The 544,004-nt window shown below is 37.9% G+C and overlaps 18 protein-coding genes and 6 long non-coding RNA genes across 45 annotated transcripts; 10 read left to right on the top strand and 14 right to left on the bottom strand.

Moving 5' to 3' along the window:
* Positions 1–2,427: 2,427 nt before the first annotated feature.
* Positions 2,428–8,997, bottom strand: Ppt2 (palmitoyl-protein thioesterase 2). 3 transcript variants are annotated; one of them, XM_022058533.2, is made up of 5 exons: positions 8,673–8,997; positions 8,394–8,535; positions 6,239–6,346; positions 4,987–5,260; positions 2,428–3,681 (listed from the first exon to the last, which is right to left on the bottom strand). In XM_022058533.2, the coding sequence occupies exons 1-5, from the start codon at positions 8,814–8,816 to the stop codon at positions 3,483–3,485; spliced, it is 867 nt and encodes a 288-aa protein (XP_021914225.1). In that variant the 5' UTR covers positions 8,817–8,997; the 3' UTR covers positions 2,428–3,482. The 3 variants fall into 3 exon arrangements, with proteins under 3 accessions (XP_021914225.1, XP_087208827.1, XP_087208828.1); XM_087352701.1 differs by having other exon boundaries at positions 8,627–8,768; XM_087352702.1 differs by having other exon boundaries at positions 8,394–8,551; positions 8,627–8,766.
* A 304-nt stretch (positions 8,998–9,301) lies between these two features.
* On the top strand, positions 9,302–12,046 carry LOC110827147 (uncharacterized). The gene is made up of 2 exons (XM_022058530.2): positions 9,302–9,452; positions 9,649–12,046. The coding sequence occupies exon 2, from the start codon at positions 9,896–9,898 to the stop codon at positions 11,375–11,377; it is 1,482 nt and encodes a 493-aa protein (XP_021914222.1). The 5' UTR covers positions 9,302–9,452; positions 9,649–9,895; the 3' UTR covers positions 11,378–12,046.
* A 365-nt stretch (positions 12,047–12,411) lies between these two features.
* Mtpalpha (monolysocardiolipin acyltransferase Mtpalpha) lies at positions 12,412–24,641 on the bottom strand. The gene is made up of 12 exons (XM_022058529.2): positions 24,503–24,641; positions 23,737–23,894; positions 23,263–23,535; positions 22,296–22,546; positions 21,329–21,536; positions 19,542–19,717; positions 17,923–18,093; positions 16,910–17,132; positions 16,062–16,271; positions 15,611–15,806; positions 14,001–14,203; positions 12,412–13,277 (listed from the first exon to the last, which is right to left on the bottom strand). The coding sequence occupies exons 1-12, from the start codon at positions 24,573–24,575 to the stop codon at positions 13,077–13,079; spliced, it is 2,343 nt and encodes a 780-aa protein (XP_021914221.1). The 5' UTR covers positions 24,576–24,641; the 3' UTR covers positions 12,412–13,076.
* On the top strand, positions 24,639–27,985 carry RabX6 (RAS oncogene family member RabX6). Of its 7 annotated transcripts, none has more exons than XR_015536154.1 (5): positions 24,766–24,923; positions 25,316–25,520; positions 25,658–25,902; positions 26,234–26,672; positions 27,027–27,985. XR_015536154.1 is itself a non-coding variant. In XM_087352704.1 (4 exons), exons 2-4 carry the CDS (start codon positions 25,341–25,343, stop codon positions 26,430–26,432), a joined length of 624 nt encoding a protein of 207 aa, XP_087208830.1. In that variant the 5' UTR covers positions 24,639–24,657; positions 25,316–25,340; the 3' UTR covers positions 26,433–27,985. The 7 variants fall into 7 exon arrangements, 5 of the variants coding, with proteins under 5 accessions (XP_087208830.1, XP_021914229.1, XP_021914230.1 ...); XR_015536155.1 differs by having other exon boundaries at positions 24,767–24,923; positions 26,234–26,482; XM_087352704.1 differs by lacking the exon at positions 24,766–24,923 and adding an exon at positions 24,639–24,657 and having other exon boundaries at positions 26,234–27,985.
* On the bottom strand, positions 27,361–37,561 carry Nfs1 (Nfs1 cysteine desulfurase). Of its 2 annotated transcripts, none has more exons than XM_022058531.2 (9): positions 37,266–37,561; positions 35,520–35,620; positions 34,532–34,648; positions 34,086–34,223; positions 32,787–32,979; positions 31,392–31,526; positions 30,572–30,729; positions 29,300–29,661; positions 27,361–28,227 (listed from the first exon to the last, which is right to left on the bottom strand). In XM_022058531.2, the coding sequence occupies exons 1-9, from the start codon at positions 37,411–37,413 to the stop codon at positions 28,164–28,166; spliced, it is 1,416 nt and encodes a 471-aa protein (XP_021914223.2). In that variant the 5' UTR covers positions 37,414–37,561; the 3' UTR covers positions 27,361–28,163. The 2 variants fall into 2 exon arrangements, with proteins under 2 accessions (XP_021914223.2, XP_021914224.2); XM_022058532.2 differs by having other exon boundaries at positions 35,520–35,614.
* Positions 37,562–38,104: 543 nt separating this feature from the next.
* wb (wing blister) lies at positions 38,105–190,818 on the bottom strand. The gene is made up of 48 exons (XM_022058527.2): positions 190,496–190,818; positions 165,434–165,741; positions 136,320–136,562; positions 133,319–133,579; positions 132,226–132,462; positions 131,168–131,326; positions 130,601–130,900; positions 130,020–130,283; positions 128,707–128,942; positions 127,580–127,802; positions 126,686–126,912; positions 125,681–125,868; positions 125,165–125,274; positions 124,056–124,233; positions 77,322–77,428; positions 76,091–76,274; positions 74,584–74,723; positions 73,357–73,590; positions 72,253–72,510; positions 71,051–71,224; positions 69,933–70,105; positions 69,123–69,269; positions 68,451–68,706; positions 67,336–67,532; positions 66,489–66,685; positions 65,833–66,074; positions 64,610–64,721; positions 63,932–64,082; positions 63,190–63,337; positions 61,411–61,575; positions 60,523–60,683; positions 59,715–59,853; positions 58,522–58,753; positions 57,890–58,057; positions 57,175–57,341; positions 56,401–56,571; positions 55,047–55,195; positions 53,910–54,212; positions 52,844–53,015; positions 51,959–52,124; positions 51,414–51,804; positions 48,254–48,604; positions 46,760–47,087; positions 45,469–45,756; positions 44,391–44,538; positions 43,125–43,258; positions 41,949–42,177; positions 38,105–40,804 (listed from the first exon to the last, which is right to left on the bottom strand). Exons 1-48 carry the CDS (start codon positions 190,587–190,589, stop codon positions 40,659–40,661), a joined length of 9,756 nt encoding a protein of 3,251 aa, XP_021914219.1. The 5' UTR covers positions 190,590–190,818; the 3' UTR covers positions 38,105–40,658.
* LOC110827152 (uncharacterized) lies at positions 39,414–42,896 on the top strand. Its single transcript, XR_015536156.1, has 2 exons — positions 39,414–39,529; positions 41,531–42,896. It is a non-coding gene; the product is annotated as an uncharacterized LOC110827152 (long non-coding RNA).
* Positions 190,819–193,534: 2,716 nt separating the features above from the next.
* On the bottom strand, positions 193,535–389,522 carry loaf (low-density lipoprotein receptor domain containing lost and found). Of its 4 annotated transcripts, none has more exons than XR_015536271.1 (8): positions 376,406–377,374; positions 244,728–244,951; positions 227,907–228,051; positions 210,724–210,843; positions 210,155–210,343; positions 209,081–209,251; positions 204,032–204,071; positions 193,535–200,096 (listed from the first exon to the last, which is right to left on the bottom strand). XR_015536271.1 is itself a non-coding variant. In XM_022058510.2 (8 exons), exons 2-7 carry the CDS (start codon positions 244,944–244,946, stop codon positions 204,032–204,034), a joined length of 876 nt encoding a protein of 291 aa, XP_021914202.1. In that variant the 5' UTR covers positions 244,947–244,951; positions 389,418–389,522; the 3' UTR covers positions 193,535–200,096. The 4 variants fall into 4 exon arrangements, 3 of the variants coding, with proteins under 3 accessions (XP_021914202.1, XP_021914199.1, XP_021914203.1); XM_022058510.2 differs by lacking the exon at positions 376,406–377,374 and adding an exon at positions 389,418–389,522 and having other exon boundaries at positions 209,081–209,243; XM_022058507.2 differs by having other exon boundaries at positions 209,081–209,243; positions 376,406–377,376.
* Positions 239,832–242,002, top strand: LOC110827136 (uncharacterized). Its single transcript, XR_002542225.2, has 2 exons — positions 239,832–239,914; positions 241,821–242,002. It is a non-coding gene; the product is annotated as an uncharacterized LOC110827136 (long non-coding RNA).
* Positions 293,149–311,037, top strand: LOC110827137 (uncharacterized). 3 transcript variants are annotated; one of them, XR_002542227.2, is made up of 4 exons: positions 293,149–293,422; positions 295,334–295,497; positions 296,440–296,599; positions 310,574–311,037. It is a non-coding gene; the product is annotated as an uncharacterized LOC110827137 (long non-coding RNA). The 3 variants fall into 3 exon arrangements; XR_002542229.2 differs by lacking the exon at positions 310,574–311,037 and adding an exon at positions 297,739–297,904; XR_002542228.2 differs by lacking the exons at positions 296,440–296,599; positions 310,574–311,037 and adding an exon at positions 296,163–296,315 and having other exon boundaries at positions 293,154–293,422.
* LOC110827134 (uncharacterized) lies at positions 383,900–389,620 on the top strand. 2 transcript variants are annotated; one of them, XR_015536273.1, is made up of 4 exons: positions 383,900–384,002; positions 384,951–386,667; positions 388,621–388,898; positions 389,296–389,406. XR_015536273.1 is itself a non-coding variant. In XM_022058512.2 (3 exons), the coding sequence occupies exons 2-3, from the start codon at positions 385,948–385,950 to the stop codon at positions 389,494–389,496; spliced, it is 921 nt and encodes a 306-aa protein (XP_021914204.1). In that variant the 5' UTR covers positions 383,900–384,002; positions 384,951–385,947; the 3' UTR covers positions 389,497–389,620. The 2 variants fall into 2 exon arrangements, 1 of the variants encoding a protein (XP_021914204.1); XM_022058512.2 differs by lacking the exon at positions 388,621–388,898 and having other exon boundaries at positions 389,296–389,620.
* Positions 389,621–393,293: 3,673 nt separating this feature from the next.
* Trl (Trithorax-like) lies at positions 393,294–406,086 on the bottom strand. Of its 3 annotated transcripts, none has more exons than XM_087353097.1 (6): positions 405,949–406,086; positions 404,217–404,438; positions 401,405–401,587; positions 398,558–398,672; positions 397,934–398,125; positions 393,294–396,633 (listed from the first exon to the last, which is right to left on the bottom strand). In XM_087353097.1, exons 2-6 carry the CDS (start codon positions 404,400–404,402, stop codon positions 395,927–395,929), a joined length of 1,383 nt encoding a protein of 460 aa, XP_087209223.1. In that variant the 5' UTR covers positions 404,403–404,438; positions 405,949–406,086; the 3' UTR covers positions 393,294–395,926. The 3 variants fall into 3 exon arrangements, with proteins under 3 accessions (XP_087209223.1, XP_021914159.2, XP_021914167.2); XM_022058467.2 differs by lacking the exon at positions 405,949–406,086 and adding an exon at positions 404,647–404,789; XM_022058475.2 differs by lacking the exon at positions 405,949–406,086 and having other exon boundaries at positions 393,294–396,630; positions 404,217–404,557.
* Positions 405,820–418,636, bottom strand: LOC110827108 (protein commissureless 2 homolog). Its single transcript, XM_087353105.1, has 2 exons — positions 417,482–418,636; positions 405,820–406,266 (listed from the first exon to the last, which is right to left on the bottom strand). Exons 1-2 carry the CDS (start codon positions 417,708–417,710, stop codon positions 405,983–405,985), a joined length of 513 nt encoding a protein of 170 aa, XP_087209231.1. The 5' UTR covers positions 417,711–418,636; the 3' UTR covers positions 405,820–405,982.
* A 10,505-nt stretch (positions 418,637–429,141) lies between these two features.
* On the bottom strand, positions 429,142–443,138 carry fwe (calcium channel flower). Of its 3 annotated transcripts, XM_022058479.2 has the most exons (7): positions 442,391–442,494; positions 442,160–442,280; positions 440,711–440,792; positions 440,298–440,423; positions 439,292–439,399; positions 438,160–438,291; positions 435,457–435,579 (listed from the first exon to the last, which is right to left on the bottom strand). In XM_022058479.2, the coding sequence occupies exons 1-6, from the start codon at positions 442,391–442,393 to the stop codon at positions 438,183–438,185; spliced, it is 549 nt and encodes a 182-aa protein (XP_021914171.1). In that variant the 5' UTR covers positions 442,394–442,494; the 3' UTR covers positions 435,457–435,579; positions 438,160–438,182. The 3 variants fall into 3 exon arrangements, with proteins under 3 accessions (XP_087209230.1, XP_021914169.1, XP_021914171.1); XM_087353104.1 differs by lacking the exons at positions 438,160–438,291; positions 442,391–442,494 and adding an exon at positions 443,003–443,138 and having other exon boundaries at positions 429,142–435,579; XM_022058477.2 differs by lacking the exon at positions 438,160–438,291 and having other exon boundaries at positions 429,142–435,579; positions 442,391–442,493.
* Positions 443,014–449,138, top strand: LOC147873182 (uncharacterized). Its single transcript, XR_015536241.1, has 2 exons — positions 443,014–443,088; positions 448,277–449,138. It is a non-coding gene; the product is annotated as an uncharacterized LOC147873182 (long non-coding RNA).
* On the bottom strand, positions 446,171–453,523 carry dbo (Kelch-like protein diablo). Its single transcript, XM_022058483.2, has 10 exons — positions 453,324–453,523; positions 452,882–453,117; positions 452,016–452,200; positions 451,332–451,654; positions 450,652–451,046; positions 450,140–450,283; positions 448,882–449,015; positions 447,719–447,927; positions 446,913–447,100; positions 446,171–446,779 (listed from the first exon to the last, which is right to left on the bottom strand). The coding sequence occupies exons 2-10, from the start codon at positions 453,046–453,048 to the stop codon at positions 446,758–446,760; spliced, it is 1,767 nt and encodes a 588-aa protein (XP_021914175.1). The 5' UTR covers positions 453,049–453,117; positions 453,324–453,523; the 3' UTR covers positions 446,171–446,757.
* A 338-nt stretch (positions 453,524–453,861) lies between these two features.
* Positions 453,862–460,065, top strand: LOC110827121 (uncharacterized). The gene is made up of 2 exons (XR_015536240.1): positions 453,862–454,216; positions 455,066–460,065. It is a non-coding gene; the product is annotated as an uncharacterized LOC110827121 (long non-coding RNA).
* A 426-nt stretch (positions 460,066–460,491) lies between these two features.
* LOC110827117 (uncharacterized) lies at positions 460,492–487,017 on the bottom strand (the record flags this gene model as incomplete). Its single annotated transcript, XM_087352608.1, has 4 exons — positions 460,492–461,809; positions 464,563–465,355; positions 486,527–486,677; positions 486,939–487,017. Coding segments are annotated over 4 exons (1,164 nt in total), but the record flags the coding sequence as incomplete, so codon positions are not given.
* Positions 487,018–513,984: 26,967 nt separating this feature from the next.
* LOC110827113 (RNA-binding protein NOB1) lies at positions 513,985–517,201 on the top strand. The gene is made up of 7 exons (XM_022058484.2): positions 513,985–514,195; positions 514,283–514,415; positions 514,774–514,982; positions 515,414–515,746; positions 515,878–516,117; positions 516,720–516,855; positions 516,995–517,201. The coding sequence occupies exons 1-7, from the start codon at positions 514,130–514,132 to the stop codon at positions 517,123–517,125; spliced, it is 1,248 nt and encodes a 415-aa protein (XP_021914176.1). The 5' UTR covers positions 513,985–514,129; the 3' UTR covers positions 517,126–517,201.
* Positions 517,148–525,843, bottom strand: LOC110827115 (ribonuclease P protein subunit p40). Its single transcript, XM_022058486.2, has 7 exons — positions 525,563–525,843; positions 525,332–525,476; positions 523,615–523,779; positions 520,046–520,171; positions 519,069–519,267; positions 517,878–518,015; positions 517,148–517,433 (listed from the first exon to the last, which is right to left on the bottom strand). The coding sequence occupies exons 1-7, from the start codon at positions 525,686–525,688 to the stop codon at positions 517,223–517,225; spliced, it is 1,110 nt and encodes a 369-aa protein (XP_021914178.1). The 5' UTR covers positions 525,689–525,843; the 3' UTR covers positions 517,148–517,222.
* On the bottom strand, positions 520,296–523,754 carry LOC147873181 (uncharacterized). Its single transcript, XM_087353096.1, has 2 exons — positions 523,615–523,754; positions 520,296–522,522 (listed from the first exon to the last, which is right to left on the bottom strand). The coding sequence occupies exon 2, from the start codon at positions 522,479–522,481 to the stop codon at positions 520,907–520,909; it is 1,575 nt and encodes a 524-aa protein (XP_087209222.1). The 5' UTR covers positions 522,482–522,522; positions 523,615–523,754; the 3' UTR covers positions 520,296–520,906.
* A 1,052-nt stretch (positions 525,844–526,895) lies between the features above and the next one.
* On the bottom strand, positions 526,896–539,000 carry LOC147873180 (uncharacterized). 3 transcript variants are annotated; one of them, XR_015536237.1, is made up of 4 exons: positions 535,726–535,880; positions 533,663–533,720; positions 527,397–527,559; positions 526,896–527,031 (listed from the first exon to the last, which is right to left on the bottom strand). It is a non-coding gene; the product is annotated as an uncharacterized LOC147873180 (long non-coding RNA). The 3 variants fall into 3 exon arrangements; XR_015536238.1 differs by lacking the exon at positions 526,896–527,031 and having other exon boundaries at positions 527,056–527,559; XR_015536239.1 differs by lacking the exons at positions 526,896–527,031; positions 527,397–527,559; positions 535,726–535,880 and adding an exon at positions 536,701–539,000 and having other exon boundaries at positions 533,619–533,720.
* Positions 526,897–532,190, top strand: LOC110827111 (uncharacterized). Its single transcript, XM_022058480.2, has 5 exons — positions 526,897–526,990; positions 527,924–528,763; positions 529,619–529,945; positions 530,408–530,662; positions 531,497–532,190. The coding sequence occupies exons 1-5, from the start codon at positions 526,912–526,914 to the stop codon at positions 532,069–532,071; spliced, it is 2,076 nt and encodes a 691-aa protein (XP_021914172.2). The 5' UTR covers positions 526,897–526,911; the 3' UTR covers positions 532,072–532,190.
* A 2,583-nt stretch (positions 539,001–541,583) lies between the features above and the next one.
* pirk (poor Imd response upon knock-in) lies at positions 541,584–543,671 on the bottom strand. The gene has a single exon (XM_022058489.2). The coding sequence runs from the start codon at positions 543,277–543,279 to the stop codon at positions 542,569–542,571; it is 711 nt and encodes a 236-aa protein (XP_021914181.1). The 5' UTR covers positions 543,280–543,671; the 3' UTR covers positions 541,584–542,568.
* Positions 543,672–544,004: the final 333 nt, after the last annotated feature.

Here is a 544,004-nt window from a genome sequence, read left to right as displayed (position 1 = left end):
TTGGCAGGCATCTCTTGGGGAGGTTTTAAAAAAATATTGAAATTTTTCAAAATTTTCGTAAAATCAAAATATGCTGGAAATTGCCTGAAACGCGCACAAAACTAAAAAAATTGAAAACATTTTTATGTGAAATTTTTCAAATTTTTTGGTTTTGTGCGCTTTTTGGACAATTTTCAGCATTTCTTGATTTTTTGAAAATTTTGAAATTTTTCAAAATTCCCCCACCTGATGCCTACCAGAACCGGTCCCTCTCGTACTGTTTCTCTGACGAATGTGGTGTGCGCCTGACTCATTCTCTGCACGAACTGATCTCTTAATGACGGTCTCTGAGCTACCGAGACCGAGAGAGACGGTGTTAGAGATCGAGACATGGAGAGACAGTCTATCAGAGAGCTCTAACCAGTACTCTGAATATGTCAGTAGGTACGGTTTGTTAATATTCTGCCCTAATCTATATGTATGCCAGGACACCACCATGGTACAGTTGGACCCAATCAAAGTAGGCTCCTTCAACATATATGTACTTGGTGAGATTTCAGGTCCTCATGGTAGTGAGTATTAAGATGGCTGTTTTCTCAGTTGTGCAGTCTGGTAGAATTCTCCAACTGCATTCATCATTAGGGCAATCATCACTCTGATGACGGAGGCAGCAAACACATCTAAAATGTCAGTAGCCTTCTAGCAGACTACACACCACAATTACCAAGAAGACAGCCATTTTACATGCACACACTTGTTTCACTGTTTCTGCCAGTGGCAGAAGCACCCTTCAAACTTCACATTTGGAATGACCAACAACTTCTCAATTCTACTGTATTAATTTTCTCCATATTACCAACTGTTTTGCCTTTCAAGTTTATTATAAGTTAAGGAAAAAGAAACATGTATCAGGAAGATTTCTGTCTTCTGGGTTCTTGCGCTGTGTAGTCTGGTCGATGTTAACCAATATTTCAGAGGTCATAATGCCTCCGTCATCAGGGCGATCAATATCACTCACCACTGTGAAAACCTCAAATCTTACAAGTATCAGGAAGCCAAATACAGAGCTATGTGACTTGTGTAATTCTCTGTTCAGCAAACAAATGTATCACATAAGCTGGGCCCAATGGGCAAGTGCACTGCCATGGTACTTTTGCAACTGTCTATGTGCAATACGAGGTGCGATCGGAAAGTTTCAAGACTGTGTCAATAGAGGGCGAACCGGATGTAGTACGAGCTTCTGCCGCTAGGGGGTGCGGCCTACATTCATAGCGAATCAGTGTGCCAGCCGGCATCATCGAATTAGCATTTGTTTCTTAGTTACGGGCGTTTTGGTAGTGCATTACACCGACCCTCCTGCTATTTCGGAATGGCGGATTTTCATGAACAAATCAAATTTTGCCAAAGACTCGCCAAAACGGCTACGGAAACCTATGAAATGCTAAAGCAAGCATTTGGGGAGTCCGCAATGGGTCGTGCACAAACTTTTGTGTGGCATTCACGTTTTAAAAATGGCCGCCCTCAAAGTTCGGCAGTTTTTGGCCTCAAACACCATGGCCGTCATCCCGCACCCTCCTTATTCGCCGGATTTAGCTCCGTGTGACTTCTTCCTCTTCCCAAAGATGAAAATTCAGCTAAAGGGAAGGAGATTTGAGACGATAGAAGAGATTCAGGCAGAATCGCAGATGGTGCTTGACAGGCTGACAAAGAAAGATTTCCAGGGATGCTTCCAGGCTTGGCAGCGGCGCTGGGATCGTTGTGTTCACTCCCAGGGGAACTACTTCGAGGGTGATGGATGAATTTAATACCTGAGATAAGTGTACGGGTTTTTATAGGCGCAGTCTTGAAACTTTCCGATCGCACCTCGTATAACCATTGGCAACTGATACAAAGGAGATACCATTTACCACTCTTATTAATATCAAGATTAAGTAGTCAAGAATGATGGGCCAATCTAAAGAATTAAACACATACTCATAAATATTATTCCGTAAGGCGTAAAATCCAACAACACAGGCATCAAAAATATTCTCTCATAAGATCCAAAATTCCTTAACAGCAAATGAACAACAATTTACAAAAAGCATTGCGTATTTTTATGAAGATATTTTTTGTTGTAACTAATTGTTAAGATGTAGGATTTGAGACTTTCGTGGCGAGTACAACCAATAACAATAATATTTTAAAATGTTTGTCAGTTCTGCGTATAGAATGAGCATGTAGACAATTTGAATTGTGCAGAGAAACGTCACGGTGTAAATGTAATGACGACTTTATGTTTGGAACTGGTGGGAGCTTAACGAGCCATTCCACAACCTCGTTCAGATTTGTGTTAATCTACGAATTCCATGTAAGAAGATAATGAAGATGAAATCCCACTAAGCCATTGTTTGATCAACCGCATACCACGCTGATGTTTACACGCCAAGGAGATGCAGAAACCAGGCAGAAAGTTGTTCAATTGAATTTAATACCTGAGATAAGTGTACGGGTTTTTATAGGCGCAGTCTTGAAACTTTCCGATCGCACCTCGTACACTGCACCATGGACATGGCTTAGCATTATCAAATAAAAATGTTGACCAGAAGTCTGACACTGTCATACAAACTCATGGTATTCAACATGTGCATCACTTAAGAAGACAATTAGCAACTCTTAAGGTTCTTTTTATCAGTTTCTATGCATTCAAAAAAGTCAGAAGTAACACACAAACAATTTTCTTCCTACTCATGTAAGGAGTAATAGCATGAACTCTAGTTGAGCTGTATCTCACTCCCTAACCTTCAATAAAAATGATGTGTCATGTACAATAATATATTCCTACCTCTTCACCTATTTCATATATAGTCAGTCTTTTGTGATTTTGCACTAAATCACGTGCTTGAGCTACTTATTCATGATTTCTACTTGAAAAAGGTGTCTAATATGTTCATCACTTCTGACAGACATTTGTCCTTCTTTCAAACAACAGAGGTACACAAAATTTGTTTGGTTCATTCCTGCTTCTATTTATAAGTTTCTGTCCCCATTTTTCCAGTGTTATCACAAAATTTAATGCTGTCACATTATTTTGTACTGTCAGATATCATTAAATCAACATGTGAACAAAAAACACTGATTTAAAATGCAGAAACAAACACCTGAAGTATGGGAATGCAATTTAAACATATTTGAACACGAAGTAACATTTCAAGAAACTCTCATCAAAGTTGAATTCCTGGAAAGTATAATTTGTCTTATGTATGAATTAGGTCTCATGCCCCTCCCCACTTTTTAACCTGAGGATGGAAGCAGATCTAACTTCTGAAACGTTGTGTTCTTTTAACAAAAACACAGACGATGGACACAGTTGAAAAATTTAGTGATCCCAACAGTATTATCTTTTTTTAAATCAGACATCAAGATCTATTAAAATTGCTGAATTACATGGGTGGGTCATGGAACATGTAACTTCTTCAGCAGATGGCATCTCACACCAAACTTCACAACAAAGTACTGCAGCTCTAGCTGAGGAATGGTACTATGTACTTGTCTATGACAGTTTTGTTTGTGTGCCAGTCATAGTGTGAAACTCCACTCAGCTCAATCAGTGTGAGTCTCCCTCTCTTGTCTAATGTCTTCAAACCAAACTTGTCCAACACATAAGCTTTACGACCCCTCAACTCCACAACTTCTTCATTGTCATCAAAGTAACCAAAGTGACTGAAAACAATTGAAATCTACTGTAAGAAACATGTTACAAGTTCCTTTTTATATACAGTTAAAAGGTCTGCACACTTGATTAAGGCCATAAAGATGTTATAAAAATTTTATGGACTGTGAATCGATAAGGATATTATGATAAGCAGTGCTGCTAATTTAAAACAATAACCAAGCATTTACGGGATAAGTTTGTTTCCAGTGGCTCTTGCCTAGCACGCATGCAAATAAGAAAGTGATGATAGGCAGCAAGTATCTCTGAAATGTCAGTAAAATTATTATGGTTTGATTGAGTGAAATAAATTAAATTTGCAGAATTTTATTCCTTTACAACATAAAACTGGGTTTAATTAAAGCAAATTTTACATTAAGTACAGTCCTTTTCAAAATGCATCCACCAAGTTAAACAAGTTGGACAAGGAGCAAATTCAAAGTCGTGTAAAGCAAGGAACAAAACGTTCCTTGAAAGCATACAGCTAAATTCTATATATGAAAGTGGTGAAGCGAGAAACAGTACAACATTCATAAAGTTTTCAGATGTTTCAGTACTATAATTCAATTATTTAAATTCATATTCTAATTAATGACCCTACAGCATAAGAAAACAATACAGAAGAACTGTAAAATAATATTATGAATTTTTTGCACACAATTCCAGTTTGCTTTTATAACATTCTAAATTAAATCTAACACAAATGATTCTTATCTATACAAATACTTTTACCTAAGTGATTAGGTAACAATATACAGCATTCCAAATTAAGAATTCTAATAAAATCCACAAAAATTATTCAACTGAAAATTAAAGTAAACTAAAGCCTTAACTAGCAATTCAAATCATTTCCTTAGTAATTTCTTCATTGCACATAATTATGATAATTTCCAAATGGAAATTACAACACTGATTCTCAACTTCATAAATCACAAAACAAAGTCATAGAGTTCTCTGTAAAATCAGAAGGATAATCAGACTTTCTGTTAATACTTAAAAGTGCTCAAAAAGTTGGACAGGGGATCAAATTTGCTGTAAATTTAAAGTCACAGCAATAAAAGTCTGGAACCAACAATTTACAGGACAGTGACAAAGGTTTCTCTGGTTGAATTGCATCAATTGGGAGTTGAAGTAAAGAATTTCAGATACATTCTCTGCCTCTTATCACCATTATTCTGCAATGATGACAGAAGAGGTGGTCTCCGAAATGTTTTCATTTCAAGTAATATACTTGTAGATACAAAATGTTAACAGTCTGTGACTTCAGTAACTTAAAATATTTTAACCTAAACTGAAATTTCTTAATAACTACTCACCTAGACTGCCAAGGTGTGATCACGCCATCATCAGGCCCACCAATCAAAATGAGTTTACGTAACTTTGTAATGCCATATTTGTAAGTATTGCTCTGTGATGACAAAACTTCATTGTTAATATATGGCAAGAATCTGCTGTAATTACGATACAGGCCTTGGTGATGTGGATCATTCCAATAGTTGCCAATAGATGTATGTTGTCCAATAGAAGAATAAAATAGTTCATATGCTGTGTGGCAGACCATGCCAGGGAAAAACAGGTGCAGGAATTTGGCTGTGGTAAAAAAGGAGATTCAAGATAATTAATTGTTACTTCACATTGTAAGTGGTACTTTTCAGTATATCTGAGTAATGACAAACTAGCGATGCCCAATGAATTTCAGCAGAAATCTAAAATGTGTTTTCTACGATAGAGCATTAACATATCTTCAGATGACTTAAGAACATGGGAAATTGTATTTAAATTTTTTTCTACAGTGTGCCACTAGTTTTGGACACCCCCTATGCCCAAATTTTAAAACAGAAAATATTAATAATTTTCCAGAGTTGTCTCTCCAATGGGAACACTTCAGTCTTTACCAATTCTGTTAATGTATCAAGTTTCTTGGACATCCCTACGCCTTACTTCTTAAACAGATTAAAATCTACAATTTTCCTAAGGTTGTTTATCCAAAATGAACACTTTTTGTATTTACCTGTTTCAAAGCACCATTTGGGAGAAGCAGTCATTGTATATGTGTACTGGATAATCATGAGCCTAATTTTTAAAACTGAAAAGTCCCTAATTTCTCCAGTGTTGTCTCGCCAAGAGAACATTTTCCTTTTTACCATTCTTTCCTATGACACACTGTTCTGGGAGAAATATACCATTGTTTAAGTCTTCTGGACTCATTAGTGCCTAATATTCAAAATGGAAAAAAAAAATTGTAATTTTCCCAGAGCACTCCAAAATGTACATTTTTTGTCATTTGTCAATCTTGTTCTTCCAGACTGTAACATCATACAGACTTCAAAGCAGATACCAACGTTAGAGCAAACATACGGTCTCCATGTTCATGGCATTATACCCAGAAAACCATACATGACATCTTCACCATCAAGAGAACTTCCAATTTCATTTTCTATCTTTACTGTTTTTCTTAAATAAGAGGAAGAGGGTGAGACGGACAGACCGACTGTTAGTTACTGTGTGTATAAGTGTGTGTGTGTGTGTGTGTGTGTGTGTGTGTGATAGCAAATAATTTATACGTACTGCCATACTGTCCAGCTTGTGGAGAACTCAGTGATATGAAAGTGTCCACAACGTGATTAGGAAACTGTTCAAGAATTCCTCGAGCAATCAGACCTCCCTGTGAATACCCTGAAAACACAAATGAAGTATTCAGAAAAATTTAAAAACAATATGTTTCTTCATAATGACTGGCTATGGACTAGGATTCTATTCCTGACAGGGGCAGAGCATTTTTCCTCTAGTCTCTGCATCCAGACCAGCTCTGGGGCCCACCCAGCCTCCTATCTAATGGGTACCAGAGACCAAATTCCAAGGGGTAAAGCGCAGCTGAGGCACGATGCTGACCACTCACCCCTATCTAGTGCTGTGGTTAAGAATGAGTAGGAGCTCTATTCCCTCTCCCCCCAAGTGCCTACATGTGGAACCGTTTTTTTATGTTTCTTTATAACAGTAACAAGTAAACGCACCCTTGTGAAAACAGTAAAGGTGCATTCTTAGAGTATAAACATCATAACATCATCATAGGACTATTATGCTCTACACTAGTGATAACAAAACTGTGTTCTATACATGTATATTATGTAATCAGAATTTTTACTACACAAAAGGCAGTAAGTATATCAAAGAAATACTTTATATATAATGATCTGAAATCTGGTAATCAATTCTGATTCTAGATAAATGTGAAAGTTACTTCAGTAAGAACTAAAACATATAATTTTAACATAATTTTTAGATAATTGTGGTTGCTCTAAATGTACTACAACATCATCACACTCTTATAGCACCTTGCCTTAAGAGGAATAAAACAGACTGAAAGAGTTTGAGAACAGGATATGGAAAATATTTGGACATAACAGTGAGGAGGTAACAAGAGAATGAAGAAAACTGCATAATGAGGAACTTCATAACTTATAATCTTCACCAAATATTAATAAAAAAGTAAAAAGTAAAACTGTCCTACTACGCGCCATGTAGGCGCTTGGAGGGAAAAGTGGGTATAACGCCTACTCATTCTTGACCTCAGCACTAGATGTGGGTGAGTGGTCAGCATCACGCCCCGACCGGCTTTACCCCCGGGAAAGGACCCCGGTACCCATTGGATAGGATGCTGGGTGGGCCCCAGAGCCAGTCTGGACGCAGAGTCTAGAGGAAAAAATCCTAACCCTGTCAGGGATCGAACCCCGGTCATCCAGTCTGTAGCCAGTCACTATACTGACTGACCTACACAGGCTCATACAAAAAATTAATAGGGTGACAAAATAAAGGATTAGATGAGTAAGGTATATACTATGCATGGAGATGAGAAATGCATAGACAATTTTAATCAGGAAATCTGAAGGGATGACTTAGGAAATCTATATGTAAATGTGAGGACAGTATTAAAATGAAGAAATAGGATATGATGGCATAAATCACATTCATCTGGATTGGGTCAGAGACCAGTGCTGGGCTCTTGTGAACATAGTGATGAATGTTTGGGTTATACAAAAAGTGGGAAATTTCTTTACTATTGTTTCTTAAGAAGAGCCCTGTTCCATGTTAGTCAATTAGTTATGTACCTTGTTTGCATTTCAGAATCATATTTAGATCAAACTCAACATCTCCATTCCATAACTACTGTGTAATGGGACCCCACACTATGTGTATTGTGCGGAACCATCTTGAAACTAAAACTGAGGCTACTAACTTCCCACTTTGAACAGCAGTCTCAGAATGTGAACACCACAAAGGAATCCAAGTTGAATTTCTCATAATGCTCATCTACCGTGGTAAATATATTTACTGTATCGTTTTGTTAAGTTCATGCTCGACAACTCATGAAATAAACTTGTCTCAAGCAAGTGGGAGACAGTATTTTTCAAGCCCTGTCCTTAGAAACTAAAAATAAATCCGGAAATTAATGGCAATTTGGGACACATTAGAAAACCACTTACAGCTGTTTATGCTATGCATAACAGTGAATGAAACCTGAATTCATATATTTGATCACCACACAGCAAAGTTGTTTTTTTTTTTTTAATTCAGAGAATTCGTTTTCAACCCATCCCTGAATGCAGTAATTGTCGCTAAATTATGCTGGGTTTTAGCACATACACACCAGTTCAGAGATGAAATTTGTTTACATAATACATATTTGTAAATTCATTGTAGATTCAATAATCAAATAAATTACCAATTAAATTTATGCCCTCCGGATGGTCTGCTGATATCTTCATTAAATCTTCGCCCATTTCTTGAATTTGGTGCCACATTGGAGTAAGACTTGAAAATCCTGCAAATTTATCTGTCACATATACCTTCGTTCCTGGATGCGCCTGTCGACACAAAATACTTTATCAAAGACAAATTTTTGTTGAACAGCATATGCAAATGAACTGTAAATAACATTATTTTAAAATTGTTTACCTTTGGCCTTTACTGTTCTTTCATTCAATTTGAACGCAAATCTCACCTGCTTTATACGTTCTGCCATTGGAAGCATAGTTATGTTTCCTGACAAAACGCCGTGTATAATTACGACTGGTTTGTAAGCAGTAATACATGTTCCTAAAAATAAATATGTGAATATAACGGCCCAGTTTTCACAAACGGACATAATATCCTACACGTTCCCGTTTTGCCACTTTGCTCACTACACAAATTCATACAACTTCCAAACCTTGACACAAGCACTGATCAGCTGACTATACACGAAACAGATGACACACGCCAGTGTGTACGTAAATATAATTTCCCTAACGCAAATCAAAAAGTATATATATGTGATTTGAGATTTTCATGGCGACACTCATTTTAAATGGCCATCTTCTTTTTTATAACGCCGTGTAGTCTTGTAAGTGGACACTAACAAATCAGAGGAACTTGCTGCCTCCATCATGCCTCTATTGAATCATGAGCATTCTAAAAATGTGTGTCCTGGATGTTGAGGAATTAACCTCCAACTTTTAATATTCCATCGAAAGTTATTTTTTACACATAATCTATGTATTCACCGTTATATTATTATATTACTTGCAATATACTAAAACAGTGTGTTTAACGAGTTTCGAAAATTAAAGGGCACTTGAGCCAATCCGTTTGGCACAAAGCCTATAAGCTAAAAATGCTGCAGTAAATTTCTGGCATTTTTACAAGTTGGTGCTTCTTGTGCCTGCAAAATACTGTTCTATCTAACGTTGTGTTCTGAAAGAAGATAACTTTATTGGCAAAAGAAAATGTAACTTGACATTTAGTAAGTAGGCCTTTGTGTTAGCATCAAGCCAAATGACCCGTTATTTAAAGATTAATTATTTATATTTATATACACATACATATGTATCAAAGCAAAAAATTGAAACAAGGCAGCCACTGTGCAGTGTCATACATACAAGTTAAATTTATGATAGAAATTATCATAGTGTGTTTACATTGTGCTTTATCAATTACAGGTTCTTCCTGCAGCCCTAAAATTGACATTTGGATTTAGCAAAATATTTACATGTTTCGTAAAAGCAAGTCTTTGCATAATGGTTATGTCTGTAGTATAAAGCTTGAACTTATAATGTATGGTGTTAGTCAATTGAACTTAGCCACAAAAAAATGTGTGCCTATTTAGCATAAGAGTCTACTTAGTTACCAAAGATATAGTGGCAATGCAATTTTGCATTGTAAGAATTTACAACGCCATACATCGAAATGTCTCCGCGATACCCAGTGCCATCTTTGTACATGTCATCTCTTGGCGTTATGGTCAATAGTATTGTCACTGCAATCACACTGATTCATGCTGAAGGTAATTTAGACGACTGGGACACCTATGAAGTGTATGAGGAGGAACTGCAGTCAGTTGCCAACTATGTCACATCTGTACCATCTAACATATCCCAAGAAATTATGCAATCAGTTCTTAACAGTGAAGAACTAGATGCTGCTATCAGATTTTGTGCCTTAAAACTTTTGTTCCATGGCCATGTCAAATCTCTAATTGTAGGAGCTTTTCCTCAAGAATACTACATGAGAATATTGGACATAGTCAGTGATCATGGAGCGGAACTGCAGATTTTGGATTTGAAAGGAGTCTGGGTGAAAGGAGATGAGGCTCAAATATTACAGTATACACTGGAGAAGTTACCAAACCTGAGAGAACTGTACATACCTCACATTGCAAGTGATGGTATTCTGGCAACACTTGGGCGAGATCATGATTCGCTTTTAGTTCTGGATATCTCAGGAGCATGTAATATTTCATGGGAAGGTATTGAAATGCTGTGCTGTGGTCCTTCTTCTTCAGTTCATCCTTCTCGTTTACAAATAGTAAATATTGGGAGCCCAGGAGAGGGAGATATAACCCCATCAAATGTAGCATCACTTTTGAAAAACCTTCCTGACTTGAAATCTTTAGGTGGTTATTCATTCGTTGGCAAAGCTTTGTTAAATTTTGTATCTGAAGATGGAAACCTAGTACGAGAAACTAAATTACAGTATCTACATGATACAGGAACGAATGCGTATACACTGGATGCTATAGTAAAATTGTGTCCGAAGTTGGAATCTATATATTTGGATCGACCAGCAGATGGTGTTGTGGGAAGACTTCATTTGATTTCTAAACTGAAACATGTTAAATTGAATAGATTTGATTGTGCACAACTAGATTTCCTGTTTGTGAATTGTGGGAGAACACTTGACACATTAGAACTTCTAGTAGGAAAAGGTGTAGTCGATATGAGTTCAATAGCAAGGCACTGCCCACAACTTAAAAAACTCATCTGCTACAAAATGGAGTTTTTAACCCATTATGATCAAGTGATGTTTCCCAGTTTAACAAAATTAGAAGTTCTTCACTCAGCAATAACCACATCATGTGTTAGATATCTGTTGTCAAGTTCACCACAAATCGAAGACTTGAGCATTGGGGAGGATATTGACTTGACTGATGGTGATTTTGCAGACATCCTTGGAAAGACAACACTCCCACAACTGAGAGAGTTGTGGTTTCGAAGTGCTAGGGATCTATCTAGAATTACAGTTGAAGTACTCATGGTCATGTGCCCGAATCTGAAAAGTATTGGAATTCTGAGTGGGTGGGGTTTGAGTCCTGATGACATTCAGGAGCTACTTTACGAAATACAAATATCTAATTTGGATCTGACTTTGTGGGAATTCTCTGTGTACTAGCGCAAGAAAGTTTAATGTCTGTGCATATTCTTCTGTATAAACACAGAAGTTGGTCAAAGTTATTTTTATCAATCAGGGCAGCTAAAAATAATGTGTTTATGATAAGATTAATTTACTAAATCTATTGTATATGATGTTCTACAAGATTGTTGTATTGCAGGCAGAATAGTTTCTTTACAAACAAAATTAATGCATATTAGGAACAAATTGATATTCAAACAGGATGGGGCACCACCCAGTTTTCACTTGGCCATGAGAGCATTTCATAATCAGCTACCAAAAGTTGGATAGGGCATGGGGGACCAACACCTTGCCCACCTAGATCTCCAGACTTGTCACCTCTTACCTTCTTTTTCTGGGGTCTTGTCAATGGCTGTGTCTACAGACCACAAATGCCACAGTTCTTGCCGTAGCTATAAGGCCACATCTCAGATGTCACTGCTCAAGCCGATACAGCAATGCTACAATGTACGTGGGAAGAATTTTAATTACACATTTTGAACACATGTAACCAGAAGTTGAAATATTTCTCTATGTGCTAAGGTACTTAACTGCTGTAACTGCATTGAATTAAATATAGCCAATTGTAACTGTCTTATTCATTTTCAAACATGGTGCATAATACAACAAAAATGACATCACAATATTAATAAATGAATTATCACATGACTATCTATTAAAATTGTAATGCATCCACTGCACTGCAGTAAACCCTTTGAATCTTCATTCTAGATCACACTACCAAGTCTGCATCCACGTCTTAATCATATTTGTCCATCTGAACTTCATAACAGAGCTTCATTACAACAACCTGGCATCAAAAGATTCTTAGATGACGGTCTCACTGACTTCTACAAAAACAAAGAGATGAGACAATTGAGGTATCAAGTGATCCTACCATCAGAAAACCAATGAAAAATGCAGGAAACAGAAACAATAGATACTATAAATATTCATTCACCAATGTCAGAGCCATGGTGCATTCTGCCTTTCCTATTGGTTTATGAAATCACAAAATATACCTTTCAAAATAATAATAGTAGCAAAATTATTTATTATATTCTGAAATTAATATCATACATACAAACTGGACTTCACCAAAAAACAATGAAAATTGACTCTTACATTAATGTTACACACAAGGTACATTATTTACAATGGATAAATGATCACAGCAGAATTGCATTGATAAATTCTGACAGTTTCACCCATATAGCACTGCTGGATCATTCAATTATCCCTAAACCCCACCGAAGAACTGAATGAACTGGATCTTTTGTTGAAACCCTGTGCCTTTTCTTTTTCAGAATAATGACAGTAAAATTCCAAAATAATTCTGTAATAATGCTACTGTAGAACTGAATAATCATTATGAACAATAACCACCAGTTATACATAATTACTAGCTGGGATTTACAGATAATCTTATATCAGTAATACTGCTGTCCCATCCCCTCATCACCCAATCTGCATGAGCAAAGCCTATCCAAAACACTAGCAGCCAATATAAACATAATAATCCAGGGTCAGAAATAATCCAGACCATTTCAATTCTAAAACAGAAATGTTTAACCTTTCAATATATGGTCCTGAGCAGCGCCAAATAATCACTTCTTCCTTATCAGAATGTTAGGCTTGATGTTGGTGAATTGATCCTGGTTTAACCATCACTGATTATCGAAAGTACAGGTCATATTCACTAGTGATGGAACTTCTTCCCTGAATTCTTAGCATGGTCTAAAAGTAAATCACAGGGTTTAAATGGTGCTCCATAGTCCTTCTCAAATTCCAGCATCTTGTTTGCCAAAGTGCCCGCACCGTACCCATCAACCCATCGGAAGGGGCCGCCTGTGAAAGGAGGAAAGCCCAAACCAAACACTGCTCCAACGTCTCCTTCCAGCTGGAAACACAAAATATGATCACAATAAATGTAACAGGGAATATTTTAAATGCACACAATAAGGATTATAACACTTTCTGGATTAATGTTTCAATCACTTATGCCACCACAGTGTGAGGCAAAAGTGTTAAATACAAAACCAGCAAAGAAAATTACCAAATTAGAGGCTGGAAAATACAAGACTGCCGGGGACTTAGTTACAGGAATGGACACACAATACACTGAAGACAGACACAGCACTAGGGCTTCTGACTGCACATCCCTGTTTCAACCATTCATTCAAAGATCTCATATTTAAAATGTTATAAAAATTCAGCCATTTTAATTTATACATGAAGTTCCACATTAAGTCTGATTTTTTGTCTTTCCATCATGACTGAGAAATGAAGAAATCTGACTTTTCAAATGTCACTGTTCTGTCACAAATATTTTGATTTGCAATACCTGAGAAGATAATAATTGCTCAGCTAGTAACTCTCTCTCTTTTGCCTTCTATGGAACCTGAAGGTTCACTGCTACTGTTCACAAGAGACTGCCACTGGTCCCTATCCTAAGCCATACAAATTGAGTCCAGACCCTCCCACCCTATTCACTTAAGGTACATTTTAATACTATCCTACCATCTATGCCTAGGACTTCCAAGTGGTCTCTTCCCATCCAGTTCTTTGACCAAACTTTTGTATGAATTTCTAATCTCTTCCGTGCATACTATGTGCTACTCACTGGATTATCCAGAATACCCTCCTGGAGGCACAGTATTGCTTCATTGACAAAACGTGACACCATACGAAGTTGCAGATCTTCTACAGATCTTGAACCTTTCGGTTCCACCTTATATTTGGATAAAATATCCAATGTTCCAGGGTTTACATCACGGTTCTTACTGGCACCCTCATATACAAAGCAACCTTTGGATGATTTGCGACCTGTAAAACCATAAACGAATTTATGGTAAGTATGCTCTTCTACAAGTAGCAAAATCCCTTTCAAACATGCTTTTAAAGAATCTAATCATTCACACAATTTTATTTACATTTCAGCAGTAAAGATATGTAGTTACTAAATTTAGTTTCTCAAACATAAAATTATCCTTAAATTAATTCAGACCTTACTCTTACCCGGTGTCCTACATGAGCAATTAAATGCGAGCAGTGCGAGTTGCGTGGGTGAAGCGGAAATATCAAACTGGCTGTTTGTATGGCACTGTCCTAGGTTACAGCGAAGCGGTCAGCGGCCAAAGTCTGAGATCAAATATTTTGATATTTTCGCGCGAGTCGCTGTGCTGGCCAGTAAGGCGCATGCACAACAAAGCTCTGACCGTGCAGTACAGGGAAGGTGCATGCGCAGGAAGGACATGTGCTTCTATTGCGGTCTCTCATGTAGGACACAAAAAGTGATACCCCGCTTCATATGACACCCCATGCTACTTGTGCAGCTCGCATAGCTCACTTGTTATTGCTTACATAGGACATTGCCTTAGTCTCTTAACCTTCTGTTATTATCTTCCACTTTGGGAAATCATAGCATTTAACTGAATATTATTATATAAGGGCTTGGGTCCAGATACATTTTTGCAAGTACTAAGATACATCTACCCACAGACTTCTTAGTCACTCAGCAAGATCCTGAACAAGTAGACTGGTATGTGACCAAGAGTTAGGAGAGAAATTCTATAAGATATTTTCTAGACTTCTGTGTTTCACTTGCAATGTTGTCAGCTAGGCACTCCTAAGCCACTTATTTTCAATATGGAAGCTAGATGAACACAAAGAGCAGCTGAGGATAATATCTGAGATAACAAGCATATTTCCAACTTCAAACTGTACATAACTACTTGGCTGAACATAAGCAATGAATTGGCACCTTCAATGCAAAGATGAGTAAGCTACACATGAAGATATAGGTGAAAATCATACTCTCAGAGAACATGTTTGCATATTTTACACCATATAGATATCAACATGCTGAAGGCTTAAAACTTTCACAGACATTGACATATATTATACACTCTAATTTAAGATGACCCTTTGTTTTGTATAAATAGAATACAAAGTTTACTTTAAGTTTCCTCATCCTCAGAAGTGAGATTTGAAAGTGTACAACACATAACTGCAATCCACTGCATATTTCAACAAGTATATCATAAGCAGAAGTCTTAACAATGGATGATACTTGCGTTCTATGATAATTTTAGTAATTTTAAAAGCAATTTAAATTGATATCTAAACCAATGTAGAAACACTCAAATTCCAATATAATAACAAAGTCTATTACTCGGCATAATATGTGGCCATCCACATATTCCTATTTCCACTCTAATAATTTATGCTTACCAAGAAATCCTGCTTGAACCATGTCTTTCAGGATATTTATATCACCCCCCGCAAATCTGGGGCCAAATACTTTGCTTAAATCTTGAGCAATATGAGCTGCTACATCAATGCCAACTTCATCTGCCAGTGTGGCTGCACCAACTGGAAAGCCAAATGACTTTGTCAGCTTGTCCAGTTCCTTGGGATCTACATCTTCCTATAAAAATGAGGACACAAGCAGTTCTGGGCAGAAATCATAAAGCCTACTTTCATACTATACAGACTTCCTCCCCTACAAAAACAGTCACAGTTTGGTAACATAATATATGTTTATAACTAAAAAATAAAATGTACATTAATTCATGAAATAGCATGTTGGGATTGGGATCAGAGGAACAAATCCCACAAGAGTCAGGATTCTCTTTATTGCTTCACAACCTAAATAGTTTGTTACAAAACAAATTAAACATACCTGTAGAAGGCGAATTCCTTCAGCGAGCATGGCAGAAAGAATACGCGTAGTATAGAAACCAGGACCGTCCTTGACTGTTATCACTACCTTGCCCTGCTTCAATCCAACATCAACCGCAGCAGCAGCTGTATCCTGTGATGTCTTGTCAGTTGTGATCACTTCAAGTAGTTGCATTTTGTCCACAGGAGAGAAATAATGCATCCCAACCAGCTACAATGCAGGAATTTTTAGCTCATCAATTTGTGCATTATTTTATACAATTAACAATACCTAATTAATTACAACACAATTGCTAATAATGCTAAAAATTGTTCAGCTGGTAAATAAATTCGCCACTTTCATGGAACCCAAAGGTACATGAGTTCACCACTGGACCCTACGTTGAGTTAAACGAAACCAATCCACACTCCAGCACTCCAGTTCTCCATTTTGGTATCACTCTGCCATCTACATCTAGATCTCCCAACTTCAGGTTTCAAGACTTGTCTGTATTCATTTCCCATGTGCATGGTTCATGTTCTGTACCTCATCCTCCTTGATTTGATCACCCTAGTAAAATTTGGTTAAGAGCAGAACACTACAGATTCACATTTCTTATCAGAACTCAGGCCATTTTTTCCTTCTCCACTTGTGAAAACTTTTATTTGTAATTAGATTTGCTTTCCATGCTGAAGTATAATATATATACAAAATATTGTCTCAAGATAGAGAGCTGGTACATGGCCCAACATTCCCAATTCCAATTTCAGGAAAAAATTTAATAATGTATGGGCTTACAAAAGTAAGGAATGCAGGATGTGAAATTATCCAATATAAAACAAATGACATTTTTCAGTAACATGACCCACCTTCTCGGGATTTTTGCTGGCCTTTGCAATCTCAGCAATAGGAAGTGCACTTGTGTTAGTTGCAATGACGCAGTGAGTGGGTGTGCACTGCTCTATTTCCTTGACCACACGATGCTTCATTTTTAGATCTTCAAAAACAGCTTCGATCACTAGGTCCACATTCTTGAAGTTTTTGTAAGAGAGTGTTGTGTCCAAGTTGGCAAGGTAGCGATCCCGCTCAACTCTGCAAGACAAAAGCATAGTTGTACAGAATGTGCTGGAGTTGTCAGTGATTTCACATTAATGGTTTCTTTAAGAGATGGCCTTTGATTTATTAAAACCTTATATGGAGAAATTTCAAAAAAACAGACAAGTGACATGGAAATATGTTGTTTGGAATGTGGAGAGTAGGGTAAGTTTGGTATCATCCTCCTTCTGGCTGGCAAGTGGTGTGAATTTCTTACAAATCACACAAAGCGCAACTACTGATCTCTTTCTAAGGAACTCTTCTCTTCTTTACAGATGGTTAATGTTGTTCTGATAGCACAGATTCCAAAAATGTAAAGTTTTAAAAGTACAATATGTCGAATGTGACTGTATGTCTTCCAATGATTCTTCAGAAATTAATACTGATTATAATCAGAATTTATAACTAATCAATTATGTCATATTTCTCTACTGTGAGGGACAAGACTTGTGGTCCCTGTTTCTAAACATTTAAAATATGTTATTATGGGGTAAAATGTAAGTTACCAAGTGCACTGAAAAAGGTTCCTATTATACTCCGGAAGTTTGGATAGTAAGTCAGTGTGAAATAAGAACAATTCCACAAAATGTCTGGACAAAAATATGTAGGACAAATTGCTCATTGATCAAGAAAGTCTGGATGAAATTTCATGGAAGCATACATTACCTGCTTCAATTTGCATAATAGACAAGAATGCAGTTTTCACAGACAGCAAAATACACACTCCAGAAAGCTTCCAATGTACACCTCACCTTGTTTTCATACTTTACCATTTAACTAGACTCACACAGAAATCTTTTTCCTCTTGACACCTTTCTCAAGGCCATCCTGGATTTGACCCAGTCCACGGTCAAGTCCTCCTTGGTTAGCATCCTTCAGGATAACACTATAGCCCTTGTCTACAGAAACCTGAGCAATGCCTGCACCCATCAAACCAGCTCCCACCACAGCAATAGTCCTGAACAGAATGATTTATATCAATCACCAACCAAACTTCAATTGGAGATTGAACTTTTTAATATGTCATAATAACTGCGTATCAGCAAGAATACTAAATGCATCAATTCATATCATAAAAATGTTTCTGGGGCATACATGCTAAAAAAATCTGTTTTTGTTAATTTGTTGTCAAACCATTTACAACAGATTACACAAAGCAGATGAAAGCAGTAGCAAGGAGCATTCTGTCATAACCATATGTTATGGGCGGCAACAACAAGCAACAATAATGAAAACATTGAGGGTCTCTCAAGTAATGATTCAAATATTATCAGTAACATTGAGGACAACCAAAATAATGGCTATAAGAGCACTCAACATTTTTCAGTTGACATACCAATCAGTCTGAAAGAAAAACTCCATGTACTTCTCCTCTGTGGCGCCTTAACCATCTTAATACCATGCACCATGCAGTACTTGCATGGAGATTATCAGAGCTGAAGGGCATGTTATATTTTAAAAATGTGTTTTGTTTTTAAGACTGAGGACCAACTGCATTTCCAAGAATACTGATCCTCCATGTAATCTTTAAACCTACTTACAATGCTGGACAGCATTCATAATAACATCTATGCCTACACTTGATACTTTTGATGTCTTGTTCACAATGCTGTGACAGTAAAATGTTCTATTGTAAATGACATTTCAACTGCAAGATGATACTAGTCTCATTCTTCTTCTTTATTACGCCGTCTCCTTTACAGGAGGTTGGCGACATATTATGGACAGGATCCTTCCATCCTTTTCTCGGACTGGGACCCGTTCATGTTTTTTTAGGCATTGCCGATGCCTTCTTCTGTGTGTATGGAGTATGAAGTAATTGTTGGGATGCCACAGAAAAACCAGGGAAGCCTAGATCACGGCCTTGCCCAACATAAGTTATAAATTCAGGCACTGCCAGGAATCGAACCGGGACCCCAAGATTACAAGGCCAGCGTTCTAACCGCTAGACCACTGTGGTGGTACTAGTCTCATTAGATTTATGAATATGTTACCACGGCATGGCACACACTCAAACTGTGAGTGAAAGAGGCAACTTTCAGAAATGACAAGACACATGGGAATAAACTGAGAAGACATTGTAGACAGATATCAGGAGGTGGCATTTAACATGGGGGTTCAGCAAGCTCACAAAGCACTGTAAAACAAGCCTGTTACAAAATGTTCCTAATATGTAGATTCACTAACCTATTCTTCTAATTGTTCAGTAATCTTTATATGTACAAAATGTCAAACAAATAAAAAAATTATGAAACCTACTACCATTTTTTTTAATTTACATAAAAGTGTGTTATGGAACTGAATTACAAATAATTCTAACACTTATGGAACACCAGTTTAGTTGTTCTAAGCTATGTTCTTTTATTACTTTCTAATGCATACATATGTACACATTAGCAAACTCACTTGATGTTCTGCTTTGGCACTCCAAAACGATTCTTTTTACATTCAGTTTGCCCACGGAATAAACCAACCAACCCTCTGCTTTGAGGGGTCATGGCCAGCTCGCCAAATGCTACGCTCTCTGCTTCGTACCCAGCATGTGGGCCCTTCTCCAGACCTGTTCTTATCACATCTAAAATCTGAAACAACACATACACACTGTAGATACCACACCTTTAAAATACAAGGGTCATTAAAAAATTAATGGCAACAGTGATAGAAAATTTAAAAATTACTGCTCAAATTTGACACTTCATATGCCTTTGATAACTTGTCACAGATGTGCTGCCATACCACTAGAAGACACTTCATACCATAACCATGTCCAATCTTGTTCTGTCCATTATCATTTGCCCTACCACATTATAATTTCTTCCCTTGCCTTCAATCAGATCTTTTTCTTCTATGGCCTCCTCAATTCTCCTCTTCCATTCGGTCCTCTGTTAGGTCCATCTGTCCGAGGCTTTGAAACATCTTCCTTTTTACGGTGCAAGGTTGTTAGCCTTGCGACCAACCAACCTGGAGGACCAGGGTACCTGTCTTAGTCTGACCTCTCCCCCTTGACCAACCTGGCTAGGGAGGCCCTACCAGTAGCTATGCTACCTCCAGCATAGCTCTTGGGGTCACTGAGGTGCTCAAGCCCCACCATCACGACAAGGTGCAGGTACCATTAAGTGGGGCCTTCAATCAGATGCCTCATAGGAATTCATTCAGTTTCTGTGAAAGGTATTAATCACATAGACTCACATCCAGCAAGTATGGTGGATGTTCTAGTACCTCCAATTCCACAGTTTGAACAGATCATCCTCTGTCTAGGATACACAACTACAAGCATTGTCATGTAGCACAACAGCCACATAGCAAATGCAGTTACTTGCAACAAAGTGTGGGATGCAGCTTCATACAAATGGGCCACCCGAAAAAGATGGGCTTCATCAACCAGTCCAAAATGATCAAAATGCAATCTGACAGTTTCCATGTGTTGCAGCACGTGGACATGTCAGACTGTGTGGGACTCATCATGCACAGATACTCCAGATTTTCAGTTCTTCCACTTAAAGCATATGGCTAGTGGACGACACAATACTAATCTTACATGAAAGTTCGGGACACGTTCATCATCAGACCACACCAGCAGAGCTCTCACAGCTGTGATGTATCTTTCATCTGTTGCTATGACTGGCTGTCTAGCTCTATGTTTGTCCCTTACTTTCTTTCCCACTCTAAATGGCACACACCCACCTCTCCACGGTAAGGTACAGCAAAACTTCTCGTCCACAGGCTTCTTACAATTCTTCATGACAATAATGTGGATTTTTCCCCTGTGCAACCTAGATTTTGAATAAAAATTACTTATACCAACAGAACATGCTTTTTGAGCAGTTTTGCGTGACACGTAATGCTTCACACCACTATGTGACACTTAGAACTGATTATACACTTGCAAAAACAGATGCTCACATGCAGTACATTACGGCTCAGACTCTTGCACAAAACTGTTTCCTGCTAACACCAGTAAGGTGTGACACCACTGCAGCATTGCCAATAATTTTTTACTAACCCTTTCTATTGCATCTTAAAACATGCTTAAATTGTTTTGGAACTGTGAAATTGCCCCATCCTTCTTTTAACATAAAAACACTGTGCAAATGGCTATGGAAATCATGCAAGTAAATATGGCATATTTCAATTTCTCATGATAAACTTAACAGTGATATTGTCTACCATTGCCCTCAACTAACAGTACTTACGCGAAGAGGTGCAGGATAAAAACCACCACTCAACTTCAGGACTTGTTTCTTGGCTTGACCAAACACAAGATTTCTGACCCAGTTAAAGGTAAGCCCAAAATCCAATAAAGTCTGGGTAAGAGGTTTCTTTTTCCTGTTGACTTTGAGTTTTCCACTCGCAATATCTTTTGCAATAGCTACAGACACCTCCTCCAAGTATTGCAATGTCCTGTATAACAGACATACAACAATGTTACGTTTGTGATCTTTCATAAACTCTGTATCAAGATGATTTACAATCTACGTTCCGTAGTTCTTATATCAGGTTTCTGTTTTACTCAGATTTCCAGCATGAACTAAAACATCTAAACCTGAACGCTGCATCAGAAGTTTGTGAAATCCTGGACTAATAGTCAGGTCATCCTGAAGTGCAATACTAATAGATTCTCCCAACAATCACACCACTTAAAACACACATATGAAGTAACAGTAATCATGAAACACACATAAATGTCAAGAACCTATAGGTGACGTTACAGATTATTATTTCCAACGGTGCCACCTTTATGAGGTCAATTTTTCTGTTGCTCTCATCCAGGGCAGTAATATTGCCACAGCCCTTCAAAAGATAACAGTGAAAAAAAGTTCTACACTGTATTTGCGTTAATAACAATGCATTCCTTCTTTCAGATTATCACAGCCCCATTAATTGGATGCACAGCTTTCCTTTGTTGTCCCATCTTGTCACATACTTAACCTAGTAAAATCCAAAGAATTATTAACAATTTTAATTTTTCTGTGTGATTGTGGTGATCCAAAGTATTGTTAGAGAATGGCCAATGATAGTTAAGTAAAGACTACAAGTGGAAAAGTGCTTAGAAGCTGTTTTCAATATGTTTCATTACTTTAAACAAATAAGAGAAATATAAGTTGCACTGCAAATACAACTGCTTCACTTTGTGTGGACGGAATTACTGGCAATTCTCACCTCCTCTCAGGAGTGTCTAGACCAGGTCCCAGGGGTGAAACTAACACATCAACAAGGCCCAACCTTTTGGCTCGGTCAGCTGGTACAGTGCGACCAGTTAGAGCCATATCTATTGCGCTAGGAACAGCAATTAGACGTGGTAATCTCTGAGTTCCCCCTGCACCCGGCAGCAGTCCAAGCATTACTTCAGGGAGACCCAATCCTGTTTTTCGATCTTTTACTGCTATTCTGTAATGACATGCTAATGCAACCTGGAAGAAAACCCTAATCATCAGAAAAATGACAACTTCCTTAAATATAGCATTTTGAAAGTTACATATCAGACTGCATGTTAAAATTACAGAAAAGCCAGTTTGTTACTGAACCACAGCTGGAAATTTCTATTCTTTAATGTTGAGCTATGGCTCCTCACCTGCTTGCACCTTTCATTGTCCATAATATGCAATTGGTTTATCACCAACAGCCTCACAAGAGAAAATATGAATTAATCAGTTCTGTTCAGATAAGCTTGACTGCAGTTGTGAAATAAAATACAGTATTTGAAAATGAACTTCAGACAGTACAAGAACTAGATGCTACTGGTTCTTGATTAGAAGCCAAAACAAAACTTACAAATACAGCCCTATTAAACTACAGGCATACAATACATAATGCCTCAAAGCAAGAATCTTATGTTGAAAATGGTTTTGTGCTTTTTTATGAAGCATTATCTCTTTGTGATCACACACTAATCCTTCTTGATCACATTACTTTAATTTAGAGTAGGTCATGAGACCCTATGCCATAAAATGCATTACAACTTTCATGACTTCTGCTTTTTTATCATACTGTTGCAGTTATGAAGAGGGAACTCCAGTATGAGTATATAAACTGTAATAACCTATTTTTCAAAACAATGAAAACAAGAACACACGACACTCCCTCACAATGTATCCATGAGAAAGAAAGTTGTTTTGAAATGCAATACCTCAAGGCCACCACCTAAACAAGAGCCCTGAATGGCTGCAACAATAGGCTTTTTGCTCTTCTCAATTAATCCTAAAATATTCTGTCCTGTGCGAGATACAGCTGTAAATTCTTGAACAGTTTTTAATGACTCGAACATTCCAATGTCAGCACCAGCAATAAAGCAGCCTGGCTTCCCGGAGACAAGGACAGCAGCATGGATATTAGGGTCAGACTCAACCTTCTTCAACATCTGCTCCATTTCATACATAACATCTTCACCCAATGTGTTCACCTACAACACATAAAAACATAAATAAAGTATATTATAACTATTGGCTACATATAGTACTCAAATTCAAATCTGCAATCTGTTAAAGGATATCAACACATGTGGTGAATACAATTATTAGACAAAATTACTCAGGTACATCACTATGATTCATAATACACATCTTTAGTATGGTAGATATGTTGACAATAGTCTTCACCTCACCTTTGAACCAGGTGTATCCAAAGTTATAACAAACACATTTTCATTAATTTTGCTCCTCAAGTGCTGTACTGAGGATACAGATTGTGATGCAGACAAATGACTGGGTTTTGTAGCCAAAGCAGCTGCTGGTGTAGCATATAATCTTGAAATCTTCAAACCTGGAGAAAAAGATTATTCATGTACAACTGCAGTAAGAGGACAGTACATAAGTTCCTCACATCACAGAAGTGTCACTACACTATGTCAATAAATAAGACTATGATTAAAGAAAAGATCAAATTATAGCACCTACAGTCATTTCTCTTATTCTGCTTTGTCAGTAAGGGTGTGTAGGGCCACACCCTATACTATGCCAGCATTTACTGTGTTTAAGAACCAGTATCACTAGAATGTCTAAATTGCTTCAATTATCAGAATTGGTTACATGCATATTCAAATCTTTCTTTGGAATCTTGAGTTGAAAGATAATATTAAAAAAATTACTGGACAGTTTCTACATTACCCATTCTACCAGTCACATAACAAAATTAATATGAAACTCAGTACATAAAACTATGTAAAGTAAAACTATAAACGAAACAAATTATATGCTTTAAATTTTTCGTACTTTAAAATATAACGTCAATTGTTAATACATCTGTAATAAAAATACGAAAACTTAAGAGGAATGACTTGGCAGGTTACTTCATCTTATTTGAAATGTCTGAATCACGTGCACACGTACCAGACCCCAAGTAAGAAGCTGTTGTAACAAATATTAACTTACCTTGATATCGTAACATATTTACATTCATTTTCGAAATGCGGCTTAAAGCTCCCATACACCGACAAGTCGCCATTTTCAAAGAGCAACGACACAATTATCAAAGTCCAGTTCCGGAGTGTGCTAAAACACTTTCGTAATAATTATTTTCATGTGTAGTATGTGTCTGTACGATTTCCTTTATCAGTGTTTTTTGTTTCATTACCACAAATAATTTTCAAGAAATTTTGTACTTTATTCCAATCCAAATTTAGACTACAGACAAGTTTATTACAACCTATGGACAGAACTGTGATTTTTACATATACATAATAAACATTTGGTATCCAATGTGTGGTACCACAGGTTTGGAACCAACATTGAGCAGTCTAAAAGGATAAGCAAGAGACGACGAAAATTTAATATTTTCGAAGACTGTACAAAAGTAATGTGAATATATATTTTTTTAAATTCTTCTGTATTAATAATGATGAAAAGTTACGGCTGTCCATAACCTGTTTATTCAACGCCCATGATATGGAAAGTTTAAGTGGGTTGCATAGATATCTTTGGATTATAGATGTTTACATGTTTGTGATCGAGATGTGCACATTAAATTCGTTTAGAAAAATTGTATAATCGAATTCATGTCTGTAGGGATTTTGAATATCGCTTCCCGCACAAGTATAAACAGTATGGACACCTGCATATGTTCATTACTGTCTTCTGCTTCAAGCTGTAAAAGGTGATGTACTGTGGTCAAAGACAGTACAATTTACAAGTACGAATGTTGTGTATGCAATGCAGAGCGAAAATTAACGTATGTGTTTGTTTCAGGGATTGACAGCCGAAACGTGTTATAATGGCATCTGTTAAAGTTCCTGAGCAAAAAGTTATATTGTGTGGTGAATTTGGTGTCGGAAAAAGTTCCTTATTTCGTCGTTATGCCACTAATTCATTTGTTACTGCTACAGACAGACAGTCAACTTTAGGACTAGATCATTATGATAAAGAATATAAAGTAGGAGGCAAAGAAATACGGGTAAGTCGTTCGGTTTTTCGTGTTTGACTGTAGTAGAATGCAATTATTAATGTGCCACCATTGTTTTCCACTTTTTACAACTGATGGTGGATGCACCAATTTAAGGTGGAATACATTTAAACAGTGTTTTCTCGTAGTTGCAGCTATGGGACACAGGGGGCATGGAAAGAGTCGCCTCTATTACATCCAGTTACTACAAATTTGCTGAGGCAGCTATTTTGGTATTCTCACTTGATAATCCAGCATCTTTCCATGTACTTTCTCAGCACCTACTGGATATTGTGACTTATGCTGAGAATGCAAAGATATTTCTTTGTGGAAATAAGGCAGACCTGGAGGGTCAGACACCTCAAGTTAATGAAAGTGACATGGAGAACTTTTGGTAAGAATTTTATTATTCATTGTAGTTCATTTTGTAAAATAATAATGTTTTTCTTACTCACAATTTATCCTTATCACATGTTCAATTTCAAGAAACATTGACACTGATAAATTAATTACTTACACACTGTAAAAAATTGTTACAATAGTAATCTCCACATGTAATAGTAAGCTTTATTAGTTCAGATTCCACTTTTTGCTTCTGTATCTGTAGTCTTTTTCATCTCAGGTGAGTATATAACTTCCATAAGACTAACAGCAAAAGTGCCTTATTTTAAATGCACAAAGACTCTTTACTGTTATACCACATAAGGAACTTTTTGTAATTTCAGCGAACAATGTCACAATCTTATTAGTGCCACGTACAAGACGTCGTGTAAGACGGGCCAAGGTGTAGAGGAGATGTTTGCAGACATTGCTCATCACCTGGTTCAGTCCAACAGATCACGTCTTGAACTGCAAGCTATGGATACAGAATCTTTCAAGATCATGCCACCAGATGAGGCGACGGAGCCCACCTGCCTCTGCTAACATATCCTCTTAGAATATCCAGTGCAGATACTGAACAGTCCAAGCATAAGGTTGTTTAACATTTTGCCATCCATCTTATATGACTTTACTTTGTAATGTAATTGTTGTTTTTGTTTGTAATCACATGTATGAAGCTGAAGAAAGATCTTTTTTGTTAATTCATGAAAGTAAAGAAAAACACATCAGAAGACAGCAGACAGCATAGGAATGATCTGCCGTAACAGAGGCTGGTTTATACAGGTTGGTCATAGCCATTCGGAAAATTACATTTTTAATTCTCATTTCCAGAAGTTATGGCACTTGCAGTTTTTATACTTTTCATCACATGAATAATTCTCAAATAACATTTATTGGGACATTTCAAATTTCCAATTTTCTAAATCCAAAGTTCAAAAAATCCCATGGTCCCTAATAAAGAAACTAATTAATACTTTTAAAACTGCAGCAGTTTAATTTATTAAAAAATGTATCGGTATATGCACATTTTGTTTACCTTAAAAACAGTGAATTTACAATGTGAGTAGTAGTACATTTAAGCATTTAATTTGGAGGGAAGCTGAAATTTTCTGTCACCAAAAATTATTGCTTTTGCAGCATCTGATGGGGCTACAGAGCAGTTCCTCCTGTTAGTCAAAAAGAATGGACCGTCCATCAGCCTACTGGCCAGATCAGGCACAGCAGCACAGTTTGAATAAATGTGTTATTTAAGAAAAACATATAGTGATACCTAATATTAAAAAATGCAGAGATGAAAGCTTTATTAATATGTAATCCTGAGGTGACTTTTAACCTTTTGACATGGTGCATGTCAAGCTGATTAAAGCCACTATAAATGGTGATAACATCAACGAGATGCATCATGTAGCTTAATCTCATTTTTTTATTTATATTGTAATGTCATAAGGAAGATCTGAAAACAAAACAAAAACACTTTTCACACTTTATTTGAGCAGCTTTTTAATTGCATTTTGAAGCATGTTTGAGAGTTGAGAAAAAATAATGCAGGACTGAAATGTTTGCATTTTGGCACGAGACTGATAATTTTAAAGCTGGAGTATGGTGATGTATATCAATTCCAGAGATGTAAACAAGTTAGAAACTGGAGTACTTGCCAGAATTTGATCTTTGATGTCTGTGAATAGTGCCAGAGTTGTCTGGGGATTCCCCATCCAGTCACTTCTGCACACAAATGCATGTAGGTCTTCATGTAAAGTACCCGTTACTGTTGAGTTTTAACCAAAATTGGATACATTTGTAGTAAAACTTCCTAGTTATCAGATTTCTTGAGAATCCTTTAGTTGTTACATAAAGACATTGATAGAAACTGTAGAACTAATTTGCATATATTGTAATATTACTAGATGTACTTTGTACTAAATAACAACGAAGAGCAGCTTTCAGAATGCCTGCAGATAATTAAAGATAAAAATCGTTTAAAAATAAATATGGTTATTAATATTTGTGCTTCATGTATTGTCACTATATTAAAGGCTCGACCTATCTTTTATCATTATACAGTGCATTTCATTAATAAATACAGTAGTAACTGCCAATGTGTGACAAAGTTATTTCTACATTCAAATATACAATAGTAGACTTTTTTTAACACTTGATAGGTAACTAACACAGCAAATGAAAGCAGTTTGCATATGTACATATGAGTATAAAGTATGTCTTCAAGGAAGTATATTTACATCCACACACACATACATATATATATATATATATACTTCAATGCTGTGACCACTTTATAGATTTCAGATCCACACCTTCCTGCACCATCTCCCACAATGGGCTGAAATAAAGGCACCAACAAGTGTTTTAAAAATTCTGTGTATACCTATGAAAGATAACTGAAAAATGAAATTATTTTACAGAATAAGGAAATTAATATTTTAGATTTGTTCTAAAATCAATTTTACAAAACCTAATAATGGATAAAATCAGTTAAGACAAGGTGGACTGGGATGAATTCCATTATTAAATGTAAAAAATCTTAACCAGTGATAGAAAGTTGCTGTGTAAATGTCCAATATGGCATGAAGGGATAACTTTTGAGTTTTGACTTTGTTGGAAAGTACCAATATATTCAAGCCAATAAAAGTCTTCTCATTATGTAATGTAAACCTTTGTGTCCAAATAGTCCAGTATGTATTTTGCACTTACATTCACTACCATCAATATTATATTCATGCCATCACAAGGTATTTAGACAAAATTAAGTTTGTCAGAAAGCAAGCACCAGAACAGTTTGAAAGTCTAATTGTCCTCTTATCATTAATTCATTCATAAAAATTATTAATGGCATACATATAAATGCAGAATATTTCTTCCAACAATAAACAATGTTAAGGTGATTGCACATTAAGCAACACACAAAAGTCGTTTCACTGTATTTAGTAGACTTGTGCAAAAGCATTCTTATGATGCAGATGGAAGCAGTGGAAGTTGTATTTTAGTCACACTGTATCTCATTTTTATGATACTCTATTTATTCGACCAAATGACAAAAGCTTTATTTTTATTCAAAAATACAGTCACTTTATATTTCTCACTGAAGAAAAATGTGTAAAAATCAAAACTATGGCATAATTTCAAATTATATATTGAAGAGTATCAGTATGTTTAACTGTGAATACAAAATTAACTTAAAATGGACTCCAGTGGTGGGCTAATGTCTTTCACCAAAATTTCACTTTGGGAGTAAAACCGACATTTCTTCTTAATAACCTATAAGCTAGTAGGTAGTTTTTAAATGGAACCATTTTTAAGAATGCAAGAAATGGGATATGGGAACTTTCATGATATCAAACCATGTTATGGGATTCTTATAGAAAAAGCATAATTGTAAATATGGAAATACGTACCTCATCTCTCTTAGCTTCTTTACATTTTTTATACAGTGATCAGCAGTGTAATCTACTTCTGCCATAGTTGTGAACCTCCCGAAGCCAAATCGGATGGATGAATGTGCCATATCATCATCAGTGCCAATAGCGCGCAGTACATATGATGGCTCTAATGAAGCTGAAGTACATGCACTGCCACTTGACAGAGCTACATCCTTCAGTGCCATCAGCAAGGATTCTCCCTCAACATATGCAAATGACAGATTAATGCAGCCAGGATATGAATTGACAGGATCACCATTACGAACTACATAATCCAGACTTCCATATATTTTGTCCATAAGTCGCTTTGATAGCAGTTCCATCCATTTATGATCATACTGAAAAACAAAAGGAAATATAATTGCAGCAGCAATAAACATAAATTGAACATCTGAATGTTAACTTTTGGCAAATATGACTGTTATTCTATTTAGTTAAACCTTTCCAAGTAATAATAAATACCTTGTTACAACTCTACAGTGTAGCTTGCTGCAGAAGCAAACACTAAAACACTGCTCACACAGAGTGAAAGTCTACTGTTTGGCATATATTATTTCTATTTATCTTCTGTTAACCAAAACCACACAAAAAAAAATGCTCCAAATGAAAACAGACCTACATCACAAACTAAATTTTTATATGATAACCCAGTTTTGAGAAAGCTGATAAATTTGAATATAAGTTTCAAGTAAAGCAAAGATTACATTTAGGCTGGGGCTACACGACCGTACAAAGTATGTCCGTTGCAATGCACATCGTGACGTCTGTCATAGAATTATGAAGGGGCATATAGGGTACAACACACGAAGCACGTGTGCTTCGTGTGTTGTACCCTAGTACTGAACCTTCAGGTTCTGTAAAAGGTGAGGAATTTCTTGACTAGCTGAGCAAGTATCAGCTTCTTGTGATGGATTCTGTTGCATGAACTTTGTTACTTATTAGAAAGTAATTAATTAGTTTGTCTGAGATCACACTTTGTAGGATACTGTGCTTTATTGGTAGCATGGCATCACTAGAGGAATATAAGAATGGGGATGCACACAGAATCAGTTAATGCTTCAGTGAAAGGGTCACCCTGGTGCCCATCCCATTTACATCCGTCCATAGTCAGTCATTCTGGATCCCACTTCTCTAAATTAAACTTATATGATACACAGAAAGAATGGGCAATCTATCCAGCTTGCAGTCATTTAGGGAACACCACATCCTAAAATATATGAAATAGTTCTGTGATACAGAAATTCTTACATCCATCTCCTGTTTGCAGATACTGCAAGCAGCACCCAATCCAACACCAAGAGGTGATGGCACAGTGCCACTTCTCAAGCCACGTTCCTGTCCACCACCATTTATTATTGGTTCCAGGCGAACTCTAGGTCGTTTACGAACGTACAAAGCACCTACACCTGTTCAACAATAACAGAATCAACCACAGGGAATAAGTTTAACACAGATAAAGAAATTAAATGAAATATAAATCCTGCCTTTCCTGTCAGAATAGTACAGTCAGTGATTAACAAGCACGTGTTTCTTAACTATAAACAAGTAATATTTAAGGAAATGAAAGTCTTATTCTATTTATGGTTCCTGGAAAGTGATAAAAGTACATGCTTTCATATTCAATGAAGATGTGATTTTGTTCACATTATGCCAAATTAGATGCAAACATAAATGAAAATAACAAGGATAAAAAAAGAAATACTATTAAATGTAGGAGCAAGGTATTATTAATTATGAATTTAATATAGCTCTCCATTTTACATGCATGTATGTAAGGGCTGAACCAAAAAGAATCAATTGTAATTGTATTGTTACTGAAATACATGTACGCTGTGTGCTGTGTTTGATGTGAATGCACACAGACTGACTAACTTTCTGGAGTTATAAACTCCAAAAGTTCATTGTCACAATGAACACTAGCAATGGATACTCACCACCACCCCACTGCCCGCGCGCCCAATGCTACATTCAAGCTACAACATATTTTCTTAATTTTCATTTTAACATTATAACATACTGGTCACAATCCTTGCAATTCAGAAGGACATTTAAACAAAATAATGTTTACCTTTAGGTCCATAAATCTTGTGGCCACTAATAGACATGAGATCAATATTCAGATCATTGACATCAATAGGTACCTTTCCTGCTGCTTGAGCTGCGTCTGTATGAAAGAAGATGTTCTTGGACTTGCACAATTCTCCTGAAAAACATTAAATTACAGGCAATAAACAATTACAACTCACTTAAGAATTGCTTCCCATAATGTCTACATTCTTCACACTGCATGCTGAGTTATAATGCAAAAAGAAAAAAAATCTTTCAACTGTATGCTTTTAACTTACAATTTTTATTAATGGAAAGATTCAAGTGTCAAGAGGTGGTTGGAAATGCTGCTTAAATATTATATATATTAAGAGACAGTTTTTTCTGTTGTGATGTGGTGAACACCCTTGTATATACTCTTATAAACATTCCTCTCCCCTGGTAATTCATCATTGTTAATGATTATATCATTCCCAATGATAGAATTATGACATGAATGATGGCCAACAAAGATAACCTACATTTAAATGAACCATGATGCATTAAGGTAGTCCTTACATTCATGTTTTAACTTCAACACAGGGGAAGGTTGTGACTGACAAGTATAAAAACTTGAACTGTATTCTTCTAAGCCTTAAAATTACACCAGTGTAATCACTGTTACAAGTTCCAATAGCAGTGCTTCTGACTTCTACTCAGTAGGTACCCAGTTTCAGTCTTGATCAGGACAGTGACTATACAGACTCAAATTTTCAGTTGCTTTCCCAGCCTTTCAAAGCAGATCAGGATAGTACCGTTAATAAGCCATAATCACGTCACATCAATGAAATAAATATATGATCTGTAACAATCCTTTGGGAAAGTGCATGGCATTTTTATAGAATTATATTAATATATGAAACTACAAACTGAATGCCACAGTTGAACAATTAGCACTCCTGCTTCATATTATTAAGGTCCCAGATTAAAATTTCTACTTGACCTACCAATAAAAGTGAAACATTATCTCTGAAAAGCTGCATACAAAAACACATGGAATTAAACAGTAAAAATGACAAGTAATATTTTTATGCACAGCTGCATCCCTGTGTAGCATCTACTAAAATCATTCTACCTGTCCACCTGTATACACATAATAACTGAAGAATGGCTGAACAGATTTTCATGAATTTTGATACTGTGGACTTTCACTTAAACATTTTAACCATTTGAATTCTGACTGAAATTACATTAACACCTACATATGTTCTTGCATAAGAATGACACCATTCATAAGGGCTAAAGGTCAAATTCTAGTGATTACACTAGAATTGTTACACTACACATACATTTCCTAACTTGTTTCATTTAAGGCACTATTACATACATTCCACAACACACGTTCATTAAACATTATATAAATGATACATGTTCACACCTATTTGTCTAATAGGTTGCCGAACACCAATTTCATTGTTGATGAACATGATGGTTACCAGGGCAGTGTCAGGTCGAATAGCTTTCTCTAATTCCTCCATACTGATGAGCCCCAAATTATTGACAGGCAGGTAAGTCACTTTAAAGTCTTCTCCTTCCAGCTGGCGACATGAAGCTAACACACATTTATGTTCCTGTAATAAGCCATTTTATATTAATGATTTAGGGATGAGAAGTATACTATTTTGTCCATTAAACACACATTTATATGCATTTAAATTCTGGTGATCCCTATAGGTAATGTAACTGAGGTACAAATATGATGTCAACCTTGATTTCATGTATCAGTTTTTACAGAGTTTCTTTGTTTTTGATTATTATGCAAAATATTGTTGCAATTAAGAAAAAAACATTATATCAGCCAATTAGCTTTTAAAAATATAAACACTGTCTTACTGTCTTCATAAACTCTTACATACCCAACACTTAGCTGTATTAGGTTTCACTGCTTCTCTTAGCAACATATCAAAATAAGCATGGCAAACTTTTCAAACATACCAACCAGCAATCACCACGAGTATCATCAATATCACAATTTAAACAAAACATATTAAATATTCTCTGCTGTTACTATCATTAATTGGTACTGGCAGCCAGTATCCATGATTTAATGGCCCACTTTACTATGAAGAATCATAAAATTTCATATCTGATTTCCTTTTGTGAAAACCAAATGTTATACCAACTAATCAAATTTCTCCTCTCCTAGGTAGTCTCTATTTTATTTAACTACTTACAGTTTATTTAAATATACTGTCAGTAGCTCAGACTATGTAGACTCAAATGAGGTTATGATTAATGAATTGGAAAGGACATGGAATGAAGTGTCATGATCTAATTTAAGGGACTATCTGGCATTTTCCTTAAAGGATTAGGGAAGAAACACAAAAAACCTAAGCCAGATTTGAGCCCAGACCTCCCGCATGCTATGTAAGTATGGTAACCGCTCAACGATGAAGTTTTATTCAAACTAGTCTACTCCTGATTCAAAATGAATATGATTCCAGTGGTTTTGTTACTGCATGATGCACTTTTGGAACTATTTTCTCAGAATGTTGTTTAATTCCGTGTTACACTTTGAACGGTCCCTGGCACTTTCTGAATGCCTTATCACTTTTGGGTTCTTTCAGTTTTGGGAATGAAGAAATAACCTACTCTTTCACTCTGTGAAGTTTGAAAGTCCCTTAGCAAAGTAAATGTCATTCACTAACTACAACTGCAAAAACGTGAGAATACATACTGTCTGTGTAGTAATGATGTGTCTCTTCTTAGCACCGTAGAAATGTGCCACACCTTTAATTGCTGTATTATTTGACTCAGTTGCACCTGATGTGAATATTACTTCAGAGGGGTCACAATTAATTAGATCTGCAACTTGCTGTAAAAAAATATCAAAATACTTTATTCCTCAAATACATGATGATCATCTTGCATACATCATCTCAAACTTATTTCTATCACCTTGTAGGCATTTCTCTTATAAAAAGTTTCCAAGTGTTGTTGGGAGGTTAATATTAAAAATATCAATCTTAAGGAGGGTGTAATCTGAAATTATGACACAGGACAGGGACCAAAGGAGGGCTCCTGTGAACATGGTAATAAGCCTTCAGGTTCCAGAATTGGAATTTTCTAACTAGGAAATTGATTATCAGTTTCTCAACGATATAGTTACTTAGGAACACCCACTTTTCTTGCTGCTTCCATAGCTTTCTCACTCTCCCAGCCATATGCATGCGTTCTAGAATGAGGATTACCATGGTAATGTGTTAAATACGGCAACATAGCATCCAGTACACGTGGATCCTGCACAAAAAAGGTCATAAAGAGAAGAAGTTCATTTCACAAGAAATGTTAATAAACAACCAACTCTCAATCATCTCAACTAATAACAAAGAGATAACCGAAAGCGTGGCATTCATTGTCAGACAACTCTACTGTGAAACATGTTAATATAATCTTCAATCAATAGTAGCAGAATTTACCATAATAACTGCATGGAAAACTTGAAAATGCACTTGTGCAGCAACAGTTTACCTTCATTACAATGAACTGTAACTGTTACTAAATCTTGCCTGAATGCATGTCAATATTATCATCCTGGAAGGTATTAGGCCATATGGCATGTTATGGTTTCATACCATCTCTTCGGTGGTCAATATAACAAGTAAAATACCCTACTAGTCCCCAATATATTATATTGTACAGTTTCAGTACACTTATTTCCATTAAGTGTAATAAGAGACCCTCAATTCTTCTGCTCAGACAGCATACGATATAGATAATTGAGAATTAGTTGCAATGCTACATAAATTAGCTATAACAAAATCTTTAAAAACATCGCCACTAGACTTAAAAACAGGTGAAGACACTAAAAAAACAGTAATAACCTTTGACTGTCATAATAATTAAATGTTTTGATGACTTCATAAAACCAGCACTTAGAATTCAATATGAACTGATGTTTATGACTCCACTTTCTGCTGCACTCTTGTGGCAGAAATTAGGGCTAAACATAAAATCTATTTTTGACACTAAATTAATATTTTTCTTTCCATTTTATTCTACTAAGAATCTCAGACCCATGATATTAGGAACAACTAAATGATTATGGACTGAAAATCTTACTGACAATAAACACACTCCTGACAACTAATAATGTTCTTAGCAAGCTTACCATTGGAGTTGTTGCCTGTGCATCCAAATATAAAGGCCTGCCATCAGTAGGCAGTTGTTTGGTGAAGTCAATAGGTTTCCTCTCTTTAGGTAGACCTAAAACTACAGGGAATGAAATAAGAATGCCAGGCCTCTGTAAGTACTTCCATAATAAAACCAATCAACATCAAAGCGGAGTCCACAGGTAAATCATACAAAACATATCACTTCAAAGTCAGAAAGAACTATTACTAAATACTATATTACAAGATTACTTTCTTATGTTGTAAAAACTGACATGGTGCTCTGAATAGTAAACCATCATATGGGATGGTGAGAAAAAGAAGGTAAAAATAACGTAATGAAGTTCATATAGAACAACATTTAATAAGTTCAGTTGGTTTGTTACACAAACTTTGTAAAGTTCTAAACAAAGAGTTTCATTCAAATCTAATAAACTGCTGATCTTAGCATTGTTTTAAGAAGTGCCATTTTTAGCACCAACCAGCAAATGTATTCACAGTCACAGATGCTGATAACCGTTTTCTAGCAGTGTGAATCACTTAGATTTACAGTAAGTTAACATCAGGTCCTTTAATGTGAAACATGAAAGAAGAGACAGAAAGAAGATTTCTGTCTTCTGGGTTATTGCGCTGAATATATATTCATCGCCCTGATGACGGAGGCAGTATGACCTCTGAAACGTTGGTTAACATCAACCAGACTACACAGCGCAATAACCCAGAAGACAGAAATCTTCATACTCACCGCTGTGAGAACCTCAAGTCTTACAAGAGACAGAAAATTGATCATGCTGCAGAGATTTTGAAAGATTTACTGTTCATTACAGTGTTCTGGACATCAATTTTCATCCCTTATCACTGTATTCTACCAGGGTTTAATACATGTCACTATTGAACACATCAACATTTTCTTTCTCAACGTATACAAATTCTGTCCCAACATCAACTTCCACAACACCACAATGCTAGAAAAAGCAACTGGATACATGGACCGACTTGTAAAGGAAGCCATAGAGATCTGGCTGCATCCCGACAACTTTAATAGGGATGGAGGTTTCATCTTGAGCCGAGCATGGTATCCGGTGATGAACATGCTCAGGAATGTTGGGGGAACGCCAGGAAGTAAGCAGAGCCAAACAAACTGAGCGCTCGACTCCGTGCCCTAACTCCTTGGGCCTGGTCTCAAGCAGGCAGTTGCACAGGCGACTTCTAAGGATCCAGTCATATCAGAACCCTGAAGATGGGGACAGAGTTTGTTCCCGAAACGTCAGTTTACTACGGTAACCAGCTAACGCGGCTGATTGCCCGAGAAGATTTTATTGTAGAATGGCTGTCCATCCAATGCATTAATGCCTGAAGACATATGCCAAATTCATAACTATTCCCAGTGACAATCACATAACTACAACTGATGCATGTGATGTGATCCATGCTGATAAAGACAGTGTGATAGCCATTATGTAAAACCTGCCCATATCAAGGTTTGTTTTATTGCCACATACAACTTATACAGAAGCTGAGACTTCATTGAGATACATTATCATAGAAGATAAGACCTTATCCTTCTCAAATCAAAACAGAACGTAGCAATATGAGGTCAAAAACAAACCAAAAAACTGGTGCAGTGGCAGGCCTGTACACAAATCTGCACTGTAAACAACTGTCAAACCATAACCTAAAACTTATACACTAATCTAGTAGTTTCATCCGAAATCAAATAAAAACTATGCAAACTGCATTCATACCTTGCGGAGCTGTTGCATACTGACGGTTAGATACTCGTCCGTCACAATACTGGTTAACTGCGAAAGTTCCGAAGTAAACAGCAGTGCTTATATCTTTTGCGCCTCTAGATTTCTGTCCCAATGCATACATTTGTGATAAACGAATCATTATGATACTTGTAAGGGCAGTTTCAACAATACAATTAAAACAAACGTATTTTACCTGCACATCAATGCAAACAACATAACAGAACAAACACAATTATCAACACACGTCTTGCAACAGTTGATTTTCTTTAATATCATCTGTGACTAGGAAGATTACTCTTTGGAGATGTTACGCCATATAGAGCCAAAGAGGTTGACCGTCCATCATCATCATCACAAGACTATCTGGGCATGCACACTACAAACCTAACACAAGCTAAACCCTTCAGTGGTGATTTTCGTATACATGCATGCAATATCTGCGAAATGGCTGTAAGAATTTAATGAAATGATGCATAAATATAGCCACATAACCATGTTTCAAACACATACTCTTTAATTTCCTATCAGCGTGGCGGTTCCTCGAATAGCAGTGACTTACTCCAACAGAAAGTTAGCTAATTGTGGACTTTGGAAAAGTATTTTAGTTGGTTAGGACAGAATTTCTGCACTCATACAAGGAAGCTCTTTTGTACCATATGACAAAAAGAGTGGTGTTTTACTTAATGTATGGTAATAAAATTACGTTTCTTTATGATAATACCTGCCGATCATAGAGACTCAGCCCTGCTTCTGGAAACTTATTGATGGTAGGCTGAAAGGCATACAATACAGGGTAGTAAATTGCAGTGCATTGTCTTGCTACAAGGATATTACCTCCAGATAATTTTATTTTAAGCCACAAAGCACTTTTTAACAGTCTCTTATTCTTATGTATGATGGTACATTTTGGTACTGGTATTGGTATAAGTACATTTTTATTGTAGTTCCTTTATGCATAACTATATTGCACTGAGACATTTCCAGGAAATAAAGGAAAATCATGTAGCCCATATCTGACTCATTAACTATGTGGAGCAGGGTCCTTGAGAAGATAACAAGTAGTTCCCAACCATTCATGGAAAGTGAAGGTTCATGACCATGTCCACAAGAACTTACTACTGTTCTGTATCCTGAGCCAGATTAATCCAATTTACACCGTATTTACGATCCATTTTAATATTATAATTCCATGTAATACCTAAGTCTAAGGGTCCCCACCCATTCCTTGATTTTATGACCCTAATAATTTCATGAGTTAAAATTTTGAAGCTTCTCCCTTTTTATTTTCTCAATCCTCCTGGTACTTCCTCTCTCTTAGATCCAAATATGCTCTTTAGAACCACCTTCTCAAAAACCCTCAGAGTGAGAGACCAGGTTAAAAATGCTGTTGAAAGTGGAACATGCAGAATAAAGCTAACAATTACCCTCTAAATATATTATAGGGTTGGACTGGTGTCCTAGGTTATGATGCTTCATAGTCGTATAGGTGTTTACCAACACTTCCTGTCTTCATCTTTATTTATGCCCTGATGATGGAGATGACAAGTTCATCCACAACATTAGTAATCACTTTCAAGACTACATGGGATTATAACCAAGAGCACAATCAAAATTTTATCTGTCATGAAAACTTCAGATTTCAATAATTCTGGTCATTTACATAATAGATTCTTTGCTCATCACCTATAAAGTGAGATCAAGTATCCTTTTGGCATATTAGTGACAGAGTAATATACAAATTTGTGACTAAGTTGATCATCTACATATTAAAAAAAATAACTATCCTATCAGTCAGATATATTTACAGTAATTTAAGTACAGCTACAACCAATTACTATAATTTACTATGTTATGTTACACCTTGTCAGTATCATTTACTTTTATTAATTTAATAGATTAAGTTCTTGAAGACATCAAATTAGTAAATAATAAGTTATATCATAATTGACATTTTTACTTTTCTTTTAAATTGAAAATGTTTACAAAATTAGAAAACATAAAATATATAGCCACAAAAAGGCACATTATTACCACAGGACTCACATTTCTGTGGAGTATCACACATCAGAACAATCACCCTTCACTTCTAACCTATGATGATGGTGATGATGAAACATCTGCATTTCTCTGTTTCAGGCAGTGATTGAAGTGGGTTATGAAACACTTCAGGTACTTCCAACATAAGTAAGAACATTGTGAGTTGTATGAACTCTTATTATTATTTCATGAACTTAATAAATATACAAATGGGACTGGTAAGTAAACAGATTACATGATCTGATATATCCAGTTGATTTTATCAACTGCAGTGTGTTGACTTAAAATATGACCAGTCCCAAGGAGAGCTCTTCAAAAGAATAAATTACTTTATTCTAATAACATTCCTCTTAATTAGGAATCATATGCACTCACCTTCACTTATACTAATCAATCAATTATACTGTGTACCAATCCTTATAACAGTGATTGGCCCGTGATAAAGCTTTGTACCACAAATGTTGTATTTTACATGGCAGTGCTAAGTCATAAATCAAGTTTGTCTTCAGTGTTTTCTGTAATCCAAATATAAAAATCTTCTTTCTTACTATAAATGCATGTAACACCAACATGGTTACATTATACCATATGTTCAAATTCATAAAATGTGTCATCAAAATAAAAGTAAATCATATACAGTGGTTAAAATGCCACTCTTCGGTATGTATGTCAGCGGTATTTTGCTGAACAGAAATTAGTAGTGTCAATCAAGTTTAGTTCACCTGATAAGCTTAGTTGAAGAGAGTGGTTTCAAAACTTGCTCAAACCATTTAATAACGTTTTGTGAAAACAGACTATTTTTGAAGCAGATTTAGTAAATTAACAAGAACTTCACTTAGACTGAAGATGGAAAAATTGGTTGAGGATTTATAGAACTATAGTTCTTCACTGATAAGATTTCAGGTCCTTATAGTGGTGAGTAAGAAGATGGGTTGTTGCACTGTGCAGTCTGGTAAAAGTTTACCGATGTTTCAGAGGTGCTTGCTACCTCCATCATTACCCACTGCCCTCTGAAAAGTCAGCAAACTACCAGACTACACATCACAACATAGAAGACAGCCATCTTCATATACTCGACTTTATTCACGCACTTCTTTCCTCAACTGATTGGCACTGTTACTCATAGCTTCAAGTCTGCCAGCTTCTTAACCAAGACAAAAAGAACCAGTTCTATCACTGTGTTGTTCTTTCATTTAAATTTATTCTGATTTTATTTTACCACATCACTGGTGTATAGTCTGATGCACAACCAGTAGTATAGGTCATGCAAATGTTTTTAGACCCAATATTCTTCATCACTCTGAAACTCACAAGTCACCATGATGATGGCAAGACTTGGTATAAAAACTATGAGCTCACTGGACATGAACTGAGGAGAATGTTGTTCAGACTTGCCATGTCTGTCCAGTCTTTGGGTTTCTTACCAATAACCACATTACGGATGCAGCCCTTGAAGTTATCTCTTGTTCCTAATGTGCCACTGGGTGCACCCTCTGGTAACACAAAAGACAATGGAAATTAACAAAAGGGAAGAATGTACTCAGACCATTGGAGAGCAGCAGAGAGGATAAATATAGAACAATTATCAGCATTTAAAATGTTCATTAATATAATATAGACATAAATCCAGAAATCACTGAAATAACTACAGTAATTTTTGTCTCCACTTAAGGGTTTGTGAGATTTAACATCTAGCTAGGTCCATAGATGACAGCCGGTCCTGCAAACCACCCTGATAGACAAAGTAGATAAAAAGGAAACAACAACTGTGTGTTTGATTTCTTCAAACCTGGACTTTCTGTTGGAATAAAGTTTGTCTATCTGTTTATTCCTTTACTTATTTATGGTTTATTTAACAATGCTTTTATCAGCCTAGACAATTTACAGTGTTGGATGATAAATGATTAATGAATACTGATTTAGAAAGCATAGATGAAGTAGTCATGGCCAAATTTAAGGTACTATCCCAGTATTTACATGGTGGGATGGAGGAAAACCACAAAAAAGTTCAGTCAGGATATATTGTACCCAAGCTGAGATTTGAACCTCAGACCTCCTGAATTTGAAACAAGAATGCTGAACAGTTGGCTGTAATGTTCAGTGGAACAATACTGCAATACCATATAATGATGAATTTCTTTCAGTACCAAGCCATCAGTTGAATTGTGGAGTCAAAGATAGACAGATAATAAAATTACACCAAATCTATTTTGTTACAGATGGAGTTACAATCATGTCCCAGTGTAAGAGGTCTATTGAATGACCTATCAGAAGACAGTGGAATAACTTGATATGAACACTGAAATTGTGAAATTGGTTGTGCCAAAAAAATCTCAACAGTAGCAAAATATGAAAAGAACAAATGTTCTCAGACAGGAAAAAAGCACAAATATCAAAATAAAAAATCATGCTGTTATTCTTTGAAGATTGTAACTATGCTAAGAAAGTGAATCTGCTTTTATCAGGAACACTTGTTTTAGTACAACAGCAAAGACTGCTTGAAACTCAGAAATCAAATTGATTTATTTCTTCCTATTAATACTGTATAATAGTATTCAATTCATTCATTAAAGTGTTTGCCAACAGTGAGGAGCAAATGACAGGCAAACACTGATACTGCTCTTGACTATAACTTACCAGGTAGTCCACCTATATACAAAGGGCTATTGGTGCTTGCTTCAGTAAATATCCCATTGCCTGAATGACCATACGCTGTAGCAAAATTATCAACCCTAAGATTCAGCACATCATTTTCAAAAAATGCCTTCACATGATGCCATCTGTTGTCACATACAGTGAATCGTGATGGAAATCCTTGCTCCACATGGAATGGGCGTTGGTTCCCCATGTCACCAGTCATAATCACCTATTTAACAAGGGATCACCCAAATATTATTTTAAAATAAGGTTTTCAGTTAAAAGGAAAACATTCATTACCAAGATAGCAATGTCACACAGCTCGATTAGCATTACATGACATTTGCAAAAGGCACAGTGAAAGTTTGCAAATAAGCATTGTGTACTTTGAAGATTGCACCTGTATAAACAAATATTTGTCGCAACTGAAAGTGTGACATTGACAAAGACAAATATAATAATTACAAGGCACAATGGAAACTATGGTTTTATGGATGAAGTATCGGTAAATATTTTAAAACTAACATTAAACACTATAGAAATGGATTACAAAGGTGATTCCAAATAATACATGAGGTGGCCAGAGTACTTCCCCAGTTTTAGATTCATGGGCAAACACAGACCATGTTTTGTTTTAAGTGGTTGTGCAGGCAAATATAAGAATCGTACACTAAACTGGTTTTTACAAGTATAGAATTTCACTATCACTACACTTCAAACATTTGTTCATTCATTCTTAAGGGTACACTTTCACATCATAAGGGGAAAATTGTATAATAAATCCAGCTTGTTTTATAGTTACAAACTGTGCAAGGAAGTGGAGGCAAATATGTGAGTAAATGCAGTGTATTTTGTCTATGATTTTGAACTCACTGGGTGCAGTTATTTCCTCTGAGAGAATTAAAATAACCTGTATTACTTTATGATTAAATGAATTGTGGAAATGGCTGTTTGTATCTTTATTTGTGGGCAAAAGCTCCAGATCAGAAGGAAATGAAGAAGAATGACAAACATGTGCCATAAATAATAACATTAATACAATATAGGTTTCTGAATTTCCTACATATATACATTATTGAGGAAAATTTTATTTTATTTTTACATACACTACTACAATTGTTGTGATTCAGGATAACAAAATTAATAAAAATTTGATGTCTTGTATCTTGAACTTACTTTTCCATCATTGATTTCAAGGGAGAGAGCTGGGTACCCATTAGGCTCTGATACACTCAGTAGCACTCCTGTATTCTCTGAGGTACGGAACTCTAGCTGCAACTCCAACTGTGAACCAACATGGAACTTTTCCTCTAGAATAAGAAAAAGAATTGCAAGAAGCAATTTCTGCATTGTGTGCACTTACTTGACAGATCAAATAACTGTAACATGTGTTACACAATACTTCATACTTTGGAGTAAGTTTCATACTAAGTTTTGCTTCTTATGTGTGCTAGCTGTTTTAATGATGTGTACTGGACACTGAGTTTAACATTAATGATAATGAAAGACAAGATAAATGGAAATAAATTTGTCCCTGTACCATCAAGAGCCTGACCTGATTGATGGGATTCTGAGCATACATATAGGTTTGTTACAAGATCCACTGCAAATTTCATGGACAAAACCTATTACAATATATAGGTTTAAATCAACATGAATGGAATTTAACTCCATTACCAGTAGATTTACAGACAATTCGATTTTTGCATATGTTGAAACAATACATATGACTAAGAATTTGTTGCCACAACATGGTGTAGACTGATAAATAGACTGGCAAAGTACACATTTTCATATCAGAGAAAATAGACAGTTTATTATAATGTGATAAAATATTCCAAGATGATCAGACTGGCCAATTTGGAGCAGCACTACAACATATCAGAGATCATCTTTGTGACCACAATTTATTTGAATTATGTCTGAATTTGACATGATTCATTATCCAAGAAGAATTTTATTACTTTTAACTGTTGTGAACATTAGTATTATATATGTATGATCTGAGGTATTCTATAGCTTTTTATACTGCATATAGACAAATGAAGATATGTAATGAAAGCAAGCTCTATTAGGTCTTATCCAAGCATCCAGTATTAGATCTCTGATAGTATTAGAGCCAAAGAGGATAACATTTGCTCTGAACCACATAGGATTATTATATAAATAAATTATATAATCTCCAGGATCTAGTTTAAGTTTTCTCATACAAAGAATATCATCACTCTGTCTACCTCTCTTCAAAGTCTTCTCCATAGAATATTTATATTTTCTTTTAACAAGTTAGTATAGTAGTTGAATGGCTGGTTGGAACATGACAGTCAGTGATACAACAATAATATATGATGAAATGAAAAGCAGGTACTATGGGTCCTTTGCAGTAAGGTGCTATTTTAGCTTATATCTGGGAATACTGCAGTAAACTCACGTAAAGATACTTACCATAAACTGCATAAGCATCACCAGGAAAATATGAACCCTTCTCCACCAAAGGAAAGCACTGTCCCACTTTATGTCCTGATAAGTTCTGGCTTTGCTGATTTATTGCCAGTCCTCGCAGACATCCCTTGAAGCCTTCCAGTTTTTGTAGCTGTAAGACACCATGTCCTTGGTTACAGAAAACTTTGTACTATTAACATATGAGCCAGCATACTGGAGTGTATTTCCTTTTATATATGAAAATCAGAAGATATGCCAACTGTAAGGTTATCTTTAAGATATGTTGAACACTTTGTGGCATCCACCATCAGGGCAGAAGTGAAGATGAAGGTGATAGGTTTCCTCTGAAATGTTGGTAACTATCTAATAGATAACCTAATAGACCAGAATGTAAATAAGGGATTACTTGCATATAGTAATTTTGATTTCAATAGAAATATGAATAATTGTATTGATGGTGAAGATCAGTAGTTGGTATGCTTAAGTCTCACTGAAAATGGCTTAGTTATTAGCAGGTCACCTGTTTAAAAACCACATGATGCAAAGTTGATTATTGTGTACATAGTAAAAATGTAAATAACACAAAATGTTTACTAGATGTTTCTCTGTATTTTAATCTTTAAATGACTCAGACATGCAAATTAATTTAGAAGTTATGATATTTTCTTTTTGTCCAGAGCTACAAGTAGGTAAGGAGCAGACAAAGAGTCCTCAGGATGACTATTTCCAGCCTCATCATTAAATAAAAGCCAAAGAAGAACATTTAACAGCCATGCAGCATGGCTTATGTGCAGTCTAGTTGACTGTGTCACACAGATTTCCATTAACTGTTACCCTCATAGTTAAAAGTCCAGCTGGCAACCCCATAGTATAAGAGTTTATAATTACAATTCTAGGAATTAAATTCAGATTTAAATTACAATACATTTGTAGAACATTCAATGGTTTTTTTTGCATGCAATGAGTTTTTGGAGGATGGCACTAAAAGAATTAAACATCAAAAGTAAAATATAAAAAGGATCTATTACAAAAGCTGTTTACTGCCACAAAGTAACATTTTCTCCAATAAAGCCATACGTACCAATAGGTCTGGCAGAAGTATCCCATTTTCTGGAACTCCACCCACATACATGGTATTGCCAAAGTTGAGCTTCTTGGGGTATCGTTTGCGTCGCTTAGGTTTATTTGAGTCAACAATCATCATAATCCTGTTTCCTTCCCGATTCAACACAACACGATGCCACAAACCATCATTTAAGTCCTGAGTGTCTTGAATATCTAGTTTAGGCTCCCCTTTAACTATAAGCAGATGGAGTCGCTTGTTTCGGAGTTGCAACAATATATAATGCAGCTTCTTTCCTTTCCCGCCCTATGAAACAAAAGAAAGTGCAGCATGGTGCCTGTGTTTCATACTATCTCTGGAAAGATAAAGAATCTCAGAATTCATACTTTTCTTTATTATAAGTTTTTTTATTAAATCAGAGAATGGCTTATTTTAAGTGTAACAAATAAGAGTAAAAATCTGCTTTTACAGGTCTTTTTGTAGAATGTCCTCTAACACGCAATTTTAAAACATTTTGCGAGACAATTGAAAACAGCTGTATGTACAGTAACTTCCAAACAAAATAAATGCAATGGCAGCTGCACATTGCTAAATGACACAACAGAGGATCCTCTTTATTAAATTCATTACATTTGATCAAAAAAAGGCATCAGTTATGTTATCTCAATTATGTTAAATGAAGACCGATAAAACACAGACAGAAGTGACAGGATTGGGATATGGTACAAAAAATTAACATTTGTGATACAATACACTAAAATCTCTAGTTTATGAAGTCCTCAATAAAAGTCTTTGGTGGTGGTAAAGTTGTCCCAGGTTATGAATAAAGTATCACAATGGAGACTGGAGGTATAGCAGTATGCATTCTTAACCTCAGCACCAAATGGAGTTGAATGGTCAGGTTCATTACCCAGCTGCTTTATCCTAGGCAAAAGATACCATTGTACATGGCACCCATTAAACAGAAGAATGGGTGGGCCCCAGAGCCATTATGGTTGGTGAAGAGAAAAATCATTGCTGTGCCAGAAATAAAACCCTGCACATCCAGCTCAAGTGTAGTCACTATACTGAATGAACCACGACTAAAAATATTTAAACCCCTAAATTATATTATAACTCGAATGTCAGATTTGTTGTATGAGTGTATTACTGTGCAATCAGCTTTTCCACAGTTTTATTCCAAACCAGAATATGCCTTTATCTCTACTTAAAATAGTAGGAAGTTTGAAAATTCAGCATGACAGTTAACAGAAACAAGCAAATCAAACAATGGGATTGTAATTCTATCACAGTAATAAAATTTACTTACCGGTAATAAGAAGAGGAGGCCATTTGGGTACAGGGTCCGAAAATCCAATTCAACAGTGAAATCTCCAGCCTGAAGCACACTTTTACGTTGACGAATCTGAACGTGACTGTGAGGGGAATCTCCAAATTTGGCAGCTCCAGGCTCTAAGGAATAACTTGGTCCCTTGTGACACTCTTCCACTGGACCATTCCCTCCTTCCCCTCTTCGTGGTGATAGTAGAACTGAGGGTGATGGACTGCCTAGGGGGTAGCTTTCTACAATGCTAATTGCGTCCAGTCGTCCTATTCCCACATGTTCAAATGATATTGGGTGATCCAGCTGGAGCAGTCTGTGAAAACAAACCACATATTGCAGAATTAAAAGTCGACAACACAGGGGCATAAATAGGAGCTACAAATGCAAAGTGATGTAAAATGCTTTTATTACCGGCAAACAACATCAGAAGAAGATAATATTCCAAAGGGAATCTTAATTTCTGTTTTCCATTAAGTTATTTCACTTAAAATTCCTCTATTACAGCTAAATAAAATTCCCTACCTTAACATCCACATTCAAATGTACAGATTATTAAAATGTGATAATCCTGTTGATAAAATTCTGAAGAGTATGGGTCCCACATTACAAAGTTTAAATAAAGACCATTGCATGCAGACAGAATGCAAACACTGTAATAATTATGGGCAATGAAATATGCTTTCATCACTGTAATCCAGGCTGTAACATTAGTCACTACAAAACTGAAATACCATGAAAAGTTGTTAAGAGGAGTTTCTCTCCATGATCTACAAAACACAAAGTTAATCTTCTGGCAGAAATTACTTTTCGCAAGTTACAACTGACACTGAAGTCTGAACCTTTTCTCCAACAGACTATATAGACTACTGAGGAAATTCCTTCAGGGGAAAATATTTTGCAGTGATGAAAATAACAGCCCTCTGAGTCACAGAGCTGGAACTGCGCAGGTGTGGCCATGATGTGTCACTATGTGTTACAGCACACTCACCAATCACAGACTGAACAAACAACTTACCGAGATCTCCCTTAGCTTCATAACATACTTGTCAAGTTCTTCCCATAGCACTCTATTAGCAACATAAAAAATGCATGTTTTGCTGCCAAGTTCCTGGAAAATCATTCTGATGTACAATGACACTGTGGGTCTCAGGATCTCCCCCACCCCCTCACATGTGAATCACATAGACATAAATCATCTAAGCATTAGAACTTCAAATCTCTCCTTTAGTCAACTTACTATCCAAATTGTATCATTATATGTGTATTTTAAAAGCTTGGGAAAATGCAAAATAATAAAAACTTTGTACTCTGAATTCAGCATAAGGGAAACCATATAACTATAAACCCATGTTGTATATGCAGCAATTGATAATAGTATAAATTTATTTATTTATTTAATTATGCTTTTTTCAGTATTTCACAGTATATAGTGTCAAAATAAGAGTATAAAAACTACAATCTAAGAAATTCTGAACTTACTGGTCATTGAATATTACATCTTTTATAGTTCCAATAAGTGGGACTGGTGATGCTTTGAGGGCAGTGCTGGTGAAATTGGATGGAACTCCTCCAAAATACAGTCCACCTGAAGGACCTGGTGCACGTACAACAGTGGCTCCCTTTGGTAAGGTCACAGTGTCCTGAAGTTCATCGTCAATTCTTAGCTCAAGTCGACGACCTGTTTTTGTCACTGATAGTGAATGGAACTTCCCATCATTAAAATGCTTCTTAGGAGACAAGGTAACACCACCACGTCCAGCATTTAACTGCACGTTAAGTGTTCCATCTACCAAAGAAACAGAGTAGAAACTTTGACCTGGTTCTCCATCCCTGAACAAAGAAATGACATACTGCTGAGAAAAGTACTGTCATGTTTTTCTCACATAAACAAACAAAATATTTATATATGTAATGAGTGTTATATTACCACCTGCAAATTTCTAACATTAGTTCTGTTACTGCTGCATTTGACTGTAATCAAATGTCCATGCATTACCATATACTGTGAAATTCAATTTTAATTAATTTTTTCATTTGCTGCAGCATTTTACTTCATGCCCTCAGCTTAAAATTTTTTTTGCTGGTCTGCATAGTGCTGCCATCTAGTTTGAAAAAGTGTATAAATATTACATGGCTAAAATACAGTTGAAAGTTGTGTCTTTTGAGCACAATATTGATAATTATGGAAATATTTCTCAATTTGAAGAACTTACAAGACTGTAAAAAAAACGTGTTCTGTAAATATACTTTTTTGGTATGTATCTATTTCTTGTTATGGAAAATTTGTTTTAATTAAATACCTTTCAAGAAAATTAAATTCCTAAATGAATGTTCAAAGAACAGAACTTTCATGAAGAGTTACTATGGTTTTCTTTAGGTTGGCAAAGTCATAAATTGGTGCAGCCTATATTACGAGGCTCGTCCACAAAGTAAGTTTCCCTGGGGCCGTTTACAGAAACAAAACACAATTTCCTGGAAATATTTATTGCAACAGATACAGCAAGTGTCCAGCTATTTTTCAACATATTCGCCACCGGAATTGAGACATTTGTCATACCGTGGGACCAACTTTTGAATACCTGTGTCGTAGAAGTCTGCCGCCTGGGATTGGAACCACTGTGTGACAACCATCTCCGCCTCTCTGTCATTCTCAAAACGCTGACGCTGACCGGACAGGAATTTCTTGAGGTGTAGGAAAAGATAGAAATCACTGGGAGCGAGGTCCGGGCTGTAGGGTGAATGATTAAACACCTCCCAGCTGAACTCCTGCAGGAGACTTGCTGTCCGTCGAGCCGTGTGCGGCCTAGAGTTATCGTGCAGGAACAACAATACCGGCACTAAGCATCCCGCGCCGCTTGTTCTGAATGGCCCGTCGCAATTTCTGCAGTGTTTTGCAGTAACGCTCAGCATTCACAGTCTCACCTCTGGTCAGGAAGTCGACGTGGAGAACGCCCCGTCTGTCCCAGAACACTGTGCACATCACTTTCCGCGCCGACAACGTCTGCTTGAATTTCGTCTTACAGGGAGATCCACTGTGAAGCCAATGCATTGACTGCTGCTTGGTTTCTGGGGTAATGTGTGCAATCCACGTTTCATCACCTGTGATGATCCGGTCCAGAAACTCGTCGCCGTCATCATGGTACCGCTGCAGAAATGTCAATGCTGACTCCATGCGCTTTGTTTTGTGTTCTGGTGTCAGTTGCTTTGGCACCCACCTGGCGCACAATTTCCTGAACAACAGGTGCTCCGTGACAATTTCGTGCAACAAGGAGCGGGAAATCTGCGGGAAATGACTGCTGAGTTCCGTAATTGTGAAGCGACGATTATCCATAATGCGTTCTCGCACAAGCTCCACAAGGTCGTCTGTAATGATGGATGGCCTCCCACTGCGCTTCTCATCATGCACACTTTGTCGACCTGCTGAAAATTGTCTGTACCAGCGACGCACCATCTGCTTGCTCATGACGTTAGGCCCATAGACCCGGCACAGCTGACAATGAATTTCGATCGGCGCTATGCTCTGTGCATTCAAAAACTTTATCACTGACCGCACTTCACAGTCGGCGGGAGCTGAAATAAGAACCTCCATCTTCAACAGCTGCAACGATGCTACTGTGAGAACGCGGGAAGTACCGTTAGTGCATGTGCCATGCTACGTCATTGCTCTATCACGTACGCACAGTCACTTCGTGCAATATAAGGTATTGCTAGATGTGGGACGAGTGGGAAACTTACTTTGTGGACGCGCCTCATAGTATAATAATTAAATACAATGTAGTATTTTATAATTATTATTGTGTATGAGAATGTTATATGAAGAATATGTGCATAACATAAAATGTTGCTCCTACACATTGTGCAAGAAGTAATTTTTCTGCACACATTTTTTATTTACGCAGTACTTATTAAGTTGCAACCAAAACTACTGTCCACAGATCACGAGAAAAACCCTGCTGGGGGAAGTCGTTTCTGGTGCGGTGCGGAGGGAATGTTACTTATCAGCTGGACTAGAGGGCTGCTATTGGTGGGAAGTGTGATGCGTCAGAGTTTTACACTACTACACAAAGACTGAAAACATGAAGCAGTTAAGAGTTGCGTGTAGTGAGTGCACCTCTAATGTGTTCTGCGGGTGTTGCAATAATATTCTAGATTAAATCACTGTGCCACTGTGAGGTAAACTTAAAGCTGTACCCATTTGAACACATGAAAGCCTGTCATCTGTTGTTCGTTCAGTGGTTGTGGAACGAATGCTTTTAGGATGGGTCATCACTCACCGCGAAATGTTGCGCATGCGCATATAACAAATTCCTAGCAGGGATTTTCTCCTGGTCTGCGGACTGTACATGTCTTCTTATAAAGTAGCAGTCTACATTTACTTCCATGAACTAATAGTGTATTTTGTTTAAGAATTTTTTATAATCGCTTTCAGCACCAAAGTTCATAGACATATTAATTTAGAACACAGTTATTGCATTATATGTATACAGATGGGTAGATAGAAATAGTGGAGTATTGTTGTACAACATATTTAAAATTGAAACTCAAACATTTAAATGCAAACATGATAAAATTAAATATGTGACTATCTATAAGAAACAGTCAATTGCTCATATACATGAGATAATTCTGTCATAATTACCTGAATGCTGTTACCATGAGAAGAGCATTAGGTTGCAGTGTTCTGAAAACAAATCCAAAAGATGCATTACGTCGATCAAGAGAATGTGATGGCAGCTGCAGGTGACCTCTGCCATGGAAACTTGCTGTGTCCAGCGTAGAATCTGCACAACCTGCCTCCACACCATAGAACTGTCCACGCAAAGGACTATAACCATCTTGCACTACCTGGATTTCTGCCAGGCAGCCAAGAAATGAGCCAGGCAGGTCTAATTTATTTGAGCCTGTTCCAAGTGAGCCTGGAGGAACTCCTCCAACAAAATACAGGGCATCTGACAGATCAGGCAAAGCTTCCTGACCAGGAGGAGATGTGGGGGCACCATCTCGAGCCTCGCCTTCTACCTTCAGTATGCCTGTGTGATAAAATTAAAAGTAAAAAGGTTGTTTCAGCTAAGATATGTAATATTAAACTTGGAAAAATGGTGTTGACCAGACTATGGTATCTGACAAAAAAATTAGACACAACAAAATAGTTTTTTGCCACAAGGTAATCATTTACCAACACACCTTTCTCAAGTTTCTTCCTGCGATCAAACAACCGACTTGCTTCCACAATAGTCCAATTGCCTGTATTGTGTCTGTCTTGTGATGCCATCTCCAGGCGAGTTTCTCCACCGTACCCCACTCGGAAAAGTACTTTACCATTGCGCAGTGTCAGCGACACATACCTGTCCTAAAACATTATGTTAGGTGCAGAAAAATCACAATAAAGGTGTTGTGATATATTTTAATGTGAATGAGTGTTTCTATATAATTAGTAGTATCATTTACTATTAGTTGTCTTTGTAGTTCAGAATTAAGGAACTTCCATACCTATAAAGCCCAAACTAGGAACCACACATTAGCTATGTAAATGGACATTGCAGAACATTTGGTTAATTATTTTTAAAATTACATCTCATTTACCAACATCTATCAGCATTGTATATGAAGTCTTGTATTAGTTGTATTAACCGTTTAAAAGATAAAAATGTGAATATATCTCATTTTGAAAAGAAAAACTTATAATATCTACTTTCTTTTAAATGCCTTTATATACATAGTGAGAATAATAATGTAAATTAATAATTATGAAATTTAGCAATTCACAAATAGCATAGGTTCTACTAGAACAGATTCAAACTCTGCTCAACTTTTCAGATTTAACCTAAATGTTTTACTATGTCACCATGTTTGTACCTGTTAACACAGAAAATGACTTCGACAATTTGTGGGCATGTTTATTATATATGCATTTGTATGGAAAAATTTGGTTATAGTGTTTCCAGCAATGTTAGAAACACTGAAATATATTAGGATAACTATATTATAATATATTAAAGAGAAACAATGTTATGCAGAAAAGAGAATGTACTCTGCAGCAGGGCCACTTGCTGATGCATGTGAACTTACAGTGACATTTGGATTCACAGCAAGGAAGAGAAGGGCATTTTCATCCAGAGTTCGGAATTTAAGAGAGACGCTGAAGGCATATTTGTTGTAGGGACCAGAGCTGGGGCGATGCAGTACTGCATAGCCTTCACCATTGAATCGAAATGTTAATTCATCTTTAGTCTGCTCTCCACTGCAACACAAAACAAGAGGTGCTCAAATTTGCAAAATGTTTTTATAAACTGTAGGCTACATTGGGTCAAGTACTCTTAAGACTATGATCACTGGTAGAACACACAAATATGTACAATTGAGATTTATGCAGGAAACGCAATTACATAATTCAATATACTACACCTATTTACACAAATTTCTTTTCCTGCAAATCGTAACAAACATCCTGACCCTGTACATAATTTTGAAATCTATTACCATCATACTACATTCTAATATGCAATGCCAGGTGCAACTTAGAGCCTTACATCAAGATACTAAAAACATATATGGCAATTCAGTAGTAGACAGATAACTGGTAGTGGCAACCTTAAAACTTTCCGACCAAAAATATAACAGAAAATTGAGTTCCTCTTCATTTGTCCCAGAATGACATAAAGCAAATAAGTTCTAGTTAGGTATGTGTGAACTATAAGAAATTGTTTTTAATTAAATTAAATCTAAACAGCCAAATTCAAGCAAAATGAAAAGCCTGACAAATTAAATCCTTATTATTATGTCATTACCTTAAAAACCACAAGCTATAGCTGCCAAGAATCAGTTTTTTTGCTATGACTTACCGGTTTCACAAATGTCATACTTTCACAATACTACTGTTGATATTATGTGCATTTTGTCTCATTTACATAAATTGATACATAAATTATTATAAGAAAGACTGCCAATTTAAGTTGCTGTCATTTCAGGCCATCACAATTTATATGAGTCTCATCCAAAGGCTATATACAGTAAATATGCACATATAATAGAAGGAAACAAATGTGAAACAGGCATGCAATATATGCAGAATAATATCCAGTATAGTGTCTAATTGTAAAAGTTAAGAACTACAAACATATTAGCAGGTGCTGACCTCTGTATGCAGGCAGCACATCCAGCAAAACCCTGGGAAGCAAAGTTCCACAGTCCAATCACATGTCCATCTAACACCACTCTTTGCAAACATCCTGCAAGCCCCATACTTTTGGTCTTCAAAAGTGGTGGTCCAGGTGTTGATACTGGGGGCAATCCTCCTATCCACAATACATCTCCAGGTCCCACATCTAATCTGCCAAAACCAGCTGTGGAAGAATTTTTCACTGGAGTACCACTTTCAAGAGAAGAGCCCTCGGGCAGGACATGTGGTTTGACTGAAAGTTTTGCTATGTTGCTTTTCCTGAAAAGAAAAACATCTTAATTTAAATCTGATTGATTCTTAGGTTATATAATGGAATTATTTTGATTGAAGAGGTTTTGTAATGTCACATGGCAAGAAGAGAAGTTTATAAAGAAGGAAAAAAGTACAGTATTACCAGTCATATTCCACCAAATTATTTTACTTTAACTTTAGAATATACCATTTTTTTATGAATGTAAAGCATGGCCTTCTAATACATTATACTGAATTTAAAGAATTAAAAACACATTTAGAGATTGTCACTTAGCATAAATACTACAGCAAAATATTAGGATTACATATTTCTTGCTTTGAGCTACATATGAATGGAACAAAATCATCAACAGAAGATTAATTAAGGCACATTAAAATATTCTGGAATGATATTAACAAATTAAAATTGCTTTCATGAGGAAACTGAGACCAGACTAAATTCAGGGAATGCTTGCTACCATGCAGTTCACAGTCTTCTGTCTTCCCATCTGCTATCTAAAATCCTAAAGATTAAAATATATATAACTACAAATTTACCTGTTGGTTTTGTATGGGTGTGAAATATGGTCTCTCACATTATGGTAAGAACACATATTCAAGGTGTATGAGAACAGGGAGCTTTGGAAAATATTTGGAGTTAAGAGGAATGTAGAGACAGGAGGCTGAAAGAACTGCACATTGAGAAGCTCCATAATTTATGCTGTGCAACAGATATTATTAAGGTGATAAAATCAAGGAGGATGAGATGGGTGGGGAATCTAACATACATGGGAGGAATTAGGGTTCTGAAAAGTGGCCTGGAACATATGAAATTTAATATACCACTGCCACATAACTAACCTGTCTATCTGAATATTATACCAGTTTCTTTCCTCAGCTGACTTTCCAGGCTCAAGTTTAAGGGGGTGTTGTACTTCTCCTGCGCCACCCCCAACATCCCATAAAAAGCGAACGTGCTGAGCAACCATTTCCACTGCAATGAAGTCTTCCTAGAAAAACAAGAAACGCTATTCAATTCACACAGTACTGCAGACACTAAATGAAATTATAAGAAGTTATACAAATGTAATTCTCTCTTTATATAAAACACTGTGCAGCAATATTACATATTCTCTTTAAATTGTAATCTAAAATTATTTGGATCATAACAGCAAACAAGGGCTTCAATGTATTTAGTGAAAATAAAATCTCCTCTGTCCTCAAATGATTTAGCTATATTGAAGTCCTCCAATGTTGATTAGGTTAATATTACACAAAAACTTAATCTCTATGGTTCTAACCTGTTTCAATCTCTTTTAGTCTGTACAAATTTCTGGTCAGTGTGTCAAAATAGTAAATAAGTATGTTTTGGTGTAGCATACCTTAACATTCTCTAAAATTATCCAATTCCAAGTTATATAGCAGTGTAGTAGTATTTACCAAATATAAATAATGTTGAATTAAAATATTAGTTTAAAATAGTTTTAACCTTTATCAGTCATGTGTCATGGCTTACATGCAGTCAACCTGGCCATGTGCTGCAGTACCATTCTAAAAAATCATTAACCTTACAGTTAAAGTCTGGCCAGCAGCCCTGTAGTATGGGGTTTAAGCCTCATATTTCCATATGATGACGGTTGTTCTGAAACACTTTCTACAAAACAATCTCACTTGTTTATTCTTTTTAATTTTATTTATGGAAGAATGCAATTGAAATTCTTTGTGAATCTTAATGTTACGAGTCTTCCACTCATTAACAACCTGTGGACCATATGTAGAAATCTACTGGGTCATGGTTTGCTCACTACTGATGAGAATTGTGATATTTCATTCAAAATTTCTGAACTTTTTGCACATTATTTTGTGTATTTTATTTTATTTATTTACTTCACTGACACTTAATTTTTTAAATTGTCATGAAAAATAGAAGCATACCAGCCACACTGAATATAGGTATAATATGTCACTTTATAATGCAACCTGATAGTCTATTGTAGGCAGACATGATATGTGTTATTGAAGAATATAATTTATTTTTTGTTGTAAAAGAGCAAGAAAATGGTAATGGTGAAAACCTTTATGGTCATGTTTGCAAAATAAATTTAAAATATCATTTATTAGAGTGCTTCTCACACTATTTACCTATTAACAGTGTATGAATGTTTTACATAGAATGTCAAAGAATCAATCAGCATGCACCCTGTTAAATGCTTACAGTGGTGCTGCTGGGAAGATACAGAATTAATGCATCTTTCTGGTTTGCACCACTGTCCAGTGCATAATCTATGACAAGCAATGTTGTAGTGCTGGGCTCCAGGTTGCTTGGACGAAATGATCGTACACAGCCTTCACTCACATTCACACGACTTGTTATAGACAGATGTATCTGCAAAATAAATTATGAATATTTACTTATTATGATAATTTAATACAGTAAGCCTCTAAGCTTTACTCTCTCAATTGTATCAGGGGTTACCATCTTTCAAGATTGGAGCCATACTCACCCTTTCATGTCAACTTGTCGACCGCCAAGTTATAAATGAAAACAATTTATTGAAACTTTATGGGAATTTATTACGAATGCTATGCAAGCAGCATAATACAATACTCATTTATTTTTTTAAACAACTTTCTAGATTTGTTACTTTTATTAAGTAACCACTAAAAATTATGCAAATATTTAACTTAGGTGGTAGCTTTTTCATTGTGCAGTGTGATACAATATTCTAAAAATGTATATAGGCTGCACAAAACACAAAGACAGGCTGAAGACTGAGAACCCCTAGACTGTATTATTTATTTTTATGTTGCATTCATGTGTTTGGAGTATAGGATCACTTTCTCTAAAATCAGATATAACTGATATAAGACCAATATTGATATTTTTATGTTACACTGATTGCAATGGGCTGTCCACATAGTAATTCTGTAATCATATTGTAATAATAAGTTAGGTCTGTGAAAGTACAAATGTGTGTTTGGTACATACTCCATTAGCAGCATGACGTGCTTGAGTAATTTTATTGCGCAGTTCCTGTAGACGTGCTGCCATAGTATCATTCCACTGCTGGAATTTACGATTCCTCTCAACAGCGTCTTCTGACAGTCTAGACAGAAGAGCCTCAGACTTCTGAATATTTTCCTGTGATGATGTTACTGCAACAGTTTCATTAATATTATCCCTTCACAATCTGGAATTTCTATTTTAGAGTATGTTCAATGGTGAATCATAAGAATTAAAAAATATACTAAAATGATTATCCTTGCTTTACTGCTTTTGGGAATGTGGTAACCTAAAGAACAGATGCTGGCCCCAACATACCAACAATATAAAGTTTGATATCTGACCACATTCAAAGCTGTTGTCAACCCCCACATCTGATAAGGTTAAAATTTATTTAACAGCAACCACAGTGCTTCATCATCAACTTAAACTGTAAGTCCACTCTTTTAACAATCATGCTGCCTGTTAATTATGAACTGTGCATTTATAGTAGTTTGCAGAATTATTGCAATGTGGAAAAACTAGACTTATGTGTTAACAATAAAAATTATTTTTGTATAGTAAGTCCTGCCACAAATATACTCCATAGATAAGTAGATCATTGCACTATAGAATTCATAATGATTTCATATCAGAAGCTCCCATTTTTCCTGTAAACTGAATGGAAAGTTTTCTAGATAAAATGCAGTGACAAACTTACTGTGATTTATGACAGCATTCACTTGGAAATCTGAGCTCAGTTGTTCTAGACGAGGGCGTAGTTCATTCTTCACATTGCTGCTGATCATATCAGCTTTCACCTGAACTTCATCCATAGAATCACTGATCTTCTCAGCCTTTTGAAGTACATTCTGTATTGCTAATTGTGCTGAAATTGTTAACGAATAACTAACATTACAGTTTATAATTCTGATGGCTACTGATATAAAATAAATTTCCAGGATCAAATTACTTCTCCTATTTACTTAAAAATTAAAAAGATGGCACCATATCAGTAAAACAAAATTTTCACAATTTTAATGGGACTGAGAATAAAAATATATTAAAACAACCCCAACATGAATATATTTATTTAATAAAGCTAAAATTGGAACAGTAAGAACACTGAAATAATATATCATACTGTACTAGGACACATTTACAATGAATATGTCTTAAAATGTTATTTGCCCAAGTAAGTTTACACCTCATTTCACTACTTCAGTCTTTCATTATCAGTATTTAAGTAAATAGTGTTTTTGTCACTTGCTGACTTAACAACACCAGTACAAAATGTGTGAGACAAAACACCTAGTTAAATTTCCCTCACACAATATATAGAGCTAGCTTTACCCTCTTTGTTATCCAATTTCTGCAACTGATGAGAAATATTATTGTCAGCTTTTGCAGCTTTAGCCAGGGTATCTCTAACATTCTTCACTTCCTCTTTATGTTCCTCCAAATTCATCTTCAACTCTTCTACATGATCAGCCTTCTGTTCTGCATGACTCAACAGCCTTGTAGAATTAGTCAATATAATGCTTGCCCGATCAACCAGCGAGTCCTGAACTACACTTGGATGTGCCTGGAAACAGATAAAATGTTTGAAGGATAAAACATGGTAACATGGAACAGAGAGAATAAAACCAAGATCAGAGAGAAATAAAAATCAGCTTTAAATTATACAGAGTCACGGAACACACAAAGGCAATAGACATTTGATTGATGTAAGTACAATAATCCCACCACATTCTGTCAATTCTCTTTTATAACATACATATATAAATGCATATAACCAATTTATATATAATTTATTTAGCACTAGTGTTTCTTCAATCAGCTGTCCAAAAAGGATAAGAACATCAACTAAACTGTTTAGAGGTTACAAGGTTTGCACTCATCACTTTTGGAATATGTGACAACCTGAAATATTAAATTACAGTTATTACCTAATGAAGATAATTTGCTGAAGTTCTGCCTACACAGAACTAACTGGACACTTTGTAATCAAAATATATCATAATAATGAGTCACGCAGTGATTGATAATAAACTAACCTCATTAACTAATCTGTGAAGTATACAAGAAAATATGAGTACAAAAGTACACATAATTGACATGTCTGTACATCATATTCCATATCTCCTGGACATAACTCTGAACAAAAAAACTGTATAAGACAACAATGTTTCTTCTAGTGATAACAATCCAGGAAGAATAATGCAGAATCATAAGGACTACTGAAAACTAAAACTGGAGGACAACTAGGGACTGCCCTGGTGCTGTAAACATGCAATAAAACATTGTCAAGGTTGCTATAGAAGACTGTGCTGAAGTCAAAATCATTATGAACTATAAAAAGGAAAAATATGATGTAAAGTGATTGTGGTTTGTTTGAAAATAATATCCTAGCATCTGCATGATGGTACTGTGCAAATAATACATCTGAACTACCTAGTTTCATATTAATTTCACTAATGTGGAGTAGACAGTACAGGAAGCATTATGGTCTAAACTTAAAACAAATTATGTTCTAAATTTCTCACCTTTCTGTATGCTATGTCAGCTGCACTGGAAGCATTGACAGCAGCATTTCTGGCACCCTTTAGAGCATCTACAATTTCTTGATATGCTTTGCTTGCTCGCAGAGCAAAATCTGCATCACGTTGGGTAGCATTGAACAAACTGTAGAAGCCAATAGATTATCTATTTATTTTATACTTACATACAAAAAAAAAAATTGTTTCAGCATAGATGACTTTTAGAAATGTTTGTTTTGTATTAATAGAAAAATAAACTAACAGTTTGTCTAAAATCCTAGTAATTTTGCAAGGTATGCTACACAGCACAACATGGAAGATCAGCTGTAGATTTCTGATTCTATTTTCAAGTATTACAAAGGTATATTTTGGTGTAAGATTTGAGGTTTTCACAACGGTGAATATGAAGATTTCTGTCTTCTGGGTTGTTGCGCTGTGTAGTCTGGTTGATGTTAACTAACGTTTCAGAGGTCATACTGCCTCCGTCATCAGCAGGGCAGGCGACTTTCGAGGATCCAGCCACATCAGAACCCTGAAGATGGTGACAGAGTTTGTTCCCGAAACGTCGGTTTACTACAGTAACCAGTTTTAACCCGGCTGATTGCCCGAGAAGATTTTATTGATTGTACTCGCCGTGAAAGTCTCAAATCCTGAATAATATTTTCACTTTACAAAAAGGAAATAAAAAATCAGACAATTTTATCATAAAACAAGTTATGCAAGAGCACAGACTGTGTAAGTAAATATAGCAATAAAAAAACAGAAGAAGTTAATGCAGCAAAAGGTGTTTACATTCAACTACAGTGAGACTTACTCTCTGTAATGCTGCACCCTGTTGTAAAGCTTGTTGGCATGCATCTGAGCCCTCAGCACATACTTCTCCCTGTAAATAGGGTTCAGGTGGTCTAGGATTCCTTCCCTCTTCTCCAGTTCTGAGATTAAATCTGTCAAATTCTTTGCCATTGCTTCAAAATTCTGTTGGAAATAACTATACATGAGCTAACATAAATCCATTCAGTTCAGTTTTGTGAGATAAGAGCCACACCTTTTAAGAAATATTGTTCTAACATTACAGAAATGTGACATGACAAAACAACTTAAAAACTCTAGAATCAAACTCAAATTTGACAAAAGATCTACAACGTATGCAACAGAGGCAACATGTGCATTTGTTTAACAGTCATAGTAAGTAGTCAAGAAGTTCAGGAATTTACATTATAATGTAATTTTGGTGTGTCGTGGTGGAAAACTTGATTCAGAGTTCTACATCTCTTATTCTTGTGTTCATTATGAATTGAATTATTATCCCAAAATTATTTAATAAAAGTAGATATTCTATTATAAATCTGTGGTGTATTTAATGATGCTGTCAGAAGCTAAGACTATATAGTGTCAAATGATAAGGTGATTAATGAATTCAAAAAAATATAAAAGGAGTGGTTATGGCCTAATTTAAGTTACTATCCTGGTGTTTGTGTAGAGAGACTTAGTACAACCACATAAAATCTGTCAGGACAGCTGGTCTCCATACCATGACTTGAACCCTGGATATCGTAAATATGAAGCAGAAATGCTAATCACTTGGTCACAATGTGTTGGTCATAAAAGAAAATAAAGACATCTGTGTTTAGTATAGTGAATTAAACATACAAGAAAACAAATGTTTCTAATCTTGAAAGACATCACTGAAACCATGACTCACTTGAATGTTGTTGAGTGACATATTAAGTAGCTGCCTTGATTCTTTGTTGAAATTCTCTCCTTCTGCATATACAGCTCTTTGTTCTGACTCCATAGCTTCTATTCTCTTCAGATAGTTTCTCACTACATTCAGCCCATTCTCATTTCTGGAAGACATCTCAGAGGTCTGTAATGATGTTCACAATGAAATTAATACACTAAAGACAAAAATAATTTTTTTAATCTAGTTCAGAAATTGAATAAAAATTTTCTTGGATATTATCCATCGTCTAGTGAATATAAAACGTAAAACGACGTTTCGGAGATGGGACTCTATCTCAGTCTTCAGGTTAATGGATAATATCCAAGAAAATTTTTATTCAATTGACTCTTCACCATCGTCAAGAAGTTTTAGATCTGATATAGTTCAGAAACTTTAATCAACCCTGTTTCAAACACTAGGTCCTTTTCAAGCCTTCTAAATTATTCTTCCTACAGTCTTTCCCAACTACTTGTCCTCATTAACCTAACCTTTGTCATATCTAATGTCCCTTGCCACATGTAACATACTAAAACTAATGTACAAATGGCATTTAAACTGCCTGGTCTGACAGCAAGTTAAAACCTTCAGGCTTCAGTTAATATATCAAAATGTACTTGTAACCCAATTTTGGGTCACAACCCAAGATCTAAGAACTTCTGCTCTAAGAAAAAAACACAGATTAAAGGCATTTGGGAAGAGAGGGCTGAGAAAAATATTTTCTGCTAATAAACAGTAACGGGTTTGAGAAAACTTCATAATGCAAACATTATTAAGGTTGAAAATTAAGGTGAATAGGGCAGGGCATGCTACGTGCATAGGAGATGAGAAAATAGTAATAAACTTTATTTAAACTGTATGAAAGAAACAAACCACCTGGGGATACTCTTTTGAACACACACCACCAGTCAAAAAATTCTGTTCCCCAGCCAGAACTAACAATATACATATTACAGTTTATTGAGCAAAGTCACAGATAAATGTTCTGCTTGAGAGTAGCCCTTTGAACTGTATTTTCAAACACACAGAAAAATTATATAGGCTACTAGTATACATGGTAGCTAATAACAGTCTACCATCAAATCTCACAAGTCTTGTAAATAAGAAGGAGCAATATAAGGTAGCATTAAAAAGATACTTAATTACACACTCCTTTTACTCTGTCAATGAATGTATGTTGTTTACAAATAAGTGATAAAGTTTTCTTGTGTGTAATGGGTAGATCTACTTGTAGCTTATCATTTCTCTAAGTGAATACTTTGTTTTGTATTATGTGAAATTTATATAATAGTACGAATTGTACTTTATAATATGTATTGTATTATTATTATTATTATTATTTTTATTATTATGACTTTTTCCACATCCTATCGTCATCTGACTGTCTTATGGATCCATGGAATGTAAAGAAATTATTATTATTATTATAAGTTGTTTTACCATGATTGTATCCCCCACATTAACAAAAGATTAATTTTTATCACATTACATGACCAATAAAATATAAATAATTTATTAAAAACAATTTTTAATGGCTATCACAGTTTACAATAAGTGTTAAACACCTGGAACCTGTTTTGGTAAAGTAATTTCAAGCCACTCTGTATTTTTCATTTCTGTGCATTTAGTTCATAAAAATACTAGATAATACTATACTAAATTGTTACCATAGCCAAAGCAAATTATATTGCAAGCATTAGATAGTTCTGCTTACTCATATTCACAAGGAAACTAGGACATATTTATTTTAATGTACTGTACCTTATTCTGTTTATTAACACTCTTGGAAATTACATCATTTAGGTCACTTAATTGATCATCTAAGATGCTTAGCCGCTTTTGTAGTCCTTCATACTTGACCAGCCCATGTAGCAGATTCTGTATTCGGTTCAGTAAATCTGTACATAACCTACCAAACATACAAAAGAAAACATCAAAACTGCCTGAGCCCTTGTGATCAGACCACTCTGATTATTTTTTGTATGTTGTCATTATATAAAATGTTCTCTTTCAAGGACTAAGTTAAGGAACATGTACTTATCAATTTACTTCATACTAGCAAGGTGTAAAGCATAAGCTATACATATTTCCTTTATAGTGATGTTGAAAATGACTGCTGCACCATGACAATGCTAAATCCCATTCAGCATATGAGTTTCTTATCAAGAAAGGTATTGCTCTACTTCCTCAACCTTCTTATTGTTTATGTCTAGCTCTTGGTGATTACTGTCTGCTTCCAGGAATGAAAACTCTATAGAAGAGAAACAGGTTCTAATCAATGTATAATTTTGGCTTTCCGGCATGAGCTATGTCAAATGTTGAAAGCTGAATGTTCAAGGCCCTAATCACCATAAAGTAAAACCTGCCACCATGACAACAATAGCTTGCAAATCTCTTGAATTTACAAAGTATTTCTGTTAAACATGTATTCATGCTACTCCATCACAAGCAATACAGTAAATATTCCCCCCTTTTAATTTCTCCTGGCAACTATTTTACATACTTAAGTGAATGGTTTGCAGCCTTGTTACGCAGATGTAAATTCCTTTCTTTTATTTTATGCAGGAGATGAATAGCTTCACGTAATGCTTGACCAACACTCACTATCCCTGCGGGGCCTGCCTGTCCATAATTTGTAAGTCTCATCACAACATCTGTAAGAATGCCAAGACAAGAAAATGGGTCACTTTGAATCTTGCTGCTAAATTGAGAAGTTCAAAATTATGTTTTTAACAAAAATTTATCTTGCAATATCAATCCAAGAATCTTTAAAAAGCATTATATACTCATTTAAAATATGACAATTCAGAACAACTATAATGAGGTCCTGACAAAAGAAATTGACATCCTGTGCCCTAAACTTTGAATATTTCTTATCATTCTTAAAAATAATTATTATATAAAAACCTCATTCTGAATGCAGTTTTGATATGAATCATATAGCTCATTCTCATTATAATGTAAGATAACATTTCTAATAAGAAAACATGTAGATACTGAGAATAATCAGCACATTTTTTTGTACAGATATTAAAGTGTTACAAGTCTGGAATATTACAAACTAAGGCAGACAGTGGATTTTATGAAACAATGATCTTTATTTTTTCATTTAATATTGGTATATTTATCAGCTGAGCTGTACAGTGATACAGCTTCTGTTGTATAACACTGCTCTACACACCATCAATTTCTTCACGTAGTGCCGATATCTCCCTACTGAGTGTGTCAGCCTTTTCTTGAATGGACCAACCATCTTGCTCCACTTGTTTACCACGACCTTCCAGTCGACGCGACTGAATAAGAAATTTAAGCATTCTTATTAATTACTTATAATGTGAGGTCTGTCAATTAAATAACCAGACTGATGTTTTTGTGCCACAACTGTCAACACTGGAGCATGCTGGATCACATGGCTACATGTTTTAGAAGTTTCATAACAGTCACTGAGATTCAATTTATTTTGTGCTTTCAACATATCTTTTATTGATGAAGAATTTTGTATGTCAAAATCATAAATATAAAGTACATTTTCTCAGACTTATCATATTGACTGTTAGAATAATATGACCTTTTGGAGAAAATAGTAGAATGGTGTTGGGATTTTGGTTTTTAAGTACAACTCAGAAACAAAATATCAGTCTCCAATGGAAAAGACTGAAGTCCCCAACAGAAAAAGAGTGTAAATGTCAAAATCAAATGCCAAACATGCTGAAACTTCGTTCTGATATCAATGAAATTACCCATTATGAATTTGTTCTCCAAAACAGTCAACAAACATTCTTTATTGTCACGCATTTGTCATAAAAGTTGAAATCTTTGGCCAGACAAGTGGATTTTGCATAATGACAATGCATATTCCAACACTGCACTTTCAGCGAAGTAATTCTTGGCCAAGTAACAAATACCCATAATAGAACATCTACTTTACTAGGCTGATTTGGCCCCATGTAATACTTTCATGTTCCTGAAATTAAAAATTTCTTTATAGGCTTAATTTCAAATAACTTGAAGACAGAAATGAAAAAAGTGTGGAATATGCATTTGAATGTATATATAAACTCCAGAGGCAAGTATGTTGATGGTGCCATAATCACTAAAGACTAGTGACAAAAATACTGTGTATAATTTTATCAGTCCAGTTCTTTAATTTTAGGACAGTATCAATTTAACAGTGTGTATGTGGTGTAAACATAAAGTAATTGGTTGTGGACACCTGAATATCTACAAAACTTTCTGAAAAAAATAAATTTTTGTGTATGGATCAAAATGTGCTACTTTCAAACTTCCTCATCTCCCACAGCAGGTTTATATTTGACATTAGCACAAATGAATTACCCAACAAAACATAATGTAAAAGTACATTAGTCTAGCACCATGTATTCACACTGGTCTTCAGATACTAACCTTGTCCAGCAACTGTTGAGCTTGCCACTTTAATTTATCACTAATATCATCAGGTATCAGTGCTACTCTTTCAGCTATATCAAGCCAGTTTTTAAGTTCAATTGCTGTGTTGTTCATTGCTTGCAACTGTGGCCAAGGAGGAGGTATAATCCCTCCAAACAAATGACCAGCCCCTTCCTGCAGCTGTTTATCTAAGAGAGCAAGCTCATCCAGAAGGACACCAGTGCAACCATCATCACATGCTGAAATTCAAAACTGTATGCTTGAATACACTTTCCTCTCTTAAATCATCATTACATGGTATTGAGGATTTAAACCCCCATACTATAAGGCTGTTAGCTGGAAGTTAACTCCAGAGTCAACAGTAGAATGGTACGCTAGTGTGACACATGGTCAAATGGATCATGAGTAAGACATATCATATGGTCAATACAGGTTAATATTTCTTACCACTAAATGTATATACATTCATAATATTGTCACAGTAAAGGTATGAAATGTCACTATTTCAGTACAGGTCACTGTTATAAAACTTGGGTGAAAAATGGGCACTTTAGCCTATTCTGAAATTTAATCTACTTCCAAGTAATATATCTGCAAAAATGTAGTATAATTTCCATGCTCTTAGCCAGTTACTACAAAAATACAATACTCACTTGTACAGCCATGCTGTGTGAGGATGAAACGATCTGTGCTACACTCACTACAGTCCCTGCCTATAATTCCAGGACGACAGTTGCACTGTCCAGTCTCTTCATGACACTCATCACTCACACTGCCATGATGGTTACAGTTACAAGGTTTGCAAGATCCACCCTCAAGCTGTGGGAAACCAAACCACCCATAGCTGCACCTGTTTTTAACAGCAAATAACTGTGGATATTCAAAACAGAAGACAGATGCCATTTCAAATTCATTACATTACTCAGCATTATCTAGATAGTACGTCTTAACCCAATCACCTCTGACTTGAATGTCCCTCTATATACATAGAAATATGGCTGAGTGCCCTTTCCTTACACATTCTAAGTAATAAAATGGCTTCACATGTTCATGAGGCAGCATTAGAAGAAGGAGTCCTTGAAGTCATGTGTATCTGCTGTTCATAAATGCATAGTTGGAAGTCATTTATAAATGACTGAATGAAATGGAAGCACATATATGGAAATATCAGAGAAACAGTCAAGCAACTTTGGTGATTGCCAAATATGTATTTTGTACAGTTTTAGATTGTCTCTTCTGGAGAATGGTTCACTCGTCTGGTGGGGGGGGGGGGGGGGGGAACTAAGTGGCTGTGACAGTCACTTTGGTGAACTGGAATCTCCATGGGTAGGGACTGTTACCTACTTAATATTGCCTTACAACTATACCAACTTGAAGCAATGAGTCACATGAAAATGAAACTGAACAAAACCTCAATTTCACGTTACATAAAAGCGAACTTTGACCTTTTCAATTATTTTTATATACCAAGACACAGCACATATACTGAAGGGGTTTTACCTGTCACATCTTTTGCCAGTATAACCCTCTTTGCACTGACAATTAACATGGCCCTTTGATGACACACGGCAGCTGCGTGCAAAGTTACGCTCTGTTGTAGGACAAGGACATGGTTTACAAGGCCCTCGTGCAGGGTCTCCATAGTAGCCCTCCCCACACCTCTCACAATGGGGCCCACCTGTATTGCCTGCACAATTCTGCAATTAGAAGTAAAGTAAGGATGTAAGTTATGAGCACTTTTCTACCAATTACCAATTACAGTATTCATAAGGAATACAAATAGCAACAGCATAGCAAAACTTGCAAGGCTGTGAGAAACAAATATTTGTACCCTTTTAAGAACTATGTATTGTTCTTACGCTTCACAATTTGTAAACTTTTGCAAACACTGCTTATCTTTCTTCTGGGAAGTGGGGGGCAGATGCTCACAAAGATGTGGCATTGGAAAATTTTTAAAGAAAATGAGCAGGAAATTCATGAATATGGAGGGATGACTGCACAGAACATCTACGATGAACAAAATATTTTCTCACCACTTTGAGGCTAGACAGTAGACTAGGCTCTGGAGTAAATCTTTCACCTGCATCCCATCTCCCTTTTCTTCAGATCCTATCATTAGAAGGTTATGTATATATGTAATACAAAACAGGTTTCTCCAGACAGAACAACACAGCTGACATTTACATGTAAGTGATGTAAAACCATTATTCAAAGATAAGAACACATACTGATGGTATATGAGAACATAATACTGAGGAAAATATTTGGATCTGAGAGGGATGAAGTGACTGAAGAAAACTGCATCATGAATAACTTCATAATTAGAATTTGCAGAATATTCAAGATGTGATTTATTACAAGTTATATTTGTATGCCAGCATGTGTACTACTGCCCCATTGTGAAACAACCAAGAGAGAACACTGCTTTACACACATTACACAAACGTGTACGACAAAGGTTCAAATACATCTGTTATCACTTGAAAATAGAAAAATAATCATACCCAAGAACTTTACAATTAAAAATAAAAGCAGCTCTTAAAAATTCAGATAACTATAAATACGCATGCAATCTGTCTGTAGTCAAGCTTGCTCAACTAAACTTTTAAACTTACCAGACAATATCCAGTCTCAATGTTACACACTCTGGAACGCTGATTGCATTGACAAGGTCTTGCTTCACCAACCAGCTGAATCACAATAGTTGAGCTGATAGAATTATTGTCATACCAGCGGTAGAAACCAATGCTTGGATCTTGGCAAGAGCTGGAATTGTACTGGGGAGGGCAGTCACATAACTCAACACCTCGAGCAAGGGGTGGTGGCCTACCAGGAGCCAGTATTCCTGTGTCTAGCGACACATCACGCAATCTGCACAATATACATTACAACTGTTTTTCATTAAGTACTTTTTCCATCCTAATCCATCTAAACTCATGAAAAATGAAAAATTTGATTTCAAAGTTACTTTTATGCAGAATATGATGAAACCTAGGACACACATAAATAGAAACTAACAGTAACACTTTCAGGTCGAGCACAAAGTTTGTATCTAAAAGTAAAGAAGTGTATATATAAAAACATTACAAGTTTCAATAAAATCCTTTGCCTTCTTCTTGTTTCTCAGGGTTCTCGATTCCATGGCCCATTGCAACTGATTATAAACATAAGCACACACATGTAGCATGGGACTCACATGTACAACCAAGGATATACTCAAGATATAATACATAGAGCTTCAGTAAATATAAACCTTAGAATTAAATAAGACTAGTATCTCTACCTACACTGCCCTTGTAAAGTCAACAGAATCGGAAGCCCGAATTAAGATGTGTTGTACATTCTGCAGTGCCACCATCAACATTTCTCGTGTCACTTTGTCACCACTACCAGGTACAGTAGGACTTTTCTGGCGCCAGAGAGATTCATGTAATCTAGAAAAAGAAAGTTTAATAGTATGAAAAAATGAAAGTATAGCCATCTAATTAGGATTAGAGGTTTTCACAGCAGTGATTCTTAAGATGGCTGTCTTCTGGGCTAGAGAGCCTTGTAGTATGGTAGAAGTTTGCCATCGTTTCAGAAGTCCATGCTGCCTCATCATCAGTGTGCTCAATGCCCTAATAACTACATGGTGCTACAGCCCAAAATACAGCCATTTTTCAACCATCTAATTGTTTATGCTTTAACATAAATGTGTGAAAAATGAAATCTTGTCCACATTGTTACAACTTATGTATCTAAGATCCATTTTAATATTATATTTCTATCTATGCCTAGGTTTCTGAAGTTGTTTATTCCCTTCCCTTCAAGTTTTCTAATTAAAATCTCTCAACTCATCTCCTCTGTACACACTACATCCTCTTAGGATATATCACCCTAATAATATTTACTATTTTCCAATCCAAGTTTAAAACACTGAGTAATATTTTGTATGTTTCTAGGGTGTGTTACCAGCTCCACCCAGCCCCTGATACAATAATAAGAAAATCAAAATCAGTTATCTAGGTGGCAGTCTCCACAATAGAAGAACAATTATTAAAAGACATTTTTGGTGTCTGAAGATGTAACACGTATATTTTCTCTTAACTCATTCTCACCTGACTTGGTAATGACCTGCAGAGCTGGGAATGAGAGGATAATGCTCTAAAACAAGTTGCCCATTGCCTTGCAGCTGCACAAGAGGATATGTGGCCAGAATACTAACAGGGAGCAATGTATGGCCCCCTTCAGTCTCCACTCTGAATCTTAGGTAGCCACCATATGACAATACCTGTACAGTAAACAATCACCTCAGAATTAATAGACAAAATTGATAGCTTGTAGTTTCTTACGGTAGTCTATAATTGGACAGAAAAATAATAATTTCTTTGTGTGTGCACTGAAGGAACAGTTTTGTTGTAATGTTTTAGCCATCAACCTAATAAATACAAATATAATTTTATCACAACAAAGTTACTGCTGTAATTTGAAGTAGCAACAATTTATAATGTACAAATGTATTAACTTTCACACATTAAGACCATGCATTTATGAGTAAGGTATGCAGCATGAATAATGGCCGACTTCCAGAACCTGATATATGTTTCTCTACTAAATGTGAAAGAGTTAATGAAAGAGTTATTTCCAGCACATAAATTTACCCAAGACCTAACTTGTATATAACTATTCATTCTTACTCCCTTATAACCAATTTTAAAAATCTGGTCACCCACATTCTGTGAAATGAAAATTTTAGTCCAGCAAAATCTGAGAGATTATGTGCTACACATGTAGTGCAGATGGGTGAAACAAGAAACATAAGCATAATTTGTGTGAAAAAACCTTTTGTAAGTAGCTACTTGGAAGATCAAGAAAGTGATAGGAAGCTAACATAAAGACAAATTTTAGGGAGACAGGTTGTGAGGACGAAAGGTGGATAGACTGGCTCAAGACTCCAATGGTGGGCTCTTGAGTTCTAGCTGCAGAGGCACAGAAAAGTTTACTGTAAGTTAAGAAATTAAAACATGCAAGTTATGTTTAGTACATAGCTTTCACTGAAATTTAAATATTTATGTAACATACAGGAAATAAGAAGTAACAGTAATATTCAGAAAAGAAGTATAGATGTTTCTGGAAAAACATACTCTATTACATTTCATGAACATATCCTTAGGTCCTCAATTATTTTCTCTGATAATCTATATTTATATAACTGAAAATGCATACAAATTCTAACCCTATCTCCAAGGAACTGCTTGGGGAGTTGCCAGTACACTGGCGTATCAAATGGATAAGTGACTCCAAGCTGAACATCTCCAATGTCACCGGGGATAACTTGTAAGTTGTTCGTGATGTTGAGGTGTTCATTAGGTCCAGCCAGACTCACTTCACCTGTGCCAGGCATCGCTAGCTGAAGCAGAACAACACACACTGCATAAATACAAGGAAATTGATATCATGTGATTAAAGAACTATACAAAAAACTCTTTCAGTCAGATGAATCTTTCTGACTAAGCAGTCTCATCATAATTCTAATGTCTTTCAATTTCAATCCCTTTGATAAAATTGAGAAGAGTGGGAAGGTGTACTACAAATTAGATTATATCCATTAATAAAATGCATTATTTAAAATTTTATATACCTCACTTGCCTTCAAGTTTAGTTATTGCTGATACATAGTGGAACAATAAAATTTAGAAGAACTTTTAGTCATGGAGTAAGTTATACCTCCATAAAATTTTATAACTCTGTTTGCAGACTAATATTTCACGTATCAAAGTTTGTAAAGTACTTAAACTTTAAGTTTTTAAAGTGTTTTAATGCTTGGAAATGAAACAATACCCTAACTTGGCTCTCGCACAGCAGTGTGATATTAATCAATCTTGATCACCTGTGTCATCTATAATTTAAAACACATACTCATGCCTGCAAGTCTCATACACTAACAGGCTTAAGTTCATATAAATTGTTGTTGTTACTGTAATATAAATATTCTACACATATGTTATGGTCAGTCACAAAGGCTGTGTAGGCTGAGGCATAGGTCTTGGTCAGTCAAACATGGAATCATGAGTCTGAATCCCACTAAAGGCATGGACACATGTAAGTGCCCTTCTATGTAATGTTCAGTGTCGGTAGAGGCCATGTAACAGGCCAATCCCCTAATCAAAGTAGTCCTGCCAAATGTTAAAAAAATAATAAAAAATTTGGAAAAAAGAATTAATAGAAAAGCCCAAGGCTTAGAGTGGGTTATAACACCTACAACACGCACTCATTATGACTGCTCGATATAGTTTTCTGAAATTGTTTTATAGAACTTGAGATGGACCACATCCCTGCATGGTAAAGATGATCAAAAATAAGGACTAACTATTAGATATAAATATACACACAGCAGATGCAAGAAAATCTCGTGATTTGCATGGAGGTAACACTCACGTTGACATAGCATATCTGTTGGATATTGACTGGGTAAACACTAGCACTGGACTGGAATTGTGGTGTATTTGAATCATACTCCACTGCTAGCGTGCGCACAGCAGGAGCCATCATTATCTGGCTTACTGTGAGGCCAGCTTGAGTGCAAGCTGTTGTACGCCCAAAACAGAAACACTGTGTGCAGCCATCAGGATTGTCTGCTTGTAAACCAAAGGTTCCAGGCTTACAATGATTACACTTCTTGCCTGATACATTTGCCTGTAAAAGCAAATAATACAACATACAAGTTGATGTTTTAGGTGTCATAGTTATATGGCACATATATAATTATCAATCTCTAAAAAATGTCACTTGATAAAAAGTAAGATCAAACAATGCATTGAAATAATGGCAGGTAGTTCATGAACATAAACAACATTTTATCCCAATACAGCAGACCCTCATTATAACATGTCGGGGGGGGGGGGGGGGGGGGGGGCAGTATAAACACCTCTGCTATAAGCTACCAGAATCATAAGTTAAAACAACATTTATCTGATATAACCACATTGGAAGGCATGATCATACCAGCAGTATATCCTATTCCACAGCTCAATAAGGCACAGTACAATGAGGGTCTACAGTATATCTCTGACTAAATGAAAAGAGAATGTCAAATTTCCTTGCACTTTTGCTACTCTTAAGATTATACATAAAAACAAGAAAGGCAAGTTGTTGTCTTAACATGAAACTAAATTCTAAACTCATATAGGGCCATATATCATGAGCTGGCATAAAGGTTTCCTTAATAATATCTGTCTTTTAAAATTATGATTATTTTCAGTACGTATGTTAGCAAGGCTAACAACCTTGCACCGTAAAAAGGAAGATGTTTCAAAACCTCAATCAAAGCCTCGGACAGACGGACCTAACAGAGAACCGAATGGAAGAGGAGAATTGAGGAGGCCATGGACCAAATACGGACCGGAGAGCCATAGAAGAAGAAGAACAGTACCCTGCTAACATACATACTGAAAATAATCATAATTTTAAAAGACAGATTTTAATTTTGTATGTATGGTACTGAACATAATAAGAATATAAATACAAAATGAGCCTGTTTACCTTGCATGGACACTGTCCTGAATTATCACACACACAATAATCCTTAGTGACATCACACTGTGCTTCTACAGTTCCTGCCAAATGACAGTCACAGCGTTGGCACCGAGGAAAACCATGATATCCTGGAGAGCAAGAAGTGCAGCGATCACCCAGGAAACCTTCTCGGCACGTGCAGCGACCTGTATGCACATCACATTGCACCCTCACAGAGCCAGATGTATCACATCCACAAGGCTGCATGATAAAACAAAAATAATTCTATAAGATCATGTGATAATGAGGGTTTCACTACACCACAATTATGATGGGCATTGTCTTAGGTACATTTGACAGGATATAAAAACATTGAAGAGTTGGCTGTACTCCTGTTTTCAAGTAACTGGTTGTCTGAGGAATTTTTTATCTTTTATTTCACAGATTAGTGGCAATAGTTAGTACTAAACCAGGCATCCTTTGAATACTCTTGAACAAGTGGTAGCATGCAAGCCAAGCATCTGAAGTATTTTATCTTGACCACTGTAACTATTTTATAAAACAAAAGAAAACATTTGACAGAAGCTAATCACCTAAACACAGAAATTAGGACAACTTTAAAAATTTTGTGTATAAGAAATACACCTCAGATAGAGATATATAAAATGTCTAACACAACTGTGATGTAAGAAAAACAACATGCAAAATTTCAATTAAATTTACATAGGATGGTGTTTAAGTAGGATTTATTTTGTAATAAGTCTTTAGCATTTTAATGGTATTACATTTACCCATTATTCAAATAGTTCCTTAGTTCAGGGATTAAATCCTACATACCTATTTGACAAATGGCTATTTTTTTGCAAAATACATCATTCTATCAAAATATGTGAAATAAAAGTTCTTTAAGTCAAATTTTAGTTCTTATGGTGGCAAGTATGAAGAGGCTGTCTTCTGGTTATTGACATTTCAGGTGTTTACTGATTTCATTATTGCACTGATGATGGAGGCACCAACCACCTCTGAAATGTCAGCAAACTTCTACCACACTGTGTAACAACACAAAAGACAGCCATCTTCAAAAATTCGTGTAATTTTTCTTTTGAACAAGATACTTTTCAATACGCAGCAGTTTTCTACAGCTTCCCCTGAGAGGTACTTGTTATACAAAAACGAAGAATGGAGCAAATCTGTAAAACTAAAGTAATGCTAGTCTTCAAAAGAATTATAATAACAATCAAACATGGAGCATACCTTGCATCCTTTACCAGGCTCATATCCCCAGGCACCAGACTGACAGTGATCACATGTGGGACCAGTGGTGAGGGGTGGACACATACAGCGCCCTGTGTCTGGGTCACAAACATGACCCACTATGTCACATCGCTCACACTCTGTGAACAAGAGATATAGCAACATCATACAGACATACATTAAAATTTCTAATTACTACTGTTCAGTACTAAACAGCAGTACTGCCACCCTACTTGTCAATATACTGTACCTCAGATATGTGTGTCTCTGACAATATTGCAGGCATGTATCAGAATTAATATAAACTCTTCCATTATCAACAGAATTTTTTTGAAACTCCTTGATTATATATTTTAGAGATGAGATTCATCATTATCCTGTCAGGTACTGGGCTACGTAACCTATTGTAATTTCTTGCCATTTCTTCAGTAATCTTCCTAAACTTCTCTTCCCTGTAGGTTTGAATGTCATGATATGTTTTGGTATTTCATTGCTTTCCTGTCATCTTACATGGTGTTTCCAATTAATTCAGCAATTTTGTAAAAATCTGGTGACTGAATTTTAAATTACACTAAAATGTCTTAGTCTTGTTTATGATCTGTCAGTGGGTAACCTACCTCATTTGCTTATTTTACGAAAAATCATGGATTATCGGAGTGCGTAACGCACATAGGGAAGATGAGAAATGTGCACAAAATTAAATGTTTGTAAACCTGAAGGGAAGAAACCACTTGGAAGACCTAAGAAGCAAATGCCTGTGCTGTAACGGTTGCTTTGACAAATACCCATTACATTACATTACAAGACCTAGGAATTGATGGCAGGGTAGCATTAAAATGGATCCTAGGGAAATATGGTTACAGGATGTAGATTGGATTCATCTGGCTCAGCATAAGAACCACCTGAAGGCTCTTGTGAACATGGTCATGAACTTTTTAGTTCTATAATTGCAATAAATTTCTTAGTGTGTAACCTGCAGTTTTCATAAATTCCATTTCTGATAATGATAATCTCTTGTCTTTTGCTTTTCTGATCACCCGGGCCTCACTTTCATATGCACAGGTTTTGCCAGGGTCGTGTAAATGTTAAGTTTAATATGCTTTTGTATTATTAAATGTTTAATTTGTTCCAATCACTGGCACAAATGCTGATATTCTGTCTTCTTCCTTTATATGATTTAAGGCAGTCCAGATATCAAAAGTACTATCTTGCTGAAGAATGTTGTTACTTATAAAACTTATGTAAATCGTTCTCATAATGAAGTCTTTAGTTAAAATAATTAAATTTTTTATTTGTTTATTTTTCAATTAGTAGGCATAATAATTATGAACAGCAGTAAAATTGGTAATAAGTTGACAATAAAAATGAGGTTCATGGTCAAATTAATAGATGAATAAAGTCAGGAATATTTTGTTATAAATATTCACCTTCCTTTTGTCTGCATACGCTCACATTTTGAATGTATTTTCTTTCTTACTCAGATTCTACTTGTTTCTTCTTGATCTACCTGAGCATCCAGCAGCTGAGAATCCAAAAAATCCAGGGTGACACTGGTCACACTTGAGCCCTCCTACTCCAGACCTGCAATGGCACTGACCAGTTCGGACGTCACACAATGAACTCGCTGAACCCACACTGTCGCACTCACATGGCACACAGCCTCGGCTGGTATTGAGACCCCAAAAGCCATCCTGGAAGAATTCAACAGTTCACAAACTCCAGATCTGTAGCTCTGTTCTTAGAATTCACTACATAAACAAGCAGTTCTCTCCTAAGTAACACTAGGATTTACTGTGGATAATAAATTATTCTGATTCACTTTTATCTTCATGTTCTGTAATCAGTCAATCAGGAATCAATACAGGGAATTTCAGGTACTTTCCAATAAAGATGTAAATTCAATTTTAATAATATGTACACCAGTGGTCCCCAACCTTTTTGTGCCTACGGGCACATTTGAGAGTTTATGAGATTGTGGCGGGCACCAACCAATTAACAAAGCCAAATTTTCTTTTCTCCAGACAAATAAGATATGGAGACCTGTGCTTTGATTTTATTATGTTCATGGTTGAACGGCCTTCATTATTCAGTATAACCTCTTTCCGTAACAACACGGGTACCCAAAAAAAGTCTTGGCGGGCGCCATGGCGCCCGCGGGCACCACGTTGGGGACCACTGATGTACACCATCATCAAATTAGCCATTAATAGCATGTTATATTTCATTATAGACCAACAAGGACAAATTTACTTCAGCCTAGGGACCCATTTAATTTGTGTTATACTATTTACGCTGCTTCTGCTATACAAGGAAGGAGATTATTATTATCTTGATTGCAGGTTGTAAATGGCAAGCTAAGCGCAAGTCATTGGAGATAGTTGGAGAGGTTAATGCCCCAAGCACTGCAAACATTTCATAAAGAGTTTTTCTTTATGCAAAACAAATAAGTGTCATGTGAACCAATGATTCATCATCCTGATGATGGAGGCAGTATGACCTCTGAAACGTTGGTCAACATCGACCAGACTACACAGCGCAACAACCCAGAAGACAGAAATCTTCATACTCATCACTGTGAAAACCTCAAATCTTACAATCCATAATTCTACTTCCATCCTGTATTCCCATTTTATTTTATCCGATAGAATTTAAAGAAATATGGAAGATTGGGATGCAAGGACAAAAGGTGTGGGACTGTATTTAAGTCAGGAAAGTAATTAGGATATGTCGAGTAATACCTGGCAGTTGTCACAGGTCCTGCCTGTGACATGAGTCCTGCAGGGACACTGTCCAGTCACTATGTCGCATGCAGGTCCTTCAGAGCCGGCCACATGGCATCCACAACCTGTAACACAAAATAAAGAATTTTAAAAGATAAACATGAAAAGATAATAATTCAGGTTTTACTACATTCCTGTATGTAAAGTTTACTTGCACTTTCATTATACACAGCGCAAACTGAAAAATTCAACTGACTGCATTACATTTTCTAAATGCCCTTCTTTCTGTTTGAGATTTTCCACCTCTTTTTGGTCTTCGAGTTAACTAATTTTACATATATACTGTATTTATCAGCATTCCAACAATGCACACAGACACAACACATAATCCCTGTACTGTTAGAAAGTGCACATACATCATACAAAAAATAAGTTTGTTTGTCTGTTGACGACATTAAATCTTAGAGAACATAGAAAATTTGCACTGTGGGGCAAGAGTTTGCACAATAGAACAGGACATAAGTATATGGGCTCATCACCACAGCAACAAATCAATGTCAAGCTAGACACGCCCGAAAGCAAACAACAGAATACTTAATTTTCTGCCCTGGACACTGCCCCATTGTCTAAGAGAAAAACAGACCAAGATGGAAGACAATCAGAAATCTTCTCCTTTCAGAAACCATTTAGATGCAAGTCTGAAAGGAAAACAGCAGAGAACAGGAAACTTAACTGAGTGAGTAACCCACAATGAAAAATCAACATTGAGGAAAACCAAGGAAACCATCTAATCAGTTAATTATTTGAGTACATTTGCCCTAAAGTGGTAGGTAGCTCTCTTCTTCGCATATGTGGGGGGAGGGGGGGAAGTGTGTGTTCGTCACGTCTGAACTAAATGCCATTTTAATTGCTTTAATTTTTTTCACAATTCAAGCTATTTGACCAGAAAATGCCAGTGAACGAAAGTATTCATCGATAAAAAATAATCAACATTAGTCCAGTACCTTAACTTACAGGCGCATTTGAATAGTAAATACGTACTTTTGTCCCATTTTACTAACAAAGAATGGTGACGCCGGTTTCATTTCTATGATGCAGACGTTTTGTCGTTTGTTGAGTCATCGCAACGTCTGAAATAAACCTCATAAGCGCTGAGGACGGATAAGAGTGTTATTCTGAATCAATTTGCATTTATTGGAAACTAAGCTCGTTGTTCCTTCACACAAGCTGCTTATGAATCGTAGTTAAACAAGACAATCCATCCATTTTTTTGTAATTAAATTAATTGATATTCTCTTCAGCACAATGTGCCAACCGGCTCTGGGGTCCAAAAGCCTCCAAACTCACATCCCAATTGCTTATGCCTCGGCACAGAGATAAATGTACTTTCTACCAGTCCTTAACACAGTGAAGCAAATTGCAACAGATTAAGGCAAATTTGAGCGTCAAGGGCGCATAACCTCACTACAAGAAACGAGAATAAAAAAAAACAAGATATAGCCTACGGGTAGTTTTCGGCTATCCTGGAGACTGAAACCCGTCTCAGCCCTTCTAGTTTAGAGCACTACCCAGGAGGCCACGTTAATCTCTGTGTAATAACGTAAAGTATGCAAAAAATGACACGCCCGTTTTACTAGTACAAACATTTGGACATATTTTACTGCAGATAAAATCTGCAACGATTACAGTACGAGCAGCAGAACCAGTCCCCGCGCCCTTTCGCTGTTCAGATGGTAGCGGACAACACTCTAATAACAAAACCTGGTTTTAAAGCTGTGTTGCTGTTCTGTTGAACTTCCTCAGCAAGGAAAGTAGTGTTAGGGCAGAAACTGCTTCCATCCGTCTACATTGACTGCTTGCTATATAATGTACTGTGCTGTCTACAGTTTTGTACTTTCCAGAACTGAGACACAATTACGTCCAGTCCACCACTCTCTCCTGTTTTATACCCAGAGCAGAAGTAATTTTTCTTTTAACAAAATGAGATACTAGCTGAGGAAGCTTCTAGCTCTAAGTCTTATCCTGTTCTTAGTTCGTCTTGTTCCACTGCCCTTTCGTCTTGCATAAAGAGTTCTTTCTTATTCGCCCGCCTCCGCAATTTTTGATCGACCAATTACGGGGAGACTAGCCTTTCAATGAGAGCTGCAGGATTTTGTGTTGTTGACATGTTGACCCGGAAGAGGTGCACAACTGGGCTTCAAGCGCTGCCATCCACTGACGGCATGTCTGTTTACACTAACTGAAACATAACGAACTTGTGTGTGTCACTACCGTTACGAATTCGGGAGATACCCGGTTCGAATGTCAGCTGGAGAGTCGGTTTCGCTCATGGATTTTCGTCATTTTCCTGAGTCATTCAGTAAAATATTAACTAACTGCATGAAGCGAAATCTTTTTTTTTTTCCCACCTATCAAGAAATAGCTACGCAGCCTTTTACGGAATTCGAAGTTCATTACCATTATCAGAATAGCCCGCTATTAGCCCCTATCCTGTGTCACACGGATCGAGTGTACAACCTCTTACCTTAACATTAAGATCCGCTTTAATGTTATCCGCCTTCTACGCACTGGCCCTTCAAATGGTCTCTTCCCTTTGAGGTTTTCAGGCTAAAATTCTCTGCGAATTTCTAATCTCAAATCATGTCTTCGTGGTGTCGTGGCCATATGAAGTATGAAAAGTTGAGGAAACAAGAAACAAGGAAAGACATTTTAGGCTATTCAAATTCCGTCTCTTAATTCCGTTTAAAACACACTTCAATGTCGTACTCGCACCACTGGAAAGTTTACAGCAGTAGAAGACCTCCAAAGTAAGAAGCAAGGGTGCTAACCACTTGACCGCTACGTTCAGTATGATTTCATAAGTAGCCAAGAATACACACGACATATTCAAGGCGTTGTAGACTTACTTGATTAGAGTTCCTTTCATACACGAGACTGCAATATAAACGCAAGATCTGGAAAGCACAGTCGCATTTTTGAATTATTAAACTTCTCTAACAGCGAGTCACATGACATTTTGAAGAAGTGTCTGTTTACTGGCACGGATGAATAGGGAAAATATTAGTGTAATTACAGGTAACACAGCAACGAATTTCAAAATATGTTGACGACAACCAGTGTGCCGCAGAAGTCACTAGAACCACACAATTCTCCACCACAAGAAATACGTGGGCTATACAACACATCTTTTCACACAATCGGAAGCTACATATCATAAATAACGTAAAGCTGATTGCAGGTTTGTTTTGTAGTGTTTATATGAAATCTCAGTATCATACAATAACCAACGCGGACTACGCAAAGAAAAGGGTGTGACCAAAGAAACCTGATAATTGTGTGTGGAAAAGGATGTCGCTTTGTCGCGCTGCAAAACGCAAACCATTGTACGTAATAACGTCTAATTTTCTGCGGCGTGGCTCGACCCATAACAAGGTGTTCCTTTTGTCGCCACAACACGGGGCACCTGAAGCCACCCAACTGAAGAAACAGGTCAGGAACGTGGGCAGTTTCTGACCCCAAATTACTGTGACAAGGGCCTGACGTACCTCAGGGTAAATGGTTCAACTATAGTACAATGATTCTGCATTGCAACAAGTCCGTGGGTTTGCTAATGGGAGAAGGAGCGGCGACCAGATCGCGTTGGCCTATGGACTGAGTGTTTGAAATCTTGTACTGACATGTTTAAAGAAGATTTTCACAGCGGTTCACTGCTAATGTGGATTCTGTTTCTGGGTGAGGGGCCGTGCAGATATACGAGATTGTAGTGGCGACGCTTCGGAGATTCCTACTGTTTTCATCTTCGAAGGCCTTTGAAGACAGTAGACGGTCACGTATGTCAAAAGCGACACAGAGTTTTAGTTTTGTCTGCGGCTACAAGATACGTGCAGCCTGTTTCGGTAAACACACAGCAAGAACTGACATACAGAAACGAACACGATGATATTCCTACAAAGGTCTTGCGATGTTTCAGACATCTAAAAATGAATGGGTTCAGAATTCTGCGCAGGATGGAACCAGAGAACCTGGTCCATGAAGCTACAGAAGACAGAATTTGAATCAGTATGTAGTTTTAATGTTACTAGTCGGCTTAGATCAGCCAGTAAAGTAATTACAGTGACTGGTTGGATGACAGGGGACGTATTTCGGGAGGGAGCAGTGATTTGTTTCTTTAACACCGCTTCCAGGGCGGGATCCCTCCCCCTTCCCCACAGCCTCCTACATTATGGGCATTCGTGCCTCTTCAACGCGGATGAAGTGGTCGAAGAGTGAAGCCAGACCACTCACCTCTGTCTTGTGCCAAGGTAAAAAATACACGGAGTTACACCTCTATTCTCCCATACAATCACACGGCGTTGTTCTTAATTAGCAGACACGCTTACTGAGTGTACAGCCAAGTGTTGCTTTATCGTGTTCTACTCACGTATGACGACAGCTCGCGGTGTATTTAAGAGCAACCACTCAGTGAGAAATTATAGTCTGTTCACTGCAGTTGACATTTATAGCGGTCACTTTCAGATACCAATGTAATCCGTAAAGATTTTTCAAAAAAAATTTTAAAGTGGAATATCTTGTTGTTCTCAAATAAAGACAGGTTGTCCCTAAAACATGTGTACACACTTGCAACGAATAAAATAAAACATCTTAATAAACTATACCATAAAATAAAATAAACCATTACATATGTCACAACATTAGCACTAAGTGAATTTGCTAATTTAGTACAGCTGTTCAAAATTGCCACCGTCCACGTCTTTCGTAAACATACCACATGGAGATCGATAACAAGGTTAATATTTCGTACTATAATGTGTACATATCTTTTTTGGATATCCTGTGAACATCTTGCCGCTGTACAATTCGGCAATCTGCGAAAATGTTAAAACCCTCCCACCTTTAAGAACAGAACATTTACAAACATATTACAGGTGCTGGCACGAAGTTTAATCATGTTTCATGTCTTCAATGGAAAATTAGAATAGCATGCATGTATTCTACTTGTTCTGTCTCGTGATTTATTACCACCTTACTGGTCTATATACTAGGACACAAATAATATCTGACTTTGTGAGAGCTCCATTACGAAGATCAACTTGTGTGGGAAATAATCGCTGTTTATTTTGAGAATAGTGGACAAAACACAAGAGTTAACGATAGTCAAAGCAGGTGGTATATATATTTACCACTGATTTTTAAACGGATTACCTATTTTTACACACCTACTCGCAATAGTTCCGAGCTCACAATAATAGCCTTAAGATGTTTTAAACATGGAGGTGGTCCCAAGCTAAATCGTAGGCCTATATGAAGTTATTCTGCAACGCGTGTATAAAATAATAAGTGTGTCCTTTTTTGGGCACAGTGTAAGTAACTCCCAGTTTCTTGTTCTTAAAGACCGTCCCTGAACCTCGTTTTCTCATTACATAATATACTCGCGTCGTAATGAACTTGATAGCAAGATAGTGGCTTTATTATTATTATATCCCATCTATTCGCCACTTTATAGGGTATTTACTTCCATGTACCCGAGACAAACCTTATCCCTAAGGTACATAGGGCAGCAGCTATTTCCGGGATACATACTGCTTTTAACACGTGCTATATGTATTATATAATTTTATTTTATGACAGCGTCTTTCGAATGATGTATGAAGACATTATTATTATTTCTGACACAGACTTCCTTGTGGCAGTTTATGTACCAGACAAATGTAATGCCTGAAAATGAAGTTCTTATTATCGCAATCCAGTGGCGCCTCTGTGCTAGCAATCAGCGTGGACAAGGCAGGGACATCACGTTTCACACTATGAAACAGCCTCACTGATTCAGACCAATGAACACAGCCTGACTAAGAATTCTGTCAACGTCTCTCGTACTTGTGTAGCCTACTCTCTTACGTTATTTAATCACGCGGTTGCAAGCACAGAGTTTAGGGCCTGTGGGCTTGTAGCTATGAATGCGATGAGACTTTGATCATGAATGATTAGCAGGCAGGAATTTGGCTAGAAGTCGTGGCCAATTTTAAGGCACTATCTGGTCATGGGCGGTCCCGATTTTGAATCTCGTAACTGAAGCTAGCTATAGTGGTTTTACTCGGTCCCTCGAGATAATTATTCCGACATCGTTTTCCAAACAGGCCACGATCACTTCCTTCCGAGTACATAATCATCCCCTAAACTGTGCAGCTGAGGTAGCGGCGTTTAATAAACTGAGGCACGATCTAATAGATACAAATAGATCTCGTACTGTATTTGTTTTTTATGATTCTCAAGCGATGACGGGTGTTGTAGTGTTGAGGCATGAAACAGGTTGGACATGGGAATCGGATGAGCCCTGATAGCTTAGGAGGAGCTGAAGAACGTAGTCAGAATAACAAGTAACAACTGTGAGGAACAATCCATCTCCTTTCATGAATTCATGTTGTGCATTACACTATAAAAAATATATTCAATTCATATAGACATGGACAAACAACTTGGCGTGCAAGCGACCGTTACGAAGGGCCTTGCTAAAAACATTTGTCTCAGGCTTCAGCTCTGGACAGTAGTTCAGGTCTTAAACTCAAGTCCAATACGTTTCGAATTATTAGTACAATCGCTTGTAATTCTCCAGAACTGTGTTATTTGTCCATATCTATCCATACCTTCTTCCTACAGATTAAAATATTCAGGGAATTTTATTAAAGTCCCACAAAGATCCACTGGATTCTTATTCTTAAGAATAAATTTAAAATGTGTTTTTTAGAATGACTTCTGAGGGACTGATGTGGGTCTATTGTACATTCTGGAACCGGAACAAGACAGAACTCCTGTCATGTAATAATAACGGTTATGATTACACATATAAACAATCCAATTTTGCGATTAAAACTCTCAGTGAAAATATAGAACACATTACCTGGCGGGGTAACTGTAGTCATCTCGGGCGGTCCACATATGGCGACCAAGTTCCCCGACTGAGGTAAATTAACTTTCCAGACACACACAAGTAAAGTCAATACTTCCATATCAGAAATACACAATCGATCCAACCGCTTTTTTTTTTCACGAACAACGCACAAAGTGTTCAGACAGTAACACTATCAGTCTCACAGCATGTCCACATTTCCTTAGCAGTCTGATTTTACCAGATCAGAATTTCATTAAAGCACAACACGAATGCCATCATCCCACGTTCTCACAGCACAGTGCTTTATGTATAAATCAAAATCGGAATACTGCAGTGACAGATCAAAACCACACTAAAGTTTCAGTGCTTCCACAAGAGATCAATATTTTTCAAACGACAAAGTCGTCTTCGGCCCATCATTTTGAAAAGCCTAAAGACTCCCAACGAAACATAGCAAATTCCTACTGACAATTCGAATGGCAAGTAACAGACATATCAGTTATCAGAAAATAACGTTCTTAACGCCATTTTATTCTGAATAAAATATCTGTATTATTATAAATATATATTCGATGTTTGTGGGTGGCTGTCTTAGATTGCATTCACAGACGACACAAATTGGCGCGGACCTCGAAGTAAACACTGGCATTGTGGAATTCATAGCCACGGCTGACATTAAACGTTTTTCTTCTCATATGAAGACATGTTTTAAGCGACATTTGCCGACAGACTCTCTTAGTTTTGGTATATTAAGAGTGCTTGCACATACACATTTAAGCAGACACGTGACGTGATGCGAACAGAAAAAGAAGGCGCTACGGTAGCGAGAAAGGGTCAGAAGGGCCAAAGAGGCCGATGTGTGAAAGGACTTGGAGAATACGGGAGAAAGTAGTGCAGGAAACAAACTTTCTACGCGATTACACTGTGTGGTGTTTGGAAACACCTTCCTGTTCAAATACGAAGAACGACACAAGAACACTTCAAGGTAACATCCACCCTGATCACCTGACAACAGATCACTGCCACACAAAGACTCTTCCGTTTTCAGGAAGCTGAATATTTTCAGCGAAAACCTGTTACTTTATTTTTATGCAACACAAACACGAATATGTCACACGAGATCACTTGTATTCAAGATTTACCTGTCCTGCAACCAATGTCGCTGATAACTGTCACCTTTTCAGAACAATACGTGTCTTGGTAGGCTATGCCTATCTCCGCGGACATGACTCACTTTACCGTTTCCTCAATCGAATGTGAATCAGATATGGCAAAGAAAGAGTTCCTGTAAGTTGCATCTTATCGACGTACGCCAGGGGTTAACAAAGACGAACCAACAGAACCAAATTCAATGGCGAAGTGTACAGTAAGAAACCACGTGTGAAGAGACAGCATAATTTCCGTTCACGATCCTGAAACAGGGGCACTTTTTGAAATGAAACTATGGAGTGAAGTTTTTAAGATGCTGACAGTTACTCAGCTTGTCAAGAAATTCAAGGGCTTTTATGAAATCCTAAGTCACATTCCAATGTTTACAGAAGGCAGAATGTCTCTGTATTAAGCCAGTACATAATATATTGCTATAAGATCCATTTTAATATTATCCTCCATTTATGGCCAGGTCTCATAAGGGATCTCTTCCCTTCAGGTTTTCCCACTGAACATCTTTTCCGCAATTCTCAGATCTTCCATACCCGCTTCAGGCCTCGTGCATTCTTTATGATAAACAAAATCATCATTACTGACCTTTCATTTTCAGATATAAAACCTCTTAACAAACGTTTATTACCTTAGTCAGTCCATAACAGAAAGGGTCTATGAATCATACTCCTTTACAGCAATTCGTCACTAGTGGAAAGCATAAATTGAATCGCACTTAATAACGCCTTTAATGCGAACCTTAATCAATCACATCTCGCTGACGTAGTACTTATGCAAAATGACTCATCGTGTCGTCCGTATGGAGCCAGGATTCCATTGCTGGAGTTGCTTATTAGTCGTTAAGTCCCAGACGCCATTTGGACAAAAGTCTATCAGAACCGGTCCGACCTGCTGCCCGAAAATATTCCTCCTCTTCAGTACGGAAACCGACGACACTGTAATTGTTTACTCAACCACATTACAATGTTGAGTGGGTGGATGAATCGGAAAAATGTGCAAAGAAAGAGTCGTATGTTTTTTTATGATAGTAGCCCAGCATTTGTGTAGGACGGAGGGAAATCACACAAACACGTAGATATCCGGTTTACAGGCCAAGGATCGAACCCGAATCATCATGAATACATACCAGAGATGATTCACTTCAACGCGATGTCAGCCATGCCTTCATATGCATGACTATATATATTTTGGTCTTTGAAGTGTTTAATTTTCTTCAGGTCATCAAATTAAAATGTATTGTGTATTTCTCATTTTCCCGTGCGTGCTACATTCTCCATCCACACCACCCCCTGGACTTGATCACCGTATATTTGGTCAAAAGTACAAGTTACGAACCTTGTAAAAGCACAATTTTCTCCAATTTGTCTGTTGCTTCCAGAGTACCCTTCCATACAAAATGTAATCAAAATTCATTACGTTGTTTCAGGATTAAATACTGAAACCCTCAGACACGCGACCACTGTACTATTGAACAATAAACTACCTTTACTGTCCAAATTTCAGAGGTCCCAGAAGGGCCACATACGGCTTTTAGACACAATGTCCAGTCCCTGGAATACTACATTAGTTTGACTTAAGCACCAAATGAAATATCATGTTGGTTCACTGCATCTGTTTTGTCAGCAATAGTTTACACCTGTTAATAGCTTCTACTGCTTGTTGTACAAAATGAATACACTTTGAAGACGTAAAGAATGCGCTCTGTTGTTCCTTTGTTGTGCTAACTTCCTGCTGTCTTCCCTTTTATACGTCAGGATAAATCCCACAAGGTGCATACATAAAGCATTACAGTGTCTGCATTTTGTTTTATTTTATACAGCAAAGTCAGACACAGCATAAAAGAGAAAATATTAACGGTAAAGAAAGGATAATTCTAATAAGAGTGAATTTAAAAGGAACATGTACAATTTATAGCTGACAAGACGCTGTATACTTAAGTTCTATAATCACCTCAGTGTTCATTTAAATGTACTTAAAGCATTATTATAAGATGGCTTAGTTCAAAAGTTGCCTTTAATTAGAAAAAAAAAGTGACGCTGACTTCTCAAGACCCAAAGCTGTTCCTGATCACAATGTCGTTTCGTAACGAGTTGACGAATGTGTTCATGCTCGCGGAGGAAATTTCGAACATTTCCTGTAAAAAAAATGTAAGTAAGTCCTCTGTCTGTCAAACTTTTCACATTCCTGAAATGCTGAAACATTATACATCCGAACTTTTTACAGTGTTTAAATTTGTACATGAGTATTTTCGGACCTACGTTCATTGGACCTTTTTGATTTATATTGACGCCCTCAAGCTCCCTGACACACTTTGTAAAATATCCTAAATTGCTCAGCAATTTAATCATCTTTGGACCAAATACGTTTCTGAGCAGTCTGCCGATACTTTAAACTACATATTTTAAGGGCTGGACGGAATGAACTAAATGAGGCAGGCGTAATTGTTTGTGCTGACTACGTTAATTTATCGAAGGATTAAACTGCCCACAAATTAGCAGGTACAATGAATCAGTCACATTTAAAACTCATGAAGTCGAAATTCTTCGCGAGATGAAATTCATAATTGTGACCTATACCACTCTCGCTTCAATTCTCTCCCAGATAAAGAGCCTGGAACAGAAAACAGCGTCATAAAAACTGCACCTACAGATTCTCGCCAACACGCAAAAACGTATGACAGCAGTCGTAGAACGCTGCCTCAGTTTCCAACCCGACTAATAGTAACTAGTAATTATTCCACCAGACTTCTCATATAATGAGGTCATATAAATCAAAATGCTCCCGAACTCCAATTTCAGTAGATATGTTGCCACTACTAACGGGGCTGTTTCAGCACTTTTTGTGGTTCTACAAGCCGTGAAGCCGACTAGACAGATCAACACAGCGGGACGTAACCTGCCTTCCCAATCAACAACATAATAACTTATAATTTATAAAGAACAAACCTCTCGAGTTTAACTTCACAACCAGCAAAAACATTCATCTTATTCGCTTGCGCACTGTTAACTGTCTGTACAATGCAGATATATTTCTCAGACATTACGTCCTTGACCTGCTGGTGCTTATTTGTACTGGGTAATAAAAAGGCATCATCGTCCTATTGTTAAATAATAAGTGACAGCATGGATTGTCGCTTGGAAAGGGTAGACTATTAGCTTTTACTAAATAAAGTACCAGCTCTTCGACTCGCTTTTCCTTGAAATGCGCGCGCTAGAATAATGAAAGTGCGTATCTTAAACATTTTAATATAATCCATTAAGAACGTGAACAAAAATTGGACACCGTAACCTCCTGATACAAGAAACGTGGTGCAGTGTGAGAAAAAACACTGAATTAATCAATAAAATCTTCTCGGGCAATCAGCCGCGTTAAAGGGTTACCGTAGTAAACCGACGTTTCGGGAACAAACTCTGTCCCCATCTTCAGGGTTCTGATGTGACTGGATCCTCGGAAGTCGCCTGTCCCCTACTTCATATTCGAGGGATTGCGAGTTAAAATCCCAGCCTGGAGATCAGCTACCGTGGCTGAAATCTTTAGTGCTTTTCCTCAGTTCCCCCCATGTAAACGCCGGGACATTACCTTTTCTAGTCCACGACTTCTTCCTTCCATATCCTTTCCAATCATTAGTCCTATTCATTAATCATCTTACCATCATTTGACGCTATATAAAACATGAACTGCGTGCAGCAAAATTAAATAAACAATAAATAAATAAAAGATAAACACAATTTTGTTTCAAATTTTATAGCGTCTTGTTTTGAAGTTAACAAACCGAAAGTTTCATAAATGACAAATTTAATGCCGGATGCATCAAGCAAGAAGAGCCCATACCCACCTACAAAGTGGTTTAACATCCCAACGTAATTTATAAGACCTGGGTGGAGTAGAGAAAAGAAGAAATGTGGGTACTAAATCACTCAACTCGGTAGCTAAGCGAAGATAGAAATAAACCTTTAAAACATTGACTTCATCTTGTGTCGGTTGAGTACCACCAGCTACTGAACAGTTGGTGGAATTCCAAGTTCTTTCTTCCCAATTCAGTAAGAAAATTCATGGTTTTCTTTGGTAATACTTCTACTCATTGATTGATTGATTGATGCACTAAGCGTTTGAGTCGTTTGTTTGGGCTACGAATCCAATTCATTTCACAGCCTAGTAAGGAAACTGATGGTAGATCTATTAACAGTTTATATTATATATATATATATATATATATATATATATATATATATATATATACATTTCAATGAACTTTTCCATATAGGTGTGCATAAAGTTTCTGTATCACTGTAAGTGCCCCATTTTAAATTTCCCCTGTTGTAACATGCCTAGAGCTTGTTTGTGTAACCAGAGGTTCTGGAATCCTTCCATATGCCTATTCATTACACTCTTGTGCGTTTCGAGAAGCAGGTACAAAGGGAAGGAGACGACTAAACAAAAGGATTTTATTTTTAAGATTAATCCGAAACTGACGAAATGGCACCAGTGTTCATCACGAAGTCAACTACGGTACCCGAGACTTTTTTCCTTGTCTCTATAAACATCTTAACACAAAAGGTTTAAATCAAGCAGCAAAGTAACCAAAAAGACGAACAATAAACTACACACCAAGTGCCGATTAAATAGCGTTCGTATGTTGGCCACAGCTCAACCGAAATACATAACTTTTTATGCCACGAATACACACCAAGAAACCCATCAAGGGTAGAAGACCTCGCAAGAATGTAGTTGGTCACGATACCCCGAGGGACAGAACCGTCAACAATGAGAGGTAAGTATATATTGTTGAACACACGCTTGTATCCCCGTTCGGAGGATTGGATGGAGCCAGTTTGATGGCACGCCGCGCATGCGCAGAGTGCAATTTGCATGATGACCATAACGAAACCAGTAGGTTCACGGTGCTAACAACAGTAACTCCGTATACTTATTTTGCTTGCAGTTTATTTAACGACGCTTTCAGCAGCTCAGACAAAAAGCGTCAAATGATGGGATGATAGTGAAAAATGAATTGGAAAGGATGTGGAAGGAAGCGGTTGTGACCCAACAGAAGGTACTATCCCGGCATTTGCCTGGAGTAACTGAGGAAAATCACAAGTCTTTCAGCACAGCCGATCTGCGGGCCGAGATTTGAACCCGGGAACTCCAGAATACAAAGCCGGAGTGCTAACAACTCTACCAAGACGTTTGACGACGCCATGTAAGACTCGGGTGTATTTTTTCCAAACAAACGTTCCAAGGCCTACTTGTGTTTAAGCATAAGACCTACAGGGGAGTGGAGATAAAGCTCCACGCATTCCTAACCTCGTTACTAGATGAAGGTGAGTTAGCAATCTCACACTCCCGGGGGAACAGCGTCCGGTATCCTTTCGTTTTTCAAGTAACTTACACATTTTATCATAATTTCATTTTTTGCATCCATGCACAAGTTTTACGTTCGCAGGAGGATAAGATCAAGTATTATATTGTCAGAGCACGCAGTACACAGAGGAGAGGTAAGAAAATGCAAACAAAATTTTTGTCGGAAAGCATGAAGAGAAATTACTACATAAGTGGCTGGCTCTTCATTAATTAATCACGTGATGTGCTGACAAGCCTTTATTTCTGCTTTTTCAGGGTTTTCTTAGCTAATTTTTTTTTTTTTTTTTGGGGGGGGGGGGGAGATTTATATTTTCTGAAGTTTAGTTTCTTTACGAAACTTCTTGCAGGAGACACTGGAAAGATTGTTCCGACAGACATGGCCTTATGTTACTTTACACACGCGGTACGAAATCTGTGTAAAAATGAACGCAACGTTACGGTGAGGCCAACATGAGCCAGTAGCTTTAGCAGACACGCTGCCCTTAGACCGCCGGACATCTTCCCCCGCTGACAAACTCGCTCGACCTGCCTCTTGATGAGAAATTGGTTCCATCTATTCTCTGTGGACTTGCAATACATTACACGTAACGCCACTGGACCAAGCCTAGTTAGCGTCTAATCTATTATACTCCACCAGGTACAGTTCACTTTACAACCAGAGTCAAAACGCCATAACAAATAGCCCCACCTTCTAGAACGCAGGCAACGTAAACGTAGTTAAACATCCACCAAACATTACGCATTTCCTTAGATACTGTTAACATAATGTTTCAATATTGTACGATTCTTTTAGGCCTGTAAATTTATACTAAATTTTGAACACTGTATTTGGGAGTGTTGGCAAATAAAGTTTCAAAAATGTGCCTATTAGCTTTGCCACGTTTGTCTTTTAGCATGAAACAACTGAGAATGACAGCGATTTTTCATAAAATCTGATTCTACGTGTTTTACCGAAATATGTCGACGTCTCGATTGTGACCAAAATCGGATCCAGTAACGAAGACCGACATGATTTCAGTGCACTGAAGATCCTTTGTAGGGAATCTCTGAATGGGGGATCCACAGCCACGTGAGTACCTCCCGGGGGGGGGGGGGGGTTCCCCCCCAGTCATCATGTATCCAGACAACCCGCCCTTCACTCATCCCACACAAATATGACGTCACCGATTTCATTCAAAATGGTAAAAGGTAAGATCCTGGCAAATGTACTATTACGCAATGCGTGCGTCTCGTAACTTGTTAATCTCAGTCAAAGTTTTTATGTAATTGGTACTCGAGGTTAAGCAAAGGGAACGTGAACTTACCACTCTCCTCCATCCACTACACACAGGTTAATCATTTACGGTCTAAATTGTGCGTTTCTTAAGGTGGATACCGGCCAAGGAGAACAATGTTTACGAAAAAAAGAAATTGACTGAATATTGTTCACGAACGGTGTTTCTGAACAGTGTCGACAAATACTAGACATCCAGACAAAGAACTTCTTTTCAAAAACATCTACTCTGTTGAAGCTATAATTTTTGACCACGATGTAGCGTTCTGACGAACATTTAATTATCTGCAGCGCCGAGAGTTTGTTGTAATGAGTAGTGGAACAAGAATATAGAAACGTACACGAAGACTGCCGATAAAGACATGTCTAAAAACGTGCACAATCGACTTTGTTTGCATGTCTTGTGCTGACGTAGGCAGCTAGAATCACGAGCAACGCAGTTCAGTTTCAATCCTCCATCTGGCGACACCTTACTTATCCCTTCACGTGCTAAAGCACTGCACAGTCGCGACTTGAGTAAGGCACCTCAAACAAGCGCTCGTAAAAGCAGAGGCCGACAGTCACGTGTTTGCTAGGCGCCTTGCTACTTATTGTTTTATGTTGTTTGCGAGCACTGCTCCACTGCCACAACACAAACACCCTTCACCGACTATTGTCCGCGTATTCCACATTCTGATCACCGCAAGACTGACTGGGTACGTCCACATTCGCAGTTCTAACGAAGAGCTACATTTTCTGCCAGACTGGACTCGCTACGTTAACACGCGAGCTTGGCCTGTGACACTTTAATCGCGTAGCTACTTCACGTTACAGTACAGGTAAATACGAACGCACATCCTTGATTCGAACCCATGATCCCAGTGTTGCAGCGGTCAAGATCCGTGCCTTAGACCGCGTGGCATCTGTCTGAAAAACGTCATAAAATATCCTTTCATGATCACAGTACGTCAAGCATAAAAGCTTGTTTATGACCACCGGCAGTGTGTTGATATAGGTTTATTTGTTTCATGTTTTGACCTCTTGACATTCATTAATTATATAAACGTTTTCCTTATCAATGATGAAAGGTCACTGGACCAACTTAGTCGGTCTCTGAGAATACAACCCGATTCATGATCTATGGGCTACACTCACAGTATAGGGCTGACCTTAACCTTATGCATCAGCTATTGAGAACCAGTGTGCTAGAACCACGTAAGTCACGTATTACATTAAAATATGTCCAACAATCAATCTTCTTTGTCCGAACCAATCGTAATTTGTTGATCAACAAACAAAACCCAAAGGCGAGTTTTGTGGATATAGTTAATTGCATATTTTCTTCAGTTTCAATGAGTCAGAAGCCTTTAATTACGCTGTCCTTAGATTTGTCCTCAATATCTACATAAAAACCAAATTTCAGTATCGACTTAAATTTTTTTAGAGAACAGTGGATTCTACTTTGTACCCACGAATTTCAGAATCCTTCAATATTCGTTTTCAACATTTTTTGAGTTTCGCGTGCAACCAAGTAAGAGCGGGCCTAACAAAATTAATTAACCGGCCGTGTGTTGATAACGCCTGTTTTAGACCCATATGTTCTGTGTTAAATTATCTCCAGGGACTGGATTCTTTCACTAGGGGACCATATGTTTTAACTCACTTCCAGAGAACACATACATCACAGACATAGCTCATGCTTCAGAGGCTTACGAATCAAAATAGGATTGCGCTGCTATCGTCATATTCCAGGAATTATCAACATCCCCCGGCAAGCGTGCAAGCGTCTTCTAAGATGGCTGTCTTCTAGATGTTTCGCCTTGCAGTCTGGTAGAAAATGATCGACGTTTCAGAGCTGCTTACTGCCACCATCATCAGGGTTCGTCGCTCTAATGGTGGAAGTATTTCTTCCAAATTGTCAGCCAGTTTCTATCAGACTGCAAGGCGCAACATCTAGAAGACAGCCATCTTCATACTCGTCGCCATGACAACCTGAAATCTCACCACTTTCGTTTTCTACAGTCAGCTTACCATTCAATATCTGCGCGACACGTGTTGACAGAAATAACATTAAGATCTGGAGTGAGAATATAGTACAGGAATTTCGTTCGTCATTTCTTTTCGGGGCCGAAGGGCTAAAGAAAAGTAATTAAAATGTGACTATAGAACAAACCCACTAATTCCGGGTCAATATCAATGGACTGAAACAAACTGTTACATTGCGCAAAGTAATAATTCATGAAAATTATTTTTTTAAAAAAAGATTCTGTATTGTGGTTCAATGCATGTACATAATTACAAATGTCGTCCTAACATGTCCCACGTAATCCATGGAAATACAAATCCAAAATTATGAAGAAAACTGTAGCGAATCCACACCAACCAAATCCACCGACAGTATTTATTACAATTCTGCGTACAACTGGCTACAAATGTGAACAGTAGGTCACAAGTAAAACTATCCACAACGGATTAACCCTTTAGCACGAAGTTCACATACAAAATATTTAAACATTCACTTCATACTACAAAGAAAACGAAAAGTCTATTACAAATCTCATTTGGTTAACGCTATTTATAAAAATAATCGCTGCTGGTTCTGACAGTCATACGCAACCCATAAACACACTCTGTGGGCAAAATACAGAGATACAAGCAGTACGTATCCTGTTTTAAAAAGTTAACAGAAATTAGGGCAACTGTAGCCAGTGGATCTGACACCTACGTCCATTCCTTGAATATATTTTGAAATCACGATTTAGCGGTCAAAAAAGTTGGCTCCTGAAAGTCATAAAATCTGTTCATGATACAGACATGACAGTGATTTCTTAAAAGGTTATCCCCGCAGGCCAAAAGAACAAAAGGATAAAGAGGGAATGAGTCAAAACTACCAGTGAGATGACACGAAGAGGACAGACCCGCCGTAAAATATGAAGTTTATTAGCTTTAGCTTTTTATGTCATTATTACTGTTGACATGTTACTTGTGCCGCGCAGTGATACACATTGACACAAACTCTTAAAAGGAAGTCATCAGTGTTTGTCTTCGCGTAGTAAATAATGTATCTGTATTTGATCATTGAAGAATGCTGTCTTCTGGGTTGTAGCGACGTGTAGTCTGGTAGAAGTTTACCGACGTTTCAGATGTCCCTGCTGTCTCCATCATCGGGGCGATCTCTTGTGGCAAAATGTTAACAGTGTGCGTCGTAAATTTGTCTGCGAAGATAGGAACTAGCTCTTTCTACTGGACCCAACAGAGTAGGTTTTACCTGAAGACAGATTCCAGCCTTCGAAATGTCGTTTTAAAGTAAAATTAGGATATGCCCATTAACGGTGCACCATCGTCACAGACATACAGACAGACAGGCGTGACGTTGGAAGGCACGAAAGGCAATTCTACACGTTTTTTTGAGTTTCAGTCCCAAAAAGCAGCACGCTCCTCTTCTGCTTGTGCATGGAGACTTACTCGTGGGCAAGCAAAAGTTAAATCGCTGAACTGACTGAGCTACCCCGATTACTTATCAAAGTAATTTGCTCCCGCTAATTAAATTCCTGTAAGAATTATTTCTTCTGCAAATTCACGGATAAGCCATCAGGCCTCTTCCTAATCAAAACGCAATCTGAAACAATTGCTGTCTTAAACTGGACCTGGTCGGAAAAACTATGTGCAAGAGACGCAACATCGACAGCGAAACGTAAACAAAAAAGGAAGAAACAAACGAACAAAAACTAAGGTATCAAAGGAAGAAACAAACAAAAATGAAGGTGCCGATGGATGAAACAAGCAAAAGGAAGGTGACCAAAGATGAAACAAACAAAAAGAAAATACAGGAAGAAAAGTCATCAAAAAAGGAGAGGGAGGAATAAATAAATAAATAAAAAAGATATGACTTGACACATTTGGTTTCCAGTGACCGCCAAAGTATGATAAAAGAACTTCGTATGTTGCCGAGTTTTTTCAGAAGCAGATCAAGCATTATTACGTTGGCCTCGATGTCCGCTGAGGTAATATGCGTAAAAGTCATAAATAAGGAAGTTTCTATTATATTAAAACACAATATAAGGTAATTACATCACGGGGCATTTCCCAACGGACGTATTCCTCGGCCAAACAGTACTGTGATCTCCGACATATGAATGAGATAAACAGTATAGCCTACGTTGCACTTCATGAGATTTGGGGTTCTCGCTGTAGTGAGTATAAAGATGGCTTCTGGGTTGTTGCGCCATGTGGTCACTCGTCGCTTTGATGACGGAGGCAGTAACCACGTCTGAAAATTCTGTAAGCTTATACTATACTACACGGCACACCACTGGAGAAGGACATTTTTATTGGATGTGTGCACCCGCAATTTTGAAGGACTGCGAACCACCTTAATGTACAGAATTTCCTATTGTGATGGCCCTGGTTGAAGAAAATCATCCATGACATGGACGTTTTCTCGAAAGGATGTGAGCAACAGACATCTGCAATAATGTCTGAAAACCAGGGAAAGATAAATGTAGTATTCATAACTGACGTGTTAGAAAACGGCAGAAACAGTGTGATCCTCTAACCACTGGTGTAATTAAATAAGTCTCAGGTTCAATAAATAATTTTAAATTAAATACTAATTACAAACGTAATTTAAATTGTTGTATACACGAGCTTCAGTTTACATGCAAACTTAGAAATAAAATTCTTTAAATATTTTTTATCTTCGCCATTACACCAGTGCTGGACTGTAAATTGTGTGAAATCAAATTTTAACAAGTCTATCATGGTAGTAGAATATAAGCTAACACAATTTTTGAAAAGTGCTTTTGAGGTTTGGAGAGTACTCAAAAAATTACGAACATCTGAATTTCTCAAAACAAGTTGTTTGATTATGAATTTATCATGACGCGGATAAATCACGAACGCCGAAGTTATACGCTTCACATGCAACTGCTGAAAACTCGAAGAATGTGTTACTGACTCGGTAGAAGCGAGCAAATTTTTGCGTCTACATTAAAGGAAGGCTCATGACTACATGCTTAGCCGTTAGGTCCTTCCTTTCGCAAAAACCTTGCTGCAGCGGACACCCAGTGTTCGGATGGCAAACGTAATACTGCAAAAGCAGTGTTTGCTTTGGTAACGGTTCAACTAATGGAACAGATTTGCACTTGCGCACTTCCTCATTCGTGGTTAACAACCCTTTGAATCCCTTCTCTTCCTTATGTTCATTCTTAATTTTACTATCTCTCTCTCTCTTGTTGTGTCTTCACTATTTGCTACCTTCCTTGCTTTTTAGGTGAAGTGGCGAGTCGCTGTGATGATGGAGGCAGTAAACACCTCTGAAACGTCGGTAAACTTCTACCATACTACACGGGGCAATATCCCAGAAGACAGACATCTTCAAAGTTTTTTCCATACTTCCGTCGACTTCGTGGGCGAATCGATGACCCCATTTAAAAACTCCGCGTGTCCGGCCGGAAGAAAATATTCTATTTCCGCAGAACAAGGCGTTCATAAATGGTCTAAAACATTTGACACTTGCAAACTCCAGATATCTTCTTACTATTCTTTTTACGAATTAGGCCTTACGGTCTGTTAAAATTTGCTTTCAGCATTTCTTTTATTACGCCAATCTGGTTATGGCTTAGTCTTCGCCATAAACACAGCATCTTTGGTTTGATTAGACCTTACCTGAACACGTTCTATTCAATCCTATGAATGTAACACGCTTTCATATAAATCTAGTTAAGAGGATAGTCCTTGAAGTCGCTGTTGAATGTGACAGATAAGCACATAAGTAGTACACAAGTGTGCTAATTCACGATTCTGTAGTTCATTGAGAAGTAGGATGCGGCGGGCAGACATCTGCCCCACTTCCCAAGACCTGATAACTGTGTTATCCGGTTTCCGCAGTGGATAGAGTGCATTCCTCCCAAGTTTCTACGCCTTCCGGTGTCAAGCGTGGTCGATTCTGCTTTTCCACCAGCAGCTAATATTACATTCAGTCGTTAAACATCGTATGAAATATGTCAGGCGTGTTATCATACCATTCCTTACACTTTTTACCATTCGGTTCACCCCACTCAACAAACCTTGTCTTAAAAACACAGACTGCTTTTGTTTTTTTTATCTTCAGAACGAATATTATAGCAGGGCCAATGCGTCTGAACAACAGAGAAGAACATTTAAATTTTCCTTGTATCTAACACAGCTCAGACTCCTTCTTTAGAAGCTAACAGTAGCTCAGATAGACAGCAAATCAGCATTCACAGCCGTTGAATGTGAGTGCACAGAACTGGCTAGAGTAATACAGAAAACAGAGTTTGTGAACTTCACTGAAATAAGTATTCACCTAGTGGGTGGTCTCACTACAGTGAGTCCCTTTTATTCCGGAAAGAAAGTGTCACAAAAAGAGAACATATCGTGTCCGTAAATGAACATTAACCATCCAATGTAATCAGTCAGAAACATATCCTCGTAAATACTCAGTATAATCATTCGCATAGAAATTATCCCTTCTTAAAGAATCTAACAGTCGCTCAGCTGGTCAAGGAATTCCCCGCCTTTTAAACAATCTAAGAGTTCATTACAGTGTTCACAAGAGTCCACCACTGGTCCAAATCCTGAGCGAGATTAATGGAGTCCATATCTTCAAATCCCAATTCTTTTATGATCCACATAGACCGACAATCTTCCAACGTACGTTTAATTGTACTGAGCAGTTCCTTCCTTCTTCAACTGAAATTTATTTCTCCCATATAAGGTATGTGCTCCGCCAATGTCATCATCCTCCTTGATTTGATCACCTTAGTAATTGGTAATAAATGCAAATTAAGAAGCCTATCATTATGCAATTTTAATTTTCTCAGTCCTCCTGTAACTTTATTCCCTTTAGGTTCAAACATTCCCGAAGGGTAGGAGACCTAGACGTAGGCCTTTTTTTTTTTTGGGGGGGGGGGGGAGGGGAAATACTAACATATTCCGTGGGCGTGAAGCGAATTCATAGTAATGAACTTTCGGGTACGATAGTGGGTGTTTACTGATCATCTGAGCGACTATTAGCTTATCAAAACGGATCATGCGCCATGATGTTGATTATATGAAAGTATATTTCACAAGAGTTTGGACCTCTCCAGAATCCAAAAGCAGTACACGGCAGAAACACATCAGTCTTCTTGCCGAACCACTACGCCGAAATTAGAGGCCGAGTGATTACTACTCCTGTTTCGTATTCGGGAGATTCCGGGTTCAAATCTTGGCTCGGAGACCGGTGATCCTGACTAAGGCCTTTCTGATTTCTTCAGTTCAAGGCAAATTCAGGGATAATACTTTATAGTAGGTCACGACCGCTTCCTTCCGCATCGTTTCTAATTTGTTATTGACTAATCATCCTCTCATTGGAATACATATAGTCCGAGCTACTGAAAGTGTCGTTAAATAAACTACGGACGCCAAGCCATCACATTCTGTTCTCAATCACGAGAAAAAATACGTAAGAATTATATTGATGCTTTCTGGCTGCAATTTTTATACAAGCCAATGCAATTAAGAGCAGATGGTTAATTACTTTCAACTGAATTGAGTGATAAATGGCCCTGTCTGGAGAGAGTGCGGATAACAGAAACAAGCATTTTCTAAACTACAAAAGAAATAATAAACACTGCAAACTGGGGTCCCTTGGTTACCTCCGCACCACCTCCTTCATGGCACAGAAATGGCCCTTACAAACACACGGGGTCCTTCTCTAAGCTGATTTTCCGCCGCCGGATTTGCGACAGGTTACGATGGCGAAGACGAGGAGTTCATGCCACTTCGAAAGCGACCACATGGAAGACAGAATGAGATGGAGTATAACACTAACGTGGATCATAAGAGATAGGTTTTGAAGCAGGAAGATGGACGGGAACTGACTCAGAATCGTGTCTAGTGGCGGGCTTTGGTATTTGGGATGTCGAACCTTCTACTCTTCCCTTCATAATGTTACGTAAAAAGTCCAAAACATTGAATACACATAGACAGAAGAGGGACAGAGAAATCGACAGGCAGACAGATGGACGTATTAGTGGGTGGGTGAATGGACAGCCAGACTGCAAATGATAATAAGGTTTCATGTGAAACTGAATTTAAATTTCAGAAGCCTACCTATTCGCCGATTCTGTGAGTGAGCAACTATAACCCTGTTATGAGACCGGATTTCGTGTATAGCGGTATTTGACATAAAGGTCTTTGGGTAAATGAAAAACTGTAATTGTAACACCAAAAATCCCATTTCCAAATATTCTGATTCTGAGCTGCGATATACCTTCTCGTCTTTCTGCACACCAATTACGCAAAGAAAATTATTTTAAAATACGGCCGGTCGTTTGTGGAATAGTATCTACACACCGCCACTCCATCATACAACAAGTTTAATTAAATTCTCTGAAATAAATTTATTACCAGCTCCTTTATACAGGCAAATTCCGACCGACCTTGAGCTGAGCAGTAGACAGTCTCAAGTGGAATAACGCTATGTGCTATAGAATGCCACAAAGCTTCCATTATCATCACGATTTCTGGAGTACTTCAAATTCTAATGCTTAGAATCCAAGTTACTTAATTAACAAGCCTTGTAATACAATATTTGTGGTCAAAGACGAATTTTGTGATTCGCTCTGAAAGTGGAAAACTTATAATTCATTACACTTACCATATCGCAATCCCCTCCATGTTGAGAAACGATCAGTGTATTTCGGTACGAACCTTCCACTAACAATTATGTTAGTGCCACTACCACCACTAGCACTCCCACCAACACTACCACTGCCACTAACACGATTACCACAATTTCTCACTACACAGTTACTTCTTCTGGTGTAGGGACCACAGATTGTAATAGTCGGGACACACGCAGCGGGGTGATACGAGAATCCTATACCGCCGGTTGGACGGGCGCCTTCTAGTCTTACAGTACACACACACAGCACCAAGAGAGATGCGACCCGTCTCTCCCAGCATCGCGCCATCTCTGGCGAGATCTTCAGCATCCCTACTACTTCACGCACCAAAACTATGTGCGTGACCCACACGAGACACGTTCCACGGCTCTACACGTACCGCAATCAGAGCGCTTACTTAAAAAAACAAACAAAAACAAATATGAAGCAATTAAAAAGCTTTTAAATGCAACACGCTTCGGAAATCGGCACTTGGCGGATCGCTATGACTACACAAGCTCTCTATCTCAAAAGACAGCAATTTGTAATTGACCTGTCATCATGCAGGAACATCGAAGTACATAATCAGTTACGTTCTGCGAAATTTAATGAAAGGGAAAGCCAAATCCCCCCCTGCGAAGTCCGCCAAGCCATGGCGCAAGCTACTCTCAGCAGATCAGACGGGACATTGGTTCTTTGTAATTAAACGTCAGTTCAGACCTTATTTAAGTCATTTACCTGATTCTTAATTTTACAGATAGATTAATTTCTTCACTTGCAAACGTTCAACTAAAGACATTTCTGTCTAACCCTATTTTCGGTATGATTGATAAATGTCCGCTACAACGAAAGCACGCCAAATCGAATCTCAGAATGTCGGCCAACGACTTCCAGTGGGTGTATCATGTCCCGTCGGCACAGTCATAAAACAGGGCCTCTCAGTTTCCGTCCTTCCTTTCCTACTTAGTTCTCATTTCCTTACTTCATACGTTTGAAAATCACCGCGCGCGCGCACACACACAAACCTACATATACGAATAATTTAAGCCTATAACTATGTACCTTCCTTTACTGTTCCCTTATGTCTGTATGCACTATGTCAGGGAATTGTCTTTACATTAATGAGAATTTAAATTCGTTTAAAGTACTGCTTTCAAGAAATCTATATCTTTAGTTAAAAGGTTTAACGTACAGTGTTATAATAATCTGAGGTTCTCACAGCGGTGTAAATATCGTTGATGGTCTTATGCATTGTGAAGCCTTGCACCAAATATTATTACGATAAAAATAATAAAGCTGCAATAGGAAGACATTTATCGTTAATCTCTTTAATGTGTGAAAGAAGTAATTAAGAATAGGATGTGTCATTAGTCGAAGAGGGCCTTACTTTGACATGTCGATGAAACTGCACATATCGATATGACATACATAGTTATCTGCGAGGCGTGGAACAAAAGAAGGAAATTAGAATAGATTAAGACAAATTTGTTTCAACAGAGCGGCGAAGAAATGACTCAAGTACGACGAAATGATGACAGCATACAGATAAAAAGTACTCCACCTCCACGCCGATACCAAATTTAATCGTGTAGTGGTCAGAAATTCACTTGATAGTTAGAAGTCCCGCTTCGAATCTTGAGCGATTATAACTACCATCCAATCAAAACCAAGACGTAAACATGGTCAATGAAAAGTTGCGGGCGAGTGGTTAGAACTTACGCTTCATATTCGAAGGTGTCCGATTTCAAATCTCGACCAGAAGACAAACTGTCCTAATATTTTCGTGACGTTTCTCAGTCACGATAAACACGCTCAACAGCAGTGGCTTAAAACAAATGAAGACAACCTCCTTATACACAATTTCCAGTCAATCGTTTATAAATATCCATAGACTTAAAAAAGTATTTAATTATTTTAAAAAATACGTGGTACTGAGTGACGAGGCAAATTTCACACTGCTCGCAATGGCTGCTTCAATGCGACTGTCATACAAACAGTATGGACACCCCTATAAACATGGCTCGCCTATTTTTGTGGCTTACGTCGCAACTCAACGCTGTTGGCGATTTGTACTATGAATGGTAAAGAATGAAAACCCAGCAGGGGGTCCGTATTGAAATTACCTTGTTAGGTTTTGCTATGAATAAAATAGAATGGAGAAGAGAAGGCTGTGTCGAGTTGCAGGACCTACCCCAGCAGCAAGCCCATACGTCAGAGACGTCTTCACATTCAAAGGACAAGACAGTGATTGCGTGATCGTAAGATGAGGGTTGGAAGATTAGCGTTAGACTTCGGTCCAGGGACGCAAAACGGTTCCTACAGAATGTGTAAAAAGGTATTTCATACTTTACTGTTTATTTTTATTTTGGCTTATTGTGTAAGAAACGTGTCGTCATTGCAGGGTTAAATTAGAATCTGTCAAATGATTTGAAGGATGAACGTGCAGTTCCTTCAGAACCTCAAGTAAACCGAATTTACCCTTCCGCCCTTATACGACCTTACACTTCGCGTGGCGCGTATATGAGAGAGATCGGGGAATCTGAAGGGAATAAATCTGTATTAAAATTAAGATATGCGGATATGGACTGGGTTATCTGTCTCAGTAAGCAACACGCTAATGAACCATCAGATTCGATAAAAGGCGAGGAATTCCTTAACCAGCCAAACTACTAGATGTCCCATGTCAAAATATGGGTTCGGACATTGGCTATCATTACAGACATACTTTATGTTTTTTCTCAGTCCATCTACGAGAATTCCAAGATATTTTTTTAATCCATGCCACGATCACTTCCATATTCTTTCCCATTCATCGGTCATGCCATGTGACGCTGTAAGTCTTAATTTAGACAGTTGCAGCGCCGTTTTATAAACAAACGAAGAGCCGTATTTTAGACGTTTCGTCAGTCTTCGTTTTACATACACTTCATCTTGGTCACCTGCATGCATTCACTCTAATGACATGATCTCCCCACCTTTCTTTGTACGTCGTAGGGTAATTTCATCAACGTATCTCTCGACCTAATTCGGTATTCTGGGCTTCAAACACAAAGCAATACCATTAAAACGGTTCTCTCAGAGTTCTCAATAACAATTCATTACAATAATAAAAACTATTTCTGAGGTACATCCAGAAGAATGGAATCTTCTGGATACGGAACGTCCACAAATCTGAGTTTCTTTTCCACCAAAAGGTAGAATTATAAAGTTACACAGAATGTCGGACCGGCCCCGCGCTCACAGTCCACGTCAGACACGGTTGTCGTTCACCGCGCCGTCACCAGAAACACGGCGTTGTCTGGCCGCGACTGCAATCAATCAAGTTACCGAAGGCCCTCCAGCACTGTCGTTTTGATTATGTCATTCCTTGCCTCGTCCCATTCAGCTCGTCGTTTTCAAATCGCATTTTATAAGTTCGTTCATTACTCACGCAAGGATATTTCGACACTAATGATTTCAGACTGATGCAAGTCGTAGGATCGTATGAACAAGTGCCAGACAGCAACAGCATTAACCTCTCTGATGAAGGAATGGCATCATCCAGCGATCTGGCTAATCTCAGACGGAAAAGACCTGACCGCAGACTGATGTGTTACACCCACGTATATATGTTTGTCTTCTGGGCGATAACGTCGTGTAACCTGAAGATAGAGGCAAGATGCTCCTCCGAAACGTTGGTACCTAAACTTTCACACGTCGTTGCAACCCGGAAGACCGCACCTGTGAGAACTTCAAATCCCATGCAATGACCATAATTCGAATCATTTTACTACTCGTAATACAACCGCCAACTGCCAACAAAGCGAAAAGACAGCTGTCCCACGCGGCTTGTGGTCCATCCAGCGTCTTGTATCAAAGTTCAGCTGGCGTAGGGTTCCGGGATAGGTGCATCTGATCACCATTTGTCGTCAGAACAGCAATAATGCGCTGCGGGAAGGGTAAACCTGCTAAACCTGCTAAAATGGTAAGTGGCACCATAAGAAATTTCATCACCACCACGTGAATCAGCAGCCTACTTTTTAGACTTATAACCTATACTTAAATATACGTCTAATGGTTATTGCAGAAGACTCGCCAAAACGGCTACGGAAACCTATGAAATGCTAAAGCAAGCATTTGGGGAGTCCGCAATGGGTCGTGCACAAACTTTTGTGTGGCATTCACGTTTTAAAAATGGCCGAACCTCTGTCGATGCTGACGAGCGTTCTGGACGACCATCTTCGAGCACAACGCCCGAAAATGTTACGAAGATTCGGCAGGCCATTCACGAAGATCGACGTCGTACCATCAACGACTTGTGCGACATTGTTGGGATAGGCTATGGGACCTGTCAGCTGATTCTAAAGGAAGAACTCCACATGCGACGCATCCTGTCTGAGGACCAGAAGCAGAATCGACTTCTCGTTTGTCAGGAGCTCAAAGATCTTGCAAGAACCGACCCCAACTTCCTTTCTAAGCTCCGTGTGACTTCCTCCTCTTCCCAAAGATGAAAATTCAGCTAAAGGGAAGGATATTTGAGACGATAGAAGAGATTCAGGCAGAATCGCAGATGGTGCTTGACAGGCTGACAAAGAAAGATTTCCAGGGATGCTTCCAGGCTTGGCAGCGGCGCTGGGATCGTTGTGTTCACTCCCAGGGGAACTACTTCGAGGGTGATGGATGAATTTAATACCTGAGATAAGTGTACGGGTTTTTATAGGCGCAGTCTTGAAACTTTCCGATCGCACCTCGTAAATTAAGGACGGAAATTTGTTGACCACGAATATAGAAATAAATTATAAAATGACTCCTAAATATAATATTAATACGAAAAAAAAGAGATATCTGAGAAGATCATGAAAGTAAATATGTTAGGTCGGAATAGGTTTCAAAATTAACGTCGGGTAAGTGGATTAATAACACCGTTTCAAATATCTGCGACGATAACTGAAACACCCTCATCCAGTTTTTGTTACGGATCAGATAGGCTGTAGTCAGAAGAGAGCAGGAAAATCTGTTCATTCACAGTTTTCAGTGCAATCTACAACGAAAAAACCAGTACAAAAATATCACTAATGTACGGAACAGCAACCACAGGGACCGATACCAACACCGCCTTTGCCCTGTGGCTAATGAGACAACTAATACAGGTTGCTCTTGAACCTGCCCTGAGCAGAGCACTGAACCCGTAAGAAAAACATCTCGCCTTTTTCCCCCCTACTGTGTACGTTCAATGTTCCAGCCATAGGGTGATTTTAGCTGCAGAGCGACCTATGGCGCACTGCACAGTTAAAACATCGTGGTTAATTAAACAAGCGATGATGGACTGTAACACCACATACAAACAAGCAGCTTCTAAACAAGTGATGAGAAAGTTGTCTGGCTGCTTAAGATCTGGGAAAAAGAGTGGGACGTATACCTGTCCGATCCATTCTGTGTACAGTCGTGTGCTTAAAAACAGTGACAATGTAAAGAAGGATTTTTTTCTCGTTAATTTCATTATTGGTTTATTTAATTATGCCATTTCAACTTCTAGATTAGATCGTGAAATGAATTACTGTTTTTGAATATGAATTTTGGAACAAACAGAAGAAAACTAGTGACCTGGAGGGACTGAGGAAAACAATTTAAACCAATCTACATTTTAATTAACCCGTCCTGTGTATTCTATGGACAATGCACAGAAATTTGTTTTGCTAATCGCATATTTATATATTTCGTTATGAAATATTATCATATAGGACATCCAGTCTATCATAATACATTCAAACACGTGTCATCCCAGAGACGAAGTGCAAGCGACGATGCATGTGGTAACATTCACCTGCTGGGAAACTGATTCACCAGTCACGTACTTTGAGCTCGTGAGTAAACAGAACTAATGGCGACATCTGAATATACCGCTCGTTCACGGGTAAATCAGAAATGATGAATCGTTAGTACCAGCAAGAGGTTTGGCACCAACTCGGAGATTCAGCTGTTTCCGATGATTATAAGTTAAGTCCTGACAACGAATAATTTTAATTGTAAACTACCCTTTAAAATTGAATTATAAGTTATGTCTATTTCAGCATCTCCGAGCAAACTGACAATTAAGTTTACTTTATACATGACAATTAAGTAGATAACGAAGCTACAATTTTAGTGCAAGAAACATTTAGCAGTTCCTGCTCGTTTTGCTTCGACCTAAAAACGAAACACTTTAAAACAGAAATAAATCAGAGAAACAAAATCCTGGTAAATATCGTGCAGTCCTTGAACCATCAGACATAATGTATTTAGTTTACAGTCTGCGACGTCACACCTTGAGGATTTGGCTGTGGGTGTAATGAAAGGTTTGCAGATCCTGCAAAATTTAATCCTCATGTCGGGTGTCATTGTCTGATGAACAAGCTGAGCTGTGCTCCAGGCAACCAATACATTCGACGTTCGTGCCAGAAGATGGAAACTAAATTTGTGTACTCAAAATGCCTGAACGATGTCATTGCTTTCAGGCTAGGAACGAGTGAGAAGTCAATGAGAACTACGCCACTATTTTATGTCACGTGGTGATAACCAAGTTTCAATATAAATTTATATTATCATGTAAATTTTTAAGTTTTAAAAATAATTGTGAATGCATGATGATAAACGTAGCGTAATTTCAAAAATAGGCTTCAGACTATTTTGTGAATTTATATTTACACTCAATCTAATTAGAAGATTCACAAATTGATTACTACGCTGAATATCAAAAACAAAATAATAATTAACGCAAATATACTATCTTTATTTGATAAAAAGTTATCAGAGTAAGTAAAAGGTAAATTTGTTACTGGTGACTAAATACCAATTCATACAAAGATATGGTAGAATACAGGTTTAGCTCCACGCATTCTTAACCTAGGCACAAGATGGAAATAAATGATAGCTTCACGCCCCGGTTGTTTTATCCCTGAGGAATGGAACTCGGTACTATCAAACAGAAAGTTTGATGGACCCCAGAGCCGGTATGGAGAAGTAGCGAAGAGCCCTGCCAGGAACAAAACCCCGGCCGTCCAACTCATAGCGACGTATATGAGTGAGATAACGGAAACGAGTCGCTGCATAATCTGGTCGACGGTTCATTGTGAAAAGGAAGAGATTTTACGCCATGAAGTAATATTTCAGGCGTTCGTAGCTCGTCTCAACGGGTAGGATGGAGCAATGGACTTCAGTACATAATTTTCAAAGTAACATTATTTATATTTCAATAATTATAATGCAGCTCTACTGACATCAGCTGCCCCCATACTGAAAATCCCATCCTGAAAATCTGATAGTCGCCCAGCTCCCCTCCCCTTTCTTAGAAGCCGAAAGTTCTTAACAGCGTTCAGCATTTCTTGTCACTGGTTCTGTACTGAATCCACATCACGCCATGTCGCATTTCTTTGGAATCAATTTTGTTTTCCTCCCTTTTATGCCTACGTATCCCAAGCGATCTTCTGACAAAACTTTTCCATGTTTCCTCCTTCTGATACGAGAAATAAAATAAAATTGATCTGATATTATAGGCGGTACATATTTTTAATAAAATTACAGGTTCGACTCCGCGAACAGAAATGCATTTGCATAATTACCCAGGCCTTAAATGACCTGAAACAAAAGCAAACAGAACTACAACAAGATCACAGAGGAGCAACTGAAGTGGATAGTATTTGAATTTCTTTTTTTATTTCGCATGTGCATAGAATCTAAACTTTGAAGCCTCGACGTATGGGGCCGCATGCAAAAGTGGAACACGGTAAGGAAACCGTCACAGCGCACCAGATTCTAACAGAAATTCGTTAATTACGACACAAACATAATATTCATGATGACAGCGCGAATAAAGATAATTCAGGGCATCTTATTATTCAGCTTGAAAACTACTATCAGATCGTCCAGTTTCCGAAACACTGTGAACGATCAAGATGAGTAAAAAAACGATACTTTTTCAGTTATTTTTTATGGTTATAAAACGTTGTCTCTTTCACTGACGTAAAAACAAATTACAATTAATGTTTGAAAACAAAATGGTCTGGACAAGACGTTGGTGCCAAGAGGAGCGAAGTAGATGAACAATGTCGCAGTAAATAACGACGAACTTCCAAAAAGTCACCTAGTATTGTAATCTATGCGCTTACGATGGGCAAGACATGTATCTCGGATGGTATAAAATAAATGAATACAGAATTCTGGTCGGGAAATATTTCGTAAGTGAGCACACATAAGACGGAATAGACAGGGTAACACGAAGATGTATCAGGATGGGAGGCAGATAAAAATGGCTCGGGATTGTGTTCAAAGGCAACTTCTCGCATTAGCGGTGTAGAAGCCATTGGTTTTCCTGTCCATAGTCAGTGGGCCGGGGTTTAGGTACGGTCCACCTGACTGTGCGTCGGACTGGCATTCCGCTAAACCGTTAACGCGGAGCGTAAGTCCGGTCAGAGGCTCAGCAGCACGGGGGATTAAATCCCCTATTCCGTACGATACAGCCAATCAAAGATTAGTGTTTCTAGACATTCATGACCGAGATAATGATCTTAGAAAGCAACGAAATTCTTTCACGCATTCAAATCTTGTTAGTCGCCCTTCGGATTACACCTCACCAGCAAACGTCAAGACACTTGTGAGATTTTAGGTTCTCAAGGCGGCGAGTGTAAAGATGGTTGTCTTCTGGGTTCTTGCGCAGTGTAGTCTGTTACAAGGGACATGATCGCCCTGATAATGGCGGCATAAAGCATCTCTGAAGCGTTGGTAAACTTCTACCAGAATACACGGCGCCACAACCCAGGAGACAGCCATCTTCGTGACACATTTGGCCACATGCACAGTACGCAGTCAGATGAGGGTTTAATATTACGATTAACCTTTAATATAAATTAACTAACTACTTCACTGCAGACGAGAGTCCTGTCACACATGAAATGTTGGACATTTTGACAATATGACGGCTGGTCTCACCTACCGCCCACCTCATACAAGCATCGGCTAACTCAATCTGCATCAGCCCTATTTATATATTCTGAATTAATCATCAGTTGACGCTGCGTTTTAGAACAATCGGTCAATTTCAGGACCTCCTGTTTCATGTTATACCAGCGTAACAACTAAAAACGTATCTCCTCCTAAAACCTAAAGATTCAAATAGGATACACAAACTTACTTCGCCTATTGGTTCCCACGAGCGCAGAATTTCGCTATAACAAATGAAGATAACTTTCTTTAAATTTTCAGCTGGTATTATATCAGTTAATTTTATAAATAAAATTGATATTCTATGTTATTTCCACTGCCGAAATCCTTTAATTTATAAACACATCTACAGAATTATATAAATTTGTAATTCCTACGATAACCGTATCAGAATAAATCAGAGTCAACGCCAATCTCTGAGTCATCCGAGCTCGATGCTCGGAAATAAGCGTAGGAATCTGTTCAGAAAAAAGAAAAGATAAAATACTCATTAATGAAATCTTGGCGTCCTAGGAAATTCTGCCATCTTTGTACAAATTCGTCTCGTCCCTTCTATTTGCTCCACAAATTCTGTAAGCCCCTGAAACAAGTTGTCTCGAGTGGCGAATGACTAGTTTATACAGAGTTCCTTAACTTTAGCCTTAATTTTGTTTTACTCTGTGTCGTTTGTTTGGAAAGCGTAATTGTCCTATTTTTAAACTCATAAACAATAAATAATCGCCTCATCTGAAATTAAAACAGTTCTCAGCAACAGACGGGTTTGGAGGGAGGTGTACTAGGTTCATCTGACTCAGAACATGATCCAGTGGGAAGCTTTTGTGACCACGATAATGAACATTTAGGTGTCATAAAAGGAGAGAAATTTTTTGTCTAGCTAAACGACTGTTAACTTCTCAAAAAGGACTCTGCTCCATGTAGTTTGTTTGAAACAACAAAGATAAATAAATCCCCAGACACACGTATTAACTAAAGAGCCCTGCTAGCTACCTCCAAATACATAGACAATGGTATAATATCCATCGGTTTACATTCCAGCCTTCTGACGCATGGCGGAACAATCCCTCTGGCACGACAGAACACCAAACTTGTTCACATCACGGCTACATAAATCAATGCATACAAATATTCTGAACCGCCTTGCCAAAGCTGTCTTCCTGCCCAGTCATAATTTTTCTTGAAGAGAATTATTTAGAATTTGTTTCGCCATTTTGACGCCAAGTGACGTGATTGAACAATTTTCTTTTATGAAATCGTACGTTATTCGAAGTACAATCTGCCATCTACGCAGATGATAAATAACTATCACTGCATATGAACTGCTACCACACGAATCACGACACTTCTACTGGACGCCTTGGCAGATTCTGGGTTACCGAACCGAACAGCCGTGACATGGAGGAGGTTAACCCGTCGCCGAGAGCTCTAGGTTCAACACCGTAAAACACGGTAACGTAAATGATTATAAAATGTTCATAAACCATAATTTACGACTTCAACAGTCACCAGCCACACCTCTTTCTATTCTGAGTCAGTTAACCAAGATCAATTTAAATAAGACAACAGGTCAATAAACTCCAGACGATATATGTACAAATTTTATGCGAAACAAATTTTGTGTTGGCAAAAATTACGACCAACCAAACCTATAAAAATTCCAGCTGCATATCGCTCTAAACCAAAATGAAGAAACAGTCGTTGGGATTACACTCGGCCTGGGCTACTTGCTTCTTACACAACACGATACAAGAAATAATAATCTCATATTTCTTCTCTTACACTGCCAGCTTACATTACATCTTGAGTAAGAAACATATAATATTATGAAGCAAATTAATTGGTTTAATCAGGGTTTGATGATGTTTAGATTCGGCACAAGCTTAATTATGCCAACATATTTTATAAGCCCTGTCTTTAACCTCGGAAAACAGAGACAAAGTATAAGGTCCAGATTCGTGCAGACGTGAAGTGACGACTAGACGTGGCAAGTCTCAGAAGAGGGGAAAAACGGGAACTGTTAACTGCACGACGGGTTGCTGATGCCGAATTGGGTGGTCCGATACGCTGCCGAAAGGCGTCCGTGCAATCTTCGGCACATACCGCATCGCTAAGCAGATGAAGGTAGGTTCCAGCTCTCTGCATGATTTAACAAGACAGCGTTCTTTGTGATTTTGCATACTTCATTGACCTTAAAGCTGATCTACACGCAACTCTCTGGGAAGTCAACTGAATTATCTAGCAAATGACATACTTAAAACCTACCGAAATTATGAACGGAATTAGTGACCCTAGCTCAAATCGCACTTCCGTATTACTTCAATATAAATTTTAATATTATCTTTTCACCTATCTGCTGTAAATAAAAAGAAAACTTCTTCACTTATTCCGTTCCTCAATTTTTGATTTATTTATTTACACTTTTCATATGATCATCATGCGACTACGACGTTGATTCCTATCAAAGATACGATGCAGATATAAGTGTGAATGCTCGCGAGACTTTATTACATTTTTTCTGTCTAACGGGGTGTTAAAGAGGTCGTGTAGAGCTAGTAACAAGATGGTCGGGGTTGAATTCATGCCAGGAGCACAGGAGTTTTACTTCATATCATCAACTCCAGAAGAAGTCTCTATGTACCATCCCTCCTGCACCCGACTGACCCACGGGCCTTTCCATCACAGTAAAGGCGCACCTCATCATCAACACATAAATGTGCCGAGTAAGACTACGGGGATGTTCACTTCCATATCCCCTATACGCCTTCACAGTGCTTAGGGACAGGGACAAAGTATGTTACTAACTGAAGATTTCCGTCTTCTGGGTTGTTGCGCTGTGTAGTCTGGTCGATGTTTACCAACGTTTCAGAGGTCATACTGCCTCCGTCATCAGGGCGATTCATCGCAAACGCAGCCTTCCTCTCTCTTATTGATATGGTTTACGACGGATTAACATTTTTGATAAATGCACATCGTTTATCACTGTACTTTCAAAAATCAGCTTCTGGTCCATGCCGATTATATTAATTTATTGGGCGGAAACATAAATATCATAAAGAAAAGTACATAAACTCTATCAGACAACAGGAATGACGTTTGTCTAGAAATAAACGCGAGAGATAAGTAAATGTCCCTGTCTCGTCACCAGAACACAGAGAACAAATCGAAGAAATTGAATGGCTAATGAATCCTTCGAAAAAGTAGCAAAGTTCAGAATCTGGTAAACACAGTAAGAAATCAATAATGCATTAACGAATAAATTAAAATCGGAAATAACTATCTATCTTCTCGTCTCCTACAAAAAATAAATATTGAAGTACAAAAACTGCGCAGTCTTACCCATTGTTTTGTATAGGTATAAAACTTGGTCTTTTAAACTAAAGGGAATAAAGTTAAGGGTGTTTTAATGAACAGAAGAAATGAGAAAATTACATAATGCAGAGATTAAAAATTCGAACGCTTCATGAAATGTTATTAGGAAGTTTAAAACAAGGTAATTATAATTAATGTAAGTGTCGTGCGAGACATGGTACGTCACAGGGCTATATCGGTATATAGAAGCTCTGTCTTTATGGGGTGAAATGGTGAATTTCGAACACCACAGCTGGGACAGGAAAGTTTGCGGGGGTCTGTGAAAGCCAGCAGAGTGTCACACGATTCATAAAGCAAACATCATTATTTTTAGTGTCACTGATGGATCACAGGTCGAAATTCGTACCTGGCAGAAAGAGCTTGGGAGCAAACCTGTTAATAATGTATGCACAGCGTATACATATTCACATATTCATTCTGAAGATGGTAACTGCAATGTCCGCCAAAACGGATAATTTTCAACATTCGACTTATCCTCAGCAGCCGAAGTTCATTAAACACTAAATGCAAAAACCTGAAGACAAGCGATAATGATACTTAAGGCTCGGCTGATGCAAAAACGTTTTCTCAGTCAAGGTACGAGGAGACGACCGTGATTTGGTCCATAGATCCAATCCTGCCTCTCATGTACTCGTTTGTATTAATGACTACAAAAGGCGAACGACGTGGAGACGAGACGCGGGTGGTCTCTCTTGCGTGATTCTTGACTAATCTTCGCTATAGCAGCCCATTATCTTGCATGCAATCGCACATAGTTTGGTGTTAATCTTCGCTGCAATAAACTTAAGACTTGTTCCATTTTGTCACATGAACAAATCTGAATGCGAAGGGAGGTTTCAAGATAACCAAAGACTTTATGAACAAAGTAACGCGCGAAGATTTCTGTCTTCTGGGTTGTTGCGCTGTGTAGCCTGGTCGATGTCATCGCCCTGATGACGGAGGCAGTATGACCTCTGAAACGTTGGTAAACATCGACCAGACTACACAGCGCAACAACCCAGAAGACAGAAATCTTCATCATCACCACTGTGAAAACCTCAAATCTTATAAAGTAACGCGCATTAAATTATTACAGAAAGAAAAAGTTATGACATGGTAAAACCACGGTAAGATCATAAATACAGGGGAAAAAACGAGGAATATTTAGATAATATTTATTAATAGGATAGTTCAACACCGCTGACATCAAAGCTCACCATTTTACAAAATCATGAGAAACTGCCATCAACTTCCCATCCGCATAACCTAGCTCTCTCAAATTTGCTTTAATGTTTCACGCCCATCTCCTTCTCAGTCTTCTCATTGGACGCTTTCCAACACGCTTCCTCACATAAGGAATACGTTGTTTTGGCAGACATGTCTATAAGACTGACTAAAAGTAAAGTAAAGTTTGTCCCACTATACGCCATGTAGGCGTTTGGGGTGAGTGGAGGTATAGCTCCTCTCTTCCTTGACCTCGGCACTAGATGGGGGTGAGTGGTCAGCATCACGCCCCGGCCGGCTTTACCCCCGGGAAAGGACCCCGGTACCCATTGTAGAGGAGGCTGGGTGGGCCCCAGAGCCGGTCTGGACGCAGAGGATAGAGGAAAAATCCTCTGCCCCAGTCGGGGATCGAACCCCGGTCGTCCAGCCCGTAGCTAGTCACTATACTGACTGAGCTATCCCGGCTCATTATAAGACTGACTATGCAAATTTAAATATTATGAAACTACGTGTATTGTAAATATAAAAGTAATTACAACGTTTATAACCAAGGGATATGATCACCTGTGACGGGCCTTTTGTTTTCGTAGTTAGGAATTTACTTAACAAGATGAGCAACTATCAACACCTGAGTAAAAACTCTTTACTTTTGTGTCCGTGATTAAAATGCACTTTCATTAGCAAAAACTGAGTACGTTACGATCACGTACTGGAATGCAAGAAAAGCAGACCTTCTGAAGCATTGAAACTTCAACATAATCTAAAAAAAAGTCAAGTTATAATGGCTTTGTCATGTTTAAAAAAACATGACTGGCCAAGAGTAATGTTATATAATTTTAAATTGGATTACTTAAAATGTCCGACACCTTCTATGAAGCCAGCAAACACTTCATAAACTTAACGCTTCAAGGAATGCGTATGTGATGAAAGTAAATTTCGAACCGTGTACAACTGGGCGTGTTAAGTGGGTCCCTTGTCATCAAGACACGACAGGTTAAGGTTGAAGAGGCAACTTTCAAATATGACGGCAGCAGCGAATATACTGAATAGGGTCTAGGCACTCGCAGACAGCCAACAAGGAATATTCTCCGTAGGGGTTGAGCGTGAAGTCTACAACTCTTCATCGTGAAAAAAGAGTAAGTTACGAAACACTACACAGCTGAGCTACTATCTAGCTTTTCGACAATGATTTCCATGGAGTTAGCAGATAAACTCATGTGTACTTCCGTGCAGTGTTCGACAAACGTTTTTCACCCGCGGTACATCCTAATTTGTCAAAGAGACCACAAAATTTCTCCTCAAGGAATATAAATATTTGTCCCATAAGAATGCAGGAATATGAAAATAAGACCACGATGAGACAGAAATAAACAGACTTTGTGCAGCTAAACACGACTGGTACAGATGTATGACAGCACACACGTGTGAACTGAGGGTCACGCCACGTGGACAGTTAATTCTCATCTTGAAAAGTGCGTGACGAGATGAAAAAGAAGAGTTAAAACAGATTACTTATACACGCACAACGAAGGGAAAACGGGCCACCAGGATCTCAATTCAAACTGACCGAACGAAACGTGAGGAGTTATTTCTTTACTTGTTCAGCTCGAGGGGGGCCAATCATTTGTTGAACTTTCTTTCACGGGCTTTGTCGATATACAGATCAACAGACAAGTTGGACCTGTAACTTAGACCGGGTAGACAAGAAATCTATACAGAATTTTGTTTCGGAAATCGCTTGGAAACTGCCCAGTTGTAAGACCGATGAGGAGTTGGGAGAATAATGTATTGACGTATCTTATGAAAAAATGTTGTGAAGGTGGAAGGCGGATCGAAGTGACTCACGATGGTGTCCGATAGCGGTGTTAAATGTCTGATACCACACTACTAGTTTGTCGTCTGCAAACTGTGTTCTACGCCTTTCAGAATTCTAATTATCACAGCCAATAAATCATCCTTTTACATTCATGTATAATCGATTTTATCGCTTTCATGAGTCATGTTGCAAACGTCGATACCAAGATCATAAATATTTACTCGTATTTTACAAGGTTTATTCACGATCTGCATCCACAAGTATAAAATTAATTCACTTCCAATAATTTCGTGCATCGACAAACAGTTTTCTTTCCGATCAAGGGAGGTCTACGCTGCTACACTGCGGCATGCAAAGATCTATAACACAATTTCCGTATGCAAAGTGGCGGGATTTAGCATTGGCATTCAGAGGCCGGAGAATCATGAATCACACACCGCCTGTTTGTGTGTGCCGACTCTCGTGGGTTCACGTGAATAACCAACAGGCTACAGATGAAGGCTGCAGTTTACTTCGAAGTGCAGGACTTGCCTTCAGATACAGAACATGTACCCAAGTTCGTCTGCACAAAAAACCACAAGCGCCACATCTATTATACCCCAACCCACAGTGATAACCAACAATAATTTCGTCTACGTATGAGAATTAACCACGAGAAAATAATTCTGGAGAAAATTTTGTTTACGACAGTAAATCTTTCGTCACCCTATCTACTAACTAAAAACGTATATATCAAAAAATTCAAAGCCAATTATAAATGTAATTACCGCATCTTACGGGTATAAAACTTGATCCGTCGTACAGAAGACATGACGATTCTGACTTTTACCATTAGAAAAAGGGAAAATCTTCTGCGTTTTGAAATTTCTCGACGAACGTCTTAACGTACATGTATTAATATCCCTCACACGTGTATCTCCCCCCCCCCCATTTTGTCTGAAAAGAGATCACCAACAGAAATATCCTTCTCGGAAGGCAATGATTCTCTTTCCTTTACTGCCCAGTCCAATCACGCGAATGACATGAGAGTATGTCTACGATTATAAAGAGGCAAAAACGCTGTCTTGCTAGTCTGATACAATTTACCTTTCAAATAATCTGAGAATCCTTCTTCGCCTCTCGGGGCGTGTGTGGGCCGTACTACCACAGAAACAAGAACTCGCCGACCAGAATGAAGTCAACATTTTCAACGGACTTCCACAAAGGCATCCATCATCTGACAGAGGCGTATCTTGCTATAAGATACTGACAAGGAGAGGAATGTTCACAGTTGCTGCTACTAATCTCAGAAAACTGACACTCTGAATTATATTTGGTGCAACGAACAGCAAAAGTAATATGTACACTGTCACTGAAGTATAGTCGACTTCAAAACTGGAAGGTACAATTCAAACCCAAAGCAACTGCATTGCCAGTAGTACCAAATATTTTAACCTTGTACCTGCTAGGGCAGCCGAGATGAATCAGTAAAATGAATGGCTCGGCGCTGACCGACCGGGGTTCAATTCCCGGTAACCATTTAATTGAGAATCTTCAATTTCATCATACCCTATCTCAAACTCTATCCCCGCACCCTATTTAGTATCAAAATATACTTAATTATAAATAAGCATTGATCTTACATGGGTGTGAAAGTAGTTGTTTCTTCCTCAGGGACACGAATAGACTGAGGATGTTTCAGAACAGGTTTGCTGAGGGAAATATTTTGACCCGAGGGAAAATAAAAGTTTAATGGAGAAATTTACATAATGAGCAGCTACAGAGGAAGTATACGTAGCACGCATGGTAACTATGCTAACTGAGAAAATGGGAGGATAATTAAATTAAAATTAAATCCGTGGCATAACAGCTCCAGAGAGCCAAAGCCGACTAGCTGGTCTCACGTTGACATGCCTAAGCAGAGGTGAACGATCATCCAACCAGATATAGGGTGACGTGTGGTCAGCACGACGAACCCCCAGCCATTGCTAGTTTCCAAGACCGGATTACGCTACTCATTGTAGCTCCCCAATTTCCTCACGATGCTGGGTTGGCACCGGTCCCATACACTGGTCGAAAGCTCATGAGAAAATTTCTTTCCCCCCGAGACTCGAACCAGCGCGCATTCTGTATCGCCGGTCTGAAGCATGATGCCTCAGACTACGCGGCTACGGAGCGGGACTAATGGGAGGATAATATTTTTTAAAAAACATCTTAAAGAAATGACACGTGTGGATTTGGGTTGGATTCATATGACCTAAGGTAGGGTCCAGTGGCGGGATAATTTCAACAAGATAATGAACCCGTGGGTTCAATAAAAGGTAGGAAATTTATTGATCAACAGATAGACTTTTTCTCAAGGATTCAGCTTCACGCAGTTAGTTGGCCTAATTGTTTACGAAAACGTTAGAAGTGTACAACGTCAGGAAATAAAACCAATATGGGTAATAAGTTAACTCTCGGAAACATTAAACAATTTGTATGATTTGAGGTTTTCACGGCGGTGAGTATGTAGATTTCTGTCTTCTGGGTTGTTGCGCTGTGTAGTCTGGTCGATGTTTACCAACGTTTCAGCGGTCATACTGCCTCCGTCATCAGGACGATGAAGATTTCTGTCTTCTGGGTTGTTGCGCTGTGTAGTCTGGTCGATGTTTACCAACGTTTCAGCGGTCATACAGGCAGTATGACATCTGAAACGTTGGTAAACATCGACCAGACTACACAGCGCAACAACCCAGAAGACAGAAATCTTTATTAAATAATTTCCTACATAATTTTCAAGTGCAACTTTCGATTATTAGAACTCTGTTTTCTGTGATAACCCACATTTAAAATTTATCCGAGTAACATGTGCCCTGTTTGCATTCGGAACCAAGTTAGAAACTCAAAACCTGGAATCTGAGAACGAAGACTTCAAAGGCCGGCCCCTTTTTCTTTACATTAACCTGTCTCACAATACAGTAAGTTACCTGTTTTATAGTGGGGCTTCGGCCGCTGACGACATGACTAAAAAGCGAAATATTTGCGTTGTCTCACGTACTTTCAAAGAACGTTGACAATTAACGAATCTTTATAGCAAGAGACGCACCGCCAAAAGGATACGGGAGGAGAACGAGAGAGCAAGACAATTCAGCACTGCGATCTACAAAATTTGTTATTTTGTGGTAATAACACACTCGGTTTCAGGCAATGGCATGTCAACCGATGTTACATCTGTTACGGAGACATGCTTTTCTGCTGAAGGTGATAATTTTGTGTCAAGTAACACAAAACTGACATCTACTTTGAGAAGTTCAGTAAAACTGTCCCGCTGCACGCCATTGAGGCATTCAAGGGGAGATTTGGATAGCTCCTACTCGTTTTTGAGCTCGGCGCTAGATGGGAATGGTCAGTGTTACGTCCCGATTCCATTTAATCATTAGAGAAATATTTTGTTAAAATTTTCAACCAGAGAAAAAAGAGCTTTAATTCAGTGGACCCATTAGGCGTAGGCTACTTAATTTTAATAATGAATTACGACACACTTCCAGAATTCGAAATGAGAAAAGCAGTTCTTCAAAATAATTCCCCTTCATTTGTCAAAAACGTAGTTACAACAAGTGACTGACCTCACACGGCCCATTGTGCCTACTAATGGGAACAAGCAGACAAGACAAGACAAGACTATAAATTACGATCTGCAAAGTCGGCACGAAACCATTGCATATCCAAATACAGAAGCGTATTAACGCACATTATTTGCATTTTATCGAAACATCGTCCGTTCGCGACATAATCGAGGCTTCAACTTACTATCCAACTTGTTTTTTAATGCAGATGGCTCGAATTCCATCAGCGTTTCTTTGGTACAGAGTCTATCGGCAAGAAAAATAATTAACCGCCGTTAAAAAAACAAGCTTAACAATCTAATAACAATGATGATATAATCTAATAAATTAACTCCATGAAGTTGATTCTTTCTTCGGAAGTTAATATCGCTGAACTAGCCAAGATACACACCGACATTTTTTTACGAAAGCCGAAGGATCATTCTCGAGTTCAAAACAGCCTGCTACTAGTGCCTATTCTGAATCTTATTAGCCTAATCCATACTTTTACAACCTATTTCTTTAACATCAATTTTAAAAATATCCCACCATCTATGCTTTGGTCTTCCAAGTTGTCTATTCAGATTTTCCGACTAAAATTTGGAATACGTTTCTCCTCGCCCCACTTCCCACGTCACGAGAAATACAAAATCCCATTTTTGTGCAATTTGTTAGAGCCCATTTTAAATACTGGCACACTGAAAATTATATGCGTGTACGCCGTATGTCACATACGTTTAATGCGTAAGATGTTCGGGAGACGCCCTTTATAACTAGACTCCACCCACCAATCTGCGTTACAAACGCTGGTTAATTGAAAAAAGGCGTTTTAAAAACAAGATAATGTTATGAAAGATTCCAAACGCTGTTCAACAATAACGTCCATGGTACTGCAAACTAACAGTAAAATCCAGCGGTAATTACCATCAACGTAGGTGGTATATATTGTTACCACTGGGCTTTAAAGGGTTAAAACATAGTTAAATTGTAACATTTCAGAAACCATTGTGGGTTTTGGCTGGAGTATTTTTCGGGATTCTCTTTAGAGATTCATTCCATCATTGATGATACGTATGTCAGTGATTAAAGCCGTCTCTTGTTATCGTCACGAACAACGCTAGATTGGGCCTAATTTCCTGTAGATCTTTTAATAAATATTTCAATCTGAAACACCGACATTATTTCATGACAACCTCGCAGTATTACATAAGTTTTATGAACGTACTGGTAGTAAATATAGTTACATAAATCCGGTATAATAAGCGTGTCCATCAATTAGGAATTTAAATTTTAAATTACCGACGAAGAAATTTAAAACCACCAGAGCCATTAACTTTCGTCATAAATTACGACTTCCTTTTAGTTTAATCCAGGGTGGAGTTCAGGCCAAGATAAGTAAGGAGTGGCACTGACTAGTGACCTTGGGCAATACATGGCCAACATCGTTTCTTCACATACAAACCGCAGAGAACCTGGTACTTTAAATTAATTACTTATACTCGGAAAGTTTAAGCACACCGACTAATTATTACCCAGCTACTATCTTATTAACATCCAAGGCAAACTCCTGTAATACGGCTATTGGGGGTGGGGTACCTAAATTTAAACACGGAAAATTTCTAAAATTAATCAGAACTCTGTCGTAACTAGAGACGAGAGCAGCTTACAGTCTACGAGGCTCGGCAGCCATCACGACCGATAGGAACGTAGTTAAAAGATACAAGAAAGTAAATAATTGCATCGCGTAACAATTCTGGTGTGGCCTGTAGAATTACACCAATGACGTCAGAGCGTCCTCTGGTGCCTGGCACCTGTCAGATGACGTCATCACGGAGGATTCGACACGTTTTATACAGTTCTTATTTCTCTCATTATAAGAGTACTTTAACTTAAAGTGGCATGATGTTTATACTAAATTTCGTAAAAATCGTCTGAAATATATAATAATCATTCTGAAATTATATTTCCTATCCATGACATGAGTGGTATCAAACCAATTAGTCTGCATTTCATACGAAAGAAACCGACGTGTTTACTGAAAACGTTGAAACGTACACAACTATTACAGTTGTCGGTTGATGGCCAATAATTCTAACATTGACATTAAAAACAGACTTAGGTCTCCAAATCTTCAGGCAATTTAAGTGGTCCAGCCTAAATTTGCTTTACAACAGCCAACTGAATATTCAAGTGCCCAGACATGCAAAACACATTGTTCTAAGAGCTGCCACTGCAATAAAGATAACTTTACCTAATGGGTTGCAACATAACCAGTTGTTTCCCCCAGTCCTTCGTCCGTTTCATGTCGGCACAAGTAACTTTTTTACCTCAAAGAATTGACTGACTATATTGAATGAAATAAATCAAAATCAAAACAACAGAAACAAGATAAAAGCAAAAGCAATACTTTCACAGGTATCATGAGAGATTGCACATTTTGTTCTGCTAAACCGTATTATGGACACAACTGGCAGATCTAATTAAGCCTTAAATTTCCTTAACTCCCCACCTCGGAGCTACTCTCAGCACGTGTCTTTCCATCCAAGCCCTAATTTACAGCATGCAGAGCCATCGAGATGAAACTAACTCCTTGTACAGTCCGACTACTCCATTTCACTCGTCCCAGAACGTAATATCAAAGTGCATGAGATAAAACCGAGTGGCTCTGACGACTCTATCCACTTACGGCTGTACCCCATCCATCCTACCATCACTACTGCTATCAAAACAAAGCCTCATTCTAATGGAATATTCTCATAATGTCTTAGTCTTCCACGTAGAACAATAACATGATCTACACTGCTATTTTAATGAACAGGCTACCTCACATTTATTATCACAATTAGCAATAAATAACCTTTATCTAACCACGAAAACATTTCTTTTATGTGACTACAAAGGATTATGAAATAGGTGTATACCAGTTCTAAACGTGACAAAACAAAGTGTATAAACGCAGATGACTGCATAGTAGATCTCGCTGCATGGAAAATCCTTTTTTTGTTTTATGAAGTACTACATCCTTGGTCAGTTATGTAACAAATTCCTGTTTACTTATGTTCTCCAAATATGAAATTTATTAGTAAGGATTTTAGATTAACTAAAAATTCTGCACAGACTGTCTTATCAAAAAGAAGTCCTTTAAACTGGGATAAAATTATACAGTTGTTCTAAAGTCATGTAACCCCAAGTTTAAAAGTAAATATTTTGTTGGTGTCATATGGAAATTTTTCATAATAACCAGATCCTTATAGCACCTGCAATCATTGAAGAGATACAGATCCTTACTTGTTTCTGTAATTTGGCCCTCAAACTTTTGATACTTACTGTAGTGTAAAAAGTAAATTTTCAATAGTTGGCCACCCTGACTTCGAGCTTATATATATATATATATATATATATATATATATATATATATATATATATACTCTACACATTTGATAACTGGCATTCCGTGCTTTTCCTCAGTTGTAAGGCGAATGCCAGGGTATAACTCAATAGGGGCATGCCCCCCCCCCCCCCCCCCCCCCCATCATGGAGGCCATCAGCTGAAGTGATCTTCCCCCCATGCCGCAGAGCCCTTCAGCCGAACGGCCCCTCCCTCTCTGGGTTCAAACCCCAGAGATCCAACCAACCAAATTCTTTTGGACAACTTGCCTGACGGGATAACCTCCCATCAGCAGCAACAGATCACAGTTTGAATGGTCGAGGCTCCCGCCACGATGTAACCCTGTTAGCGATAGCAAAATTTCCGTTTATTATATTAAGACCGTCTACCATTTCCAGCAATGCGCCTTGTGCGCAGGAATGGTTTCACCTAGGAAGGGACAATGCTTGCGCTAGTGCAGGCCTCCGCCCTTAGTTAGCTTTTTGGTTGGTTGGTTGGATAACTGGCAGTAACACCCATGCTTCGTTGGAGTTCACGGGTACGGACGATGCAACAACGGCTCGCCGCAGACCAGCTACAGCCACCGGACCATCGGATCAATAGCTAAGTGCAGAGTTCAACTCCTGTGAAACTAACATCTAGTGTAGTCTTGCTTGATATGCTTTTGTAAAATATTCCACTTCATTATTTGTTTTCTAAACTAATTTTAAACCATTTTGATTCAGTGAATTAATTTCCCTGTTGCCACTGATGATGACCTCTTGAGGTTGAAATGCGTATGGCACTAGTATCTTCTTTATAGTGTTAATAGTTTGTTTGTTTGTTTGCTTATTTTATATGCATAATACTTAATTAAATTCTGACTTCATCATAAATATATTCATACAGAATATTCAAAATGACTTTCCTTCAATGAATTTACTAGTTCACAACATATTCTGAAATTAGTTAACTGAATACGGCATCGTCACTCATGAGAAAGTACCTAGTCAAGAAAATTCCTGCTAGAATCCCATACACACACGCATCAAACATTCAAACGTGCAAATAACTGTTCAACACATATTCGTACTAGGGCAAAGTCACATGCTATGGATCAAAATGGCCACAGACTGTGGGTACTCACTCTGACAACCTGATGACGAAAATCCAAAGTGCAGCTTTTCACATCTATTACACCTCGGACCTCCAACCCCAGTCTGACAGTTGCATTTCCCAGAGATAGGGTCACATTCTTCTGATAAGGATCCCACAGAATCACATGAACATACCACACAACCAGCTGTTACATTGCCAAAACCAGGCTGCAAGATACAAAAAATACATGTAAAATGAAACTTAAATTCGGTCTATGTAACTGCACCATCTTTATTTAAGATCCTTCCTTGGCTATGCCTCTGAAGCAATCTATTCCTCACAGGATTTTAGATTAGAAGTTTTTAAACATTTTTAATACTCATGTGCTTTACACATTTAGCTTTTTTATTTGGTCATTCTAATAATTTTTTTTTTGGTTATCAATCCTAGGATTGGTCTGCAACCCCATTTTGGGGCTGCCACTTGCGAAGATACCACGGTGGTTTCGGCTTGCCTTCCATGGTCAGTCTTTATCCATCAGACTGGAAGAGAAAGGACGCAGACAAATATCCATGCCTTGAGTGGGACTCGAACCCACGGTCCCAGCGGCCAGGCGCACGAGGTCCATGCCTCAGACCGTGTGGCCACTGTGGCCGGCACTCTAGTAATAACCTATTCTATTTACATAAAATGTGTGACTAAAATAATTTAAAACAGAAATGCTCATGTATTTGGTTCCTTAACACCATTTCAGAAATGCAAGAGAGCAGTGTTTCTTAAACTGCGTATCAGCTCACTGATGATGCAAAATGTTTTGAGTAATATACAAAACAATGAAAATGTGGTTAATCTTTTCTTCTCTTCTGGTGCATTATTATATTATATACCTGCAGTTACTGCCAAATTACAGATAACACCCTTAAAAATCCATCAACCTCAGCCTCATTTGAACCCGTGAACCTTGGGTCCAGTGGTGAGCAAGCTAACCACTAGTCCATCTAGGGCGACTCACTGAGTAGAGGTAAACACAAATATGATTGAGAAACAAAAGTTTCTGTGTATTAGGGTGTATGTGTTGACAGTGTGCAGACACATGTAAGAATAAATCTTTATTCATCCTGTAAATAAAACACAAAGGAAGAAAAAAACTGTTCATACCTGGCAGCTGTCACATGCTCGTCCAGTGTATCTCTCTCTACACTTGCACTGTCCAGTCTTAGAATCGCACCCACCGTTCTGCTCAGAGCCCAATTCATTGCAGGCACATGCTACAACAGTAACAAGCATACATTCATCACAGAGGCATAACAGAAGTGCTGGATATGAAGTTTCATAAAAAATTATCAAATGATTCGTATGATAAACATAAAAGCTTTTACAGAACTCCAAGTAAACAAAAGAACATGATCCAAGTCTTGATAAAAATTTAATGTACATGCACAATCAAAGATGAAGATGGCTTTCTTTTAGATTGTAGCGCCATGTAGTCTGGTAGACGTTTGCGAGCGTTTCAGAGGTCCTTGCTGCCTCCATCATCACTCATCACCCTGATGACACAAAGCCCATAAATGCAGTAATAAAGGCATAAAACCAAAAGCTTCTTTCTCTGGTTCATTTTAGAGTCATTCTCTGTATTAAATGAAATATGATTTACATCTCATTCTCGTGACTTACGTTTGCAGTCAGCTTGTGAAGGATTGCCATAATGGTTTGGAATACACTGCTCACATCTCCAACCCTGAGTATTACCACGACACCGCAAGCACTGACCAGTACGTTCATCGCATGGTCCGCCTCCACAGTCACAACGCTTGCAAGTGGAACCTGGTTCTGCAGGTGAGCCATAGAATCCACTGCTACATCTGAAATGAGAAATTTAAACTACATATAAACACACATACAGTAGGCACTTCATATTTATTACTAACTGGTTGCTTAGAAGTGTGACACATAAGAAAACAATGAACACAGCAATATAATGATAATTATAATATCATTATGATAATTTTTGTAGAAAATTTATAAGCTTGATTCATTTTTTGTTTATATACTGGTTTTATGATTGTCAAAAATCCTTTGAATCATCTTCCTTATTTGAGTGGAATTCACATTACTCCCTTAGATGATATGTCTGTTTTATCTGCACACAGTTAACTTCTGAGAAAGAAGAAATGCATCAGTAAATACTTATGATGTGTGACATGATCCCAAGGAAAACTATTTAGTACCATATTCTAATAAATCTCTGTTTTTGTTTTGAGAAACTCTTTATTTCCTCAAAATGCACTTGCTCATTACTCATTCAATGTGCCAAAATTCAGTACACATTTCCCAAATCATAATTCCTGCACCCTTTTTCCAATCCTTTATAACTCCTTTGATTTAAAATCTTAACTCTTTCAGGTCTTTTGGAATTTGTTCAATATTTGGATATGTTTTGGTCCAATGTCAGACTCAGTCTGACGATCCTGACAATGTTAACATTTAGAAAAAAAAATTCTTGTATGTTTTGTCTTGTGTTTATATAAACTGATATAGAAGGGAACTGTCTAATAAAAATATGTGGACTTAAAAGAGTTAATAATATGAAGAGAGTAAATATCAGAAAGAATCCTCACTGTGTGATTCCTTCAGTGACCATGCAAAGAGAATGAAAGTCTTCATAATTAACTTCTGTACCTTTCACAGTGGTCTCCATCATATCCCTGTGGGCAGTCTGTACAGATATGGTCAGTAGTTCCCCTGTCTGGTAACTTTAGCTCACAATTTGGACTGAAGTTGTTACTAGCCTCCACCAAAGGGCAGGCGCACTGCTGACAGTCTGACGGAGTACCTTGCGTTGCATCTCCATAGTAACCGGCTATACAGTAATCACATTTGGTGCCATTTGTATTATGCTCACAAACCTGGAATGTAATATTAATTCCTTGATCACATATTTGGTAATAAAGTCATGTTGTAGAGTCTTGGCCAATAATATATCATGTAACAATACAAAGACAATCATGACTTGGTGATCTTAGTTTGTTCCCAAAACATCAAGCAAAACAGGATTAAGAAACAGACCTCACAAGTTAACCAATGCAAATAAATACAGAGTGGTTCTCTCAGTAAAGATTTTAGTCATTCAGAAATAAAATGGAGGAGAACAACTTAAGAAATAAATAATCTTAAAAATAATCATCAAAATGGCATAACATCTGTTGTATGCAAAATAAGTTGTATCAAGAGAAAAAATTGGTAACACAAGATTGTTCAAAGAGAAAAAATCAGAGACATAGCTGAAAATGCAAATTTTCTCATTTGGATGTAGAATGAATTGGGAAAACAGATGTACACCCAAAAAGTAGCAATATGGGCTTTTTTGTAGCATTAATTGTTAAAAAATAAAAATTGCATTGTAAGTTCATGGACATACTGTAGACAAATATTTTATATTACATGGATTTTCAAGAAATCTGTTTCTCGGTGTGAGAACTATATTACATTATAAATTTAAATTTAAGCTCAACTTGTGAATGTTTAATCTACTTTTCATGTTCATTTCTTTGTATTATAAGCCCAGACACTTACAGCACATTTTCCTGTGACAGGATCACATGTTGCTGCATGCCCATTGCAGTCACACAGTCTGCATTCTCCTTCACCTAGACTGGACCATACACGAACATAGCCATACCCACACTCCTCACAGGACAGCCCTGTGTAGCCAGGTGGACAGTCACAGTGTTCAACCAAGTGCGCCGCAGACCCCGTCCCTCCAGCTATTGCTGTCTGTACCTCAGCGTCTATTAGGCTGTTTGGGGAAACAAAACAAACAGCAATCTTCAGAAATCATTGTTTCAGTCTCAGGGACATAACTGAACTGATTCAGTTACAGATTCTGATACACCAGAACCTGAACTTTGGTGTTTCAGTAAAGACCAAAAATTGACAAGTTTCATTAGCACATTTTTTGTACAATTTAACGTGCCTTCTGCATGAAACCTATATTTAATTGTTGGTTTTGTGATAACAACTAAACCTACAGCAATAAAATGACATATGACTGGAGATAATTATGTAATATGTACTCTTCATAAAACATTATTAGGATCATCAAATCAAAGTGGATGAGATAGACAGGGCATATAATGCACATGGAGGAGATAAATGCATACAAAAATGAATACAAAATTTCAGTTGAAAAACCTGCAAGGAAGACACCACTCAAAAGGCCTAGACTTAGATGAGAGGATAACATTAAAGTGGGTCTTAGAGAAATAGATTTGGAGGGTGTGGACTGGATTCGTCTGGCCCAGGAAAGGGACCAGCAGTGGGCTCTTGTAAATGCAGTAAATGAACCTCTAAGTTCCATTAAAGTAGGGAATTTCTTGACTAACTGAAAATACTATTGGCTTCTCAACAATAACACTGCTCCATGAAGTTAATGCATTATTAATTATTCACTTAAAATTAAACACTTAACACAGCTGGTAACTATTCTTCATTATACAGAATGATGCAATATTACAGAAAACATACACATGCATGCAGGCCACACAAGGACACCAGAAGGATGCAAGTGGCCCCTAGGCCATAGGTTGAGAACTCCTGATGTATACAGTAAAGAGATGGGTGACAATGGGGAAAATTTAAGAGCCAGAATTAGTGCAGAAATTTATATATTTTTTTAATTCAACATGTTGATAGTATCTTACCTCCCCTCAACTTGGTCAGTATGAAACTTTGCCCTGAGCAGCAGGTGTTTGACATGAGTAAGTATGCTCATCAGATCATCTCTGCTAGCTGGTTCACCATTATAATCATGTCCAGTGATATCTCTAACATAATTTGGTATATGGTACCAGGCATCCTCATGAAGAGGAATGGTGAGTGTAGCATTAGGAGACTTATACGCGTGATTTCCTGCACCAAGCCGCAATCCATTGCTGCCCTGGGAAAAACAATATTACATACACATATCAGGAGCAATATTAATAGCTTATTGAATAATGATTTTCAATAAAATATATAACCAAGAGTTTAAAATACTTAGGCTTGTCAACATTATTATCAGCCTTTATAACATATGAATCATAATATTTTTATAAATATAATTATGAAAGTCTTATAAAATGTTATAATTGCTATAGATTTTGTAACTAATGTGTTTGATATGTGCAGGATTATTCAAATACAAATATTTAATAAAGACTGGGCTTCATACTTACCATGTAATATTCCAAAGACGTGCATAAGATGAAAGCAATAGAATTATAATTCCCTCAGTGACTTTTATAGAAGGATAACTAATGTGATGACATAAATTTAATAAGCTCTGAATAAATAAGATAATTTAATTCTGATAGTTTGAAATTCTCTCAACTCAGGAGTTCTATGTCATATTCACTCCATAATAACTTGCAAGGTTATAAATGAGGAAAATGTATTAAAAATGTCACTAAATGAGGTATATTATAGCAAATATATTGACATATTATTCAATAATTTTATTTAATAAAATTGGTCTGGTGAGATTTTTAAATCTGCTTTTCTTGAGTAATATTTTAATATTAGATTTTATTACTGTTACAATTTACATGTATTATTTTATGTGATCATTAGTAACACATATTCTAGTTCTTGATTTGATGTTACTCATTGGCAACAGTTACTGCCAAATACCAACAACATTAACAAAACATATTTTCTGATATCAGATATAAATTCTTTATCAGATTATGGTAAAATCTAGATGCAAATGAAAGGATAAGATCAAATTAATCTAAAAAAATAAGGTGTGTGTGGACTGGACTCTACAGGCTAAGGATAGGTCTTTGTACCAGGCTTTTGTGAATATTATAATGAACATTCATATTCCATAAAAGCAGAACATTTCTTCACCAGAATAATCAACTCTTTAAAAAATACCTGGAACTATTAGTTATTTTAAGGCTGCAAATAATGCAGTCTTTGTGCACAACATTTCAGGTTGTTACTGTAGGCATGGCTGATATTCCTCAGTACTCACAATAAGAACAATATTGGGTCCAACTGTTGGCCTTCCACTCGTGTCTCCACGCATTACAACCCAACTCACACTGAAGCTCACATTGGATCCATAGCTAGCCAAGAGGTTGCCATGGTAATTTTCTGGTGCCAGCCAAAAATAGCTCTCCACACCTGGCAACTCATAGTTACCGACAGACAACTGTTTTGTTTCTGTGTCCAGAGATGGAAGAACAGTTCTGCTTACTGCCAGGTCACTCACCAACCACCCTGATAATGTTGAAAACTGAGAAACACAAAATGAAAGAGCCTATAAGATAAAAGTAAACATTTGATGTTATTATGAACAAACTCAGGAAATTCTTAGCAGTTATAAAAGTAAAATGGCAGTGCTAGTGTTTGCAGACAATATTTAACAGTTAGTGATAATGTGAGAAACATCTACAGGGTGGGTGGGAAGTAAGTAGGCATTGAGAAATGGTTATAACCTCTATATTTCCAATGTATAGCGATTATTTAATACCTACTTACTTCCTACCCATTCTGTATATGTTGATATGTTTTAAAGTAAACAGTATCAAAAAAGTCTGTGCCTTGACTTACAGTCTCAAGACGCAGGTCTGTACTGGAATGACAAATGCTGCTCACACCAGAACAGTAACACTGCATGCATCCACCAGGGTTGTTTATGTTCAGAGCAAAGTAGCCTGACTTGCAGCGATCACATCTTTCACCTTCCACATTCTCCTTACATGTGCAACTTGTTTCGCAGTCGATCGTAGCGTTGATTCCTCGGACATCACACGAACACGGCGTGCAGTTGGGATAATCTCGAAAACCTGGGGCACACCTGTCACACTGTAGACCCCCAAATCCCACGTGACATTCACAAGTTCCAGCTGCCTAAAATATAAAAATGAACCTATTAATTTCATTACTACAATTTTCAGAGACAAACTATGTTATTTTGTTTATATGCAGGAAAAATCTCAATTTTCATTGTAGGTCTGGTCACATCGACTAAGTAGACTAACTCCTACAAATACAAGATATAAAACCATAATATCATAAGTATCATTTGCTATTATTAATATGAAGGTAGGCTCTAAATAATCACAATTTTTATAATACTTAAGCAATAAAGCTGTTGGCCTAAATTATGTTCTGTACCTTGGCTGCAGGATCATTGTCCTGGGCACATCGCCCTGTAGTACCAGGCTTGTTGTCACAATTACAGGGTCGGCAAGGCTCTGGATCAAGTGGGGATACACCCACCGGTCGATACCATCCATCTTCACACCGCTCACAGTTTTTGCCTGTTGTGTGTGCCTATGTAATAAAAGAAAACAGCAATTACTGGCAAAATATAAAGTACATAGCTTTCCTCAAGGAAAGATGTAAAATATCATCTGCACTATATACTCAGTACACCACAATAATGTAATTTGTATTCTCCTTCATGTCTACTTCTTTGGTACAAACTCTGTCCTAAGAATTTCATGTTTGTTCTGTTGACTAACATTTAGCACAAGCCAGAAGACAACCATCTTTCTCTCATTATGTAATTTTTGTAATTTCTTTAAATTTCAATTCTTCTTAATACATATTAAAATGTAGTTCTATTGGAAAGGCAACCTAAATAGAAACAGCATTGTATTTATAGAAAAGGATTAAAATTAAACACAGGCTGGGATTTCTTTTAATTAACCTGAATGTCAGAGGATTAAAAACTTAAATTTCAATTCTCTTAAGATAATGTAAAAACATTAGGTAAAGCCCCATCTCTAGCACATGCAAAATACAAAATGCAGCATATATAAAACATCAGAGGATGGAAAACTAAATCATCATATGATGCAAATAACACAAACAATTAAAAGAGTATCATTAAATAACCACAGAATCACTCAATCCATCATCCTCCTCACCAGCAGTAACTATGTAGTCTTCATAAGTTCCTACTCTTGCAAAATTTCACAAAGAAAATATAAAACCTTCACATTTCAAATTACATGTAAGAAAAATTAAACCATCATCATCATCATCATCCTTTCCTGTATTAGGCCAAGAGGCCTGTTACGGTCTTGTATTTTCCGTCCATCTCTTCTGAGATCGGCCGAGAGATCTTTTCCCAGCAGGGCGGTGTTTCAAAATTAAACCATAACATAATTATCTGTTGTTTGAAGCATAACATCACAATTATGATTTTTCTGTCACAAGAGACTTACAGTGCAGTTTATGCAGACACCTCCACCACGATACTCGCCATATAGATCTTGACTCAGGCGAGCAGCCGCTACAGCAGCATCATAACGGCAGCTGGTGGCATGTCCAAAGCACTGACACGGTTCACACTGTGCTCCATCAGATGGAGTACCAGCACGCCATGGAAGCTGATTGTACAGTGGACAACAGTGGTCACAGTTGGCACCACAAGTATTATGTTGGCATTCACACTCTGGCCTCTGCAATTCAGAAACATGGGAATTAAGTTTTTTCATGCTACAAATGTATTGCTTTAATAATTGTAACAATTGTACTTTAATATGGTTAGCCAGGCATACAGGGAAAAGAAAGATGTCAATTTTAAAGTTATAATTACTAAATCCTTCATTTATAATTGTACTCATTGATGTCAAGTTCTGGAATACATTTTATGAAATTTTAATATACCTTATAAATCAACATTTCTGTCTAAGACAGGAATCTCCAAAATATTAATGAACTATAACTCGAAGAAATGTAAAGTTCCATTCCCCAAAACTGATGTCGCAACACCCAAAATCAGATGAGTGCAACATTCAAACGGCGCTGTCAAAGAAAGCCCCCAGTTTTGTTAGACTATTTACATGATTAGACTCTGTACAACAAAATTAGTTATACCAATCATTATGAAGAAGTTTGCTTATTAAAATCAACTTCTACATGTACATGTACATTATTGTATAAACAACGAAGATTATCATCTATGAATTCTACAAGTCAGCAGTATGCTAAATCTCAACTTAATGAACAGTAATCAGAATTAGTTCTGGGTGACATCACCCATTTATACAGAAAACTTTAAACATTAGAAGACATTCAAAATCATATCCATTTCTTACACGAAAGAAACCCAAATTAAGTAAAGTTTTCAATGTTCGTATGCTTTAGCACTGTACCATCAAGGTATAAAGAGACTAGATTAAAGTTCACAAGATACGATTGCTTCGCCCAACAGGAGAGAGCACTCATTGTCTATTGTATGGATGTTTATGAAGCGATGATTTTATTTTAAGAACCTTATTATTCTGAGGTAATATGGACGCTGCATCTACTCACTCCAAACTTGCCATTCTGCACACACTTGCTTGCATGACCTGAACAAACACACTGGCCACCAATGCTGATATCTTTGATGGAGTAGAAGAGACGCCTGGTGACTGAGGCGTCATCGAGGCCCGGTGACAATGACATAAACTCTGCGTTCAATGTGCGTATTTTCTGGAGACGCAGACGTACGTAGCGAGCCAGTGTGAACTCCAGTAACTCAGTGCTTGACTCGTTTGCTCCAGGGCGACCAACAACCAGCGATGTATGGATCTATTACACCAAACAGTTGTTCATTTATTACTTCATTAATAAGTTTTTGCAGGAAAAGTACTTAACCTCTAAACCGGAAAATTATAAATTCTGGTATTCAGAGCCTTTCTGATCCGTCTTAATGAGCAGTGAGTATAATTAATAAAACTAAGAAACTAAATCAGATATAAGATTTTATCTTTTAAATGACTTTCATTAGTACTGTAATACTTTTCTAATTACTCGATATATATATATTGATTTTTTAAAAGACATGAGATGAATTAACAACATGCCTTGAAATCTTATTTTTCATAACAATACACAACAATAATTAAACTATTTAAGGAGAAATATTGCTATATTACTAGGACCGGGTCTTTCAGCAGCAGATGATTATCCACTTAGCCAAGAATGTGCCTGCTTTTATACAACCGAACTGTTGTTTCTCAAAGATTCGTTTTACCATTATTCTCCCGTCTTCACTCAGGTGCCTTGAACAGTCTCATACCACGAAGCTTTCTATACTTCGTTCTCAACCACATCCTAGACTTTCACTTTTGCATAGAAGTAAGAGACTTGGTTTCACATTCATATAAAACAGGTAAAACTATAACTTCATGTGTTTTAAAATGGAGAGTAAGTAAGAATAAAAACACTGCAAGGCACAGAACTTTCCCCAAAAATATCTGTTCTTAATTTATATTTGTTACTATTGTTCGTAAGATCCGGGTTATCTCAGAACAGTGAATGACTAATGTAGTTGTCCAGCCTATGCAAGTTTTCTTTGTGAAAATACCAAGCATCTGAATAAACAACCTTGGAAGAAGCATAAAACTTCTCCTAATTTTCTTTTAAAAACTTGTCTGACGACAGGTAAGTTGCTTCCTTTCTCTGCCCCTCAGCAAGCAAGCCATGACATCCTGCAACACTAGTGCTACCTGGAAGCTTCTTACATGTGGCTGTCCTTCTCACGTCATCTGTGAGAACTTTCCAGAAGCGTGGGAACCACATCACAGGTCGTGTTAGCGGCCATGTTGATGCCAGAAAACGCGAGTTCAGTTCAACACATATTGTTCAATGAAGTTAATTACCATGACAATCTCCCGTTACAGTGACGTGGGTAAACGTTTTTCTGCGTTCCTTTTTTCGTCTAATTTTATATGAAACTGATTTGTTATAACCCGACACTTATAATCGTTACGATGGAGAGGAAAACGGTTGCGGGGGAGGGGGGATCATTACAGGAAAAACATTTACCGTACATTTTCAAGTACTTAGGAAATCAAAAGATAAAGACACTGCATTTTCATAGAACTATTACGTTTTTACTGAACTGTCTGTCTGAGTGGAGAAAAGTGCATCTTTGAGAGTGAAGACCGAAAACAGACTGTGATTCATAGCATTACAGTACATCCGTTCTTAAATTAACCTCAAAGTATAGCCTTTCGTACTCTTTCGTTGTGCGATGTTTCACTTTGGACAGGAAAACGAACTAACGCGGGATTTTCTCATCTTGAAGTACCAATGTGGTTAGTAAGAGTTTTCCCAGCCCGTTCGAAGTCACGCCAGAATACAGATAACGTTAACCAGCAGTACCTGAATGTCGGAGAAGTTGCCGATAAGCCAAGGCGTTCCCCAGCATTCAGCAGTGGTAATGCTGATCGGCATTTACAATGGGCCATAAATGACAAAGTATAAATAAAATAAATCTTGTCTCTTGCATTAAAGTTATCCCTGTGCTTGTCATAAATATGTATGGATGGAGGTAGGAAGTAAAGATTCACTCTGAGACAGTGGTCAACTCCACTCCGTCTTTTTACCCCAGGGGAAACAGCCCTATGTGTTTACAAGGAGGTTGTAAACCCCCAAGAACTTTCTGGACACGCTGGTGGCAGTTATACCTGTCCAAAGGTGACAGCCTTCAGGGACATTGCGCCGTGTAGTCTCGCAAATGTAAGCGACGTATAAGAAGAGAGTTCTGTTTCCATTACCAGGGCGATAGCCATGATAATGCAAAACGCACCTCTGAAATGCGTGTAAACTGTTACGAGAATACAGAGCACGATATCTCAGAAGGCTGCCATCTTCAAATTCGCAGTAGTGAGAACCTGCAATCACACACACACGCACGAATTTAACTTCAAATTGCACGGTTATTGGCTTCAGACAGGTAATTCACATAGTTCTGAAAAGTGTTAACAACAACTGTCATTCGGCAAGTCTGTTGCTTGTTAGAGTGATTGTCCTGATAGAAACAGCAGCAAACGTTACTAAAATATCAGTATGACCTCTGAAACGTTGGTGGAAATCTACCAGACTACAAGGCGCAATTTTCATTTCTCATATCCCATATCTCCATTTAGTTCCATGTCCAGCCCTATTAATTATTATTATTATTATTATTATTATTATTACTATTTGTACCTTTTGATATCAAAGCTATTGGGCCCTTCAACACACAACATATAGTTCTGCAGTCGCTTGTACTAATTCTTTATGGATATGTGTTCTTTTAAATGTACGCTTAACGTTACAAATCTGAAGCGTTCTATCACTTACCACCTTACAATTTCAATTCATGAACGTTCTCGCATATGAATCGTAACTACTGATGCACTGCGGGTACTAAAAATTGGCCGTGCAGAAGGGCCTACGTGATTATTAAACTTTCACTGTAAACGAATATACGTAGGCCTAAACAACAACTACATGCGCTGGTTATTACTAATGTATTATCAAGGGAACTATGATACAATACCTCTCCTCCTTCGAGTGGGTTCAGTTTCGAGTAGTAGGATGTGCAAATGATGTCTGAATCAGTTTTGTACGAGGGCTTGCCTCTTGTGGGTTCAATTCCATACCGCGCCCAGCACTCATCGTCACTGTGAGCGTAATACTGCCATGGTCGGTACGTGCTGCCATCTACTGAACGCTCCAAGATCCAATTCGCAGGTCTTGGAGAAATTGCAGACTTCACTATGACGTATGCCACTTGATAGACCTGAAAAAAAAGAGATTAATTAGATCAGCGAATATTACAAAGATAAACACATGCAATACATCGATAATTACACTCCACTCATGCTGGACGAATCTTCCACCTTCCTTGATATGATCATCCTAATATTTGGAGACAGTACAAATTATAAAGTTTCACATCATTCGCTTTTCTCCAGCGTCTCGTTACTTCAATCTTCTTAGGCCCAAACGCTGTCTTGAGCACCCTGTTCTAAAACATCCCTCAACATTCCTCTATATGTTTCCCCCTTTAGGGTCACAGATCCGGTTTCACACCGGCATAATATGACGAAACCTATATTTAGAACTTTATCTTAAGATGAGATGACGACCTAGATAACGGGATAATATTAAAATGAACTTAAAGGAATAAGGCGTAGGGGTGTGGACCGGATACAATGGTCCACTGACATGCTCTTCTAAATACGGTAATGAAATATCGTGCTCCATAAAAATCGGAAAATGCCTCGAACACCTGAGTAATATTTGAGTCTCTAAGGGATTGTCCTCTCTATTCTACGAAATGAGCATGGTTCTGTTCAATAAAATATCCATCTTTAAAGAATTAAATCTTGAATTTTTGTAGTTTTGCGAAAGGCGTAAATGCCTCTCGTCGTTATTTCTCCAAAGTCTTTCCAGTGATTGAAGGAATCTTACAACATTCAACAACATTGCTTCAATCCATAAATTACATAGCGCGGAATCAAATGGAAAGATGTAATGAAAAATAAGTAGATACGGATTTGGAAGACGATCATGGTGTGAATGAAGGTACTATCCTGGCATTAGACAATAAAAATTGTGATAAACCACAAAGATCAGTGATCATCTCCTTAATGATGGAGGCAGTAAGCACCTCTGAAACGTCGGTCAACTACGAGACTACACGGCCCATAGCCCAGAAGACTTTCATCTTCTGACAGTCATCTAAATATAAAACACGCAAAGAACAAATCACAAGAAAAAATACAGAGAACGTAAAACGAACTGGAGTCGTTTGTTCAACTTCTGGTTTTCTTACACTACTGACTGCTCGCCATAAGGAGATGATCAACAGATAAATGTGCTAAGACCATTTGCCTGAACAGAACTGCTCTTCGTGCCATATGTTTTTCAGCTCTTAGTCTAAATATTTTGTTTCCAAACGCCGCGGACAGAGAACAGTGGACCTCTGTGGGATTCTCTTCTAGCACTTAATTTGTCAAAACCGTGTCACTGGTTTCTTGACCTCCTGTGAGTTTCGCAAACAAAATAATCCAGATATTGAACTCTTAATGAGGGACAACACTTGTATGTGTACAATCTTCTCCCAGCCTTAATCGTTTCGTCGATAGTCTTTAACTAGGCCGCATCAACTGTTAAAGTCATTTAACGTAAATGATAAATCGAAGATGACTGTCTTCTGGGTTGTTGCGCCGTGTAGTCTGGTAGAAGTTTACAGACGTTTCAGAGGTCCTTGCTGTCTCCATAATCATGGCATCGCAACAAGGACCTCTGAAACGTCATACTCACCACCGTGAAAACCTAATCCTACACATGATAAATCATTTCTACCCCCTCAGATAATTCCAGAATTTAAGGTTTTATAATTCTACCTTCAATCCACGAAAAAATATTCTTCTTTTTTAATTTATACGTGTTATAACGTTCGGAAACATTCTTTAAATGCACAATTTAAATCTTTCATAGCAACTAAAAGTAATAATATGCTCTGAGACTTCAAGTCAGAGAAGAAGCCCAATATTATTATCATTTCCCGATCGCGGAGACAAAGAATGTCTCTGAAAAGTTGTATTTCTGCTCCTAACTGACGCAGAATGACACCAGAAAAATATTTTAACAGCGTGTTTTAATAACAAAATTTTCGATCTGAATGTGATAGAACAGTACCAAGGGAAGACAGTGTTTTATTTTCCGTTCGAATAAACTGGTTTTAAAGTAACAATACCTGATCGTTGTGCAAGGATCTTTCGCAGTCCTAAATGCACCACACCAACAGCGAATAGATTTCAGTTCACCAGCCACCTTTCACTTTTTATTTAAACGAACTTGGTATTTAACAGAGTCGTTAAATAACGGTCTGGAGTTGGCCTCAGATGAAACCATCTTGCTAGATAATCTTTCATTTCCGTAACATGTGATCTAATTACACAAAGAGCCATCTGAAACTAGGGCATTCTTGCCAAATACCTGTGGTGAGAGTTGTTATTACAGCTGATTGAATTCATCTGTTTGCCAGCGTGGTCGATGTCTAGTTCGGGCCTGTGAGTAATTCAAACGAAGTCACTGTTTCCACAAGCCTACAAGTTCATGAGATTTATTTATGGTTGACACCAGTGATTTCCAGGTGGCAAACATCGTCTGAGAGTCGGAGGTACTTTGATAAGTAGAAGCCAAGAAATTCATTGTCAAAGAGTGGAGATGAAACGCTTTTCCTCTGCCGAACATTTTCGTGAAACACAACTCCAGGCTTCTCATTTTAATTTTCCTCCACAACAAACAATGAAACGTTCGACTGGCATAAAACAATTGCGTACAATCTGTGCGATAATACAGTGTGTTTAATGTTTGCGAGTTTCTTACAGGGCTTTCAAATAGCAAGTGAATTCCTTACTGTGCAGAACCAACGATAGGCAAAGGACATATTTACGACCCATAGTATTGTCAAATGGGCCGGTCACAGTGGCCACGTAGTCTGAGGCGTGGGCCTTAAGCTCTTGAACACTGAGACCGTGGGTTCGAATCACACTCAAGGCATGGATGTTTGTCCACATCTTTGTGTTGTGCTGTCCTGTGTGCAGCGATGGGCTGATCACTCGTCCAAGGAGCCCTACCAAATGTCTAAATAGATTAAAAGGGAAAGAAACCTGGACACCTGAGAGTACGAGAGGATTGACTAAGAAAAAATAAAGTATTGTCAAATGAGGACAGTGAGCCACGAAATTAATATGGCCTCCATTCGATCTGTATTTGAAGAAAATGGGACAGCTATCTATGGAAAATTGTAAAAGGCACCACACAATATTATTTGCTTCTTTTATTAGAAACTCAATGCATGACCAAACATGTCTTTTTGAATATGAAAACAAACAACTTAAAATCAACAATACATCACAACAGACAGTAAAATAAGATAAAAGAAATCCATGAGAAAATAACAAAAGTTATGAAGACGAAAATACAAAGAATGCGAAGGTCGAAGCACAAATAAAATAAACGTCCTCACAAGCACGCCCTTTTGACAATGATGAAATGGGAAATGGAATAGGATAACATGAGGACACATAAGATGGAATAGGACAAAAAATTTATTAAACACGTGCCAAGCAATAGAGAACAACAGCCCGTACTTTCCCAGCATGCTTTGCATCTGAATGAGCTCCAGCAACTGACCACAGACGATACCAGACGAGGCGGAATGCAGTGCGGGAAAAAGTTGATATGGAATCTGTTTGTTGTGCTGGCATGACAACTAGTAGCCAGAGAGCCCAGAAAACAAGCCAAGGCAGCTAAGAGTGAAAGAACATAAGAGCGGAGATGGCAGCAGCAGATAAAGCGACCTCTTGTTCACATCGGCTCTTCAGGAAACAATGGAAAGCAAAGGCAACATAACCTCAATCTCCGCACGTGTTCTGTTTACATAATTTTAGAACAGCATATCCATTACCATAATGCAGCCAGTTTTTGTAACAATAACATTCCGAGAGAAACACATCAACATTGTAAGCCTAATACATGCATACAAAAATAAATAAAACGGATGAAAGTCTATGGAGTCTTTAAACGTTGAAACAACTTGTCACCCACTTTCAACCAGTCAACTGCTCCTTAATAAAAACAACACAGTGCGGTTGGCCTGTTGAAATGTGGACTGTTTGTGCATACGTAATAAATTTCTGTGCATATTTGTAGAATAATATCTTACTTTGAGAAAGTAGCTGAGTCGATTTCAAACTGCATAACACACAGATATATAATTTTAATGAGGCAAACTCTCAGCTTTAACACACTCGTACTGAATGTTATAAATAGATATTAAACACTTAATAAACGAGAAAGCAGTGAAGACACCAGCTTCTCACCAGCGGTCTTAATGCATCATTAAGTCACGACCGCACAAAATATGAATCCATTAGTCATGGCACACACGGCTGCAGACTTCGATGACTGAAGAATCAATCGATATCCATCGAAAATGCTAATAAAATCGTATTTAAATTTAACTGCATACATAATAATGATGTGTGTTTTTGTCGGATTACGATATCTCCAGGAACTACGTTTTGTATGCGTAATTTTAAGTTTTATTTTCTTGCTGTCTGTGTCGCCAAGGGTACGGCAATGTTTATAAGTTTGGACCCACTTTTATGTTAATGTCCTGCCTGTTATCTTAATGCACATAGCCATGTAAAGTGAAAATACACATATGCCTGCCTGGCATACTGATATGATGTGAAAGAATCGAAGAGAACCACTAACAGAGAAAGGGGCAGAAAAACGTACGTACAGGAAAGAAAATATCGGAGTGTAAACAGTGAGTATAGGAAACAAGGACTCCCGCACTCTGGGCGACCACTGACGTGTCAACAAGTACACGAACATCCTTACGATTTATATATGATGTACATAATCACGGAGCTGTCATTTAAAATATAAAAAAACCTATAGTTTTAGCTTTTGCTTAATATGAGTGTGAAACTTGGTCTGTCGCCTTAAGAAAAGCATATAAACTGAATATGAATGAAAACTGGATGCTGAAGAAAACATTCTGCCCTAAGAAACGAGAATAAAAGGTGGCAAAAATATTCCATAATGAGGACTTTCATAATTTGTATTAGTCGGCAGACATTATGGAGCTCAAATAAAGACGTATGAAATGACTGAACACGTAACGTGTAACAAATTGCAGTTGTTAAAAAATAACGGTTAGTAGGAAGATGGGGCGATAACACTAAGTGAGAAGCGGAATGGGTGGATTCGTCTGGCTCGGGATAGGGTCCATATAATTCCATAAAGGCCTTTTTTTAAGCTGAGCGGCAATCAACATCTCAAGACAAAATCTGCCCATGAGTTGATGACAGAAATCACCACATCCGCCAGCGCATGTCTCAAATCTCAATCGCAACGTGAGCAAAGGCTGCCTTTCGCTGCCACGAACTTTGTTCCTGGAAGTACAGCCGACATTTACAGTGGCGGGAAGTGGGTGGGGGTGACTGAGACGCTGCTGCAACCGTCTCGATTCGCCTTTCACGAAACAAAGAATCTGCAGAGATGGTATACATTTCGTAGCAATCTGCTGAAGTTTCAGGTATCGCTTCGGGGATGGGTCCCAGAATATTCCCTTGTAAAACGGCCAGCCTACTATCGAGGCAACAGACTACGATGAAGATAAGGATCGCAGGGAAGAAACAAAAGGAACGTGCGTGGGTGTGGCTGAACGCCGCGTGTGGTCTCACGCTAGGGGTGCAGCCCGTGGTTGCAGCCCTACCTACCTACCCGTAGACTTGCCAAACAATGTGAACGTTTCTTGGTCGAAATGCAGAATAGGGAGGAAACTGTTTTGGCTTCTGTGAATAAGCTCTGAGATACGGTTAAATGCGCTTCGTGTGTGACTCTGAGGTCGGCGCGTCGATACGTGATTTTCGCATTTCTCGGTTTTCCTCCCCCATGTCCCCCCTCTCATATGGGTTTTGCTGCTTTATAACACTTTAGATTGCGCAGGTTTAGACAAAATTATGTGTCATAAGGTATAGGCTGGACGTCACATGTTGAGTACGTTTCCTTACAAATCAGATGGGTAAGCCTGAACTAACGTCAGTAGTTGATAAACAAAGATGGCAAATATATGCGTTTTGTACATTTTATCGATCAATACACTTGGAGTTTATTTATATATGGAGATAGATGTATTAAGTGCTACCCAGTTTGGACCAAAGTTTGCTAAGAAACTAAGTAACTGTCAATGCCATTAGACACAATCCCGAGCCAGTTCGATCCACCTCCCATGCTCAGAACGGGTCCCTAAAATCTCTGTTCCCTTGTCGGTTTTCCAAGTGGACGTTCCGCAACAGCCCCCCCCCCCCAAAAAAAAACAAAACACCTTAAGCATTCCTTGCCGCTCCTCTTGCTAACTTAAGCTAGACCATAGTAGCCTCCTTGATTTCATTGTCCTAACAATAATTACTGGGTGACCTATATAAATCATGAAGTTTTTTGTGTAATATAATTTCATGTTACTGCGTTCTTCTCAGGTCAAAGTATGTTCCTGAGGCAATGTTTTAAAACATTTCTATCATGTAAGAGATCATGTTTTACACCCACACAAAAACAACTGGCAGAACTAAAGCTTTGTGTTTTCTGCTCTTCGCGTTTGGAAAGCAGTCTACACGACAGTTCGCGGACCGAATGGTAACAAACGTGTCCAGACTTTATTCCTCCATTGACTTACTGGGAACTTCCTTTTTCTATTTGAATATAACTCTACCCTGTCTTGATGCGCCGTGTACTCTGGTGGACATTTACAGACATTTCAGAGATGCTTTCTGATCCATCATAAGGGCGATCACCTCTGAAATGTCGGATAAACATCTACTAGATTACACCCAGAACAACCCAGAAGACAGCCATCTTCATACTCGCCGTTAACAGAACTTAAAATTTCGCTATTTTCTATGTTTTACTGCCGTTAACAAGTGACCAAAAATCAATAATTTTTATTCTAGACAATAATTCCGAAATCTATATCAATGGTCACTTGTTTTTCATTATAGTAAACAATAGGCAATCAAATTTCCCATGTACCTTGTTGTGTGCTTTAATACGCTGATTTTGGATCATTAATAAGAATGTAACTTTACACTCGGGGCGGGCGTGTTCTCTTAACATTACATGTAGGCGCTCTGAATTACCATCATACTTAACCATTACCGTCACCTGGTCGTATGTTCTTATACAAGGACAGTAAGTGGCTATTATTTAATGTGCTTATTAATGTACGACGGCATCTTTGTAGTCAGATCCATAAAATAGTAATGTGCACTTAAATCGTTATTCCAAAGACACACGTATTACGAAAACGTTAAATTTTATAAGGTAGACCTTGTTGCATAACACTATTACAAAACACCCTTTTATTACTCGGCACACCTCAAATTCAGTGTCGATTTTATCCAGTTAAATTCTTTATTATTTGTGTACCGACTCAACACCCAAAAGACCAATTACAGAAACACCACATATTAAAGTAATGAAAATGCTAAACGGATAAAGCATAGACAGAGCACATAATTATACTAAATACACAGAAAGAACTAACAGACAAAGAAGAGTAGTACAATACACCAATTTAAAACACGATTTAGCCAAACAAATCGTTTCCTGCATATATCAACGTGTTTAGAATCGATAGCTGATGCGCATCTAGCAGAAGAGTAAGCAGTTCATGAGGAACCAACGGCGAACAGGAAAACGTCCCTGAGTTTCCAGGGAGGAACAAGAAGGGCAGGAAGGACAGAATTAGGGCAGTGAGGAAAAGCGTATCAAGTGACACCTCACTGCGCAAAAGCTCCAGAGTAACACAAAATATAACAGACCTATCAAATAATTCAATTCATTCAATTTAATAATAATAATAATTCAATTTAATTCATTTATTAGAGTGCTTGGCAACAGCCAAAAGAGGCAAATAACAGCCAAGCACTAAAAATAACAATACAAAAACAAACAAACAATAAACTAAATATATAAATGTACAATATAATAATGATAATATATCAATTCATTAATTTGTTACAAAATAATTAACAGTAAATGAGCTAAATAATATGCCTAAAAGTGAAACATTAAAATACAGAAAACAAACAAACAAATAAACTAAATAATAACAATAGTAATAATGGTAATCATTAAAGATCAAACCAGAAGCACAAAAAATGTATAGTTAGAAGTATAACAGCTATCTCTGACATATGTAGAAAATACGACAGACAGGAACAGAACCTATTACAAGCGGGCGCATTGTTCTAGCACCATGAACAAATTACTAAATAGGCATGATAAAGTAGTGAAACAAATTAATCAGCAGCGCGAAGGAATGGACGCACAGAACCAGATATGTCGTGATACCAGTATGCCCCTACATTAATAAGGAAGTTATATAAACCTGGCATTGCAGCTTGAGTCTCAGAAAATCTTAACAACACGAATAATAATAGCAATAATCATAACGGCAAGAACCACGTGTCGGGATGTTTCTCGTTCGTTAACGGAGCCCGAAGGTCTATAGTCGTGTTCACAATAGAATGTCACTGGCCCCTTTTCTAAGCCAGATGAATCCAGTCCGCATTCTCATAGCATACTTCTTTAAAATCAATTCTAGTACCCTCTTCCCGTTTACGTCTAGGTCTAACGATTGGACCTTTCCCTTTAGGTTTTCGGTCTAAGATAGTGAACTCATTTCTCGTCTGTCCGAGTTACGTGTTCACATTAATTCTGCTTGAAACATCTCCACCATTTTCCCACGGCCTCTCTGCTTTAAGCCTGTATTCTATAATGAACTGGCCAATAGGTGTTGGACATCCGTTGAGTTATAGATCTTTATGGGGTAACTATTCTTTTGCCTTCGTAAATCGATGTTCGCCACTTTCTCTGGAACAGGGTGTATCTTGCGCCTTGTTAAGTGTTCTGTAGGAAACGCAGACCTCTTTACACACACACACACACAATTTTTCTGCGACAGCACGAACTGAGATTAAATAAAGTGGAGGCCCAGACCGTAAGCTCTGGGAATCTTAAGGGGGTTGGCTCGCCTGAAAGGGTTAAGGGAGTCAATTACCGGGCGACCATCTCACGCTCTGGCCAGACAGTTCGGTTCAGTGGCGTAACGTCAACATACAATAAGTGAGTTTTTCCTTATATCACTTAACGACGGTGTGTCAACAGAATGAGAACAGAATTATACGGGCATAGGTGTACTCTAACCTTGAATGGAAATTTTCAGACGCAGGAATCGCAACTTTACATTTCACTGGCTTTCTTATTAATTTTTGTACATACAAACCTAATGTTGCAAAATTAATGATACCAACATTAGTGTAAAGCCTAATACATAATTTCATCCAAATCCGTCAAATAATTTCGGACATAAAATAAATACATATTTATGTGTCTATAGTTCACACATAATCTGTTACCTTGTCAGAGTTACATATGGTACTGGAAGATGGCATTATTGTTTCGGAACATTTTTCCGTCTTTGTTATCTGATGAAGCTAATTGCTCCCGGGGCTGGATTCTTGGTCTTGAGGCCCACCACACTGACAGGAGTTCCCCTATCTTTTCCAGGTCCTTCAAGCAAATACTGGGCTAGGTTTATTACAATTATTATTCCCGTGTAACAAAAACTTGAGCGTGCCATAGCTCAGGCGGAGGAGAACACCCAGGGAAAACCATGTGGGATTTGCGGTGGACAAAGTGGTACTGTGTGTTTGAGGGTACTTGGGTTTCCCGTGTCACGATCACTCCAAAAGTATCAACTGGCGAATAAATTACTGCAAATTAAAATCAAGCAATATTATACATTCATTTAGATTGTGATGGGTAATGAAGAAATTAGATTCCTTGTATAAGAAGAAGCCTAAAACTGGGAACGAACGAGTTTTCTTCTTAATATCAGACTATTTATTACATTGTTTGTTGTTTCTGTTCTATTCTTTTAACAGAACTTCTTCACTTTTTAATAATTCGAAACATACTTTGCTGATGCAGAGAATAACACGATCAAAACTCTGGGACACAATAATTTATCTGTTATGGAGATGTAACGTACTGGGCCTTGTAACTCCCCTTGTTCCACGTGTATATTTGTACGTATCAACAAGTGCAAACACCGCTTTCCAGGTTTTTAAACAATATATGAAAGCAGAGAAAAACATTCATTCAGTAGATGGTTACTGAATTTAATGTGCGATGTGCTCAAAATAACAGGTTTGTGAAGCCAGATCAGGGAGGCTGTCCACTAGCAAACAATCGAAACGTAGAGTGATTTATAATACATCCCAAGAAGCGGCAGGAACATTTCCAAGTCCTACTGCCATCTGTCAATCAACTGGAAGAGATCTAATGGAATGGCGAGGGAGAGACAGAAGAAGATGCCTGTTTCCCAGATCATCTGTCAGCGCCTGTAGTCGCAGAGAATACATGAAAAGGTCGTAAAATGACGAATGCATGTCCTCCTGCCTGTGCAGAAACGGCAGGCTAAATTTTGTTAGGACAACCTGAAGGCAAGATCTTAAGACAAAATTAAAATTCATCTTAGGAAGATAATCTGTTTCAGGACAGAGACCGGTGGCGGGCTCTTGTAAACATAGTAACGAGCTTTCGGTATACATAACAAGCAGGGAAATATCTTGACTAGCTATGTGCACTAACCATATTCCATGGAGTTGGTTGGTTAGTTAGACTGTGTTTCAAACTTTCCGGACAACCTATACTTTAATTAAAGAAACCGCTAGTAAAGCTATAAAGTAAGTAATTTAGACAATGGAAGGCAAAAACAGCATTCCATTCAACAGACAGTTCAGGCGGAAAACGTGTGTGTGTGTGGCAGGCCTAGGCTATGCGGCTATGTTTAGAATAAAATTTTTAATGAGGGACTCGCATAAGCCAGAAAAGATACATAGCCTACATATCTCCATGCCGCTAATCAGCGGGGAAAAAAGTGACAATCTTTGCTTTTAAAACTTAAATACCGATTCCATAGTTCGTTTTAAATAGTAGTCACAGAAACTGCGATTTAAACTGCGTGATATTAAGACCACACAAACTACCCTGAAACTTAACGTAGCGATAAATCAGCAGAGCACGCTACAGTCCACCTTGTGGCTTCCGTAGCGTTACTGACAGCTGATAAACTGAAGTTGTGCCGCGGCGTGAAGGTGTACGGGGGAGAGGAGTTAGAGCTCCAAGTATTCTTAACCTCTGCACTAAATGTAGGTGAGTGGTCAGCTTCATGTCCGGCCCACTTTATCCCCAGGGTAAGAACTCCCGGTATCCTCTAGATACGAGATCGGGTCGGCCCCAAGTCGGTCTGGACGCGGTGACCAGAAGAGAGAACGTTGCCCACTGGTCGTCCACTCCGTACCTAATCGTACTACTGAATAAGCTGCCAGATACCCAAATGTCGATGAATAGGGCAGTTGTGAGTAGTCACGTTTTATATAACGACGTTCTGCCAACTGCTCAGATTATATTCCTAGAGTATCTATAAACTTACAAGTGACAGTTTTGTATGAGAAGTGAGTAGAGAAAAATGCTAAAATAAACAGCCCTAATTTAATATATCATTCCGGACTTCTAAAACTCGGAAAAAAACAGGTCAACATAACCAACTTCTCAGTTATTCTTCAGAAATGCGTAATGACGAACAGGTGTGCTGATCACTTTTCGCAAATATATGGTACAAGATTTGCGATTTAAGATGTAGGACTTGCCTTGTTTTATTCAGTAACATAAAATACGAACTTGTGCAGAAATAGAGACGAACAACTTTATCCCTTAATCTTCACTCTTTAAGAAGCAGTCGGTAATGCAAAATGGACACCATTAGCTTATCATTAAAACATTGTGTTCTTAAAAGAAAACTAACATCTGAAACTAGAGGACGGATAGTGTAGCAACAAAACTACTGTACTAGAACAAATAGTTGTCGGTTGAACTAGGTTTTGGTGTCTGGTCAGAGAAGACCGACGTAATAAAGTAAGACGCAAACAGAACAAGAAAACCTACAAGTCACTCCCGGTGGGAAACAAAAGAAGACAAATTACAAGAAACGGTCAAAGGAAATATAAAAATGCCGACAGTTAAAGCATGGAATCAAATTTAGCGACAAGTAAGCAGAAGGTAAAAGGAATTGAAAATATATCCCGGACAAGAAAAACTTAAGTATTCTCTTTCTACTTCTTATTACTTAACGACACGCCGCTTGAACTGTAGATATGGAATTCTACTGGTTTTAAAGACATGGAATGCTTCAAGGAAGACTCATAAATAAAGTTATAACAAGGGAAGTCTTGATTACATATCGAAGTCTTCAATCGAATTCTGTGGGAAACGATGCGATAAGTTCTAATACAAATGAGTCACAAAATTTTCGTGGTAAACTTTAGATGTAATTTACGTGATGCACATGAGTGGGAGACAAACTTGTATCAGAACGTTTTCGTGGAAACAATTCGGAAGCTACTGCACTATATTAAAGGTAGAGAACTGTCGACCACTGAAATGTTGAAGTGCCTTAACTCGGACGGTGGGATCGCATAGTAACACAATATATTGTGCGAATAGTTTCTTATACATGCTTCGGAGAATGTATGGCGTCTGAAGAATAACAATTTCCGACACACTAAAAAGTGTAGAGAATAAAACAATTGTAACAAATTAACTATATGGCTTAGGGGACCCGAAAGTTCATCACAGAATTAACCAAAGCCCTCCACCGGTCCCTGGGTTGATCTTTATGATTCGTGTACATTAAAAATATAAATGTATCACAATTAGCGAACTTTAATTAAACATATCTCAAACGTTTATTTAGTGTTATCTACTACCATGACGTACTTAACTCGGTTCCCTAGTGAACAGAACTATGGTTTACTCACTCCATCAGACCTTCAGAACCGAAGCTCATCCAAATATTATTTAAAACGCAGTCCTTAAAAAACCAGCATTCAGGTATTCAAAACAAAAATAAATCGCGATGGAGATAAATGCATGAGAATCATTTGGTGACGCACAAGAGAAAAGAGGAAAAGAAAATTAAGTTGGTTTACAGAAAGGAAATAAAAAGAGCAGAAGAAAAAATGATGATCTGTTACTCAGAGGCAAAGACAGCTGTCAGATTTTAATCGCAACTCATGCGTGATGTTACAGGCATTTCTAAGTAACAAATTATGAAGTGACAAAGGAAAAGTGCCCTATCCAATTTTATATAAGTGACCATGTCAACTACACAACAGAGTCTGCTTGGAAAAGCATTCAGGCCAAAGAAAAAAGTGTTAACTACAACTAAAGTAATAAACAAATTTTGTCACACGTCACTTAAGGATTACGGCCTATTCTTCCGGACTAGAAGAGGGCTTCTTCATAAATACAACTGCGCACAAGCCTTCAAATTTTGTTAAAGACGGGCATTTCTTAACTAGCTGAGTTGCTATCAGTTTCTCGTGAAGAACTGTACTCCGTGAAATTAGTTATTTCCAAAATGCATTTCTTCTACAGATAAAAACCGCGCTACCCATCTTTCATAAAGTTCTGATTTCTAATACAGCAGGATATCCTAGATCAAGCCTATTACACCCACAGATTAACTTCAAACATATTTGGTACCACAATGAGTACAAGGCGATGTTATTAATTAATAATAGCCAACGTGGTTTACTTGATGACGTTCACAGAAGCTGATGATTATGGGTTCATATGAAAGGAAGCGGTCGTGGCCTATTGAAGTCACTACCCGAAGCATTTGCCTGAAGGAAGTTAGGAAAATTACAAAATACTTCAGGCAGTATAGGCGGTACTCGGACCGACTTATTACTCAGGACCTCCCGAATATGACGCAAGAGTACTAACCACTCGACAGCAACATTCGATAATGGAGATGTCAGTACAAACACAATGTACCAGTAATTAGAAAAATACATATTGTATTCTGATATAAGGTAGGGTGTGCATGAGAGCACCATATGTTGCAATGGATGTGAAGGTTAAGACTGGATTCAGCTGGCTCACGATTGGCTCCAGTGACGGGTTCCTGTGAACACAGTTATGAGTCTTTGGGCTCCACAAAAGACGGGGAATTTCACGACCACGTGGGTGATTGTGCGGTTTCCAAGAAAGACTAACTCAGCATCACAGGGTTAGGAAGGTATAGTTGCTGGCCTTGCGTAAGGCAGGCGTAGTGGGAATGCCATAAGAATTAAAGAAACAGGGGTTGATAATGTGAATTGGATTCAAGTGGCTCAGAAGAGGATCATGTAATGGGCTCACCTGCTAGAGTTCCATAAGTGGCAGGATATTTGTTTACCATCTGAGCAAATACCAGCTGTATGGATTAGTCTAAACTACTAATCCTACATTTACTGAAAACGTCGGACAACACACACAGAACCTAGGAAATGCCAAAAATTAACAATATTAAGACAGATGAACATTCTATTCATCATCCTTTTTAGCACACGTGTCCAGTTTTACAACAGTGGCACATTTAGTTATGATGAACGATTCACTTGCATTCTTACATTTACTACAACACTCATAGTAAAACGAACCAACACCAAACAATGTCAAACTGTTTTGATCCTGTAATTTACTCGACGGGCATTGGTACAACCTTACAGGTGCTAAATGACAAATGGAAATGAAAACCTTTACTGTCCTGTAGCCTTGCCAAAATAGTCACTGCGCATTTTAATTTGAATGCAATAGTATTCACACATGAGGCCATAAATCATTTAGATAGGGCTTTGTGTGGCTGAGGCAGTAAACAACCAAAACCCTACTGAATGACACAAACCAAGAATAACGTAGCAATATGCAGTATAAAACAGCAGAGACGTCTCCTTTCGGGTTGCCTTCTTCAGTCAAGAAAAACGTTACAATGAAAACGCTGTCAGAGTCGTATACCGAGAGTCGTAGGTTTAACCAGCTTTGTGATGTCAAGATCTGGATAAGTAAGAAATCAACTGATGGAACAGTTATTTTTGGGAAGGTAATAACTGCTCAGGCCGTCAAAAGATTCTTCGACTTGTATGGAACCCAAAGTTCATCAACGTTTCACAACAGCACGCTGCTTATTCCATATAAATTCAGTCAACAACGTCGAAATTCATTATTATTCGGTTTCATTTTAATATTATCCTCCCATTTTCTTCAATGTATTCCTAGTGATATATCTCTCGTTCAGAATTTCCGGACATCTCAACCACCTTGAATTGGTCACCCTAATATCTGAGGAACAGCACAAATCATTAAAGTCCCCCTGTAATTTCCCCAATCTTCCCTCCAATTATTCTCCCCAACGCCATGTTCTAAAACATATCTAATCTATGCCTTTTCCTTAGAGTAAAAGCCAAAGTTTCACACGTATAATGCAGGGGTTTTAAGCTCGGCTAGCACTTTTAAAAACGTGAAATATAAAGTCTTCTGTCTTACTCCATACACTGGAACACAGAACACCCAATCATTAGCCAATTCTAGCCAGCCAGCCAGCCAGCCAGGCGTTATTAAACATTTAGTTGAGGTTTAGGCTCGTCGCGAGCACCTGACCGCAGCTGCCTAACGATGCATTTTATCAAATCGATTCTGCCGTGCTCCAGTGTATGGTGTACCACATAAGATTCTTTTTTCGTTTTCCATTGTGTTAACCGGTGTAACACAGAAAAACACACACATTGCAACAAATTAAATGATGTTGCATTACGATACATTACACACCCACGTACATAATTCTATGCAAACTCATTCACGAGGTTCACTTTACAGCTAACATTTTGTTACTGTTACTGTTCACTATTCTACTTTCCCTCGGGCAAAATGAACTTTTGTCTTGTGTCTGCGAGGAGACGAGTGACAGTAACTGCTCCAAGAAACCCACAACATGGCTATCTGAACGCTGCAAGGGAATTGTGAGCGGAAAGAATTCTGTCTGTCTGTCCCCTTCAGATTCCTTCTACAGTTAACCACAGAACGTGATTCCATCACGTCTACTGCTTATGTTCTCGTACACCTGGTAAAACAGTAATTATAGTCAGGCAACTACGTTTGTAAGTTCCTGACAGTGCGGAGTTGAAATTACAGTAAACCTATGACTTTTTGTTCTGTTTACAACTTTGACTCTTTCGGAATTTTGAGTTAATTGACGCGAATAGCAGGAATATAGGCCTAACCAGATGGTTACACACTAAACATTTGCTCAATATATCATCAATTATTTCAACACGGCCCACGCCTGTCAGAGGATTGATGATGTGGTACGCGAATTGGATTAGAATGTAACGTTATTTCGTCTCAGTGAACTATCTCATTAATTTAAAACCTGTTATTTAGTCTGCTATTGCACATACGGAAAAATAATAAACATCAGGGGTGTCTAGCTGTTGACATCAAATGCAAATGTGATGTCTAGACCCTTTATTGGTCATCTGTTGTAATCTAAAATGTGATCTTCAGCAGATAAAATCATCTGACAAGACCGACCGAACAGAATGTAGTAGATCAGTGGTTGGCTCTCTTGCTTTGTATTCGGGATGTCCGGAGTTCAAATCTTGGCCCGGAGACTGGCTTTCCTGACTGAGGTTGTTCGTGGTTCTTCTCAGTGCCTCCAGGAAACTACCGCTTCCTTCTACATTCTTTCCAAGTCATTATTACTTCCTCTCACCGACGCTATACAGTCTACAAACAGCAAAGAGCCGTTAAACAAACCAGAAATAAATTACACTGACCGAACGTGACGTGTGCACCAACTTAGTCGTATATTTAAATGAAAAAGCAGTCTCATTATTACAAGATAAATCAGCAAAGAATATGACACGCACTTATATATCGTGGGAAAACACGGAGATGACGGAGTACCACTTCAAAGAGGTGCACTTTACCGCATCGAGCTGCTGGAAGCCCGATCTTGTGAACTCTTCAAGTTGGGTTCTTGAGAAACAGACAGGGCAGATAAAAGTTGAAGTAGCTCCCTGCGACACGTCCGATAGGCATCCCGCTGCACACTTCAAGCTAGTACCTTTAAAGTTGCATGAGTAAGCTGAGAGGAACCCTACAACGAACATACTGACAAGTAGGGTGGAGACGTACGCCCCTAGAAAGGACTGCACTTTTCATGACCCTAGAAAATGAAATGGAGAGCAGGAAAGAGCTAAGAAGTGAACGGTGACAAGAAACATGTCTGCCTGAAGAACTCTCGGACAATGGCTATTTCTTCATGTAGAGGGAAGTAAAAACCAGAGATTGTTTAGTTGTTCTAATTTAAATAATTGTGTTGCCTTTTAACGGGATAGACAAAACAGCAGCTCACAGATGTCGCGCTGTAGATTAACAGTTTTGGATCAACAAAAAGCTGGTCGCGGGTTCAAATTCCGCTCAAATTATGGATGTATATTCGCGTTTCACTGCGATGTTCTCTTCTCGCAAGAAAGTTTTAAGATTTTAAATAAAAGTGAAATAAGAAACTGTATCAAAAACATTGCGTGATTGTGTAGACTGGATTTGTCTTAATGAGGACAAGGACCACCGACAGGCTCTTGCAAACACGAGAATGAGCCTTCTTGTTCTATAAAAGGGAATAATTTCTTGGCTGCCTGAGTGACTGTTAGTTTCTCATGAAAGTCTCTGTTGAATGGAGTTAGTAATTTCCGCCATACGAGCTACACGCCACGCCCACTCCATTCGTCTTAATTTGATCAACAGATTAACTAATTAATAAAGTCTTCTCGGGCTATCAGCCGTGTTAGTTGGTGATCAATGCCGACGTTTAGAGGACCATCTCTGTTGACTGTGTGGCTACGAGCCACACAGTCAACAGCCTTGAAAATAAGGACAGAGATGGTCCTCGAAACGTCGGCGATTAATCAACATCTAACACGGCTGATAGCCCGAGAAGACTTTATTAATGAAAGCCGCCGTGAAAGCTTCACATCATAGATTAACTAATATTTATTAAAAGTGAAAATTATAAAGTTCCTCATTATGGTTTACTTGCGCATGAACAATTTTTATAACAATACATCAGAAGAGTTTTCAGGCATAACTGTAGAAAAGAAAGACAATACAATCACGGTCCCAAAACGACAGCTGACTGAGGAAAAGCAAGTGAGAGGAATGAACGTGATGTAACTTGCAGGACGTTATAGCATGTCTTAGGTCACATCTTTACTAGGCAGAGTTATTTCACGCATTATGTTCACAAATTTGAGATATGGGTACTCGGTGCTAGAATAGAACTTCTGATAATGTAATTTTAAAAAATTAAGGCATTATTATCGCATTCTGTACCAACTGTTCTTGATTTTGTATGTGTTACTAGCATAGCCCCCCCCCCCTCCAAAAAATCTGTGCATTCATGAAGATAAGAAAACTATATAAACCAAATTAATCCTTCAGATTTTCCATATTGATCTTCATTCGAACTCATATAAAGATGTTTGGTATAAGAAAGGCACGGACGGGAGACATACATAAGTCACAAAACTGATTCTCTGTGGTCCGAAATAAAGGACAAGAGAGAAGGAAAAGCCATAAAAGGACGAGAGTAAAGATAGAAATAAAAAAAGATCTTCCTGCAAATTTAATTTATTTTTTCTACAACTGTATCACAACTAAAAGTTTTGTAATGTGTAGTAGCGCCAAATCGTTTCTATTACTAGCAGCTTTACTGTTAAAAATGACGCCATAGTTACAAATTACGAAGAAACGCTCCCTGACGTGAGCATTACGATCTAATGATGCACAAGCCACTGACCCGCAGAGACGCAACCACCTGCAGCTGACGGCCAACTTCACACACAGACCCTACAGGTCTTCATTCTTTTCTTCTTCTCCTGCTGCTGCTACTCAAGATATTTATTCCTCTTCCGGGTTTTTTTGAAATACATCGCAGAGTACCGAACTGTTTATTCCTTGTACCACACTTCTTTGATATGCTTCTTATTCACGCTAATTGTGAGTTTGTTACACTAATCTTAAGTATTTATATTTCATAAAGTTTTTGTAAACAGTGTAAACATTAATAAGGCACTTGCGAGGTAGTGCTTTGCAAGAAACAAGCAACGAACTGTTTTAGTAATAACAAAATTCCGATTCTAGAAACGAAAGTATGTGACATAAAACGAATTTTATATCAGTTGTTTGTCGCCGCACTGCAGATCGCTAGAAGAATTAAACCATTCATGGCTGCTGCCTAATGACAAAACTAGAGGTACAAGTTCATACCTTTTTTTCGTCAAATAGGAGCCACCATGCAGGCAGATCAGAAAAAAGCGAGAGATACAGATTCATGTTTTTTTTTGAAGTACAAAAGAGGTGCATGGAAAAAATGACTAAGGTAATGAAAGAGAGAGAAATACTGCCTCTGGGTGAAATAATCCAGACATCATTTCAACCTATTATGATGCCGGTGAACACCTTTCATGTACGATGATAATTTGTCACTCATCATCAAATTATATCATTATATTTAAAAGCGTTCCAGCGAGTCAGAAGCGAGAAATTCCCACTTTCGTTTGAGTGTAGAGTATCCTGGGCCTCTAACAGCTTGGTCACGGCCGGCGGAGAACAGGTCCGACAAAAGATCCATCGTCACAAAAAAGATATCCCATTTGGTAAAAGAAGAAATCGCTCTCATGAGATTAACAAGTAAAAAAACTGTAATAGACGTGTGAAGAATGGGGGAAGGAAATCTAAAGAAACGAGATAGAGACGTAATAAACGACGCTAAAACTACGGGATGGGATGAGAAAAAAGAATTTTGTCTGTCAACGGTAAAACAGACGAAAGGAGACCACGCGGCCCCACCTTTGTCATGACAGCGAACATGTTGATCGTCCAGCACTTCTAACTACCACAGACCAAATCTCAGTTTCCACACAAAAGATCTTAAACAGACCCTAAATTATATTTAATACTGTAGTCTACTTTCAAAACACTACAGCATTACTCACCAGGCATTATACATTGCCTAATTCTGTGAATAAACCCCCTCCTTAATGCTACAACTTTATTAAAAGTGTGTGCAAACAAATAAATGTGGCTGCTCTGGAGTTAAGAGCAACATATGGTATTCTGTTGTGAGTATAAAGCCATAATCTTACCTGCTGCCTTATAGGATGATGGTTAGGTAGGCGTGCTATAGTACAAGCAGCTTATTTTTTTTTACAAAGGAGTGAGGCTACAGCAGCCGCTAACAGTCCCATTGTTCACCCCCCAGAAAGTACACGAGTGAATATGCAGTATCGGTGGAATGATACTGACAGTGGAAAACAAAAGCAGTTCCAGTGCCACTTTCCAGCTTCTCAGAAGAACGATGTTCTATGGCAGGGGTCGACAACCTTCCTTCAGTGATCACAACTAGGAAGACGTTTAAAATCAAAGCATACGCCATACGCGTTTGCATGAAAAGACTGTTTAATAACGCCCCTTTTTGCAAATAAGGGGCCATTAATACACTACGTAAACATTTTTAAACTATGTCCGAAATATATGAATCCAGACGTTCGCACAGATCGAAGTACCTCTCGCTAATCTTAGGCCCTCAAAAACACTTCCGCAGACAACTTTTACGGTTGGCGATCTCTGATCCATGGAGTTAGGCCTAGTTATTTCCGTACATACAGAGCGATCTAAAAGTCACGCAACCCATATTAAAATGCATATTGATGGTTGCTATTCAGTACGGATTGGGTTAATAAACACACAATATCACTGTGACTTTTCAACAGTGCACGCAAGTTACGTCACGTAACTTGCTCGCGCCAGTTGGTCTGTCAGTCGTCTTCAAAATGTGGAAGTGCAAAGATGTCTTTTTCACATGTGCAACGAGTGTTCATTATCGAACACTACCTGTCATCTCGTTGTTTAACTTATCAGAATGTGATTTTCGATACATTTTCCTATCCCCCTGTGTCTAACAAATAGACAATATCTCGTCAGGTAAACCGTTTCCGCGTCAGAGGAAGCTTACAAGACAGAAACTGTTCCGGTCGACCTTTGGTGCTAATTGACGACAGTTTGGAAGCGGTCGACATTTCCAACACTTAATGCAGCTTTTATCCCCCTGCTTTCAATGCGAATTTCCTTTACAAATAGAACACGTGTCACAAATGAGTTGCATAACTTTTCCGGTACGTCTACCCTCGCGTTGTCATTAAAGTCCAGCTGTCTTTGATTTCCAACGCCTCTTTGTCGTCATAAGATTCGTTATTAACGCCTTGCCTCTGTTGTCGTAACACTCAAAATAGCCTCAGGGGAGTCGAGACCATGTCGGCAACGGCGTTTTACGGTAGCGCTAATTCCGTAGCAAATTACTGCAGCATCGCATTAGCTTACGGAAAGATTATGTCTGTGACAGGAATCATACTCGGTACACACTCTATTAATAAAAGCAGCGTCGTGAAATTTGTGGAGCCTCTTGTATTCTTCGTGTGCTACTGGCAGCTGCTACAAACTTAGGCTTGGGCCTATAAGAATATTCGCCGTCAGTGCTTCAACTGTCTTCATATCAAAAGCTTTCTGGGGTGGGCATGCTACAACCGCTAAAAAGGTGTTCCATTCATTGTGATGTTAACATACATTTAACAACATCAAGTGTTACGACTTTCTTATAAGTAAAATGGGGAAATCAGTGTAATATAAACTAGGTAAGTAATTCCATTGAGCAGAACAGTTCTTGAGAAGCTAGCAGTCGCTTAGCTAGTCAAAACAATTCTGGAGCCCAAAGTTCATTAACAAAGAACTTAATAAACAAATAAATAATAAATAAATGAATGAACAAACAAAAATCGACGATAAAAATTACAGGTTTCGCTTGCCAAAGACGCATCCGGATACAAAGTGAACATAACTGATCACTGCTGCCACAGGTAATCCCCAGATACCTCGAGATTCAACAAGAGCGTCGTAGCTACACCAGTAACGCCCCAGGTAGCAAGAGTGAAGTTATTTTGTTGTAAAATTACGATTTTCAGTAGCCGTCCTGTGTAATTTAAGATCCACAGAGAAATAAAAAGGCAATTCAATTTAAATTTATCTTCGAATCACAACAACAAAGCTGATAGTTGTCACACTTACTATCTGCAGCGAGTGTACTGAGCTACAAAGAGTTCAGGGCGAGCAGGCAGTTATGGTCCAGCGCTCGGATAATGAAATGCAGCCCGGAGGCTGCGCTCTTGAGAGACGATACCTCGCGGCCATCAGCAAACCAATAGCAACAACAATGAGGCACGGGTCAAAAGCCTCCTCCTGCTTCTTCTTCTTTATCCGTTTCTTTTATTAAGGCTCAGATGGGGAAATGACGAATGAAGTCAGTGAAGAGCAGGCATTGGTGGGTCCCGATCAGCACCCTGCAGGGGGCATTGAACTCTAGCGTGTATATACACGCATTCCAGTTTCTATCCAAACACACAATTCTAAAGATTTCAGGAACTTTGGGGTATATGAGTGCGAAGAAGTCTGTAGAGCCTGCGTATCACGCTCCGGAGTATGGATCAACAGAGACCTGCCAACGGCCATGGAAAATTGCAGCCTCGAACATACGAAAGTGGAGAGACGTCTTGATTACTAAACTCAGGTATATCAACGGTTTATTAACTCAAATGATCTTAGCCGGAATAGTTCAACTAGTAAAAATCTGGCTATGCACATGAGTACGTTCGATTCCTAGCAGGAACAAACTTTTTCTCCACGTTTAGATCGACTCTGGGGTCCACTGAATACCTAACTTGGAGTAAGAGGTCGGAGTTTGAAGCTGGCCATTAGAGTCTATCTAATGCAGAGGTTAAGAATTCATACAGGTTTTCCTCCATCTCGATACATTTTTATACCGTGGTGCTTCAGTGCACGGACAACTTCGGCTTTATTTCTCACTATCTGAATATACAAATATATTCCTTTAAATATCCTTTCTTGAGTTAACAAGTGTCAATCGTTAAATATACGTTTAAAAAATTATGTAATTTAAAATATCTGCACATTCCCATACTCCCTCATCTTTACAAAATAAACTCTCCTCTGAGTTTTCGCTAGTCCCGTACTTTGTCGCTCTCGCTTTAATTAAATACGCAAGGTTATTAAAGGAGTCATCAAACCAAGAATCAACAGTAGAATAAACTTACTATATCATATGGCAGTGGATTATAATCGTCTGGGTCACCATCTCCAACACGTTTCAAACAGAGTAAAATGTTACAAGGAATTTATATTATCATTATAATAAAAAAAGGAATTTTAGGGACAAAAAAAAAAGATTTGCAGGGTCATCTGACTCAGGACAGGAACCAGCGGCGGACTGTTATAAACGCAGTAATGAACTTTTGGGCTCCATAAAAAGTGGAAATTTTTTTGGCTAGCAGAGCTTACTATTAGCTTCTCAAATGACTTTACTCCATAGAATTAGTTATAATTTGATGATCATGCTTATTTGACTTTCATGTTGTCCTAATTTGTTCTAAGTTTCGTTAGTTATGACGACGGAATGCAAAGAGTTGAAGCAAAAGCACAGTATTTCAGCTCTCCCTTCTATGAAAATGTTACGTGAAAATAATCCATTGAGTAAAGCAATTTTATGACACAAGTTAGGGAAACTAAGATTATCGTAACGATAATGGCGGTCGCAAGAGTTTTACATCTGATATTCAACCTAGGTAACCATAAGTAACCTATTTTACCTCGGTAACTAAGTCCCCTAGCGGTTCTTACCTCTGTAACAACCGCAGAAACGCATGTCGTTCATGACGTAAAGTGTTCGTTATTTTTGTTGGATTTTAACCAAAATCGGAATGTGACGTTAAACTTTAGCAAAATTCCCCATCGATATTCGTAAAAATTTGTTTATCTTTTCTGGAATTGTTTCATGTGTACAACAAACAGAAGGAAAGATTGAGCTACTTTAGCAGGCACCGCGCAGGGATGCAAACACGCCTAAAATTTGTGAAATAAATAATCAAAAACACACTTTCAAGATCGCCATTATTTCAGCAGCCCTTACTGGTTCATCTCTATATTTCAACGGGTAACATTTCAAAGTACGCATCATTCAACTGAGATTCGTTTTATTTAACTATGTAACCACATATGATCGTGCAAAATCACACGTGGGATCAGCACAGACTTTATCAGAACAGAATTATAATTTGGAGTCACCTACGTTCACTTTCCATTTCAGTAATTCGTACTATTTTGGTGATAAGTGACGCATTTCCGCCGAGTCTGTCGGGTAGAGCGAAGCTCTGGCAGAGTTCCATCGCGGACTGATAGTCCTGATTCAGGAAGTGCCGCCCGACGTCCTGAACACACGTGTGCGGGGGAGTGCTCAGTCGACTTCCTGCGGGCATTTTGCCCACTCCAGTTCGAAAGGGGATGCCGTGAATGGAACGCAAACGTTTTCACTTCGTAAAGATGGAAGTGGGTTATAAAGATGGCTGTCTTCTGCGATGTTGTGCCATGTAGTCTCGAAGACATTGACTGACACGGCGCAACATCATATAAGACATCATCTTACTCATTACCGTCAAATCGCGAACCTGGTCAAACATCATCCCTCTTTCTATACTTCAAGGACGTTTCCGTCCATTATGACAACGACGAAGTTGATAATGATGATGATAATGATAATTTCACTGCCCATGTTGCGTATAATTCTTTGAACACTTGTCCGCAATGAATTTATTTTTCGAGATTGAACAACACATCATATAAGATAATACAAGTTACTCATTCCACTCTTACATTAAAGATTTTTACATGTGACGATATGTAAGTACGCAAATTCTAGTCTACTCTTTCCACATACTTCACCGCTCTCCACACATAGTTTCTTTTTTTTAAGTTAAGTGACACTTAGCTATAACAAGATGAGTATACACGTTTGTTTCACTTGAGCAACGAGCGATCCAAAACTGTAAATTAATATATTTTGGGCACGTAGAACATATGGAGAAAAATAAAATATCATACAAATTTGCAGTCTGAAAATCTGAAGGAAACGGCTTGGGAGATCTAGCCGTGGATGGAAGGATAACATTAAAATGGAGGATAAAGACAATGAGTGACGAAAAGGCCTGAATTCGTCTGGTGTTAATGAACCTTCGAATTTCATAAAAGTATATCTAAATGATTATAAGCTCTTCAAGAAGGACTCTGTCCCGTGGAGTTAGTTAACTCGGTCACGAAATTACTTCCTTAAACCATTCAATGCCTTTGTTTCCAGGAAATTGTGAGTTATAAGCGCAGAGAGCTAATCAAACATCCGTTGTTTTTAACAACGTAAGACCAGTCTCAAGACAAAATACTTCTAAATCTTGTGACATGGTACAATGTGAAAACAGCGTTAATGAAGGGACTACTTAAATTTGCTTCGTTTACAAAGATTGTTGATTCAAAGAGAGGACAAGAACAGGAAAGAAAATGTTATCAAAACAACAAAAAACTGGAGCATCCCCCCTCCACTTGTGTGTGTGATTCTTCCACGTCAGTCCCAGAAGCTGTCCCGTCTTGTGTGGTACGGAGACCCCAGCTTCCTGTATCTGCTTAAGCATCTCGACTGTCTGGCTGGCTGGATAGGTTAGTTCCAAGTTGAGCCGGTAATACCCCGACCATAGCAGCTACCACAGTGTTATAAATAAACAGCGCTAAAAGCAAACAGGGGGGCACTTAAAGCCTTACTGATAGAAACAAGAAAACGTGCGAACGGTATTTCAAACCAGACTTCTCAATCTTTTTTGTTGGCAACCATTTTAATGGAGTTAGTGATACAAAATGACTACGATAGTCAAGTGAGAGACGAAACATGGTATAGACAAAAGAAAGTAAAAGATAAGTCAATCAAAGGGAGAAAATACTAGGAAAACCTCAACTGGAAAAAAGGATATTATGAAAATGCTTATGATGGTTATAATTCAAATAAATATGGAGCACAGTTTCTGTTATTTCTGTTCTGAATACTCGCATAATTGACTGCTGTTTTAAGACCGTCTCAGAGTTGCTGAAGAGTTGCATCCTAACGGTAACAAACAGCTCACCAGCTGTCGGAAAAGTTCCTACAACTTATTCATCGAGCTACTCAAAGTCTCGCGTGGCAGCATTCCACCCCCACAACAAAGATGCACAGAACGTATAAGTAGGAACGTGATCATAGCGGGCATACAGAGAATTAGCTGCGGTCAGCCAGAACGCAACCGCTGAGAACCAAAAGGCTTTTCTGTCCCTCGACACAACGCTTATGTGAATGGGTGTGGAATAAGAAAGTAGTTCTGAACCCACCTCACAATATCAATACGCTCTACATCCTGACAGTCAGTGAGAAGACCATATTGGAAATGTGCCTTACGTAAACAACTCACACACGCGAACTAGACACGTGTCGATACATAGACCTTCTTTAACGATCGATACATTTCAGTTTTGGGTGGAGACAGTTAAAGTGGGAAAAATTTTGCTATTCAGGAAGTTTTTAAATCGGTATCAATTATTCATGCTAACTGTGCAGCATTACGGATATACAAAACGTTGATGATAAACAATCAACAGCTGGCAATAAGAATTTTTAAAACGCGCGCAAGAAACTGCCTTCAAATGTATTTTTTCTCTTCATTGTAATTACAATTCTGATCGGTCCCATTCAGAGTTACTTCTAAAATAACAAACCATTTATAAATTTTATAAGTCTACTTGGATGGGGTATCCAATTATTTCTTACACAGAACAGATCATTACAGAAAATGTGTACATATATAGGACCACAAGCGGGATTCAAGCCAGTGATACAATTGTCCTAACAGTCAAAAACCTACGAGACTTTAGCAGAGGAGCCACGCGTAAATATAAAAATGTCTAAAATAATTCCAGACCAAAAGCTTAGTTCTTTATACAATAGATCAAGAAATGCATGTAAACTATGCTCTAACATGACTGGGAGAGAGGCGAGAAGGTATCTCCACTGTTCCTAGTATTCTAAAGGGTTATTCCTTACATGGAGATGTTTATCAAAACACACAATATTCTCAGGAAGTCTGACGTTTCCAGCTGGCATGTCATATTCGTCAAAATCCACACCAATCTGTGTGGTCTTGGGGTAGTGCATCATGTTACGTTTACGAAAGCTAAGAACTATAAGCCTCATTACAGTAAACGTATTAGTTTTAAAGAGCCAGCAGTACTGGGAAGAATGCCCCACACACGAAATCTGTATTTAGACTAACGCACAAGTAACTACACCAACCCCATGAAACGACTCAGTACGTAATTCTTTCCAGTTAGTGTGTTCCGCACTCTTAGATTCACGTATTGTTCTCAGAGTCCTCATCTCTGATATATTTAATCTTAATGCATACAGTTGCTAAGCAAAACACATACAGTTTAAAAAAATACGGAAGAATAAATTACACCTTCGCATTATTCATAGGACAGACTTAGTAAAATATATAGAGAAAATACAAGTATCTAAAAATACACGCGTGACATTCTAACACCAGCTTGTCAGAAACTACAAAGTGCTCATATTTTTACACGTATGTTAAGGACAAAGGCACTGAGTAACATCTTCAAACATTAACTGAGTGAACTGTTTACTTGCTGGCTTGTTTAACTGTATATACATCAAGCACCGTAGGGTGAAAAATACGAAGATGGTTATGAATAATAAGTTGGAAAGAATGGAAAAAAATACCGCAATTCCGGTCTATTGTAATGTAACTTCCACACTCTACTTTTCTATACTGCGAATTTTTTCTAACCAAAAAGTCAGTCATTCTATTAGCAGATAATATTATATCATCAGCCTTCTAAATATAGTCCATTAGATCTTAATACGACCATTTGTCTCCCGAACAAAGCCTAAGAATCCCCTTCGGGGTTCGGGACTAAAATTATTGAAGTAATTCCGCACCGAACTATGCGCCCTAGTTGTTCATATTCTGGAGCTCCTGGGTTCAAATCAAGGCCCTCAGACTGATTATAGTGTATTTCCTCAGTCCGTCCAGACAGATTCCGGAATAGAGCCTTAAATTAGACGACCACCACTTCCTACCACAGCCTCTGCTATTCAATTCCCACGAAAGTAACGCTTCTAATGTCCCCTGAGACATTGACAGCGTCGTTAAATAAAACATAAGTAAATAAATAAAGGCCCTTTTTCCTGTACAGAATTTTAATAAAAATTAATCCGTGGTTTTGTTAGAGTTATAAATGTACTAGCATTACATACCTAATATCTACTAAACTTGGATGTTATATTTAAGTAAACCAAGTTTATAGTCCAACAATAAAATACAACCTAGATTCTGGGTAACGTGCTGAGCTTATGAGCAAATAAATCCTACGTAGTTAACAGGCCCAATTTCTGTTTTTATTAATTACGACTGTAGAATCGATATACACTTATTGTCATAATTTATCTTCCCGTGCTGACTCCGTAATTGGCACCTCTAGTGTCAAAATAAAGAATTCAGTTGTTAATACGGTAACTTTGAGATTTCGGATTTTCACGGCAGTGATAACAATGATGATTATTATTATTATTATTATTTTCCGAAACGTTGGCATCTACCAACGAGTCTACACGGCGGCAAAACCCAGAGGATCATCATGATGGCTGTTATTTTTCCTCAATTGTTGAACCGTTGCCATGCTTGTTATGATCTACTTACAGACAATTCGCACATACATCACATGAATATTTGTGCTAAATAAATATGCAAAATTTCATTTAGCTATCCGCTGTCAAACTGAAGTGAAAGTGTTCGCATGGCCATCAAATTTGTCCTACTTTCTACAAAATTACGTAAACAAAGGTTGCATATTTTGGAAGATCTATTACCATATATAATTTCATAACTCTGCGCTAGAAGGCCTTATTGTCACAACATAGTACGACCTCGGTGTCTTTATTAAAGACCTACGAGGTTGGGGTAGCCTTCAATTACAAAACGTTCATATCAAATTACGTGAAAATCTGTCAAATGTTGCAAGCGTTGAAAGACAAGACAACAGCATGTTGGCAAGTCTACTTGTCTATATGGAAGTGAAGTTTGCTTAAAAACAACACAACAGACTTGTCTAATCGAGGAATATTGAAGAGGTTCCGACCTGTTTCAGATCCAGTGTTACGGTGACCCACTCGTACTGTGGCCCTTTCTGCAGACTGGGGCTCTGCCACCAGCGTGGTGTGCCGTCGATGGCGTGCGTGATGGGGTGCCTCTTGTCGGGATCGGGGGCGTTCGCGTCACAGACCCCGCACTGTGGGGCCCTCATCTGCACGTGCTCCACCAGCTTGCAGTACACCTCGGGCCCCATCAGGCCGCATGTCGCGTTCACCGTGATGGCGGCGCGGGTCGCCAGGTTGAACACGCTCGGGAACAGACCCACGCCGTTCCCGTTGTTACTTCCGCCCGTGTCTGGAAGTAATCATAACAGGAAGACTTAATCCAATGGAATATGTACAAATATTGTCAAATGGGTTCGTCTTTCCGCATAGGTATTGCCATCACAACCTGACACTTGCGTTCGTAAAAACCCATGTATAAAAACAACTATACTAAGTTATTTTCCCTGTATTTCTTTGTTCCCTATGCCACTATCTGGAATACGTTACGTCCAAAACAGATCGACGATATTAAAACAGTATTCCCTCATACTTCCGTTGCGTTTTATGTGAAAAATGTCGTTTTAACATAATTGACAGTGTTCATCAGGGGTCGGCAACTATTTAATTTTCGCGGACAGCATTCGCTATTCATATCTTTGTCGAGGGCCGCAGAAAAATTTATGATGTCGTGGAAAGTAGGCGACAGACTGCGTCTTCATTCCTTCAACTTGTATTCTCCGGAAAACGGATAACTGCTGCTTTTCTCAATACACATGTGTTTACTGTGAAGATGTTTCTTAGCTTTCAAACACTTTTGATTTCAAGTCATTGTTCATTTCATAAAACTTCAATTATTAATACCATAGTACTTCTCACATTATTTTGTTAAGTTCCATATGGTTTGAACAACGGAACGGGCGATCTGCACGTCACTGCGTCAACAAATCGTTTTGAGTCCGTTATATGAGTCAGAGGCAGTGGCCCCACACTTGAATCGTCCATAGCTTCCACCTGCCCGTATATCGCGAATGCACACGGATTCTGCGAGGGTTACTAAATCTGTCTGCATGATGCCGATCACAGACGCTGTGGGAGACGAGCCATGACACACGTGCTATTTATTTAAGACCTTAGCGAGGGAGATGCATGACGCGTCCATCCGCAAATCCCAGTCAGCGAGCAGCCAGTGTTCTGCGATTCTAAATCTGAGATTCGCGTGCTGTGTAAGGTGCTTAAGTAATCATCACGTCACAAAGACGCGTGATAGGGGTGTCGAAACCCTGATTATGGAGGCAAATATAGTCTACATTCATATGTTAACATGCTGAAAACACAATCATAATTTAGTATATTTCCCAAATTAAATATTAACACTTTAATTGTGTTTTGATAGGTTTACATCAGTGAAATATTTAGTCAGTGAGATTAATGGTAGCTGTTCAATAGCACTTTAAAAAAATATTTTTTTCCGCAAACCTATCCAGCTCGTAGTTACTTCTGAGTAGATTAATATAGCCCTCAAGTATTAAAAATCATCCTGAAGATGGTAACTGCAATGTTCGCCGGAAAGTTTGATAATACTCGACATCCGACGCGGCTGACACCCAAAATCCTAAGTTATACCTTTGGACTCCAGCCGCGAACACCTAGAAATCAGAATAAAAAATACCAAGACGGTAGTCTTCTGGGTTGCAGCGCCGTTAAAACCCAGACAGCCTTCTTCGTACTCACAGCCGTGAGAACCTTACATCCTACTTTAAAAAAATAATGTCCATCCAGCTCTACAAATGCGTAGTAAATCAAGATGAAAACAACAAACATGGATCTGTGCGTTCCCTGTCCGTTTCCCCTTGTCGGAGAGTATTCGAAAGCTATGATCTGGTATGACTCAGAGACAGTCTGCGAATTTCATTCAATTTAGCGGGACCTCCCAACGCCTCTGCCAGCGGCGCGTGTTAGAAATGAAAGAAATTTTGGAATGTGGAGAGGTGTTACACCCTTATGGTCAGGTACATAAAAAACCTGCTGCTCAGAAGGCAGTCCACGATGCCTTGGAAGGGGGTGGAATTATAGTCCCTGGTTCTACAAGGGAGGGACCACTCACAGCACTTCGCTGGAGACAAAAAGGAAGCCGCTAAGGAACAGCCCTCAAATATAATAGCAAAAGAGAAAGAAGGGTGGCTCCAGTGTAGAAAGAGAAGGGTGTTGAAGGGTCGAAACCCCAATGACTCCCACCTATTGTTCAAACCCGAGCGCTGTTTCATGGACTCAACATGGGGTGGCAACCTTTCCTTTTCACGAGAACTGAGAGTACTCATATTCCGTCTACAACAGAGATAAGAATTCATACCAAGTACAGAGGGGCCGCTCCTTCAGAGACATAATCTTTTACAAACTGGGGGTAAAATAATTATAGGGTTCCTTAAACTTACACCTGCAGTCTCAAGGCAGATTCTGTTTGGTTCCTGATTAGTTCAGAAAAACCAAAATCAAAGAGCATCTAGTTCAGCTGGTCTTTCGGAGCATTTGTGAATCAAATTCTAACTCCTACAACATCGAATAAAATAAATTCGGGTAATTAGAATAGCAAATAGGAAATAAGGCAGACGCAGTGACCATTGTCAAATTTGAAGTACACCACTACCAACCTTTTCAATAAATATATGTTTGTCATTTGCATTCAAACGCGTGGATTATTGTAGTGGTTATCAACATTTTGGAGGATCGCAACGCTTTCACCTTCTAGGTTTAATTAAACGATGTTGGTACCCACTTACATGATTACACGACTTTACATCCCTGAACACAGAGTCGAAATTTTACCACCGTGGGAGCCATAAATCTTATATACTTTTCTCCTTAATAAAGAATTAAGGTCTTGTAAATCGTAAGGCGTATATGCGAATAGTTTATGATGATTTTATATTTTAATCACGTTTCCACACACACAATTCACTTTTCCTTGAAGGCCCTGTCACTTCCATATTCAACACAGTGCCTCCCGCTATTTCAAGACCTATTCTTACTGAATTCACCTGATTCCCCGCATAGGGTTCAAAGACAAAAGCCACAAAAGTCGATGCTGACAAGACAATGTTAAAATATGGACAGTAGTTGTAAATATATTGAGAAGCACTCGCGGGGAATCGACAAGGAATGGCTCTCTGGACTGAATAGTGATCGGGAGCAAACACTCCCCACCATAAAAACTAATTTCTTACTCAATGTTTATGAAGCAGTAACAACAAATTTTATGGGTCCCTTAGCTGTTCAGTTGCACAGAGACATAGTCTCACACCATCACAAAACAATATCAATAAAAAGTTTTATTACTAAAATATTCGCCAACTTGATGACGAACTCACAACACTGAATGTTACTGTTGATGCAACTATGAATTCTAAATTAAAATTACGATAAATATTTGTCCATCTCCAATCTTTCCAATTTCTGAAGTATCAAAATGTAATTTTCATGACGAAGGTTACAATTTATGCTAGCTGCAAGCGTAAGCCCAACTATCCTACTAACAAAGCCTGTTTGGAGCTGGCTAACGACGCATTTTACATGATCAGTTCTGCTATGTCCCAGTGTATTAAGTGCCACTGAATCACTAATGTAAGACAGAACACTTTATTATTTTTCGTGTTAGCCGACCTTCCACAAGTAATACAGTTAACATGAATGTTCCGCCCCTGGGTTATTCATGCCTGGTGAGTCGGAATATTTTACAAACATACTAGAGCATGTCATGTCCTCACTTCTGTCGTTATACGGACCAGAAGATGCAAAACAGTGGACCTGCTAGCTAATACATTATTTTCCATTCTCACCACACAAGCATCGTAACGCTTATAGCATATCACATTCAACGGCCTATTTCGACCACCGCCTTCATGTACTACTTTAGACTCATGAGAAGCGAACGAGATGATATGATATCACCACCAACAGATGTCAGAGCGATAGGTGGAGTAAGGTTGTCAGGCAATACGTGCTTCGAATGCTTAATAAGAAAAGCATGTCTACAGAACAAAATTAAAAGCATCGCTTGGAAACAAGATAAAAAGAAACAGAGTTGATATACGGACCAATTAAAATAATTTTTGAACAAGCGACAAATGGACAAGTAAAATAAATGTGGATATCCAACCCGCCGCACTACAAATCTTTTAACCTTGTTACATGCTATGAGGAGGCACAAACACGCTACCTCATTGTACGTATATTAAGCCGATACCACGTGCAACAAAAACAAAAACACACGATTCAGCATTTACTCAAAAACAAGTTTTCATTTAAAGTGATCTCACCCGATGTCACAGCGTGTCGCTTGGCACTCCTACTTCGTATTCGGGAGACATCCCATTCGAATCCAGTCCTGGGTTCTTTTGACGAGATTTTTCGCGCATTTTTCCCAGGAACACGAAATACATGTTGCTACACGCTATTAAAATATACTTTTCCCTCCCAGCTAATGCCACATGACTGACTTTTGTAACAAAACTCCATAACATTTGCAGTTGGCACAGCACCATTAAACAAAATTAGAATTCAAGAGTTCATAGACTCTTCGGTTCTGAAAGAGTTAAGGGCGAAATGAGGTAAAAAGAAATATTACAGTTTTAATTCGATTAATTCGTAATGGATGCAATCGCAGAATCTGTAGGCCTAATCTCTAGCCCAAAAATAAGAGAAAAATGTATTATACTTCTACTTGCGGCTTTGATATAATTATTGCTATTATTAGTTTTATTGTTTCCGGTACTTAGAATCTTGTTCAGGAATGCACTTCTTTTATTGTTTACTATTCACTTATACGCGACCACCTCCCTCGTTTATGTAGGCCCACACATGAAATTCTATTCACACTACGTTCTGCAACATCTAGAAAACGTAGGCAACGCATCTAAGTGAAAGGAAAAGCTTTTTATTAAATTATACATTAGCCTGCTATTTTTCACAAAATTTCCTACGTATTTTTCCTTCATATGCAATAAAAATATTCGGACAGGTTAAATATACAGGTTAAAAGTCTGAAATGTATTCTAGTGGAACAGAAACTTCTATTGACTGGACGGTACAAGATAACAAACAACCTCATTGTACAGAATACATCAGTGCAGTTTGACTTTCAATTTATTCAAATTTGCTTTTTTCATCCATTCATTACCATTAGACGTCTTTTCACTATAAAGTGAGTGCTCCCATTAGAATGGCTGCCTTATTTTCTGTACCGCTGGCGGCTTCTGAACAGAATTTTTACTAAAATTGAGATGAAAATTAGTCAGTGACCACTCGGCCAGCCAGCAATTTTAATGAAGATCATCTTTTAAATATTCAGTGAACGTACACTAACGGAATTCTTAATCAGCACAGATTAGGCGAATGGAACATTTCTGCCATCTACCGGTTGTAATTTGTGGACTACCCTTTTGCCTGGGTCTGGCGAATTACACTACCTAATGGGCACTGCAGTTATTATTGCTGGGAAGGATCCAATTTATCATGACTGAGAGCATAAATTAAATTAAAGTGAACTGTCCCCATTTCGTAAGATCAGAAATTCACTTCAATTTCATTAAACTCCCATGGGGTCCACTCAGCCCTGCAGGTCAGTTCCTCCACAGGTAGCGTGGGCTGTAAAATTGAAGGCCGATGTCAGTGGATGCGTCCAGCACACGAGTTTCTGCACCTCATGGACAGATGAAGGACTATATTTTCTATAGTTTTACACGGTTTCTATGCAGCTTCAGGGCGACAAGTACAGGCTGGAGACAAGAGCTAATTCCACATCGATGTTAAATGTAATATTGCACGATATGAATGCGTAAATACCTATTAGTCATTGCTAAAACAAAAGCGCATGGTTTACTGCCAACACACTAACCTTTGTGAAATGGGCGTGTGCCTCTTATTTTGGAAATGCAGACACCCTGCTACAGCTTCACATTTCCCTGAGTCACTGCAGAAATATTCAGCTATGAGTTCGTGTCCTTGCAGAAGCAAGATTGGAAAGGGATAATCCATATTGAAATAGTTTCTACATGCGTCAGTTGCACTCTGAATGTTCCTGCCTGAAATATGAACTGTAGGAAGTTACATCTAGGTCCACAGACGATGTAAAGAATTCAGAATAATATTTTCATCCTTTAAGATAAGACTTATTCGTGAACGTTTACCTGTTTATCTACTTCATAAAAGAAATTGGAGCGGAATAAAAGCCACATCACGTAATCTCCACTATTATTATTGTTATTATTATTATTATCCGTAGTAGTAGTAATAGTAATAGTAGTAGTAGTACCGGAATCCGACCCTGAATGCCTAGTCCACAGCCAGCCACTCACTACGTTGACTGAGCTAACCCGGTCCCACTTCCATTAATTTATCTAGCGGCAACCATCTCTCGTTTTGAGGAGAGAGGGCAAAGAAACGAAACTCGCGTCCCTAAGTACGAAAGACTACGGACTCTTTGTTCACAAACCTGTTCAAGCAAAGCTGGATGAGGATACTGTAGCGGGAATCCGATCTTGTCAGAAACTTGTTTGCTCGTGTGTCCAAATTCAGGTCTGAACTGAAACCCTCTTGAGGCCAGAAATCGCCGTTAACTGCTGATAAAATCTAAGGACTATTCTTTTATCTACTTGTTATTGCTAAGAATAAGCAGAAGTGCAAGGCAAAACATTTAACAACGAAGCCTAATCCAGATTGTCGAATGTAGTTTCCTCATTCTGAAGCAGTGTAGGTTTGTTGGTGGCTACCGACGTTTCGGAAGAACGCATCAGTTAACCAAACAACGTAAATCCACGGTATCACAATCCATTTATTTATGGCTTCACTAACCGATGCTGTCACCAGCGACAGGATGATGAATAATGAACCAGGATGTATAAGGAAGGAGGCAGCCGTGGACATGATGTATTATCCTGGTATTTCGGAGGAGGGACTAAGAAAAGCCATGACAGTCACGACAGAAGCTTGAGCCGTGACTTGAACCCACAGCCTGCAAGAATATGAAGCAGGAATGCTAACCACCCGGCCGCGACATTCGGTGTCACATCCCGAAAGACTACAATCTACATATTCAGCGTCATGGGAACGTCAGCTCTAAATAATTCAGATCATTAAAATCTTCCGAACAGAAGATCTACATTCAGGTTAAATTATCTTATAAATAAAATTTAAATGGCACTGGGTCTTGAAACCACTGTCCTTTTGTTTTGTTGTTTAGGAACGAAATATTCGTTCACTGACAGGCCGATATGCGCACAGGCCTTCTCTTCATATATTACATTCCACTAAGACGGTTGTCTTCGGGTTTCCATCGCCCTGACGATGGATACAGCAAGTGCTTATGAAGCATAGATAAACTTAAACGGGTTTACAACCCAGAAGACAGCCATCTTCCCACTCACCGTGGAGAGAACTTCTAATCTCACATTAAGTTCCTTTGTTACCTTTAAAGTTCGATTTTCATAATATCGATCAGTCGCTTCTACATCATTTTCTTAATAACTAATTAAAGTACTTTAACAAAGATTAGTTTCGGAAGGTGTTCGTACTATCCCAGTAGTAGAGGCTACGTTTAGGACACCTTGTCGTGCGACAAGAAAGGGACAGACCTGAGGCTACAGGCCAGAGGTAAACAAATCACTCGCCGGGCATTTTTGAAACGTATAATTTTTTAGTTGGATAACTTAAAGGAAAGAGACCACTTGGGAGACCGTGGCGTAATCGGAGGCCCGTTGAAATAGATACGTTGTTAAAGAAACAGACCCACTTAACAAGGCGGTAATTTCAAAGCCCCTTACGAGTATTAGACGACATGAATACTGGCGGTGAAGAAGACCTGTCCATGTCGTGTTTCTCACTGAACGCTCAGTGATTTCCGTCGCCCTGGAAACTGAAGTGACACGGTGACACATCGATCAATGTTTTCTCCACAGAGAATACTTGCGGCTGCTAAGGTGAACCGGTTTGTGTAAGTGAAACGGACGGGACCTGCTGTGTGTTGTGTGTGGGACGAAACGGACAGCGGCAATAGGGTCGATGACTTCCGTCCGTCCGTCCGTCGACGACTGTATTCCAACCAGAGTCACGCCGAAGTCCGAGTTCTTTGCATCCCTACATATTCCAGCATCCCCGTCACAACAAAGAAAATAACGCGTGGACTACAGCCCGTAGCGACTGCCAGTTGATTAAAACATCATTATAGCCTAGCCTTTGTTCACGAAAACAACAGATTCTACTTTAAATAAAGAATAACCTACAGGGAAATGTGATGACTGTAGATTACTCGTCCCTTAGCACTCGAAGATGTGGTGAAATTAAAATATCTGAGAACGACAGTAACGAAACATAATTATATTTACGAATAAGTCAAGAACATGTCAAATTTAGGAAATATTCCATACCATTTAATTCAGAATCATGTTTTCCTGTCTCCGATCTAAATACCCACATACTTGAACTATATTATCTGTTGTTTTGTAATAACATCTGACACCTGGACTCTCGCACTAAGGGAAATACTTAGGGCTTGAGAACAAAGCGTGGACGCAAAATCAACAGAAGGGCTACACACTCTGGACTGATATGATACATGACTAAGTCAACGAAATCAAGATCTGGCCATTAGAACTTTGTATGGGGATATGAAATATGCTAACAAAACTATAGCTGCAATTCTTGACGGAATAAGAGCACTTACGACACCTAGGCCCATACGGGAGGATAATATTAAAATAGGTCTTAACCCTTTGCGGTCTCTGTCGGACTGAGTCCGACATTTAAATATCCGAGTTCCGGTCCGATGTCGGACTGAGTCCGCCACGTATTTTACGAACTTTTACGTGATCTGGAGTCAAACTGAGGCTGGCAAACAGTGTCTTCTTCTTTGTACTAGTTCTGTCCTAGTTTTCCTGGTAAGACTTTATGTACCTTACAATACTGAAAGAAGGCAGGAGAGAAATTCATTTTATTCTGACACGTGTCGAAGGAAGCCAGGATTCCAAATCAAGTGTTTTGCCATACATCATACAGAGACGTAATATCATCGTGTGTGTAGCTGTCATCTGATAAATTTATAAAAGAAATATCCCGTCTTCCTAATTCGAAATTACATGTTTTTAAATATTTTTGGCGCGTAGAGCAAACTACCACTGACATGTGCATATTCCTTGTCTTCTTATCAAACATTCTTTGTGTGTAGTGACTTCATCGTTTACACTTCGCATTCTGTTTCACTTTCCTGCTATTGAATTTGATCTTGACCTTTTGAAAACAATTAGGGAGAAGGAAGCACAGCTCTGAGAATATGAAATCCAATGCTTATACATCGTATATCTGCATGCAATTAGAGGTGTTTAGACGTCGCCAAAGTCATATCTACACACTTGGACTTGCTTTATTCTCTACCGAACGACAGGAATCGGAAATGCAACACTTATTACACATCTCATTAGCGACTGTGGTACAGTCCGTGAAAAATATTTCAGACGGTCAGTATTCAAACAAGAGGAACTGTGATCCTCTCAGAACATATTTTCACTATATTTAGCAAAGTATCTTCCGTTTAATGCAAGTTAAAAAGAAAATCAAAACTGTACATAATAGGAGTTCAATGTATAAAGCTTAGTGGCATTTAAATAGACCACCAGAGATCCGTGGTGGCATTTAAAATGGACCGCAAAGGGTTAAATAATAGGAAATGAGGGGATAGGTTCGGACAAAGCGAAGGTACGATGGCGGGATTTTCTGAAAGTGTTAATAAACCTATGGGTTGTAGAGAAAGCGATTAATGTATTAACTATCTGAGCGACTGTTAGCTTCTAAGAAGGATTTCGTTCCATGGACTGCGTCGTGTTTTCTTTCCTAAAACAGATACAGAACGCTAATTTTAAGCACACATTATCGTAGTTAGAGCATGGCGCGTGCTTCCAACTACCGTGACTTGTTTTAATGTAAGTCGAACACACGGCCGGCTGTTCATTCATATTTGTCGTTGATGTATTCATCTTTCAGGTGGTCCCAGACGAAACTATTAGCATATGAAAATAGGACCTACTGACTTCCTTAGCACTTCGTAGTGGTCTAACATCGTAAGTCTTCAGAAGCATCACCGATCTTCTACAGTCCTTACACGCCAATATCGGGGTTCATATGGAAAAATCTTCAAAAAGGCCACAACAATGACTTGTTAATATAAAAATAGGTCCTTTCGATTACTCTAAATCCGCATTTTATACCCTGAACGATGGCAAATCCGTTGACATGTACTTCCTCGAGAGCTGAAGACTATCGAATGTGAACGTGACTATTCACCTTCCAATCTCATGGACTGAAGGCATGTGGATACTTAACCTCACACCCACATATACGCCTTCGTGGCATGGTGTTTAAACACAAAGCTAATCCACCAAGCAAATTAGCTCAGTGGGAAAAGCACCTGACTTTTATCCTGAAGTACCTGGTTTGAGTCTGTCATTGCACAGGATTTTTCGAGACTTCGTCGTCGTGTTCATTAGTCCAGCCTGTCAAGTGCAGGTAATCTCTTTAAATAACCCACGATCGCAGTCTCCAACATATATTCTATTTCACCATTTAATAATTATCCGTATTTTAATTACCTGAGTAAATTCGTGTAGCTCAGCAGGCAAATCTACGTACACGGAGCACAAACCTGCTTGAGACAATAACAGTTGCTAAGGTAGTAAAGAAATTCACATCCTTTTATGGAATCGGAAACTCCATTACCGTGTTCACAAACGCAGGGCATTTGAAGTTATCCAGGACCAGATGAATCGAGTCCACACACTCATATCGTATTCCTTTGTCATCATATTATCCTCCAATCTACGCCTAGGTCTCCTAAGTAGATTCTTCCCTTCAGATTCGTCGACTAAAATTTTTATACAGTTCCCCTCTCCCCTTGTACTTCATATCAGTTCGCAGAAACCTGCTCCATGACGTTTTCGCTAATGTTTTAGTCCGCAGAGACAATCTCAGTTACAGATAAGATGAAAATTATCATTACTTCAAATGTACTAGGTCATTAAAAGACGCTGTATAAATTCAATTATTTATGATTTATAGCATGAGAAATTCGTACAGAATTCTGGCTTGAAATCTGTAAGAGAAGAGACAACTATATAGACCTGGCCACAGAAACAGAATGAGCAGGCTATGCATCATCCACGGTCTGGCTCTCAATAATTAACACCTTTTGGTTACCTACTGAACCAATGCGTTGCGTGCCAAATCGGATTCAATGTTTTGCCCTTGTGAAAGATTCAATGAACTGCCTTTCATTTACACGCCGAGTTACGTCTGAGCGTATCCTGACGTCATCGCTTCCACTCAATGCGAAGAGTAATTACGCCCATACGTAAAACCTGTCTGAGCAAGGCGTTAGTTAACTTTTCCTTGCGGACGCTAGATGTTTGTTTTCATTTCTACTTGGGCTCTGGGGAGCTGTATGTATAATCTGGCAAAGAAAGCCTCGGTACTGATGTCTGCTACCAAATCGCTTTGTACAGTGTGCGCTTTTCAATTAAGGACAAAAGCGCCTCTGAAACGTCGGTAAGCTTCCACCAAACTACACGGAACAACCTAGAAACAGCTACGAGGGTCGCTCATTAAGTAATGCCCCACATTTTTTTCCTCAGAACATATTTATTCAAGATGGCTCAAATTTAGTGACAATATAAATCAATGTTTCCTTTACACATACTATTTTTCCACATAGTCCCCATCAACTTGTACGGTTTTACGCCAGCGTGGAACAAGTGCATGCATGCCTTGCCGGTACCTGCTCTTGTCCTATGCACGTAGCCATGTCCTCACTGCTTGAATAACGCTCTCGTCATCTTCAAACCTTGTTCCGCGGATAGCATCTTAAAAGTGGCCCAAAGAGATGGAGTCGGAGGGTGGATGGGGCAGCACCGTTCAACCAAATTTGGTGATTTCTTCCCGGGTTCTCGGACTTGTGTAAGGGCGTGCATTGTCATGCAGGAGCAAAATTTCTGCTGGATGCTTGTGAGGCCGAACTCGTCGGAAACGCTTCTTGAGGGTTTCCAGGGTCATAATGTACGCGTCTGAATTGATGGTCGCACCTCTTGGCATCACATCCACAAGAATGACCCCATCACTGTCCCAAAAGACAGTCATCATGACTTTTCCGGCGGAGGGAGTTGTCTTGAATTTCTTCTTTCTCTGTGATTGAGGATGATGCCACTCCATCGACTGCCTTTTTGTCTCCGGCTCAAAGTGGTGTATCCAGGTTTCGTCACCTGTAATGATCCGGGACAGAAAGATCTCTCCCTCAGCATCAAAACGCTCCAACAATTCAGAAGAAATCGTTTTCCTTTGAATCCTGTGGTCTGCTGTGAGACTTCGTGGAACCCATCTTGCGCACACCTTCGAATATGCAAGAGCCCGGATAATTGCAATTACACTTCCATTACTGACTGAAAGCTGTTGGGCCAATTGTCGAGTTGTGATGCGCCGATCCTCACGAATAATGGCATCCGCGCGGTTCAACATGTCTGGAGTGGTGGCTGTGGCAGGACGCCCAGAGCGCGGCAGATCACGGAGCTCGGTTTCTTCACTTCCTGAAGCTTTAACTCTCTTAGCCCAGCGACCAACGGTGCTCCTATCGACTGCACAGCTTCCATACACAGCACACAAACGTTTATGAATGTTCACCACAGTTTCTTTTTCAGCAAAAAAGAATTCAATTACAGCTCGTTGCTTGTAACAAGAGTCGTTCACAGACGCCATTTTAACAGTTCACTACAGCTCCGCTATCGGTTGGAATCATTTGAAACTCCGTACACGAACGCGGGAAACATCAAATCTCAAGCATGTAAAAGTGCACTTTTCTATCTTCATTATTGGCTGAGAAAAGAAATGTGGGGCATTACTTAATGAGCGACCCTCGTATCTTCATACTCGCCAGTGTGAAAACCACAAATCTCACAACATTTAACAAGATTCGCGGTTATTTCTAAGTTCTCCCATGAGCCCCCACCTCCACCCCCTAGTACCAACTGCTTACTTCTCCCCGGAATTGTATTTGCCGAAACACTTTTTTAAACACTTCAGTGAACCTCGCGATGCGCCGTCCGTCTTCAAATGCAGTTTCAATATTTCCTTACCCTGTAACAACCAATCTCTTTCTCAGTGGCGTGTAAAGAAGTTCTCTGTGTTACAGCACGTACCACGTGCATCCCTGTAAACATCCCTCCGTTGCAAATACCGTTCTTGTTACAGCAACAGAGGAAGGAAGCCGATAAACAACGCAGGGAGCATCTACACAACCTAAAAAAACTCCAAAGTCAAGTGCAGGATACGGTTAAGGTAATAAACATGCGGGCTTCAACTATCACAGAAGCAGGAAAACATAACCAGACACACGTGAAGATTGAACAAGTCTATTAGTGCCTAAATATAACGAGGAGACTTATAAAATTTAACGCATAAAGCTAATCTGAATTCATTGTATCAAACAGAAATTTTAGTTTTTAACGATAACAGTGTCCCAAAAAGAAGTAAACACACATTCAACGAATGAAATAAAGACATTTTAATAGAAACAAAACACATAAACGTCAGCAATGGCAATTAGTGTATTAGGGAATTTAGTGTATGTGTTCAAAGTTATCATCTTTAGCTTCGCGGCACAGTTGGCAGCAGTGAGCATGTGACTGACAAGCGGCCACCGAAGTTGCTACTGTGTATATACCTCTTTTGGGGCATTCTGTATTCTACACTAAATCCCTCAAGGAGAGAGACAAGTATGAGAACTAGGCGTAGATGGGAAGGAATAAGAAATGTAATCCTAAAGAATAGGCTATGGATTGCATTCAACTGAGGGACTAGGTCTTGTAACTACGGTAATGAACCTATCGATTCCAACAAAAATGGGGAACTTACTGATCAGCTAACTCTTTATCGGGCCTCTGCCCTTCAAAGTATGAAGCGCTCACCAATAAATTTTCACCATCTCTCAGGACCTACCCTGTCCTCAAACGCCTTCAATCAATCTTTCCTTATAGCACGACATCCAAGTTTATGACTCATGGAAAACGACAGGTAATATTATAGTTTTATACACTTCAGTATTCACATTTTAAAGCATTCTGGAGTGAACGGTAGCAAACATTCAATGAATTTAATCTTCTCTTAATTTAATAATAAATGTAAGCTAATTCAAATTCGTTATTACCGTTCTCAAAGGCAGGGACTTTAATCAATTCAAATTCCTTTTAGGCTTGTGTCTGCAGCGTAGGACTGGTTAAAATTGTATTAATTAAGAAACGTCATAAGGCAAATGCAAAGCTATCACTTATACAGCATCATGACATGAGGGCGGAGTAAGTGATAAAGCTCTCGTCTGCATTAAATGGAGCCATCAAGTTCTCGCCGTTTCGCCCCCGGAACCCAATGGAGAAGGTAGCCACAGAGTCTGTATAGATGGTGGCAAAAGATAAATCACTACTCCCGCCGGGAATCGAATCCCGGTAATTAAGTCTGTGGAGGGCCACTTCACTGACTAACCTGTCACGACTCAAAAAGCATCACTACTTCCTAAACTGATACTACTGTTGTTATTTTGTTGAGTGGCAAGTCCTTGAGGACCGCATGATGAGACAGATTATCATATTGGAGACGCCATCTAGGAATCACCCATTGTCATCCAAAGTTCGTATTGGTTGTGTAGTTTGCGTCCTTAAAAACTGAGTAATATTAAAACGTAAAACGCACAAACAATTTATTGTGGGTCCTCGTTACATTGGCATGGTGCGTCCTCAGGCTGCGGATGCATCGCCCTGATAATGGAGGCAGCAAGGACCTCTGAAACGTCGATAATCTTCTACAAGTCTACGCGGCGTAACAACCCAGAAGACAGCCATCTTCAGACTTACCACCGTTAAAACCTCAAATTCCTTCCTGATTTGCTAACAGTTGATGAGATAATCAAAAAATTATCCGCCTTTTATGGAACTCTGCGTTCGTTTCCGCACCAAGAAAAGTCCGTCACTGGTGCCTAGCCCGAGATACATATTTTCAGTCCAGGTGATTGTATCCTATTAACATTCATTTTAATATTATCTTTCCACCTAAACCCATGTCTACCAAGTAGTCTCTTCCTTTCAGGTTTTCGGACTAAAATGTTTCTGGTAATCCTGTGATTGTTGAAAAAGTCATTGTTTTCATCAATGCATAAGCAACTGCAAAGAGAGCAAGACAGGACTAAACAAACATGAATCTCATTTACATAATGGAATCAGTGTGTGAGGTGTGCCTGAAGTACATGATTGATGTCACAGCACGGCTTAATACGTGAACTCCTTTCACTAACAACTTGCTTTTATTAATGTCTGGAACACTGCGCCCATCCTGCGACGTCGGTATATGCCGTAGAATTATCCGTAGAGGGCATTCTTATTGATCTCTGCACACACAGAACCAATTAGTACAATTTATTTTGCATAGTAGAGCGTTCTATATCTGAACACCGTTAAAAATGCATTGAACATTACACAGCAGCAGTAAGCGAACTACCGGAAAATGAGTGAGTCACAACGCAGAACACAGCCGTTGCATTTCGGCGGGTGGATTCCGAGTTACGAGGGACATTCTCAGGAGATTAAAATTCAAAACAGATCTCAAAGAATGCGAGTGTGTGGAGCTTATTCAGCTGTTTGACGATAAGGCTCACAATAGGGCTCGTGTAACGCGCCTTTTAAAACATGAGGAATATTTTGCTACTGAGCCACTAGCAACTTTTCAAAAAGATGAATTAGAGACGTTTACTCTGCAGGAATTCTCAATCCTCTGACGCCAGTACCCATTGACAGGATTGTGGATGTAACTGAGAAAAATTCTGGATGCGGTGTTAAATGTTTCAGTAATTCTAAAGTTTTCGACATTAGTGTACTAGCACTATTGTGGTACTATAAAAGAGCATTTTTCGTTGCCTGTTATTCAGAAATATTATAAAAAACATAACTATACAACCAGTTACGTACAAATAGGCCATGTTGGTAGTCCAAGAATACGATGCGATGGCTGAAACAAGACTTCACAAGAAGGCCTTCTCCTTTTTGAAGAGACCAACGATTGTGTTCACACTATGAGACTATGTAATCCTTAAGCAGCGTCCACACTTGTAACAGAACCTCGTTACGTTACGTTACGAGGTTATGTTACAAGTGTGGACGCGGCTTAAAGCAACGCCAGTAAAATCAATGCCATCACTTGTAAAAGAGAGACTGAATTTTGGATTTGACTGTGTCAAGCCTTAAGCAATCTCCATCAACACCATCATCTGCCGATGATGAATCACCAAACTCAACACTTAAAACAACTAATAGACCCATTTATTACGATAAACTGCGCAAGCTTGCCAGCAATGTTTTTTACTATGTTCATAATGCCACTTGCTATGGGAACTAGTAAGGACAGATCATTTTGTGCTGCAGGACGGGTGTCGAAAGATGACTGGCAATGAATGAGTAGCGTGGACTCAGAACAAATGTCAACATCGAAAATTAAATGGCATCCGATGAAACTAGAATTTAAATCACCGGTAAGAAATGCTACTGATGAATTACTACAAGACGGATCCATTTGATCAACACTTCTCTTGAGAGAAATCCAATTTGTCATTAAAAACTTGATTATAATAGACCAATACACATTACATATACATACATATATTGAATCATTACTTTCATCTAAATCTAATTGATATCCTTTAAAAGTAATACTTCTGACATCTGCTGAACACCAATTCATGGTGTGACGGAATCCTTGACCTTAATGAATTCGTATAGAAAACACAACAGACTGAAAAAGAAAACAGACATTGGGATATTCCTGTTGTTTATCTTTAGAGATAATCTTGTATGTTTACTCGTGGACTTCAGAAGCACTTCAAAACATTTTAATACGTAAATAGAACAAGCGGACGGACGCGACGCCTTCATGTTATCTAAAAACGCAAAGAAAACGCACATCCTCTCACACCCCCCCCCAACAGACACATACACCTGTTTTACCTCTTTAAATCACAATGTTTACTGCAGCTCCATACCACCTAATTTAACATTCAATAAACCTGCATTCTGAGGGTAGATGTGTGCTGGCGGTTCTGTCATATGGTCTTTGATAAATTGATCGACGTTTCAGAGGTGTTTCCTAACTCCATCAAAGGGCGATCAGGACGTAACATCCCAGAAAACAGTAATTCTCATGCAGGTTGCCGTGAGAAGCTGAAATCTCGCCGACTTGGTATTTTCCCCTCAGAGATGATTCTCGGCTAAACAGCTGTTATTTCCCTAAACAGCAATCACCAGATGATCTGTATTTTCTGTTGAGATAGGATATAAATTCTTAAATACTATTTAGATTATCTTCAGCTTCAATCCTGTAAAGAGTGTAGATAAAGTCTGTTCATTTCCTTTTACTTAAAAGATCCTTATTAGACAAGGTTCGCTATTATGTCACATAAGCAATGTAAATTGATTTATCCTTCTCGCGAAATTTGCTTTGTACTCTCATATCAAGACGTCAACCTTTGAAGCACGAAATTTCAGGTCACATGACGCATCATTCCAGAATTTTCATGTTATATAAAGTTGTTTACGTCTGTAAAATCTTACGAGCAGATATTATTGCAAACTACGTCAGTGAACACTTAAAGGAACTGGTATTTCTTTGTCCCGGTTTATTGAAAACAGGACAGAACAACCCGCCCTTTCATAAAAAAATCATTCTTGTTTCTAAACAGCAAGGCTTACTTCCTTTATCTATTTTCAACCCTCAGAAGCAATAAACAGATATTTGATGTGTAACTTTTCCTTTTTTTAACGCTGACAATATCATACAAGATGCTTATATGCCTAATAAACTCCACACCGCATAATCAGTCTTGAAAAACAGACGATCGCACAGTCTAGAAATCCCCCCCCCCCACTTACACGGAACCTCAAAATTTATTAGACTATTATCTTTACATTAGCCCGCCACCAGGAAATGTACTGAACAAAAAAAAAATCCATTTCACATCCTAACACCCAGTACCTTTGAGGTCTGATTTAACATGATCCTCCCACCTATGCCTGATATATTTTAATTATTTAGTTCTATATAATGCATGTGACAAAATCTTGTTATTTCATTCACGCTTATATTTTCATTGCAGCGAAACATAACAAAGGAAGCCGACAACAAAATAAAAACCGACAGGTAAGACCACAAACCCGTCTTAGAGCATTTCAAGCATTCAACACGGCTTACCGAGCAGTTTAACTTGGTAGTAGTGTCACATCGGTATTCGGAACGTATAACATGTCTGCGCAGAGAGCGCCGCCATATGCATTCCTTCGTATACGAATTACATTTGGTATGAATGTCGGTTTAAGGTCTACACCGGGTATCTTGATGGTTTCTTTTATTTACTTATTGATTTCACTTTATTCACACATTCTATACTAATGGCTGGATCATAAATCGGAGAGGTCTTTCGAAATAAATTTTCACAACTTTGCAGGAAAGGTTTATGGCTCGTGCGTTCACCATTAGGGAGCTTTTAGACAGACTTCCAAAGGAGATAGAGTACGAAACAGACAAATGAAAGGAAGTTGGTTACGGATAAACACACGAAATAATTCACTCACCGTTGATATTCAACGGTCGTTTTCCGCTTGTCATTTCTAATGCATTATTCAGTGCGGGTTATCTTATGCTACTGACTGCATTGCCGATGGTGAATTACACAATGCAACGTCGCTGACTTTATTTTCAAACAAATATCCTGTAATGTCCCACAAAACTCTGTAACAGTTTTCCTCACTCATAATACAACCTGACTCTCTCGAATCTTTCCGAATGATTAATGATCGCTACATTTAAAAACATGGCCACACCCATTAATTTTATTACGTTAGATGCTTCTTATTGGCCTTAATAATTATTATCTTCATTACTATATAACAGTGATCACCACTCTAGATTAAAGGACAAAAAACCAATCACCCAAAGCATCACACCTTTCCCTCGAATTGAGTCATTAAATTAGAGAGGCCCTGTTCTTGTCGCTCATACGTCTAGTCAGTTTGGATATAAACAGGTGGCAGATCCAGTTGACTGCATCGCATGAAAGCGCTTTACAACAAGTTATTTATACAAACATTCATGGTTTTACGCGTTTTTTGAGGAACTGTAACAAAAATGAAATTTAACTTTATGTCTACAATCCTAGTACAGCAGGATTTGATTATAAAAATGTCCGTCTCATAGGTTGTAACGCCGTGTAGTCTGGTAGAAGTTTACTGACGTTTCATTGGTAACTGTTGCCCCGGTCAAGTTTCTGCTTTTTCTGACTGCTTCCTACATATCAAACCACTTTCTCGCTGGTGACTCAATCAGCGCCCTGAAGATGGCGGCAGCAAGTACCTCTGAAACGTCGGTAAACTTTTACCAGACTACATGGTGTTACAGCCCATGAGACGGCCATCCTCAACTTTTAAATATTTCAAATGTGTTTATGGTTATGGGTAAAATAAACATGCACTCACATTTCCTGGCGAACGGCAATGCCGATCGCATATGAGCGTCTGTTACTTAAATTTTCTTGACATAATACGTAAATCCGTGTTTTTCACTAAGAATTTACCGGTATGTTACCTTTAAAATGCAGCCAACTTTGTCCTGCCTGCATATGCAAGTAATCTTTAAATATTATAAAGTCTCTGCCAATCACTACCGCGCTATGAAACACGTCTGTCATGATTTCATGTAAAAGGGCAAGTTGGGAAGTGTATGCATGGCGTAACAATTGCGGTGCGCCCGCCCTGTTACTGCCTCTAGATTTAAATTCTTAACTGTAAAACAGAAAGAATGGAAAAGGGGGCAAATACCTCCAACACAAACTCTGATCAAACTCAGCTTGAGTTTCAAGACGACAGCAAACAATTCTTTTCTTTTTGTTCTTTAATTATCAAGAAAGTTTTTTAATACTTACAAAAAATATATATTGGGCATAAGTGGCAGGGTAATTTTTCTCCATTACTGTTTGAAAGATTTTTCAGTATGATGGATACTTAGTTAGTTACGCTCAATATGTGTAAAGAATCGGATGTATGTCTTCATAAGTATCCCTTACGGTCGCCCGATTTTAACCAAAACTTCAATGTGCCGACAAATTTATAAAATTTATCAAATATAAAATTTCATGAAAATTCGTTTTGCTGTTTTCTAGTTATTAAATGCGATCAGACGGACATACAGACATGGCAAAGATAATCGGAGCATTTTTGGCAAAAGATTTGTCGCGAAAGTTTCAGAAGAAGTTAATTACCTTAAATGTATATTATACAACATGCAGTGCTCAGGAACTTGAAGAACGGGTCGTTCCCAGTATCCCAGTAACACGCATTCGGAGATAATAAATACGTATACAATTTTAGTCAAAAAACCAGAAACACGTGATAAGAGTACGGGGCGGAGATGGAGTTAAATGTCTAAGTAACTGAGACGTAGTCACGATGTAGATGAGTGGCCAGCCTCACGCTCTGGCCAGACTTCCTCCATGGGAAGCAGCTCACAGTACCCACTAGCCTCTGCTGGGAACCGAACCTGATTCGTCCAATCCGTAGCCAATCATTTTAATGATTTTACCGGCCCTTTGTATTACAAATGACTATAAAAATAAAACTGGTACAAAATATATAACTGACTAGTCATCTCAAATCCAACTTTACTCCAAAAAGAAGCAAAGGTTTAACACAACGAATTTTTACCACATTTCAATAAACTTCATGGGTACTACAATTTTGTAACCGAATGTACAAAGTACATAAAGTCGCAAGACAGTCCTCTAAAGTTGCAGACAAACGACAGAACAGGGGAGGAGTGCATTGCAAAATGAACACTGCGTAAGGAGAAACCCACCAGACACTCACTCGCGGATCACGGACAGACATTTCATTCATGTTTTTGCGTCTCTGACCATAGGACACATGTTCTGCATGGAGTTCCAGTGAGTTTCCAACCAAGGTATGTTTTATTTGCAAGATCATGGTCAGGAACCATCTCAGCTCCTTGTAAACATGTCAAGTGCGAGGCGCGATGGCGTGACTTAAGACGAAACATACACGTAAGCCTGGGTCACACTTGGTCTTCGATAACCAGATGAATTCTGAAACTGGTCTGCGTCATACGAATAAAGCTCACTAAACCACATATTACATTGGACTTTGTCTATTGTCTGAACTGGTCTAATCTTATTCAGAGAGTTCCGGGTTCTATCCAAACTGCTGTGCACATAATAAAAATGAACATGAACTTGCATGACAACCAGTTCATCTGAAGACAACTCTCTTACGAAATAAAAAGACAAATAAAATTGCCTATAAATAAACACTGAAGTCATCCACAAACTCGCTACGCGTACTGGTTTCTACATAAGAACACGATATTTTAGTAAATAATTAGCAAAACTCACAATCCGTTGAATGCGAGTTCTTTTTCCTGTGAGTTTGATATACAGCAAACACGGACACTAAAGAAATACAGGATAATTCCAAAAGCTATTCATTCTATGAAAGTCTTTTCTATTCGTGTCAACAGCAACAAGAAAAGATCATGATGTTTCTTAATACCAATTCACACGCACTGCATGTCCGTTCCAGTGACTGCAGCCTAGAGATGAATTATAGCAAAACTGCAGACAAGCAGACTAATATCTGCGTGATCATAAGGACATACTTTATCGAGGATATCTGGCAAGGCGCGAATTTGTGAGTTGGTTTCAAAGACATTTACAGCCATAAAGAACCGTGGTGTGGTGACAAAAGTTATGCCCCCAGTAAATATTAGGGTCGAAATCTGCAGTTTACTGCCGCGGACACGAGTGGGGCCCGGTAGAAGTTATTGTGGCACAAAAGTGAACTTCCGGTACCATAAAAGGTGGTACATTTCAAGAGTAGTGGAGAAACTCTCAGCTCCATACACTCAGTTATAATTCAATTTATCCCTTTTTAACCATCCGCATGTATGCTCTTATTTACTTTCTTACATTAAAATTTTCCCATGTATCTCCCAGTTTTTGGCATCATCAGAAACATATTGGAAAAATATGTGACAAAGTACACGTTGCTTATTAAACAGGCTATATGTGCAGCCTGTATCAGATGATTCAAATTGTTCTTTAGAAAAAATATACATCGCTATGGATTTCAACTTCACGATTATTTATCTTTGTTTGTGTAAAGAATGCTTAGTTTGAGGCTACGCTTGACGGCTTTCCTTAGACAAATAAGAGAAATCCATATTTGAACGGAAATTAAAGTTCTGAAAATACAAACCCTTGGTACATTTATATTTAATATCTCCATTCTGTACAACTGTGACACAGTACGAATAGGTCACACAAACAGATTTGATTTTCCGCTATCTTTATACCGTGACTTAGGGGAGAGGAAATAAACATAACCCCTACTTATTCTCAACCTCGGCACTAGAAAGGGTTGGGTGGTAAGCATCACGCCCTGACTACGCTTTACCACAGCGAAATGGACCCCGGTACCCATTGGGCAGAGGCTAGAGGAAAAATCCTCTCCCCCTGTCGGCGATTAGCAAAGACGAAGCAGAGTCTTGGCCTGACCAGTCAAAACAGAATCAACGCGCGCGGCTTACTCAGCGCCCTGATGATGGATGCAGTAAGGACCTCTGAAACAATGGTGAGCTTCTACCAGACAACACGGTGCTACAACCCAGAAGACAGCCATCTTCGAGGCACAATACTGCTTCTAAAGTACGTTTAAATAACATAACAATCACCTAAATAAGTACTATTTCCGTATTTTAAAACTTTGTTGTACTCCACACGAGTGGAAGAAGGAAAATGCTCCTTGCCGAAGGAGTACTGTAGGTGTGTCCCATCACATTTGCATACAAACATCATCAGTTGGTGACTTAGAAACCCCTCCCAAAACTGTGGCCTTCATCCCTACCAACCCAAAACCTTGAATTTTTAATTATAAACTTAAATGTGTGGGCTTCCTTTACGTACAAACAATTTGTTAATTCCAATTATTAGAAATCAATGCTACTACGCACTTGGGGCTTAAACGTGTTCCTTAACAAGTCTCTTAATAAAAGTTATAAAATGTTGTACCCATTAAGGTCAAAGGCACACTTGAATCCAGCCAGTGCTATTAGATTCATCATACGGTTGCCTTTACACCGCCGTCGACACGTCAGAATGATGGGTCAGGTCATAAAGCCTTTCTCATAAAAAGTGAAAACAATAATTCCCATACTCCTAGAAAATTGAAATTTCATATAATGATCAATTCCTCATTACACAATTAAAAGTGCCGGCAAGGCGAATGTTTCTTTGTACTTAAGCACCACGAAATGAAGGCACACGGAGTGTAGCTAAAGCACGAAGCATTCGTAATCTCGGAAAAGGATGGAAATAAGTTGTCCACTTGACGCTCGGCCCCATTAGACCGGGAGACGTCAGTTGTGGTCCGTACGTGATGACGAACTGTCGACACCAGAATGAACACGCGAGGCTTGTCACGTTCGAATTCGAAAATGCTGGCAGTGGCGTAGGTCCTCAGACGTGGTAATAACACGGCTGAGAGAGTTCTTCTTGTTTCCAGTTGGGTTAATTTTCTGATAATTTTCAGACCAACTCTTACGAAGAGCTGTTTCAAGAATTTCACATTACGGGAACAATAAATGGATGTACTCAACAGCACAAGCTTACAGCGTTGCTCCGCCCCCTCTCTCTCTCACTCGTGTCTTCACACGCGAGTGAGAGAGAGGCAGGGCTGCGTTGCTTAAACCCAATTTTACGTACTACAAGCACACGTTAACAGAATACTTGCGCGTTCTTTTCAATTCACAATTAAACCACCAAACTTCTACTAGTGACAGAAAACAGCAGACTGCGAAACTGGCCTTGTAAGAGGATCCAATAAATTACCGTAAAATATCATTCTCTCTTTATATTAGGAAGTCTTCATATGATGCTACGAAACGGGACATTTACTATCTGTAACCCAGTTCATGGTCAAGATAAATTATCAAACTTAGGCTCATTTGACTATATTCACATTTTGGGCATCACCACCTTGTCAAAGGCAATTTGCGTGCTCAAATGACCCATAGGGCTATGCCGGCCGGAGCTTCGGCTCATGGTAGGGTCACCCAAGCCGGACAGGTCTAAGGCGATGCGCCAGACTAAGAGTGATACCCTGGTCCTCCAGGTTGGAGGTTGGGCGTAAGGCTAACAACCTTTCACCGTAAAAAAAGCATTGTTACGAAAAAAAATAACTAAGCCTCGGACCAGGTTTGGCCCAGGACAGGGTCCGGTGGGGCTTTGGTTAATTCGGTGATGAACTTTCGGGTTCGGTAAGCCATCTAGTTAGTTACTTATAGACTAATAATGTCGCCGGATGTTTTCTGAGTTGTGACGCCTTGTGAACAACATCAAGTTATTGATGGATTTTAAAAAGTTGCAGAGATTGGTATAATATGTAACCGATTTGGTTTAATTACGATGCCTTCAGGTAGACTTATGTCAGACTCATTTTTTATGGTAAATACAAATTAATTTTGCTCAGTTTTGTACGATGGAGGGTGGAAGTCAGTTCTAATGTTGTTGAAACTCCTTTGTTTTGTTGCTGATGTTAGGTCCAGCCTTTGTTTTCTTACTTCTTACGTTCGTCTGTTCATCATGTGGTACTGTCAGAAACACAACGTAATCAGAGCCCTAAAAACATCTGCACAAAACTTTACGTCACCCTTACCAGTTGAATGATTCACGTGTCTACTGTGTTACACGGGTGACGTTTTGCTAGTAAGGTAGTATATAAGTAAAATATATGCTATGTACCTATTGTGATTACAATTTATTTTTCTAGGCATTTAAATACCTAGTAACATTGCAAAAGTTTCTAAATACATGCTATGACTCGTATTTCAGTCAATCCTATTCTTGTACTCAGACTTATACAGAGAAACATTTGTGAACTAACCTTTCTTGTTGATACTGTTGTGATCTGAAGCACCATTTGCAATGGGAGGCAAGGAAACACACACCAACACACAGAATACTACAAGTTTCTTCATAATTCTATTAGGATTACAAATTAATAACGTTTACAAAATTAACTTTAAATGTACACAACGAGGTCTGCAGATGAGTGCAACACACTACTTTTCAAACATCACTGATTTATATTTTTCGAACACCCCCGCAAACAACCGACACGTGGTACGCACACGCACCGCAAAACAAGCACAACACAACAAGCGGACTCACCTTTCGGCGCGCATCGTTGCAATGGTTGAAGTAAACCCCGCCACGAGCAGGATCCGCGACGAGGGCCAATATTAGAGCCACCTACGGGATAGCTTAATAACTACTAGCTACCCTCCGCAACCTCTGCCATCTGTTATTTCTAATAAAAACTACAAGAAGAAAAAAGCTACTGCTCTAATCGCTGAACGAAATATTGCTGAAAATCAATTACATTCATTGCAGTTACAAGTTCAACAAATATTCTATTACGATTTATGTATGAGGTAGGTGTACTTTGACTGAGAATTGCGCCGTTAAAGTGTATGACAATTATCTTCGTGCATAGCAAGCTTGTGAGAGGTAAAATGTACCTATTTCACCCTTCAGTCTCCTGAATCAAGGTATAGATAAACGAACCTCTAGTCCACATGTGGGAGTCTCCCTTACAGTATTGTAAATAATAATCTTTATCGTGAAATTTAAGACAAAATCAATACTGATTCTAAGGTGCAGTTTCAACTTTAGAGGAAAAACAACACCAAACCTTAAATGTAAGCGCTCGGACGGGGTGGTTGTGGTATTATTCCGGACATTGAACGATTAAAACCGATTAAAATCACCAAAGTTTCAGTGAGGACGGTTGGTATCTCGGCCGAGATTGATACTTGGGGCTTCTCAATCCGTACAAGTCATACAGACTCACTGCTTTGACCTTTAAACAAGGCTTGTCATAACGAAAATCTAATTATGGACCTAATGTCTTTTAGTTCTCAACTCGACGTAGGCTTACAAATATAAAAATACAGTAGCCGAAATGTTCATGTCCGTTCATTAGTTTGTAGAGCAAAAGAAAAAGTCATAAATCAAAACAGATCATAAAGATATTTCCGGGACAATCGAACAGTCTTCATTGATGAACGCTACCTCTGAACTGAAAAAAAGTCTTACGATACAAGTGGAAACATTTAGTTCTCATGGATCAGGAAAAGTGGGGATCACTCGACCAAACAAATTAAACAAATGTAGGTCAATAAGAATAAGACTTACCCAACTAAAGTGCGATTATTTTGACTTGACTCACACTAGAACTACCCTTAATACTTAATTTCGTATTATTCAATAAATCAAATTGTTTATGATTACGTCACCTAAGAATCGATTCACAAAGACTCTCTGGAGGTCCCTGAGAACTTTCACTTTTTACACAACAAAGCTGGAAGTAATAACGACTGCCTTACTGCCATTTCTTTTATCCGTGGCGTAACAGCTCCAGAGAGCCTAAGCCTACTATGTAAGACTTGAGGTTCTCACAGCGGTGAGTATGAAGATTTCCGTCTTCTGGGTTGTTGCGCTGTGTAGTCTGGTCGATGTTTACCAACGTTTCAGAGGTCATACTGCCTCCGTCATCAGGGCGATGAATAATCATGACGACGGAGGCAGTAAGACCTCTGAAACGTTGGTTAACATCGACCAGACTACACAGCGCAACAATCCAGAAGACGGAAATCTAAGCCTACTAGCTTCACTGCTGGTCTCACGTTGACATGCCTAAGCAGAGGTGAAAGACCATCCAACCAGATACAGGGTGACGTGTGGTCAGCACGACGAACCCCCAGCCATTGCTAGTTTCCAAGACCGGATTACGCTACCTATTGTAGCTCCCCAATTTCTTCACGATGCTGGGTTGGCACCGGTCCCATACACTTGTCAAAAGCTCATGAGAACATTTCTTCTCCCCGAGACTCGAACCAGTGCGCATTCCGTATCGCCGGTCCGAAGCATGATGTCTCAGACCGCGCGGCTACGGCGCGGGACTCTTACTGCCATTTAGTTTGGATAATTATTAATTTAACTGCGTATAGACATGTGCAAGAATTCCATAAAGTGGTACATCTACTCCTTTTATAAAATGAAATATTGCTGAACATAATACGACAAATTCGACTAACGGACATGATTTCGATATAGCTCGAAGTACTTCAACTGTTTCACAAGTACCCATAGCGCATTTAACGAAACAAAATTTTAACTTCAGCACCAGCAGTAAATATGGGATAACACGTGTATAAAAATGGGATATTAAACTTCGTATAAATTGGTATTTATCCGATATTTTCAGCATGTCATCATGATGTTTTATTTTATATGGTTCATATTGAATCGTATAAAATTCCAGACAGGAATTGCAAGTATACGTAAATAAGGTCAACATACAGATATTGGTTCAATATAACGAAACAAAGAAAACTTAACATATACAGTACAGTAGTAAAGGAAACAATATTAAAAAGTCATAATGGTAACAAATTGCAATTAAGCTTCCATTCTTTACATATTCATCTCACATTTTGCGGAGGAAATGCTGTGTGAACGACTTGGCGTTGGCTGAAACCCGGGAAGATTCTTGACACCCGAGTCACGTCTGGTAGAAATAGGTCCTTTGTCATGGTTGTTGCATAACAATAATAGACTAGGACACTTTTAAATTTCGAGAAAAATGGAAAAGAGACAGAGAACAAAGAAACATAAACTTAAGGGAAATAACGTTAATTCTACTCAAAAGATTGTTATCATTCGTGAAATATAAGAAATATGCGAGACGATGAAATAAAACTAATTAGGTTTATCTTGTGCTATATTTAAATAAATTTCGGAGTTAATGAATACAATCCACATTTGTCGGCGAGTAGGTTGATTCTGTATGAAATCACAAATTATTTATCAGGAATGGAAAGATAACAACAGCATTAAATGAGGAAATAAATAACAAGGCTTGTTATTTTTCGAAACTTTTTACTAAAGAAACATGTTTTATATTATCCATAACGAACACACACGGACAATATTTTTATCATAGCTCAAATATATTTTAGGAACGAGATGCAACTTTTTGTTCTAATTTCATGCGTTTCATTCTTTCATAATGACTTTCGTGTGCTTTATTCAGTGACAAAATTTTCCACTGTGTTGTACCACCATAATGTCGAAACCGTATTGCCATGCAGAATGCGTAGTGAAAGGTTCCGTAACTTTTAAACTGTGTGTGTTGTTGGCATCTTTAGAAGAATGGCTTTAATGGTTAGACCCTTTGGGCCAACCGATATTATATTAACTGTAGAAATCAAAGTACGAAAGTAGGATTATTTTACGCATAGTACTTATTCCTCTTAATGAAGCAGAGTCCGCAATGAGGTTATAATCGCTTTGGTGGATTTCGAGGGTGAACTGTGACCTGCTTCAAACCTGGCTATCTTGCTATTGCTGTTTTACGTAAATTTCTGCTATAATAAAGAATGAATTTTCACGGTAGGTACGAGTTTCGTGCAATTTCTTTTTAAACGTTTGAACATTACTAACAGGCGGGAATAGTAAGTTATTTATTAAACCATTACAAATCGAAAGAAATCGAACTTAATGAGTTTCCTTATGTTCGTTCCACGAAGCGTGTTTTTACTGTCCATAAACTCTGAAACATGAGTACACCTCAGACCATCTACATAAAAACATATTACATTAACACCTACTAATGGAAAAAGCCCGTTAGCATTCAGCGGGAAACAATTTATTTGAAATTTTCACCTTTTACAGCCTTTATTACTTTCCTTTATCCCCTTCGTACCTTTATTGCCTTCAGAAGTACTTCTAAAAGCTTCCTAATGATAGCTTGTGCAAAAAAAAACATCCTGCCATCTAACGTTATTACTGAAAAAATGAACATGCATAAAAACACAGTCAGTCATAAAGCATGTATTATTACGTACACAGGTTTTAAGTTTATGTTTTTACTGGGCATGCACGGTTAATTATATAGTTAAGCCTTCACGTTCTGCTACAAGATATAGTTAAAGTACATGGTCGTATGAGTGAAGTTCACAGTTCAGCCACAAAACTACAGAAATTATCAACACTGTTTAACCTGAATGGCTACTAATATGTGAAAACTCAGATATCTACTGTAACAAACTTTGTACTTTTAGAAGAAATTTATTAAGTTGTGAGCTAAGGTCCAGGATATAATTCTTATTCCCTAGGGCAATACCACATGCATTCTACTGGCACTCGTAAATTACATAAACACAGACTTCCAAAATTACGAGAGTAAAAACTCGATCATCGATTTACAAATCTCGACTCTCTTTATGACAGGCTAAAACACAGTTTTACATCTCGTTCCTGTCCTTACAGAATTTGAGCTACAGCCCTCTCCTCTACATATCTTGCGCAGGGGATCGAACTGGCCATGAGCGGGATGGAAAGGGTGGGAAAACGTCATACCGGTGCACTGCAGGGTTGAAAATAGTCAAACACTGTCGCCTTGGTACATCTGGTATGAATTTGTGTTTTAGTGATATGCATGTGAGTGATATGGGTAATAAGGGATGTAGTCAGCGTTCTATAACCACAGTTACAACGTGAACACAAACATTTCACGTCTTTCCAACAAAAATGTGTTTCTTTTAACTATATCCCTTAAAATATTCCTTTTTTACATCCCAGTGATAAAATCTATGTGGGCATAAAGCGCTAGTACAATAGTGTATAAAGCTATAGCCATACGTGACCTACTCTGACCATCAGATTTCTGTAATATTAACATTCAAGTATCAAAGGTAGCCATGTATGGATTTATTCGAGTGGATATGTGCATAAGCAGTAATCAAAATGTAAAACTTACTTGGATATTCAACATTTTCTTTCGTTTTACAGAAATCTGCATTAAGAATTTAAGAAATGGAAAGGTATAATTATTTTCTTTACGTTTCTTAGAAAAAGCAACAGTGCAATATTTTTAAACGTGGGAAAAGTTGGCTTAATTTTTTCTTTGCACACAGTAAAAAACAGTACGAAATCATCTACGCGAAATTCTCTTGTGTATTTCACACGCAAAACATTTCGTCAGAAATTATAGTTAGACCACAATACAACTTTGGCGCTAGATTTCGCACGATTCCAAGACCTCCGCTTATTAATCTGTATAGCTGTTGAAAACCAGTATTTATATGTCATAAACGGAGAATGGTATCGTGGAAATAATATTAGGCTATTTCTTTTCTTGTATCCATAGCACACTGCCTCGATCCGGACTTCGGAACAGCAACTAATACAGTGTTGCCACCTTGGTACAGCGTTACCGTGGATTCAGAATGAATATGGACAACATTTTAAGATTATTATTACGCAAATACTTAAAAATCAGATCCTACCCAAAAGAAATAACAATGATTCTCCATTAAAAAATCAGTCAATTAGTGGTGTTTAAAGGAAATAATTATTTTTTATTCTGGGAATCGTATTAAATCCATAAATACACTTTGATGGCTTAATGAAGAGTTACTGAACGTCAGATAATCATATATAATTACTGCTTTCCCTTAAATGTTTAAAGACAATTCCTTCAATCATGCGCTTTAGTTCCTAACGTGTATATTTTATGCTCATTTTGTATGCAATGTACCATTTTATCTGAAATGTGCTTTCAATATTTGAACAAATGAGACCTCTCTCTTTCTCTCTCTCTCTTAGCTACGCTGCTGGTTTTATTTCCATTAATAATTTTAATGAGACGATTATTACAGAACAGACCTGCCCTATCAGCCAAGTACATCATCACTTTTTTTAAGCGAACTTTCTACAGATAAAATTACATCGGAATCAAAATGCGATATTCGGATTTTCCATTTTAAAATTATTTATTTCTAAATTGCAAATTTTTGCATTTCCGCTCAAAGAAATTATACGACCTAACAAATTTTAAGTTAGTTCTTTCGTACAGAATACTCAGCCTTGGTTATGAGTCAAATACAAAATTTTCAGCTTCTGTACTCTAATTTCCTACTCACTTATTTTAAAATTACGGAAAATGGGCTAATGAAGCAATGACAGCAATATCCGAAGCCGATAAACGATCTTTACCATGGCTTTGAGTATTGACTGCCCCGTGACCTTAAAAAACGGTGGTCAGCAAGCGCTTGCTGAGGCTGACCCGCATTACAAGGGTGTCAGAGAAATTGCAGAAGAGACACGGCGTTGAGATCCAATTCACCCGGCTGCTGCTGTGTAACTGAGGAGCTGTTGAAATACGTCAAGAGTCAGATTCTTAAAGAGACCTAAACATTCGTGAAGACTGATGTATAATTTTGTAATTGTTCTTTCGTAATGAAAAATATTTCAGATAAACATAATTTTGGATATAGCATCGTTAAATTTCCTATAAGGTTTAGAATAATTTCAAACAGAAGATTCTTTCAAGTGTATTATGAATTCAAATATCTGGTTCAAATTGTGGATCCTTATATATGAAATAGTTTTTAATAATTAAACTATAACCCTGCTTTAGAAATATTAGGTCTCGTAGCTCATATTGGTCAGGCTTCGTAAAGACGATATTTTTAAGTGCTTAATACAGAATGTTCCAGAAGTCATGAGGTAAACAGTCAGTGTGCTATAGATCTGTAGAAATGTTACGAACACACCACACTCTCACACAGAACCACAGACAGTCACAGCTAAACGAAACACTACCAAGAGTTTCTCTGTGTGTTACCATCATTAAAGTGTCAAAAATAAAGTCTCTATGACGTAATAATTTGAAGACAGGACAGGCTATGGAGAACATTCAACTCACTCACACTTTCTCCATCGGCAACTGCTATTTTGTTCCAATGTGACCATCAATTGTCGATAAAATACGCAAATAAATTTGACCAATACGTAATAATAAATTTATATCGGTATCTGGAATGGTCCGATCTAAATTGGTATCGATACAGTATTATACTTTCAGCTTCCTTATTTAAAACGCCTGTGAACAAACGCGTCAAGTAAGATTTTAAAATAAATTTAAATTCTAAAATTACTATTGTTTTACACAAGTTAGTATCATTACTAAGCAGGTTATTCTTTAGTGTTTGTATTTCAAGATTTTACTAACATTTTGCAAAATATATTAATAAATGCTGATGAAACAGTGATAATGTATGTGGTTGCTTAAATAATGTTGTTGGGTGAACTACTGGATTCAACTGTTACTTCTCAATTGATGACAAGACCGTCAAAAGCGTAGAGAATTACGTAAATGCTGCTGCGCAGTCTATAATACGAGGAACTGACTGTTTTCTCACTTTCCAAAATCTTGTTCCTAGGTTTAAAAAATAATGCATGAAGAAATACGAAATTAACAAGCCAAGAAGATTTCTATTATCATAAACTCAAGTTCGCTATTTTTCGGTATCTTGTTATAAAAACATTTGGAGGTGTTCCAGACTGATTACGTAACAGATTTCTTCGAGGGTTTCATGCTTTTAATCAAATCCTCCATGCGAATGATGACATAATCCCCTATCCAATATTCCCGATTTAAAATTTGTAACTACAAGTAACATTCGTATTCCAGAGCGTTAACTTCACTCTCGTAGAATAGAATCGATATGTTCGTACTGTGGACAACAAATTACAAAATTCCTAGTTTCGATGAAGCACGGAGTAACTCCGCTGCGACATCCGACGGCGAGTTTCCATTTGGGATTTTGTGTGTAACTTCAGCTAAAAAGTGCAAGACACGAACATGTACTTTATAAGGAAAATATTTATGGTTACTGAGGTAAAATTACGGCATGATATAATTTGTTTTACTTCAAAATTAATTTTGCTTCAAAGTTATCGCATCAATCAGACGTCAGGTCCAATTGCTGTAGATTTCTTCATTATTTAGAAATATATTAAGACAACATTTTAAAGTTATGGTATATTGTAAAATTTATTTTTCAGAATTTATAACTTCCTGAAACCATATAATATATACAACATATTTTAATGTTTTAATTCGCAAAATGTATTGGTCAAATTGTGTAACGTAGTTTTTACAAAAGCTGTCCTTATCAACAACGTCTCTCTTCACGTTATAAGAAGCAACAGACGTTGTCGAATGTCATACGAACTAACAGAAAGACAAGACACTGAAATCATACCTTAGAATAACATTGTCTTACAATTAGTAGCCACCCTATCTAAAAGAATCCTTTGAGTTACCAAGCGGTCAAATCAGTCCTTTCTTTCCACAAAGAACCATTCATAAAACTCTTTGCTATTCTTGAGGCTATTGTCTGAAACCATCCTCTGCTCTAGGTGGCAGGCAGTATATGGCTGATGACGATAATGTTTGCATTATTAATTAATAAATATAATAATTCTTTTATATATGCATCTTTGTTATGTTTAAACGAAAACAAATCTCTAAAATGTTATATTCCAAAAAGCTAACTCGTGATGATGATACAGTAGTATTAGTTGGTTAACAATATTAGTATACAAATATTTTCCTAGTTTCAAATTTCCTCGTTTAAACGCAGGATCATTTTCAAGTACCTTTTCATTGTTACAGAGTCTACTTTCAAAATTGGCAAACTCGAGCGGATCATCATATGTTCGGCAATGTGATATTTTATATATGAGAACTGTCCTCATGAAACGTAGGTTAAAGAACAGGGATTTATGTATTTCCCCCCCTTTATTTCAGAAACACAGATCGGTAAAGTCTGGTCTATAACTTTGCGTCTCACAGACTTTGGCATTTATTGTTTTTTGTCCAGCACAGATGAGAAGCGATATTATAGTTATTTTTGCTGCGCGCCGTTTCATGAATGCAAGGAGCGAGAAAGAAACTTTGATAAGTAACGCAAAACAGGTCAATCGCTGTAAGTCTGAACGTGGCCTTCAGCTTTCCGCAGACTGCGACATCGCGAGAGAACGTCATTTTCAACTTATACACACTCAAGGCCATGTGTTTTCTTACAGCTTTATAGCTTCTTTGACACTTCATCAACTTTCTACAGTTCATATCATATAGAACATATAATAAAATAACAAAAAGATGTATTTATTATTCGGAATTCTTACTCTTTGGTTCTTCCTGCTGCTCATATTTGGCATCTATTGTGATATTCAACAGGCACTTCTCAGCAAGTAGTTAAAACATATTCATTTTATTGTTTTCCTTCCACTCTAGAAGGCGGCGTCAATTCTTTATTTCTGCTCAAACTTTTCTTTTGTATGCCATGGTTTACTTTCTTATCTCTCTCCCCTCCGTCATTAACTTCCATGCTTACCTTCAAGACAAATTATTCTTGGATCACTGTCGTTTTGTTTTCAAACTTGATGGTAGGGTTCTTTATTACACAAAGGATACAACCATGTAATAATTTTTCTCCCTCGTAGCTTTATTTGCTGGCAGAAGAAATATCTAAGCAACTATCCGAGATTAGTTGCGGCGCCGGCCGGTAGAGGGTACTGCTACCGACTCGGACTTCACCCTGCAAGGCATTGGACCAGGTCAACCTCTGAAAAGAAGAATAAATTAATTCGCTTTACTCATCACCGAAACATCCTCAAATCATTTTATTTTCGTTTGATCATAAAACAGACTGGCACAGCAAAGTTTCTTGTGCTGATTAATAACTTGGAATGACATTCTAGATCTGGTACAGTTTTAAAACAAATATTTATCCTAATAACAGACACTTCTTGGAAAATAGGGTTCGACAGTCCCCAAATACTCATTCGAATAACAACATTGAATCTAAGCCACCATAAATAATCGTCTTTATCTTAGCCAAAAGATTTGTTTGCAGTGCCTCAATGTGCGGTACCTATAGAACAGAAGGCCTATACACTCTTGCCACCACTGCCACGTAAAATTTCCCTAACAGAATTCTGTCAACGCATTAGTACACAATACTTCATTAAATTTATACCTGATAAACAAAATATCTTCTCTCGTCCTATTACTTTAATATCATCCTCACACCTACATTTAGGTTTCCCAAGATCTATCTACTGTTGTGGTTTCCCGACTAATACTGTGTAAAATTTAAGAGAACATCTGCTATCTGTTTTGTTCAATATTTCACTTCAGTGCAATCGATCCATACTTCAGCTGTGAACGATTTTTAACTAAAATATAAATTCCTCCACATGCCGAATTGACGCCCTCTACATAACTATAATAAGTAACGAAGTAACCTACTCATCTTCCACTAAGTTACATAAATCTTGTTCTGGGTATATTATAACCCAACAATCAGTAAGGTCGTAACATGCCTGTTATTTAAGAATTCAGTTCCTACCTCAGAGAAAACACAATATTTTTCCAATTAAATACGACAATCTGTTAATACTATTTGAAGAATTATTTGGTTTGTATTCTGATAATCATAGGGACCATAAATTCAAAATACAGTTTTTAATGGCTGTTAAAACAGATGGTACATATAGTTACCACTGGGCTTTCTTATATCATGAATAGTCGCCGACTAAATTAAATATTTTAAGTGCATAATTAATACTAATAACAAAAATAAATCTGCTATATAAATTTGTTAAGCATTGCGTGAACCCGTTTACAACAGTAAATCAGCAGTAGCAGCTTCAATAAACGGGCACGAAGCTTCCATAAAACGTCCTCATTTGTTATCCGACGACGTGTCAGCGTGTAAGGAAGGGCCTGTGGCCTCCTGTCTTGCAAATCTGGGAACCCCTGATTTAAATCTTGGCAAAGGAAAACGAACAGCTTGAGGTTATTCGTAGTTACACGTGCCGCCAGTACTACTGACATCCCTACAGCTACTTTTGGCTTTTACCCCTCTCGACTTGCCATTTATGTTCATTCTCACATCTCATTTGCTGCTTCATGGCTTCTAAATTTGATAGAGGGTCGTTAAATGAACTGCAGAGCATTCATGCTACAAAACACTTAATGGGAATGTCGGCTAAAATTGTACGAAATCGCTCACATCCCATCTCACTGAATCACATCTTTCCTTGGTCACGCATTCTGTATCGCGTTCAAGTTTTGGCTTAGAAACCTTAGGTTTAAAATGCGTTTTGTTAATGGGATATCGATATCAATCGCTTCTGAAGCAGGTACTTAGCTTTCTGTTTTACCATCCTATATTACTATACGATTAGCGACAGTCACGCCATAAACTGCCGAATGCATTCTCTGATTTCAATGTTCAAGAGTGATGGTATCAAACTTCTAGATAATTAGTCCTAAACTTGCTGTTCACTTTCATTTTTAACATTCAACATTCCATTATTAATTCCCATAAAATTAAATGCAGTCCACTTTCCCTCAGCACAAACACGAATTCTTACCATAATTGAACAATCTGTCCAAAATACCTAGACGCTGTTAGTTTAAGGGCCGGCGAGATACTGACCATGATAATGTATTATCACAGCCACATTATAGTACAAGAAGTGAACCTCGAACATTGTTCCGAAACCTCTAACAATCCGAGGCGCACACACCTCAAAGTTTCGCCTCACGAGAAGGGGGTACAAAACTGCACATGGCTATCAACATGCATTTATATATAAATATTTGCCCTGTACGAATTCGGGCATGGGAAAACAAAACACAGCACATGTTGGATAAAACAACTGATGATAAACCAGTGTGTTTACATGTATTAAGAATTCTAAAAGCGAAAGACAATACTTTCACTACAACGAACGATTAGAATTTCTTATGAAAACTGCGACACTCGTGAAACCTTGTGGCGGCACTGATTGCGGGACACTTATCTAGATGTTCCTGTGCAGACTTTCTACATAAGTGGACGTGTATTCGATTCCGATTGAAGAAAGGAGAAATATTTGAACGAGGTGGAACGGAGCATGCATCTGACGCTCTAATTTCCATTTGTTCTTCTGACCCTCCTCTTCGCGGATCAGCATAATCTGTTTCGAAATGCACAAAGGTTTAATCCCTTTGAATACTTTCAGCAGATAAATAATATTCCGTAAGCGAAAATTGTCACAGCTGTGTAGGACGACACTCTATCGCAGGCAACGCTGTTTCAGTATACTCGAGTGTTCATACAGTCAAGTGCCAGCATCGTTAATTACCCTGTCATTAACACAGAGAAAAAGTTCTTCGAACGAAAGAAATCTGACGCTTGTACTACAAAAGATTAACACAGTTCGTCATTGTTCCTGGATTCATTCTTAAGGAAGTAATCAAGTAAACGCACGTCACAATGTGCTAGAAGGTCACGCAGAATGTAAAAGGCAGGCGAAACTACAATACAATTAGCTATATCGTTCCCCAGTAAATCTATTGTTATGCAACCATTGTTACTAGGGTGGTATTTCATCACCTACTGGACAGCTGCCCATAACCCAGACATTTTAATGTGCATATAGCACGTCGTACGAAAGAGACAGATTTACAGTCAATATCACTGTTACCAGGCATAAAACTGACACAAACTGAAATATAAAATAAGCAAACAAACAAACTATTAACACTATAAAAAAGACACTAGTGCTATAGTGTTAATAGTTTGTTTGTTAGCTTATTTTATATTCTAATACACTACACGGTATGCAAAGTTTTAAGACAAACTGAAATAGCCTTATTCAGGGTCCCAAAATACTTTGGAAATTTGTGTTTATATAAGTTATCCTTATATTTTAACGGAAAAGAAATATTTGAACATTTCTGTAAAAATTAGGTATTAAGTAAAACTCAGATCCCGCTTGGGTCCTTCCGCATGAAATTTAATGACAGATTTTATACATATATGCTACGAGTGAATTCAGTATATTCCTTATGTGATTAAAACAAATCCTGGTAGAAGCCAAATCAAGCCTTGTCTTTGACTTCAGAAAATTGAAACGTTCTAAATCAAATATAATGAAAGTAAAGAACGACATGGAAAATGCATTCTGCAAGCCAACACCAGTAGCATAATCAAACAAAATGACGCACAAGAGAAGCAGGAGGAGTTGACTACTGAAAACATGATAAAGAACACGAGTGTTCCGCAAAAGGTACAATATTTCATAGCAAATTTAGCAAACATAGGAATCTGGTCAATGAAGCTAGTTGATTAGCATTTACATTACACTGGCGCCTTGAAACAAATTACGAATTAACGACAAATCCTTGAAAATCTGAAAAAGTGGCTAGGCTATCTCAGCATCAGTTCAGAGAACACCATTTTACCAGTTAAAACTAAACAGTGCAAATTATATATATTTTTAATTTAATATAATTAAGAATTACATTGCTTCCACACCTTAAACTACTCAAAGTCCGTCAAAACCCAGGTTACACTCTGGGTTTTACAAGTCGTAAGAGTCTCTTGTATTAACATGTCGAGTAAAAACCATAAATACATAGAAAACGTTCCACCAGCAAAAACGTTTCATGCACCAGCATGACACATCGTCTATCAACAGAATATAAAGTGGATAATGCACTTACCTACACGAACCATTCGTCCTTTTGACCGGAGGAAATGTCGCTGTAATAAAACAAACATTTAACTACGTATTATAACCTTTATGGGCTTGTGATTTTATTTTCAGTTTGTACGGGATTTATTGTGCCTTTTGTTCAAAGCGTAATATAGACGCCAATTTTAATTAAACAAAATAACAGTGTGTAGCAACAACAAAGGGGTCACAAAAACTGTATATAAATTATATTTATACATATTCATAGAAACTACAATATATGACAACAAAATGATGCCAGTATATGGACCTAACAGGCAGAAACCAAAGTAAATTTAAAGAAAATCGTGCATCGAGGTGCTCCATAATTTATACCCTCCACCATATATTATCACAGGTATCAAATAAATACTGACAAGATGGCTGAAGCATGTGCCACGCATGAGAAATTTCTACAAAACAGAAGAGATAACTTGGGATACTTAAAGAAATAGCGTGTGAGAAAATGGATTGGATTCATCTGCCTCAAGACAGAGGCCAGTGGCGGGCTCTCTCGTATACATTAATGGTCTTCGTGTTCCACACAAGAAGGCAATTTCTCGAAGTAACTGATCGACATTTTGATTCCGAAAAAGAACTTTTCTCCACAAAGTGTCATAAAATTGTTAATATATAAAGATTATAAAGAACTGAATTTATAGTTTTTCATAGGGCAGAAAATAAACCCATCTATCACGAAAATATGTAAATTCTTGTAAATTGACGTACAGTAGAGGTGAGGAATAAGACTTTGATTTACATCTCTTACCTCTGACAAGACGTAATTAGGTCTGACGAGTTTAAAATCTTAGTACTGGAACCGCGTGGTGTCAGATAATTGGAGAAAGGAATTATATATTCACAACGAAAGCTAATGAAACACAACTTCAATTACAAGTTGCCAACAGAACTCGGAACACGCAATCTGGATGAGGATTAATGCTCTTCATACTTCTGGGCGAACACAAAATATCAGATCGGCGAGAAAGTTTATCAGCTTCTAAATCTGACAGGAGGCTAAACCAGAAGGATAAAATTATGGTTCTGTAATGCTGCTCAAACACGAAATACGTAAAATAAACAGTGCACGAAATACGATGGCTTTGAATGACACTGAATTCTGCAAATTAAAAAAAAAAACAATACATGTGTTCAGATATCATCTGCTTGGGACACATTACTTCATAAATTTTAACCCAATAATGTCAACTCTGCACATATTCCACTGCAAGATCTATAGTTATACAATGAAAAATATATCTTCGTCAAGGACTTTAAGAAGCTTACGCAAAAGTCCGAAACGGTAAGAGATCTACAATTACCCATACAAAACAACATGTAAAACTACGCTTATATAGTTCAATGTTTACAGTAATGGTTAGGATAATAATAATAAATTCAATTATTTGTTTAATGTTCTGCATGAATAACCATATGGCCAATTCCAGATACAACACAGTGTAATTAAATAACTAAGTACAATAATAATACAATTATCATTGCACTTGGGTATTGTGTAAGCGAGACAGAAAGTTTATTAAACTTCCCAATGAAGACGTCGAGATAGACATCTTCTGATAAAGAGAAGACAGCAGTAAGCACTAGGCTGCTACTGATGACGTTACGGATGGAATCACATGCAGAATTCCATCCCACGTGACGCCAAAGCTGCACGAACGTTTCTTGCACAAATGACGGCTAACTGATACTATATAACTTGCATTATTCACGAGATAATTCGAATCTGATTAGTTATCATGCGTCCTCAGTAACAGTTACACCTGGAAATCGACACAAATTTCTATCTCGATAGGGGATAATTTTGATTCTAAAAGAACACTTTTCCTGAATATTTTATGTGTTAGTTTCAAACGTTATATTACAGAATGTCTTACGCTTTCATTTTCTGCTGTAAAATTTTTAATGCATTATTACCCAACGAATAACTTTCTGGAAAAAATTGTGAGAAAACTTTCAAAGGTCAATCAAGTGTTTCTGGCAGTCTTACGGAAATACACGAAACACTAAGAAAACCAACGTGTATGAATAAATAAACAAAAAAAGAGGCAACGAAAAAATATAATATGGAATTGTGTACCACAGGAAATCTTTATAACGTGAACGATCGGAAAAAGGGAGAAAACATCAAATAAACCGCATTAAGAAGACGAAAAATAAGGCACGTTTAACTTACGTCTATATACTTAACTCAATTAAATACATATTTTATGAATAAATTAGATTATTCTAAACTGACAAGTTAACTTAAATGCTGGACAGTAACAACACTGATATCCCTTATTACGCAATGATTTCATGATGGAATATGTCGGGATAAATAAAGGAAATTAACATATGCAACGAACTTTTCTCGGACAGTCAGAAATGTATGTAAGAATCGTATTTCTAACGTTTCAGAGATCTGCTGAGCCTTCACTAAAAGCTACTGCGTTGTCGCCGTGAATACTTCAAATCTCCCATAAAGTATGTTGCATTTGAACGGTTTATTGCAATAAATATTTATTAGACAACACAAGTGATAAGAAACATGAAATTAAATCGGTTGAAGACACGACATTTTTATGTGTTCAACGAAAAAAGTCCGAATCACACTGTAGAGAATATTTGTATTTTAGGAATGATAACTGACATTTGCTATAAATCGAACAGTATAGTTCATGAGGTCCGTAATCGTGAACATTCATTAATGAAGAACATTTCAATTACAAAGCTGTCATGTTCATTTGTAGCTTTACTAATCAAACACGAGTTGGATTGTACCTGTGCTCTTTTATCGAAATTGGCTGCTTCGTTCTCACATTTCCGGGAAAAATATGAATGAAAGTGATTCTGTTTATGAAAAAAACAAAAAACCCCATATCAATCAATTCCCATTTTCAGTCCTTCCTAAAAAGCATATTGATTTAATAGACCCGCTGCTGTAACGCATGAACCACATATACAGTTATGTATTAATCACAGAATGTAAAATTCTGAACGTATTAAGACTTTGATTAAAGTAGTACGCGAGTCAATAAACTTGTACCAGAATACAAGACTCAGCATCCCATCTTCATACCCGAAGCCGTAAAAACCTTAAATCTCATGTAAAATCTCATTTTTAAATCCAGTAACCCGTTAAAGATTCACACCAGGCACCCCCAAATATGATTACACGGAACTACACCAACATAACCGGCATGATATTATTGTTATGTAGCTGTTCTGTGCTGAAAATTTAATTCAACTGGCTTCCTTTAATCATCGATCTGTAACTGTAGAATGGAAAATTAAAATTAACGAATTGCCTGCTAACGCCATGAACGCACTCAACCTTCCTACCGCTAATATTCACAGACCGTGGCATCAGGCAGTAACATTCCGACACTTCGACACTCACATTAGCTACATTTTTGCCCTATAAACTCTATCATCTGTCATTCCAATCGGATTCCTATACAGTCAGAAACAATGACGCTGAAAAGCTTTCACTACACAGTTCGGTTTAACGAATATGCTTAAAGGCTTAAACTGCTTCGAAATCATTTCTATACAGAAACGAATTTATGTTCAAATTGGAAATAGAAACAATAGATTCATATGGATTACTTTTGTTCCCACGTAGCGTAATACCAGTAGAATGAATCAAGCAAACACTATTCTGTGAACAGCTAAATACATCATACCGATGAATAAGAGGTAATTGCTGGATCGAGGGCTGATCACTTGCTTTTTTAAGCCAATTCAGTTTCAGATCACTTTGTGACAAATTACATTCGAAGTACTCAGTTCTGTTACTACGTACATGTGTGTTTATCTCAAATGTTCTTTGTTTGAAATCGAAATTAGCGACATTTGTCCTCGCTGATTCCACAGCCTCTTACAGACCTGTGTCATTTTTCGTTTAAAATTAAATTTATGTTTCTTAATGCCTTCTTTGCAATTCTGTATATATCATCGTTTTATTGTTTTACTGTCAAACATTCACCAACGTTGAACAAATGTTGAAATACTTGTGTCTGCTGAGCTCAATTACGATCTACGTTTCGGGTACTTGAAGAAATTTTATAATTTGGAATGGAACTGCACGAAAATGAATCAATGCGACCAAAATTAAATTCGTGCAACAATACTAAGTGTGGACCATTAATGCCACAATTAAGACATCCGTTTAGTAGAGGCGAAATTTCCAGCTGGGCACACAAAGACTCCCCATTAGGTGACGTCAAACAGCAGAGATATTATTAGAATCTCTGGTACATGATGGCGTCTATCCTACGAAATTTCCCCTTAGTTATTGAAGATGGATTCGGGGACAGAACTGCTAAACAGACCTTAAGAATATCATAAAAATCTCTTCCAATTCCTTATTCAAGGGAACAGAAAATTACAATTCGTCACTTTGTTCATCTGTCAAACAATCCAGTGTCTGGGATGTTGAGCTGACAAGCCCGGTATAAAAAACAGACGTTTCGGAGGTGCTTCTCCTCATCATCACCACCATAAAGGCGATAAGTGTTTGTGGCTAATATTCAAACAATTACGGTAACAATGTTAATGATTACGAAAATGTTTAAAATGATGATGATGATAATGGTGATTGCGATGTAAACAACAATAATAATAATAACAACAATGGACTCAACTTCCGTGAATACTTGCCATCACAATACAATTAATCTCCACATTTCCTACCTAAAAACTTACTGATTAAATTACACAAAGCTATAATTTAACGTGTTGTTTCGTATGGGTGTGAAAATTCATCTCTCTCACTAGGAGTAAAAAGACTGAGAGTGTTTGAGGTCATGGTGCTGAGGGGAATATTTAGACCTCAGAGACAGGAAGTAAAAAGTCATTCAAAAAATAACACAAGGAGCTTCATAATTTGTACTCTTCACCAGAATCAATAAGGATGAGAAACGCAGAGCGCAGATGGAAACGTCGGAAAGAATAAGGCAATTTGGTTTAGTCACATGTCATTGTACGTCGAACTGGAGGGGATGGGGTGTGTGGACCGGACAGGCGGCTAGCTCACCTGTCGGAGCCTGAGCTCCTCACTTTGCCTGGCAGTAGAGGCGGACCCGGGCCGCGCTGTACCCGAGCCGAAGCCCCGCAGGGTGAAGCCAGTTTCCCGACGCAGGCAGCGGCTTCACCACGGTGCAGCTGGTCAGCGTCCCGGCGCCGTTGAACCCGTACATCTGTTGCACTGTAACCCGTCAGTCTCACGCACTTAACACAGCAGCCGAAACGGCCCAAACACAGTGCATTCCATTTCCCACATCATCTGTATCTCAATGTTGCTCCAGTCATATATCGGCCCCGAGAATTTCAATCACTTTTTCTTTGGCTTCACCCTTTAAAGCCGAACCTCGTCTAAACACGATTTAAAAATACAGAATCTACAGCAAAGAAACAAGAAATTTGTCTGTTGCAAAGATTAGTTGATTAATGATGTTTTAAGAAAATAATCCCTGTTTACACTGAATCATACGAAACCCATAAATACAAAAACCAGAGATACTGACTGTTACTCCAAGTAGTATATACAGTTACCATTGTTCTTTAAAGTATTAAATACTTATGCAAGTACCATATAATAAAATTAATTTTTATCAGTCAGCTAGCCCTGCAACTGTCGGTTATTCCAGTCTCCTTCTATTCTTTATTCCCTGTTTAAGCCAACCACAAACACCGTCTTTGTGGTTTCTCCACATATTACTTTGTTGGTGTTCAGTGCAAAAATCTTAATTGCTTTAATTTTCTATATTCAAGTATGCCAATTTTCAAACATACTCAAATCATGGACCTGACTGGAGCATGGTTTAGACCACTGGAACACGTGTCATCAAAGTGCTACGAAAAATCTGACTGGAAAGCGAAGACATACACAGGATTGCAGTCTGTCATTTCATGACATAAAATAACAACCTGTAACGCCAGAAAAGATAATTTATTTGTACTATCGGTTGAAATAATAACAATATGTGTATAGAGAGTAAAAACTCTCCTCAAAATCGCTTTGCTTGCATTAAGTTTCCGCAAATGGAATGCAAAAGTTTGCAGGAAGATTGATTCTGATCAGGGTGTGGCCAATCTGTGTGATACTTACATGGGAAGGAGGCATTTGGCGGCTGCTGTTGGGCTGACTGAAGGTGTGGAGGTCGGGCGTGATGACCGCCACGCCGGCAGAGGCACACTGCTAGCGCCACCGCGCCTGCGCACAGAATCAGGAAGCTGCTCACGATCACCACCACAAAGACGAGGGAGTTCATGCCGAACACTGTGCCCAGCTCGTTCGCTGCAACAAAGTGTACATGGAAGAACAGAATGCAATCACTAAACCAAGCAAGCCTTATCGACTCTCGTCTTACAGACGGATTCGTTCCTTGAACGTCATTTTATACAGCAATTCCTTGAACAAAAACTTCGCCGAGGTTCAAGAATTTGTTGAACAACAGGAATAATAGTTTAAAACGCAACCATGCAACAGTCGCGCCCCAGCCACTTTACACCCGGGTAGCTACTGAGTACAATTTTAAGGAGATTGTCCGGACGCGGAAAGAGAATCATCGCCCCTGCCGAGAATTGAAGCCCGCACTACCAGCACGTAGTCTAGAATCAAAACTGAATAGGAAAGAAACACGCTCGATGATTTGAATGAATGAGGGTTGTACTTACGTGTGCAGACTGCACTGCTCAGCTCGTCTGAGCCGTCCCCACAGTGATTCACCTCGTCACACACGAGGTCCGTGTGTATGCAGAACTCGCGGTCACACCTGAAGTCCTCGCAAGCATGCTCTGAAAGAGCAAGACATGCCAAGTTTAGTCAGCCTCCTCGAGTCTGGACGACAGACAATGGAACTGCGATGCCATTCAAAACCCAATTTAAACAAATGGAAAAATTCTCCTGCTGGTAAGAACATCACAAGTTCTGGGAATAACCCCAGACAATAGCCCATGTCCACAGCTCGATTTGAACCCACGTCTTCAAGCACAGCGGTGCCCAACAAAAACGTTAATTAAACGCTATACACCGCCGAGCCACCAGGATCAGCTCATAATCGAACACTGCCTCCAACTAATATAATGTACAGCGTGTTCCAAAAGTCACGCAACCCGAAGTTTAAAGGTAAATGTTTTTAAGACAGCCATATTCATAATCGCCGCTATAAGAACCTGAAATCTCATTTGACAAATATTCTGTTAATGTGATAAGGATATTTAAATTTGCCTTCCCCAATGGCAACACTGCACTCCTGTCACTTCCAAGAAGTCTGTGATTAGACGTAGTCTCCTCGTATTCGTTGCTCGTCAGTCAATTGTTTGTGTTAAGACGCATCAAGCCATTTTCAACAGTGCAGCACGTTTATTGTTAAACATTATGCTCGAGCGCAGTCGTGTGAAGCAGTTAATAGGCGTTATCGGGTGCACTTTCCTGGCGCTGTTCACACAAATAAGTCAACAACAACTAAACACAATACTGCAAAATTTCTTTGCATACACTGAAACGGATTGTGGGGACACTTCCAACATGTTATAATTATGTAATTATAATCGAAATATTAAATTACGATCTAATACTTATAATAAACACGATATTCAACTTAGGTTTGCGAGACTTTTAGGGCAAGCTGTAATCTATACGTGGACTTCGCTGTCTTCCTGTTTATACTTTACATTACAGAAGGATATACTTGTGAGTTGTGGTCCTCTGCGTTTTGATGCCGTATATGGTGTAGATGACTACTTCGGGAAAAAATCATCGCTTTCGTCTGAAATATTACATTTTCACCACCGTGAAAACCTCACATCTCACAATGGACTCACAGACAGGGTGTACAGTCAGTAGATCAAAATGTCCCTCTCCAATACAAAAATTCAATTCTTACTACAAAAATACGCAATTTGAAGTGAACCAATATACACCACTTTGTTCATATTTAGGTTCTGACGTACTCATCTGGTAATCTAAATACAGGCGTAGATTATGATCTTATGGATTGTGACTCCCTGCAATATTTTGCCTGCATGCATATATATCGTTGGAACAAAATGCCTCCTCATTCCTAGCTAAAAGGCTGAAGTGAGCCCTGAAGATTAAGGCAGGATGTTCCTCCAACATCTTTGACATACGACCAAAATATTCTGCGGTGCAACAACCCAGAAAATCACCATCTACATTCCTACTTGCCATTATTTATTGACACGGCGACAATTTATCTTTGCATAACAACCAGCTTAATTACTTTGAGTTAACTTGAAGACCTCGTGCACAAAACCTACATTCTGAATTTCTTACACAGGTTCGTGATCAACTGGGCTTAGAACACGAATAGCCTCATTATGAGGCAAAAAGAGCCCAATATATTTTGAAAATTTCGAAAATTTAAATCGTCGATCAGAACAGTCAAAAACACTTGAGGGAAGAGACCAGTTGGGAGATCTAGGCGTAGATGGGAGGATAATAAATATATGTGAAGGAGTGGAGTAAATTTATCTGGGCAGCGACCAGTGGCAGGGTCTTGTAATGATGACAATATATCTTCGGTCTCCATAAAAGACGTGTAATTACTTGACTAAAAAACAACTATTCGCTTCTGGAGTTAATTGTCAGAGAGTGAGCTACAAATTCCAAATTGTTATATTCCGAAAATATGACGCATGGCAAGTTAATTTTTCCCTAAAATACATAAAACAAATTTCTCTAGTTTTAAGAGGAAATAAGGGTAGCAACACGAGCTGCTTTATTAAGAAAATGTTTACATGGCTATAAACTGGCTAGTAATGGTAGGCTATTATAAACGATAACGTATTGTCATTAGAAACATAACAAGCAAACGTGTTTAATTAGAACAAGTTAAAACATGACAATTATTTTGAACGTTGTCTATCGTCATAAGTTTTTCCACACACAACGTTTCGGCAAATTGATCAGTTTCCGTCATCAGGGAGAAAGGTTCCTACTCAGTTGAGGCTCGTGGACAAAATTAATTTCGATCCTCTAATGACAAACAAATTCAGTTTCTAAAACGCTGTTTGGAAAATTCATGACGGTGGACAATATCCAAAATAATCGCTATGTATACAACGCACCATCGTCAAAAACATCTAGACGAAGCAAATTAAACGTCACCTTCAGCAGAAAGGGAACATAACCCGTTGCGTGCTTACGTACCCATATTGCCTTGCTAAGTATACAAAATGAAAGGGATAGCTAACATGTGCCTCGCTGCATAATAGCGTATTAAATTTCGTTGTGCAGAATTAGCTTGTAAGCGGCAGTGTTAAATAAACGAGCAGAACTTTAATACACATTAGCACCATTAAAGATTTCTGTTTCTCTTTAATAGCTTCCCTTCCCTTGTAATTATTCCCTAACTGAAAATTACAGGATTTAAAAACAGACAGAGCATTTATCAAGAAAAGATTAATAGTCTTTTTTGTATGCGTGTGTTTACAACAGATTCGCTCTCGTTTTCCTGCCTTCTAAATTTCTGGTTCTACTTTCCAAGCTTAAAAAAGCACGGAAAACAAACACACAACTCTCTTTTAATCGTCTTGTGCCCCCCCCCCCCTTACTTCACAGATATACAGGTTCAGATACAAACTGCTTTGATTTTCCTTCGCACTTCCTTTCTAACCACCCCTCCTCTTCTATAACCGGAGACCCTATCCCAGATCGCACTCTTGGGGGCAACTGACCCCACGTTTCCGTTACATTCCCCCTAGTTGGGCCTGCAGGAAAACAGCTGGAGCAAAGGGCCTGCGGGCAGGTTCTGTTTTAGGGACGAGATGGATCGGGGATTCCCGTGAGACTGATGGGCGCGTCTGGATGGTCACGTTAGTGTAACAATACGCGTCTTTCCCTCCACAACGCGGATAACAAGACAAAAAACATTTTGTTCCAGATACGCTACACCAATCAAAACGTGAGTGACGTTTCTTTCCCTTGGCAGCCTGATTAATCATTGTTTCAGTCTCATCTCTATTAAACTGTGCTACTTGCATGCCTCAGCCGGTGTTGCATGTTTTGATAAGGTCTTCACAGCTCGCAGATCGCGATAAACGAGACAAACCAATTTACAAGGGCTCGCTGCTCAGAGGGGTTCACAAGCTCGGCCCAAATTTACATCAACTCATTCCTTAGAAATTCTGTACTGTACACAAGATGAATAAATCAGCAAGGTCAGGACTCATTTCTTCTTAAATTTTTCCACTTATTCTCCTCATTTTATGAGAATTAAAGGTTCCTGTATCGTAACTTTTGTTTTTCTGTGCCTTCGTATTCAGTATTTTCAACTTGAAGGTTTCTGTCAGCTGGGTTGTTGTGCTGTGTAGTCTGGTAAATGTTTACCGACGTTTCAGAGGTCATACTGCCTCCGTCACCAGGACAGAAATCTTCATACTCACCGCTGTGAAAACCTCAAATCATACATATTTTCAACTTTGTACGAACGTGGTGTTCACTATCCCAAAATCTGTACGTTTTAATTCTCACTCAAAACATTTAGATAGAAATCTCATTAAATTTTAGGGGTTGAGCGTCTCGTTAAATTTTAGGGGTTGAGCGCCACTAACGACACTTTAATACAGGCACTTTAGATAGTACCTCTAAAAACATAACATTTCATTGACAAATTTTTAAAAAATTGAATAACGAAGCCATCCACAAGGATCATGCACTTAAATTTCCGTGTATTGATGATAACTAATTATTTAATTTAGAAAGCCTATTGAGATAAATATATTCTAAATACCTATAAATACGTTATAAAATATAATAATTCATTCACCGTCAATACACAAACTTAAAATGTTGTTAAAATTTACTTAAAATTACATAAAATTACAACATTTTTTAGAATTAGATGTTGATACATTTCACATTTGACGACATGTTTCGGTGTATTACACCATCATCAGGTCAATCAACTTAAAGACTGTTTTAAAAACTGTTGTACATCCTGCTCCGCGTATATTGATACGTTTGATTGTTTTGATTTTCTTCCTTTTAATGCTTGGATGTTTATATCTGTAAAATTAATTTTCGAATCATGATTTTTGGAATTGACATAGGAAATATATTACAAATTTAAAATTTAAAGGGTTATTACCGTAATATAACGTAATACAATTTAGAAGAATCATAATATAGTAGTAGAAGGTAGTAAACATACCGGGTTGTTAGTGATGCGTTGTACGTCCGATATTATGGGGCTGTAGATTGCAACTGAGCTATGTGTGTTGTGTGTGGCTATATATATTGAGTGAAAGTTGTTCAGGTGCGCGGAGCAGGATGTACAACAGTTTTTAAAACAGTTTTTAAGTTGATTGACCTGATGATGGTGTAATACACCGAAACATGTCGTCAAATGTGAAATGTATCAAGATCTAATTCTAAAAAATGTTGTAATTTTATGTAATTTTAAGTAAATTTTAACAACATTTTAAGTTTGTGTATGGACGGTGAATGAATTATTATATTGATTAAACACAAACATGACGCAGTTAAGATATAAATTACGTTATAAAATGTATTCGTATTTATCATAAATTACAATGACGATGCGTAAACAACTGAGGTTACATTTGACAACCCTTGGTAATTGGAAACATTAGGGTACTAGTAGTAATGATAAACATAAATGGATAATAAACGTATAATCCTTGCTGAAAACCTAACTATCGTTGAGCTAGTCAAGAAAATTAATAAATTCCCCGCACTTTATAACACTGGACGCATTTCAAAATTCAGCCCCTGGTTTCTTTACTGAGCTAAGTGAACCCATTTCACTCCCTACTTCCATAAAATCCATTTCAATTCTTTTTCTCACCTGCAGTTTCTTCCATCAAGAATTCCCGACTATAATGCCGCATTAATTTTTCATATCCCCAATACGCGCGAAAGCGTATAGAATGGACTGAGATATATTTCTACTGAATGCAATTATCTCGTGTTTCATGTAAGTTGTAAAATTTGCGCGTCGCGTGAAACATGTCGAGGTGAATTCAGAACTCACTGTAGTGTGGCACCGAGCCCGCTCAACTGCAGGTAAACTGTTTGTCAGTAGGTGCCCGCTGGCGTGTCGCGGACTGGCACTTGCCTGTTGTTGCCAGTGTTAACAGGCGTGCCGGCAGCTGGTAGCGCGTGGAAATTGCTTCTCTCCTCTCTGGACGACCACGCACACCGACTACGTCAATTAACCACGCCACATTGTCTCATTGCCACCCATAGTTGTGTTGGATGGTTTTTCGATTGTTTAACAAAACTGTATTGACTACAGGTGCTATAGTGACATTAACTAATTCCATCGATCAGAAAAACATCCTAGGGAAAGCGATACTTCACATTTCCTACGTTTTATAGAAACCTGAGGTTTAATACTGTCTTTCGCAACGACTTGCTACACATCATATTTAAGATATATTTTAATATTATTCTTCCATTAACACCTAGGCATTGAAATTAGCTTCTGTCCTTCAGGTTTTGAAAATGAACTTTTCATTTATTCCTCATATTCCTGTCAGCATGTTTTATCAGTCTCCCTGATTTGATTACGAATTACGAATACAGGGCCTTTGTGCCTGGCCACTTACTCTACTGGTGTTAAATAATAATTGTTCAATTCAAACTTATTTATTGACATACGTCTGTCTTACCAAACAAATATAAAATATCTCAACCATGAAAACCGTACTTCAGCCTCGTAAGTGAAAGTCAGTCGATATTGATTTTTGTCGAGAGGCAGTGCAGTCTCCGTTATTGAATGTTAGATTTGGAATTTAGCTAAGAATTAATGCCTTCTTAATTTTAATCCTTCGTATGTCGATACTCAAACATATATGTTCATCGGGATAATTAGCAAAATTTATATCCTGCGATACATATTAAACTACTGTGTGCTTCTTACAGAGAAGACAAGAGGACGTTCTCCTTCCAGTGTCGTATGCAAGATGGAGGCAAGAAGAACATTACACCTACGTGATGTACGTAAACGTGTGAATTGCAGAGATGTGGAATTAAACTCCGTGAATAACCTTTCGACAATACACGTCTGCACAAAAGAGACCTGTGTTTCCTATGGTGACAGCCAAATAAACTCAAGATGTACCCGACATACAGAGGTTAGACGTGTCTAAATGTGACGTTTGTGAGCATATATATACACATATATATTTCTACAAGCCGGAACTTTGTAATATCTTGATACATTTTTAAATGAAATTTTGACAAGCGTGCTAACAATTCTTAAGCGTAAGTAGACCTCAAATGAAATTAAACAAACATAGTTGCGGAAGAACATGCATAAGTGACGTGAGCCAAGATTCTTTCGATGTCAACAAGAAGGTAAAACATGTAAAATCTTTCAAGTGTAAAGCTATGGTAGTGATCCAAACAAACGACTGTTCTATATTGTGAGAACATTGAAATATTTGAGTGTTTAATATCCCACAAACGATAAGAGAACTCGCAAGATGCCACAACATAGACGATTTGCATCACGTCCCTGCGCATCACATACAGCGCAGATGCCCCATTAACTTAACCTAACCTAACCTAACTCAACCCAACAGGTGTAAACCGCACGAATTTTCGAAATAGACCATGGATGGTCGGAAATAGCTAAAATTTTGTATGGACGTCGTGCCACAGGTAAGTATTAAAAATTCATACGCGCACAGAACTCACCATACGTAAATAAAAGTGTTACAATTGAATCCAAACACATTCAAGTGACGGAAATTAAGAAAAACAATTAAATATCCAATATGAATTGCAAAGATTAAAAACACTTTCGAAAGGTATGAAACAGTACGTACGCATTGAAAGGAGCGTATAGATGGCACCATGTGTAAAAAGACTTACCGAATTAGACTGCTGATGGCGTGCTGTTGCAGTAAGATAAATCAATATCCCTTCTACATAGCGATTGGCCGAATATCAGGGCAAACAAATACACGAACTCTAGCGGAGAAAACACTAAAACGAAAATTACGTGGTTTCATTTGATTGGATGGACAAGTACATCACCTATCACATACGTGAGATCGCTGTCAGCTCCGGAAGTGAAAGTCGTCCATATTGATTTTTGTCGAGAGGTAGTGCATCCTCCGTGATTCAATGGTAGATTTGGAATTTAGCTAAGAATTATTCCCCTTCTTAATTTCAAGCTTTCGTACGTCGATACTTAAAACATATATGTTCATCGGCATAATTAGTAACATTTATTTCCTGTGATACACATGAAACTACTTCGTTCTTCGTAAAGTGAAGACGAGAGGACGTTCTCCTTCCAGTGACGTATGCAAGATGGAGGCAAGAAGAACATTACACCTACGGTTTGATGTACGTGTACGTGTGAATTGCAGAGATGTGGAATTAAACTCCGTGAATTACCTTTCGACAACACACGTCTGCACAGAAGAGGCGTGATTTTCCTATGATGACAGCTAAGTAAACTCAAGATGTACATGGTTTCAGAGATTGGACGTGTTTAAATCTGACGATTGTGTGCATATGTATACATATATATTTCCGACAAGACGGATCTTTGTAATATCTCGATAAATATTAAAATAAAATTTTGACATGTGTGCTAATAATTCTTAAGCGTAAGTAGAACTCAAATGCAATTAAACAACAATAGCTGCGGAAGAACATGCATAAGTGAAGTGCACCAAGATTTTTTCGATGTCAACAAGAAGGAAAAAAATGTAAAATCTTTCAAGTGTAGAACTATGGTAGTGACCCAAACAAACGACTGTTCCATATTGTGAGAACATTGAAATATTTTATTGTTTAATATCCCGCAATCGATATTAGAACTCATACGATGCCTTACCACGGACAATTTGAATCAAGTCACTGCGCAACAACTTCACCGCAGATGACCCATTAACCTAACCTAACTAAGCCAGAGCAACCGAACATGGGTATTCTGAGTCAGCTGAACATGGCGACCTGCGCACTAATTTTCGAAATAAACCATTCATGGTCGGAAATTGCTGAAATTTTGTATGGACGTCGTGCCACGTGTAAGTAATAAAAATTCATACACTTTCGTGCCACAACACTTGTAATAAGTTCACACGAATGCATCAAAGTCGCGAGGTGGAAGAAACGCGAAATTGGCCACAGTCACCAACATCCACTAAATGATGAAGGAGTTATGTTCTCGAAATATTTTAAAATATAATTTTAACATGTGTATTAATATTTCTTAAGCGTAAGTAGACCACACATGCAATTCAAAGACTACAACTGCGTAAAAACATGGATAAGTGACGTGAGCTTATTGTGTTGCGAGGTCCACAGGTAGGTAACCAATGTAACATTTTTCAAGCGTAAAGGTATGGTAGTGACTCAAAAACAGGATTGTTCTATAATTTGAGAACATTGAAATATTCGAGTTTTAATATCTCACAATCGATAATAGAACTCATACGATGCCGTAACCTTGACAACTTGCACACGTCACTGCGCATCACCTTCTGCGCAGATGCCCCAACCTAACCTAACCTAACCTAACCTAACTCAACCCTATAGCGGTAATCTGCGTCAGCTCAGCATGACGACCAGCGCACGAATTTTCGAAAAAACCATGGATGGTCGGAAATTGCTGAAATTTTGTATGGACGTTGTGCCACAGGTAAGCAATAAAATTTCATACTCTTTCGTGTCGCAACACTTGTAATAAATTCACACGAAGGTATCAAAGTCCCGAGGTGGAAGAAACGCGAAATTGGCCACGATCACCATCATCCGACTTTATCAACAAGGAATTACGCACAAAAACGTTTCTTTATGTTTTCTAACTGGTGCCTATACGTGCACAGATACGTCATAAGACTAAAAAATGCACATAATGGTTGTAGAAATATTTTTATGGCGAAGAAACTGATAGTGACTAGGGTTATGTAAGCGCGTTGTAGCTTCATACGTAAGGATTCGCGCACAGAAATCACAATACGTAAATAAGGGGATTAAAGTTGAATCCAAGCACATTCACGTGACGGAAAATAACAAAAACAACAAATAAATATGCAATATGAATTGCAAAGATAAAAAACCATTTCGGAAATTACGCAATTGTTCGTACGCATTGAATATAGCCTACAGATGGCAGCAAGTGTAAAAAGACTTTCCGAATCAGACTGGTGATGGCGTTCTGTTGCAGTCAGGTAAATCAATAACACTTCTACGTAGCGATTGGCCGACAGCAGAGCTCACAAATTTACAAACTCTAACGGAGAGAAAACTAAACAGAAAATGACGTGGTCCCATTCGATTGGCTTTCAAATACGTGAGATTCATGTCAGCCACGGAAGTGAAAGTCAGTCGTTATTGATTTTCGTCGAGAGGCAGTAGTGCAGTCTCCGTGATTCAATGTTTGCCTTGGAATTTAGCTAAGAGATATTCACCTTCTTAATTTCAAGCTTTCGGCGTTGGTACTCTAACAAATATGTTCATCGGGATAATTAGCAGCATTTATATCCTGCGATACATATTAAACTACTGTGTGCTTCTTACAGAGAAGACAAGAGGACGTTCTCCTTCCAGTGTCGTATGCAAGATGGAGTCCAGTAGAAAATTACACTTACGGTCTGATGTACGTGAATGTGTGAATTGCCGAGATGTGTCATTAAAATCCGTGAATTAACTTTCGACAATACACGTGTGCATAAAAGAGGCGAGAGTTTCTTATGGTGACAGCCAATAAATTCCAGATGTACCTGATTTACTGAAGTTGGACGTGTCTAAATGTGACGTGTGTGTGCATATGTATACATATATATTTCTGACAAGCCGGATCTTTGTAATATCTCGATACACATTAAAATAAAATTTTGTCATGTGTATTAATGATTTCTAAGCGTAAGCAGACTACAAATGCAATTCAACAACTACAATTGCCTAAAAACATACACAAGTGACGTAAGCTAATAGTCTTTGGACGTCAACAATAAGGTAACCAATATAAAATCTTTGAAGTGTAAAGCTATGGTAGTAACTCAAATAACAAGATTGTTCTATAGTGTGAGAACATTGGAATATTTTATTGTTTAATATCCCGCAATCGATATTAGAACTCATGCGATGCCTTACCACGGACAATTTGCATCAAGTCACTGCGCAACAACTTCGGCGCAGATGACCCATTAACCTAACCTAACTAAGCCAGAGCAACCGAACATGGGTATTCTGAGTCAGCTGAACATGGCGACCTGCGCACTAATTTTCGAAATAGACCATTCATGGTCGGAAATTGCTGAAATTTTGTATGGACGTCGTGCCACGTGTAAGTAATAAAAATTCATACACTTTCGCGCCACAACACTTGTAATAAGTTCACACGAATGCGTCAAAGTCGCGAGGTGGAAGAAACACGAAATTGGCCACGATCACCAACATCCACTAAATGATGAAGGAGTTATGCACTCTAAATATTTTAAAATACAATTTTAACATGTGTATTAATATTTCTTAAGCATAAGTAAACCTCAAATGCAATTAAACAAACATAGTTGCGGAAGAACATGCATAAGTGACGTGCACCAAGATTCTTTCGATGTCAACAAGAAGGAAAGAAATGTAAAATCTTTCAAGTGTAAACCTATGGTAGTGAACCAAACAAACGACTGTTCTATATTGTGAGAACATTGAAGTATTTGAGTGTTTAATATTCCACAATCGATAAGAGAACACGTATGATGCCACAACATAGACGATTTCCATCACGTCACTGCGCATCATCTTCAGCGCAGATGCCTCATTAACCTAACCTAACCTAACCTAACTAACACAACGCAACCCAACAGGGTTATTCTGCGTCAGCTGTACATGGCGTTCTGCGCACGAAATTTCGAAATAGACCAAGGATGGTCGGAAATTGCTGAAATTTTGAATGGGCGTCGTGCCACAGGTATGTAATAAAATTTCATACTTTCGTGTCACAACACTTGTACTAAATTCACAAGAAGGCATCAAAGTCGGGAGGTCAAAGAAACGCGTATTCCGTCACCATCTCCAATATCCGAATATTTTAACAAGGTCTTATACACTCGATATTTTTTTAAAAAGATTAACATGTGTATTAATGGTACTTAAGCGTAAGCAGACCACAAATTCAAGTCCTCTACTACAATTGCGTAGAATCAAGTTTAAGTGACGTGACACAAGTGTTTATCGAGGTCAACAAGAATGTAACCAATATAAAATTTTTGAGTTATAAAGCTATGGTAGTGGATCAAACAAAAGATTGTTCAATAATTTAAGAACATTGAAATATTTGGGTGTATAATTTCCCGCAAGTGACGTAAATTAAGAATAACAGTTAAATATCCAATATGAATTGCAAAGATCAAAAACGTTTTCGAAAGGTATGCAACTGTTCGTACGCATTGAAAGGACCGTACAGATGGCAGCATGTGTAAATAGTCTTACTGAATTAGACTGCTGATGGCGTGCTGTTGCAGTCAGATAAATCAATATCCCTTCTACGTTGCGATTGGCCGACATCAGGGCACACAAATACACGAACTCTATCGGAGAAAACACTAAACCGAAAATTACGTGGTTCGATTTTACGGATCTGTACATCACCTTTCACATACTTGAGATCGATGTCAGCCCCGAAAGTGAAAATCAGTCGATATTGATGTTTGTCGAGAGGCAGTGCAGTCTCCGTGATTCAATGTTAGATTTGAAATTCTTAAATTCAAGCTTTCGTACGTCGATACTTAAAACACATATGGCCATCGGGATAATTAGCAACATTTATTTCCTGCGATACATATGAAACTACTTCGTGCTTCGTGGAGTGAAGACGAGAGGAAGTTCTCCTTCCAGTGACGTATGCAAGATGGAGACAAGTAGATCTTTACACTTCAGACATGATTATGAATATTACTAGCGTAATATACCCGTATAAAGTTAACGGGAATAAAGTTTTTGGTTTGAACAGTAATATAATTTATTTAAAATCTCACTGAAGATACAAAATTTATGAACTGTCTTTATATACTATGTCAAAAATGAAAACATCTTCACTGCGGCTGAAGCCACATTCCTGCTTAACGCATCAACACGAAAACCGATCATCTGACTCAAAGACTCCGCCAGTCTCCACCACAGGCTCAACCATAGCCTCGTTTGCATTTCTTGCGTCCAGAGTCGCCACCGTCACAACTTATTTTCAATTTTCTTGCTCAAGAACGGAGCACCCGTAGACCTCAGATATGCGTGACGGACACTGGGTATTATATTAGACGTACAGTGTAAAGCAAACATAAGGAAGAACTTAGGCATAATTAGGCATCAAGCTATAAAAAGTATGGGAGGTGAAATAGAGCTCCGCGTCCCAGCCGCTTTAACCCCCACAACCTTTGGATGAGGCTGGGTAGACCCCACAGACGTTCTGGGCGTGGTGACGAAAAGAATTATTTCTGCTCCTGTCGGATATCGAACCCCGATAGTCCAGTCCGCATTCTAGTAGCTGCACTAACCGAGTTACAGCGGCTGACACTGTTGTTGTTGTTAAATCACAACTCAAAGTTCAACCTGGAGGCATCAGTGAGTGAAAAATATGGCCTAAATTATCTTAGATATTGAAATATGTTTGCACTAACTGAAAAGATGTATACGTCGTAAGTTCTAACCAAGATGACAAATTGAATTTCAGAGTCATGTTGTGGATCAAATTAAACTTCTATATTGTTTTCAGCCTACACACAATAAAATAGAAATAACCTTTTTATGTTTTATTTATTTCATGTCAGTATTTTTTAACCAAGATTTCTTCTTTGGCGTGTACGTCAATCTGGAGCAAGGGGAACAGCAGAAGCAGTGGTAGGTTGGAGGGGCGCGGGGAGACGACAAGAATAAAAAGAAGACCAACATGATGGAAGAGGAATAACTTTCTTTTACGTAATATTAGTAATTTTATTATTCAAAAAATAACCCCATAAGAACTCACTTTTCCCTACTTACTAGGCTCTGCACGTCTGAAAGAAGTAAACTACTGTTGTCTCCTTGTCTCAGTAATGGTAGTTACTGAAGGAAGCTTTTTGAACAGCTCACATCACTCCATTATACGACAATAATAGACCTGTCATTTGCAATAGCACACCGCGCTTACAATAAATCTACAACGGTATGATAGATCCAATTAGATACGTGATAAAGTGACATACAGACATGGTTATGCAATTTTCAGTGTTTAACAAGTTAGTGTTCTGTAAGAAACTAACAATTAATTACCATTTATCATTAATTAAATTCGGGTTATAGAACCGGAACGTTTTAAGAGGTCATATATTTTATATTATAACACGCATGATTATATTATTTATCACTTCAGAGTGGTCGCTTTATATGGTCGCCTAGAAACCAGACCAAAGACTGTGAAACGGAAGAAGAAGAGTTGAGTTACGAGAGGATTTTTATATAAACCGCTGTCTGTCCACACCCACTGCGTGGCAAGCCAGCAGCTGCTTCATGTAACATTATACCAACTAGGTCTCATTTTGTGCGTGTACCACAATTAATAAGCGGGTCAAGAGCAGGGTATACTACTCTGTTCGCTGTTGTTTTTTTGTTGTTGTCTTTTTTAAGTCTGAGAATTTAAATATTAAAATTCAAGTCATAATTCTTAGAACATAGTAGCCTACACATTCACGGACACTTTAAATGGTAACTCTATATTACAGACTGGAATAATATTTCAAAAATAATCCAGTATAGCTTATTCAATTTCTCTCGTCAGTTCATTTCTTGTAATCATTGTGCTACCCGTCAGAATTGCCACAGTCTAAAATATATTCACAGAGTACATTTGACATGATTATAAAATGGTGAAGATGAAACAAGATATAGCTTTCTCGACAGCAAGAATCGTCAGTAAGACGAGGGTACTTTACGACTACGAAGAATTTCCAGACATATGTTCAAAGCGTACGTTTTATTGAAAGTAATAAATTTAAATCCAGTGTCTTCATAAAATTTCGTAAATTTTTGATGTGTTATTTAAACGAACAAATTATCCAGATGTTTTGCTCTACTTCGTCTTTATCTGATATTTCTCTTCTCAGAAGTTCTTCACTAATTCGCTTTGCAATAATTTCCCCTAAAATTTTCCGACTCAGTGAGGCATGTAATTTTCAGTAACTCTGTCTCCTTCTGTAAAAATCAATATAGGGCCGTGTTGTACCGAGTTGTTCAGTCCTACGAAAACCTTCATTCTCAAACATTAACATCTTTAGTGAGATTTCAGGTTCTCACGACGGACATTATGAAGACGACTATTTACCGGGTTATTGCGCCGTATAATCCGGTAGACATTTATCAACATTTCTTGCTTGCTTTCCTGATTATGGAGGCAGCAAGCACCTCTTAAATGTCGATAGAGTTGCACTAAACTACACGGCACAGGCCAGAAGACAGCAATCTTCGTCTATTTCCTTAAATTACTAGTAAGAGAATACGTTCTTTAATTGAAGAAATATATAATTTAATAATGGATTTGTTGAAGGTATTATTAGTTCCAAAAAATACAAAAGAATAAGATGGAAAAAAACAAAGATTTTTTTTCTCTGAACCGTATATACACGAGAGGTTGAGAGCCGAACATTCGACATTATATTTCTGGCAAACAATTCCGAACATTAGTTCAATAAATCATTTCCCAAACACGATTTCACCATAACTGCGATACTACTACACCAATGTCGCATTCCAGTGGTTAGCCCCGTGTTCTAATCTCCGCCGGCCCGGAAAAATGCTCTCCTTACTGAAGTTTCGTTGCGGCTTCTATTCAATCTCCTTATGCAAAAGCTGTATAGCGCCTTAAATTAGGCCACGACCGCTTCCTTCCACATCCTTTCGAGTTCATTATTCGATGTTCTTTCCTCATTCGACGTCATGTTATCTGAGCTACTGACAGCGACGTTAAATAAACCATAAATAAATATATAAAACCTCGTCAGTTACTTACATAATCAGTCAATCAATGAACTACTCATTGGAAAGTATGTTAGCAAGTACAGTGCGATCAAATGGTTAATTTTACTGGCAAATAGCATGGCATTGCAATATTGAGGCAGACGTTTTAACTTCTATTCACTATTCTGTTCTGCTCACCCCACTCTATTGCCAGTACTGATGTCTCACACCTAAATAATAATGTTCTGATCCCATACAATTGCGCTGTACTGAATGTAGTAACGTGATACTCCGATATCAATTGGCTTTTAGTCGGATATTACGTGATGTGATTGGACAGTGGCATACAAATGCGTGCAATTTTCGTTAAACAAATATCAGTAATACCATCAACAAAAGCATCTTGTACTGTCCACAGAAAGGCATTTGTTATTCTGTTCATAATAATGTCAAATTGAATATAATAGAATTAAATGTAACGAAATGTTTTCATAAAGAATCATTCAAATTTAATTCCCTGTAACTTAAAAAACTTTTCTGGTTACTGGGAGGCGAGTTCTAAAACTTTGTACGCCGTTCATGAGCAGCAACTTCTCCGACACGTAAGTGAGACCTGTTGTCTGAACATCGAGTTGCAGGCGTCCCGACATTCATCGCTTAGGACAGGAGTACGCAATTATTTCCTCGCGGAACGGACAGGTGCAAATGAAAGTGACAGCAGACTGGAGAATTTCGCAATAAGACTGTGCAGTTTAAAACTCTGAAATAATTGTCAGTTACTGACTGAACCCACATCGAAATTTCGAATTATTAATGAGCAAATAAGCGTTTCGTACACATGGGTCTCACAGTACAGCCGAATATTACGCAAGATAAATATATTGTGGAACTGAAATTATGAGAATAATAATTTATTAAAATGTTTGTTTTTTGCTCATGCCGAAAATGACCATTATCCTACATAATTTCCAAATTAATAATTCTAGGGATTGTTCTATACAGTTATGAGTTTTTATACCTAACTTTGAAGAAAGATAAAAAGAAGAGTCCTGAGGAATCTATTTGGATATACGGCTCAGAATAATACTGTGGGAAATTTAGCACATTAGCCTCTGTAAGTCGGAACTTTGCGATTTACACAAACGATCGAGTACGACATAATTAGAATAGTGACATAAAGGAGACAACTATGGGGAGACAAGTAATAAGATTTTTGTCTAGAAACTTCATGGAAAACATCCAGTTTGTAGCCTGAAAATCAGACGAATAACGACTTACGACGGATTACAACAAAGTAGGCTGTGTTGTGAGGGGGGAGGGGGTGGCTGCAACTACGTCAGAATTGTGACCACTGATGGGTTTTGGTACAAGTGCTCTTGAATCGGGTCTTCCGTCACTGTTAGCCTAGCCACTCACACACACACACACACAGCCACGAGATACTTGCATATCTATGAAGCTATGTTAATTCACGTTTCATTTAATTAAACTGTTCATTCTATAAACGGTACACATTAAATTCCTGTAAGCGGGAGGTCCAACAGTTCAGTGACATCACAGAAGTTCAAGACTTCTTTCTAAAAGATCATGTTTACGCAGAGCATGCCGTACTTACTGCCAATCATGTGGTATAGTGGATCGCGGGCATCTAGTTAAAATAGCGTAGTCTACGTGGTTTAATATAATTTAAGATAATTTCTTGGAAAACTTCAAAAATATTTATGTTTATTGCATTAATAGTAAGATATAATTGCAGCACTTTCGGGGCGGGAGGGTAATAAATGTTTGTAAATACTGAAGGCACACCTTTAAAACAAAAAGTGTACTTTCCATCAATAGTACTATAAAAACGCAAAAGAATGAGACATTTTAAGGCTACATAAAGGACAAAAAGAAATATAATGGCAATGCATGTACTTACTTTTGTCTTTGAATGCTGTGATAACGAGTTTGAAACCGTTCGACTCCGTTCCCCAACCGTCTGTGACGTATTTTAGCGTCACAAAATTGGTCCTAGTATAGATGGCACCCACTGTTTGCTTGGTGTTTCGACAGGAAAGGTCCGACTGTAACACAGAAGGAGATTCCTTGTTAGTTTCTGCATCTGTAATTTTAGGGTTCTGAAGAATGTCGTCAAGCGAAGGAAATTTATCATACGACTTAACCAACTGCGTAGTAGTTAAATGTTTATTGTATTTTCGTGTTTTACACGTTTTTAATAAAGTATGTCATAAGTCCACTACTTTCTATTTAATCATAATAAATAATTTCGGTTGGGCTATAACCCATTCTTGCACCGCTTCTCTCCAAAGACCTACTGCTTTCAGACTATAAACTAATGACGATGGTAACACCACAGGCTACAACAATTCAAATCTAACTGACAATCAGTTTTATTCACAGTCCGCGTTAAAGTGAGTTCTCTTGTACAAAGATTTACTCTGCGGAATCCAGAATATATGTTCGAAGTGCTTTAAGTGAGATCCGGTCTCAAGGCGCCCTAATTCTCGTGGAACAAGACATGTTTTCACAGCTGAGAGATTACTCGAACGTGGATAGAAGCAGGGGACAGATATCTCCTGTAACGAACGGCAGTACATCTCAGTGCGTGAGCGTAGGAATCTGTTTTATACGTGCGCCACCAGGGGCTCCGCACTCTGAGATGTGTCACGCGGAAGAGCTTCTGGGACTGAAACTAGGAAATCCTACTTGCTGTCCCTACAGTGATTTGGGGAGATCAGAGATTTGTATCATATAGCCAGAAGTTCGAATGCGCCCGTGCGGGGGCGCAAACACCAGTAGGTTTATGCACGGCTAATACGATGTTGGTTATTTATGAATACAAGATGCGGAAGTGGACAGTAAAAGAATCTTCTGGATATGATCGATGTCCGTTTGCTTCTGTTGAGAGATAATTATGGCTCAAATTCTACTATTCATAAATCTACCCATGGACTATGGTTTGAGCCATTTCAATCCAATCTATACCCTCACTTATTTAATGTAATTGTTTATTAACGCGTTTTCAATACCTAGGTCTACCAAACTTTCTCCTCCATTTACGTTTCCCGCCTAAAATGTTGTAAATAGTTCTAGTTATCTCAAGCGTGCCACATGCTCAGTCCATTTAATACACTGCAATTTGATGATCTTAATGGTCTTAGGTAAAGAGTTGAAGCAAAAGAAAAATACTGCGACTGTAAATGTGGTTTTGGAATTTTAAAAGAGGTACAGTTATAAATTTATAATGTCTTCGCCTCTAATAATGAGATGTTGTCATTAATTTGAAACGCTCATCCAGCACTCTAATGAAAAGTTTATACTGTCCACGCCATGACAAAGGTAATGTCGCGTTTTACTGCGGTGAGTATAACAACCAGAGACCTGAAAGAAAATCCCCCGTCAATGGTCTTTATCACCCAAAGTGTCTTCCTTAATTTTATGCCCCAAGGGAGAGATGTGTTCTATACCCTACAAGCCCATAAAATATGTACAATTTAAAAGTTCAAATACATAAAACGTTCTGATGATACATACGAAGTACTTCTACTTCCAAGAAACTTCAGATATTCCAATAGAAAATTATTTTGGGGAAAAAGCATCAAGCAGCAATAAAGACATATTTTACTTTGACTGTAACACTTACGAAGCATTTTAATGGGCAAAACATTTATCTACAAACCACATAAGAAATTGGCATAAGATGTTCGAGTCCAATGCAGAGAAATTTCTCGTTTTGCCACTATGTCCATATCAGTTTTGGGGTCCTCTCAGATTTCCTTCAGCCTACTGCTGCTCCATCCTACTTCTTTCGAAATATTCTTTTCAGCACCTTGTTATTAAGCATCCTCTATGAACGTTATTCACATTCGCAGATTAAACAACAGGATGTTAGCCGACATCCTCTTTTATGGCACGTTACTAGAGACCTCAGACTTTGACGAAGGCGGATTTGTAAACACGCTAATGAACCTTCCAACTCCATAAAACGGGTATTATTTATTGACTAGCTAAGTATTATTATCTCCTGAGGAGGGATGCTTCTCTATGGAGTTTAATACAGCGTTCTGTAAGATGACGTTTTCACATAACAGTATGATTATATTTTCATTTCGTCTCTTGGTAAATGTACTTCGAGAAAGATATAAGAGAAAATAAATATTGCATTGACATCCCCCATTTCAACAAATCCTATGTATTATTTACTTAAGTTGTTTTTAAAATACGTGATAAAAGTTCCACATCTCTAGATGCACGCCTTTCGCACGGGACGTTACATGTCTTCGTCCCAGTATTCAGAATATTCGCTGTCATCGCCCCATCAGCATCAGCCACTGTGGATGCTTCTCCGTCTCAGCTATTGAAATATGAACACCTCTGGGAAGAAACGTGGCGAAAGAGTCGGGATATGGAAGGGGAATTCTCTTTTCACTTTTCTTTATTTCTCGGTCCAGTGGAGTCCCGGTAAAGGTTATCTGGAGCGGAGACGACGACAGGCTCCCGAGGGGATCAACTATTCGTCCTGCAGCGCCATCTTGCGTTCATGTCACTGTCAGAACGAGGCAGCGGAGAGCCAGAAAATAGGCTACAGTTTACCCCATTTAATACGAATTCTAACAGCGCCTCAAATGAGCCGACAGCGGAGTTAGCGGTTCTTTAAGCCTCTGTGTTAATGCAAACAGTGAAACATTTCTTTTAACGCAGCAAAATTGATTTGTGAAGGAAGTAGCTACTTAACCCTTTAAATCAGACGCTCGTCTATTTCCTCGATTTTAAGAAGCAATCGATTGTAAGACGCATCCTTGATTTAATGACAGGTTTTCAAGAAAAAAGACGCTATATCGATTCTTAAACGCCATCAAATGTAAGACGGACCCCAATTTCAGAAATTTTTAAAATGTGAAAAATGTCTTAAAAGCGAATGCATTAATATTTCAGGATTCAGTCCGTACCGCAAAGAAAACACTACACTTCACTATTACAAAGATCAACTGGTTAATGCTGTTTAAGGAAATAATCGCTGTTTACGTTAAGAATCACACACGAAAACAAAATACAGAGTTACTGACTGTTAAATCAGGTGGTACATGTAGTTACAACTGGGTTTTAAAGCTTTATAATAAAACGGTGAATTCGGGGGAGTTCTTGTCTTCAGTTAATTTTTGCGGCCCGATACGTAAGTTTCGCTTAGCTTTAAAATTCCTTACTGTGATTTTACCGCGGTACCACGGCAGCAAGTGATGGAAAATATAGTAATCCCCCACAAACCTTAATGTTTGACATTGAGTCGGTTTTGCTGTAGATCAGGCGTATACTCTCTAGGCTAAAAACATCGTGCCTGTTCCTAGACATCAGACCTATCACAGACCTATTGATTTCTTACACTCCGATCGAAAAACGCACGTGACTGGTGCCTGACTGAATGGTTTGTTTTGCATGCGAGGTCACCAAATTTCGGAAAGAGTAGTTTAGTTCTTAGAATCTACATTTAACAAATAATAGAACGTTTATTTAATCCATCGTACTGGATTACCATCCATCCACGCAGCGCCTACCAGGCATAATTATTCACTCAGTAGTGATATGAGTAATATTATTAAGACTTTAAATTAACTAACAATACTTAAAAATATCTCATTATCTTCAACGCGCAGTCAAAAGGATATTAACAAAAATAAAGTTTTAAAACATTTGAATGATACAACGTTCGGATTAAAGCTCGGAGTGTTACTGTTTTTACACCGAAGGCCCCAGGAGAAAGAACAACATAACACTTTTGAAAAGCATTAACCCTCACAGCGCTGACTGCATGAAGACAAGCTGCAACACAAACATTTTTTCCACCCAGGCGACAAAAGCAGAATCTTCACTTTCGGGAAAGCTCAAACACGCCTTCCAAGCGGAGCATTACATGTTTTCTGCATTGAATCTCTTTTCTTCCTTATTCTTTATCGTACACTATGTTATAGAAGCTGCAGGATATTATCTGGTAGCCACAGAACTAGCACATAAAACGAGAGGTGGGGAAATGATGGCTTATTTTAGTTTACCTTAAAAAATCACGCTGATAACAACAAAAACATTGCCCGGAACAAACATTACAAATTTTCCGTCGTTTGCACCTGTTGGTTTCCACTTAACATGGCTACTCCATTGTTAGAATGGACTCAAAAACAACATCCATCTGTGAACCGAATTGTGTTGCCAGAAGCTATGAACCTAATTACAATTCTCCGAAGGATGTGTTGCAGTGCAGTATGGCTGTAAGGTTAGGCATACCGCATTAAACATTGGAAATGAGTTTCTGGAAACCAGAGCGCTAACTAAGCGTTAAGCAGGGTCGTTTTAGTATAGTACTTATGAAGATGCGTTCCTAAAATAATAATTTACTGTCCATTTTTAAAATATTAAGGCTTCAACAGGTTACTGACACTATATCACAGACACCAAACAAATTTCTTAAATATAAATAAAATGACTCAATACTGTTACAATTATTTTTAACCACATACAGGAATATCAATGTTTTCCAAATAAAATGTAATACGTTAAGACGGGACTTGTAAAAGATGCCCAACAGCCTCGTGAGTGAACACTACTAACTTTAAGCAGTGACGTCACATCATAAAGAGGCTATTTATTATTGCTAGATGAAAATTGTTCCGAAAGTAAAGACGGTATAACGAATTGGCTTTGTAAGGGACACGGTAAAACTTATCTGCATGAAATAGGAAAGTCTGCGAATGGACAAAGCTTCATAGGAAGACAGTGAAGAGTCTTATTGGTCATGTGCATTCTGAGAGGCAAGGATTGTAAAAATAAGTGTAAGAAGATAACTATAAGCTTATCTCCGGGAAGTCACGGCCAGAAGCAATGAAAAGAATGGCTTACGACATAATGGAATCAGTTACATTCTGATAGTGTCAGGTAACTTATGTTCCGTGGGACCAAATGCACTGAAAAGCAGGATGATTATTCTTACCGTTCGACATCTTCTACCTCTGTTAACCGCTATAATGAACACGTTGGTGGCCAGCCGGTACCGTCCCTTTCACTCATAATGTGACGTAGCTCAGGCTCGCAGATATTTTGTGTCGAGTATACGCAGAAGAGATAAGATAATTTATGATTAACTGCCATGTAATTTTTCTTAAACAAATTAGATTGCCTTTACTTTAAATTTGCCTTCGTATATAAAGTAACTGCAAGCATGGCACTAAATAAACTTGAGTAGTATGACTTTCCAATATACAAAAAATATATAAAGTCGAAACGTTTTAATTTATCTATAAGACAATAAATACGTGGTACCATTCTAAGATCGATATATCTTCGTTCATGGTTTTTACAAAGGTGACATTTATTTTACAGGCCTTGTTAATGTAAATATTCCGAAACTGACTGTGAAACTTTATTTTTACAACTTGTCAAACTTCGAAAGAGTTGTCTGTACAAATACGCCAAGTTTCACGTGTCCTTAGAACTCAAAAGTCACATTTGATGGAAAAGTTAGAGAGAAGTTCATGTAACAAACAGCCTCTATCATTATAGGCGACATTTAGTGTACACAGGAACCAAAAGATGGAAAGAGTTTTTCAACATGATTTCTGAAGGAGCAGCTTTTAAACAGGAAAGAATAACTTTCAGCAAATATTCCAATTTCCTGGAAGTTATAGGCAATAAACTGTAGATACGAGGTATGATAACTAAATAAATAAATAAATATATTTGTGCAGAAAGAGGAGACAGTAATAAGTCGGAGCGTGTTGGATCATGCGACACCATGAAAGAGCCATTTTTATAAAGCACTCGTTAAAATACCTTTTCTTCTGTGAATGCATCAAGCGTTTCTCTCGAGCTGTGTTTTGTTCTTATATATATATATATATATATATATATATATATATATATATATATATATATGCCCTATATGAGAGAAAACAAAATGTCTTCAGATATTTCGGAAATGCAGTTGAAAACTCCGTCATTCTTGACAAACAAAGGCTGCTGATGAGATCTGGGTCTCGCAATGGCACCATTAAACAAAAAGGCAAAGCCTCGAACGGAAAAGAGCATCCGAGACCCAGAAAGACACGCAATGTTATCAAATATGTGTATTGCTAAGAAATGAAGGTCATTACATAACAGAACCACGGATTTAAGAAAAATCACGGCAACCATTTTAGCTAGTTAATGTAAAATGTTTTAGAGAATAATCTTTCATGTTTAACTACACGTCTCTTGCTTTAAAACTTTCAATTATGCGTGTAATGCCGCGACATTCTTAAATTTAGTTTTGCCATTTACATAAAGCTAGTCCTACTTTATGAATATAAAGTCAAATAATATTTCCTTATTTTCATTCCTGAGAAATAACACTTCCAAATTTTAACAGAAATGCTCAGATTTTTTCTTTTTGAAATTACAGTATAAACCGTGCAGGTAAAATCTGTGTTCCCACCCTGACAATTTATATTCCTCTTGTAAATGGTTGCATTCAGAAATCTTTGCCATTAAACAGACTAGTAGGCTTTCTTGCTCAATCCTTATGTTTATAAAGTCGGATGTAGAACGGAATCTCACCTCGTTGCACAATCCACGAAACAACCCGTCTAGTTAAAGCTCTCATTAGTGGATACCCACAGCATATCATCCGTTCATTCCTGGGAACGAACGTACGTATGTTTGCTTGAAGAGAGAGAACCCTCTGTTCATTACGTATACACAAACATACAGTAAGGATGCAATCGGGAAGTAAAAACCTTTCTCTAAACCCTACAGGCCCACACGTACAATTTTCTGTTAACGAATAGAGATGATGATAATTGTAATCAAAATGTGCGCATGTGTGTCTACGCCTTCTTTGTTAAATATGTAAATTAAAACACAGGACTTTGTGGTCTATGGTCGAATGTCTTCACATAAAGAAAGGCAGCAGAATGAACATTTCAATCCCTACATTCAAGGCAACTAAATGCAGGAAAAATAAACTCAAACCTCAAATAGAATCCTTTATTTATGGTCTCTCAGCTGTGATTCAAAATGACTGAATTTACATATGATGGACGCAAACTTCAAAAATTTGAATGAACATTTTAGATAATGAAAGAAGTAGGCCACGAGCTACTGAAAGGAACCAAATCATGTGAGACGTGAGGATTTCACGGTGGCGATGATAAAGTTCTTTGGCTTTCAGCGCCGTGTAGACTCATAGGTAAATGTCATGTTCAACCCTGAAGATGGAGACAGAATGATTGTGATTGATGATAATGATGATGATGCTGTTCATATCAGTTAGAAAATTGGTATCACGCCTTCTACTTTCCAGAACTACAAAAGTCAGAATATACAAAATAATTTTGACACTTGTTTCGAATGGATGAAAATGTGGGTAAAATATTTAAATCTAAGAAGTACAAAGTAAGTGAGCAATCTAAATAACTGCAAATGATGAGACTCAAAAGGTCATACAGAACAGATAGGACAGTAACATAAAGGAAGCTACGATGGGTTGGGCATGTAACTAAAAAGGCGGATAATACAAAAAATGCCCGATTATACCACCTTCGGTCGTTTAGGAACGCTCCATTTTATCGACAGTTATCGACTCAGCGTTTAGCGGAATGAATTACACTCACCGTTCCACGCACTTTCTACTCAGTTGCTCGAATTTCTACTGATCAGACGCTGGCGCGACCTTGATGCAGTGAAAATGATATTTTAAATTGTTAATGGATCTAAAACTAACTGTCTCCTAAAATATTGCGCCACGTAATTGGCCAATCTTCTAGAGGTGCTTACTACCTCCATCATCAGGGCGATGATGGAGGCAGCAATCATCTCTGAAACGTCGGTAAACTTCTACCAGACTACACGACACAGCATCCCAGACGATAGTCACATTCATAGTCGGCGTTATAATAACTTAAAATGTCAGTGAATCTACTTAAGAAACATTGCTGACAAAATTACGAAAAGATGGATACCAGTCTGGTAACGTCATCATTTCGATGTCACAACGCTGTAAATGATCTACCGCTTTGGCAGAAGTACCCTAAGATTCAACGTTCCTAATACAGAAGACCGCCAGTGAACATAACACGAAGGCAGTTCCAACGACATTCCATCCTCAACCCGTCTCCCTAACATCCGTCTTAATGGTATATACTACCACCTCCTTCTCGGTCTTCATAGCTGACTTCTTCTAAGACACTTTCCCAATAAAATTCTAAGACAATTAAGCTGCATTGTCTCCAGCATTGTAGCCAAAATGCCTAACCCTTCAAAACTTCTGTCAATGAGTGGAATTACATGTTCTTGAAGACACCACTGAAATTTTACTGTGCCCCTTCTACGAATGAGTAGGAACTGTATCGTCAAGGATTTTATCAAATTTTATACACGATTCTAACAAAACTACAAAAAGAGAACGAGAGGGAGATAAAAGAGGAGTGGAGAATCTAAGAAAAGTGGAAAGAAGTACGGAACAAAGAGACGAAAAATGTCGCGTCTGAAAGGGCAGCATATACAATTTTAATACAGTTCATCTCACTTTAGTTACTTAAACCAACGACTTTCTTTACATATGCATTCTTCAGTAGTTTCTTTGTTGTTTGTTCTCTTTCAATATAAATTGAAATGCAGCTTTTATGAGCTTCCTACAACGTTTGCCTTTCATATGAATGTGGGAGCTGGTTTCGAAGAGAAAATGTTATGAGAGTTACAGGCCTAACTGCACTTGATACTTAAAACTCTGAAATTCATTTAACTGCAGCGCCAGACATGATCAAAATCTTCATACTTACATAAAGGTCTGAAGAATTTAAAATGGGCATCATTCAGAAATTATATGCGACCTTTTTGACGTAAATACGTCTATAAGGAAGGGTCATTCGACAAAAAAGTGGAACGAAAAAGGGAAACGAAAAAGGGAAACGAAAAAGTGTAACAATGGTTACCTAGGGAACGTCGTGTTTATTCGGCATTGTTGTTACCTAGGAAACGTCATCTGTTTACTCGGCATTATTGTTACCTAGGAAACATTACATTACATCACATTACTCGGTATTTTTGTTACCTAGGAAACGTCATCTGTTTACTTAGCATTGTTGTTACCTATAAAACATTTCATTACATTACCTTACCTTACCTTACATTACATTACCTTACCTTACCTTACCTTACCTTACCTTACCTTACCTTACCTTACCTTACCTAACCTTACCTTACCTTACATTACCTTACCTTACCTTACCTTACCTTACATTATATTACATTTCATTACATTACATTACATTACATTACATTACATTACCTTAACTTACCTTACCTTACCTTACCTTACCTTACCTTACCTTACCTTACATTACATTACATTACATTATATTACATTTCATTTCATTACATTACATTACATTACCTTACCTTACCTTACCTTACCTTACCTTACCTTACCTTACATTACATTATATTACATTTCATTACATTACATTTAGCTACCACAGACCCATCTTAAGCGTAACTAATTCAAGTTAAATAAGCAAAGTCTTAATCAAACTTTACTCAATTGTAAAGCATGTATAAAGGAAATATTTAGAATAAAGCCAATATATAAACTTCCTTTCCGTATAGACGTATTTAGGTCTAATTCTCCGGAACCGTGGTTCCACTATCACTTTTTCAAACGTACAATAATTCCAACTGTGAAATGTAACAGATGACGGCTAATTAACAGCAAAAATGCCGCGAATTTTCCCGTTTACTTTTCGTCCTACAGGATAAAAGTTTTTAACTTTATGTTCCACCTGCTTCAATAGTCAGTAAACTCTTCAATTTGTATCTACGAGGCGCGTCCACAAAGTAAGTTTCCCACTCGTCCCACAGCTAGCAAACCTTATATTGCTCGAAGCGACTGTGCGTACGTGATAGAGCAATGACGTAGCATGGCGCATGCACTAACGGCACTTCCCGCGTTCTCACAATAGCATCGTTGCAGCTGTTGAAGATGGAGGTTCTTATTCCAGCTCCCGCCGACTGTGAAGTGCGGTCAGTGATAACGCTAGGCCGCACACGGCTCGACGGACAGCAAGTCTCCTGCAGGAGTTCAGCTGGGAGGTGTTTAATCATTCACCCTACAGCCCGGACCTCGCTCCCAGTGATTTCCATCTTTTCCTACACCTCAAGAAATTCCTGTCCGGTCAGCGTCAGCGTTTTGAGAATGACAGAGAGGCGGAGATGGTTGTCACACAGTGGTTCCAATCCCAGGCGGCAGACTTCTACGACACAGGTATTCAAAAGTTGGTCCCACGGTATGACAAATGTCTCAATTCCGGTGGCGAATATGTTGAAAAATAGCTGGACACTTGCTGTATCTGTTGCAATAAATATTTCCATGAAATTGTGTTTTGTTTCTGTAAACGGCCCCAGGGAAACTTACTTTGTGGACGAGCCTCGTATGAGTTTCGTATTATGCCCACTGTTAACAAGAATTATTTCCTTAAACAGGATTAATAAATAAATATTCTTAATGGTTAATAATTATGTTTCCGTTACGGTTCGAGACAAATTCTTAAATAATATTTAGACGAGGGTTAATATTGTTTACTTTCTAATGTTTAGCGACGTATCACATGTGAGTACCAAGGGGAAAGCAACTTAAGTTAGACTTTTATTTATTTTTAGTTCATTTAACAGCTATGTGAGTATCTCAGACTAAAAAGTGCGCTTCTAAAACTATAAATTATATTCTATATGCCCTAGAAATTGCATTACTGCTCATAACTTGCACATTTAGAACAGATTCTTAAGTGTAAAGATCGTTCATAATCTCTGAATTTCGTAAGGGCAGATAATAACTGTGGGTGGAGAAGACGCTGAAGACCCGTTAACTATATTAATGAGAATGTTTCTCATGGAGGAAGATAGTACAGTGAAATCCACATCTGTTAACAGGTTAAAATACTGCCACAAACTTTATCTCTCATGGTTATATCATTGCCTCTTATGCTCTTATTTCTATGAGTTGTGATGTATGTGTCCTCCTTTCCTCGTCTTGGTGGATTACGTATTCCAGGCAGAGCGCTGCAACCGAATCTCTGTTCCAGATCAAAGAAAAGGCGAGTGGGGGGGAGGTCTAGAGCAGAGCAGAGCAGAAGGAGTTGTACCCCAGGTTTTGCTAGCTGGTCGTTAAATTAGGGGTTCCCGTGATTCGCTGAATGCAAAGCATCGGACGTTGAAGAGACCTTTATACACTGGACTACACTTATAAAAATAAACTTGTATTTACTTTAAAATTAGGTTTTCTAAGTTACTTTTCTTCTGAGAAATTAAAAATGTTAATTTTTATTGCATCTTTATGAGCTTGTACAACCCTTTGAAGCCGAAACTCGTCCCAGTAATATTAAAGAAAACTTCACAAGATCAACTGGTTAACATTGTTTGATAAAATAATCAATTGCTGTTTACGCTGAAAACCATACGAAACCCATAAGTACAAAATACAAAATTATCGAATGCTATAGCAGGTGGTATATATGCTTACCACTGGGCTTTAAATATTACATAACAACGAATAATCAGGCTATCCTGACTGAGGGTTTTCGTGGTTTTCCACAGTCCTTATGGGAAAAATCAAAAAGATTATCTTAAATTAGGCAAGACCGCTTCCTTCAAAATCCTTTTCAATCATTAATCTGCAATCAGTTGTCGCTATTCAAGCAACAGTATTTAATCTACTGCAAATGCTGCTGATAATTAACATTAATATTATACTGTTTACAACTATGTATAGATTTCCCGAGTGTTTGTGGGTTACCATAGCAACGAGTTCTCTACCGTTAATGTGTATGAATCTGTTTTGTCGCTCTGCATTCACGTACCGCTGCACGACAAGCGAACAAGCGAACAATTATTTCAGCTTCAAGCAGATCAGTTTGTATATATTTTGAATATTTTATTATGTGATGTGTAGTTATTATTTATAATGTAAACGTCATTATTTTACACAGATAAGACGAATTTTCATAAAGGAATTAATCTATAAGGTGTTGCTGTATAGCAACTCAATATCTTTAATCTTGGTGAAATTTCATGCTCTCACGGCGGCCAGTATAAAGATGATAGCGCAATATCCCACAAGACAGTCGCCTGCATATTTAAGCACATGTTTTGTCCAAGTTATCTAACATGAAACAAATAGTCTAATAACCTAACTGACCACAGTCTGTGTATGGAGACTGTTGGAAGTTGTTCCAAGATCAGGACGCCGAAGAGACTGCTGGGAAATAGCAGGACGAGGGGCACAATTGGTATAATTCGTGTTCCTTAGCTAATTGCATTACAGCGAACAAATGAATGATAAAATAGAACACGTAGCACGGGTAAGATGAGAAACACACACGGTTTTAATTTCAGAAGATGAAAGAAAAATCCTACGGTGGAGACCTAAGCGTAGAGTAGGATAATATTAAAATTTATCCAAAGAAATCGAATGTATGAATGTGGTCTGAATTTGTCTGGCGGCTAAGGATGAGATCCAGTGGGAACTTGTGTTAACACAGTTCTTAAAACGGCTGTCTTCTGGGTTATTGCGCTGTGTAGTCTGGTCGATGTCCAACATGATGCCTCCGTCATCAGTGACTCATCGACCTGATGATAGACATTAGTGTACAAAAAAATCGACGTCAACAGTGTGACCCCCCCCCCCCCTAAAAAAAAGGATTTACAGACCAAGTGGCCTACTTTTGAACAAGTCTGAAGACCCCTGCTCTGTGGAGTCGGGGCGAATTGGCACTGGGAGACGTGATATGGCCGCCTCTCACAGTGAGGAGGCACTGTACTATGAGGGAGCCCCACTTTCGTTAAGTCTGCTAATGAGACGCACGTATCTGTCAACTACATCCAATGTTATTGATGGTTGTAATATGCCTGCCTCCATTCACACTCACTCTGTTCCTCACTTCATCACGAATTTTAATGGCAGTCATGGCAACCCAGCGCTCGGTTATTTGCTTACTCCAACATTCTGCTACTCCGGTATTCACTTACATCAGCCCCGAATGTCAACAGAAGAACCGGGTTCAGTTTCATGGAATAGCCTGCTTTTCGTGGATCGGTGTAACAAGTGTTTGAAGAAGCAAGGGGTTTGCATTCAAGAATCATACTGCCTGATGATCTGTCTGTCTTTTTACGAATGTAATTGAAAATAAGTTGAGCTTAATTTTTAAATTACCTTGCTCAATCAAACTCAGAACACGAAGGTTCATTACCGTGCTCGCAACAGACAGCCCAATTATCAAAACACTGCCTATAGGAAAGAAACGATTTCATATCTAATCCATTCACCTTTGGTAGTCACGAGATTTACGTAAGGGAGACAAGTTGTGAGGACTTAAATCGGATAGAAGAGATTCAGGATCGTGTCTAAAGGGCCTCATATATTACCTACTTTTCCAACAAGATTCGGAAAACGGATAAATCCACCAGTTTTACCCGTGGCACCACACAGTTTTAAACCCTAAATCCGTACCGGCTGACACCACACACAGGCCGTTACACGATAGTCACGTTCGCCAAAAAATCAAACTCGTTTGATTTTCTTCGTTCCAGTTTTAAAAAAAACGCACGTTATTTAAAACGGCTAGTTTTGGCCCATATACTAGTAGTGTTATGGGTACCAACTGAACCTAATCCGGAAATTGGTTGAAGAAGAACGTAGTATATTGGTATCTTAAGGACAGGCTTTGGTACGATAGGCTTCTGCTGCCATATTGTTCATAACATGCTTACAGTTCAATTATACTGTAATGGTATCGTAAATATATTTAAATTATTTTAGGACAGAAGAGTACACTGGCTGGCAAGTGTTCTGGAAGTAATTTCAACCCATTTCCACCAAACAAAGGACGCAATGTACAGGAATCCATCACAAAACTAATTGTAACAAGCAAAAATAATGACCTGTTTATAAAAACGCCACATACTATTATGAAGATAAACAATTAAATAAATGAAAACGAAGGTTTGGTTCCAAATTAGTATACGTCTTTTTCCACTTAATATTTACAACACCAAATTTTCTCCCGAAAGAAAACATACACAATCCGCGAATCGGAACACTGCCTTACTGGGTACTAGTTTGTGCGAGGCGTAGGTCTGACATGAATTCTAAGATGGAACAAATAACTGCGATTCCCTCGAGAACCGCGTACAATTGTCAGTTTCAAGCACGCGTCTCGATATGACGTGTGCAAACTCGCAATCCCCAAGTCTCGAGTTCCGCAGACTGCCCTGACTCAGCTCGTGACGCACTTGGCATGCTACATGTAAAAGAATGTAGCTGCGGCTTAGAACGGTTAAATGAGGCAGGGGTTGAACGGAAACTCGGAGGATAAAGGAAGAAAAAATATAATAAAAATCCTACTTGCAAGTGTCAAGTCGTCTTTTACGTCATCAATCTTTGTTTCGTGTCAATGCCAAGTTTTTGAAACTCATTCTTCATTCCCTAAACTCTTCTAATCTCCCTCCTGTCCTTTCAACACCTATTCGATCCCTTTCCTTACCCAGACCACATTCAACAATCCTTCCATTCCAACCCTCGCGCTTCTGTTCCAGAAGATGAATGTGACACAACATTTCAAACACCCTTCTTAGAATTGTATATAACAGTACACAGAGGAAACCAGAGTTACAACCGACGCTAAACTTCCGCCTCTACGGTCTCGTCCAGGCAACGCACCCTGAAACCAGATCGATGTCGTGGCCTGACTATAAGACGACACAATTCTTCCTGAGCTCGCGTATTCAGCAGTTATACTGTACTGTATTACATGGGTTTAAACCACTACACGACGCGTTTCCTTTGGCGAGTTCTTGGCCGCCAAGAATTTAAACAGCCGTCAAGAATACTACAGCCATACCACTGGACGTTTATGGCAACGTGTGATATATTTCTAACAAGGATAAATCCTCCCTTGAGCCACAGCCTACTGAAGTGGCATTAATTTCACCTCTCCAAAGCAAGAAATCTCTAGGCACAGAATCTGAGGACACGCTCACATAGGAATCTTGTTGCAATGAAGAGGAACTGGTAGTCGCTCAGTTGGTCGAAATATTCGTAGCCTGTACTGAAACTCAAACTTTCCTCCCAGTGTTCACTAGAACACGCAACTATACCGCATCTTGAGATATTCATTTAAAGTTCACACGTTCACATCCTGCGTTTTACTACTCACCTCAATACTATAAATTTAAATATCACAATCCATGTCTAGGTCTCTCAAAAAAGAATTATATCTGCATCTCTGACAATAACAGACCAACACGAAAGTATTTAGGTAAAGTAAACCATAAAATTGTCTGAGGCTGTTTGGAGAACAAGGTTTTGACAACAGTATTTGAACCGAAGACAGAGGGACATTAAGAAAATTACATAAGGAGGAACTTCATAACTTGCATTTTATAAAATCAGTTAGGATAATGTAGGAGAGTCATGTAGCGCGCATAGGGAAGTTAAGAAATGCAAACAAAACTTTCGTCGTGAAACATGACAGGAAGAGACCACTTGGAACACAAACCTGTGGACATAGGACTGGACTTAAATCGGGTGGCTCAGAAAAGGGTGGGTGGAGGGTCTATTTAAACAGGACAATGAACTTTATGGTTCCATAATATGAGGGAAATATTATAACCAGATGAGTAACTACCAGCTTTCCAAGGAAGAGTCTACTTCAAGGAGTAATAAATCCTACTTCGAGAGCCAACATACTTTTATACAAAGCTCGTACTCTTTTTGAGGACGATGCAAGAGAAAGATAGACTGGACGAAGGGCGCCGGGCAATTAACGGCAGCCGTGCCTCCAGAGATGAGAGGGGTGGGGGTGGGGAGGGGTGATCCATCAGAATTGTGACGCCTTGACGGCGTCGCCTGCCTGCGTTGTGACAGGGCACACCAGGACTGCCATCGAACGAACAAGGTCAAAATGCTGTTACTTCCACCTCATGATTTCACTTTTGAAACTATTAGGGACCGTGAGATTTGAGGTTCTCTCGGCGGTGAGTATTTCGATAAATACGTTTGACAGTGCATTTAGGTTCACACAGTGTTGTTTAATAGGGGCCAAAATTCAGTTTCTCTGGCAGGTTTTAGTAAGACCTGTCAATGTTAAACTTAACGATGTCGGAAAAAGGAATAATTTTCAGTTCTATTTAAGAAATGATAGGCGCAGCAGAGCTCACAATTCAGCTCTCTACCCAATATTGATCAGCACAAATTATGCTTTATAAATATTTTCTTAATGCCTGATTTATATAAATTCTGAATATAACAGCTAACGCTTTGAGGTAAAACATCCTACATCCAAGATAACAAGCAAAACTAACACGCCGTGGCTTAGTGGAATTTCAAGGAAAAGCAGTCTGGATCTTATGTACGTACCATATTCACGAACGTTCATCGCATTAACTTCGCATCGGAAAAGAAATAACAAGAAAAGAACTCGTCGTTTGCTCCAGCGGCATAACAATAGAAGCGTGAGTGCTGTACAGAATGAACTGTCTGGTTTCTTGCTGTGCGATATCGACGTTTCTCGGTAGCCCATGGTTGGTACTTCCGAACTTACAAGACAGTTGATAAGTTATAGTAATTTTTGTAAAGGTATGAGAACGTTCTGGAATTGCGCTAAGATACTTAAAGACCAATGTAAAATGTTACGTAATGAAACTGACGTCAGAGCGACACGCCTACCTTGTAGCTGCCGACTGCATGAGCGCCATCGTATATGAAAAGATGGTCGTTGCAGTCAAGCTGCAAGAGATCGAAGCGAAGCATAAAGCGCTGCAGGATGGAATGCGTCTGGAAGGTGATGACACAGTCGAGGTTTCTCTCGTTCTGAGACTGGAGCACCGCCCCGTCTATCTTCCGGTACAGGAGCGCCAGGAAGTGGTTCTTACACAGCGACGACATGTGATCTGGAACAAGCACTATTATTCAGAAACTCATATCCGGACTGTCAACAACAATGTGTAGGAGGCTGGAAAAACCTGGATACTGAGGAGCTACATAATTTGCACGCAGTCCTCAAAAAATATTCTGATAATCAAACCGAGGAAGATGATACGAGCGGGCACCTAGCACCCATGGGAAGGAGAGAAAACGGTTAAAAGTAAAGCTAACCCACTACACGCCATTCAGGCGTTTTGGATGAGAGTTGTTACACCTCCTACTCATTCTTTACCTCGGCACTAGATAGGGGTGAGTGGTGAGTGTCACGACCTGGCCGCGCCTTATACCCGGGGAAGGGCCCAGATACCTAGTGGACACGAGGCTGGTCAGGAAGCAGAGGCTAGACGAGAAATCCTCTGGCCGTGTCAGGGACCGTCCAGTTCGTAGTCAGTCACTATACTATGACTGAGCTACCCCGGCAATGAACACACTTTATCCCGTAAACCTGAAGGGAAGATACCAGTTGGGAGACTTCTATGTACGTGTGAGGGAAACATAAAGACAGATTTTAAAACAAATAGGGTGGGATGACGTGGACTGGTTTCATCTGGCTCAGCATAGAAAACAGAGGCGGGTTCTGGTGAATGAAACTTCGGGTTCTATTAAGAGCAGTAAATTTTATTACTGTCTGAATGACTGCGATTTTCAAAGACTCTATTCCATGGGGATAATTAAATATGTAGCTGCACAAAATGTAATATAAACACCACACAAACTTCATATAAGATACAGGAGGATTCCCACGGAGGTGAATCCGAAGACGGCCGTCTTCAAGCATTGAAACTGATTTACATTCACAAATGTAAGTTTTACATGTAGAAAAGTTCTCTTCGCCTGTATTTAATCCACAAGAGATAATAAACACTAAGAGTTTCTAGTACATTTTGAGAACAAGGGTAACAGAATCCTTAAGCAGCTTTTTTTAAATTGGGCGTTTGGAACAAGAAGAACAGATATCAGGAAAATGACCAAGACCAGGTTTCTCTCACTCACAGGACTAAGCGGTAATCAAATGAACTTAAGAAAACACTTAAAGTGACAAGAATTTTAGGCGGACAATTCCCTTCAAGTCTACTTACACCAACTACTGATTACGAAGACGAGAAGAAAGCAATGGATGAAAACGTGAAGTAATGAAACCAGAGAGGAACACAGAAGAGAGAAAATAGAGATAATGCAGAAGAGGCGTCAATGAGCGAGACAGAATTAGGAGAAACAAAAAAGAAAAGATGCATTAGAAGGGATAGGAGGAGGTTCTGTGATAGAGAGAGGACGAAGTTTCAAATTAAAGTGGGGATGAAGTCTACATCCCTTGCACTCAGACGAGTGCAACTAACGAAATAAGAGATGAGTGATGATAAGAGGATGGATTTTGGGAGACTGAAAAAGAAATTAAGTTCAAACATCACCTTGGTCTGATGGGATTTTTGTTGTATTATTTATATCACATTATTCTGTTTTCATTCTACCAAAGACAGTGGAGTATTACAACGGGCTGAATATTTTAGTCGACGAAAACTGAAGAAAAGAAATATTTCTTGTTTTTGACGTATTGCATAACGTACGAAAGTTCATTCTACCTTTTATGTAACTGTCCATTCGGCTCTATGCATGTAAACTGTTACTTTCATCCACGGAATTAAACTTATTAAAGTTAAATATTCTAAATCGTAGTACGTACGAAGTGGCATTTTTCCATCATTTATCATTGTTTCTGTACACACATTTTTAAAATACGGTATTTGCCTTGTAAATTATCTTTTTAATTCAAGAATGAAACATCCATGTGGGGGTACCATACTGTTATATTTAACACAGTATTTATTAGGAAGGAGACTTTAAGAATTGCGACCTGTGTTTTAAATAAACATTCTTACAGTCCGAAATGTGAAAGAATGGGAAAAGTAGACCACGAAATAATTGCCCTGATAATGAAGGCAGTAAGCGTCTCCGAAACGTCGATAAATTTATATTACATTACACAAGACAGCCATCTTCATACTCGCCGCAATGAGAACTTTAAAACTGAATTCATAATAATTTTGGCTCGGTAGCAAATAAGACTATATTCTCAGTCAACTGACGTAAGAATATTTGTTTCTATTGGTTTTAATGGTTTTAAATGTCAAGATATGTGATTCCAGCTGTTTTAAATGTGTTCATTGGATATATATTAAACTTCAGACAAATAAGGAGGTACGTGATAACAGCAGACATACGCTCCTCTTGAAACCTCAAATAGTTTTACCATTTCCACAGGAATGTGTTTTAAACAAACGATAAATAATTCTATACCAATTTAATAAACGCAATTTAAACTTTTAAAAATTCGCCATAATTAATGACGATCACATTAGAAAGCAAATACAATTTTATGCTGTCACAATATATTTTGATCGAAGAATAAGAGCTTTGTTCATTAAATTTTCATATTTTGAAAAGATCTGTTGTCAGGCGTACGTACAGTTCCTGGATTCTACATTCAGTAGCAATGGAATCTTCTACATACAGAATTTAATGAACATCGGAAAATTAGTTTGGAAAGTTATTAATGGAAGACAGGCAAACGGACACGGAGATAAGGTGAGCATTCCTTCTCTGGAATAATAACAAAATAAAACTGACTGAAGCACCTCCAAGTGCGGAACAATCACGAACAATGCAAGGCTTCAGAATCCCGAAAAAGACGCTTTCAGAAAACCAAGGCCGACAATCAGAAGGAAGCCAGACTGATGACGACAATGACTGTTAAGTACAATTTTTCAAATTGGTCTGAGCGACTAGCTTGTCGCAACTGTTACCACCACCATTGCTTTATGAAGGGGAATTTCTTGACCAGCAAAATAACTGTAATCTTCTCGAGATGAACTCTATACCATAATATTACTTACTTATGAACCGAACACTTATGCAATCTGTGCCTTCATAGTTGGAGGACAGTCACGTGGCAAACCATCCAGGCAAGATAAATGACCTCAAAGCACGTGTCACATATTTGGTATATAAAAAATACAGATAGCCCCTATAAGATTACAAAATCACAGCGTGCAGACATCTGTGATTAGAAAGTTTTCATTAGACCAGATTATATTACAGGCGAACATTTTAAGTTCTGCTTCAGTCAACACCTCGTAGGTTGAACGGCTACGTGATACGTCAGTAACGACCGCTCGGCGAGTCATAAAAACCAATAGTCGTTAATGTAGCTGGTCGTTATTCAAAGGGTCATGGTCGAGATACAGAATCGATTTGCACTAAAAGTAGGTAGTACTGCGCACGGAGAAAATCAGAAACGAGATCATTTAAAAACACGTCAACAAATAAATATGACAATGTTTCGCAGTTATTGCAGCTGCGCCCAGAATTATTTGAAAATGTTCTTGGCGGGATATTTTTATTGAAGAATAATAATACGTGCCGGTAATTAAAAATTCTAACTAGTCATTTAAAATAGTTATATTGTCACTTTGGTTCCTAGTGTTTATGTTAAAACTTAAGATCTGGCCTCTCCATATGAATTAGGGACCTGTAATTCAGTTTAACGTAGCCAAGAAAATAGCATTAACTCCATGGCCATGTTGCAGATTATTGAAATATCATTATAATCAAGAATTACTAGGATTATTAATTGCAGAGGGCTTAGGTAGTTGCATTGTTAACTTTCAATATTAATATCATAAACTCCCTTCACAATAGCAAACTAAGTTTATTGTTTTTACAGACTGACAGATTTTTTTACTCAGTTGGATCCCAAAAAAATACCGAATTTCTTCTGTGTTCCCTAACCAAACAAACATTCTTTGCGTATACAGCACTTCGCCGGATATACTAATATCAACCCGAAAATAGCCACATAAAATATCAGACGGATGAGCTGTTAGCTCTTGTAATAACAACACCAATTCAGCCCCAGCTTTCATTTTTAAATAATAAATTATTCTTATGAGAGAGAAGCAAGAACTGATTAACAAACATCGACTGCCTAACCAGGGACATTTCTACGTTCTTTTCAACGACCTAAACGATGTTTATTGTCAGAATCAGAAACACTGCCTTTTAAAACCTTAACATTTATTGTATTAAGTAAACAGTATTTTCCTGATTCTTCAATATACCAAACCATTTCATCTACTTATTTATTGTTTTTACAACAATCTAATTAGATAATTACGATATAATAAAACACTATACGAATTAATGCCATATTTAAATTAATTTCTTTTCAAACATTTTACCAAGTATTCTTCTGAAAGCATTAGTCCAAACGTAATATGACGAAACTTAGAAGAGTAATTGTAAACATTATTACAATCATACGCCTAACGTAACTTAACTCCATGGAGTAGAGTCCTCGACAAGCTAACGATCGTTCAGCTGTCAAACGAAATTAATTTAGTCCACCTTTTTCTTACCATGTTTTCTAATATTATTTTCCCATATTCTCATCTGAGAGTCACAAGTGGTCTCTTTTCTTAAGGTTCTGTAACTAAAGTGTTGTGTGCATTTCTCATCTGGACCATATTCGTCTACGTGTCCCACCCACCCTCCTTTGTTTCAAGTGCTTGATGCCTCTGAAACGTCGGCAAACACGTATCAGACTACACGGCGCAACAACCTAGAAGACGTCCATTTTATCCGTGAGCATTTGTCGAATACGCCCGCAGTAAGACTGCGGGCACTCAGCTAGTAGAAGTAGTAACAATCGCCGACGGTTTCATAATGACTTCGTTTTGATGACGAAATAGATATCGATATAACAAATAAAATAAACCCCCTCAGTATCGTCTTTAAATATCCCGTTCAGTACTCCATGGGTTACATAAGGGCAGAGGGCCCAATCCGATTAAATTATTCTCCTACTCTCTTTGTCCTGCGACCTATCCTAGCTTCAGTGTAATTCATTAGTACATTCCCGCTACGACCATGTACTCCTATTTATGCATGGCCGCAACGTTTCTGCCAGGCTTCAGCTCTCTGGGTAGACGTCGAGGAAACAGGACCCTGTGGAAGGAATAGGTCACAGGACAGAGATAGGGAGAGGGGGGAGAGAACAGCGTAATCGGATTGAGTCCAGTGGTCCCTCTGTAACCAAGAGGGGACTCACCCGTCGCGAGGTCGCACTCTGGATTACAGGTCAACTCGTCCTCTCTCTTTCTGCCAGCACTCTGTTTTAATGAACTCCTGAGGAAAGGGGAAATCTGTAATCCAGCCAAGCATGCGGTCACAGGAGGCATTGCGAAGGAAAGACCACCGAGAATTAAAAAGATATCTTGGGATGCTGAAACTCTTCTAGGATTGATAATTCAGCGCGACATACACCGTTTTCGTATTTTTAAAAACTCTGTATGTACACTGCATGTAAAGGCATTGATGGAAATACACAATGACTTTTATACTCGCTTCTTGACTGGAATGCCAGCTGGAAGACTTTTCTGATTGAACACAGCGACTGGTTAGAAGCTCAGGACAGACAGCAAAATTGTTTACAGTGGTAGTGACAACCAATGGAAACGGTGGTCGAGGGTGTGCAGAGGAGAGAAGACGCGGAATTTCTTTACTAGCTAAGCAGCTATAAGCTTCTCAAAAAAGGACCTTTTTCCATTGAGTTAGAGAGATACAAGGATGAGCTTTATACTTTTTCTCCCTCCTATTCCATTTCCCATTCTTCAAATAGTTTAGTTTCCATTACCTTTGACAAGCGACCTCACCGCTGCATTTATTGAGCCACGGTTTCCACATCTCATAGTTGGTACAGGCCACAAAAAACGTTTCTCCACGTTTCCACCGCCCACCGCATCATCTGAATTTTGTCCTCTAATCCCATTGTTTCTCCTTTCACTTCGTAGCTTCCCCCCCCCCCCCAAAGTATAGAGAGACAGAGTCTCAAATCGTCTTAAATTCATTATACTGACTCTTTAGTGACTCTGTTATGATTTATGAAATATCAATACGAAACGGTGTCACTAAACTTATCCATGGGTTAATACAACGTTCCTACAAGCAACTGAATGAATTTTAGAACTTGTACAAATATTTAAGACTCGTTTAGATGACTTCAGTCGGTTAATTGCTAAAAAGTAATTGCAACATTCATCTAAAGAACAATTTAATGTCTACAATAATCAATAAATCTTTCACGTGTTGATAAGGAATAACAAATTAGGAACTAACGCACAGCGTAACAACTCTGGCCAGTTCGACAGAATTTGACTCTTCGGCTTTTGAGAGCGGCGCCAGTGACGTCAGACCTGCCTGGTGTCGATAATATTAACTGGGCAGGGTACCTGGCTGGGTGACGACGTCATCACAGACAATTTCCCTTTCCCAAGGTAACAATGGTACCAACAGTAACCAAGCTAATCATCGTAACCAAAGTTAAAGAAAAAGGTGGGAGGGTGTGAACTGGATTAATCTGGCTCAGGATAGGATTTGATTAAACGCTTCTGTGAATACGACTATGAACTTTCGGGTTACATACAAGACGGGTATCTACTTGACTTTATGAGCAAATATTAGCTCTGATTTCAAGGTGGTACTGATCATTCGGTTGGTTAAGTTGTTAGAAATATTTAAAAGGATTTTATTTAGCGCCTCCAAAATGTCGAAAATGTCTTCTAAAAAATGGTGCTTTACAGAGAACAATAAATAACTGCATTGCTTTCAGTTTTAAAACAAACATTTTTAGCGACAAGGAAAATACTGTTTCTCGTAAAACCATCTTTCATCACACCATATCCAAATACAAGTGCTCGCACGAACATAAAAAATATGCAGATAAAATATGGAGAAACGTAAAACACATCAATCCCTCTAAAGGGCCCTTACATTTTACCATTGATCCGATATATGGAATACGGTACAAATCTCAGCAAGTGAACACAAGTTCAGACTTATTTTTTCGTGTTTTAACCCTTGAATCACAATACCTTGAATATTTCAAAATCCGTCCCTCAAGGAAAATAAATGAGAGAGACATAAAAACATGTCAATATTTCTAATGGGCTGTATTTTTACACTGAGACACACTATGAAACAAAATTCAGATCTCGGCCATATGGACGGCTGCTCAAACTTCTCTTTCTGTGTGAGATCCGCAGCACAACACCAGGAATTTACCTTAAAATCCTCCTAATATTTTCGTACAATAAAATACCTCTGAGCTGAAACAAGTGGAATAAAGGCTAATTATGAACCTGCAATTATCTTGAACACGCAAATTTCACATTAAATTTAATTATTATAATTATTCTCTACGGTAAATGTTACCGATTTATAACGTTTACGCATGTATTCTGAGGCATCCACGTACTCTGAAGAGCATTTGGAACAAGCCAGGACAGAAGACATTAGTTTGATACTTCCCGCACAACTGAACAATCAAATTACTTAGAACACATTAAGTAGCTTTAAGACTGAGTAATATTATGACGGAGGCAATAATCAGCTTTGAAACATCAGTCAGTTTCTACGAGACCACACGGTGTAACATCTTAGAATAAAGTCATCTACTTCTTAAAATTAATGCATACAAGAAGCTGTCATAGGACGTACACAACTGACCATAGTCTTGTTTTACAAAGAAAACCTAGCAATCGGAAAAGAAAGGACAAACCATGAGTCCCTCAGTGGATGGCTTGAAGCAATGCTCCATTCTGACTGAATCGAACGAACAAGTTCACGATTTCGTTGAGAGGGGAAAGTACCGTCACAGAGACGTAATTTCTTCCCGTAATTCTGCTAATAACGGAGAGAACGTGCCCATCAAAATTTACACGAATATTTATTTTTAAGTTTCATCGACGCCTTACTAAGTGCAGATATTTAACGTCGAACGACATGGAAAAAGACATGTAGCTGGTGAGTAGGTTACGACATTAAAAGAGGTTGTCTTGGACTATGTTAAGGCCCTATTCCGCATTTATCAGAAGACAGAGAAAAACCTTGTAAAAGAGATGGACAGATATACAGAACATCGTATATCAATGAACGGTTCTACACTCAGATCTGAATCTTTCAGGCTACGAATCATACCTACATCCGTACCAGTGAGTTCTTTATACGACCGGCTTTTCCTTGTACCAAGAGGAAAAGTAACATGTCCACTAGGTTGTAAAGATTTCACAATTGTTTCTATAAATATTGGATGAAATTATTTGGTTTGTTAGTTTCTCAGGAAGAGAAAGTCGGTGCAGAAACCTTCTTTCTAACTTCCTCTCTTGACGACACACGACGCCAAGAGTAGACCACGCACAAACCCACTTTACAATTCCCGTCTCACATTTCACATCACGCACTGCGTCTGGTTGGGACACCCGTGTGATGGGAAATGGAAAAGCTTGACGCCAACCGATGCGGAGAAAATTATGCTATAAAAGATAGAAATATACAGCAAGTATATATATTTATTAACTTCTCCGTGGTTAGCCTTCAGCACATATAAAACCCCAAAGGATTCCGGCTACTCCGAAAACATCTTCCAGCACAACACACGTTCAAATAGCTTCGTATCTATGAATAATTCAGCGGGTTAAAGAAGTAAAACACAACAACGGAAGAGACACGTGAATCATAAGATCTCAAAAATATACAAAGATAACAACAAGGTTTCGTTCTTGAACACAATCTACTGTCTTTCTGTTTAAAAAAAGTCACTCATCTTGTAAGACTTTCTCAGACTTCGTACTGAACCCGAGGGTTCATTATCGTGCACACAGCTGTAGGTCACTGGAAATTACCTTGAAAAATTAATCAGAATCACATTCTCAAACCCTTTTCATCGAGATACAATTTGATAGTATCATCAAAACTAGAACGCTTCTCTTAAAATTTCACGATTATAATTTTATACATTTTTATCTTCGTTATGCAGGATACAAGTACAGCTTATCCCAATATTCTCCATTAGTCATCCTCTGTCTAAACTGATTTTGTATATCCAACTTGCAAAGTCCTTCATGAGAATGTAATATTTGCTGATATGGTAAAGAAATTTCCCTACTTTCATTAAACATCAAAGTTCATAATCTCGATTACAATAACACAGCACTGATACCTATCCAGGTCCAGATAAATTCAGTACAGAAGCTCACATCCTATCCCTTTAAGGTTCATTTTAATATGAACACAATGCACATTATTTCAAAGGTAAGGAACATTTCCGGACTCGAGCTTTTCTGTAAAGAGGTGCGATAATGGAGCTGAGGTCTCAAATAATATGTTTCATGAACTTTCTTTAACCGTTTAAAACTTTATTACTGTAGAACAGGCCAATTAATCAATCAATCACATTTTTTCGGTGTGACTATGAGCGGAATTCTGAATAAGTAATTTTATCCCATACCAGTTCCGTATCTGATATTAATAGAACAGTGGAATATTTAACACAAAATTATTTTGACATGATTTTGCGCTTAAAATGTGTCAACTGTGCTGACGTAAGACCTCTAAATCACTGGAAAATGTTGGTGCATTAACATGGTAGAGGACCGTATTTCGTATGCAGATTTAGATGGTAAATGGATTTGAAACAGGAGTACTTGAAGGTCTGAAGTTATAGATTCCAGATTAATATAGTTAACCTATGACAATTCTTTCGGTGAACTGATACATTCAGGTTCGAAATACACTAACTGTATGCCATATACTAAAAGAGTAAAAATTACAGAAAAAACACAACACTTCTCCATGACAAAGATAATTTTGAACCAGATATCTCCGTAATACAAGTCTGGAGCTACTAACTCTGGACAAAACCGTTCGATCGTCTCTTGGACAGTTCTAATTGTAATAATGTTCTTACCACCAGAATAGTTTAGACGGTACAGAAATTAGGCTATTGATTTGAAGACCGGGGTTTAAACCCAGGTAGGATGGGATTTATATCTTCGTCACAACATCCAGACCGACTCTGGGGCCCAATCAGCCCCCTATCCAACAAGTGTAAAGAGGTTGAACGTGAAGCTATATAATAACGTCCATCAAGTGCCGAGGTTAAGGAAAATATGCTTCAACTGACATACGTCAGCACAGCGTGTTACTTAGTTGAACACCAAGGCACTAGTTTACATTGATTACGTTCTTAGTAAAACAGAGGCATCTCATAAAACATAACAACCAATAAGCACTGATAAGCAGTTTATAGCCGCAACATTCTATACCCATTTGATGCTACTACAGCAAGACGGCAAAACGAGCTCTGTGCTTTGTATCTAGCCATAATGGTTCAGATTATACGATGAACACAAATAAAACCTTACACGCCATAAACCTTGCACAAGATGTCAATGGTCAGATTCACGCTTCAACATTCTGTATCAAAATATTCGTCTGATACGATGTTCGATAGACCACAGAGTCGTGGTAGGTATAAAAAGAATGTGTGCAGCACTGCCGGGAATCAAACCTCGGATGTCCGTGACGGATAAAGTAGGAAAGCAGAAGTTAATTACAAATGACAAAGAAAAGTAGCAGTCGGCTACTAACGAAATGCAAGACAACGTAACTTCTCATCATGTCCTACATAAATCCAACACGAGAAATGACATCCCGAAAGTCTGCTGTTGTAAATTAGCATTTATATGGTTTGTCTCTTATTTTAAAAATTCGTGTTCAAAGAGTCGCTTAACATCCTCCTCCTTCCACCAAGTTGGGACACAAATTACCAGACTCTCAAAGAAAAGAACAAAAATTTGCATACGTATTTATATTCGTGATCTTATCCAGTATTAAAAGCGAAAACAGCAAATGGGCTGCAGTCAGAGTCACTACGTAAATGAAAATTACTAGACTGCTCATTAATATATACTTTGTAAAAAGTTACAAATAAGTGCTTTAAATAAACATAAACCTTTTGTTCTTGCTTTTAAAGTAATTAGTTTTCCGAATTTCTTTTATAGTTTTGGGAAAAGTATTCATCTAAAAATAATACGCGAGGAACGCCACACGAGACATAATCATAATTTTTAACACAGTTTACTTTATAAAACCTTTTATTAAAGTTCCTTAACGCAGCATGATGCCCTTTAAAAAGTCACAGACTTAATAACTGCATAAAGCATTAATAGTTTTCTAAGACCCTTATGATGGCGTTATGCCAAAAGATACTGCTAATAAGCAACCAATGTTATGTAATTTAATTATGTAAATGCTCACTAGTTAAAATAAAACTACGTTTTGAGTGAGATGAATTGATAATTTATACAGAGTCTTACAAATAGTTCCGATGTGAAAGCCAGCAGGTTCTGTACATTGTACTCTTCTTTATATGAGACCTATGCTGCAAAAACCCAGCTTGAGGGTATCAGCTGACCGTAAATAAATTAGATTACTTTCACATCTTCAAGCATTTCTGTATTGCAAGTTACATGGGGCCTAGCGGAACAGAAGTTTTATAAGAATTACAACTGTACGATGTATTCTAATTCACAACTGACATTCAAATATCTATTTTATTTAATTCTCAGTGGCAATAAGCAATATACTGCAGCATTCTTCATGATGTATATTTCGTACTTTAATTAGAGTTCCATAATAATATCAAATTATTTCAGACGTAAGATTTAATGTTTGAATATTAACATTCAGTCCGTACCTCAAAGAAAACAGGTCACAACAGGAAATCGAAGGCAAGTATTTTATTTTAATGCCTGTCTGAATATGTCAATACTCCTACTGCTGAAACAGTATGGATAGAATACCTTTGTACTAACACCTGTTGATGAACGTCACACATGATTAAATGCGAAGTGTGTGCTCAAAAGAATACAGCCTTTATGCGTACCAGTATGCTTCATCATAATTTAATCTTATCCCCAATATTTCTGCACCGTATACAGCATACATGTAATATCTCTTCAGGCCGTCACTTTTAAGTAAGTGTGCTTTCAAAGCTATTTTCAACACTTCCCGCTTTCAACTATCTCTCTTCATTTAAAATGTCAAGGCCTTAACAATATTACGTAGCCTACAGGGCTGAATTCTTTTTCTGAGTTTTGTTGTAAAAGCTGAAGGGAAGAGACCATTCGAATGATGTGTACGTAAACTGGGGGACAGAACTTAAGTAGACAGGCCTGCTAAAATACTGGATGTGACGGTGCGGACTAGTTTCAGCTGGCTCAGGACAGAATCCGGTGGCGGGCTCCTGTAATCAAAGTTGTGAACCTATAGGTTTTACGAAAGGCGGGGAATATTTCGAACAGCTGTGTGACTGTCTGTTTTAAAACATTATTTTGTGGTCCATCGAGTTAGTAATACAAATGTTAAGAACTTCCAATTAAATGTAAAAGTCATATTCATGTAGCTTTAATATTTTTTGCACAATGTTTGAAACAAATTTTCTACGAAATATATTTGCATTTTCTAGAACGTGTGGGTTAATATTTCGGAATCATTATTGAAATCAAACCGGCGTGAAAATACGAGAATGTGAATCACGGAACTGTTACAATTCGTAACAACACTGTTTGTTGTTTACATCGTGGTGACAACGCCTGAGAAGAATTTTGATGGGATTAAATAATTATGCAACTGAGGTCTGTACCGCTCACAAGAACAGTAGTTACTACACGATATCATGATATTAGCTATATTCAGTGGATATGTGACGTTCAACATTCTTCATACCTCCAGCACCAACTATGAAACGAAAATAATTGCGCACTTCACTTAAAAAGTAAACTCTAGAATAGAGGTTATACTTCAACTTTCTGACATTATTCGTAAATTTTATTAACACATCTGAAATCAACTTAAAAGTATAGACGTTTTATGGCGAATACATAAAACGTTTCAACTAAATAGCAACGTAAACGGACGGATCTGTGGTGAAATAAACCCACAAAGCATTTCACCAAGAAATTCTTGAATTATGCTCCAGTTTTAAGAGTGTCCTTACGATATATAACTTTATATAAATAAAATTATAACTTAGGTAAGTGAAATAAACAGCGAGTTGTAAGCCTAAATCCTGCAGGCAATATATCAGCTTCAGGGAAACAAGAAACTATTGCCGTTTTTGGTAAAAATTCGATTTAATTCAATGCTGTATTATTACTGTGCTGAATCAACAGCCAGAAGGCCAATTACAGATAGAGCACAAGAGGTGAGCATACGAATACAGTAATAAATATAGAAAGGCAATAACAAACAGAATATAAAAATACATTGGTTACGGAGGATGCTAATACACACAGAAAATTTCTACTAAATACTTTAGTATATTTGTAATAATAATTTAAATAAATTAAGGAAATTAGACTATTATAGAATGTGAAGAAGTGTAACAATTTTCGTCTCGAATATGTCCAAGCCCCAGCAGACAACATTAGCAGCTGATGCGCATCTGGCAGAATGACTGTATTTAATCGAAGGGCTAAAACTGAACATAGAAAAATGTCTCAGATTCCTAGCAGAAACACAGAGACCGACAGCTTCCAGAAGGGAAGGACAGCTTTTAAGACTGCGGTAAACCTGCTCACGGAAAATCTTAATATTATAATTATACCTACGTCTAGGTCTCCCAAATAGTCTCTACCCTTCATATTGTATGTATTTCTCGAATTACAGAGCGATTCAAAGCTCTAATACAGAATTTAAGGAGTTTGTTGGGCAGATAATTTGTAACAGAGCTCCCATGAAACGATCACTATAATTGAAAGCGAAATCGACGTAAATAAGTAGTCACTCGGAAACAGTGGCGAAGCTTTAAAAATAATTTCAGGCCCAAATGATCTCCCAACAACCCCCTTAAATATTGTACTAAAGCTTCGAATCACTCTGTATACATAATATAGAACCTAGAGCTGAACAATGGAGAGTTATTTTACCATGAAGATACATCAGAGACCAAGTCCATAACAATTACATTAGACGTACAGATACAGTATTTGTGAAAGCACATAAAAACTTTGTTGTGAAATGAGACTCCAGTTTTAACGTCCAAGTGCTGTAACCCATCCACATTTGCGTGTGTGTGTGTTTTGCGGGACAGTCTGAAATGTTTCGTACAGGCAGCGGTTACGATCTGCTCAGTCTAGCCGTCCTCTCCTTCCTTACACCACGCTCTGGTCTGGCTGCCGAGATTGCTATTCATTCAGAAGGGGAGAGACAATAATGTCTCCCATCACACGGAGGAGAATGAGAGAGAAATAGGACATAAACCCAGGCATGACCATGCAACCACATTATAATCATACGAAATTTAGAAAAAGATTAACACAGAGTAAGATACCAACTTTAAATGTATACTTACGACAAGACAATTATTTTCTTTATGTGTTAGCTTTAGCAACAGACGCCACTCGGATAGAATAAAGTTTTAATGAGATATAAATCTCTGTGCAGTATATTGAAAATCTCAACTTTTCTTAACCATAAAACTTTCAGCGTCCTTCTTAACGGCTTTATTTACAGATTTATAAATTTACGCCTGACACGTAACGTTCGTCAGAATACGAGCGAATCCACGTTTCACGCAGTCCGCGAGACGCAATACTTTCATGAATATAAACTACATTACGAGCAGTTTCTCAGATTTCTTTGAAACAATGAACGGACAAAATTATGCTACCAGCACGATATAACACAGCATGGTATAACATATGTTCCTCCGAAACGTCGAGAGCCACGTAGAAGACAAACACCGACACTGACACTGGACTATTCACGGCCGTGATAACCGAAAATATCATAACATTCAAAGGATGCATTCGCTTATAAAAATCATGTCCATCATAGCGATTAAAATCTTTGTCTCAATCCAACACACGTGGCGTAAAAAATTTTCTGTTACCTCAACTGACTAGTTCTTCCCATCGTAACACGTATAAAGTCAATAATTAGAAGAAGAAAAATATCACTCTGAACTCTCATACTCAAAGCACAAAAGTAGAGTTTAAATATAGGTCCACAGACTGACTACCATACATGTTGTTTTTTGTGGTTTTCTTCAGTCCGTTAAAAATTATATTAGAGGAAAAAGATTTGATAACCCTAAAATCTGTTGTGAAGAATAAAAATTACAAGGTCATCTTTATGGAATTTTCTCAGTTCTTCTAATATTTTCTATTTTTTATGTCTAGATGTTCTCCTCTGCACCCTGTTTTCAAAAATACATGACTTGTCAGTTTAAATATGATTTTTGTGTTTCTTTAAAATACATGATTCCAACAACGGATGGTATACTGTTTTAAAATAACTCAGACTGGTTGACAAAAGAGATCTTTTAAGAGGCAGTATGAGAAATTTACTTTCCGAATTTCAAACAGAACAGATTGTACAACGTTTTGTTATAACACGAATTGTTTACTGAAAACTGCAAATGTTTTGTAACTTTAGTATTGAAAATGTTAGAAATGAGCAGGAGAAACCTCCTGACAAGTCTTGTTTGCGAACTTTAATTACAAACCATTATTAAAACTGATATCACATAAAGCAAATAGAAATGTTTCGAAATAAGTGCAAAGCTGTTAATCGGAACTGCAAGAAACTGCTATCATTGTTTCACAAAGTCGACACTTCTGAGGATTCAAAAATGTTTGATACTATTATTTAATTAACCCATAAACGAAACAAAAGGAAAGAAAAACAGGACTTACTGCGCATTGATGACTTCAAGAACTGGTTTCAGAAGGGGAGTTATATTTATACACTTTTAAACACTAGAACGCTAATTTTATCTAATCACAAACCACGAGAACTAAATGCGAGAGAGTAGTATGCTTCACGCTACAGTCGCTTTATCTCCTGGAATGGATCCACTAACACACATAGAACAGAAGACTGAATGTGTCACAGAAGAGAAACGGAAGTATCCACGAAAATAAAAATTCTCACTCAACCCGGAATCAAACCCCGGCAACCAGCCACTCTGCAGACCTAACTACATCTGCTCATTATACTAATTAAACAAACAGTTGCTTCCGATATTCAAGATTGTGACAATGAATCGTCACAGGTCTCATCTGTGAGAAACTTGTTAACTCTCTGCCGTTCTCTCATCCGATTGCTTGGATGGCAGTTGCCACACTGACAACTGCGAACCATTTCACTTAGTGGTGAGATTTCAGATACTCAAGGCGATAAGGATAATGATGGTTGTCTTCTAGTATGTTGCGCCGTGTAGTCTGGTAGAATCTCGTCGAAATTTCAGAGGTGCATACTGCCTTCACCATCAGGGCGATGAGGCAGTTAGCACCTCTGGAAAGTCGGCAGACTTACCAGACAACACGGCGCAACATCCCAGAAGACAGACACCTTCAAATCACTTACTGGACAACAGGTACATAATTAACTTTGAGGTACTGTTTGCAAACTTCTCAATTCATAATACAAGATATTTTTAGTACAGAAAATTAGACAGTACACCAATTAACTGAAGTGAGACTGCTACTAAAATAGCAGAGAAAGTTTAAGAGACTAAATGTGCAGCATAATTCCATGTAAGACTCCAGACGTTGTCACAGGAGAAATAAAGGGCACTGCAAGATAGTGTATATATATATATATATATATATATATATATATATATACACTATATATTTGTGTGTGTGTGTGTAAAAATAATGTGTGACTTGAAAAGTGGCTTTTTTAAGGGCCTGTGAAGTTTAGTTACATTTCAATAGCTCTCACTCTGCAGATCATAATAACCCCATTTTATCTTCGTAATAATTTAAAACTCATTTTCTACTAAGGACCCAGATGAGAAACATAAAACTTTAGTATGAAAACTGGAAGAGAAGAGACAGTTGACAGACGTAGGCGTAAATGATGTCTGTAATACCAACGAAAACAAACACATCGTTAAAATTATAATAGGTTGTAAATCGAGAGAGATATGGTGGTAAGCTAATCTTCCTAGATCTTCTATTAGAAGCTAAACATCGATTTTAAATTTCTCAAAATTGCAGCTATGTTCTGTACACCATAATCATATGGCTTTCATGTACACTTTATTCCTTAACGTCTGGGGTTATCAAATCAAATAATCAAATAATACCCGTGCGCGTTCCAATGTTTAGACACCATCCTTCTGCTTGAATGGTCCCAGATTTGTGAAATTCGAATCGTATTGAAGTGTAACCGAGAGCGTATCCCCTCGTCTGCTCTCCGGCCCCTACGTGTTTGAAGTCACACCCCGTTGGATGACAGTTTTGAAGAAACTGACTAGTCGCTTTCTTTTTATTACGTATTTGTCTAAAAAAGGCTATTCTTAGTTAAATATACCATCTATCTATCTATCTATCTATCTATCTATCTATCTATCCATCCATCCATCCATTAACCCATGCACGCACCTAACCATTCACCCATCTATCAAACGATCTATATAGCCATCTATTTACATCAATGGATTAACTGCATTATTGAAAGCAGTTTGGCACACAGCCGCATTAATTATTCCACCATCTTCATTCATCTATCTATTCCTTCCGCTGGAACATTTCCCACGACATTAATGCCGAGAGAGAGAGAGAGAGAGAGAGAGAGAGAGAGAGAGAGAGAGAGAGAGAGAGAGCTTTCATGTTAACCGTGTCAGCCTGAAAGAATTATTCTGTCTTACTTTCGTAGTCGAATGGTACTCCATACACTGGAAAACCTCAGAACCGAACACATAAATGCGTTGTTAGCCAACTCCAGGCAGCCTGCGAGACAGGCGTTGTTAGCCAGCTAGTTAAGGCTTACCCTCGCGGCAAGCGTAACAACGCTAGTCTGGATGGCTAGAGCTGGCTAACGACGCATTTTTATCTGATAAGTTCTGTAGTGCCCCAGTGTATGACGTACCACTGAACAGCGAAAGTTAGAGAGAAAACTCTTTTTTTGGGTTCAAAGTGTTAGCCGATGCATCAGCCAAGTTACAGCTTATATTTTTCTGTCCGCAAGTACCAGATTTCCTTGCTGCCTCGATCATCACGGCGCCGTGAAAAACTCAAATCCGTCATTATATGCTTACTTGCACTTTTCTCAAAGGAATAAAATGTTTTACACCCCCTACTCGATCACTGTGTACACATAATATCATTTAACTTAACTCAGAAGATGCGTTTTAAAAATGGACGCTTAAACCTACATCCAGTTTTACATATTAAACGGACGTAAAAGAATCCATCGACATATTGGACGTATAAATTGTAAGTAAATCTACCCGCGTCAATGTAAAACACGAAGTCGCGTAGACCAACATTTTTGTAGCAAAAGTCAAATGAACTATAAGAAATCTACATTACATGAAGTAATGTTATTAAGAGGAAACGTTTTTAATACAACAATGTGAACCGTACGAAGATTCTGTGTGATTAATTACAATTTATTTAACGAAGATGTAAGTACGGCGTCAAATGTTGAAGTTATTAAACTACATAATGACTTTAAAACAATATGAAAGGAAGAGACGATGGCGTAATTTAAGTTACTACAACAGCATGTGTCCGGAGCGACGGAGGAACCCCATCAACACCCCAGGCAAGCAAGATTTTAACCCTGGATCTTCCAAATACGAAGCAGAAATGCTAACCACTCGACAGCGTCGTAAATAAAGAGGCTTCGTGTGTATGAGACCATTTTTGGGTCGTACAAATACTTTGGCCGCTGGATTGAATCCCACCGGGGTACGTATGTATGTTAGCTTTTTCTTTTGATTCATTATATGAAGGCAGAGGCTTTATGAAGGGCTAATCCAAATCCATAAGGCATTCGAAAACTCTATGGCTTCCCTGATTACAGTTTCGGAAACCCCTAAACCATCTCCAGTGAGGCAGACTACCTCCGTGCGTGCGGGCACACGTGTGCTTATGTACTCAACGCTGTTCCGCTTCATGGCTGGCCCAGGGTAATACTTCCAGATGATGGCGTACCAGGCCGTTGTAAGTTTGTGGAAGTAGATATCCAAATGTCATATTGACATCTAATTTAATTACTCTATACTGAAAACGGCAAAAAATCAGTTTTCGTTCAAATATCGAGTACGTTTATACTTGCACAGAGAATGTGAGCAATCAACATCTGTTTTGTGTCGCTGTTCATTTCAGTGTCACAGACCCCATTTTGTCGTGTCGTATTGCACCCCACGGCGTTTGTTTATTTTCAATTCCGCCAGAAGCCCGCTTTATTATTTACACAGATTCGAAACAGATTTAATATCGAATGCGACAATGAAAGGAAAAAAGTTCATGTGCATTTACCAATCAAAATAGCCTTGATACTTTGGTTGTATAATGTCCTCTCTATTATATAAATCATTAGAATATGTATGAGAACATTTGGTTCAAATTTGTGTTGAATAATTAAGAATTTCGATGGAATTCTTTTGGAAATGTTAATCTTTTTATCTCATGGACCTATTGGAGTGTTTTCACCATTGCTCCTAACGTAATAGCCAATGTCCATCACGCTTGACCGTACAAGTACGCCCTTCGTGCAATGACGAATCACTGAAATTAAGTTCTGAAGGTGGGGACGTTTGTAGCAAGAAATACAAACAGAGTTACCGTGAATATGTTTTTACATATAATTAAGTTTAGAAAGAACGTCTGCAAATGTTGTATTTTAAATCCGATTTGCGAAGATAATGTTGCAATAAATTGTATTACTCATCTAACACAAAAAAGAGGTTAATATTGGTCAACATTGACCGAACATTCGCTATTCCTAGCCAATATCATAACTGTTCATTGGACTGTTATTAATAATTATCGTCTTTTCATTGGTTAGGGAAACCATTAACCATGCCTGGGTGCTATTCACTCGTAATGGGGTATTTAAATGGTCGTCTGACAAGTTATGAGATTGCATATGAAGTGACGGGATTCGATCTGAAACACGCGGGATGCAAATTATGAGATGAATTTATGTCGGCAATGCTGAGTAACAATAGCCGAGGTTGAAGCAACGTACAAAACGCCACTTCACTCACTATAACACTTCGTTTAAACCCTCGACAAGTATTAACCGCATGTAGCCCTAAATACTTGCCAGCGACTGACGAAGCCACTCGTTATTTTGCTTCACCAATTACACGAACTCAATGCATCTGTCACATACACTACTTCTCTCATGTGTGGTATGGACAGATTACTTAGCTGAAGATGACTTGTCTTCTGTTACGTTGCGTCGTGTAGTCTGGTAGAAACTGACAGACGTCTCGCTCTGATGATCGAGGCAGCAAACTCCTCTAAAACGTCAGCCAATTTCAACCAGACTACATGACGCAGCATCCCAGAAGAAAGTAATATTCATACTCGTCTCCGCGAGAACCTGAAATCTCACCTATATCGGTCCTAGTTTCCCCCATTTAAAGATCGTTTATCTCCCAGACATATTGTTTGAATCGTGGTCTTGTTGGTACTTAGCAGGACCAATATGTTTTTGTGAATTCCAGGAAACTTGTGTCAGTAATCAGCATTAACATCTCTTGAAGAATGAAAAAAGGTGACAAATGAGTTCCATGTGCTGACGCAGGGAAAAAACAGTTTTCTTCTCCTTCTTGCGCTGTTCTCTACGGAATAAACTGAAGCCTATTCATACTTCACAGCCATCTTCTTTTTCTTTTGAATTATGTCCCAGAAATAGAGATTTATATTAAAACATGACGCTGTCTAGGTCCTGAAAAATTGAAATATAAACAGCTGTTTTTAAAATCCTTGTTGTGGCAAGTCGAATGCCTCACAAATTTTTCTTCTTATAATGGCCATACGTTAGATATTCATGTACAGTACACGCACATGTAAACAAAAACGTCATATAAAATGCTCGAATGTTTGTTTAAAACAACACTGAAACTGTATTAAAATTGTGTAAGATTTGACGTTTTCACAGTGGTGAGTATGAAGATGTGTGTCTTCTGGGTTATTGCTTTGCGAACATTTTTAATACAGATTTCTGTATTCTGGGTTGTTGCGATGAATCGCCCTGATGACGGAGGCAGTATGACCTCAGAAACGTTGGCAAACATCGACCAGACTACTCAGCGCAACAACCCAGAAGACAGAAATCTGTATTAAAATTGTTCACAAAGCAATAACAGTTTGCCTCTAAACACGATCTAACTATGTAAAACTCAGCCGATTCAATCGGAATAAAAACTTTCTACACTAATATACAGAAAATAATAACACTATGAAATTGGCAATGTGGCCTTTTTAAGTAGTTATAAAATTGTACTTTAAGTTCTGCAATAAGATATAAATAACTATTTTTTGTACATACTCCTGGCATTATTTCTAGAATCCATTACTTCATAGGATCTACGTTGATATAAAGCGTATAACGGAAGTATTTCCACTAACGTTGCGCATGTATTTATGTGCTTGTCCCGGGACTTATAATTGGAGGAGCTGCCTTTCAAACAAGAAGAACACACAGAACCTTGGTATAAGGCATGCTTGCAAGACTGAGGAGAGGAGTGTGTTTGTAATTAAAATACATCCTCCCAAATGTAGATATAGTGCATTGTAGCAAATTATCTTTACTTTAACATCGTTATTCTAATACCAAGAATGCAGTTGTTTGATAGTGACTCGCTCTAGAGAATCTCAGCTCTGATGAATGTCGGCCTCATTGTGCATAGATCCGAAGAGAAGACCAAGACATGTCGGTGTCGACTACACAGCGGACAGTCACCGTAAGACAATATGATAGCAAGGAGGAAGAGAGATTTTCTTCAGACCCCTTTCATTAGAAAGTTAACTGTTCAGAATATCCTTTATCATATACAAGATTAGATTTATGGTATTACTTTCAGCTTCTTCGTGAGAACACAGGAACTGTATCGTCACGCGTATTTTATACTATTCACCGCAATGGTGGGCCAAACAATGGTCGCTTGATGCATTAATCAACAAAATAGTTGCGGGAATTAAGTTCTAGCGCAGGTAGGTCTCCAGAGGTAAAAATACTTGAACTGGCTACTACAAATATAGAAACACTTCTGGTTTCATACTTCGGTTCATCACAAATCCTCCACCGCTGATCATTGCTTCTTTGAGCTCCGTCAAGTCCCTAACAGGAGGGACCCAAGCGTAAAGTTCTACTCCTGTTCCACGATCTGCTTGGTCGCCATCTTCTGTTGATCCTGCTGGTCCTGGCTTGCCTCAGCAATCACAAAATATACTACTCCAACTCCCACGGCCAATTCCTTCCCCATCTGACCAGCAGACTCGGTTTCTCCTCCTCTCTAACCCCGCCGAAGGAAGAAGGTTGACCCAAACGAGGCAGGACAGTATTACAGAAGGAATGATTGCTCCAACTAATGGAATGAAGTGGTGAAAAAAGGCTGAGTGTTGGGATGAAGTGGGAAGAGTTTCGAGGAACTTAAAAAGAGATGCGGATAAAAGAAGAGAATTTTCGATCTGTTCAAGGACCTGTATCTTTACGTATTCTCGCTGTATAAAAAAATGTGACAGACCTTCATTTGTTTTCCTTTATCCTTGTGCATTTATTTCATGTTACCGATAATTTACTCCGAAGAAAGCACGAAGAGAAACAAATTATTAAACCGAAATCCTCTTTATATTCTTCACATTATTTATAATATTACCAGTATCAGCCTTTTTTCTTAAAATAGATTAAAATGTCCTTCCATTTCTTACTATTCCTCAAATACGCAGTTGTTACGTTTCAAACAGTCGGTAGAGTTTGGGGGCGAGTCTCTGCGTCTTAATCAGAACATAATTACACCGTCATTATTAGTCTTACAGTATAACGGTAAACTAATAAACGAAGAAACAAAAGCCAATGTAGAATCTACTATCAAATTACATATAACGTCTCCGCTCAAACCCATCGCTTCCTCATTTAAAAAACAGACTATGATAAGCTACCATCTGAGTCATGGCATCGTACAGTTTAACTCGACACAAATTCTAGCGTCACATTAACTTCAGTCCCCTTCTCTTTCGTCCTGGCTTTTGTACTTCCCTCAAATTTTCACTGTTCTTCTGTCTGGAGGGGCGAGTGGAGTGTAAGTAGAGGACTAGACGCGGGAATCGATAGATCGCAGGTTGCGACAGCCCAATGGTGCGTGCGAGATATAAAAAGTGGGGAAAACCAGATAATTAGTATGGATATGGTCGCCAATCAAAGTATGAATACAGAAAGAAGTACCAGGTTATTTAACGACGCTGTTTCACTGATACAAATGAAAATAGAAGATGATATTGAGTTATAAGTAGGTATTTGAAAGGAGACAGTCATGGTTTATTTGAAGGTACTATCCTAGTATCCACGTGGAGGGACAGATGTTGCAAAAAAGGAACTTGTCAACATAGCTCGACAGAGATTTTAACTAGGTACCTCACAGTTATAGGTCCAGAGTGTTGCCGCTACACGAACCTATATCACATCAAAGATTATTTTTTTACGAAAAATTATGTATATCTATTTGGCACAGCAGTTCGTCGCTAATAACTGTAACAGCCTGTGAATAGTAAGCCTAAAATATATCCCTAGTTACAAACATAATTATAGTGTAGATGTGAAAGATTTTAAATCTTTTCGTGTTATGCTTTCAAGGAAAAAGTACGGGATCAGGTAGAAAAATGTCGTATTGCTATATAAACGAAAGTTTTTCTTTCTTTCTGAAAAGAGAAAAAAAGTTTGGTTATGAAATCGTGAAATAACTTTGTTACGAGTGGTCGACGCTGTTCGATAAAGGAACGGGGCTCGACTGTCGACAGACGGCATTGCTTTAGCTGTTTTCTGCTGGCGGTAGAGCAAGACGAAGAGGAGGATGATGAAGAAGAGGGGAAAGAAATGGCGACAGCCCAAAACTGCCTAATCTCAAGGTACGTAACAAGATTTTACCATTATCTTCCTTACCTTCGAGCAATTAGAACAACTTAACAGTGCCAGGAAGCTGTAGTAGGAAAAATCTATATAGTGGCAGTAGCAGTAGCAGTAGTAGTAGTAGTATTAGTAACAACAGAAATAACGATGTACGTATATAAAACAAAAGAGGGTTGTTTGAACACGGCAAGGAAACAAAACCGACAGTACAAGGTCATAATTACATTTAATAAATCATTTAAGAATGTTTCAAAATCCGTCTCTGGAAACAACACAACAGAATACAAGTGTAGATTTCGGCAATGCTAGTTTGTATTACCATTGCTGCAGATTTTATTGTTGCGTGTCGAAAATTCATAATTGTATCTAACTTGAAGATTTCTCTCTTCTGGGTTGTTGCGCCGTGTAGTATGGTAGATGTCATCTGGGCGATGAATTCATCGCTCTGATGACGGAGGCAGTATGACCTCTGAAACTTTGGTAAACATCTACCAGACTACACGGCGCAACAACCAGAAGACAGAAATCTTCATACTCACCGCTGTGAAAACTTCAAATCATACATGTATCTAACTTACAAAACGACGAATATCACGGCGTACAGAGAGACTTAAGTCTGCGATTTGTTTTATATGAGTCTCTTTACATTGGGTCAGAAAATTACAAGTATTTGAAAGCTGCCCAAGAAAAGAAATATTTGGGAGAAAACAAAAATAAATTGAGGAAGTCAGAATATTAGACCCATAACTTCGTGATTTGTACAGGAGACCAGTATTGTCAGGTAGCATAGTTTAAGGCGTTGAAGGACTGGCACTAACCTCTTCCATCGGACCCAGCAAAATAGACATTTCCATCCGAAGACGAGAATAAGCCAGATCCCGAAAAATGGTGGTCTTGTTTTAGAATATTTAACGATGGATCGAGACCAGGAAAAGAGCAACACTGAATGTTTGACCCTTGTACATTTATATTACTCAAAATCACGATTATTTATTTGCCTCACTAACAACTTTGAGGACTATGGATTTCGTGGAACTATTAATAGGCAACATAATCCGTTGACAACCGTTTGTTCCTTGAATCATGAACAATAATTTTCCCACTGAAAACACGCGACGTTCAAATCAGTGTGGATTTCTCCTAATGATATGAGAAAAGCATCAGAATTCTTCGTAGTCTCGAGTAAGTGAACCACATAATACGCTATATAAGTATCATAGTTCATCAAGCAAATAAATTAGGAAGAACAGCGAGAAACTGTAGCTTTCTAAGCGGCAATTATCATGTCTGTATACTGTCTAGGCACATGCAATGCGTATAACAGGAACACGACAGGACTATAGCATGAGATTGTGGCGTAAAACTTTATTACTCTAGCAATCTACCCGGAGTCACTAAAAGTTTATAAAAATATTACATAAGACAACATATGCGTTTTATTGATCATTATACATTTTATTCGAGACAAATCGAGATTTATCAAAATCCGTCGACAGAATCATACTTCCTGTAAACGGTAAAATGCTACATAGGCCTATAATTAAAATACATCTTAAAAAGAATAATAATTAAGATACTCAACTCTCGGGTATGTAGTTACTTAACATTACTTTTCAGTCAGAAACACTCCGACTGAACAACGTTGTTGTTCAATGTCTGGACTATTCACAATAACAATTGGACCATTAAACAACTTTTCACAAAGAAATACATAGACCATCATAACCTCCGCCATCATCATTAGCGTCACCACCACGACGAACACAATAATCAAAATCACCAATTTAATAAGAATCATAGGAACGAATCGTACATAGAATGTACATTGAACGGAATCTATCAGGTCTGCCTTTCATCAAAAACATTAAAGACTGTCTCGAAGGCCCGATCTGCTGTTGAAGGATGGAATGAAGGAGTCTGATTATATGTGACTCGACAGTGTAGGGGCAAGAAGCAAATCGTAGTGAAGCCAAGCGAGACCGAAGCTCCTGGCTGCTTGATTATCCGTCTCTTTGAAGTTGCTCACTGCCTGTCTCGACTATTCCTTGAAATATCGCGGTTTTCCAAGCGGCTAAGCTTTCAACAAATATCTTTCAAGGAACGTCCTTTGAATTGAAGCCAGCAGCAAACATCACGTATTCCTCCACCTATTTGCTTTTCTTGCATCACTTTATACTTTTTCTTCAACAGAAATTTATCACGTTTTAAGCGGAAATGGTAACTACAGAGACATATAATAAAGTAGGAATACGAAAATTTCCCGCGACAATAGAAGCTCGGTCTAGGTGTGGATCTGTCCAGTGATAGAAACGGACGGACCCAACTGAGTAGGTACATTCCCTCTCGCCCGAAGAAGGAAACAGAGCCAGTTTCCGAAACGTCGTGGTTTCTCTCTTAAACAAAGACGATGGACAAAGTAAAGAGAGCAAATAATTTAAAGTGTGATCCACCATCGTTAGAACCCTTTAGAATTGAATGCAGTCTGCAGTTCAGGAAACTTACACAGATAATTGAGACGGAAAGATTATAAATGGACGTCATTCTAGTAAACGTTCTTGCTAAAGAATGACAATAGAATAAACTGAAAGTGATGATTTGCACAAAAGGCTGTGACAGGTCAACTTGTGTTTCCGTGCAAGTTCCCTGACATATTCTACGATACAGACACTATCAATGTCGAAACACATTATCGAAGTAAACTGTTCAGTTTCTTTTGAACCAAAATGTGTAACCTGAAAGATATTTATTGGAAAAGTGACAAGTGCGATCTTTTCTTAAAATTCGTCTGGTATAAAAATGTCGAAAAAAATTCGCTATATATATAGGACGAATTGTTTTATCTTATTACTGAGCTCCATAATTTCAAAGAAATATTGCCTTAACATTAATAAAATCAGATTTCGAAGGATGGATTTCCCTTCGCCTTGAGATAGGAAGGGTATTCAGCAAACAGCTTTAATTGATGTAAACTATTAGTTCCCTCAAACTTTATATTTTGATGCTTAGAAATTTGGGTTACAGACTACATTCATTACAACAGCCAATACATATTCTTTAAAGTTAATAATAATAGTAATATGGTTGTCTTCTGGTATGCCTATTAGCTTTATAAATAATTCCGATGATCAACGTTTTTTTTAATTGTGGCTTTGTTTCGGAACAGTTCCATCCAGTCTTCAAGTAAAACACGTTGCTCTTCTTTGGCATTGGCCAAAGTGGCATTCTGGACTGATTGTTTGTGCAAATGACCACCACCGCACAGCGGATCCTCTTTTCAACAGACCTCCAATTACCCGCTTGCATTCAAGTTGGATGCTGAACATTTAGGTCGCCACCGTTCCGTGTTTTTTGTTGCGACCGCAGACACAGAACGCTCGTTGTCTGTACCTGACAATTTCGCGCCTGTGCAGAAAATCACACGCAGTTTGTACTGACTTACGTACGAAAGGTGAAGCTACCTTCGTGCACAAGTACAACGCCATGGAGAAATGGAAGTACAGATCCACGTATTCTTTACTTTGACAACTGGGTGTACGTCATCTTCACTCCCGGAGAAAGAGTCATCAGTGCCCATTTCATAGGACACTGGGTGGGCCCCTGAGTCGGTCCGGACGCGTTGAATCTATAGGGGTTCGAATCCCGCGTTTCCACTTCGCAGCCAGTCACTGTAGTGGGACTGAGCTGACTAAAACTGAAACTTAACATTTCCATTGGCAGTAAAACCTAACGTTTTCCATTTCCTTGCATGTAATGTGTTGAAGAACATAAACTAAGCGAATTAAAATAAATTCAATTAATGGGCATACAGCAAAATTGGGAAAACTTTCTTAAAATCAATAAGGCGCTTTATATTCTTTGCAAATTAAACAAATTCCAATTAAAATTAATATCATTTACAGAGTCATGTAAACAATTGTCCTTATTGAATCTTTTTAACAGCATCTAGAAAAGAATAATTGTGATAGAATACCTTAAATGTTTGAACAGGTAACTAAACGTAAATGTCTTTGCAACGTAATGAAAGGGAGGTTTTAGACGACAAAGGGGTTGTGGGTGGGGAACAAGAATCAGAGTGGGTGAAAGCAGTTCCCTGTGTAATTTAACACAAATTAACAAACGACGTAATAAACGGCGTACCCATTACAGAAACGCCGATGTAACGACATGAAACCACATCACTCGTAAATTGGCCCTCTGTATGAAAGCAGTTGAAATACTGTCACTACGTGACGTCATGAAAATACATTTAAAGGCGGAAGAGACAGACGTTGTCCTTGAGTGGTTGTTTTGCTCCAAGTTATAGCCTGGTCCACAAATCAAGGGGTTAACTTAGATCACGTCGTTTACTTAATATAATTTTTACAGTGTAATACTTTCCAATACGTCCGTAGTCAAATAATGCATGAGTCATCATTACATATCGACAGTGATTTCTTCCCGCGGTGAGGGATTAGGTCGAAAATATAAAAATTATATATGCGTATAGAATTTACTGGACATCATCCACTGTTTTGCTAATGCCGTGCTAAAAACATTGCCTTTTACTAATAAATTTCGAATCGTTGAAGCAATCTTAATGAAGATGAGTACTGCCTGACCCGCAGCCATGTTTCAAAATGTCCTCCTTCCGAATTGGCATTGCTGATTTAATTTCACACACCGTATGTAAGTTCATTGTCGCAGCAGACCATTTTATGCGAATAATTTCTCATTCACTGTTGGGAATGAATGCCCGAATTGTGGACCTGAATTCCCTGTAAGAAGGCGTACATAATAAGACACGTCACAACTGATAGGAGCCCAGGCGCGTGAAGACAGCTGATAAGTCGCACAGCAGAGAAGCTATCAACGCGTGTTTGGAGGGTGAACTTAAATCATGTAATTTGCTGAAGGCTACTATAGTTCACATTTGACAGTCGGTCTTCTTTTTATCGCGTGTTAGAACAGTCAAGTACTTTATTTGCGCCTCGTTCAAACCATGTTACTCTATTTACTCGTAATCCATCTTAACGTTACACTTTTATCTATTTCTAAATCATTCAAGTGATTTCTTCCCTTCGGGCTCTCCTACCAAAATTCTGCATGCACATATTTCAAATTCGTGTTATCTGACCTGCATGTCTCATTATCCTTGATTTATAATATTCGGTGAATAATACCAAATATAAAGCTCTTCATAATGTAATTTTCTCGATTATCCTGTCATATTATCCCTCTCAGATCCAAGTACCGTCCTCAGTACCCTAATAACAAATATTTTCAATCTGTGTTCCTCCCTTAAGTAACAGATCAAGTTTCGCTCTCATAGAAATAAACAGGTAAAATTATAGGTTTTTATATGTTAATCTTTGATGGATCTACAAAGGTACACTGCAGTCTGTCAATACGATATTTGCTTTTGTGTTAGCAGAAAAGATGATGCAAAGAGAATGCATAAGCATCAGAAAAAATCATAAAGGCAAACTAAAAAGACATCGAGTTGTGTTCAGGAAACCTGATGTGACCTTTAAATGTTAAGTGCTTCCGGTACGGCAACCCTCCAGCACCGGGTCCCAGTCGCAACCTCCTTAAAGTTCCTGCTCCCTTTTTTTGCTTTGATGACAGACACATGCGACATTTCCGTGTCTTTCAAATGCTGCAGAATCTTTTCGTAGTTTATAAATTGTCTAGGTCAGTGGTATTCAACCTTTTTTGTTCGCGTACCCCCAGATATAATTTATCTTCAACTTTGTACCCCCAAAGTTGTTGGTGTATAATTCAAGTTATACATAGTATATAATCTACATCTAAAATAAACAGTTTTAGGGAAAACGTTAATCCCGCCCAATAGTGTCCAGCCAGGTTCCAATAGCTGTCCAGATAAGAATCGCATAAAGGAGATAGAGAGAGAGAGAGAGAGAGAGAGAGAGAGACATGGCGCTCCCAAATCGAATGTCCTTACGTCCGGTTCTCCTGTGGCTAACCCTAAATCTGGCCCTGATTATTCAGTGTTTATCATAAAATAATATTTTTTTAAAAAAAATTCACGTACCCCCTAAGATGTCTTCGCATACCCCCGGGGTACGCGTAACCCAGGTCGAATACCACTGGTCTAGGTATCCAGTTTTATAATAAAAAGTCATAATAAAAAATCTTCATATATGAATTATATTCATTATTTATACATTAAAGAAAATACCATTCTATTTTATTTCGATGTATTATTGAAGCAATGAAACCAAAATGTACACTGCTTGTAGTTGTCTTAATTTAAAATCATCGCATGCATTTGAGATATGAGAAATACGCACGAAATTTTGATTGGAAAACCTGAAGGGAAGATATTACTCGCAAAACACGAGTGAATGGAATGATTACGCTTATATCAACATAGACAATTTTTCGTTTTGAGAAAGTATCTTCAAAAGAGACAATGTTCTTGCTATGGCACATGGCTGAAGGACTGTCTTAAAGTAATGTTCACGATGAATCTGTTTTGTTGAAACATGAATGCTAGCAGCGTCCATGTTGGAACTGAGACTGATTTTGCTCTTAAAAACATGAATAAGAAATAAAGTACTGAGATATGGTCTGAAATAACGTGTTCTAAAATTTAAATAATTCAACATGAAGCCATAAATAAACGTCATGCCGTTCCTTAAGACCATGAATTCAACAGACATGGCTCATTTTACAGTACATTTACAAGAAATTGCTGTTGAAAGTGCGGTGTTCAATTTCTACATACCGCACCACAGCAGCCTTTTCACAGGACTTGCAAGTGTGGCTGCTGCAAAGAACAAAAGAGCGGGAAGGAGACCCAAGACTATTCACGTTTTCTTCAATTCTTCCCCACTTTATACGTAACTGGATTCTAATTTTTTATACCTTATCTCGCAGCCTCCTTTGTCCAACTTTTCTCCACATCCTTCTCAAAATCTCCCCTCGCTTTTCTCGACCATTTCTCTTTCCTTTCTTCTATGAAATCGTATTGGCAACCAACTCAGGTTGTGGGGGGGATTGGTGCAGATACGTCCATCTGTGTTGCTAGAACACTACCATCCACACACTTGAGCTGATAAACCGTTGACACAGAACCTTAATCGTTATTCGATGTTAAGGGACATTAATGTGTGAGATAAAAAAAAAAGGAACTTATTTTTAAGAAAAGAAGAACACTAAACTCTACACGTGCGGTTTGCACTAATACAATAAAAATATTTTTTTAACGGAACGGCTGATAATTTTAGCTGACTATGCAATTTTATGTACCCTCATTGAATATCAGATGACCTGTAGCTTGGTATTTGTAACAATGATTTACATACACACTAGATTATATTATTAAATATCTACTCCCTGTAACAAGGCATGTCGATTTCTCCTCGAATAGCTAACGCACGTGTCGCTTGTTCCCATAAACGAGTCAGCCAGCAGCCATAATATCACTATTATGTATGACACACAGGCAGCAATGCTGAGGGCAGCAGAGCGCTGAATTATGACGTAACATCGGCTACAGTGAAGTATGATTTACTGCTTTGACAGACGAAGTACTGGTTAGCAATTAATCTAGGAAACTCCCACCGTCTGTCCACTGAAAATCTTCCCCAGAAATATTCAATGCTACCAATAATTCGCACGTTTCTTATAGATACTCTACTATTCTATGTCGACATTTCGGCAACGAGTCGAATGAAACTACTAAATTAGCTATAGAGGTTCGTACAAAAAAGACTCGGAAAGCTGTTATTTATCTGCCAAGACACGTGGTCACGTGATACGAAGCAAGGCAGCCATTCAATGCGATGAATTAACTCGATCATTAATAACTGGATGCCAGTGCATTTGACAGCACTAAGCAGACCGCGCTCTGTTTGCGATCAGTCACTTTTAGAGCTGTGAATAATGAGCTTCGATCGTTCGAGACATATCACTCTTCACAATCTTTACAGTTATTATGGCTAGCGTTGAATGTTTCAGTAACTATCCACACGAGATTCCTGGTTCTTACTTCGACAAGTTTGAATATGGCCGTTTCCTATGATGTTGTCGTCCTCACGATGTAGGCAGGAAACACTTTTGAAACGTCGGTCAGTATCTACCAGACTACACGGCGCAACATTCCAGAAGAGTCATCTTCAACTATTCAGATGTTCATGACAATTTTTAAACATACACAAATATTTATCAGCATTATCCACATAAATAGTTTATATTATCAACAGTAACTACATTTTAAGCACATAGAGGGGAGTCCAAAACAGTAACTAATATTCGATGGATCAGCTTGTCCAGGAATTTGTCATCCTTTATTTAAACGGAAAGCAGAAGAGAGAAATTGTGGCTTAGCAGAGGGGGAAGACATTGTTTCCAAATGTAGAATCTCCATTCATAGTCTCATATATTTTCCGGGGTCTTGGATCTGTTAGCCAGAACGTGCCATTGACTGAATAATGATACAACAAACAACTGCGACCTAGCAGCTTGGCCCTTTCGTTGTTACAAGTCAATAAACACGAAGGTGGAATTACATGAATAAGTCTGCCATGTATTTATTACATCTGCAAGTAATTGGTTGTTACCTAATGAGTAACACCCAGACATCTTCTGTGACGATTTCGAAGTTCCCTACCGACCCTAAGCAAGTCTCCTGAGCTGAGACCACCCACAGGGCAGATTCTATTACCCCAGTGGTAGGGTGACCATGAAGATGGCGACCGGTGGACGAAACGTGCAGTAACGTGGGTTTGGTCCACGGCTGTTTCTGGTAAAACATCGCGTTCCCAAAGTTTTATATGTAACAGAGGTGGACACTTCTTTCTGTGAAGCATGAATAAAACAGATCTGACAGAACACAGAACTCTTCACATAGCCCACGACTTATCCCACGACCATTAAGTCTGTACGTGTAATGAGTAATTTTATTTGCGCGATTCGGCTCAACTGTGTATTTTAATGTGTTTATAACGTCAGCTTCAATATCAGGATACCCCGAAACATGAAATAAGAGCTTTGCAGAACACCAACTTTCCATATTTATGGAATATCATTAATGTAGGCAAATACATTACAGAAACGTGATACCACAACCACGATATAACATTAAAATTTCTGGAAAAAATGTGCAGTTTCTGATGAAAAATTAAGAACCAAGTAAAGCTGTTTTTAAAAAAAATGACTCGTAAATAGCTTTACTGCAATTTATACAACATGAACCAAAGTAAATTACTGTCAGAAGTTATTTAAAACTCGCACCTGTATGAAGATTTCCGTCTTCTGGGTTGTTGCGCTGTGTAGTCTGGCCGATGTTTACCAACGTTTCAGAGGTCATACTGCCTCCGTCATCAGGGCGATTCACCTTTGAAACGTTGGTAAACATCGACCAGACTACACAGCGCAACAACCCAGAAGACAGAAATCTTCATACTCACCGCTGTGAAAAACTCAAATCTCACCTGTATGTTAATCTCCTTTATATTTCTTATATAATTTCGTTACGATGCTCAAATACATTTTCTTCACTCCCTTATCGGATTGGTTATCTTTCTCAGTATCAAAAAAGGACGTAATGATGGACAAGAGAATATTCTGGAGGAATATTAGAATTAAACCTTACAAGAAAAGCGTTAAGGAAACATTAACCTGTTAAAGCCGAATGGAATTTTTATTACCTGGTTTAACGTTCAATAAACATATTGCCCACACACCGTATTTACAAGTAAAATATTATTCTCAGAATAAACAGATATCATTTCTTGAAACAGCATCAACCATTTGATCTTTGCAATGGAGAAGTGTTGTATTTTCTTTGTCTTAGCTGATGGAAAACTGTTCTTCGCCAGATAATATTTAAAGATACGTTCTAACTACTGGATTTACTTTTTCAACATGTCTGTGTAGACTTCTAGAAAGTGTACATAGACCATATTTTATCAAAAGTCTAATACACAAATGTTACTACAGAAGAAATCAACTAAAGAGACGGAAATTCTGTTATGTTTTGACGTGCGCCGCGTAAGAAGAAGAGAAGAAAGCGGAGATATTGGGTACGTGAATTTTTTAAAACGTGAAACGGACTAGGAACGTACAACATATTACTGAATGATTTAAGATCAGAAGAAGGATCATTTTTATTCAGTAATTATTAACGAAACTGTTTTGAAGATTCTGAACTCTCCGCGCAATTATTTAACGGAAATATGTTCCTTTCTGAAATGCAGTGCCAGCCCACGAGACATTGCGACAGTCCTGAAGTGCGTTGCCACTGGAGACTCCTACAGTATTCTCAAGCTACGCGCAGAGCACCACAACAATCAGTGCGTAACATGCGAAGCCTTAATAAAAGTACTGGCGTTTGCGTAAAACTTGTTTTGTCTACATATTGAAACAATGGGCACAAAACAAGCTATCTAGATTTAATTTCGCATCACATTTGTCTAGTCATTTAATATGTCTACCAAGATAGCTTTTGTCTAGCTACACGTTTCTAGGGGGAAAATCGAATAGCATAAACGAACCTTTACTCTCCATTTGCAGTCGCTGCTTTCTTAACGTAATTACATATAAAAAGATCGCTCGCTCACTCCCTAAATCAGAGAATATGTAAGAAAATATTTTACGGAACTATCCTCAATTGCACTTTACCTCAACCCCATACCTTAAATTTATACGAAAAACTTAAACGAGAATCCTCAAGTGGATTAACAATAAATAGTAACCATTAAGAAATACAGAATTGTCTAAATTGGGTTCTGAAAGATGAAACAAGAATTTGAACTGGCCAAGCTAAGTAGCTGCTGGAGCTTATTTGTCTTACTATTACAATGTTGTTATATAATTCATGAAATGTTACCACCCCACGAATAAATCTAGTAACCACTATCCCATCAAGCCCTTAATTTGTCTCCCTCTGTGGTCTAAAGCGCTTAGAGTCTCTCTCCCTCTCTCACATATAACTTACCTAGTAATATATTTTATTCCGCTTTCGGACTACGACGACGACGACAACAGGCAGAGTGATAATCTGCAGGGCCAGCTTAAGAGGTCAGTCATAATCGTGCCTCACACTAGCCTGCAGTTTGTTACAGTGCTGCCAACACTTTGTATTTTAGCGAAAATTGGCGAGAATACGGCAAATACTAGGCTTTATACAGCTAAATTTCGCCCAGTTGTTCTAGTGAACAGTGGCATGCTGACAGTTAGCCTGCAATACGCCTATAATTGTCGATAATATTCTTCTGGGTTGTCTCGCCGTTGAGACTCGCAGGTAGATACCAACGATTCAGATAAACACGCTGTCTCCAGCTTCAGGGCTATAACGACTGTTCACATTTCTCCACACCTCTTAACAGCATCCTTTATCAGTGGAACTAATTATAGCACTGTCCACGAGCTGGATTCGGCTCACCGTCGATTTCTAACCGGCCCGCCTAAGTTTTGAAAGTCTGTTAACCCTCGATTTGGGATTTAACATTTTTAACTGTTGGTAAAACAAACTTGTTGTAAAACATCACGGCCCACAGCCATAAAAACTAGATCGAGCCCGAGGCTACTAGAAGGTTACACGTCTTCACAAAGGACAGTCCTCTCTGAAACTACGACAGTCGCTCAAGATATCAAGAAATATTCCGTCTTTTATATGAACCGACGGTTTATTATCGTGGATTTGACCATGAGCCAACTGAATCCAGTCTACAGATATTGTTTCTTTTGTATGCACTTCAACATCTTACTATGCAACATTCTCCATTCTCTTGTTTAATCCTCTCCTTAACTCAAATACTCTCCTCAGCGTCCTGCCTTCCGAAGCCCTCGAAATAAATTGTTTCCCTAAAGCGAGAGAGTTCGTGTTTTGTACACACAAAAAATAACGTGTAAAATACAGTCTTTTACTTTTAATCTGTATGTTTTCAAAAGGATTACACAACTGTTTGACGTTGTTTAAGGAAATAATCGCTATTTTCCGGAGAATCATACAAAACACATAAATACAAAATGAAGAGTTACTGACTGTTGAAGCAGGCGAAAGATATAGTTACCATTGGGCAGCAAGGGTTAATCTGCTCTGTACCGCCTAGTGAATTTAATTTCGATTTATTTTGTATGTTCAAATACCTGACCTTTTGAACAATAACGGAAGGATTTTTTCAGCTATCTTCGATTATATTACGAACTTACATTCTAGCATGACACATGCAACATGTATACACAGATCAGAAAAATATTTTCAATAAGGAAAATACTCCGTTTGTAGCAACGAACCACACTTTGCAAACAATTACATCCTTCACATTCATACACCACTGCTGCAAGCAACTTTCTGGATATCTGATCGTACGTGGACATGGTCATTATCACCCCACAGCGGCGCTGTTAACCGTTGTCTCCCTACTCTCGCGTGGATCAAAGGGTCTGAGCACAACAAACCCACTTCCGGCACAGCCTAATTACCCCTATCCTCTTCCATGATTCATTGTCTCGTCTTTATTCACCCGTAATCATCGTCTTCCTCTTCTCCTTTATCTCAGCGTCCAGAAACTTTAACTGCCTTTCAATGTACTTCGATATGATAAAACTCGAGTAAAAAGTAAGAATTCCCCTGTTGCTTAACTAAACACCACGAAATGCAGACGTGTGGGGAAATCGGGGTTTGCCTCCAAGCATTCTTAACTGTAGATTCAGATGAGTGGTCAGCTTCACCCCGGTTGCATACTCCCAAGGAAAGAAACCCGACACCCATACGATAGGAAGCTGGGTGGGACTCAAGGCCACCCTGGTCAATGTGGATTCCGTCATTACTGACATTTTGTTAGGCAAATACTGGAGAGAAAAATGAGTAGCGCATTGGCTGTTTGGACAGTGTCATTACTCAAGTATAACTTTAGCATAAAACGGCAAACACAGAGGTAATAATTAATTTAAGATGACCCCTGAAACGTCGGTAGACTTCTACCAAAGTACAGGACGCAAAATCCCAGAAGACAGACAGCCACTCAGCTAGCCAAGAAATCCGCCACCATTCACAGATCCCAAAGGTGTCCTCACAAGAGTCCTCTAACAGACGCAGTACCGAGTCGCTAAATCCTGCCCGCATCCCTTTACCCTACTTCTTCAAGATCCATCTTAACACGATTATCCTCTTTGCTTTTAGGGCTTCCGAGTCGTCTTTCTACCTCAGATTTTCAAACCAAAATTCTGTACGCATTTTTTTATCTTCCATGCGAACATGCCCCGTCAATCCCACCCTCCTTGATTTGTTCACCTGATATCACCATAACAATATTTGGAAAGAGTAAAAATTATGCTCTCATCACTTTACGCGACTTCTTCCAGACTCCTGTTACTTTATGCTCTTACATCCGCCATGTTCTCAGACCCTTAACGCGAGTGACAAAGTTTCTCATTCGCACAAAACAACAGGTATATTGCACTCTTACATATTGTACTTTAATCTTCACACTTCTAGACGGAAGCTGAGAAAACATTCTAAACGGCGTGCTTGCTTAATTTCTTCGTGAATTCAATTTTGATCAGTTACCGTCATTCTCAAACAGGCCTATTTGAATGTGCCACATTTTTATTGTTATTTTGTCTTGCATTCTGGTGATAAAACAGACTTACAGTTAGATCTGTCTGCACTTCCTACCAGACCAACTACCATTAAGATTCTGCGCTCCTGTGACCGCTTGATATCACCTTTTCATTTTGAATTTTGCATTAATTTCTTAATCTCCACCCATTCTGCACGTCTCGCAATTCTCATTAATCACTGCATAATTACCCTACAGTTACCGGGTAAAGAGTACTAACAACGCTCTTCATTTTCCTGGTGTTACTGGGTTTCTGGGCTTTGTCGATCGTCTAGTATTGCGAACAAAAGACAGCCCTTCAGAAACTCGATCAGTTTCCATCCTCAGGTGAAAAGGTTCTTTTGTAATGGACCAAACTGAACTGGTACACCGCACCTATTCATCTGAGGACGGAAAAGTATCCCGTTTCTGAAGCGTTGTATTTGTTCGCAATACTAGCCAATGGACAAGTCCATAAATTCATTAACATTAATTGAAATATATTATCGCCAGAACCTTTTACAGTTGATAATCGTATTTTTTATCTTTCTCCATCATCCTGTTACTCTGTCCACATAACCACTTCCCTTCACACCCTATTCTCAAACACCAAGACACAGACTGGTCCATCATCATGGTCCAAAGTTTACCCCAGTATGGGTAGCGAATATAAATATAACCACGCTTCAGTTGTGTTATCAGCAGCACATCCTTGTAGCACGTCAGAATGACGCCAATTCTTGGTAAACAGTGGAAAGCGCGCACGAGAATTGTAGGTTTTCTGAACGAAGAATCAAAATGTGGGAAAAAGGCAGTCGGCCAGCTAGTCATAGGCCCATTAAATAAACTTGCACGCTCCGTGCGTCTTTATGAACATGGTCACGCGACTCGCAAACAACCAGGGCATTCCATCATTTTTACAGCTTTGCGATTATGTACGAACCGCCTTGAAAGAAATTTGGATATACAACATCAAAAGAAAGTTTGACTACCTAACTCCACGGACCAGTGTCCTTCTTGAAAATCTGCTAGTCGATCAACTGGTCAAATTACCAGCCCTTCATGCAGCCCGAACTTTCAATACCATTTTTACAATATCCTTATCCTGTTCCATTTTACTCCTGCCCACATATAACCCACCTCAATTTCATGTTAATAACACATTTTTACGGGCGTCTAGTCTCCAAAATGATCTCGTTGTATTAAGTGTTTCAGAAAGAAACAATACATAAGTGTTTCCATTCAAATATCAACTGCGGAAATAAACACAGCTTACAAGTAACTTCAACAGGAAATCAAAGTTTAATCCAAGTTAAATATAAACAGAAATAGTCAACGTTCAGAAAAAGAGTTTCGTATTTAGAAGCGAACATCGAAAAGAAATGCAATGACGGCTTTTATATTCCATTTCTGTTTTTGTTTCTTTTAAATTTAATACCGGTACATTCAACTTGCTGATGTTACCCAGAGTGGTCGTTACTGTCCAAAGCATGAAAAACGAACTTGAACATGTATTTCTACGCCATAATTAGATTATTATGGAATCTATTTATGTTATTCCTATAACGGTATGGTCAATCCATTAGCCATTTGGACACCATGTCTTTTTTGATACCCATCCCAGTCATTAACAACACTTTTTACACAATCTCGGTTTAGTGCGGCGTTTTCATAATAAGCCCCTGATTTGGTTTGATGGATGACCAGAACTCACCCCACCATCCCGTGCCCCTTGTCACTGAATTGCAATTTTCGTGTTTTTTTCTCGTTTGATCGAATCGGAAAGAAGGGACGGTATTTTTTCAGTTCGTGTGTGTTTCATTTCGGGGGCGCTCACAGTATAAATAAGCCAGTCTAGTTATACTCACGTGACTATGGCTGTCCGAATAATGCGACAAGGCAAGTTCTCTTTTCCTCTCTGCAACATACAAACGCTACTGCAAACAGAGAGGAAGCAAGGTGATGTGTCTGCCTGCTGACAACTTCACCATGCGAGCCAAACTACTCATGGGCAAACCATCATTCTGCACCATTAGGTAGACCTCCATACGCCTACAAGAACTCTACTGGCACTATTATGGCTGAAACTCGTGCATGTCAGGGGGTAATTTTGTTGTGCCCTTCGTAATTACGCGTATCATGTAATTCGGAAGAGAAAGGAGTGGATATTTTTTTACGTTCTAATACATTAGCTTAGCTTTTTACTAATGGCCCCCTCTCTATTACATCCACCCCCTCCTACACTCTTCATAAATTTGGTGGCGGCAGAGAAACGATAGGATGAAGAACAACGAACAAGCAAGCATTTTCTTTTCCCGAGGGGCGATAGTTACTGTTCTAGTTTATCTGATTCATACAACAATGTCACCGTGTTTACATGTGACATTAATGGCTAAACTACATCCCCAGCAACCAACGCTCAATGCCTGTATTAAAAAGCGCAGACTTAATGCTGTGAATATAGTGTGAAGGCAAATGGTGTTAGGACGGAAGGACGATTATATAAAAAGCTTTGGACGTTATACACACTAATCCATCTTGTAGTAAACCCTCAATACATATTAACACGTAAAATACTGACGACGAATTTTGACATGTCACATGTTTCGAGTGGGCTACTGCTGTGTTTTGTCTGTCTAATGAGAAGCCAGTACACGCTGAAGCCGAGATCCCTAGTCAGGGACAATAAAATACTGCTATTAAGGGACAGCTTTACGCATTTAAACACTTGATTTGTCTTGGTGTTCAGCACTTCGGTAAAAAGGTTTGCAGAGGTAGACTAAGTGAGATTTTAAAATTAATGGAAACTGAAGAACAAGCACTTCATACGGAATTACCTAAGAATTACGCTAAAAGGAGCCGAATGCCCCAAGGAAACAGGCAAATAAGGACAAATAGTGTGGACCATGTCGTTGGCTAGATACTGCTGTCAGTCATTCAGAATGCGAACACGAAGCCTCCATGACCTGCTCGATGAAAATGGAGGCGATACGACCGTCCCAAACGTTTGTGAACTACCACAGTGACAACAGGGTGGCATCCACAGCCGAGGTTTTAGAACTGTTTCGTATTCTACAGGTACCGGGTTCAAATCTCGATGCAATGACCGGCTCTCCTGTCTGATATGCCTCGTGAGTTTACCTAGTCCCTCCAAGAAAATACATTCTTTATAATTCATCATTCATAAATCATCCCATCATTCAACGCCACAGCGCTGAGCCACTAACAACGTCGGCATATAAACCACAAATGAAGACAGGGTGTCACAACCCAGAAGACCACAATCGACGTGGTTAATTGTTCATCAGTTTCTCGGTTCATTTAGCGGGAACTAATTTGCTTACGCGATGAGAATAATAAATAAGAATTATAATAATAAGCTTTAAAGCGGTCGTGGTTCATATCAAAGTACTATCCCGAACTCGTGTACAGCTGCGAAAAAGTTGGCCAGGACAGCTAATCTTCAGGTCAAGATTCAAACCTGGGATCTCCTGAATATAAAGCAGAATATCTAACTACTGTATACCGCGGTTTAATTCATGTCGACTATGACGATAAATCGTAATGCGAAAGAAATTGAAATCTTCATCCAATAAAAGTTCTGAATAAAACGACGAGGTCTCGAAAGGTGGACTATTCAGTGAGAGGTCTGTTCGTTAAGCGAAATAGCAACTTCGTGGTTTATACACAACGCTACTGAAAGCGTAAAACTGGTAGACTTCAGATGTGTTCAATAACTGGATCCGAAACACGAAGACGGCCGAACAAATTTCGTGAAATTGTGATTCTTTTTGAGACCTAAGGTTCTTTGCGTATTCTCTTTCAGATACATATAAATGTAATCAGTAATCCATACGTTTCTTATTTGAAAGTTGTGGCACTCAGCCCCACGGTAGCTCATAAATTTCAGCTTTATATCTATATATGGCTCTTCAGTTTTGCGTAGAAGTGTGTGAGCGGTAGACTACACAGGACTTCTAAAGAAAAATAACTGCAGAAACAATGCAAGAGTAGAAAGTTTACTCATGAAATAATCCTTTTTTCTCTTTCGTGAATATTTTATGCTCGGAGAGCAATAGTCATTTTATTTGCATTTTCTCCTAAAACAGTATTACATATTAAAATATTCCATAACCAGGGAAATGAACAATTTTTATTTTCGCCTTCGTGCAGTTTTGTACATAAAGGAACGCGTATACAAACACCCTTCGGCAGTTCCGTATTCCAGTGCAACGTTTTAACTGGACTCAAGACAGCTTAATTTCTGGAAGAAACGTCTATTGCTCACAGGCACTAAAATGCCGTGTATTAAAACAAATTATACTCAATTTATAAAGCAAGATACCTGTATCTTTTATTTTGTATAGGCGTGGAACTTCGTGTCTCGCCCTGAGGAAAGAATTCAGACTGAAGGTGTTTGAGAACAGGGGTGCTGAGGAGGAAATTTGGGTCTAAAACAAGAAACTTATAGAAGTATAGGAAAATATTTATAATGAAGGGTCCCAGCCCGCATGCGCGTCGTAGAATTCCAATATACGCTCTAACTTCAAGCAGCGTGTTAACTGGCCACAGACTCCATGAATGACTATGGAAGAGTTTTTTTCTCCTTCGATGCAGTAATTGTGTTGGAAGTTACGTTAAGTAAGGTTTCAGGTTCTCACGGAGACGGGTATAGAGATGGCTATCTCTTAGAAACTGACCGACGTTTCATACGTGCTTATTGCCGCTATCATCATGGCGCTGGGTTTCGTATGATTCTTAGAGCAAACAGCGATTATTTCTTTAAACAACATTAACCAACCGATCTCTGCGATTAAGCGTTGTGTTTCCTCTGTGGTAAGACCTGAATCTTTAAATATTATTTACATAGTATTCGGCTACAAATGCTTATCACCATAACATAGAAATTATAGCTGTAAAAATTCGCATTTTTCTGTATCAGACCGACGAACAGTACACTACGAAGAATAGATATATTATATTTGTCGTGAAAAAGTTCTAAAACATCTTTATTCCCTTATCTTCCTGAAACAACCATATTTTCTGCAACTTTATTCAAACGTTAAAATAAACATAAAACAAAACATAAGTTAGGTTCCATTTAGACGGGTAACATTTTATAACAATTCTTATCCAGAAATCCCTCAAGTAACATCGTCAGATTCCATATTATTTTTTTATGTAGGCCGAATGTTTCTCTCTTCCCTTACGTAACTTCACTGCAACCCAAAACTGAACGATATGAAACTTTCCCGTTCTCCGTGAAAAGCGAACATGGCCACCAATAACCACCAAAGACCCATTCCCCGAACTCAATTCCCTCTCATTCTCTTTTCCTATATACCTCATGCTTTACTCTTTACCACTTATCGAGTGTCATCTGTTTCCCTCAGGCTAATAGCTCTGCTCTGCTACTAACTGATGGCAGGAACAGAGAGAGACTCCGTGGAAGCAGACGGATAGAAGCACGGGCTACGACCCACAAATCATAGTAACTTCCGCTTCTGGGAGAAGCAAAGTTGGGGGGTGGGGGGGGGGGGCTACAAGAACTGAGGCTTACTGTACTCGTTGGCTACAAAATATCGACGATAATATTTGGAAAACGGGGCTGGGGCTGGGGCTGGTGGTCGACAGGGGTACGAAGTGAAATATATGTTCTGGAAATGAGAACAGGCACAGAGTATCCATCTTAAAGACAACTTAAGCGCTGAGTTAGGGTACACACATTAAGGCACAAAACAACTACTAACAGGAGTACAACTGTATTACTCCACGTAACTAGTCCTGTCGTGAACATAAGAACATTTATTTCCCACCTTTTTCAGCTAAATGTTACACCTACGATGTGTTTTTTATCTTGAACATCCATACCTGTTTTGGGGCCCACCCAGTCTCCTATCCGTTGGCTGCTGGGATCTTTCCTTGGGAATAAACAGGCAAAGACGTGCAGCTGTCACCCACCTCTATCTAATGCTCAGGTTAAAATGTATGAATGGTACTAAAGACAACATTACCTTCAAAGTACGATCAAATTATATACTTCATACGTTGTTATTCCAATATTTCAGTGGGAAAAATCATATTCCACTTCGTATTAAACCGAATCTTGGAAATTCTAACAAATAGTATGGTTTGGAAGATGTTAAATACGCTAACTGTATTTTTAAGAAATAGATGCTTCATATGAATGTGCTGTTAAAGTTGTTGATTTCATATAGTGTAGAATGAGATGCAAAGATGATAACGAAACTGTATAAAGGTTAAATATCACGATATTCATCCCAAGTGAAAGCATAAAATCACTAAAAGCCTGCCAGGACACCCAATTATCTGGAAGGGATTCAAACGCTGCAAACAGGCCTGCAAGTCAGTCAGACGTGTTACGCTGAGCTAACGGATCGATAAGCCGCCTTTCTATTGTTTTAGTTAGTTTCCTCGTATGTGACACGACCAAGTTCACAGGAGAATTTTCAGCTCGTACTTGCGTAACACACACACTATAATTTTGATCCCCACTGTAATTTATTTTCCCATTTCATTACGTATATTTATCTTGAAGAAATCTTCATACTCAACGCTGTGAAAACCTCAAATCTTACATATATTTATCTAATTTCCACACTTATTTTCTGTCCCTCAGATGCATTCCTTCCACGGCCCCAAGAAACGTTTCGTCTTTTTAGTCTTAGCCATTTACAAATGGCAATCATCCTTAGCTAAAATAAATCATAATTGTCTTAAGACATATCATAAACCGTGCGTATAAGCTAAATTCAAACACTATATCAGTTAAATACCAACTAATACCAATGCAACACACACGCGGTTAAATTCAGAGACCATAATTTCCTCAATCAACCTTCAGTTCCTTTAACATTTTACAAACCAACTTATTTTAAACATAATTTAAAGATTTATCTTCGTTTTATATTTGCGTGCTAACGTGCCATTTCCGACTTTTTATAAACCAAAAATATTCAAAACTATAAGATAAAAATTGTATTTAATTGGCACCGACATTTAAGAAACGAATCCATAGCTTAAAAAATCTAACCCTATGAAAAAGAGTCACTGAAAACCTAATTGTCCCTCAGATAACCATGAAATTCTCCGTCTTTTATGATAAATGACAATGTATTACCATGTTCACAATTGTCCATCATTAATCCGTGTCCTGAGCAGGATGAAACGCTGCCCTGTTCCCTTAAAATCGATTTTAATATCTTCCTTCCACATACGCTTAGAGAAATCTGTAAGTTGAAACTTATAACATAGTTACACACATACATGTGACGTGAACTTCGTTAAACACCCATAAAACTACTTACTAATAAATTTAGGTTACTTGGTTCAACTTTGTCATGGTTATAACTTACGTTAATAATAAATGAATGTATTACATAAGCTAACACTACCTACACACAGAGGTCCTATTTGTAAGACCCACAAAACTGTTCTTAGGACTTCTGTCAGTGGCTGTACCTGTGGATACTCTGGTAAACAAGAGAGCTGCTGGATTACAAAGGTCTGTCCTCCCTCGCTCTTGAGATCCTCCGACCACAAAATTACCCTCCGCACATAAATCCACGCATATAAATTTATTTACTTATGTAATAATCACCGTGCACCAGCAAATTTTACGCAGTTAAGTATCTGAAGTCACAACCGAGTGCTTATCACTCCTGTTTCGAATTCCGGAAGTCCTGGTTTCAAATCTCGGCCCGACGACCGGCTATTATGATTGCGATTCCTTGAGGCTTTCCACACTCCCTCCCAATCCAAGGACAGTGCCTTAAAATAGGCCACGACCGCTTAATTCACTGTACTTTCCAACTCATCATTCTTTACAGTACTATCATTCGACGCTCTTATCTGAGCTGTGGACAGCGCCATTAATAAACAAGACACATGTGTAATTAAATCAAATACACTCGAAGCGTAGAGTCTTAAGACTTTTTGAGTGTGTGCTTCACAGTAACTGGTACCTGGGTTTCATCGCCCTGATGACGGAGGCAGTATGACCTCTGAAACGTTGGTAAACATCTACCAGACTACACAGCGCAACAACCCAGAAGACAGAAATCTTCATCGCCCTGATGACGGAGGCAGTATGACCTCTGAAACGTTGGTAAACATCTACCAGACTACACAGCGCAACAACCCAGAAGACAGAAATCTTCATACTCATCGCCCTGATGACGGAGGCAGTATGACCTCTGAAACGTTGGTAAACATCTACCAGACTACACAGCGCAACAACCCAGAAGACAGAAATCTTCATCGCCCTAATGACGGAGGCAGTATGACCTCTGAAACGTTGGTTAACATCGACCAGACTACACAGCGCAACAACCCAGAAGACAGAAATCTTCAAGATCTATAAATCACTATTTAATTGGAACTGAAGAAAAAATTACTCTTTTCTTACCATTTTTCAATTTTCCTTTTCTTTCGGTTCGCTTCTATTCTTCTCCGTAACTAACTGATTAACTCGACGGAGCACAGTTCTTCCTGAGAAGCTGGTAGTCACTCAGCTGGTAAATTCCCCGTTTCTGGGTGTTCCTTACGCTTTCGTGTAAGCGAAAAACAATTTCCGGGCCTTCCCACGTCATTCAGGCACGTCTTTTTTCACACTGTAACAATTCTAACCTTCTATCACATCGTTACAACAATTACATTTTATCAAATTGTTGTAAATGTGGTCTTGAATACCATTACTGCCTTTGCAAGACAAAACTTAGCAAACTTAGGCAAGATTGGAAGATAATATTAAAAATGATTCATAAACAAATATGGTGTGAGAGTGTTTGATTAGATTCATCCGGCTCAAGAAAATCCAACACAGGAAGGTAAATTGAGTTCAAAGAAACAAATATCTCATAGCCAGTTTATAATTCTTTACTTCAACTCATAATCACATAGTTCACAGGCCAAAGCACGTCTCGTGTGTAAGAGTGTGTTAAATTACAAAATTCTTGTGGGATGCAACTATTAAGAATCATGAAAAATAATCATCCATATTTTGCCGATACATTTCACGAAGGAATCCGCATATGAAACGAAACCATTCTGGCTTTCTCGCCTATAATATGTGAGCCTTATTATTCAGCTTCTGAACTGGTTGCTTAGCCTTTGCCCTTACAAAGGCAAAGGCATTCCTACAAGAACAGCTCTGATCCCCTCCAACTCTCGCCACAAAATACTACAGCAGTAGTGCACACCTCCCCTACTTTCAGGGAACATTGGCTGCAACAACCACAAGTAGCTTTGCCTCAAACTCGTTCTCTTGTCCCCAAGAGTCTTCGCACACATAAATCTTCACCACTTCCTCTTTTAACTCCTCACTCCTCGTTTTCTATATCGAACTCCTGCTTTCTAGTTCATTTGTTGTAAATATTATTTCCCCATCCCACTGCTTACTATTCCTCCTGCATAAAATCATCACTTCCCATTTCATGCTGTAGCTGTAGATACGTTTCATTTTCCCGCTTCATATTCGCTAAGTGAATTTACTAACCAAACATAACCAACCAGCCCGACGTAACGAGTAGTTCGCCACAGATCAAACCATCGAAGATGTTACTGAATACCTACACCCATTTATTTGACAACCTGGCACTCTTCCCTTATGACGGAGTGAGTGTTTGGGCGGGAACATTTCTGTACGAGTCTCATCGCATATATTTTTACCAACATGTTTCTCCGATATGTGACATCCAAAGTGGCTATTTTTCATCTTCAGAAGGTGCTAATTATTTCCCACTTCTGAACGTCAATATTTCCTTTGGAAAAATACTTGTAATATGCTTACCCATTAATATTTAAATAAATTATAATTTATGAATATAAAATATGTGCCCTATTCGAAATTAAGACTTTAACATAAAACAAATACAGAAACATAAAATTTTCATTAATAATAATCCAATAACGTTTTACTAAAATGTCATAATCACTTCATTTTCTCAGTAGATTTAGAAACAAATTTTCAGAACTTTTTTTTGACGTAAATACGTCTATGAGGAAGGGTCATTCGGCAAAAAAGTGTTATGAAAAAGGGAAACGAAAGTGTAACTTCATTGTTATGTTACCTAGGAAACGTCAACCTTCATTGTTATGTTACCTAGGGAACGTCATCTGTTTACTAGGTAACAACAATGGTTACCTAGGAAACGTCATCTGTTTATCAACAAATAAACAACAATGGTTACCTACGAAACAGATGGTTTATCAACAAATCGACAATAATTGTTACCTAAGGAACATCTATTTACTCGGCAAATTTGTTACCTAGGAAACGTCATCTGTTTACTCGATATTGTTGTTACCTATAAAACATTTCATTTCATTACATTATATTACCTTACCTTACCTTACCTTACCTTACCTTACCTTACCTTACATTACATTTCATTTCATTACATTACATTCAGCTACCACAGATCCATCTTAAGCGTAACTAATTCAAGTTGATTAAGCAATGTCTTAATCAAACTTATCTCAATTGTGAAGCATGTATAAAGGAAATATTTAGAATAAAGCCAATATATAAACTTCCTTTCCGTATAGACGTATTTACGTCAAATTCTCCGGAACCGTGGCTCCACTGACAAATTTTTTTGCGCAGAATTCATAAACGAACGCTACCAAATTGTTTTCAATTAGACAACTAAATTATTACATGCCTTAATATTTCAAACAGCGGGGTTCAACCTGGGAAAGTTTTTGAAAACGTAAATATGTCTCCAGTCTTTATTTTTGCACCACGCAAGGAAATTTACAGCTCAGCAGAGGTAAAACTCCATGCATTCTTAACCTAGACCGCTTTACTGCCGAGGAAAAAACCCCGGTATCTTTTGGATAGACAGCTGAGTTGCAGCCGGGGACAGACCGAACACGGTGGAGGTCTCTGCTTCTGCCAGGAATCAAACCCCTGCCGTTCAACCCGTAGACGAGTCATTATACTGAATGAGCTATGCCGTGTCCTGAGGCAGTTTCTGTTAGTCTAATAAACACTCCATCCATTTATGGCGCTATGTGAATATTACGTTTGACACCATCCGTTGTCTGATGCAGTCCGTATCAGATATTCAAGGCATTTCGGGAGTTCAGGTAAGCGATGTTATTTCATAAAGGTATCTACCATTATCTCCTCAGTATAATATTAAAGGCGACGATTGGAATCGAAACCGGGATCTATTACTCTATTAGCTAGACCACTAGAACCATCCTGGCAACAACGTTTGTTAAGAGGAAGTGTATAAATGTATTCAGAATTTTTTTTCAATACTAAGATATTTATGCTCCATCAATTCATGTCACGCGACTGAAATTACTGTGTAAACCACATTCAATATTATAATACTTGGTTCTGCCAATATTTAAGAAAGTTTATTCTCTCCGGATCTTTCGGAGGGTATTATAAATAGGTGGAAGATTTTGAAATGATTGTAAAAAAGAAGCCATTGAAAGAATAAAGTAAGCAGTTCTTTTCTTAAAGGATCAAAGTGATGGATTGGAGACGTGAGGGGAATAAAATGAATCTGCTGGAAACTAAGAGAAGTGGTTCGAGCAAGGAGTAAAAATAGTATATGCCTGTCTAAAAGGAAAGAGCAGTTTTGAATTTTACGTCTAAAACCATATCATCAGAAATGAAGTTGTAACGGCGAAATGATCACCAAGACACGTAAAGATGCTCTTCAAAAGATAGCTTCTGGCTCTGCATACAGAATGGACACTACATTTGATCGCCATTATCGGTGTACTATCTTTTTATTGCACACACGTAGACATTTTGAAAAGTATATTCCAAGGGGTACGGAGCCTCCATGATAGACTAAAAGCAGACTGACATTTTCTGGGAAACTCCGTTCGAATATTCTGCTACTTCGCCAAATTAAATTGAAACTCATGCCAATGATACTACCAATAAATGTTACGTCGTTAATTATTAGTGCACATTGATAACTGCTGTCTAAGTATGAAGGTGGTTGTCATCAGCCACGTTGTTCCCTGACGATGGAGGCAGTAAACACCTCCTAAATGTCGGTCAATTTCTAACAGACTACGTGCCGCAACATCCCAGAAAACAACTATCTTCTACTACTCGCCGTGAGAACCTGAAACCTCACAGTAAATAAGTAATTTTCTTTCCGCCAGTAACTCTCAGACACTGCACATATTGGATCAATTAAGAATTTGTTCTACTCCTTACAGACCTAGACACTCGCAGTGTTGCAATAAGAACGTCATGTTTAATTTCACATCCTTTTCAGCAACAACAAATCCCTCTCAAATATGTTGTAGAAAAATTTTCCTGACACAAAAGACAAAAACAAAACATTACAGGAACAAAAACAAGCATATGCAATTTGAAGACGACTATTCATATTTAAAAATTTAGTCCGTACCGCACAGAAATTACAACGATCAATTGGTTAACGCTGTTTAAAGAAATAATCGCTGTATACTCTAAGAAAGATAATAAAACCTGTAAATGTATTTCGTAAGCAAAATGCATAGTTACCTAATGTTAAAACAGACGGTATTTGCCACTCGGTAATGAAGGGATTTTAGCACTGTGCCATGAGGACGTGTATTGAGTGTAAGTAGGCTAGTTATGCGAATTCTTAACGTCGACAGTCGATGGCGTACGAATTGTTAGCTTCACGCACCGAGGATAGAGCCTCTCGTATCCAGTAGACAAGAAAACAGATGGCCTGGATGCAGTAGCAAAAGAAAAATTCCTTCTCATGTCGAGATTCTAACCCCGGACGCCCAGCCCTTCACACCCTAATCACTGCACTGAGTTATCCCGACTTCCGAAACGTATTTCAAATTATCCATGCTATAAACTGTCACTTCACAAACTCATCCTTCTAACAGATATCTTTACTGTCTTTGGTGATCTGTAGCTTCTGTCCTTTTGCGTTTAAGATATTCAGTTACCACTGCGTCTCCTTTCTCGTCGGTACATACACAATTTCAACTTAAACTCGTATTATGTATCTTCTGCTTCAACAGTCGCTCAAACTTACTTTACTAGACCGGAAGCTATGTGCTTTAAAATGTCACGTGTTCTGTTGTCAACTGTGATGAAACTATGACGTCAGTTACATAGCCTCACTGACCAGGAGTGTAAATCCTTTCTACCGCCGGAGGGAAGTATAAAATGAACGGATGATGGGGTAAGTTTGTAACAGAAGATCACAGAAAGCAAGTAACAACCCACAATGTAAAATCCAGAGAGACTATGAAGTTCGTTCGGGATAATACCTTAAATAAAGTCATTACAGACCGTTATTCACCACCAATCCTATCATTCAACTTCATCATCTGAGTATCTGAAATCGTCGTTAAATAAATCATGAATAAACAGAAAATACAAATTTGTTGAATGAAATAAGAGTAATCTGACGTGGGCGGTCTTTGCTAAGTGTTCGGGGACCAGGTATGGTTTCGGTCCCTTGTCGATAAAGTAATAAAAAAAACTGCTTTGTCATTTTTCAATAAAATGAATGTGAGAATAAAAGCAATTCTGCGCACAGAACGAATATAGTCAGCTGTTATAGGTCTCTTCGGATTTTATAAATAGTCAGCTACAATAAATCTCTCCTCTTTCGGGTGAACCGGTAGGTTACCAATACGAAATTAATTTCACGTTTTAAACAGATACGTGAGTTCATATCTAGTTCCTTAAAAAGGAGACAATTGCTTCTTTTTGGTAAAGAATTCTCGTCCTTATTTTTGAACACATTTTGTAGCCTGTGAACTCACAGATCCCAGCGTCGTATCTAGAAACAGAAAACGCTATTTAGAAGCTGAAGTATTTAACCTATGAATCTTTCCCTAGATTCATTTAGAAATACATCATAGTCCACATTGTGCGGCCTAAACGACGCAGAAGGACGGTCGGATAATCGAAAATGTCAGAAAATACAGAAGAAGAAAAAATCATTTTTCGTTCCTATTAAATTACGAAGAAAATATAATCAAATCAACAAAGTCTTATAAACAATTGTATTAAAAATTATGTAAATTTGTGAATGAAAGAGTTTATTTTTTTAAGAAATGAGTAATTTACATTTGGTTCTGAGCCTCCTTCCTTTTCTTTGCCGGCACCTGAACAGTAGGAAGTCTGTAGCAACTGAGTACATAAAATGTAGAAGGTGCGTGGTGAGGGTGTGATTCATTCTGCTACATCCTTGGTTGACTGTTGAAAAAAAGAAAGATTCCAAAATGACACGTCGACGAAGATCGGATAATCGGGACTCCACTGTACGATTTTGGGTAAGGTTAAATAAAAAACACTGTTGTGGTGGTTAATTGTAACCTTCCAAAGGATTAGGCATTTCACTTATTAAACAAAAAGATGAAATGCACATACTAAATTTTAGTAGGAAATCTCAAAGCAAAAGACCACTTGGCAAACACAGAAGTATATTCACAGATAATATTACAACGAATGTTAAAGATAATTGATAAGAGGGTGTGTGGACTTTTGTGGCTTTGAATGGGTACCAGTGGCAGACTCTTATGTGTACGGTAATAATTCTTCGGATTCCACAAGAAGCAAACAATTTGCTGACAAGACGTACAACTTACAGCTTCTAAATAAGTAATTCGCTCCATAGACTTACATATCATAACATATTTTACTGAAATAATTACCTTAATACAAAACATATATGCCTTTTTAAGACATCAGTACGAATATTGATAATTCGATATTTTAAGGGCAATAAGCCAATTCCATATAGCTCATGTGGACGAGAAGAAAATATAAAACCAAATAAAATGTGCACCTGCTTCGAGCAAAATTACTTAAAGATATGTTACGGCGTTAAACAACTTCGATCCTTTTCCTTGAAAGAGACGATTATCGGAAGAATATAATGATAGGCTCCTGGTTCTATTCGACACAAAGCAAGAGAAGCATGGTGCAATAACACAAAGATAAGGACGAGTGATATTGACATTCAATTAGAACACAGATGCTCCCGCGTATTTCTACCGCAACTTCTATCCCTCTGTCGTATTACAACTGCCACTAACAAGCAAGAAATTGTTCTGGATTCCCATGCAACCATGGCGATCGCTAGCTCAGCTTACAGTATTCTTGTGCATTTGGCCTCTAGAGAATTAGTAGACTAACATGTTGGAAATAACAAAGATACAGCAGGATTTTATGTTTTCATTACGGTCAGTACGAAGACGGCTTGTTCTGTGCTATTGCGCCGTGTAGCCTGGTAGAAGTTTGCCGACGTTTCAGAGAGGCCCACTTGGGAGACAGATTTACATGGGAGGATGTTATTAATATGGATACTGATTAATATAATTGAGCAGAATTCAAATGGCCCAAGAAATAGTAATTTCGGCCTCTTGTGTGCATGTTCTGTTTCCAAAAATGTGAATGATTTCTTGAACAGCTAATCGACTGCTGGCTTCTCAAGGACTCTGCACCAGGAAACGAAATTAAATCAAGAAACAAAAATCCGACTCGTGTCATAAAGCGATATATTTTCTAGAGTACGAGTTAACAGAAGAATCGTGATTAAAGAATTGCAAGGTTTGGACTAAATAACTATTGGTAATTTCATTCTTTTATTATTTTAACTTACGTCCATGTTTACATTACAAATTTTCAATGACGAAATTTCTCGCCTTGACCTATATTAAATGTAACAACTAAATTAGTGAGGTCAAACAACTTTACAGAGTTTGCGACTCCATTAAATCGCCTGCAGTAACTGATCGCGATTAGATTGCTTTATTGTTTAGACGGCAGTCAGCCACTTGCTGTAATTGACCATTCCGTAACGTAGCAACTCAGGCACGTTTAGTCTATACAGGGTGATTCAAAAGGTTAGAGCCAAACTGAAGGAGCGTATAGAGGGACTCGGAGAGAACAACTTCCGAATAGGAATCCATGCCCTCCGAAGTTATCCTGAGTCAGTCGAGGCCATTGAAGGTAGGGAAGTCTGATAACACACCGCTGAAATAATTTGGTTTTTAAGATTGCTAATGTAATCTTTGTACATTAATAAACAAATTAAGCTAGTAGGAGAATAGCAAAGTAAGATTATTTCAGCGGTATGTTATCAGACTTCCCTACCTTCAACAGCCTCGACTGACTCAGGATAACTTCGGAGGACACGGATTCCTATTCGAAAGTTGTTCTCTCCGAGTCCCTCTATACGCTCCTTCAGTTTGGCCCTAACTTTTTGAATCACTCTGTATATCTCAACAAGGAGAAAGCTTTGCGAAGGTACAAGGAAACAAACACGCCCTATTTACAAAGGCAAAAATCGAATATTTAAGAAGAGATAAAACGCGTTTTATCTTTTGCATATATCAATGCTTGTGGTCTTCATTTATAGCAATTATAGGCGTTCATCTGCTTTTTATAGTCTCTGATGCCCACCTAGCCTCTTGTCCAATGGGTACTGGGGTCCTGAGTTCTGCTGACCACTCACCCCCTTCTAGTGCCGAAGTGAAGAATGGATAAGAGCTATACTTCCCCCCCCCCCGACCCAAAGCACCAACATGGCGTGTAGCGGGACACCATTTTTTACCATTCCACATACTTCTCAACCACTGAGAATCAGGACCAACCAAATTTGATACGTAAGGGTGTGTCTCCTACTTTACGCAAGAAAATCTACAACTGTGTGACAGCGAAACATTTAGGAAAATATTTGAACCTGTCTCATATCAATTCGTGCAGGTGAACTCCAGAAGGTTATATGAGCTGAGCACGTAGCTAGATCGGGAGAGAAGAAATGCATACAGAATCTGGCGGGGAAATGTCCACTTGGATTACCGAGACAGTGATAGTAATTTGCTATTACGAATTCTGGAATTATTCACTGAAAAATACTACTGTATAGTTATTAAGTGAACATGGTAGCTAAGGTTTAAATGTATAGGTAAGCCTGTAGTAAACTGGAAAGCGCACAGAAGATAGCTCAGCAGACCGTGTCTGCTACAGGAGCATGTTCAATACAACTAGAGTAGCGATGGAATTTATTATAATATTGTACGAACCCAGAAACATCACGGAAAATATACAAGCGTAGGCTATTTCCTCGATTTTAAGACGCTTCTTTTTTAAATTTATATTTTATGAAATCGGGGTGCGTCTTACATTTTATGGCGTCTAAGAATCGACACAGGGTCTTTCTTCCTGAAACCCTATTACTAAACCAAGGGTTTGTCTTACAGTTCATGGCGTCTTAAAATCGAGGAAATATGGTATTTAATGTCACTTAATTTATGATTCACGCAGATAACAGAATGTACCATTCATTTACTCTCACACAAAATTCTGCACTTTTGAGACAGAGAAGATTGCTCCATTTGAACACACTATTGTTTTATTAGTCATTCCTACAGCACGATGCTACACAGATGCGTTCCTACATGATTATGGGTAGGAATTAAGGGTTTATAAGGTTCAGATATACATGAATCGGCAGAAATTGGACGAGAAGTTACTGGATCGGTTCACGTTATCGGCAATGCAGTTGGTGGTATAAGTGTGATATTTCTTTAGATAAGAAAAGGACGCATACGCGCTTTCCCGCTGTCAGATTGCTGAATTTCAAAGCTTTAAAAGTGGTATCGATCTAACTATATATGAGACCAGAAGTGGCATCTGAAAAATCGTAATTTAAGCATCAGAAGGTTCGACATCACTAATACCACAGCCCGCCATTGGGAACAGCCTGATAAAGCTTTATCTACCACCCACCCTAAAAATTTACCTTCGCCAAATCCATCTTAATATTATCCTCCCATCTCATTTTCGGTCTTGCAAGTACACGCTTTCTAGAAGGATTTCTCGCCAAATTCTACGCTCATTTCATATCTATATCAGCTTACCCACAAGCGAAGCCCGTCGCAGGTAACCTATATTCCATACGCATTTTCCACTCCTCTCACATCTCCTATCGTCACCTTTCCGCCCCCCTTTCTATCGTATCTTTTACATCGTCCTCTCCTCACTCACATATTAATTCCCCATCTCTTCCTTATCTCCGTCTCCTCGTCCCTCCTCACTTTTCCCAGAGTCCGCATCGCTCATTTCATTTCTTACATCTCCCCACGTCGTCTAAAACAAATTCCTGAATATTCCACATTTCTCACCATTAAGCGACTTCACAAACTCACATTAAGTAGTATTAAGCTTTTACACACGCTTAATCGCAAATTATTCTTCGCATCCGTGCACAGAACATGCTGCAACCCAGCGTCATTACTGAGTACTTTTTATATCAGCCTATTATATCAGTCTATTCATAACAGGCTGTATAGTCGGCTGCTATTTCCCGAAGCATTTTCCAAAAGATCCGCTCCCATTTCCTCTGTGAGAACAAGAAACAAAACATGCAATGAAAGTAGACATGCATCAAACTCGCTTTACGTAATACAGATAACACATTTCGGAAATTACTTTCGCTCTCTTCAGGTAATTAATTTATGTTACAGAGACATCATTTTGTTCAGATTATCGGTATTCCGGCAACTTGTGACCCTCGGAATGCATATGCCGTCTCTAATTATATTTTGTGATTGATTTTAAAATATTATCTTATTTATGCGGCATAACATCTTTACCCTCCGGTCTCAATTATTTTATGTGGCCGAGTAATTCCATAATAAACCATCGCATCCCTTTGACTGTTGCTGGAAATGGATTCACGCACTCCTGAACCCAAGATAACATACTCGTACTCAGTTATTTGTCATCAAACTTTCCTTGTGGAGGTCTTGAACTTGTTAATAATACAAATTTATAACACACATATTCCAATTTTTTTTCACTTATATGTCCATAAGCACTTCGAACTATGCAACTTTGTATTCAGGCAGAAGTGGTATAAGTATGTTATGAATCGTTTTATTCTAAATTACAACAAACAAATTAAATTTTCTTCTCATATAGGCGTATGTATTCGCACAGAAGCCAAAGAAACCGGATAAAAAATGTAGGATTTGAGGTTTTCACAGTGGCGAGTCTAAAGTTTGCTGTCTTCTGGGTTATTGCGCCATGTGTTCTGGTAGATTTCCACCAACGTTTCAGAGGTCATACTGCCTCCGTCATCAGGGCGATTCATCGGCAACACGACCTCTGAAACGTTGGTGGAAATCTACCAGACTACACGGCGCAATAACCCAGAAGACAGAAATCTTCGGATAAAAAATACTCGTGAAAGCTACTATCAATCATCGCCTATCACACGCGAATATACGGAGGAAATTTGTAACGCCTGACACCTTGTGTGCAAAAGTTTCACCTGGAGACTACGTTTTACCATTAAGCTTTTTGTTACAAATGTTTACCCAAGAATCAGAGAGCCTTAGTCTGCCACCACCAGCGCGGCAGTCGCATCCAAAGATATGCCTCTAAGATTCTTCACAGGTTTTTGACTGTGTGGCATAGCTACTTCTGATTCAATACCAGTGCCGCCTGGTTTGAAAGTGGACACTGATTCACTCTCAACGAGGAGGACGTATTCGGGAGGAACGCAGTTCGATTAACGACAAAGTTACCAGATTTCCGTTTGTCCTGCCTGAGAGTCTCGTGGCTTTTTTCAGTATCTCCATGTAAATGCTACGAATATACTTCAAAGGCCCACGGCCGGCTCCTTCCGAATGTTTACATATCATTCCCAACCTTATATTTTAATAAATCTAAGACCGATATAAACAATTTTAGACGTATATAACAGAGCTACTATAATATGTAATTTTAATGTCAGTGCTTTACAAGATTTTAACAAACTCAGAGAGTGGAAATGTGTTTGCTTTCGCAGCGATGTGAAACTGGGGTCCGTGCTATGTAATGTTGTAACAGGACCGTAATAACCATGATTTGTTTCATGTCGTTTTTAAACTCGGTTTAACAATGCTATGGAATGACCAGGGGGAATTTTACCCCCCTACCACTCTGTTTTATCAAACACTACATCCTCGCAAAAGAACAATTAATACCCCTCCAGCCTTTGAAAATCACCCAAACACTCTTGTTCTAACACTGCCCTCTGCCACACTCATTCATCTCCCTTCACAGCCCTTCTGTATTATCACCATCCTTACACTATTTTGTATGACTGAATATGGACGTGACTGAGGGACAAATTTACGGCTTTAAATACCTCTCTCTCTTTGTTCGTTGTAGTTCAGTGTTCTGGGACACATTAGACGTTAACTGTATGTGCCAATTAACATACCTCGTCACCATTGTTTCGTCCACACAAATATCACGCCTGCAACTGCATCATCATGGTCTCCTGGATGAAAATCCATTCACACGCGGGTCTTTTTCTATTGTAGTCTGGTCAGTTATTGTTCATGAGACGCGGTGAAAATGCATTTTAGGATAAATATGTCATTTTACTGTTTCTGGCGTCAGTTTCAGGAAACGTCTTGAAATCCGGGGTGCTGCAAACACAAGTGTGGCACTCCGCTGAGTTCTGTTTTATTTTAATTACGCTGCAATTTCACCACGTGTAGCATGCTCAGTGTTCCACAAACCAAACTCCGCCTGGATATGCCCATATCAGGTAACAGGCTTATAACATTGCTTGTTCCACTCCATTTCTTACTTCCTTCCTACACGCCTTTGTTTACTTCTCCCTTCGTGGTTCTTTCTTCTTGGCTTTCTTTCTTATCCCCTCCCTTTTCGTACATTTCTTTCTCCCTTCCTGTCTTTTGTCTTATTTTCTGTCATTTTTCCCTTCCATTTCGTCATCCCTTCCTCCATTTGTACAATATTTCCTTTCTTTCATCATACCTTCCCTTTCTGTTTTCCTTTCTCTGTTCCATTCTGCGCTTACTTATTTCGTCCATACAATGTGTTTGTCTTTAGCATTGATGTTCATAATTATAGCTACTGTTCATCACAATAAATTAATGTGTTCTACAGCCAACATTTTACTTCCCTCGATATTACAGATGCTCATTTCTCAGTAAGAAGGGTTTTAATCAAATTAAGTGTACAATGACTTAGGCCCTTCTTAACAAATACAAAAACTACATCCAGTCGCCGTGTTTCCAATTACAGCTTTCCGAATAAAGAGAATTTTCTTTTCGTTCTACAAATTTTCGCTTAACGAACAACTTTCAAGGACCATATCCCGTTGGCAAAACGAGAAGTCAGCATACTTTAAACGAGACTTCTTAACATCTTACTGGAAGCAGTGCAAACTGAAAAATGTCCTGTTGGATGTTTACTTTATTCAAATTAGTCCAGCGAACTTTTTACTACGCTTCAAGAAACTGTTTTACTTAGACTATAGAATTCAAATGACACGAAGTTTGGAACTTTTTCTTCGTCTTCAGTGGCCATTTTTGTTTTCATTTTGTTCCACTGAGCAATAAACAGACGTGCATACACCGCGTTAGTACGATTTCCTTACAATCCAAAGTTACTCCCATTCCGATAAAGGGAACACATTTCCAATGCTGTACAAAACTGATATCATGAGTTCTATTGCATATTATGCAAGCAGCCAGCGACTTATGTTCCTCCAACTCGTGGTTCATTACTTTCTTCTTCTAGCCAGTCGCAGACTCAAGAGCTGAGGAAAGATTTAATTGTTTTTGTGAGACGTGCAAGGTCGATATGTCTGATGATCTCTTCTCAGTGGTATTACTGGGGGATTAATTGGCCGCGATAAGGAAGGTTGGTTACAAACAACTGAACAGCGTTACGTGACGTCACGTACGACCCCGCTCCATTGATATCTTAGGCTGATATCGTAGTGGTGTTCACCGCAACATTTTACTGGCGCAGTCACCAAGTCCTCTACCACAGCCACAACCTTTCAAATTGATTTTTTTTTTGTTTCCAAAAGGATGTTTTCGTGTGTCTCTTTAAGACTTGTAAACAGACAAAACTTGATATGAAGGCAGAACCACTATAGGTCGTCCTGATACCATTTTACATTCAAATTCATACAGAACCCGTTGTGCTTACAAATTGATGATGTCGACTTTAGTGGTGAAATAGCGTTAAGGCCAATCAACACAGAATTTTCAAAATTAGTTTAATAATAAAGCTCTAAAAAAGACAATTCCTGCTAAGGTTTTTTAAAATTATAAACAAATTATTCAAGAGATTAAGTGGGGAAACAACAATTTAAAACAGAGATTTTAAAAATAATCACCAAACAACCAACACATGCAATAAATATCACACAGACAATACAATGCATTCATTGATCAGTTTGTAACAAAACGTCAAGGCCCTATGAATAGATGCTTTCCTGTCAAAAATCGATTTCCCATAAACATCTGAACAAGCAGGTAAGAACGGAGACATTATTTGAAACAAATGTTGATGTATTTCGGTGAAACCTTCATAAAGTGAGTGAGGTCTGTTTGTTGGATTTTCTCGCGTCTTCTGTTTGCAAGATTCTGCACCCCAAAATACCATTATAGGATTTTTGCTCTTTACAGATTTTCAACAACATTTTGCGTCATTAGTTTGTTTTTGCAGGATGTTGAGCAAAATTAAAAGTTTCCGCTACATTCACGTAAAGGTCGAGGCTTCATTATAACATCCCCTGAACCTTCTTCCACAGCTCCTCATCCATTCAGAGACTTCTCCTCAATCCTCAAGGCACCGCCGTCTATAACATGAGCCACATTTCCCCACGCTGTGTTGATACGTCTCGGAGATGATCTTTGGTTTTCCTATATACCTGTCATTTTCCGCATCGACAAGTAGAGTGAATCGGTATCCTGATTGCACTACATTCACCCCACCACTCTTTCACCCCAGAAGCCTATTTATTGAGCGATTTCTATGGAAGTTTTTTTTAGCTAGTCTATAACATGAAGAAACGGCTGAAGGAGGCCTGAAGGGGGTAGCGCGGCGGTCTTTTAAAATTTAAATTGAATTTTCTGAAGCGAAAGGATCCATTATTTCGAAACAAGTCGCAAGATAGCGTGCCAATAGAAAATAGGGAATAGGAGGACGATGGTAAGGGATTTTTAAGGAATGGTACAAGAGCAGTGACTGGAGACAGAGACAAGAGGCAGACGCGAAGAAACGAGACGCTCCTGAAATAAGAGGCCGGTCAGGATTTCCCTTACTTAATAAAAACTATACCACGGCATTGAATCTTGCTTTACTAGGAGCAGTGGAGGCAGAGAGAGAGAAAATGGAGCTTCATAAAGATTTCTTATGCGAAGAAATTGTTTTCCGCTGGTTCTTTTCTGTATAATAAAAATAGTTGAATAGAAAGACAATTTTTTCTCCACGATAGAAAGGACAAGAGTGGCAGCTTTATTGGTGCTATGAAAGGGAATGCTTTCCAGGAGCACTTGCCTTTCAGAAAAAGACCGTCCTCAAACTGTGTGTAGAAGATGGAACGTGAAGCTGGATGGGGGGGGGGGGGGGGGGGGGAAGAGAGACGAAGAAAGGTCATGACTTGATGCATTGAAGAGACATGGGTCTTTAAGCACTCTCTCTTCTCGAACGTACATCACTGCGTGTCGTGCATATGAGATGGTATTGTAAGCTTCGTATACTGCTGTGCAATGGCGGAAGAATGGGAAACCAATTCGTGATGTCGTTGCTTGGCAACTTTTATATGTATTCTGTGGCTAGTGATATTTCGTCCTAAGACGAAGAGATGGGAGTACGTATTGGTTGCACAGTGAAATAGCCTATCAAGTTAGAAAATAAAACCATCCGCGCATTTTAACATCTGTAGACCCAATGAACTTTTTATTTGGCTTACAGATTTCACAATAATGTATAAACAAGTGGAAAATATCCGTTCAAATTACACGAAAAATGGTTTCCTTCATGTAATCATACCTTATTTTCTTCATTCTCTTTCTTTATCATTTTGTATCCCTGTCTCCTTCCATCCCTTCTCTCGTATTCCCCTCCCTCCCCTACACCAAGGTTTCTTTCATCCATATCACAAGCAATTATAAAACCGACCTGATACTAGCAGCAATTGGAAAATTAATATTTTACTATGGAAGATTTGTGGTTTCCACGGCGGTGAGTCTGAAGATGGCTGTCTTCTTGGTTGTTGCGCCGTGTAGTTTGGTAGAAGTTTACCGACGTTTCAGAGGTTCTTCCTGCCACCATCATCGCCCTGACGATGGAGGCAGCAAGGACCTCTAAAACGTTGGAAACTTCTACCAGACTACACGGCGCAACAACCAAGAAGACAGCCATCTTAAAATTTTACTATCTAGCGACATTACTGAGAAATTTTAGGGCTCTGGGAGTGCAAACAAACCCATCCAAAAATATGCATCTTGCTTTTATATATTATATTTAACAGGCTGAACAGCTCAAATTTGTTCATTAGTTTACCGACGTTCAGTGTAACAGATTGCATAAGGCCCAGTAACATAGTATCTCTTTCCAAGTTTCATTATTGATTGCTGTTAGTTGACTCAAATCTTCCCGGAAGAACAGGAGTGCGTGCGTGCGTGCGTGTGTGTGTGTGTGTGTGTGTTAGTTTCCAGCATTCTGGTGAGTCTCTCTTCTCCCATCTTCACGAACTGAAATCACATCAATTTCTCATTATGAAGCTAATATCTGTCTCGAAAACGTTGGAAACGAAATCCGTGCTCTCACGGCTAATCGCCAAAGAAAGCTTCATTCAGAAGCGTCTGTAAAAGTTTTAAATCTTGTAGGCCTATTATCCTGGAGTCTAAAATTCTGGCCGAACGCCCTCTGACTTACTGGCAGGTTACTTCCAAATTCAGTGCCAACTAATGAAATAATTTATGATCATGCGAATGGATAATACTGGACGATGTGAAATATAATTTTATCATTTGTCAATTTAAATTTGTCTCGATTTGTGTCGATAACAACCTAACAGAATTCCCATAAACATGCCACAGCACTGATTTAAACTCCCCTTCGAATGTGATCGTGCTTACGTTGCTTAGATAACACGTAAATCTGCGACACAGTGGGCAACTGTAAATCGCGAACAGGATGCAGTCCGGCTCGCAGCGTAGTTCGTACATTATTACTAATAAGCCCTTTTAATAATCCGAGATCGATTAATAACGCAATGTTTACAGATTTTGATAATCTGCTAATGACAGTGATTCAGCACGTAGCTATAACTGACAACTACTGAACAGGTTCCGAAGTACTTAATTCTAATCGTTGCACCCTCCGGCCCGCGGGCCCCATCTGACAGCTGCGTAAAAATAACTGCGGGTTACGGACCTATAGGAATGTGGGAGGTTAAAAATAAACACTCCACCTACTGTCTGTCCTATATAATACTGTCACAAACGCCTAACCACTACATACACCCTGAAGATAGCAACTGTAATGCTTGCCGAAACGGATAATCTTAAACTTTCCACGCGGTTGATCCCCGAAAGACGGAGTTTCAAATATGTCAATAATCTTGGACGCAACAAGCGGCAGTCATCCAAACACGGAGAACTACGATTACAGAAAAGTTCCTAACCCACTGGAACATCCAGTAGGTTTCAGGCGATCTAATATAACGAAAGCGGGAATCATCGCGTTACAGAAATAAAGGCAACAAACACCACAGCGCAAGGGTTGAGTTACGCGAGTCGTAAATTAGGCCAACAATGCGATAAACACGCACGCAGACAGAAGCGAAGATGACACGATTTCGTTTCCGCCACGAAAGAGGCAAACAGTGACGTAAAGCGTCCCGGTCTAATGATCCCCGGCCTCGCCTCGGTGTTAAGGCAGCTCTTGAAGCTTAGAGTCGCAACATGCACTGCTCGGGATGTGGACTTCTCCGACAGGCAGGCAGAAAGATGTCTGTACTGTGGTAGCGTCAATGCGCCTGGCAAACACGTGAATTTAAGCCAATGATGTTTATAGGGAAACACCGCTGAGCGCTGATTCGAGCGATCGTCAGATCGTACCTCCACTGCAGACATATTTGTTGGGCTAATTTGACTGATCTAAAACTACAAACAAAGAAACGTGCAAACCAAACAAGCTGAAACATTTTGACAGTACCACAGGAACAGGAGGACGAGCAGCGATTTGGGGAACTAACACAAATAATAGTTTCATTTACATTACGCTTCAAACTGCAAAAAATGTTCCACATACAACCGTTTCCAAACTTACCGACTCCACAACTCCCTCATATACTCCGTTCAGTTAACTGAGATTTCAAGTTCTGACAGCGGCGAGTCCGAAGATGGCTATTTCAGGGCTGTTGCGCCGTGTAGTCTTGCAGACGTTTAGCGACGTTTCAGGGGTGCTTGCTGCATCCATCATTATTATTCAACCGCCTAATGATGGAGACAGCACGTACCTCTGAAACGTCGCTAAACGTCTGCAAGACTACACGGCGCAACAGCCCTGAAGACAGCCAGCCATCTTCTGTTCAGTTACATCGCTTTAACTAAACGAAAAAATGTGCTGAAAAAACAGTAAACAGACTATGTAATATATTTCGTTAAATTATGAAAGTATAATTTAAATATTTTTGTTCAGCTTGCGGGAAGTGTTAAAATCCGCTACAACTTATTGGATACAAGCTTTATAAAAAGCAATTCAGAGAGAGATTGAATGCCTGTCTTTTTCACCGCGACTGATAATTTGTTTTATATTTCGTCGAGTAAAAGAGAGATAAATGATAGTCGTCAATATCAGGCACTGAAGAAGTGGAATTTTATGAGCAGCCACATATCGGCAGTGAAGTCAAGGCCTACTCTGTTCTTTAATGCCATTCATGGTTGTGAGAGTGATCCATCTGTCACGCATACTTGTATAATATCACAGCCCTCTGATCGTCAAGTGAACGAATACTGGTTTGCGGTTGACCCTTTTTTTAATACTTCATTGGGTGTTTCAGAAACACACGACTTTTCTTAAACAAATATCAATTAGAGACAAACGCGTTTTAATTAATGGTAGCCTATCATGACAATAAAGATCACATACGTATATTTCAGCAGCTTCGACCAGTGGTGTGACGTAATACAGGGTTACTGGCGGATTACTTAGTAACTAGATCAGTCAGCATCTCAACAACGACAGGTTACAGGCCAAAACGAAGGAAATAATTGCATTATTCATAAATTAGGAACATAAATGTAACTCATAATTTGAGACATAAATCGAAATACCTAATCAGTATCAAATGTGAAACCGTAATGTTCCCGGCAAAAAAATTACATGCAAAAAAGGTAGAGAAATTAAATCTATTTAAATCCCTATATTATTAATATAATCGTAAAAACATAACATTATTATTTTTACAAAATCTGATGCCGTCTGTTGTCAGCATAAACCGAAGGTAATTTCCACCTTGCCATTCAAAAATCTTGTGTTTAAAATTGTTACCAGGTCAAAAATTCCATTACACAAAGTTCTCAGAGAAGTCAAGTGCCCATTCTTCTTCGCAATTTTACAGCAAAACATTCTGCAGGGTTAGAGTTTCAATCTTTTATGGGACACTAAGGTTTATTACTGTGTCCACCGGGCACTGCCATGAACCGATTGAATCTACTCTGCGTCCTTTTAACGTATTTCTATAATATTAATCTTAACATCATTCTCCCATCTGAGAGTAGATAGGTCTCATAAATGGCCTCTCTCTGTGAGGTTTCATAACCGTAAACTAACAATTTTCGATGTACAGCGAAAATTATTAAGGTCCTCAATATGTTATTTTCTCCATCTGATAATGGCTGTGTACACAGAGTAAAAACCATGCCGTCTTTTCTTCCAACACTCTTCAAAGTAAATGGCTCATCCCAGAAACGCCTGAAATAATACGCTGTGCCACAATTTGTCACGTCCAAAAGCGGAAATTCTTTTCTGAGCACTTAACATTGCAGCGACGACCAAACATTGTAGTTAATAATTTTCAATCACTCTGTTTACACATACACATTACTTCAAAAAATTGTTCTGGAGTGTTAAAGCGACATTTTGCGTGAGGCACCGCGTACACTTCATCAAAATACCCCCACTACAACTAATTCCAACAACCAGACATTACCATTGTCATTTACGGTTATGCATGAGTGTTAGTACGATAAATGCATTCATTGTACTCTTTAAAAATAATAGGTTTGAAGTTAACCTGCATCACACTTATTACACACTGAATAATTGGCATCTGTTTGTGATTTAGAGTAATGACAGATTGTTCCCAACTGAAGTGAATTTGTTGAATTTTGAAACTACTTCAGTATGATTAAAATTTTAATGTCATTCAGAGCACCGTAGTAACACCTGAAAAATGTTTTTTATTGCAGGATGAGAGAATATGGGCTCACAAAATCGACTAATCTGCTCATTTTGCCCGCAAAACAGAAATCACGGCGATTCAAACTCCACTTATCGTCTCAAAGTTAAGAAAAACTAAGTTCCTTCTTTTGCATTGAAGAAACAAATATTCCGGCCTGGCTAGACTCAACTGATTCTAAATAACTAAAGCACAGGACACACAGGACAAATCTAAATGCCCCGAGCGGGATTCGAAACAGGAACCTTCAAATGGGCAATTTGTACGGCGCGGCCGTCGAAATCGGCTAGCGTTATATTCATACATGCCTCGAGCAGCATTCGAACCCGAGTTCCTTATATGCATAACATTAATAGCGCAGTCATAATGATTTTATAAATAATTAGAAATTTTACATCTCCACAAATTTTAAAAAAGTTCACCTATATTTAATTACGGAAGAATAAAAACACACACTTATAACAACCTAGAGTTTCCAAGTTTTATCTTCCCCCAGGGCTATAAAAACAAAACGTTTTATGCACTATTGGTTACCTTTGCGTTCTGCATGTCCTTCACATCACTACCTTCTTGACTTCTTAATTTAAAACAGTAAAATTTTAACGAATATTGTAATAACCTACATATGTGGCTTATATTTATATTTAATTGTTAAAATCCTGAAGTCATTCATACAATAATTCTTTCACTTTTTAAATAAATTTAGGAATCCACTTTTCTCTGAAGCACTTACTTTGCAATCCATGCTTACACTATCGGAAAATCAACCTCATTGCCCTACAGCGAACAATACGTCTCTACCGTCCAAATCCCTTAACAGAAACCGATTACGAAACACAATGTGCCTCAGTCACAAAAGTAATTTGCTTGAAAAATGTTGTTTATGATAAAAGAGCTTTTTTTTAGTAACAAACCTACGTTGATCTTTTCGGAGTCTCAACAGAAAATTTCATAGCATGTTTTCTCAGTATCCCAAGAATAACAGGATTAAAGTTTACAAACAGAAAACCTCTCATTAAAAAGGAGTTTAGGGAATCAATAAAAGATCCTAACATGAAAGGTTTCTTATGTCTATGTGATTTCAACCATGTACGCGTATTATATTCATGGCACCGTACGCCTCAGCAGACTAAAAGGAAAATAATAATGAAAGGGCTCAATCGAAAAGCTCAGACGATATTCCGTTAGACAGAAAACGTGAAGGAATTACTAAAATATGGAAATAACAATAAACACAGAGTCACCTCAAAACCAGACACGGCCAAGTCTCTGGAATTTGTAACTGTTAACGGAGCTCAGAAATATCTTTTAGACATGTACGCCTGAGATGGGTCGATCTCCATCCAAGGTCCAGACCACATTATAACGAACAGATAAAATATAAACCGCTATGCTCTTAAATAAATGACACTGTGCAAGAAAGAACTGATGATCTCATCTGTAGAGAATGTTCACCTGTCATTACGCATATGTTAAATCCGCACTAAACCCAACAGAAATCATATCACGGACAGTAATGTGTTCAATACGAATCACAGACATTAGAGCAAATCAATTTTTCTGAATATTACCAACAAAAAAAGCCACATTCCTCGTTCTTGGGTTACTTTAACGTGATTTGTTACTTATTCCTTATAGATTTATATGAAGCTGAAAGAATTCACTTTCTTTAAGAAATTGGTTTGGACCTGAGATGGGTTAAAGTGGTTGGGAATTAAAAGACCTCTTCCATGAGACGAATCAAATAGAAGTTGTGGAGGTTGAAGGTGGAGCGTGTGTAAGATCCGTAGAAGTTTAGGGGCGTGTGCTCTTTTGAGGGTGGAGGTGAGATAAGTTGGCAGTAATGAAGAGTAACTGCTAACTGAACACTGAGGAGTTCTGCAGGTCGTGGCTGCAGAAGAAACGGGCGGACATTGACATAAAGAAAGGCACAGGATAATTCGTCGCATATATCAACGTAAACTTAATGTGGTAGGATACTCTTTATACAGCATTTTGCTCTCCCAGTAACCCGGATAGCACTTTAAAACCAATTAATAAATAAATAAAAATAGAAAATAAAAGTGTTATGTTTTACTTTCTTGGTGCAGAGGTACTTCACACGCTGGAAAGAAAGAGAACCGATGACATAAAATGCATCGTTAGCCAGCTCCAGTCGGTCAGGAGTTGTTAACCAACTGATGCAATTGTCATGTCTAGCAATAAGTGCCACGAGGAAGAATTCACTTTGTTTCGGTCAGAAGTGTTCTTTAGAATGGAAAACGGTATCATATTTTCCCTGCTACTACCTTCAAATCTCATGCACCAACAATTTCCGGTTTATTATTTATTTTGCGTTGCAAGAGCGTTTAACTAATTACAATTCTGGAACTATGGGTTCATAAACCTGAATCGCTGGCGCTTAAAAAGTTGAGAATTTCCACCAGGAGGGCTTCATGAGTGGGCTGCTTAATTCGATCAGAAACATTAATCCTCACGTAACACTAAAATTCTGATGGGCCTTTCTGTGCTTCAGCGGTTATTTCAGAAGTGGTTTCATTTGAAGAACCGCAGTTTTATAAAATCGTACGCTATAATTTTTGTTTGGTATGAACACTCGAATATATACCGAGGATAAATACAAATCTTTGCAACTTTCCCGTTTAGGTTTAAAAAGAAAAGATTTATTCACACAACAATTTATTATTTCAGGAATATTTTGTTGCAGACATTACTTATGGGTCTCAATTACTCTGCTGCAAGGGTGCATGGGTGTAGTTTCAGAAGTTAGTTACTTGGCCTATCTTTGAAATATATCTTTGTCACATAATCTAATTTTATTTTGTTTTATTTAAAGAGACTTCGCAATGCACTTTCTGTGTGTATGAGTCGAATAATGTAGATTTATTATAAATACAAGAAATACAAGCGGAAAAATAGACCTACATGCAATTGTATTAGTTACATTCTTTGGATATTTTGCTATAGTTAGTAAGTGAACTATTTTTAATCTGAGATGCCGTAGAATAATCGCACATACGGTGCCCATAGACATGTGCGCTACTATTGTTATTGCTACATTCCACAGGTTCACCTCTTGATCTCTCTAAATAATTGCATTTACCCGTAAGTCAGGTACACGACATGTAAGACAAAAGGCGAAGACGGTTTTGATATTTGAATTATTAAATGTGATGAATTCAATCATTTGAACACCATGACAAATTATTAATCCTCCAAGTGTAAAGGGCCCATCTCTGAGAAACATTCAAACAGAATGGAAGCTGTACGTTCAACATGATGCAGTGTAAATTGTTGGACACGATTTACTTAGATGGGAGGCTCTATGCCGAATTAACTAGCTCCTACGGCAGGAAGGAGATGCTGAAATGTAGTACTGCAGAGAGTTTCATTAGCAATCATCTGCTTACAAATGTTGGTTTCAGACATGTATCCTGCGAAGCGAAATCCTATTGGGAGCACAATTTCGCAGCTCCTCGTCTTAGTAAAAATAAGTTCCTCTGTTACGCGATATCGTATTGCCTAAAAAAGAGGCTGTTTTCTCCTTTGGGCCATGTAGTCTGGTTGGAGATTATAGACACTTCAGAGGTGCTTGCTGCCTCTATCGCCAGGGGCATCTTCGTACTCGCCACCGTGAGAGCCTGCCATTTTATTTGGCATTACCTCGTTCACCCGCTATGGAATATCCTGTGGCAGCGGCTCATATTGAAGGTTCCTTATCTGTAAGTCATTAGTGGTTTCTTTCGGCATCCTACTTACACTCCTGCATCTCTTTCGGTGTAATATTCGGGTCCATCTGTGACTCCCTGTTAGTTAGAAATGGTATTTATTATCGCTACAAATAACCTCTTAAAATTATATAAATTTTCTAAGCCGTTTCTGATTTTTATATTTTGTGCTAGTTTCTAATTTTCTCTACTGATACTTGAGTCGTAAATCTCATTTAGCTTTTCAATCTTTCTTTTAGACTGTGACTATTTCTGCCCGCATAATTTACCTTGGAACTAAAATAGGAATACTTCAGTCTTAATTTAAAATACATCTAGCAATCATAAGTCTACTATGAGCTTTTTATATGTATTTCATATGCATGAATTAGTATTCAATTAATACTAAAAGGAATCAGACTAGGTCAGGCAGAAGAACGACTGCTGATGTCCCGAACGACAGGGTTTCGATTCGCGGTGGGGGTAGGAATTTTTATTTGTCACCACGCCCGGGCCAGCTTTGGGTCCAACAGGCCTCAAATCCAGTCGATACTTTGAACTTTTGTCGACCATTTTTCTTCATATAGTGCAGAGGATAGAAATTCATGAACTTCTACCTCCACTTCTCAGTACCTCTTGAAGGGTTTTCACTTTGGCATATGGACATACACTACTTAAATTTTTAAAGATTTACTAAGAGCAGAAATGATTTTATATAAAATTTAATACAGTCAGTATACGGCGCATACCAACTATTTTTGAAAAAGTATTCCAGCGGATAGTAATAAGGTTCTACAATCGTAAACTTCAGGTTTGATCAACAGCTGATTCATGTCAGTACGTTAAATAATGTCACTGTTGTATTCATCTCTTTCTTTTTAAACGTTATAACTTTTACAACACATTTTAAAAATTATTTTTTAACTTTCGTTAAACCCTGGTTAATCTGAAGTCTACTCTATTGTATGCTATTTCTTACTTTCTTTCCCTTTTCATATTTCTTTACCTCCTCATTCTCTTCAACGATATTCCTCCCATTTTTCCTTTCTTCATATCACTTTCATTTTCATTGGTGTGAAAGTTTTTTTATATTCTTATGTAACAACGTATTCGTATTCTCTGAATTCTTTCTACACATACGTTTTGTCCCTATCACACACGTTTCTCACATCTAGTACACAGAACTTCAATATCACCTTCTTCTTTATATTACAGTCCATTCTGTCATCCGACCCCACTTTTATTTCATTCAAGTAGAAAAACCAAGAGAATCCAGAGCAGTCGTTACTCTCATTTCTCAACAACGAAAGCATCATTAGTTCAGCAAGTGCACGACTCCGTTTACACATGACGGTACTGTTCAAGACTGTGTCGTAATGTCTTGAACGTTTATCATCTCTTCCGCAGGCTGAACTATAGTAGCCGAAACCATGTCTCTGAGTAGTTATGTTCCATACCCAGGGATCGAAATTTAGTGTAATTTTGTCATGAAAGGCTAAATAACACATTACAAAAATAATTACTCCTCGCGAAGTAAAGCTGTCAGCTTATTTAATCAAGCAGGCAGGTCAAACTGTACTAAGAGCATTAATAGCACCTCGTAGCTGGAAAAACAGCGCTATTTGCATTCCTTTGTCATCCTTAATTTTCACGAAAATATATTATTACAATGTCCGCATGCCTTATTCACTCTTTAGTAACTTCTGAGTCAAGTAAATGATTCCCTTAAAACTGTTCGAATGTCTCAGCAAATGTTGAATGGAGCACCAGTATTACATGATTATACAATGAACGGTTTTACCACTGCGGGTAACACAAAATATTTATCGTTCACGGGTACTACTATAAATGTAGAACATCGAGTATTTTCTCTATTTCAAGCTGAGCACGATAAGCAGACCACCGTTCACGAATTCAAAATTTAGTAGGCGTACAGATTCATTTTAATATTATTCTCCTATCTACGTCTTGTTATTCCTCTTTATTCGTTCAAATATTTTTTTTATATAATAATCATCTCTATGTATGCTATATACCCCACGCATCTCCTTATCTTCATTTAATCATCCTAATAACATTTAGCGAACAGAACAAAATATGGAACAACTCTCCAGCCTCGTGTCACTTCACCTACGTTAGGCCCAAAAATTGTCCTCAGCACCGATCTTTATCGCTAGTATATAGACACATTCATAAGGTACAAAGGGGGCATGAACAAATCGGATATTATTATGCCAGCAATCGTAAGTATTATATTAAGGAATGTCAATAAATATTTAATCTTCAGAGGACAAGCACAACATTGCAAAGCGCAGGACATCACTTCATTTTATTGAGTAAAGTATTCAAATCTTTCTTTTTACATAAATGAGATCACATCTGCTGCTTCACAAACTTTTAAAAACTCACAGAGATAACTCACACCAGAATCTTGGCAAAGGCGAAAACTCCGAGGCATCCGACTATAGCGTGGCACGAAAGAGGGTCAAAAGTTACATTTTAATCAATTAATTTTAAAATATATTTCTACTCATGGTCTATAAATGGGCAGATTGTGATATATTTGCATTTTAAATGCAATCTTTAGAAGTCTCCCTTCCAATCCAACTGCTCAGGCATTCGCTAAGAGTGTACAAGTCTCAATTAAACACATACATCAATTTCACACGGAAATTCTGAAGTACACGGTGACATTCGTATAAAATGTTCGCCGTATTCATATGTAGTACAAGTGCAGTATATGTGACGTGTCTATCCATTCCGTTGACTTCTCATGCCTTTCAAAATCATATATACATAAGTATAAAAATAACATAAGTCAAGCTTTAAGAAGCAGAATCCTTTTTGACAAGCTAATAGTCGCTAAGCCACTAAATATCCGATCTCTTTAAGACATATTTTAATGTTATTCTCCCACCTCCACCTATGTCTACCAAAGAGCTTAGGATTTTCCGACTAAAATTTTGTATGCATTTCTCATCTGGTTTGTACTGGATAAATACGTTGCCACCTCATTTTCCTTGATTTTATCACTCTACTATTTAATGCAGTGCAAATTATGAAGCTTCTCACTAGGGCTCTAGGCTACATTTCCTCGTTTTTGCCACATAAAATTAGAACGTTACATGTGCTAATAACAATAACTGGGATTTCACAGAAATCATTCAATGTAGCCATTGCGTTTTAATTTAGGTCTGCGGAAGCTCGGAGCTTTAGTAAAACACAAACAATCTATATAAGCATTATAAATATCTGGGAAAGAACTGGCTCTTCCAACAGTATAACATACAGACAAACATGGAGGCATTCTACCCTGTCACAATGTGAATACGTCCTTCCCTCAATACCAAAGAAAAAAAATTACACGTAGAAGATAGCAAATATGACAAAAAATATACGTCTGTTTCTCAGCAAATATTTCTTTTGCTGTATTCTTTTTACAAAGGCGAGAAAGTGGAACAAATTACAGAATTTCACGCCGTCTCATCTAAAATATTATAGTGTCAGCCGTTATTAATAATTCGTATGGTGAACTGTTCGCCTGTACTTCCTTCCATGAGACATTCTTTCTCTCATCATAAAAAGCCGTAGGACCAAATAACGCACACTTTTATACCTTCAGTAAAACGTCAGATTAATTACATTTGCTTCTTTAATGTGAAATTTTAGGCCACTGTCCCCAGGCAGTAAAGCCTGAGGACAGTGTGTTAGCTAGTGAAACACAAAGATTCAATTCAATAATAATGTGAAGGCCGATACATTCTGTGTATGTACTCAGTCGTATTCTGCCCTATGTTTAGCCACATCAATTGGGTGAAATAATTAAGTTCATATTCCAAACTACTCTGGTGCTGTACACTCTCCTGGGAAGTAACTTCGTCTGCAACTAACAATCTGTCTTTGTCTGTCGTGAAGTGCCACCTTTATCGAAACCTAACAGAGCTAGAGTGAAGTATATTATACGTCTATCTTAATAGACACACCACTTGGTGCCATTCAAGGTTAGGCCACGAGACAGTTCTGCTTCAAACAACTGAATTCGAGGACGGCAATGTCTTCATCCTCATGGAAGATAATTACAAATCTTATTAATCATTTTTCTTCTGGTATTCTTTCTACGTGTCGCAGTTACACGTGATCGAATTTTATCCTCAATTGCAAATACGTCAAAATCGTCTCTAATTTCATAATTTCTCAACCTGTACTAATGAGTAAACCTTTAACACTTCTTCAAATCCTCACCCCCTTCTTAAAACGAAAGCTTCACTAACAAACAATAAAATGGGTACTAATAAAATCTTCCTGCTTGTACATGGAGAGACTTTCTAATGTTGCCACTTATTGATTAATATTTATGTATTTTACTATTTATATATTTATGTTACTCATATGGCACGTCACGTCCTAAGTAGTCAAAATGTTAAACTTGTTTTAAAATTGTATCTTCCAGTACAATCTTCGTTCGGACAGGGTACATTCCCCAGAAGATCATAACCTTAGTTTCTTTCTTAGATATTTTAAAATTAGGCAAAACATCTACGAAGGAATTCCAAATAAATACCAGAATATATTATACTCTTACCTGTGATATGGTTCGAGTCTCGGGGAAAGAAATTTCTCATGAGATTTTAGACCGGTGTCTGGGACCGGTGGCAACCCAGCATCGTGAGGAAATTGGGGAGCTACAATGAGTAGCGTACTCCGGTCATGAAAACTAGCAATGGCTGAGGGTTCGTCATGCTGACCACACGCCACCCTGTATCTGGTTAGATGATTGTTCACCTCTGTTTAGGCATGTGAACGTGAGGCCAGCAGTCAAGCTAGTCGCCTTTAGCTCTCTGGAGCTGTTACGCCACGGATTTAATTTTTAATATTATACTCTTAAGTCCCATAAGACAATTCGTTTAAGAGACAGACAAACTGACAGAATATAAACTGTTCAACTATTTTAGGTTGTGGTTGTGAGTTGTGTGGGGAGGGGCCATTAACCACGCTCTTATAAAACTTGTATCATAAGCTTCTAACATATATTTCACCGGATGAATTTACTAATACATGACCAGGATTATGGCAACAGCTTACCATACACAAACCGGAAAACCTTACTCCATAATACATAACTATGGCTCGCCAGGAAGTGCGGTTTACAAGCAAATCTCCGTATTCCAGAACGATAGGTTTCTGACGTTATCTCCAACAAAATAACTACATCAAATGGATGATATGTACGCATGACATTAACTGTGCCCTTTGTAAAAAAAACTGATAAATACAACAGTTATACAACGTATTTGCACACTACCTTCAACACTAATTAAATTTAAACTCATAAAATGGAGTAGCCTTCATTGAAACTTAAAATGAACTAGACGTACACATATTTCACAAAAGCGTAGATGGGAGAACAATAGGCCAATCAAAATATTAAATAGGTAACGAGAATGTTGACTGGATTCAACCAGCTAAGGAAAGGTTCTAGTGGCAGGCTCTTGTAAACAAAGAAATGATCATTGTTTCAAAAATGTCTTGTCCTACCTCGAATCGAACCCTGATAGCTTATCCCGTAGTATAGTCACAAAACTGACTGAGCATAAAACTACAAGTGAAATTACATAAATTCTGAGCATATCCATTGTCCGTAATCACAAAAGCAAATCCCGGACGGATACCATCTCCTGCACCTACCCTTCTTTCATTCGCACCTCTTTGTGTGTTAGAAATATAGGAACGTAAGTGCCAATTTCACTACAACATGCTTACACTCTATTTTCTCCTTTCTCTGTTGGCAAATGCGAAAGCGTCTGCTTTGCTCCGTCCACTACAGCCTTTGCCTTTGTTACGCGCGTATTGTAGGGTAGCCCAGTTTCGTCCACTTGTGGGACTGTTAAAGCATGTTGACAAGTTTCTTTTTTTCAAAAATAGTCCGTAGTGGGTCCTTCCACCACCTGCCTGTCCACGTCCTGAGATGTAGCTGTTGATGTCTCAGGTGTCTTAATGGCAAGATTTCTTTCAAGTACCCTCGTCACCAATTTCGGTCAGCACACTTGCTTTCTTTGTCAACACACACGAACACACTGAAATGCTGCATTCTAATGTCTACAGGTGTCACAGGAAACCCTTTCTTTGACGCACTCAGCAAGAGCAAAGCTTTTCAAATCCTCACTGCGGCGAGTATGAAGATGTCTGTCCTCTGGGATGTTGCGCCGTGTCCTGAAGATGGAAGCATAAAACGCCCCTGAAATGTCGGTAAACTTCAACCAGAGTACACGGCGCACCATCCCAGAAGACAGTCATCTTCAAGAGCAAAATTAGTTCTCTCTTCTTGTGCTTTGAAAAGATTAATTTAGCTCAATCTACAAATCTTGTCAGAACTGGTAATATGTCCTACATAATAGATTTATGAACACCATAGAACTTTTGCCTGTTACTGATCGCATGTGAATACATTTTCTGTATTTTTTATTATTTTTTCTAAGTCTTCTTCAACCAACTGGTACATTTTGTTAGTTGGCTGTGATTTTAAAGCCACTGAGGACGTTCTAGAACTAATTAGAAATTTTTAATTTATTCTTATTCTACGCCATGTTTTGTGGTGCATATTTTAAGTTCTGTGTGATTTTCTATCTTAAAAATATATTAGATACAATATTACAAAATATCAACGTCAAGAATTTTAATCAAATCAGCGACGGAAAACAGGCAAAGTGTAAGGTAACATTGGCTGTCATACGTCAAGGAACAGAACAGTTTCAGAGTTGATGATATATTGGCTCAGCATTACGGGTACAATGTAGGTAATAATGGCCCGCGATTTGACCCAAGGGCATAAAAATGTCCATCAAACGCTCTTCAACTGAGCTGGTGTGCTAAAAATCTTACAATTCCTTCACGCAAGCGAGAACCTGAAGCTCCTTTCAGAAATCGAACATGCGACACTTTGACTAACAGAATGTGTGATGTAACCTTAAACCTTAGACTTAAATGATTCCTTGACACTGTTTTATTTTATTCGTCTAATCATGCGTTGGGCATAGCTTCGCCCTTACAAAAACACAGCCAATTGTGCATAAAATACTAGTAATAACTGCTGATATTATCAAGACCGAACCTGACACTGTAATCTACATTGAGCCAACTCCGTCCATCCTACGATATCCCGGCTCCAACTGGGGCTTAGTACAGTTCTTTCACTACAGTACAGAAAAGCGTTTACACTGTAAACGAATAGTCATAAACCTGTGCTTATGCAAGCCAAGTTGTATACAAAATTAATGGAGCATAATAAACCACAAACGAAGAGCAAAAGATTCATCCTTATACTACCTATACTAATCTCATGAAACAGAGTCGTTTTTAAAAGCTGACAATCGCTCAGCTGGCCAAGAAATTCTCTGCATTTTATGTTTTCATTACCGTGTTCACATTATTCAGCCACTGTACCGTATCCTGAATTAATATAGTCCTACCTTTACGTCATGTTTCTCTAAAATGCATTTTAACTGCATCCGTATCCTCCCATTTAGTCTTGGTAATCTCTTCCTAATCAAATTTTGTTTCATCATCTCATTTCTCTCAGACGTTCTGCAGGTCCAGCCCATTTTATCGTCAGCCATTTTGTCACTACACCAATGATCTATTTGGTCTCAACTATAGAAGATAATCTGAAGAACAGAAGTTTCAACAATAAGAAGCAAACGATAAATACAATCGTAAAATTATGGGAAAAGAAGTTTAACTGGCAAAGTTGCGATATGTGATGAACTTCTACAACTTCACTACAAACCGCAGGAGGGAAACAATCCGAGACTGTGACTAAGATATGGGAGATAAGAAAGAGTGCATACAGAATTTTGGTGGTGAAAGCCCTTTGAAATCGTCTATTTTGAAGACAAACATGAGAGCAAGACATTAAAATGGAGCAAAAAGAAGTCTGAGGACAGAAATTTGATGGAACTGTCTTTGGATCGTGTCCAAAGGAGGGCTTTGGTGCTAGAGATATTGAACTTTCCGGTTCCGTTACGATGACGTTAGTTACGAGTATGGAGAAACACAAGCCATTTGAAAAGATATTCAGTCTTAGATTGAATTGCACCCAGAACTACTAGAGTTGCTCGAACCTTTAATAATGTCGAGGGGTCAAGTAAAATTTTAAAGCAATTTACTGTGAAAACAGATTCATTACTTGCTTGTAAGTTACTGACTATTCCCATTGTGCACTAGGCAGAACGGATGAGGTTGGGCGACGTATGGTAATGAGGAGGGTGAACCATTGTTTGCCAGTAACGAGGTGGATGGCTCCTCCCTAAATACCAACCAACGCCACTATTGATTATGCTGCGGATAACGTAACATCCTATAGTTACTTTGCAGCAAGAAGGGACTTTCGGAACAACCATCCAAGCCTGAACCATCATAAACTTCACACTGACATTCAGCACCTGAATCAACAACCACATTCCATTTCCAGCCCGACAGCAGACATTCCTCTTTGTCCTATAAATAATACGATTCTGCGTTTTACTGACATAACTGAGAGGTTTTAAGAAAAACAACATCACTCAAAAAACAGGCCATTTTTAGTTAGTTGTTGTCACGTTGAAAATTAAACTTTTACTCATAAGGAGATCTAAATAGATCTAGATCTCAGGTTAAATTTGAAGCCGGGTTAGTATAGTGATTGACTACTGTCGGAGAACGGTGTCCGATCTCCGACAGGGGTAGAGGATATTTCCTCTAGCCTCTGCGTCTAGACCGGCTTCGCGGGCCGGGGCGTGCCACTAACCATTCACCCCCATCTAGTGCCGAGGTTAAGAATGAGTAGGAGCTATAACGCCTCTCCACCAAGCTCTACTAGAAAAAAGTCAATTTCAATTGGCGATCACCCTGATTATGGAGGCAGCAAGTACTTCTAAAACGTCGGTAAACTTCTACCGGACTACACGACGCAACATCCTAGAAGACAGACATTTTCATCAAAACCGAGGAATGGTCGTAAACCTACAGTTGTGAAAGAGATTAAAAAGAAATTATTTCCTTAGAATTCTATAAACTAATATGAGGGGCGATTAAACGTTCTAAGACTTTTTACATGATTTACGAAACTTTCCAGTACCGTCTGCGGACCACAGCTTAACACTGACTTTCCAACTTTTGTATGCAGCTAAGGATATCTGAAGAGGTTTTTATTTATACTAAACTAAATAATTATCGGTAAATCCATCGAGCTAAAGCAGGAATTTTATCCAATAATTCATCTCTCACGATCATTTTACCTTCACCGAAGCAACTGCAATTTCATAAATAAAGGGAAATCGACAAACGAAACATTCAGTACAAACGTGTTCTGCCACCTGTTCCATTAATCCTGATACGAAACATCGCAGGAAGTATCACAATTTGTCAAAGTTGTAAGTTGTTAACAATGATTAATTCTATCTTTTGCGGAGTTTCTCAGGGTGATGCAAATTACTTACGAAAAGTAGACTACTTATCTTTACTAACTCCACACAGCAAAGTCCTTGAGAAGCTAACAGCAAGTTCAGCTCAGCAAGTCAAGAAATTCCTCGCACTTTATGGAAACCAAAGGTTCATTACCGCGTTCACAACAGCCTGGCATTGGTCGTGTCGCAAGCCAGATGAAACCGCTTACGCCTACATTTACAAATTACTAAATGTAAAATTCCTTTGTCCATTATAACAGGAAAATATACGAATGTGTCTCGTGTGTTTTAGAATATTCTTTCATAAGCATCTTCCTAATTTCGTCCAATTTATGGCTGCTTGATTATGAACATTCCATTTTCAAAACAAAACTATGTGATGTGTCTGGTGTAGTTACTTATGAAAAAATGTTATATTTTGTGCTTTATATTCTTTTTGCAAAAACTGTTTCGTTGTACAGCTAAAATCCACACCCAACAAGATCAGCATAATACGTTTCTGAAGTTATTAATTTTCAAGAGTTTAAGGGTCACCGGGAGAAACAAAACATTATGAAAATATAGGACGAATAACAAAAAAGAATTCGGGGGGAAAAGGAATTAATGATGACAGTTTAATGTAAATGGAAGGAACTAAAAACAAACATACTGATAATACTCTTTTATTAAGCCGTTCACTCAACTATTTAAAAACCAATGCAAACTGTTGGAGGCACGGACACATCTAACCAATATTCAACCACAATAAACAAGTTACCTTAGCTTTTGTGTTCTCTCTATGGTCCTGTTAGAATGCGGTTTGAGGCAACCAAGCACTTCTATCAGTTCGATGTAAATTCGATAATATTGGTGAAGAGAATTTATATAAATGTCGGTGTCTTCTGGGTTGTAGCTCCATGTAGTCTGGTAGAAATTTACCAGCGTTTCAGAGGCCCTTACTGCTTCCACTATCGCCCTGATGATGGATACATCAAGGATATCCGAAACGTTGATAAACTTCTGCCAGACTACACAGCCATCTTCGACACACCGCCTTCAGATCCTCAAATGCCACCGAGAATTTATATAAACCCAAAGGAAGAGTGTGACGAAAATTTGAGAATGGCAAATACGTGCTACATACCCCATCCAGCTCATCCTTTATTTAATCACCATAGTAATAATCAATAAAGATTGCTATTTAAAGTAGCATTAAAAAGATACTTGCTTACACATTCCTTTTATTCCGTTGATGAATTTATTATGTTAACAAATAATTTCTAATGTCCATTAATGTTTTCTTGCCTACGTGTAATATAAATGGGTAGTATAATTTATCCACTACGTACAATGGGTCGACGTATTTGTAACATATCACTAGGGATGTGAACCCTTTGTTTACAATACGTGATATTTTATAATAGTATGACTTGTAATATGCTTAATATGTATCGTATTATTAAGACAATCCACATCCTATTGTCATCTGACTAATGTAAGGATCCGTAGAATGTAATAAACATGCATGTATGCATGAAGCACCTCATTACGTCAACAATACGTATGATGGACCGGAAGAAAATCCCTTATCCGATCTAGATTCTGGGGATGAGTAGTATATCGCGGTTCATAAATTATTATAACACTTTCCTACAACCGATTCATACAACGCATAATCCGATATAACATTTATGTAGCCTAGATTTCTTCACAGTAACGAAAGCAAGATAAATTTTCACAGCAGGGTCATATAAAAAGGATAAGCAGATAAGTCCTCAAAAAAGCGAGTATTAAGATGACTTCTTCTGGGATGGTGTGCCGAGTAGTACCACAGAAACTGACGTATCAGCCGTGCTTAGAGGCTTCATCATCAGGCGAGTGGGTAATTGATTTCTTACTTAGCAAAACTTCCTGTTAGATCCTATAGGCTTCGATTAATGGGTAAATTTAAGAAGTTCCATTGTGCGCGCTGTAGTTTTGACCGAAGTTGCACCCTCCTTTGTAATCCGTTGAACTTTCTTCACGCCTTCCAGAAGTCTACATTCAATTCTCCATTTCCTAACCGGTCTATATGACTTCAGATTTTCTATGTCCCGCCTTGCACAGCGTCATCTTTCCCATAGACCTACTCTTGCGCTGGTTATGAAGAAAGCTCAAGAGTTTAGAAGCAAGACCCCGAACTATCAGAAGTTTCTCCCGTGTTGTCATGGTTACGAACTACCACAGCCCTCTGACCTGATCTGAATATTCTCATGGTTCGTTCCACGATAGAATTACCACCTTGTTTCCGCTATACCAATGGTGATCTCCCTTATATACAAGGAATTCATAAAGCTATTCAATAAGAAGTTAAAGACAGACCCCTTCCAGATATCAGTGATTTTAACAGCTATTTGCTTGTTCTTTTATAATGAATTTCAAGATCTATGCATTTTCTTACGGACCCCTGTCTTAATTATATAAAAATATTTATTTTATATCTGAGGCAAATAATATTTTCAAATAACAACAACTTAACAGTCATATTTATTGCAATATTACGGAGGCGTTTCGACCTCTATCAGGCGATCATCAGTGTTATCTTTAAATGTGGCATATCTCCATCAAAAGGCGTACGCAAACATTTTGATAAACCAAGCTACAAATGACTTGATCAAAAATACGAGGTTATACGTAATCGTTTTCGCCCGTATGTCTAAGGAATTTCATAAAAACAACCACGAAACCATAATTATTACAATTTGTATCTCCCAGCTGTTACCAGTCTGTACGGACGTTATAATAAAATAATACAAAAAATCGCAACATATTCTGACATGATCAGTGACTTACGAAGTACAACTGTTGACGAAGGTTCTTACACTACCGTCTGTCCAGAACATGATGGCGTCTTATTTTCCAGTGGCCGGTAAGGGTAATGTGTGGGTGAACTGTTGCGAAGGGCTGCACATCAGCAGAAGCGGCACAAAGTAATTGTCCCGCGCTCAACTCAGCATTTAAAATGGAAGCTGAGCTGCCATCAAATCTCATTCTCTTCTCCCGCAGTCTTTCTGTCTTCCATGCCATCCGGTACTTACACAGGACGCTAACGGACGGAAAGCTTAATTGAAAGTTAAATGTGGAAAGTTTTCCCCGGAAAAGAGAATCTCTACTTTCGCCTCCAAGCGTGCTGGGTCGTGTGCCCCTCCCCTTTACTCAGGGTGTGTGTGCGCGCAAGTAAGCGAGGGTGCAAAGTTTCTGAAGACTAAGGGAAGAAAATGAACTTACAGACGGTCCTTGCTGAAGATCAGTTGCAACTCGAGACGTCTCTTCGCCATATCTTTCGTATTATCTGCAGCTTCAGTCTCCCACTATCATTCCCAATTTCAATTTACTTAACTTCGCAAGCAGCTTCGCCTGTCTGCTGTGTTCTATTCTAGATACAGATTATCCTTTTTAGTTTCTAAGAAAAAATATTTTTGACATCACATTTTTCATCGTATCTTCTTTCGTCTTACCCCTCCACTGTTCTACAGCATTCTTCTAGAAACCAATAGTCACTCATCCCATTACATCTCAATCGGCCGATGCCAGACTTTCTCAGACAGTCTGAGAATCGCAGTGAAATTTTCCTTCTCTCATGGAACAGTTAATAAATCCAAGGAAGTAGATGGCTGTCTTCTGGAATGTTGCGCCGTGTAGTCTGGTAGAAGTTTCAGAGGTTTTTGATGCCTTCATCTTGAGGGAGATGAAACGTTGGTGGACATCTACCAGACTACACGGCGCAATAACCCAGAAGACAGCCATCTTCAGACTCACCGCCGTGAAAGCCTCAAATCCTACTTAATAAATCCGAGACTTATATTCCACGCCGCTTGTGTACTTTGTATCCGTTTGTTCTACTCCTAGCCACCGAAGGAGCCGGTGTTTATGTTCTTGCAATTAACAGCTTTAGGACGATAGAAATTAAGGCAATTCGTGAACATTCCAGAAAGTTCACCAGAGAATTAAAACTCCACCACATGCAATTAACTAGTTAAAATTACTTTTGCTTATATCCTCAACAGATTTCACAGCTATTTCTTCTACCTGAAACGGTCACATCCAGGTCAAGACATGTCACCACCACAGAGTAGACAAGTTTATCTAAATGTTTTTTCATGAAGGCGTTCCATTAAACTGACGAGCATTCTTGGACATATTCCTTTGTCTGCCATTTTAAAACTTAGAAATGTCTAAAACACAAGATGTTTCCAAAAGCTGTATTCCCGGTCCGGGGATGAAGATTAACCCTTTCCAGTGGACCCAACTGACTACAGTACGCGCACCACGAGGAGCACGCTGGGTGTGTAGTGGGCATGAACGGCTACGTTATACTCTTTCAAAAAACATACGTCCACCCCTGCATCACCATTCGTATACACAACATTTCTGGAGTACAACGTGTTTGAGACAGGAATAGGCGGAGTGCGCATGTGCAGTAAGATCTCCCCTTCTCCAGCTCTCATATGACTACGTGGCGCGAACAATGTAAGTTGTATGATTTTATCTGACGACGGAAGCAGAGCAAGTTTCAGAAAATCGTGTGTGTGTGTGTGCTTTTTTATACATATTTTAAGTTTTAAATTAACAGACGAAAGAAAACGTCAATGAATAAGCATCAGAATGAACTCCACTTAATTCATTTTATAATCAAGACTGCAACACGCATAGTTGCGTGAGCCCTTAAGTACATTTCATACGTTCAAACTGCATGTTAATACACAGTCACGTACGCAATATACGACATTATAGTCTGAACACAACTTCCGCTTTCACATACGTAATTTATATTCAGTGTAAATCATACTGCGATAATTATATTTATAAAGAAGAAAATTACGGTGTTTTCAACGTATAAAAGTAGGTACTACGCTTTTACAGACACCCCCCCCCCCCCCCCGGCAAATGGCTCCTAACAGTTGACTGGATACATAAGTAAAAAATGACTTAAAATATGGCATGACATTATTTTTCACATGTCATGTTACATTCAGACTGTATTATCACGATGGGACGCTTCGATTACAATTTGGATTTTCAATTTTCTGAACTTCTTGAAAGAATATACGAGCACTTCGACACTTGTATTAATCTGCTTGTTATTACTTTATCGCATAGAAAACTACGAACTTCTAGTCCAATCCTGTAGCAAGAAAAATCTGAAAAAGTTTAATTCGTTTTACATGAACCAACAAAACATTTAAAAAGATTATCCTCTGAGACAAAACTGACGTGTACGTATATATCTTAAATGAACGAGAAAAGTATTCGGCTTCCAACTAACTTACCAATGAGTATAACTTATTTCACAACAGCAGCCAAATCGACCCGTCCAGTAAGGGGACTGGTATAATTGCGTTTTAATCACAATTCTACTTCAGATTCCAACGAATGGAAGATGCAGCTACTTACCTGTAACAAAGAAAAAACATTCATTAAACAGCTTAATTTTGTTTCTTACGTCTCTGGAATATTAGAATCGTAATGATTATTCTAATTTGTTTCCTATAATAGTGCAAGAACTAAGGTGAGATTCCAATAAATTTAAATCTCATACATGACACAAATCCTTTTTAACACTCTCTGTAACATTTATAGAATACGGGAAACTTCATCCTCGTTTTTATTTGCTTGTGCACATTTCAAATAAAACTACGACTAATGAAGTAGCTAACAAACGTCGTGGCACTTGAAGATGGCTATCTGCTGGGTTCGTGCGCCGTATACTCTGGTAGATGTTCACGCGACTCATCGCCCTGATAATGGAGGCAGCAAGGACCTCTGAAACGTCGATAAATTTCCACCAAACTACACGGTGAAACAACCCAGAAGACAGCCACTTTATTTTTTCCTCGCGTTTTCTCCTTCTAATCAGTTGCAAAATAACGTCAGAGGGCACTATGGTTAATGAGCAGAACGGCCAGCGGGCTACTAGATGTCAACTACGGAACAAAATGAGCCTTGAGGTTTCGTACTGTCTTGGGAATCACAAGCTACCGACCAGACGTCTTCCTTACGACTCGACAAGTGTTTGATGGTTAGAAGACAAATAGCAGTCACTGGAGTACTAATACCAAAAAATTCGGAGCAAGGAAATGAAACGGCAGCTGGCAAGTTTTCGCGGTAAATCACACTTCTGTAACACTGTGGACTACCTTTCCTCAGGAGACCAACCGACAAGGATAAATTACCAAATTGGTAGATATTTCCCACGATTCCTATTTTATAATTGGAGTTATAGCTTCTTATCACCATCATATTTGATTCAAAATTACTTATGTCGATAGTAGACTACTCTGTTGTGACCCCGTATGGCCTTGTAAACGGATACCAACATTTCGGAGAGAGATACCATCACATCCATCAACAGGATTACAAGACAGCATGGATTCACAATCTAGAGTGCCACAAGGACGCCTTTGCCACTGTGACAATTGTTTATTTGAAGGCACTTTGTCAGCTGAACACTTTATACAGCTAGGATTTGGTTATTGACCTGCAATTAATTAGTGAGGATGTAGAAGGAATTGGTCGTCGCTTTTACTATTTAAAGCGACGACCTTACATTTACCTCAGAAGACTTAGGTCTACAAGAAAGATGGAAAATATAAAGCATCTCGGCCTAGATTCGAGCCAGCATTTTACTGAATACAAATATGAATTATAAATTGTAACCACCATGACGTGTTTTTTTTACAAACGAAGTGTAAAGGTCTGTAACGATGGTGTCATAAAATGTGTAGTATTGTTGGACTTTATCCACTGTTTACGTGTTAGTTACGCTTACATCACCTCATGTTCGGGACTTAGACAATTTCAAACGTTTGATTTTTGTTGCACTGAGTATACCCTTTCTAGTTCTGACATCAACTTTACAAGTTCTGCAAGTGAGTCACACATAAATAAAATATAATTTGAACCACGCTTAAAAAGATTGTTAAATATTCAAGCACGATGTTATGATTATTAGCATTTTTGGTTGTCACTTCGCTAAACTGGAGTATCGCCTAATCCAGGTCACACTTTCCCCATATAGTCCTGATAAATGAAGTTTCCTTATGTAGAACCTGGACCAAACCGTGAGTTTTACATACGCCAGTAGCTTGTGGGTAGAAAGATGCATATACTATGTGATCCAAATATATTACCGACACATAAATTGGCACAGCGAGCTGCAAAGTATTGCCACTGGGTATTTATAATATTGACAGCGAATGCTTCTTTATCTCCTACCCATCCCACCCTTTTGATCCACTTTTTTTTTTAAATCAAACGGACGTCGAACGCAAATATTCGTTCCGACTACCGTATTATATTAAAGGAACATACAGGGGCCTGGACTCATGTTCATCTGTGTAAAAGAAACTGCAGAATTTGGCTGTAGAACAGTCATAATGCAATTCGTTGATGTCACTGTACACCAGGAGCAGAAATATAATCGAGGTCGGGAAAGATGTAGAACGCATGGGCAGGCTCACTGCCATGCTGCATTACTGTGGGCTACTACGCTAGGTAGTACGCGCGAACTGCTGAGTGCTTACAGGAGAACGGAGAGAGACGAAAGGGGCAGAACCTCGTCTCGTAAAGCATGGCGGGAAATCGATACACAGGAGCTGCATGCGACGTGACGTCACGAGGGGACCCGGGTGGTCTGGTTTGGTTAATGTAGGCCACGCGCTGGCTCAGGCTCGCATACATGCATGCATGTATGCACATTCATGCATGTGGGATACATATGCAAAACATACTTCAACAAACTACCCACAAACAAACACACTCGAATTACGAACAAATATATGCAGAGACACGTGTACTCTTTCAGACGAGGTGCAAACACCTTATTCAAATGCACGGGTAATAAAAACTGTACTTATATATTTTTTGGCGGTGAGACTAACCCTCAACTAACTGGCTAACGACTGGCTGGCTGTAGCTGGCTAACGACGAATTCTATCTAATCGGTTCTGCTGTATCCCGATGTATGGAGTGCCACTGAATCACGGAAGGCAGAAGACTTTTTCAATTTTGAAAATCTTAGGCGGGATAACATGGATAATCCAGTTAGCATGAACGCTTTGCCCTTGGTGTCCAATTACTGTGAATATGGAGTGGAAAAACTGAACGCATAATGGACAGTTCTGTCTGCAGTTTTCATCTTAAAACTAATCATCGGAATTATAATGATTTGGATTGTATTTCACATTAAACATAGTCAATAGGTATCATTTTCAAATTATCGATACAGCAGCTTCGAGATTCTGCTTTCGCTCTAATGACACACCATCTGCGTAATTATACCACCTCAAAGTCGCTTGTTTATATTAGATAATTACGAAGTGATTCGGCTTAAAATGACAAGACGTTCATAGGCAAAATTTCGTGTGAGGCACACAGAAAGATATGTTGTTGTTTTTTATGAAATAAGGGAAATGTATTAAAAGAGACGCTGACACTGCTTCACGTTTCTTTCATTTTGAAACAACCGTATAAATACGTAATTTGCAAATGTTCATGTTTTACAGTTGGTTCACTACAGACAGCGAACATATCCGTGAACTGACCCCCACACATGATCACAACCCACATACGGAGGCACACATCGAGTCACGTGAACAGGTAACGTAAGCAGATGGGTCGATGTGTACAAGGGCCACTTAATGACTGTGTCGAATGGTGAATGATACAATGCGTACTACGCCGAGTGCGTGAAGTGATGCATACCCTCTGCGCAGTCAATAAAAATCAAGGCAGTCCAATTGCTCTTTCAGTATTTCGGTACACGGCCGCAACGTGTAATGGCTGTAAACCCTGCTTATAACGAAATCCCAAAGAAACTGAACATTTTATGTTCCGGACGACTCTCGTTTAACACAGACTTCCGAACAACAACTCATAACTTGATTTAACTTGCGTGCAATTTATTATCACTGAGCATTACACATTTTCATTTTATTTCCTTCCATCTGTCGATCCATAAATCGATCCTCCCACCCTCTCCCCCCTTGTGCCCTATATAATAAATAATTAAAGAATTCTGAACATACTTTGTCGACGATAGTCGGCTTAATTCTCTCCCATTCCTGGTTGGAATATTCTTTCGAGCAAAAATACTAAGACTCAGAATAAAAAACAGAGTACATGAGAATAAAAAGTTTCTAAGTAGACTAATAGGTGTTAATTTTTTTTTCTAGGTTCTCCAGGCGATGAACATGTCGGTATCGCCTTCTCGGTTGTGATGTCGTGTGGTGTTGTAGGTAGTATATTCAACCCCGAAGATATAGGCGATAAGTCCCTCCGACACGTTGGTAACTTACCTACAAGACCCACGGAATTAGAGCCCAAACGAACATAATCAACAGTTACATTTTTTAAGATGGCTGCATTCTGGGTTCTTGCACAGTGAAGTCTGGTAGAAGTTTGCCGACGTTTCAAAAGGTTCTTACTATATATTTCGCCCAGATGATGGAGGCAGTAAGAACCTATGATACGACTGTCAGTTTCTACCAGACTACGCTGCGTAATATCTCAGAAGACACTCATATTCTGATTGACACTGTTTGTAATTTTCGTCAATCTCTCCAGCGGAGTGCCTGATAGTACATCAAAGTCACCACCGTCTCCTGCCAACCTTTCTTATTAATCACGATCATATTCCCGCTTAATTTTCCCCAATTGTAGCTGAAATTAACTCCATAAACTCCATAAAGCAGAGTCCTTTTTGAGAAACTAATACGTACTAAACTGGCCTTTTATGGACAAGATCGCCCTAATGATTTAGGCGACAGGCAACTCTGAAACGTCGGTAAACTTACACCAGACTACATGAGTGACAACGCAGATGACAGGCATCTTCATACCCGGCGCCGTGAGAACCTGAAATCTGAATCTGAAACTCTCAAAGTCCTTATTTCAAATCATATTTTTAAATATACCGTTAAAGACACGGGCACAGAAGTGGTTTAGGAAGAACTTCATCTAACAGAATGCAGTGACAAAGAACAAAAACTCTGTCAAAGCCTACATATGACGTGCCTAAGTCACATAAATGCTGCTATAATGACTTCTGCTCTTTGATGCATTGTGGGTCATGTGTACATATGAATCCCGCAAATGGATGCGATTATGTTCTGTTCTAGTGCCATGTGTTGCGATATCGCTTTGTGATTTCGACCAAACGTACATATTTCATGCAGTAAATTTATCGTAATATAAAATCAACAACTTATCGCATTGTTCTACAACACAACGAAGTTCTGGACTTTTCTAGCAAAATATACACATGTCGTCAATGTCTGATGATATTACCATCATAAAATACTGGTATACGAGGTACGATCGGAAAGTTTACAGACTGTGTCAATAGAGGGCGAATCGGATGTAGTACGAGCTTCTGCCGCTAGGGGGTGCGGCCTACATTCATAGTGAATCCGTGTGCCAGCCGGCATCATCGAATTAGCATTTGTTTCTTAGTTACGGGCGTTTTGGTAGTGCATTACACCGACCCTCCTGCGATTTCGGAATGGCGGATTTTCATGAACAAATCAAATTTTGCCAAAGACTCGCCAAAACGGCTACGGAAACCTATGAAATGCTAAAGCAAGCATTTGGGGAGTCCGCAATGGGTCGTGCACAAACTTTTGTGTGGCATTCACGTTTTAAAAATGGCCGAACCTCTGTCGATAATGACGAGCGTTCTGGACGACCATCTTCGAGCACAACGCCCGAAAATGTTACGAAGATTCGGCAGGCCATTCACGATGATCGACGTCGTATCATCAACGACTTGTGCGACATTGTTGGGATAGGCTATGGGACCTGTCAGCTGATTCTAAAGGAAGAACTCCACATGCGACGCATCCTGTCTGAGGACCAGAAGCAGAATCGACTTCTCGTTTGTCAGGAGCTCAAAGATCTTGCAAGAACCGACCCCAACTTCCTTTCTAAGCTCCGTGTGACTTCTTCCTCTTCCCAAAGATGAAAATTCAGCTAAAGGGAAGGAGATTTGAGACGATAGAAGAGATTCAGGCAGAATCGCAGATGGTGCTTGACAGGCTGACAAAAAAAGATTTCCAGGGATGCTTCCAGGCTTGGCAGCGGCGCTGGGATCGTTGTGTTCACTCCCAGGGGAACTACTTCGAGGGTGATGGATGAATTTAATACCTGAGATAAGTGTACGGGTTTTTATACGCGCAGTCTTGAAACCTTTCGATCGCACCTCGTCGTACTCCGTTCCAGCGTTTTTGACCGCTGAACTCTGTGAATTGGAATCTCGGAGCGAGTCACCTACCAGACGTTTTCTGGAAGAGATGGCAGCAGGCCGCTTACAGTACACTCCAAATAAAATATCACCACGTTATGTAACACAGGATAGTAGATTTCACTACACTACACATCACTAGAAAATTAACACTGCAGAGAGTATTAGATAATTTTATTTTCTTCACAACTCTTCGGTCCTCTTCAAATTCTTCCACTCCTAACAGACCATCGCCTTTTGACATATCAATCGATTCATCACTACCGCTGCTGCTGTTCACTGCAATATCTTCAATAATAATCCGTTCAATAGCGTCTTCGATTATGCCTTCTTGCTCATACTAAATTTGTTCTAGTTTTTCCGCATGCTGACATACATTATCCCATTCCTCTTACCCAATTTCTTCGAATCTCTGGCTACACCGTTGCTCGACGTCCTTAATTTTAGATGTCGTGTTCTTGCTTGCAACCCATTGTTTTAAATCTGCCCAAATAAGTTCAATGGGGTTTAAATCTGGAGTATACGGCGGAAGTCTAAGCGCAGTACGTTTTTTGTCTGCTAAAATCTGATCAATCACATAATATTTGTGCTTTGACGTATTTAATTTGATTAAATCGTACAGTTGAGCATTCAACAGTTGTCACAAAACGGGATGTTTATTTCCAATAGTCAGGCTTTCATTTCGTCCTTCTTTGATTAAGACGTCGGTGGTTTGTCTGAGTGTTGTGATACGAGGAGTTATCAATGACCAGAAAGGAGATTTCAACGAAAAAGGTGCCATGTTGTTAACACAGCACAGTCACAAGACAACAATTATCACTGCACTGACAAAGACTGTACTGACCGACGAAAACTCCTTCCTTCATTGAGTGGTCCGCATATTGGGCACTCCCTACAAGGTCAGCGGCCATAATCGATCGATCCAGTTCTACAAGAACGTGTTCATACTAAGGGTTTTTGATGAGCTTACTTCAAGTATTAGAAACTTTTAGCGACCTAGAAATCAGTATGGCCGGTACTGTATCAAAAATGTGTAGAAAAATCAAAATTACAGATCATGAAGGCAATAAAGCTAAACAAAACTAAATTTTGGACGGCGTAAGAAAAAAATCTATTAATATGTTACGGACACATCTAAGCATGGTCGACAACAGATGGATAACCGAAATATGTGTTCAAGTGGATGCCACCAGGAAGGAAAAGTGAGAATAACAGAGAATTAGAAAGGTAAGGTAATCCATGATAAAATAGCACAGAGAGCACTGGAAGAACAGAGGATGGGTGTAAATAAACGGCGATTAAGAGACGGATTACGTCACTAATGTTAATAAACCGATATACACATACACTTTATTTTCCCGCGTACTGGGAGAAACTTTTAAAACTAAATATAAACACCTCATTTCATATTCCAAATAATTTTATAAAATACTATCAGAAATCTTATAATTTAGTAACCTGAAACCCAGATTAAACATGTACACAGGCATACCTATATTACATTGTGTTCAATATCTCAAGACGTTTTAAAATTGCTGTTTCTGACCAATGAATAATACACACACGCATTTATTTCGTGTAGGATTTGAGTGCGAATATTGCTGTCTTCTGGGTTGCAATGCCGTAGTCTGACTACATGGCACTACAATGCAGAAGACAGCCATCTGCGAAACTTACACAGTTTCTCCATCAGTAAAAATAAAGCAACGAATGAAAGTCAGCTACTCTTAGTTCGAAAATGGGTGGGACTCTGTTTGTACTTACAAAACGTGTATACGGGACCGTGTTTTATTATAGGATGGTAGTCTGAGTTCTCTCACTACCCATAAACAATGTTATGAGCTGTGTCGCAGCACCCCTCCCCTCCACGCACTTCCCTTGTTCCAAAAATGGAAACTCGTGACGGCTGACTCGAGAGCACCTAACAAGTTCTAGCTGTGGGTGACATTTCGGTGGTTGTATATCCGAAAAGAGGGAGAAGGGGGAGAGAGAGAGACGGAGCTGCTTCTCCACAGGCCTAATCGATTGTTCCCCGCGGACTAATCGATAGACTTGTGTTTCTACCACAGACCTTATTATATATGCAGCTTCAAGCCAAATGCACTCATGGTGGCTGTTCTTATTTAGGTTCGAAAAGAATGTATGAGCTTTAAAACGATATACAAAAAACTGAGTGTTTTGCATAATCTCATAAATAAATAATACTTAGTCTTGTGGTCATATATAAACATTTCTTCTGCAAATTTAAAAAACAAAAGTAACGTATCGATTTTAAATTAATAAGGCTGTCTTTTGAAAAGTTGCACCATGTAGTCCGTAGCTTACCGACGTTTCAGAGGTGTTTACTGCCTTCACTGCCCTGATGATGGAGTCAGTAAGCACCTTTGAAACTTCGATTAACTTCTACCAGACTGCACGGCGCTACGACACAGAAGGCAGCCATGGTTTCTAAGAATGCACCTTATAACTCTTCCACTAGTAACATGTCATAGACTTCAAGGAAATTTTATAGTGTGCTATTTGTAAGACAGTCACCATCTACCAATGTATTTACTTTAAGAACGAGTACTAATGTACCATTGAAGTCATCTACAAAAAGGAACACGTATTCCTTCATAAACAACGAAAAGAAGTTGGACCATGTCCTGCTGTACCTTGATGGAATAAAACATTCTCACACAAAACCTAGAAAAACTACTTTCTGAATACACGCGCTTCTCTCTTTATAAGGAAAACTATATATTCTCGCCATATTTTTGACTGAAAAAACTACAAACTAGAAATCTTGCAGAATAAGTAACCAAGTATTATGTGAGATTATTTGACTATGTGGTCGAAGAAGCCTACAACGTACGAGCACAAACTGATAACATAGTAGATATTTCTGAGTCACTCATTAGTTACAATTATATACTCAATGTCGCTGACCCTTCATAATTTATAAATGGAATTAGGCAGTTCCTGACTGCTATTTCACGAATGTTATAAGTTACAAATAAGCCCAAGTGATCGCCATTTCTGTTCATGTATTTCTTATATTCTATTTTCTTTCCTTACCCACCTTCGTTTTCATGTACACCCGTCCTTGTAACACCTCCTCTCTCTTTCTCTTTTTTTGTCTCTCTCCGTCTTCCCCTTTCACGTTATTATTCTTTCGTAGACAACAGCAAAAATTGTGAATGCATGCACTGTAACTCCAGATTTATGCGTTTTTTTAAGATTAAAATTTTGCCTGGCAATGGACTTGTTGAGCCACGGTGGTCTAGCGGTTAGAACGCTGGCCTTGTAATCCTAGGGTCTCGGGTTCGATTCCCGGCGGTGCCCGAATTTATAACTTGTGTTGGGCAAGGCCGTGGTCTAGGCAACACGGAGTTTTCCTCCGGGGGCTTCCCCGGTTTCTCCGTGGCATCCCAACAATTACTCCATTCACACACAGAAGAAGGCAATGGCAAACCACTTCTGGATCATCTGCCAAGAACGTATATGAACAGGTCCCAGTCCGAGAAAAGGATGGAAGGATCCTGTTCATATGGACCTGTCGTCAGACAGAACACTAAATAAATAAATAAATAAATGTGTTACGCGTGCATTTGAGCTATTCTCTCAAACGCCGTGAAAAGAATACGTGTAAAGACAACAAGAAAACACGCAAGGCAATTATCTGTCTCACTCTGTACTCAAGAATGTCCACGATTTAAATAGCCATGACAACGATGACGACAATGGTGGCTGTGGTAGTGACGGTACAGTAAAGTCCCTCGATGTGGCATTTACTTTGAAATATCCGTGTCTCTCATGCCTATGCTGGAATGTTAATAGCGAGACACTGCAGTTCCATACTGGAGCAAAGGATTGGCATCATTGGAATCCCTAGCAGAAAATAGTACCTGCGGCAACCCGGATCTTGACATTTTCCTGGGGTTCTGCGAGATGAGCTGCTCAGACACCGAGAACCTCGTATGCCCACAGGTCACCACACTGAAGTAAAGTCGGGGAGACTTTATTAATTGTTTAAGTAAAAACGATAAGTCCATGCTGTCTCCTGGCTATTCATTTCGCAATGTGATGTTGATGTTGGCTCCTTTGAAGGTAGAAATTCCCTCGCCTTCTACCACTGTAAGTAATTCAGTTCGCAAAGCATATCCATATTAAAGTACTTATTGAAGGTTGCAATTCAATACTGTTAGACTGGATTAATAAATTTACGATGTCTCTGTGACTATACAACGGTCCACACAGGTCACGTCATGTTGTAACCTACACGCCAATCAGTTGTCTTTTACAAAGATGTATTTTTCACAAGTGCAACTAATATTCATTGTCGAACACTGCCTGGTATCTCGTTCTTAGTTATCTTGCCAGAATAAGTTCAGGGACACATTTCCCGATTCTCTTGTGTCAAACAGATCGACAGTATCTCGTCAGGTGAACCGTTTCCATGACGCAGGAAGCGACGATATTAAACTTGTCGGGTTGCAAGGAATATGAGGAAAAGAGCCAATGCCACATACATAGCTGAAAGCGGTGGACAGTTGCAACACTTAAAAATCGCCTCTTTTTTCAGATTTCAGTGAAATTTTATTTTTGGCAAACAGAGCATGTGTCACAAATGGTTTGCGTAACTTTTCGATCACTCTGTAAAAACGCGAGACTCTAACAGCCACCATCAGTCCATATTTGTAAACTTGTCCATGAGGTTCACTCTTTGTGCATCCAGAGTCGCAGTAGCCGAGGCTTCTTCAATGTTTTGCATGCTCGATCTTTATATTTTAATGCAAGATAAGACACCGAAGATTTTGAACTGAAAAGTACAAAGCATTTCCCGAATTCAACCTGCCCTTAATTCCTCTGTAAATGTAATTTTGATTTTTGCCAACTTTCGCAAATAATATACAGCCGCCATGTAATTTTAACAATCAAATAAGGATTACATATACCGTACAAGGGAACAAATAAGAAAAACACTATACACGTTCTTGGATATGTTCACCAAAACAGAGGCTGATAATTAAAACACGAACACGTTGATTATTATGGATAAGGAGGGAAATATTAAATTTGAAATCCCAGCCACATTATAATTAGTTTTGTAGTTGTAGGCAAGATTATAGCTCTATGCGGCATATATTAATTAAGTTAAGTGACCGTGAAGTCACACATACCCATTGAAATAGTCTACAAAGCACAACAAACACATATCTCAGCCACACACTTTCTGTTTGGAGTCATGAACACCAACATGTCGCTTTTGTCTTCTAAAAGAGGAGTGCAGAAAATGTCATAATCCTAAATCATGAAAAATCCACGAGGAACACAGACATCGTCCAAATTCGTTCTTTACGATTTCCTTGCATACTGCATAGGCGTCGATGTTCTTCGTTTATGGAATACAAATCTGCAGAACTCATCACATTAGTTTCATCATATAAAAATCTGATTCACATGAAGCAAAATTACAAATACCTAAACAAGATTAAATTAAAAATAAGTAAAATGAAGAAAAAACACCTATAAGAAAATTATCTTGTAAATCTTGTAGAGTTACACCTTTTATGTATTGTCCAAGGATCAATTTGTGAGAAAATAAAGTTCCTTTGAACTTCATGTAAAACTGACATTACCCTGAGCCAAAGCTAACTGTGCCCCAAATCAACTTTCAAATAAACCGAGAATCAAACAAGCTGGTGGACATACATAAACATACATGCAATCTCATTCTTATGTATTAGTTTATCAATTTGTGTAAATAACGCATGACTATGCGTTATTCGTAGACGAAATAATTACTTACAAACATTGGGATTATTCCCATTTAATTACGTTGCTTCGGTGTAAAAACATTAAAACAGTCAATAAAACATAACTACATTTCCATATTTTAGCTTACACGTACTAACAAACAACTAAGATGGTCAAATCGAATAACACTTAAAAGAAGACGCTAATAAAATATATAGGCTGTAGGGCTACATATTGTGAAGTACAGTTCACTGAATTTTCAAACTGTTTCAGTGATTCGCTATTTTATCCACGCGGCTGAACTCACAAGATGGTTTAATTAGATCCAGGCACAATGAAAACTTCGGACTTTGACATTATTTTACGTACCGCTAGATTTTATTTCTCTATTTTATGCCTATTTTAAAAGCGATGTCTTATAACTGCAGCGGTTTGACATCCCACGATTTTCGCCACCTTAAAATTATTCAGAGAAAGTAAAACGAAGAGCATCTCCAATAAATCATAAGATTACACGAAGATATAAACTTCTCACATAAAGTTTCTCGCCCTCCTCACAGAATTATCTTAGGGAAAAGTCGGAAATACAGCAGGCTAACCATTTACCAGAATATCTACGAAGTATATTCCGAGAGAATTTGGGATATAACGTATGGCGTTCTCCAAAGGTCCACTGCAAATACGCGACCCGGTGGGCCAGGAAAAAACATTTTTCTGGGTCATGAGTCACAGTAGATTTTCCGCAATAAAACTGAACTTATTCCCCATTGAAACCCCCCCCCCAAAAAAAAAAAAAATCCACCTGTAAGCTTCAGGTACCTAACGTACACATACCCAGACTTAAATTGGAAAGTTCTACCTCTGGGAGAAGTTTAGAGATAAAAGCCAAAGAGAACTACAGATTAAAGAAAGAGTCCGGAAAGCGTTCCTAATAAAACTCAGACAGGGATTCTAGAACCTTTCACAGCCAATGGTTAAAGTAGTTCCTCACAAACCACACACCATTGTTACTCTGTTCAACATGGCGGAGAACTACAATATTGTTAGTATTACATCTATAGATGTAAAGCTGTGTATGTAACAGATTTCAGATGCGCAGATTGTGACCTCGTAGGTTACGATGCAGGCCTGTAGTTACCAACGGTTCCCTGCTGCCTCCATCTTAAAAGCAAGAGTAATTTCTATTGCCTCTATCTTCTTTAGGGTATAAGTCACTTTTATCCTGAAGAAGGACAGAGGAATTCATTCCGAAACGTTGGTAGCTAATCACTGTGTCATAACCCATAAGACCAGAACCGAACATGTATGTCTGTGTCAGCATATAAACGCATGTATAAGTGGGTCTCTTTAGCACGTCGAGAACTGCTCATTCATTCCTCACAGCGGGCCATCATATTTCCCGCAATACAACAGACACATAGAGAGATTAATACAATAACATGCCTCGAGACGACAAGACAAAAATGTAGATGAGACCAAGCACCGCATCGTAGCGTAGCTAATGTGACATTCTTCGAACGCCTCCATAAGAAATCTAAGAATCAAAATGTGTTATGAAAACCGCTCTGTTATTACACTACCACGTTGCATTACAGAGGGTAAATATACAACAGAGGCAAACAAATATACGCATTTACAGTTCAAATCTGTTCAACACACAATTTCATAAAATCAAACAAGGAAACAAGAGCGAATTTGGGAGACTGCGCCCATTATTCAGTTCTGTAACTGCAGTAAACACAAGCAGATATCGAATTCCTGATCGATACAATGACGAACTTATTTGTAAAGTTCACTGTCCCAGTTTTTAACTATAAAAATGACGTTTCAGATAGCGGCATTGCTCGATTGGTGGTAGGAACTAATTATATCGTCTAAACACAACATAATAGGTTTTGGCCGAGGACGGATACAGATTCCAGTCTCTGAAACGTCGATTTTTAATCAGAGAACGTTACTTTATTTCTTCTCTAATTTACTGATTCATTTGTTTACAGAAACAGAACAGTATCAAATAGACAGTCTTGACTTTGATTTACAAGGCTATTTCATCTAAAAATCTCAAAAAATAAAGTCCAAAACAAAGCCAAGGACATTCAGAAAAGAAATTCCATTGGGGTTTTGTATGTTCTCCTACAATCACTTACAAACCTCCCATTCGTTATTATTGTATGTTCTTTAAAGTAAGTGCAAGACGTTAACTGCTGTTGGGACAGTCCTGTGGTCGAATGTCAGTGCATCCTCCATTCCACTACTGAACACGTGTAGCAGGGATTTAAAATAAGGTTCGTCTGAATTTAATTTCGTTTCGTATCGATCCGATGTTACTTATACATTACAGGAAGCTCAATTGAGTTTATCTACACACTCGAAAACGACCCTTTGTAAAACACTGGTACATGACATAAAATATAGACGTAATTAAATACACAACGTGCATTTGAAATGTTTATCGATACGATGAATACGTAGCAGAATACAAGCGAAAACAATCGTATTTTAGTTAAGGTTTCTAAATGTGCAAGTATACTTGCAATGAGAACATGTCGATGCCAACTAGTCGCGCAGAATAAAGAACGCATTTAGAAGCTACGAGTAGAATACATGCTGAACGACATGGGTTCGATTCTTAACAGGGGTAGAGATTGTTTTTCTCTTCTCATTGTGTCCATACCGGCTCTGGGACTCCCCCCACTGAGCCTTCTATCCAATGGGTACTACGTACTTTCCCAAAGTTGTGAAGCTGACCACGAACCTCCTAGCGCCGAGGTTAACAAACGCAAAGCTAAATTGCACTTCCCGTAATGACTACATGACGTGATGCTTAGTTTAGCACCAAAGACAAACGAGTAGATCCTACACCATTTTACAATTTTATAACTCATGTAACAGATAACCCCAACACTTGGTACAGCACTAGTAAATACATACTCTCTTTGTATAAAAAGAAAACACACGATGCAGTTACTTGAACAAGCTGAACACGACGTAAGACAATATTCGATCCATCCCACTTGGCCCCAGTTCAAACTCAATCTGAAATATCCTGTCACACGCTGAAGTCAGCCTATTTAGTTTCCAACCATGCAAAGGGACTTGTTTGCCCAGTGAACTCGGCCTGTTCGAAGGCTTATCTTGAATCACAAGGAACTTTGTAAATTTATATTCTTCAGAGCTTCAAAGCCATGGTAATTACCGGACTCCAGGCCTGACCTTACAACCTAACACTAAAAAGCTCTAATCACATTATTTAGCGAGCCGTCACTGTACATCAGATCTCACGTTTCAGATTCAGGAACCCGAGGCTGTGTGGCTCTCAAAGACTCGGGTTGTCAACCTTTTTGTCCATGCGATCCACTGACAGAAACAATAGCCGATATGGAGCTGCGTCCCTTCGTCAGTTTGCTTTCTACTACATGACATAAAAAAACTTAAAAAGGTACATATCTTTTATTTATACAGAAGTGATTTTCCACTCACATCAGTGTACACAATATAGCACACTGTAATTATTTACTGTGACTTTGCAACCCACACGGTTCTAATGGTATGACACAAAGGACGACAGGAATGCATGACGTCCTTTGTCTGCCGTAGAGGCCTGCGATATATTTTCTCAGCGTTCCGTTTAGCAGTCTGGTGATAAGCCATGGACACAAGCTTACTTTTATTATTTCTAAACAAACCTATTTAATAATTTAAAGTTTGTTTTGTGTTTTCCTTTATTTACATATTCGTTTAATAAAGACAAATCCCTCTTGAATGCCTTCCAATTTCCTAACGACATATACTTAAGTGAAGTAAAAAGTCAGTGATCATGTAACATGCTCTAGTTGCAGACTGGTCTGAAGAGAAAATTCACGAGACAATATTTACCTAAACGTACCTTACTACAGGTTTAAAGAAACATTAGTTTAATTAGCAGTTTTGCAACGTCTTTAGAAATTAATGAAACAAAACTTTCGCGATGTTAAAAAATTCTAGGTGAAGGAAGGATTAGATCCGCGAAACAGTGTTAATGGAAGCCCCGCAACAGTAAATTGACAGGTTTTATACATCATGTCGGACACCGTTGGGGCCAGACGACACACGGACCGATATGAATACTGACGACGAACACACTATCCTTCGCGCAGGGCTGACTCTTTGAAAAATCTCAAACCGGGATACAGGAAAATCTGGATCCATCCGAATGAAAGTAATCTGGATAAACGAAATTGTATTTTATCACTATTTATCCGTAATAAATGGGATGCAGGATTTAAATAAGAATGAAATGCGGTGAATTCAGCATCAATAAAATCTATCTGTGACCACCATATCAAGAAGGATGAGATATGTGATTATATGTAGCACTCGTATATGAGATAAATAAAAGGTACATCTAAAATATTAGTTGTAAAATTTGAAAGGAAAGACAAGATCTTCAAGTATACTGAGTGCGTATATGAGTTTTATTGGAATTATTTGTATATAGTTCATCTCTTCCGCGCAATATGACATGCAAATTAAAGATGATGACGATGAAAGTTCTAGAAATTTTATATCAAGTTTCCTTTTTATACACAAGAACATTTCGCGTGCTGCGATCTAAGAGACAGATTCCACACAGATTAAGGGCACACTCACGCCTTAACAATGGAACTTTCGTAAAACAATGACACACTGTAAGTCATTAAATATTTCCTTTCCCTCATGAGCATTGCATCAATCAATACTACAGTTCGGATGGAATACAACAATTGAAACAATACAATGCGTTCTGCAGGTCCATTTACTGATTTTTAAAATTACTTCTCAGCTCCAGAATTGAAACTTTGTTTCACTTTCCGCTAACATCACAAGGATTAACATGGAGCATGACCGTATTATGTCCCTAATATTAAACTAAAGTGAAACTCCTTATAATACAAGAATGTTCAGTACTAACATAGTCTGAAACATAAATACAAAACGTAATCCTTTTTGAAACAGGGAAATTGTATTTCTCTTGGATGAAAACGAGGAGTTACGTGATACAATTAAGAGATGAGTATTTCAAAAGGGTCATACCTGTAGAACGCAGTGCAGGAAATGTGAAGAAATAAACCTATCCTGTAGTGGAGAGCACTGTTTAGTTTTACAGAAGGAGTCTATGGAGCAATTTTCACACTTTTCCCTGCGTCTCGTTAATTCCATCTCTATATTAGTCGTGCTTGTAAAGCACCTACAAACGTAATTACTTCACAGACACTACGTTTGTTTAACCTTTTAAAGCACAGTGTTAGAATAATACGTACCATCCGCTTTAACAACAGTCAATAAATCTACACCCCTCACTTTTCTCACACGGTGGGATTTCGTATAATGCCTATAATAAACTGCTATTAAATCCTTGAACACCATAAATATTTAATCTTGACGCGTTGTTTTTTTTTTTGGGGTGTGAACTAAATTTTTAAATATTATTTTGATGAGCTTCGTATTTCAAAATGTAACATACTTCCATTTGTTGCAGAGACATAAACAGTTGCAGGACTATTAATATTTCTTAATTTATATATATATATATAATCACACTGACTTAAATATTACACAGAATAAACATTTGATAAAAGTTTTATTCCTTTATTGCAACTATCTTATTTACTGATCGGTTGTAAAACATCCAGTTTTCATACTACATAATATTTAAATCACGAATAAATATATCATACAAACTTTTTATTAGGCTAATCTATTCATCAAAATATATTCAAATTATTGCAGTTACCTAAAAGTAAACACATAAACATATATGCTAGTGTTATCAACAGTAAATACGAAAAGTCCGCTATCGTCGATACCGTCAGACATTTCAGAAAAAATCACAAAGTTCAATTTGAACCTACCGGCAAAGCTGGCGAAGGTGCGCTTCAGTAAACACACCAAACTTCATAATTCCTTTGATGTATGTGTTTATTTCTGACAAAATTAACCAGTATCTGTTCCTTGCAGTTATCACGGAAGTAACAAACACCAGACTAACCTTTGGTAAAAAAAACAAAAAACAAAAAGACGCTGTTAAGTTTCGAGAAAATAAAATAAAAGTTGACAAAACTAATTGGAGGGTATTTTCTTACACTTTGTTAAACATTCCAGGCACAAATAATCAAAAAATTTATTCGTTTAAAGTAGGCTTTATATTTGACCGATCTGAACCAAAATTAAATTCGCTGCAATTTTTACTATAAACCCACAGCGCTAAACCCAAAGAGCGTTCAGTTGCATCGGAAATTAAAAACGCATACAAAAGCTCACGGCCTTTCTACTAAGGGTTCATTTTATGCATTAAACCTTTCATGCAGTTCAATTGTATCAAAATAATCTTTTAAACAACCTCGGATTACATAAATTCTTCATATTTCTTACTACAAGAAGACGCCTGAATGTTGCAGGCAGATACTAATGCGTGATAAAATAAATTCTTGTACAAAGAATAGGCTCACTATCTGGTGATCTGTTTACTGCCTACCAGGCCACGAGCAATGCTGGCTCTTTAGTAATTTTAAGTTCGCAGCTCTCCTCCATCAATCTAGCAAACGCGTCATTAAAAATTAATCACTAACCACAACGCTCCTCTTACAGCACAGCTGTAGTTAAGATTTTATAACCAAAATTTCTAAACGTCATTTATTACGCCGCACCTCGTTCACTACTGAAAATATACGCAAAAAACAAGGAAACATAAAATCTTTTATTAAGCTGTCCAATATTCTGACACTTAATGTGTTCATTTTTTAAAGCCCAGTGTTAACGATATGTAGCGTGTATTTTAAACATCGATAATTCGGCATTTTCTCACGTGCATTTTGTAGAATAAACAACGATTACTTCCCTAAACAGCATTTACCAATTGATTTTTGCGATGAAGAAGTGTTGTTTTCTTTGACGTACGTATTGAGTGCCTTTGCGTAGTACCAGCTGACCAAAACTCTGTTTATACGAAACCACGAGCTACGAAATGGAGGTACGTAATGAGACGAAATACAAAAAGCGGATTGAAAACAACAGAGCAAGAGGAAATAAATAAGTACTAACATGAAATGCAAAGTAGAAAGGGGAAAGACAGATAAACTGACCCTGTATCATTTGCATCTTCTACCTGGCAGAAAATCAGAAGGTATGTGTGTTGGACCCAGTACTGACGCCTCATAAAGTTACTGAGAACTCATCTGTATTGCCGCTATATAAGTAATGTTCTATGATTTTTGGTTTAATTCTAGTGGCTTTTGGTAATGAAAGGATAGTTAATGAAATTAGGTTTTCTTGCACCAAACGGTTTGAGTCCTTCAACCGTATAAAAATACCAGCACCGTAAAATTGTAAAATAAAAATCCCTTTATGGAACCTTGCATTTTCGAATTGGCCGAATCAGAATCTGGAATCTTCTTCTCTCAAATCTGCGAACATTTAAAGCAATTAAGAAATAATTCACCATTAGCATATACGTAAAATCTAAAAGCAATAGGTCCACTTATCGTCTTCATGCCATAAATCATTTTCGATATCTTACTGTGTGGAACTTGAGGTGAGACGAGTTCGCTGTACCGAGACGTAGGCCTATAAATCGCTATTAATAATAGATATATAATACCAATGCACCAGAAACTAAATGTTATAGTAGTTTATCCAACGCATTCAGGCACTTAGCTATCATAATTTTGTGCTATTTTGGGACTCAGCATGCTACCTATGTCATTGGAAATCCGCCCACACCGCGGGCAGGAGGCCGAAAGTTTTGATAGCATCCGCGGTGAACTAGTGCATTTCGTGGTTTTCTCTACTTTGTGTAATCGAGGACGTCAAACGGACGGCTGCCATGTATTAAGCGTTACCTGTTTCGAATTCCGGGCAGGATCGGACATCCTGCGTTATTTCCTCCCTAATGCACGTTATTCTAAAATTTTAATCTAGATCATAGACCCATGTCACCCACCTCTCACTTTCACCTACTCAACGCTGCATAGAAGGACAGGTTAATCACGGATCCTATCTTGGCTTGGTCTGGTGCTTGCCCCTATTGAGAATCGAACCCTGGGCGTCAAGTTTATAGTCAGTCAACTACTCAGGCTGTAATTAATATCAGTTAATAAGAAACTGTTAATCAGCCCACTGCAAACTACGAATGCTACATGTTAATATCAATCAATAATTATTTAACAAAGTCATCCCTAAATTATGCGCCGTAAATGACAGAGGAGTTTCCGGATGTCATAAAAAAATGTTCCAGTGAACACAGGTTCGGAAACGCTTCTGGGTTGAAATCTCGGCCCGGAGACCGGCTATCCTGACTGAGGCTTCTCGTAGTTTTCCTCAGTCAATCCAGGAAAATTCCGAGACAGTACCTTCAATTAGGCTAAAACCGCTTCCTTCCATATCCATTTCAACTGAATATTCATTAATCATCCTATTATTCTACGCCATATATCCTGAGCTACTGAGAGCATCGTTGAATAATAGATAAGTTCTTTAGTTATGTGACAACAGTCTGTACATTACGTTCTATCCTGTTTAAATAATTACTGCAACAGCAGTTCGCGCTAGCCAACTTCCTGAGGTTACACATTGTCTGGCCCATAACTGTAGAAAGCCAGCCACAGCTTCACCACGACTTCGACAGAACTGTCGTACATAAAGTAAATAAAGTAAAAATAGATAAACCGGGGCTTTGAATGACAGATGTAACATTTGGAAAATAAACACGCGACAAGAGTTATGCGAGAATGTAAGTGAAATGATGCGCAGAAATCCTATTAACAGTTGACGAAATGAAATGCTACAAACAAAAACCGAAAACACAATTCCAGTAGAGTGACGATGAATATCAAGTTGAGGAAAGGATAAGAAAACTTTTAAGAGGATGACGTCAAGCTGAAATACACAGAGTTTAAGCGTTCTGAAAACACTCGATTCGTAAACTGTGAACGGCTTTTCCGTACATTGAGTAAGATTACTGAATCGAAGTCACAAAACTTTCCTATGAATTCCCCTTTGGAACGGATTCGCTTTGTAATAAGAATTGTATCAAAATGAACGTGAAAGCCTTAGATTAATTACGACCATTATATCTTATCCCGAGCCAGCTACCTGATGATATTGTCAATTTACATTTCCTGAGAGTGCATTTCTTGAGTTGCCGTTTTGTACTTCAATAACCCCTCCCAAAAAAAAAACAGATTACGCCAGTCATTAGAAATCCGATCTTAGGATAAGATATGTAATGTTTTAGTTACAAGTATTTCCAAAGTTGTATCAACATTAGTAAACACACTCAAAATTGAAGCACGCACATTAATTATAATGTCTTTATATTTAGTTAATATGCATAATAAATGTCCCGTCTTACACGATGTTCCGTTTTAGCATGTTTCACAAGCATGGGCACAGCAGTGACGTAAATTAGAGGCTACAGTGCACCGGTAAGGGACAAAATTGAAATCGTTGTACATCTTCAACTGTAGAGTTGTGCAGCATTAACCCTGAAACGTTTGTGGACATCTACCAGACTACACGGCGCAACAGCCCAGAAGACAGCCATCTTCAGACTCACCGCTGCGAAAATCTCAAATCTTACAAATGGAATGTAAATAATAGTAATGGATACAAGAAAAGAAGATCGGGCAAGTATTCAAATGCGCAAAGTTATTTTCAAATGACCTGCAAAATTGTTGATGATAAAAGCACGGCATGGGATTACTGTCTTCGCATGTGCTGCCTGCAAGTAACAGCAGTATTAAGCAGATTTTAAAGCTACGTCAAATGTCTGACAACCCAAACCACCACGCGTGAACAGAACGGTATACGGTTGTGCTAATCCCCTGGAATCATTCCTCAAAGGAGAGAAAAATACACTCGTATCGATTCACACAGAGACAGGGTATGTCGCCCTAATTATTTTCTGAATTAAACACGTTAATCTCGGGGCAGCCTTTGTTGAGGAAAGTGAGGTTACGTGGTGAACATGGCGCATGACATCGCTGTGGTAGGTAACACCACGTTCTCTGACCCCATTTTATATAACACAAGGCTGAATTTGTATGAGAAGGGCAGCAGAAACGTATTTTAATAAGTTTCCCTTTTCTTTTTACTTTCACTTTAACCTGATCAGAACAAATTTCTTCCTCTTCTCATGTCCTCATTGTGTACGGAATGAAATGAAAGAATGCCAATCTGAATTCTTGAAATTTTTCCGCCTGTGCTTTCTTTGTTACCCCGCATGTCTCTTCCGTTTGACTCAAATCTCTTTCATTCGCTCGCCCTCATTTTCTCTTGCCACTTCGTGTCTCCCTGTTCTGTGCCGTGGTGGCAAAATGCTACTCTCCCAACTTAAGCGAAATAAGTCCACAGTATGTTGACACTACAACATTTTCCATCAACGGTAACGGGAAAATCTGAAGTAGTACTTGAAAATTGCATTTTTATTGAAAAACGTGACTAAATAGCAATTAAATATTAAAATAATTTCTTAACTTTTTAATTACGACAGCAGCGAATTGTTAACATGTAAACATCTGTTTTGCTGTGTAGTACAAGAGTACATGTAGGCAATGCCACAAAGCAGCATATGAAATATGAAATTAGGTAATGCTGCGTAACAAAGAATTAAAATAACTACTTATTGCTTAATTAAAAAATATCATTATAATTATAATATCGAAGTTATAAAAACTGTGCTGCGTTGCACAGAAGTATATTTGTAAGAGGTAGGCCGAAAGAGCCACTCGCCTTCGGCTGCGAAGTGTCCCATTGCCTGCCCCCTATCCGAGAAATGTCAGTTTTGGAGCCTAAAATCGATACCAGTGGAGAAACGCAAAGAGCCTGTTGAAATTCAACGGAGAATGATTTCTTTTCGCATCTTCAACCCTCACCCTCCTCCTTGTTCGTTTCCTTTATCTCTTTTTACCCTTATTTCCTCCCGCTTTCACATATCTCACCTACCCTCCACATGTCCCCTCCACCCTCACCACCCCTTCGTTCCTGCTGCATCCCTTCACACACCACATCACAGTGCGTTTCAATTTCTTAAAACATAAAGTAAAACCTTAATCAAACTCTGATTGGATGGTGTGGTATACGCGTGCCATAGCTAGTGTCTGCAAGGTCTTGTTAAACAAGTTTGTGAGAAAAAATTAGTAGCTTCAAAAATTCCAAAGTCATGTAACGAAGATTATCAACAGATCAACAGATGGCTGCTTCGCTCTTCAAGAACCGTATTCTCTACGCCTTTCTACTCAGGCGCACATGTTTTGTTTCCACATCACAGAGAATTTTCCGAAAAAGTGGTGATAAATTATTTTTGTAAATAATCTTGTCTTTTCATAAAATTTCAAGGATCATCACTGACATCAAAGCCAATCCCGGGACAATTTACTTATTTATTAATGTATTTGTATTTTTTTAGTGACGCTGTCAGTTCTCAGAACATATAGCATCAAATGATAGGATGATTAATGAATAATTAACTGGAAACGGTATGGAGGGAAGCGGTCGTAGCCTAATTTAAGGTATTATCCTGAAATTTTTCTAGAGGGGCTTGTGAAATTCACGAAAAACCTCTGTAAGTATAATCATCCTTCGGGCAGATATGTAAACCCAGGACCTCCTGAATAAGAAGCATAATTCTAACCTCTCAGATGAGACATTCTATGTCACTACGCTGCATACTGAGTCTTATATGTATATGCCTACGTTTGAAGCATAGACTTTTATACGGCTAAACAATTATAATTAGGCCATCTTCCCGATTCTTTACAGATGTATTTAATTATGCGTATGTAATCTCAGTCATATAGATAAAAATTACTGTTTCCTATGTTTTAATCATATGGTGGTTACAGACATACGTAAAATTACATTGACTACTTAAACATTACATCAAGTTTCACTGCCGCATTCAAGAGACCTCAGGTACCAAATACACTGCCTCATTAAACGTAGCAAGGAATCTAAACAAACAGCCAATTGCCTCATCCAATAGACCAGACAACTCGTGTAACTCACTATAAACCTCATCCAATAAACAGGGTTACTGCTTCTCTCAACACTGAGGTCTCATCCAGAGCCAAATACCTCATATCAGGGATCTCAACTTCAGTCTGATCCAAAGCACCAGAGACCTCATTGAACGAACAACACATCTTCAGAGACGAAAGAGGTGCCACTGCTTCATTAAAAAAAACAGAAGCCTCAATCACGGATTCTGCCACCTAGCTCAACAGATCTCACCGCCACTTTATCTGGCACAAGCACAGACACTAACTAATAGCATATATCCAACACCTCATCCAACATCCGACATCGCATCTGGGAAACTGTAACCTAATTACAGAGAACTGGTTAAGAAATGTTAGCAAAAGCTGGTGTTTATTAGCAGAGGTTTCAATACAGTCCACTTACCGACAAATTATCGAATGCTTATGTCTCAGAACAACATAAACATTCTGACAGCACTCACACTACAAAAAATTCGACAGAATGAAACCCTGACAGATCGACAAAAGCGGCGATTAACGCTGATGCTACCAGATAAAACGTAGCATGTCGAAGATGACTGTCGCCGATCGACTAAACTCGGAGAAAAGATCTGTACGAACGCTGATAATAAAGAGGTGCCGACTATATGAACGGTAGTAAGGGTGACGGACAGGTGGCGTTCCGCGCGAGCCCGACCACATTTCTGGCATACTGGCTCTGTTGTGATGTGACGTGCACATGTTCTTTTAGTCCACTTTGCCTGCAAAATACGAATGGAATGGACCCTAATTCCATATTATGGGCAAACAGGAATGGGAAGAGAATTCCATATTATTGGATTCCTTAACACATGCCTACATAGTTTCAATAATCGTAATATCTTCTTAAAATTCCAGCTATACATGATGCTCCACAACATCCTCAGCATATATCAAGCTTCGCTGAAACTATATTTAATCAAATGAGGTACAGAACATCTGTAAAACAGCAGATTGGATCAAAATTACTAAAAAGAGAACAATTATAGAGGAGACGATGGATGTATAACTCCGTGGCGCAGAGTCCTTGGGAAAATTCCCTACCACTTATGGAACCCGAAGATCCAGTGAAGATGAAGATATATACATTCGCCGCGGACCTGGAAAGTACGCGTGCCCGGAGGCGGCCCTGATAACTTCAGTATGCCGAGCGCGAAAATTTCTTCGAGACCGAACCAGGCACTTTTACTTTCTAGAAAGACCCAGCACATTCCCGACAGCCTTGGCCTCATTACGCTAGAGGACTTTGAATTGTTACGTAGGTTAAAAGAAAAACCGTGAATTAGTAAATAATCGTGAGTGACGGGCAAAAATAATTCTCTAATTTGTATGTATTCTAATCGATTAATCTACAAGGCAAAACGTGAAGAACGTTGACTGATTCAACATTACGTTCCATATTGTAAAAGAACAACTAAACACTTCATGGAAGAATAGTAGTTAATTTGACTATGAAACAGATTGCGTTCTGTGGAATACTTTTCTGTTGTCTTGACATTACACCGGTTGAGCTAGGGAAGATAGCTCTGACTGACCGATAGTCTTCATTACGATTTTTTTATTTAGCTACACAGACAGATAAATGGAGCGAGAGCACAAGAAGACACCATTAATACTTTTCATTACCCATCCCTTCGTGTCAGACAATCTTATTACTGCAGCACCCCTTGTCACTATCCCCATTTAGTCAAGATTCTGAACAAGTTGATCAGTACGCTGCAACATAAAAGCCCTCTTCTCGTAAATTGTCTTTTAAATTTGTTATGTTCCTCTTTTTTCCCATCTGCCTTTTTTATAAGAAAAGTACAGAATACTGAAAAAACAGCGACAAAAAGATAATCAAGGACGCTGCTTCAACGCTTCCATGTCGTTAAATATATTAGCCTGTTGTGTCTGAAGGAAATTTTCTAGAATATTGTGTGCGCGCGCGCGCATCTTTATTTTTTTCAAAAGAATTTTGGAAGTGGGTTTAGTGTAAGCGCCATTATTGGGTGGCGACGGAGACAAGAACTGTCTTACGTCGATTCGTCACAAAGAAGCTGCTCGCGCTCGAAGAGGACTAGCCGGGAGACGTCGTCTCGTGCAGAGGAGGAAGAATGCCAGGAGATAAAACGTAAACGTAAACGTTGTGGAAAACACTTCCTCCTTTTCTGACTTCTGCAGTCTAAATCCAATATCACAGGGAACAAAAACTGAAAATCTCAGGTTTGCCAGTCACGAAACTAGAAGATATTTTGCTCTTTTAAGGGCAAGCAAGTGCGCCCACATGCTGTGTGTGTGTGTGTGTGTGTAGCGGATGATTTTGAAGGGTGTATAATTATTTGTTTATAACACACAAAAAACATGTATAAACTTCTGTAACTACGTAGCAGAAAACTCGAATCTGTATGACAGTTTTGTTATTTGATTTTTCGTACATGTTATAAATAAACAATTACGCGTCATTAAACTCGTCCGGTAATTTACGATCTCACTGTATATACAACCAACCTATACACAAAGCAAAATCAAAACATAAAATCAACTTAATTTCCTCTACGGTAATTTTGGTAGCACTGCAGAAAGATAGTAGTGCATATAAACAATATAAACCTTCAATGGTCATCATATAGTTTGGTGTCCTTACATTCTGAGGAGTGAAACTGTGTAACACGTTTAGTAATAAAAAATAACCTAAGAAGAATGTCCTGTAATCCGATTCATATGTCAAGTGTACCAAACTAGTCACATTCATGTTTCAGTTCCCTATGACGATTAACTGTACTGAGGAATGTTTATGAACGGACAGCAATACTCTGGGAGGTCGTGCGACTGCTGTTGACACAGATTCTGGGCGACCATCAACTGCAAAGTGTACAGAAGTTAAGGTACATGACAACCGAAGAATTACCAGTGATAACAATTATCATCAATCAATGAGCGGTCTAGAATTATTTAATGCCGATCGAAAAAATATTGTGGTTAGACCATGAAATTTACTGACCACGGGAACAAATACATCAAAAAGTAGGTTGGTACGTTGTCACTTCTGCTATGCTTAATTACTCTATTATTATTTTGTTGACACAAAAATTACTTTTAACGACAACTTATGATTCATAAGCATATATTTGGGATAGGTCCTATCAGAAGCATGAAAAATGATCTATGTGCGGCACATGAATCAAGGCCACATTCTCACACCCTGTTTCTTTAAGATTCACTTTAATATTATCATCTCAACTCACGAAGGACTCTGCTTGATGGAGCTAATTAGTCATTCTGACTTTGAAAAAGCAGCTTTCTGTTATGAACTGAACTCATCGGCAAGATTGTTAATTTTAATGGTGGTAACTACTTTGAAAATTTATCTTTAACTAGTGTTCCTTTTACTAGCTAATTTCTTTTAATTTCATAAAAATGTCATATATACAGAAATTCTGTAACATGATATCGAAATCTAATAGCCACAATTCTCCGTTACTTAATGAGGTTTTCCTCAAACTCCGTATGAAGTACTAAATATTTAAATACTTCCATCTGCAGTCTTTGAACTACACAGACCTTACGAAAGGCCTGTGTTTAATACGCGGCTTCAGTGCTATGTCCCGAAGGGAACACGGTAGTAAAAGAAACAACACCAATACACAAGTCTCTAAAATTATTTTTGGGAGTACGCAATGGGTATTTGTCGTTCATTCCAGAACATTTTACATTCACTTCTACTTTCGAAGGAACTGAATTCCAAGTACAAGAAGCTGTAACTTCACCAGCTGTATACAGGATTAAATCTCGCTTAGACGGGGAAATGGAAGTAACGGTATCTGGAAATGAAGCGCCGACAAAATCTCTGGACCTAAGAAGAAGGAATTGGAGAAAGAATAAGTTTGAGTAATGGGAAACTTCACAGTGTATTCTCCTAGAAAAGTTGGAGAATTAAATTAATTTGGCGTGTCCTTTTAATGCTTAAAAATAAATAAGTTCGAGATACTATTGTACAATTAATAAATATTATTTTGCAATCAACAAACAAGACTAGTTTAAGTGAAGTGTAACTTGTACTATAATGCTATTGACTTCTTTGCAAAATTCAAAAAACGTATCATTGTTAAGACTGCCTTTTCTTTTCCGATTGCAGCTACTACGCACATTATCAATTTTTTCCGAGAAACTGCCGATTTAACTGAATACAGACGTGGCAAAAATGTATAAATCCTTGATATAACTTTCCTATGCTGAGTAGTAGACAATTAACTAAGTTAAAAAATTAAATCCGTGGCGTAACAGCCCTCTGAGAGCCAAAGCCGACTAGTTGGCTGCTGGTCTCACGTTCACATGCCTAAGCAGAGGTGAACGATCATCCAACCAGATATAGGGTGACGTGTGGTCAGCACGACGAACCCCCAGCCATTGCTAGCTTTCCTGACAATTAACTAAGTTACGTTAAATGAAATAATGGCAAAAGCATTATTAAAACCATTAGTCTATTTCCAGCTATGTTTGCTCATCATCATCACCATAATCATCAACAACAACAACAACGCTTAGGTCATCAGAACTGAACCGACTATTATTTTTATTCCCAGTTTAAAACGGGCGTAAAATGGTCACCCCAGGTTTCTTGAGGCTTCCGATATTTATTTTGTCTATAGGTTTGTGCTGCTACATTTCGAGATGTGTTAACCGACTCTAAAAACGTAGACGCACCATCAGTTTCTACGTCTATGACGTTAGGTTCTTGACGAATTTCTTCATTTGGTTTCTTGTCGAATAAATCATAACTTCCTGACGATTTTAGTAATTTACTTTCGGCATCGTCCTTCTTTTGTCACGCTGTTGCATTTCACATTTCTGGTCCATAAAATACCACTGGCATGGTCAATATTACAGAATTTGAGGACTGTCTTTTCTTAAATTTTAAAGTGTTCTTTTAATTATGCGTGCAATCTGTCGAGATTCATGGAGCTTAGGATAAGCATTATTTACGTATTCATATGAATCATTACAGCTGTCATAGTTAAATTAGTTCACATATGATAATAACTTGCATGTGTGTTGTCTCCGAATTCATAAATTTCAGTTTCACTGATGAACACTTTTAACTTGTACTTTGCTGCAATTTGATTTAATTTATACAGAGTTTCTTGTAAATTGTCTGACAAGAATTCATAACATCAGGAACATAGTTCATCTAATCTACCACATAATTAGACAGCAATTACATCCAACATTATTCTTCCCTGAAATTACCGTGTGAATTCCACTCCGCAAAGCAGCAGTAGAAAATTATATGATATTATGAATTTGTATATTTTCTTTTTAACAACATTCATCATGTTGCATGCTTGGGCACCATAACTCTAAAGACCACATCTCCACCTCCCATAACATGAAATTCACATTACTGTGATTTATTTGATCAGGCCAATGTGACAAACATCTCATGCCATTAAGAAAACCAAGTTTCATTGTGGATACAATACACTGACTGGTAGGACCCTATTTCCTACACACCACGGCTAAAATATTAGGTAAACGTGCAGACTGAGATTAATACCAATTTGGAGAATGTAAACTTTACATCTAACGCAACCTAAAAGCGCTGTGCAATGTTGCAGGCACTGATTTATTTCATTCAGCTCGGAGGTGGTTTAGTGTGATTAACTCCATGGAGCAGAGTCCTTGTTAAGATAACAGTCGCTCAGTTACTTAACTAATTCACCGCCTTTTATGAAATACAAGGGTTAGTTAACCTGTTTAATACAGCCTGTGACTGAACCCTATTCTGAGCCAGTTGAATCCTGGCCACACCCTTCGCCCAGGTTTTCCTTTAACATAAAATCCACTGACGTCCTCCCACCTATGCCTGGATCTACAAAACAGTTTCATCCCTTTGGGTTTCGCGACTGAAATTTATGTATTTCTCATGTTTCGCTTAAGAGCATTACCACAACAGTACTAAGTGAAGAGTGCAAATTATTAAGTTCCTTATTACTCAGTTTTCTCCAGATTCTGTAACTTCATCCCGTTTAGGTCCAAAGCATTCTCCTTAGCATTGCGTTCCCAAATACCATTTAAAAATCATTATGCCATCAAAGTTACTCATACGACTCATTTGGACTGCAATTCGATTTTATGATTATAATTAAATTACCAAAAGTAACTTAGAGTAATAATATAAACCTTTGTTTATGTAATAAAAGTGTGTTATTCTGACAAACAGATATATTAATTGTAATTGTTCCTGCCGGCCACGATAATTGCAGATCAATATTAACTTTCAATTTTATGTGAATGTACGTAACATTTGATGGGTAATGCAATGTTGAAACCGCAATGCTTCTCCAAATGAAACGAGCGCTATTTTGATAAATAACAGTGTATGCTGTATCAAGATGAAAAGGTTTACATTTGGAATTATTGAAATTAGCGCAGTAAAGGGGATAGAATCTATCTAATTAAGTCCTCCCATTTTCATTAGCAATCCAATAAATTAATTTATGCCACATTATTAATTTGGACTGAGCATGAACAGGTTTATGGGAGTTAAGAACATAAATCTGGAATATTCTGGTGGTGATAGGACAGAGAGGGGGAGAGGTGCAGGTGGAAGAGCGAAGTCATGCGGACAAAACAAACATTCGTTAAGAACAACTGAACTTGGTTTGTAGTCATAACAGGAGAGAAAATGAGTTGCTACAACAACCTTGTTAGAGGGCTTTTTGTTAATACAACAGTGGCCCTTTCCTTGTATCTTAGTGAAATTTATGCGACGAGTTCCTACACCGCTCACCAATAATCCTGAGAGTAAATGAGAGACAAAATGGAAAAAAGCTATTCCAAGCAAAGCGGAATAAAATGCCAGCTAGTAGAAATGGTTTTCTCTCGCCGACCATGTCTCCGTAGGCAACAACCAAATGGGGCACCGATTATGTATATAAACAACAGACAGCGATCACCCATTACATGACTCCCTGATGATGGAAGCAGAAAAGGTCTCTGAAACGTATTGACGTGGCTAATCACCCGAGAAGATTTTATCACACTTTAGACTATTTTACAAGTGTTCGTTAGTGTTAGTTTTGTCAACATATTAAATACGTAACGCATATAACAACTGTTATTTGCATCAAAGATGTTCAATGGCTTGGGTACAATTTGAATTAATCTGATGATGACAGTATTTTGTCGAAACATACAGTACAACAATAACGAAAACTTGTAAAATGGTGGAAAGTATATTTAAAAGTGACTACTAAAAAGCTAAGAAAGACAGCACATTTTAATTTATTCTTAGGTTTTTAAACGACTCTGTTTCAGCTGTAGCAGTTATACAAAGTCACGTGAGATTTTAAAATGGGTCATGATGCTGAGTTAATATTATTATTATATTTAACAAAGCGGTCATTGTGTGGTCCAATATAATGTCAATATTCCCATAAACAAGGTAAAGAAAACTGTGAGTATAGCCAGTAACGCTGGCGTTATTCAAACGGTTATTTTCCAAATACAAGTCCAGAAAGTCACAGGTATATCAGCCTGCTAGGTAGTTCAGTTCTATGCAAACACAAGTTTCACACGGACAAAACATCAGTCTTGGTGTCTAATATGACGCAAACTTTCTTGTGTAACCTTGTTAAGTAGAACATAAGCTCTTGACTGAAATATGTTTCAGACATTTCAAAACCCCGGCACTATTGCATCACCCCCAATCACACAAAGTTAATTAATGGGGAAGTTGGCAACTTGTTGCTGTGTTGTGCTGATTCTTTCGTCTGGAGGAATTGTAAGGTCTCAGGGGTCAGTGTAATAAGTCGAGACTTCGTATGCTGGCTGATGACCAACTGTAAGATACAGTTGAATGGGACGTTGCATTTTCTTCAAGAACTCGTCCAACAGATTTGCTCAGGGGAAATCATGAGTTAACACACTGGGCAAACAATATTATACGTACAGTGGACTCTCGTATCTCGACACACCACAGCTCGACATGTTATCACAATACTAGTTCTCCGAGCTGGACATAGGCGTAGTTTCTGAAATTAGTCAAAACAATTCTAAACGTCTGAATATTCGAGCTAAATCCCCAAAGTTGAATCTTTCGCTAAACGTTTCTGACAATGGTTGGTACATTGTACACACTAATATAATGCTGGAGGCACTGTTCATTAATATAAATGGCCTATAATTGAAGATGGCTGTCTTTTGGACACTCACCGCCGTGGAAACCTCAAATCCTACAGGGCTATAACTGATTCACACGACGTTTCGATAAGTGACTCTACTGTCGACTTCGGATAATAGTTGTCATCATACAGATAGATTCTCTTTCAATTATTATTATTATTATTATTTAGTTCTTTTTTATTAAATCTGGTTTCATTCTGTTTCTTTTACAGCATGTTTAATAGTGTTTTTCTGTTGTAGGCACTTTGCTGTTGGCAAACGATCTAATAAAGGATTGTTTCTGTTGTTGTTAAGAGCTAATGACGACGGCTCAGATCAAACACGGGTCATCGTACCAAAATAATATATTCACTATCTGTACAGCAAATTCACATATTATCCGAAAATTAATAACATAACAAAGAAACATAAAAGACAACACTCTTACACACACTATAAATTAAGATTATATCAAGACCTGTTATTTTCTGATAACCATAACTTTGTAGAGTAATGTAAAATAACAGACAGATTGAAACTATTAAAATATGTTTTCTGAATTATCAGCGAGAGTTACATTTGGCAAGAAAGATTAATAGGATTACCAGTATTAAAGACAGAATTTCAGGCTACACATACGAACGACAAAAACATGTTGAAAGGATAAGAGAATATAATATCTCTAAGAAACTTATGATCTTCGATGACAAAGGAATAACAGAAAACCAGTAGAAAGAAAGGCTGACCAAAGCGGATGTTAATACGACGAAACAGACCAGCCTCTTAATTCTTGTATCTTTCTCGCAGCCTTTGTGCACTCGAGTAGTTCACCTGTGAACACGAGACACTTCATAAATATTTCTGTATCTCTCGTCCGATTTCTGGACCGCAAGTGTAGTTCAGACTCTAGTTAAATAGACAAATATCGGTGTAAGCAGATTTCTATTCTTATTCAACGCCGTCCACATTCCCACAACTTTGCAAATTTGTATTCACCAAGTTCTTCCCGTCATGCAAAGATACCCAGAAAAAGTTTCACAAACAACATGCATTCAATATTACTAGGTATCGAATAAGAGAATCGGGCAGTTAGGAGAAGGGAAAACTGATGTTACAAAACAATGGGTGGTCTTACAACAAAGTTCTTTATCAAGCACAAGGAGACAAAAGAAAATGTGATCTTCTCTAAATAAACCGCTTTAAACTCGGGCGGAAACTTATAACAATTTATAATACAGTAAAAGAATGTCTCAAAACTTTTCTTCTCCTTTCCATTTCTTGTAAAGTGCGAACTTCATTTTCTTTTACTTTCAGTCTTACTGTATCTTTTTATTTCTTTTTCGATCCTCGTTTACAATATGAACAGATAGTTGATAGAGGTGTGAGACATTGATGCAAATATTTTAGGAGTAATACAGACAATAGTGCTCATCTCACAGAACGCATCAGTTGCTTTGGCGTCTAAACCAATAGATTCAATAGATTCTTTTAAGAATTCTTCGCCTTAAATTTCGACGTAAGAGGGGGGGAAGGCCTATATTAAATTATCAGAAGCCAACAGACGTGAAAGCCAACCAAACTCCTTTCCAAGACCACAAAAGTTCCGATTCTCCCCTACAATCTTAGGAGGGGAAAAAGTTGGTTACAAAGGAATGGAAGCGTGTAACAGTAAGCTGAAATAAAGTTTCAATCTCCTGGCAGTGCGAAGTCCCACAATCAACCCAAATCTTTTCCTTTTATTTTTCTCTCTTCCTTTAATTCGCACTGTTTGTATTTGCTAACGATGATACTGTACCTAAGTCATCACAGACGTTTGCGGTCTACATTTTAAGAATCATGGGTTCCACGGCCCCGCTCTGTTGACGCCCGCTGACTCAAGTGCTTCTTTCTCTTCAACAAGCCCATTTCAGTCTCCTCTTTCAAAAGCGTTCCCAACCCAGCTTTCGAAACGTTGGGATTTTATGGCATTACAGTTCAGGCAATGGACAGAGTCCAAATCAAAAAATGTGTTCTATTGTTATATTGAAGACAGACATTACAGTATAAGATTAAAAATCAAAAACTCGGTTTTCTTACCCACCTCTAGCACCTTGTCCTTTGAACAAAAAAATTCTCTGGACGACATTTCAGTCGCATACGAAAACAAACCTCTATCCGCGTCGACATCTTATAAACCAAAATTGCACACAGACATGACAATTACCGCCTCCTATAAGCCTAACGCGTACTCTCTCCAACAATAAGTAGCACTGCTTTGTTCACAAATGTACTTTCGTATGATTACTACTTTAGTCTATAATCCTCGGGTCGTTGATACGAAGGCTGTTCTAACTGTGCGTGACGTCCATTTCGCTAACTCACGCATTACACTTCGGCAAACACCCTGCGTGCGGAGTGTCGCTGATTCTCTCTTACACGGCGTGTGCAGATACCTTGCGGCCAACTGAAATGTCAATACTGCGAGGAGATGTTAACATGTTCATCCTCCCACACAAACATAAGGCCGATTACGCGCCATGTTTGGTAGTTCATACGGTTGTTGGCATAAAGTATCTCAAAGTAGCTGTAGGTTAACAGGCGAACCTCTCTCGCCCTCAAGCACTTTCTTCGTTACATATGTGTGTATATGTTGATACAGTTGCCTTCTGTCATCTCCAATACACAAAGTGTGTTTATAGTCGGAATATCGTGTCCAATTACAGATGGAATATCAGATCCTTGACTTCCAGTATCACTGCGAGCATACAGTTATTTGCGTTTACGCTCATAGCAACCTATATACTAAGGTACAACACAGCTTCTGAGTTTTATTTAAGACTTTATGTTTACATTGACGTAAACCAGTTAATTTTATAAGAATATACATTATAATAGGAATGGCGTCACCGACAACCATCTGTACCAACACGAAGTGTCAAACCGAGCAGTCTGATTGCACAGTGGTGACGCTGTTTGCATGTATTCAACAGCCACCGTGCGGTATTAATACTGTTACAACTCGGTTGCTACAGGGCTGCCGGTGAAGTCTGCGGTTCTACAATCCAGAGGCTGCTCCCTGTGTTTGCATAACACCAACAGAATCGATCAAAACCTGATAAAAACACACAAAATATTTCCATCTATAAGAGTTCTAAACCTAACAGAACGGAGATCTTACCGAGCTGTTTCCTATTTGCCGTCCTCATACTTTTCTTGTCGTACCACTACAAGCAAAAACTGTCCGAAGGCAGCTACGAAATAAGCACAGAATTTTTTTCTCGATTGTGACGAGAATTACCATCAAATGAGCCCAAATATCTCGTTCACTATCAGATATTTCCTTTGTAGACAATAAGACACCAGTGGTCACTCTGGTACATGGTGGTGTATTATAATAGTTGCGTACAAAATTTACGCGCATAATAGATTACACGCAAAAGACACTTTCTTGAGAAGCGGTTTTTCGTGAAGCTTTGACTTCATACTAAACTATTTATGATTTCAATCTCACGGGTTTATTTAAAACTAAACAAATACTTTGCTACCTAAATCATCTAAAGCCAAAAGTAGCATACAAATTTAACACTGCTTCACAAGTTCTGTTTTAAAATTAACTGAATATGTCCTGCTTCAATTTTAATTTTCAAAACGAACACTACGATAAAGCTGGCAGTATATCAGACAAAAGCGACATAAATCGATAGAAAAATTGCATGTAAATATGCACGTTAGCAAAGATCATAACAAGCACGTTCTACGCTTTTTACTTAACACGGAGCTTGTAAATCGAAATAACCGACAAAAAAACGTCATGAAACATTCTATATCTCTAATACTCCGGTGTTAAAAATATCAACATGCAGGATTGCAGAAAACAAATGCCTGTCGTTATGGGAGCTCAGAGGTCAAATTCCTAACACAATATGGGGTTACAGTATAAATTAATTAATGACACGGTGATATTGCGACAATTTGTAAACTGCTCTACTAACACGTCCAAATGCTGAATTAACTTCGCGTACAGTTGCAAATGCACATCATAACGATTAGCCTGCCTACTCGCGAAGTCCATTTGTGTCGCAGGCTCATGCAACATAGTCTATATAACAGCAGAAAGTCAATCAGTCACGTTTTGCATCCCGTCTGTGTCTCTGACCGGAGATACCTTCTGTGACACAGAACGAGGTAATTAATTTCAAACGCCCCGAGGGGCCGTCAAGGCCAAAATGAAAGAGAGAATAGAAACTGCTTACCCCAAGAACGGGTAAGGTTCACGGAAAGTAACATGGAGATCATAGTAGCCGAATATCACGGACAGGAAAGATTTTGACATTTCTTAAAATGCGCATAACAGAGATAAATTACTACAATCGCGAATGATTATCTGAGCACCACTGTCATTAGAAATTCAAGTGTGGCCAATGGGAACAAAATTGGGTGAAATCTGACAATTATTATTACAGAATAAGCGGTTGTGACATATTTTAAGGGCTGATCTAACGTTCTTCTGAACTCAGAATGCCACAATAACAGTGTTAGATGCAAAAAATTTGTCCCTGGTGTTTAACTACGCACCACGCCGCATAGACTTATGGGGTAGTGGCTGTGCAGCATTCAAAGAAGTATTATAGTGTCCTGAATAAATAAAAATACTGACGTCCCCTAAAACGAGGTTCCATATGATTGAAAACGAAGCGTATGCGATCAACTAGAGATTTTGCAACAGATGAATTTACATCTGGTACCCGTTACCTTAATATTGAAATTAACTGACAGTCAAAAGATAACCTACGGGAAAATCTGTCCAAGTTCCACATATCGTCACTGATATTCGATTAAAATGGATTTTAAATGGAATTCACTGAACACTCCAATTACTAAAATAATAACATAGCAGATAGACGTACGTGCAGGCAATTGCTTTTTACGTTATCAATCTTGCTTTCCAACGCGCAAGGATCCACAAGTTTCCTGATTCCAAAATAATAGCCTAAAGGATTTCGTTTGGGCCTTTAAGTCATTGTTGCACCACATTTTTCTACGGCCGATGGTCACTACACACTAAATTTCATCACTGGTGGTTCTTCGGTTGTCCCGGACAATGTTACAGTCAATGACGTGCATAAGCAACACTCTTGCACCATTCCTTGTGTTAAATTAATTTTTTACAGCTAAATTAAATGTAAATATAGTTGCCTTCTGGATTGTACCGATGTGTTGTCTGGTAGGAGTTTACCGACGTTTCAGAAATGTTTGCTGCCTCCATCATCATCATCGCCTACTCGAAATACGACAAAAGCGGAAGGAAAGGGGAAAATGGCGGAATAGAGAAATAAATGCAGGAAGAATAAAATTAAACAAAGAAGACGAGGAAGAAACAGATGCAATTTAAAGAAATCAGTAAATGGGTAAAGCTGCACAGAAAACATCTTCATCCCCTATATCTCTTCTCTTTAGACTTTTCTCCTGTACAGCTTTACCAAGATCAACATTCCTTATTCGTCCTCCTCATCCTCTCTCAATTGTTTAGATTTAATTAGAATCGTTTTCTAAAAAGTCGCAGTTTCTTTTAAATCTCGTATTAAGATACCGGATTTGTATCGGCTATACAAGACAATTGTGTGACACGAAAATACGAACAGAACCAAATCTTACTGTACAGAAATACCTGGACAGTTTACGATAAAGAAGCGTAGAAGACAGAGAGAGAAATAACATCACAAATACTAAGCTGGCTGTCTTCTAGGTAGTAGAGCCGTGTAGTCTGGCAGAAGTCTACCAACGTCTTATCGTCCTGATGACGGAGGCAGCCAAAACGTCTGAAACGTCTACCAGACGACACTGCGCTGCAACCCAGAAGACAGGCATCTTCATATTCACCGCTACGAGAACCTCAGATCCTAATTATAAATACTCCTCAGAATCGAAGCTTTCACGGATCAGAAGAGCAAAACGATTTTCAAGACACATAACACTCAGACGTTAGGAAAAATGGCAGATAAACCTAACATAGGGGCTACAGACATAATGTATGCGGTTTAAATATGTATATGTTTATAAATACATAAAAACATTGTAAAAGCACACATTAAGCACGTGACTAAAAACAAATGAAGTGTGAATTTCATTGTACTATAAATAGTTTCAACATTTACGAAGCTTTTCCTTTAATTACTTTATACCACACTACACTTTATAATTCAGTCAGAGGGCGACTTCACAGGGAATCTAAATCCGGTCTCCCAGACGCAAAGTAATCGTGATATCGTCTTAGGTAGCAAGATTAAGTAACAGCCTATATAGGTCAATCGCGTGTCTTCAGGAGAGAGAAAGAATTTCAATTATTTTTCTCGTTTCTCACTTGCTACAGAACAATAAAGTCATTTTTAGTTTCAGTAAATTACGAAAGTTAAGGTAATGTAGTTGAGAATACGCTTGGCAGAAGAATGCAATACCAAACAAAATTAATTGAAATTCTATCACTAACGACATTGCCAAGTAGCAACGCAAGATGGCAACACGGAGTTTCTTCCAACTTTAAATTTCTTCTTTTTTTCAAGACTGGCGTAGAAAAGGGGGGCTTTAATAGAAACTCTACGAACAGAACACTGAATAAAAGTGCGAAAATAAAAGTCCCATTCATGACATCAAACGCACTTCATTTGGTTGCAACAATCGTTTCTAAGAGGAAATTAAGAGTAATCACTGAATCGCGAAATTTAAACGTGAACACGTAACACAAGAACAGCAACAATATTATTACTCTTGTCATTATTATTTGTTTTCTTATCTTATATTATTATTATCTCATTCTCAAAAACCCTCAATTTCTGTTCCTCCTTCAGGATAAATGACCAAGTTTCACACCCACATGAAAAGAATAAAATTATTCTATCATACGTTTTCATCACATTTTTATAGGATACTGAGATGAAAAATGCATATAAAACAGGTTAATAAACTGAAATGTAAAGACAAAAACTTGCACCAAATTTTCTTGAATAAAATGCAAAGACGTAAATACCACCGAGGTATTTCTATCCTCCTACTCATGTGATGTACCAGAATGTGCAATCAGAAGAACATGACTGTGAAAATACGGTACTCTGCTTACAGTTCACAATTAAACCTCGTAGTCGGCAGTGCACTGCGACCTAGTTTTCGGGAACTGCTACTCTCTTATGTACTACACAGAGTTCCACAAACCACAAAACATGTGACACAAATCTCACTACTCTCAGAAGCAACTTAAACGCCACTGTCTAGTGGCGTATCCAAGATTTCATTCCGGGAAGATGGGCGCATGTTGACTGTGAAACGGAAACTGCGCACCCAACAACATCCTTCTGCCTACAGTTTCCTTCCGTCCTGTCTGTCTAGCTTTAGACAGGAGACCATACACTCTAACCTCGCTAGATAACAATACACGGTTTAATGCATGAAGCAATCTGCTTGGTATTAAAAGCCTCACCACCATACAGCGTCTCTGCAATTTAGGAAATGTCGACATAGCATGAAAATTTTGGTGCGTGTGAATGTAGTTCATATGCACCAAGAAAAGAGTTTTGATTGATATAACACTTTAAAATCTCGTGGCTGTTCTGATAACAACATTCCTAAATTAACAGTTACGTATTGTGTGTTCAAAGTACTCTATAGATAAGAGTGAATACTGAATTCAGCGGAATGAAATTTCAAATGTCAATTACATCCGGCTGCAATCATTACCACTGTGCACTTTCTCCCACAATACAATGCTTCTCATGAGTTGAGGTTCTGAGCTTGTGCGCAGGAAGAAAATCATAAAATCAAAAACAACTCAGATAAGATGTTTCTGTTATAGCTTGTAATTGTATGTCACAAAAATATTATTACTATTTTGACAAATTATTATTAATTATATTTTGGAAGTAAACATTATATTAAATATGTTAAATTCGTCGAATATAACATAAAAGTTTCGGTTTATCGCCATGTTTATAAACTTCAACATACAAACATCATTTCGTACTTAATTTTCATATGTACTTAAGACACTTCTTACAAAATGTTGCAAGCACATCTCCAGTAGTTCAGTAGTCATCGCAGTCAAACTGAAAGCCAAGGGGAAATTACACACCGTCGCCATATTGTTTTACTTTCTATCAAAAAATTACCTCAACAAACATCACATACTTTTCAATGACTGATTTCCAAGTATCATTTCATGTCTCTAAATTAAGTGTCGCGTATCTAATGTCATTAATACCGATTGTAAAATAATTAAGAAATAAAGATTTGGGGTGGTCTTTAATGACATAAAATCTACACTAAATTTTACAAAAATCCGTCAAGTGGCTGATGTAAAACATGTCGGCGGGGGGACAATCACTATCAACCCTAACTAACTAACTAATTTTTCAAGTTCTAAAGAATTCTCAGACACACTACCAGAATGCAAGATAAATGTTACTTACAGACCACCGACCATGCAGTGAATATGTTTTAGAAGCAATTTCATTACAAAAGCACCTTCATGCTGTTGGTTTCGGAGTAGACGCAACAGTAGTGATGTTTTGCAACATCACTTCTCCCTTTGTAACATAATTCAGTGCAACGTGTAATACTTAGGAAACATATTACAGTAATCCTGTGACATTTCTGTTTCACTGGTAGTTGAGCAACCACACAATTTCTGTTTTGCAGTGCTTTGTCCTATAAATATCCTACTGAGTGTCCCGGAATATTTCGTATAAGCTTTATGTAACAAAACGGCAGCACAAAAACATTAGTATATTCCTACAGGTCTGTGAGCCGGAAGCCATTATGCTTGCGTACTAGAAACTCAAAGTGGACGTGGTGTTAGCCGATCTGTTGAGGACGAACTATACGGAATGGACAGTTCTCCTCATTCATTATTTACGTAAAATTTACAACATTTCAAAGTTTATTTTGCAGTTATGTTACGTATTCTTATTTTTATTTTATTTGATTTTCATAATCCTTTGCTTTAGATTTTATTTAGAAGCCAAACATAGCGACAAACCTATCCCTATTTTTAATACCACCAAATAAAGGTATATTGAGGGCGTGGAGGTGAATCCGTATCTTCTCTTAACTTTATCATAAGATGGAGTTGAGTAGTTAGTCTCACGATCCGACCTTCTTTAATCCCAGATAAAGAACTGCTAGACTCAGGTATGTATAACAAACAGATAAGATGAGAACTGGGTGAACAGTTCCCAAAGAAAACATTCAAAGAAATACAGCAAAAGCAGAAATTCAAAAAGGAACGCTGAGAGGCCTTACACGCTATTTACAGACCCACTTTCAGTTACGGAATATTATTTACAATTTCGTGACGTCTATTTCTTATAAACGAAATTAAATTTCTCTGAGCAAATCTCTTACTTTGTTGTCTGTATTCAAAAGAGAGTCTCAAAACGTTTTCAAGCAGCTGTGCTGAAATAACTTCGTTCTTATGTACTATATAAAATATCTCGAAACCTACAAATTCTTCTCACAGAAATCCGCCATTGTTGCTCTTATAGAAACAGTATGGCAAACGAAACAAGACGTTTGACAAATTCGTGAACAAACGAAAATCGCTGTGCGTGTCACATATTCGAAATGAATTCGCTAAATTGTTTCCAAGAAATATTACGGAAACTACACTCACGAAAACGCTACCATCGCGATTTGCAGCCACGGTTGTGGCAAGTAGGATCTACCAACTGTTCAAGAAATTAACTATGGACAAATACGTCATTTCCATGCTGGTCCCTATATCGATCTACAAGAACCCTGTTCACATCCATAAACCCCATTACTTTGAAGACCTTTTCAATACCATTCACCCTCCTACACCTCGATCTCTCAAATCGCCTTTTTAATTCAGGTTTTCCAACTAAAATGTTAATGCATTTTCTTACCTTTTAAAAATGCTATATGCCCCGCCTATTCCATTGAACTTGATATGAATCCTTAAACGAGGTGAATAGAATCTTTCAAGTCATAAAACTCTTCATTATACAATTTTCTCAAACCTCTTGTTACAACCAAAGCTGCAAATACATCAACGCATTACTATCCTGAATATGGTAGCGACGCATTGCTCCGAAACGTTGCTAGCCACTTACAATACAAGATGACACAATTCAGATCTCACAGCCGTGAGAACCTCAAACTTCACACTGCATGTCTCCTTACGCAGAGCAACACCGCCAGAATATGCCCCCAAGAGCCCATCCCAACGCATGAAACGCATAAAATACAAGAACAGCATTGCTACGCGAAGTGTATAAAATATAAATCATTGAACCCTCGAGGGGAACTGGGGAGTGGATCGGGAGTCAAACAGCTACGATGCCTGTTCTGTTTCGTAGGAAGAAGTCGTAGTTTCTTAACTTCATGTTATTAACTCAAACGGTTATGTATTATCCTCCGAGGGCAGCGTTGTGTCTGGTTCAGAGCCACAGTAACAACTTTCTCCTCAAAGCAAACGAAATAAAAACATCCCACAGCGACCCTCATCGGTCCCCTTTGTCATATATACTAATTCAACTTAATTACGGCTCATTATCTGGGTATTCATATGCGAGCAGAAGCTGATAGGCTCTGAAATCGCCCTCGTAGACAGCAATTCAATAGCATATTTATCGTAACATTCGCTGCTGACAAAACCAAAGTCTATTAGAGACGTTCTTGATAATCCAATTTTGTAACTTGTTAGAAAAGTCGATTTCCAATACATAAAACAACTTACTGAGAGAAGATGACTGTCTTTTGGGTTGTAGCCCCGTGTAGTCTGGTAGAAGTTTACCAACGTTTCAGAGGCCCTTGCTACCTCCATCATCAGGATGATCAGTGAGCTACAACACAGAAGACAGCCATCTTCCGACTCAGCCGCGAAAACCTCAAATCCATCCAACTAAGTATTTGTGCCTTATACTCGTATTAAAATTCAGTGATAAAAAACTGTTTGCTTATTAATTACGAAATAAGAAAGGAAAGAACTAAAAGAGTTCGATGTTGTGATAGTGCTTTTCTTTAGGACTTTGTCAACTTCTTTTATGTACGAAGACCATAACGGTTTGTGAAATGGAAATTCTCAAAATCACGGACTTAAGCAACTATGAAAATATTTGTGCACGAATGCTACAATTCGTTTCGTTAAATTAACGCGGCCAGACAATAGCTGTAAGAGGCAGAAAATTCCAACAGATCAATTAACTCCATGCACATTTTCCAGAGTAATGTAGGTTTGTAACTAAACTTAAAAAGGTTATTTTTTTTCGAAATTCGTTACAAAACAATATTAGAATACTTTGGGGGAATTTGGAATTTATAGCAACATATGACTACCAGCATCTAATTTATTTCGGCTGTTTGATGCTGTGCAGGATACTGACTTCAGATAGTTTCTGTAACATAAGGTACAAAGTAAAGCCGACTTACATTCTAATTTCACCTCGTAACGACACTTTATCATTAATGTTTTAATATCACACGTCCTTTCGCTTTCCGAACTGGTTAAACGACTATTCGCAGGTGTATTTTATTCAAGAACTCATAAAACATAGAAAGAGACGTTCTTACAATAAGATCAAAGTAAGTTTCCTTAAACACCGGAGAAAAGCGAGTTGTATAGAAGTTCCTGCTGGAATATTAATCGGTATTGATGTGTAGAAAGTTGGTGACCTACTTTAAGGCACTTAGTCCTGGTATTTTGGGAATCGTAATACCGTACATGAACAACAGTGTAAAGCTTTCAAACATCGTACTTAGCAACTGAATTCAAATATTTTTCGAATAAATTCTTTGTGAATTTGCATACCTGTATGGATCCAACGTTAATGTACTGCCAATATAAATTAATGTATAATAACTCCCTACGCCTCATCGATCTAATACTGAACTACTTGCACAAATGAGCACAAAAATGTCGTTACTACAGCAAAACACGTGTCTCTTATTGCTGATAAAACTAATTAGAAGCAGACAGGTACATTGTCATATACCAGAACCGTGGTAACCTCTGTCATTTACAATAAGAACTTTTACTAAGATATTGCAACTACAAAAGTACGAAGAAATGAGATAATTAATTTCTTGAAATGAGCATGTGACCTTGAGAAAACTTCCCATGATTCCAAATTAATGGAAAAATAAAACAGAAGTTAAGGAGCTAATCATCAAGATACCAAAATTTACATGGAACATAATATCTTTGATACCAATCCTGCTTTATGATAGTACACTTTATGTACTGACAAGCTGACTCGAAAATGACTGCCTACTGCAGGCATAAATGCATACTACGCATGTGCGTGCGTTCAAACGTACATGCACGTGCATCGTTTGCTGCATAACGAAAAGCCTCCTGATGTATGCGCTTTACCACATATTAACGTAAACAAGCGAAGGAGGATGAGGTGGTATTGGCTTGTAGCACGCGCGGGAGAAATTACGTGCGCAGAATGTTTGTCGGAAACACTTTAAGGAAGAGACCAAATGAAAAACACAGGGAGAATAATATTAAAATTTATGTCAAAGAAATAATGTATATGAACGTGAAATCGATTCATTTGCTCAGGATAAATCCAGTCTCAGGAACAGAGATAAAAAAACAAAATAATTCAAGATATTCGGATATTGACCCTCGAGGTCTTACTGAGCCTGTCCAACACGAAAGAGTGGTAGCAGATACGTCAGAAAATCCGTAGTTACTTGAGCGAAGATAAATGGATCGTAGTGAAATATTTTAAAATATTTACTTAAAGAGCTTATAATTTCAACGATTCGCATGCGTGTAGCTGGTATCTCTACAAGCCCACCTGCTCCCTGGTGGGGCAGAGCATCAGGTGGCTGCCTTATTTGATTTGGGAAAACAGGCTTCTGCTTCTCCTCCGTACCTCACATTTGGCGCAGGCCACAAGAAAACTACTTTGATTTCATTCTATTCGATTTACTTTCTTAATTCTGTTTAGAAACACGCATGGAACAATTTGCGTCATAGCTCACCAATCATGTTGTCACTCGGAGCGTTGGAAGGCTGTTTTAAGGACAAGAGCTTCGTAGTTTATACTCTTCGTCAATTTTTAGCGCGACCAAATAAAGGTAAACAAGAAATACGAAGAATGTGGCACGAATGGGAAAGATTAGAACTATATTAAAAGCGTTGGTCGGAAAATATGAAAATACCAGTTAGAAGATCTAGGCGTAGTTCGCATAATATTAAAATGTATCTTTGTAGCATGTAGGCTGGATTCGTCTAGCTCACGACAAGGTACAACTGCGGTCTCTACTGAACACGGTAATGAATCTTCGTATTCCATAAAATACGCGGCATTTGACTAGCTGAGTGACTGTCAACTTCTTAAAAAGGGCTTTGCCCCACGCAGTTCAATTCTTAACTACCGAGGAAGATCAGTGGCTACCTCTGAGCACGCTAGACGGTCTAATATCAACTTCCAATATCAGAAATGGAATTACTCTCATTTCCACACAAAATCCAAAACCGCACCGTGGTCCACACAGTCTAATGGGTAACGAGAGATGCAGGCATGGATCTTGAAACTGACATCCTTCTCGCATTTGACACCGAAATCAAGAATACGTGAAGTTTTACTCCCCATGACCTTTGTTTCATTTAACACGAAACAAAAGTTTATTTAAAATAAAATGTCACTGATCTGGACAGCAAACAAGACCTCAGTGGAATTCTTTCATTCATCAAAATAAAATATGTTTATGTTGTTATCCGTATTTTCGTTGTATAGATATTAAACAGGTTTGTTACCTGAAAACATAACCTAAACATTTATTCACTGGGATATAAATGTTATCGTTACGGGTCTAGTTTGGCCAGAGACCTGTAAACGGCTTTGAGCAATTTACAGTGAACATGCTGAAAGATTATTCACTGCTGTTGCAGGGTATTTATCGTGAAATAATAGCAGGCCTGCATTTCGTTTGATTACACGGACATGCATTTAATTTTAAACATAGGACCTTAATAATGTTTCCATTTCATTGTTTGTATTATCGCTTGAATTATTAAATTACCCTGGATTCAAGCACTTTATCAAATAACAGAGGATAATGTGGACAGTAAGACTATATGTATCGCGCATGCGTGAGACGGAAATACAGGCTATAAAAGATTGCGTCCGAACCCCCGCCCATCGGAAGAGAACAAACCATTTGGAAAATCTTGGCGTAGATGAGACGATAATGTATCTGACAGAAAAAGGATCTAAGGATGTTCTGTGGAATCAACTGCCTTATTGTCCAGTGTGGTCAGCCCTGGTGAACCTGATAAGCTTATCAACGATCAGCTTCACAATAATTTGGTCCCATGTAGTTACTGTACTTAATTATACATTTTGGAAATATACTACTACGTAGCACAAAGCGTGGTCAGAAACTACGAATAAAAGACGTTTTCATATGTTTATACTTTTTTCGGCGAAATTCATATGGATCTTGTAATGGTCTAAACTGCATAAAGAAAATAAATTCATTTGCGTTTTCTGATGCCAACAGAGGACAACAGAAACGCCATTAAAATTTGAAAAGAATAACAACAGCTAAACGCCTATTCAAAATGTTTATATTATTCATGATTCTGAAAAACAATCATTAGCAAGACAAGAAAATTATATGTCCCGTTCAATTCCAATCTTTCCAGATTTTCTGTAGTCTTCCTAGTATGAAACATTTTATAAGATTTATGTTCACAACATAAACATCCTAACATCCCGAACATGTCATTTCACAGAATATCACAATCAATATGAATCGATGATAGTTAAAAATGCAGATCATAATAATCGACGTAACATGTATCATAGTTTCGTCACATAAAATAAATCAACATGATGGCATTCTTGTTACTGGGTATACAGGATCGTCCGTTGGGAGTAAACTCTCAGGGGATAAGGTCCTCGACCAAACATTTTACTTACAGGAAACATTATTCCTCTCATTTCTCTCCAGGAATGATAACCCGACATTCTACAACCAATCTCCAGCCCAATTCAACTTCGTGGCGCCCTCAACGCTTTATTTATTTACTTACTTATATGGGTTATGGTTTATTTAGCGGTGCTGTCAGTAGCTCAGACTTCATCGCGTCGGATCAGGGGATTATTAAATGGAAAAAATAGGTAAAAAGTGATCGTGGCCTAATTGTAGGTACTATCACAAAAACACCCGGATAGACGGTCTCCGGGTAGAAAATTTGAACCCGGGACCTCAAAAACACGAAGCAGGAGTGCTAACTCGGCTGCGACGCTCGGTGGAGCTATCAACAGGAATGAGTTTTGCGAAGTGCGTCGCTAAGCACACATCTCCAATTCGAGCGGTGGTCAGAGTACACAGGATAACCACGCCCCCCTTATTCATTTGTGGCGCGTTGTAAGGTAAAGGTAAAAATATTGGATACATAAGCAGATCCTTAAAATTCAGCACATATATACAAATTAATTACACACATAAGACCGACAAACTCGTTTCACAACATTCTACAGCTAATCAAACAAGGTTTTTCTCAGTACTTACAGTATTTGTTCTTTTCCGAGGTAACTGTTCCCACCACGAGGAGTAGTAAGAGAAGGTTGATTCCCAATGGGGCCCAGACAGGGGGTCCAGGGCCCCGTGATACTAGCGCCATGCTAGTTAAAAGGCGCCGACTGTCGACATATTTGTATTATAGTACTATTATATATCCACCGACGTCGTTACCGTCGCTGGTGTCGTTTGAAACAAAACGGGCATCTCACACAGGTTAAACACTGATACACTACCATCATACTATTCTACCGTGTTCCATAGTCACCAACATTCTGTAATTTATCCACCTGCAACGAATTCAATATTGTCACATCAATACAAACAGCAAGTACAAAGCATTAAACTGCACGTCGATCGGATACGGCGACCGCCATTACTGAGCGGGGAAACTTCCCGGTGTCCCACAAGACAGCGCTAGTGTAGGATACATATCCCCTCTCCCTTCTTATAGCAAGTGGTATCAAACTGGGGGGGCAGAGAGCGAAAAAGTCACTGCTCCGGTTTTTTCAACCCTTGCAACACAACATTCACGTGACGTGTCTCGCGAACCAGGTCTACTTCTCTTCCACACAGGCAAAATATATCTGCCGATAAGCGTCACTGCACACACAGCAAAATTACTATAGAAAGTGGTGCACTGGTCAAAATATATTCACGCTGTGCATAACTCTTTGCAACACAGATCGCACCATTAGGCCTGCAAGCGTCTGATGAAGCCCCATTGGTCTGGTGTGACGACAAACGAGTCCGATGTTTGTCACCGCTGTGCACACACATACAGACCACGCTACGCCAGACGTGTTACTTCCTTCCTCATTCCCGCACGCTTCGTTCCCATTGCTCTCTGGTCCCTCAGTCAGCCGGCATATCGATCAGGAATTCTAAACTCTGCTACTGTTCACAGCAGAGCACGGAGCACGTATGTAGCAGCAGACTATACAGCACTGCCATCTGCCTGGGGTAACTGCAAAACATCGCACGCACAACTCGCCCCCACCCCAAACACTCGACTCACCCATTGCGATATCAGCAAAACACGCAAGCGCAATACAACGATTTCTCACGTACTAGATTTGTGATGCAGAAAAATCTTTTGAAGGTTTGACTATCCAACAAACTTACAAAAACCAAAAAAGACCACCTGTCGTAGATCTAATCTTAAATGTCTCAGGATACAGACTTCGAATTCTGTTAAATTGTCCTCAGGATGAAATATTAGTCACATTTGTGTCCGGAGATTTATGCGTGAACAAGGAACAAGGGTGGAAATGAAAACTCTTTTTTTAAGACACATTTATCCAATTAATCTGAGTGCTATAGACCAATCAACAAATAATGCTCTCGGTGAAGAGAGGAAAACTTATCTACAGCTACGAGAACAGATACATATTGTTAACATGAAGACAAAGAATGCTTCCTGGTGGAGTTTGAAGATATTTATAGCATTTTCTAGCGAAGGCATTTCCCCGTAATATTGCCAAAGTGACGAGTCCCGTTTAAATTATGCTACACTGCAATCGAAAATGTCATATTACTGGTGAACAAGCTTTATATTAACAGGAGACATATCCCGGAAGCTTACTCAAATACCGGCCAGAAGATGTGCTCACAGAGATTTGACTTAAAGCAGTGATGTATATGCATATAAAACGTATGTAATGTATTAATAGTAAGGGTATTACCGTAGTGATAATCACATATCCAGCGGTTAATTTTGTTAGTTTATTAGTTTTAGATTACAGCACCTGGATGATTTAGTCTATAGGAACATTGTCTTATTTTCCATTATAAAGAAAGTTCTTGAAATCTTTGTAAACTAATTCACATTCCATGATGATAAACATGATGATAAATCCATTTCTCGTACACAAATGTTATCAACATTCACAGAATACTTGGAAACATAACACAAAACACCGTTTACTATTTCGTAATCTACAACGGGTACATGTTTTTTTTATAATTCCATGCTAAGTAGGTACACTAACCACAATTCACATAACCAAATACTATAAACACGAATCTAAACAATACAAGCTTAAGAAGGATTTTATGTTCTCCCGGCAGCGAGTTTTAAAATGGCTGTCGTCTGGATTATTGCGCCGTGTAGTCTGGTAGAAGTTCACCGACGTTTCGGAGGTACTTACTGCCTCGAAACGTCGGTAAGCATCTTTTAGACTACACGGCGCTACAAAGCAGAAGACATCAGGTAGTCCTTTTTTGCTTGTTCTAAGATTCTAATACAAGTTTAACTTTATGTAACACTTTTAATTATCAAATTCGTCTTGATTCTGTGCAAGGAAAGAATGCTTGAGGAATACACAGTAATCAAAGAATTCTGTGCCTAAGAATAAGCTGGTCTACAGCGAGGAATTCGACAGGTGTGCCCGTCAGTGCGACACATCCTTGCCGCTAAATGCAGTCTTTGCTTCGGTTACTGCGTTTCCATGTTCTACCAACACAGCAGAAAAATATCTTCACAAAAAAACATAATTCTGCGTTTCCATGGTAACCGCAGTTCAGTGGGTATAGAATAATTAACGTCACAAGTGTAAACTGCGTATGTACGGGTTTCTTGGTTTAAAATAAGATATACCTTGGAGATGAAAGGGTTTCCAGTGGATACAGAAACTGCATAGTTGTTTTTCATTCTGTTTCGCCACAGATTCTATTAAATTACAAAAGAAGTCTTGCTGAAATGGTCAAGTTGTTGATACAACGTTGATGTAATAGCCTCCTTGCAGGTTACTGACACAGTCACGTGGATTCGGAGAAGTATAATAATAAAGTAGGGATAGGGTAGGTGACTAGGCATAATACCGTATACAGACAAATGCTTGTCGGTAAATGAAACTGGCTTTTGATTTTTTCACGCTTCATATGACAAATTCATGCACACATAGAGTTTAAATTGCATTAACAGCGAAACTCGATATGAGTTTACTCGTTGAAAACGCAAGTCGTACAAGACTGTGACTAATTCAATAAAATTATTTAGCCTACCAAATACTAGTAAAGTATCCGACAAGAATGACAGAATAATCTAAAGTAGTAAACACGTACGGTCATAAATATTATCCCATAGGGCAAAAATTTTCTGACAAAAGTTTCCTACCCGCGGTTATCAGCGAAGTGCCCCTCGCGAATTTCCGAGAACTCCCCATCCCCATGGAATATCAAATAAGAATTGTAACCGCAGAGTGTCTCTCCTTCAGTATCTCCGAAATATTTGTGATCTGCTGGAATAGAAGAGAAAGGACACGGCATTTTAGCTTTCATTCTCCCGGAATTACGTAAGTGGGCCAACTCTTACACTAAGGCGGAGAAAACTGTTAACGGAATGAGGGGGAATACAGTACATAGTTTGTGTATCTCGCTAAAAGGGAAAATGAAGTCAAAACACGTGGGTTAGGTGAAAGGAAGCTAGCGTAATAAACGGGCCGTTCTAAACAGACTGGTTTTCTTCCTACAGAAAAAGAATAAAATTCGCATACAAAGTACAGAAATCGGAATAAAATCATAATTATATAATATTACCTTCTAAAAAATTACAAATTATATAACTTGGCTTGACAGAGATGTTTCTTCAGTTACTGCAGCAAACGTTCTTTTATTACAAATGTAAACCAGTAGTTCCCAAACTTTTCCCCCTTCCTATAAACAAAATTAAATTACCTGCAATATCACTTAGATACTACAATAAATTTCTTCTTTCTTTGACAGACCCTGTCTGCTCCCGAAACCTCATAATGTAAACTGATTGTTTCCAAATTTCTTGTCCTTAATAATTTGAAAATTTCCGAGGGTCTTGGAGAACCACTTCATGATTTTTTCCTCTTGTTTAACAATTTTAATTCGCTGCGCTAAAAATGGGCCGAAAGCCTAGAATAAAGAAGTACGTACTGTGATTCTTTTACTCCACAAGTATCGTGGTACCTCAAGCCCTGTTTCTTTAAGACTACAACAACAAGAAATCATAGTTTCTCAGAAATACAGGCTTCAGAATATTAATAACAAAGAATTCTTACTAACTTTGCTCGTTATTACCTTTCATTGGTTTCCAGCCTCTATAGGCAATAACCTCGACTTTTCATTTCAACACAACACATAGAACCCATATAAAGTATCAGCTGTTTTAGTTAATTAACAAGCCCCTTTTAAAATATAGTCTTTTGTGCATGAACACAATAAAACCAACCGCGTGGCTAGTAATATGAAACCAACATGTCCCCTTACAACCTCAACCACCGCTGGCAGTTCACTGCGTTGGAGATTAAATGGCTGCAGAATGTAGGTTCTTTCTGAGAGCGCTGAAATGTTCAATTCTGCCCAACACAATTATTAAAGTACGCGAGGGTTTACCAAAGCAGGCCGATACGAATTTAAACAAGGTATGGAAATCGTGCACTCTCTCGAATATATGAATATTTCCAGGAGCAGCACAATTCAAACGCTTTCTTATAAAATTAAGGAAGTCACTCTCCTACCATTTACAAAGCAAGAAGGCCTATAAGCGAAACTCTGATAACGAAGATGATAAGCAGACAATTTATGATCCGTAATTAAGCATTAGAGATAACGTGTCCGCACTGGCTCATCGAATAGACGCTTGACTCTAACACAATTGTGTAAATGAAATTTACGCTATTCGAGACTACTGCAGACACTGCGGTTTTACTGGCCAACCTCACACCCGTTTTTATTTAAATTTATCGACGTATATCTAGAAATTAAGCAACAATTAACTTCATTAACTAAAATAAAATACTCGTTCGCAAATCATAAAACGATAATAAGCCATACACAGACCAAGAGAAAGCCATGCAAATGACGTGACAAATTACACGCCCAACGCTTTCACTTCAGGTCGACCGGGAGTTCTGGATCTAGTGTCAGTGACTCAGTTTTGCGTACTTGCTTCAATACAGGCTCTAGTTTTTTTTTTAATTAACAGTTCATAGGCGGTCATATTTCATTCCAAGGCCTATATAAACATTATGTTTGGAGTGCACGTATTTTCCAAGTGCATATTTTCGATTTTACGTACCTCATTGGTTCATATACTCTTTTTATTGCCAGTTTAAATGTTGTAGCGAGACAACTGGAACTCGTTTCTTCCTCATGTCATTAAATCTTGTATCTCCCTTACTTATTCCGAAAAATGTCAGGTCATTATCTTGAAACAGGCTATAATGGCAGTCTTTCGCTCGTCTGCAGTACACCTTCTCCAATCATCTTGTCAACATTGTCTCCTTTGACGGCATTTTCACAATACGTGAAAGTGTTTCGATTAATTACACAGTCTGTGTTTATTTTAAGGTTTTTTTAATTACTTATTGTTCCCTGTTCTTTGAATGTACTTCATCTTCCTGTGCTGACTCAGTAATTGGTTCCTACAGCTGTTCAGTTAGCGCTTTAAAATAAAAAAAATCGAATCATCGTGGTAATCATTAAAACATGTGTACACCACGTCATGGATACACTGTACACATTATAAACAAAGGAAACTAAACTTTTACAACTTGCGTATGTAGCTAATCCACCAACATAATTGCGTACGTGACGATCAGTACTGACTAATACACCGAGACCTGTAGACTACTATTTCCATCTATCAGTCGTCCGAGGCAACAACTTACGCTGCTCTCTCAGTGATTGACAGAGCGTCCCGATTGTAATTTAAATGGAAATGATGAGGAGATAGAGAAGTAAGGTCGGGGCTGTTTGTACGAAGGAAGTGTTTGGAAATTTGCCCGAAAATAGTGGGGGGGGGGGGGGGGGGGGGGAGAAGATAAATCGCTAGTAAACGTGAGACAGAAGAATCAACTCGGTGATCGAAACCCGAGCATGGCAACCAGTATTACTCACCTTATTTTAGAATTTTGTTATAAAAGAATAGCGGAACATGTGTATGCACGTGAAGTATGAAAAATCCGTACAAGATTTAATTCGGAAAATCTGAAGGGGAGAGGCCATTTACGAGACAAAAACATAGCGGATAATATGATAATGAAGCTTAAGTCAGAAAGGTCTGTTTGGTGGACTAAATTAAATTCTGTTATTCACAACGATATGTATGCAAATGTCGTAAAAGGAACATTAATCTACAGAAACAATAGGGCTGATGTTTAATGTATTAGTAGAATAACAATATACATATCTTGTGCCCTCGGCCGGGTCTATTTGAGCCATAACAATTCAGGCCTAATACCGTGGTTCAGACTCTAAGAAGCCTAACTGATCCCTAACCTGAGAAGGAAACACAAACTTGAAATCCCGGCGGGAATCCCCCCTCCCCTTCTCCTATTAAATGAAGCAATGCAATTCGCCGAGTTGAAAGATATGATCTTCCAGAATGACCTAGCTTATTTCTAATGCTCAAGGAATTAAAGTTTCTATGCGACGCAGCAAATGCACAGCTATGATTCAATACTGAACGAGATGACACTGAAACATGGCATGCTTGGATTTGCATAACTTACAGTGTCAGATATCCGAGTACAACAGTTGCATAACATCATGGGCATATCGCCTGTTTAAAACTAAACTACGGAACTGTACATTATTATAAGACTCTCGGGTGAAACCGGGGTAGGTATACTTGCTGTATGTAATATGGCTACTTACATACAAAATTTATGTTCCAAAATAATGATCTAATCGTATGACAGTTCCAAAACAGTAGGCCTAATATACAGATGTCCTATAAGACTGAAACTATAAATATAGTCCACGCCTGTTCTTTGTCACAGATGTGAGCGATGGCACTGCAGAAACGTCCTAAACATGTCGAATATCGAGGGTGAACCTGCACAACAGCATGCTTTTGGTGAACTTATTTTAAACAGACTATTCTTTCATGTGACCTGTTTTGTAAAGATAGTTAATTCAATTAAATCTCTCGTTACGATTAAATAATTTTGTGTCTCACGATGTTTAACTATTCAAGAAATCTCTAATTATATAACTCGAAGGTTCGTCACCTTTACCACAAATTCTATCACATTTTAATTCAGTTCCTGTCCCCTAAACTGATGTCTCTTCCTAACCTTCAATTTGAGCTTATGTAAAGTGGAGTGGTTGTCATACTGGACTCGTATGTATCAAAATTAAATTGGACCGACAACGTTTATTGTAGATCCATATATCAAATGTTATTAAAATCCGTTCCCAGCTTGAGGCCTCCCATTTCATGCACTTCTTGCAAAGAACACAAAAACATGTCTACAAATAGCTTAACATATCACTCCTGAGTCATATGTTCACTCGTAATATCTTGCAGATGAGCTGCAGTCAAGACAAAGAATGTTATCAGCTTTGCCTCACTTACATGTTTATCATATTATATTAATACTCTTGTAACATAGCACATAGTACTCTTCCAAGGAAGTGGGTTGCATATATGTTATCACAACCGTTGACAGGAATATATGAGATAAGGTTATCTGTTTCTCGTGGAACTAGCCTACCTACCTCAGACTGACCTTGCACCATAACCCGTTCACACACACAATACGGGACGAAACTTTGGTCAGTGAGCATGCGAGTAAACCAACAGTGCAGCATTCAAGAGTAGCAAGATTCAGTAAGTGTAAATATCTTTAAAGTTTCCAGTAACGTAATTCTTAATTCCTATAACATCGTCGACAATCTGAAAAATCACACGGATCCATCTGATTCAAATGTGTGTACAATTTAGCATTAGTATCTATTAGTTTCGACCACTTAAACAGTACTACCTGAAGATTGATTACCTATTAAGGGCGAAACATGTAGTGGATTTCAATAACCATTGATACTATATCCATAAAACTTGTGTAGACGGGCTGCCAACCAGACGATCTGAAAAATTGTTGCTTCAGTGATATAAAGCCCTGCTTTGTTTAACATTCTATATTTATTCAACTTTTGTTTCGCAAAGTTTTACGCTACTGACTCCTTTCCCTCCAGTTTTCCATAATCATCATTTAGGAATGTGACACTCTGAAACTGTTAGTCATCAGATCAGTTTTGCCTTGTTTCTGAAAAATATAAATGATATAAGTGTTACAAGAGTTTAATAAATAGTATTAGTTCTATTTGAATAGGAATTAGTATCTGCAGAAACTTTTATCCTCGCATAAACAAGGAACAGCCCATAAGTAGGTTCAAAACTTAACTCAAACTTCGTACAACGCTACTCATCATGTTCATACAAATACCTTACAATTACGTAACGCGTTTTAAAAAAGTATCGCTTTGTGTTTTATGTAATGTTTTTCTTCCGGTAATCATACGTAAGAATAAAATAAGTGTATTTGGGAGTTGAATCCACGACCTTATATTTATAACACAATTGTTTAGATGGTTCAAAATATAAGTAACATCTTCCCTCAAGGTCCTGAGACCAACACAGGAAATTTAATAGAGCGTAATAAAACATTTTGAATTATTATTTCATTCTTCACATAATACTAGTTAGCAATGAAAATGTTCACTTTTAAGTTCCATCCTTTTTTTTTCGAAAACAACGTATTTCACTTTTTCTTTGCAGATAACAAGAATTCCATCCTTGAAGTAGATGTAACTAACGAGTCACTGTAATAATATTAATGTACGATTCTATCAAATGACCTGAAGACGAAATTATAATTGTAAAAGTAACACGAAGACTTACAGAAAAATTGATATTACGAGAATTTTCATTAGTTCTTCAAGCGACCGTATGAATACGAGAGTGTTTCACCAGTTATTACGTTTTAGTTGAGTCTAATTAATTATTCCTATAACTTTACTTGGTGATACGAGAGTGGGGTTTATCTACAGAGAAGTCAGAATGTTTCATCAGATGGGAATATTATCAAAAGGCACCTTCTATAAAATATCGACCAATGATATACGTGATATTATGTATCTGAAGCCATTGTTAATAATGTTACGTGTGGTTATTTCGTTTGTTTCTGGTTGCTAAGCAACCACAGTGAAATAAAACGCCAGAGCTTGCAAGAAGCCCAACAAGACCTGGTTTCCATATCGGGGCTTCAAGCACCGTGCTTTGTTTCTGGCGACGCGGTTGAACTCACTGGGACAGAGGAGTGAGAGATTTTTGTGTTACGTGCAATGAGAAACGACGTGGTAAAATTGAAATATTAATACATTCAAATTCCGTAAAGATAATTATCACTTCTAAGAAAATTAAATTTGTATATTAAATATGGATTTTTGTTATTCCAGGATTCCATCAATGTAGGTTGTTTCCACGTTCACATTAGAAATAAATAACATTGTCTTCGGAGTTTCCAAATACCTGAAATAACCTATTTATTTATTTCTGCGAGAATATGGGTGTTATTTTAAAAGAGAAAAACAATATTTGTTAGCACGTTTCTAGTACGTATTAAATGAGTATTGGTTATTTTACGAAGAGATGAATTTATTGCTATACGAACAAAGTCAGAAAAGGAAAAACTTAGGAATTAATAACTGAATTTACTACGTACTGGAGACATTAAAGTTTGTGTTCACATTAATTTCAAACATCTTGCTTAGATATGAAGAATGTATTTTTACGCATCGATAAGAGAGATAAGAACTATGAATGTTTTGGTTGGTGGTTGCCGGATCTTCTTTCTGATGCAGAAAGACCATCTGGAATTTCAGAACCTAATGGCAACAAGACAGATAAAATTGATAATGATGGGCTTACACATCTCCCAGAGCCACAACTGACCGGCGAAGAAGATTTAGCGTCAGGTAATCAATCGCACATGATAGAAGCGAATGAAAATACATTAGGTCTTGATAGCAACACAACTGCCAACAAAAAATGTGCAAAAATAGGAATTGCTAAAAACGGAACAAAATGTATTACTCCATCGAAAGCAACTTCGATGAACAAAACACCTGATGACTCTACACTCTCAAATACACAGGTGGCAGCACTGATTAGTTCACCAAATCACAAACAACCAGAGAGAATATTATACCAGAGTCCAAAATTTGAACACCAATTTAAAACATCTAGACGTGCCTACGAAAGTTCAGGGTATCTATCGGGTACAAGAACAAGGCTGCAAGATGGTGATCGTAAAGTGTTGTGTCCTCTTGTGGAATTACAATTCACGATCGAACATGACACAGATCGGCAACTGGAGGTACCGCGAGAGAAGTTCCTGCAGGCTGTCGGTGGACTAGACTCCAAGATCAGAACTTTGCAAGCAGACAACAGACAGTTGCACACGGACCTCAACGCACTGCTACAAGACTTTCAGGTAAGTGGAATGCACAAACAAAACGGGGAAAAAATCCGTTTCTCTGTCGTGGGACGATGAAAACGTGCTCAAGAGCTACATTAATTAAAGCGAGAGGCGTTCGATTGAAATTACTTATTAAATTGAAATAACTATATCTAAGGCTAAGTAAACTATTTTAACAGAATATTAAGTCAGTTCCGCTCCATTCCTTATTTCGTTGGTTCTCAGCCGGTATGATGCGACACACTAATGTGCCGTGAGGCTTTGAATATATGATTTTTTAAATTTAAATACGCAAATTAAAAATTAAATAACTGTTAATACAATATTACTATTCGTAACTGAGTCTTCTCCAGTAGTTAGTTAAACATAATGATCTGTTTTGCGATAATTATATATTTAAATGTAACAAATATCACAATTTATGAATAGATATACTCTTCTATGATATAATTTTGGTGTGCCGCAAACACCAAAATTTTGAAGAACCACTGCCTTACGTAATTTAAAATGTGTGTCCATATTTAAACGCGTACGAGTTCAAAAACCGAAAACTAAGATTCTGTCTACCAACTCAACTTTATGAGTGATTTTTATGATAATTAAAGATCTCCGTGGTTATATAACGAAACTCGTAAATTCTTAGTTCAAAGATGAGAAGTATGATACAAGCTAAAGGAACACGGGTATGATTTGCACATTACCAATCTTGCAACACTTCAGCGGTACCTATAGCTTCACTGTGTGTAAAAGTGAAAGTTATTAAATGATAGGTACAGCTTTTCAAATTGTGATCATTGCAGTACTCCACTAAAATTAATGAACTCGGTCATGAAAACGTCTGTCGTATTTTTAGTGCCCTAGCATCAAGTCATTTTCAGCAGGTAATTAATTTGCAAGGCAGTATGAGTGGACAGATTTAATTCGAGAATTTTGTAATTTATTTACTGCTGGGCAGATTTACTTTGTCAATACCAGTCAATTTAAAGGTTTGAATACTAGTAATTGAATTAGCCACATGACATAATTACGCAATTTAATCAAGACAGAGGGAAATCTACGTGCTAATGACTTCCCACTTGACTGACCGACTCTGTTACGACATCACATTACTATAGCGTAATAATCGAATAAGGTGCTAAGTACCTTAATTAATTTTGATTAATTAAAACTTTAATTAAATTATGTTCAACTTATAAGCGATTATTTATTAAATAACAACGCATTTAAACTGTATTTCAAAACATGGGATAGCCGCTTTTCATTAGACGTATCGTGGCTGCTGATTGGCTGATGAATTTTTAGTGTCGTCAGTGACTGACACGGGTACTACAGTACGTCATGACAAACATAATAATTTTTCTTCTTCTAGTAATATGATAGGGAGTAAATATTATGAAACTGGAATATTGATAGCGGCATTGATAAGCAAAATAAACATACATTAACGAAGAAATTAAGTAACATACAGACGTGTTGCTTTGTGAATATTTATTTTGTAGAATTAACAGGTTGCGGGAAATTTTGGCATATATCGTAATGCATGTATTGAAAATTTTATAATAAAGTAACAAAGTTGAAGACCCTCTGTCTAAAACTAAGTTGTTCTCTTAACAATCATTTTCCGATAAAAAAATTACTCAGTAGAGACAAAATAAAACAACGTTTAAAAATTATTTGTCAATCTCAATGATAATAATGGAAAATACGTTGGATTGAAACTAGCTCAAGGTTCTCTTGTTAATAAGAAGATAAGTGGGTAATAGTCCATTAATCAATCTTAAATACGTCGAAAATGTTCGCTTATGTTGTCACATTATCTGTAATCTACTGCTACGCTTTCGTGGATTCTACTTATAATAACGATTGCGTAGTAGGCCTAGAAACAGAATGATGCATAATTAGTCACCCATTTTGATATAACTGGATTTTTTAATTGATTAGTTTCAATTTTTTATATTTTTCTTTCAGAAATAATGAAGAGACTTGGAAAATTATCATGAACCGGTATATAAGCCCAGCAGCGTATAGCAATTGTTGAAATGTTATCTCACGATTTTCATAAATAATTGCTCAATTTCATTGACACACAGAATTTCACAGAAATGCTAACATTCCAACGACTGCGCGGCTGAAGCGAATCATGACGCATGACTTTCGTCTTTTTCTTTGTAAGATTCAGCCGGTGCAAGAATTACAGCCAATAGATCATGAAATATGCCTAGAATACTCCAGCGCTTTTTCTACGGGTAATTAATTATGCGCCATTCTGTATAATCAATTCGTGTTTTATATGCATTTCAGCTAGGAACATTCAGAAACTTAAATTTAACGTCATATAATTGTGTATGCAAATTCAAGTTAAAAAGCCTTTGAACTGTTAAATTTTTCATATTTAAGTATAATTTTTGCTTGTGGCAGTTCCACAAAAATCGGGTCTTTCTTTTTATCTGCCATCCATTTTCAACCGTACCATAATCAGAAATGAAAAATAAATACGCCATATAATACGCTCAGCCGAAGACTGTTATGACCGAGTGGCAGATTTAAGCAAAGGTCCAAATAATCTGCAAAGAATGCCAGGTTATTGTAACTAACCACTGGGCCTACAAATCTAACATGCAATTGATTTTACTTGCGTTGCAGTCGAAGGAAATTGAAGTAACTCAGCTGACTGGGGAGGCACGACAGCTGAGAGATGATCTTGAAGATATCAGATATTTGGATGATCTCATATTCTTGCTGCAGGGTAAATTGGATCGCATTACCTTACGTAAATGGCCGTTCCTCGTTGCGCACATTCTCCCCGCCACGGGTTCCACACAAGAACTGAACTTGCTTGTGTAATAACAATCTTCAAAAGTAGCACATCTGTCCGTTTAAAACACGGCAAAAATATATGTTCATATCGTGACGCCACTGTTTAATTATTTTGTTCACTCTTGACACAAATAAACGAAGGTAGATCATGTTTGCCCGGACATTCATTCCAAACTGTGTATGTACAGTACCATCGACCGTTCTAAGTCAGCCCCGTCAACATCCGACATGCCCGTTCCCGAAGGTCACGTCTTTTATCCTGCCTGGCCCCACACTACTCTTAAATACAAAGCTTTAATATTTTCAATTTATCCTTTAGAATACGTACCAATGTTCCGACATTTCTACAGTGAAGTAACATATCCAAATTTCATAACAAGTCGACATTTATTGTGTCATTACACATTAAATAGCACACAACTTTCAAACCACGAGTGAAATGTAGACCAAGCAGACGGACGACTGGATTAACAAATTAAAGTTTCCCATTCGCAAGTCAGTCTGCCAGAAACCGATGCTGCCAATAGCAAAAGAAATGTCCCAATTGTACTAATTAGCAATTCGTGGATAGTACTTGTGCACTCATTTTATTAGAATTCGTTTCGATAATTCTTCTGAATGTAACGCAATCGAATTCATCAGTGACAAAAATTAAATAATCAAAACCATAAAGAAACGACACAACTATCGATAAATCAGTACCTTATACCTCCACAAGAAAATGGCTTCGTCTTTAAAAACCTGTTACTATTACATTAAAACACTGGCATTGTGAAATACAACGAAAAATATCATAGTAATTTGTCTCTACAAATGCCAGACATGATTCGTTCTTCGAACAATCTACCATTACCTGTTGACGACCACGTCGCGGGTTTCGGGGGACAGCTTCAGTACCCGCGTTTTTGTGAAATATGTAAAACAAAAGTAACGTATTGGGGACATGATCACAGCAGCGGTATAACGAAGCACGGTATTTCGGGGTTCCACTGTATAACATTGTAACGTTGAATAACGTTTATAAAATCACGGTACACTCGACGGAAACTGTAAGATGTAAGGTAAACGCCAATAACTCGAGACCTATGTAAGATAGAGAATATAAACCTATATGTAAATTAAAGAGTAAATAAAGGTTTTTTCTACATGATGTTTACTTTATTCTATAATGCATATTTTACACATTGTTGAAATAATTACCCATAACATGTAATAACTATACCCTCGTTCCTTAACTTCAACCGCTTGCCACGTCCAGATGGATGACATCCGAATGGATGACGTCCAAACGGATGTCGTCCAAAGAGGTACTACATTCACGGTCGCGTCACGCCAGTCGCGGTTTGTTGTCCCTCTGTGAAGTGCGTGGTGTTTGCGATGGACGAAGAATTGTTACTAGCTACGGCAGTATGCCTGTATATTAAAAGGAAAAAACCAAAACGAAAGTGGTCAAAGCAATGGCTCTTAAATAGAAGCAATTTAAGTCCTTATGCTCCTTTCTGAAGCAACTTCTAAGGGAATTTTCTTTGTTGGCGGTAGGATCTTTGGTTTTAAATAAAACCACCAATTCTTCCATTGCTAAGCTTCTTTTAGCTTTATCATGATAGTCTTCATTACTTATCTGCCACAAACATGGCAACTCTCTATATTTCTCAATCACCTCAATAACAAACTCACGACCCGACATTATACAAGTTTGGACTTCACTGGACGAAGGCTCGTGGCAGACTGGCATGAGAATGGACCACGTTTCCGCCACTCACGAACCGATTTGGAGTGGCTCGATCGCCGATTCCCCCATTCACGATACGATGGCGCGATGGAGTGATGGAGCGATCGGATGGATTATGGCTCGACAGAATATCCAAACGAGCCCACCACGCCACGCCAATGGACTTCAGTTTCCGCATTCACGGTTCAATTTTGGAGCGACACCGCGCCATTTGGACGAATGGAGCGATCGTGAATGGCGGCCTTTAACCCGGTGTCCTACGTGAGCGATTAAGTGCGAGCGGTGCGATTTGCGTGGGTGAAGCGGAAATATCAAACTGGCTGTTTGTATGGCGCTGTCCTAGGTTACAGCGAATCAGTCGAAAGAGTAAAGCGGCCGGATTCCGAGATCAAATATTTTGATATTTTCGCGCAGGTCGCTGCGCTGGCCAGTTAGGCGCATGCGCAGATAAGCTCTGACCGTGCAGTACACTGAAGTTGCATGCGGAGGAAGGCAGTGTGTTTCTCTCACGCAGGACACAACAAGCGATTCCCTTATGTCATATGACACCCCATGCTGCTTATCCAGCTCGCTTCTTATCGCTTACCTAGGACATTGCCTAAGAGTTAGATCTGGACATATTGCAAGTGAAATACGTAAATAAACACGAGCTTTTCAAATTTGCAAAACAGATTTCAGCTAACTCTTGCAGTTTAATAGTTTGGGCCATTTGTTTGGTAAAAAAGAACGGTTCTGGTGTGTCGAGTACATGACACAACATATACATATGCTGTCGGCAGATGACGTCACGTATGGATAAGTTGTAAATGTATACATGAATGTGTAAATAAGATTTTATTTCAGTACAAATATACTATTACGGTTAAACGTTAGTCAACGTTAACTAAATAACCGTGGTTCCACTGTCAATTTTTTTACTTAGAATTGATCCAAAAATCAACTGATGAAGTCTCATTTCCTCTCAGGGCACCTGTATAGTGGTCAACCAAATATCAGTAAAGACCAACATCACTGGTTCTACTCAAAGTGTCAATTTTAATGAGAAAAATTAACCTTGTTCCCACAGTACCTTAAGTTATACTGTAAAATTCTGCTAAATCCTGAGGTTATAAAATGTCAAATTAAATATAGCAATGATTATAAATCATATACTGAGAGAGATTTCAAAGGGAGTGGCCATGCACATGATTAAAAATCGAGCCAGGAAGGTCTAGAGTGATGCCTGGCACTTGTTTCAAAGGTGTTGTCAAACACAAGCAGCATGGATGCCCCATCCTGCAACTTACAAAGCACTTGAACCAAATATAAAGTCAGATACAACTTAAAGGTATTTAATTTCTAACCTATCTTCTTGGGGCATAAAGAAAATTTCTTGAGGTATTCATCTTTCAATTCTGCACTCAGAAATGTAACGTTGTCATTAAATAACAAAGAGAATGACCTCATATTATGATTAATGCTAATTTCTTTAAACTTGGAAATGTGTACCATACTACCCCAGCACTTCTTTTAGAACTACACCGCCAATCGTTTTAAAATACTGTTCTAGCATTCTCCAGGAAAACTGAATAAAAACAAGAACATCACTCATCCACACAAAGATTTCAGCCAATGCGAGTCAGGCCATCGATTTATAAATTATCCTATAATTTTTGTCTTCACCTTATCCTACACTTAATATTTTAGTTTTACTTTTCCTGGCACAATGCGCAGCAATTTCTTTCCAGCACCCTGAACTTTACACTTTATAATGGCTGCTGTATGTAAATCTTCAGCCTTTACCTCAACATTCAACATGATTCCCAGTAATTTGTTCAGGCAGTAGATAGGCAAGCAGGCATTAGTAACACAAATCCATTCAACCACCCGACATGGCTGGTAGCCCGAGAAGGATTCATTAAAATCATAAGAACATTTAATTGTTGATTCTGGTCCGAGTTGTGAAGCTGTGTAATTTTGCAGTGACTTACCGTTTCACTGAAAGTATCACTTCAATCTTCAAAGTAGGACATCCTCTCTGCCATGAGAACCTGAAATGTCAGAACATTAAATGTTCATACAATTATTTATTTATAAATAAAGACAGACTGAATCTCATATTGTACATTACCCTCTCTCTTTTTTTGTTTTATTTCCTTTTTGAAGAGCACTTTTTAACCATTTCCATTCCAAGGTACCAACTGGTACATAACATTTCATACTTCATAATTCTTTATTTTGTAACAATTTCTTCCACAGAAACTGAAAGTCTTAAGTCTTCCCTTATTAGCACCATTTTTTAAATATCTCACACAAATTCAAAAATGTAAATGTTTAAATGTTTTGCACAAGCATTACTTTTCATATTTATGAAACAATTATAAAATCTCACAAAAGAATAAAAACATTAATCTGTACATAGTAAAACAGATAGAATCCTAACATACGAGCAGTAAAGCAATTTTTTGAAAGCTGCCCATTTCTTTATACTCAAATGATGTCATCCTACATCAATCTCACAAACACAGTAATAATATACAAAGTATCTTTAAACATTCCAATATTTCTAAACATCTTGCATATTTTAAATTAGTTTTCAAGGTTCACTTTCAATCTTTAAAACTGGAAGAGCTGGTAACAATTCAATAATTAATATTATTATTATATTAATTTTTAAAAATGTTTGTAAGTCTTACAACAAATTAACTATATTAAAGTCTCAACACAGGAACATGCGCACCTGAAGTGATGTTTCTGCACAAGAAAAATAAATATTGTAATCCAATTTCAAAATTTGATGAAACAGACACAATATATATCTTTAACAGCATCAAGATTCTATACACTCTTCCGCCACTGATCAGGTATCGATAGGACGTGGCATTTCCCCGTTTCACCATTAGACACTATCAGAACATGCACTAATATTGTTTCACATTGACATCATTTGTGAAAATATTAAAAAATTGTTTTGCTGCCTAGTCATTTTAAAATAATTATAACAACACCTCGTAACAAAGGAATATAAGAACAACCGTAATACATATATCATGAACTCATTTACAGACTTATGTTTGCATCTTTGAGAAACTTACACTACTATAAAAATTACTTTCACGATGAACACCTCAAAATATGATCTTGCGTCTTTGAAGTGATTACAACTGAAGAATTTTAAGCGATAAACTAATATTCACAGCATTTTTATCTTAGGATAATAACTGAAAGAAAAGTTGGACATCCTGTTTTACTGCAGATACGTTACCAGCAAATGTATCAAACAATGCTATTTTCCCACCAAATACAAATATTCTCATCACAGCTCTTTCTTTTAAATTCACAAATTACTATTATATAAGATGAAATTATTTCTAGCTCTGAAAAAGGAACTTCAGATTTTATGGATTTTAACAAACATTTTCAATCGCAACCAACACCCTAAAAAATGTTAACAATTTCAAAATGTACCTAGAAAAACTGAACATTCTGTTGGAAATGATGATGATAATGATGAACCATTAAATAATAAATATGCAAGGAAGGTGTCACCTGATGGTATAATTAACATCCAACCACAGAGCAATGAGAATAAAATTATATGTACATTAGAAGGAGAAATGTTTTATGTTATACAGTACTTAGAATTGACATAATCGTGCAAAATAATGAAAAGAAATACATTTTTCTTTGTATTTATCACCTTCGCACAGAGCTATGTTTAGGTAGCATGAACGAGACGTTTCATTAGCAAAATTCAACGGCCATTTCTTATCCAAGTCTCTCTTGATTCACTACTAGATGATTCTAGCAGTCAAATCAGGATTGAGTTGAACCTGTGCTGAAGCAGTACAAATGCATACTTCAAAGACTAGGAAACCTCCGAAAAGGAGTCGACAAACACCCACAACTGGGTTGTAGGGCCAAGGAAGCAGAGGAAGTATTCTAAAACCAACACACCCAATGCAAACAATTTCCCATCAAGTTTGCTGATTTATACTGTACACTATGAGTGTTGTTTGTAATTTCAACTTTTGAGCTCCTTGATGATTACAGAATTTACAGTCACTTAAATATAACAAATTTGGTTAGTCTCTTTTCATGTTACACAAGACAGAATTTGATACCTTAAATTTCCGAGATCACATTTTAAAAAATAATAATATGCTTTTAATTCCGAGTGCAAGAAGCAGGAGGCATCATTTACGACCTCGCCTCCACATAATGCACCTTCTTCTAACACAATCAGCTCTGACAATTGATTCATCATAATATAACAATTATGGTGTGTAGGAAATGCCATAGCCCATTTCAATTGACAATATGCAGTAGTATATGCATTATATCTTGCATGGAAGAAATACCATTATCAAAATTCAGATTAAATTACTTTTAAGATTAGTATTTAATCGTGGATTTGAATTATTTACTGTTCTAACAGTCATACGTAAGCAGTAAAGTTGAGTCAGCTCCAAACAAATCGCTCTGAAGTGTACAATACTGTCTAACGCAACAGAATACATTTCATTTATCTCAACTGAAAACAGAGAAGAATTACATAGAATCTTGCTATCCTTCCAGACCTTATCCTTTTGAAACTCAATCCAGCAGTACAACGTAACAAGCCTTACTTTGTGAATTCGCTCAGAAACTACAAAACAGCGCAACGAGCAGTATGAGACCAGTCCAGCACAGCAACCACTAGAAACCATGGTCTGGTGGTAATGTGGATTCCCATGCCTCGTAGCCTCATGCTACCTCCTGCCGCATCCCTGCAGGATTACCAGGGGTGCGTGCGGGAGTCCTTGTCTCCGCATACAATCCTGCTCCTCTTAACAAGTCCGTGTGATGCTGTCGAAACAGAGGATCATGCGGAGAAGGCATAGGAGGAAGCATACATCCTAGGACAGGTGCAGGATCACACAAGCCAGAGCCACCAGGCCGTTCCTGTTGTCCTGAGGGCGGTTGCTGTTGCTGTTGCTGCTGAAGATCTTCGTGGCGAGGAATCCGTAAAGCTTGTCCATTCTGACACACTGGTGGAAGAACCATGACATGCGGACCAGTTGACACATGAGCCATCTGTTGTGTAGGCAGCACCAAACCAAGACCTGGACTGTGAATGCTTGTGGCCTGTGACACTGTGGGAGGGGGACTGTGGAGATCTGGCTGTGATATAGATGAGGGAACAGAGGGCGGAGTTCGAGGAGTGTGAGGAGCAGAAATATCTTGTCCTGACTGCCCCATTTGTTGAGACTGTTGCTGCTGTTGTTGTTGTTGTTGTTGCTGCTGCTGCTGCTGCATACTGCCTTTGCGTGATCGCACACGGACAGTTGACCTCCCTATACCAAAGTGAAGCAGTTCTAAGTGTCGACGCAAGTTTCGAGACTGGCGTAGCGTGGCACCACACAGAGGACAAGTAGCAGGTTGGTCAGATACACTATTCTTCTTCACAGCTGCTGCAAACCAGAATCATAAAATGCTGTAGTTTTCCTTCCACCTTGTAAAATATATCGAAACCAACAAGTACCTATACTTTGATCAGTGTGAAAAGCATTAACCATAAACATCAGGTATGATATTGCAGTGTAAAGGTAAAACAGTACTTCTGCAATTATCTTACGCATCTATATTTAAAAAAGACAAAATCAATGTTATAACATAAACAAAGAAGAACTGCTGTGACAAACACTGATGAATGCGGAAAAATCCAAATATTATTATGCTATGGTGATTATGCGTAAGAGTTCAGCATGCACTGGGCACAAATGTGAAGACAAGATAGATGATTAACTGCAAAATGAAGAGTTTCATATTCTGTACTCTTCACCAAATATTATTAGAATGACCAAATCAAGGAATGAGATACATAGGGCATGTAACCCCCATAAGGGATATGAGAAAAACACAACATTTTGATTGGAAAGGAAGAGACACCATGATGACCTAGGTGTCAATAGATGGATAATATTAAAAGCTACATTTTAAAGAAATTGGGTGGCACGATGTAAATTATATTGATATGGCTGACAAAAGGGATTGCTGGTAAGCTCTTGTGAACATAATACTGAAACTTCTGGTTGCACAAAAGGCCAGGAATATTTTGACTAACTGAGCAAATATCACCTTCTCAAAGAAGACTTTCTCCATGGAGTTAGTTTGGTTAGGCAGTTCTTTATGTGCCATGCAACACAAAATGACAAATCACATGAAGAAGGGAGAAGAGCCAACTCCAGAAATGTCATTATATCAAATACACCTCAAACAACATACTTTGTCCAACATAATACTGAGATCACCACCTAGTACAGAGGTTCCTAAACTGTGGTCTGCAGACCACCTGAAGTCCACGAGCTTCATTCAGATGGCACATAAAACAAAATTAATAAAAATCACAAACAAGCAATACAGATGTGCCACGATACTTGAATAATATGAAGTGCAGTACCAGTGACAGATGTTAAATAACAGGCAGAAAAATCATTAAGTGGTCCACCAAGATCTTCAGCAATTTCCAACTGGTACAGAACAGAAGAGTTCAGGAACTACCAATCTAGAGGAAATAAAGTCAGCCTTCATACAGGTAAACAATTCAGTACATAAACAAAGCTAAGAAATAATTTAACAGCACAATCAATCAAATAAGACACAATCAGAAGTGAGATCTGAAAGATTTGAGCTCAGTTTCAAGCAATTTCTTCTGTTATACATAATTATCCAAAAGCCATGCTAAAAAAAAAGAATTAATAAAATATTTACCAGTTTCTTCTCCAGTTTGGTTGTGGCTTTCTGTGTCTTCAGTCTTGCGTGGCACATCAGGAATATTGAGGACATCTTGTTCTGATGACATTGCAACCCCTCCACCAGCACCTCCAGGATTCTGCTGTTCCATGGGCCTGTTTTCTGTATCTGCTGCCATATTTTCCTGACGTGCCCACTTGCTACCTGACCCTATTCATACAAATGTTAAAATCTCAAAATTCCTACAAAATACTACTGAACATTCTAAGAGCGCCATATTTTGTCCACCAAAACTACTGGCATCAAAGCGCGACTGGAAGTAAACTGTTTTTTTTATGTTTGGGTACATTTTGATTTATTAATATATTAAAGTGCCATACAGTGCAAAATTCGGTAGTAGCTTGAGGGTAAAAGAAAATAAAAAGTTGTGGAATATATACATATATGAACTTCATAACTTAAGTAACAGTACCTTCATATACAGTATTCGTCTTCACTATAACCTCGTTTATGGAGCAAAATACAAACCAATTTTTGTGTAAAATATTTGCAATCCTCGTCTACTGTCCAAGTACTCTCACTTGTTCCTTACTAACTTCATCAGATGCATTTACAGTTCTCATCCAATACAAGCATTCTAACCTGATGAATTCCTTCGCTTGGTGCGCTTCCTCCTACGTATCGGCAGGAATGAATTTATTACATCTCTTGTTAGAGCCTCATGAGCAGCTGGCACTGTGTTAATATCTTCTGTTTTCTGTAAAATGTAAAAAATAACCATATAATTCATCAACAAAATTAATACTTAAAGAGATGAATACTGACTGATAGATTTTTTATTTATTTAACAATGTTTTTCACCTGCTCAGGTTATATAGCATTGACTGGTATGGTGTCTGAATGATAAATTGGAAATGACTTGGAAAATATCAGATATGGTTTTCCTGCAGGTACTAATCCCAGGAAGAACTGAGAAAAACTGAATATATAAAAAATGGGCTTTATAAAGCCCTTTTGAGCTTAAAATCTAAAACAAAACAATATTTCAAAATTTTGTAAAATGGAAGAGGTTCTGAAACATTTCAATTGGTGAACCTCTTCTCGGTTCAAAATCCAAGAATGAAATAAAACTCAAAAATTATAGTAAACTATAAGAAAAGTTCTCAAAATTACTTGTTTCTTTCTATAAACTATGTACACAGCCAAGTTATAGCGGATCTGTACTGGTCGGATTGGTCAATTATTTATTTCCAAGCATAAAAATACAAATGTAACATACAAGATTTGAAACTTTCTCAGAAATTAAATGCAATAAAGTCTGCTCATGTCTCTGCCTACATCAAGGCTTATGGCAACCCTGATGATAAAGGCAGACACTTCAGAAAATGGACTGTAACCCTGACTGCCAGGCAAGATTTCATTGCAATCTATGAGTAACACAATTTAATACAATAGACATTCACCGCTGTAGCAACAATTACCATTTAAAATACAAATTATATGATAATACAAAAATGATATCAAAGTAAACCATCTATTCATACAGCCTGAAGTTTGAAGCTGAAAAGGTTTCAGTGACAGATTCCTATTCACCATTCATTTCCATATATGCCTTACTAGTAAAACATCCTAGAATTTGTTTAGTTAGGCAAAAGAGAACAGATTTATCACACCAGAGAGTATAAACTCATTCTACATTCATTTAAAATTAAAACAACACAAGTTCTACCATTATTTGTTATGGATACTATAGATAAAAGAGATGAAGCAGATTCTTACCTACAGACGTTACAGTAGCGGTCTGCATGTTCCTCTCATTTTATGATCTACTAAATTAAAAAAAAAAAACACACACACACAAACTTTTCGTCAGTCCTACCAAATGTCAGGATAGTACCTTAAAACAGGTCGTGACTACTTCCTTCCATAGTCTTTCCATTTCCTTACTCATTATTAATCTTCCCCTCTTTCAAAGCCTTCATGGCTAAGAACATCATTTTACAAACCAAAAATAAACAAAACAAAATTTGGAGATTGTAAGATTTGAGGTTTTCACAGCGGTGAGTATAAAGATTTCTGTCTTCTGGGTTATTGCACTGTGTAGTCTGGTCGATGTTTACCAACGTTTCAGAAGTCATACTGCCTCCGTCATCAGGGCTGATGACGGAGGCAGTATGACCTCTGAAACGTTGGTTAACATGACCAGACTACACAGCGCAACAACCCAGAAGACAGAAACCTTCCAAATTTGGAGAATTCATGGCTACCATTCAAATCCTTATGCAGAGAAGAATTTAAAACTTAGTTCACCCGTGTTATTAGACGAACAAGGTCTGGTAAGATCTGGTCATAGAGTTCCCAGAATGAGGCTGCTACACGAGAATTGTTTCACTCACCAGGTAGTTAATTTGATCCCCTTCAAAGCAGTACACTTCTGCACCAAGACAATTATTCCAATACTCCTGCCACTTTTGAAAGCACTGCATGAAGTCATTCTTTTTTACTGAATGAGGTTAGCTGCATCATCACATTTTTATAGAGTCAAAGTCTTCAAATCTCCATCCATTTAGGAAATTTTTGTTCTGGGAAATAGAAACAATTGCTCAGAGCCAGATTCTGGTTATGGCATTCATGCAATGTTACTTTTAGTAAAAATACTGTTGTAAATTCATGATGCTGCAGACAAACCTGGCAGAAACATGCCTCATCCCAAACGTATGATCAACAGCTGAGGGATATGAACCATAAGATACTTCCGTGTCTTCTGTAACTACTCTAACAATCAGATGCCCGTGTTTTCTGATCAAATCACACACGTCTGCCATAGAAATTGGGTTGCACAATGTTAGAGTCACCTTGAGCAAGGAGATGATTTCCATTCCTTCTTCAATTTTTTAAAACACTCAAATATTATCACAGACGATAAAGGTTCACTACCAAATTGTTTTATGAATGCTGATCCTGATTATTACATCTCTACTTGGTTCAGTTTCTTCAACTAAGTAAAAATAAAACTCCATTTGACTTCTTCGAGGATATTCTGCAGTTTTGGAAAGTGCACAATCTGTCATTTTAAGATTTGAGGTTTTCACAGTGGTGAGTATGAAGATTTCTGTCTTCTGGGTTGTTGTGCTGGGTAGTCTGGTCGATGTTAACCAACGTTTCAGAGGTCATACTGCCTCCATCATCAGGGCAATGATGACGGAGGCAGTATGACCTCTGAAACGTTGATTACGTCGACCAGACTACACAGCACAACAACCCAGAAGACAGAAATCTTCAATCTGTCATTTGTTCATAACACATATTCTGAGAACTTTATGATTGGGCATCGTGTACATATATTTTAAATGGATCTCACGTGATCATTTATACATACCACATGTGTATATATATAATATATGCAAGTGATTTTGGTTATATAAATATTCTCCAAAATCTTTTCTAGCAATGAAGAGAGATTAACATATAACTTGTGTCCATGCTTACCTCACCACTAATTGTGCCTGGAGCCAGGCCTTGGATGTTCAGACAGTGAGCGGCCTGTAGAAGTGATGGCAGTTGGTTCGGATCCACACTAACCTCACCACGATACACAAACTCAAGCAAAGCCTCCAAATCAGATGCTGTAACTCCTGCTAGCATCACCACAGGATGTTGACAAGGAGTGCTCTACAGAAATCAAGCAATGTGACCTTCTCACTTGTGTCTACTGCCATATTCCAAAATTCAAAAACAAAAATGTAATAAAAATCAAGCACACATGTGAAGTGCACTATTAATATCATTCCCTATAAATTTACAATAGCCAAGCAAGCTTGCCTAAGAGTTATAAATGGAGAACACTAGTATACTTAAAACACATAAGGAAAATCTACTGTTCTCGGGCCATACATTATGCACTGCAGTTATTAATCCTCACTTCATTTTCCTGGGCCTTCCTAATTGAAAATTAATTAGCCCAACTAATTCTGCTTGTATACCAAATTCAATAAGAATATTGTAGAGTACTTTACTCCAGAGTCAAAGGCTTTCTCAAATGCCTCTAATTTTTTAGACCATTATTTACTTTGCGCTCAGCATTAAAGAACCAAGTTGCAGCTGTAAAGACATATATGCATTACAGCCAGTGTCACCCTGGCATGAAGCAACACTTTACTGGTATGTCACTTTTCAGGAAATGTCTCTAACAACTGTTTTATAATAAAACAGCTTAGATCCACTGCCTCCAATTATGTTTGTTTCTATATGCCAACCCTGAAACATTGGTCTACATAATTATGTAATATGAATTAATTTAGTTGCTTCTGGAATTATGTGTGCGTAGCTGGACACAATATATGTTTCTACTTATAAAATACAGAGTATTAAGGTAAAAGTGTTCCCTGACTTTGGGCTTAAATAAAATTAATTAAATGCAACTGAAATCAATAATCATGTTTATGGGTTTTGTATGATTCTCAGTATAAGCACTAATTATTTTCCTAAATAGAATCAAGGAACTGATATTTATGACGAAAAAGTGTTGTTTTCTTTTAGGTATGCCCTTGCTAATCCATTAGTAACCTCACTTGTTACATCATCTTACCAAATCATGTTATGAAGTGAAATTCTTCTTATTCAGAAAGTACCTGGTTCAAAGAATGACCACAGTCCAGATATCCTGAAGTTTTTCATTGTTCTCCAAGCATGGCAGTATTATTATTTTGAAGAAAAAATGTATGAGTAATAAAACTTTATTAAAATTACATCATCAAATATCAGACTAAGAGTGGAATATCATTTGGAACGACAAATAACATTAAACTGATGTAGTACTGAACAAATCTTATTAATAATTGATTGGAGAATGTTATAACTAACACAAAGGCTCCAAAATTATACGGTTATCTGAATTCGTTTTACATCTTTGCCTTCTATTCTTATGTTACATTCTGTTATGTTATGCTGCTTAAATAAAAATTAACATAACAGACAACTGCATTGTTTGTAAAGATTTACATACAAACTTATGTTTTACAATGATTGTCACTAAAACTTCAATAGTTCACACAGCATCACGTAGGAAATTATAATATATTATAATATTATTCCAGTGGCCAGCAAATTCTTGCTCTCATTAACATCATTTGTAGATAATACAGACAAGATACAGATACAACCTTTGAGTGTCAAACACTAACCTCAGTAAATATCAAAAATGAGTTTACTGTACTGGAATTAATACATTCAATACTCTTCCACCCACTATAAAAAGTATGAATCACAATAAAAAGAAGTTTAAGCCAGAACTAAAGAGTATCTCCTATCTCACCCCTTCTACTCCACAGAATTTACTTTAACCACTTCTGAGATATTATAAATATATGTAAGTAATAGTGGAGATGATTTCTTGTGTAATTATTTTGTGATAATACTGTAGTTAACTGCAAATCACTGTTATGACTATGTACTTTATACTGCTATTACAAACTAGTATTATATTTGTATTATGACATGCTCTACATCCTTGTCTTAGGCCTATGGAAAAACTACGGAATGTAAATCTATTCTCTTCTATGCTATTCAGCTGCAGTATTGATAATGTTGATGGCAGACAATTAGACACACAGTGCCAAGTCTCCAATTACATACATTCAAGATAACTTCATCAGTCTCCTGGTTCAAAAATTACAGCTGAGTAGCATACATATACATAATTCCTTATTTCTGGTCATAGCTTAATACATTAGAACATTCAATATGAACATTTAAACTCAGAAGGTTTTAACTTTTAAAGAGTTACAACTGTTTTGGTTTAACTACCACTCAACAACATACAGTACAGTCCCATCATTACCCACATTTTACAAAGTATAATATTACATCCAGCAACATTCATTTTTCATGACATATTCAACAGTTACAATGTTCTGCAATGTCTTTATTTAGCTCTGGTAATAAGATTGGTATTACTGATCAAACTTTGACTACTTCTTTAAATTTGTCTCTACCTCACTGAAATAACTACAAAACATACTTCAAAAGTTTTCTGTGCTTATTGGTATTATTTCCCTGTCATGAAGATTAAGTGAATTACATTTTCACTTTGGTACATTGTTATGCTTTTATCTTCCTGAGCACAGCAGATCACAGTCAGAAAACATGTTAATGAAAACAATTAAATCAATGTAACTTTACAAAACATGCTAGCATATTTGTGACCAAGATGGAATGAGATAAAATACACATTTGGACATTCTCTGGCTAGTTGAAAATTCCATATCCATACATCTTTCACAATCCATTAAACCTTTCTTACCTTCAAAAGATTAAGTAGGAAGGGGCTTGCAGCACATAACACAATCTTATGAGCAGGAAAACTACGCCCACCTGCTGCCAAGGTGACATCCACCAAATCACCATGACAACGTAGTAACTGAACTGCAGAAACCAAGGAAGTCCCAAATTCTCCCCAAGTCAAACTGTACAGCTGACTACTGCCCATTGTTAGCTTGGGATCTTCAACTTAAAGTTGGTTACTCTACAAAAGAAAGTTACATGGCTCTTCATCCCTAATCTTATTTGCCGAAGACACTGGCCTGTATTTTAAAAGATTACAGTGAATGTGCTGAAATGCAGATCCCTAGCATGTACTCAATTTACAACGTAAGTCACACTACGTAATCTAATATGCGACAAACTGACACAACCACTTCAATGCCATGCACCTAATTCCTGCACAAACTTACCTGCGTCCAAACCGACAATTCGCAAACCTAATCAACAGCAACCATGTAATACAATGTGTCAAGATCACTTTTATTTGGTTTTATTGCTTTCTGCTCATTGAACAATCAGTCCGAACAAACCAACATCAACTAACTCAGTTTCAGCTTACTTTCACTGCCGTGCCGATTTACTGTAAATGAAGGCTAAATTCACAGATCTGAAAGGTATATAATACTTTATTTAGAGACATGAACACAGTATAGTTCAAACGACGTTACAGACGAATAAATCGATCGAATTCTAGCAATGAAAATATCACAATAATAATTACGACAATCTTCTGGAAGATTTCTTGCGATCTGATCCGCTAGGTTTCGCTCAGATTAGCTACTTGAACAAGAGGAAACACGTCTGCGGTAAATGCTGCCAATACAACGATAACTGTTACCTACACAAGATTATATTATTACAACAAACCATACTTAAAAAATGTTTCAAATCTCGTTTTCGACTAGGACAGCTTTTAAAGTACACACACACACACGCACACACCATGTTCACATTCATGTATGCGCCATTCAATCATTTGAGCAACAGAAATTAGTCATGACAGCAGCAGACCTGTACTCATCCAACTATACGACGAGTTCATACAAAACGAAAAAACCTGTATAGGCAACTAATCTCGAAATTCATAGAAAATTACAGAGTAATCTGGAAGGTCATCATGAAATAAGGCATCCTGTTGTGGAATATGGTACATAAAATAGGGTTTTCCTCTACACAACAAATGATACTGTTTTCTAATTATGTATTAAATATGGCCATATTAATATATAAATCAATTTGCTGTGTAGATGTAAATAGTATTTTAATGTATTGATAAACCACGTTCCTCAAATGTTGCAAACCCAATCAAAATTCTGTTACAAACCAAATCGACAAAGATCTTTGAAACGACCGTACAAATGCCAGCATAACATGAGAACACCGCCTACGACGTAGAAGGGCGATTATGACAACGGTCATTTTGACTTTCATGGTAAATATTAGACGTGTTAGAGCACTTGCAGACAGCAAGAACGTGATGAGAAAATTTGCTTGCCTTGAGCAAACTGTGACTTATCAGCTCAATATCAAGGTCGGACTCGATTCAGTACTCATATCCTGTTAGTTCACAACGTACACCAAACTCGCTTCCAGCTCTCCATGTATTTTTTAATTCCCTAAAACATAACAATGTGAAGGGCATGCCAGGGACAGCATGAAGTGTATTTTAATTAGTTGCACAAGAAATCAATTATATGAGCACCTTCACTTGCCTTCGTATTAGTCTTTCAAGGTCAATAAGTTACATTAATTTACTGTTGAAGATTTATAAAACTGCAGAAATTCTGTCACTGATAATTTGGCTATTGCTTGCAGCTGTCCTCTGTCACTATTGGTGCTGTTATTGTGCGTGTCTTGTGTTTGAGCTTCGACCATTTTGGTGTCCGATCGTAATTCATTCACTTGCCGTAGCTGTTCCAGCGCTTCATCATACGTTGGCAGTCCTGAGACTATTGTGTAACTTGGTAATGACTCGACGTCATCACCCGAAGTTCCACCAGCTGCCACTGAGTGCGCGCGAGATTCCAAAACTGTAACAAAAGGAAAATGTGTTATTACTCCCAGTAACAAATTAATAGAAGTAATTGATTTCGTCAAAAATTACTGTACTTGTGAGACAAAATATTAGAGCCAAACAGTTACGTATTTTCAAGTCATAATGGGCAGTTCTTCGGGGAAGGAGGTTGGTATAAGGCTGACAATTAAAAACTGCGATACAAACAGATCAGCGAGAAGCCCTGGTGCTATTTCGAGTGTTGGGGCGTCATCCTGGCATCGTTTTTAAATGTAATGGTGTCAAAAATAAGCGACTGTGCGTATGGTAAGATGATGTGATTTCCTCCCTCCTACCAAGAATAAGATACGCTCTTCTAGAAACTTATAAAATGTAAGAAGTATAAAAGCCTGACAACATACGAAACTATTTGCCCATATTCCCCTTTCTTGTTTAGTTCTGCATTTAAAACCATAGCTAACTTTAATGGCCTCCTACCGTACTAATTTCTTTCTACCCGAACTGCATGCCAGACTGCATCAGCACGTTTATTTTTAGGACTACACCCCTAGATGTACCAAGTAAAAGCTGTCACAATCCCTGAAAGAGCTAACTTTGCACAGCAGCATCTTTCTGACAACCTTGATGAAGGGAATACGTAGCCTATATCGATACTGAAATGGAAATTAAATAAAAAATAGTCAAATTGAGAAGGGGCATCACAGCGTTCTTTGCACCAGGTGCATAAAATGAAAGAATATTGGAATGATCGTGTTCGTCAGTCCGTCTTTCCCCTGATTCAATTAGAGAACATTACATTTGATATGAACATTATGCTATTACAGGCCATACCAACTTCTTACTCTTTAATTTAAAAAAGGGTTATAAAAATATGGTGGAAGCGCGAATTTGTGAGGTGGGTGTGACACTAACGCCACTTAGTATATTATTCTGAAATGGTGTATGGTAATGACGATGTTCTTGTGGAGTGTGACGCCATGTGACCTCGCAGGTAGATATTAACATTTCGGAGACCTAAAGATGGGAACAGCATGTTACTTCGAAACGTTGCTATCTATCTACGAATCCAAACGACGTCACAATCCAGAATAACAACACCGTCATCTTCGCGACCCCGAAAAACCCAACTCTCACACATATGGTAACGGATCTCTTCAAAAGGTAATTTTCTGGAAGAATGTAAAACAACAGCATGGCATCACTGAGGAAATTTCCTTTGGCTTTCGATTGCACAACGATAACTAATGAACCAACCACAGGAGTTGGGCACACAAACATACTTACGAACTTCGAATTCAATATTATTAGTAGTTAATGTTTAAAAACACGGAAATGACGTAAAACGTTGAGGTCACATCCGACAAATTTAACGTAGACAGTTTTATAGTCAGTTGGGGTAGCTCAGTAAGTATATACCTGCGAGTCTACACGGCGCCAAAAAAACAGAAAAACATCAATGTTTTATTTGTAAACAATCGTGTGTGTCCTGTCCTTGATTTCATCTTTTTTCTCCTTTAAGCGATTGCAGTCTCTTGTTTTCGCCGCGTCTGTTGAAAACAGAATCAACACACAGACCAAGCACGTGGAAACACTGGCCATCAAATTCACATTATTATTGTGGTCTTTTGGGTTGTAATGTGTTTTCTTTTGGACGAGAACCAACATTTCAAAAGGAATGTATAACCTCTGTTTTTAGTATTGACGATTTCAATATTTTTTCGAAATGCTGTTTACCACTCACAAGATCACATGGCGTCACAACCCAGAAGACCTGAATCGGCATCTTCGCCACTCTGAGAATCTTAAATCTCAATTCCGAGGTCTGTTTTGTGTCTTGTAAATTCGTATGTTTTTAACACTTTAAAAGTTAGCAGTAATTATATGTACACCCTACTACCTGCTTTAACATTCAGGCTCAGGATGTGTTTATGGGTTTCTCACGATATCAGAATAAAAACTTATTTTCTTAAACAACGTTAACTATTTTATCTCTCAGATGAAGACGAGTTGTGTTTTCAGAATTTTTATATACAGCATTATTTAAACGATCTCCTTCTCCAAAGGGTTCGTTGACATTGACATTGGTCCGTTGGTTTCAGTTTGCAATGTTGGCTATGGCTCTCTGGTCTTATGTCCACATCTAAATATATTTACATTTCTTTTAAAATGTTTGCTTCAAAAAGTTCCTATTAAATAATTCTGACTTCATACATTTTGAAAACAATTTTGTTTGCATTGTCCGTCTTCCATAACTATTAATACAAAGACATGCGTGCCACACATGAAAACAATTCCCTCTACCGTTTTTCTAGTTCGAACTACGAGTAAATAAACGTGCACTGCCACAGTGTTTGGACAGATTAGCTGGCAATGATTCACACTGCACGTGGGCTATGACTGTCGCCTTAGAACGAAAGGAATTTCAAGGTTTTGTAAAAAGTTTCATATAATAAGAAACACATTTCTGCAATTGATGTTTTAATACAAATACTTCAATTTTTAAGGCAGAACAGCAATAATCAAACACAGGCTGGGCGACCACATTTACTTCCCCAGACACACGTTCAGGGCGGCTCGGGAACCCGATCAACCTCACAAAGGGATCGAGAAGTTTTACGCCTCATTAAAAACCTGTGTAAGATATAAACACTTTTCTATAATAAGATTTATCTTATAACTTCTATTAAACAAAGCCATGGAAACTGTACGCAATGCGGCATATTTAACCAAAAGAAATACGTACTATTGCATTAACCCAGGAGTAATGACATATACTGGTCGAATGAAAGATACCTCGAAATTCGTGCATTAATCCGAACAAATCAACACTATTAAGCCTATTTTTTCGCATAGTGTTATGGGTGTTAACGACCTCTGCAAGTCATCAACATTTCCGACCTCAAGTCTCGCACACAAGGCGGTTGCACACTCATTCCTAAACAAAGGGCATTCATTCTACTTGTCGGAACAGTGATTCCAGTTGCTCAAACGTCACAAGATCAACACATTATATATATATATATATATATACATATATATGCATATTTGCATATAGTCTATGTATTCCACGTCATTACATACGTCTGACATTTCATGGTAATAATCTGTACTTTGTTAACACGTAGGAAATACGTTTTCCGTCTCCAAAAATAATTAGTTGATTCGAGGTTTTCATGACAGTGAGGATGATTATCTTCTGGGTTTTGGCACCGTGTAGATTCATCGGTAGATGCCAGCGTTTCGGAGAAACATACTGTCTCCATCTTCAAACCTGAAGACGGGTCTAGACGCCGCCAAAACACAAATCATCATCATCATCATTACTATTAATATCATCATTGTTACAACTTCTATTCGTATTAAATTGTACTGCACCAACATCAGAGCAGTTAATAATTCATTAAAAATTCAATTTCACTTACGATAGCCTGTGTCACAAAACCCAGAGCCCAAATACCACCATCCTCTTGCATAAAGTGATTTGCTTTGACTTTAGTTGTACAATTGGTGCAACTTCCGATCTTTTAAAACCAACAAGCTATTGAAATTCTCTATTTTGTTTAAAACACTGCACACGTTTTAATGACGTAACGAAACCTCAATAGGAATTGAATTTAACATACTAATAGTTCCCTCGTAAAGGTCCAATTTATAAATGTCAACAGCCAGTGCCTTGAAGTGGCCCTGAGTTCCCTACGCCCGCGAAAAAGCAATTAATCACTAACCAACCTGGTTACAGAGTAGAATCGTTTTGGGTCATAACTGAAGTAGGCTAAAATATCGTCACTGCATATATATACATATATATATATATATATATCATGCAGCCTACCCCTTGTCTTCTCTTCACCCCTCTAGAGCAACAATTTTCTAGGCAACGAGTTATTATAATTTGAAAAAATTTTGCTGGCACACTGTAGTACTCGAACCATTTGTTTATCAATTATTTTCAAGGGATTCTATTACACAAAAATGGCGGCCTGTAGTATCGAGCAGCGGATAACTTGGTAGATACATTTTGGTACAACTTAAATGTACTCAATTACGGTGTAACGGAAAATAATGTTACGAAGTTGGGAAATGTGGCAATGCATAACAATTTCAGAGCTTTCACTCCGTCTCCAAATTTTCAAATGTTTTCTTACAAATAGTGGAGGAGCAAGGACATACAACATATGCACGTCTATCAAAATCAATTCATCGGTTATGTTAAGAGGTGACACAACAGAAAAAAATTCTTTTGTTTAATTACCCTGAAAACCATAGGCTGTGACTTTGGAAAAAATGTATTGGGCATAAAACGTATTTCATTTCTCTGTGCAACTTCTGCACAGAATACTTGTCGCTCCGATAAATATTTAGCAAGATGTGACACAGAGATTCGTATAATCGCATGTAGGTCTACATGTAAAGTGTCCGTGGTTGTGGTCCGATTTTTACCAAACTTCGAATATAATAAAAAAATTTAACCAAACTCCCTAATACAAAATTTCATGAATATCTGTTCTGTAGTTCTCCAGTTACTACACGCGGACAGACAGACAGACAGACATGACGATGATAATGAACGCATTTCTGCAATTTCCTGACTAACGCACCTCAACAGTGATCACAACTAGTTAAGTGCAGCTTGAAATTCTCTTAATTAAAGGGGATTACGTTAAAACCAAGTTATGTACGATTAAATTAAGTTACAGCTCAGCGCATTTTTAATCTTGGCATTAGTTGGAGGTGAGTAGTCAGTTTTACGCTCCAGCCAATTTACCCTTGGAGCCTGTTGAATAGGAGACTAGGTGGGCCCACGACCGGGCTAGACGTAGTGGTCTAGAGGAAAATAGCTGCTGGGAACAGAACCCGGTCAGCCAGCACGTAACCAGCCATTACATGCCATTGGCCGTATTAACAAAACTAATATAGTTATCATTTAAGAGCACAGGGGGTCAAAGAATGTGAACACTGCACTATAAATCCATTCGCAACGATAATTACACACTTTGCTTCTTTCACTAGGTAATTTCATGCAAGGAAAACTCAAGCAGAGATACGCGAAACTTTACATTAAGTTTTTCTCTTGTCTAAGCGTGACCTGCGATAAAATTAACTCAACAATCTAGCTCGCTGCAATAATAATTAGACAAGGGTGTTAGTCAACCTCGCTAAGCGTATAATGATTTACTTTGACGGGTCTAACACCTTGGACTCGTAATGAAATACCATTCTCAAACAATAAATACATAGGCTGTTAAAAAACTTTGTACACAGTAGATACGTAGTTAAATGTATACAAAATGCAGAAATTTTAAACTTCCCCCCCCCCCCAGGTATGTAGCACGGATTTATTGTAGTTGTTTACTGTTGACATAACGTTAAATGCAAAATGGTGTTGCGTCTAAAGGCAAGAACGTAAATAAATGCAAATGTAAGTATTTTGATGTATAGAAACTTTTTAACATATGTATTTCTGAAAGGTTATATTGGCTTCATGTTTTGAATTTTAATAAAATATTACATACTGTACGTCTTCACATGACAAATAAATAAATTGATACACTCAAGCGCCCATTTATTACACGTCTTTACGTTAATTTATTTAAATGTTTCAGATATCCACTCTTCTCACGAACTACTTTTATTGAGCACAATAAAATTTGTTTTAAAAACAGTATGTATAGAACGCTGATGTTTTAGCAAATACAGTGTCTAAAATAGGTTGAAAAATGTTGCAAAAACAACGTAAAGACGTGTAATAAATGAGTACAAAAATGCATGTTCATTTTATTTTTTGATGTGTAAAGACGGACAATCATTAATACGCTTTCAGGATTAATAGAGACGTATACATGAAAAAATTACAATGACTTCTTTTAAACATTAGCAATTATGGAAGGCAAACGGTTCAAACTGAATATGCGGTAATGTAATATGCAATCACTTTCATTATAACCATTCCCGTCATGCAAAATAAACAGAAACAGCATAATTTCTTTGAACTTTTTCGATTAGAAATCGACTGTATTTAATTAACATCCTAAAACTCGTTCAGCGATTTAAGGTTAAACACTTTATTTATCTTTAAACATACAGAATATAAATGTATAATTATTTCTATTCTTAAACAGACGTCACGAGGTTTTAGTTTATTTAATTACGCTTTCTCAACTGTATTGGTCATATGCAGCAATTAACTGGAAGGCAATTTAAAATGTAATTGTTTGACTGATAAGAAACCGGTCTCGGGTCATTTTTAGGAAAATTACGATACCTGTATGAAGGGGCTGAGCAAAATAACTATTTTCGGAAAGCCGGCCTACACACCGAAAACTGAATATGTAGTAACCACTCAACAGAGACGTTCATTACTAGTGATATGAATTTCTTATTTAAATGTTATTCGCACTGCCCATGAGGATACCAATACTACGTTAAATGGCCTATATTACAAAGTCTGAAAGTGTCCGATATGGACACTAAACAAAATTAGCCAGCCATCGCCTGAAATAAATTTCGCAGACTAACCATTACTAGGAATATTAATCTTGTTTTCACATGCTAGTTCATGTTTCCTAAACACGAAATAAGAAATTTCACTGTTATTTGTCATGTTGAAATAAGCAAAATTGTGATTTTGTATTAAAGTGTTTTCCAGCTATTCTTTTAATTTTGGAAGTTTCGTATTTCGATAATATAATAAAAACTTAATACAACATTTTGAATAATAAATAAGTTATACTTTTATATTAATTTATATTATGGTCCTTTTCGTTTAGAACATATTTCTAAGCACACGAGTTGAGAAAATATTTATGTTCAAGTATAGAGATCGTGGTTGACCACAACGGACTTCGTACGTTGTCATCTCGGCCCGTGTCATTTCATCACGTGCAATACATAACGCGATTACGCACACACGTGATTAAAGAATGACCATACATGGGCTTGCAGTGACTTTGACATACATAAGTACGACGGTAACACCGTTATTACACAAGGACACACACCATATGGATGTATGTAAGATGTGTCCATGAATAACGTCGCGTTAATTACAAACCACCGCTTTTTCACAAACGAGGTGTTAAACATGTGAGCAAATAGAAGGAATTTAGATTTTAATTATGAAATGCTAATTTAACCAAACACTGCTTGGCGACTACCACTTTTCTAGACGTGTCTATATTTACAAGACGTGTTCTCATGTGATATTTTTTCGGACAGTGGTGCTAATGAAGAAAACAATTCATGTTGACTTCATTAATTTGATTTAGTGTTACACCAAGTGACGTTAAACCTAATACAATACATCGCGTCGAAAGTAAAAAATACAATAGTTAACAAAAGTTACATGAGCGTTTAATATTTTCATACATCAGCAATATTCTGACGATAAATTGAATTAATAATACATAACAACTTCAGAAACTGCAGTGGTCCTGCCGTTCTAAGAGTGGATCTTCCTTTGTGAGGTTGAAATGAGTGGCTATTTCCTAGGAAAAGAAACTTCAAGAATTTTACTTCCGATATTAAAAAAATATTATTAATTTGTATTATTCTATGATGTTATTAAAAGGAGGTTCTACATTAATTTCCTTAAATAAAGTAGCATTAATCATATTAAAAGTACAGTATTTAAAAACTGTTATCTAATCAGATTAATGAAACTGACGTATCTGAAATACGTAGGATGTTTAAAAAGTAAGGGCAATATTGGAATATCTTCGTCGTGCCCTTCTGTGCCGAAAAATATGAAAATAATTAAACAATCCTTAAACTTCCTCAGCTGATTTTCTGCCTGTGTTCCTGCTCAAAAATTCACACATCGTTTCCTACATACTCTTGAGAAAGTTCGTGTTGTGAAAATGATCACAGTCCACAATTCGGATAATCATACGGATTACATTAAGAGAAGTAGGAAAAGTGAAAGGAATTGTCCTTCACGTTGTCTGTCGAGATCTGACGCAGTAGTAGGACCTCCCTCATAGAATTAAATTAAACTTGTTGGAGACGCCAATCAAGCAAAAAACTGTGATCAATTTAACACGAAAATAGAACATTATAAAATGCAAAATAGAGCACAAAAGCATGTATCTCGTAGCGACAAGGCATGAAAAATACTCTTCCAGTTTAAAGTTCAAGATAAGAATCCGTCGTACGAGAGGCAGATGTCTTGGCCATGCAATGCGGAAAACAATGGAATAAATCCTGGAAATGTGCCAAACAAGAGACTACGCAACGGCGAAGTGTTACAGAAAACTGCGAAAGAAAGACCTACGTATAAAGCAGACGCTGTGTCAAAATGAAGTCCGAGAACATAAGCTTGAATAAACGGCAGACACAGAACAAAGTCCGAGGATAAAGGCAAAAACAGACAGAAAATATTCGTAGATTTACAGACATGCGTAGTATGTATTCGAATGGGGCCAAGGAAATGTAAGGAGAGTGAAAATAAAAGTAGTGGTTGTAATGGTAGAACGAGGAAAACAGTAAATATAAGATTCAAATTACAAGAAGAAGTTTTTTTTGTGTGGGTGTGAAATTTGGTTTCTCACGCTGAAAGAAAATTGGAAGGGATTCAGAACAGGAACTAGGTAAAATATTTTAACCTAATCAAGGATAAAGCAGCAGCAATCTGAAAAAGACTGCATGACGTCACTCGTAATTTGCACTCTTCCGTAGCGTGATCAAGTCTAGGAAATATCATGAGCGGGACATGTGGCACGCATAGGACAGATGAGAAATGCAAACATTTAGTTGGCAGTCCGTGAAGGAGAAGACCACTTGAGAACTTGGACAGATGAAAATAATATTAGAATATATTTCAAAGAAACAGGATATTTGGTGAGGAATAGATTCATATGAATCTGCATACGGATCCAAGGCGGGTTGTTGTGAATGAAGATTGTTTCTAATACAGGCATAAAATCGTTCCGCGGCTGTAACTTTATTCTAAACATTTAAAAAACAGAATCGTTAAATAATGATCCGGATTTCATTTATGATGTTCATGTTATTTCAAAGCGTATAAACGAAACCGGTTAAACTGCTTTTTGTAACTCATTTGCCTTGTCTTGCTGTCAATTTCTTTTTACACAATCGTAATTTTGAATCGATTTAGTTGGTTGTAAACGTAATTCCAGTCAAGATAACGAAATATGAGGAATGTGATGCTCATCCATATTCTGTAATTTCATGATTTAGTGGCGTCTAATAACCTCTCGTGGATTTCAATCTCCTCAGTGAATTAAAATTGGATACCGTTAAAGAACGCAGGGAATTTATTCCCAGACTTTGGCGACCGTGTTAAAACAATACCGAGAAAATTCAGAACGGGACTAAGTAAGGCTCAGACCTTTGGAATACATTCTACATACTTTTTACGATACGATCCTCGCAGTATGATGAGCCTTCATCAGGGTCAAAGTCCTGGGCCAGATGCTAGCGATTACTATTCGCACTTTTGCATTTTTTGGTGTAACTAAATCATTCTAACTGATGTGTGATGAATAACTGCTAGCATCCAGTGGTCTTAGTTCAATATTGATAAAGGAAAAATTATCCTTGGTGTTTAAGTAAGCACCACGCCATGCAGATACGAGGTGCTACCCAAAAGTTCAGGGAATCTGCCCATAAAAAAATTGCTTATCATATAACTCCTAGCTTCCACCGTCTTCTTCGAAGTAGCCCCCTTGGGCATGGATACAGCGATCCCAGCGTTTTTTCCATGATTCCATGCATCCCTGGAAGTCTTAAATTGTGAGTGTTTTAAGCACCTCCTGGGATTCTGCCTGGATCTTCTCAATTGTGCCTTTCAATCGAAATTTCATTTTGGGGAACAGGAAAAAGTCGCAGGGGGCGAGGTCAGGCGAATAGAGTGGGTGGGGAATCACTGGAAGCCAAAAACTGCCGAACAACGAGCGAGGTGTGGGCGGGTGCGCTGTCGTGGTGGAGAACCCAGCTGTTGTTCTCCCACTTTTTCGGACGTTTGCGCCTAATGTTCTCCCGTAGCCGCTTAAAAACTTCACGGTAAAACTTCCCATTGACAGTTTGACCAGGGGGGACAGATTTCTTGTGGACAATTCTTTGGATAACAAAAAAAAAAGATCAATATGGACTTCACATTGCTGCGAACTTGACGTGCTTTTTTGGCCGCGGTGAATTTGGCGACTTCCACTGCGACGACTGCTACCTAGTCTCAGGGTCACAACCGTAAACCCATGACTCATCACCGGTTATGACCTTGGAGATGAAGTTGGGGTCAACTCTGGCTTCATCTTTGAGTTCAGTGCAGATAGCAACGCGATGTTCTTTTTGGTCGTTGCTCAGCAGTCTCGGCACAAATTTTGCAGCAATGCGTCTCATGTTCAAATCTTCTGACAAGATGCGTTGCACGGACCCGTACGATGTTCCTACGATCGCACAAACATCATGTATTGTTCGTCTACGATCTACAACCATAGCCTCTCGCACTTTCGCGATGTTGTCTGGTATTGTGCTTGTCGATGGTCGTCCTGAACGCTCATCGTCTTCGACAGACGTTCGTCCATCCTTAAAGCGTTTGACTCATAGCATTCTCCCCAAATGCTTCCACAAGCACGCGGTGAGTTTCTACAGCAGTTTTTTTAAGCTTAAAGCAAAATTTGATGCAGATTCTTTGCTCATTAAAATCTGCCATTTATGCAGGTTTAAAAAATCGCCGAACCACTACAATACAACGTTACAAAAACGCACGAGACTCAAGAACGCGGCCTCTCGCCTTCACGGCTGTTGGCACACAAATTCATAAAGGGTACTGCTCGCCCCATCTAGAGGCGGCAGGCCATTCCACAACCGGTTCGCGCGTGGAATTCAAATTCCCCGAACTTTTGGGTAGCACCACGTAAATAGGAGGGTGGAGATTCAACTCCACACACCTCTTCATCTCAGCACTAGATGGAGATGAATGATTAGCTTCACGTTCCTGCCGCTACACCCAATAAAATAACCCAGGTGTCCATTGGTTTCGAAGATGGTTGAACCCAGAGCTGGTTGGGATGTTGTGGTCCTGCCGGGAAACGAATCCCCCGGTTGTATAGCCCTTGTGCTACACCGGATACCTATTTAGCATTAAATACTTTCATGTTCCTTACGTAAGTTTACTAGTACCTACTCCGTAAATCGGAGAAGCCCCGGACGCGTTCTCATCTCAAAGACATGCCGGCCTGTAGCTCATCACTGAATTCATGTTTGACACTTACCACTTCTCTTCCACTGCTGGAACTTGTGGTACAAGAGACAGGAACAAATACAGCAGACGCAGCTGAGCACCATCAAAGTGAGCACGATCCCTACCCAAACGTCTGCCAGAAACCTCTCGTATTCTTCTTCCCTGTACTTCGTTCCTGTGTCTGGTACAACCGCCACATCATCCACTTCCGTCACCAGTACCGTGAAGTTGTGTTGCGCTAGATTCATAGCAACTGCCATTGTTCTGTTAGCACTTATAAACCTCCAGGTAGACAAATAATTCTAGACTTTGTTCCTTGTGTAATGTTTCCGTTATTTACTCTTCAATTTTATCACTAAAAGTTACACAATTAAAATTACGGGTAAAAAAATACGCATTTACGTTTACAGTTACACATTAAATACCAAATTCTGTCACCGACATTCATTATTCGACAATTTCAAAGTGTTTCAAATTCTTGGCAATGTTATATTGGAAGTCACAACGGAGCAGCATGGGTTCAAACTGTTTACACGGTTTTCAGGTCCGTACAAACACTCGCCGATATCACACAATGAACACAATTTTGGCTGCACTAGGCTCGTGCAAGTTCATCGCATTTGGTACACTTATATTTCGGAGTTTCGGTCACTTGTCGACGAATGGAAACAAACTCTGCAGTCACAATGAAGATCTCGTACATCGTCTGAAGGCGTTCATGAGTAAGTCATTGTGTCAACGATTACAAATACCTCCTTCTTTCACAACAAAATACCTGAATGACTAAGTTACACGCAGAATTCCTCGTCATACTGAACCTGGTCTTTGCGCAAAGCATAGAGGTTCTATATGTGATTACTAACACGAAAGGTTGTTGTAATAAAAGATTGAAGCCGATAAACGTTTCTTCAAAACTGACGTAAGAGAGTCTTTACTAGAGAGGCTGATGAATATTTCACAACAATGTTGCAACGTTTCTCTCCCAACAATGAGAAGCAACGGCCACCAGAAGGTACTGCCGTCTGTTCTGTACTGCTGAGAAGGAACACCTCGTGTCCGGTTTGTTTACGCAACTGACCAGTCTAGGTCGCTCTCCGTTTTATAAACCTGTCACTTAGTTTAACGGGAAGAAAACGATGAAGCACGAGCGCTAGCGAAGGTATATTCACTATCAACTGTCAACAGTGTCTCCACCTGCCAGTACCTTAACGCTTCTCCGCTTCCTTTGTTAGTTTGTTAGTAATTAGCAGCACACAGCTGTTTCCCTCCCTCCCTTCCTTTAGTCTTCTACACCTTTCAAGCACGTACAATGCGGCTTGCGTAGAGACTTCCCGTAAGGCGATGTTGGCCTTGTGGCTTGTACTTTTGCCCGCCATTTTACCTTTCAAAGATTTTGTTTTTCTTCACAGAAAAATTGTCGTTAACTATGTACCGTTTATAATCAACATGCATTTACACAAAACATTGTTCGACCGTGACAAAAAAAAAAGTTTTGTTAAATTAGTAAAATGCCACACTATTTTGCATGTAGGTCAATGACTTCTGTTCATAAATGGTTTCCGGATATAGCAGAGTGTGAATCAGGGGTAAGAAAGCTACACACAATACAAGATTAAGTTGCCGACAGACAGAAAGCCGAACAGACCACTCATTGTTCTTGTTTATGCACTTGAGTACGAATATTAATCGTAAACTAATTTACCCTAAACTAGTTTGTAATAGGCAAAACTAGAAACTTGTCACTTTTAGTAGTTAGGTTAGGTTAGGAAATTTTAAAAACTGCTAATAGCAACAGAGCGATTGCCTGATGATGGAGGCAGCAAGGATCTCTAAAACGATGGCAGACTTCTACCAGACTTCACGGCGCTACAATCTAGAAAATTTCCATTTCAATACGCTCTTCCTCTGCAGAAACGATTACATCATGGCCACATGGCTACATTACGTGATTCATTAACAAATTATCGTGTCTTGGAGAGTGCAGGTGCCATATGAAAACGATTATCACTTGCATAATAATTAATATTAACCAGTTCCAAGAAATAATGCAGCTTTACTAAGTGAATTTGTTGCTTAATAAATATCACGAGTAGTTGACATCGATTCTTGGGGGACATTTTTAATTTTTAACGATATATATTTCGCTGGAACTGTGAAGTTGCTCGCTTACCGAGATGGCAGAGCACTACTACTACTACTACTGCGTATTACTTCTTCTACTTCCGGTACTAGTCGGAGCGCCAATGATTGCAAGGTCCTACGCTGGCAGGTCCAAACAATGAAATGCGACATTTGCACTGGCCGGAGGTCAAACACACTCTTCCTCATTCGTGTTCCCAGCCGCGATCAACAGCACACAACTCAAGCTTCTTGTGGGTTGTCTTTATCACCGCCGTTGGACACGATCCTGAGCCAGTTCCATCCACCACTCGACCTCGAAACGTATCGCCCTAAGATTATCTTCTCGTATCCCAAGAGGCTTCCCGACCAAAGTTCCGTATCAGTTTCAGTTTGGAAGCCTCTTTGTGTGTATGCGTTTACTTAAATTAATTCCATGAGGGGAAGCCTAAGAACACATCATCCACATCCTAGCCATGTAATTCACCACTTAATCGTAGCCTCCTAGACTTCATCATCTGAACATTACTGGGTGTCATCGAACGTCGCAGGACAATGATTAGCACTTCTGCTTCTTATTTGTGGGGACCGTACATTCGAATCTCAGCCCGGGGATCGGCTATCATGACTGAGGGTTTTCGTAGTTTTCCTCAGTCTACCCAGGACAATGACGAAATAATAACTATAATAACCAAAACCGCCTCCTTCTAATTCACTAATCATCCTATAATCCGACGCTATATAATTTAAACTACTGACGTTCTTAGATAAACCACAAATAAATAATTTGTAGTTTAGATGCGTCATGTTTGTGTTGTAATTCAGTATATATTTATTTATTATTTCAGTCTATACACAATATATACTGAAATAAATAATTACTAGGAGGTATGTATGAATTACGAAGTTTTTCGTTATGCAGACTAAAATCTTTCAATGTTCCTTAAACATAAATTATAAATGGATACTACATCAAAATAAACGACTATCCCGTCTCCTAATTCCTTAATAATTCATTATTCCTGGAACATGCCGTGGTCTACTAGAGTACGCGAGAGATTTAGTGTCCGCAGTTCTAGGCTTATAATTAAAACCTTTGGAAACAGATTTTTTGTCATTAGCATCTCGTAACGTATCAATTGGCCTAAGTAATTTTCAGCACGGCGCTTAAATATAACTGCTCATAAGAGATGGAGAAATGAACAGTGTGGCATACAACAACAAATTCTGTCTTCCCACCTTTAAGCATTTTGCACAACCAAACTAAGTTGCTTTCCTTCCTAAACAGTGCCCTTTTATTTCTCGAAATTATCTCATATCAAATTGTAAAATGAAACAAGGTCGTCTTCTATCCATATTTGCATAAATACGGGTTTGTTATGCTGTAAACAAGCAGACTGTACAACCTACGCATACTATTTGTCATTCGGCAACTTTTTACGTTCTATGAACATATAGGGTAAATCCGGGAGAGATGGCACACTTTTCGGCAAAACTTTATACTGTGCGCAATAAAGCTGAATAAAATTGGATTACTGCCAGGCAATCTTTGGAATTCCTAAAGTTTATATGTAATATAAAATCAAGTACAAATTGAGTAAGTGGCCCAATTTGAAATTTGAAAAAAGTTTGTGGTGTCTCTCCGCTATAAGGTGGGGCCACACACTAAACCCCTAGGAGAGATACAGTTGTAGTAGAGTTTATGGCACACGCTGTATTTGGATCCGTACAACAGCAATATAACTGGGGAAACACTTGTTACTGGCATAAATACGATAAAGTAGTTTATATTTTAAGAAAAAGCAATATATTTTATTCTTAAACAGACTAGTGGAAAGTTGACAATAATAAACTGTTTGTTAAGAAACTATATTTAATTAACCCCTACAGTCATTAAGCAATTAAGAATGTTTTGCCACGGTTTATTTTTATGTTGCATAAGTGCGACAGTAAATCTGAGTAAGTCTAAATACGTATTATGAACAGTCTACTGTGACAGATGAATTGTTTTACACTTTGTACATGCTTATAATATTCAGAGAGTTCTTCAGTTTGAATTTGCATACTCTTTAAAGTGTGAACTTAATTTGTTTACCTTAAACAGCAAAACCATCTATGTTACAATATTAAAAATCTCTTTATAACTGGAGAAGCTATGTGGCTTCTCTTTGTATTTGCCCCTTGTGCACTGAAAATGTATCATACTAATGTTTGTTTAAAACGTATTGGATACGTGCATACACATTACAATTGACTGATCCAGCTTCATTCAGTATTCAAATCAGATTATATTTAAAATATTTATACACAAATATAACTGGAGGCGTCTTTAAATATACGTTAACGGACGTGCACTGTATTTGTATTGCCATTTTTATTGATATTTAATACACGTTTGTGATCAATAAACGAGATAACGTCAGAATTTAAAAGACGATGTTTCGCAATTTTATTCGCGAATAATCTTTGCCGTTTCAGAAGAAACATAGAGATGGTACGTAAAAACTGCCTTTACGCCGAGACCAACCGTCAGGTCAGAGATTAAGCCCCAAACTTAGGACCGAGGGTATGCTCGTCCAGGGTTGTCGTGCACCTCATGAGTACGGAAAGCAGTGATAAAAATGATCGTGGCTGTCCAGGCGATAATGGATCTTGGCCTCCTCACATACAGGAGGTTATTAATATGTTTAGACATCTGGTAGGAATTCTTTGACGAGTGATCAGCCCCGAGCAAGGCCTCTGCCTACGCAGGACAGACACCAATGTCTTGAGTGGGATTCCAAACCACGTCACCAGTGATCGAGGCCCATACCGCAAAGCCACTTTGTCGACCGTGAATCTCACATGAAATCACCCGGGATACACACATTCTAACAACAATATTATACGTTTAATTGAGCTGACATTAAATTGACACTGCATATCAGAACAATCTTTGCTTTCATCCTCGGGGCTGCAGCGCGTAATAAAGGATCAGATTTGTTACGCAGCAGCCCTGAGGATGAGAGCAGAGAGTGTTCTCGAAACGTTGGCAGAATATATGTTTTATTCACCATTCAGCCACCTGACGCGGCTTGTAACCCGAGAGTCTTTCATCAGTATTAACGATATTTAATATGTATGACCTTGAAATGTTCATACGCAAATAGTGTACTGATATAATTTAATACATGCCCATACAAGAACTGTGCAATGGCATTATATTTCAGGAAGGTTTATTTCATAAAAAGACATATTCGGTATTTATAAGTCTTATCAACTGGCAGTAATTAATGTAACAGATGCGCGAAGTCTTATATTCAGTCCTTTTTTCTTTCGGTCTACTAACTTTCATCTGTCATTTAGGAGGTTAAAGATCACTGTTATTATTTACGTTGTTCATGAAGCTTATTAAGCAGCCCGTACAGACTCAAACAATGTTTGCGCATGCACTCTTTGTACTGTGACATGTTTAATGCTCCTAGTTATTCTGAATAGCTTTGATGGAGCCGTTGACGTCTTATTCATAAAAAAAAATTGAGATGTGTACTCTGGTAGATGTTAATGACGTTTCAGAGGTGCTTGCTACCTCCATCATCAGGGTTATTGCCCTAATAACGAAGGTAGAAGTACCTCGTAAACGTCGATAAATATTTGGACTAGAAATAAAATGGCAGGAGACTAGAGAAAAGTACATAGGCTTATTTGCTTTCATCATCTAATATTGTCGGAGTGTTAAAATTAAGAATGTTGAGATTGGCTGGGTACGTAAAAAGCAAAGGAAGCTAAGTCTTTCATAACTCTACATAATGATTATAAATAGGAAAAGATTGCCTGTAAGATAAGACATAATCAGAAGGATAATATTCTACGTGTTAAAGTTCACCTCAGAGATAACAGGTTTGAAAATATGAAGTGGATTGACCTGAATATGGCTGTCGTCTGGGGTGTTATGCTGACGAGAAGGTAAAAGATTCTAAACTAGTAGTAAGCATTCCCCAAACTAAATTCTCACTGTGCGTACAAATCGTAAATCAAAACAAAATTATAAATAAAGTGCTAATTTAAATTCTAAGCACTGGATATGGCTATCAACTTCCGAAGATATACGAATATCAATTGAGGATTTGTGATTGTGATTGTAACCATAGAAACGTTGGAAGCGTCACAAGAATCCGTGACGTGATCAAGAAACTATAAACATGATTATGAAAACCAGTTAAGTGGTGATTACACAACACGCAGTTAGCAAATTACGGCTATAAAGACTGAATGCAGTCTGTCCCGAGGATTTATTTAGGTACTATCAAAATACGACCCTGAAACATGCCCATTTGTTAATGTCTCCTGAAAGTATGCCTACACGTGCACATTTTTAATAAAATTCAAGTTTTGGAGTCTCTTTTGCTGTTTTCTGCAAACAGTGCAATCGAATATTAAAATGTTGACAAGGCTCACTGCAAGTTCTGCGTGACTTACTACCTTGAGAAAAACAATTGGAGCTTGTAATGCAAATACGATGGGGCAAGACAATGTCTTCGTGAAACGAAGGCCACTACCGGGTCCATTGCCCAATCTCTAGATCAGAATTTATCAACTCGCGGCCTACCGTGGCGTTCTGTGCAGCCCGAATTTTTTTTTTTTGATTTTCTGATATTTTATCATTCTGTATAATTAAAATAGTTAGAACCTAAATTAAATATTTATTTTAAGCGGATCATTAATCAAAGTAATAAATCACCAAACAAAAATCGACAACGATCTAGGGTTTATTGGCTACATGGAATGTCCATCAGTATTGTTGAAATGTTAGGACACCGCTGAACGACAGTTTGGTCGTGTCCTTAAGAACGAGTGCTGTATTTTTATCATGTCTACACGATGTCTCAAAAAGATGTATACACAACAGCAACTTGAAGCTAACGGTGGTCATTTTAAACACTTACACTAGGTTATCTAATACACTAAATGTCAGTGCTCACGTGCGTAATGGTTTGGTTTATTAAAATGTCTTTGTTTCATTTACTGGATGTGTATATACGTCTTTTTGGGACAAACTTCATTTGTTTAAGCACAGATACGACCTGTAAGAAAAGTTAAATGACGAGGAAGTACGAGTTTTTTTTAAAGAAAAGTGGTATCTCGGTTTATTGCACATGGAGTTTAAAGTAAAAACACTTTGTTTAATTTGCAAACAGACGAACGTAGTGATGGAATATTATAATGTAAAAAGGCATTATGACACCATACACGCTTCTATGTACGACGACGTGAAAGGATGTTTCCAGAGTGATAAATTACAACAGTTAAATATTAAACTCTCAAGTTAGCATTCACTTTTGTTCAAGGAAACCATACAAGCAGAAAACAGCGCTAAGGCTTATTGCAATAAAAGAATGCAAAATGAGGAAAGCAATTTGTTGACGATAAATTTGTAAAGGAGTGTCTTCAATGAGCTGTCCAACTTAGAAACTAATACGTAATCACAGTTTATCGAAAGACTCTATAGCAAGGCGAACATATTCAGTGCCTTGAGGTCCAGGTAAATAAAGTTAATTTGCATTCTCTAACAATGTATAAAAAATACGGATGCCACAAATATTGTCCAGGTAGCCTGTTCGTGGGGTTGACGAAACTTATAAAATTATGGAGGAATTTGCTTCTTTAATCTCCCGTGCTGATGTGTACACGACTTTGCAAAATACAGTAAGGCGTGTCAAAAATTATCAATACGAGTAAGTCTGTCCGAGCTAAAGACGGTATCCCAGCACTGTTAGACAACAAAGAAGGATTGATAAAAGAAAGAGACGCACAGGAATTCAGAAACAATGACATCGTGACGTTTCACTGTATAGTGTACCAAGAAAATATGTGCGCAGAATCCTAACCTGGCTTTGAACATGCGATGAGTGTCGTTACCAAAGTTGTAAATTTTATTTGGCCCAAATGCCTCAACCACAGGCAGTTCCAAAACTTATTCAGTGAATTAGGAGCTCCATTCGGTGATCTGAATTGTTATTTTAAGTTCGGTGTCTGAGTAACGGCAAAATGCTAAACCGCGAATTTTCTTTGAAGAAAGAATTCGGAGATTTCAAGGAATCAAAATGGTAGTCTTTTCATGAAATAGGATTCACAATAGATTTGATTCTGAGTTCTTTTTCGACAATAGTGGGCGCTCTAACGGGCCTAATTCTCTCCTTTAAGGCAAGGACCAATTTGGGCCTACCAGTATCATAATGGGCATTATTATACATTGCATAAAGCAGGCTCTATAATAGATTACGCTCCGGGAATCGGATTTAAACCTATCTTCAGATGACATATTTATCTTTACGTTTGATTTTTTTTTTCTAAATTAATGTTAACAATAGGATCTAGTTAGGAAATGCCTTAATTAGTGACGAATTCTGGTCTAGAGCATCCTTCTTCCCAATAATCGCACCACAATGCTAAGGCATTTTAATAACAATAGTAATCTTCTGTTGCTTTATACAGTAAAACATTTTATATTCCATCTGTTTTAGTAGTTTGGCGGCACAGTACTAGTAAGGTCGGAGCATTCGCCACTGTTCTGAATATACTTAAACTGTAGAGCCAAATACCAAAGCGTTGACAAAATTAAATATACCTCATACAAAAGAAAACCTGTTAATTTTTACGTTATCAACAGCAATTAGGCGTATATATACGTGTAAATCCCGTTTAAATATAACTTGGCATGTTCCGTGTACGATTAAAGACGCGCAATTTCCTGTACGTTCTGACGTCTCAACAAAATGGCGTATGTACCCTTCAATTAATAAATATACAACTTAAAAAAAAGAATAGTGTAATTGTCAACCAGGCTACAAAGTTGTTACAAATTAGAAGGCGGACATTGTGAATAGTTTTAGAAGAAGAATGTTTGTTTTAAAGTGCCTGCATTTTAAAAATATAAGCCCAATTTTAAAATGTTACCACAAAATAAATACCAGACTTACCCGCTTAGGTCCTTGCACTCTACGAACACACGGACAGACTCCATGGTCGGAGCAGAAGCAAGTCAGAGAGAGTGAGACGTTGGACGTGAGTATACAAACCTGCACAGAAGGAAATGTTTGGCTGCCAATGACTTGTACAGTATGATGGAACTAGATGTACTACTGAGGTGAAAATTATACGAAGTACAGAGTCAAATTGAATTATATTATTTGTTAGTATCAAATAAACAGTGCTGTAATAAAACCTTACCTCATTTGCCAGTGACGCAGAATTTAACAAGGTCCTCTGGCATATCCATTAAGTCCTTTGGGTATTTGTAGAGAGAAGAAACAAGGGAGAAAATTAAAGAGAGAGCAGGAAGAGAAACAGAAAGAAAGGAATAAAGAACCGAAACTGCTCATATCTAGGTCTGCCCAAACCGCAACTGATTCTTCTGTCAGGGGTCGGCAACCTTTTTATTACCGTAAGTCGCATTGGAATTTCATATCTCTGTAGACAGACGGCGGAAAAAATAATTCCGAGGCCAGTAAGCGAATCTGCGTTTCTTTAGCTGGTGTTCACTTGAAAGCAATGGCTATTTCTCCACACAATGTTGTTTGTTAGATTTAAAAAAAATTGATTTCAAGTCACTGTCAGTTTTATAGAACTTCAGTTATTAATACCACATTAATTCGTTTATTGTTTCGTAAAATTTCACGTAATTTTAAACAAAAGAAGAACGTACTTTTGCGTAATAACGCGTATTTAACGTTAGAGGCCATCAACAAAATGTTTATTTCATTTTCTTTTGGTGACTGTTTGCCCTTCCAGCTTTAATAATGTTCCTCAGTCCTTGCATTAGCTAATTCCACAGCCCACTGTATGCCTTGGCCTTCCTGGAGAATTTGTCTGCCAGATTTTCGAACCTATTTCGACAAGAATGAGTACTTATCCTTGGACTTCTACACTGGACAGCACAGCAGAGAATGATGTGGACACACATCCATGCCTAGAGTGGAATTCGAACCCACAAACCCAGTGTTCGAGAGACCAAGACCCCTGTGATTGGCGTAGGCCTACACCATCTTTAAAACATGTCCCATAACAGTACGTTTCGTCTAAAATTATACAAGCCTGAACTCGGGGTGTGTCCTTTTAACGATGAAATCCAGCATTCAATCGTTGAACACACTATTTAGCAACCGCAACGTTTGCATTGTTCAAGGTCCGTCTTTATTCCTTAATTGCTTCACTTCTTTCACGGACTGTCTTCTGCTTAACGTTAAACAACGAACAGAACAAAGCAAAAGGTATATCAAGCACAGAAATTCATGCGTCACATCCTTCTTCAAAGAAGTGGCAGTGCTTCCGTTTGTCAGCAAACGCGCTAGTGTAAGGATTCCAGTCAGACTTTCTGTCTACATCAGGAAGAAGACCTTGAATGAAGCTTAGGTACGTTTTAGCGTACATTCAACTCCAAGATACTTATAGACATTGTTTTCACGTACATCTTTGCCTTGGATTATAAAATGGGCCTTGTTCAAGTGCACAGAGAAGGTAAAATAGCACCTTCACACAAAATACCTTATTTTCACTGACTTGCTTACCAACTACTACTACGCTTGTTAAATCCATTCTTCGTTTTCTTCCTTGTCTTTTGTCCTCCATTCCTTTTCAGGCAAGTTTTAAAAAAACAATGGCAAACCATCCATTAGTTCCGTCATGTTCATCCGAGTGTAACGACCTAAAAGATACTTGGGTACCGTACCGGATTTAGATTAAACTCGGTGTAAGAATCTACGCTAATTTTATTCCAAACACTTTCTCACTTTATTTCTATTTCTATCTATTCCTTTCTACAACGTTTTCTTATACCTTTCCTCTTCGTTTCATCAAGCACAGGACAGCTGTCGACATGCACACTAACATGCTACCAATAGAATGATAGATATTTTTTCGATGGGTTCGACTTTAAGTCGATTCAACTGTTCGCTACCATCAACCAGGGGGCAAAATTACTTTTTGAAACTAGGCAGATGTCACAGATTAGAAGAAAAGCCAACACATATTGTAATGGACATTATTACAATCCTTTCGTTGTTGAGAACAATACTTATGGCGTCGAAAGACGGAGATAACCGCCACAAAAAAATACACTCTGGAACTGAGTAGAATACGTATTCTAACCTCGTCCAAGCCCATGTCTAAACCTGCTACCAACACATCACAGAAACTAACAATCTAAAACAACGCATGCCAACTTAATTGTGAGGTTACACCTTTCCACTCTTTGCGTAGACAAACTCGTCTGACACCACTGAATATTCCAGATAACGATGATAATCGTTATGACTGACAGAAAGAATTAAATCAATACATAATGGTCAAGGTCAGCAAAAGAATGGCACATCAAGCATGTTAATTGTGAGGATGCTTATGAATTAGCTTCTTATAGTAATACATAAGCAGATAAAAGATATTAAATACATTTGTTACACATTTATTCTTACCACCCTCTATTAGAACATATACATTTATGTGGTCCAAAAAATACCATTACAGGCCCATAGTATACTATACACAATTACACACTCAAACAAACAATAGTTAGGTTATGAGCAACTAAAACCACACTTCAGCATACACAATGTAACCTTTATTACAACTGTATGTACATTGATACATAAATAACGCGTAGACAAATGAAAGTACTGAAAGAAACAGAATCACTACGACCTATTTCCAGCCAGGGACTTTATGCTGCCACTAAATATTATTTACACAAAATTTGTTTTCTTCCAAAAGCGAAGTGAACATCTTCAAAGGGAAATACAATCAACATTCCTACAATTCACTACACATTAAAACTGGACCAGAACAGGTTGCCATACCAAAGTTTTCAAACTGCGACAATGTTACATATTCATTAAAAATATATTGGTCAAAGTATTTGCCACAAATTATAATGGAAACATTAAGTATGGAAGATAGGCCTACCTATAATTTCTTACATCCAGAATCAGAGGTTTCTTAAAAGTTAATTAAAAATTACACATAAAACCAAAGTATAATTTACGTCAACTGAAAATTAATTGTGTTTCTTATGACAATTAATTAAATCCTACAATATATCACACATCAAAATAATTAATACGGCATAAGTTTGTAAAAGTATGATTTCTTGAATATTAACTCAAGACTTTTATGATATCAAGTCAGAAAGCAGCATTTTCACATTTCTTCTTCTGTCTACACTTATATTTTGTCAAGTCTCACTATGTCTGTACTTGTGTGCAAATGGAAAGTGCGATTTGATGAAACTGGCATACAAGTTTAATTATAGAAAAACAATGAAACAAATATACAACTTATTCATACGTTACTAACTTACAATGTGATTATTAATGAAAAAGTTGGCAACCCTAAGATTGAGCAAATCCAGGATTATGAAAGCAGAACAGGTCAGGAAATCATGAAAAATGTGGCCTCGGACCACAAGGACTAGAGTCAGACACAAACAATTAAAAGCCCCAGCCACAGCACACCAAGTAATACGGAACAAACTCCATTCCCTCCTCTTTTTTATTATTTAGCTGCCGCGTTGAAGGACAGAGGGAGACGCAGTTTAACAAACTTCGTGTGCACATATCTGTAGCTGAACATATTTCTATTAACACAATGTCAGTGCCAATAAAATGCCTACTAGTGCTTCATTGCCACACTAAATTAAAAGTACTAGTATTTAATAAAACATTTCTCCCAATGACAAAGATTACAATTATAAAATTAACACTTTCAATAAACTTGTACATCATAAACAGATGTTATAAATATCACTTTCACTTCAGTAACACTAGGCAATTAGTCCCAATTCCCATTCATTCTAAAGTTTTCAATACATAACATGATTCTGTCACGCCAGCCTCTTGAAATTAATTATAATGCGGCCTGAAATAATACCCTATTACTCAAATTACGATGCCAACAGTAGGTTTACTTCTGAATATGACTTACTAGTTAAATAAATAATAAACTCGGTACTTCCAAATTCTAACTGACAAACTAACATCGCGTGTACATGATTTTTTTACTACCTGTGTTATTCAACCATTATATTTAATTCTTTAACAACCTGGATAAAAATTGAAAATGGTATCAAAGAATCGTGCACTAGTAAATGTAGTTATCAACCAGATGGACTGATCTTTTATTAGATATGATTGTTTTAAGTTACTAAATATGACTTCACCCAAAACAGAATCATCCTTCTGCACTTCATATATACAGCACCAGACCCATTATTTGAAAAGCTTGGGATCCAAGGCTTTTTGGATTCTAGATTTACTTAATTTTGAATATTCATGCAGAGGAATTTTAATACCGACTAAATAAACAATTACAAATTTTTGTTGAGGTATGCATTATCTACTAAATTATACAAAATACAAATTCTTCTGCTTTCAGATTCTTACCAATGTAACATTATTTTAAATTCTTAAAATACCTCCTAACTTATATCTTCTGACTGTAGGTGACTACATCCTGCTGGGGAAGAAGCCTGGGGAAAAGCATGGATTTTAAGTCCTCCCAGATTTTGGGATGCCAGATATGAAGTCTGAAGCTATATCATCCAACAATTTCATTATAAATGTTTTTCACCAACATTAATCAAAAGAACACTGCAACCCTATTATGAAAATCTTCTAATACTTGTTCATAATCTGCAGCTACAATACTCATACACTTTTACCTTTACATTCATATTCTACAAAGATATGAACAGTCAACAACCATAGAAGAGTCTCCCAAAGAGGAACGAACAATTTTGCTTATAATTTAATGGGTGGTGAAATGACATATTGAATATGAAAAATAAGGACTGTTGCTAGAAGGAACCAACTTCTACTAATTACAATGGAAAGTAAGGAGGATTCAACGCAGCCAAACATGCATACAGATGGAGAAATGCTTACAGCTTAAATCCAGCCATGCCACATCGTAAGTGAATGAATCAACATGTAGGACTTTCAAAACTCCTTATGAATTTTCACGTTTATTACAGAGTGCATTCAAAAAACCTGCAAAGTAATCACAAGGGCTAACAAGAAACCAATTATTACCCAAGTTACTGTCTGTATTTAACTACAAATAATTTTTTTGCAACTGTAACACACACCAGTATACAAGTGGGAATCTAGTGATGAATTTTTATTAGAAAATTTTTTAGAATTTTAACACGAATATATAACTACAAATTCAAATCATATGTGACTTCAAATCAATACATGTAATTATCTAAAATAACAATTTTGACTATCCCATACTACAACAAATGCAATAATTTCATGAACACTTACAAGGTAAATTATTCATGATACAATCCTTCACAATAAATTTATGTTCACATAAATGAAGTGGATTTATAAAAGTATCTCATTTAATCATCTAATTACCGCAGAAACATAAGAATCACTAAACATTTAGCAGTTTTTTTATATAATACAGATGATGCAGTAATAATCACCTTTCAGAACCTCATGTCTGTTATTTATTTATTTACTGATATTTTTGTGAGTGCAAATTAAGGAAGATGGGCTGAACCATAATGCATAAGTTTGCATCATGACTGTACTGCCCAGAAAGCTACTGTATTATTCTTACGAAGGAATGATGTAAAACTGAGGAATGAAGCACAGTATCACAATGAGGGAGAAGAGAAAGTATGGCTTATATTTTGAAAAGTTGATATCACTCATTCTGAGATGCATGGTTCCTGTTTAAAAATGTTATGGTTTATCATCTCACCACCATGACAAGTCTCAAAAACATTAGACATACACATGGGACAAATCAAAGATGCTGTACAATCAGAGAAAGTCTGATCATAGACTAATGTACACAACTGCTTACTCAGGGAATGAAATTACAAGAGCTCAAAGTATATCCTTAAAAAAAGTACTTGTTCATAATGCTGCTAACAGATACAAGTTATTACACATAGAGAAAATACAGTGAAATCTTGTTATTACAAAACACTATTACCAACACCACTTGGATCTCATTACAGAGCAAGGTTTAAAAGAAAACAGCATAATAAAAGCACTTGTAAACATTATAATAAAATGCACGGAAAGAGCTTCAAGTGTGAAAACAGTATCCCCATGATCTCCATATAACTGATATTTGGCAAAAATGGGAGAAAGAAAAAGTTCTTATCTTGTCAAATACTCTGTTATATAGCGTTTCCAACCATGCATATTTGGCACAGAATCTACAATTAGGTCATCCTAGAGAAAAAATTGCTTGAAAATCAAAAACAATTATTTCCACCCTATTTGATAATCATGATGCAGTCTACAATGCTGGGAAACAATTTCTTGTTAAACACATTGTGGAAGGCATGCTACCTTCTCTGGTTACAGACCCATCCACACTAACCTTGGATGTTCCAGTCCTTATTAACCCCTATTTAAATTATTTCTTATGGATGAAAATTCCCTGCTTAAAGGGAATTTGCTTTAAGTTGTAATTTTCCAGTTCCAATTAATCATGGATAACAAAGACGTCCTGTATGCCTATCATGGGAATCCATTTCTCTAGCATTACTCCTAACATTCAGAGACAATGCAACAAGATATGAAAAAATATTAATGCCAGCAATCTAAATTATGCTGCAGAAAAATTGTTATATTTATCTTTTCTATCCAAAAGCTTATATTTGTACATAAATGAACAAAACAAAGGAAAATCTATGATTACATTACCTCACCATAACAAGTCTTTAAATGTGATAATTTTTCAGTAATGGAAATGAGATTAGTATAAAAATCCCTGCAATAAAAGTGATATTTTTGCCAGGAAAAGTTAATTATAAAAAAATATGAACTCTGCATATTCAGCTAACAGTTCCATTTAGTTGGAGGAAGTCATCTTGTTTCCACTGTCCAGATTCACCTTCAAAACCTCTATCCTCTCCACAAATAATATTGTAGTCTCACAACTCTCATTTGTTGGTATTTTATTTTATACTTTTGCTCATGAGCAAGAGTATTAAAAAACCAATCACATCATCGCTACAGCCAATCACAAAACATCCTTAGGCGATGAAGAACGGCACAAAGAAAGCACAAACTATACACAGCAGTGTCCTTTGCACAATTTAAAGTTTTTCTCCAAAGGCTTAAACTAGTCCATTTCAATATTTCTAATCTGCGGTACTAGCTCAAATACCAAATGACAGACTGTTAGAAGTGAACAACACATGAAGAGAATGAGATCGTATCTGCTTAACAAAATTATATTATACCTTTCAAACAGAAGCAGATATTAATTAATATCAGTACATAACTGAAGAAGACAGCATCACTATTAATTACATAAAAAAGGGATCAGTATATATGCCAAGAGGGATTACAGATTATTATGGTGTTCTCACCATTCTTATGCCAAAAATTATGGGGAACTGCATTTACAGTTCGGTCTCAACATCATTCATACAGAATGTCCAGTGACTGACAATACTTAAAAATCTCATTCCTGTGGTAATTTCCAGTCAAAAACATTACACGAACAAAAGTCTGATTCTCAATGGGTACAGAGCTAGATACCTTAAATTCAGGATGACTTTAATCTTATGCAGAACATAGGGTCATTCACATGTCTTGAGCAACACAAAACACAATTACAGACGTACTTCGAACATGATGGGACATACCATTTCAGTCAACATGTGACACGTTACCTAAATGAGTAGTTCCATTACCAATGGATTCATCATGGCGGCCTGCAAAACTGGTCATTGTCGTCACCAGACCCCACTTCCCTAAACTTCCATAAAACATGGCAAAGTAAGAACTACATTATCAAATGTTTAACACTGCAAGATACACAAATCTTGAATTTTAACTATCTGCAGCTGCTGAGATTTGAACCAATGTTCATATTATATTTCTGATTAGGAATTACATCAGGAATAAGATTCAGAAGTACTGACATATCTCCAGCAGACATGAGTTGGGGGATTAAAAATGTTAAAGAACATCTCATTAGGAAAACCAGCGATTCCCTAAATGTTTGTCATAATGTATAATTCAACAGACCAAATTCAGACATCCTCCACTGTCAGATATATACATATATGATATGCCTGATACACATTATATTTCAGGACTACAGACAAGTGAAACATCATGTACATCATATATACTTCACACAATGCAGAATTTACAGCATAATAATGGTATGAAGGAAGTCCAAATTGAATTGTTAAATCAAAGAACTTGTGTTCTGATTCCTTTCCTGAAGATAATGCATGCAAGATCGTAAAAGAAGGTATTCGTGACTAAATGAAGACCACAGGCAAGAGATGTTCTCAATACAGAAATAATCCATTTGAAAGGTCCAGCAGAAAACCAAGGCCGCTTCTGGCTGAAGTTTAATTTTTACATGGTTTCATATATTAAAAGAAAAACTGATTTACTGGTGCAAGAACAGTGTGGCTCAAATTATTAATTATACTAATACAGCAAAAATGGAGCCACATTGCAATTTAAGAGAGAATTAAACGATGCTTTTATCATATTCCAAAGGTGGTATGTGCCTTTTGCGTTGGGCCCTTTATTTCAATCATACCACTAACTTTGTTAGTATAACAACTTCAGGCCCTTCACCAATATGTACCATGGTCACTCTAGTTTACACTCAGAATAGTGATGAAACTTATGATACTTCTTCTTTCTACCATATTTCCACCTCACCAGTCATAATATTTACATCACTGTTCTTCATTACAGAGGTAAGATGGCAGTGCACACCCCCATACAGAGTTAAGGTATGTTTGGGTCTACAAAACTGCCCAATAACAAGAGTTCACTATTAACACTTACCAAAAAACAATAAATAAACAGGAGCCACAGCTATCAGACACCACTGTCAAACGCTGTCTTCGGAGAGACAGTCAATGACATTGGTTCTGCATTGTCAACAAGAGTGGATCTCATCCCAGATGGCGTGGCTGATTCTGCAGCATTTATCTCCCTTTCAGCATTACTAATCATTTCCTCCTGTGATGCCCTAAACAGAGAAGAATCATTTTAACTCTTAAGAAGTACATAAAAATTCAGTGTCTTTTTCAATGCAGGGAACTTTCATAACAATAAAAGTGGTTTTAACTCTGATAAGAAAGAAAACTAGACAGAAACATTCATTAAGAATAACATTTTAACTCCCCTTTTTTTCTAAAATGTGTTTCCTTGGTAGGTTTCTATTCCAGCAAGTATCAATCTGTTCTTCACATCATTATAATCTGTACCCACAAAACCATTAAATATGGATAAAATCACAAATTATATGAACTAATATAATCACTAGACAGAACTGGTGCCTCATGAACAAATTTCAACAGTACTGAAAAATGGTAAATGAAGGACTGAAAATGGGTGGTCCTGAATTTACAGTTTTGCCTGCAGAGTTCCAGAACTAATCACAAATACTGAATGAATGACAAAAAAGCATGGCTTAAACAAAGAAAATTTCCTTATATTCATAAGGATAATGAAATAATGTTTCCTCATTTCCAAAGACAGACCAAAAAATATATGTAATCCTTATTCCGCAGGACAAATGTAAAATTTCAAATCAAATTCTCACGCAATAAGACAATAACTATACAGAACACGATGAGATAAATCTCATTATGACCAATCAAGACCTAATTTTAATTTCACTTCAATGCACTACATTTGTTAATGCATAAAGATTTAAAATGCTGAAAACAAATGCACATATTCCTGTGATGAGACATAGACTGTAGCCCCTTACAAAGTCTGTAACTACCACAACAAAGCTGAAGAGTATCTGAAAATAAATGCACGAGTTACAAAATGCAAGTTGTCATGCTGAAAACCAAAATAAGAATAATAAAGCTATAAGCATGTATAAAATATTTCAAAATATTTCAGCACTTCAAGAAAATAAAACTTCTACACTTTGCTAGATTTAACTGGACAATTTTTTTTAATTAGGATAATTTCACGTAAAAAACATTAAAAAATGGATGTTATATAAGCAAAATTACAGACAGGGTATAAACAATACACCTGAAGCTCCTACTATTAGCCCCGTTTATTTCATATGTACTTTCAATATCTGCAGCAATAAAAATGTACCATTATGCATCACAATCAAGTCTGATACAGTGCCACGCCATTTTATTTCCATTTGCTACAGATATCACCTTGGAATATCCTAGCAATATCTACATTAAAAAACAAAACCTACTCATGTAAGAAAATTTGGTCATTACTTGGGATCAGAAGTGTAAATTATTACATACTGAACCAAGGCAGTTACAGTAGATGATTGTGCTGTTGGGAAGGGTAGTAATTTTTAAATAGAAATATTATAGTGAATAAGCTGTGTATGATATAATCAGTTTCAATGGTTTGATGTGGCAAAAAAGAGTAGGGTTAAATGTTGGTGAGAAAAAAAATCATATGTGCCTAATGCAAACCTGCAAAATATTGCCTACTGTTTTACCTAATTATAAGTTAACCCACCCATCAGTCAGTGGGTTCAATTTGGGGGGGGGGGGGGGGAAGAGAGAGAGAGAGAGAGAGAGAGGAGAAATACTAAATTGGAGGACAGAACAAAAAATGTGAAGGCCTTGAGGTTGTGCCATATTTTTGGATATGGTGAGTCAATGTGAAAAATTGAAGTATAACTGATGAAGTTAGTAAGAACAGGTGAAAATAACTGGACAGCAGATGAGTGTGTCAAGTTCTTTACACAAGAATTTGTAAGTATTTTGGTTAAACAGAGAGAGAGAGATCACATTAACAATACATAAGGTAATAGTATATCAAAAGCTAACTACACATATATACTCTAAAATTTTGTATTTTTTATCCTAAATTTTGCAACTACAATATTTTGCACACAATAAAGCGTTTTAATACAGTACTTAATAAAAATACACCCAAAACCAAAAAATGTTGATTTACTGCCATCCCCACTTTAACGTAAATACTGGTGGTATACAAAGAACAGTGTTCTAACATGGATAGACTGTATCAACAAGCCCAATCAGTGCTATAACCCAACATCAATCTTAAATTTCACAGTGTTTATATTATTCTATAAGAAATCAAATTATATTATACACTTTGAAAATTATACAAGGCTAACATAACACAGAATCCATAATTTTTTTAATATTTAACTCTTAGGAACAGAGTTGTTCTTTAGGTGGTGATAGTCACTCAGATGGTGACAGGAGGACAGAGAGAACTGCATAAAGAAGAGCTCTTGGAGCTGCACAAGTGTACAAATCACATTCCATGCTGGACCATTCTCACCATTCAAGCAAAATGTAACTGAAAGTTGAAATAAGCAGCCTGACATTTAATCTACATTGAAGACATTCTGAGTATAAATGGCAATACGCAGAACATGCATAAGCTTCATTAAAAATAGCAAAACATTTCTATACAACTAAAAAACCACTCATACTGTCTATTTTATGCTTACATTACTGTACGAGGGTATCATTTCCCTTAACATGCAGCCAGGCACAATCTTCAAACATGAGAACAGCAATACATAGCTTATGTAACAGAACTGCATGCATAATATGTTAGCAGAGTTAGTATTTGCCTCAATTGAGTGCATTAATGGGTCTAGGTTGGACGCCAGACATCAGGATCCTCCATGAGTGTGGTGTTATGATCGGCCTGCGGTGTCGAGGCCGGAGGTGATGCCGCTGCTGTCATGTCTTGACGTGACCCTCTGCAGGTATACATATAATCCAACTGAAAATTTCTCCCAGTCACCAGCACACATGCATGTACCACAAGGAGCAAAACGACACACTCATGCCTACACATTAGATTCTTATCAGCACTATAATTTTATTCACTTGACATATGGAAATATAATCTCATGTAACTATATGTTTAAACACTAATGTGTCATCATCAGGCCACAACCATATTTTCTAAAATGTGTTTACCAATATGTACACCATTATACATATGGTACATTGTCAGGTAAAGAGCCGGCGTAGCTCAGTCGGTATAGTGACTGGCTATGGACTGGGTGACCGGGGTTCAATTCCCAATGGGGGCAGAGGATTCTTCCTCTAGCCTCTGCGTCCAGACTGGCTCTGGGACCCACCAAATCTCCTATGCAATGAGTACTGGGGTCCTTTCCCGGTGGTAAAGCACGGCTGGGGCGGACCACTCACCCCCATCTAGTGCCGAGGTCAAGAATGAGTAGGAGCTATACCTCCACTCACCCCAAGCACCTACTTGGAGTATAGTGGGACAGCTTTTTTTTTACATTGTCAGGTAACTGGTAATTCATTATGCTTTATTTACCTGTATTTGTATTAAGATCACTAGGTGTGATTTAATATATTGTTTTGTTTTGTCTTTCTGTGGAGTGACAGAAAGACAAAAGATATTCAGTACTTCCTTTGTCTGTGGTTGAGATTTCCACCAAAATACAGTCCATGTGCATGTGTGCGCATGCATGCACACATGTGTGTGTGTGTGTGTGTAACTTAATTTCAGAGTTATTATATTTTCAGAAAGTACGGTACTTTCTGAAAAATGGCCAGTACACAGTGATTGTGCCTCTCTCTTCTTTGTGTATTAATAAACATAGAGTAATAGAATACAGTTATCAATAATATATTTTATATTTAGTAATGGACAGAAAGTAAGAATATGAAATCATCAAATATAAAACAATATTGCTTAATGTAAATACAATGATAAATACTCACTTTCTGCCAAGAGACATCAGCCCATAGATCACACCTGTAGTGAAGATCAACCCACTGCCAAATATGCTCTGAAGCTCGCGACAGAGGAATACAGATGGTAGAGCAATACTGAAACATCAGCAGAAGTACATATTCAAATTTGTGAGGGGGGGGGGGGGGGGGGTTAGGGTATTTCACTGAACATGTCACACACTGATACATATTTTTATGAATTATTTACAACATTTACACTCACAACAGTATATTGTGTCACCATCCAAAAAATGCATTTATGCATACCAATTAATACAGGATATATCAATATTACAGACATTACACCACAATGCAGACAGCACAACATCAGTATAGCCGCTATTAAATCACCCAAGACCACCCTACACACATATAAAGTCAATAATACTGCAGTAATAGAGAAGTATAACAAACACAGTCAGGCTGTAATACAACTGGTATAATAAGCATTAATCACCCTCTTTGGTACAGGAAATGTATATAGGATATAAAAGTTTGTAACATTTTAAGGGTTCTACAGCATTTTTAATTTTAACCTATACAATATGTAATGTAATTACATGAAGTAACAGATGAACCTGCATACATGAAAAGACAAAATACACATTGTTACATTTTGCTGGGGAACTGTCACCAATTAAGGTCAAAATATAATTTGTATTAAACAAAAAACTGTTATGTAGATGGTTACACCAAAAAGGTAAAACACACACAACCAAAAATGCTGTATTCTAAGATTCTTTTGTAAAGTTAGAGTGAGGAGCAGAACAATGATGACTCTACAATCCTGTTACATTGTATTTTCCATTTTGGTACAGTTTAAAATGGCTATCCTATTCAAAATTCCCATTAATTAAACCCAACAATTTGAACCCCTTGAATCCCCTATATATGCAATTTTTAAAAGTGTCATAATGGCTCTGGAAAAACAGTTCATCTATCTAGACAGTACAAACAATTTTAATTCATATCTTAATATTATGTTTCTACTTACAGACAATAAAAAGCTGCCCTATTCCAATATGGCCGTTTCTCTACCCAGTCACTAGCATTTTGCACAAAGTCAATAAAAAGACAGCAGCAAGGAGCTTCTATCATAATCACAACAGCACCTGCCATCCTGTAAATAAGAAACATAGTTTGCAGTTCCCTTTTCACGCCATTCTAAATGCAGGACAAGTGTGGTTATTTAATGAACATTTAAATAATAAAATCTTCTTAGATTGTAGTACACTGTAATCAAATAGCAAGGCAATGGCTTAAGAATTGCCACACTAAAATATCAAAGACAGTAGGATTAAAAGTCTCAGCCTTGAAACCCTGAACTGACAATGACAACCAAATTTCAACAATTAAAGAACACAATATTATATATTTATCTCATTGTATAAAATATCATGTACTCACATTTGCCACATTCCACTGATAAGACATTCAATGTCACCAAACACAATACCAATACAGCTCCATAATCCTAGTATAATAGCCACTGTAAAGAAACAAATTTTAACTTGGTATAGTTTAATATCCATACATTTACAGTCAATGAGGGGTGGTCCTCTAGCTTGGGAATTTAGTGAAAAAATATTTACAATTATATTAGCTCCTCTAATATTTTTAGCCTCAAAATACAAATTAAAAAAACATGGTACCTTTTACAAACTTGCTGTTGCTTCACTAACTCTATGGAGCAGCGTCTTTGAGAAGCTAACAGTTACTCAGCTAATCAAGAAATTCACTGCCTTCTTAGGAAACAGAAAGTTCATTACTATGTTTACAAAGGCTGCCAACGGATCCTATCCTGAGCCTCATGAACCCAGTCCTCATTCTCAAACCATATTTCTCTAACACCCTCCTTAATATTATCTTCTCATTATACCTAGGTCTGCTCCCTTCAAGTTTTCAGATTAAAGTCTTGAATGCATTTTTGTCTCTTCCATTCTACATGCCCCACCCATATCATACTTCTTTTATTTATCACCCTGTGAACACCTGATGAAAAGTACAAATTCTGAAGTTCGTCTTAATGCAATTTTCTCCAGCCTCCTGTTACTTCCTGCCTCTTAGGTCTAAATAAACATCACTTATTTATTATTAGGTATAAACATAATGTAAAATCAACATGAAACTGCAACACTGAAATAATGTATTTTCTACACATTCTTTAATTCTGAAAATAGTTAAAACAGCTTAGATATACTGCAAACATTGTATAGCATCTGATTTCCTTTTAAAAGTGTCATTTGTATAACTAGAAATTATAATTTATAAAAACCAATAATTAAGAGTAATAAATCCTTTCATTATTTCTGTGCATCTGCTTTCTAATAATAAAACAAATAATGACAATTCTGTTTTTCCAGTGAAGTTCATAAAACATTTTACATGCCCCTACGAGGTGTGCAAATTACAATTTGGAAACAACTAAATCTAACTCACCTCCTAACCGAGATATCTTCGGAGGACATGACAAATACACGTACTACTTGTTTTATATGTCAACATACATTCTAAAGCACTTACTAAACAGCACAGAGTCTGCAGCATCACAGAAAGAGATCATTTTTGTTTAATTACAGTACTAGTGGTAATCATTTTAGAAGGTTCCAAATGGAGGGTGTTATTGAAAGCCAGTAATAGTATTAATAATTTTTTAAAAAGTTCTCAGCACAGGATATTGTTAAAATCCGGTTAATCTGATATTCCAGCCACACCAACCACAGATGTTCTGATATTTTGTTTTAAATAACCGACTTCTTTGTTGCATATACCCATTTAAACTGGACAAACTGACACTAACAGTGAAATATACCAAATTCCTATGAGAACAACATCAACATAATAAAGATGTCATACCAAAACTACCGACGGTCCCTAATCCGCGACCAGCATATTTCATCCACCAAGGGACGTCATCCTTTGCAACTGCATCTTGACCAGGCCTCTGCATAATAGCACCAATTTTCTCTGCAAGTGACTGAAAAATTTGCTTAAAATTAGTTTATTATTAAGTATTTTTCTAATTTCGTTGGTCTACTCAATGAAAACTAAACACTAACGAGCAGTATAACAGTTAATTATACAAACCATCTTTGTCTAAGCTAATGTCCTCCGTCACTTTCTGCAACAGCTGACACCACTCACGCAGATGGCCACAGATTGATAATTCGCTTTGGTAATGGCAGTAATGCCAACTTTTTCGCAAAGTCCCTAAACAATTTGACATAATAAGGTTATTGCCATTCTACTTCAAGTGTACAAATGACCTACATGGAATGGTGCGAAAAGCTTAATACTTCTTCAATCTGAGAAATTACATAAGATCTCTAACTTATTAAAATAATAGGCATACAGCACAAAATTTCAAATAACTGTCGCTGTTCAGAAGCCAACTGTACTTGGTCAGCCACCTTTCTATGTCCAACCCAACCCTAACATATTTTCGTTTTTCTCTTCTGTTCTTGGTAAATAAATTTTTCTACGTTTATCAATGTAAGTTTTCCTTCGCTTTTCTTTATTTGTTAAATAGGTCTGATGTTTTAGTTCTTTACGTCTCTGTTCAGAGCCCAACTGTTCTTGGTCAGTCAACTTTCTCCGTTCAGCCCCACCCTTGCAAATCTTCGTCTTAAACTCGATCATAAAGTCAGATTTCATAAGTCTTCGCAATCGTAATATAACGAATTATTAGTATTAGTTTACCTCGTTGGTGTTGGTACTTCAAATAGTTGATAACGTCTTCTTTCACTTTTCTTCACGTTCTTTACGTCGCTGTTCGGAGGCCAACAGTCAGTCAAATCTGAATGAGTATTATTATTAGTATCAGATTACCTTGTTGGTGTTGGTAACGTGATCTTGCGACTGGCTAGGTAGCTGGAGATCTCGTTGTTGTGAAGCGTTATTTGTTTACTCGGCATTGTTGTGTTCCTCAACAATGCCGAGTAAACAAATATAAGGTGACAGTGTTGATGACGTCATTTTTTGATAGACGACGAATCACAAATTTTTATAGTAGATTTCACAACCGTAGACGATACATGCAAATCGCGGCTCCCGAACGATATTCATATTAGCATATGGATGTAACAAGAGCAGTAGTAATGTTGGGAACGAGAATTTGACTAAATATAAATACCTCTAAACGGTATTGTGTCTACCTAGTGCAATTTCTTTTCATGCACGCCTGTTAACGTAACCAATGCTTGTGACATTGGTTTCAACCCCTACACCACCCACGCGGAATAGGACCACAGCACAGCCTTTCTAAGTTATACAGAGAATGTCATTATTATTTCGTTATATAATTTCTTAAATCTACATAAATGTAATTGTACATAACCCTTGAGCGATACTACAGCGGCAACTGCAAATACGAACGTGTATGAAATAAGAGAGACTGAATGCTCCAAACAATTACGCATCAGAATGTATACAAAGTCGCCTACGGTGTTTGTGTCGATGGTTGTTTAGACATAATTTATCTCAGCCTTTGTAAAATTATGCAATAACGAACATAACATTTATTTTATAAATATAAACCTCGATACTAAAGGATGGTAACCGTTTCATGTCAGTATGGCATTTGCAATAGCAAAACCTTAATACTTTTTTAGTTTGCAGCTGCATTAAGTACCTCAGGAATCCAGCAATTTACATTCCTCACTGCCAGTTTATACTTGCACCCTGGAATGCTCTTGAAGGGGCATCTTCGAGGCATCTAACAATTCCCATCATATGTAGAACAATTTAATTTATCTGTATGATGTTCTTTTAGTTACAAGTTTCCAATAGAAAACTGTTCTTATTCAGCATCATGTGTTTACTATACTTGCTGTAAATTAGTTATCAAGTTGCAAAAAGCACACAATCATGGCATTTTATACAACAAAAATTATGTAGCTGAAGAGTTAAAATATTCTTCTGATGAAATTTTCACATTGACACACACACTCTCCCAAGCACTATTGTCAAATTTTACTATGTTCTTGAATAAATGTTTTGAGTTAAAATAAAATTCAGCAAATACAAATGATGATTTTAAAAAATCAAAATATGCAGTATGATGTGATATGTATAAACTAAAATGAGGATTGCATTAGTAAGGGAAGATAAAAATGGTCAAAGAAACTAAGATGTGAAAGGGATGGTAAAGGAATACAAGAGGAAAGATGGAAGAACATAAGGTAATAAAGGTATACAGGAAAGGAAGCAAGACTGAGGAATCAAGATAAAAAAGAAATGGTTTCCTGTTGAATTTCAACAGGCTTTTTAGACAAATTACAAAATAAAAATTGAATGGTAATCGTAATAATGTAGTCCATAAGCATTTCATGAAGATATTACATTATAAAGTTACCAGAAAATGGAAAAGTTCTACTAATTCCTGATCATAAGTTTTCTCATCATCACATAAAAGTTCACCCAAAAGTAAATTTTTTATACAATACGTACCTTGATGTGTTGTAATACAGTTTGTAATATCTTTTAGAGATAAGTCATGTCTGCTATCTTCCTATCTGGAGAAATGAACATCTTACCAGTTATGTATGACTAATTACCATCATTACATACCTAACAAAAGTATGGGATACTAAACATGTGACTAATTTGTAGTTTAGATGCGTCATGTTTGTGTTGAAATTCAGTATATATTTATTTATTATTTCAGTCTATACACAAACTTATTATTAAAATGTAGTTGTTAAAATTAAAATTTAGCGCTTTTCATCGTTATTACGATGTTACATTTCAGCGCTTATTATTTTACGACATGTTTCGATGCTATTGCATCATCCTCAGGTTTTTATTGTTATTTTCATCTTTAAAACTATTATATATTTATTAATGCAACCATTTATTGTTTTATTTGTTTTGTAGATTTCTTTTTGTAGGTATTCCTTTTGATCTTCGTAGTGTTTTGCATATTTTTGGTCAGTTGTTCATATTCTGTGAAACAATTAATTAACATTCGAATTATTAATTATTAATATGAAAATGAGTTTGGAGATTGTCATAGAAAATATATATTTGTAAAATTATAGGAATATAAGAAACATACCAAGAGTTGTGATGTGTGGTGTGTCTGCGTCTGTCATCATCCGATCACAGACGCAGACACACCACACATCACAACTCTTGGTATGTTTCTTATATTCCTATAATTTTACAAATATATATTTTCTATGACAATCTCCAAACTCATTTTCATATTAATAATTAATAATTCGAATGTTAATTAATTGTTTCACAGAATATGAACAACTGACCAAAAATATGCAAAACACTACGAAGATCAAAAGGAATACCTACAAAAAGAAATCTACAAAACAAATAAAACAATAAATGGTTGCATTAATAAATATATAATAGTTTTAAAGATGAAAATAACAATAAAAACCTGAGGATGATGCAATAGCATCGAAACATGTCGTAAAATAATAAGCGCTGAAATGTAACATCGTAATAACGATGAAAAGCGCTAAATTTTAATTTTAACAACTACATTTTAATAATAAGTTTGTGTATAGACTGAAATAATAAATAAATATATGTGACTAATGTGTTACAAATGCTGTAAAAATAAATTTTCCAGTATTGGTAATATAGCAGTCTAGCCCACAATAGCAGACTACATAGCTGATATACACAGTAATGCTGTAGACAGTGTACAATATCTTGCCTTCTAAGTAGTATTTTAAGAGTAAACTGGATAAAATTTGTTCTAAAAAAAGAACCCCAAACTCCTCTGTACATATGGGCATACAAGTGTCATTATCTCAGGACAATTCTAATTCCATTATACACATATACATCCAACAGGTGTACATCCATCATTCAATCCATACATTCATCAAATTGAACCAATCCATATTATAATTTATCATGTCATCACTTTATATTCCACGTCACAGGCAAAGCAGATCTTATATTACAATTAGATCATGATCTGGAAGTTCATATTTAATGACAAAATTATATTTTGTAACAATATTCACAAAATTTAAAACACATCTTATTGCCATACATTCACAATAACAGATACATGAAGTCATTATACATTAAATTAAATAATACTGCACTTCATTGTACAACATGATAACCTCTCTTGCTACCCACACAATTGACACTGGAAGTACACAGTTATATCTTGTTGGGTAAAGAAGACAGTAACATTCAAAAAAAGATATTTTACTACTAAAATGAAAGACAAGAAGCAAAAATAATTATTTTTAAATGCTTTATATGAAGGTCACCTTCACTAACTCAACTTAAATTTAAAACAAAATAGCAAGTGACTTTCCACCCTCAAGTCTGTACTACGAAGCTCGATGCACAACTCACTGTTCTGGTGGGTACACTCAGGCCCTTGCAATCCAATGAGATTTGTCTCAACTCCTGATGGCACATGAAACGAACATATCGCAGCATGTATACGGCAATGCGTGAAAACAAAAGCTTCATACTGTTATCTTCTTTTTACTGAAAAAATTAGACATTTGTTAATTATTATAATAGTTATGGTTACATAAGAAATGTTATTTCATCAAGTCCCTGGAGATATGCTATGGGTGCAACTTGTCGCACTGCGAAGCCATGGTTAGTGAAACATTACCAGAAATAGTTTTCAGTCTGTGGGGCACGCATGACCCCCACCCCTCCCCCCAGGCGACGGTAGTTCATGGCTCCACATAGGCGCCATTGGTTCTGATCAGTGTCATATACTTCAATTGTTTTCAAGTATGCTGTCCCATCGAAGCCGCCGACAGCATATAGCTGTCCATTCACAACAGCAAGTCCAACCTGCAACATGAAATTCTAAACTTGAAAGAGTTGTGTTATACTGCCTCATTTCACAAATAATGTGTTCTGAACACTGACAGTATTTGTACATGTACTTTCACTGCAATTTCTTCAGTTGTCCTAAGCATGCTGACCAATCTTATTTACATTTATAAAGCACTGACCTAATTTGCAACATTAATGAAAGAGAAAACACACCCACAAAGATTTGTACCTATGAGACCACATGACAGCAACCACTTCTAGAATATGATTAATTACATGATGCAGGATCTTACTTGAAAATGTGATAATTACTCAGCTGGTCAGCAAATTCCCCAGTTTTATGGAAATCAAAGGTTCATTATGCAACAAAAGCCTGCCAATGGACCCTACTGAACCAGGCAAATAAAATCTACATCCTATTTCTTTAAGATTCGTTTTAATATTATTGTCACATATATGTCTAGTTCTCCCAAGTGGTCTCTTCCCTCCAGATGTTCTGACTAAAATTATGTATGCATTTCTTACTCTGTTCCACATTAAAATATAATGTCAGAAATTATATTTCAGTATGATCAATATATTCTAAAAGCTTCATATGAAATTCACATTTTTATTATGTTATAATGTACATACCCCACTTCTACGTGAAGTCATAGCCACAATAGGATTCCAAGTATTAGAATGAGGATTGTAACGCTCGGCACTGGAGAGTTCCATGCAGTCATCTCTGCCACCCACAGCATAAATGCAGCTGTTAAATACTGCACAACCTAAATGTTTGCGTCTTGTTGACATTGGTGACACTGGGGACCACTTATTTTGACGAGGATCATACCGTTCCACTGCAAATACAAATACTGCATAAACATCACCAATTCTCCAAATAGCTAGAGCTCCCTAGTTTTAAGATTGAATATCTCATTCCATGTGAGACACATAATCATGGCAATGTTGGTCCTCTGGGTTGTAATGCTATGTAGATACTATCATTTTGAAGGAATACAGTGTTTCTGAAGATGGAGGCAGTATGTTCCTCCAAAATGTCGGTTATCCATCTACAAGTCAACACAGCAATACAACCCAGAAGACCAACATCAACATCTTCACTGCTGTGAGACCTTCAAAGTCTCACATACAATTTTAAACTTGTATGCAGAAAAAGTCACTGACTGTTGTGATTCTCTCTTTTAGATGTCAATAGTGATCTTCTGGGTTATGATGCTCTGCGGTCCAGTGTGTGATTACCAATATCTAGGAGGAACATATTGTCTCCAACTTCAAATGTTCCAAATCAAGAATTTTCTTGGAGACATTGTATTCCACATTTCCATACATAAAAAATACAATGGTGGGAGATGTGAAGTGTTCGGAGGACAAGTTAGTGAGCTACTTCTTCCATTCCATCAGTCAAAAAACCTAGTGTCAGTTCATGGCAAACACAAATGAAATCAAGTGGGTCCTTATCTTGGTTGTAGAAATAATTGCAGATGCACTTTCACTTTCAATCTCATAAACGTGTTCGAAAGAAACTAAAACTTGATGAGCTGTGGACCATTTCAGAACAAACCCAAAGATTATGTGTTGCAACTTGAATGATATATTAAATATTTAAACTAGACAGTAACCCTGAAAAATAAGGAAAACATTACACAGTGCTCTTTATATAATTCCTGTGTGTACAACAAGATACTCTCAATACTTCTGTTTCTCACATCATTCTGATGTAACAGATATATTACACACAGCAATATGATCTTTTATTCTTTAATGAACGTGCTTCTAAAGATTAAAAATACCTGTATTTAAAGGGCACTGCCCGTCTGAGCCACCTATAGCATACAAGAATCCACCAAGCACCGCTACAGCTACACCAAGACGTCGAGTTGTCATTGGTGCAACTTTTCCCCATTTGTTTTCCTTAGGATCATACCTAAATTGACATAAAAGTTACAAACATTGTTGGTAATGATCTTACATACGAACTATCAATACTTTGATAAGTTTACTATTTTGCAAGGAGTATTAATAAATTTCACACATTTTACTAATGTGATTCCAGTAGCAGATGTTATAATTGTGAAATTAAACGCAGAATCAAAATGTGCTGAAAAATGATCCTACTTCTATATGCATACAGTGAGATGATGATATGGGCATTCAGACAGCATAATTTTTAATTTTAAAAAATATTTTTCACACCCTGTCCAGCTACCTCAAACACATAACTCATACCATTACAATTTACCAAACATAATGTAAGTTCTCTTCATCTGCTTCTATGATCATAACAAAAATTCTGAACAGCTGACTCACAAAGCTGAACAATGGCAATGAAGAAAATTGACCATACTGCAACAAAACTTTTTGGGGCTACTCAAATTTTCTATCTCATGTTATCACATTTACACACAAACTTATTTCCCAACCAGCTGCACAATTATGTGATGATGTCATCAACCAATCAGAATGCACAAGATACCCTGCCCACACAAAGTTCACTGACCTTAGACAACTCTGACTTTGAAGCTTTCTGTCTTCTGGGTTGTTGCGCTGTGTAGTCTGGTCGATGTTAACCAATGTTTCAGAGGTCATACTGCCTGAATATTCATCGCCCTGATGGCGGAGGCAGTATGACCTCTGAAACGTTGGTAAACATCGACCAGACTACACAGCGCAACCCAGAAGACAGAAATCTTCATACTCATCGCCCTGATGACGGAGGGCAGTATGACCTCTGAAACGTTGGTTAACATCGACCAGACTACACAGCGCAACAACCCAGAAGACAGAAATCTTCATACTCATCGCCCTGATGACGGAGGCAGTATGACCTCTGAAACGTTGGTTAACATCGACCAGACTACACAGCGCAACCCAGAAGACAGAAATCTTCATACTCACCACTGTGAAAACTTCAAATCTTACAACTCTGACTTTACTGGTGCCATTCTGAAAAGTGAAATTAATTCTGACAAAAATACCAGAACCATTATGGTAAGCATGCATTTCTTCACTTGTTTATATTTATCACTGGTAACACCACAGAGTGCCAACCTCTCAACATGGTTAAGGCACTGGACTCCATCCTGGCCACCAACAGCATAGAGAAAACCATCCAGAACCGCCACTCCAACACTAGTTCTGCAAGAAGTTGTTGGTGCAACATCACAGGACCACTGGTTTGTTTGTGGATCATACCTGCAACAACAGTTTCTTGTGCTCGACACAAACCTCAATGACACAGTCAACTCTCAATCACATCTGGAAACAGTGTAAATAAAAACTGAATTGAATACAAAAGCACAAGTCAGTATCTTTTTTACACAGGTCATTCATACAATAAACAAAATTCTGGGTCTTAGCAAGCCACAATATACAATATTTCATTGCTTAAGTCACACCCATTTCTACTAAAATTTTGTAATCAGAAACTTGGGTGCAAATATACACGAAATGTTCTAATATGGTCAGTGGGATAGTTTACGCACAGCTAACACTGTAGAAACTTGCCTGTCTCCCAAGCAATTATTTGGTCATCTGTTTTAACATGCACTTTATTTCCATACCTCTCAATGCTGTTTAGGTAGGACTGACCATCATGTCCACCAACAGCATACAGCAAGTCATTCAAGACAGCTACTCCAACCCCACATCTTCGTTTGCTCATGGGGGCCACCATCTTCCAGTCAGCTGACTGAGGATCAAACCGTTCCACTGAAGCAATGGCATCACCACTACACCAACCTCCAACAGCAAACAACACCTCCCCTCGACGGGTAGGCTTTCGAGGACGCGTACGTGGACCTTGCATTAATGGTCGTTCTTGTGGTAACAAGAGATAGTTCTTAGCCTCATCCACTAAATCACGGCATGCTTCATCACTCCTCACCAACAGATCAGAACCAACTGTCCCTACCAGGAACTTAGGACTCAATAATGGAAGGCGTACATGTTGCAATACCTAACAGAAAACCAATGTATTAACCAATACTGCTCAATATCTGGTCAGGGAACAAACACATGTGACACAAATTTTCATAATTGATAACAAGTCCAAAACTGCACACTTTAATCAGCATTAGTCATAACCAAAAAACTCTACTCTTTTTAACTGCTTACCTCAGTCTCCTGTGTATTAGAAAATTAATCTCTAAGAGATGACTAACATTGCCATGTCAGAGAAATACAATATATGCAGTGTGTATAGAATATAAAGAAGGGATCCTTCAGTTTACATTTAACTTACCTGTGCTAAATGTTGCCGTCGTTCTGACACGTTGTACTTCACCCATGACATAACAGCACTAAACACTTGCTCTTCAGAACGCACATTCAGTTCATCGCTGGAGATAATATCTACCAACTGACCCACAGGTAAGAGTAAAAACTCTTCACTTTCCATCACTTCCTGGAAGTTGTGTTGTGTGAATTTGTCTGCAATTCGGAGGAGCTCTCGGCATGAATGCGTGTCAGCAAAAGCCCGGATCCCCAAGCAGTTTGAAGGATCTAGTTGTCTTTTCAAGAATTCACAACATATGTCCTGGATTTCAGCCAGCTGCAGAAGACATGCTGTAACCAAGAACAAGCAAATATCTTACTTCCATCAAATAAGAAAACAGTCTACTCACTAGTATACCAAACACAGAAAACCACTCATTGCGGTCATTTAACTGTTCACACTAATGTTATTGAAACTGTTGTTTTCATAAAAGATGCAGAATTTCTTTGCCAGCTAAGCAATACCCATTCAGTTAAAGTTCTAATCCTGCCAAGAGGTAGAAACATACAAATATGATTGAGATTCACATAGATTTAGAAAAACTCACCTACTGATGGGTTTAAAGATATCTTTAAAAAAGTAATTTTATCCATACTTGCTCAACATACAGTATTTCCATAATAACATCATCTTATCAACTTCCCAACTCACCCGCTGGTAAAAGAGTTTGCACATTCCCCTCCTCAACTACGATGTGTGAAGTGTAACAGAAATCAATTAAGAGCTCCATTGCCACTTCATCAATGTCACGAATTGTAACTTCTGTTTGTCGAGATTCTGCCAACTCCCCAGTAAACATAGCTCGGAAGTATGGGCTACATGCTGAAAGAATAACTCTGCAAGAAACATAACACAGCAGAGGACATTAGTAACAACTCTCTCATTAGAAACTATACATGTTATACGAAAAAGAGACACATGCAGTACCTCTTTCAGGCCACCTGTGGATAAAAGTCTCGTTAAGTCCAATCCCTAGCCAGATTGGTCGAGGGGGAGAGGTCAGACTAAGACAGGTACCCTGGTTCTCCAGGTTGGGGGTTAGTCGCAAGGCTAACAACCTTGCGCTGTAAAAAGGAAGATGTTTCGAAACCTCGATCAAAACCTCGGACAGACAGACCTAACAGAGGACCGAATGGAAGAGGAGAATTGAGGAGGCCATGGACCGAATACGGAGAGCCATAGAAGAAAATATAGCCACTATACCGCATTTTAAGCAACAACACAGAACAAAGCATATTTTTTACAATATTAAACTTTATTACATGGTAATAGGGGATATGAATTCCTCTATTATGGGGGTACTAGTAAAAGGAAAGGAAAAATTACAGTGACAGATTGTGATATTAAAAGAATCTTATCACAATTCAGATATTGTAATGCAATGAATCACACATTGTTTCAATATATTCAAACAATAGGTAACTCAATCAGAACAAAAATGTATTTCATGAAATTTTTAATTTCTATTATACGGCCACAAGAAACCACAACAAAATTATAATGAGCAATTCACAAACCTGTGAGCAAATATTTTCCTGGAGCCAACATTCAGCACAACATCGCACAGTTCACGGTGACGTCGTAATACGTTCAGTTCAGTTAATGTTCCACGAGGATGTTTTTCTGAAGTGTGTGAAAGACGAGCAGGTGAAGGGGGCCGCTCCCCTATAACCATTTCCCCCATCCTTCTGCGAGGGTGCTGGGCCAAGTACAGGCGCAGGGGAGGAGGGGCCCAACCCCACACAGAGTCAATCTACAACATAACCAACGTCCTGCCATCATAACCTATACTTCAAAAGTAACAGCATGTAAATATTTATCAACTGCGAATATAACGACGTACTAATACCTCCTCCTAGTCAAAACATCACAGACTGAACCATTACATCCTGCGCATAAAATTTGAATTGAAAGAAATCATATTAGCTAACATATTATTTATGAGCAACGCATACCTACCTTTGATAATAGTAGTGCACTAAATACAAATTAATTTCCACGAAGAACCGTATTCTACAGAAGGTTACCTAACCAACATAAGCTACCTGCCTACAAACCATTTAGCTAATTTCTAATAAAAACATTCATTAGCTGTCACAACCTCGGACATTTCACATCTATCGACGTTCTCACGATACAAAATCGATGTCTATGCAATGTCGATATGCGCGTAAATCGAAACAAATAAATTACAGCAGATACAGGACTGCCAACACAAGACGACGGAGGATCAAAGGTTACTTACAAAAGACAACTCATGTCACTGGCGCCATTCCAAAAAAGTTAAATTTTAAATTCTAACACTAGAACTGTTGAGGTACGCTTACATTTCCTAACCTGTTAATCTCGGCGATGCACAACAGACAAACGGCCTGCAACCCCAAAGGAACATCTCAGAAACTTCACCAATAACTAAAGTAGCTCTAAAAATTACTACAGCTGGCAGCCTTGAGTAAGGTGTATGATATGAGGTTTCCACGGCGGTGAGTATGAAGATGGCTGTCTTTTGTGTTGTGATGTGTAGTCTGGTAGAAGTTTACCGACGTTTCAGAGGTACTTGAGCCTCCATCATTTCTCTGATGTGTACAGTACTCATGCAAAGTGTTTAGTGCACATATTAGACGTGTATATTTAAACAGATATTAATGTATACAGGCAGCAAATGCTGTTCGTATGAATCCAAACCCCAATCACCAAGGCGACAGAGGTTGTGCACGGCACCTTACCACCCACAACAAACAATTCACACAGCCACAATCTGCATTATTTTGTCAAACTTCAGAATCAGCACTTTAAAAGTCTTCAAAACTTATTTTGAGAGATCAAACCTGGAGCCTTGAGAAAGCTCTTTGGTAAGTAATCACGTAATTAGTCAGAGTTCACCTTCAGTTATTCAAAGAATGTTTCTAATTATATGTATAGCATCTTTCTTGAGAAGATAATTGTTTCATCATCCTTGATTTAGTGGAGGTTAAAAATTATGAAGAACACAGGATAGCTCACTTAATTGGGTGACTAGGCTGCAAGCTGGATGACAAGTTTGACTGACAGGTACAGAAATTTTTCTTTATGCCAATTCATCCAGCCTTCTGCTATTAAGCATTGGATCCAGACTCATTCTAGGAACCACCCAGCCTCCTATCATATTAGTACTGGCCACACTTCTGCTGAAGCTGACCACTCATCGCAATTTAGTGATGTCATTAAGAATATGTGGAACTGTACCTCCACTCCCTATATGTCTTCGTGGAGTCAAGCTTAATTAATCATATGGATAAATCTACCTTTGTGAATTATGATGCAAATTATTATATGTTCTGCATACAAATATTACTTCCTTTTATGTCTAAATATTCTCCTTAGCAGTTTGTTGTGAAACATACTTAATCTTACTGTTACGGGTTTCCTGTAAAATGATGCATGAAGTCCAGAAGCTCGTTAATAAGAATTGTTTCAACCTGTCAAAACTGATATGCTTTTCTTCCTTTAATTATTAACAGATAAAATTATACTTAATTCTCTCTGAACTGCATCGTCACAAGCATTCCCTGAATTTAACCTCTTTTTAATTTAACCAAGAAGTCATTAACTACAATATTATTTTTAAGTTCTTGGCCTCAGAAATGTATGTTTTAAAGATTCCAGCATCCATCATAACCAATGACATTAGTTATGTAATGTGCTATTTTCACTTTCAACAGTCTGCAGTCTGATTTTGGAAACTCATAACATCTCCTCAGTGACAATGGACCTATAGATGAAATTCTGAAACACCTATTAAAATACTTACCTAACAGAAAGGCAGATGGTGTCCATGGAATGACATCAATGTATGCTTGTTTTTGGGAGACTGCATCTCCACCAATACAAACATGGTATTTGTGGGTTATCGGGACACATCGCTTTAAAAATAGGTTAGGTTAGGTTAATGTGTGTGGATAAATGACATATACTTGAAAGTTATTGTATTTTATTTCAATAAATGACAAATAATTATATTTTATGTCGATATGCATGAGATGTTAATTGTTGTTACAACCTGTCTCCGGAGGCCAAAATTAGCTTATAGATTTTTTAACATGGTACCGAACAGCAATAAATAACTGAACGAGCTAACAGATAACAACAACCGAGTATACGGGTATACTGATACGCATGCGCAGTTTTTCGTCCCGATAACCAACAAGTACCCAAACTACAAATAAATTGTAGATGTACAATATCACGAAGGTAATTGAGCGATGTTGCCTTCAAAACTTTTTGTTTTGTGTGAGTGCTACGTATTCTCCATGATGGAGATGGGGCGTAACAGAGCGATCCATTAAGAAAATGTGCAGAAAGAAAGAAGTAACTAACTATATTTCTCTTAAAATAGGACTCTGTGCAATTCTACAGTGAAGTGATGACATATCTCAGGTGAATTGAGGGTAAAATTATCATGTTTTTTTTTTCATTCTGTTTAAAATAACTCGTGGCTCACAAGTCAAAATGAGCATTCACAAGCAAACTGAATGCATACTTTAACTAGCGACTTTAAATACCTTGCGGGCTGCTACGTTTTTGAGCAATGATAAATGCATTCAACCTTTATTAATTTACATTCGTAATACATTCAAGTCATACACACAACCATAATACTTAAATATATCTCTAAAATCAATGTTAATTCTTTTCAAAAGGAAAACTTCTATCACCAGTTTTCACAGGTTAAACATATTTCTCTTTCTAAACATACTCAAATCTTGAACTATGATAACAATTTAAATTTTACATCGCATCTCGTAAATTAAACTTAATATCATCACTGAAGTCATATAGCGAAATATAATTTATGTGCCTAAGTATATCATTAACATATGTTCCATGCTAGGAAAATGAAAGCTACCCTCACAACTACAGCAATTCATCACAGTTTTATAATATATCATCAGTCTCTCATACCACTGGATATTAAATTTCATTATTACAATGTCGTCCCCTCCCCCAAGCGGCAACATCACTTACAAACGAGATGTAGTAACAAACTAGCTTTCAACAAATTGATTTCTGTAATAGGAATATTTTTACATCGATGTTAATTTTTCGTTAAATTAACGTAAATTGTTAATTATCATTAAACACTATTGCGAATTTTACAACAAAATTCTGAAGGGCTTGTTTAATAGTATATACATTTACATAATAGACAAACATTCATGATGCAAATTACTATTTTAGCTGTTATAAAAGCGATGCTTATCTCAATGTAAGTGAGAAGAATGAAAATTAAATTAACAAGACATTTAAATGTTCCTATCACGAACAAGAATAGAATGTATTGGTTCTTCATTACAATTTGAATAGTCAGAATGAGAAATGTCCAACGTGGAATCTCGGCACCTGTTAGAAATCTGATTGTGTGGGCAGAATTCAGGAAAATATGTTTAGTGATGCACAAAATTATATCTCTTTACAACAAAGTCACTGATCGCTATCTACAATTATCATTCTGTTAAAAAAGTCCAAAAGAAAACAATGACCTAAGGAGAAAATAAAGATAATGTATTTTGCTTATAAATTATCAGCTGGGACTTTCTGCAGTGTTATTGTCCGTATTCAGAACTTCGATTCGATTTTGTGGCGAAAACAAAGGTCACTCAGAAAAATTTTACACACTTTTTTCTCAGAATAAAAAGCTGAAATCTGGTGTACAGTTACTTGCATACCTCATTAACTTTTTGTTTCCCTTGTCAGAATCAATGGAAGCCAAGTTTAAGCTCTCTTCTACAAATTTCTCGTGAGAAAAAATGTGAGGTAAAACTTGTGTATTTGTCATTGTATACATATTACATTTGTAGACGTATCGTAGTGTGGATGGAGTACATTACATTTATGTATAAGCTAACAGAACAATTTCTTGGTATCGCCTTTTGTTAGACGTGACGCCAGTCGCATTCGCCGTCTGATTCAAAAAAGACTTTACAACTTTTAAAGTGTATAGAAATGTATTCAGAAGGCTTACAGAATCGGTTGAGGTATCATTTTGTAGCAAAACAAATCAAGTTTGACTCACGTTGTGCTGTAGTACCGAATTCCGTCACCGCAAGCGCAAGCGGCAGTGCATTTGAAAATGGCTCGAAAATTTTCTCATACCACAGTTAGACGAAGATGACCAAAAAGGACGCATTCACTTCCAGCAAGACGGCGCACCACCTCACTACCTCACAGAAGTCCGGGATTTCCTCAATAACTGTTTCCCAGGTCGGTGGATTGGTCGAACAGGGTCGATAGCATGGCCACCTCATTCTCCAGATTTGACACCACTCGATTTTTTCTTATGGGGTTTCATTAAAGATCGTATGTTCCACCCTTACCTGCCAATCTCACTGAGCTCAAAGCTCGAATCACCGCCGCAGTTGCAGAAGTGACACCGGATATGCTGGATCGTGTTTGGCAAGAAATTGAATTCAGGTGGGATGTCTGCCGTATTACCAATGGCAATCACATCGAACCAAAATGACTGTTTGAGGTAAAACTTGATTTGTTTTGCTACAAAATGACACCTCAACCGATTCTGTAAGCCTTCTGAATAAATTTCTATACACTTTCAAAGTTGTAAAGTCCTTTTTGAATCACCCTGTATTTTCAGGAAATGATCAGGTACATATAATCTCCTCTTAAATACGATACTGTCTGTGGTTCCGTTATAGACATGTACGGTTCACGTTATGTTTGTGTTTTTAGCATCTGCAGCGGCAGAGGCACAGGGATTCCTTTACCATTGCGTCCGGCAGTGGGATTGACCAAATCTTGTATAAAAATGATTCTTGACCTTTGTCCTCAACCGCAATTCATCGTGACGTGAAGCAATTTTCAAAGTGTAGAGTGCGTGGGGTTTACTGCACACCTCCTATGTGCCATCACGGGTTCATGCTTAGGCAGAATGACAACTTCAACACTGATAAAACGAAGTCTATTTTAATGGCATAATTTGCTAGCTTCGTTTAATGCCGAAGATGGCAGTCTTCTGGGTTATAGCGCCGTGTAGTTTGGTAGAAGTTTGCCGACGTTTCAGAGGTCTCATCGCCCTGTTGATGGGGGCAGTAAGGATCTCAGAAACGTCAGTTAACTTGTACCAAACTACACGGTGTTACAACTCAGAAAACAGCCATCTTCGTATTCACCGCCGTAAAAACCTCAGATCCTACTTATATTTAATCTAATGTGTACTTGAATGTATTTTTTAAGAATACACACACCTATTTGTTGTTATAAATATAATTTACTTGACTCTAGAAAAATAATGGTGATGTTCCTTGTGCTGGAATACGCCATACAGACGTATGGAGTAGTGGAGGTAGAGCTACACGCATTCTTAAGCTCGACATTAGATGGAAGTGAGCGGTTAACACACGCCTCGGTCGCTTTACCACCTAGAAAACAACCCGGCGCCCATTGGACAGGAGTGTGATTTGGCCTCACAGCCGGTCTGGACATGTGAAGAGAAAAATCCTGTCGTGCCGGGAATCAAACCCCGGTCGCCCACAGCCTAAGCACTGTTGACTGAGATATTACGCCTCAACTTCGCTGTCCTGCATAAACTACCTAAACGTCAGAACCGGGATATATCAGGCAATATAATTTATATGTAGGGGTCGAAAGACGAGCAGGATTCGATTCCCGTCATGGACAATGATTTTCCTCGTGGTCACCACTTCCAGACAACCTGCCGTGTTCACAGAATATTTTCCTGTGAGCAGACTGGCCGCAATTGCGAATCTGACAGCCGACATCCACTTAGAAGCAATGTTAAGGGCACAGACAGCTTTATGCAGTTCTTATAAACAACAAATAAAACAAGACAGCGGACTCGCTCAAGCAAATTCAACTGTGGACGTAATTTGGTTTGTAACAACGAATATAATGAGTCTCCACACACAGGTACGACAATTAACAATGACTTTGTGTCTGTGGTTGTCTATTCTAGAGACTGAACAGACATAAATAAACCTGTTAAGAGATGATGAAGAAGCATTTCATCAACTAGCGAACAGAATACTTCTCGGTGTTCTCACAGAGAGGCTGTCTCCTTTTAAGCCTGAAACGGGGGGACAGAAGAGAAGTCTATAAATCTGGCAAAAAGTGATATTTTGTATGTCTTACAATCAATTAGATTCTTTGGTTAACACGACTACTATCCTAAGCATTGACAACAGAATGGTATGGAAACTGCAAAATAATGCATGGTTGTAGCTTCATTCTATGAATGGGGAAAAGTTAAGCGTAGATGGGAGGATAATATTAAAATTGATCTTAAGGAAACAGTTGATAATTAACCTTCAGGTTCATATAAAAGGCTGGGATTTTCTTTAAAAGTAGCTTTAAGCCTTAATTCAGCCCCACGCGTAAATTTGCTTAATTAAACACTTTACAGTAAATCAGCAGCTGTCAAGACTAGGCTAAGCTACGGACTGGACGACCGGGATTAGATTCCCGGCAAGGACAGAAATTTCTCTGCTCCACAGTGTTCAGGCCGATTTTGAAGTCTTCTCTTCCTATCCGTTGGTTACGGGAACAGTATTTCCCCGGGGGTTACTGTGGCCGAAGCGTGAAGCTGACCGCTGACATCCATCTAGTACAGAGTTTAAAAATGCGTTGAGCTATACCTCCAGTCTTTCGATGGGTATTTATTTTGAAATAAACTTGAAGATTTGCAACATAATATTAACTTAATATGAATTAAGGGTGCAACTGTGTTCAGATGTGAAATGTAGACTGGATTCAGCTGGCTCAGAATATGGCCCAAGGGCGGGTTTATGTGAAACTGGTAAAGTACCTTCAGATTATATACAAGACATAAATGTCTTGATCAGTTGAGCGACTACAGGATTTTCAAGAAGGGCTCTGCAATATGACGTAGCTAAATTAAAGTGATGGCGAAATTGATCAAGTCAGAATTTTTCCCCTCATTGTGAGTCAAGCTTAATCTGTTAAGAGTAAATCGCGATGTTGTTTCATTTCATTATATAAACTATACAGTGACACTATATAGTTCTCTCTCATTTATGTAACATTTACACAGGCCTATATAGATGGGTATAATAACATAAAGGCACACAGGGGTAATGAAGGAAAAGTTCACTGCATCTATACAGCAGTTAATACAGCTTTATTGTGGAGCCATCTTAACCCCAGCACCAATTTTACAGGAAGCTATGGGCTCTAACGCTTTTATAGACATGACCTTGGTGCGGAATCGAACGCTGGTTTTCAAATACAAAGCCAATCACCTTCCGACCCCTCCTTTGTACAGAATTCAGGGACGTAGTAATTTTTGCAAAGACCAAAGAATTAATATAATAGAAATATACCGAATTTCATTGAAGGAAACCTCTTGTCTGTATTGAGAAGAAACTGAGGGCAAAACGTAGTCCACAGTACGATACAAGAGTTGCCCAAAAAGAACGGTGTTTTGGAACAACGGTGACTTGAATACCAGAAGGCCTTTCCATTTTAAAACCACATAATTTATTTCAGTAAAAGAAATCAGTAATTTGACCCAGTTATTTAGTTGTGACTTTCAGTTGAATGCGACAGCTATTTTAAGTTAAATATACGATCCAAGTAAAGCTTTGATTTGTGATAACATTATAAAGAACGGGATATATTTTGAATCTGAAACAAAATAATTTACTACTCTCTAAATATGTTTTTTATAAATAAAAATAATTCTAAAAGGATTCACTCCTGTAAACACATTTTCAATTTTAATCGGAATGTTCTTAACCCCATGGTTCCGAGGTTTTATTCTGAATCTGACGGAGGTGTTCATTCTGACGATTGAAAATTACTGTTACTTCTATCAATGATGTTATCATTTTGGGAGGTTATGCTTCATAATTGGTGTTCCTTCTGCCATAACTGCCTTGTTCTTTCATTATACTAAATTATATGCATTACACTCCTCAAGCGGTCACATGATACACAGAATCATTTAAACCCACACGACAAAATTAATATGGATTGTGGTCTTTTGGGCTGGTGACACCGCATTGTTTCGTAGGCAGTTACCGACGTCACTTTACCGTGAAGATTCATACGATAAGTTCATGCGAAAGGCCGGTAAACACTTTCAAGCTACGTTGCATCATAGTCCAGGAAGCCAAGATCCAGATCTTCACCGCCGTGAAAACCTCAGATCCCAGACATAATACTTAAAGACCTGCTTATCTTAACACGCATGGAATACTGCAAACGCTGAAATTAAAACAGAGAATATTCCTAGTTGTAAACACAAATTCCTTCACGCTGGTCTGAAGGCAAGGCTAGATGAAGGCGAACTTTCCGAACCAGCGTGCGATGAAGACAAGGAAGACGACTGTTGCCATGACAGCGCCAAGGACTCCCAGGAACCCCGTGACGGATACTTCAGTGCTGGGTGGCTTGAAATGTGACAGCAAGGCAGCCTGGGAGACAGAATGAATACAACACACATTAACTCTGCTGCAATGCGAAGATACAGAACGAGATGGATTAGTGCTTGGCATTTGTGAAGGTACACTTTCTATAAAGATGACTGTCTTCTGGGTTGCTGTCCCGTGTAATCTAGTAATTGACCGTCATTTCAGAAGTGCATCCATCGTCAAGGCGATGCACCTCAGAAATGATGGTAAACTTCTACCAGATTAAAATACGCCAACAACCCAGAAGACAGCCATCTTCAAAATCTCCATTTTCCACGTTCCTTCAGGAATGATTGGCCAAAAAGAACTGTGACGACTATTTGTATCATTTCTCTCCTAAGCTTCTGTGCTTACTTGAATAACTTCTTTTAGAGAGTACTGACAGTCGAGAGAACCTTACAGTTGTTCAGCTCAAGATATTCCCCGCCTTTCATGAAACTCGAAGCTTCATCATCGTGCTCACTGGTCCCTATCCTGAGCCAGATTAATCCCATCTACACCATTATACAGGTAGTGACGTCTGTACGGGAGGATACGATGGGCTCGATATGTAGCTGGGATAAGGGAGACAAGAAAGGTGTACAGAGCTTTTGTTAGGAAGCCTCTTAGACACCGTTTACTTGGAGGACCAAGGAAAATATGAGAAAACAGAATTAAGGTACAAGAAGGGATCGGAGATGGGTGGAAAAGGTCGAGATCATGTCCAATGACGAACATTGATATTAGCAGTGTTAAACATCTGTTCCTTAACGCACAATACTGGTTTATAATAAACCGTTAAATAGACGTACAATAACCAGAAAATGAAGCCAGTGACTATATTAACTCGGATTTTGAGGTCTGTGTGCATGCGCAATTGGTCTTTCGAGGTCATCATGCCCAATTTTAGCATCCCTCCAATCCAAGCTTCTATTTATACGCCTTAAAATATGAGTATAAATGAAAAATGTTACAGATAATCTGTCGAAGTAAAATTAATGGAAAAATATGTTACGCTCTAGGTCCATGTGTTCTTATTATAAGTTAAGTGTAATATCTACGTTTATACGTAAATATTAAATCGTTGACACGATTGTAAGAATGTAACAACCATTGTCATCCTGTTTTAGATATGTACCAGTACCTACCAACTGTTCTGAAATTAAAAGAAAACGCGTGTGTTTCCTAACAGCTGGTACGAATCTGCTGTAAATATAACTCGCAACAAACTCAACTGACAATACTGAATCAACATTGCACGTCAGACCGAGCACATATGGATGATAAGAAGAGAAAATTAAGGTTTAATTCAGGCACTATACAGGCCCACTAAAGTCCGCATTTATAACACCATGCAAGGTTAAAAAATCTACCCCGGGGAAAAGATCCCTGGAACCCATTGGACAAGAGACTGGGTGGGCCCCAGAGCCGGTCTGGACGCATAAGCTAGAACAAAATCATCCGCCCCTGTTGGGGATCGAACCCCGATCATCCAGCCCATAGTCTGTCACTACTGACTGAGCTACCCGGCCAATTCTTAGTGCCGTGTAGAGGACAATAATATTAATGTTATTAATATTATCTGAAAACACCCCCGGTTGGACTGACATTTTAGGCCGTATGTTGTCCGTCCCTGTTCTGGATTCTATGTTCTTGTTATGTTGTACCTGAACTTAGAAATATTAATGTAAATGAGAGCCATTGGACTCTAAATATTACAGGAAATTAAAAATTTATTTCAAAATTTTCTAGATTTGCTCCAAAAATTAATCTTGCGTACAGCCGTGTTTCGAGAAAACAACTTGCAAATTCTTCTTTTCCTTTCTCATTCCCTGGAACGAAAGTAAAGTTCAGCGATTATAATTCTGCCCAGTGGCTTATATAGTCCGACTTCTTATTTTGCGCGAAGATGCTACGTCGCAAAGAAGAAACCTGCGCATTTTCACAGCACACGACACACGTTACGGCTTGGTTAATTTTATCCCTAGTCAGAATTAAATAATAAACAGAAATTCAAATCGATCGTATTTCCTCAGGGGCGTTAAGGCGCCAAGATAAGAACGTACAATCAATAAAGGAGAAAACAGAAGTTATTATTAGTTGTCATGGCGATGAAGAATGAAAAAAAATTCTTTCACCGCCTCCTAATCGAATTTTTTCCTTTCTGTATATATGGAAAGGCTATCAAAAGTTCTATACTACTAATTAACTTACACGAGTAATTTTCACTTGCACAGGTTCAGACAACACTAAATGTATCATCTACAACTTCAAACATTCACACGTACTATAGTTATAACTGCTAACAAACAGTAATTCATGCCATTCTTTGGGCATGTTTATTACCATTCTCCACAAAAAAAACTAGAATATCTAGCGCCAACAGATCATTGAAAAGTCCCTATTAATGTTTATTCAACAAAGATGTTTCAACTGCAGAAATTATGTAACAGAATGATATAGGAAGGTGTAGAATGAGGTGTTCTGGGTCGTCAGGTCACTTTCGGAAGACCGTAGCGCCTCCATTTTGAGCTTATGGTGGTTCACCACCGACTTAAACTGTGGGCAATCCACGCTACACGACCAACATACATAACTCAAGGCGGTAAGGAGTTTTGAACAACTATAGCACACCCATCGGATGTGGCGTAGGAAAAGTTTTTGGAACTTTTTACACTCTGCAGTGAACACTGGTCCAATCTTACTTCCTGGAACTACAGCGGACCGGCGTAGTTCCATGAAGACATCCACTACGCAGTGCCATAATCCATACTCACCCAGCCACCGTTACCGACTATCCAAGCAGCTAATTCCTCTTCTAGCACTTCGCCCATGGCTTCCAGCAAGTCGTGCAGATACTCAGGATGACCCTGTCGCACGCAGTCCACAGCCAAACCTCCCGCCACAGCAAACAAAGAAACCACTTTACCCCACGTCACGTCCACCTTGAACAACTCGCGTGCTACAGCGGTTAGAACGACGCCAGCGGCTTTCTCAGATGTTAAATTTCCGCCTCCAGGCGACGGACTAGCCTGCCTAGCTACAGAGGTATAAAGTTTAGGATACATTCTCTCCAACTCCTGTCCTATACTGGCCAACTCCGGGAACACATCTCTCACAACGTATCCCCCCGGTAAACTAGCAGCTGTCCTTAACCTCTGAAGTCCGCATTTCCTATTAAAAACACCCGAGCGCTTCAAACGGCTACGGATGTACTGTCCGCATAACGACTTCCCTTGATCGATTATCTCTTGGGTTGGTATCGGCGCTGTACGCCAACCGATGGTATTCGACAGTTTACGCGACACTGCATCGCTGACATTACTAAAACGTCGTCTTGCAGAACCAGCAACCGCATTTCCGGTTTCACCTCCAGCAGATCCAGTGAGTCCTAGCAGACTGGAATGTAGTGAAGCCGGGAAGCTGAACTTCCGTCGTTGTTGTGCGGTTGGTGGCAACCCCAGAGGGTGGGATGTCAGAGGCAGCGCGTTTCCCGTGACGCCTTCTGATGAGTCAGCGATCGCAGATGAGAACCTCCTGGTGTCGCAGCCGACGCGTTGCTGAAACAACCTGGAGAGATAAAGAAGTGTTAAGAAATTTAGGAACTTATTACAGCGACGTTGCTCCGTTTCGTGATACACGGCTTACCAAGGGGCGACTCGAGCTCCCCTTTGATTGGCCGTTTCACGCGAACAGCGACGTCACAGCCAATCCTGCATAATCTAAAAGTTTCCAACCGGAAGCATCAGGACATCAAACGATACAAGTGCCGGAAACGTTGGATCTGTTAGACTTCAACGCAACAGAATCTTCATGTTTACAAAATGTTCACAAAAGTTTCTGAAAATGCTGTCAGCCTGAATGCGTAACTGAGTCTTGTGGCGTCAAGAAATCCTGGTAAGCTGCGAATCACACGTTAAGCTTACTTTCGGAGACCAATTGTTTAATTATTGTACACATACATCGGTAACAAAAGGCCACATTAGATTACAAACATACAATTTAACAGAAAAGTACCTTACAAATATCATTAAGAATCATTATTTATTATTTATTTAGTGTTCTGTCTGACGACAGGTCCATATGAACAGGATCCTTCCATCCTTTTCTCGGACTGGGACCTGTTCATATACGTTCTTGGCAGATGATCCAGAAGTGGTTTGCCATTGCCTTCTTCTGTGTGTGAATGGAGTAGTTGGGATGCCACGGAGAAACCGGGGAAGCCCCCGAAGGAAAACTCCGTGTTGCCTAGACCACGACCTTGCCCAACACAAGTTATAAATTCGGGCACCGCCGGGAATCGAACCCGAGAAGATATTTTGAAACTACCTAATTATATTTTAAACGTTCTAGCTTTTGTATGTCGGGGGCATCAAACATTTCATTCACATGATAGAAACCTCAGACTAAGATCGTTTGGGAGCTAATAACCTACAACATGAAAGGTGACTGTACTTACAAACAAAAGACAATCTTATCATACATTACCGTAATTTTGTATCGAGAAGTATCAACTCGACAGCCAAAAATGACATATTTATTTACGTTAACGATTATCTATATCTTAATATTCTAATTTTCACTCTATCCAGTGATGGATGAATGATGTCTGAAACCTCTGCTCTCCCACAACGAAAATACTTCGCCTAGCCCACTACTACTTTGTAAAATAATAGAACGTCAACTTCATACAACATAAAAGCCTACGTGTGCTCACCCAAACGCGATAGATGTCATGTCGGACCCAACAAAGAAGCAACTGCAATGTTCCAAATAGCGTGCGCGACTGCGTTAGTTCTTTGTTTCACAGAACGAAAACGAGGAGAGAAGATGTAGCAAAAGAATATACAATTCATGTCGGTAAAATCTCCTCCAGCAGTTCAGACGAAGGGGAACAGCTTAAGCAGTAAGTAAAGAATGCCATAAAACAAAAACACGGAGGGGATCCACTGACGTCATCATCATTATTAGTTCATCTCCCTCTTTCAACAGTTGGCTCCACAGGTTGTCGGCTACCAGGTCTGTATGCCAAGGCTCTACTTAATACAGCTCTGCTGTGTAAAATACGCTGTTTATTTTGCAAGTGTCTTTCAAACAGATACAAAACATACTCGTACAATCCCGAGTGTACTTCTGAAGCCGAAAAGAGATTCAGGAAGGACAGTACAAGAGTTGAAGCAAAGGGGAAATATGGGGAGAGAAATTATATATTTTACTTAAAGGGTGGGGAAGAACATCTTATTGTCAGAAGTGCCAAGGCGATGTTCACAAGGCTTCGAGCGTCTCCAGTCGTGTATTCGGAAAGCAAGTGTCGACCTTGTGGGTCAAATTAGTGTGATACCTAGTTGGAAAAAAAAAACTGTAGACCTTAGTACGATGTTTGAATTTATTTTCCAGCCCTTGTATGTTTTGGCGTCACTATTTGTTAAAATTGTGTTAAGATATTAGAAATCATTGTAGAATACGCACTGAGAGTAAGCCCTAAGTAGTCTTCGAAATAAACAGGGCCCTGTGTACTTTATCTGACGGTCTTAATTACCACCACAACAGTGAGATTTAAACTTCTGCGTCGTGTTGTCTGCTCACCTCTGAAACGTTGGTAACTTCTACCAGATACGGGAAGTTTAAAAAGCAGAAATAAAAATTAATTAAACAAGGACAATATAATGTTACATAAATTATAAATAAAGATATATTAACGAAAAACAAAGAGTCGTAAGGAAAGAAAAATTAAGGAGTCAAAGTATAAAGAAAATGAACGAGAAAGAACATGACAGAATACAGAGATAAATAAATGAAGGCGGAGAAGGCAAATTAAATTCGAAAATAAAAGAAAGACGGAAGAAATACAGATGGAATGAATTATAAAAATCAAAACAAAGATACCAATCTCGAATTTTTGGGTAGGGGGAGCTCTATATCACTAGTTGGAGATATCCAGTCAACAAGTTCTAACCCCATTAGTTGCTAACACACGTCCCATGACCTGACAGTTGTAACGTCAGTCGGCAAGCAGTCGTCAAATAGACTGACTAAAAACACTTCATCTACGTGAAGAACAAGTAGTATCAGATGCTCGTGCCGGGGCACTGCGCGTCCAACAGACCATGAATGCACAGATTAATCCCATACGGTTGCGCGTCTGAAAGTTCTTAAGAAGATCGAATGCGATAAAAAAGTTTTTTTATTGATTTTTCAGTAATTACTAGTGATAGTTTAAAACGTGCTGATTGGCATCGTCAAAACAGTTAATTGTAGCTTCTAATGAATTTATAACGCTGAGTCACTTCAGGTATTGCGAAGGAGCTACTACACTTTGCACTGTTTTAAACAGGCTTAAAGACAAAACAATGTTTTTTGGATTAGTCAAATATTGAAACAAACTGTTTCTAAACGCATGGCTTAGAGTATTCCGACTCTTGTGGAAATTTCGTTTTGGTCAGCTATCACATTTTGTAATTTATCAGAATTTTTATTTCACTTACACCTGTAAATTTTCTGGTTTTATGCGTGCACCGAGTGGTTTTAACCGTCATTCTCAAGACATAATAGAATAGGGACGGGCAATTATTTGTACTTGGGTTTCAGATACGTCTATTTCGAAACTGCCAAGGACCAGACAGTCTGGCGAAAAAAGTTCAATACTTCAAAAACTGTATGAAGTCTATAGCTATTCATAGCTGGACTCTTATTATAAGACAAAATTAACAATATTTATTATGAATTAATTAGCACACGATTCTTTTAACTCTGATTAACTTTAATACAAATTAAATCTAATACGGAGTGAGTCAACTGAACTATTTGGTATCCAATAATATTTATACTGCATTACTGAACATGAACTGAAACTCAAAATTGCCTTTTCGTAAATAAAATAGTTTTCTTGCCTATTACGTATAAGAAAGTAACAAATAAATAAAATAAACTGTTATTAATATACAAACAAAGTCACGGGCCGGACAGAATTCCTTCACGAGCTGCTACTCCATATATTTCCAAGATTGATTTTTATTTATATTTCAATAATTCTGCACTTCTCAGTCTAATTAGTTACTACAACAACTTCACGCTTCTTAGAAAAGCTCACCTAACCTTTTAACTGAATTTCCTGCAGCCCTAAACCTTTCAATTATCTTCAGAACTGACAAGTACAGAATGTTCTTATCTGTTACCCGAATCCAAAACCGCATTTCTGAATGTGCTTAGGTCACGCTGATTCATTCTAACAGGTACACCTATGCATTATAATTATTACACTATTCGTTTATGCACCTATAATTACCCCTCCCGTCCTCACTCTCATATCTGTAAGCATTAATTTTCAGTTCAGTTTCTCCCACTACCAACATTAACATATCTATTCAAATCGAAACCCTCTTCATTCATTTTAAAATGAATGTAACTTTGGCGCGGGTTTTAGATTCGTAAGCAAACGGGGTCAAGCGTGAAGGGTGGGACAGTTACCTAAGGAAAGAACCCAAGACCAGGCATGTCATGCTTTAGCGGATTTCAACACAGCAAGCACAATTAATTAATATGACTACAAATGCATTCATTGTACATGTTAACGTTACGTTAGTTTATTTTGCTTATGGCAACTATGAAATGTTACGTGTTATGATTAAAACTGGAAATATGAGACATATTGCATGCTGAAAGATACAAACAAGACAGGTTTTTAATTATGTGCAGCGGCTGAATAGCAATAAGCCAGTTTGGTATAAAATTACAAGTTTTCTTCTTTACATTTGGAAGCTGTCTTCAGTATGTTGGCATAAAGAAGTGTGTTGCAGCATAAAGAAAGGAATTTGTACATCGTTCAAGAATATGGCACATATGTGGACTGTTGTTACTCAATAAAATAACCAGAAGACAGTAATAAAACACAAAAAGTTTAGGTTCCCCTTTAGCGTTCCGGCAGAGTGGTTGGAACTTTTGCATTGTAATTAGTAGGCAAATTGTTTGCCCAACTGCGTAAAATGAATACATACGATTTAAATATTATCTTCACACAAAGTTCTATTAAAATATAGCTTACGCAATAATTACAGAATGGCGCATAATTAATCACATGTAGGCGCTTTTCATGATCTATTATCTGCAATTTTTGTATCACCTGAACCTTGTACGAAAACAGGAAAACCCTGTTAAGATTTCTACGAAATTCTCTCTGCATCAATAAAATTGAACAATTGGTTGTGAAATAACAATTCAACAATTTCTGAGCGCTACTGGACCGTATAGCGGTTCATAATAATTTTGCAAGACTCTAATTTATTTCTGAAAAGTATAAAATATAAACTAATAAATAAAAAAATCCACTTTTTTCAAGTGGGATGATTAATTATGCGACACCTGTAAGCTTACCTAACAGACTGATGGAGTTGCACATCTGGTTTTATTAGGACGCAGGAATGTTTTTTCTTTTATAAGTGCTCTACTTGTACCCCTTTCGTAAGACAGATCTACCAACCACGGTTGAATTCTGTCCGAATCCTTCTGCCGTCCACTTTTAAGGTTGTCAAGTCTGATGACCTTGGGACCGGGTCACTACAACCATTCGCCCAAGTAAATTTAATCAACGATTCTGATTACTAGACCAAAACGCCGCCAAGTGGTAAAAACGCAAACACTCGGCAAGTTAAAAAGAAACTTATGAATATAATCCACAGGCTTTTACATTTGTGTATTTCTAATTAAAAGCTACAATAATGTTTGGAAATTGTTAAATAAATTTTAAACTGTGTACGAAATTAAAACTAGATTACTAATCTCGCACTCACATAAGACATGACAATAAATTTTGCAGAAATAAGCTTGGGATGTCAGTTTATTAATGTATAAATCATCGAGGTTATTCACTATTGTAAGTCTGAAGAAACAATAAACATTTTGAGCTTAGAGAAAATGTCCCTGTGCAAGTCTGTCAACAGACTGCAACGGCTTCCTGAATCATAGTCTGCTCAGTGTATAATCAGTGTTAAGACACGCTGCACATTCCCTCACAGTGACCTACTGCAGTACACAAGACGTACTAAAGAAAACGGAAAATTACAAAACATCCACGACCTTTGACCTATGCAAATGGACGTTTATAAACAAAATCCTACTACATTTTATTGGTTGTAAAATTCGGTGTCTAGCTCTGAGAGAAGTCCGTAAGGTTACCATACTCGAGAACAAAGCTCTAAAGGAGTATATTATAAAAAGGATCCGAGAGAAAAGATGAGTTTAATACCATGATTCCTAACTATCTGTAAGTATTTCCAGTATTATATGTATACTTTTTCATGCTGGATTGTATTAAAGAAATGCTCTTCTGTCAGCATATTTCCACGCTAGATGAAATACATGCTGCTGCAAAGCGAAGTATATTAGAATTGTGTTTGGCGTTGGTGAAACAATATATATCATATTCAATCAGCGCAGATTATTACAATGTATTTATATTTCTCATAAATTTATAAAATTTTAAATCGTCCAATTCTTATTTTAGGTAATAAAATATTGCATTATTATATGCTGTTTATACAACTTTTATGCATTAATTTATTAATTCTATATTTCTCAAGCTTATGAATCACACACGTCATAGCCCCTTTAATGTTATACTGCAATCTTTCGTGAAAATATGACTACGTATAGAATTTTAATTAGTTAACACGCGTACTAAAACGAGTAAAACCAGCCATCACGTGCTGATCCAGATACAAACAGCTGTCCTCGTAGCGGTAACAGTTTGGTGCAAATTTAAAGTAACACGATAGGAATTATTACACTTTTGACCGGATTAAGATATTTAATAAGAGCACCGGTACTAAAAATTGCATCACTTTACATCATAACTGTAATTCTGCGGCTTGGGTAATGTAGTCGTAATATTCACCTTGATTTGTCTCTAACTCCTTTAGATGAAGGCAGCGTGTTCCAAAACGTATATAACCAGAAGACGACACGGCGCAACATATAACCTCAAATCTTAGAGTGCATAATGTACTTTCGTTACTACAACTTGATCCTTGATTAGCTTACTTACATAACGAAAACTTAAAGTTTCATTCAGCCAAGTTTACTTGATTACAGCTTTTGTTGCTAACTGAAGCAGCGTAATCTAACAAATAATATAGGCAACTATAAGAGTTTCTAATGGGTACAAAGTATGTCACTACTTACAAAACATCAAGTAACTCATTCACATAAGCGGTTCTTAAATTACATTATAGCATGGTTCTGGCATAAATAATTAGCCACAGTCTGCAGATGAAAAAAAAATTGTACGCGTTCTCTTTAGACACAGCCGTCGTTTTACTCCAAGGCAAATGGCTTTAAAGGCGGATAATAACGCACTGCAATTTGCTGGATAAAGGAGGACGAGGCAGTTGTGGTCTATTTTAAATAGTCATCATAACATATCCCTCAAGCTATTCAAAAGATGTAGGCGTTGCGATTTGTTCCGTTCAGTGTCAGACCACATTAGTCACTTTAAAACTGAATACCGCTGATGGCAGTGCATTGTTCTGGTTCGTTACATGATGACATAATGACGAAATTAAATGATTTATAAAATGGGAAACCAGGTCACCATTTGTCCTTGCAGGAAAAAAATATTATAAAGCAGTGTGAGAATTACAAATATTTGTGCAGTTTTCTACAGAAAATCATAGTCTAATGAATTGTATTATATGAATTAATTTGTTTTGCCACTGATGATGACCTCTTAAGGTCGAAACGCGTTTGGGATTAGTGTCTTTTCAAATGTAAACAGTTTTGTTTGTCTGCATGATCTTAATATACAAAAAATCGTTAATATCAGTTAAATGGTTCATAACTTGAAAACAAACAGAACATGGTAATATCATAACCTTGATGTTGTATATTTAAGATATGAAGTACCTAAGGTAAGAATACAAAAGGAACTAACAAAGACGAAGATATTTTAATTAAAGTTACCAGTAGCAGTTTCGACGTTTGCACAGAGAAAGTCTGCAGAAAAGAAAACCAGTTGAAGTGCAGGACGGAGTCACACTATTAAACCGGGTGACTTTGGGTCAAAGGCCATGACTTATAATAATACTGCACGAAAGGGTTTGATAACGTGCGTAGGGAAAGTTTGATGTCGACCGAGACGAAGACAGTCTTATTCTCTGTATTCCAGATACGGTGTTACGATACAGCAAACACGAAATCATGTGGCTGAATGTCATGAACACTACCCTAAGCATACAACTCAACAAACCTTTAATTTACCGTTAAGTGATTAATGCACACAACTTTTTGTTTTTACTTTCTACACTCGGTAATACCAATCAAAGACTTCTTTGTAATCGTGAGCTGGAATCACGAGACATTAACTATGATTTTCTGCACATTTGTACCACTAATCTGCGATAACCTAACCTAATTTAAATTGAAGTTACACTGAGATTCACGCATTATTGTGACAAACCATAACAGGATTGTTGCATTTGATCGACACAGCCAATCCATCACGTGTAACTTCCGTCTGCGCGCGTTAAATGACGTCATGTATGGCGAACGTGAAGGAAATTATTATGTGAATCCTAAGATCAAGGATGTAGGTATCATCCTGTTTACTGAAACATGTACGAAGAAGTATCAGAATCAGGATTAAAGACAAAACGGAAGAAAATTTCGAAGATAATTACTTAATGATATGTGACTGTAATTAGCGGCGTGATGAGGGTGAACTTAGAGCCTAAAATAAGAAATGTTAGAGTTAAAATAAATTGACTGAATAGGTAAGTTGGATAAAAAAAATCGATCAGAGCAGTGGGTACGTTTGCTTAAAACGATTCGGAGTCTGTCACGAAGAGATGTGAGCAACTGGGTGACTTCTGCCTATATCTGCACCCAGATCTGCCTAGTGCGTACATTAATTCCAGAGAATTTATTATTCGACTCCACTATCGACCGATTACTGCAACAAATCGATAACCATAATTACGCATATTCCTTATTTGTCTTCTTACTAGACGGTCAATTAATTTGCTGTCGCATTCATCTGCTCGATTATGCAGAAAAAAGAAAGATAAGAATGACGTCAATTCTATATTAGATTCCTATAACCATCGTTAACTTTTATTTATGTGCTCGCTTTTATTCATTAAAAATTTCAGATCCAATGTAGGTCTCAGAGCGACAGAAGAGCACACAGAATGCAAAGTGAGCCAAGCAATTAAGTACCGGTAAGAACCGAGGGAAGTTGCTGAATTATGTATCGTGCAGGCGGTTACACACACAAACACACACGCGCGCGCGCAATTTCACGATGACGTAGCAAACCTCTTATATACTACATGGGTGGGCCTCCATCCATTCATTGTCTGTTGGTAAATAAAGGCAAAAAGTCGTTCCGACACACTCATTGTCCTATAGACGAACCGGGCTACTTCGCTACATTGAAAAAGGCATTAAATGAAATTATTGGGAGCATTTCTTGCTGACGTCACTTATCTTTTAAGAAACCTGCTTAACACGTTTCATGCAACAAAAAATATACGCAACGAAACAGGAGTCGGAGATCAATTTGAGGGGATCATGTTCCACGTTCTTGTATGACATCAATACTCTCTGTAACAATAGTTACCAGATGTTACACGGCATCAGTGTTCGTAAGTGAAAACAACTAGTTACCAATCGCTACTACTCGTCCTCGTCTTCCAGTCTTATTTATAAATGTAAATATTAAAATACGTGCACAAAACTATCGTTTTACCGATTATGTTTTATGTACATAACGCGTAGTCTCTCACATTATGCAAATATCATAGATTGAGGGTGTCTAAAAGCAAAATACTGAGAATATTTGTACGTAACAAAAAGATGGAGAAAAACTCCACAGCACAGAGCGTCCTTATCTGCAATCTTCACCCGTTATTACTGTGGTTAAATGAAGGAAAATTATATAGGCGGCAGATGAGACACACAGACAAAATTTTAATGGGAAAACCTGAAAAGGACATATCAACATAATTGGCAGGATAATATTAAAACGGATCTTGTACAAATAGTGTGGCCAGCTTTCGTCTGTCTCAGCACACGGACTGGTGGTGGGTAATAAACCTTTAATTTTAATAAAATGCGGAGAATATTTGACTAATTGAGGGATTGTTGGCTTCTCAACAAGCTATGGAGTTATGCTTTTATTTTCTGAAGAGCTAAAATTTTAACCTAAGTAACCAAGGGTATATAACTTGCTACAGATCGGAATAAATGGTACCAAATATTCAGCCTTAAATGTTCTTTTCCACTAGGGCCGTACTCACCTAACGCAACTGTCCATTCCACGAACAACGAGCGAAGCAAGCAATGCATCTATCTGGGTTACGCACTCAGGTTAAACCCACATCTGACTGACGTTCTTTGATCTAAATTAACGTCGGTTTATAAAAATACCTACTTAAATTTACATACGTACGTTTTCGAGACTTCTCGAGTTCATGTTTGTTTACTCGTGCATTATTTGGGTAACACTCTAACCCAGGTGAAATACAGAGATACCAAATGCACGAAACTGGTTTCATGTTATAAGTTTTATCGAAACAGTTTCTCCATCATCAGAGCAGCAAGTATTTGTGAAAAGTTCGTAAAATTCTACCAGACTAGACGGTGCAACGACCCAGAAAACAGCCATCTTCAAACTCGCCGCCGTGAAAAACTTAAATCCTACATCCAAATTACGTTTTCGATTAAACCATAAGTTCCCAGTTTTATAAAAAAACACATTTAATGCAACTCGTTTCCTCTGCTTAATGAGTCTTTGGGCTATAAGTTACAACCTACTTCTCAGTAGGGTTGGACATTAACAGGAACAAGATGAGAACCGCGTGCCTAAAAAACCGAATTCAGATGCGTTACCGCTACGAAAACATGCTCAGCTACCCGGGTCTATTTCAAGGACAGTGCCTTGAGAGACCAAGATCGCTTTACAACTCACACTTAGCACAAACAATCGACATGACGTAACTACCTTATGAATCTAACGCTAAAAGCGTGGCGCGAATACATAACAATGAAACAAAAGGAAAACTCATCTTCCGAACAACATTTCGATCCGTTCTATGCCATTTGCAGTAAAGAGAACTAATCTGATGCATCTGAATTCATCTTACGTACTTGCCTTGGAAAATTACGCAAAACCGCTACATATTTTCAAATTTAATACTCACCCTATAAAGAAGGAATTTGACTCCTATGTACTGGGTGCGTAGATACAGTTAAGTATCATTTGAAACCCACCTGAACCATACAACCGACTACAAACATGAATAAGACTGTCTTCTGTGTTGCTGCGTCATGCAGTCTCTGAGGTGCTTGCAGGGCGATCGACCTGATGATGGAGGCAGGAAGCATCTCTGAAATGTAGGCAAACTTCTACCAGACTGCATGACATACTACACACATTCATTCTAGCATCCATGAGAACCTGAAATCTCATTACTGTCCACACACTGTTCGTTTCACTGACACGTAACAGAATTTCTAAGCAGGTTCACACTCGCGTCCATGACTTTAACCCTGTAAAGCATAATGGTAACTATATATACCACCTGCTTTTAACATTTAATATTTGTGGGCTTCGCATCGGAACGAACAAAATTATTTTCCACAACATTAACTTTCTGATCTTTGTAATTCGATTGTGTTGTTCTGGGTTTTGGCGCCAAAACCCAGAACAACATCAACATTGTCGTCACAGCCGTGAAAATCTCAAATCTCACGATTCGACTTTGGCTTACTCAGTCACAGATTGCGATTTGCTGGCTGCTTCGTTAAGAGAAACAGACTTATTCAGCAACTGAGGACAATAACCGGATTACTATTTATTTTCATAACCGGTTATGTAAACTATATAACACTGATATTTTTAATTCGTTGACACCGTTCGTACAATTCTTACTGTTACACAATCATCGTTTGCGTTTCCCTTGCTTTCAAGTACCGCCTTTTACAACGCCACGCCTCTTAAATGCAGTCTTCAATAATTCCATCTGTAACATAAATTCAACGCAGATTAAGGTCGTCCGAGAACAGGATGCTTCAAATAATATTTGGGCCTAAGAGGGAACACCTCACGTCACGTGAACATTGACGACCATGGGTCAGACGGATATTGACTTTACTGCTCCCTCGCCGGACATAAAAAACAGGGATTCTACCTTACTCGCCTTCCCCCAACACTCTTTAAGAGTGTCCCAGTTGTATGGTCGCATTTTATTCTAGGTCACAAGATGTAAAATGAAGTCCTTCCAGCCATTCCAGGCACCAGTTCTAGGATGGCAAAAAAATCTAGGGTCTACAAGAATATTCTGTGCAAATTTCAGTATGTGTTATGTTACATGGATGTGTGTGTGTGTCAGAGAGAGAGAGAGAGAGAGAGGCAAAAAAGTCGAGAAGCGATTTGCGACATCACGACTCGGCGACTGCGAGGTTTTTCTGTGTAAATATCGAACTCTGTACCGGAAAATCAATTGACCACTTGCAATGAAATAGTTCCAGGAAAGCTACACCTAATTCCTTCGGCGGTTTAATTGCAAAATTCGCAATAGAAATCTAACGTTTCTACTACACGGACGAAAATACGGGGAGAAAATGCGAATTTTCATATCCGGGAATTTTATTACTCTGTATTCTGATTGTTACTTCTTTAAAATGCATTTCTATATCGCGTCAACTCTAATTAGTAATGTAGCAATCTAATTGCAGTTTGGCAAAATGGAATTCGAACAGCAAAATCGGGACAAAAAAAAAACGATTGTGTGGGATCGGATATACGCCTGTCTATTAAACCTAACCTAACTCCCGGGTGATGCTTTCGATCTTTGTGAAGAAGAAACTAGCCACCGATTTATGAAGCCGGAAGGCTCTCTTGCACAGGTGTCAGTAAACGAGAACATGTGTCACGTCATATCCCGTTTCTAGAAACTATTTTTAATTATAGGCTTGTATAAAAATAATTGGGTGTTTGTTTCTGGCAGTGTAATTTCACATGTCAGTTAAGACGTCTCAAGACGTTAAGGTACACACATCTGCAAGCGCAAAATTTGCCAGGAGGCCAAACATGCGAACGCGCTAAAGAAAAGTCAGTAACTGTACATGAGCATGCGATCTTGCACTTTGTGTTTCTTTGTGTAAGCTTGTCCATTTATTGAACCAGGCCTCCAAGTGCTTGTATCATACAGCACGGTGGTCCAATCAATAGTCTCCCTCGGACCCGATTGTCAAGAACTGACAGTATTTTTTAAAATCAATAGCCAATTTTTGTTGTATTTAACAATACTTAGAAATGACATACCACCATAGTGTGTGATCAGATATAAATTTTATTAAAGTGTGCACTAATTACTGTACAATCATGTTTTAAAATTTAACTTGCAACAGCTTGTATCTGAAGCAAATTTTACCCAGAAAACTTGTATTTTACGGCAGGGTATTGAAGTCAATATATTGTGTGACATTCATACGTAAATCAGCAAACGAGATAATCGCTATTTTTTCATGTTCTTCAGAGTGAATACAATAAATGAGCTTGTAGTAACAAGTATAAAATAAAACCTCAAGCCTGGTTACAATGGGTCTCAGGCCAGATGTGGCCTGCAGGCCGTCTGTTTTAGAACACTATTATATTATACTGAATGATAGGATAATTAATGATGAATAGAAATGATGTAGAATAAAGTGGTCGTGACCTAATTTAAAGTATTATATAGGTATTTTCTGGTACCGGAGACAATACGAAAACCCCCATCACGATGGCCGCTCTCCGATATAAAATTTTATTCCAGAACCTAGGAAGTAGGAATTATCGCCATCTTTTGTATTGGTGGATCAGGATTAATGTTATAACTAAACTAAGCTGAATGTGTACATGACAACATTATAGGCCATACAACAACTGAATAGACATTCTGTTGAATTTCAACGAGCATACAACTAACATTAATCTTAACTTATCGCGTGTTTAGTACAGCGGAGAAGCAAGACAAATGTCTGCGTTTAGAATTTATCGCTGGCCGAATTTTTAAAAACCGCTGACCTACGTCGCTGTGGCAAAGGCAGCCCTCCAGATATGTATTCAATATGAATCTGGGCCGGTCTTCTGGGAGCCATTACTAGGTTCATCAACGGTATTTTTAAGTGTTTCCAACCTAATTCCAGAATAATGTAAAAAAAACCATTACAGCCTCTTTCAAAATGCGTACGTACCTAATTCATTGTCGTGTTATCTCTTTTGATGCTCTGAATTTCAATCAGCGCCATTAAAAACTTTAAAAATTAATAAACCGAGAAAATACTGAAAAGCAGGCCAAATAGGGAACTGAATTTTTATACACACGTTTCTCCCTTCCCAAGCCATGTTATGACAGAGACTATACTTTAATTGTCGTTATCATTATAGGTGTAATTACACTCAGCAATGTCCCAGTAGGAAGACGAAGCATTAAGAAATGCACGACCTCTGAGTTCCCTGCAGCTATCACCACCACGCTGTGATCATCAGTCACGTGAGTAAAACGTCTATGTTATTCCACCTCAGTCGCGTATTAAAGGCATTAATTATATTTTTAAAATTACTTAAATTAGTTTGCTGCCAACTTTCTTTGCGTATCTGAACCCCTGCAGCAACTTACAAACATGTTAAACGTGGCGGACAGCCTTATGAAGGCCTCCAGTCACCGGAGTGGTTGCATTACGTCATTTAGACTGGACTACACATCTAAAAACGCTATAGTTGGCACACTGTATACCTTAATAAGCACCGGTAAGTCTAATAACTTCAGCAGCAGAGTTTGATTTTGGATGAAAGATGAAGAAGAGAAGAGACGTTACCGTCTATGTATGATTCCACGGGCGTCAGAATCCAGAACAACATCGACACTTTCACCGCCGTGAGAGCTTCAGATCCCAAACATCACATCGCTCAAGAGGGAGGAAGAAATCTGAGTTGGTGAAGTTGGATCTACTGTTCCTACTCTCGTGTCTAAGTGAGCGAAGTGGAACCTTTAAGTGCCTCAGGACAGACGGTTTCTGGTCCACAACCTAAAACCTAGAACCTTATTTATCAGGACAGACGATTTAACGTTTCGATACAACTATACAGTATAATTTTCAGGACAGAAATCATTGCTGATGATGATCTTACCGCGATGTATCTTCCGATAAGAAAAGTTTTGTTTTATTCTAATATCTCAAATAAAAGCGTTACAAGTAATATAGTTAGTATTTTTTCCTTGAAGATGGCTGTCTTTTGAGATGTGCCGTGTAATCTGGTAAAATTTTACCGACGTTTTATGTCTGGTAGAAGTTAACCCATCACGCATCGCCCCGATGATGGAGGCAGCAAAGACCTCTGATCAACTTCCATCAGACTACACGGCGCTACAAAACAGAAGACAGCCATCTTCGGAGTCACCGCCGTGAAAACCTCAAATTCTACAAAGGGAGATACAGACAAAACTGTCAATAAAGAATAAGGAGTGGAGGGAACGAAAAAACAGAAAGGAAATAAGATAACTTTAAGGAAGACCGTCACAAAGTCTGTAACCGGAGAGCAAGATAAAATTTCAAATCGCGCTCAATAGGACGCTTGCCAGACACATCACGGCATGATGGAAGAAACATGTTTCAAACATATGCAAAAAAAAGCCATGCATACAAATTACTGAATATGTCATACGAAACTACGTGCAGGTATCGGTGAGGGCGTGTTAGGATTTGTCCCGTTACATCGCAGGGTAACTGAATTGCTTTACTGACCATGCACATGAAACACTAAGAAAATAACAGCTGTAAATTAAAGGAACAAAAAATCTAATTACATCATTTAGACAAATGTATTTCGGTGCCAGAAAATATTCGAATAATTTAACACCTATCTTAAACGTTAGCATGCTTCTGTATAATAACGGGAACTTTTCAATTTATTTTTGTAAGGAAGAACTTGATGTCATAGTGGAATACCTCCACAGAAAACGTGCACATTTTATCGTCCTGTCGTGTAATTGCTACGGCCACTAACAGTCCGTGGCTTCGCATCTGCTTACCAAGACCTAAAACGGGAGTTATAATGCACGTGGCGGCCTGACGGTGGCAATAATTCCTCTCTAATGTGTTGTAGACATTCCATTGCGAGCTTCGTGTTTCTTGTCATAAAATTAATACAGCACATTGCATGACAAATTGTTTACTACGCATATCGGGTGTTCCAAAACAAATTGCACAGCCTCTGAATTTGCTGGTCTAAAATCTAAATAATTTCTTGTGAAGCGTTACAGGGCTACCAATTTAATTTCCGTTTATTAACTTGGATTTTGCCCGCATTCCAAACAAGTCTTATTCTATGCTCCAGCGTATTCTAAATAATAATCCCAAGTTGATCTGAGCCTTCGTCTTCTTCCGTGTCTGTCTTTACCACCATCGTGGCGAGTATGAAAATTACAGCCTTCAAGAGTATTGCGCCATAAACAGCATTACCATGACAACGGTAATATTATCATCCCAAAAAGCCCAAAATCCCTTAACAGTAAATTATCATCATACCACAGCAACGGTGATAACACACATAAATATTAACCCATAAGGCAAAAACTTCTTTAGTAACAGCAAGTGATAACAAACCAATCAGCATTACTTACTAAAGACAGATATATATATGGTGAATAGTACGGATTACGAAGTCCCTCATTACACAATTGTCATTCTCCTGTTACTTCCTCTCACCAATAGTTCCTTCCCAAACAATCTCCGTCCATTACAACGACAAACCAGAAAGCCCAATCTTTCCCTCAGAATTACACTATTGGATACGACGGCCATAATTTCATCCGAAAGACATTTCCCCATACAAAGCAGCCGAAGTCCACAACTATTAATATCCTACTTCCTTTGTGCTGTCATCCGGTATGTTTCAGCCACATAACGTAGCATCCGTTGCTATTTTCATTGAATAATGTATGTTAAAGGAACTTCACGCGTTATCATCGGATGTGGTCCCTTGTGAGAGCTGTCAACGTATTCTCAAAAGGTCTGTCCATTCACCTGACGTATCAGGAATAATAAAGTTTCCTCCAGAAAGGGCCTTATAACGCAATTTGTCTTAATACATTATTATTACAGGTCTATCACTTCCATAACATTCAATATTAACAGAGTTTCCTTCGTAAATACTGTACTGGATGTTTTTTAAGTTTATAACAGCAAAAGACTCGTAATACAAATGAGAATGGGTAACGAAAAATATACAAGTTAATATGACAAAAGTTTTATCATAATATCAAAGGCGTGGTATGAAAATGATCGCTTCTGTATGTAAGAACTTATTTTAGGTAATTAAACATGTATGGAGGTGTACTGGTCTTAAAACTTAGTGTATCGGCTTCCTAAGTAGCTGAAGAAATTCTAATTGTGAGTAAATATGCCAACTTCAAGTTGTTTTCTCCTCGACATGAGTTGGAAAAATTACACATAAGGATTTGAGGTTCTCACGGCTGAGAGTCTGGTAGTAGACTACACAGAGGTACTACCCAGACGACAGCCATCTTCACAGACTACACGTGTTACAAAACATTTCTCATTAGTTGAAGGCAAAATTGCTTTCGCATAAGCAAAATAGGGGTTTGTTTCTATGTCCCCACTCCTCCTACACAGACAGACAGTAACTACAACGTCTGACTACAAATTTATAGCAATTGAAACAATTATCTACAACCTCAAGTAGCCTTTATTTATTTCCGCAAGTGTTTAACGCACATACAAGTTTTCTACTCATTATAAAGAGACTAATAGCTTCCAGACACTGTCTTTTGCAGTTTCATTAACCTTTGATGGACCCTCATTCATTCATCCAGCTGGCCCACTAACCGATTAAGCGACAGTAAAGACATAATGATTCTACTGCTGACGGATAAACACCCAAGCCTTCGCTAATCTACACACAAACGTTAGTCTGGAAGACTCCGATTAATAAGGCAAAATACAATATTCGTAACTTAATATAAACTTATTTAAGGCAGATAAAAACCAATAGCCTGTAATGATTAAAAATCTAGTGGAAAGAGTTTTCTCTGTCTATATTGATTTCCATGTTCACAAGCGAACACATGGATCCGATCCAATAACTGATCCCTCTTGGTCACTCATGAGCAGTGCTTACAAGCTTGGTCATATATGTCTAATAGTCTAGTCCACCTTCCCTGTTGCCAGTGTTTGGCATTCTCCCAATTATACCGTTATTTCATGCCAATTATCGATTTTAATCCCATATAGCAATTCTATTAACTTCCTGGCATCACAATTGTTGATTCAGTTCACTGAACAAAACTGATGACATTTGAAAATGGATGTAAATAGACCAATAAGCGTAATGTCGCATTCCATGCATTTTACAAAGCGGAAATCAATTTAATATTTCTCATTATAAAATGTTTTGTTGCTAGAAGAAATATTGCAGGCGAGTACATTATAATTCTCACAATTTTTTGGAATGAACTGGGTTCTGTCAGATATTTTTGGGGGTCCAACCTATTTCCTGAAAATAAATTGTGCCTGATTACTATAATTAATGACTAATTAAGTACAGGCCTCAGATTATAAACAATGCGCTACGTAATGCACCTAAAAGATGAAGTTAGCATAAAAATTTTGGTTTGTTCGCTCTTTCGCTGTCTCTAGATTATGAGTTAGTTAATGCTAATTTCTAATCACGCAAAAACTAAAGATTTAGGGGAAAACTTTTTTGGATACAATACGCGTGTTTAATTTTTCTCTACGGCTTCTACACCAAACATTTTCGTTATGATAAATACTATTTAGCAAGTTCCGCTCGATGTAAGTGCACTAAGCCTTCATAAAAAGTTTCGTTACAATTCGCTAGTTTTAACCAATATTGGAATATAACAAGAAATAGTAATGGAATTCTCTAGTATCTAATTTAATGGAAATTCGTTCAGCAGTTATAGAAGTCTTACATGACAGACAGACAGACAGACAGTGAAGCTAATGGAAGCATTTTTGTAACTAAAATGGACCATATAGAGTCTACATGTTTAAATCATTACATGAATAAACTTTTTCAAGTTATATTTTATGCATGAAAATACAGCGGTCTTGACATAGAATATTTGAAGATAAACTTCATAAAAATTCTATGGGTCGAGGAAAAAACCATCAGCCCGTCAGAGAACTAGATTCGTCACGTGCAAAACGCAAATTGTATGCGAAACTCGAATCTTCAAAGACAAAGCTTGGAATTACAATCACATCGCAACTTTTTAAAGTGGAAACTGTAAGTGCCTATAACGAGACTAACTACAAAATCATGATTATTCATAACAAAAGGATACAATAATTAATTTAACAAAACCAACGACGGAGAAGCAGAGGAATAAAACTGGATTTTAAGATATATTACACATGTTCCCATTCCTTACCACAGAGTGTCGCCTTGTTAGTGAGACTGTTCTCCCCCTTGTCACATGTCAAGTGGCATGAAGCATTATAATCCTGAAGAATATATTTTTCGGTGTCACGTCATGGCTTCACGTCATCTTTCAAGAATGCTTTAGAATCGCACGAGATGTGCTATGAATAAAGCTGTGACGTCATACCGATTTATACAATTTAGGTAATACGACGTTCGATATAAATCGATGTATTTATTTCACTGTGGTTATCTCTAATTAGAAGAGAAAAATTCGATCATTCGTAATTTCGCGTGTGGCTTCCAATCAAATAAATGGTGAAAAGTAAGTTTATATTCAAAATGTGATAAAGCCCCTCTCCATCGCCCGTCAATTCAAAATATGTATTACTTTAAAGGCCTGTATTCGGCAAACCACTGGGCTTATATAGTCGTGACCTTGACCTAATCGTGACCTCAACTTGACACGACTATAGCCATTCAGAAACCTACAGTTCGGCAGAAATAAGCATGATAAAATATAACCTTGGAATGAACTTTAACTTTCAGTGGCCTCTATACAGAATAATAGTCGGAAATCGTGAAAGCAAGAGATAAGTTCGAGTCCCCAGCCATAGATTGTAGGATAATACTAAAGTGGATCGTGAACAGAATGTGGAAATGTGGCCTCATTTCACCCGGTTTAGAACTCAGTCCAGTGCCGGGATAATTTGAATCGGTAATAAATATTCGAGTTAGATGTAAAGCGGGAAATTTCTTGACGAGGTGAAGACTCACCGGTACAACTTTCCCGAGACAGATTCTGCTCTACGTAGTTAGTTGATTACTTAATAGGACCTATTTAACTTCAATTCGACTCCTAACTGTTACACCCATAATACTTGTCTTGCATACCAGAAGAGTGAGTCTACATTAATTTGCAGATTCAGAACAAAAAGAACCTGACCCTTTGCGTCCAATAGTGTCCACATTTCTGGATCGTAACGACATGACATTATGGTCTATTTATATAAGAACGTAAAGATATTATTCAACGTTTTTCAATGAAACTGTTTATATTGACTCCGAGGTCGTCCGTTCCACGAACGAGTCTCGCCCAACTTACGTCTCCAACGATATTTTTCCTAAACTGTTCCATTGAAAAACGTTGAATAATATTTTCTGAAAAATCGGCAAGGGCTCGTGTCGTTATCTTTACGTTCCTATATAAATAGACCTTTAAGCGCTGATGGTCGTTTGGACAAACTTTGTGTTGAAATCGGAACAAAAGAACAGTGGAGAGGCATTGCATTAGTTCATAACATTACGTTTCTTTTAGTTACAGCTTCTTCATCTTTCTTCTAAGATAAGTAAACCAACATACAATTTTTAACTGTCAGAGACACAACATAACATGTAACTGGCATGAAAATGTTGCAAAATAAGATACTACTAAATATGCATGCAGGTAAATAGTCTAAGTGCTCGCTACATTTAACTCCAAGTGGCAGAGTGACAAGTCCGACATTAAAAATGATCATCTTCTGGTATGTTGCGTGCCTCGTAATCTGGTAGATATTTACCGACCGTTTCAGAGACGTCCCTTGCCTCGCAATGATTGTGGAGGCAGAAAGCACCTCTAAAACGTCGGTAAATTTCTATCAGACGTAATAACCCAGAACATAGCCGTCTTCAAACCACATATCTTCTGAATTCATCCATATATAGACGGCATAAAACTATTCACTGTAGGGAAAGTATGTCCGTAGTATTAACGACGCCAATGGCGGTACTTTTAGTTATGACACAGTAAAAACAGACATATGGGATTTCAAAACAAAACAAAATATTAAATAAGGGTATATAATATAAGTTAATTCTCGTTTAATTGATCTAATTAAAATATAAATGCCAGTTAAGCGAAAATTGTAATAAAATAAAAGTTTAGCCCAGCAAACTTGTTGGCATTTTAACTTACAAAAATAAATATTTACCCTTCTATAATAATCTATTATTTTTTCATTGATTATAGATATGCAATTTCTAGTGGAAGTCAAATTACTGTACTCAATTCTGTTACCTTTTAATTTTCTCACTACATTTAATTTTTGAAAGTTCAGACGTTAAATCGTTACACAAAAACGATTTCAAAACAGATCCACTTCCCTATTTAAGCCACATTTTTACAATAAATTAATCGTCACCAGAAATTTTGAGATAAAAGTCGTCTTTTCCATTTTTTAAATGACCCGCTGTTGGCAGTCTGCACGATGCATCGGTAGCTTATTGAGAGACGCCGACAGTGAAGGCCAGCTACTCACCTCTCGTTCGTCTTATCGCAGAGATTCGTGCCGCCCTCAATACGCCTCTTCACCTTCTGGCTCGGCGAGGGGGCCGGGGTGAGGTCCCCCTCAACATGCGAACTCGTAATGGCGGCCAGATCTATTGCTGGTAAACTGCACTTTGGCCAATCTGCAACAGAAACATTTTGTTCATACCGCGGGACTTCTCGCAGAAAACAGACAAGAGGCAAACACTCTTAAGCTACTGTTACCCCTAACTATATGTAATTCTAATTAAGATCTGCTTTTGGCATTTATTTGTAATCTGCGCTTTGAAGTTCCACAGAAATGCTGAGAACTGGCTACTCTCATAAATGACACCATCTCCGTCGTGGCCTAAGACTACCCTTAAAAAGGATCAGATGTCTTCCTGTTTTACGTATTTCTTTACCCAAAACAAATTCTTCTGAAACAAGTTCTTTCCCTCTTTCTGCAGACGATGTCGATTGACAGTCCACTACATCCACTGTTCAAGCAACTGATGGTAAGAACTTAGTGGCGTCAGCCTTGAAGATGGAGACAGTACGTTTTTTCCGAAACGTTGCCATCTATCGACGAGTCTACAAAGCGCCAAAATCTGAAGATCATCTCATCATCCAGGCCGCCGTGAAAACCTCAAAGTTCACATTAACATTTAATATTCCCCATGTTGGAAAATTAAATAATGTTCGTGTTACGTCTGACGGGTATAGAAAGAGTTTCATTGGTAGGGAAAGCTTTCCACTGGAATGATGTATTAAAATAACAAACTGGTAAGATTCCAGTTTGTTATTTTTATACAGTTTCTAGGAATCAGTCGCAAACAGTTTGCTTAAAGTCTACTAAATCGATATCAACTAGCGTCGTCAACATAACACACAATACATCAAAGACAATTACATGTAAAGAATTGTAACAAATGGGCATATTTGTTGTAGAATAGTCCTACTCGACTCAGTTTTAAACTTATATTGCTTTTTAATCTGAATTTCAATTTAGTCTCAAACCTTTGTCAGTTTGTAACATTCATTTTAAATTAATTAGTTTAAATTCAATCTTAGCACCTAGTTGTCACATTATAGAAAATTGGCCTGAAAATTCTATGTTAATACTAAAACATGTCGCAAAAATAAAAAAGAATAATTTTAAAAATAATTAAATGTGTTGAAGGCCCTAATTACAATACAGTACTAAATATTAAGTTATTCAGATATTTTTAGATTTTAAAACGAATGTTATGTCTTCATTTGCGTGTCAATGATTCCTTGACAGCATGTACCAGGTGAAGTGGGTCACCATGACCTCTCTTTGGCGGTCGACGTGATACTGTATCTGTTACCAGCTGAAGGTTCGGACTTTGCAGTGTGACTCATTGTCAGTCTACACACCTCCTTATGTTGATAGAACATGGCCTCGTACGCAAGTCTGTGGATCGTATCCAGAACTCAAAATGTTAAGGTAGTCACGTTTTAAAACAAAATGGCTAGATATGAAGTTTCTACGTCACTGTAAAGTATACGTATTTTTCATAACCCTTCTTTCTTCTATTTATAATCACGACGTTTCGGAAGTTGGTTAAATTCCGTCATCTGGTGACTGCAGGGCCCAACACTCACTTTATTCAATAAATCCACATAGATACCCTATACATCTGTAGATCGTCTGCTCTATCGGCAAACTGAGTATCCGTCATGCGACGGCGACAAAGTATCTACTTAACATGGCAATGCAAGTGTGACTTCTGTGCATAATTTATAACACGCAATATCGAGCCTTCATCCAATGAGAGCGATGCCTTTCACTACCAAGAGGAGAGAAAAAAAGGGGTTTATTTTCTCCGAGTGAGAAGCAGCGACTTAATGCAGAGTGATCGAAAAGTCACACAACTCATATTAAAACACATATTGATGATTGCAATTGAGTGCAATTCGATTGGATTAATAAAAAAACACAATATCGCTTTGACTATACAACAGACCACGTAGGTCACGCAATTTAGTAAACTGCTCGCGCCAGTCAGTTGTCTTTCAACAGTCGAAGTGCAAGGACGTCTTTTTCACAAGTGCAAATAGTAATCATCTCGTTCTTACTTAACTTGCTAGAATGATCTTAAAACCTTGCATACCGTGTAGTGTTAAATATTTATCTAAAATATATAAAATCTTCGAAGTGTAAACAGTTTTGTTTGTAAGCATGATTTTATATACTTTTGATAAATTGCTAGAATGATTTTAGGGATGCATTTCCTGACTCTTCTATGCCAAACAAACCGACAGTTTCTCGCCTGGTGTACCATTTCCGTCATAAAAACTTCACCGGCCTGCAAGGAAGAGCGTGCATGCTGAAGTCGGTAGGCAATTGCATTACTTAGTGTAACATTGTTCTTTTTTCCCCTGATTTCAGTGTAATTTATTTTCTGACAAATAGAACATGTGTCAGGAATGTGTTGCGTAAATTTTCGATCACTCACATGCAAATTTTGCATATCGTGGAGTGAAGTTATTGAAAGTCTTGTCATCCAGGCAGCGAGAATCTCGAGAAATCTGCTATGAATTGAAATTGTCTGTCAGACTCTTTACGACTTGACGCAGATAATGTCACAGCGTCTGCCCACTCTGAATCTGATGACAAACTGTCGTATGAAGCATAAAAACAGACCTGAGCTACAACAGGCAACAAAGTGAGTGGTTACAAAACATGGAAATACGTCTTCTCGATAGACGCTTAGCGTATGGATTGGAGTTCTCCTTGCGAATCAGACTTAAGAAACTGACGATCATCCAGCTAGTCATAAAATGGCTGGACACGTAGGGACATTAGATGCCGTACGGCCTGGAGATGGAGGCAGTATGTTCCTCCAAAACGCTGGTATCTACGGAAACTCCTAGCAGCCTTACAACACGGAAAATCAACATCGTCGTTAGAACCTCAGACCTGTCTAGTTACAAATTGTAAATGCATTTTCTTCGCTCAGATTCATTGTTATTAAAATTATGATGGCCTAGGACACGTGCTGTCCGTAAATTAGACCATTCAAGGAGATGCCTTAAATTTACAGGAACTGCCCCATAGTATCATACGACGGTCTTCCTATAGCTAAGTTACAAGTTTCGGTCAGACTCTCTTGAGTGACACTGGTGCAGTTTACGTTTCCTGCAGGACATCCCTCACTGTCATGCAGACGCCTGACAGCGGATACCGTCAAAACTACCCACGGGTAAGATCGCTGTTTCGTTTCCAACGTTGTAGGACTCTTTAATGGTTAAGGGACTACCAGTTCTCTGAAACGTATTATTTTGACGCCCATAAAACTTCTACTGGACACGCAGAAAATTTTTCCGTGTTTTAATTCACAATCATTCATTATATAACATCAGACTCCTTGAAAACCTGGCATAATTTTATCCCAGTTGACCCAGTTTTCTACTAATAATTCTGAGGTTTTATTCTCACCGTCAACGTCAAGGATACTTACAGCCGGTTATACCGTCAGCACCTTTAAGATGACTGATATTTGGCGCGTGCAAGTATTTCAAAGTCTTGTCCTCAGTATCACAGCCAGGCCCCTGACATATTTTAACAGCTTTTAACACACGGTCCTTGCGTAAGGATTTTGCTTATTTCTTATCGGGCTCAATGTCAATCACATAGGCCTTTACAGCTCGCAAGTGTAATGCTGTGTATCAAGAATAAAAGTGCAAAATTCAATTTTGTGCATACGACAATAGCCATCGAAGCCAAAACGCCATTAAACGAACACAAACACACACACATAAAAATACACTACACAGAACCAGCCTTGCAGGTCAGTAAACGTGAATAAAATGTTCTTTTTCTGACCTTAACCCAGTGCAACATAACGCCGCCCACATACACACACTCACACCCCATTGTGTGCCACGAACAATGAACTGCGAACTGTATTCAGGATGAGATCATACCTGTCTTCACAACTTATCGCAAGAAGAAAGAAGCCCGAAGAAGTTAATTTTGAAACATTTTTCAAGACCGATTATAGGTTACATTGAAACTTCTTCACTTATTCATTATACTGAACGCCAAGTGCCAACTCTCAGACTAAGAATTCGAATCAAGATCGATTATCGGTAAGTTGAATATATATAATTATAAAGATTCAGTTCGAATACTAAATTCCGTTCTGTAGAGCGGTAAAATAACTAGGAACATCTGCGGACTTTCGGTGCTCAAGTTTGGGAGATTAATAAAGAGAAATACATATTGCAAGGTAGATAGTCTTGCAACGGCGTAACGAGATGTGGCCATAAGTGCCGAAACGTGACGAATATTTTCAAAACGTTACATAATCTAACAAACTAATCTACCTTAACCTAACCCACCCTAACCAAACTTAACCTAACCCAACCTAAACAATACAAACCTAATTTAACCCAACCTTTCTAACCTAACCTAACCTGTCGTAAGATCATCTAACGTGTTGCAAAATTGCCAAAATTAACCGAGTCTTACGAAATATAACATAAGCGTGCCGGAAAGTGACTTAGTGACCGCGCGTGCCCAAACGTGATAAAACGTGACTCCGGGTGACGTACTGCATTGGCGTAACAAGATATGGCCATATCTGTCGAAATGTGACGGAGATTTGGAGAGCGAGACCAAGCGTGACTACACGTGACTAGGCGTGACGAGTTGTGGCCATGAGTGTCGAAACGTCACAAAAATTTTCAAAACGTTACCTAACAAAATACACTAAACAAACTTAACCTAATAAACCATATCCTGATAACCTAATTTAACATAACCTAACACAACCTAAACCAACTCAAACTAACCTAACCTAAAACAACATAAACTAACCCAACCTATCCAAACCTAACAAAAGCAAACATTTCTGAACCAACCAAACATATCGAAACTTAATTTAACGTAATGCAGAGTATCCCAAATTAACCGAGCCTTACGTAAGCGTGACTTAGTGACAATGCGTGCGCAAGCGTGACAAAGCGTTACCAACAGCGACCTGCTTTGACCTCGTGACAAGGGATCACCATATGTTTAGAAACGTGACGAAGATTTACAAAGCGTGATCAAAAGTGACAAAGCGTGACTAGAAGTGGCCTGCTATAAAGGCGAGTCGGGAAGCCACCATAAGTGTTAAAATACGACGAAGATTTCAGAAGTATGTCTAAGCGTGACCAAGCGTGGCAAAGCGTGACTAGGCGTAACGTAATCTAACGGTGTGACGAGATGTGTCCAGAAGTGTCGAAACGTGACGAATATTTACAAAACGTGACCACGCGTGATCACCCATGACAAAGCGTGATTAGGCGTGAGTTATTGTATCGGCGTGACGAATTGTGACCATTAGTGTCAAAATGTCACAAAACTTTTAAAACGTTTAACGTACATAACAAAATCCAATAAAAAACTTAACCTAGCCCAACCTAACCTAACCTAACTTAAACTAACCTAAACTAACATAACCTAACCCAACCCAACATAACCTAACCTAACCCAACACAACCTAACCCAACCTATCCTAACCTGTCCTAACTTCATCTATAGTATTCAAATGCAGCAATAATTAACCGTGCCGTACATACGAGGTGCGATCAGAAAGTTTCAAGACTGTGTCAATAGAGGGCGAACCGGATGTAGTACGAGCTTCTGCCGCTAGGGGGTGCGGCCTACATTCATAGTGAATCAGTGTGCCAGCCGGCATCATCGAATTAGGATTTGTTTCTTAGTTACGGGCGTTTTGGTAGTGCATTACACCGACCCTCCTGCGATTTCGGAATGGCGGATTTTCATGAACAAATCAAATTTTGCCAAAGACTCGCCAAAACGGCTACGGAAACCTATGAAATGCTAAAGCAAGCATTTGGGGAGTCCGCAATGGGTCGTGCACAAACTTTTGTGTGGCATTCACGTTTTAAAAATGGCCGAACCTCTGTCGATGATGACGAGCGTTCTGGACGACCATCTTCGAGCACAACGCCCGAAAATGTTACGAAGATTCGGCAGGCCATTCACGAAGATCGACGTCGTACCATCAACGACTTGTGCGACATTGTTGGGATAGGCTATGGGACCTGTCAGCTGATTCTAAAGGAAGAACTCCACATGCGACGCATCGCAGCCAAGTTTGTGCCAAGGCTCCTGTCTGAGGACCAGAAGCAGAATCGACTTCTCGTTTGTCAGGAGCTCAAAGATCTTGCAAGAACCGACCCCAACTTCCTTTCTAAGATTTCCTCTTCCCAAAGATGAAAATTCAGCTAAAGGGAAGGAGATTTGAGACGATAGAAGAGATTCAGGCAGGTTCGCAGATGGTGCTTGACAGGCTGACAAAGAAAGATTTCCAGGGATGCTTCCAGGCTTGGCAGCGGCGCTGGGATCGTTGTGTTCACTCCCAGGGGAACTACTTCGAGGGTGATGGATGAATTTAATACCTGAGATAAGTGTACGGGTTTTTATAGGCGCAGTCTTGAAACTTTCTGATCGCACCTCGTATAACGTATGCGTGCCGAAACATGACTTCGTGACCACGCGTGCTCAACCGTATCAAAAGCGTGAACAGGCGTGTCCTACATTCACATCGTGGTAAGGGATCACCAGAAGTGTCGAAACGTGACGAATATTTACAAAGAGTGACCACGTGTGACTAGGCGTGAGTTATTGTATCGGCGTGAAGAAGTGTGACCATTAGTGTTAAAACGTCAACATTTTTAAAAAGGTTAACGTAAATAACAAAATCCAATAAAAAACCTAACCCAACCTAACATAACATAACCTAATCTAATCTAACCTAACCCAACACAACCTAACAACCTAACCTAACCTAACCCAACCCAACCTATCCTAACCTAGACTAACCTGTCCTAACTTCATCTATAGTATTCAAATGCAGCAATAATTAACTGTGCCGTACGTATCAAAGTAAGCGTGCCAAAACGTGACTTCGTGACCACGCGGGCTCAAGCGTGTCAAAAGCGTGAACAGGCGTGTCATGCATTCACATCGTGATAAGGGATCACCATAAGTGTCGAAACGTGACGAAGATGTACAAAGCGTGACAAAGCGTGACCAAGGGTGACTAAGCGTGACCTGCAAAAATGGCATGACAAGAGGTTACCATAAGAGTTAAAATACGACGAAAATTTCAAGAAGTGTCTAAGCGTGACCAAGCGTGACAAAGCGTGACGTACAGTAACGGCGTGACGAGATGTGTCCAGTAGTGTCGAAGCGTGACTAACTATACAAAGCGTTACCAAACGTGACTAGGCGTGACGTACTGTAAGGGCGTGACGAGTTGTGGCTGTAAGTGTCAAAACATTAAAAGAAAATTGAAAACATCACCTAACTTAACAAAATCCATTAAACAAACAAAACCTATCCTAACCTAACCCAATCCAACCTAACCTAATCTAACCCAACCTATCCTAATCTAAGCGAATATTTCTAGCCTAACTCAACATGTCGAAACTTAATGTAACGTGTTGCAAAGTCACCAAAATTAACCAATCCATACGTTACATAACTTAAGCGTGCCGAAGCGTGACATAGTGTTCACCCGTGCCCAAGCGTGACAAAGCGTGACCAGGCGTGACCTGCTTTGTCCTCGTGATAAGGGATTTTATGGCACCCGTAAGTTTTTTACATTCTTCACAGAAGGCCGCCACTAGACACAGTCTTGAGCCAGCTGAGTCCAGTTCCTACACACCATATTTCCTCACCCGTTCAACTTACACTGATATTTGTGTCTTGGTCTACTAAGTTATCTTCTCCTTTCATGTTTTCAGACCAGACTTTGATATGCATGGCTGTCTAACCATGCGTACTACATACCCCACCCAGCTAATTTTCCCGGTTTTATTTATACAAAGCACAAAGTAAACAGTATAAAAAAGTATAAAAAGTACGAAACATGAAGTTGGGCATCACGTAACTTCTTCCATGCCAATAACGTCTAGTACAAAATGGATCTGTTATATGCGTAATTTATAATCCTGTTCTAAACCGCGTCAAAATTGCGATGATAAAACAATTATATCAACCTAATCAGTCAGAAGCTAAGATTTAAGGTTCTCACGGCGACGAGTTCAAATATGGTTGTCTTCTAAATCGTCGGTCAATATCTACCAGACTAGACGGCGCGACAACCCACAAGACAGACATTTTCGTTTAGAAGCTGTTTTACTAAGATGGTTTCTTTTTCCGATTAATTTCGCAGTAATGAATAATAACGCGTTCAGTATTCGAGCATAAATACATGGTGGTTACGACACATGTATACGCGTTTCAGTAAAATATTATATCCAGCTACGTCACAAAATTCTTTCTTATTTTTGTAGAAATGCGCCTCACAGAAACTATCCACAAATCACTTCCCTTGACAGATCATGCTATAAAACCTTGTTTCCAGACAACAACCTGCTTAACAAGCGCTTTGCGCAATGCTATTGCAGTTAATATTAAATTCTAATTGTCTACTTATTTGGCACATAAAACGACATTTACATTCAAAGCCATAAACTACCAACCTGCTTTTGTGCACACAGTTTGCAGACACGACATTTTTTTCACGTCCTAAACGCTTCTTTGGTAAACGCAACTGATAACACAGTAATTACTCTCACTTCATTTATTTCTGCTATGATAATAAGACAAGTTTACAAATGTGCGTTACCAAAGTGTGATCGTTCAAACCTGGAAATACACCTGACATGTAATAAATCAGTGCAGGTTTTACAGTCACGTAAAACTGGAGAATAGATAACTATCAGAATAATTCCAATGCCGGTCTAGTTAGACAGCTGATGACTACACATAAATAGTACCTGTTTCTTCGAGATGTCAGCTAAAAAGAAGATTCTAGTGTCGTGAGAGCAGTGTACCAACCTACAAACTGCTTCATCTGCTTTCCAGCTACTGTCATTTTATATTATAACTTGTCTTAAGAAGGAATGCATGTAAATAGTTCACAGAGAAACAAGATAAGCCGGATAAACCAGAGGTTTGCACGGGCAGAAATTTTAGAATTTTAACCGGCCTGGTCCGCGAAACATTTATTCCGAGCCCGAAGCTTGTCTTCAAATGTGTTAGTCGTCGTACCCGACTTCCTTTCATTCCGCCCTGAATGAAGCCCGATCTGTTTATAATCTGCCTGACTATCGAATCATTGGTACAAGTTTAATTTGATACATAAACGCCAGTAGTCATTGAATGAATTATTCAAGGCCCCTCTAAGAACATTTGAGGTTATTTTAACGGTACAAGATATCGAATGCCAAGTTTTTAACAAGTTCAAGATGGCTGTCTTCTGGGTTTTAGATGTAATATACTGAAATAAGAAACGTTATCGTGTGCAATATTTATTTCATATTGAAACAGTGACCTGTATGAATAACATTTGACAACTTCGTTCCAACCACAAACTCAAGTTCCATTTGTTGTAGTGGATTGTGGTTTGTGGTTTTCTAGGTTATGAACCAGCCCAGATGATAATCCACAACACCACGGCCGTGAAAACCTCAAATCTCATACGATGTTATATGTGTGTGTATGTATGTATATATATATATATATATATATATATATATATATATATATAAAATAGTGCCGATAATGGAAGAACTTCGAAATAAATCCGGAATCTAAACGATGGAAATCCTACACCTGGGAAACTTCGCCGATGAGACAGCGCGGGTGTTCTGCAGTCGCAGTGATACTAGTAGCTTGTGTAGGAGTCTACGCACATCGACTTCTCCTTTGACAAGGCAATAAATATACCACCCTTCACTTCCACGTGGGAGTGCACGGAAAATAACGAATACGTGTCGTACTCTGTCTAGGGCAGCCTGTTTCCATGGATTCAATTATTCTCGGAAACGAGTCACCCGGAATAAAGCGTCAGCTGTTTGTAAAATGGAGCACGTTCTACGAAGTCGTCCAGCATACAACTTCCCATTCAAGCGGAAACATCGTTAGTCGATGCTGTTCTGCGTCAAGTTCGAAATAAAATCAGAAAATATGACATTTCAGGTTCTCGCAGCGACGAGTATGAAGATGGCTGTCTTCTGGCTTGTTGCGCCGTGTAGTCTGGTAAAATTTAACCGAAGTTTCTGTGGTTCTTGCTGCCTCCATCATCAGGGTTATGACTCATCGGTAAAATTCGGTGTCATTCTACCAGACGAGTAAGGAGAAAATTCCATTTTACATCCTTTTTTCTTCGTAAAGTAAAACAAGACGTCCAGTCTTGTTTTTTCAGCTACTCGTAAGTGGAGTATAGACGACTATTTACACAAGCTGTCACTAGATTTGGAACAGATTATTACAGTACAGTCAGTGATTCAATGAAAAAATTCTTACGGTGTATCACACCCTTTGCCATATTAACTTTCATTAAACACTACAGGCAACAGAAAAAAAGTAAACTGAACAGCTGCTACTGGCAACCATGCATTTTATCTTTTACGAACATCGCAGACTCAAATAAGAACTCAGCGTTCAATAAGTCAAGATATTGATCTCTCAAGGGCTTAGAATCGAACTGGCATATAAATTACGACCTTCTTCCATAACTGCAGTACACATCTAAGACCACAAAACTCATTAATCAGACGAAATTAACATAGATTCCTGTTCAGTTTAACGACATTTTCTCAACTATTTAGGTTCAGGTTATGTAGTGTCGAACGGTAGAATGACAATAACGGAATGGAAAAAAATACGTAAGGAAGCGACTGTAATTAACTTTGAAGTACTATCTCAATTTTGCTTGAAGGGAATAAGTAAACTTAAATTTAAAAAAACTCAGGTTGTCCAGATTTCAAACCTACAAACAAACCAGAGACCTCAGGAATAACAACCAATAATTCTAACCACTCAATCGCGGCGTCCATACCCAAAGATGTAATTCAATTAGTACCAGATCAAAGGAAAAGGTAAAAGTTTAGTGTCTAATTATAAATTCACATTTCACATAAGGCTTATAATGACATTATGGTATGGAACTGAGCAGCATGTTGTTTTAGCCATAATGGCAGTTTGTGATTGACTTAGTGTATTTACCTTGCCTCGGGGACTCGTGTAATAAAACTGCAAATGTCATTCTCGTGTTAATACAAAAACATTGAATTTTTCGTTTTTCAGACACATAATGACGTCCTTCCAAATAAAACAATGCAAAAACTATTATGAAATTCAATATAGGCGCTGAAATAATTTAAAATAAACATACAGTGCATGAAATGTTCTCCCCAGACAATTATTTTAGGCTGCAGATGAACGCTACGGAAGTTAATATTATTTAATACCAAGGAATACTTAAGAATTAAACTAAATTATATCCATAATCACATGCAACTTTCATTCTTCCTTTTATTAAATCCCATCGTAATTATCTCAGTATTTGTATTATCAATTCAGAAAGTCACAGATTTTCGTGGACCCGCCGTGACCAAATCTTTTGTTTCCTTAAATTTATACGGAGTGCTGGATCCCCATAACAGAAGCACAGCAGTAGAAGTGCCTGTGGATAAGCACGGCGTATGTAGGAACTGAGATGAAGCTCTATGCATTATTAACCTCGGCATAGGTGGCATTGAGTAGCGACTCCAAGCTCCTGCCGCATTACCTCCCGGGCATAAGCCCCTAGTACCTGCTGGCCCCAGAGTCGACGAGGTAACGGCGAGAAATCCCTCTCTCTTCCTGCCGGGAATAGAGCCCCGATCGCCCAGTATGTAGGGAGTTATTTGAGGTTTTCACAGCGGTGAGTACGAAGATTTCTGTCTTCTGGGTTGTTGCGCTGTGTAGTATGGTAGATGTTTACCAACGTTTCAGAGATTGGAATCGCCCTGATGACGGAGGTAGTATGACCTCTGAAACGTTGGTTAACATCGACCAGACTACACAGCGCAACAACCCAGAAGAAAGAAATCTTCATCGCCCTGATGACGGAGGCAGTATGACCTCTGAAACGTTGGTAAACATCTACCATACTACACAGCGCAGCAACCCAGAAGACAAATCTTCATGTACGGAGTTACTTCAATATAGCAACCGGCTCATACTAATACGGTGCAAGTTACTTATCTTGTCAAAGCCAAAAGCCTTCCTTTTAATCTGTAGTTCATCTCAACGTCCAGAGATCTACACATCTTTGGGCTGTTCCTTCTTATGGGGTAACTCCTATGAAGTTACATTTACGGCTGGGGAAATAAAGACATTAGTGTCCTTGACAGGACAACAAAATTATTAGTGCTGTAGCTAAGGTGTGTGTAATGTTACCACGACAACGAAAAAAAACCACTGGGATATTTGTGGAATAAATACTAGAAAGCTATTTTGCGTAGCGTAATTACAAGTGGCAAAAGGTCTTGTGGCTGATGTAATCGGTCTATGACCTAAAAATCACACCTCTGATTTATTAAAACCTGTAATAAAAACCTTGTCTGTCAGGTAGAAGAATACAAGCTATAAATTTTCGAAGAGCTGCGGGTGTAGGCAGGATGAGATCGGGGTCAGGGAGACAGGAAGACGGAGAACTCGCTATTCCGACAACAGATCGCCCGCTTGTCATAGGTTCGGTGCAGTAAGGCAATGGTTTCTGTTTGTAGGTGTTCATCGCGCTCCAGCGTGGGCGAAAAACACTTTATGGACCCTTCCATATCTGTAGCGTTTTTCCCCCAGGGACTGGGTTTGACCTATGTAAAATATAGGAAACGCATTGTGAGAAATATGTGAAGATCTTCCGACTCCTTTTAGTCATATACAAGTTGCTCTCCGTAGCAAAATGACTCACGATCTTTCGTAAAGTCCCTCGACTGTATTCTGTCTTAAAGGTACACCACAGTTTACATCTGTCCCTCAGGGCGATTGCTGCAAGACTAGAATTTTGTGCGACAATTGTTAACTCTTACTATAAAACTAGTTTTGCGTCTTTTGAACATCAAGATTTGCGTCATAGTAACAGAGTCAAAGAAGGTCTTCCCTAATGGCGTGTTAAAGAATCCAAGTGGGCATCAAGGTCGCCATAACAGACGCATTTAACAATAAAATCTGTTTCATTGCTGTAACATCCATGAAAGCATTGTTCTCTCATACATCCTACTTAAATTAGTTATGATTTGACGAAGTTTTGCACCTTTCTGCAAAGATGAACCAAACAGCTTCGCCATGGGTATTAATCCACCCATCCGCCCGCATGTAAAAATTCTCGAACCAACGGATTGATTGTCATTGAATTTAAAATCGGGGAGTTTTGATAAACTTTGTCGATACATTCCAATTCAGGTTAAAAATCGGACATGCCTATATTTTTCGGTCCTCCCGAATTGACTCAACACAGAACGTCTAAGAACTTGCAAGATAAAATACAGTGAAAGTGCGTCACAATCGATGCTAATAACGTATGTGAGGTGGAAAGATACGTTACCGTTCACGTCGTAAAGTGCCTTGAAGCCGGAGCAAAGTTAATAAGCATTTACTAGTGTATATAGCATGTAACTGCACTGTTGAAAATGATGAACTGCCTGAAATCGATCATAATTCGAGCCGTCTTGTCGCTCGATTAGCACTTGTAACAGAAACACTGCCTGTGTCCCGAAATTCCGTAGGTAATTGTCGTACTCGGTACTTCTTGTCAGAATACACATTGTTAAATGCTTCGAGAACAACTAACGATTTCGATGCAAAGTAATGTTCCAGAATTAACACATATTCTGCTCGTGAGTACATTCTGTCGAACGCGGATTCAATTATACGCGTGAAAATAAATTCCAGAAATTGTATGTCGAACGCGGAAAATTCTACAACACGCAGTCTACCAAATACGCTGTACGAAAATTTCCACAGCTCTTGAAAAGCTAAAGATAGTTCAGCTTTTTCTTATGTATCTGTGAAACAAACCAAACTGGTTTGTTTCATTCCGCATTTGTAAGCGTGCAAATTTTCAGCTCAACTATCATTACGCAATGTCTTTCCCGCGTCTTGGTCTAACAAACAACATGTAACCGGCAGTCTGCCTCGTTTACGCTGTTTCCGTGTTAACGCGTGTTGTACTGTTTATGACATTGCCCTTGGACAGAAGTATCGAATAAGACGTAAGTGTTAAAGTGAAAGTTGTAAGGTTATGACACTAGATGTGAAAATAAAGATTCTAGATAAAGTGCATGGTTGAAGCGAAAAAACAGAAACAGTAAACCTCATCTTGTGGATAAATATCCAGAGCTGTAGATCAAGAGTTTAATTCTGATACTGTATTTAAGACAAAGTTAAAATTGAAAAAGTTATTTCGTGGCTTCATACTTAGGTTACAAGAATTATAGGTGTGTTGGATAAGTTGCCGCCCTACTAAGGCGCATCCGTTAAATAACATGTCTGTCTTCAGAGAATAACTGATTCTGTAAAAGGCAGGCCACATGATACGAAAACTCAACTGTATTTATAATAATATATCTCTCAAACAGAGAGGTTCAATGTTGGAGCTTCAAAATAACCTCATTACAGTTGACCTCCATGTATTCGGTTTCAACCCACAGAATTCAGTATCATGATTCCTTAATTAAATTACTATGGCATCACTTCTAACTGCATACTGTATCACGTCCCGCTGTCTCTGGAAAATATGTGAGCTACGCCACGACATCCATAATGGACGGATGAAGCCACACTTTCATCATTCAGCACACAATACCTGTATTACGCATATCCGAAATAAATATGTAACGCTCACTCTGTGTACACACGATCCTAATACCAAGAGCGGGCAAACTACGAATCACGAAGCGGTTGGTTTCTCGATGTTAAATGTTCTCAGATGTGATAAAGAAATAAATAAAACAAACAAATACAAAGAGCTAAAAAGATAATAAACTGTTATGGGCCTTCAAAGCCACTACAGATATGGTAATTAAAACAATCACCTATTCATCTGTAATGCAAGCAAACACTCGCAACTCTAAGTGTCTACCTTCATGACAGCGAAGAAAGTGGAAAATAAAATTGTGTATAACAAGAAACAGAGGAGTGTGAACGCGTAATATTGAGGCCATGAAGTCGGAGGAGGGTCCAGTGACGAATCCGAGGTTTTCAATCGACCGGTCCCGTTGTTAGGATTGTAACATTCTGCTGCACTTTCAGACTTAACAAACAAGGGCACACAGTGTGGCCATCAAAGTGTACGAAACCCTCTCTAAGTCCCCAACACATATCAACATTACTGACGTCCATCAGAAGTAACAAATCAAACCAAAAATAAAGACATTGTATTAAAACTGTAATTAAGTTCATGCAGAGATGAATGAGTTCCGTGGCTGAAACTCAGGATTCTGGATAAAAGGTTAAAACAATTTAATATTCTATGAGAACCGCACACAACAGTTGATCTTTTGTTGACACACATTTTAAAAATAATGAATTATGGACAAATTTGTTATAAACATAATGCTTCAAAGTCCAATTACATTTCTGGCCTTGTCCGTATTATCAGCCAGACTTCATTAATATTATCAACGAAAGCACTGATACACAGCGTAGTAATAAAATCTTAAGTAACTACCGATTTAATTGGTCCTTATAAGTTCTTGAACAAGCTTGAATGCTATTACACAGGAATGAAATCTCTTCTTGAGTTATTAATTATACAGCCTTGAAAAATTTTCCTGTCTTTAACAAAGAAAATCAGATAACAGCAAGTAGAGTAATGATTTATACATGTAACTCAACCCCCGTTTGTGATCAGTCTAAGTCTTACATTTACCGCTGGGTTGAATGTGTCTAATACCAATAACATAGTGGAAACTAGTATCCATTTTAATTATCGCTGTCTGCCCACCTGTGCCATGCAAACTTAAGTAATGTATTAAGTGTGTCGTGTTGCGTGAAATACGTACAGACAAGGCAATTATATGATTACCTTGTGTGCATGAGAAGAATGACGTGCCGAAACTCCTAATTATATTCAATTCACTTGTTGCTGAAAGGATCTGAAAGGAAGTCAAGATCGTATTTCTACGTGATCCTGTACTATGAAGATTCTCAACCTCCTCTTAGGTCATAAACACTCATTCAAAAGTTAGTAAGCTGCGACATGCAGCATTTCAAAGAGGAAATTTACTTACGAGGTTTAATGACACATTAGTAAATGACACTGCAAAAGAAATCAATACAGTGCACTGCACTATACTACACTACACCATGTTAGTTAAGAACCTTGTTATCCTGCAGAAATGCCTTCAACCCCCAAAACTACGGCACCTCACGACTCTTACAGGGAACAACAAATCACAGCTTTACAGGTACAAAAAGGAAATAAAAAATTATTCAATTTTTATTGCTTAATGAAACTGTGACGTCGCCACTGTACGTATTCCAATCGGACCTTTCAACCGTAAACTTTCCACTGCGCAAGCAGGACTAGAGACTTAAAAGAAAATAAATGCATTATACGATAAAAAAATTGACAGGGGAAAGCCAGCCAAAATTAAACAGACAACATACACATACAAGTACATACAGCTTAATTGGCCGTACTTTATATGAATTTTTCTTGAATTGTGCTGAAATTATGAAAGTGTTATGACAAAAGGGCTTTAAAAATGTCGTTCGTGATCGTTTCAGAGGAACGTATTTATCTTCACGATTAAGACAGGTTAAACGTTCCTCGAAAACACTAGCAACAACCGACAAGTCCACGTCGTCATACTTACGACTGGGTCTCTTTTCTTCAGATTTCCCTACTAAACTTACATATGCACTTATCATCTCTTCCGTCTTTCATGTTCCGCCTACCTTATTCGTCTTGCTTTGATCACCTTAATAAAAGATGGTAAACAGTGACGAACTGAAAAGCTCTTCTCTATGTAGCATTCTCGAGAGCCCTCAAACCACATATTCCTTCTGGGTCAGACACCAAGTTCCACGCTCCATTTCTCGGAGAATAAATAATTTTTCAATGCACTGTAATAACTGGTGTGTATTTTGGTTACATTCGTATGAGAAAAAGGAATGAAAGAGACGAGAGAAGATTTCACATTCAACTCTAATACCAACTGGATCTGTGCTTTATTGAACTCCACTGGAAATCCGAACCACTTCCAGAAGTGATAAAATGGGGAACACACGAGTCTCTAGTTCCAAGTTTATTTCTATGCTTTGACTTAGTTTTTTGGTATTAAAATCATGTTTCGGTGTTAAATGAATTGCCTCATATTTCTGTTTAAAAATGTCGATGTCTTTCAAATCGTTAAGTCCGAATAAACTATAACTGACATAAGACTGGTAGAAAATTTTAATATAAATCATTGCACTATTATTATTTGTTATAACGTGGATTTCTGTACGTTGCGGAAGTCCCATTTCTGTAGGTGACAGAGTTTAAATATTTATTGTGAGTTCGTAGTTGATTGGGTTTGAAAAGAAGAAACGTGTTCAACACTAAAATTTTGTGAGCTATTTCTGATGCTTTTTCGCATGGGCGATGGTTTCCAACAAGATCCGAACAGTATTGTATACTGTGGTCTTCTAATTTACATCTTCATCGTGCAAACCTCTAACCCGAGTAGTATTACAGTAGTTTCCTTACAAAAGTGCGTGGGTGAGTCTTTGAGCTAAGTTAAGCACAGTGGAGCGTTTATGTCTATGATTTAGGCTTACATTTTACTTCTTGTTAGAAACTGTAATATTAGTAAATGTTTATAGGATACCAGTCCATAAATCTTGTTAGTATGTTTAAATATGTGGTGTATGTTGAAAGCGCTATTTTCCTGGAAACACTTCTTGTTTAGTTCAGAAATTTAACTTTAGTTCAAACAGTTAAAGCAGGTTCCATGTATCCTAGGGCCAAGCTGAGTACTTAAGCGGTACGTTGGCCTAAAGATTCATGTACATAGGCCAGAAAGTTGCAGAAATATATTATTTTGTACTCGTACTGCGAGATCAAAATCTGTAATTGCCTGTTGCTTACGAGTCGCGACGGTATTGAAAATATCTGTGCTGTAGTTGTCTCGTGAAGATAATATAGAACCCTTCGCCTTCAAAACTCTTATTTTTTGTAGCATCTGGCATTTAGAGCCCGATTCGGTATCTTTCGGTTTGTATGGGGAGAGTTCCGTTTAAGCATCGACCTCAATAAGTCGATAGCGACATGACTAATAACGCACAGTCGATTGAAACCACCTGTTACGACAATTGCACCTTTCGATAAGCTACTGTGTCCGTGTGACGTCAGAGGTAAGCGAAATAAAAAAAAAAAAAACACCTACGAGAAAAACAACGTGCACAAACTGAACGCATGACGCAAAATACTTGGTTTACAAGTGCGTTTTGCAGGTGTTGCTAACAAGGTGATTTCGAGTTTTGCAGACTTCAATACGCAACATTAGCACAGAATTTGTCGTTATCTACTTCAACATATGTTGCCATCAATTTTGTTTGATGTAGGCAGAGATAACTGTATAATTCTGTTATTTGCTTATTTAGTCATTTTAAAACGCTGTTATCAACTGCTGTGTCCAGTAATGTCTAACAAAATGGATTACCTTACTAATCGATGGGGGTGTGGGGAATAGATTTGGTTCATTTTACAGAATCATCCGGACATTATCCTGGAAGGACCTAGAAAGTCTACAAACAGCCAGTACTCTGCCCCAAATCAGGCCTTTGTAGACACATTAAGACTGTAGTACCAGAACAGTAAATTTAAACACTGCTAATATCGAAACCCGCCACTGGTCATGATCCTGAGTCAGCTGTATCGACATTCTATCCTCACAACCCATCATAATTTTATATTCCCATCTTCTACGCAATGATCCATGTGAACGTCTCCCCATGAGGGTTACCCAACAAAATTCAGTATGTATTGCTTGGCTTCCATTTTATCTGCACGCCAACTTCACAACCCGGCAACAGGCGTAATAGGTGGCCGGTACAATTACGTAATTTTTCGTTATGAAACATCCTCAACTTCTTACTTCATCCTTCTTCGGTAGACCTATAAGTCATATCTCCCAACACTTATGTTTCAATCTGCTTACAAATGTACGTTCTTCCTTCAAGGTATGATACATCGTTCAACACTAAAGAAAAAAACTAGCAAACTTGTTTGTACATCTTGATCTTCAGCATCATGGAATTAGACGCGATGAGAACAATTTTCGGGCTGAACACGAACAAGAGCTTCCAGAATGCACTTTCCTTCTACTTCCACACAGTAACAATATAAGAACTATCACGAATTACATTCCAAAATACCGAGTAACCAATATAATGAACAGATAGACAACGACCTCAATTATGGCGGACGCTCTAATAAGCTTACTGGCTTAACATTTCGAGTTAATATTTCCATGGTCTATATTTCCTTAGTAAATTCCTCCGAAACATCGGTCAATATCTACCGCACTACACGGAGCAGCATCCCAAATGACAGCAATTTTTGTTCACATTTACCAACAGAAATGGAAGTTGGACCAGTAGCAACTAACTCGTAAACTTTGTTCATAAATGCATTAAATAATTTAGGACACGAAGCAGCAGTCTGCAATCACAACTGCAGGCAAAGGCTCACACTTCCGTGCCATTAAAACTATGGCTTATCAGGTCTTTGTCGTCGTCATGGACACGCAAGTGTACTCACGAGGCGAATCCAATGTGTGATGGGATCCTACGTTTTTGGAGTGTGGTTCTCAGACTGAGCTATAGAAAAGTTAAGCTAACTTATTTCCAAATTATGGCATTTTACAGTATAGAAATTGTAGATTCTAAATGATACAGCTGAATTAAAAGCCGGAGTTCTTTGTAAATTGTCACAGTTATTATGTAAACTACAGTCGTCCACGAAAAACTTGGTGGGACCAAACAATTTAGCCACGGAACGGCTGGTCGGTCCGAGCCGACGTAACATGATGTAAAAGGATATATTAAATAAAGTCTTAATTCTCTAACAGGACATGGTTTAGAGTACTGACTTTAATGGCAATTTATGAAACGAAGAAATACATGACATGACATCTGGGGTTCTCACGGCGGTGAGCATGTAAGATGGTAGCCCCTTATGTTGTAACGCTGTGATGACCTGTTGGTGGGTGCCAACGTTTTGGAAGTAGAATGCAAAAATCCAGAAGGCTACCACCGACAAACAACTGACATGACTCTAATGACGGAGATATCACTTCTCCGAAACGTCGCCAGAGTTGATTTTAATGCAAGAAACACTTCGTTTATCACTGTAAATTTGGTACAGCCGGCCATTCTGCTCCCTTTCGTCTGGTGACTGTTGTGGTAACGCGATAATATAGTAATATTACTAACTCTACGAGGTGCGATCGGAAAGTTTCAAGACTGTGTCAATAGCGGGCGAACCGGATGTAGTACGAGCTTCTGACTTTAGGGGGTGCGGCCTACATTCATAGTGAATCAGTGTGCCAGCCGGAATCATCGAATTAGCATTTGTTTCTTAGTTACGGGCGTTTTGGTAGTGCATTACACTGACCCTCCTGCGATTTCGGAATGGCTTGTGCATCAAATTTTGCCAAAGACTCGCCAAAACGGCTACGGAAACGTATGAAATGCTAAAGCAAGCATTTGGGGAGTCCACAATGGGTCGTGCACAAACTTTTGTGTGGCATTCACGTTTTAAAAATGGCCGAACCTCTGTCGATGATGACGAGCGTTCTGGACGACCATCTTCGAGCACAACGCCCGAAAATGTTACGAAGATTCGGCAGGCCATTCACGAAGATCGACGTCGTACCATCAACGACTTGTGCGACATTGTTGGGATAGGCTATGGGACCTGTCAGCTGATTCTAAAGGAAGAACTCCACATGCGACGCATCATGACAACGCGCCAGCGCACACCGCCCTCAAAGTTCGGCAGTTTTTGGCCCCAAACACCATGGCCGTCATTCCGCACCCTCCTTATTCGCCGTGTGACTTCTTCCTCTTCCCAAAGATGAAAATTCAGCTAAAGGGAAGGATATTGAGACGATAGAAGAGATTCAGGCAGAATCGCAGATGGTGCTTGACAGGCTGACAAAGAAAGATTTCCAGGGATGCTTCCAGGCTTGGCAGCGGCGCTGGGATCGTTGTGTTCACTCCCAGGGGAACTACTTCGAGGGTGATGGATGAATTTAATACCTGAGATAAGTGTACGGGTTTTTATAGGCGCAGTCTAGAAACTTTCCGATCGCACCTCGTACATATAGAATTTCAGTTAATGGCAAAATTCAATTCCTTAATTTGGATGCGTTAAAGACAATGGCTCAATTAGATATCATTGAAATATTTTGAAACTTCATTACAGCTCTTGTTTAAATAACATTCATCCAGTCGTAAATGTAAGGATGCGTGGAACTTTGCCTCCATCCTTCTATACGCTTTCATAGTGCCAGTGTTTTGACGCAAGAAGGTCTAGAGCTGCTTTACCCCTGGTTCAGACTAACACAATGATATCGGTGAACGAATGTTACGCTGAATATGACCATTATCTAAGGAAATGACCTCTGTTGTTATCCAGAAGGATTAAGTCCCTATGCACACACGCGGCCTAAATGGCGCACATGACGACACGTGACTGTGTGACCTTAACCACTAACTTCTTTCAACAAGCTCAAGTTCGCCATGAGAAATATTTTGTTACAGGTACATAGGGACCTTTTTAAATCACCCTATACAAGAAGCTTTTTAAATGAAGTCAGACAAAAATTCTACTCGCCAGACACTTCTTCTAAAAGAGAAACTATCATGAACAATTTTTGCAGGTAAATAACTTATTTTGGCATGCAACTGATCTGCGCATTTGATAGCTGACTCACTACAACCAGCTTCTCTGGCATCTTACACCTGCCGAAAACAGACGAAATAAAGCGACGGATCTTTCACACAGTGATAATAAAAACATACGAATCTGAATGCCAAGTACATAAAATGATTGAGGAAAAGGACGAGAGAGAAAATATAGTGACATACAATAGATGTCCAAATAAAATATCATAGAATAAGTCCACGTGGCCTCAAACAGCGGGAATACGTGGAAACTCGAATTAATCCGGACGTGAGGTAGGACAAGTGATAAGCATTATCATTACACAACGCCGTTGTGCTACGAATTACAATACCGAGATAAGGAAATTACGTGGACAAGCACGCTGTTTTATATCGCAATGTTTCACTTTGCTATTGGCCATCGGCGATTTGCAAGAAAGAATTGACATACATTTCCATCTTTATGAAGTATGGCACACCATTCAGCAACTGGCATTTACGCTTTCTGGAATATATATTTTCTGTTCCATCATTTTCTTCCTCCCAGATGCTTCATTTGCGAATTTCACACCACGCTGGCCTTGAAATTAATTCATCGCAGACACGGAATGTTTCTAGAATCAATAAAGACAAATTTATTTTTCGTGTCCCTCGTAAATTTGGTCCATTCTCACCACAGCATGGCGCGACGTCAGGTTACAAATGGGGTAAGCCTCCAGATACGGAAGGCAGCTTCGAAAAGTCTGTATTGAATAGGAAGTCACGGACAGTCGATAAGGGATGGTCGTTTAGTTTGGGGGCTAGTCCGGGAACTAATAACTCCTCACGACAAAAAATTAACATGTTACGAAATGTTACACAGGTCCCACATCTACCGCGACAGTTGATAGTCCTAATGAGATTCGAATGTATTCTTGGTTTATTTAAAGACGCCTTTTCAACGGCAGATGTTGCATAGCATTAAATGAATGACTGAGTAGGCTACTATTAAGGGGAAGGAGTGTGAAAGGAAGCTGTCGTGACCTACTGGCTTCCGTTCTGTCCAAACATTTATCTGGATGGACTGAATAAAACAGCGAAAAACCTTTCAGAACAACCGCTCTCCGGGCCGAGATTCGAACCGGGCGCTCTGAAATATGAAACGTATTAATCACTACATCACGCCACGAGTCGACGAACATATTGTCTACCGTCCGAAGCGCCAAGTGGTCTGTTTGGACATCCGAGGATATATTATGAGGGTAGATGATGGCCGACTCAGAATCACGTTTAAGGTCAGACTGTGGTATTAGCAGTCTGAATATATGAGTGTATTTGTTGCTGTCCATGTCTCAGAAATGGCGTCGCAAGACTAGTATCGACACAAAGAGTTCTCAACCCAGACGGACTTATTACCTGATGCGTACCATGACTTTAATCCGTCATTACTAATGCGAGCCGCATTCAATCCCGGTTCAATCCAAGCGTACTGCAGCAAACCAAGTTAAAATGAACCATTACATCGCACATTCTTATCCGTCCTTCACCAGTTGTAAGCCTTAATAAATACATAGTACTTAATTGTCGTAAATAAGATTGGCCTGCGTTCCTGTTTTATGGCCGGATGAGGAGAATATTTGGACCTAAAATGCACGAAGTAACATGGGACAGAAGAAAATTTGTGTAATGGAGAGCTCCATAATTTAAGACTCCTCGCAGAATAAAAGTGGATAAGATGGACAGGTCATGTAACATTACAAGAGATAATATGAGCATACATTTTGGTAGGGAAACCTGAAGGAAATTTTGTACGGGGCAAAATCATAAACCTAACCAGCACATTCTGCGTGCGTCAGTCACTGCTGACTGCGGCCTGAAGCTTCTGGGTTACATCGGACAAATTTAACATAAAACTGCATAATTACTAATTGAAAGCTTTTGCTGACATCAACAAAGGCTATGTATAATATTTTTAACATAATGAACAATCCACATGGAGATTTCTATACTTCGAAGTGTTGTCTGCCATCATATCATCATTCAGTACAAATATCCATTAATTGTTATCAACGTTTAAAAAAATACATATTACCGGTTTATTTTAGATTAATGTGTACGCGTTACGGCATTTTTTCTACTTTCACTGTAAGCAATGTATTAAATGCACAATTAGGTGTTTTACCGCAGTAAATATTTTATATTTTTGCGTGTTTTTGTTTTTGTTTTTTTAGTTCTCCCTTGATACTTCGTTAATTCGTTTAATTTTAACTGGTTATATGAACACGCACGTGGTTACGCTTCAATATGTAATTTCTCATATTCCGTGCAGGATTTTATTTATACTTCTTGTATACTGTGTATGTGTTTGCGTATTTTGTTTTAAATTCGCACGTACTTATATAGCGTCCTTGCAGTGGCCGCCTCTTATATGTTAATCCCTCTTTACACATATTAGGAAATTAAGTAATTATCAGAATCATCATCTACAGTCACAGTATTATTATATTAAACCATAGGCCAATTTCACTATTAACTATTTCTTCTAAAGTACTTGAGAAGGTTACGTACAACAGGTTAAACCTTCACATGCATACTAGCAACATACTGGTCCCAACAATTTTGGTTTCAGGAAAGGTATGCCCACTGAAAATTCATCATTCAAACTAACAGAACTTGGGTTAAAAATCTATTAACCTAAAAATTATTGTTGGAGGAATATTCCGTGATTTAGCTTTTGACTGTGTAAATAATTACATTTTGTTAATTAGATTACATTTTTATGGCAGTCAAGCAAAAGCTGAAAAATGGTTCAGATTCAATCTAATAGACAGAAAAGAAGATTAAAATAAAATCTCCCGATAACACTCAGAATTTTTTTTAACTGGGGAACAACAGAACATGGAATTCCCTAAGAGTCAATTCTAGGGCCTTTGCTTTTCATAATATACATAAATGACCTTCCTCCAACAATAAATAACTTGAAGATTTCTGTCTTCTGGGTTATTGCGCTGTGTAGTCTGGTCGATGTTAACCAACGTTTCAGAGGTCATACTGCCTCCGTCATCAGGGCATGACGGAGGCAGTATGACCTCTGAAACGTTGGTTAACATCGACCAGACTACACAGCGCAATAACCCAGAAGACAGAAATCTTCATACTCACCGCTGTGAGAACCTCAAGTCTTACATAATAAATAACTTATCAAAACCCATAATATTCCCTGATGACACAAGCGTCGTAACAGCTACTAAAAATTTTGATAATTTCTGTACAATGTCAAACAGTTATCTTTCATGACAATGGTTCACTGCTAACAAGCCGGCCCTAAATCTAGATAAAACAAATGTAATAACATTTATAATAAATAATTAACCACAATATGTCTTAAGTATTGGTTATGGAAAGTATACAAAAGAGTCAGTAAAAAGGAAATATTTTAATTTACAAATTGATAACCACGTAAACTGGAAAAATCGTACTGATCAAATGGTTCCAAAGTTAAAGGGAGCATGTCAGTAACACTGACCGTCACTCTGAGATCAGCCTATATTCATTATACAATGAAGTAAGAAATAATTTCTGTGGGAATTCTTCTAACAACAAAACGATATTCACTTTACAAAAGAAAAATGTTAGAATGGGTGGTGTCAAAGCTAGAAATTCATGTAGAAGTCTATTTAAGTAGTTCAAGATCTTACCTCTTCCATGTGAATACAAATTCACATTAATGAACTTCGTTGTGAATAACCAAGAACATTTTCGAAAAAACTTCGCTGTACACCATGTTAACGCAATGAATAAGTACCAGCTTCATAGACAAATTGCCAATCTCTCAAGCTTTCCAGAAAAGTGCATTCTCTACTGGCATCAAAATTTTCAATGGTCTACCATCTAGTCTCAAGAATCTTATGAATAGAAAGTCACAATTTAAAGATGCATTAAAAAAGTGCTCGAATACACACTCGTTTTACTCTGTTGATGAATTTCTATTGTTTGAAAATTACTCAAGTGTTTTAAAGGGTTTCTTGCCTTTATATAGTGTAAATAGGTTATATAATTCATTTCCTGCATGTGTGTGGATTTATTCAAAAGTTATTTACTTTATGTAATATCTTTATTTACTCGTATTATATGTTAAAGAGTTTATGATAGGTTGAAATGCACTTGCATATACGAACTGTATTTTTATGACTTATTCCATATCCTACAGTAATTTTTCTAGCTTATGGATCCATGGAATATATTAATACGTACGTGTGTATAGAACAATTTTCTGCAGTCCTACTACACGTATCTGAAGGAATATTCTTCTGAAGCCGCTGTGTCTGGCGTTTATAAAATGACCCCTCGCTGACAGTATTGTTACCACCTTCCACTTCCCGGACATTTTTTTCTTTAAACGTTACGTGTGTATTTCTGGATTTTTAATGATATTATTTGTTTTAATTTGTTTTCTTCTCTACTTTATTTATAATAATATATTCGATTATGAAGACATTTCTTCTCGATAGTGATACTATAGTCCAAAATGACTTTGTATGAAACTGAAAGGTTAGGTGATATCTGTAATGCAGTAAAAAGACTAGTTCTATGTTTTGCATCTTCGGTCAGTTTAATTAAACTGTATTGTGACAACAGCGTTAATATTTATTACTAAAAATTTTACTATTTGTTGATGAGACTTACTAAAGAAGTGGTTAGATTTTTCCCAAGATGAAGTTTTATCCTATGGCATGGCGTGGAATGTCAGTCACCTCTAGTGTACACTTGGAACAAACACACAAGCAACACCAACTTTTCTCCCCGCACAACCGACCGGCCTCAGACGCGGCGGTCGAGACACTGGGCCAGTCTTCCAATCAGAACTAGTCGCTTGTTTGCTTCATACTATGTCGTCAGCACTGCGGGCTCCCTTAGTAGGTCTCGAAACACAATACCAGAATTGGGTTTTGGTAATATTGTTCACTAAATGTGTTCGTTGGTATCCTCTGAATTACTAATCATTGTTCACATGCACGGATTGTCTTATGGGGCGGAATAGGACCAGAGTAAAATGGAGCTGTCAAACTACGTAACTTCAGCTTTCGGGGTTGAGCCGCGTTGAATGTTGAGAATTACCCAACGTTTCGACAGGAATTGCAGTTGCCATCTTCAGGGTGAATGCAAAGTGTTTGGTCGTTTTTGGAAGCCTTTTCAGCTGTCTTCCCATCACATTCGATGTCTGCAGTTGGTACAGCGTTGTTAAACAACCTACGAATTAATACTTCCAACTCGACGGGGGAAATAATTTGGCCGACTACAGCAAAGGTCTTTTTACAAGGGAAATTGTTCCTAACAAGATCTGAATTTTTAATGTAAATTATAAAGGACTTTCCTCATATTCAACCTCATAGTTCAAAGCTATCAGACGCTGTTATATCATTCTGAACAATTAGCTAAAAGTTTCCGATTTCTAAATCAACAAATAAATGGGAAAAGGCCCAGGGAGTGGGAGTCTGGCGACACAAATGTATGTCATCATTTGAAGTCTGTAAGTATACACTTCCGTATTTCTAATGCAGAAGTGGAGAAACTTTCAATCAGTTAACTGTTAACGCTGGTTTCAGGAACACACACAGCATGCATCATGATGTTTATTCTACTGGTAAACAGAAATTAGTACAACTGATTACCGGTTGTCTGGATTGAATAGTCATCTCACTGCCGGTATTACTCTATGCCAACGCCGAGCTATCGCATTCTAGTCGATTATGGAACACTTCGACTCCAATTCGTGATTTCGATATATCGTTTAAAATATATCTTGTAAAGAGGTGACACGAGGTCTTTTGATAGATTATTTTGTTATGCGACTGTAATATATCTTGTAGTGCTACAATGAGTCCTAAAGTGGAAGTTTTGGTAGTTGATACAACTGCTTTTATAAATAATACGGCCCTTCATGTAAGTACCAGTCATATTCGCTTTTCATTCAATGAAGTCTTCATACAGGGACTACAGACCCTAAAGGGGATTTGTTTGCTTTTACAGGAACTTGGCAATCAAATTACAACTGTCCAGGAAGTTGTAAATGAAATTACTAGTAAACGACAAATAAGAAGACTGGTTGTTCTTCCGTATGATCTTGAAGTAAAGACGGTGTTTCAAGAAAATATACAGTATGGTGAGTACTCGATGTAGCCCAAGACAATCCATCTGTGAAAGTTTCAGTTGAGATCATTTACAGATATAAGTTAGTGTAAGACATATCACCATTTAGCACCTGGTTATATTTATTTGAGAGTGCCTCTTTGTTTCTTACTAATAATTAACTTCAAGTTTTCTTTTGTAAATAGTGCTGGCCAGTTTCATTAATTTTTGTTCTGTTCTTGTGGGATTGAACGATTTAAATAGTACAGTCGCCTCAGAATGTGGCATGCATTTTTCATGAACTCAAAAATTCATTACCATGTTTACAAGAGCCAGGTGAATCCACTCCACCAATTGTTAATATTAAAGTAATAAATATGCACGTATATTAGTTACAGAATTTTCTAAGAAAACTGGTGATTATCCAAGCCTATCAGCAACTGACATCAAAGTTATGGCACTTGCTTACCAACTTGAGAAAGAGAGAGTTGGTACAGATCACTTGAAGAAAGAACCTCTGATTAATCGCTTAGTAACATTTATACATCATTTACCTGATGAATCTAAAGCCACTGCAGGATTTTATGCTCCAAGCAAGAAGGTTTGTATAAAAATTATTTAATGATACTGTTCACCTAAGCTGAGATTAGGCATTTATATTGTATCATATCGCTGTTCAGTCTTCCCTTAATTTGGCTGACAAGAATTCTGTCCCTTGATAAAGTTAGCCTTCTCTTGTAATTACTAAGTTTCCCTCTCTTTTACATGTTAATTTGCTTTTTATCCCCTACATCCAAAAGTTTTATCATCCATATTTCTGTGCTTCATATGATTCCCTTTTTGTCAAGGCACGAAAACTAAAAGTACTTCTCAGAATACCATCATCTATACTCACATTGTGTCACAGCCCATAGAACCACCTCAAACGTCATACTTCACTTATTTCTATGATTTTTATGGAATCATATCTTACCCAACAGTGTTTCAGAAGTTAAAATTATATCATAAATTTCTAACTACATTCTCTTGTAGAATGCGGATGAAAATGATGAATCTTGCGACACAGAAATAAATGATCTACTGGGAAAGCTTACTTCTCTGGACTGCAACAAAACTGATGAAGACATTATAAATGATATACTGGTGCCAGTTAAAGAAAACATACATGAACAAACCTATGAAAATGAATTGGAATGCAGTGATATTAATTCAGACTGCTCAGAAAGTGATTATGCATCTGATGCTGAAGATGGGTCTGGCTGGATTACACCCCAAAATATAGCTCAGAAGAAGCAAGAAGTCAATTCTGAAGTAGATAATGCACCAGTGAAGGTTGCATGTATCACATCTGACTTCGCAATGCAAGTAAGATAAATAAATACATTTTGTGACAGCACCTATAATTTTCTGCATATTATATACATGTATATTTTGTTCCTAAATTTATAGCAAATATGTGCACGACTCTTTATTTGTTTACTTTTCTTTTCCCATAGAATGTTCTGAAGCAGATTGGACTCAATGTTCTGTCAAGTGATGGTCGTCATATCCGGCAGTTACGAAGTTTCATTCTAAGATGTTATGCTTGCTTTAAGACAACTAGTATCATGACTAAGGTATTTTGCCCTAACTGTGGAAACAGAACCTTGAAGAAGGTGGCAGTATCTCTGAAGGAAGATGGTACTCAAGTGATCCATCTCTCTTCAAGAAAACGACTTTCAACACGAGGAAAGAGGGTGAGTTAACTCAAATATTAGTCTGTTCAATACATACAAGTAACTAGTATTGTTCTGATTGTTAAATGTGCTGGACATGCAACTCAGATGGAGAAGCAGCTGCCACTAGGATGACAAGCAAATTGGAAGGTAAACAGTAAGATGAATCTTACAGCTTGTGAGAATGGGAAATAGGTGCAACTGGCCCAGGAACATGTGAAATGGTGGTCTGTGGTATTAGTGATGTTGAACATTCAAGTTCAGCTGCCAGATAATTAAGTAAGGGAGTTACGTACAAGGACATTATCCATAGGGTTACTAGTGGGTGTGTGTTAGTGTATATGGATGTGTTAATTCTCATATTTTACACATTTATAGACTTTGGTCTAAATAACACTTCAAAGGTCACAAGTCTCAAAAACTATGTATGTGGCACTCAGGGGTGTTTCTTTACCACTTATTTGTAACTATATGACACACCTGAACAAATGTTCTATTCTACTGTTATATGATCTCTTGGCATATGAAACTTTAAATTTTGGGATACAAATGTAACATGTAATAGTTTCATGAACATGGTGACAGTTGAAAATGAGTTGACACGATTACGTTGTATATTTCAGTTCTCGCTTCCAACACCCAAGGGAGGTAAACATGCCAACAACCCAATACTGTGTGAAGACCAGCGTATACCAGATCAGCGACCTTCAAGACTTGCCCGTACCAAGAACAATCCTCTAGATCCAGACTATACAGCAGGTTTGATTCCATGATTTTTGGTCTTTTGTTTTGCAGATGGAACATATCAAGTATAATTCATGTTATGGGATAGCAGCATGTTTCCTAATGAATATTATATTCAGTGTATATGTCTTGCCAATAATGTCTTCCATTTCAGGTTATTCGCCTTTTGTAATCAGAGATACAAATTCAAGATCAGCTATGCTTGGAATTCGGGGTACAGATATCATATCCATGATGAGGAGGAATCCCAATGAAGGCAGGTGTAAAGGCAAGAAAAAGAAGTGATGTATGAAAAGTGAACATGAAGTAATTGTAAATGCTATTATCTGTTTATTAAAGTACTTACATTGATTTCATAGCATTTCAGCTGACATCTTCTGGATCATTTCTTTGTTTTACTCTTAGGCCTTTTGTTAGGGCTTATGTAGGAACATGCCAAATAATTGCCCGTGGGATGTAGAAACAGGACATAGTTATTGTCACCATTCGTGTAGAACTGGTGTTCTTTGAGACCCCAACTAACTGGACTGTCAGCAAAACCTTGCACATACAGGCTGATCCAAGGAATACTTGTTCTTTGTAGCACATATTGTCTGAAGGGGAGAAAATTGCGGCATACAGAATGATTGTTTCCCTTAGCAGCTTAATGATCATGTAAGTACTATGACATGTCATTAGAATGAACTCTGGAAGATGTACATCAATGTGCAGATTATGCCACCACATACAAATACCAGACTTGCACAAAACTAACAATGTTTTTGTTACTTCAGCATGTACTTTGCCCAGACTCACTATTGCCTTAAAGGTGGCTGTCTTCTGTATATCTTATGTCATCACCCTGATGATGATGGCAGCAAGGTCCTCTGAAACACTGGTAATTTTCTACCAGACTACATGGTACTACAACCCAGAAGACAGCCATCTTCATACACACCACCATAAGAACCTCAAGCCCTACAATTTGTTGATGAAATTACATACTATGAACTATAAACTAATACAAAACAAAACCAGTGAAATCATGATACTCATACCTCAGTCTATCAAAGAGTCTGTGAATCTGACTGTATGTAAAGTACCCTGTCCATTGTAGATGTGCAGCTGCACCAACGTCATTGGTTTCCAGAGGACACTGGTATGTGTTTACAAAATTGTCTGGAGCTCCAGAGTCCCTGTAATATACACTTATGCTGTAAATATTTAAATGCAGAATACATTAATATATGGTAACTAGTAATTCAGTATCACACATCCAAGTGATCATTGTACCCACATACTCATAGGACAAGCTGGAAAACAATGTTGACATTTGCAAAGATTTATAACAACACTTATTATGCAGAATTCATAACAGTCACAGTAGTCATCGTATAAAACAAAACCTAAAGATTATGCTGAACACATTCTTTGAAATTATGAAGACACTTTAAGGATGGAAACCATCCATATAGCGATAGAAATGTACAAATATTGGGAACTTCAGGGTTATGAATGGTACACTGTCCTGAAAAATTCATACTGATAGAAACATCTTTTATTCTGTACCAAAAAGGTCCTCATAACAACTATTTGTCGTGTGCGTAGCAATAATGCAGCTTCTTCCAGGGCGATGATGAAGGCAGCAAAGACCTGTGAAATGTCGGTAAACTTCTACCAGACTACATGGTACAACAACCCAGAAGACAGCCATCTTTGATTTTCCTAGTATTTAGAGGGTGCAAAGTTCAATTCAGACAACTGCTACAAATCTCTAAAATAAAAATAAATATCTGCCAATGTATGGTATTCACCACTCACCTACAACCAAGAGTTGAGCCAGCTTCTGAAACATCAAATATACCTAAAGCAATGGACAGTATGCAACATAATCTTGGTATAACGAATCTACCACAGGAACAAACACTTTAGAGAATCACATTAATATGAGTAGCCAGTCCATAAAAATTCAAAATTTATCTTCCAGGTGAACAAGGCTATTGGAACTTTGTGTAAATCCAGAGATCCTTGCAGCATACAATCTAAAGTATGAGTGTCAATATTAAAGAAATAATAAAGTAACTCTGTGGACTGAATTCCTTCTTGAGAAACTAACAGTCTCTCAACTTGTCAAAAATTCCCATGTTTTATGGAACATGAAGGTTCATTACCATGTTTAGAGGAGCCCACCATTGGTCCCTATTCTGAATAAGATGAACCAAATGAACTTAAGAATGAATAATACTCACAGATCAGCTCCAATACTGAAAGCTCCTAGCCACTCTATAAGTTCCAAAGCATCATCATCATCACCGTTATCACCCAAAAAAAATTCTGGCACCTTCACGTTGTATGAAACCTGCCTGGAGAATCGAGGCTGACACAGCAATACCTTGTGACCTCTTGATGAAAAATATGCAGCCACTGATGAAGGACATATCTTCTCCTCTAACAAAATAAATATATAAATATTTACAAGATAAGATGTTTGTTCTATATACTGATATTCTGGGAACTACTTCAGTTTGTAACTCTTCTCTGCAGTTTCGTAACTGCAACATCCTCTAAATTTCCTCAGTTGTTGGAAGTTTTTTTAAAAATTTATATAACAAATGAAATAACAATTTTCAGTTAAATATGTGTACTCATATGTTTAATAAATGAAAAAATTTAACTACACCATACCACTGTATATTTTAGTCAAAGTAAAGCTGTCCCACTTTACACCAGAGGTGCTTGGGGGGCAGGGAGGGGTGTTATAGTGCCTACTAAATCTTGACCTCAGCACTAGGAAGGGGGAAGTGATCAGCATCACACCACAGATATGTTTAACCCTGTAGTAGCCATTGGATAAAGGCTGGATGGGCTCCAGAGCCAGGCTGAATGCCCCTGCCAGGGATCAAACCCAGTTGTTCAGCCCATAGTCAGACACTATACTGACTCAGCTACTCCGGCTTGCATTTTAGTCAAATTTATTTTCTCACTTCTGTCTACATCAACCTTAAATTTTAACATATACCAGTTATAGCATGAAAGTTAATATGGTCAACAATTTCCTCTTCACACGCCATGCCAATCAAAATTACTCAAAAATGTTGGTTTGCAGTCCAAATTAAAAAATCAGCATAAATTAGCACAAATTTTGCCACTAAATTATTATAAAATTCTGAAGGAAATATGCTTCCTGTTACCTAAGTATAAACAGATTAATTGTGAAAATATGTACCTGGTGGATCCCATGCTACTAAGAGGTTCAGCTTGAGCTGCAAGTTTTCCTTGAGGCAGTGCTGTACTCTGTTGTAGTACTTCTTGCCTGGTGTGAAGTACTGCTCTTTGAGGTCCACTTGCACCACTGTAAATGTACATCATAAAAACAATACCTTCAAGAAAGCATGATGAGCATACAACAGAGAGAGAGAGAGAGAGAGAAGGGTGTTGTAAATGCAGAACTTTAGTCTGTAGAGGTATGCACAAGATCCAGGAGAAATATTCCTTTATTGTTTACTGATTATACATAATTTTTGTACAATGTGTTTAAGTATTTGTTATCACAGTCTTGATTACAAAACAATCCATTTTGAAAAGATTATTATGATACAAGACACTTGATTCATTCAGACTTTTCGTAATATTGAATAGTCACATTAAGATAAGATTAAACAAACACAATAACACTGGCAAAATATAAACAAATCAGAAGAAACAAAAATGCAATACAGTTAAAGTATAACAATTGAGAATCTGACAGGATTTACCAGTTTACACCCATATATTGACTAATTCTACTAAAATGCAGGGTGTTATTGTTGAACAAAAACTAAACTTTGGAAGACCAACATATTTCTTGGCAATAAGTCCCAAAATATAAAATACAAGACCATTTATATGTTTTGGTATTCCCATGACAATTAATGCTTATCTACCCCAGTCACAATGGCTAGTTCCCATACTTTAAAATATGTATCAAATAAATTATGGTACTGAAATAGAAAAATTCAAGCAAATATGCAAAATATTATATCGTGACACTTTCAAAATGTATGTTCATAATTTACAGTCAACTCATGTAAGTTATATAGTAAATAACTTAGTTTGAAGTGTAAGAAAGGGTAGGTCTAATGTCAAGATCTAAATTCTTCTGTTTCAGCTCTTTGCGAAACTCTGTCAACTCCTCTTCAGTGATTCCCTGCCAGCTTTCCAACTCTGACAACACTCTCAGATTGTCACAATGAGTCATAAGTAGACGCACTGTTTGCATACTTAAATTATCACTGTATAAAATCTTCAGTTCTTCAAGGTGCTTCATGGGATTTTTGGAAAGCACTTTAGACATTGTTACATCTCCAATTCCAGTGGAAGAACCCAATTGGATGAATCTGATGTTCAAGCAGTTTGAAAGCAGAAATTCAAGGTGCAGCAAATTGCACTCTGCTACACACATTATCGTTTCAAGAGACCGAAATGGTTGGACAGGCAACATTTTCAGTGACAATGAGGTGTGTTCCAAGAACTCACAGTTGTAGAATGCAAGTTTTTTAAGATTTGGACAGTATTGGCTGATATATATCAATGCATTTAGGTCTATCTCTTCCACGTGTTCTAAATGAAGCCAAGTGAGATTATAGCCTTTCACTTCCAGCAGTTGTTTTACCCTGTCAGTGAAGAAATCACAAGAGAGAAGTTTAAGTTCACACAAATCATCCAAGGCAGACAACACTGTCAGATCACTAATTCGTTCATCGTGATAGATGGAGACATGAGTAACCCGAGGACACATCTCAATTAGGAGATTCAGATGGTAGGTGGTGACATCTCTGCTCTGAAAGATTCTCAATCCAAATGGACCAATATTACCCTCAGTTAAACGTATATGTTCCAATATAAAACCAAATTCATCACAGCGACCCAAATCTTCCAATCGTGAAAGTCCCTTCAACAGAACTGCATAGCCTTCTAAAGAGACTGAAGTACGATAAAGGTGCAATTCCTTCAACTCCCTGCAGTTTACCAGAATGCTGACACTTCGATCTGTTACTGAACGTGACGCTGTTACATCAAGAAATTGTAGTTTACTACAGTTTTGCCCCACAACTGAGAGAATGTGATCTGTGCAATCAAAACACAGACAAAGTGATGTCAAGTTTTTCATGGATGACACACCACACACAGTCAGTTTCTCAATATCGGAAGTTTTCCATCCCCCTGATCCAGATCCTAGATTCAGCTTTTCCAAACCTGTCATCCTATACAGATTTTTGTATAGTACATGACGCATTATTTTTGGCCAAAGTGAGAAGTCTATGTTCCGCAGATGGGGGTGAATGGCTACTTCTGTCAGAGTCACAACTATATTCATTTGATTAATAAAAATTGTCATTGGTTCAAAATCATCATATGCTTGTTTTGTTTCCTGTATAAGAGCAGCTATGGCTGTAAGCACTTCGGTGGCCATCTGGTCATACAGGTACCAAGGTACACTAGCATACAGGAGTTCGTTGAGTCGATCCAAGTTGCTCTGCATGAGGGTCATTCCCCTTAAGCTGTCTTGCCGAGCAATACTGACAAGTGGGTTGATCATTTTCCGACCAACAGTTGTCACAAACTGCCCAACTGCCTGAAGAGCCAAGCTCTCCATGGACAGAGGTTGCTTTTTCTTAGGCATTTTAAACGTTTTTTATGTCAGTATCTTTACTTAAACCATAACTGGAAAGAAAATGAGGAGTCTCAGAAATATGCTTCCTAAGACTACAAAAAATTAATGTTGCCCATTTCATTGTAATTTAAAACTTATATCTAATATTATTATTAGCATAATATTCAGTAATAGTAAATAAATAGGGGTAATAAAACCTTAAAGGGGCAAGATGTGTGGCAAGAAAAAAGAAAAAGAATGAATGACCACTTCATAGCAATCTACATCTCTTAACTTTACTATTACTGTAAGTATGAGTCAATGGTAAATAAACAGGGTTAATTAACATCTCCTTAAAGCAATTCTGCATTCCACTTTCCTGTTTCCAAAATTATCATGGATCTGATAAATACAGCAACCTTGTAGTGTGTTTTGATGGCAGAATGAATGCATCATCCTACCATACACATTTCTGCAATATATCAGAATAAGAAGAGAATTTTCTTCATTTCTTGGCAATGCTACTGTATTATTAATTACTTTATTTTGGATTTCAGCCATTGCCATTTACAAATGCAATTATTTAAAAAACAAAATGTTTTGAACAATGGATATTTCATTATTCAGGAGATTTAGAGCACAAAATATCATAATTTTGCATGAATGATGATAGTGTTACTCCTACTTTAGAAATAAATATGGTCCATAAAGTTGTTCAAAAGAGCTATTGGTAAAGAACAAACATGGGGATGTGATGATATCATAAAGCCTATCTCTCCTTAAAAAATAATAAAGGAACATTTTACACAAAACAGCAAGGAGGACATGCTGACATAAGACGTTTAAAAAAAATGTGGTCATTTGTTCCGATCAGTGACCTCTAAATCAGTGGTAATATTTTTTACTTAATCTACCAAACATTTAAAGAACCACATAAAACATGGTGTAGTTTAAAGTTCATGTTACAATCCCAATACAGTTAAATTTATTAAGACAGGTAGCAACTGTCCTCAAACATTTCCCTGTGCAAATTGTGTGGGCATGTTTGTTTAACTTTAAAACAACAAAAAAAAGCAAAAATCACATAAGATGAGACACTGTGAAAAAATATGTGGTAAAGGTTTAATTCTCATTATTCTCAGTAATACCTTATGAACTCTTACCATATCTATTAGGTTTTGATCGTGAGAAGAATGAAGGTTTGCCTTCCAGTCCAAGTTCTTGATAAGTTTGTCTGTTAAGACTGAGGACTAGATGCCCTGATGGTATCAGAGCTACACAGTCATCTGTATCAATGTTTGTGCCATCGCTCAGGATTATTAGATGTCCTATATTTAAAACAGAAGAACCAACATGGGCAATAAATGTTATACACAATAGCTTTATCAGTAAAAATATAGACTCCAGTCACCAATTTTAGTACCAGGTGTAATAGTGAAGGTTCTACAAACATGATAAATAAATAGGTCTATTTAAAATTCACTACATTCAGACACACTCACTGTCTGTTACACATAATAATACTGAAGCCTTAAAGACTCACTTTGCATACTCTTTCTTTAAACATCCTTATGTGACTTACCAAAGGAAGTAGTGGTTGAGATGGTCAAAGTTTATGACATTAACCATCATCAAAATTATCTTAACTTCAGAAGATGAATTATCTAAAATGTACAGCCATTCTCTAGGACTGTACATTTGGCAGTGTAGAATAAATAAGGGGATACATTTTTACTTCTTTATGAATAAATATTAGCTAGCACTACACAAAGACACATTTTGCACATCTGTCAAAATAACTGTGACTGATATGGACAATTTTTATTATACATAAGGTGTTGTAGGTTATCCTGATGCTGTCAGATAACATACCATTAATATACGATTCTGAAAATCCATGTAATAACTCTCCTAGCATTAGTTTCCTACAGATGAAAGTAACAGCTCATGATACAAAATATTTCTGATTAAAATACAATTACTAATCAGCATCTATATGTAAGATTTTGATATAATATAAAATTATAGTTATATCTACAAGTTTTTTAAACAGTATGAAACAGTGGTATGTTTCATTATTGTTGATACTACCAATGGTTCATCAAAGGATAAACAAGATATTCTGTGACATTGCAATTATAAGGTAAATGTGCCAACCATTTCTGTCACCAGTCAATTGTCTCTGGTCCATGAACCTTAACTTAAGTCTTCAGCAAAGGCTTATGAGAAAAAGCAATTTGTCCACAGATCATACTAATTACTTGTTATATTAACTATATAATAAGCAATGGTGGTTGGTACCTTGGATGATTGATGATCATTTGCTCTTAAGGGTCTAATGAGACAATATTTATGACTATGTGCATTTACTACTTTAGATTTTCTCCAACACTCTTGTCATACATAATATATGAAGATGGAGGGATGAGGTTCTACTTCTATTGTCACATTCCTAAATTACTGCTCTCTCCATCACTTACTCATCAACTAACATCAACGCTGAATATTGCTCAAAGCAATCGTCTGATTTTGTTGACAGTTCAGAAAAGCAAACAAACAAATAAAAAACATTCAATTCATTCATTCCATATGCAGATTTCAAAATTAGAAGCAATCCACAAATTCAAACTACATATAGTACTCTGTACTAATGTATGTCTTAACACCGCATACTGAAATTTAAATGGAAATGCAGAACGAAAGTCTACGAAAAATCTTGGTTTACATTGACCTCGACATAAACCAAAGTTTCAACTAATGTATTACTAATGTAAGCTACAAATCCAGTATCTGTTCATAACAATTCGATTTTAATATATTTCAAACGAGCAAATTTCAATCAAAGGCAACGCCAACAGCTGTCACGAGGACCGTACTTACCTCTCTTTACAAATATTTCGATGAAATCTTTGTTGACCAACTCACTGACATGAATATCTTCTACTCTATAATAATCACAGTCTTCATTCAATGCATCCGTAATTACCTCTGGTACATTTATTGTATCTGGCAATACAACAGAAACCTGCGAACAAAACACCGGTTGTATGCTTGATGCATTCCCTTTAGAAATAGAATGTAGATATCGGAAAATAAATCGATATTGTTTACCAAATAGTTAAAGTGATGTAAGTCGATTAAATCAATGCACTGGGTTTTCAGTTCGTTAAAATTGCCTCTTTTGAATTTAAAATTACAAGCAGGAGGAGAAAAATTCCACACTTCAGGACACAACATTTCTCTTCTCACAAAACTTCACAGCTTGCAACTCCTCGCCATGACGGAAATTAAGCCCAAGGTTGTAAAACAAAAAATGTCACTATGTACTACTACTGTCACTACTTCGTTTCCACATAACCTTCATTAAATGGAGGACTTAATAATGTTCTAAACTAGAAGCAATTGTTTGTTTTAAAGTTCCAAAGTAATAGAAATTCACGTACATTCCGCACAATTAGTTGTTGTGTGCCATTTTATCTTGCGAGAAGTTGGCTATTTGTAAAGGGCCATATCGAGCAGCGGAATAGTTGTTGACGATTGTAGTATCGATTTACAGCAACCGAAGTTGGTGAAATAATTACTTCACTTCAACTGAAGAATAACAATACTGGGTCGTCAACGACCCCAAAACATTATGTTGTACATTTCGACTGGCTCTCTTATAAGTAAAACCATATTAACAACTGACGGTAGGTTATCTTGTAACACGACATATTTCATATATAGCAGTCTTTGAAATCTTCAAACCAAAATATAATGAAAAACCTTTATACAGAAATGTAGCGCAGTAAACTTACAATGGAATAAATGGACAGATATACATGAATCCCATATGATATATATTAGGAGATTTCATCATATCGACTTACCTTCTGTTTGTAAGAAATGGTGTAAAGCATTATCATGTCCATGTACCTCATAACACTTTTAGTCATTAATATTGATGCTGTGACAACAGTCAAAATACTTAGTACCATCACATTTTTAATAAGTGTCTTCAATATTTCACTGGTGAGTTTGTATGTATCTTCACTTACTTGAAGAAATGTCTCCTCCCTTTACTAATCTCATGTTTTTGAACTGGGAAATGAGCCCCAGCTAGAGACAGCTGTGATGTGCTCATCAGCTTCAGTTTAAATATAATAGATTACTGTTTATGAATATATGTTGTGCATGACTGACCAAGCTGTTCAATAATAAAGTCAGATGGTAGAACGTTACAAGTAGCCTACCCATGCAGAGTCTTACAGTTACTTCTAAAGGAGATAAAGGTGAGGAAAAGAAAAAGAAGAAAGGGAGCATGAAATTAGTTGAATTTCAGTGGATCTTTTCCACTAGTGTGTAATATATGAATATCAGATTTTATATTCGAATTAATACTGATATATCCATTGCCATGAAAGGTATTGAGTTATGTAGTGTTAAGTTGAATATTACTTACTCAGGTTGACTGGTGAATAATGGATTCACTCGAAGAACAGCTCTTTACTGCAGTTTCAAGAGGAGACACAAATTGTGTAAACTGCCTTTTGGCCCAAGGTAAGTAGTTCATCATAAAAAGTTTTTCCAAACTCAACCACCTGTAACTTAACAGATTTCAGCACCTGAAATTGTGAGCACTGTGGGAAGCATTTGTCATATTTGTGTATTTGGGATAGATTTGTTTTACTGCTTTTGGTAAAAGAAAGGCTGAAGTCAAGTGCCTTTGGACCACCCAGGCATATTTTAAAAGCAGTGATGCCAAACATAGGCAGCATATCCTAAGGGGGAGGGAGGTGAACCCCCCTGCAAAAACAAGATAGGGATGACACCTCTCAATAAACTTATAAAAGAAGGAAGTGTATAAGTCAGAATGCAAAATTGTTTGCACCAGTATTAAAACTTCCGTATCAATTGTTAGGAATTAAATTAAAACTGAAGACGGCAAATGAGCATAATCACTTACGTATTCAGATATGAGAGCAGTTGATGAGCTCTGACTTTTAGGTACTTGTAGTAAGTGACGACTCTTAAACTACATAGAGTATAGTTTTACACTTCCACCAGCTTTGAAATATTGACAAGTTAGGAAGTGGCTATTGTTTACTTGTCACAGTTGATGTAGAATCCTAATGACAGAGGAAAATAATAAAATAATGAAAATTTAATTTCAGATTTTAAAATTTGAAGTTGGAAAATAAAAACTCAGTTTTTAAAGCACTTGTTATTGCTTCTTTTGAAAAGGATTATATACCTCATATTATGATTCATGTCCTTTTCTTTCAACCTGGAGCTTGGTGCTAGACTGCTAGTACACTTTATTTTTATATCTAGGCTCAATCACTAGATTGGAATTAACCCTCTCTAGCAGACCCATGTGAATAGTCAATCCTCACCAGAAGACAGGAGCACATTCCAGCTACAGAAATGTAGTGATCTACTTGTAGATTATTCTACACTATTTTCTGTTTATGTTTACAAATTCCCTTCCAGGGGCAAACGTAAATATTGTATGCTCATCAGGAAGGACACCTCTTGGAACAGCAGCACAAATGGGGAACATGGCCATTTTACAAATATTACTAGATGCAGCTAATGTCCCTGCTGCTCTTTCTGAAAACTTCTATAAACAAGAGCAGGGAAATCATCATCATTTAAAGTACAGGAGTAAGAAGAACAGGCATGACTACCCTCACACTAATAGTTCAAGAAAACATGCAGGTGCATTTGGGCATAAGGATAATTTATCAAGTAAAACAACTAATATTGGTGCTGCTTGCCAGGATGTGAACAGTGAAGTTGCGAGAAAACAGGGTTCTCTTGACCTTACCTCTGATTTGGGATTAGACTCTACAATGATGGATTTAAGTAATCCTTCAAGCAAAACACAAAATTTGGGTTATTTTATTGTGGTTCACAAAGATAGGAGTGCACTCCATTCCCCAAATAGTAAGGAGGAAGAGAATTTAAAGCATACATTCGATGAGAACTGGAATCAGGACATGAATGAATGTGCTAGTTCTTGTGTTGGAGTGCAGAGTAATGAAATATCTGCGAGCGCTCTTAATGATGATCGGACACCTGATGGAATGGATAGGCTGGAATGGGATGTTGAGGTTGAAGACAAGGGAAAGAGTAGTGAGGGGGGAGAAGAGGATGATTCATGGGCTTCCCTCTATCGCTGGTATGCTGACATCCTGGATCGCACCAGTTCTCTTCTCCAGTTGCCCCAGCACTGTGACGTGAACCATCAGGATGTTTATGGGAGATGTGCTGTGCATTATGCTGCAGAACAAGGGCATGTGGATGCCTTACATTTGTTAACAGCAGCAGGTAGTCATATGTTTCATTTGGTATGACATTTAATAAATCTGAGTTTATAATTTGTTCTGATCATCAAACATGTATTCAGATAATGAAAAAATGTTATCACTGTTTTATGAGTATGCTTGATGTCGATTGAATTGGAGAATAAATGCAGTGAAGTTTTCTCAGGCGATCCCACCCAACAATACTTCATTGCATTCAGTCACCATGAAAATGAAATCATAATACCATGAATATAATGGATTGTTTAGAAAATACTTTCAGTTTGTACTGTTCTTACATTATAATTGAGCTGGTTATATGTGGAGCAACCATAATGGCATGATTGTTTTGAATCAGTGATTCACCAGCAACCTAGGTTCTATATTTGAAGTCTTCAGTGACCAGCATGTCCTTTGCTACTTTTTGGAACTTCTAGCAGGTCAGAAACAGTCCTGTTACATTTATAATTGCCCAGTTATACCCTTCTCTGTACTGTACATTCCTGATGCAAAGAAAAAGCAGTAGTGACAGGTATTAACATTTTAACTTTCATCATTAAATAGATTAATGGCAGATTTTATGTTAGTTTACATTAAAATATGTACTGTAAGATAATAAAATTGAGAATTCAATAACATTTTTATTTTAATTTCTAGTAGAATGTGTAGTGTTGGTAAAATAGACCAAGAATATTGAGATTTGAAGTTTTATGGCAGTGCAAATGTGGACTCTGGTCTTTTAGGTTGTGATGCCATGCAGTTCTGTATGTAACATTTTTGAGGAATGTTGGTAAAACAAGAAGGCATAGTAACCCCGAAAACCACAATCCACATACAACAAGAATATTTCATATTTACATTATGTGATCTATTCCTGCAGGATGTCGATTGGATATTGGGGATTCTGATAACCTGACCCCTCTTCATCTTGCTGCTGCTCGGGACCATTATACAGTTGTAAAAATGCTACTCACTGCAGGTGTCGAAGTTAATCGTAAAACAAGTGATAAGACTTCTGCATTACACATTGCTGCAACACGAGGTTTTATCGATACTGTCAGAATGTTGTTGGATGGTGGTGCAAACATTGACTCCTTAGATGCATCTGATCGTACACCACTGATACTTGCTGTATTACGAGGACATGATGATGTTGTTGCACTTCTTATCAAGCATGGGGCCAAAGTTAATATTGAGGAAATTCATGGTATGATTCCATTATCTGTTAAACTGTTTTGACTATCAAAAGTAAATAATATACTAATATAAAAATCCCAGTTAAATTCAAAGAGGAATTCCTTCTTTCTGACCCACTTTGTAATTTTCCTTTTTCCCTTTCACAATTTTATTTCCTGATCTTCTTTCTCCCATACTCCTTTCCTGTTTCTTTCACTTGTCACTACTATCATCAATCCTCTCCACATTTCTTCCTTTTCTTTTTCCCTTTGGATCTTCATATCCTTCCATCAAAAATATGTTGTTACAGAAGAAAAAATATAAAATAAGTCATGCTACATTGTACGTTATTTGGAATGCTTTCCATGAGGTCTGCTGCCATTTAAATAGAGGGCAAGCAAATCTAAACGCATGAAATCGTTTTATATAGTGCAGATTTGTATCTTGATTGAACAAACTGCCCATAAGACAAACATGAATGATTTTATTTCAGGTTATACTCCACTCTGTGAAGCAGTGTGGCAGAAGGTGGTGCCCATGGTCCAGATGTTATTGGATGCTGGTGCTAAGATAACTCAGTCTCATTTCCTTCTTCATTATGCCATCATGCACAGGCATATTGAAATGGCTGAACTGCTTCTGAAAGCTGGATCAATTGTGAATTTGCGTGATGACAATGGTGATTCACCCCTGATTGTTGCTGCTAGGACAGGGGTGTGCCAACTTGCAGAACTCTTGCTTAGGAATGGTATATTCTTAATGAAAAATTATTATGTTTATTTGCATATTTAAAACCTCTTCCTACCACTTTTAATAATTTTCATTTTAAGGTAGCTACTATTTTGTGGTGTCAAGAAATTACAAAGTTCTGAGTTTTGGCAAATATTTATCACCCACTTCAAACAATTTATATCCAGAAACACTTGCTTATGCATTTTTTATTTGAGACTTATTTTTCTCCATTAGTCTTCTGCATTCTGTTACACAGCCTTTTCCATTCATCCTTGTCCTCCCATAAACACTCCTGTTCAGCATTCTTTCATTTATCCTCATAATTTTTTACTGGATTCTTGCATCTCTCTTTGCCTATCATATTGATCTCAATTTTATTTTAGTTCCACTTAGCCTATTGTTACAGTTTTCACCCTTCATCACGTGTCCATTGCATTCCCTTTTTTTAATTATTTATTTGTTCCTAGCATAACTTCACTAACTTTTGCATATTTTCATGGTTATTTATTTGTTTATTGTTTTCCTCTCAGTTGTATGAATTATTTATTAGATGGTTTGAGGCTACAAAGATTAAATTCAAAACTATAGTTATTTAATTCTGTAAATTAAACTTTTAATACAAAAATCAATTCCTTTAAAATATCTGAAATTGTATAAAAATTCAGCACTAACCATTTTTACTGTAAATGTGGACCATTTTGTTCTTTATAATATGTCACATTTACTTGAAGTGAAGACAGTCTCCAGTATACATGCCCTCATATCACAGAGGCATTGGCATAGTTATTCATTAATTTCTTCAGATATATTGTAATTTTTCACACATTTGATTATTAAATATTTTCCACAGGTGCAGCTGTAAATTATCCAAATGCTTTAACTGGAAGCATGCCATTGCATGAGGCAGTGGAATTCATCCGTGAATCAAAGTACTCTACTTTTGAGTCAATGTTCCATATCTTGCGATCATATGGAGCAGTTTTGAATGTGCAGACATGTACCGGTGGTGACACTCCATTATTTAGAGCAATTCTCTTGGAGAAAGATAGAGCAGCAGCGCTTCTGATTCGCCATGGAACTGACGTGAACCTCTGTGATGTAGGATCATGTGTAGTAGACAACCTTTGTCTGGCTAGAAAACGAAACAACTTCCGTTTGGCTCAGATGATAGTTTATGCTGGTTTTGATCTTCAACATTGTACTCCTGATCTCCAACCACCGCCAAAATCAAAGGCACTGTCAATGGATAATTTACGGGATTGGCTAACCTATATGAAATTTAATCCAATGAGACTAACTGAACTATGTCGATTGGTAATCAGAGCGCAAATGGGAGAGAGAGTTTGCGAAAAGATCGCTTCTTTGTATTTTCCTTTAACCTTAAAGAAATATGTTCTATTAGAAGATATTGATTTTTGTGATTGATTTACAGGCCTCTTGTTGTCAATAGTGGTAATGCAGTGAACTCAAACAGTTACGAGAAAGCAATGTTTGTATTTTATATGCAAATTACATTAGGTGAGAAATGAAAGCACACTGTGGAATCCTGCTATTATTATTTATGTATGGAAAATCCAATCACCTGGTCCTCCAGGTTGGGGGTTGATGCGGTGGGCCAGCTCCTCATCCGTCGGAAAAAACTAAAATGCTAAAAAAATCCTAATAAAAATAAGCTTCGGAATATATAAAACGATGGTACAAAGCGTGGCTCTTTATGGAGCAGAAATTTGGCAACTCTCAGAACAAAAAAAAAATAAGTTGAGAATAATGGAAATGGATTTACTAAGAAGAGCGGCTGGAATATCCAGAAGAGAGAGAGAGAGAAATGAAAGGATTAGAGAAATCATGAGGGTGGACCGAGATATAATTGAGGAGCTAGAGAAAAGACAACTGATTTGGTACGAACACGTGCAAAGGATAGAGGGGGAAAGGTTACCAAAAAAGACTATGAAATGGCAACCAAAAGAGAGAAGGAAGAGAAGAAGAAATCCAGTGGTACTTTTACTGCCAATAACAAGAACTTTGCACACACTAGCATTATCTAATACCACAGTCAGAAATATATGTTACAAAGAGGAAGCCGTTGTCATGAGTGGATTGTTCATTGTTTTTCACTATAATAAGTACATATGCACTGAGAAAAATGCTCGCATCCTAATGCTGTTTTCATTATTACATATGATTACATAATTTTATTAACCTCAGCATTTCAGATCTCTACTTCTTTCTCAAGGTTAAAGGATGGCAAAATCGGGAAGGGCTTAGCATTCGTGTTACACGTATCTTACACTGACGAGACAAGGGGCAGAGGAACACAAACATCATCTTGACATTGTTTCCATCAATCTTTCCATGTAAAATCCAAGAGAGAAACCATACATCATGGTTGAGTAGTAAGCACTCCTGCTTCATATACAGGAGGTCCTAGGTTCAAATCTCAGGACAGAGGCTGACTATCCTGAGTGTTTTTCATGGGTTTCCTCGGTCCCTTCAGACAAATGTTGGGATATAATCTTAAATTATGTCATGACCACTTACTCCCACATCCTTTCCGATTCATTATTCATCCTCTCATTTGACACTATATAGTCTGAGTTATTGAAAGTGTAGTTAAATAAACTAAGATGATAGGTGAGATTTGATGTTAAGCACATTGCAGTATTTCTATCTGCTACAATTTCTTCACAAACTTATTTTCTAATAAGTAGTTCTCACTGCACAAATTGTTATATTAGCCCTATCTGTATGTCAAACAAGGATTCTTAGAATGCAACTTTACACTGTAGTCTTGGCCCATTCTAAAACAGAAAATGAGATTGCCGTGACCATGTATGTGTTAAATGCTGTTACAGACTGACTATTTCTGGGTAAAAAATCAATCAGAGATTGCATTCTGCCTCACAAAATCATACTGTAGAAACACATGAAGTGTTACGTTTGAGTTATGTTAGATTTCTCTGATCTGGTAACTAAAACTATTTATAAAAGTAGCTGGGTGTAAGATTTGATCACTTACCAGAATGATGATTGAAGAGACACTGACAGAATACCTGATAGTCCATCCACACCATGAACTGAAAGAATGAAAAAAATAAATCTATTTTGTTTTGTATTCTAATCAGGCAGTTGAACTTTTAGAGAAAAGGGTGTGGAAAGGCAATGGCATCAATAGCATAGGTCAATTCCCAACTACTGCATTCAGTGTCGGATGTGTACCACCCATTCAGTACAAATCAAATGAAGGTAGTGGAACTAATTATAGATGGACATGGATCAGGTTCTGGGAATGGTGATGATTCAATGACGAATGATGTAGTTAGACAAGGATGGTTTAAGTTTTGTTTATCATTGTAGAAGGCATGACATGTTGGTATTGTTGTTGCAATGGGGTAAGAACTCTGTACATCCCCTAGATGATATATGAGTGAATATGGAATGATACTGACAAGGAAAAACTGAAGGACTTGGAGAAGAACCTGTCCCAGTGTCACTTTTTCCACCACAAATCCTACATGGACTGACCTGGGTCTGAACCCTGGCCTCTACAGTGAGATACCAGCAACTAATTACCTAATTTATGGCATGGCTCCACATACTGGTGTACTAAAAACAAGGTGGGAAAGAATTATACTGGGAATGACCCGTTCTTCAAGTGCCTGAGCACTGCAGGTTCCAACTTTTTGTTGGCTCGATCTATAGACATTCGGTAGGACTCCTTGGACGAGGGGAAAGAATTATTGTGACAATATTATGAGTCAGGATGTACAGGATTGGTTTTGCAGTTTAAGAATATTAGAAGGTTAAGTAGAAGGTTCTGCGAGTTAGGACAAGAAATGCAGTAGAATTTCTGGAAGTGTTAGTAGGTGATGGTGAGTGAAAGATCATCATCAGTTAGAGCAGTGGTATTCAACCTGGGGTACGTGAAGACATCTTAGGGGCATGTGAAATTTAAAAAAAATATGTTATGATAAACACTGAATAATCAGTAATGTAATTTATTTAATTTATTTTAGATGTAGATTATATACTATGTATAACTTGAATTATACACCAACAACTTTGGGGGTACAAAGTTGAAGAGAAATTATATCTGGGGGTACGCGAACAAAAAAGGTTGAATACCACTGAGTTAGTGAATGCAACTTAGAGCAGTGTGGTCCAACTGTCATCTCAAGGTCACTCATAACTAGGGTGACAAAATTGTTTGTTTCCGGTTATTACAACATCTTGTATTTTCTTTACACCAAAGGATTTGAGAAGAAAGTTGTGTTTGTTATCTCGTCTGCTGCTTTATGTATAAGTGTGACGCATGCTATCGACTAAAATCCCTACCACAAGATGCAAGTGTTTTAAGTAAAAATTATTTTAGATGCAAGCTGCTGCAGGAAAAAAATGTAAAATAATCTGTAACTCTATATTAATATGTACACATTTTAATAAAATTTATATTTGTTATTTCTGAATAAACATCATTAAAGATAATGAAAACTGGATATTAGTTTTCAAAAATTATGACAGGAGGTGCTTCATGGCCTGAGAGAATGAAAAAAGGTGGATTACACTGATTTAATCTAAATGTTGTGTTTCTCAATTGTGAAGAAAAGGAATATGTCTCAGGGTAAAGAATGACAACTCGGAAGGTAAAGGTTCCAATATATAGATTGTGCGGAAGAATAATAAGTGAAAGTTTCCTTGAAACACAGAAATCTTCATTCTACAAAAAAGTATTTTGCAAGAGCATGGTTCTTATTTGAAGTCATTTTACAGGCATTTAACAATATAGGTTTTTCTTGTGGACAAAAACTAATTTAGGTCTTGAAATAATGTGACAGTATTTTTAAGCAATATAATACATTCATTCCATAATTATGTTCATAATACTTCACTTACTGAATTTAATTTGACTTGCAAGTCTTAAGTTAGTGCATGTGCTTACATGAAATCTGTATACAGTATAGAGAAACACATGGGCAGTGACACTTCTTTTTGAAAAAATGGGGTGATTTAGATTACGAGTTATAATTGTTGATGCAATGAATAGTGTTAACTGAAATATGAGTAAATGTAAGCAATTCTGACCTTTCGAATTTGTAGTTTTCATAGCACTGTAAACTTTGATGGTGATGGTCTTCTGGGTTGTTGCACCATGTAGTCATTTTGTTGCATACCATTGTTTCAGCCATCTTCAGGGTAGATGTGAGGCCTAATCTTCTACCTAGTACCATATAATCCATCAATCCCCTAATCCCCCTCACTTCAGTCCTGAAGATGAAAGCTGCATGTCCCTTCAGAACATTGGCATAGAACCAGAAGGCTGCTCATTGCAACAACCCAGCTGACCATTAACCACATTCTCTGTCACTGTTATTAGTTACAATCATCTTAGTAAACACTTAAGGAAGAATATAGGTTAATTTGTTTCAGTGACAATAAGCCATGAAAATTAATTTATAAAGCAATTCAGACTGTATATATTATATGTACAAGTGAAATAAAGTTTGTTTTCTGATGTTCTTGAGCAGGGTTGGCCAATTTTTACAGTTGTGAAAGCTACAGACAAGAAAATCATGCATAATAATGTACAGAAATCTAAAATAAATTTCTCTAATAAACTATAAATTAATCTCACTGTAAATTTCAAGATGACTACTGTTTTAATTTTCTTCTTTTCAGTTGATATGACACAAGCTGTATTGAGTATCCTGTTGGCCAGCCCCACATGACACAGAACACTATATTTAATTTTAATAATAAACTATGAAGAAAAACTCCCATGTCCCTACTACGAATTCAAACCCTGGTTACCCACTCCATTGGGCACCAAGAACAATTTTAATACAATTCTTTATCACAGAGCAGAACATATGAATGATGGAAATTTTACATTTAAAAAGCTGCAAGGATTCCTTTGTTTTGAACTGCCAGAATTTGTAATGTTTCAATATCTAAAGCTTATAAAGCACAATTCTACAAAAAATATATCAAACTAGCAACCCAAATAAAGGCATTATCAACTCATTAGTATAAACTATATAGTTGCCTCAGTATTCTTACTTTATATAACTGAAAAACAACCTCTGTTGGACCACTATGTCTAGCACGTTAAATACTACTTATCTCAAGACATTATAAACACACACACTGATTTAATGGACTTCGGCATTTATTTTGAAATGATTGCTGATAACCTATCAAAAAGGCACCGGTTGAATTTAGACTTCAAATACTTAAAAACTTTCTAATGTGGAAATAATCAGTGAAATATAACCCGCACTGCGTTTACTCTGAGACCAGTCACGTGCCAGGTCAGAGATAAAGCCCATAACCTTCGACGGGGGTTATGATAATGTACTGCTTTGTCAAGGCCATCGCACACCTCATGAAGTGATGATAGATGAGTAAGGAGCAATAGTGGAATGATAATTATGAAAAGAAAACTGAAGAACTCAAAGAAAAATAAAGTACCACTTCATCTTGAAGATGCAAGCAATACGTTACTCCGAATGGTATTATGGAATAAAATATTAAAAATTTGGAACAGCCAGACATTCAATGTGATAATCTGTGACTTCTAATGATCCTGTGGTATAATCAGAATGAGCAGCTGATTTGGCGCAACTTCACTAAAGGGCCAATTTTTTTGTTGCTAATTGTGACTTACGCAGGAGATACGCTTTCTACCCGTTGGTCTCGTCCTGTTTCGTCTTATCCGTCTCACCTCAATGACTCGGACAATGCTCTGCACACAGCAGAGAGCCACGGTAAAAGGAACCATTTTTTTGTTCATATGACATGAGATTCGTGCGAGAAACCACACCTCGTTTGTTTTTACTTTTAATGGAAGGATCATCTCACCACAGGAGACCGGACAATCTCACTTCACAAGAATTTTGTAGGCCTAACAAGAGTTCGATGAGGTGGGATTACGTCCTAATACCTTTCTCAGTGGGCTTCAAATCATAAATATTCTTTTATTTGAGGTTCATAACGTCAGATAAATATGAACATTCAAACACAATCCTCCTCTGTTAGTATGACGCTGCAAATGTTAGGGTAAAATTATGTTCCCCTGTCTCTCTGCAACATTATAACACGCCATGAAGGAGCATAGGAGGAGTGAAGGTCAAGCGCCATACATTCTAGACCTCGGCACTGGATGAAGATGGTCAGACTCATACACCAACCGCTTTACACACGTGAAAAGACCCCCGGTACCCACAGCTAAAAAAATAAATCTTAAAACTGCAAGGGGTTAAAAATTGCAGACATGGCCACACCTAAACACGACTGTTTTGCGTTAATCAAACCAACGTAACGAAAAAGAAAGGCAGTACACTGTTCTATCAACAAATTCAACGAATATGAAGGGCGGGCCAGCAAAAGCACATCTTGTAATTTTGATATGGCAAAACCCAAAACAAAATTCCACTCTACGAATTCGGGACAATCTACAGGTTAAAGAACTCCAATGAGCAGAGTTCTTGTTGACGTATGCACAATTGGTCAGGAAATTCCCCGATCTTTATCGAACTCGAAGGTTCGTTCCCATATTCACAAGAATCCGTCACTGAATGTTATCCTTAGCCACCTGAATCCAGTCCACCACACATTCGCCCTGTTTAAGATTCATTTGAATATTTTCATATCTACTTGTACCAATTGGTCTTTTCCCTTCAGGATGTGACTAAAAGGTATTAATTTCTCATCTCCCCATGTCTTCAACATTTTCAGCCGATCCATTCTCCTTGTTTTCTTTACCCTAATAATATGTGGTAAAGAATATAATACAATTAATTAACTACCTCCGCCCCTCTTTCACTTTTTCTCTCTTCGGCACGTGGCCCTCTGAATCTGCAGTCACCCTATCGCGTCTTAGAGGTAAGAAAACTTTGACATGATAGACACGACACATCACTTATTACTTCCCGGTGACCCTAAGAATTCCACGCACTTCTCACTTTATGCTGATACATTTTACCGCTATACATTGTCCACCAGGAAGTTTAAAAACAGTTCTCGTTTCGAGTTCGTTCGACTTTTCGGATCCGTTTTGTGCTCTGAGCCACATGAAAAGGTCGGTGACCTCTTATTCTTCTTGTACTCCTCGATCTATCCTCTGGTGCCTCATCCACGACAAGCACAGAAGCCGCTATCCTGACCTACATTCCGGTCTTCGCAAGATGATACGTCCGGGCGCCATATTGCTCATGTCGACCTTAATCAGAAGAGAAATTGGTTTGGTTTTCTGAGGAACCGTATTTTGTATTTGAGAAATGATCATACACCGACAAACAGTAGTTGACGACGGTCTACCTCCCCCACTTTCGTCACACAAGCATGGCAGATGACCCTGATTCGACTCAGAGCCGGGGCACGACGTCTGATTGGTGGCGCTAGGCAGCGGCTGTCTAAACAGAACGTCGCTCGGAGGTCGCCTACGTCACAACAAATGAGCGGAGTTGTTTGTCTCACATCTCATAAGGGCTTCCTCGCCTAACACTTATTTCGTAGATAGTGTAACAATACTGTATCAGTTGCTGAGGTTTGAAGTTTAGTAAGAGAAATGTGAAGTGGATTATCGATGTAGCAGACACTCGTTTTCCGCGAAATCGGATATACCGCGGGCGATAATGTCTTTAAAGCAGAACCTATTCCCGCTTTACAGTATTTTAAACATCTGTTTATTCAATTGACAATCGAATATAATGAAATGGTCAAAGACCTAGGTTTGTTTAAAACTAGTTCTGCGGTCCGCATATGTTCTGCGAGTCGTAGAGCTACTACCGAAGACTGTGAAAACAGGGGAACGAAATAAAAACATAACGTTTATAAAATAAGTTTCTTTAGAAGCATTATATTGCTGATGGCAACAGATTTATTCATTATGTTCTGATCCCGCAAATAACACCTGCGATTTAATACAGACGTCAAAGCGTTTGCATATTTACTTCCCTGCTTTCCATTAACAGTCATGTTGGATCAGTGCGCTCGTAAAGCCATGGTCAGCCAACCTGCTTTGTGTAGAAGGCTGAGAGTTCAGCCTCGAGCTCCAAGTATGGTCATCCTCATGGCTCGAATCAGCGTAAAGCAGGGACAGGCTACGTACGTATTTTTTCCAAGGAGCCGAATCCTTCCTGCGGAGCGAATAGTCGCACTGCCCCTCATGAAATTCCCAACATTTTATGGTACCCGAAGATTCATTACCGTGTTCACAAGAGCCCGCCACTGGCCCCGTTCCTGAGCCAGATGAATCCAGTCCATACTACCTATCCTATTTCTCCAATATCCATTTTAATAATATCCTCCCACCTACGTCTAGGTCTTTCCAGTGGTTTATTTACTTCTAGTTTTCCCATCAACCCCTATTTGCATTTCTCTTGTCCCATGCGGGCCACATGCCCAGGGACAGGTTACTCTGAGCTGAATTTAAGGAAAAGTAGGAAACTGTCATCGGAAAGTTCATTTCCATATTCACAAGATCTCGCCATTAGACCCAACAGTAAGCCAGCTGAATCCAGTCCAACCGAATAGTTAGCACTCATGTTCAGTATTCGGGAGCTCCTAGCTTGTATCTCGGCCCGGAAACCGGTTACCCTGGCTGATGTTTTTCGTGGTTTTCTCAGTCCCTTCAAGCAGATACCGGAATAGTACCTTAAATATGGCCACGACCGCTTGGTTCCACATCGTTTCCAGTTCATTAATCACTTTATAATGATTTGATCACCCTAGTTGGCCTCATATTTGCGAAATTTTGATTCGTAGAATGCTTCAAACTTATCTAAGAAGAATTTTGTAATTTAAGCCGTCAAAATTATGAGTTATCATGTGTGACGTTCATATAAATGGAAGGCTTTAGCCTACAACTAATACATCATTAATGCAATACGAATCAGTGCAGTTTCTAATCCACTACTAATCTGCTGGTGAATCACAAGACGATCAATAACTTTTTAGAATGCCATTCATAAGACACAAGAACTCAAGATATTTCTATGGGACCAGTGTTACAACTATTCGGTATAAATTAGACATCAACGAGGATTAGATAACATAACGTTACATTAACTGCTTTAGAAACAAGTTTTCACACTCTTGGGTTAGTGTCATTCTGTCTGCAATAAGCGTGGACCACAGTCTAGTTCAAGGCAATGGTCTCGTTCTCTCAGGACTGAGACTGAGAGAAATGTTCCAGATTTTTCAGATATTCTAGGAAAAAAAACAATCACATTTAAACCCGGCATTAGTGATCAGAGAGTGTGGCCACAAGCGCCATTCATTTTAATGGTTCGGACTCTAACCTGGTCCCCACGTATGTGAGAAACAAATTCAACATTAGCAATTAAAAACACAAATTGAGGCTATTTGAGAACTAGGTTCTACGGAGAAGGAGAATTGAGAAAATTACATAACGAGGAGCTTCACTCATTAAATATTATTTGTGTGATCAAATCAGGTAGTATGAGGTGGGGTGAGTTGTTTCATGAGGTACTGCAGACAAAGATGGTGATAGTGGGGTTGGCGGACTGCAGACAGCGACCGCTTTAAATCTCACACCCCTTTCACTCCTTACTGCGGGGGGGGGGGGGGGGGGAAGCAACACATTCGGGTAACCTGGGCTCAATCCCGCCCGAGGATGGCTACGTTGACTACAAGTCTTTTAGACGAAGGGCGAGAGCTTTTCCTCAGTCACCATACATAGGTCACACTTCAGTTCAGTTCGTACAATCAAAAGAGACTACATAAAGATCTTGGCAATGATTTTTTTGTAATATCAGTAATTTGACATGTCGCCTGGACTTCATTGACTGCAACTCCAGTACTTTAACAAGTCCCATCCTTATCCATTTTTCCCCTAATGAAATATAAGGAACATTATAATGGAAGGAAATTAGAGGCATTTGAAGGTTCCACACTAATATAATAATGTAGCTGATGAATAAAGTTTAATGTCAGTCTGATATATTGGCAAGTTCATTCAAACTACACATAAAATACGGGAACACAAAACAATTAATTCGGTGGGTACAAACTGTGATTACAAGAGAAAATTGTTTAACATTTTAAAGAGCCTCTATTCCAGAGGGCAGTTATTATCGCAAACAAAAGCACCGAAATCTGTTTAATTACTATTATAATTCTCGAAAACGACTCTTATTTAGTCTACAAAATTATGGACGGATAATTCCGTAAATAAATTAAATCAGTCACATAAGATGTACTTCTCATGAAAGCATTAACTTAGACATGTCACATTCATAAAATTGAACACAATGAAATACCCAGAATAATTAACTACAGGTACTTATAAAAATGCATTTATAGGCCTATTTGTAAACATATCAAATCCAAGAAATTAAATGCAAATCATTATCTTTTAGTGAATTTGAATAAAGGTCACTAAAATTTGTGAAAACTGGCTATGAATAAATTATTTAATCAAAATTAAATAAATAAGTTATATAATGAGTACTTAGTTCTGTCAACCGAGCACTGATTAGGGAGACCATTATCAAAAGACAAAAACTGTTTTGATATGCTTACAAAGTCAGCAATTGATTGTTTGAAATTTGAGAGTGAGGTAGCGCTGTCACACGTGAGCTGTCCTTTTCTGTTAATACTGAGTGAAATACCCTGTTTCTTTTGAAAAGCAAAGTTCCATCGTACATTTAAAAATACAATCAGCCTACCGTTCCATACTCACACAAACATTTTGTGCCGCATAGTCGGGACAGTTGTACTTACGAAATATTTAGGAACAACGGCGAGAGATTATCTCTGGAAACATTAATACTGTTAAACACCGAGGCTGGCATTTCGATCACTACCAGTATAACAGAATATATTAAGGTAGGTGCATTTATTTAGGAACTTTCACGCATTTTAAGGAAGAAAGAAATCACAGTTTCTGACAACTTTCCTCGACTAATCATGCAAAGCAATAAGTTCAGCTGCCAGGTTCAAACACCAATTCTCGAGTTCGAAGTTCGATAAGTTGGACACCTGAATGATTTTCCGACGCGACGTTTTAATCGTTTTAATCTTCGCCTTCTTCTGTTCGTCGCTTTTACTGGATGCCTGCCGCCAGACATTTTTCACTTCATAACAGGTGCCTACCTGAGGCATCGGTGTCCTTTTTAGCTTATCAGGACTAATATTTTCCTTGGTCACTCCTTTATGAATGCCCTGTTTTGACTTTGAATTGATACACATTTCAACCTTATTCACTCTGAGTTCACTTTGCACATCTGTCTTTTTAGCCGGTTGTCCTTCTTGCTTTGGCGGAAGTGGATTTTTGGTACTGCTTTTTTCTGCGTCACGTTTTCCGATGACTCCATTCGTCTTCATTCGTTTAACCTTTCCTCCATTGCCAGTGTAGACCACTCGTCCGATGCCTTTTGACGTTGTGCCCACTTCAACCAATCCGTTATTTCCAGTATAACCGATGAAGCCTGTGTTCTCAGTCACTTGCACGTGTCCTTTGTTGCCAATGATCATAATCTGGCCGACGTTTTTGGTGACAGTCACGAAACTATTGTTACCAATAACCCGTAAGACTCCGCTGTTAATAGACAAGTCGATTTTCTTCGCATTGCCGACGAAAGTCTGTGATGTGTTCTCGCACTCATCCTCCATGTTAGTACCGGAGCCGTCAGAGAACTGTCGAAGGCGGCCGCTGCTTGTCTAATGGTAGCGAAAACGGCTGGGGCTCACTGATATCATCGACCGCCGTTGCACAGAGGTACGGACTGGCGCTGCTCCAGTAGTTCCCCGACAGGAACACCCGCGCGGCACGCGACGGGACGCGGGGTACTCACTCTATCGCCAAGGCGATAATGGCCAGCGAGGTTAAACCGACGATAAAACGTTTCCTGAGGGGAAAGGCCCTCAGGATAGTTTCGTTAACGTGGAAGTATTACGGTTAGTTTGTTGATAAGAAGTTTGTGTGGAAACGGAAATACGTAGCAGATACATCTTCGATCAGTGCTTGGAACCGTTTTCAATTTACGTAATGCAAACATTTCCGACCACATATCACGTACAGCGGAAGGAGGCCTTGACAATTCTCCATTCTTATCAACAACCCCCTCCTCCCCACCACAAATAAAAACACACACATCACCGAAGGTCGCAAGAGAATAAGTTGCTGGTGTTGAATGAATTTTCTGTGAATTACAAACGTCTTGTGATGAGTTTAATGTAACTTTCATGCATTGTAAATCACCGTATAGCCACGTTCTAAGCTTGCTGGATGCGAAGCCGAGGTCGATGCCCCCTTCAATTTGTAACAGAAAACAAGAAACTACAGCAAATTTCCCCGACTCTCTCAATGTTATTCATTTGGACAATTTTCTGTATCG

The sequence above is a fragment of the Zootermopsis nevadensis genome, unplaced genomic scaffold, assembly GCF_977971745.1.
Source record: "Zootermopsis nevadensis isolate Lab colony 2312 unplaced genomic scaffold, Znev_1.0 Znev_ptg000021l, whole genome shotgun sequence".
Taxonomy (NCBI): domain Eukaryota; kingdom Metazoa; phylum Arthropoda; class Insecta; order Blattodea; family Termopsidae; genus Zootermopsis; species Zootermopsis nevadensis.
The sequence above is the reverse complement of the archived record's forward strand: the minus strand, read 5'-3'. Positions and strand labels throughout refer to the sequence as shown.

Bases quoted from the DNA above. Each gene is read 5' to 3' on its own strand.
- Ppt2 (XM_022058533.2), bottom strand. From the start codon at position 8,816: ATGTCCGTTTGTGAAAACTGGGCCGTTATATTCACATATTTATTTTTA. The intron at 8,536-8,672 runs GTGAGATTTGCG...TTGTGTCGACAG, and splicing joins TGGCAGAACGTATAAAGCAG to GCGCATCCAGGAACGAAGGT. The intron at 5,261-6,238 runs GTACGTATAAAT...TTTTTACCACAG, and splicing joins ACAAGCTGGACAGTATGGCA to CCAAATTCCTGCACCTGTTT.
- LOC110827147 (XM_022058530.2), top strand. From the start codon at position 9,896: ATGTCTCCGCGATACCCAGTGCCATCTTTGTACATGTCATCTCTTGGC.
- Mtpalpha (XM_022058529.2), bottom strand. From the start codon at position 24,575: ATGGCGACTTGTCGGTGTATGGGAGCTTTAAGCCGCATTTCGAAAATG. The intron at 23,536-23,736 runs GTGAGGTGAAGA...TATGTGTTGTAG, and splicing joins TGGATACACCTGGTTCAAAG to GTGAACACATTGGGTGAAGA. The intron at 13,278-14,000 runs GTGAGTAGCACA...TTGTGTTTCCAG, and splicing joins AGGGTATTCTGGATAATCCA to CTGGAAGGAGACGTTGGAGC.
- RabX6 (XM_087352704.1), top strand. From the start codon at position 25,341: ATGGCATCTGTTAAAGTTCCTGAGCAAAAAGTTATATTGTGTGGTGAA. The intron at 25,521-25,657 runs GTAAGTCGTTCG...GTTTTCTCGTAG, and splicing joins TAGGAGGCAAAGAAATACGG to TTGCAGCTATGGGACACAGG. The intron at 25,903-26,233 runs GTAAGAATTTTA...TTGTAATTTCAG, and splicing joins AGTGACATGGAGAACTTTTG to CGAACAATGTCACAATCTTA.
- Nfs1 (XM_022058531.2), bottom strand. From the start codon at position 37,413: ATGATTCGTTTATCACAAATGTATGCATTGGGACAGAAATCTAGAGGC. The intron at 35,621-37,265 runs GTATGAATGCAG...CATTCCCTGTAG, and splicing joins GTATGCAACAGCTCCGCAAG to TTTTAGGTCTACCTAAAGAG. The intron at 30,730-31,391 runs GTAAACATTATT...ATTGTTGAACAG, and splicing joins CAAGATTTATGGACCTAAAG to GTGTAGGTGCTTTGTACGTT.
- wb (XM_022058527.2), bottom strand. From the start codon at position 190,589: ATGAAGAAACTTGTAGTATTCTGTGTGTTGGTGTGTGTTTCCTTGCCT. The intron at 133,580-136,319 runs GTATTGTATCAT...TTGGTGTAATAG, and splicing joins ACCCACTCGAAGGAGGAGAG to ATCCATACATCGCTGGTTGT. The intron at 67,533-68,450 runs GTAAGTTTAAAA...TTCTAATTGCAG, and splicing joins TTGAGACTGGATATTGTCTG to AATTGTGCAGGCAATACAGG.
- loaf (XM_022058507.2), bottom strand. From the start codon at position 376,517: ATGGCGCTAGTATCACGGGGCCCTGGACCCCCTGTCTGGGCCCCATTG. The intron at 244,952-376,405 runs GTAAGTACTGAG...TGCTTGTTCCAG, and splicing joins CTCGGAAAAGAACAAATACT to ATCACATGTCGTCGCTGTGT. The intron at 210,844-227,906 runs GTAAGTACATGC...TTGCTCTTTCAG, and splicing joins CACAGCATTCAAAGACAAAA to AGCATGCTTGCGAGGACTTC.
- LOC110827134 (XM_022058512.2), top strand. From the start codon at position 385,948: ATGAAGAATGTATTTTTACGCATCGATAAGAGAGATAAGAACTATGAA. The intron at 386,668-389,295 runs GTAAGTGGAATG...CTTGCGTTGCAG, and splicing joins CACTGCTACAAGACTTTCAG to TCGAAGGAAATTGAAGTAAC.
- Trl (XM_087353097.1), bottom strand. From the start codon at position 404,402: ATGGGCAGTAGTCAGCTGTACAGTTTGACTTGGGGAGAATTTGGGACT. The intron at 398,673-401,404 runs GTAAGCATGGAC...TACATTTTACAG, and splicing joins CAGGCACAATTAGTGGTGAG to AAAACAGAAGATATTAACAC. The intron at 398,126-398,557 runs GTTAGAATGCTT...TTGTATGAATAG, and splicing joins CAAGCGAAGGAATTCATCAG to GGTCAGGTAGCAAGTGGGCA.
- LOC110827108 (XM_087353105.1), bottom strand. From the start codon at position 417,710: ATGGCAGTTGCTATGAATCTAGCGCAACACAACTTCACGGTACTGGTG. The intron at 406,267-417,481 runs GTAAGTGTCAAA...CTTTTGTTACAG, and splicing joins CCAGCAGTGGAAGAGAAGTG to TTTTGGAATCTCGCGCGCAC.
- fwe (XM_022058477.2), bottom strand. The intron at 440,793-442,159 runs GTATGACATCTT...GTTTCTTTACAG, and splicing joins AGGGACCGTCGGTAGTTTTG to TGGCTATTATACTAGGATTA. The intron at 439,400-440,297 runs GTAAGTAGAAAC...CTGATGTTTCAG, and splicing joins AGGGCAGCTTTTTATTGTCT to TATTGCTCTACCATCTGTAT.
- dbo (XM_022058483.2), bottom strand. From the start codon at position 453,048: ATGGGGGAAATGGTTATAGGGGAGCGGCCCCCTTCACCTGCTCGTCTT. The intron at 447,928-448,881 runs GTATTTTTAATC...TTGTATTTGCAG, and splicing joins GCAGTGCCCTTTAAATACAG to TGGAACGGTATGATCCTCGT. The intron at 446,780-446,912 runs GTAATGTTTCAC...TAATTTTTTCAG, and splicing joins CAGACTGAAAACTATTTCTG to TAAAAAGAAGATAACAGTAT.
- LOC110827113 (XM_022058484.2), top strand. From the start codon at position 514,130: ATGAGTCCTAAAGTGGAAGTTTTGGTAGTTGATACAACTGCTTTTATA. The intron at 514,196-514,282 runs GTAAGTACCAGT...TTGCTTTTACAG, and splicing joins TAAATAATACGGCCCTTCAT to GAACTTGGCAATCAAATTAC. The intron at 515,747-515,877 runs GTAAGATAAATA...CTTTTCCCATAG, and splicing joins CATCTGACTTCGCAATGCAA to AATGTTCTGAAGCAGATTGG.
- LOC147873181 (XM_087353096.1), bottom strand. From the start codon at position 522,481: ATGCCTAAGAAAAAGCAACCTCTGTCCATGGAGAGCTTGGCTCTTCAG.
- LOC110827115 (XM_022058486.2), bottom strand. From the start codon at position 525,688: ATGTTGTGTCCTGAAGTGTGGAATTTTTCTCCTCCTGCTTGTAATTTT. The intron at 523,780-525,331 runs GTAAGTACGGTC...TTTTAAATATAG, and splicing joins CGAAATATTTGTAAAGAGAG to GACATCTAATAATCCTGAGC. The intron at 518,016-519,068 runs GTGAGTATTATT...TGTATATTACAG, and splicing joins TTCAGTATTGGAGCTGATCT to GGACTCTGGAGCTCCAGACA.
- LOC110827111 (XM_022058480.2), top strand. From the start codon at position 526,912: ATGGATTCACTCGAAGAACAGCTCTTTACTGCAGTTTCAAGAGGAGAC. The intron at 526,991-527,923 runs GTAAGTAGTTCA...ATTCCCTTCCAG, and splicing joins AAACTGCCTTTTGGCCCAAG to GGGCAAACGTAAATATTGTA. The intron at 530,663-531,496 runs GTATATTCTTAA...TATTTTCCACAG, and splicing joins AGAACTCTTGCTTAGGAATG to GTGCAGCTGTAAATTATCCA.
- pirk (XM_022058489.2), bottom strand. From the start codon at position 543,279: ATGGAGGATGAGTGCGAGAACACATCACAGACTTTCGTCGGCAATGCG.